Source organism: Hylobates moloch, unplaced genomic scaffold (genome assembly GCF_009828535.3).
Source record: "Hylobates moloch isolate HMO894 unplaced genomic scaffold, HMol_V3 SCAFFOLD_9, whole genome shotgun sequence".
NCBI classification, from domain to species: Eukaryota; Metazoa; Chordata; class Mammalia; order Primates; family Hylobatidae; genus Hylobates; species Hylobates moloch.
This window is the reverse complement of record NW_026652284.1, coordinates 104,750,620-105,327,335: the sequence shown is the minus strand read 5'-3', so window position 1 is coordinate 105,327,335 and position 576,716 is coordinate 104,750,620. Positions and strand designations below refer to the sequence as shown.

Sequence of the window (576,716 nt, the reverse complement as noted above, 5' to 3'; positions counted from 1 at the left end):
GGAAGATGTATTGATTTGCAGTCAGGAGGCAAAGTTTGAGTCCTGGTTCTGCCACAAGCTACACCTTGTCCCAAGCCAGCCCATTGGCATTATCTGTAAAATTAAGACTAAAGGATTTCTCAGGTTCCTTCAGTTTTCTCATGTTATTTCTTTTGTCAGAAGGCCTCAAATTCTGATATTGAAGGGAAGAAAAGACTTTACAGGCTTTGATTATTTCACTATCATAGTAGAAAGGATTTTAAAGGAGTCTCAGTGGAGAACAAGGGTAACCTTGAATCCTGGCCATGAGGGCATCGAGGCCAGGGCAGAATTTTAAGAGGACTGTTGCTTGGTATGTAGGGAGCTTGGAAGTCTCAACCCCTGCAAAGATGGTGTGTGGGAACATCTATATGTCAAAGATACCTTGTTATTTTTCATTTGTAATCTTGTTAACAATAACCACATGAAGTGAGATCTTTGTTCTCGAAAAAGAAAGCTAACTGCTAAGAAGGCCAGATCTGGGAAAGTGAGTTTTTAACCAGAAAATAGAAGTTTAGGGTCAGTTAGATGGGAATCTTACGAAACCAAGCAAATGGGTCCACCATATGCTCTGCTAAAACAAGGCAGTGATGTTTGAAACTGATTTTGCTAGTGATTTGGCCAGTGAAGAATTCTTCTCAACTGAAAGAACTTAAAAATTGAAATTGTTATTGTAAAAGCTTTATAAGTTATTTTAGCCCTGTTAGAATCTCAAGTAGTAACTTAATTTGCCAGGTTATATTTTACTGCTCTTTCAGAAGTAACAATTTACTTTCATGGTATTTGGAGATTTACTGAACTTTTATGATACCCTTTGAACATCCATAGGCTCTTCAAATTTACTGTAGATAAACTCAGTAAATCCTAATGGATTTTAAGGTATTATGCCAGGTATTACAAGTGCTTATTTGTTCAGTCACTGTTTCTTGATGTCATCCTGGGCTGCTTTATAAATGTTGTTATACAGTGGAACTTTTATAAAGCCCTTGATTGCCTTTCCTGTCAGAATCTGGTATTTTCAGAGAACTCAGCAAAGAACCTTTCGGTTCAAATCTGAGTCACAGCCCCAAAATAAAATAAATAAGTAATTTTTTTTAAAGAAAATAACCTTATCAAATTGCTTCAGTGGATAGATGAGGAAATCAAGGTCAAGACATTAAGGCAACTTCCCCAGTTATTTAATAGAACAGGTTTCCCTCTGCACTTTTCATCCCACTTTGGTTTTCTTTTTCATTATCATGAAGCTATGTAAACGAGCCCACAAGAAACAAAGACACGGATGTTCATTCTTCATTTTATTTGCATGTCCCAACAACTCATCTCAAATACTAAATTCAAAAGAAAAACTGTAGTTCTCCTCAGTATTAGCACTAATTTATGATAACAATCATTTCTTTTAAATGTCTAACTTATTTAACCCCTTCATTTTAAATTGCAAATTAAAGCATGTATTTACATATTTATATACAAAAAACTTCAAAAACAAATTGATCCAAATCTTGGTCCAAGAGTTTCCACTTTATAAGTGGTATGGTACTATGCTATATACATCCTCTTCCAAAAGTCTCTTAGGACTTGGTAAATTCCAAATATCATTCACAAATGGTTCCCCGTTAAGCTTAATGAACCATATACTTCATTTCTGAGTAAATTAGAGGAAATATTACAGAACACGCTTTGTACAATACAGCACCACTACTGAGAAGGGCTCGAGGTTTTGTAATCCAAGGTTCCGACTTAAAGCAAAAATACACGGCATAGATTGCAACAGCAAAGAAGTGTCCAATTAAAACTAGAGGGTTAGGAGACAATCTGTAATAGAAAAAAATACATATTGGTAAGACTCAGAAACTAAAATTTACTCCAAAGGTTCCCATTACATATAATCTACGAAGCTCAACAAACATCCCACTTTTTTTTACCCAAGCATCATAATTCTGTATCAAACATTCTACATTTTAGACGACTTTACAAATATGTCTGCATGTTAAGTTTGATGGCAGGAGCAAACCCCCCCCCCTTTTTTTTTTTTTTTAAGAAAAAAATACTGACTTAGACTATATCCCTTTCAGAGAAGCTAATAACTCCTGTAACTCTAGTTTACATAAGTCATGTATTCGTAGCTGTTTTGTTTACTCATCCTGAGACACCACGCTGAAATACCTAGATGGCCTGGTCTGTTGGGATGTAGGGCTTTTAAAAATACCAGTATTAACATTCAGATTATAGGTTCATGAGAAATGACTCAAAGGATCACTTTGCGAATGAGAAATAACTCGATAGATTTCACTTTGTAGACCTTCCAAGAACAGTTCCACATATGTCTGTACGCTCAAAACTAATACTGGGTTGTATAAGTCCCTGTACTTCAATGAAACTAATTCTTAAATTAAAATTTCTCAATTATTCCTGGCTCCCACAGACCAGAACATAACGGATACATCCATAGGCAAAAAACAAGCTTCTATTTTAATCAAGGGTTATAGCTTCCTCTACCACCACCTTTAACTGCTGTTACCTAGAAAGAAAACAGTACTAAATATTGCGTTTCTTCATTTCTTTGGGCCACCTTCTCATTGGGATACTAATAGATAATAAAATATCAAAATGTGTAAGGAAGAAAGATTTGCAGTAATTCATCAACTGAACAGTCCTAAGAAAATCTGGCAGATTTGTATCCTCTGTGCCATCACAACTTACACAGAAAGCAGCCCAACAGGACCCGCAACACATTCGCCACCAAGTTTGAAATAAAGAAAACAGGCTTTTCTTAGTTGATGCAGGGAATCTAAAACAAAATTGTAAAATAAATCAAATATGTGTACACACTTATGTAGGATGCTAATGATATATCAGAAAAAATGAGAAATAACAAACGCTACATCTTGCAGATAATTTTTAAATATCTAGTCCTAGAATTTCAACAACCAGGATTTCTTTTAAATTCCATAATCAGCATTATGGAGAGTAATATAAATATGAATAAACTTTTTTCTGTTAGTAAATAACTACTAATATTTAGTTCTTGGAAGAGTTGTTTAAAAGGTACTTCCTTGATTTTGCTGTTAATGCATTAAGTGATGCAAAATACTTTGGAAGCTCTTTTTAACACAATTCTAGAAACTAAATTCCCAGTCTCTAAGATGTCCAACCAGTATCTCTAACTAAGCAGTAAATTATCAAGAGAAAAGAGCCGTGAGTAGCGATAAATAATAATTCTATATCTATAAAGTTTTTAATACCTTTCAAAGTAACTCATAAAACCCTCACAATGTAGTGTAATCAATTGATAACCTTTTTAACCATTTAGAATCAATGGTTCTGTTCAGGTATGCCCAGATTTTTCTTTACAACAGGTTTTAAAAAGTAAAGGATGCAACAGGTAAACTTTTGCTCCAATAAAGGTCTTTCCTCCTCCAATCTTGTAACTTTTAAAAAATGTTGTTTTGTTGGTAGATTTAAATTCATAATGTAAAAACTCAAGAAGTTAGAAAAGCTTAGAAAGAAGAGCTCAGAAAAACTCTAAATTTAGTTCTTTTTATTTGCCCAAAACTCGAAACTTAGTTCTTTTCTTTTTATTTGCCCAAAACTCTAAACTTAATTACTTTCATTTGCCCAACCAGCCATTTTAACCTCTATGCCAATTTAGCAAAAGAAATTTGTTTGGAAAAATCACAACCAGTGAGATTGGTGGGTTTTTTTTTTTTTTTTTCCTTAGGAAGAGTTAATGGTTATAGAGGCTACAGAAAGCATTTTTATTGTATCATCATCTTTTGTAATTATAACCACAGCACTTATCACCAGGGCCTCAGCCAGATCAAACAAATAGCTATGTTGCAAATATACTAGAGTAGTGGCATTTGAGTCAGTATTCTTGAAAACTGAAAAGCCTAGTTTCATTAACCTACTATTAAACTGATGTGTATACACTGCTGTGGTGAGGAGGTGGCACAGTTGCCTTTTCTCCTCCATTTCTTTTAATTTTGTGTTTGTTTTAGAAGATGGAGTCTCTCTCTGTTGCCCAGGCTGAGTGTATTTAGCTCACTGTATATAGCTCACTGTATATAGCTCACTGTAGCCTCAAACCCCTGGCCCTAAGTGATGCCTCCCAAATAGCTGGGACTACAGGCACACTCCACCATGCCTTGCTAATCTTTTAATTTTTTTGTAGAGATGGGGTCTTGCTTTATTGTCCAGGCTGGTGTGAAACTCCTGGCTTTAAGTGATCCTCCTGCCTTGGCCTCCTAAAGTGCTGGGATCACAGGCATGAATCATTTCGCCTGGCCTCTTTTCCTCCATTTCTAACACTGCTTCTGCTAAGTTGTGTTTTCTCTAATATATACATTGACCGTGACCTCTCTATAATATGGAAACAGAAACAAAAGCATCAAAATAGTCCAAATAAGTAAAGGATGAATGCATTGTTACTTGTGCTTTTTAACAGGGACAAGATTAACAGCTTGTATTCATTATAAAATACTACTTTGAAAAGAAATTGATACTAGTGTTAGGAAGAAAAAGACTACATTGCCTTTTAATATATGGCCAAAAACACCTTCCATCACTATCTTTTGTGTGTGGGGACAAGCATGATCTAGTCTGCACCAGAGGAATTCAAAATAATGCATATGTTACTGAGGCATTGCTATTAATGTTGTCTAAGGAAATTCCACTGCCTTCCAAACTAAAACTACAACTATTGCTCAAAATGGAATTTTTAAAAAACCACCAACTTGGGAGTTAGCAAACTCAGGTAACATTTTTATTTCTGGACAAATCACTAACTTGTTTATTCCTTTCCTATGCTAAAAGTCTGCAATTGAGTAATACTGGTGCTCTGTCTACACTTACCATCTGTGGCAGAAAATAATTCATAAAGTGTCTACACTTAACCATTTGTGGCAGAAAATAATTCATAAAGTGTCTACACTTACCATCTGTGGCAGAAAATAATTCATAAAGAGCCTGAGCAAGGATATTCACGACAAAGGAATGAGATGTTTTTCTTGCCCAATAAAATGATTTTTTGGCCTAAAAAAGAAATAGCTCATTTATTATATGGTAAGGATAAAAAAGCACAAACTGATGTTTATAATCCCCTCAAACTGATACTTATCCTTCTAAGGACTATCTGCAAGTAATATTGCCTTATGTTTATCATTTACAAAAAAAAAAATCAGCTTCAGAGCAATGGGTTATATGACACTGAAGCTAAATTTACAACCACTATGAGCTAAGTGGCCCATAGCAATCGAGTGTTACATAATATTCAAATTTAGAAATTCTCTAAGATTCGCAGGTTGCAAGTCAGGTTCTTTAAGCCTAAGCAAGATGCCTAAGAGCTATTATAAAGCATCAGGTTCCTTAGTACAGATCTACCCATCAGAGCCCCACTGCTCTTAACCCCCAGAAATAAATCCATTTTGAGACATTTTTGTCAAAATAATTGATCTTACCTCGAAAATAGCGGCATCATCATAAAGGTCAGGGATACCCTTTAGCAGTTTTCTCCATAGTTTTATATCTTTAAAAGCAACAGTCATTCCTCCACCAGTAAGTGGATGCCTCATATTATATGCATCTCCCAAAAGAAGAACACCTATGAAGAGAGGTAATGAAGATTTTATCTTAGAGCATCCCTTGAGACAAAACAAAGAGAAAAGGACAACTCAATGTATAAAGATTACTGATGTAAGCTAATAATAAGAAAAATATGAAAATACATGGAAACAAATCATTATTAAAATTTGCTGAGGCAAAAATTCAAGAGTTGTTTGAATCAATATTGGGTACCTAATAGGTGGCCAGGCACTGGGGATACAGTAATAACAAGAGTATGGCCTCTGCCCTCATGAAGCTCATATACAAACCTAATGACAAATCCAACAATGTCAATACATTTATAAGGCCTCCTTAAAATATGAAGAAAATAAAAAGAATCTACAGGTATCCAGGTATACAAAGCAAGTCCTCTGGCGATCATCCCCCTCCCACACAGGAAAGCACCTTCGTAAGAACCAAAAGTCAGCCTGGGTACCAGCTTGGCCAGTGAGACAGAGCACCAAGTGGGTTCCTGGGGTCCCTGATTCCAGGTCTTGGCACCTGGACAGCATTTTTGGATCCGTCCTGGGTGAGAGGGGAGCCCATTGTCCTGAAGGGAGAGACCCAGGTCTGGCGGCATTCACCACCAGCTGACTGAAGAGCCCTGGAGCCTTGAGTGAACACCAGCAGCAGCCAGGCAGTACTCACTGCAGGCCTGGGGCACTGGTGGCCATGGGGAGAGGCTCCTTCTGCTTGAGGAAAGGAGAGGGAAGAGTGGGAAGGAATATATCTTGAGGTTTGGATGCCAGCTCAGCTGCAGTAGAATAGAGCACCAAGTAGATTCCTAGGGTTCCCAACTCCAGGCCCTGGCTCCCAGACAGCATTTCTGGACCAGTCCTGGGCCCCCAGGAGCTCACTGCTCTCAAGGGAAGGGCACAAGCCTGGCTGGATTTGTGCTGACTGTAGAACTCTTGAGTCTTGAGGGAACATCAGCGGTGACCAGGCAGTCATTGCCACAAGCCTTTCGCCAATACCCAGTGCTGTACTGGCTTCAGGTCTGACTTGGCACACGCCCAGTGGTGGTGGCCACAGGCATACTTGTGTCACCCGTCCCCCCGCCAGCTCCAGGCAGCTCAGCACGGAAGGACAGACTCTATTTGTTTGGGGGAAAGTAAGGGAAGAGAACCAAGAGTTCTTTTCCTGGTAATCCAGGGAATTCTCCCAGATATTACCCAAGACCACCAAGGCGGTACCTCTACAAGTCTGCAGGGTCACAATGTTCCCTGGGCTTGGGGTGCCCCCTAATACAGATACGGCTGCTATGACCAAAGACTTAGATCACAACACTCACTTCCCTTTGAATACTTCGAAAGCGTTCCCAAGAAGGATGAATACAAACAAGCCCAGACTCCGAAGACCACAATAAATACCTAACTCATCAATGCCCAGACATTGGCGAACATCCACAGTCATCAAAACCATCCAGGAAAACATGAACTCACTAAATTAACAATAATAAATAAGGCACCAGTGGCCAATCCCAGAGTAACAGAGATGTGAGCTTTCAGAGAATTCAAAATAGCTGTTTTGGAGAAGCTCAGCAAAATTCAAGACAACACAGAGAAGGAACTCAGAATGCTATCAGATAAGTTTAACAAAATAACAAATAATTTAAAAGAATCAAGCAGAAATTCTGGAGATAAAAAATTCAATTACTGAAGAACATGGCAGAATCTCAACAGTAGAACTGATCAAGCAGAAGAAAGAATTAGTAAGCTTGAAAACAGACTATTTGAAAATACACAGAGGAGACAAAAGAAAAAAGAATAATCAAGAATGAGGCACACCTACAAGATCTAGAAAATAGCTTCAAAAGAGCAAATCTAAGTTCTTGGCCTTTAAAAGGAGATAGAAAGATCAGGGTAGAAAGTTTATTCAAAGAAAAATAACAGAGAACTTCCCAAATCTAGAGAAAGATATCAATATTCAAGCACAAGAAGGCTACAGAACACCAAGCAAGGATTGGTGATTGATTTAATCCAAACAAGACTAGTTCAAGCCATTTAATAATCAAACTCCCAAAGGTCAAGGATAAAGAAAAGATCCTAAAAGCAACAAGAGAAAGGAAACAACAAACAATGGAGCTCTAGTATGTCTGGCAGCAGACTTAGTGGAAATCTTACAGGCCAGGAGAGAGGGGCAAGACACACTGCAAGTGCTGAAGGAAAAGAACTTTTATCCTACAATAGTATATCCAGTGAAAACATCCTTCAAACATGAAGGAGAAATAAAGACTTTCCCAAACAAAAGCCGAGGGACTTCATCAACACCAGACTTTCCCACAAGAAATGCCGAAGTGAGTTCTTCAATCTAAAAGGAAAGGACATTAACGAGCAGTATGCAATTACATGAAGGTACAAAACTCACAAAAGTTAAAAAGCAAGGAGGATAAAGTGCAGAGTTTTTATTAGTTTTCTCTGCTTGTCTGCGTCATCAGTTTAAAATAATGGGTTATAAAATATGATCTGCAAGTTTCATGGTAATTTCAAATCAAAAGCCTACAAGAGGTAGGCAAAAAAATTAAAAGCAAGAAATTAAAACATACTACCAGAGAAAATTACCTTCACAAAAAGGAAACGGGAAGGAAGAAAAGACAGCAAAACAATCAGAAAACAAATAACAAAATGGCAATAGTACGAACTTACCAATAATAACATTCAATGTAGATGGACTAAACTCCACTCAAAAGGCATAAAGTGGCTGAATGGATTTAAAAAAAGAACCAACGATCTGTTGCCTAAAATAAACACACTTCACCTATAAAGACACACAGAGACTGAAAATGAAGAGATGGAAAAAGATATTCCAGGCAAATGGAAAACAAAAAAGAGCAGTAGTGATATTTACATCAGTAAAATAGGTTTCAAGACAAAAACTATAAAAAGAGGCAAAGAAGGTCATTATATAATGATAAAGGAGTCAATTCAGCAAGAGGATGTAACAATTATATATGCACCCAATACTGGAGCACTCAGATATATAAAGGAAATATTATTAGAGCTAAGGAGATAGACCCCAACACAATCATGGCTGGAGACTTCAACACCCCACCTTCAGCAATGATAGATCATCCAGACAGATAAACAACAAAGAAACATCAGACTTCATCTGGACTACAGGCCAAACAGACCTAACAAATTTCACAGAACATTTCATCCAACAACTGCAGAATACACATTCTTCTCCTCTTCAGCAAATGGATCATTCTCAAGGATAGATCATGGGTAGGCCACAAAACGAGGCTTAAAAAATTCAAAAAACAATTGAAATCATATCAAGTATCTTCTCTAACCACAATGGAATAAAACTAGAAATCAGTACTATGAGGAACTTTGGAGACTGTACAAACACATGGAAATTAAACCATATGCTCTTGAATGACCAGTGGGTCAATGAAGAAATTAAGAAGTAAATATAAAAATTTGATAGAAATAAAAATGCAAAGACAATATATAAAACCTGTGAGACACAGCAAAAGCAATACTTAAAGGGAAAGTTTTTAGCAGTAAGTGCCTACATCAAAAAAGCAGGAAAACATCAAATAAACAACCTAACAGTGCATCTCAACCAGAAAAGCAAGAGCAAACCAAACCCCAAATTAGTAGAAAATAATAAAAGATCAGAGCCAAAATAAATGAAATGAAAAAAATACAAAAGATAACAAAATGAAAAGTTGGTTCTTTGAAAAGATAAAATCAGCAAACCTTTAAGACAAACTAAGAAAAAAGAAAGAAAACCCAATTAACTCCTTTTCCTGTTCCTATGTCAGCAAATGGCTGGCAAAACTATCTAAGCCAGAAACCTAGAATTTACATCAAGAGATTTCACTCTCTTATTACAATATCCAAATCATCATGTTTTGTACATTCTACATCCTAGTCCTAGATATTACCCAAATTTATTCATTACCTTTCATTTTACAACCCTAGTTCTGGCCTTTTATCATCACTGACAGAATAATTAATCTTAGTGTATGTTTTACTGGACTTTCCTCCAAACCATCCTCCACAAAAATGTCAGAGTATATTCCCGAAATAAAAGTCTAATCACGCCACTGCCTCTTTAAGACAATTCCATTTACAAAAGTATCAAAAAAGGTAAAATACTTAAGAATAAATTTAACAAAAGAAATGTAAAACTTACACTCTGAAAATTACAAAATATTGTTGAAAGAAACCCTTACCTTTCAGTCAAGGGAATTTTGACCACAATGGCAAGAAAATTCACGGGGGAACAAGTAGTCTTTTCAACAAATGATACTGGGACAACTGAATATCCACACACAAACAAATCAAGCTGGACCACTTCCTCTCAACAAACACAAAATTCAACTCAAAATAGATCAAAGACCTAAATTTAAGAGGTAAAACTATAAAACTCTTAGAAGAAAATACAGGAGTAACGGGCCAGGCATGGTGGCTCGCGCCTGTAATCCCAGGACTTTGGGAGGCTGAGGTGGGTGGATCACTTGAGGTCAGGAGTTTGAGACCAGCCCTGACTAACATGGTGAAACCCCGTCTCCACTAAAAATACACAAATTAGCTGGGCATGGTGGCGAGCACCTATAATCACAGCTACTCAGGAGGCTGAGGCAGGAGAATTGCTTGAACTTGGGAGGCGGAGGTTGCAGTGAGCCAAGATCGCACCATCACACTCCAGCCTGGGCGACAAGAGCGAAACTCCATCTCAAAAAAAAAAAAAAAAAAAAAGAAAGAAAAAGAAAAAGAAAATATAGGAGTAAATCTTTTTGACCTTAGATTGGACAAAGCCTTCCTAAATATGACATCGAAAGCACAAGCAACAAAAGAAAAAATAAACATGAAAATTTAAACCATTTGTACTTCAATGGAAACCATCAAGAAGAAAGGAAAGAAAACCCACAGAATGAGAAAAATTTTGCAAATCACATATCTAATAAGGGACTTGTATGTAAAATATATAAAGGACTCTTGAAACTCAACAATAAATAAATTTTAAATCTGCCCAATTAAAAAAATATGCAAAGTCTAAATATACATTTCTCCAAACAACAAATGGCCTATATGCATATGAAAAGATGTTCAGGCCGAGCGCGGTGGCTCACGCTTGTAATCCCAGCACTTTGGGAGGCCGAGGAGGGTGGATCACGAGGTCAGGAGATCGAGACCACGGTGAAACCCCATCTCTACTAAAAAATACAAAAAAATTAGCCGGGCGTGGTGGTGGGCGCCTGTAGTCCCAGCTACTCGGAGAGGCTGAGGCAGGAGAATGGGGTGAACCCGGGAGGCGGAGCTTGCAGTGAGCCGAGATTGCGCCACTGCACTCCAGGCTGGGCGACAGAGCGAGACTCCGTCTCAAAAAAAAAAAGAAAAGAAAAGATATTCAACATCATTATCTATGAGAGAAATGCAAATCAAAACACAATGATAAAAGGCCTAGTTCACACCTACTAGGATGGCTATGCACACAATGATAATACAAGTGTTCACTGACAAGGATATGGAGAAATTAGAACTCACACACTGCTGAAAGGAAATGTAACTGGGACAGCTATTTTGGAAAACAAGTCTAGCAGCTCCTGAAAAAGTTAAACATGAACTACTATGTAATCCAGGAATACCACTCTTGGGTATATACCCAAGAAAAATGAAAATATATGTCCACACAAAAACTCGCACATAGATGTTCATAGCAGCATTGCTTGTAATAACCAAAAGTAGAAACAACCCAAATATCTATCAATTGATGAATAGCTAAACAAAATGTAATATAGCCACACAATGGAAGATTATTTGGCCATAAAAACAAATGAAGAACTGAAACATGCCACAACATGAATGAACCTCAAAAACATTGTGCTAAATGAAAAGCCAGTTCCAAAGGGCTTTACTATACAATGCCTTTAGGAAACATCCCAAATAGGCAAATCTAGACACAGAAAGTAAATTAGGGGTAGCCTAGGGCTGAGTGTTGGGAGGAAATGGGGAATGAATACCAATGGGTACGGGGTTTCTTTGGGCAAGATAAAAATGTTCTAAATTTGATTGTGGTAGTGATGCACACACTGTGAATATACTAAAAAAATCACTGTAGTGTACACTTTAAATGGGCAAACTGATTTGTGAATTACATATCAATAAAGTTAGTAACAAGAAAACACTTCAAATGACTTTCCATTGTCTGTAAGATTAAATGTTAATGGTCTGTTTACCACTCTGACACCCACCCTATGCTCCTGCCATAGGAAACTGCTTGAGTTCCTTGAAAGTGCCACCATTTCTCATCCCTTGGCAATGTTATTCCATCTACCTAGAAGTTCCTCATCTTACTGTCCACCTCATGAACTCCCACTCATCCTCCAGGTCCAAGGTCCTTTGTTTCCACTGTTTCCTGAACATCCTCCCTAACTACCCCTCCCATTTCACAAGCTTCCCTCCCTGCTCTGCACACTCCTTGACACTGAATCTGTGGGTTTTATTACAAAATTTATCAACAGTGTTGTAAAATTATCTGTCTACATTCCTAAGTAGAAAATTGCCTTCTCTAGGTCAAGGTCAGTTTTTTACCTGTTGTTTCCCTGACTAGCACAGTACTTCTATACACTCAATGTTAATAACTAAATAGATCATAAAACTAATTTTGGTATTAATAATGCACTAATCCACAGTAACAAACTATCTGTCCCAGATGTTATTCCTAACAGTATAAATTTAATCATGTATTTGTCATTTGGAATATTGATTCCTTTATAAAATAAGCCCAAAAAATAATACCTCGTTTCTTCACTGATGAAGGAGGAAGGAAGCTTGCTGGCATGGACCTCAGACGAGAATTGTCAGTGGCTTCTAAGAATGGTTCTTTCAGGTGATCTGCAATAAATCCCACCCACCCAAAGAAATGGGTTATAACACTTTAATTTCAAAGTATCACATATTGTCTTATCAAGTATAAACAAACACCTACTATACATCTGTTATGGTTGTTACATATATCCCTTGTGATAAATCAAGAACTAATTATTTCATTAATAAAATTATTGAGCACTTAGCTATTAATGCTAAGGAACGACTAAGGAATCTAAGAGAACATTAATATAAACATACATACAACTGAATGAAAAAACAATGAGGCAAATTCAGATGAAATGAAACAGGGAGAAAACCACCTACCTTTCTTCCAAATGTTAACAGACTACTGTCATATTTAATATTTAATGTATTATAATCAATATATTCTTGTAATCAGATGAAATACACTACCAATTCACAAACAGCAGGAGGGTATGTACACTAGAAAAAGAATTTGAGGCCAGCCCTACCTCTCTGAGCTTCAATTTCTTCATCTATAAAAATGAAATGGTTGGATCAGCTCATCTCTGAGATACTTCCAAGCAAGCTTTAAATTTCTGTGCTACTTACATAGAAAATGAGCTGTCATACAATTCCCAGTGTGATCTGGGAATAGAGGAGCAGAAGAAGCCTCTGTTAAAAATTATTCCATTCATATTAAGGAGTAGAATCTTGGTAATCTAACTAATATTAATATAAACCTACCAATGGTTTCTCTCCATAATTTCAGGGCAGTCTACTCCAATTAACCTCTGGATTGGAAAAAAGAAAAAAAAAGAAAAACCACCACATTTACAATAAAAGAAAAATAAATGCTAAAAATATCAGGTAATGGATGACCCTTTTCATAAATATTCATAATTTCCCCATCTTAAAGCTTCAAAAGTGGCTTAACTAAATGAAAATTTATTGAAATGTTTCCATGTACATGTTGAAAATGACATTATTTAAAATCTAAGTTTGTCCACTTCATTTCACTTCATTTCTGTTAATAATTTGTTACTAAAGTGGTTTCACTTAGTTTAAAAAATAACGTGAAAAAAATGGAATATTTAAACAGAATGTACTCATACCAAAAATAGTTTCCTATTACTCTAATCATATCATAATTGACAATCAGGGTTTCCCTTCAATTTTATCAAAATTCTTAAATTTTTTTTACCTTTCTTTCCTATATCATCGCATTCTCAAAAAAAAGATCCTAAAAACTGTACCATGAAAACTTTAGATTTGTGAAAAAGTAATTTTTATTAATGTTTTCACAAAGCTATCTAAATCTCATGAAGCCTTTATATTCAACTCAAAACTAACATGATCCTGAAGATCCCTTACAATTCTCACATTCTGCGGACAGGACATGTCTATTCAAACAGGCACATATGAGCTAGACAGACCTGATATCAACCCTGGTGGTTCTGCCACTACTAATAGTTTATACTTGCAGGAGCTAACTAATCTCTCTGAACCTTAGTTCTCCCATCTGTAAAATGAGAATAATGATAATGCCTACCTCACAGAGTGGTTACATAGATTAAATGAAATTATGTTTGCTAAACACTTTATAGTAAGCATTCAGGAAATGGTAGCTATCATTACTACAAAAACCAAGCACAAAAATATTTAGGTATAAGAGATATTTAAAGAATTCAGAGACAGATTCCTGTCCAGAGACTACCTTTAAAAATACCATATACGCCAATAAAAACAATTTTTCTAAAAATTATGCTATTATGTGACAAAAACAAATCAAAACTTTTTTTTTTTTGAGACGGAGTTTCGCTCTTGTTGCCCAGGCTGGAGTGCAATGGCGCGATCTCGGCTCACTGCAACCTCTGCCGCCCAGGTTCAAGTGATTCTTCTGCCTCAGCCTCCTGAGTAGCTGGGATTACAGGCATGTGCCACCACACCTGGCTAATTTTGTATTTTTAGTAGAGACGAGGTTTCTCCATGTTGGTCAGGCTGGTCTTGAACTCCCAACCTCAGGTGATCTGCCCACCTCAGCCGCCAAAGTGCTGGGATTACAGGCATGAGCCACTGTGCCCAGCCCGAAACTTTTTTTTTTAATTTGGGAGTTTGTTTTGCTTTTTTTATGTGCTAGTTTAAATAGTTCAGTTCCAGACTATCTGGTTGACTGGATGAATGTTTCACCTGCCATCCTTATCTCTGGCCTATTTTAGACACAGCTTTTATAAGAACTGAAGATGCTATTTCTTACCAGGTATTTGTGGGTAAATTTTTTCAACCATGTATTCTCTTAAATTCCTTGGCATTTCTCCTCTAACATCAACAAGTACTCGAGTTTCACTGGATGAAATCTGGTAGATGAGAACTGGACTCGGGTTAGCTAAAATAAGTTCAGCATGATTTGCTTTAAACTGTGGTGCATTCTAAAAAAATAAAAAGAAAATGTTTTAATAATTTTCAAATTTCAAGTTTCTTTTATTGAAATTACAATAACACACTCCTACAGTACCTTCATAAGAAAGCCAACAAAATGAGATGATACAGAAACTTTATTGGAGACCAGGCTTTTCCTGAACTTGGAGAAAAGCCCATCTGCAACAACAGTCAATGGAGCATGGAGTTCCTATAACAGAAATGAAGACTACTCAGTTTAGTAGTTAGAAACACACAGTAAAAAAAAGCCATTCTTAAAAAATGTGCGGAAGAGATTTAGATATATTATCAGATAGCATTATAGAGAGTAGTTGAAGATAATACTATTGAAGAAACTGTTATGTGGGCTTCAGATAACGCATGAGCAGTGTTTAGACACTTCCTCTGAGTCCCTGAGGATCATCTCCCTTTGTAGCCCTCCCATGCAAACCATCTGGGATTACTCTCCACTTTGACAGACGATGGGGGAAACAACTACAAGGCAGGCATGTAACACAGAGCAGTGACTCTCATTACAAATTCCAGGGACTAGCCAGATTCTTTCATTCTAAAATTTTCTAACTTCATATAGTGCTTTTAGTCAGCAGCTAGGGCTTAGATGAATTTTTGTACAAATGACTACATGTATTTATAATACTACAATATGAGCAGAGAGAACATTCCAGTCACCTTCATTAGAGTACAATTTCTAAGAGGTAGTAACCCTATGGGGAGCAGTCCAGAATTACATGTTTTTTACTATGATAAATTTTTTTTTAAAAAAGGAAAAATTGGCCGGGCGCAGTGGCTCACACCTGTAATCCCAGCACTTTGGGAGGCTGAGGTGGGCAGATCACCTGAGGTTGGAAGTTCAAGAGCAGCCTGACCAACATGGAGAAACCCCGTCTCTACTAAAAATACAAAATTAGGCAGATGCGGTGAAGCATGTCTGTAATCCCAGCTACTCAGGAGGCTGAGGCAGGAGAATCGCTTGAACCCAGGAGGTGGAGGTTGCAGTGAGCCGAGATCGCGCCATTGCACTCCAACCTGGGCAACAAGAGTGAAACTCCATCTCAAAAAATAAAATAAAAATAAAAATAAATGAAATGAAATTAAATATAATATAAAATAAAATAAAATAAAAGGATAAATTGTTTTTAAAAAGATTCTCTTACTGTTGCCTGAGTTAAATTGCTCAGTTTACCTGAATCATTTATTTTGTTGAATCTTACCTTCTTTCCCCTGCTAGTTCCCCTCTGCTTCTCTGCTGATGTATATTACTCAGTTTCAAAAACTATTCATATTAGTTCTGTTTAAAAAGTTTTTGCATAGCATTCTGAGGTCCTCTAAAGAGCAATGTGTTGCAATCTGAAACCCATCCTGTTGCATAGGGCTTAGAAAGAACTCAGTCCATCTGATAAATAACACAGGCTGAGTATCTCTAATCCAAAAATCTGAACTCGAAAACTTTTTGAGCAGCAATGTGACAAAGAAAATACTCATTGGATCATTTCAAATTTCAGATTTTCAGATTAGAGATGCTCAACTGTTAAGTATAATGCAAACATCTGAAAAAAATCAAAAATCTGAAACACTTCTGATCCCTAGCATTTCAGATAAGAGCTACTCAACATGTAAACTGGTAAGCCTACTTTTTTAAAGGGGTAAGTGAAAAGGCAGGAAAAACAACATCTCTTAGGAAGAGGTGACATTTGGCATTTCTCACCTTGATATCTCCAGTCTCTTTATCCTTGTACTGAACTCCCATCACAATATCATCTTCCTCTAATAACTGTAACACAACACCTTCAATAAACTTTGCACTAAAGAATAAAAAAAAAAATACATTTCTAAAGCAGCACACTTCAGCAATTTAAATTAAATATAAATTCCTTATCTCCAGTTTATCCATATAAACTGGACATGCATGTGTGTGCAAACACGTGTCCAATGTGTGGTTTTTATTTTCTAATTTATCAACATTTAATACATATTACTAATGTAATGATTTTAAAAATATCTTAAAAAGTAACATTGGATTTTTATCTTAATTTGTTAAAAAATAAAATACAGGCAGAGAAACTTTACATACCCTCATACATTCATACACAGAGGGGAAAACAAGAATTGGAATGCATCCTGCAAACTGTTAAGAGTAATTATTTCTGGCCGGGCGTGGTGGCTCACACCTGTAATCCCAGCACTTTGGGAGGCCAAGGTGGGCGGATCACAAGGTCAGGAGATCAAGGCCATCCTGGCCAACATGGTGAAACTCCGTCTCTACTAAAAATACAAAAATTAGCCAGGCGTGGTGACATGTGCCTGTAATCCCAGCTACTCGGGAGGCTGAGGCAGAAGAATTGCGTGAACCCGGGAGGCAGAGGTTGCAGTGAGCTGAGATTGCAACACTACACTCCAGCCTGGGTGACAGAGCGAGAAAAAAAGACTTAATTATTTCTAGTCAGAAAAAAAGATCACAGGTAATTTTTATAATCTTTACATTTGGGAGTATATTTCATTTTCAGACAGAGTCTTGCTCTGTCACCCAGGCTGGAGTGCAGTGGCGCTATCTCAGCTCACTGCAACCTCCACCTCCTGGGTTCAAGCAATTCTCCTGCCTCAGCCTCCCAAGTAGTTGGGACTGCAGGTGCGTGCTACCACGCCTGGCTAATTTTTTTTATTTTTAGTAGAGATGGGGTTTCACCATATTGGCCAGGCTGGTCTCGAACTCCTGACCTCGTGATCTGCCTGCCTCAGCCTCCCAAAGTGCTGGGATTACAGGCATGAGCCACTGCGCCTGGCTGATTTTTCCATTTTCATACAGTGAACATACTCTTCTTCCATGGATATCAAGTCTTTTTAGTCCGAAGGATAAGTCCACTGACTTCTTCACTTGCTCTGTCAATACTTTAGTCTGTGTCAGTCACATGAGGGTTCTCATGCTTAAAACTTCTTCAGTTAGTGTTTTAAAGGTTATTGGTAAATATAAGTTAATAAACAAGAGAAGAAGCCAGTCCTAACAGACTGGGTCTTTAGTGAGAATGAAATGGGTTTCTCCTTGCAGTTTTGTATCCTGACTTCTAATAGAAAGTATCATAACCACAAACCCAAACTCCAAAATGTGCACAAATGGACATACGCCTTAGTTACAAATATATCCTCTAAATTCCAATCACATAAAAATTATGTAATTTTCATTTAGTCAAAGGAGAACTCTTCATAGTTCCATGTCAAAGGAAAATTCTCTATATGATATTCTTAACAAAAGCACTGAATATCTAACACTCTTCTGACAGTTTATTTTAATATACATATGTTCTAGACTATGCCCCAAAAATTCATTAAAATCTATAAAATCTTATTTGTACAAAGGTCAAATTTAAATGTGTTGATTCTTTAGTAATTATATATTTGAAACTGTGGTCTTACTTGGGCTCTGCCATAGCTGCTTTCCGGAGACTCATGATGAATCTTCCGTGATGGAAAGCTCTTCCACTCTGCACTTGATTGTTTTCTGACAGGGGGTAAGGAATCTGAACCTCTGATTTGGCTTCCTGATCATGAATCATGTAACCATTTACAACCTGGGCATCAAGACCTTCCACTGTATCTGCAAAGCAATCGAGTTCAAAACAATCAATTCTGTTAACACACCCAGCATTAAACTAAGAACCAAAGAGGACACACGCACATCAAAAATGAGTCTCTGCCTTCAAATCTGGAGAACTGAACAAAACTAATGTAACTATTTCAGAAACCATGATGCTTCTGGAAGTCAATGAGAGTCTTAGCAAATCTGTAATATCATTTAAAGATAACAACATAACTATTTCAGGTCTGTAATTCCACTTCACTTCAGAAAGAAAATGCAACATGAAATAAACCATAATCCTCTCCTGAGTAAACCTGTTCTGCCATAAAGACATAGGAACACATTCAGTCCTTCTTAACACTTCTTTCAATGTATCAATATGTAGATCTGTCACCAAAAAGAAATAAAAAGAAAATAAAACCAGTATGGAAACTCAAAAAAAAACCCCAATTTATATATAATGACTGAATATATGAAAAATGGATTTTCCAAACCAAATGGAGAGGGTAGAGTTATCCCCCAACTGTTGATGATTACATACTATCCATCAAAATTGACTCAGGACACACTGCAAAGAACTTTTTTGTACATCAAATAATTTAAATGGCAGCAAACAAAACACTGAATTCATCAGAATCATGTAAAAATTGCTTTCTTAAATCTAAAGCAGCAAAAGCAGTTGAAAAAGAAAAAACTTTCAATAGAAAATATAACATTTTTAAAGTGCCAACTGAAAATTAGAAAGTTAAAAAATTAATTTTAAAAATAAAAACTAAAACAATACTTGGGGAAAGACATATGAAATAGAACAAAAGATTAATACATGTATATATAATAAAATTTACTCATTAAAAACCACTGGAAAAATATTAAGATGCCAATAGTAATGGACAAAAACATGTATGGATGATTCATATAAAGCAATATAGAAACAGTGAACAAATCAGAAAAAATGTTCAAACGATAAAAAAAATTAAGTAAAAATTGAAACAATAGGACACCATCAAAATCACTGACGAGATTATGATAAAACTGATAAATTCATATATTACTGGTGATACTATGAACTAATATTATATTTTAGAAAATATAAAAATAATTATCAAGAACCATGAAGAAATTAGCATCCTTCGATGTAATAATCTTACTCTTGGAAATCCATGTAAGAAATTCATCCTAAAGATATAATATTTAATAATCTTTAAAGTTACATGCAAGAATAGGTTCACTATAGGGTTATCTAAAAAAGGATAACTGAAAATAACCTAAACATTCATCTAAGTTTGAAAAGTCAAGTACATTATGAAGTCAACTGAAAAACAACTATGCTCGGGCTTAAAATGATAATGATAAACAATGGTTAACAGTATTCGAAATATGTTTCTGTCAAGTGAAAAAGTGGACTCTAGTATATATATTAGTGACATAAAATGTTCAATTATGGTATTGACTGGATGTCTGTGTCCTCCCAAAATTCCTAAGCTAAAACTCTAATCCCCAATGTGATGATATTTGGAGATGGAGCCTTTAAGAGGTGATTAGGCCATGAGGGTAGACTCTCATGATAGGATTAGTGCCCTTGGAAAAAAAGACAGGGGAGGGCTTGCTTCTTTGTCTCTCTCCCACCTTCCCCACCCCACCCCACCCCACCACCCCATCCCCACACAAAGTAGACAGTGCATAAATATTTCCTAAATGAATAGCCAGTGCTTAAAAAGCACTGGTTGAATGGATGAATGGTGCTTAAATAAAAGATTCTACGTAATAACACCTTAACAAGTATACAACATACCCTCTACAAATGACAGTTCCCTTTGCCTTTCACAAAATTTAATGCCCTCATTCTAGGATTTTCCAGTCCTTAATTTTGACCATTACAATCTTTTGGCCATTTTATTATATCTCATTAAGTCTAATTCACATCTAATCATACTATTAAATGCTTATTTTATCCTTTGCTCTCATTTTCATGCAAATTTGTTGGTAAATGAGTATAGAAAATTTTATAAATGAAAGTAAAATGGAATACCTTCTTACTGGTCATAGGATGGTCTAAATGAAGAGTGCTTGTTTATACCATGTAACTCTCCTGAAAATCAATATGAACGTACCTCCAAGACCAAGGTCTTTGAGAACATGATAACCACCCGGCTGCAGGAATTCTCCAACTATTCTGTCAGGCTCTTTTAAGTCTCTCTCGATGACTGCCACCTTTCTTCCATCTCTGGAAAGCACGGCTGCCAAAGCAGAGCCAAGCACGCCAGCTCCCACGATGATAACTTCCGGGTCATTCTGAGAAGATGTTGATGTACAGGCAGCTGCTCCTATTAAGCTTGTTTCTGAAATATTGGTTCCTTTTCTGCGCTGTTTAAAAAAAAGAAAGGTAAACTATGTATCCAGATTTGTTAGATTCAAATCATGCTACTGCTATGTGGACACACTGGACTTTTGCATCCTAGGCTAAAGCTAGATACTAAATATTATCAAACCAAACAAATTGTTACATTTTAAAATCTAGATAATATATAAAAATCAATGATATCAAAATATTCGTTAAATAAAAGTGTGTCATATTATCCCAGTAAAATTAAATATTTACTGTTTTCTAAATGTGATATTTGGAAAATGTTATACAGACATATTTAGAAATCCACACTGGGCCGAATATAATAAATGCTCATAAGGGGCTTCAAAGACGACTCATAGGGCAAACTGTACCATTAATAACTAAATTCTTCAAATATATCCTGGGAATTGACAAGATGCAAATCACTTACAACTTCTGATTTGACTTCGTGTTACAAACTATCCAACACCTTTTAGACATTTTCTTTTTTTTGTTTGTTTTTTTTGTTTGTTTGTTTATTTGAGACTGAGTTTTGCTCTTGTTGCCCAGGCTGGAGTGCAATGGCGCAATCTCGGATCACTGCAACCTCCGCCTCCTGGATTCAAGCGATTCTCCTGCCTCAGCCTCCCGAGTAGCTGGGATTATAGGCATGTGCAACCATGGCCAGCTAATTTTTAGTAGAGACTGGGTTTCTCCATGTTGGTCAGGCTGGTCTTGAACTCCTGACCTCAGGTGATCCGCCTGCCTCAGCCTCCCAAAGTGCTGGGATTACAGGCGTGAGCCACCACGCGCGGCCTTAGATATTTTCATTATTCATCTTTATTTTCTCTTTCTGGATTTTCATTTGAAAAATCTATCTTAATATCACTTTTATATGACAAAAGGATTGTTAAATCCTGCCTACCAATCTATTAATTGAAGATTATCTAAACAAAATTACAAGAGAACAAATAACTCATGCTGACCCTTAGATTTGACTTGTTTACAATTTTGGTCCTTAACATATAAGCACATATTTAATTTATCCCTTTTTCCCCATCCTGATACTCTAAGAGATCCTAGTCAAACATTTGGTCCCCAAAAAAGGAACAAGGAAAAACATTAAACCTATCACTGGCCGAACTGACAGCAAAACTTTAACTTTGATCATAAAAAGATGCAAACTCTTGTTTTGAGAGATTTATAACCACTAAGAACAATAGTGCACACTGGCTTTTTAAAATGAACAATTCAATTTTGTAGTATTTCTTCTTGGTAGGTGGATTCACACATTTGAATACATTTCAGATACAGAATTGCATGGAACCACCTTCCTTAAGTTCTCTGACCTTAATGATTAAGGTAAGACTAAATGCCATTTGAAGGGGTTTTTAAAAAATAATCAAGCAAAAAGGAAGATGAAGCCTAAAATCCTTTAGAACTTTACTCTGTGATTCTAATATCCACCCAGCATTCTTTTACCTCTATAGTGGACTGGGAATTTGTCTGTTCTTTTTTTTTAAATTTCTCTTAGAAAAATACTTTTCTGTCCTTTACTATGGGAAGATGTCAATACTCTACTCTTCTCATTAGTATGTCTTAATGGCCAGAACTGACTATATTTAAATTACTGTAGGGGGCAAGACAAGCCCCTTTTGTCATCTTAACCAAAAATGTGCTTCTTCATAAGTTTTTCCTGTTTTATACACACACACACACACACACACACACACCCTGAGAGGAGAGAGCTCTGGAGGAAATCAGGCCTTGCAGAGCCTGATCAGTAGAGTAAGCACTAATGGGAACTTAGTCCTCAATAGATCACAATCTAACAACTCCCTGGTTCACAAAAAAATAAAGAGAAAGCCTGGGGCGTTCACAAAATGGAACCAATATTGATTGCTGGTAACCCAATTTTCCTACTCCAAAATTTCTCTGCACAGCATGAAAACAGGAACAGCATTCCAGCCACCTGAACTAGAGCTCAGTGACCTTAAGGGAAATTATTTCAGACCACAATAGGAAGGAGTTCAAATTAAACATTAAGGATTCTCTCTCCCTCCTTTCCCATTCCTCAAACCCATGCACCATGTCACTGAACTCAGCGCTATTCATAAGGCTCATCCTAAGAGATGTATATTACCTCTAGGCTAATATTAACAGCTACTATTATCAGGCGGTTATAGACTAGGTATTAACTACCAGCAAGGGTGGTGCCATTCCCGTCTAATGGGAAAGGTAACAGATTCTCACAGAAATTAAGCAATTTGCCAAAGATCTCACATTCAGAAATGGTGGCGCAAAAATTTAAAAAGCAAGTGTGGGTTTACTGCTATAGTCTCTTGCCTGATAGCCCTGCTTCCATTCTTGTACGCCTACAACCCATTCTCCATACAGCAACTGCAATGTTCTTTTTAAAAGGTAAAAGTCAGGCCGGGCGCGGTGGCTCACGTCTGTAATCTCAGCACTTTGGGAGGCTGAGGCGGGCGGATCACTTAAGGTCAGGAGTTCGAGACCAGCCTGGCCAACATGGTGAAACCTGTCTCCACAAAAATACAAAAAATAAAATTAGCCAGGAGTGGTGGCGTGCACCTGTAATCCCAGCTACTTGGGAGGCTGAGGCACGAGAATCCCTTGAACCAAGGAGGCGGAGGTTGTAGTGAGCCGAGATAACGCCACTGCATTCCAGCCTGGGTGACAGAGCGAGACTTTGTCTCAAAAAAACAAAAATTTTCTAAAAAGTAAACATCAAATAAAGTTACTCCCATACTTAAAATCCTCCAGTGCTCTTGGGAGAACTCTTGGGAAAAAGCCCAAACACTCATTGCCAACATGCCCTAAATGATGTGGCCTAAACTCTTCCCCCTCATCTTCTCCCACTGGCCGCCTCTGCTCCCTTTGCAGGAATCCCAACTACACCCTTATTTGAAGACCTGGCCTTTATGTTAGGACATTACTACAAGCATTTACTCAATGCTCCAATATTCGGGGGAGGAGGACTTTGAGCCCAACGCCTCAAAATGTTGAGAATTCTCCTGCCTGCTTTTCAAACTGTTCTGTCACTTTCCCCAGTCAGCTGTCACTTCTTACAAGCAGTGGACTTACCCGCAGCACGTTTCTTTCTTCCTCAGGCAGAAATCCAATCCTTACCCAAGAATTTTTTAAAAACTTTTTCATCATGAAAAGTGGTTGTTCTTCTCCTTCAAAATGAAATTCTAACATTTCGTTCCATCTTTCATAATCAAATATCCAACCACCATCTGAGGCTCAACCAATGCTAAATGAAACAAATGTTTTCACTCATTCTTAAGAAGGTCAAAGATGTAACCAAGGCATAGCAAAGAGTTTAAAATAAAAAATAACATGAGAATTTATACAAGCATCTAACCTGCCGCCTTTTGCAATTCAAATAAAACTTACATTTGAGTGAACCCAATCCTACTCCTAAATAAGACACTCATTCATCTGCCCGCTTTGAAATCAACCTACCCTCCTGGCCTCGAGCTGCTCCTTATTTTCTGATTCAGGGGGGGACTTGGCCCAGAAGAAGCCAATGAAAGGCAGGCCTGAGAGAATATCCGAGAAGAGGGCGAACTGGGAGCCGCTCTGCTGGCGCCCGAGGAGACCTCCGTTTCGGTGGCGACAGCGGTAGGAGAGCACCAGGCCCAGCGAGAGGAACACCAGCACGCACAACAGGACCTCCCTGTTGGCCAAAGTGATGAAGTCCCCGAACTTCTTATAAAAATAGGTGAAAGTGGCAATGCCCAGAAAAGTCCACATGGTTCCAAGGCTTCTTTGATGGCACCGGTCAAGGCGGAGATTCTCTGCTCGGGTGGGTTTAAGGTTCTCCCCAAAATGCGGTACCAAGAGGAGCACGGGGAGCCGGCCAGACTCCAGTAAACAGTGTCCCAGGACGAGAAGTCCGATCAGACCAGTTTTTAAAAATCATATAAAGTTAGTGTAAAAGTATGTGAAGCCAAGTTGTATAGGACGTAGAAAGCAGTATTTAAAAATCGCCTGCTGCAACAGCTCCCGAGCAGACTTGCTCCTCCTCGCCCAGGCAATCCAGATATGCCCTTTTTTTCTTTTTTGATGGTGTTCCCTGAGCGGTTGCTGCGGGTGATGGATACTCTTCTGATACTGGCTCTTCGTGCTATAATTTCTTTTCTCACCAAGAGCAGGTGCCCTTTCAGAAGGGAATGGGAGTGGAGCGAAGATCACAAAGACACCTCGGCACTGGGGGAAACGTGGCCTCGCCTCTGGCGACAGCGATGGCGAGCAGCGGCCGGAAGGCACGGGGACTGCGGGCCGGCGCGGGCTCAGAGGCTTCTTTTTCCGCGGACGGAGACACTGTACAGCCCAACCTCGAAAAAACGCCGACGCCGACGCCTTCTCCAACAAAAGATGGCCTCGGACTCAAGAGTGCGGCTCCAGGGCAGTGCAGCCCCAACCTCGCGACTTAGAGGCCTCCCGCTTCGCTGGCCCCCTAGACGCGCCCACCGCGACTGCGCTTCCCCACCTACGAAAGGCTGTTTCCAGGGTACCTCCCTCAGACGGCGGCGGCGGCTCCCGACGACCTCCTCACCAGCATCCCTCGCAGGCGGCGGCTCTCCCCAGCGCTGCGCGGCCCCAGTAACCAGAGTAACCGTCGCGCGCCCCCGCTCGCCGCCGGGCCCCACGCGTCTTAGCCGCCTGGGCGGGCTCGGCCCAGACGAGGTACCAGAGGCGGGGCTCAGGCGCGAGTCCGCCCGTCCCGCGCGCCCCGCGTGCTGGCCCCGCCCCCCACCCCTGCTCCTGCCGCCGCCGGCCAATGAGGGCCCGCACCGCGCGGTAGGCCGAGATGGCGCTATGCCGCGTTTGGCCAATCGGAGGCGGCGCAACCTGCGCGGCGACGCCCCGAAAGGCGCTAGGGCGATGTTGCGTGGTGTCGGTTGGGGCGTGGGGATGGGCGGGGGCCGGCTTCGGCGTGGGTGGGGCCGGTGGTCGCCTAGGAGGCGCTCTGGGGCCGGGATCGGCGTCGGGGTCGGGGTTGGTTCACCGTAGCAGCCCCAGCTCCTGCGCCCTCCCTGGACTGAGGTGTGCTGGCTTTGAGGAGAAGCCTGGGGTGATCCGCTGCCTCGGGTCTGAACGTTTCTATACATTCCGCTAGCACTTACTGAGCGCTTATGATGTGTCAGTACCTGGAGTCCGAAAGAGGAATCAGACACAGCTTCCCTGCCCTGTGGATGTAGAGAGGGCGGAAGGGAGGGCCATGAGTGCGTGGAGAGCCTGACGTTCCAGCTGAAGCTGGAAGAATTGAGTAGTCGTTTGCCTTAAGAAGAAAAGGAGAGGACGCTCCAGGTGCTCAGGCTAGAGACATACGGATGCGCCCAGCCCCTGTTCTCTCAAGACTAGAAACGTGGGGGTGGGGGCTGGGAGGCAAGGAAGTCAAATAGTTGTGTCACAGGTGTCCTGAGAAGGGGGTTGTTAGAGAGGGAGCCATGGAAACGAGGTGGTCCTTCCCTCGGCCTGGAGGAGTCTGGTGAGGCGCCCAGGGGGAGGTTACACGGTGTCCAGGACAAGCAGTCCGAGGGAGCAAAAGTGTGCAAAAGTCTTAGAGTGAGAGAGCCCTTATTATACTACGATGAAACTTACCTAAAATTTATTGAGGCTTAAGACTTCAATGTCTTTGCTCATCCTTAACTCTCATTCTTAACTTTGGACTGCCTTCTTTAACCCCTATGATAATAGGTGCAAATCCCTTCTGCCTTTTGGAGCGTGGCTGCTTTGTCACCTCTTCCACCAAATCGCCACTGACCTTCACCAAGTCACATAACTGTTTATTCATACTTTTTAATCTCTAGATTCCCTAAGGGAAGGATCTGTGTCTGATAAGATCACCCACAGCACCTAGCACAATGCTCTGCCCTTAATTTATCCTCCATAACATGTATTTAATGAATGATGAACAACACTGGCGTATAAAAGTAAGACTAGGCAACTAGAGTTAGGAGACCTAGATTCTGGCTACCGCTAACCAGCTTGTGACCTTTTACAGATGTTACAAGTCACTCTGCCTCTGTGGGGAGAAGGCAATTTCTTCATGAAGTCTAACATCCTTTGCAATTCTATATCAGATACTTGGCAGGGTTTAAAAAAACATGGCACCTCTCATAACTTTTCACCCCAATATTATGTTTTATCTGCTAATAAAATAATTATTTGGTAAAACACCTGCACAGGCGTTCATTTGACCCTCAAAACAACTTTGATTTTTAAAATGAGGAAAATGAAAATTAAAGAGGTTAAATGGCTTGACTAAATCACAGCTGTGATTAAATCGTAATGATGAAACCAAAAGTCAAAGTCCTGGTCTCCAAATCTTGTGGTTCCCCAGTATGCATAATTATCAATAACTGCCTTGCTTTCCAAGACTTTTATTCTTTCCTCTACAATATTCCTCACTGTTACCAGTAAGTTTGGCTGTCTGAACTGTACATCAAATTTAAAAGGACTCAAGAAAAGAGAATCAGTTCAATGTATGGGAAATCATTTCCTGAAGAGAATTCTTCAATAAACTGCTTATTGGTATCTGTGAGTTCTGTTTTGTTAAAATAATAGAGGAGCAGCTGACTCTTTTATTATTTTTAAATTTTATTTTATTTTTGTGACAGAGTCTTGCTCTGTGGCCCAGGCTGGAGTGCAGTGGTGCAATCTCAGCTCACTGCAACCTCCGCCTCCTAGCTTCAAGCGATTCTCGAGCCTCAGCCTCCCGGGTAGCTGGGACTAGAGGCGCGTGCCACCATGCTGGCTAATTTTTGTATTTTTAGTAGAGACAGTGTTTCGCCATGTTGGCGAGGCTGGTCTCAAACTCCTGACCTCAAGTGATCCTCCCACCTGAGCCTTCCAAAGTGCTAGGATTACAGGCATGAACCACTAAGCCCGGCCAACTGACTCTTACAGATGGGAATACGGTTATCACCAGGATGGTTGTTACCTGCTTACTCTGTACTCAAGATTATCATTAAAGGAATTTTTCTTATTAAGTAGATAATTTTTTAATCTCTGGAAAGCAACTTTCTTCATGTTTTTATCTTCACAAAGTCATTCTTACAATGTCAGGTCTCAATCCTTTAGGCAGTTCAAGATCCACTTCTGAATTTGGGGCGAAAAGAGCATTTGTAATACCTACCGCAGAGCACACTCTGAATGCCTATATCTTCTGAACTGAATTAAATGTTATATAAGCATTGCTTAAATATTTTTGAATCTCGCCATGGTTCATTTATTCAAAAACAGAAATCTGTCATTGAGACCTGAAGCAAAAGCTGTGAAATATGAGACAAAATCAGCTGCTTACTGGCAGAAAGCCATAATGCTATCAAGCAGGTACATGAGAAATACTTTCATACAAGAGCTCACACATACAGTACGGGTAGCGTTCTAAATACTTTTCATATATTAGCTCGTCTTGGCTTCCTGACAACACTTTTAGGGAGATACTACTTGTTTGTTTGTTTTTGGAGATGGAGTCTCGCTCTTTCACCCAGGCTGGAGTGCAGTGGCCTGATCTCGGCTCACTGCAACCTCCGCCTCCCAGGATCAAGTGATTCTCCTGCCTCAGCCTCCTGAGTGGCTGGGACTACAGGCGAAGGCTGCTACGCCTGGCTAATTTTTGTATTTTAGTAGAGACCGGGTTTCACTCTGTTGGCCAGGCTGGTCTCCAACTCCTGAGCTGAGGCGATCAGCCCGCCTCGGCCTCCCGAGGTGCCAAGATTACAGGCGTGAGCCACCACACCCAGCTAAGATACTATTTGTTTAGCCCCATTTTACAGACAAGAAAACTCATGCACAGGGAGGTGGTCACAGCTAGTGACTAGCAGAGTCTGAATCCAAGCCCAGAAAATGTATGTGAGGAATTTAGGAATGTGTGACTTTTGATTTTTCTCCCCACACAAAGATCTAGTTATCTTGAAACAAACAAGCACATCTGATCTCTTTCTTGCTTAAGCTTTTGAGTTTTCACTGTTAGCCTAGTGTGGCACACCAGGCTAGATCTGTGTCTTAAGTGCCATTCTCAATGCCAGAAAAAGTCCTGCCCAGCTTTCCTCAACTACCCATGCTTTGAGACCTCAGATTAATCATCTTTTTTTTCTCAAGTTTTCATAATTCCACCTTTGTTGTAGCAGTCACTTACCAATTTGTACTATAATTATCTATTCACAATGCCTTTTCCAAGTTGTCGAAAAAGAGCTCAAGAGAGGGTTCTGAGATCTCATGCAAAAAGGAATTCAAGGCTAGTAGCAGAGTGCAGTGAGAAGAGAGTTTATTAAAAGCCACTCCATTACAAAGTAGGGCATCCCCAGAGAGCAAGAGGAGGCATGTCTTGTCTTTAAGCTTTCCTTATACAGAAGTCTTATCTATGTAAAAAGCTAAGCTGTGTCTACATGTAGGTGAGCAGACAGCATTACAAATTATTCTATTGATTTAAAGATAACTGTCCTTGATATTCTAGTGTGTGAATACATCAAAGCTTAACTGTAATTATCTTGAAAACATATATTGTTATGGGTATTGGGACATCTGGGCTTTCTGCTTTTGCAGGAGTGTGTCCTTGTAGGTATCTTTAGGCTGTTTCCTCAACTATAAACGTGTTATGATTATGGGTTGTGCCCGAAAAGGAATGTGCCTTGTTAGTCTCCAGATGGAGTTGATTTTTAAAGTGGTGCCACTCTGGCTCTCCTAGGCTCCTGCTTCCCTAACACAAGGGATTCAACTCCTTAAGACAAGGACCATGTCTTATTCACAGTTGTATACTCAGTATTTGGCATATGGTAAGCATTTCCTCAATGTATTGAATACAATCTTTCTTTTTAAAAATGTTATCCCATTGTTTTGGTAGCAAACGAAGTAACTGTCTTCTCAAAATTTTCTTTCATTTTTTATTTTTTATTTTTTTATTTGAGACAAGGTCTTGCTCTGTCATCCAGGTTGGAGTGCAGTGGCACAAACATAGCTCACTGAAGCCCTGATGTCCCAGGCTCAAGCCATCCTCCAACATCAGCCTCGGAAGTAGCTAGGACCATAGCTGTGTGCCACCACACCTGGCTAATTTATTTATTTTTCATAGAGACGGGGTCTTGCTATGTTGCCCAGGCTGGTCTCCAACTCCTGGCCTCAATCAATCCTCCTGCCTTGGCCTCCCAAAGTGCTGGGATTACAGGGGTGAGCCACCATGCCCAGCCCTTCAAAACTTTATCACTCACCATTTACCTCATCCAAAGACTTTTAACCCCAATCATGTAATTGTTGGACATCCCCTCAGCACTTACGTAATCTTTTGCAAATTCTAGTTGCAAGTGATGGAGCCAACAGTATTAATTTGGAACATTGTTTTCATTTTCTTTTTCTCCTTTATGGCTCATAAAACCATAGTTAGAGTGACCATCAATCCAATTTAATGTAATTATGTAAGAAGTGTCTACTTTGTGTCAGGCACTGTGTTTGGTGCCGGGACTCAGGCAGTGAACAAGGCAGACATGGTACCTGTCATTTTGGAGTTTACAGTGTATTGAGAAAACAGCAGTGAACAAGTAATTACAGATGTCATGTGTATGAAGAAGGAGGAGGAGGAGGAAGAGGAGAGGAAGAGGAAGAAAGAAGGAGAAGAGCACCACCAGCAAGCAGATGTTGCTCTGGAGGGTAAGAAGCTATAAACAAAACTGAGGGCCAAGAAAGGCCTACCAGAAGATGTGACTTTTAAGCTAGGTTTGAAGAATTAGTAGGGGTAGGCAGGTATAACCTCTGTCAATGTCAGTGATCACACCTTACCTTTCTTCTTCCCTTTCCCCTTACTAAAACACTAAGTATACAGCCAACAAAGTAAGTTTTTTACTCTTGATGGCAGTATGATTGGAAAGATGAAGGTTCTATTCTTCTGAGCAGTCTTATTTGGTAGCTTTCTATAAGTCTCCATTCTGTTTTTTTCCTCAATATTGTTAATTTGAAATAATATATAAAGGTCAATCTCTAAGAAAGAGTTTATTTGGGAAAATGCAGGAATTGCAATTCAGGACACCCAGACCTGGGCAGCACCTGGGTGTGTCCAAAGAACAAAGGGAAAGGCTGAGGTTTTATTGGGAAACTGAGGAAGGTACACTGTTTTGAAAGAAAGTTCATTGGTGCCAGCAGGAGCTGGCAAGTTCTGCTTGAAGAAGTGGCAGCAGTTACCAGGTAAGACATAATCTTAAAGCCACAGGTAGGTCTCTGCGGGTTTTTTGTTGAATTGCAAAAATAGTTTATGGAACAGGTGTATGGGAACTGGGTGCCCTTTCGTATGACCTATGGACTCTATTTTAGTTGCTAATGACAAGACTGACTCCATTTTGTACACTCAACTTTCACAATATCGATTTTAAAAACTAGAAAATATTCATTTGCTAAATCAGAGTTGAACCTAGTCTCCTAGATTTGGGGTGCACTTCATTTTCTGAACTGGGTGGCAATATATATTGAACTAGCCAGCCTCTTCCTCAAGCATTCTTCCTCTTGGCACTTCGGGCTTTGAGCCTTGGCTCATTTCCCTAGTTCCTGGAGCACATCCTAGTGATATCCACTGGAATTGTGCCAAGGGCAGCAAAAGAGAAAGCCAGAGTAATTATTAAAATGATTCAATGCAAGGTGAATCTCAGCTGATCCTAAGCCAAGGAGAAAGGGAGTGAGGAGGAGGAAAAAGATTAACTAAAAAATCTGCCTTAAAAGAAGGTTTTCATCATATTAATATATTGGCCATGAATTCCAATAATATGTAATTTATTTACCTATTAGTTGTTGTTCTCCCCCTCTCCCCAAAAGGATTTAACAAAATTACTTCACTGGGGTAATTTAAATTGATAAAATTTCTGAAAGTAATTAAGCAATATGCCTTGAAAACAGTGTATACCCTTTGATTCAATAATCCCACTTCTAGGAATTCACCTGAATCAGTAAGCGTTCTCCAGAGAGACAGAAGCAACAGGATACATGGAAGGGAATTTATTAGGGAAAATTGGCTCACACTGCCACAGAGATAAAGTCCCACCATAGGCCACGTGCAGGCTGGAGCATCAGCAAAGCCAGTAGCATGGCTTACTCTGGAAGCTTCAGATGATGCAGCTTGAGAACAGTTTGAGAACAAAAGCCTGACAATCCTGGGAGGACCCTGGTGCAAGTCCCAGGGTCCAAAAGCCAAAGAACCTGGAGTCTGATGTCCAAGGGCAGGAGAAGAACAGGCATCCAGATCTGGAAAGCAGACAGAGAGCAGAGAACAAGGGTCCCCCATCTTCCACCTTTGTCCTAGCCGGCCCCTAGCTACCTGGATGGTGCCTGCCCACATTGAGGACAGGTCTTCCTCTCTCAGTCCACTGACTCTTGCATCAGTCTCCTCTGGAAACACCCTCACAGACCCATCCAGCCATAATGTTTCCCTAGCCATCTAGGCATCCCTTAATCCAGTCAAGTTGACACCTAAAATTAACCATCGCAAGTCCACCCCTTGTTAAGCTATCACCCATACACATCTCCTTAAACCATACTTCATCTCCAAATAAATAAAAAGATAATTCCACCTAACATGATACAACTATCCTGTGTACAGCCGAAAACACATAAATCCCATCCCCAGAAGAGAAGGTGAACTCCTTTAGTGATGTTTACTCTTCTCCTGATATCCCATAACTTAAATACTGTGATGTAAAATTAACAATACTTAAACACTAAAAGTCAATAAATTTTATGTTAATGCTAAATGAATGAGAGGAAAGACAACAAATATCTGTGTAAGATGTATGTATCTATGCATGAAGGTATTCTTAACAAAATAGGGAGGAAATAGTCATGACAATTACAGTCCTCAGTTCTGTTAACTGGTCATGTGGGTATAGCTGGTATTTATAACTACTTTCTTCTATTGTATATGCTGTATTCCATTTGCCTTCAACTTCAGCAAGCACCTCAGCTGGTTGTGGTTCTCTACCTGGTGGGGTGACACAAGCCTTCATTCCTAAAGGGTCTGGGCCATTCGTAGTCCTGCCTAGATTCAGTTATTGTACAATAGTTTCCCATTGACCTTAATCATAAGGCATGGTAAAACTAAGGGACTTCCTGTATTTCAGACAAACTCTTCCTTACCTCCATTGTGGAGTAATAGTCCAATTTCACCCTTGGTAGTACAGATCAATCACCTCAGCCAACACCTTAACTCCTGTGTGGAGTCCAAGTTGGCCCGGTGGCAGTTTTAAACTTCCAATTCAAGGAAATCATTGTTGTGTCTGCTGGCAAAAGTATTCCTCCCTCTGGAACTAATGCCTCTATGCCAGCAGAACATGTCATTGGAACAGAAAACCAACATTTTGCTAGTGGGTCACTAGGGGCAATGGTGAGTGGTGCCACTCCCACTTTCACCCCTTGATTGCTGGACGCATGAGTCCTGGCTATGGGAGAAACAGTATAATATATTGGGTGCTGATTCAGAGCATATACGGCCTTCTAAAGAACCTTGTTCCAGTCCTGCAAAGTATTGTCACCTAGCTAGCACTGTAACTGTGACTTCAGAAGGTCATTCTGTCATTCTATTAAGCCAGCTGCTTCAGGATGATGGGAAACAAGGTAAAACCAATGAATTCTATGAGCATGCGCCCATTGCCACACTTCTTTGGCTATGAAGTGAGTTCCTTGGTCAGAAGCAATGCTGTGTGGAATAACATGATGGTGAATAAGGCATCTGGTAAGTCCATGGATGGGGTTTTGGCAGAAGCTTTGCATGAATGGAAGACAAATCCGTATCTAGAGTAAGTGTCTATTCCAGTAAAGACATACGGCTGTCCCTTCCGTGATGGAAGCAGTCCACTGTAATCAACCTGCCACCAGATAACTGATCACCCTGGGGAATGGTGCCATATCAGGAGCTCAATGTTGGTCTCTTGCTGGCAGAATGGACACTCAGAAGTGGCTGTAGCCAGGTTGGCCTTGGTAAGTGGGGTTCCGTGTTGCTGAGTCCATGTGTAAACACTATCCCTGCCACCATGGCCACTTTGCTTATGAACCCTTTGGGCAATGATAGGGGTGGCTAAGGAAAGAGGTCTACTGGTATCCACAGAACAGGTCATTCTATTCACTTGATTATTAAAATTCTCCTCTGCTGAGGTGGTCATCCTTTGGTGAGTATTCATATGGCACACAAATATCATCACATGTTTTGCTCACTCAGAGAGGTCTATCCATAAACCTCTTCCCCAAATTCCTTTGTCACCAGTTTTCCAATCATGTTCCTTCCAAGTTCTTGACCATTCAGTCAAACTATTGGCTATCGCCCATGAATCAGCATGTCTTCACACATCTGGCCATTTCTCCTTCCAAGCAAAGTGCACAACGAGGTGCACTGCCTGAAATTCTGTTCACAGGAGGATTTCCCTTCACTACCTTCCTTCAGGGATGTTCTAAAAAGGGGCTGCAGTGCTGTAGCTGTCCACTTTCTGGTGGTACTTGCATATACGAAGAACCATCTGAAAACTAGGCCCTAGTCTTCTCTTCCTCTGTCAACTGATCATAGAGTCATCCCCATGAGGCCAAAGGTGCAGGCTGGGAGACAGAAGAAAGAGAGTGTAGCAGCAGGAAACATAGGCATTTGAGTCCCTTCCTCATGGAATCTCTTTTGCCTTCAGGACCTGCTCAGGCTGATCAATACCCTACTTCCATTTGATGATGGAGTGCTGCTGTACACACCCAACTTTATGGCTTGGTGGGTTAGCTAACACCCCGTTCATGATAGGCAGTTCAGGTCACATGGTAACTTGGTGGCCCATGATCAACCATTTAGTTTCTGCTAAGGTCCAGCAGCAGGCCAAGAGCTATCTTTCAAAAGGAGGGTAGTTATCTGTGGATGATAGCAGGGCCTTGCTCCAAAATCCTAAAGGCCTCCACTGTGATTCACCAATGGAGTCCTGCCAAAGGCTCCAAACAGCATCCCTATCAGCCACTGACATCTTAAGTACCACTGAATCAGCTGGATCATATGGCCCAAGTGGCAATGCAGCTTGCATAATAGCCAGGGATCTGTTGCAGCCCCTCTTGAATCTAGAAGCTTTGCTAGTCACTCAGGAAATGGATCAAAGCAACACACCCAAGTGAGGAACATGTTCCTTCCAAAATCCAAATAGGCCCACTAGGCCCACTGGCCCCCACTAGGAGGGGCCAGATGCAAGAACTTTACCTTAGAAGGGGTATCTCGACAGGCCCCACACTACTGGACCCCTAGAAATTTCACTGAGGGTTGGATTCATATCCCACCCTCTGACACACAAATGTCTTACCAGTAAGTCCAGAGTGGTTGCTACAATCAGCTTAATGTCATCAATGTAATGGACAAGTGTGGTATCTTGTGGAAGGGAAAGGCAATCAAGATCTCTGTAAACTAAATTATGACACAGAGCTGGAGACTTGATATACACCTGAGGCAGGACAGTGAAGGTATTTTGCTGGCCCTTATGGACAGGTATGGAGAAAAATGCATTTGCTACATCAGTAGCTGCATACCAGGTACCAAGGGATGTGTTAATTTGCTCAAGCAATGAAACCACATCTGGTACAGCAGCTGCAATTGGAGTCACCACTTGGTTAAGCTTACAGTAATCCGCTGTATTCCCCAAGATCCTGTCTTCTACACAGGGCAGAGAGTTGAATAAGAATGGGCAGGGAACCACCACCTCTGCATCTTTCAAGTCCTTCATGGTGCCACTAATCTCTGAAATCCCTCCAAAGATGTGATACGATTTCTGATTTACTATTTTCCCACATAGACGCAGCTCTAACGGCTTCCATTTGGCCTTTCCAATCATAATATCCCTCACTCCACAGGTGAGGCAACCAATGTGGAAATTCCGCTCAGTATGCTAAGTATGTGTATTCCAACTATGCATTCTGGAACTGGGGAAGTGACCACAGGATGGTTTGGGGATTCACTGGACCCACTGTAAGTCAAACCTGAGCTAACACTCCACTGATCATCTGACCTCTATAAGCTGCTACTCTGACTGGAGGGCCACCATATTTTGGGTCTCCTGGAATCAATGTCAGTTCAGAGCCAGTTGTCAGTAGTTCCCTGAAAGTTCTGATTATTTCTCTTTCCCCAATGAGCAGTTACCCTGGTAAAAGGCCGGAGGTATAAACAGTATAAATGTTTGGTAGTATACCCAAATGAAGGGTAGGGTACCCTTTATTCAAGGGGTTCTGGGTCTATAAACTGGCTCAAGTGTGGAAATTGAGTGGCCATGATGATCTGTTTTTAATATTTGAGTTAGACTTTTGTTCATTTGACCTGGAAGTTTTCTGCTTAAGAATGTAGTAAGCTTCCCATCTATTTCAGTTCTAGGAACATCAAGATTAATTAGCCAAAGCCAAACATCTACATGAGTCAGATTATTCTGATTGTTGGATTGCCTCTGCTGTTCGTTCATTATAATAACTATGCCCACCTTGCCTTTGGCAGTTGAGTTTTGCCACTTGGACCCTGCCACCTTGGAATCCAGTTATTCCCATTCTTTCCCAATCAATGCCCTCACTTTAACAGTAAACATCCTGTGAGGCTGAGTGTACCTTTCTTCGTAGGTAAGCTAGTTGCATGATCAGGGCTTGTGTTTGGTTTTCAGTAACTTCAACCCAAAGGCTACTGGGGAGAAGATTCTCCTTCAGGGAACACTTAGAAGTTTCTAGACTATTTATGTATACCTGGAGCTGAGAATTCAAATCCCTGAGCTCATCCTTTTCTTTCATTACTTTGCCCAGCAATATTAATAGCAACCAACTAATGTCATTATGTTTCTTGATTTTCCACAAATGTCCTAAAGTATCATGTACAGAATCACCAAGTGCATTGCTTCTTGTAAGTGGTAAATTAAGAGTGTCACATGCATTTATTTTGCATATCTCTATAAACAACTCAGCCATGGACTATCAGTGCTGTCTGTACTATTAGAAGTAGAGAGTCGTTAGCATTTTTAGCTCTAATCAGATTAAAGAGCCAATTCCAGAAACCCCAAAACCAATTACGAAAATCCACCCTTAAAATTCTGTTCCTCTGGAAGTACTCCTGGTACCAAAACCTCATCTTATTTCCCCAGTTCTTAAAGCAGCTCCTGAAGATGTCCCTTGAAATTACGCCTAGGGCAGCAAAAGGAAAAGTCAAAGTAATTCTTAAAATGATTCAACCCAAGGTGAATCTCAATTGATCCTAAGACCAGGAGAGGAGGAACAAGATTATCTTATAAAAACCATCTCAGGCAAGGTGCAGTGACTCACGCCTGTAATCCCAGCACTTTGGGAGGCCAAGGCAGGAGGATCGCTTGAGCCAGGAGTTCAAAACCAGCTTGGGCAACATACAAGACCCCATCTCTACAAAATAAAAGTAAAAAAAATAGCAGGGCAAGGTGGTGTGCCTGTAGTCCTAGCTACTTGGGAGGCTGAGGTGGAAGGATTGCTTGAGCCTGGGAGGTCAAGGCTGCAGACAGCCATTACTACACCAGTGTACTGTAGAGCCTAGGCAACAGAGCAAGACCCTGTCTCAAAAACAAAACAAAACAAAATCTCAAGAGAAGGTTTTCATCATATTAATGTGTTGGCCTTGAATTATAATAATATATGATCTATTTACATATTATTTGTTCTTCTTTGTCCCCCAAAAAAAGGTGTTTAAGAAAATTCTTCCACCGGGATACTTTAAACTGATATAATTTCTGGAGAGCAATTAAACAGAATGCCTTTAAAATCATTTATGCCCACTGATTCAATAATCTCACTTTTAGAAATTTATGCTAAGGAAATAATTAGACATGTACTCTAAGATTTGTATTTTTTTTAAAAAAGCATAAAAGCAAGACCAAACAATCACAACCACAACACTAAAACAAAACAGCAGCTAAAAACAGCCTGTTCAAAGTAGCATTTTTGTTTTTACTTTTTTGAGACAGGGTCTCACTGTTGCTCAGGCTGGAGTACCATGGCATAATCATGGCTCACTGCAGTCTGGACCTCCTAGGCTCAAGCAATCCACCCACCTCAGCCTCCTGAGTAGCTGGAACCATAGCCACATCACCATGCCCAGCTAATTTTTAAAAATTTTTTTGTAGAGATAGGGGCCCAGGATGGTCTTGAACTCCTGGCCTCAAGCAATCCTCCTGCCTCAGATTCCAAAAGTGCTGGGATTACAAGTGTGAGCCATGGTGCCCAGCATAGCAGTGGTTTTTTGTTGTTGTTTTGTTTTGTTTTTTAGACAGAGTCCCCAGGCTGGAGTGCAGTGGCATGATCTTGGCTCACTGCAACCTCCACCTCCCAGGGTCAAGCGATTCTCCTGCCTCAGCCTCCCAAGTAGCTGGGATTACTGGTGCACATGCCACCACACCCAGCTAATTTTTGTATTTTTAGTAGAGATGGGGTTTCGCCATGTTGGCCAGGCCAGTCTCGAACTCCTGACCTCAGGTGATCCACTCACCTCAGCCTCCCAAAGTGCTGGAATTGCAAGCATGAGCCACCTTGCCTGGCCAGCGTTATTTTATTTTTAATAGCAAACAAGTAGAAACGATATAAATGTCCTACATTAAAACAATTACATTGTTATGACACAACCATTCAGTATATTATGAAGCCACTAAAAGCTTCCTAACAATTTTAAAACAAGTAAAATGACAAATGATGTAATATTAAGAAAAAAATAAGATACAATGCTACACTCACACACACACACCCCGTATAATCCAATTTTAAATATTTATTCATATATATGCTTAGAAAAGAGGTTACTGGGAAAGACCTCAGCATTTTCAAGGTAAGTAATCTCTGGAAAAAATGATTATGGGTCATTTTAATTCTGGCCTTCATACTTAAATGTATTTCCTAATTTATACTTCTTTGTATATTTTCCAATTAGTAAGTATTACTTTAATCAGAAAAAAGCAATGTTAAGGGGGAAAATCTTTCACCTGTGTCTATCAGTCTAATGAACTAGTACGTTCTTAATGTGAACATTTATGCATGACTTAGTAAGGCTCAAAATTAATAATGTTCATTTCTCAATCAAGCTTTCATTCCACCCCTCAACCTGTCAAATTCTAGAATATGTACTGAGTTTACCAGAGTCAAGCAATGTTACATCAGAAACCTGGCTATCTTGGCTCCCACAAGCCGCCTCTGCTTGGAAGCAGCTACAGGCGCACTGTGTCATGATTGCCTGGCATTCTGTTTCCATCTGTATCCTTGTAACTAACCCCAACACTTGGACCATCCTCAGCTTTGACTTGATTCCAACCTCATAGCAGGGGTAGAGGGGAGGGTGATGAGAGGAAAGGATGGGGAACAAATTAAATGGTAGGAAAAAGCTCATTTGAGCCCAGGAGTTCAAGGTTACAGTGGGCCATGATCACACCACTGCACTCCAGCCTAGATGACAGAGCAAGACCCTGTCTCTTAAAAAGAAAAAATCTTACATTTGGGTTGGCATATGGACGGATGAAGCAGAGGTTAGGGCCAGAAAGAGGTAAACGAGAACAAAATAGAAATAAAAGAGATAGAGGAGTGACAGGTAGGGTATTTTTTTTTAACTTTAATTTCTGTAGAGACAGGGTCCCACTATGTTGCCCAGGATGGTCTCCAACTCCTGGGCTCAAGTGATCTTCCCACCTCTGCATCCCACAAAGTGGTGGGATTATAAGCATAAGCCACCACACCCAGCTGGGGATAATTTTTAAACAGAAAATGCAGCAGTTGCTCAACTGGCTGCCATATTATAAAAATGATGTGCTACGTTATCAGCCTCCTGAACAGCTTGCTATTATTCATGTCCCCACACTCTTATTCATGTCCCTTCCTACTCATGGCATAAATAATAATAAAAAGATTGCACTATTTTAGTGGCCTCGGGGGACAGTCACATCTCTGAGGCTAACTTCAAAGACGATCCAAAGACCCATGCTGGTCTAGAGCCACCTTTGATGATAACAATGGTAGTTAACAGTTAATACTGAGTGATGACTAAGTATCAGGAATACTGAGCACTTTACATACATCATCTCACTGATCCTCACAATAAACCCATGAGCTAAGCATTATTAATGTCTCTATTTTAGAAAGCTAGGAATAATCCATCCAACAAATGATTAAACATTTCTGTTCCTAAAGTCTATCTCTGGCAAAATTATGAGCAAATGAGGGTGGAGAGAAAAGGAAAAAAGTATTTCCTTAACACCTATGATATGCCAAGTTCACCTCATTCACTGCTTACCAAATCTACAAGGTAAGTACAAAATACAAAGCTAGAAAGTGACTGAAATTTAAATTTGAAACAAGTTTTAAACTCGTCCTATAGAGTCCAACCTGAAGCTCAGGGTACTGAATTATCAGGACACTTTTTATTTATTTATTTATTTATTTTGAGAAAGGTCTTGCTCTGTCACCCAGGCTGGAATGCAGTGGTGCGATCTTGGCTCACTGCAACCTCCGCCTCCTGGGTTCAAGCAATTCTCCTGCCTCAGCCTCCCGAGTAGCTGGTACTACAGGCACACACCACCACGCCTGGCTAATTTTTTTTATTATTATTTTTAGAAGAGATGAAGTTTCACCATGTTGGCCAGGTTGGTCTTGAACTCCTGACCTCAAGTGATCCGCCTGCCTTGGCCTCCCAAAGTGTTGGGATTACAGACATGAGCCATTGTGCCCGGCCAGGACACTTTTTAAATGTCCTCTAAGGTTAGTGTGAGGATACACCCAGCCTCCTATCATAGCAACTTTCATTTACAAACCAGTCCAAGGAGACATTGAGATTATGTAATCTAATCGAGTAGACTTTATTCCCTGGTGAAAACCCCTCAACCAAAACCCATAAACACTTCATATGCCAGGCTCTGTGTTGGGCTTAAGGGTTACAAAACTTGATCCATTCAGTCACAAAAATGGATCCATATCCTGGAAGGGCATACTCTTAGACATTAGCATAAAACACATAAGCATATGACACCCACTCAATAACTATTAAGCACAACTATGTGCAAAGCACTGTGTCAAACTTCAGAGAGCTTGCATTTTCACAGAGCAAACATAACGCACTTTAATCTATTGTTATCTCTAGCTTTTCATATCATCTATTAAGTTTGAAGATGAAGGATTCAGTAGAGTAAGTGTAGTTCCAGAGCTGCCAAGGAGAAAGTAGCCAAGCAAAAAGCTGCATGTTTTCCTACAACTGCATTGTCCTCACATTTGCCCCTCCCATTGTCACATGACCTCTGCTAAATACATGTTAGGCATCAAGTAAATTTTTGTTGAATGAATGGTTATACTGCTTGAAAGAAGAAATAAATATGTTAAATCAAATACAGAATTTTAAAAAGTATAGTAGTCCCCCTTATCTGCTGGGGACACATTCCAAGATTTCCGGTAGATGCCTGAAACCAAGGACAGTACTGAACCCTATACGTACTAAGTTTTTTCCATACATAAAGTTTATGTATGATAAAGTTTAATTTTATCACATAAATTAAATATGATACATTTTAACTTATAAATGAGGTACAGTAAGAGATTAACAATAAATAAATAGAATTATAACAATATACTGTAATAAAGTTATGTGAATGTGGTCTCTCTCTCAAAATATCTTATTGTACTGTACTTACTTTTCTTCTTGAGGTGATGATGAAATAGTACAATGGCTTTATGATGACATGAAATGAAATAAATGATGTAGGCATTGTGATGTAAATAGAAAACTCCAGAAATAATTTCTAAGTTTTAAACTGCCTGCTGTTCTGAGTAGCATGACAAAATGTCTCACTGTCCCACCATTTCTGGCCTAGATTGCTATACATCACTTAGTAGCCACCTCAGTTATCACATCTACTGTTGTGGTATCACAATGCTTATCCTCAAATAATCCTTACCTTACTGAATAAAGGCCCCAAAGGGCAAGAGTAGTGATGTAATATTTTCAGACCATGGTTGACCAAGGGTAACTAAAACCCCAGAAAGCAAAACCTTGGATAAGGGGGGACTACTGTAATGACCATCTTGTTGTTACCAAATGCTGTGATTTGAGTGTTCCCACCAAAACTCATGTTGGGACCTTAATTCCCAGTGCAGCAACGTTGGGAGGTGGTACCTTTAAGAAGTGGGGCCTAATGGGAGGCATCTGAGTCACAGGGGCTCCCTCTGCTCTTATGGGCAGCGTGCTGCCAATTCTTGTACAATTCTTGTCAGTGAGTGACCTCTCTCTCTCACATGAGACCTCTCTCTCCCATGAGACAGGATTAGTTTCTGAGAGCAAGCTGTTATGAAGTGATTACAACTCTCATGTTCTGCCCCTTTGCACGTGCTCCCTTCACCCTTGACCTTCTGCCATGTTATGACACAGCACAGAAGCCCTCACCAGAGGCAAGCAGATGCTGGTCCCATGATCTTGGACTTTCCAGCCATCAGAATCATGAGCCAAATAAACCTCTTTTCTTTATAAATTACCCAGCTAAGTTATTCTGTTATGGCAACACTAAAGATACTAAAACACCATGATTTCAGAAAATGAGACTGGCTGAGATCAGTGTGTCAGATTAATGTATAAAGGGCAATAGTCACAGTACCGGTGTCCTCCACTACCTCTCACAATCAGTGAAGAAACTTTTACAGCACTAAGGAGAAGGCCCATTTGGTAGACCCAACTTGGATGACTTGGGATGATGGGAGTAAGACTTTACCTTAATTACAATAGAGACTTATGCTTACATGCCCTCTGGTAGGCTGTACAGCAGTTAGGGAGTGAGTTCCCTCCTATAGTTGTGAGTACATGCATTGACATGGCTCTCCCTATGCTACGGTATGGAAAATATATATGAGCTCCTTCTTTGAGTAGGAAAAATATACATTATAGGTTTCTTCTATTTAATTAAAAAGAAACTATGAAATAAATCACTCATAACTAAAGAATGCTTTCTTTATTCACATGCTGAGTCCTTTATGCTAGCAAGAAAAATAGAGAATATAGAATTTCTTTCTCATGGAGCCAAAGAGCCTACTTGCTGATTAATGAAACTGAGATAAAAGCATCACATATTACGTTTGACTATGTTATCTTCTCCATCATAAGGTACAAATCTCGTTTTCCTCATTTTCAATCCAAAGAGACAAGGATTTTTGCCAATTTTTTCTACTGATGGAGCCCATCTTAACCCATCTAAGATATGAACATCTTTATTCTGGTAGACATCAAGGTTTGTGAAATAGGTTTTATATATTGCCAGCCACCATAGTACATTGTATAGGTGATGGTGACAGGACATAAATTGTACCTGTTATTAATCTCTTCAGATGCAAATTAACTTAAATTGAACTTGCGACTTTGTTCTTTCCCAATTTAAACCAAATCCTTTGTTTCATGAATAAAAAGAAAATTTAGTAAAATTTCCTATTTCTTTGTTATAGCTGCTTACAAGGTAAATAAAAGTGTTTTAGACAGTCTGCAAACAATATAGTCCTGTGCTTTTCCAATATTTTATCCCTTAAAATTCCTGAAGTTGATCATAAAGAATCTACAAGTAAGATAAGTTTGGGGCTGTTCTACTACTTCCTATTTTTAAAACATGTGGATAACATTTTTTTTCAGTTTGTTTCAATTAATAATAATAGCAGCAACTAATTACCATTTATTGATACCCTGCTATGTTTAAGCACTGTGCTATATGCTTTGCAAACATTCATTTAATGTTTATGGTAAACCTGTAAGGTAGGCATTATTTCTGCTTTACAGATGAGGGAACTGAGGCTCAGAGTGGTTACCTACCACAGAGCATTGATTTTGTGTCACCCCAACCACTGCTGCCTTGTAACTGAATTTCAGCCTCAACAGCAAACTCCTGTTTATCAGCAAACTCCTAAGTTGATAACTCCTTAGTTATCAAGCATTAATCAAACTATTAGTTACCATAAAAACTTCTCCTGAAATATTACAATTTAAGAAAATTTGGGCAATACTAGATAACATACAAAGATAGAAAAATACTCAGGTGAGGTCACACAAAAGCCAATAATGGGCCAGGTATTGTGGCTCACACCTGTAATCTCAGCAGCTTGGGAGGCTGAGGGAGGAGAACTGCTTGAAGCCAGGAGTTCAAGACCAGCCTGGGCAACATAGCAAGACCCTGTCTCAACAAAAATTTTAAAATTAGCTGGCTGCAGTGGCATGTGCTTGTAGTTCTAGCTACTCAGGAGGCGGAGATGGGAAGATCCCTTGAGCCCAGGGGACTGAGGCTGCAGTCAGCCTGGTACTAGTGCACTAACAGTCTGGGTGACAGTGTGAGATGTTATCTCTTAAAAAAATTAAAAAGGGCCAGTCACAGTGGCTCACGTCTGTAATCCCAACACTTTGGGAGGCCAAGGCGGCTGGATCATGAGGTCAGGAGATCGAGACCATCCTGGCTAACATGGTGAAACCCCGTCTCTACTAAAAATACAAAAAATTAGCCAGGCGTGGTGGCAGGCACCTGTAGTCCCAGCTACTCAGGAGGCTGAGGCAGGAGAATGGCATGAACCTGGGAGGCAGAGCTTGCAGTGAGCCAAGATCGCACCACTGCACTCCAGCTTGGGCGACAGAGTGAGACTCCATCTCAAAAAAAAAAAAAAAAATTAATGCATAAGAAAAAAATAAAAATAAAAAGCCAACAATGCCTAATGTTTTCCCCCTTTTTTGAAAGCAGAAAATTTCCCCCAAATTCTTCAATATCTTTGTTAGTTTTTGCTTTATTTTTGTAATCAAATAACAATACAAAAACACACAAATACCCTGCCAGCATTAGGTGCACCACAATAATGAAAGATAAAATAATCCCCATGCAATTAAATGACCATCAGCTACAGAACTTTGCAGCAGCTACAACTGACCCATTCTGGCTTCACATTCCTAATATGCATCTCTGCATATTATTCATAAAATATATTCTGAATCCAAAAATTAGATGAAATCATGGGCAACTCAGGAGTCCTAATCTTCCTACTCATCTACCTTTTGCACTAGTAGGAAAAAAATGGGAAAAAGGGAATAGGATATATCTAATAATTTCCAAAGCATCATTCCCATAGGAATGAGTAGGGAAGATGGGGCCTCAGTTATCAGATCCATATACCAATTATGTCAAGAGGCAAAAGAAAACTGTCAGTACTGAAACTAAGAAGTCTCAGTACTCCTTAATGGCAAACTGTCCTTGGACACTGGCTCAGATTTAGTGAGTTAATTATTAGAAAAAGAACCCAGTTCTTGAGCTGACCAAGAATTACATAATGGGATAACTTAGGGAAAAGGCTCTTCATTTACAAATTTTAAGATAGAATTCAGGAATCCTGCCTTCTATTCTGGCTTTGGTCAAGACAATGAGGTCATATCACTAGATAACTCAGTTGGCAGCACATGAATTAGAACACACAATCATTAAAATATCCAATCTCTAAACCCAGTGTCTTCAATACTCTATCCCAATTCTACTCTATATTACAATTCCTTTTGGACAGCAAACCCTCCAGAACACACTTGTACAGTCTTTATAGGAAATATTTATGGGTCTGTCAAGAATGATGATCTTGAATGAAAGAACCTTCTATAATATCCAATACAGCAGCCGCTGGTCACACAGCTACTGAGCACTTAGAAAGTGACTAGTGTGACTGAGGAACTGGATTTAAAATTTCAATTAATCTTAATACAAATAGCTACATATGGCTAGAGGCTACGGTACTGGACAGCATAGTTTTAGATGGTACAACAGTTAATTTTTAGTGACTAAAAATGCATTTGAAAAAAAAAAATCTCTTCTTTCTTAAGCCCCAACAAAATAGCCAGGAAATCACAGTATTCGCTCAAAAATACCCTTTCTCTGGGTAAATCCCTGAGGCCGGTAATGATGTATCTCTACCCAATAAGGGAAGAGAAAATAAAGTAATTCAATAGCAATTCTAGTTTCAGGTTCTCACGGTTCCTTTGCTTACTCTCAGGATTACTCTGTACGTGTTCTTTTGAAGCTATTACTATCTTACCTTAAATTTTTAACAGTCCTCCTTTCTTCATCCTTGGTGGATGAATCTCTCACTGGACAGATCCAATAACCTGGTGATTGGGGTCTTCCCATCCTTTAAACTGGGAGGTTGACTTTTTCCAAATGTTTCGACAAACACATCAAAGAAACTTTATAGCACAACAATCACAGAATACCTAAATTGTCATGGTCCAACAAGGAAGAAAAAACCATCACCAAACAGGCTTTGGGACTCAGGAAGACAAATTTGAGGCTGAAAATGAAGGGATGAGGGGCATTTCCCCTAACAGTTTTTCCAAGTCCATTCACGAGGAAAATCCCCAGTGTCGGGAGACTCAAAAGGCTTTTCTACGTGAATTTTCCGATGCTGACTGAGGTAGGCACTTCTGCTGAAGCATTTCTCACAGCTGGTACATTTGTAAGGTTTTTCCCCTATGTGGGTCCTCCGGTGCCTGATAAGGTTAAAGCTCTGACTGAAGCATTCACCACAATCAGGACATTTATAAGGTTTCTCTCCTGTATGTGTCCTTTGGTGAATCACCAGGGTGGAACTCTGACTGAAAGTTTTCCAGCACTCAGAACATCTGTAAGGTTTTTCTCCTGTATGTGTTCTCTGATGTCTAATGAGATGGGAGCTAAGGCCAAAACTCTTTCCACATTCACAACATCTATATGGTTTCTCTCCTAACTGGATTCTGCATTCTTCTATCACATTGCAGTTCTGACTCAAACTTTCTTCATATTCACAACTTTCATAGGATTTCTCTCCTGTGTGCATTTTCTGGTGTGTAATAAGGTTTGAACTACGACTAAAATTCTTCCCACATTCTGGACATTGATAAGGCTTTTCTCCTGTATGTATTCTCTGATGTTTTATTAGAGTAGAATTACAACCAAAGCTTTTTCCACACTCAAGACATTTGTAGGGCTTCTCACCTGTATGTGTCCGCTGGTGGCGAATGAGGCTGGAACTCTGACTAAAACTCTTCCCACAATCAGGGCACTTATAAGGTTTTTCTCCAGTGTGAGTCCTCTGATGTTCTATTAGGACGTAGCTGTGACTGAAGCCTTTTCCGCAGACAGAACATTCATATGGTTTTTCACCTGTATGTGATCTGTGATGCTGAATAAGGTGAGAGCTGCTGCTGAATCTCTTCCCACACTCGGGACATTTATAGGGTTTCTCTCCCGTATGAGTTCTCTCATGGATAATAAGATGGGAGGTATTGCTGAAGCTTTTCCCACATTCACCACACTGGTAGGGCTTCTCTCCTGTGTGCATTCTTAGATGCTGAATCAGGTGAGAACTGTTACAAAAGCATTTTGCACACTCAGAGCATTTATAAGGCTTTTCTCCTGAGTGGGTCCTCTGGTGAGTACGCAAATGAGAACTATTACTGAAGCTTTTCCAACATTTGGAACATTTGTAGGGTCTGTCTACAAAGGATGAATTCTGCTGGACACAGGCATTGGTATGTTCTCCTGGGTCCCATTCCTGGTGATTGGGTTTTTCCTTCTCTTTAGCTATAAAATTCCCCCAATTCTCTGACTTGCCATCACTCTCATAGGAATCATGACACCAAATCTCATCTTGAACCCATGTCAGTGGCATTTCTTTTGCATCCTCATGCTTATAATGCTGTGGTCTATGTCTTTTAGACCATTCTGAAAGTTTCTCTTTATCTGCCTTAGAATTATCGTGGTGAACAGTTTCCAAATTATTCATACTTGCATCTCCTGCAAGAATAAACAAATATTCTAACCATATTCCGAATCTCTGCCAGAGAAGTAAATTCTAAATTGCAGTGGAAGAGAGGAAATAACACTCTAAAACCTCATAAATTATTTCATATAAAAAAGTTTTTAAAGACAGCTTTACTTCTTTTCCTCTGTTTACCAGAAGCAAGTGGATATTTTTTGTACTTAGCAACAACAGTAATGAATTATTTGAATCATTATTGGCAAAGGGAACATCAATCTAAAAATAAATGCATTAAGTTTTGTTCTAGAAGACTTAAGAGAAAAAACAGGATTGATGTGAATAGGAGTGAAATTGAACAGGATACCATCTCAGGTAAAAACTAGACAATAGCTTTGCTAAAATCTGAGCAAATGCTATAGAAATAACAATAGCCACTATTTATTAAGAACAGTAGCTTTGGATGTGGTATCTCACTAATTCTAAAATATATGTGAAATGGATATTCATTTTCTTAAAGATGAGAACAATGAGGCTGAAATAATTAACACAGCTTATAAGTGACAGAACAAGGAATTAAGGTTTGTCTCATTCTAGTGTCCTGTTCTTTCTACATCAAATTTCCTAAGGATTCAGATCATTGTCTTGATCCCTCACCTGTGAAGAGGCTTTTCAAACTCTCCCTCTCCGTAAAGCTGTTAGAATCTGAGACCAACAGTTTTTTTTCTTGCTCCATCACAATGATCACAGCCAAGTTAGAGATCAGAAACCCTGTGGAAGGAAATAAATTATGTTTGGAGGTATTTGTTAAAGCTTATTCTTCCTCCTTCCTTCCCAACCATTCCAACACAACAATAGGAGGCAGAGAATGTTCCATGAACCATACCGAAAATAAGAAACACAACTTTTAGCAGCCCTTTTAGAAAATCTTATCTCAGATCTAAGTGTTTAGAATTAACGGTTAACCCTGAAATAACAATGCAAAAAAGTAAATCTTCACATTAAAGGTTTGAGGATCAAGCTTCAAAGACAGAATACTAATCCTCATTGTCCACACGTAGCTTAGAAACACTTTTAATTTAAAAAACAAAGTTTTTTTTTAAGACACCAATAATAAAACTTATAAATACTTCAAGGAATCAATATGCAGGTATAAGCAGCAGCTAAAGAAAAAAAAGCACCCTGTTAAGTTTCAAAAGAATAACTTGGTCTTGACAGAAGGAAACCTTTGAAGTCAATTTCAAAGGAAAGTTAGGATTTATATAACCAGTAAGAGAAATTAGGACAAAGCAGAGGCAGAATAATTATAGCCAATAACCCTGAAATATAAAAAGGAGGCTAAAGAGGGACCTCTTCCTCCTTGCACTTAGTTCCTAAGTCTATCATATTCACAATATTCATTTCAGCCTAAACTTTGTCTTCTGGAGCCAACAATCACTAACCTAGTTTAAGGGACTAGAAAATGTTCCATCCTGGCTAATTCGGTGAAACCCCGTCTCTACTAAAAATACAGAAAAATTAGCCGGGCGTGGTGGCGGGCACCTGCAGTCCCAGCTACTCGGGGGCTGAGGCAGGAGAATGGCTTGAACCCAGGAGGCAGAGGTTGCAGTGAGCCGAGATCATGCCATTGCACCACTCCAGCCTGGGTGACAGAGAAAGACTCTGTCTCAACAAAAAAAAAAAAAAAAAAAAAAAAAAAAGAAAATGTGATCTACCACAGGAAGGCAGTGACATATGGACTTCTGGCATCCATTTCAGAATGTAAAGAATATCATTATTTGGGAGAAAAATAAGGACATAAAAGGTTATACAAATGCACACATTTTAAAAACAAAAAATAGTATCTGTACTTATATTGTATCTGTACTTATATTGTACTTATATTGTATCTTCACCATTCACCACCTGCCTATTATGTGCCAGGTAGTGAATGAAATAATTTGCACACATTTGTCATTTAATTCTTACAATAGCCCTCTGAGGTGTATGAACTACTACCAGCTTTTCACAGGATGAGTTTAAAAGGTATTAAGAAACTTTCCTAAGGTCACCTAGAAAGTGGTAAAGCAGGGTTGAGCTCCAAGTCTGTTTGGATGCTGATCTTTTTCACCCTCTTATCTATTATCGTAAACTAGAACAGAAAGCAGAGCTGGGCATAATCCCAAACTGCAAAGAATCCTCAGAGTCCCTTTATTTTAGAATATACTGACTGGCGTTTTAGAAAACAGATCTACATTCTTAAACCTTGTAACAAAGTGAGTGGACATTCCATAAGCACACTCAGCAAGTGGGGATTTGTTCTAGAGAAATGTGAAACTAGTCTACGTTACTAAAATCCCCAGTGTTTGAGTCGGGGGGGGAGAAAAAAACCATACACCTGAATGCAAAAAAAGGAAGGGGGTGGAGTTGTTCGAATGGAGTTATATATTTTGCTGTCCTAAGTTACATATTGTTATCAAAGTATTTACAAAAGAAGCAAGAGTCTGGGCAACATATTACCATCCCCCCATTTTCCCTACTAAAATACTATTAAATTTGGCAGCAAAGGAGCCCCCGGAACAGTGGCTCAGCAAAATGGTGGCAAATGCAAGGCCATACAAGGCTGCCATTAAGATGTCTCTCCACGGGGAATGGCTGCTTTCACTGTTATAGAGCAACAAGGTGATCAGAGTGGGGCCGTGCTTTGATCAGAAAGCCTTCAAAGAAAATGCACTGCCTGAAGCCTAGTTTTAAGAACCGCTGGCTGGGACAAGTTGGCGACGCTGGGGGGTGAAGCTCCAGGATACCAGACGGTCTGCGGCCGACAAGATCCCGTAAGGGACCCCGCGGACAAGGATGACGGTGGCCCGCCAGCGGGAGATACTGGGCCTTCGCCCCGGCAGCAGCGGGATCTCTCTCCCGGACGTCCACTGCAGCCTGGACGGAGCTGTTTCCACTCCTCTAGCCCGCAACCCTCGGCTCCCTCAAACCCAGGAAGGAACTCACTGTTCTGGGTGCCACACCCAAGGCGCCCTGCACCCCCAGCAGTCCGGGAGACCCCCTCTCCCTCTGACCCCACCAACCCAGGGACCTAAACTCTCAAACCCGGAAGGCAGAAACAGGAAGTTACCCCCATTTCCCCGGGCGGCTTTGCTAGGGCCGCTCTAGGAAACAGTGACGGCCAACTCTCGTTGATCTTAACCCTTAGGGTCCTGGACCAGAAGGAATATGGGGGTGGATTTCTTTTCCCTGTGCTGTGACCAGCCAACTGTGAACCTCATTCCTCTCACTTGTCAGGCGGCTTACGACAGGGGCCTGATTGGAGCTTACACTTTTCCTTGCCATCAGAATATCATCAGATTAATTATCATCACTATTAGAATCAAAATCAATCTAGCATTTTTTTTTTTTGAGACGGAGTCTCTCTCTGTTGCCCAGGCTGTAGTGCAGTGGCGCGTTCTCCGCCTCCCAGGTTCACACCATCCTCCTGCCTCAGCCTCCCGAGTAGCTGGGACTACAGGTGCCCGCCACCGCGCCCGGCTAATTTTTGTATTATTAGTAGAGACGGGGTTTTACCGTGTTAGCCAGGATGGTCTTGATCTCCCGACCTAGTGATCCGCCCGCCTCGGCCTCCCAAAGTGCTGGGATTACAGGCGTGAGCCACCGCGCCAGGCCTCAATCTAGTATTTTTAAACACCTATTGTTTCTGTTCCCACCACTGTGAGCGTGGATATATATTTACTTATCTGTGAAAGAAAGCTAAGGCATCCGTTCACATATAAAACAATTCGTTTACAAGGCACCCTTATTAACACCTGGAAAAGTAGTTAATCCCTCCTCTTTCATTACGGAGAAAATAGAAGCCAATCCCTTCACCTCACCTCTACCAAACAGAAATCTACTCAAGTCTGCACCCTGCCGTTTTCTTTCTTCCCTCCTGTTACAACACAGAGTCCCTCTTTGGCCCCCTTTTTTTTTTTGAGCTGGAGTTTCACTGTGTCACCAGCCTGGAGTGCAATGGCAGGATTTAGGCTCACTGCAACCTCTGCCTCCCGGGTTCAAGCTATTCTCCTGCCTTAGCCTCCCGAGTAGCTAGGACTACAGGTGTGTGCCACCATGCCCAGCTAATTTTTGCATTTTTAGTAGAGACGGAGTTTCACCATGTTGGCCAGGATAGTCTTGATCTCTTGACCTCATGATCTGCCCGCCTCAGCCTCCTAAAGTGCTGGGCTCTTTGGTATTTTAATAAGCCCTTTACTGGTAGTTACTTTCCTACCTATCTTCTTGGAAACTTCACACTACCAACTAAACTCTCCATCCCTCCGCCCCCATCCCCAAATAGTCCCTCAGCTTTTCTTTTCTCTTTTTACTCACAATGTTTCCATTTCATCAATTTTCCACTAACCTTAACATTTCTCCTGCAACAACAGCAAAAAAATCACTAGCATCACCAATGACCTCCACGATGTTAGTTAGCGCAATTGGTATTTTTTAGTTCTCAGGTCCTTTTTCAGGAGGTTTGATATGGCTAAGGACTCGTCTTCTAGAAACACTCTTTTGAGGTGACACCACATTCTCCTCCTTTTTTTCCAACATCTCTAGTCAGTCCTGTTAGTCTCTTTTCCAAGTCAGTCCCTCAAGATCATCCTCTCCTCTTATCACTGAATGTTCTCTGCCTAGGCAATCTCATCCACTCCCACATTGTCAAATACCACCTAGGCAGACAACTCAAAAATTTACTTCCCTAGCCCAAGCTACGTGTCTGAGCTCTTCACTCATAACCAGTGGTCTACTTGGCATCTCATACAGGAAGTCTCAATAACACCTCAAAACCAAAATGTCAAAAATCAAAATCATAATGTCCTCTCACTGTTCTTCTCCATATACACATATAAACACAAAATAAAACAAAATAAACCTGTTTCTCTTCCAGTATTCTTTCAACCATCCATCCAGTTATATGGAAACCCAGAAGTCCTTCTTTTCACTTCCCTTTCCTTACCTTCCATATACAATTCATAAATAAGCCTCATCTGTTGTGTAATAAATAATTCTCACCTGTAGTTGTTTCTCCTAACCACCAGGGTCACCTCTAACTCAGGCAACCATCACCCCTCATTTGAAGGATTTCCATGCCCTCCTAACAGTCCTATAGATACCCATCCTTGCTCCCTCTCATTCACTCTTCCCTGTTGAATCCAGAGGGATCTTTTCCAAAAATGAACCTGATTCTTCCATGTTCCTTTACCTAATTGAAGCTTACTCATCCTTCAGATTTCAGCTTACACATCACTTTCTCACAGAAGCTTTCAAGGCTCTTCTACATGCTCTTCTCCTATCATATCTTTTTTTCCATTTTAGCCCATGTTATGACTGCAACTTTGTGTGATTGATGCATTATTTTGCCTCTCCATCCAGATAGCAAGCTCCATGAGAAGAGGGCCTGCCTCCACTTTTGCTTGTAATTCTATCTTACAACTTAGCACAGTGCCTGACTCCTTCATTCATTCATTTAACAAATATTTGTTGAAAGCCTACTATGTGCCTGTTACTGTGTAATCCTAGACACTGAGGATACACCAGGGCACCAAACAATGTGAGGGAGATCATAAATGAACATCATCAAAAAGTAAACAAAGAAACGTATGTTAAGCAGTGATGAGTATTAGAAAAAGAAGTAAAGGAAGTTAAAGAAAGTGTACTATTTCAGGTAAGGTGATCAGGGAAGTCCTCTCAGTAGGGAGATATTTCAGCAGAAGTATGAAGGAAGAAAGGCGTGGGCCTCATTGTTATTTAAGGGAGGAACAATTAAGACAGGAACAGTAAGAAAAAAGACTCTGAGATGGAAACTCAAGAAACAATAAGGAGCAGAGCAAGGGAAGTGAACAGTACTTGGAGATAAATTTAGAGAAGTTTCAAGAGGCTGGATCAGAATCACACAGGCCGTAAGTGACAGACACAGGGATGAATCCCTCAGAATCCAAGGAAGTACATGTTGCCCACCTTTGAGAGTGCTGTGAGCAGAAAGCTTTCAGCTGTTAGTTCCCTCAGGGAGTGCTTCAGTTTCAGAGAATAGCCTTTCTGGAGCTCATGCCCTTTCCAAGGCAGCCCATGTCTGGGGACTGATCAAGGCAGAAATATAAAAGGCTGTCCATGTTGTCCAAAGCAGGATAACTCTTAAATGCATTATTTCAGCTCCTGAGTGGTGTTTGTTTGTTTGTTTTTTAAGACAGTCTTACTCTGTCACCCAGGCTGGAGTGCAGTGGCACAATCACGGCTTACTGCAGCCTCGACTGCCCAGGTTCTAGCAATCCTCCCATCTCAGCCTCTTAAGTAAGTGGGACTAAAGTCACGTGCCACAATGCCTTGCTAATTTTTAAATTTTTTTTGTAGAGAGGGAGGGTCTCACTTTGTTTCCCAGGCTGGATGTGAACCCCTGGGCTCAAGCAATCCTCCTGCCTTTGCCTCCCAAAGTGTTGAGATTACAGGTGTGAGCCACAGTGCCCAGCAAACTCCTGAGTTCTTGATGGCCTTGATGGAAGAATCTGTTGTCAGGCCCAAATTGTAGGTCTTCCCCCTCTGCTCAATCCTGATTCCTTTCTCACCCTTCCACAGGTTTGGATACCAAGGCCATTTCCTAATCAACACACTGGACACTAAACTCAGTCTCAGAATCTGCTTCCTCAACAAACAAACAAATGAACAAAAACCTCCAAAATACATACATAAAATGAAATGTCCTTTCTCATCCCTGCCCCCAGCTATCCAGCTCTTCTCTCCACTGGGGCAACCAACGTTGTATGTTTCTTTTGTATTATTCACAGATATGCCATATGTGAGCAAATACCTACCTACCTGCTTATATACATACGTACATATACACATACATAGGTAATGAATAAAGATAGATGACAGACATTCATTCATTTCTTTTGCTACACATATACTAAACTATTCACTTTGTTCTAAATTTTAGTTTTTTCACTTAACAACATGGAGAGTTTTCTTTTCTTCTCTCTCTCTCTTTTTTTTTTTTTTGTTTAATTTTTGAGGCAGGATCTCACTCTATCCCCCAAGCTGGAGTCCAGTAGCATGATCTTGGCTCACTGCAACCTCAACCTCCAAGGCTCAAGCAATCCTTCCACATCAGCCTCCCAAGTATGTGGGACCACAGGTGTGTGCTACCACTCCCAGCTCCCAGCTAATTTTGGGTTTTGGTTTTTTTTGTTGTTGTTTTTGTTTTGTTTTGTTTTTTGTAGAGACAGGGTCTTACTATGCTGCCCGGGCTGATCTCCAACTCCTGGGCTCAAGCAATCCATCTGCTTTAGCCTCCTAAAATGCTGGGATTACAGTCATGAGCCACTGCACCCAACCGAGAGTTTTCTATAATAGTACAGGCATTTATCATAGAGCTCCCAGTATTCTTTTTTTTAACAGTTGCATGATATTCCATTGGGTAAATATACCAGTATTTATTTAACCTGTTTTTTATGTTGCTTCCGAACTTATACTATTACTTATGTTGAAATGAATAATTTAACCTTTATTTTTTTTAAAGCTGTGGTGGATATTGTATATTGGTTTACTCAATATCCATTACCACTTTCTTTCATTATGTGTTCCTGCAGAGAAGAGTTGGTGTTATGAACTGAATTGTGTCCACCAAAAATTCTTTTTTTGTTGTTTTTTGTTTTTGAGATGGAGTCTCGCTCTCTGTCCCCCAGCCTGGAGTAGAATGGCACGATCTTGGCTCACTAAAGCCTCTGCCTCCTGGGTTCAAGCAATTCTCCTGCCTCAGCCTCCCAAGTAGTTAGGATTACAGGTGCATACCACCACAACTGGCTAATTTTTGTATTTTTAGTAGAGATGGGGTTTCACCATGTTGGTCAGGCTGGTCTCGAACTCCTGACCTCAAAAACTCTGCCCACCTTAGCCTTCCAAAGTGCAGGCATGAGCCACCACATCCGGCCTTCACCCAAAATTCTTATGTTGAACCTGTAATCCCCAGTGTGGCTGTATTTGGAGATAGGGCCTCAAGGGAGGTGTTTGAGGTTAAGTGAGCTCATAATGGTGGGGCTCTAATCTGATAGGACTGAGGTCCTTGTAAGAAGAGGAAGAGACACCGGAGACATCTCTGTCTGTGTACACACAAAGGAAAGACCAGGGGAGAACATAGCAAGAAGGTGGCCATCTGCAAACCAGGAAGAAAGGCCTCATGGAAACTAACACTGACAGTACCTTGATCATGGACTTCTACCTTCCAGAAGTGTGAGAAAATGAGGCCATGCATGGTGACTTACACCTGTAATCTCAGTACTTCAGGAGGCTGAGACAGGAGGACCACTTGAGTCAAGGAGTTTGAGACCAGTCTGGACAACAGTGAGACTCCATCTGTACAAACAATTTTGTAATAAAAAAGAAAAAAAAAGCTTTGCATGGTGGCACATGCCTATAGTCCCAGCTACTCAGGAGGCTAAGGAAGGAGGATTGCTTGAGCCCAGGAGTTCAAGGCTCCAGTGAACCATGATTGCACTACTGCACTCCAGCCTCGATGACACAGTGAGACCCTGTCAAAAAACAAAACAAAAAAAGCAAAAACCAAAAAACCCCAGAACTGTGAAAAAAATGAATTTCTGCTGTTTAAGCCATTCAGTCTAGTATCTTGCTATGATAGCCTAAACAGACTAATACAGTTGAAAAAGCTAAACATTACATTTCTGAGACTTCTTTGAAGCTGTAATTGCCATAGTTGTAGCAGCAGCTTTGATTGACACTCCTGGAAGCTCAGCCCACAGTCCATTTCCTCAGTCCTCCCAGAGATTCCAAAAGTCCTTTAAACCTTGTAATGTATCTTTTATTCCTTATGTCAGCTCAAGTGAATTCTATTCTCTGTAACTGACTCCAGTTAGTACACAGCTAAACTGCTAGGGAGGCTCTAGTTTGGGGTTGAGGGCACACTGACAAAGTTTGTGCATTCCCTGGAGTAGCAAGCTTGCAGACAGAACTTCCAGCTGGAGGATGGCTATATGGTGTGCATAAGCAGGCTGAGGCTGGCACCACGGGTCCAGCTCAGAAATGAAAGAAGAGTGACGCTTGCCTTCTAATTATCTGTTCTAGCCATGAGGAAACTGTTATTGGAAGATAGAGGAAGGGGGTCCTTGTTATGTCGTGGCAGAAATTTGGCAACACTGTCACCTGTGCTAACATGTAGAAAATAAGAAATCCACCTAATCAACGCAAACATCTTGGTCAGGGGTTGGCAAATTCATTCTGTAAAAGTCTGGAGAGTAACTATTCCATGTTTGTGGGCTGTATGGTCTCTGTTGCAACTACTCAGCTCCGCCATAGTAACTCAAAAGCAGCCATATGCAAGACTAGTATACAGGTATGAATGTGTTCCAATAAAACTTTATGTATGAAAATGGGCGGCCGGGCCTGGTGGCTCATGCCTGTAATCCCAGCACTTTGGGAGGCGGAGGCAGGCGGGTCTCCTGAGGTCAGGAATTTGAGACCAGTCTGGTCAACATGATGAAACACCATTTCTACTAAAAATACAAAAATTGGCCAGGTGTGGTGGCACATGCCTGTAATTCCAGCTACTCGGGAGGCTGAGGCAGGGAATCACTTGAACCCGGGAGGCGGAGACTGCAGTGAGCCAAGATCCTGCCACTGAACTCCAGCCTGGGCAACAGAGTGAGACTCTGTCTCTAAATAAATAAATAAATAAATAAATAAATAAATAAATAAATAAATAAATAAGGGGGCAGCCTGCCTGCCAGCTGACCTCTGTTCTAGCTAAAGAGAATTCAAGGTAGAATAGTAAGCATGACACTTGGCTTCTTCTCATTGCCTATGATAAAATGCAAGAGAAAAGAGAGAAGCTGAAGAACCAGCCCTTGAATATATAGGAGCTAGAAACTGCTGCATTGGAAACAATTTGTTTTTCCACATCCCAGCCTCTCCAGATGGCAAATAATGTTAAAATTAAGAAACGCCTTCTGAGAAAAGATCGAATATTGGGCACCGCTAGGAAAAAGTGTTCTAAGTAAGTGTCAGCAAACTACAAAAGACCTGTGCAGGTCTTCCTTCAGAACATGCCTTGAAGAACTTCTGTGTTAAACAGTGGGATACCAAAGAGTCTTAAGGGCCTTGACCACAGCAACCACATAAGGAAGCCAAGGGAGAAAAGGGCTTATCTCATGAAATTTGTGGGCACACCTTTTGACTAATAGAGTGAATGATATATTAACACAACAAAAGCCTCAAGATTTCTGAAAGCATCCTGTCAGCTGGGATTGATAGGCACAGAGACAGTACAAAGCAGCAAGAGGTCTTCAGAACCCCAAACTTCTACTGGCAGGAAGCAGGCTGAGAAAACTACACAGGCACAAATATGGGTTACTATCATCAAGATAATATCTAAATTTTGGGACCTTTCTATTGTGGCTCATCTCCACCACGATGCTCCTCCCAAAATTGCTTGTGGTTCTCAGAACACAGCTTGCTCTTCTGTACCTCTATGTCTTATTCTCTGCCACCATGGCACTGCCCCCGTCACTCCTACTCTTGCCTCCTCTCCTACCTCCCATCTATCTGTAAAGCAAATGTCCCCTCCTTCTCTTCTCCTCTGAAATATCATCTCACCAGTTAGCCTCCCTTGACTCTCCCAGGAATATTTACACCTTTTTTCCTCCCCAACTTGCAACCATGTATTCTACATGCCCAAAGGTTCTGAACCAATTGAGAAACCAATTGAGAATAATAGCTGATACATGTACTAGATAGGGATCAAAATGATCAGCTTTGTCGCAGGTAAAACTGGATTGGAGAGATAGCCTGGGGACCCAGGCTTCCTACTTCATCCCCATGCATTAGACCAACTTATGCTCTCATTTCCATAGAAGAAAATCCTGCCCAAGAAATTGTGATGACCACATGTACAAGAAGCAGAGAGTAGGTAGCAAATGCTCTGTGGGTAGGAAGATCTTAGAGAACTCAAGGGCCTACACCACACAAGTTCAGTCTTTTCTGCTCCACCTCACCCATCACAGAAGACAGTTTTCCTGATCCTATAAATGAGTAAGGGGTAAGGATGAGGGCAATGAAATGAAGGGCAGAGGATACCTTCTACTATTTCCAATAAAACAATTTTTCTTTTATGGGGCTGTAGGAATGTGGGGAACAGGAAAGAATGCCTTTCTTTTACATCTATAAGCTTCTTGAAAAGCCATTTAATAAACATCTTCAGCTGAATTTAAGAATCAATAAACGAGGCCAGGTGTGGTGGCTCATGCCTGTAATCCTAGCACTTTGGAAGGTCACGGTGGGTGGATCACTTGAGGTCAGGAGTTTGAGGCCAGCCTGGCCAACATGGTGAAACCCCATCTCTACTAAAAATACAAAAATTAGCTGGGCATGGTGGCAGGTGCCTGTAGTCCCAGCTACTCAGGAGGCTAAGCCAGGAGAATCGCTTGACCCTGGGAGGCGGAGGTTGCAGTGAGCCAAGATCCTGCCACTGCACTCCAGCCTGGGCAAAAGAGGGAGACTCTGTCTCAAAAAAAAAAAAAAAATGAATAAATGAATTTGCTCACCAGATTGTCTTATATTGTATTATGCTGTGTGGACATCTGTCATCCAGGCTAGCAGTGAGCAATGTGAACACAGCAATCTTGTCTCATTCTTACAATGAGTAAATAAACTCTTACAGTACAATGCCTGGAGGACATTGAGGGCATGGGAAGTATGGAAAATTTATCAGGTTCCTTTATAAACGTTTACTTTCATTTCCTTTGTTCTTTCATTCACTTATTAAACAAGTATGTACTGTCTCTTCATGTTTACTCCTGGAGAGGGTCATTCTGAACAAGAGTTTGTAGAGATTGCCCTGACTCCTGGCCGGCTGACACAGGACACTGAAGAGTGAGTTTTTGCCTTTCCCCACCATGGCTGTTTTCACACATCAGTGTTAATAGGAATAACAGTTGAAACTGTGTTGATATGGGTGTCTTAAGGAGTGTTTTCAGTTTCAAGTTATAGACTATGTGACTCACACTGGTTTAAACCGTAAGATCTTTATTCTTCACTTAAGAAATGTTTAAAGCAGGCAGTCCTGTGACAGATGGAGCAGCTCGGTGCTGCTTTCAAGGGCCCAGGCCATTTTCTTCCTTCCTCTGCATTATTCTTAGCATTTTGATGACATCTTCCCTTAGGCTTCTCACTTCATGACTACAAAATGGCTGCAACAACTCCTCCCATCATGTTCTAACACCATAGTGTTCAAAGCAGGAAGGGAAGGGGGCAAAGGGGGCTTTATTTTCACATGTATCTCTCCTATCAAGGAGAAACACGTTTTCAAAACCCCCCAGTAGATTTCCCATTCTGTTTCACTGGCCAGAACTTGATCATATGCCCACTGATTAGAGCGATGACTGCCAAGGCGGAATTGAGGTGTTGTGATTGGCTGAGGTCAGTTGTGTTTTATCCTCTGGAGCTGAGCACATTGCTGCCCAAATCGAATCGGTAAAAAGGGGAGACTGACAGTTGAATTAGTAAGCAATCAATCCCCTGCCACAACAGACATGAGCAGAAAATAGCAGGAGAAGCCTCTGGGCTGCTGTATCCACAAGCTCTTTAAAGGGCATGGGCCTGGGATGACTTCTTTTTGTAAAACACAAATTCTTTCACCCATGACCTCACTCCTTTGGAGCACAAATGAAACCACTCCCACAGGGTTGACAAAAATTGCATGCTGGGTTCTGGACAGAAATATAGTTATAATTAAGCTTTAATCAGACTGCACTTTGGCCCACTTCCTTGTTGCTAAAAGTCACTAGATTCTGACCATTTATATTCCCTTTGTTCCTACAGACAGGATCTCTGACGTTAGAATCATACGTCTTTTGTTTAAGGATTCTTAAGATGTTTTTCAGACCCTAAATTCCAGCAACCAGGTTGAAGATCCCCACAGAGGAACTGGATCAGTATGAGAACGTAGCTTCTTCATCTCCCTACCCCCAGGGATCTCCCCACTTCAGCCCACTTCAAAACCCTTAAAAACCTCAACCCTAAGTTCCATGGGGCAGATGGATTTAAGGTTTCCTCCCATCTTCTCAGTTGGTGATCCTATGATTAAACCTCTTTCTCTGCTGCAACCCAAGGGAGTATTGACTGGCTGTGTGCATCAGGCAATGGACCTATTAGGGTTACACAACTTCTTCCAAACTCATCCTGAGTTTCCCCTCAAGGGGCACTACATAGACTACCCTGGATATGATTACTATGTGCTTCATTTGCAATGCTTTTTAAGAAAAGTTACTATGTCAAAACCATGGAAAAAGAGGCAGACAGACAGGGCAGCTGGAAGCCCTGCTGGCTGAATTCTGCCTCTGTGGGAGCCTCTGTTCCATATGGGCAGATTCCAACTGTGTGACTGGCTCACCTTGCTTCTGAGATTGCAAGAGTATGGACATTCTGCAGCTTGCAGCTTCTTCACCCTTGTCTTGACTATATAAGCACCCCAGGAATTTACAACTTAACACTTTAATTTTTCTACAAACTACTTCATCTATGCCCTTTTTCTTCTGATCTACATTGCGCACACAACACCTACTAGGACAGCTGATGCTGGGAAAGACTGGTGTGTGAACTGCAAAATTACAACATAACATAGGTAAATGTTGCAACAGAAATTAAGAAAAATACTACTTTGGCCTCATAGGGAGCAGACTAACTCTTTACCTTAGGGAGCAAGAGAAACGCTTTGCAGAAGAGATCAATTGGCCTTTGAAGAATGAATAGGAGTTTGGTGGGTTTTGTTTGTTTGTTTTTTGTTTTGAGATGGAGTCTCACTCTGTCTCCCAGAGTAGAGTGCAGTGGCACAGTCTCGGCTCACTGCAACCTCCACCTCCCAGGTTCAAGTGATTCTCCTGCCTCAGCCTCCCAAGTAGCTGGGATTACAGGTGTGTGCCACCATGCCTGGCTAAGTTTTGTGTTTTTAATAGAGGTGGGGTTTTACCATGTTGGCCAGGCTGGTCTCGAACTCCTGACCTCAAATGATCTGCCCACCTCGCCTCCCAAAGTGCTGGGATTACCGGTGTAAGCCACCACGCCCGGACAGAGTTTGATGGTTTTATTGGGTGGAAAGACATATTAGGCAGAGGGAATCGTACCTGCATAGGCACAGAGTTCTGTAAAGGTCAGTTGTTTGGAGAACGGTCAACAATTCAGGGCTTATGGAAAACCTGACACCTATTGGTATTGTAGAGAAGAAGGGAGAAGCAGGCAGGAGAAGTGGCTGAGTAGACTGGAAGAGGCCACATTGTGAGAGGTCATATAGACCAAGGTGAGGAATTGAACTGAAATCTATAGGTAGTAGGAATTCAGTTCAATTTGATTGTGGTTTTTAAGTGTGACTGTTGAACTGGTAAGGAGAAAAACTAAACAGGAGACTTTTACAACAATTTAGATGAAAGAGAAAGAGGTTCAGAACTAAGGCCTGTAATCCTAGCACTTTTAGAGGCTGAGGCAGGAGGATCACTTGAGTCCAGGAGTTTGAAATCAGCCTGGGCGATGCCTATAGTCCCAATTACTCGGGAGACTGAGGCAGGAGGATCTCTTGAGCATGGGAGGTGGAGGTTGTAGTGAGCCAAGAGTGCGCCTGGGTGACAGGAGTGAAACCCTGTCTCAAAAAAAAAAAAAAGAAAGAAAGAAAAGAAATCATCCTGGGCAACACAGCAAGACCCCATCTCTAAACACACACACACACACACACACACACACACACACACACACACAACTATCCAAGTGTGATGGCATGCGCCTGTAGTCCGCCCTTAGGAAGCTGAGGTGGTAGGATTGCCTGAGCCAGAGAGGTCAAGGCTGCAGTGAGCCAAGATCATGCTACTACACCACAGCCTGTGTGACAGGGTGGGACCCTGTCTCAAAAAAAAAAAGAATTAAAATTATTAAAAGAACTAGAGTCATGGCAGAGTAGGTGAGTAGTTGAGCATAGATTTCAAATATATATTAATGGAGAAGTCATAGGATATGGGGACTGATTCACTGTGGGAGGTAAGGGGAAGAAAATAATGATGACTGCAATTTCTACCTTGGGAAACAAGCTGAGAGATGACAAAAATGAGAAACCATGGGAAATTACAATGTAGTTTTTGTTTTTATTTTTGTTTTCCCCTCCAGATGCTCCTGATATGAGGGCCAGAGGCAGTGGTGGCTGGCCACAATGTACTTTTTGAATTCTGGAAGTGATGTAGGTTTCAAACATAGAGTTGGAACATACACAAGCACTCCTACAGAATGCCTCTCTGGCTAACATTTCCCAGTAGAATACTTTTTGGTTTTTTATCATCCAAAATTTATACAACCCATGGGGCTTCTTTTGAGGGTGGTGAAAATGTTATAAAGTTACTTGGTAGTCATAATTGCACAAGTCTGGGAATATACTGAAAATCACTGGATTGTATGCTTTACAAGGGTATCCTTTTTTTTTTTTGAGGCACAGTCTCACTCTCTTGGCCAAGCTGGAGTGCAGTGGCACAACCTCCGCTCACTGCAATCTCCATCTCCCAGGCTCAAGCAATCCTCCCACCTCAGCCTCCCAAGTAGTTGGCACACAGGTGTGAGTCACCACACTCAGCCTAGGGTACATGTTATGGTGTGGGAATTATATCTCAATAAGGCTGTAATAAAAATGTATAGGATGGGCTGAGTGCCGTGACTCACTCCTATAATCCCAGCACTTTGGGAGGTGGAGGTGGAAGGATCGCTTGAGATCAGGAGTTTGAGACCAGCCTGGGCAAGATGGTGAAAACACATCTCTAAAAAAAAAAAGCTGGGTGTGGTGGCGCATGCCTGTAGTCAGCTACTCAAGAGGCTGAGGTGGGAGGATTGCTTGAGCCCAGGAGGCAGAGGTTGCAGTGAGCCATGATCGCGCCACTGCACTCCAGCCTGGGTGACAGAGCAAGACCCTGTCTCAAAAAACAAATAAACAATAAACAACAACAACAAAAAAACCCAAGAGTTTATAGGTATCTTAACACATTTATGTGGGAAAATACACATTTATATTCCAAAAGTTTATGCAACAATTTTAACAAGATGACAGGCAGTAAGGTCTTGAGTTACATTCCAAAGACAATCGGTGAAACATCAGAAATAGTGTCGATCGTGCATTCTCAACAGTGGTGATATCGCCCCCAGGGGGACAAAAGAGTTCTTCAGGGGGAGCACGAAAAAAAAATACCCTTTTCATGCATAAAGCACAGACATACATCATAGAAGACTTAAACAGTTATACAGTATATTTGTGGTGTTACATTTTAATGGAGGGGGAGTGGTTAATAAAAAATGTCTGAAAAGATGGGGTGGGGGATGATAAGGAAAAGAGCGTTGAGAAGCACTGCTGTAGATGTTATGAAGATTACGTCGTATGCCAGCAAACAAGATGCCCATGTTGAGGCTGGGTGAGATTGCTCACGCCTGTAATCCCAGCACTTTGGGAGGCCGAGGTGAGAGGATCACTTGAGCCCAGGCGTCCGGGACCAGCCTGGCAACTTACAAAAAAAAAAATTTTTAATAAAAAAATTAGCCAGGCATGGTGGCACACACCTGCAGTCCCAGCTACTCAGGAGGCTGAGGTGGGAGGATCACCAGAGCCCAGGAGTTCAAGGCTGCAGTGAGCTATGATCACACCACACTACACTCCAGCCCAGGTGACAGAGCAAGATCCTGCCTTAAAAACAAAATTGCCCTATGTTTTAGGATGAGCATGAGAAAGGCCATGTTACTGCCAACTAAGCAGCTTTTTCTTTTTTTTTTGAGACAGAGTCTTTGTCACCCAGGCTGGAGTGCAGTGGCGCGATCTCGGCTCACTGCAAGCTCCACCTCCCGGGTTCACGCCATTCTCTTGCCTCAGCCTCTCCGAGTAGCTGGGACTACAGGCGCCCGCCACCACGCCCTGCTAATTTTTTGTATTTTTAGTAGAGACGGGGTTTCACCGTGGTCTCGATCTCCTGACCTCGTGATCCGCCTGCCTCGGCCTCCCAAAGTGCTGGGATTACAAGCGTGAGCCACCGCGCCCGGCCAAGTAATTCTTTAACATCTGTATGCAGTAGTACAGTATACAGGGATAAGAATTTACAATATAGCGTGTGCATCAGTAATTTCTAACAGAGCCTTAAAACAGAAACACAGTCTTTCCATAACCTATGATTAGCAAGATATTCATCAGCAGTAACAGTTGCAGCAAAAGCTGGTTACAAACAATCCATAGAAACAGGACGTGAAGCTAGACAACCGGCTAGACCAGAAATTCTCAGAAGGGAGTATGCCTTAACCCTAAAGAGGCCTAGAAGAGCTGTGGCAAGATAAGGGCATTTATAGCCCTATCTTATCCATAAGGACAGGCGCCCCCCCAATGCATCCGTTTACAGGCTCTCCACAAGGGTCGCATTCCATTCCCAGTGCTATGAACATTTGCTTTTCTGGGATAGGAATCTTGGTGATGTGAAACCTCCCTGACTGCACGTCTGTTCATAGGCTCTCTGCAGGGGGAAGCACATCACGCGCTGTTGGCTCGTTCTGGCAGTCCAACCTGGCATTGTCTTTACACAATCCTGCATGCAACTTTGTATTTACAGTAATCAGGAGCATTTCATCTTTTATTCCATAGCAATAGTTTCAGGGGGTCTCCCTACATTTATTTGGAGGTTTGGGGTTGAACTGCAATGCACTGTAATTTTCCCTACATAAAATAATGAGAAATAGGCTCCCAGCTGGCATTGGCACCCAGAACCTCAGATGATAAGGAAAAAATTTGTTTAAAGTTCCATCAAAAGAGAAAGAGAATATGGATTTAATGAGGACTTGGGCTGTAGACGGAAGAAGGTTTTCTGGGTGGATATAAAGACAGTACTTCTCAACATTTTATTGGCAGGTACCTCTTGCAGGAATTTGATAACAACCTGGGACCTTATGCTGGTTATTTTTAATTTGTTCTCTCCAAATGTATTCTCTGACCTTTTCTATGCCCAAGGAAGCTGATCTTTGTAGGCTGAGACTGATCTTTATGAAATATGTTACCCTGACTCCCTTCTCTGTGTTTTGGTTAGGCCAATGAGAGGCACTGGCTGGAGATGGGGACGGGGGGTACCTGTTCACTGGCCCTCTCTCAGCCAGTTGTGATCGGCAGAGACTCTGTGCCTCTACCCAAGTCCATGCATGTAGTTGGGTGACCCCTATCCCAAGGCTGCAGTTCCCCGGGTTCTGGTAATGGCTCCCTCTCCATTCCCCTTCAGGCCCACAGGTAGAATGCCTTCACAACATTGCTAAATCCTTGGTGCACTTTGGTGCACAACCCTGTTCACAACTCCGTAAACAGTTCACTAAACTGGCTTCAGTTACCCCGTTGCATGGGAAGGGGTAATACAGGTAACTCCTTCTTGTCCATCTTTCAGTGTGCCATCTGTTTCCTCTTAAAACCCTAACTGACAGGATACTCTCTCCAGAAAGCAAAATAGGTGGACTTACAAAAGCTTTGCATGTAATATTAAGGGCTCCTCAGACTCACTCTGAAGCCCAGCCAAGGATGTGGAGAAGGCAGAGGACTCAAGGAACCCCAGTTAAAAATCTGTCTTCTTGGATTTGGTAAGCCGCTAACACTGCATTCCCTTACACATCACAATCTAGCATTTGAGGGTAAAAGTAGTGGATGCACCGGGTGGTGAAAGGGGTTAGAGATTTGCCTGTATCTTTCCCTCCTTCTATCTTTTTTTTCAGCGACAGGATATCGCTCTGTCACCCAGACTGGAGTGCAGTGGTACAGTCATGGTTCACTGTAGCCTCAAACTCCTGGGCTCAAGTGATTCTCCTGCCTCAGCCTCCTAACTAGCTAGGACTCAAAGTCTAATCAAACAAGTGGCCTTTCTGGTGTGGCCAGACCCTACCCTGAGTCACCTCATTTGTGTAAACTCTCCAGGGGCTCACCAAGAGTAGCCTCATTAGCATAAATGCAAGCCAGGTCTGAGGAGCCTACCATGAGTAACAAAGATGCTCCTATCACTCGCGATATTCCAAGGGTTGAGAAGCCCCTTTCTAGGAACCAGTGACAAAAACCAGCCAAATTCTTTATTGTAGAAAAGCAGCCCTCCTGTCTACCAATCTGATCCTCTTCCTTGAACCTCCTGCTTGCCTCAGATGTCAAAAGTTTCCTAACTCTGCTGATTTCCCACCACCGTCCGAGGAAAACAATGACAATCTCTCCTCCTTCCTGCAAGCCCAGGAATTCCCCTGTTGTGAAGATATGGGTTTGGTACTGAGCTGATTATACAATCAGAACAGCTGGCACGAAGTTGTCAGTTGTCAGTAGGTTTTATCCTACTATCGGTAGGTTTGCATCTTAAGGGAGGAAGTGGTTAAAATGATGAGTTGAGGCTATTAATTGGCAGGTGGTGCAAAGCTGTGTAATGAGGGGCAGCGTGATATCATACTGTTAGCAGTGGCGAATCTGTACAGGTCTGCAACAACCTCAATTCTTGCCTCCTTAGAAGAAAGAATTCCACCAAGGGGCATAAGGCAGAGGGAAAGTTCATTAAAAAGTTTAGAGCAAGTCCGGGCGCAGTGGCTCACGCCTGTAATCCCAGCACTTAGGGAGGCCGAGATGGGTGGGATGGGGGACCATCCTGGTAACAGTTGAATCCGTTTATAAAATACAAGAGCCGAGGTGGCCATGATCCAGCCTGGGGGGAGATCTGCCGTTTAGAGCAGGAATGGCCGGGCGCGGTGGCTCACGCCTGTAATCCCAACACTTTGGGAGGCCGAGGTGGGCAGATCATCTGAGGTCAGGAGTTCGAGACCAGCTTGGCCAACATAGTGAAACCCCGTCTCTACTAAAAATACAAAAATTAGCCAGGCATGGTGGTGTGCGCCTGTAATCCCAACTACTAGGGAGGCTGAGACAGGAGAATTGCTTGAACCTGGGAGCCAGAGGTTGCAGTGAGCCAAGATTCTGCCACTGCGCTCCAGCCTGGGTGACAGAGTGAGACTCCATCTCAAAAAAACAAAAAAATAAAAAAAAAAAGTTTAGAGCAGGAACGAAAGGAAGAACCCTTGGAAGAGGGCCAAGCAGGTGACTTGAGAGATCAAGTGTGTGGTCTGATCTTTGACTTGGTGTTCTATACGTTGGCATGCCTCTGGGGTCTTGTGTCCCTTCTCCCCTGATTCTTTCCTGGGGTGGGCTGTCCACATACACAGTGGCCTGCTAGCACTTGGGAGAGGAGCATGCACAGTGTGTTTACTGGGGTTGTATGCGTGCTTAATTGAGGCATTTTTCCCCTACCCAGGCATTTAAACTCTGCCATTTTGCCTCTTACTGACGAGTTTTTCCCTCAGGAGTTGAGTGTTCCTGGAGGAATGTCATATACCATTTAAACTCCACCATTTTGCCTCTTAGTGACTTGAGGTGTTTTTCCCTTACCAGTCAGGTGTTCCTAGAGGAAGGTCATAGATCACTTAAACTGTGCTATTTTACCTCTTAGTGTGTACGCTTGAGCCCACTCGCCCAACTCCTGAGATCTTACTGGAAGCTGCTGATCACCAGTTTCAGGTGTTTCAATTTATTAGGAGACTGCCTTTCCCGGATACAAGCTGCAACCAATTATTATTTTAGAGAGGCAGTTTAAGAACTGCCTACATGATGGTCACCTGGCATTCCTGGCTGGGGGTTGGAGGGCGTTCTCCTGCCCTGCTCATGTCTGACTACCTACCTACCGTAACAATAATCAGGGCAAGTCCTTTGCCTCAGAAACAAGATCTGTGACTCTTGACCAAGAAATTGAATCTAAGCCTCAGTAACTTGCGTACAGTAATCCTCACCTTCCAGAGTTATGGGGTTTGCTGTGATTATTTTTAGTGGTGGGCTTTCTGGTGCTTGCAGGAGATCTCTGGCTCTTTTTCTTCTCTCCAGCCTCTCCCCTCCCTCTGCTTCCTGTGTCATTGGGCCTGGAAATGTATACAGAGAATTGTTACTGAAATGATCACTGCTCTAAGTACCTTTGACCTGACTCAGCACCTCTAGGGTGGAGCGAAACAGAGTAGAGGCATGGCTTAGGGAGTGAGTATGGGCTGGCACAGAGCACCAAAGCTACTGGAAGCCCAAGAAGCATGGAGTCCCGATGCAGAAGCTTGCCTATATTGAAACGGCTAGCTAGGGAGATGGCAACATCTCTTTTGAAGGTGGCTGGGAGATTGGGTGTGGGCTTTGGGAGGGGAAAGTATTGTTCAAGACGATTTGACTCTGGTGCTACAGCAAACCCAGGGCATCGATCGAGTGGGCTGGAGCACAGTGGCATGATTATGGCTTCTCTCTTGTTAGCTTGGGACAGCACTTTCCTTGGTAAGGTCAAATGCTCAAAATTCCATGCTGTGTCAGCAGGTGGCTCCAGAGGCAGCTGTTTGGTAAGACGGCAGCAAAATGAAAGGCTGCAGAGCAAACCAACCCTGCATAATCTCCAGGAATCTTTATGCAAACATAAAGCGATATTTGTACCAATTAGATTTAACATGAATAAATGTGGATGTAACAGTGGATTCTGAGCATAGATACTCTGTGATGTGAATCACTTGGAATGAATTCCTAGAGAGTGCCTAGGTGCCAAATGCCTCGCTCCAGAATGTTATGGGTCACTTTTCCTCCTTGGCCACAGATTTTCTCTAAAGTTAGTTGTTGTCAAATCTTCTCATCTTGGAACCCCCCATCTTCCCCCCACCCCTACCTCTGCAAGCCAGTCTTCCTCCAGAAAACAAAAGTTCAAGATTAGGCAGTTCTCATTCCTGGCTTTATAAGAGAATTCCGGTGCTTGGGGGCCAGTTCTTGTTCTTGGAGCCCCAAAGCTATAGAAACCTACAAAACTGGTCTCAAGTTATGCAGGACCCTGAGAGAGGAGGATACCTACTGGAAATGTGAGGTTCAAGTACACATTATGAAACATGGCCTGAGAAGAGCGCCTGATTCATTTCTAAATATACCAAATGCTGGAAAGCAGGGTGCTTGCCAGTCAAACTGTGAAAACAGCAACATTTCTCCAGGATATCTTTCTGGACTCTCCTCTGATACCAACACCCTACCCCCTACCTTCAACTCTGCACCTGCCCTCCGATTTAAGGGTGATCTACCATCAGTGAGCACCCACCAGGCGTCATCTCCTTTAGTCTCCTATATTTTATCCTTTGTCTCTTAACTCTTCCTTGTAGGATCTTATATTTTCAAGGGTCAGGTTGAATGGAATTCGTGGAATTATATAAATCTAGAGTTGGAAGGAGAAAAGAAGGGAGAGGAGTATTTGGTGAGTGCCTTCCATGACCCAAACACTGTCACATCTGTTCTCACCTCACAATCATCCTGTATGAGGAAGGTAGTAGTATTCCAATTTTTCACACTTTTGAGGAGATGGACAGAAAGAGCTTGAGGATGATCACAATACCACTAGGAGGTAGTGGGAGTGAAGGCCCTCAACAAAACCTTCTCCTGCCCAGGGAAGAGCCCAACAGATCACTTTTGAATTCACGAACCTGTTCCCTCTCCTGTATTTTCTACTGCAGTGAATGGCAGCCCCAGGCAATGAGCTGCATGAGACTATAACCTGGGCACTGCCTTTGACTATGCTTTTTCCCTTATCCCATAATCAACCACACACCAAATTCTGTAGATATCACCTCCTAAATAACTTTCAAAAAAGTCCCCTACTCAGCATCCCCACTGTCACTTTCCTAGGTCACCTACCATTGTTTCTTGCACATGCCTCTCTCTGCTCCATGTTGAATTAAGAGGTGTGTATGGTGCATGGGATGGGTGGGGGAGCACGTTGAAGAAGAGTGAAGAGCTGCAGAAGTATCCTTATATTTGAATTGCCCTTTCACAATATTAAATCAAACAATAGTATATATGGAATGTTTAGAGCATTGTGCTTAACACTGTACCTACTCAGTACATGGGGTGAGTATTAATAGGGAAATCCCATGCAAATGACTTCCTGGTTAATGTGTTTATTCATTCATGCATTTGTATATTTATTAGAGACAGAGTCTTGCTCTGTCACCCAGTTCGAGCTTATTACAGCCTCAAACTTGAGCTCAGGCGATCCTCCCAGGTGCAAGCCACGGCACCTGTCCAGGTTAGTGCGTTTAATATCATAACTGCAACTCTGCTGGAGGGTAATCCTTTGTCTTCTTCCTCTATCTGGAACCCATCTTTTAATTCTCCCGAGACTCTTCCTCTCTTTAAATTCCTTATTAAATTCTTTTTATACTAGATTTCGGAACAGAATGTTATTGATTTTTATAATACTCACTTGTCAAAAAATGTATTCGATCCAGGGAGGCAATACATAAATACCCACTTTAAATCTTTCTGCCTGTGTTAATAGTATATTGTTTCAGGGCTAGCAACCTCTGAACAGAGAGATATTGTCAGCTTTATCTAATGATGTAAGTAATGCATTGGATTTCCCAGAGTCCATTAAAAAGTCACTTTTCTCAGATAAATGTTTTGCCTGTCATCAGAAAATGATAGCCAAATTGGCAAGTGCACAGGTATTTGTAACTATTTAAAGAAGATGTGGAAATTCTGCACATTGAACATCAGAATAGGAATTCCACTTAAAGTACTAGGAGACACTTGTGAATGTATGGGACTGTTTTTGTTATCCTTGGTTGGTGCTATCAGGAGTTAACGGGCAAGTGTCCTAAAGTTCATATGTTGACGCCCTAACCCCCAATGTGCCCATATTTGGAGATAGGGCCTTTAAAAAGGTAATTAAGGTTGAATGAGGTCATATGAGTGGATCCTAATCCAACATGACTGATGTCCTTAAAAGAGGAGGAAGAGATGCGTGCCCAGAGGAAAGACCACATGAGGACAGAGAAGATGGCTATCTGCAAGCCAAGGAGAGAGGCCAAAGGAGAAAACAGATCTGCCCACACCTTGTCCTTACATTTCCAGCTTTTGGATTGTTAGAAATAAATTTCTGTTATTTAAGTCACCCAGTCTGTAGTATTTTGTTATGGCAGCCCTAGCAAAATAAGACAGTAACAAACAGGAATGCCAAAGACCCTACGAAGGACAGACAGCAGATTCTGCATACTAAAAAGTTTTCCTGCACAGACTGAACATGGTGGCTCACGCCTATAATACCCACACTTTGGGAGGCTGAGAGGTAGGAGGATTGCTTGAGGCCAGGGGTTCGAGACCAGCGTGGGCAACAAAGTGAGACCTTGTCTCTACAGAAAATACAAAAATTAGTGAGGCATAGTGGCTCACTCCTGTAGTTCCAACTACTTGGGAGACTGAGGTAGGAGATGGCTTGAGCCTAGGAGGTTAAGGCTATAGGGAGCCATGATTACGCCACTGCACTCCAGGCTGGGTGACAAGGTGAGAACTCATCTCAAAAAAATAAAAATATCCTGCCCAAATGCAAATAGCATCCCCTTGAGAAACATTAATCTGTTCCCAACTCTTCGCATTATAGATGACCCCATTAGACTTCTCTTTGAGGAAAGGCACTATATTTTATTTATCTCTGTCCTGCTAGTGGCTAGCATTGTGTCTGCCACTCAGTGGGAACTTAGTAATTGCAAGGGCATGATATTTTAAAAATTATTTGTGTGTATGTGCATTTTACCTTTCATCTCAGTTCATCTGAGCCATACATCTGCTTGGGGGTATGTCATGCAGTTCTTACTACTGAAGGACTGCAGAGACAGAGTGGGATACTATTTAACTTTTAACATAGAAAAATAAGATTTTGCTGCAAGACATAAGAATTGTCTTGAGAAAGCACTGTCTAAAGTTCTTTAACACATCAAGGGCCTGTCTGGGGCTCAGTCAAAGAGTTCTTCTGAAGGGAGTCCCAGAAAGACAAAGTGAGTGGGTCAGGTTCGGGGAAGTCCCTTGACTGAAGGTGAAGAACTTTAGATTTAAAAAAGGTTAACACTGGGAGGGGGAGCTATTGTCCCTCTCCTGCCTTTGCTCGTCACCCTGTCTGAAAATGACACCCCGACACCCCAGTGACCTATGGTTATCTGACATTTTGTTTTATATGTGTTTGTTTCTCTGTTTATTATTGTTCTCTTTGACTAGGATCTTAACTCCATGAGCCAGTTCTTTGTCTATTTAATTTCCGCTGTATTCTCAGCATATAAAACAGTACCTGGCAGTTCAATAAATCTATTGAATGAACAAATGAGTTTTCTTTTCTCTTCCTTTCCCTGCAACATGTAAAAAAAGAGAAGAAGAAATCATTTCATTTGAGAGCATATCTTAAAAGCTTTTGCTTTTGAAGCCATTCACTGAATTTTCTGTACTTCAGAGGAAATCCTAGAAACTGGCCTAATAAAATCTCATCCTGAAAGATCTAAGAACAGGAGCATCTCAGACTTATTGCTCATTGCTCTGCCTGCCACGTTTCCTCCCTTTGAATTCCTTTACAAAATTTATGGTGTGACAAATGGCATCTATAATGGCACCGGGCCGTTAATTGCTCAGAAAGTGCCCTGATAAAAGAGTTGATGCCCTGGGTGCTTGCCTCTTCCTGGCAGGCAAACCTGGGCATGTTTTCTGTGACTGGTGACCCCTTTTCAGTATTAAAAAATCACAGGTTCCTGGGTCTTCGTGGGGCTGCCGAGAGCAGCATGTCATGTCACTGAAGGAAGCTGTACATCCTTCTCGTCCATCATCTCTGTAGGAAGTGCATGGGGTGAAAAGGTGAAGACAAGATTCTGCATTAGAAAAACAATTCTAGCAGGAAATCCTGTGCATTCAGATCACTGAGTTTTGGCCATCAATGTTGGGACTTTTCTTACATACACACACACACACACACACACACACACACACAAACACACACACACACGTCCTAGGAAACATCAGGCCAAGTGATCAAGAATGTGCATCTTCACACAGGGTTGTGACCATCAAGTTCTTTGTTCGTTAGTGTCCAGAAAGTTCAACCACATTCCTTTGGGATGAATTACATGGTGACTATTTATTAGGGTGGGAAAAGGAAGGAGGAAGGGGAAATGCACAAAGGATGCGGCAGTTTACAATGGGACAGTTGCATAATGTCAAATTCACATGGAGAACAAATGATTTGTTACCTGGGACAGGGACTAATCTAAAATGGATTCTCTTCACCTGCATAAAGGAGAAACCTATTGAAAAATAAGATTTTGCTGCAAGACATTAATGATATTATTGAGGATAATAGGGTTGGATAACAGGATAAAATAATGGGCTTCTGACGTATATTGTCATGATAAAAAGGACTTTCATCTATTTAGCAGTGAAAAGCTGACCAAGTGCTTGCATGCCAATATGCTACATATTCTCATCACAAGTTTGTGAAGGAAAATATGTCCCTTCTACAGGCAGGAAAACAGAGGCTCCTGAGAGGTGGCAGTGGGTTGCTCAAGCTGGTGGAACCAGCGATGGAGGCAGGTCTCGGGTTCTGGTCTTCCAGCCCCATGGCAGTGTGTCTTCCACTGCACCTGAATGCAGCACTCCGTGATGGGTCATAAGTAGAGTGACCATGTGATTTATCACTGAAAACAGGACCCTTTGGAGACTGAAAGAGGCTCCATGAATAATTATGCTGAGACAATAACTGGAAACCAGGACTGTCCTGTGACTACTTAGATGAATGGTTGCCTTCATCACAGGGCAGAAGCAGAGGGAACCTGAACACCTCCCTGCTCATCTGCTGCAGCAGGGAGAACCCTGTCATGGCTCAGAGCCAGACATCTCTTTCCTTTCACAGGAGACATAAATCTTTATCTTTTTTTTTGAAAGCAAGTGGCCTTTCAGTCTTGAGTGACAAAGGTCAATGAACAGATGTGGTTGGGAGTAGTGCAGCCACGAGGAGCCAGTTCTCCCCCTTTGCTCTGTGCCACTGTGTCTGACAAGTTTGGACCCCAAAGCTCCAAAAATATAGCTAGTACTTGGAAGATACAACCAAGAGTAAAGGAAAGAAAAATGACTCATCTCCTGAAGAATGGAGAACGAGGCTGATGAGAACTGTCAGAGAAGACAACCTGAGCAACTTAGCTCTGACAGCTGGGCAGCAAGCAGATTGGGTGTCACCATCAGTCTGGAGGCCTCTGCTGGGAAAGGCAAATTTTATCATGTGGATGAGGTCATGAGGCTTCCTAGAGAGGGGCATAGACTGCCCCCACCCTGGCTAGCTAGACCATTTGTCTTCTGGTCAACACCAATATGCTAGTGGTGACTGCAATATCTGTTATGGCAAACACCTGCTCCTGGATATAGTTGCTGCCATAGAAGGGCAGGATGAAATGATTAGTAATTATATTTTTTCTTTCTTTCTTTATTATTATTTTTTATTACAGATGGGGTCTCACTACATTGACCAGGCTTGTCTTGAACTCCTAGTCTCAAGCAATCCTCCTGTTTTGGCCTCCCAAAGTGCTAGGATTACAGGGCTGAGCCACTGCACCCACCAAAATCTTTTCTTTTTTTTTTTTTTTCTGAGACTGAGTCTTGCTCTGTTGCCCAGGCTGGAGTGCAGTGTGCCATCTCAGCTCACCACAACCTCTGCCTCACTGGTTCAAGTGATTCCCCTGCCTCAGCCTCCCAAGTAGCTTGGATTATATGTGCATGCCACCACACCCAGCTAATTTTTCTGTATTTTTAATAGAGATGGGGTTTCACCATATTGGCCAGGCTGGTCTTGAACTCCTGACCTCAAGTGATCTGCCTGCCTTGGCCTCCCAAAATGTTGGGATTACAAGCATGAGCCTCTGCACCTGGCCTATATTTCTTTTTCATTTTTTGAAACAGGGTCTTGCCCTGTTGCCCAGACTGGAGTGCAGTGGCACAATCATGACTCACTGCAGCCTTGATCTCCTGGGCTCAAGTGATTCTCCCACCACAGCATCCAGAGTAGCTGAGACTACAGGTGCACACGACCACACCTGGCTTATTAAAAAAAAAATGAATAGAAATGAGGTCTTCCTATGTTGCCCAAGGCTGGTCTTGAGCTCTAATGATATTTCTAATAATAGCATTTACAATTGCAGAATGCTTTATTATTTTTAATGTTTTTACCACTGCTTTAAGTTCCATATAAAGTGCTTAAAGTGGTGTCTGCCAGATGTAAGAAGTGCTATGTATTTTCTGTTATTATTGCTATTATTATTTCATTTGACTCTCACAAATAGCCTACAAAATAGGTTGAACAGATATGACAGAGAAAGAAACCAAGCATAGATTGACCAAGTTTATTTTTCATCACTACTCAGCCAATCTCTTTCAACAGCATCACTCTGGTCATATCTTCAATCCTGTGATCTCAGTCTATATTGCAAGACAACGGACACACCAGGAGCATTTGGATTCTTGGAACTCTGAAGCAAGTTTGCCTGCTGCCACAAGCTCATGGGTTTCCTAAGGTTGCAGTGTGACTGGCTGATTGGTTGTATCATTGTGTGTTGTGCCCTGTCTGACTTTTATCACCAGTGCAGTAAAAGCAATATCCCATCACAGACCCCACCTTATTGAGCCCTCTCTCTACAGTTGTCTTAGCAAAGAACCCAAGGGACCCAAAGGCATCAGTCAGAACACATTTTTGCTGCATTTCCAAGAAAATGCTCATAACTCAATGGACGAAGAAAGAATTGTCCTCTCTTAGTGACCGAGGGCATTGCCGATTAGCTTTCTGCATTGAAAGTGGAGAAGTGAAATCAACACAAAAGCAAGCTGAAGTTGTTTCCAGTGTACATATAGACAGTTTGCCAAAATCATTCCCTTAGAGTAAAAGAAGAATCGGAAGGAAAGGTCACTATGGGTTCACCCACGGAGAAAGATGATACCTGAGTGGGGTTAATTCAACATTGTGGGCCAGCTCAAAGTCAAAGCCATTTGCGAATTAGACATGGACACCACAGTGGTGGGTGTTTGTGTTTGACTCTGATGACATCAAAAAGCAGGTGACATCTTGCTTTGGGTGTCTCTGGAAAGACCCAGACTGTGGGCCTGGAGGTAAACCTTCACTGGTATTAAAGGTGCATCTGAAATTATGAAGAGTTTCATCTGGGAACTGCTATAAGCAGAGTCGGTGATCTTGACACACCCATGTAGGGAGATGTGTAGCTAGCAAGGTCTCTTCGTGGAGTGCTAAAAATTGAGAGACAAAGGAAATCAAGACTATGCATCAGCCCACCAGAGGGAGTTGACATTGCCAGAGAGCATTGCTGATATCCCTGGGCTGAGAGCTGTTCATATTCAGGACTATTTAGAAAGCGAATTTTAAAATTGTGCTATTTTTACTGCTAAAACAATTAGAAAATCCAAGAAAAAGAGTGTATCCAAAATTTCATCAGTTATCGCAGCAAGTATTATTTTCTTTTTGTTTCCTCTAATTTTTATTTATTTGCATACAAGTTTTTTTGTTTTGTTTTGTTTTGTTTTTATTTTTGTTTTGAGATGGAGTTTCACTCTTGTTGCCCAGGCTGGAGTGCAATGGCACGATCTTGGCTCACTACAACCTCTGCCTCCCAGGTTCAAGCAATTCTTCTGCCTCAGCCTCCCCAGTAGCTGGGATTACAGGTACCCACCATCATGCCTGACTAATTTTTGTATTTTTTTTGGTGGAGACAGGGTTTCACCATGTTGGTCAGGCTGGTCTCGAACTCATGACCTCAAGTGATCCACCTGCCTCGGCCTCCCAAAGTGCTGGGATTAAAGGCGTGAATGACCATGCCTGGCCACATACAAGCTTTTTTTTTTTCTTAATTATTTTATTTTATTTATTTTTGAGATGGAGTTTCGCTCTTGTTGCCCAGACTGGAGTGCAATGGCACGATCTCAGCTCACTGCAACCTCTGCCTCCCGGGTTCAAGCAATTCTCCTGCCTCAGCCTTCCTTGTAGCTGGGATTACAGGCACCCACCATCATGCCTGGCTAATTTTCGTATTTTTTTTTTAGCAGAGACAGGGTTTCACCATGTTGGTCAGGCTGGTCTCGAACTGCTGACCTCAAGTGATCCACTTGCCTTGGCCTCCCAAAGTGTTGGGATTAAAGGTGTGAGTCACCACGCCCAGCCGCATACAAGTTATTTTTTTAAAAAAGCAATTTTATTTTATTTATTTATTTATTTTTGAGATGGTGTCTCACTCTGTCACCCAGGCTGGAATGCACTCTCAGTCACTGGGTTCAAGCAATTCTCCTGCCTCAGCCTCCTGAGTAGCTCGGATTACAGGCATGCATCACCACACCTGGCTACTTTTTGTATTTTTAGTAGAGACAAGGTTTTGCCATGTTGGCCAGGCTGGTCTCGAACTCCCGACCTCAAGTGATCTGCCTGCCTCAAACTCCCAAAGTGTTGGGATTACAGGCACGAGCCACTGTGCCCGGCATGCATACCAGTTTTTAATATAGTTGTAGTCAAACTATATAGAATATTGTGTTATACCAGTGGCTGTCAACCAAAGGGAAATTTCCTCCCAGGGAACATTTGGCAATGTGTGGAGACATTTTTGGTCATCACAGCTAAGGGAGTGAAGGGAGGGAGGTGGCATGTGATATGGCATCTAATGGATGGAGACCAGGGATGCTGCTAAACATCCTGCAATGCACAACATAGCTCCCTACAACAAAGAAGTATCTGGTCCAAAATGCCAGTAGTGCTGACATTCAGAAACTCTGCATTGTATTACACTTTTAAGAACTAATTTTACTTAATATACAGTGTTCAATATTCCTACGTTGCCTTTGAACTAATTTAATCTGTGTCTTAGGTTGTATATCATGCATACTGAATGAAACTTAATAAATGTATAATATTCCATTGAGTTAATATGAAATAATTTACATAACTATCCCCTTGTTGTCGGGTACTAAGGTCAAGATACTTCGCTACTGAACATAGCACTGCAATGATCATTATGCAAATGTGTTAATTTGAAACATTTTCTTTGCATTAATTTCCAGTTGTGACATTAAAGATCCACTGCAGAAAAAGAGGCTGGTAATGTTCTGTGATTAATATTTTATTTTTTAATTTTTACTTATTTATTTTTGAGATGGAGTTTCACTCTATTGCCCAGGCTGGAGTGCAGTGGCACCATCTTGGCTCACTGCAACCTTCGCCTCCCAGGTTCAAGTGATTCTCGTGCCTTGGCCTCCTGAGTAGCTGGGATTACAGGTGCCTGCTACCGTGCCTGGCTAATTTTTGTATTTTTAGTAGAGACGGGATTTGGCCATGTTGGCCTGGGTAGTCTCAAACTCCTGACCTCAGGTGATCTGCCCATCTTGGCCTCCCAAAGTATTGGGATTACAGGCATGAGCCACTGTTCCTGGCCTGTATTATACTTTTTACAACTAATTTTACTTAATGTACAGTGTTCAATATTCCTACGTTGCCTTTGAATTAATTTAATTAATTAATTTAATCTGTGTATTAGGTTGTTGTATATCATGCATACTGAATGAAACTTAATGAGTGTATAATATTCCATTGAGTTAATATTAAATAATTTACATAACTATCCCCCCCTTTAGTATTCTGTTGACCAAAGCAGTCACAAATCAGGCCACATTCAAGGGAGCAAAGGAGTAAACTGCCACCCTGGCTTGTGTGGATACAGGGAGAAGAAATTTATGCTGGTCAGCCATCTTGGAGACAAGCTACCATAATTATTTATCTTTGTATGACTTTTCAAAAATTTTTCTACATAACCAAAATATAACCATTAAAATCAGGAAATTAACATTGATACTAACTACAATCTAATCCTCAGAACCCATTCAAGTTTTGCCAGAGATTCCAACAAAAGAATCCAGTTCAAAACCACACATTGCATTTAATTGTCAAGGCTATTTAGTGTATTTAGTGTTCTTTAGCTTGGAAAAGTCCCTTTGTCTTCCCTTAAATGACCTTGGCAACTTTGATGATAGCTGACCAGTTATTACATAGAATGTCCCTCAATCTGAGTTTCTTACAATGTCTCTGATGTTTTCTTAAGTTATGTATCTTGGGTGTAAATACCACAGAAGCGTTGTGTTCTTCTCATTGATACTATTGGCTGAGGCATAATTTACATCTGTCTCACTGCTGTTGATATTCAGTTAGATCACTTGATTAGGGTGGTATCCACTAGGCTCCTCCTAGCAGAGAACTAGGAATAACTTCCAAATTGCTCTCTAACCCTTTGTAATTAATAAGTGTTTTGTGCAGAGTTATTTTGAAATAGATATGCTATTCCTCATCAAACTTTCAATTTATTCATCTATTTCTATCTTTATGGACTTATACCTTCCTATTTTATTCAAAGGGATTGCATTAGTTTTCTATTGCTGCTGAGACAAATCACAAATTTAGTGGCTTAAAACAACATAAGTGCATTATCTAACAGTTCTTTATGTCAGGAGTCTGACACAGAACTCACTGGGCTAAAAATCAAGGTGTTGACAGGGTGACATTACTTCCTGGAGGCTCTAGGAGTGAATTCATTTTATTGCCTTTTCTGTCTTTTAGAGGCCACTCACATTCCTTGTCTCCTGGATCCCTTCCTCCATTTGGAAGCCAGCAACACAGGTTGAGTCCTTCTCATACTTCCATCTCTCTGGTTCTCTGTAGTCAGGAAGGATTTCTATTTTTAAGGACTCATGTGATTACACTGGGCCTGTCTAGATAATCTGTATTAGTCAGTGCTCTCTAGAGGAACAGGACTAAAAGGATAGATGTATATATAAAAGGGGGTTTATTAGGAGTATTGACTCACACAGTGACAAGTTGAAGTCCCACAATAGGCTGTCTGCAAGCTGAGGAGCAAGCAAGGAAGCCAGTTCGAGTCTCAAAACCTCAAAAGTAGAGAAGCCAACAGTGCAGCCTTCCGTCTGTGCAGAAGGCCTGAGAGGCCCCGGCAAAGCACTGGTGTAAGCCCAAGAGTCCAAAAGCTGAAGAACTTGGAGTCTAATGTTCAAGGGCAGGAAGCATCCAGCAAGGGAGAAAGAGGAAGGCTGGAAGATCCAGCCAGTCTAGTCCTTCCAGGCTCTTCTGCCTGCTTTATTCTAGCTGTGGGGGCATCTGCTTAGATCGTGCCCATCCATATTGAGGGTAGGTCTGCCTCTCCCAGTCCACTGGCTTAAATGTTAACCTCCTTTGGCAACACCTTTACAGATATACCCAGGAACAATACTTTGCATCCTTCAATCCAATCAAGTTGACACTCAATATTAGCTATCACATAATCCAAGATAATCTTTCTATCTTTGGGTCTCTAATCAAATCTGCAAATTCCCTTTTCCCATGCAAGATTCTATGTTCATAGATTCCACTGATTCAGGCATAGACATCTTTGTAGGCCATTATTCTGCCTACCACAAGGATTATAATCCCTTATATTAATTATTTTGATGGTCAAATTATCTCCAATTGGCTATTTGAAGTATCTACAAGTTAGCTTCTGGGTCCTTTTGATATGACTCCATAGTCTTTGAGAGCTTCCTTGCTTTCTGGCACAAAAATATCTTTTAGATTCATCTTGTACTTTTTAGTCCAAACCCTAGAATCAGTCATTTCTCCAAAGAACCTTGATTCCTTTTAGTGGAGAATGGTATTTAGAAGCCAAAGTCAACACTTTATTATAAAATTGGCTTTGTGTTAGATGATTTTGCTCAGCTGTAGGCTAATGTAAGTTTTCTGAGCATGTTTAAGATAGGCTAGGCTAAGCTATGATGTTTGGTAGGTCAGATGTATTAAATGCATTTTCAACTTATGATAATTTCAATTTACAAGGGTTTATCAGGATATAATCCCATCACAAGTCAAACAGCATCTGTAATGTCTTCGTCAGCTAATTTTAACATCTGTGTCAATTTCTGGATTGGTTTTGATTGACCCGTTTATCTCCTGACTCTGGAGCAGATCTTTTTGATTCTTTGCATGCATCGTAATTTTTTATTGGCTGACATATACTTTAAACATTATCTTGTTGGGGCCTGGATATTTTTGTATTCTGATAAATATTTTTGAGTTTTGTTCTAGAACTCAGTTAAATTATTAATACTTGGAAATAAGTTGATCCTTTCAGGTCTTGCTTTTAAGATTTGATAGGTTGCCAGGCGCAGTGGCTCACACCTGTAATCCCAGCACTTTGGGAGGCTGAGGCAGGCAGATTGCCTGAGGTTGGGAGTTCGAGACCAGCCTGGCCAGCATGGGAAAATCCCATCTCTACTAAAAATACAAAAATTAGCCTGGCATGGTGGCAGGCACCTGTAATTCAAGCTATTCATGAAGCTGAGGCAGGAGAATTGCTTGAACCCGGGAGGCAGAGTTTGCAGTGGGCTGAGATCACGTCATTGCACTCCAGCTGGGAAACAAGAGAAAACTCTGTCTCAAAAAAAAAAAAATTTGGTAGGTTGAACCAGAGCAGTATTTAGGCTAGGGCTAATTGTTTCCTACTAATGAAGCAAAAATCCTTCTGTGTACTCTACTCAATGCCCTGTGGAACACACAATTTTCCAGTCTGGCATGTGGGAAAAGGCACAATTTCCAGTCATGTGTGAGTGTTGGGTGCTGTTACCTTTAATTGCTTGTGGTTCTTTCTCTGTCTTCCAGTAGTTTCTTATATGTATGCATTAATCATTACTTAGCTGCATACTCAAGGGAAGCCACCTCCATAATTCTCTGTACATCTCTCTCCCTCTCTGGTACTCTGTCCTTCTTATTTGCAATTTCTGGTTCTCTTCATTTGTTTCTGTGGATTTTGATAACCATCTGGCTTGGTGTCATTGTCCTACTCTGATACAACTTTGCTCTCACCCACTTCTGTGCTGTTATTGGCAAATAAGTCATATTTCCGTATGTTAGAGTGAAACAATACAATTATCTATGTATCATTTTATACAATTGTTTTTTAAATCAATTGAAAGAAGAATGGAGAAAGAATATTCGTGTGTACTATCTTTTATAATTGCATAATTACTTTTACTGGTGCTCTTAATGTACGTGTGTGTGGATTCAAATAACTTTCTGGGGTCATTTGTTTTCAGCCTAAAGAACTGCCTTTAGTACTCCTTGTAAGATACATTTACTAGCAATAAATTCTGTTTCTTTTCTAATAGAGAAAAGTCAATTTTTCCTTCATTTTGAAAGCTTTGCTGAATACAAGATTCTTAGTTGACAGTTTTCTTTTTCTTTCAGCACTTTACATCTGTCATCCCACTTCCTTTTGGCTCTATTGTTTCTGATGAAAAATCAGATGTTAATCATATTGAGGTTCTTTTATATGTGATGAGTCATCTTTCTCTTACTGCTTTTAAGATTTTCTCCTTATCATTGGCTTTCAGAATTTTTCTATGCTATATCTGTGTGTGGATCCCTTTGCATATATTCTACTTGAAGTCTGTTGATTTTCTTGAATGTTTAATTTTTTTTAAATCAAATTTGGAAAGTTTTCAGCTATTCTTATTTTTGAACATTTTTTCTACTCATTTTTCTCTCTCTTTTCCTTCTGATATTTCCATTACTCATATGTTAGCATGCTTTATGGTGTTCCATATTGAGGCTCAGTTCATTTTTCTCTATTTTTTCTCTGTTTTTCAAACAGTATACTCTCTACCAATCTATCTTCAAGTTTGCTAGTTTTTTTCTTCTGCCAATTCAAATCTATTGTTGAGCCACTCTAAAATTTTTATTTTTAAATAAAAAGTTTTTATTTATTTTTCAACTCCAAGATTTTCAGTTGGTTTTACTAATTTATATCTCTTTATTGATAGTCTCTATTTGATGTGACATTGTTATTTTACCTATTTAATTATAGTTTCCTTTAGTTCTTTGAACATATTTATAGTGGCTACTTTGAAATCTTCACGTACTAAATCCAGTATCTATCTCCCTGCCGCACAGATAATTTCTGCAGCTTGTTTTTTTTCCCCTGTGTACATGTCACACTTTGCTATTTCTTTGCATGTCTCGTAATTTTTTGTTGATAACTGGACATTTCAGATAACATATTATGACAATTCTAGATATTCCCTCCCACCTTACATTTGTTATTTTTTTTGTGACTTACTGAACTATTTAATAAAGTGTATTTTCCCCACAGTGTGACTCCTTTGATGTTGCTCTTCAGACAACTCTGACTTGGGCATGTGCACTGTCATTTTGGGATGACAGTGCTTTTTTTTTCTCCAGGTCTCTATTTGTCTCTTTCTCTTATCACCCCAGTTTTTAGGCTTCACTAATTTCCAGCTGATTGCTCTACTGTTTTTAACAATGCCCTAGGGGCATAAATCACTCAACAATTATCCAATTGATCCAGTCAAATTTGGGCTCCTTTGCAGAGGTAGTTTTCAAGGTTAGTGTTTGAGGTTTGTACTGACCCGAGACAGGCTCTTCTTAGCTGTCTCTTCCCCTGATTCTCTCTGGCAAACTATCTGGCCTATGATTTAGCCTACACCTCCCATGGAATACCAGCCTTCTCCTAATTGCTTTCCATCAAAACCTCCAATATTTTTTAGAGTGCTTGTAGACTTGAACTTCCCCACCCTTGGTTTCAGATAAAGTTAGTTCCTAGGGGAGAGCTTCAGAGCTGTTTGATGGGTTAACTCTTACTCTGACAGAAATCTCTGAACCATGGTTCCAGAGTTGGGAGTAGGGACAATGGTGCACTTTTCTTTGAGTGATACCCCTGCTTTAGGATCAGGTACTTCATGGAGGTGCTGGCCTTTGTTCTTATTGGCTTACCTCTCCTGGCATAAAACCTTTGCTTTATGAACAAACTAGGGTGAGAGTAATTGTGATCCTAGTATTTTCAGCACGCTGTACCTATCTATGAGAAGGGGGGCTAGGAGAAACCAGGGAGCACCAGACCTCTCAGATGCACTCACTTGTAATTAAGTCCCTGCAACAGGTAGCCATGGGCAATGAAAAAATGCTAATGGCTTGCCCATTCAGAGAAGATACCAAAACCCTTGACTGAGAGCATCCTCAAGATCCTATTGACTCTTTCTCTACAGTGTCTCCTTCTTAGCCTCCATCCCAGTCTTGACCCCACCTTCTATCTGAGCCATTACCGCAGCCTTCTACCTACATGCTGCTAATTCCTTAACTATAATAGTTAGTTCACTTACTTAAAATACTCAACCAGGGCTCCTCCAGAAGGTGTGCACACTCAATCTTCATTTATCACTGTTCGTGTTTCATCTCTATTGTTATGCATTTCAATCCCTCTGTGTCTAACAGCACGGAAGATGTAATTATTACCGAGGGCTTACTATGTATCAGGCCCCATGCTAAGTGCTTCTCATGCAACAGCTCATTTACTCCTCACAGCAACCCTACGAATTAGGTACTTTCTTCATTTGACAGATTATAAAATGAAAGCTTCGGAAGGTAAAGTAATTAGAACATTTTCTTACAGCTAGAAAATGGTAAAGACTATATTAAAAAGGAAAAGAACACAGAGTTTCTGACCTAAAGCTTGACATCTAATTGGAATGATAAGACCAACACATGTGAAATAATTAGCAAATGTTGTAAGATATTGTGCTAACCTGTTTTTTCCCCTTATTATAATTTATTTCCTTGCTTTCCAAATTATAATTGCATCCAGAACAAAGATTTCGTTTCCCACTATTTGTATAATTCAAAACACGTGGTGCTCTGCTGGGCATAAAATGAGTAATCAGTATATTGGTGCCAGAGGACAGTGAGTGTAGGACTGAGCACTTATGGAACAAGTAGAAGGTCTAGAATATTTAGGTTTCATTAAATGCCAGCCAGAAAGAGAATCTGAGACTCAGAGGGGAGGTGATGCATTCAAGGTCACAGAGTTAGAGTAGGATTAGACAGAAACCAGTTCTCCAAACTTCCTGCCCAGTACACCTTCCCCCAGAGCCCACTTAGGTCAGCCCAGGGCATGTGGTATTCACACCATGGTTCTCTAATTTATGGAACTGAAAGGCCCTGCATCCCACATCTCAAAATATACTGCTTTTCTCCTTGTAGCTGACACCTACCTCCAGAGACTTAGCTCAAGACGAATCCAGAGCTCTCTGGTCCAATGCAGATGCCTCTAGTCCCTGTCACTTTGCACTTTGGGTATTTCTCAACCAAAGAGTCCCGACAGGGACCACCCTCACTGATTTACTTGCCTGCCCTCCCATCAGATGAGAAACTTTCTAAAGTCAGAACCACGGCTCCTGTGACTTGGAGAAATCATTACCTAACACGGTGCCTGGCATGTGACCTCCTAAAAGATGCTTAGTGAATGAATGACTGCAATCCAGGCAACCCATATGCGATGTGGTCAGGATCAACTGTGGCTTCTTGGAGTAAGAGGCAAACTGACTTGAGATGAAGGCTGAGTGCAGCTCACCCATTCAAATCCCGGTTTACAGCTCTGTGATGTTTGGTTAAGTCATTTTTAAAAAAATTCCAGTTTCCTCATCTGTTAAAGTTGGAGTTGATAATACCTACCTAGGGTTTTTTGAGAGTTCAATTACAGAATTAAAGAACTGGTCACACAGGTACTCAATTAATGTTACATTTCATATAGCATCATGGTGACATCATGTGATATCCCAGCTTTGCCACTTTGCAGCCACAATGCAAGCTTGCCACTTGGGAACCAGGTGGAAACAGGTGAAATAACACAAGGTGTCCCTTCATTTCACATGTATTTGAGGGTCTCCAGCATGCTGTTTGCTTCTGGGAAGACAACAGTGAATGCAACAGACACAGCTTTGCTCTCTTGGGGAGAGTACAGTCCAGCAGGGGAAGCAGACAATCTAGAGACAAACACACGAGCAAGCCAGATAGTTTCTGAAAGTGGGTAAGAGCGTCAAAGAAAATGAAAGAGGGAAATAGGATAGAGAATGGCTGGGGTGGTCCAAGAAGGTCTCTTTGAAGGGATGACATTTTAGCTGAGACCCATAATATAAGAGCCAGCCCTATAGATGGGAGTATGCTACGGTGAATGATTAGCCAGTACGAAGCTCCTGAAGCAGACAGACTTGGGGTGTTCAGAGCATGAGAAGAAAACCAGATTGGGTTGGAGCACAAAAGGTGAAGAGTGGCAGAGATGAGGCTGCAGAAGAGCAGAGACCTGATCACAGAGGACCCGGAGACCTGGCTAAGGAGCAAGGAGTCCCGTGAAGCATAATGGGAGGTCACAGAAAGGCTCTGAGCAGGGGGTGATACGCTCTAGTTTGCATGTTGAAAAGATTATCTGGGTGGGTGTCAGGTTAGGAAAAGGCATGGTGGATAAGCCCCATCTTCTGAGCTGGGTCCTGCTACCCCAGGGTGCTTCCAGCAGACGTTTAAGTGGGAATCAGGAGCTACAGACAAGGGGCTGCGTCTGTAAGAAGCTTCTAGGCTTTTACACTTCCCTATGCTGTTTCTGTAACTCCATATTCTGTAAAATCCTGTGCCTCATGGATTTGTCTTTGGAGAATGGAGCAATAAGGTGGAGCCAAAGATAAGGAATCCAAAGGTGCAGAGTGGGAAGAGGCAGCAGGCCCAAGAGCCAAGGCCCCAGGGAAGCAGCAAAAAAATTGGAAGGAAACCCCAAAAACAGCAGGTCTGGACTTGAGAAGCAGAAAGGCTTTATGAAGCAGAAAGAGAGAGGGAAAGAGAGTTTTACACCTCGTTATGCCCATTTACTTACATAGGCAGCCCCTTTATCACAATGCATTTCATAGCTCAGCTCTTTCAACAGCATCTAATTACATTGCCTAATTACTATCTCTACATCACCTACCAACATTTAACTCACTCTTCCCTCGTTTTGGCAGAAGAACCCTACATGGACAATGGATTTTTTTTTTGGCAATAGGGAACCAACTCGAGGTATTTAAGATGTGATGATGAAAAGCAGGGTTGAGAAAGATTTTACCCCAGTAGGTTGTAGAAATTTCTGGATGCAGAGAGACCAGCTGGAGAGCAATCCGGTACAGCCATCCAGGCCCTATGAACTCATGACTTGGGCAGTTGTAAAAAGGAAACCAACCTGAATGAAGGCAGGTCTGAGAGTCTGTTCTTAATTTTCCTTTTGGTCTTTCTACCTGGATCTCAGATATTGCTCTGTGAATTTAAAGGGACATTTTGTGTGTGTGTGTGTCCAAGTTCATGAATGCTGTGCTCAGCATGTGCTATTACTCTGTGAAAGTTATGAAATAATTCTTCAGGAAAGAAATAGGCCATACACTAAGTGGGTGAACAAAAATAGGTCATGGCATGAAGACAGAAGGGCTGCTGGCCAAGGCTGGGGAGCCAGAAGGCAGCCATCTGCTAGGACACAGGGCAGTGCCCGTCCTCACTGCTCGGTCCCTGCCATGAACCTGTGATAGGACAATTGTGCTGAACATGGTCACTGCTTCTTACCTCGTTGGGAAAGGAACATCCTTCTGTTGCTTAGCCACCTTAAAAGGTAGAATTCCATCTCAGTGTTCAAGTCTTGGCTTACTAGCTCTATAATGTTTGGTAGGTCAATTTTTCTGAATCCCAGTTTTTTCACTTGTGAAATAGGAGATGACAATGCTTACCCAGGGTTTTTTGAGAGTTCAGTCGCAGAATTAAGAGAATCAAACACGTAGGTGCTCGATCAATGTTCCTTTCCATATAGCAGTGTGGTGACATTGTGGGATACCCCAGTTCTGCCACTCTGTAACCACCCAGAAAGCTTGCCACTTGAGCGAGCTCTGTAACACTTGCATGCCTCAGTTTCCCTATCAACAATATGGGAACAATCACAGTCTAAACCATGTCATGGAGTTGTTAGGAGAAGTAAAGGAGTTCCACATGGGAAATGCTGAGAGCAGGACTGGCACACAGCCACCTGAGGGATTAGATTGTCTTCTTCTTCTTGTTCTCAGACTGCTGGACACACTTCACACCCATGTTTCAAAGAATGAAATCACTTGACAATGTTCAGGTAGAAACAAGCCATGCAGTTCCCTTTGTCTTTGCACTTCTAGTACAGACGGGGTTTCGCCATGCTAGCCAGGCTGGTCTCGAACTCCTGACCTCAGGTGATCCACCCGCCTTGGCCTCCCGAAGTGCTGGGATTACAGACATGAGCCACTGCGCCTGGCCTCCACATCTTTTTCATTGGGGCCCAAACTAAGGCAAGCAGCCTCTATCTAAAATATGCGGATCTCATGACAGTTTCCCTAACTCTAATGACAGTTTCCAGAGAGAGAGTGGAAATTGGCAATAGCTCTTCAAAGCTTCTACTGGTATGCTGCACATGTCACTTCTGCTCACATTTCATTGGCTGGAGCAAGTCATATGGTCAGGCATGACATCAGCAGGGCAGCCTTGGGCAGTTAACAGTTAACAGTTGGCAGTTAACAGTTGGGAGGGTAAAACACAGTCATGGGGCTATAAAAGAGTGAAGGAGCCGGCATTACGCACAGACAGCCCGCAGAAGGGCAGCAACATTTTGGAGCTCCTTTTAGTTCTCTTTATTGATATATTTTAATTGAACCCAGATTTTTTTTTTTTTTCTGTCTAGCCCTTAGAGACAAGCTCTGCCAGAGCTCATACAGCAGAGAAAAGGTCTTGAGATTAGTGATACTCAGCATTTCTGACACTGGAGACCTGCATAAAAATGTAACAAACTGGGAAGCAGTTTTCATGACAACCATTTTCATTGCATAGATGTTACCAAGAGTTTGGGGGTGTTTTCAAGGAAAAGCCATTAGGCTGGAAGTCAGACACACCTGGGTTTGAGATCGGCTCTGCTACTTAGTACCTGCGTGGTTTTGAGGAATCATTTGGCCTCTTTTCAGGTTTTAGATCCTTCATCTGTAAAATGAGGATGGTTGTGAGAAAGGGAAATTGCTCTGTAAACAGTGAAGCACTATTCAAATGCTCAGGCTTTGTAAAAAATTGATGGAAAATGTCATAAGAAGTGGGCAGTTCTGGTTTTCTTCCTTTGCTATAGGAAGCTGGCACACACAAGAAAGTTTATTGACAGCAGCTGAGATGTGCTGAAGCTGGTAATTATCTTCAAGACAGGCTGAGTTTTGATTGTATGTAAGGGTGCCTGGTAGACCTATCAATCAGACATGTGCCTTGATGTAATGCTGACAGTCTATTTACACAGAGGCAGCTGTGATATTATCAAAGAATGAAAGGCATGCTGAAGGTCTAAGTTGTTGTAGGATGGTAAAAATCTGGTGTGAACATGAGCGAAAGAGTTTCTGAATTTTCATTGTGATCCAGCATTTTTGAGATGTATGAAAACAGCAGTGGTTGAATTCAACCCCTTCTCCGCATGGATAAGGAAACTGACACCCATTAATGTCTGAGTGGTTATTAACGCAGAGAGAAAAACTCACTGTTACCTGTCTTTTATGAATGTGCTAACTCATTAACCTATAAACACTTCTTCTAATATTTAGCATTTAACAATTCTAAATATTTATTCACTATTTACACATAATCAGCAAAAGCACAAAATTTCACATTAAATCTCCCCAGACATTTAAGCATTCATTACAAATTTGTAATCAAGCTCCTAGATAAACAAATAATTAAAACTATGAATCTAATAAATCAGATTTGTTGGCATGCTCTAAACACCTTAAGAAGTGACAATACATGCACAGAATGTCACTTTGATTACAGAAATTATTATACTATGGGAAAATGGCTTGCTGAGACCCTGAAGAGCCAGAGAGAAGATACTGCTCGCACATGTGAAGGATACACACTCTGTTTTCTTCTCCTTCTGTATGAGAGAGCCTGCTGATGTTGTGTGGCTCAAAAAGTACAAGGAAGTCTATGAGCATATTTTCAATTAAGTACATGAGTTGTCGGCATAAATTCTTTCTGAAATGATCATACAATTCCATAGCAAAACCAGGCTATAGTATAGTGGAAATGAGCACCTTAGTTCTGTTACTCTCCTACTCCAAGGACTGTATTTCCGAAGGGAGCACACTTGTTTTGGGAATTCTGGGAGCCAAGGGCTGGCTGCACTGTGAATGTGTTTTGCTGCTCCAGGTTCTTATGGCCCCAGATTTCTGATCATATTCTGCAGCCTTGGCTAATTCTCTCAGGAATTTTACAGTGAAAAGGAGAATGAGAGTGAGAACACGAGAATAAGATCAAGAAAGGTCTCTTCTCACCAGTGCTATAATCCACCTGAAAAGCTGTAGCCACTTGCACTACTAAAACCAGTCACAAAAGTGCTAATACAGTACACTATGAATTTAAATTTGTGTCTTTATTCTCTTCATTCTAATTGTTACTGTTTAATGTTATAGCTTCCCAAGGTTATTAGTGTTATACCTTTCCAGTATCACAGTAATTTTTATAGGATATAATTTCTATACTTTCCCAGACAGAGTTGCTGAATTTACAAAAGCCCCCAAAGGGGAAAAAAAATAGGACTTCAGAACAGCTGAGTTTATAGGTTCAGGAGTTTTGACACAGAACTGACCGTTCCTGGGACTGTCCTTGTCTGTGTGGTTGAAGATGGGCACGAGCACCTCAGAATTCCAGCAGCAGGGTGGGAGAGGAAGCGGAAGGGAAGAAACGCCTTTTTCTTTAACAAGCATGACCCAGAAGTTTCCTCTCTCTCTTCTGCTCATTTTTATCTGGGAACTTGGTCACACCCAGCAGCAAGGGAGGCTGGAAATACACTGCCCATGCCCAGACCAAAAATGCGGTGTCTTTTTAGTCTAAAAGGAGGGAGGAACTAGCACTGAGTGACATCTAACAGTGTCTGCCGCTGTCCATGCTTTTGGCCACCAAATATTTGTGGGTCCTCCTCACAGACACATCTACCCTCTCTCTGAGGGAGACAAGGCCCAAATGCCTCGATTCCGTGCAAAGATCAGGAGCACCTGCAGGAAAAGCACTCGGGACCAGGAGGAGCTCCTGGAGAAACTGGATCACTCTGTCACCCCCAAGCTCTCGCTTGCCCCATACATAACACTGGTTCTGTATAGGAAAATTGCAATAACATTTTCTATTCTGAAAAAAGATAAGAAACACATATAAGTTACTCAGGTCCATATCAATGCTCAAATCTTGCTGAGCAGGAGCTAAAAAGTCTTTTTGCTGTGTTAGCAGGCAAATCTCTGGGTCAGCCCATCTGGCAACCCTGGTTGTACTTTCCAGGAGAGCCTCCCTTGGCTGATATGCTCCAGAAGATTCTCTCCTGTCCATCTGAAGCAGGCATTTAGGCGATGGCCCTGGGAAGTGTGGGGAGGGGCTGCAGAGCTTTTATAGTTCCTTCCCTCAGGCGCGTGGTTGAGGCCCCGGCGGCCTCCTGGCTCCAGGGCTTTGACAAGTCAGACTTAGAGTTTCCTGGGCAGTAAAATTCCCTAAGAAACCCACGTAGGCTTTAAGAATATTTGCTTCCTGAGGCGTGCATGCGCAGCTAACGAAAGACAAAATCTGGTTTGGCATGCTTTTAGCCTAAAAACTTTATTTACTGACGTGCACGCTCTGCTTAGCCCCAGTGTCTCAATTTAAATGCAATTGTCCTGAGTCTACCTGAAGAAACAGGCTTGAGTGAGAGGCAACATCCTTGAGTTGATCTTTGCTGCTGTCTTACTTGACAGTGAGCTCTGGATAGCGGTGCTTGAGGAAGGCTTGAGGACAAAGTCTGAGCTTTTGCTAACTCTTTGGAGCTTCCTTGAGGACTCAAATGGTGTCATGAGTTCTCTCGCTCTGTCTCTGCATCTCTTGGCTGTGCTGTCCTCTGGGTCTCAGGCAGGCTTCATCAATATTCCTAGGCCTACAGAAGTCCTTTCTATATCTGATTTTCCAGGAAGCCACACATAATCTCCTCTAGCATCCATATATAAAGGATTAGAAAAGTTCCCAGTTGGCCCAGTTGACATCCGATACCCACCTGAATCAGTCATTAGGCCCAGGGGATGGAGTTCTTTGGCTAGCCTGGGACATCTGCCCATCACAGCGTGGAGTGTCACGATAAGGGATCTGACTGGGACCACATAAAGTACGTGAGAGGTGGCCCTCTTTTTCCTCCCACAAGAAATGGAGGGAGGTTGGCCGGGCGCGGTGGCTCACGCTTGTAATCCCAGCACTTTGGGAGGCCGAGGCGGGCGGATCACGAGGTCAGGAGATCGAGACCACGGTGAAACCCTGTCTCTACTAAAAAAATACAAAAAATTAGCCGGGCGTGGTGGCGGGCGCCTGTAGTCCCAGCTACTCGGAGAGGCTGAGGCAGGAGAATGGCGTGAACCCGGGAGGCGGAGCTTGCAGTGAGCCGAGATTGCGCCACTGCACTCCAGCCTGGGCGACAGAGCGAGACTCCGTCTCAAAAAAAAAAAAAAAAAAAAGAAATGGAGGGAGGTGCTGTCAGATGAAAGGGGAGGAAAATGAAAGGCATCCAAGACATCTGGCCACCAGCAGGGGCCACAGTGCTCTCAGGCTCTGGAAGGCTTAGTAAAGATGGGTGGAACTCTGCAGTAGTAGTTAATAAGGTTTGCTAAAACCTGGGCCATCTCTCTGCAAGTGTCCTTATGTTAGTTCAGATGCCCGGAGCAGGCCAGGGTGGAGGCCACATGGAGACAAAGCAGCATGTCTTCTGCAGAACTCGGCTAAGTCTAGTCCGAGCCTGGTGCACGCCTGCCTCTGGTCCTGCCCCTGCTAGATAAAGCTCAGAACGAAACGTCTTTCTCCTCCCACTCCTCTTTCTCTTTGCCTTCTCTCCAAAAGAACCTCCCGCCGGCATCCTTAGCCTGATCTGGCCCTTCCACTGGCCTCTGAGTGTGGAGTGAGACAGAGCTGAAATAGAGGAGCCAGGCTTGGCTGGAAGCGAGGAGGGTGGAAGTGAAGTCCTTCACCGCTGGTGGGAGGTAGGTGAGGGCAGAGGCCAGTCACCTCCTATACCAGCCTCACTGGCCAAATTGGTCAGCGGGGAATGTAGTCTCAGCCTGTCTTCTTTACCTTCATCACCTTTGTGAGTGTGTGGGCCCACAGAGCAACTAGGGAAATCTAACCTAACAGCAGGACTCTAATACTCGCAGGTGTGTCCTGGCCTGCAGCCCTTTCCTCCTTGTCCACAGGCCCTCCATTCCCCCACCACGATCCTGCCTCAAAGTCCCAACTCGCTCTCCTTCACCCACGAATCCATCCCTAGAACTTTCTGAGCATGGGCGCTGTGCCCACAAGGCTGCTTGTCCCCACATGTTTGAGAAGCTGCCAGGATGACGAAGCACTCAGGCAACATTTGTTCCTTTGAAATTGTGCACCTCCATCCCAGCGTCCTTCCTGTGCCCCCACCTTCCCTGAGTTCCTGGAGCAACAGCTTCCTGATGTTTCCATCTCATTGTCCCACTCTGGCCGCAGGGTGATGGAGTAGCAAGTGGAGTGGCCCTGAGGGATGGTTTCCTGCCCCTGATGCCTCTCCTTCAGCAGCAGCTGCAGGCAGCACTTCCCGGAGCACAGGGACCTCAAGCTCAGTCTTCTCTAGTGCAGACATTGCTGGAAATTTCCCTCTCAGCTACCTGATGCTGCCCACTCACTCAGACCACCCTCGGGGGAAATGAAAGTGTGTCTGTAAATCAGGAGAAACTGAAGAGAGTTCTGAAAGCCTCTTGATGATCTAGAAGGGTTGATAAGCTAATGTCAGGTGGCCAGTGGGTTGGGAATTTGCCATTCCTTGTTGTTTCTGGAGTCAGAAGCTCTGTTTGAGCCATTGGTGGGGAGGCTGGGACCTGCTCCATTATCCACCACTTCACTGTGGTTGATTGTATTTTCCAGTGTCGGCCACAGCAGTATGTCCCCTCCTGCATAGGTTCCTGAACTGTGACCTTGCCACTCTTCCATCACAAAGTGGTGCCTGTTTTGCCACCCCCTAAAGCTGGGCAGGCCTTGGGATTGCTGGGCAGGCCCTGGAAGTGATGCTGTGCTACTCCCAGGCAGAGCCTTTCATGGGCCCGGTGGCTTTGCTTTCTGCCTCTTGGAAGCCAGCTACCATGAAGGAAGTTTGTCTATATCCTGAGACCACTATGCTGTGAGCAGCCCATGAACCCACCGGGGAGGTCTTGCAGGAGGAAATGGCCCATGGAGAGAGAGAGAGGCCAAGGATCACAAGGCACCAGACCCGGAACATTTAATATTATAGAATTTTAACAATTTCTCTTTTTGAATGCCAACCACATGCCAGGCACTGTCATTGTGTTACACTGATAAACTGTCCTTGGGTGGCCCAACCTCCAAATGGCTCCCAGCAATATTTGTCTCCTGGTATTCATGCCCTTATATGGTTTCCTCCTATCTGAATCAGGATCAGCCTGAGTAACCAATCAAATGTGGAGGGAGTGACGATATATGACTTTTGCCATGTGGCATAAGACTAGATCATCAAGGCAGTTTCAGCTTTCTTCACAGTGTTTTGGATTGCTTGCTCTAAGGAAAGCCAGCTGCCATATCAGGAAAGCCGTCCGTAGAGCTCCATCAAAGGGCCAGCAGAAAGGCCCACTTGGGCAGCACCAGTCAGCCATGTGAGTGAGCCACCTTGGAATTGGATCCTCCAGGATCTGCCAAGCCTTCAGGGGACTGTAGCCCAAGCTAGCCTCTGAGGTGCAACCTCAAAGAGACCGTGAGCCAGAACTGCCCAACTGACCCACTCCTGAACTCCTGATCTACAGATGCCTTGACCATTGTTTAGAACCACTAAGTTTTGGGGTGAGTTGTAATGCAGCAAGAGATAAATGATGCAATCCTGTTGTCATGGAGTTTACATTCTAGTGAAAGAGATGAAATAGAATTTTTGTTGCTCTTGTTGTTTATTCAACACCACCACTTACTGCTGTGTAACTGGTGTGAGAATTCAGCAGCAAACAAGACATTAGACAGAGTCCCTGCACCCATGATGTTTAAGTTTTAGTGATGGAAACAGGAGATAAAGCAAACAAGTAAATTATATAAAATGCTAGCCCAGAAGTACTAAGAATAAAGGAAAACTGAGCAAGTTGGATAAAAGGGCCCTTACTGCGAGTCAGACCGCCTATTTTGTACTAAGCGATTTTCTCCTTTCTCTCAATTAGTACTCTACAATTTTTTTGAGGTTAGTAGTTTATTTCCATTTTACAGGTGAGGAAATTGAAGATTAGAAAAGTTAAACTAAGCAGCCAGTGCCACACAGTTGGTACTGAGCTTAGCCAGAGTGTAACCCAGGCCACTAGGACTCCAAAGTTAGTGTTCTTTGCTGAACACCAACCAGATTGATCATTAGAGATTTCAGTTACAGCCCTCACCCTGGGGCTCACCCTTTGGCACAGCCCAGACTTGGCATTGACTAGGTGCTTGCAACACATTGGCAGAATGAAGGCACCAAAATCGCCTTCAGGCTGGAACGCCAGGGGCTGGCAGGGATGCCCAGGCCTCTACTTTCTCTAACTCTGGAAAATGCCAGGCTACATTAGTCCTATACATAGGCCTCGCAGGCTGGGAATATACACCCAGGTCCCTAAACCTTAGCTGCCCTAGTTGTCTATAAACAGCAATGCCCACTCCCCGCAAGCTCCCTTTCTGCCTTTCTATGTCCACTTTATTTGCCCTACATTGAAAGAGCTACAGCTTTTCCAGTTAGGCTCAGCTCACCGCCCCTCCCTGTCTATCCTCGAATCTGGAGTGCCTCTTGGCTCTTGTTATTTATTTATTCTTTTCTTCTTTTGCCTTCCTTTCTTGTGCCAAGACCACTAGATGGAGATATATAAATACTTACTGAACGCTTACTATGAATGCCAGGCACCATTCTAAGTGCCTTTCCTGCATGATTTCATTGAATCCTCATGACAACCCTTTGTGGAGGTCCATTATATTCCTGACAGAGCTTAAGGCTCAAGGTCATTCAGCTACTAGGTGGCAGAGCTGGGATTCAAACCCACATCTCTTTGAGTTCCGACTTCATTTGTTAGCTAAGATCACACACTGAGCTGGAAGAACTTTGAAGATGGGTGATTTCCAAGATCATCTTGTCCATTTTATTTTTTTTGCCCCTGGGCAGGACTGAAGCCAGGTTATCAGCAGAATATTATAACTAGACATCTTCATTTAGCGCAAGAGAAAAGAAGAAAAAAAAAACCCATCCCTTCATAGCTCACTGCAGCATGTACAAGGATTTGTAGGTTTAATACTCTTACTAATGTCTGGCCCAAATCATTGATTTGCTAACTGTTTAAGTGCCTACTATGTGCTAAGCTCTATTGTGTGCTGTGATAGACTTGGACCAGAGTTATCATAGAAGTACAGAGAGAAGCATTGAACAGACTGGCAAGTCAGGGATGCCCACCAGGTGAGGCTAAGCTGGACTCTGGAAGTCTTAGAGGTGCCAGGCAGTGAGGGGGGCCATCCAGACAGATGGAACAACATGTGCAAAGTCAGGGGTGTGGCTGAGGACAGCTTGCTCCAGCATATGGCTTGTTCAGCTTATGAGAAGTGTTAGGGAGGAGTGAATAAAGGGATTAAGAGATGGGTAGGAGCCAGATCAGTGCCAAGGGAAGGAATTTGCTCTATATCTGGAAACCAATGCAGAACGATTTAAGGGTTTTAGGCAAGGCACTGATATAATCAAATTTGCATAATAGATTATTTCATCAGCGTTATGAATGATGAATGGGAAAGGCCAATTAAGGAGGATATTGCAATGGTTAGGCAAGAGATGATGAGCAGGGAAGACAGAGAGATATGGAAGAGATACATGAGAAAGATTTAGGGGTAGACTTGTCAAGACTTGGCAATTGCTTGGGCATGAGGTGAATGAAGAAAGAAAGCACTGAGGCTGATTCATCCAGGTTCTTGGCTTGGGTGTGTGGGTGGATGGAGGTACCATGAGTTGAAATGGGAATAACCAGGAGGAGGAGCAGGTCTAAGGGAGAGATATTGATACCTTAATATCCCCAGGCTCCTTAGGGCAACTCATATTTCAGATGAGAAAATAGAGCTCAAAAAGTTGATGTGATTTGGTCAAATGGACAATGAGCAGAAGAGTGTTAAGAGTGCGACTCAAACCTAGATCTTACTATTTCTGAAACTATTTCCCCATGCCTAAGCAGATCTGTTTTGTAAGGAGCATAAGGAAGGCTCAGCACAGAGTGATGTGGTAAAGCAAACACTGACCCAAGTCAACCTGCCATTTTAATATTCATTCATTCAACACGATTTATTGAGCACATACCACACGCCACGCATGACAGGTGCAATGGTGAACCATGTAGGCAAAGACCCCGCCCACATTGAGCCTACAGTCCACTTAGAGAGGCAGGCAATATACAAATGTACAAAGACCAGAGTGATAAAGGAAAACCATGCAAAGACCTGGGAAAAGAGGGTTCCCAGTAGAAGAAACTTAAAATTCAAAGTCCCTGATCAGGTAGGAATAAGCTTGGATATTCAAGAAATCACAAGAAAGCCAGTGTGCTGAGAAAGGAGTATGTGTGGAGGAGAGTCATCTGAGATGAAATTAGAGGCAAAGGCCAGAGCCTGTTGGACTTGTGAGACATGATCAGTACTTGGGATTTATTCCAAGTGTGATGGGAAAAACTTGGAAATTTGGAGCAGGGCTGTGGCATTATTTATTTACTTAATTTATTAAAAAGATACTATTTATTTCCAGACAATTATAGATCCATGTATAATTGTAAAACTAGTGCAGATAAAACCTGTGTACCTTTTACTCATTTTCTCCCAGTGGTAACATCTTGCCAAACTGTATGTAGTACAGTATACCCAGGATGTCTCTTTTTTTGGTTTTAAATTGTATTCTCCTAATGTAATGATGTTAAACATCTTTTTATGTGCATACTTACCATCTGTACATCTTCTGCAGTGAAAGGTTTGCTCATGCCTTCTGCTCATTTTCTTTTTTTAAATTATCATTGCTTTTTATTCACCTTATATCAAAAAGGGGTGCAAATACAAGAAAATAAGGTTATGTCAAAGTTTAGTTTTTAAACCACAAACTTCTAGAGTTTGTTTTAAGGTTAATACATAGAATGCTAGCTTTTTAGTTACCTGAGAATCAGGAAATTCACATGAACGTAATTTCCTGTACCGACAAAGAACTATGGCTACCTATGGCTTTGTCAAGTTCCTAGGGTTCATCCAGCACAAAATTGCACTTTTCTTGATATGTATAAATTAAATAAAATGTATATAACTGTCTGTTCTTGTCTTGCCACACCTTATGCCTATAGAAACAGCATTTAAAGTTTGTAGGAAATAGAATTTTGGCCTTTTACAAAACAAACACTTTGTTTCTTTAACTCAGAATTCTGGAAATGCAATCACGTTCTAGTACTGTGATTGCCAAAATATTTTTGACATAGGACATTAAAATTTTTTTCAAGTGTCTGACTCTAACCAAGAAAATAATAAAAGAGTATCAGAAGTTTCCTGTGACTACCATGACAAAACGTCAGTATCCATGGGGTTGTTCCTAACGGTTTGTGAAGATGCTTCGGCCTGATCCAGGTCCATCTAGTCTGAGGCTGTTTTTCAATTCCATGCTTCTATCTGCCAGAAGGATGTTTTTCAGCAAAGAGGCCATCATAGGAGGCAATGGAGCTTCCAGCTGTCGTCCAAGGAATGAAAGCAGGCACCTCCAGATGAGGCTACTTCCCATGAACATAATTCCTGTAATCAGCCAAAACACTCTAGGGTCCTCTTCAAGGAGGATTCCAAAATCATTCCAAAAGCAATTCCCATTAGTCTGAAGAGTGAAAGAGAGAAGATTCCCATGGTCAGCAGTAGATTCAACCTCATCATCACATTACGGTGGCTGTCCAGATTGATGAAAATAATACTTTGTGAATCATCCGTCAGTACCCTAAGCTCCCAAACTGTATTGAAGAGATCGTCAGCCAATAGGTAGTAGTTTTCCAACAGTAGGTCCATCTCTTCTGTGTTAGGGACAAACTACCCCAGGACCTGCCCCTGCCTCTCAGTGCAGCTGACCCTTACCCTGAATACTCTGCAGCTGCATTCCTGAACTCTTATCTAGGCACTCCAGCAAGGTCACCAGACTTGCTTACAGCCCTCTGGGTGGCACGGGGGAGGTCACGAGAAAGGTGGATAAACTTAAGTAACACCCTCTTGTAAATTCCTATTTTCACAAGATAATATATTGTAAGCTGGTCATGAGATGATAGGTGGTAAAGTTAACCGAAAAACCCCTCATTTTGTAAGCTCCGGGCTGCCTCCTCTGACTGTGGTGGAGCGGCCTGGCAGGTTGATAGACTTCCTCGCCTGACCTTGGGTCTCTCTCTCGTCTTTTCTCTCGGCTAACTTTACGTTCTGCATGGCGAATCCCAGTACTGCTCTTTTCAAAGACTGGTGGGTCACTCCATTTTGATAGACAGAGCTCTTCTAGTAACTTTTCCTCACCCAAGATCTCCAAAATTGACTCTTGGAAAATTTTAGTATCTGTTTCTAACTCTGATAGACTTTTGTCATTCTGTAGCAAAATAGGCAGTTTGCTTCTGTCCACAGAAGAATGTTTGAAAGCTTTTAAGGTCTCAAGGGTCAGTGTCTGCAAAACGCTATGTTTCCTCTAAAGGGTGTTGATCCAGTATTGTAGGGGTGCTTCCATAGCACTGAACTCAAAAGGTAAAGGGTATGTAACAGGTTGACCCTCTGCAGACAACTGTGAAGGGAGTTCCCAGAACAGCCATTGCTCTAAGTTTAAATTACCATCATCTAATATCAGGAGACACTCCGGAGTTATCACAGCTTTCAAACACTCCATTGTCATGATAAACCTATCGTTTCTGGTTGTGATACTCGCTACGTGCTGAAATCTCAAATCTCTGGCTTGAAGACCTAACTCTTGGTATAAGTCAGTTTTCTTCCTTTCAAAAGAAGTAACATTTCCCTGTTTGTCAAATTTTGTTGCAGTAAATACTGGGGCTACACTGGCTAAAGTGGCTTGAGAGACATCGGAAGTTCTAAACCGGTGCATTGCACCTGCTACGCAGAGTCAGTGGGCCCACACAGGTCAGATCCAAGGCCAGGGAAGTCCCATTGCATGGGTCAGGAGGCAGGGCAAGCTCTGCAGGTATTCATGGCGCTACAGCTAGGAGCAGGCAGCAGCCAGACCTCAGGCCTTCATGCCTGACTGTGGCGGCTCAGCCACAGCGCTCGCCTGGTACTCTTTTGCTCGTTTTCTATGTTTTATTTTCTAAACAGTTTTTTCACTGTTCACTTTTGAGAATTTTTTTTTGAATGTATGGATAACTATCATATTTACATATGAGTGATTATGTATCCCTTTTGCTTTTTTTTGAGAATTTTTTATATATTCTAGACACAAGTCCTTAGTCAGATGTGTGACTTGTGAATATTTTCTCCCAGTCTGTGACTAGCTTGCCTTTTCATCTTAACAGGGCCTCTGCTGAGCAAAAGCTTTTAATTTTGATGAGGTCTAATTGATTAATTTCACCTTTTATGGGTGCTTTTCGTGTCAAGTGTAGGAATGCTTTGCCTAGCCCTGGAGCTAGATTTTCTCCTGTGTTTGTCTTGGAAAGGGGAAGAGTAAATTGACCAAAGCAATGTAGGGTATCTGGGCAGAACTGAGGAGTCACTAAGGGCAAAGGAATGGGAGAGGCAGGAGGCTTCAAGGTTATTGCTGGTCCCTGGAGGGGGCACTATGGGTAGCAGCTCCTTCCCCTTCTAGCTTGAGTTACCTGGGCAGAGCAGACGGTCATCTTGGCAATATGATGGGAGGCTTAGGTTTCTTCCTCCCCAACAATACTCACAGACCCTGAATAAATTGTCTAGTTCTTTGATTCGCTCAGAGCTTTATCCACAATCACATGTTTTCACTACATTGTGATGACTGACTTCTCATAACAGCTCTATAGGGAGGACATATTATTATCCCCTTTTACAGAAAATACAACTGAGGCCAGAGAAGGGATGGGACTGAACACAAATCTCCTGATACGGAGAGGAATGATTGTTCTTCTCTACCAGCTGAATCTTGAATTCTGCCACCAGTTATTTCGTGAGGTCAGTGGTTCTCAAAGGACGATTCACGGGCCCCTAGGGATGCCTAAGATCTTTTCAGAGGGTCCTCAAGGTCATAGCTATTTCCCCAACAATGCAACAACATTATCTGCCTTTTCTCCATAAGTGAAAATTCTCCATTTTCACTTAATGATGCCAAAGCAAAGACAGGTAAAAAAAAAACTGCCTTAGCATGAATTGAGGCAGTGGCACTGATTCTTCATCCCCTCAATCACTCACATGAGAGATAATGGCCAGTTTCACACTGATTTCTTAATAAATGGGAAGTCCACAAAAAGTATTTCTGCTGCATACCAAAATAACATGGTTGTCTTGAGGAAAAATACTTCTGCAATTTTTTAAGTTGCAAGCTGAACTCTTTTTTTTGCATGCAATACAAGTTTTACTTGAGATAATGGCTGACAAACTATACTTATTTAGACTTGGGTATTTGGCAGGCATTTTCTTAACAAATGAAGAAAGTGAGCCTGTCACATCAAGGAATGCCACTGACTGTTGCCAATGACAACATTTGAGCTTTCAAGTGAAAATTAGAATTTTTGAGAAAAAAATGTTATTTACCACTATGCATTTGATAGCTTTTCAATACTTAAAGATGTTTCTGAGGATATCAGTGGTCATATTGATAAATGTGATCTTTTGCTATTGCACAAAGAAGTATGCTTCCAGGCTGGGCATGGTGGCTCACGCCTGTAATCCCAGCACACTGGGAGGCCGAGATGAGTGGATCACAAGGTCAGGAGTTCAAGACCAGCCTGGCCAACATGGTAAAACCCCATCTCTATGAAAAATACAAAAATTAACCGGGTATGTTGGTGGGCACCTGTAATCCCAGCTACTCGGGAGGCCGAGGCAGAGAATTGCTTGAACCTGGGAGGCAGAGGTTGCAGTGAGTTGAGATCACGCCACTGCACTTTAGCCTGGATGACAGAGGGAGACTCCTTCTCACAGAAAAAAAAAAAAATGAGAACAACAGACACTGAGGAATTCAAGGCGAGACAGGGAGGGAGGCAGTTTAAGGATTGAAAAAAGCTACTTATTGGGTACAATGCTCACTACCTGGGTGACGAATTCATTTGTACTCCAAACCTCAGCATCATGCATAGGTACATCATGCAATATACCTATGTAACAAACGTGCATATGTACTCCGTAAAATAAAAGTTGAAAAAATTTCCTCCATTCTAATTTCTACTACTGCAAAGATTGATAGGTATAACCCATATAAACAAAAGGTCTTTTAGAGCCACAGTAATTTTCAAGAATGCGAGGGGACAAAAATGTTGGAGAACTCTTTGCTAAAGCAGTGAAGTCTCCTATTAGCCACTGTGACCAAGTGAGGCATTATCCAGCATTAGCATTCTTTCTCAGATGATTCACCCACCCTAGGCTTCCATGTGACCCTGAAATAAGGGACTTCACTTCCAAGTTTGGCCGAAGATGCTATCAGGGAATCCAGGATTCTGATTATGGTAACATACCCTTCCCACCTCCTTTTCCTGTTCTTCCGCCTAAAGGAAAGAACATGGGCTATGAAGCAAGCAGACCTTGATCTCAGCCTCAGCCCTGCATAAAGTAGAAATAGTAATGCCTATCCTTCCTTAGCAGGATTGTTTGGAGGATTAAATAAATTCATGAAGACAAATCTGTAAAGTGCTTACAAATGGAAGTTACGATCATTTTCTTTCTTTTTTTTTTTTTTAACTTTGAACCCTGAGAGGCTAATGAAGTTATGATGATTTTCTAACAAAGGGAGTTCATTCACATTTATGGTCTATTGATGTGGTGTTTCAAAAAAACGTGTCCCAAAGAGGTCTTGCATGTAAAGACAATAGCACTAGTGCACAGTTTCAGCTTGCAAGGAGCTGTCAGTCTCAGGGTAAGATGAGAGTAAACATTCACATGACAGTGTAATGCAGTCAATCTTTGAACTCTTAACCAAAATTTCCCCCAAGCACCTACTCATGCTTCTGGCTACCTGTGACTCCTTCCTTGTTCAGGTAACTGAACAAGTTGCCCCTGTGCCTCAGTGAAGGGATGATATAGAATTAGAGACAACGTTTTCAAGTGTCTTGTTAAAAGCTTGTCCCTGGTGGGTGTGGTGGCTCACACCTGTAATCCCAGCACTTTGGGAGGTTGAGGCGGGAGGATCACAAAGTCAGGAGTTCGAGACCAGCCTGGCCAACATGGTGAAACCCTGTCTCCACTAAAAATACAAAAATTAGCCGGGTGTGGTGGCAGGCACCTGTAATCCCAGCTACTTGGGAGGCTGAGGCAGGAGAATCGCTTGAACCTGGGAGGCAGAGGTTGCAGTGAGCCAAGACCACACCATTGCACTCCAGCCTGGGGGACAGAGTGAGATTCTGTCAAAAAAAAAAAAAAAGGAAGGAAGGAAGGAAGGAAGGAAGGAAGGAAGGAAGAAAGAAAGAAAGAAAGAAAGAAAAGAAGAAAGAAAGAAAGAAAGAAAGAAAGAGCGTGTCCCAGATGAGATCTGCAATTGAGGAAAAAGCTTGTCCCAGATGAGAATCTGCAGTTGAGATATTACAAGGCGAGACTGGGTAAAGTTTCACTTTCTTCCTCTGAGACTAGAAAAGAGTCTTTATGGGAACTCTGAAGGGGGCAATGTCAGTGGGATGGGTGGGGACCAGGATGAAGGATCCAAGCCTAGAGAAACCATGTACAGCAGAGCCATGCCAATCAACCTGCACATTGTGCACATGTACCCTGAAACCTAAAGTATAATATAAAAAAAAAAAATACTGGGGAAAATATCAATGAGTTCATACCGTAATGACACATTCAAAAATAGGTTTGAATGTGAGAGGATACTCCACAATTTCGTTTGGTCCAACATGTAAATCAACAGGTCCATAAAACCATTCTCCTTCTATAGTAACTTGAAACGTCCATTTATCGTTTGGTTTGATTTTTCTAAAGCCTGAAAAAGGTACAGAAATATCAGAGGGATGATATTGATGAAATTGAATTACATATGAATTCTTAGTAATTTTTATAACATTATATATTGTATTTTTAATTGTATTTCCTAGGAATCACCATTGGAAAGTCATATTTGTTAAGAATAAATATCAAAAATGTAAACATAATGCATTAAAAAAAAAAAGATCTGCCTGGCTTCCATCCCAGCAGAGTCCAATGTCAGAACCAGAGGGTTCTCTGAAAAATAGATTAGCACCTGCAGGCTGTGGCATTTCTATACTTCTGAGCAATGCACTTTGCCTATGCTGGGGAGCTACAGTGCACCTCTTCTCCTTGGCATCTGACCTCATTTGCAACCAGCATGTTGCCCTCTGATAATTAGCAAAAGTGGTGCCTATGTGTGCCTGCAAGGTTCTGCTCAATCACATTCTGACTAATCTTGTACAGACAACCTTCTTTTAATGGCCCAAGTCCCTGAGTAATTAAAGGGTAGAAGGAAAAGCCTCACAGGCTGTGCTTGGTTGATACCAAATGGAATCAGCCCCAAATCTTCCCCTGTCACCAGTGAGATAAACGCTCAAATGGATACAAGAGCAGGGAGCAGGAAGAGTATATAGGAAGTGACTGGTTCTTCTAGGTCTTCCTGGGCAGGAGCTAGTGGGAAAAAGAAGACCAGGGAAGGCTTAAGAGAAGAGCTAACATTTGAACTGAGCATGGATGCTGGGTTGATGACAATGAGTCATGGGTATCTCCACAGAACTCAGAGGGTCCAATCCAGGAAAAAGCTGTTTCCTGGGAAAGAGGAGCATGTGAAGAAGGCACCACTAAGAACCTGAAGTCCAGTGGGGATCCAGCAGACATCAACCCTTCCGGAGAAAATGTTGGATGGCTTTGTTCAGGGCATAACAATTACCCCATCTGCATATCCCTCCATCAACAAATAGTGATTGATACTCCCTGCACTAGGTTCTGGGATGGGTGAGGGGCTATGCAGCAGTAGAAGAGCTTCAATTTATGTATTGAGTATCTAATATATGTCAGGCACTGTGCTCAGCATTTATATTTACGTCAGAATTAGCCCATCTCATCCCGCAATGTGGTATATTAATCCCCAATTTACAGATAAAAAGACTGAGGCTCAAGTTCCTACAACTAGTTAAATGGTAGAAATGAGATTGGGACCCATGTTTATATTCTACCTTGATTTCCAGCTCGAGTAGCTTAGAATTTTGTTGGGTAATTAAGGAATACATGCTTGAAAAGGCAAATAATAATACAAGAGGATGTCTTTCTATTGTCCTCCACAGATACTTGTGCTCATGAAGCGGCCTCATTGTCTGGGGTGGTACCCGAGGTTCATTGTCTCGTGGCCAAGGAAATCAAGGATGAGGATACACAAGGAGTGAAGTTAAGAACAGAGGTTTAATAGGCAAAAGAAACAGAAGAGCTTTCTCCTGCAGAGAGAGGAGTCCCAAATAGGCTTCCACTTCCATGGTGAAATGCAGGGGGTTTTATAGATGAGCTGGTTAGGGGTAGGTGTGCCATTTGCAGAGATCATGGATTTTTGGCTGTCCTCACCCTAATTTTTTATTATGCAGATGAGTTCTCTGCCTGAGGGTGCTGTGTTGCTTGTTTCTTTACTGTACACGTGGTAACAAAGTAAAGGGAAGATGGAGCCTCCATATTGGACATACCTGGCACCCAGGTAGCCCTTTTCTGTTGGCACAGCTGCCAGCATTCACCCATGTGAGCTTCCAGCTTGCTTATCTATGTTTGCAGTTCAATTTTTCAGGCTGCTCTTTGTTAGAAGAAAAATAATTTTTTGGGCTGCTTTTGTTCAAAGGGAAACCTTGCCAAGGACTCTTTGACACTCACTATCTGTCTAAATAATTTCTTTCTATCTCCTGTATCACTTATATCTATCTGCAAGTCCCATGGGCCTCACCTCCAACTTGGATCCTAAGCCTGTCCACTTCTCTAAATTCCCACTATCATCTACCCTAAGGCACCCCATCTCTCATCTGGATGAAGCACTGGGGTTGAGACTGAGTACAAGTAAAGTCTTGACAGAAAGAAATGAGGTCCCCGCAGTCATGTTTTTTACAGTCAGGGTGTAGTAGGCAGAGGTCCATGAGCTGTCTCCTGACATCTGCTCATCCTTCTGCTCTAGCAATAGATTCTCTGGTTGGTGGTAGGGTAAATAGATACCCAGAATAAAGACTACATTTCCTAGCCAACTTGCAGCTGGATGTGGTCTTGTGGCTGGGTTTGGACTACTGGGATTTGAGTGAAAGTGACAAGAGCAACTTTTGGCTCCAGCTCTTAAAGGGAAAGGGTCTGACTAACCTCCCTGTACCCCCTCACTCCTATCCCTTCCACTGGCAGGAATGAGGACATTGAGGTGAGCTCTTTCAGACCTTATAAATAAGGTGACACATGAGGAATGGCAAAACAAGTGACTCTGTGGAGCAGAGTCAACTCTAAGTTTCATGTGAGAGAGAAATAAACTTGTTTTGTCTTTTGGAGTTTTTCCTTATATGTATATCCTAATAAATATAAGGGAAGAAAAATATTGAACAAATCATCACTCAAGTATACTAAGTACAAATTATAATAAATGCAATGAAAGAAACATGCATAGAGTTTTCCTGAGAATATAGCAGGCGAAGACTAGTTTCTAATTATCAGTCAAGGAAGGCTTCTCTGAGGAAGGGACATTTAAGTGGGAGTTTACTGGATGAGTAGAATTTAGTCAGAGGAAATAGGCCAGGAAACAGTGTCTGTGAAGATTCTGAGGCCATAGAATTTGGTCACTAGTGGGACCCCAAGAAGGGCCCTATGAGCAGAGCTCCACAGCAAATTTTTAATCAGTTTTCAATTTCACAATCGTATCCCCCACTGATGGGTTCTTCAGCCTGGGCCCCCTAGAACCTAGACTTGAGACAGCGAAACTCATTCCAAGTACATTGGAGGGATGAGTCAGTTACCTCTAGATGGATCTGGAGGACAGAGGCAAAGCCAGAGAAGCTGAATCTGCAGTGGGGTCCCAGGATCAAGTGTGGGCCTGGGAAGGAGTGGGGGAAGCTGGGGCTGGAACCAGAGACCCAGGAGTGGATCAGGAGGTGCAGAGCCAGGCAAGTGTGGAAGCTGCAGCTAGGAGGTTTCAGACACAACCGGGCAGGTTGCCCGGGGCTATTTTTACTGGGGGCTTGGTGTATGCAAGTGGCTTGCAGTTTCCTTTTCATTTCTAATGTATGTCAGGCACAGTGGCAAATGCTGTCCATACTTCATCTTCACACACTGTGTTTATGCAGTGGGTGTAATCTCCATTTTACAAATGAAGACATTGAGACTCAGAGAGGGCCGGAGAGTTGTCCAGAGTCACCAAGTGGGTGGAACTGGGCTGAAGGGGTGGAGCTTGTGGGTGGGGAAGTTTTGTGTGACCCCCTAATCCCTGACCCAAGGCCACGTGGGGAAACACAACACATTCAACCTTTCCAGGGGACCACATGGGCAGGGATTGCATGCTTTTGGCCTGGTGGTGTCTCTTGCCCTCACACACCACAATCACCAACACAGATGGACTTCTGTGACCCAATGTCATCCCCATCACCAAGTGAGCAATCGATTTGGCAGCAGACACCAGCCAGGTGTCCTCTGATTCAATTCTGACACTATTTACCTAGAGATGGCATCAGATCCCAAAATTGAGGGCTCAGTCTCCAAGAATGCCCCGGCCCCCAGTTCAGACACCAGTCACAAGTCCCAGCTTCCACAGCTTCTGACTGACTGGCTTCAAGCTAGCGTTCCTGCAACCCCTCTTTGGGTTTGATTATTTGCTAGAGTGGCTCACAGAACTCAGTAAAACATTTAGGTTTACCAGTTTGCTCTAAAGGACATCACAACGGATGCAGATGAAGAGATGTGTAGGGCTGAAGCAGCATTGTCTGGGGTGATACCTGAGCTTCATTGCCTCACGCCAAGGGAATCAAGGATGTGGACACACAGGAGTGAGTTTAAGAGTGAAGGTTTAATAGAGAGAAAGAGAAAACTCTCTCCCCTGCAGAGAGAGATGGGCTCCCAAGTGGATCTTCTGGCTTTGTGGTGAAATGCACAGGGTTTTATAGATAAGCTTAAGGAGGCGGTGTCTGATTTATGTAGGGCCCAAAAGATTGGTTGGACCAGGTGTGCCATTTACATGAAGAAGCTGGCCACCCCACCCTAATCTTTATTATGCCAATGGGCTCTCTACCTGGTCAACACCATGTTGTCTGTTCCTTACTGTACATGTGGTTGACAAAGAAAAGGGAAGATGAAGCCTCCATGTTGAACATACCTGGCCACCAGGTAGCCTTTTCTTATTGGTACAGCTGCTGGCATTTACCCATGCAAGCTTCTAGCTTGCTTTTCTATGTCTGCAGCCTGATTTTCAGGCTGCTTTTTGTTAGAAAAGAAATGATTTGGGGGGCTGCTTTTTGTTAAAAGGGAAGCCTTACCAAGGGAGGGCTCTCTTACCCTCACTAACTGCCTAAATAATTTATTTTTAGCTCTTGTATCAAAGCGAGGTGTGAGGGAAGGAGCTCAGAGCTGCCATGGCCTCCCAGGGAGCCACCCTCCTGGAGCCTCCATGTTCCTCTTGGGTTTCTAGGGAGGCTTCATTACATAGGCATGATTGATTAAACCATTATCCATTGGTGGTCAACTTGACCTTCAGCCCCTGCCTGCTCCCAGGAGGTTGGGGGGTGCGACTGAGAGCCCAACCCTCTAATCATGCCTTGGTCTTTCCTGTGACCAGCTCCATCCTAAAGCTATCAGTCAACACTAGCATACAAAAAGACAATACTTTGGAGAGTCCAAGGATTTTAGGAGTTGTATGCCAGGAAAGGGGAACAAATAATATTTCACAGAATCACACCCAGCAACAAAAGATGGCCCATCCACAGCACTGTTTAATTTCATTGGCCAATGATTTAAAAAACTGTTAGAAATATCAAAATTGTTAGAAAACCAGTGCCATGAAGAAAAGTCAGCATGGAGACAAAAGATTTCTCAGCAAGGCAATCTTTACTTTCTGTAGAAAGGGTGCTCATCACAGATGGAACAATTGTGAGAGCACACCTGAACAAAGGAAAAGCAGATAGATTTATCCCTTATGCATTTGGGTCATCCTTACTGCTCTGTCCTGCATCCATTGGCTGGAGTTGGACCTCACAGTCTTAAACTGATATCCAATTTGCTAATAGCCTAAAACTTTCCTAAATAGTTAAGTGCAGGGAAGAACAAAGTAGAGGAAGTTGCTTACAAAAGGTTTAAGGAAGCAATAACATTTCCAAATAAGGAACGGGCATAAGCTATGAGCTGGAACGTGCCTGTGAGCATGTCCAACAGTTACATAGGATAGGGCTTAACAAAGAGTTATTAGCACAAATCAAGGGGGCTTGGAGAAAGTTAGTCTTTAAAAGAAACTTATTTTTAACACTTATGATTTATTCTTTAACAAGGAGGGAAACTTTGATGAGGAAACTTTTTACTTTCTACAATTCCCTCCTGTTTTACTTTATAGTTTTCCTCTTCAAACTTTCTTAACATGTCTTGGCTTAGTTGTTTTGATTAACTCCTGGATGTATGGGTACAACACAACACCTAAGAAGAAGGAGTATACTTATTATAGTTGTTAAAGAGGTAAGAATTGAGGCTACTTTTTTTTTCTTTTTTCTTTTCCTTCTTTTTCTGGTTGATGAAATGCCAGAGTAAAAGGCACAGCCAATTGAACTAGAGCATAAGTACTGCTCTAATTATTTTGCAGAGTGTCCAGTAAAGGTCCTCCATAATACCACCTTACATCCACTCAGGGATGAATAAGGGCAGACTGATGGGTCAGCTCTTGGAAGTGCCTGACTTCACTGCATCCTGTTAAGTCTCCAAGGAATGCCAAATTTTTTCCCCTTGTCATTGGAGACACGAGATAAAATTGGTCTTGGAAGATGGAGGCTGGATGGTCCTCGGGGGCTGACCCACAGGGTGTTGAACTTCAGGGGAAATAGCAGAGAAAGAGCTTGGCACAATTCGTTATTCCAGGCGGTGGAATCTTGAAAAAGAGCTACCACGCACTCACTCCTTGTCCACTTGATCTGAGGACCATCCTAGTGGAAAGAGGACAACCTGGGCCTCTGGCCTACCATGCGCACAAGCGTAACGGTTGCCTTTGTTTAAAGTGCGAACGGAATATTTAATCCATTCTAACCAGGCATTTACATCTTTATACCCTGTTTCAATGCCTATGGTTTGCCTTAGACGCCCTATTTCTACTACCGAGACCTTTCTTTTGTAATTTGGCATGAGGCGAGGCATACTTTGATTTCATAGGTTTGGGAAAGGGACAGTTGTAGGAGGTGGAGGAGGGAGAACGAAGTGCATCTTAAAGAAGCCTGTAGGATCCTTTCCAGTGGCCTCTGCTCCTAAACCATAGAAACACTCTAAAGTGGGGTTAGAGTTGCTAGTGGTAGGGATAGTAATGGATATAAGCACTGGGTAAGGAAATGAAAGGAAAAGACAGATAGACTAAGCTTTTCTTAGCTTTAATTCGGTAGGGCTTGATCCAGGATCAATGGCCCGTGATTATGATGATAATGGCGTTCGCTTGACTCAGGTGTGATGTGTCCATCCCCTTTCTGCTGTACAAACAGCAGTCTCAGTGGTTAGCAGCACAAGGTAGGGTCCTTCCCAGGCTGGCTTGAGCTTCCCTTCTTTCCACCCTTTGAAGAGAACGTGATCCTCAGGCTGGTGCTGGTTTACTGGAAATTCTAGGGGTGGTACCTGCGCTAAAAGACTTTCAGTTTTGAGGGAAAGGAAAGTGGAAGATAAATCAAATATATAATTTCTGAGGAACTGACCTTTTGTTTTAAATATGGGGACATCGGCAGTGGACTTTATAGTCCTTAGTGCCTTCTTTCCTTACACATCTTGCACGTAAACTGTTTCTTCAATAATTTTACATTCAGGAGGCCTAATTACTTTAAAATTATACAACATTTCTTGCATAAATTCCCTTTTATAACTTTTCACGACTATCACAGACAATTCTTTGACACGCCTTAATTTTCTGACTTGTAAACATCCCTTTCTTTAAACAACAAGTTAATTTATTTTAGGACAAGAATTTACCGTATAACATTCTTTTTTTTTTTTGAGATGGAGTCTCGCTCTGTCGCCCAGGCTGGAGTGCAGTGGCACGATCTCGGCTCAGTGCAAGTTCTGCCTCCCGGGTTCATGCTATTCTCCTGCCTCAGCCTCCTGAGTAGCTGGGACCACAGGCACCCGCCACCACACCCAGCTAATGTTTTGTATTTTTAGTAGAGATGGGGTTTCACCGTATTAGCCAGGATGGTGTCGATCATCCTGACCTTGTGATCCGCCCGCCTCGGCCTCCCAAAGTGCTGGGATTACAGGTGTGAGCCACGGCGCCCGGCCCATATAACATTCTTTTCACATAAATTCTCCCTTTTTTTTTTTTCCCAAAGATGATAATCATTCTTTTCCAAAGTGAACTTCCTTCATGTCTGTGGACTAGACTGACTAAGGGCACAAGATTAGAAGTTAGGATAATGCGAGTTACACGGTTAACTTTTAGCAAACTTTACTTTTGTTGAAAACCTTGTAAGTTTGGGATTTTGATTATTCTTTACTATTAATAAGACCTCATTCAGTCCAAATTAACTTAGAATTGGTATAGATGACTCCTTCCTGATTCTGTAAGTACTTTAAGGCTTGGCTGAAAGCAAACAGCTTACACGTTTGAGCAGACCAATTATTGGGCAATTTTCCTAACTCTACTTCTACAAGAGTCCCTATCACTTACTGAATACCCATTGTAGCTTTTTCCCTCAATCACCCCCGAGGAGCCATCCATTGTCCTGTCCTGAAGGGAGTTCCTCCTAGGTCTGGACCTTGGTATGGTAATTAAGATTTAGATCCCCTGTTAGAAAACCTGCTGGGTTAAGGGAATTATCAGTGGTTAATGTTAAGTCATCTTTTTCTAACAGAATAGCCTCAAACTTGAAGGTTCTTGAGTCAGTAAGCTACCTTTTTGCTTTTTTTTTTTTTTTTTTTTTGACTTAAGATAGTTTTGACCTGGTCAGGTGTGGTCACAATGAGGTTTCCTCTAAAAGTTATTTTTCTACTTTATTCTGTTAGCAAAGCAGTTGCCACTACAAATTGAACACATTTGGGCCATCCGCAGGTTACTGGGTTAAGGGTTTTTTATTAGGAAGGCTACGTGTTGTCAGTGGCCTCAGTGCTTTCCGGCTATGCCATTGTTTACACTGACAAAAAGGTGGAATGATTGCTTAAGGAGGGTAAAGCTAGGACAGGGGCAGTTACTTATAGATGTTTTAACCTTTCCACCTGTTGGATTTCTGGTAATTGCCAAATGAGGGGATTTGGCCTGTCTTGTGTGAGCTTTTTGTATAAGGGTTTTTTTTTTTTTTTTTTTAGGGCATAAGAGTCTACCCATAGACTACAGTATCCACCTGACTAATTCTAAAATGTTCCAAGTTCTTATTTAGTCTCTGGCAGAGGCAAGAATTAAGCTTTCAATCTGTTCAAGCTCAATTTTCCGTTTACCTTTGCTAATTAAATGACTTGTTCGAATATTTGACTAAATAAGTTTGAAGACTCCGTAAACCCTTGGGGTAAGACTATTGGTATTACTACTTTCGATTGGAGTGAGGGTCTTCTCACTTGCAAATAGGTCCTGGCTGTCCTCTGCTAACAGACAAGCTCAGAAGGCATCTTTTAAATCTATTACCGTAACAACAGGGTGGGTAGTTTGGACTATCTGATTAATAGCTCTAAGGTCTTGCACTAACTGGCTTCTGGCTTCTTTATGGGCAATATTGGAGTGTTATAGGGTCACGGAGAAAACCTTCAATTATCAATTATAAGTTTAAAATTTACCCTGGCTTTTAAAGGAATAGGATACACTGTTTTCTCTTTAGTACTTCTATCTCTCTCTTTCTCTCTCTCTGACTTCCTCTCCCACTTTCTCTTTCCTCTCTGCCGGTCTTTCCCTTGCCTCTGCTAGCCACTTATGCTGCGGTTCTCCCCTCTCCTTCCCCTTCCCCTTCCCCTAAGGGAGCGACCAGTGGGAGTAGAGCTTAGCCTCTTTCTTCCCCTGAGAAGAAGGGAAAAGGGGACTTCTGAATATTTTTCTTACAGAGGTTTGTGTGAGGTTCTGAGAGACAGGACTAGCTGGATTTCCTAGACCGACTAAGAATTCCTAAGCCTAGCTGGGGAAAGTGACCACACCCACCTTTAAAACATGGGGCTTGTAACTCAGCTCACATCTGACCAATCAGGTAGTAAAGAGAGCTCATTAAACTACCAATTAGGCTAAAAGCAGGAGGTAAAGAAACAGTCAATCATCTGTCGCCTGAGAGTACAGGGGGAGGGACAGTGATTGGGATATAAACACAGGCATTTGGGCCGGCAGTGGCAGCCCACTTTGGGTCCCCTCCCGTTGAATGGGAGCTCTGTTTTCACTCTATTAAATCTTGCAACTGCACACTCTTCTGGTCCATGTTTGTTCCAGCTCTAGCTGAGCTTTTGCTTGCCATCCACCCACTGCTAAACGCCGCAGTCGCAGACCCACTGTTGACTTTCACCCCTCCGGATCTGGCAGGGTCTCGCTGTGTTTCTGATCCGGCGAGGTGCCCATTGCCACTCCCGTTCAGGCTAGAGACTAGCCATTGTTCCTGCATGGCTAAGTGCCCGGGTTCATCCTAATCGAGCTGAACACTAGTCGCTGGGTTCCACAGTTCTTTTCCATGACCCATGGCTTCTAATAGGGCTATAATACTCACCACATGGCCCAAGATTCCACTCCTTGGAATTCGTGAGGCCAAGAACCCCAGGTCGGAGAACAAAAGGCTTGCTGCCATCTTGGGAGTGGCTGCTCCCAAAATCTTGGGAGCTCTAAGAACAATGACCCACCCATAACAGTTCAACCCCCCACCAATGCGGATTTCTCACCTCTTTTTGAGGTTCAATCCCTGAAATTAGCAGAAGGCCCAACCCTTGAAACCAGGGGTGTCTTGCTGTGCCTGTCCTGGAAGGCTCAACCCCTCAAATGAGGGGTGTCTTGCCTTGCTTGCCCTGGAAGTCTCAACCCTTCAAACCAGGGGGTGTCTTGCCTTGCCTGCCCTGGGAGGTAGACCTGTTTTCTCCCTTTCCCCCCTGAAGGTCCCTTGCACACTTCCCATTCGTGTTGTCCTCTCTGGCCACTCCCCCAAGGGAGAATTAGGCCCCTCTTAGCATTGGCATGCTGGTAGAAATCCCATGGCAGGATCCGCCCTAAGCCATATGAGGTAGTTATGGAACTGCAGAGAGGACCCACTCACTCCATCCAGCAGTAGGACTTGTCACCATCCACACAACACTGCAAGCAGGGTTGTCTGTGATCATTCACGCACACATTCAGCCCTCCAGAATTTGACCACCAAGGAAGTACTTTACCAGCTCCTGCGGCTTTTCCTTCCTTGGTCTGTGCAGAGAGTACTCGCTGTGATATGTGAGGACCCTTTACCCCAGGTTGCTGGCCAGTTTCTGTCCTCATTGCTTATTCATCACACCAGGTGGGTCTCGGACCTTTACCCCTGAGGCCAGTGCAAGAGGCACTGGGGCGCCACCTCATGAAAGAGGACTGGAGACACCCCTGAAGGAGAATGTATCCCTGTACGATTGCCACCAAAATTGTTAGAAATAGATCATTGGTGCCTTGAAGAAAAGTTAGCACAGAGACAAAAGATCTCTCAGCAAGGCAATCTTTACTTTCTGCAGAAAGGGTGCTCAGTCGCAGAGCACACCTGAACAAAGAGAGCACACCTGAACAAAGAGAGCACACCTGAACAAAGGAAAAGCAGATAGATTTATCCTTACACATTTGGGTCGTCCTTACTGCTCTGTCTTGCATCCATTGGCTGGAGCGGGACCTCACCATATTAAACTGACACCCGATTTGCTAATAGCCTAAAACTTTCCTAAATAGGTAAGTGCAGGGAAGAACAAAGAAGGAGAAGAAGTTGCTTACAAAAGGTTTAAGGAAGCAATAACATTTCCAAATAAGGAAGGGGCATAAGCTAGGAGCTGGAATGTGCCCGTGAGCATGTCCAACAGTTACATAGGATAGGGCTTAACAAAGAGTTATTAGCACAAAGCAAGGAGGCTTGAAGAAAGTTAGTCTTTAAAAGAAACAATTATTTTTAACACTTATGATTTATTCTTTAACAAGAAGTGAAACTTTGAAGAGGAAACATTTTACTTTCTACAAAAACACAATCAGCTGAATTTGTAATCTCCCCTATTTTTTCTTTCACTTATTCCCGGCCTGGCCATAGAAGGCATTTGAGCATTAATTTGGACTCCATTCTAGAAAAATCTTTCTTTAGCACCACAAACCAGCTGAGGAAGTTTTCCTGAGCCCTTTATCCAGTTGCTCTAGAAATAAATCAGGGACTTGGAACCCACGTATTTAGATATATAAATATCTAATACACAACTGTATCCACACATCTAAATATCTAATACACAACCGCCAGGTGCAGTGGCTTACACCTGTAATCTCAACAACTTGAGAGGATGGCTAGGGCCTCCGAGTTCTGGAGTTCGAGACCAACCTGGGAAATAGCAGGACCCTGTCTCTAAAAAATATAAATATATTTTTTAAAATTAGGAGTGGTGGCATATGTCTGTAGTCGTAGCTACTTGGGGAGATCACTTGAACCCTGGAATTCAAGACTGCAGTGAGCTGCAGTCATGCCACTGTACTGCAGCCTGGGCAACAGAGCAAGACCCTAGCTCTAAAAACAAACAAACAAACAAATAAAATATGCAAGTTTTTCTCCTGTAGAGGAGGATAACAGATGTAAGCAAGTGCTTTGCTTCATGTGTCAGGCCTCTGAGCCCAAGCCTGCACATATACATGCAGATGGCCTGAGGCAATCAAAAGTGCAAAAGAAGTGAAACAGCCAGCTCCCGTCTTAACTGATTGACCAACCTTATGACATTCCATTATGACTTGTTCCTTCCCCGCCCCAACTGATCAATCGATCGACCTCGTGACATTCTTCTTCTGGACAATGAGTCTTATGATCACCCCACCATGCACCCTGTGACCCCCTCGTAGGCTGATCATAGACAACCACCTTTAACTGTAACTTTCCACTGCTTATCCCAGCCCTATAAAACTGCCCCATCCCTATCTCCCTTTGCTGACTCTCTTTTCGGACTCAGCCCACCTGCACCCAGGTGATTAAAAAGCTTTATTGCTCACACAAAGCCTGTTGGTGGTCTCTTCACATGGACGTGCGTGACATCATGAACTAGCCATTATGTGTGCTCTGCATGCCAGTTAAAAAAGACTGAGCCTGCAGAGTTCTTCCTGGGAGTTCTTAGGGACAGGGGGCACTGGCATTCTCCACATTTGGAACACAGCACTCAGGCAACCAGGATGTATGGAGGTGCAGGGCAGCTACACAAGGTCTGCAGGAGCTGGCTGGGCTCTTAAGAATTTCTCTCTGTGTCCTTCTGCATTTTGTCAAGCTTGCTAGCTGCATGATAGCCAAGCACTTGACTTTTGCCCCTCCATTTCCTGTTGCATACCCTGTCTTTCTGGTGTGGAGTTTAACCAGACATCAGCATCAGGCCGTTGGTTTCCCTTGCAAAGTGATGGCTTCTGAACCCCTGGAGTTCCAGGAAGCACAATTTGCACACTCCATCTTGTCGTCTACGGTAGCTACCCTCTAGTTCACAGGATAACAGGATAAAGGACTTTGAGTCCTTTGGTTACAAGTTGCCACGGGCAAGGGAAGTCATCTTCCTGAACTCAAAATACCCATCTGTGTGTTATCGACTTTTTTTTTCTAGATGAAAACAACTACATTAACAAAAACAAGATAAATTTAAATTGTCCATGGTAGGTCTAGTGAAAGCTATAATGTGGGTTTTTTGTTTTTTTTTTTTTAATAAAGGAAAGAGGTTTAATTGACTCACAGTTCCACATGGCTGGGGCAGCCTCACAATCATGGCGGAAGAGCAAGGGACGTCTTACATGGTGGCAGGAAAGAGAGAGAATGAGAGCCAAGTGAAAGGGGTTTCCCCAGATAAAACCATCAGATCTCGTGAGACTTATTCACTACCATGAGAACAGTATGGGGGAACTGCCCCCACGATTCAATTATCTCCCACTGGGTCCCTCCCACAACACGTGGGAATTATAGGAGCTACAACTCAAGATGAGATTTGGGCGGGGACACTGCAAAACCATATCAATATTCAAATTTTAATTCATGGGATAAAACCATCATCTGGTCTCAGGTGGAAGCATGTGCTTTAGGTGTGTGCCATCAGTCCACAGTGAGCAGCATTATACAAAATAGCTCTGAGAAACTTGATACTGCTTTTTCTGTAAGAATATTCTTAAGAACATCAGCTACATCTTACAGTTTTTCTTCCACTGATCTTTCTTTGCTCTGCAATGTCTTCTACATTGCTACCAATGATCTTTCCAAAACAAACCTGACCTAGATCCTCTGCTGAAAAATCATCAGTAGTTCTTCTCTACCTGCAGAATAATTTCAGACCCCTAAGCATGGCATGTACCCTTGCTACTCAATGTCTGCTCTGACAGCCAGCAGCGTTGTAGGATCATGAGCCCTACCCCAGACTGACAACATCAGAGCCTACATCTTACCAAAATTCCCAGGTGACCTGCGGGCACATTCAGGTGTGAGAAGCACTCACACAGTGCACCTTTCATGAGGGTCCTACAGCTGAAATTCCTCTCTGATGTCAGTGCTAGGAAAACCTGTGTTTCTCCTAAGCACTTGACTTGGTTTCTATTAAGGACATGGGCTACTGAAATTCGATTTCTTCTTGTCTTTAGCTGCTATGAAGCCCAGGCCAAACATGGAACTCTCTTTTTAGCAGCTTTATTGGACTTCATGGCAGGCATTCTGTTTATGAATTCTATTCTTGATTTCATATTATTTTCATATCTTTTTGTTTTACTGTGATTTTCTTATTTTTTTATTTTTTATTTTTTTTTGAGACAGAATCTTGCTCTGTCACCCAGACTGGAGTGCAGTGGCGTGATCTCAGCTCACTGCAACCTCCGCCTCCCAGGTTCAAGCAATTCTCCTGCCTCAGCCTCCTGAGTAGCTGGGATTACAGGCACCCGCCACCATGCCCAGCTAAGTTTTTTATTTTTAGTACAGACAGGGTTTCACCATGTTGGTCAGGATGGTCTCGAACCCCTGACCTCGTGGTCCGCCTGCCTCGGCCTCGCAAAGTGCTGAGATTACAGGCGTGAGCCACCGTGCCCGGCTCTTATTAATTTTTATCCTGTTGTACCATATGCATCTCTCTAAGTCACCTGAAATACTTTTGGGGATTTGGTGAGGTATGAGCCCATGATATTTGTATGTGTCTAAGACAGCAAGGAAGTAATAAAGTCAATAAATATTTCATTTCCTGGCCTTCCCTTGCCCTAAATGGTATGTTTAACACCAGTGCTAACTTCTTCCAATCCAACCTGTCTGTGTGTGCAGAAGTCTCATGTCAGATACTTTCATCACAAACCTAGAGGTATTTTCCATAGAAACCTCTTATGTAAGAGGAATTGAAGATATGAAGGCAAGAGAGCATTGGTGGTAAGACTGGTGGCAGGCTAGATGTCACAGTGGGAGGTCTAGGTTTCTCTGTAGCTTAAGAAGTGCGCTGGCCATCCAGGTCCCAGCTTACTCTGCGTCCCCGCTCTTTTCTAAATAAGGACTTTCTGCTGTCGGTCTTTTCTGTCATGAGCTGGGCTCCAAAGTGGCAACCTTCATTAAAAAGTGAAAACTGGGTGCTTCTGTCTAAAAACTAATTAATTCCTTGATTGCTTGGTCATTATCTCTAATCAGCTCCTTCTTCTCTTCTTGAAACTTCTGTCTAACATCCTGGAGCCGCCTTTCTGCAGCAAGCTGCTGCTGGATGTTCTCTTCTTTCAGAAAGGAAATGGTTGTCTGAAGTTCTGCTATGATCTGTGAAGATTTGGCAAGCTTCTGAGTGTATTCCTTCTCAATCTGCTTCAGCCTGCTGTTGGCCTTTTCCAGTGTCATCTCTGTCTCAGCAGCATGAGTCTTTTTCAGCTCTATTTTCATCTTTTCTGATTCAGCCTTCAGTTTGTTGACGACAATCTCATGTTCCCTTGCAGCCCTTTTCTTTTCCTCTTCACGAAGAAGAGCAAGCTCTACCAGCTGCTGTTTCCACTGTAAATTCACATTGATCAGTTCTTTTCTCAACTTGTGAACCTGGGCCTCCACGTCGGCAGTAACCTGTGCAAATCGTTTCTTGAACTCCTGAATTTGATTTTCGTGCTCCATATTGGCAGCGCGAAGGTGTTTTTCCAGGTTTTCAATTTCCCGTTCATGGTCTCGGACTAGGCTATCCTTCTCTGCTTTATGCTGCTGTAATAGGTGCGTCTTCTGTTCATTCTCCAGCTTCGGCTCTACTATCTGTTGTTCATGCCGCTGTCTGATGGCTTCCAGTTGCCACGAAAACTCCTTTATTTCTCACAAAGAGATTTGGATCTAGTTAGATTTGCCGCCACTTTTTCCATCTTGCCGATGCTAGAGTTCCCCAAGGACGATGTACAGGGAGCCCACCTGGGTGTGGAAGGGCTCCACCAACTTGGTACAGACAAGAACCTGGTGCTGATCGGATCCGTGCTGAGCCATCAGTGTTACTCTGGACCGGATCATGTCATAGAGGCACAACCTACCTACCAAATGTTCTCAGTGTGCTCCCATCAGGAACTTGGCCTGCACTGACCTCCCAGGGGAGGTAATAGGTCCCAGGTTTGGGCAGCATCGTGGGCTCCTGTTCTAGGCGGCGTCGCTGGGTCCTCGGATTTCTTCTCTCCGCCCGGCGTGGTCACGTGACGGGAGAGGGGCGGGATACAAAAAGTGCTTTACTTTCCCACTCCCCGGACGCTCAGCAGGGCAATTTCTTGACCTTTGGAGCCCCTTTCCCGAGGATCCGCTCGGCAGCCTCCCCTGGCCAGGAGCAGGGGATTAGTCTGCCCCGCGACCGGCCCCAGTCACGCCGCGGACATCGCCCCTCCGTCTGGGCCGCTGTCACTCACATGCCGAAGGGCCGCGGAGAAAGAAGGGGCCTAATCTGGGGTTTTATGTTTCATGAATGTTTCAAAAATTAAGGTTTAGCAAAAAAGGTGGGATCAGGGGACCACCAAGAAGAAAGGTAGCACTCCTCTCCAACAACTTGGGCTCATGATAAAGGGGAAAGCGCTTATTCTGAAACCAAACCTCACCCCTTGAACGATAATTTCTTCTCTAAAGAAAACAGCATGGTACTGGTACCACAACAGAGACATAGATCAATGGAACAGAACAGAGCCCTCAGAAATAATGCCGCATATCTACAACTATCTGATCTTTGACAAACCTGACAAAAACAAGAAATGGGGAAAGGATTCCCTATTTAATAAATGGTGCTGGGAAAACTGGCTAGCCATATGTAGAAAGCTGAAACTGGATCCCTTCCTTACACCTTATACAAAAATTAATTCAAGATGGATTAAAGACTTACATGTTAGACCTAAAACCATAAAAACCCTAGAAGAAAACCTAGGCATTACCATTCAAGACATAGGCATGGGCAAGGACTTCATGTCTAAAACACCAAAAGCAATGGCAACAAAAGCCAAAATTGACAAATGGGATCTAATTAAACTAAAGAGCTTCTGCACAGCAAAAGAAACTACCATCAGAGTGAACAGGCAACCTACAAAATGGGAGAAAATTTTCACAACCTACTCATCCGACAAAGGGCGAATATCCAGAATCTACAATGAGCTCAAACAAATTTGCAAGAAAAAAACAAACAACCCCATCAAAAAGTGGGCAAAGGACAGGAACAGACACTTCTCAAAAGAAGACATTTATGCAGCCAAAAAACACATGAAAAAATGCTCATCATCACTGGCCATCAGAGAAATGCAAATCAAAACCACAATTAGATACCATCTCACACCAGTTAGAATGGCCATCATTAAAAAGTCAGGAAACAACAGGTGCTGGAGAGGATGTGGAGAAATAGGAACACTTTTACACTGTTGGTGGGACTGTAAACTAGTTCAACCATTGTGGAAGTCAGTGTGGCGATTCCTCAGGGATCTAGAACTAGAAATACCATTTGACCCAGCCATCCCATTACTGGGTATCTACCCAAAGGACTATAAATCATGCTGCTATAAAGACACATGCACAGGTATGTTTATTGCAGCACTATTCACAATAGCAAAGACTTGGAACCAACCCAAATGTACAACAATGATAGACTGGATTAAGAAAATGTGGCACATATATACCATGGAATACTATGCAGCCATAAAAAATGATGAGTTCATGTCCTTTGTAGGGACATGGATGAAACTGGAAACCATCATTCTCAGTAAACTATCACAAGGACAAAAAACCAAACACCGCATGTTCTCACTCGTAGGTGGGAATTGAACAATGAGAACTCATGGTCACAGGAAGGGGAACATCACACTCCGGGGACAGTTGTGGGGTGGGGGGAGGGGATATACCTAATGCTAAATGACGAGTTAATGGGTGCAGCAAACCAACATGGCACATGGATACATATGTAACAAACCTGCACATTGTGCACATGTACCCTAAAACCTAAAGTATAATAATAATAAAAAAAAAAAAAGAAATGAGCAGGAAGGGGTGGGGCTCCCGGGCTCACAGAATTTTATCTCAAGACAATGACAGCAAAACGAAACATGATTTGCCTAGGGTCACGGTCTAACTGCCTGAGTAAGCAGGTTCTGAACACACTATTCTTCAAAGCTTCGAACCTGCTTCCCTGTATCTGTTTTGAATTTCCTCTTCTCTAACGTGTATTTATATCCTGCCTATTACAAGCTGACAAGAACAATCACTAGCATTATCTGTTTCCTTTCAGATCCTGGTGTAATTCACTTACCTTCTTCCCACGTTTTCTTTTCCTTGCTATCTAACCAGATTGCCTCGTAAAGATAAAGGGAGGAGAGAGGTAGCATCTTTGGATGTTATTAAGAAAGAAACAGACAAACCAAACAGGCTATTTAGTCCTGGGTACCTGGAAGAAGTTTTTGTAAATTGATTCATTAATGTGTTCATTCCATTAAGAATTTACCAGGAGGTGACTATGAATTGAGCCCTATGCCAGGCAGTAGGATCTCCCTCCTGCACTATCTACTGCCTGGGCGGCAGAGTGAGACTCCATATCAAAAAAAAAAAAAAAAAAAAGAGCAGAACAGTGCTGTAAGGAAACCGTGTATTTTTATTTCAATATATAATTTGTGGATAAACTGAATAATATCACTTTAATTTTAGCTAATATATTCACACAGAATTTCTTTCTTTTCAACCCAAGGTTCATTGTCTCAAGTCAAGGAAATCTAGGACATAAACAAACAGAAGTGAGTTTAAGAGCAGAGGTTTAATAGGCGAGAGAAAAGAGAAAAGCTCTCTCTCCTGCAGTGAAAGAGGGCCTCTGGAGTGAGTCTTCCAGTTTCGTGGTGAAATGCACAGGGTTTTATAGATGAGCTCGAGGAACTGATTTACATAGGGCACAAGAGATTGGTTGGACCAGGTGGGCCCTTTATATAGCATGCAAAGAGGCTGGCCTTCCCACCCTAATCTTTCATTATGCAGATAGGGTCTCTATCTGGCTAGTGCCATGTTGCCTGTTTTTTTTACTGCACACATGGCAACAAAGAAAAGGGAAGAGGGAACCTTCATGTTGAACATACGTGGCCCCCAAGTAGGCTTTTCCTATTTGTACAGCTGCTGGCATTTACCTGTGCAAGCTTACACTTGCTTATCTATGTCTGCAGCTCGATTTTTCAGGCTGCTCTTTGTCAGAAAAGAAATGATTTGGGGGCTGCTTTTCATTAAAAGGGAAACCTTACTGAGGACTCTCTTATCCTCACTAACTGCCTAAACAATTTCTTTTTAGCTCCTATATCACCAGGTTTTGATTTTAAGGCATGAGGGATCAAACTTTTCCCAGTTCTTGAGGATGCATCTGAGGGGCATATCCTGTGGTATGGAGATATGATTACCCATCTGCAAAGAGAGAATAGAGGAGAAAAAAAAAAAAGGAAAAAGAAGGCATCCCTTCTTATTTTCCTGTTATCCTGAATCGGGCACTCCCCATTCATCCTTAGGGTTCTGGAATGAACTGGTCTTACCATACACCCTTAACCTCCCATCTCATCACAATTACCCACTTGAGAACAAAGGAGATACCGGAGTGAACATGCCCCATCCCCATTCATTCTTGGGGTTCTGGAATAAACTGGTCTTTCCCTATGTGCCCCTAACCTTGCCTTCATTTCTGTTCTAATGGTAATCTGATAGCCTGCGACCAACCTTCATCTCTGTCCTCTGGGTCTTTTGCACCTGTGGCCTCAGGCTGGCCTATATCCTAGTCTCTATGACCTTATAGTGACTCTTGTTTGGTGCATTCTAGAAACAAAATTATTATCTCTTTTCTCAGATTCCCATTTCCTGTGTTCTTTAAGTAGATGAGAAGCTTGTTTGTCAGCTAACTGCTGCAAGGAGGCTGGACTTCCCTCCCTTTGAATATGATCTTGAAGGTCTTGAGGCATATCGAAAGGGGTGTGGAAGTGATAGGAGAAATGGAGGCTACAGGAGGAAGTGGGAGGAAGGGAGAGGAATACTTGTGGAAAGCCTTCATATGCTCACAAAAATGGCAGACCCTGGGATTCCAGAGGGCAATGTTTATTTGTCCTCTTGACATAAAGGAGAAACCTCTGGAGGACTTAGGGCTTGGGGGTAAGAACTCATAAATGGTAAGGAAGAATTTCCCCTCTTCCCAAAGTGGTGCTAACTCAAAAAAAGCAAGTAGATGGGGTCCTTAAAGGGCCACAGAGTGAGGCTCTGTACAAGTGGACAAGCTGCTTCAAAAGCCACTGGCAAACTTGGCTCTGGGGCATAATAGGAATGAAAAGCATATGGTAAGTCATAAGGAGCTTGCAGAGCCTGGGTTCCAATTAGTGCCTGTCCCAGCAATGAGCCAGCAGCAGAGAAGGAAGTCACATGGCATGCGAAGAGAAAACAGAGAAGAGGCAGACTTACCCTGAGGTGGATGATCCAGTGGTTGTATAAGGCCATTTCAGAATACACACAGAGAAAACAGGAAAATAGATGGTGTGGGTTTTTGGGAAATAGCCGATTTTGGTTGAAAAAACAGAGAAAACTCCAGACATTGCACGGTGTTAGGTTTTTAGCCCCACCACTCTCACAAGCCTCCTGTCCAGGATGGCCAACAGTGTCTCAGGTCTACTTGGTGTAGACTCCGAGGTCCTTCTCACCCCTGTGAACCACACATCAGGGTGAGAGGAGAGATCAGCCAAGGGCAGCAGAGCCACTGTGGCTGAGAGGAATCATTCTGGGGATTGGTTAGTAAGCAGGAGAGCAAGAGGGAGAAGAAAATGGCATACAGGGCTTGAATACTTCCAGTGGCAGAAGGCAAGGCGTAGAGTTGCCTTACCACTAGGGCAATCTATCCAAGGTACACGGCACCAAAGTATGTTAGCAGCAGTGAATCCACAGGTGTCTGCAGAAACTCAATTCTTGCCTCTCAGAAGAAAGAATTCAACCGAGGGGCATAAGGCACAGGGAGAGACCACGACAAGTTTTGGAGGAGAAATGAAGGTTTATTAAAAAGCTTTAGAGCAGGAATGAAAGAAAGTAAAGTACACTTAGAAGAGGGCCAACTAGGTGGCTTGAGAGATCAAGTGCATGGTTTGACCTTTGACTTGGGGTCTTACACACTGGCGTGCTTCCAGGGTTGCGTTACTTCTCCCCCCAATTCTTCCTTTGAGGTGGGCTGTCCACATGTGCAGTGGCCTGCCCGCACTTGAGAAGGAAGAATGTGCAATGTGTTTACTGGAGTTTTACACATGCTTGCTTGAGGCATTATTCCCTTACCAGTCGAATGTTCCTAGAAGAAGGTCATATACAAGTTAAACTCTGCCATTTTGCCTCTTAGCACGTATGCTTGAGTCCACTTGCCCAACTCCTGAGATCTTATTGGGAAGCTGGTGATCACCAACTTTGGGTTTTTTCTATCTATTGGGAAACTGCCTTTCCCTGGCGCTGGCTGCAACCAATTATTATTTTAGAGAGACAGTTAACAACTGCCTGACCATCACCTGATGCTCACCTGACATTCCTAGTTGGGGTAGGGAGGGGGTCTCCTTCCCTGCTCATGTCTGACTAGCTACCTACGGTAACACATTGACTACAATTCCCTCAAATTTTTAATTCTCTACTAATTCCCCCACCCAGTCCAGGTCATATCACCTACTCTTTGGTTTTTAACCTCATTTTTAAGTCCTACCTCTCTTTCAGAATATGCCAGCAGATCTCAGTTTCCCCAGCTCACCCTTGGGTAAATACTAACGTGGGCTTGAACACACCCCACTAGCTGCCTTGGGTTGCAACCCCCTGGTCAAGCTCTGGCCCCTAGGCAATAAGCCCTAGTGTCACTCATTGCCAGGCACCACTGCACCTCCTGCACCTCCTCAATAGAAAGTTCAGTCAATACATGCTACATAGTCTTTTGGTGGCCCAGCCTTTCCTTCCTGCCAGCCTCTGACCTTGGGCTGTCCCTTCCATTCTGGTTTGAATGGGCATTTCCCGCTGTTGACTAGATTCCTGCTTCCAGCCCATTCTCCCAAGTCCTATTCTCCTGCAGATCTAATTGTAGCCACCACACCCGCTCTGTTGGGTACCTGACCTCGGCTCTTCCGAATTTTCAACTTCAATGGTAACAGGAGGAGCTATAAAAGGAAACCTCCTCAGGCCTTCACTCAGAATCTATTTTTCTCTATTTTTAAAAACTTTTATTTTTTTTCTTGGACTATAACATGCCTGCAGAAAAGTGCATACATCAAAAATACTCAGCGAATCACCGCAGGTGGTATACATCCTCTACCTCTACCTCTCAGGTCAGGAAATGGAGCCTTAGTGATACTCCGTGGGTCCCTCTGCGCTCCTTCCGCATCATTATCTTTGTCTTCCTCCCCAGGGTAGCCCCTATTCTGATTTCTAACACCATGGGTCAGTTTTTGCCTGTTTTTGAATTATATACAAATGGAAGCACACGGTGTGCATTCTTTTGTTAAAAACATTTTAAATATCTGTCGTGATTGTGATAAAATATAAAATTTACCATCTTAATCATTTTTAAGTGTACAATTCAATTGTATTAAATACATTCACAATGTTGTGCAATCATCACCACCATCCACCTCCATAATTCTTTTCATCTTGTAAAACTGAAACTCTGTACCCATCGAACAACTCCCCATTTACCCCATCCCCAGCCCCTTGCAACCGCCATTCTATTAATACTTTCTGTCTCTATAATTTTGACTATATAAGTGAAATAATATGTATTCATCTTTTTGTAAATGGTTTATTTTACTCAGCACAATGTCCTCAAGATTCATCAATGTTGTAGTAGATATTGGAATTTCCTTCCTCTTTAAGACTGAACAATATTACCATTGTATGTGTGTACCATATTTTGCTTATCTATTCATCTGTCAATTGTCAGTTGGGTTGCTTATACATTTTAGTTATTGTGAATAATGCTGCTATGGACATGGATGTACAAATATCTCTTCGAGATCTTGCTTTCAGTTCTTTTGGGTACATACCGAGAAGTGGCATTGCTGCATCATATAGTACTTCTATTTTTAATTTCGTGAGAAATAAACTCTCATATGGCTGGGTATGTGGCTCACACCTGTAATCTCATCACTTTGGGAGGCCAAGGTTGAAGTATCACTGGAGCCCAGGAGTTTGAGACCAGCCTGGGCAACATAGTGAGACCCCATCTCTACAAAATTTTTTTAAAAAATTAACTGAGCATGTTGGTGTGCACCTGTAGTTCTAGCTACTTGGGAGGCTGAGGCAGGAGGATCCCTTGAGCCCAGGAGGTCGAAACTGTACTCCAGCTTAGGTGACAGAATGACACCCTGTCTAAAAAAAAATCCTTATGTTTTTAGCCAAATGATTTTTGACAAGGGTGCCAAAACCATTCAATGGGAAAAAGACAGTCTTTTCAACAAGTGATGCTGAAGCCGGGTACAGTGGCTTATGCCTATAATCCCAGCACTTTGGGAGGCTGAAGCAGGATAATCACTTAAAGCCAGGAGTTTGAGACCAGCCTGGGCAACAAAGCAAGACCCCATCTCTACAAAAAATAAAAACAAAACTAAACAACAAAAAAAAAACAGTGCTGAGAAAACTGGATATCCGTATGCAAAAGAATGAAGCCAGACTTTTACCTAACATCATATAAAAAAAAGGAACTCAAAATAGATCAGAGTTAAATGTAAGACCTAAAAGTATGGGAACCCTTAGAAGAAAACATAGGACAAAACTTCGTAACACTGAATTTAGCACTGATTTTATGGCCATAACACCAAAGGTACAGGCAACAAAAGAAAAAATAGACAAATTGGACTTCATGAACATTGAAAAAAAAATGTGTATCAAAAGATACTATTGGCCGTTCCCAGTGGCTCACATCTGTAATCCTAGCACTTTGGGAGGCCAAGGTGGGTGGATCACTTAAGGTCAGGAGTTCAAGACCAGCCTGACCAACATGGCCAGGCTGTCTCTACTAAAAATACAAAAATTAGCCAGGTGTGGTGGCGCTTCCCTCTAATCCCAGCTACTACTCAAGATGCTGAGGTGGGAGGATTGCTTGAACCCGGGAGGCAGAGGTTACAGTGAGCCGAAATCATGCCACTGCACCCCAGCCTGGGTGACAGAGTGAGAACTTGTCTCGAAAACAACAACAACAAAAACACTATATCAACAAGGCAAAAAGGCAACCCTTGTACAGAATTGGTGAAAATATTTGTAAATCATCTATCTGACAAGAGATTGATATCCAGAATATATACACAACCCCATAATTCAACAATTAAAAAAACTCAGCATGATTAAAAAATGGGCAAGTGACTTGAATAGACATTTCTCCAAAGAAGATATACTAATGACCAGTAAGCACATGAAAAGATGCTCAACATCGCTAATCATTAGAGAAATGCAAATCAAAACCACAATGAGATACCACATCACATCCATTAGGATGGTTATGTCAACCAAAAAGTATCTGAGACAGGTCTCAATCAATTTAGAAGTTTATTTTGCCAAAGTTAAGGACATGCCCAGAAGAAAAAAAGCAGGCAACCCCAGAAGCGGTCTGTGGTCTGTGCCTTTCTTCAAAGGTGAATTTGAGGGCCTCGGTATTTAAAGGAGAAAAGTGGGCTGGAGGGGAAAGGGGAAGGGTGTGGTAATCCACATGTTCCAAGAGAAAAGGAGCAAGTGGGGGAATAGTCCATTATGTATTCATGTCTCATGCTCAGAAAATCAGAACTTTACATAAGAAAAGGTGAACACAGAGTAGCTAGCTGTGGAGATGTTCGATCTTTTATCTGTAGCTCTCTGCTTAGGGACAAAAGAAAAGGCAACTTCTTGCATGACTCAGCTTTCAGCTTAATTTTTTCCTTTTGGCAGAGGTAATTGGGGTACCAAGTTTTCTGTTTGTTTGTTTGTTTGTTTAATTGAGACAGAGTCTTGCTCTCTTGCCCAGGCTGGGGTGCAGTGGCGCGATCTTGGCTCACTGCAAGCTCCGCCTCCCGGGTTCACGCCGTTCTCCTGCCTCAGCCTCCTGAGTAGCTGGAACTACAGGCGCCCACCACCACCCCTGGCTAATTTTTTGTTTTTGTATTTTTAGTAGAGACGTGGTTTCACCATGTTAGCCAGGATGGTCTCAATCTCCCGACCTCATGATCCACCCACCTCGGCCTCCCAAAGTGCTGGGATTACAGGCGTGAGCCGCTGCGCCCAGCCCAAGTTTATTTTCCTTTCACAGCTATATCAAAAACCCAGAAGATAACAAATGTTGACGAGGACGTGGAGAAACTGAAACCTTGTGCACTGTTGTTGGGAATGTAAAATAGTACAGCTGTCAAAAACCCTATGTATTCTTGTTTCCAGTTTCTTTTACCCAAATTATGTTCATGAGTATAGTTTCACGTAGCTATAATTAGTTCATTTTCATCACTGTATTGTATCCCATTGCATGAATATGCCTTAATTTAGTTACCTATCCTGTAGATTATTTTCACTGTGGGAGATAGATAGATAGATAGATAGATAGATGATAGATAGATAGATAGATAGATAGATAGATAGATAGATAGATAGATAGATAGATAGATAGATAGATAGATAGATAGATAGATAGATAGATAGATAGATAGATATGAATGTACACACAAAAGACCAAAATACATACAAGTTGCCAGGCCGAGTGGGCAGAAAGAGCCCAGTGGGCCTGAGCAAAACTCAGGCAAAGGCACCACTGGCTACAGAGGTTCTGGCCAGAAAAGCGACACCCCAAGTATCCCGTAACAATGTTTTACTTACTTCAGACTCAGCTTTACCTAACTACCTTGATGCTTTTAACGGCTTTCTTCTACCCGGCCGTGTGGTCACAGATGTCTTGTAAAAGGCCTCATTAGCTGCTCACACGTCAGTGCCTCTGTTATGCTCGCCAGCTGCTATCTCCCTACATCTGGTTCAAGTGCTCTTGCTGTAGTATAGGAGGAGGAGGAGCAATAATGATAGTAATAGTAATAATAGGCTGGGTGCAGTGGCTCACGGCTATAATCCCAGCACTTTGGGAGGCTGAGGATCCACTTTGGATCACCTGAGATCAGGAGTTTGAGACCGGCCTGACCAACATGGCAAAACCTGACCAACATGGCAAAAACCATGTCTCTACTAAAAATACAAAAATTAGCTGGGCATGGTGGTGCGTGCCTGTGATCCCAGCTATTTGGGAGGCTGAGGCAGGAGAATCACTTGAAACTGGTAGGTGGAGGGTACAGTGAGGCGAGATTGCACAGTTGCACTCCAACCTGGGCAACAGAGAGAGACTCTGTCTCAAAAAAAAAAAAAAAAAGTAATAATAATAGCGAACACTTAATGAAGTGCTTCCTATTTGCTGGGTACCATGCTTTTTTCCTTGGATGAATTTATTTATCTTCCTATTTATGAGTCAGAGACTATGATCCCCATTTTGAAGAGGAGAACACTGAGAATTGAAAAGTTTACAGAACTAGCTCAAGGAAATAGAGATAGTAGGTGGCAGTATCAAGTCAGAAGGCCAGGTCTCTAATGGACTTGCAATTTTAAAAATATCTGGATTTGTTATTCTCAAATTGTAAAGGCAATATATTACTTGTTCCATGATTTTGGAACAAGTAAAACAAAACAGAGGTGTATAAAGAAAAACTGTCTTTCTCTTGCTCCGTCTTTTATTTCAGTCCCTTGGGGGAACTAGTGTTAATTGGCCTGGAACATGCCTTTCCGTATCTTTCTCCTTGATCACCTATCTAAAAGCACACACATACAGAGACAAGGTTTTTAGTTTGTTGATTGACTGTGAATGAAATAAAACAATGTCACAGTACTTGTTTGGACAATTAGATATCTATTGTCATACCTATATATCAGTAAATATAGATGTAAATTTCCCTCTCATTTCCTGTCTTTCATATAAATATTGAAAAGTTGAGATCAAATCAAACATGCAGTACTCTTTTTCACCAGTTTTTGCTTTTTCTTTTCATAAATGCCTCTCCTTTACACCTGCGTCACTACCACCACCAGCCATTCCCACACTCACAGAAAATCCAGGTGAACAATCATGTGATTTCTTCCCTTTTAAAATAAATCATATAGAAATACGTAAAAAATACACACACATGAATAAGGCATTGTCTATTTTACAGAAATGTGATGGATTATACACGCTTCTTTACATATGGCTTTGCTCAGGAATACCTCCTGGAAATTCTTCCAAGTCAACTGATCTGGCTCCTACTGATTCTTTTAAGTGGCTTCGCAATATGGTACCTGATATGCTTTGGATCCGTGTCCCCACCAAATCCCATGTTGAAATGTAATCCGCAATGCTAGAGGTGGGGTCTGGCAGGAGGTGATTGGATCATGGGGGCGGAGTTCTTATGAACTGGTTTAGCACCATCGCCCTTTGGTACTGCATAGTGAGTGAGTTCTTATGAGATCTGGTTGTTTATTTATTTATTTATTTTATTTTATTTTTTGAGATGGGGTCTCACTCTGTCACCCTGGCTGGAGTGCAGTGGTACGATCTCGGCTCCCTGCAACCTCTGACTCCCGAGTTCAAGTGATTCTCCTGCCTCAGCCTCCTGAGTAGCTGGGACCACAGGCACATGCCTCCATGCCTGGCTAATTTTTATATTTTTAGTAGAGATGAAGTTTCACTGTGTTGCCCTGACTGGTCTTGAACTCCTGAGCTCAAGCGATCCTCCCACCTTGGCCTTCCAAAGTGCCAGGATTACAGTCGTGAGCCACCATGCCGGCCTGAGATCTGGTTGTTTAAAAGCATGTAGCACCTCCCTATTCTCTGTCTTCCTCCTGCTCCTGCCATGTGAGACGCTGGCTCCCTTTTGTGCCTTCCACCACATTTGGAAGTGTCCTGAGGCCTCCCCAGAAGCAGAAGCTGCTGTGCTTCCTGTACAGCCTGCAGAACTGTAAGCCAATTAAACCTCTTTTCTTGATAAATTTCCCAGTCTCAGCTATTTCTTTCTAGCAATGTGAGAATGGACTAATACAGTACCACTATGCCAAAATGTATTCAGCCATTCCCATAATGATGGGTCCATTTGTTTCTACTTTTGCCACTGTAAACCACTACCTGCAATAAACAGCTACACTTAATATTCTTGTACACAGGAGCTTGTGTATTTGTGCTTCTCCAGTTTGAAATTAATTTCTTTATAAAAATACCTAAAAACTTCAGTGATCCAAGAAAGGTTATGCAATCTGGTGTTACTATCAATAGAAAATAAATTATATAAAAAATTATAACCCCCCCCAAAACCTTCCAGTGCTTTTGCTGAAATGAAGGCAAAAAAAATGGTATGGACTAGATATGTAATAATTTATGAATTATGCATATTCCTCTATTATTTATCCCAATATCATCAGCTTATCTACAGAATAAACATTTGCAATATTAATTAGACTTGGACATCTTTGACATTTTGCTTACTTTTAGTAACACAAAATATGTAACTTTTCATGTGTCTGTTGACTTTTGGTTCCAAAGATGTCTTTGTCAAGGCAGGAGGAGAGAACATTTTATTTAACAGTTTGTTTGTTAACTTATTGTGTAGCTTTAATTATTTAGACATATGATAAGTGGGCCTTAATTTGTTCTCTCATCCAAGTTCTGCAAACCTTTGGAAGGGACTGATCCACTTTGTGTCCAGTGTATGCTCACTGATTTGTTCCCTCCTTATTTATTCAACACATATTTGCTTAACATTTTCTATGGGCCAGGCATTGTTCTAAGTTGATGCATTCAACAAGCATTTATTGAGTGTCATTAGAGTGCTGAGGACTAGACTAGGTCATAAGAATATTCTGAGTAATGTGATCGATTGTAAGTGGAAGGAATTCAGTTCAGTGGGAAAGATATAAAAAGAGTGAAATAGACAGGTCATGGTGGCTCACGCCTGTAATCCCAGCACTTTGGGAGGCCAAGGCGGGCGGATCACGAGGTCAGGAGATGGAGACCATCCTGGCTAACACAGTGAAACCCCACCTCTACTAAAAATACAAAAAATTAGCCGGGCATGGTGGCGGGTGCCTGTAGTCCCAGCTACTCGGGAGGCTGAGGCAGGAGAATCGCTTGAACCCGGGAGGCGGAGCTTGCAGTGAGTGGAGATCACGCCGCTGCACTCCACCCTGGGCAACACAGTGAGACTCCGTGTCAAAAAAAAAAAAAAAGGGAAATAATTCAAACAATGTGGTTAGAGCAACACAGTGAGACTCCGTGTCAAAAAAAAAAAGGGAAATAATTCAAACAATGTGGTTAAGTGTTCACTCAAAGTGCATACACGATGCAATGACTACACTCAGGCGAGAACACCTCAAGCTGAGGAAGTTGGGGCATCTTTACACAGAAGGAGTTCACATGTTGATGGGACTTAATGTGGGAGCTCAGCTGAGTGCTAACACCAGGTCCCAAATAAATACATAATACATATTTGTATTTATTTATAGTAGACTATTTATATAATATAGTTTATATATTTATAATGATATAGTAAATATGTATTTATTATATACTATATAATATAAAATATAGTTTATATATTTATAATAATTTAAATATATTATTTATGTATTATATCATCATTATAAATATATAAACTGTAATTTAATATGTAATACATTATATAAATTTTGGACCACAGGAAAAACACATACACATTTTGGACCATAAGTAAAAAATAAAGCCTAAATTTGAGATGCTTTTACTCTTAGATTCTTAGCACTCAGTTAAAATGTTGATGAGACCTATGATGGAGAAGGGTAGAAAGTTTTGGGGGGCGGCGAAGGAAAGATACCGCAGAAGAAGTTAACAGCTTGAAGGAAGGGACAATCACTTGTGACATTCCAGGCCTATTGATTGATTATGGTGGGATTTCAAGTATCTTGGGCGAGAAGAAAAGTTTTTACGTTCTGGCTGCTTCGAACCCCTTCAGAAGTGGCAGTGTTGACTCTGGAAATCTCAAGCTTGGCAAAGAGGGAGCCTAGATTCTGTCCAAGCTGGCAACGTGCAGATGAGAACAAAACAATGAGTGGGTGAATTTGCTTGCTTGAGCTGATGATTCTAGCCATAGGGGTGATTCACCCCAAACCAAACCTCAGCAGCAGGTTGGTGTGGCCCATGTCAGCAGAGTTATCACATCAGCCCTCTGCTTCACGGGTTGGGGCTTGCCAAGGCCCCATCTGACCACCCAGACTGTTCTGAGATGCTGCCAGCATTTGCCTGGGGATGTTTTTCTGATTCTGCTACCTCCATCCAGAAAAGCTGTCATTGCCCACAGCACAAAACTCTCTCACACCCCCACTGTTGCATGATCTCACCTCTCCAAGAGGGCAGCTGAGATTACCAGGAAAACTGCTCCAGGTAATGTTCACACAGCAAAGCAGGAAGCAGAGATTGTTCTGACCAGTTCTTCTAACAAGAGATAGGCTATGCTCAAAAATGATAGTCCCCCACCCAAGTATTCAGAATGAAACACGTTTTGAAAGTCAACAGATTAAACCCCTTTAATCTACCTGTCCAGTAGAGTTCTTCGGCTTTCAGTAACATGATAGAAAATAACTTCAAATGGATCATTAGATTATATTCCCCGTTAGGAGAATCCAAATTGAATCAATGATGAGAACTCAAATAGAAAATCTAGGCTTATAAAGTGAGTTTTCCTGAATTGCAATGAGGAATTCTTCATCTTCTAGCTTTAATTATTTTCTTTTGTTTGCATTTAAAAATGTGAGTGACCTTGAACAATTTTAAAGCATAACAGGGACACTGTGGGGCCGGGGTGAAGACCCTAGCCTGAGAATCGCGAGGCTGGTGTCCCGGTTCACACCTGCTGTCAATCATTTTAGACACTGTGTCAAGTCATCTTGCCTCCTTGAGACTCAGTTTCCTCTTCTATAAAATGAGAGGGTAGAGCCAGCAATCCCCACATTATTGGCCTTTTGATCTTTTTATGGCCATTCTCTCCCATCAAACCAGAAGCACCTCTAGACTTGAGATGTGGCTTTTTCACTATTACATCCACAGTGACCAAATATGCATTAGTTCAAGTGAATGAAATGGAAGATCTCGCCAGTTCTAAATTCAGAAATGTCCTCAATATTGCCTTCCCTCATGTTCCGCACATTCAGTAGGCACAAGGCTGGGATGCATTATCCAAATTTCCTCTTTGGGACTGAGGCCCTCATGCCCAGAGATGCTGGGAGTGTCACATGGCTCCACCCCTACCCCACAAAGACAGCTACCTGGCTAAAGGTTACGCTCCCTTCCTGGGGCACCTTGCATTCAGTGACTGGTCGATGAAGGGGTATAAATGCTTGTTTCCCTTTGCTGCAAGGCAGGGCCATCCCAGCTCCAGAGATCCCTGTGGGATCCACTGACAGCCTTTGTTGCAACTGTAACACAGGCCACCTTCTCCGTCTGCCCAGTCCTGCTTCTTTCCCTTCTGAGGTTGTTCATCTTGAGATTCCCTCCTTACCCTAGTGAGTTTCCATCTCAAAGTCCACTTCCCCAGAAACCTAGCCTGCGACAGTTGGTGCCAGGAATGACCTTAGGAAGGAGACTCTGAGAACTCCATCACTGGTGGCAGGTGGAGCAACAGCAGTCCCTGTCATGTGCACCAATGCAACTGACACTGTCCCCAGTGGTGAACTGGGATAGTACACCAGGTGGGAGCAATAGATCAGGCTAAGCATGTGGACAGAGTAGTATAGACACAATAGAATTGGATGGCTGTTGTTGGAGAAAACAGATCCTTTTGAACAGGAAAAAAAAAAAAAGACCCTTAATGATAAGAGGCTGAAGGTGTTTTATCAGCAATTAAAGGCCAAATGTGAAAGCCAGAGGGCCTCTTGTCAGCATACAAGAAACTCTTGAAGCCAGGAGAGAAGATAGAGCTGAGGATAAGGACCAGGATTAATCATAAAAGTAGCTAAATTCTCAAGAAGTTTACATTCCCAAATAGAGCAGAACTGCTGTGGCAAAGTCAGGATCTAATGAGAAAAAATGGAGCCCTGAGATGCGGTGGGGATATCTATGCCAACGTCTCTAGATAACTCGGAGCCCTCAGGGCCTGCAGATGCAGCCCACAGCTGCCTGTTCCAGGCTCTCCTCCCCACGCTCACAAGATGACTCAGAGGCCTCCACCGTGTAACTCTCTTTCCCCAGGACTTTCCTCCACCTCCCTCCTGGCACTAGATCAGGAGCTACTAGGTTTGTCACAATGTAAGTCAGACAGGGAAGTCCTGGGTCCAGTAAGGAAGGAATAGCATTATTCACCAAGTGAGCTGGATGTGGGACACGGTCTGCACGGTCTGCACGTACTGTCAGAAGCAAGAAGAAATAGGACTGGATCTTGAGAGTGCTGGGTTCAGAGGATCAGAATGTCAAGCTGGCTGAGGTAGTGCTTATCAGCACTGGAGCACTCTATTATAATGTGGGATTTAACATCCCGGCAAGGACTGTGAAAGACGGTGCTGCCATACTGCTAGAATGGTCCTGGGAAGCTCCGAGAAAGCCTAGCCAACACCAGGTGACAGAAATGCCAGGTCATGGTGGCAGATTTGGAAGGAGTCAAAATATCTGAGAAGAGGACATGCTAGAATGGATATACTTTTAAGGCCTGAAAATCTCCTGCAGAGAGGAAACTCTATCTAGCAAAATACTAAGAAATGCTCTGGTGTTAGGGTGCTGGTATTTCTGAGAAGCTCAGTGGTAGCCCTCCTCTGAAGACCACAGCTAATGGTAGGAGACGTAGTAACCAAACTGGGCTCCTGGTAATGAAAGAATCCTAAAAGAATAAAGGCCAGATAGTGCTTAACCAACAGAAGTAAGATCCATGCAAGTATTATAATTAGTGGCAAAGTAGTATTGTGTCCTAGGAGGGCTTGGGGGAGCCCAGGGTGACCAACCATTCTGGTTTTCCCAGGGCTGAGGGATTTCCAGGGACGTAGAATGTTCAATGTTAAAACAGGGACAGTCTCTGCAAACCAGGATGATCATCTTAGCGGTGGCCCATCTAGAGCTGGGATGGCTAAAAAAATAAGGCATACTGGTCAGGCATGATGGCTCACACTTATGTTCCCAGCACTTTGGGAGGCCGAGGGGGGGTGTATCACCTGAGGTCAGGAGTTCAAGACCAGCCTTGCCAACATGGTGAAACCCCTTCTCTATTAAAAATGCAAAAAGTAGCTGGGTGTGGTGGCGGGCGCATGTAATCCCAGCTACTAGGGAGGCTGAGGCAGGAGAATCAATTGAACCCAGAAGGTGGAGGTTGCAGTGAGCCAAGGTGGCACCACAGCACTCCAGCCTGGATGACAGAGCGAGATTCCGTGTCAAAACAAACAAAAAAAAGGCATACTTAGGAGCAAGAGAGATGGACAGACTTGGAGGATACTGCTCAATACACAATCGGGATGTTAAGGGCAGCTAACCCAATACAAAGTAAAGATCCCTTGCTCAGTTTTCAGAACTAAGCCCATATTCAAACTCAGAACACATCGATGGAGAGAGAGGCCAAGTACCCAGGAGGAAGGTCCTGCAACACCATGGCAAACATATCTGGCAGTGATTTCCCCAGTCCTTTCCCAAAGCGATCTGTGGCCATTTATTCAGATAACTACCCCCAGGGAAAAGGGAGATAGCTGAATATTTCAAGGATTATTGGACACAGGGTCCAATATATCATTGATATTTAAGACCTGAAGGGTTGACATGTTCCTGTCAGTAGATTTGGGGCCTGAGGTACCAGGTAATAAATCGAGTCTGGCTCACTATGTTTCCACTGTGTCCACAGATGAACCTAGTGGCCGCTTCTCCAGTCCAAATGTGCAATTTGAGTGTGTATACTTGGCAAATCACTGAGCACCCACGTTGGTTCTTTGGTTTGTGAAGTAAGAGCGAGTGTAGTGGGAAAGAGCAAGAGGAAGCTCTGGAAATTGCCCCATCCCCACAGCCAACATGGTTAACCAAATTAATATTGCATCCCTTGGGGGACAGTAGAGACTAGTGCTACCCTTAAAGGCCTAAAAGCATGATCCTTGACCATGACTCCACTTAATTCTCTCATCTGCCTCCTCCAACGGCTAGATGCATCCTGCGGGATGACGGTGGACTCCTGCAAAGACATTATTTCAATTGTAGCTGCTGGGTCAGAAGTCGGATCTTAATTAGAGCCGGCTAGCTTGGTCTCAGGTACACTGGAGGCTGCCACTGATTTGGCAAATGGGTCTTTTTTGGAGAAAAAGTCTCATTCTGTCACCCAGGCTGGAGTGTGGTGGAGTGATCTCAGCTCACTGCAACCTCCACCTCCTGGATTCAAGTGATTCTTGTGCCTCAGCCTCCCAAGTAGCTGGGGTTACAGGCGTGTACCACCACACTCAGCTAATTTTTTGTATTTTTAGTAGAGACGGGGTTTTGCTATATTGGCCAGGCTGGTCTCGAACTCTTGGCCTCAAGTGATCTGCCAACCCTGGCCTCTCAAAGTGCTTGGATTACAGATGTGAGCCACCACGCCTGGCCCAAATTCATCTTTTTGGTCTCTATAGGAAAGGAGAATGAGAAGCAATTTGCATTCATTAGAAATAGATACCAGTATATACATTTATGGTCTTGTCCCATAGAGAGGAATGAAATGATATGCCAGACGAGTATCAGGAGCTAGCACATATTTGTCAAAGTGATCTGGACTATCCAGACATTCCAAAGGACATCACATTGGTTCATTATATTGATGGCATCATATTAATCAGACCAAATGAACAAGAAGTGGCAAGGATGGGGGAGGTCTTGGTAAGACACACATGCTCAAGAGGGCAGGAAATAAATCCTGAGAGTCTAAGACCCTCCACAGCAGTGACATTTGCCCAGTTTTTAAGGTAAATAGACAAAGGCAACAGACTAGACAAAGGGCAGCGTCTCTAGGGGCTCAGACCACTCAGATGAGGGTCTGGTCACACCAGCAGGTAAACCACCTAGATCAGCCGAGATGTTAGCTGAGGGCAAGGGAAATCTAGAAGAAATAGCAGAGAAAGGAGGCCATCAGAATCAGTTACTTGGAACCAGCTACAGTGGCACAGGTGTAGTTCACCTCATTCACTTCTGTATACAAAGCAAAAGAGTCCAAGAGGTACAGGGGTGGACTGCAGTGGAGCCTGAGGTACACCATCCAGATCCTCTCCTTCAGGGCCCAAGCATCATTCCACTAGCCACTGCAAGTGTTGAAAACTGACAGCTCAGCCAGATTCCCCACTGAAGATTCCTTCCTAGTCCAAACTTTAGTCAGGCTCCTGAACCTTCCTAGGCCCATCTGTGCACTTCCTTGTAAAATCCAGTTTTCGAAAGAACCCTGCTAAGTCCGTTAATAAGAGCCCCCCACCCTTGATATCTGATCAGGTTCCTTAGCCTCTCCACCTCCCGGGTGGTGTCTGCTCAGTTGGTTCAGCCAGAATTCTCCTTACTCCTGATGTTTCCTCTTAGTAATTCCCATCCACCAACCTTCACCCTGCGTCTTGGCTATACATTCCCACTTGCCCAGGCTGCATTTGGAATTGACCCCAGTTCCATCCTAGTCTCTTTTCCCTGATTGCAATAGACTTTTTTTTTTTTTTTTTTAAAGAATCTTCATTGGCTTTCTAATCAAGTCACACAGAATCACTGTCAATCAAGTTATCTCAGGTTGTATATAACTGAGATGCAGTTTGCACAATAATGAAGGTTTATTGGGAGAAACTGGCTAATGAAATGAGTTGGATTTGATAAAGTAGGAAAGGAAGCAAATTCCTTTTCCCCATTGTTTTCTTTAAATTCTGTTATATTTTTCTTCCCTACCCCAGGTTAATATCCAGGGAAGATCCCATGGCTTCCCCAGGAACATTCAGGTATTACAGGTATTAACAATGTCATTTCCAGGTATCCAAGCATCCAGTGTAACATAATATCAAAACTTCAGCTTCTCATTCAATTGCGAGTTTGAATTGAGTGAGCTCTGACCTAACCCCAGTGGGGAAAGCAGGAGGGTTGTTGTTTCTTCTTGTTCTGTCTCCTCTTTTAATCACTCTCTGCTACTTCTGGACCCCATAGAACTGGTAGTAGTCTTGAGTAAAATCTGTTTTTACTGCTTTAACAGCTCTGTGTTTTTCTTCAATACCACTCCCCACCCTCCACTGCCACAATTGTCCTCAGTTGAAAGGGTTCCTCACAGCCCCCCCACCCCACCTGCCCCCCACCTGCCAACCTGGTCATAGCCGCTCCCCTTGGCAACCTGCATCCAACAACCACTTAATGTCAGGCTATAAATGCCTGGACCCTTTTTGACAATTGAGAACAACTCTTTAGTGCTATCCCTGCTCCAAAGTTGGCATGGATGGGCTGAGGCCTTTGTTGCAACTGTATCATAGCCTAGCTTCTCCTTTGGCCCAATTCTGCTTCCTGCTGTCTCACAGGCATTGATCCCCAAAGTACTCCTTGGGCAAATCTGCATCTCAGAGTCACCTTCCCATGGAACCCAACTCCAACACACAACTTTGTATATCTAATTTTTTTTAAGAAAAGAGCTATTTTTGAAATATCTGAAACTTCAGCATTTTCAGAACTCCAAACATTATATATGAATGTATTATATATGAAAGAGAAGCTTTTAATGCCGTCATGTGGTAACATGGCCCACCATTGCCAGCACATAAAAAAACAAAGGAAAAAGTGGGGAAGGCTGGGTGCGATGGCTCACACCTGTAATCCCAGCACTTTGGGAGGCTGAGGCGAGCAGATCACGAGGTCAAGAGATGGAGGCCATCCTGGCCAAATGGTGAAACCTCATCTCTACTAAAAATAGAAAAATTAGCCAGGTGTGGTGGCAGGTACCTGTAGTCCCAGCTACTCGGGAGGCTGAGGCAGGAGATTCGCTTGAACCCAGGAGACGGAGGTTGCAGTGAACCAAGATCACACCACTGCACTCCACCCTGGAGACAGAGCAAGACTCCGTCTCAAAAAAAAAAAAAAAAAGTCAGAGGGGTAGGGGCAGGGGGAGTATAGGGAGTTCTGTTACACCAGAGTGTCTCCAGGCATGAGATTTTCTGTCATCCAAAAAAAACAGGGAAAGGAACGCATGATTGATATGATCCCGGAGTCGTAAAAGTGCTTCAGAAGAAAATTACAGCAATGCAGGCTCTATGTGGATAAAAGCCGATTACTAGGTGCTAGGCCCTGGCCAAGGTTCTTTCCCATATCATCTCACTTACTCTTTGGAGATGGGTAAGGTGATCACTGTCACTTTGTAGATGATGAGGAAATTGAGGCTTAGCAAGGTTAAGCCATTTGTTGAAGCTCATACAACCAATAAATGGTGAAGCTGGGTTTAAACCCAAGATGTCTGATTTCTGAAGCCTGATCATGTTCTCCTGCCTTCTTACAGAAAAATACTGGGATATCTGGAAACTAAGCATTGCCTTATCTCATTCCATTCCAAGCAAAAATCCTCTACCTGAATTATTCATACCCTGAGAACACATACCTTATTTTTATTGAAAGCCATTAATAGCAAAAGATGAGTTGCTTGGGAAATTTACTTTGCACTTGTATTTGCTGGGACATAATAAATCAGTAGAATAAAGGATATTTCTATAAATCTGTTTCAACTGCTTGAACTCTAGCTTTGTAAAGTGACAACTGTGTTGGGCTTTGACATGTCTTCTCTCAATAACTCCCTATATGGTGAAAATACAGTGCTCAGAAGCTATTAGCAAGCAACTGACAGTTTAAATAAAAATGTTCGGGTTTCTAAAAAAGTTTGTAGCAGTTTACACACTCATCAAAAGTTATGTGTTTATGATAATTATAATTATTAAAGGAAAAAATATATAAATAGAATAGCGACGATCAGAGCCACATGAGATTTGTCATTGTTTATTTGCTTTCTAAGCAAAAGTTTTCTGCCAGATTATTTACATCTTAAAAACACACACCATGTTGTTTATAATGGAAGCTGATAAAAACTTAATGGATTTGCTTTCTACAAATGTACTTTGTACAAATGTGGAACATGTAAGTTTTGCCTGATACATGATATTTCTTTCTTTTTTTTGAGACGGAGTCTCACACTGTCGCCCAGGCTGGAGTGCAGTGGCGCGATCTCGGCTCACTGCAGGCTCTGCCTCTGGGGTTCACACCATTCTCCTGCCTCAGCCTCCTGAGTAGCTGGGACTACAGGCGCCTGCGACCTCGCCCAGCTAATTTTTTGTATTTTTAGTAGAGATGGGGTTTCACTGTGTTAGCCAGGATGGTCTCAATCTCCTGACCTCGTGATCCACCCACCTCGGCCTCCCAAAGTGCTGGGATTACAAGCTTAAGCCACCATACCCAGCCCATAATATTTCTATAAATATGGCATTATAAATGTATATGTAACTTACATATAAATATGTAAACATTACATAGTATATACATAGAGTTTAACACTTATTATTTACTGTGTGCAAGGCACTGTTATAAGTGTATTGACTGATTTTTTTCCTTTTCTTAGAGACGATGTCTCGCTCCATCACACAGGCTGGAGAGCAGTGGCACAATCATGGCTCACTGCAGCCTCGACCTACTGGGCTCAAGGAATCCTCCTGCCTCAGCTTCCCAGGCATGTGCTACCACACTTTGCTAATTTGTATTAACTAACTTAATCCTCACAATAATCCTACAAGATGAGAATTTACTACATTTTACAGATGTAGAGAATATAGTGCTTTGTACAGATAAGAACACTGAGTCACAGTAAATTTAATGAACTTGACCAAGAGCACATAGGCAATGACTGGCAGAGGTGGGTTGCTAACTCAGGCACTATGGATCCGGGGTCTATACTCTTTTGGTGTAGGATTAAATCAACCAAAGGAGGAAAGAGCACCAAGTCTGCTCCTAGTTCTTCTCCTCATGGACCTAACCACTTTTCTTCCAACCCAATGGGGTTTATTAGTGTGTATGTTATAAGATGAACCCCAAGGGATTTTGAATTTTCTATTCATAGCACCAGGGAATTATTTTATCCATAGCAGTGGCATAAACCCACAAACAACTGTTCAGCCACGTCTACATGTCCAGAGGGATTTGAGACACTTCCAGTGAATCATATGCTTACGTGTCGTGAAGATGACCTACATGAATGAAGCAGGCGAGAGTGCTCACATCTGTGGCGGGTGGGGGCACTTACACCTGTCTAACTAACAGGGGCAGCTGCTGCCCAACTCAAGCTAGAGCTACCAGTAGGAAAATGGCTTCCATGTAGACAGAACTTCCTTTTTTTTTTTTTTCAGAACAACTCAGAAATATAGATGAAATCTCTTGATTTTTAAATATTAGTGACTTAAAAAAATGGCAATACTCTGCAAGCTAAACAGAATACACCTGGAGTCCAGTTCTGGTCCCTGAGCCACCATTCTGAACTTCCGACCAGAATGAAAATTAAGACGGTGATCTCCCAAGTGCTATGAATTGAGGAGCATTGGGAAAGTAGCCTCATTCCCCACAATATCTTCCCCTGTGTGGCCTGACTCTCCACTCTTTTTAATTTGTCCTCTGAGTTAAAAAGTTGAGTTCTCCATGTTCATAAAGAAAACATGGCAGGGAGAGATAACCCACCAAAATCCATCAACATATTAAGAAAAAAGTGATCAGACACTCCAAACCCTCCAGTCAAATGGAGACACGGTCAAAACCATCTAAATCAGTTGGAATCGGGAGCCCAATAGAACCAGATTCTGTCGTTGGCCCCGGTGCCTCGGACTTCCCTTAGCAGACACCACACTGAGCCTGCCCAGGCCTCAAGCCCCTCTCCTTCGCTGCACTGGACCCCACTGGATTTTGTGAATTAGGATACCTTTAGTTGTGAGTAACAAAAACAACTCAAAGTGGCCTAAGCAAAACAGAGCAAGAGTGAGAGTGAGAAGGGGAGAGAGAGAGAATGTATTGGCTCTAGAAACTAAACACGGACCCCTAGGAAATCTAGGCCAGATGGGGCTGGACCCAGGACTCTGTGTGTCTCTCCCTCTCTCAGCACCACGTTTCTCTGCACTGGCTTCATTATGAGGCCGGGTCTCCCAGTTAGGTGGCCAGGGTGGCCAGTACAGCTCCTGTTTTACCTTGTACCCACTTGGCAACCATGCAGAAGCACTCCCCCGAACACTTCCCAATGACCCCAGCAGAGTCCCAGAGCTGACATTCTGGACTGCCTGGGGCCACCTGTCCATTTCTGAACCCATCACTATGGTAGGTAGAGGATGGAGTTCTCATATTGGCCAAACCTACGTACAGGTCATCTCCCCACTTTTCCAGAAGCCAGAATATAGGGTCAACACTTTCTAAAAATTCATAGACTCATGACCCAGTGGGTAGACAAGCTTCAAAATAAAAATATTGAGGGGCTGTTACCACAAATGGATACTGGGCAGGTGAAACACTATCCCAGATTTTATCCAAGGGAGACCTGGGCAGTTACTCAGTCTCATTGCATCTTGACTAATAAGGAAATGTGAATCCAGTGGCAAATGAAGCAATTTAAGATATTTTCTTCCCTGTGAAGCTGATCTCATGAGTTCCAGTCCTGCTCGGAGTCCCGGCCTCTGACCCTGGGCTCCTGCAGGGCCCTCAGACTCAGGCTGTGGTGCTGAAGCCAATCTTACAGGGGCAATGAAATGTCTTCCACGGACAGAGCTGCTTCACTTTCTTCAAAGTGCTACCCCTGAAATTTTCACTGCTATTGTTACTGTTCAGCCAGCACCCTTGTGAGCATGCGGAGAAAACAGGTTCGAAACACAGCTCCAGAGTCTAGTTTTCCCTCGCAGGCCTGACTATGTACTTTCTTAAAGAACTTCCTGGCTGGTCTTGGCTATAGACTAGGGCGTAGACTTCTTACTGTGGCCTTTATAAGACCCTCTGTGATCTGGGCCCAGCCTGCCTACGTCTGTTTTTCAATAGCACTCTCTCTGCATTACACCACCATTCTGGCTACAACCCCAAACTTTTCTTCTCCTCCACCTTTACAGATTCTGTTCCATCCTGGCATGCTTTTCCTTCCAGCTGCCTACTATTGAGGTCCTACCTACCTCTGAAGGACCTTTGTCTCTTTTTTTGCTGTCTGGTACCCAACATCATTTCCTTTCTATTAGAATGCTGATCTCCCCTCAGGGAATTCCCCATGTCTTTGATTCTGATAGAAAGGAGTGATGCAGTCTGAATGCTTGCATCTCCCCCCAAATTCACGTGTTGAAATCCTAACCCCCAATGTGATGGTATAAGGAGGTGGAGCCTCTGGTAAATGGTTAGTTTACAAGGGCGGAACCCTCATGAACAGGACTAGTGCTCTCATCAGAGAGGCCCTAGAGAGGCTCCTTGCTTCTTCCGCCATGTAAGGACACATTGAGAAATCATCATCTATGAACCAGAAAGGATGCCCTCACCAGACATCAAATCTACTATACTGCTGCCTTGATCTAGGACTGCCCAGCCTTCAGAACAATGAAAATTAAATTTCTCTTTTTTTTTATAAGCTTCCCAGTTTATAGTATTTAGTTATAGCAGCCCCAATGGACTAAGAAAAGTGGCCCATCCTGAGTTCTCTAAAGAAGTCAAAGGCAAGATCCGTCTATCCCCACCCTGGCTCACCCAGCATCTGGTTGTCTGACTTTGCTCAGCCTGTCATTCACTCTGTTGCAGGACTTTGGTTTTTAGAGAGTGATACAAGGACATTTAGGCAGCAGTGAGGATGAATAAGCCTCTTCTTCCTGCCTCTCTCTGCTTGGATTTGTATTCATTTTCCATGGCTCTTTGTTCTGCCCATTTTCCAAATCTGGTCATTTCTGCCTTCTGGCAATTCTGATCCCCTTCCCCCACATTCCCCTTTTTTGTTTAAACTAGCCAGAGGGAAGTTTTCTGTTGCTTGCCACCAAGAGCTCTAAGTGGCATACTCCTGCTTTAAGGCCCAGCTCATATCTTACTGCCCATATAAAACTTTCCTTTGATCTATCCCCTTTTCTACATTCCTGTAAATTCTCTAATCATTGAAAAAGAAAATCATTGAAATGATTTCAGTTCATTTTTGCTGACATAGATTTCACATCCCCAGTGTTTATAACACCAGACGAGGATCCAGAAGTGAGAATGCTGTGGACATAAAGATGAACGCTTTAAATACCAGTCTGTACAGAACTCCCGCATGGTGGGGGGCCAAGGCTATTCATATCCCACCGCTAGACAAAGAAATCCTAGTGGGGCCAGCACTGTGCTCTGAGAGCACACCGCAGAAACAGGATGACTTCCAAAATATGTATAGGGGAGCATCCTCACAGGGCAAGAGACAAAAAGGATGAGTAGGGGAGGAGCAAAGCAGGGTGGTGTTGAAGAACGTGGATTTTGTCTTTAGCAAAATACTAGCAAACCAAATCTAGCAACACATCAAAAAATTAATTCACCACAATCAAGTGGGCTTTATTCCAGGGATACAAGGATAGTTCAACATAAGCAAATCAATAAATGTGATTCACTACATGAACATAATTAAAAACAAAACCATGTGATTATCTTAATAGACATAGAAGAAGCATTTGATAAAATCCAACATCCTTTCATGATGAAAATCCTCAGCAAACTATCAAAATAACATCAAAAGAACATATCTCAAAATAATAAGAGCCATGTAGGACAAACCCAGAGACAACATCATACTGAATGGGCAAAAGTTGAAAGCATTCCCCCTAAGAACTGGAATGAAACAAAGATGTTCAATCTCACCACTTCTATTCAACATAGTACTGGAAGTCCTAGCCAGAGCAATCAGACAAGAGAAAGAAATAAAAGGCATCCAAATAAAAAAGAGGAAGTCAAATTATCTCTGTTTACTGACAATATGATTCTATACCTAGAAAACCCTAAAGGTTCTGCCAAAAGACTCCTAGACCTGATAAAGTACCTAAGCAAAGTTTCAGAATACAAAATCAATGTAAAGTTAATTATCAGTTGCATTTCTATACCCCAATAAGGTTCAAGCCAAGAACCAAACCAAGAATGCAATCCCATTTATAATAACTGCAAAAAAAAACACCTAGGAATACACCTAACCCAGGAGATGAAAGATCTTAACAAGGATAACTACAAAACACTGCCGAAAGAAATCATAGATGACACAAACAAATGGAAAAGCATTCCACGCTCATGAGTTAAAAGAATCAATATCTTTAAAATGTCCACATTGCTCAAAGCAATCTACAGTCAACACTATTCCTAACAAATTACCAATGTCATTTTTCACAAAATTAGAAAAACTATTCAAAAATTCATATGGAAACAAAAAAGAGCTTAAATAGTCAAGACAATCCTAAGAAAAAAGAATAAAGCTGGAGGCATCACACTACCTGACTTCAAACTATACTACAAGGCTACAGTAACCAAAACAACATGGTATTAGTACAAAAATACACACATAGACCAATGCAAAAGAATAGAGAGCCCAGAAATAAAGCTGCACACATGCAACTAACTGGTCTTCAACAAAGTCAACAAAAATAGACAAAGAGGAAAGGATACCCTATTCAATAGATGGTGCTGGGAAAGCTGGCTAACCATATGCAGAAGAATGAAACTGGATCCCTACCTCTCACCATATACAAATATTGACTCAAGATGGATTAAAGATTTAAATGTAAGACCTCAAACTATAAAAATCCTAGAAGAAAACCTAGGAAATACTCTCCTGGACATTGGCGTAGGTGAAAGATGTATGACTAAGTACTCAAAAGCAAATGGCACAAAAACAGAAATTGATGATTTGGACCTAATTAAACTAAAGCACTTCTGCATGGAAAAAGAAACCACAAATAGAGTAAACAGACAACCTACAGAATGGGAAAAAATATTTGCAAAGTATGCATCTGACAAAGGACTAATCCAGAATCTAGAAGGAACTTAACAAGAAAAAAAAAAAACCTATTAAAAAGTGGTGGGCGGGTGTGGTGGCTCACACCTGTAATCCCAGCACTTTGGGAGGCCAAGGTGGGTGGATCATGAGGTCAGGAGTTCAAGACAAGTCTGGCCAAGATGGTGAAACCCCATCTCTACTAAAAATACAAAAATTAGCTAGCCGTGGTGGTGGGCACCTGTAATCCCAGCTACTCGGGAGGCTGAGGCAGAGAACTGCTTGAACACGGGAGGTGGAGGTTGCAGTGATATCGTGTCACTGCACTCCAGCCTGTGCGACAGGGCGAGACTCCATGGAATCAGCCCAGGTGCCCATCAACAGAGGATTGGACAAAATAAAGAAAACATGGTACATGTACACCGTGGAATAACTATGCAGCCATAAAAAAGAACAAAATCTTGTCCTTGTGCAACATGGATGCAGCTGGAGACCATTATCCTAGGTGAATTAATGCAGAAACAAAAAACCAAATACCACATGTTCTCATTTATAAGTGGGGCTAAACATTGTGTACTCATTGACATAAAGATGGCAACAGTAGACACTGGGGTGTCCAAATGTAGGGGGACAAGTGTTGAAAAACTACATAATGGGTACTATGTTCACTATTTGGATGCCAGGACCATTAGAAGCCCAAATCCCAGCATCACACAATATACTCATGTAACAAACCTGCACATGTACCCCTTGAATCTTACAAAAAAAAAAAAAAAAAAAAAGAAGAGAGTATGGATTTTGGAGCCAGCTGTCTGGATTTGAATCCTGCCTTCAGTGGTTGCTAGCTCTGGGATCTTGAGCAAGTGTCTGTTCCTCTGTTTCTCTACCTGTAAAAGGGGTAATAATCATGGTAGCTTCCTAATTAGGGTCTTGTGAGATGAGATGAGTTATTATTTGTAAATTCTTAGAACAGCAACCTGACACCGAGTGAGCACCCATAAGTGACTGATAAACTATCAATCACAAGTGTAGGATTAACAGGCAGAGAAAGGTGCAGAAAGGTGTTCCAGCCATGAGACCACAGCTCAAAGCTAGGAGGTTTGCATGGCAAATGGAGGCCAGATCACTGCCCAGGAGGCTGCAGCATTGCACGTACACAAGATGGGGATTGAGGAGGATGTCTACAATGGAGATAAGCTAAGCCATCCCAAAATGCAAATGGTCCCATGTATGTAAAATAGCAAGTTTCCTAAGCAGTAACTCCTATCTGGAGCCAGAGACGGTAGCCAGGCACACCATGGATCTGGCTCCTACCACCAAATAGGTGGTAATAGATGGTAGGAGACAGCTGAGTGCTTCTAAAAGTAAAAATCTGGAGAAAATAATTTTGACATAAATTTTTACAACGCACTCATAGAAGGAGAGGGAGGCTTTGCTCTCTTCCAGGCAGCCTGCACATGTCTGCAGCAGCCCTCATAGAAAAAGTTGGCATGAAGACAGGGCACAGAATCAAGAACCCTAGATTGCTACTCAGTGCTTGCTGTGCACCCCTCAGTGAGTCACTTAAGATTTCCGGATCCCTAGCTTCTCCACCCTCACAATGTGGGCAAAAGCACCTTTCTCTGCTAGGAAATTGATGACATAAAACACTTAGCAATAAAGAGGGTGCTGTGTACAAGCTGGAAAATAATACCGCATGTAAATATTCCCATAGCCCTTCCCACCACCACACAATTCCCACAGCTGTGATTAATCCCTTCTGAAAGCTCTGTACACATATCACTCTCCCTGCCCCTCTCCCAAGAGGGCATGGTTAATCCATTCTGAACTTCTCAATTGCCCTAGGACTGTTTAAACTTGTAAATGGTGGTTCTGTGATTTGAACTGGTGCAGGGTTGTAAGGTCTGGCACACCAAGGAGCCACAAACCCACAGAACAGATGGAGAACAGGTTCACCCAGTCCCAGACACTCTGCAGGATCATGAGAGGGGCAACTGAGACAGGTGGAATTTCATGCTCTGATCACAGGTGTGGCAAGGAATGACTGCATTTTCTCATGTGGGAAACTTCTTTTTACAAAATTGTGCAAATGGCCAGGCACAGTGGCTCATGCCTGTAATCCCCGCACTTTGGGAGGCTGAGGCAGGCGGATCATTTGAGGTCAGGAGTTCAAGACCAGCCTGGCCAACATGGTGAAACCCCCCCTCTACTAAAAATACAAAAATTAGCCAGGCATGGTGGTGGGCACCTATAATCCCAGCTACTTGGGAGGCCGAGGCAGGAGAATCACTTGAACCTGGGAGGCGCCCGGGGTCAATATACGCAAACTTTGTTTTGTGCACAAAATTATGTAAAATATTGTATGGCCAGGTGCAGTGACTCACACCTGTAATCCCAGCACTTTGGGAGGCTGAGATGGGAGGATTGCTTGAGCCCAGGAGTTTAAGACTAGCCTGGGCAACATAGTGAGACCCCATCACTACAAAAAATTTTTTAAAATATTAGCCAGGTGAGGTGGCATGCACCTATGGACCTAGCTACTCAGGAGGCTGAGGCATGAGGATTGCTTGAGCCTGGGAAGTCAAGGCTGCAGTGAGCTGTGATCATGTCACTGCACTCCAGCCTGAGTGATAGGGCGAGACCCTGTCTCAAAATAAATAAATAACTAAATACAATATTGTACAAAATTACCTGCAGGCTATGCATATAAGGTGTATATGAAACATAGATAAATTTTGTATTTGGACTTGGGTCTCATACCCGAGATATCTCGTTATATATATGCAAATATTCTAAAAATCTTTTTAAAAATCTGAAATCTACAACACTTCTGATCCCAGACAGCTCAAATAAGCTCAAATAAAGGATATTCAACTGTATAATAATGGAATAGTGGGAACTCTGAGGGAGATAGGAGCCCAACTCAAACTGGTTCAAGCACCATTGAGGAAATATATTGGCCCATGAAGCTAAAAAGTCTAGAGGTAGACTTTAAGCATGGCTGGACCCAAGGACTCAGACAACCCCCTGAGAACCAGCCTCCCTTTCACTCTTTCCTTCCTTTTTCTTGGTGTTGGCTGCTCTCAAGTGGGCTTACTTTCCTGCATGCTTAGGTCCTACCAGCCCCACATCTAGTAGAGAACCCCTCTGTCCCAGTTGTTCTAACACAAAGTGCCTGTGTAGATTTCCATTGGCTTGGCTTAGCTTGAATCGGTCACTATTTCCAAGGGTTAGAATGCTTGCACCGACCAGGCTGGGGTTCACCTGCCATTTCATGGGACTGGGTTGGAGATTAGCCCTTTCCTGCACCAGGAAAATAGGTGTTTCTCCAGTAAAGTTGGGGTGCTATTACTGGAAGGAAACAGACAGTTGTGAGACTGAGCAAAACATACAGTGTTTATTAAATATACTAATCATTCTCCTTTATTAAGAATCCCAAATAGGCCAGGCATGGTGGCTCACACCTGTAATCCTGGCACTTTGGGAGGCTGAGGTGGGTGGATCAGCTGAGGTCAGGAGTTCAAGACCAGCCTGGCCAACATGATGAAACCCCATCTCTACTAAAATATAAAAATTAGCCGGGCATGATGGCGGGTGCCTCTAATCCCAGCTACTTGGGAGGCTGAGGCAGAAGAATCACTTGAACCTGGGAGACGGTAGTTGCAGTGAGCTAACATTGCACCACTGCACTCCAGCCTAGGCAGCTGAGCAAGACTCTGTCTCAAAAAAAAAAAGAGTCCCAAATAGATCTGGCACCATGCTCATTACCTTGCAGTATCTCATATAATAATGGTCAAATACCCCAGCAAGGTTAAATAGTTTGCCCAAGGTCACAGAGGGAGTCGTGGGAGAGCCCAAGCTGTTTGACTCCAGAGTCAATATTTGCAAGTGTTATATGTTCCTGGATAGACCATGGTTTACTTGACCAGTCCCTATTGTTGGAAGCTGGTAAGATCAATGGGTTGAGGATCCTGATGGAGCTAGAGAATCTTTGACATTGAACACCAGAAGGAGTGAAAAAGAAGATGGTGATCAGGGAAAGAGAGATGGATAAAATTAAGATTATAGAAGGTGGTGCAGATATTGAGAATAATAAGACCTAGGGTATAACCATGGTGGTGGGTAGCCGAGATATAAGATCCTTGGAGGTGAGGAGATCAAGGAACTGAGAAGCAAGGACACTGCAAAGTTTACCTATGTGGACATTGAAATCATCAGGAACTAGTTCAGGAGTAGTGATGGAGAGAGTGGAAGTGGGCCAAGACCTAGAATCTGTAGGACATAATAGGAAGTCACTCAGGGGTCTGGTAAAGACTGGAAACAGAAAAGGTAATAGGTGGTATCATCTGTCACATGACCTTCAATGCTGGTGGCCCTCAATAGTGCCATGTCTTGGTTAGAGCAAGAGGGTGAAGGAAACTAGAGAAACTAGAGAAAAGGTTTTGACCTTATATAGGATTTTGCTGATAGTGATCAATGGATTTTGGAAGACACACTGGCAAATGAGAAGATGGGAGATGAGGCAAAATCAACTAATTATGGAGCTTGGGAGTTGGGACCTTCTTGTAGAAGCTGTCAGAAAGACAGGGATAAAGAGCAAGGCCTGATGATCCCAAGACAGAGAGTAGAGTTGAGGCTGTGAGTTTTGCCAGGGAAGGAGAGAATGGGTGTTCTGGGTCTCCTTTTCACGCCTTCCAATGAAGGTGTCTGATTATTCTTGCTTATGGGTTACTCAGTCAGCCCCCATTCCAGTTTTCTCCTCCAAAATAATTTCCCCAGTCCTAACACATCTTCACTTTGGCAAGGCTGCAGCAGAATATCTTGAACAAAAATAAAAGCTCTGGTCAACACAGGAAATGTAATCTGTCACAAGAGCAGAGTAAAAAAAAATAAAAATAAAGACAACAAAATAAAAATAGGAAATATGAGAGTTTGTTTAGATACAAAATATAGAAGGTCTGGTTTTTTTACACTTAAGACTTTTTTTTAATAGAGGTATAATTCACATGCCATAAACTTCACCCTTTGAAAGTGTATAATTCAGTAAGTGTTAGTATATTTACAAGCTTGTGCAATCATCACCACTATCCAATTGCAGAACATTTTCATACCCAAAAAGAAACTACATACCCATTATCAGTCTCTCCCCATCCCCTTCCTCTTAGCCCTTAGTAACTAGTAATCTATATTCTGCCTCTGTGGATTTGCCTATTCTGGACATTTTAGTAAAAGGCAAAAGATTTATTCATTCTGAAGGGAAACCAGAGATGGACATTTTATAAAAATGGAATCATACAATATGTAGTCCCTCGTAACCAGTTTCTTTCACTTAGCATAATGTTTTCAAGGCTCATCCATGTTGTAGCATTCATCAAAGCTTCATTCCTTTTTATGGCCAAATAATATTTCATGATACAGATACACCACATTTTATTTATCTATTCATCAGTTGATGGACATTTTAGTTGCTTTACCTTTTAAGTATTATGAATGGAGGTGCCATGAATATTTGTGTGCAAGTTTCTGTGTGGCCATGTTTTCAATTTTCTTGGGCGTATACCCACTCTCAAGAAGTTTGTATCTAGTTGGGGAAGAAGGATTCTGAGGAACTAAACTGAGGTCTCATAAATAATATGATATTGTCTCATCAGAAAGTATATCCAAAATAATGTCCGCCCGTTATTATGGAAGTATGAAGTTCCAGGGCCTTAATGGAAAGAAAATCTTACCTTCAGTTGATCACTTGCCTGCAGAGTCTAGAGGAGGATGAAGGAGTTCTTTGTTTTCCTACTGAATTGCATTTCTCACCATGCAAAGTTCCACCTTGGACAGGCCTCCAGCAGCCCCTCTGGGAGGTTTTAATACTCTTCTTCATTCCTCGCACAGATCTGCCTTGCAGTCAACCATAAACATTTATTTAGGTGCTGGAGATCCAGCAGAGAACAAAATAAACATAGTTTCTGCACTCGGGGAGCCTACGGTCTAGCTGAGAAGAGAGATTAACCAAATGCTTACAGGCAACTAAGCCTGCTGGGATGGTGCTTGGAACAAAAAGAAGAATTGGACAAACAAGCCTGGCAGGGAGTGGAAATCAGGGCCAGGGTGTCCAGGGTGATGTGAAGGACTTGCTCTGGACGCCTTGTTTCTGCTTGTCTCCCTGAATTGATTGCCTTTATTTTCACAGGGTAGAACATGGGCAGCTCTGAGTTCTCAACCTTCAGCTCCAGAGTCAAAACAGAAAGGAACTCTTCTCACACAGTTCCATTTAGAAAGTCTCAGGAAAGGGTCTGCTTGGACCATGTCCTGGGGAAGAAAATGAAGTATTCTTTTTTTTGTTTGTTTTTGAGACGGAGTCTCGCTCTGTCGCCAGGCTGGAGTGCGGAGGCACGGTCTTGGCTCACTGCAACCTCCACCTCCCAGCCTGAAGTGATTCTCCTGCCTTAGCCTCCTGAGGCACCCACCACCACACCTAGCTAATTTTTGTATTTTTATTAGAGACAGGGTTTCACCATGTTGGCCAGGCTGGTCTTGAACTCCTGACCTCAGGTGATCCGCCTGCCTTAGCCTCCCAAAGTGCTGGGATTACAGGCATGAGCCACTGTGCCCGGCCAGAAATGAAGTATGCTAACTGGTCAACTATGTTGTTAGAAGTGCAGGATTCTAGAAGAAGAGGAGGAATAAGCAGACAAAAACAATAAATGCCCAACACATGGCCAATCCTAATTTTCTTGGTTAGGGTTGGGAAGGAATGCATGACCAGAAAAAGTGTCGATTCTGAGAGAGATTAAGACAGGAAAAACGAGCCGAGCTAGATTATGTAGAGCCTCTTATGCCATAAAATAAACTGGGACTTCATTTCATTGCCCTTGATAAGCCATTGAAAAGTTTTTAAGCAGAGGAGAGATATGCATTTTACAGTCACCAGCTTTGAAGGCAGGAAGAGGGGTTAGGGAGATTTTGAAATTATCTATGTGAGAGATGATGGGGGTCTGAACCAAGAAAGTAGAAATCGTGAAGAGAAGATAGATTTAAAATATTTTAGGGGGACATGCTTAAAGAGCTCAAAGATGCAATGGATGAGGGAGAAGGAGAGGGAGAGTCAGGCATACACATGTTCCCATTTGATAGGTATTAAAGTTCACCTGTAATGAACTTTAGGCTCAAGGCAATTCAAAATTATGCCAGAAAAAGCAGGGTGCTGCAAATACAAAGCAAAGTAAGGCACGATCCTTGCCCTCAAGGAGCTCCCTAAATGTTAGGAAGCTAAGAAAAGTATATGAGAAATGTATAGTGTAAAGTCAACTAAGTCAAACGAAATAAGTAAAATTGGAAGGAAACAATGCTCCTATTGGTTGGCTAATGAGGCTGGGTATTATACAAGAAAACAGTTGAGATAGGTTTTCAAGAATGAGAAGGATTCTTACAGGTAGAGAGTTGGTAGGGGATATTCCAGACAGAGAAAATAGCATGAGCAAAGTTATGCTCATGGGGAAGTAATGGGGAAGCACATGACATATTTGAAAACCATGCAGTGACTCATTTGACTGGATGTTAGGAAATTGCAAAAGATAAACCAATGAGATGTGGATACAGGGAGGGGTGGAGGATCTTTTTTTGCCATCTTCCTCACATGTCTAAGCTATTAGTGGAAAGAGGAGTTTAAGTAAAGAAGACCACTCAAGGGAAAGATAAGTTTTGTTTGGAACATATTGCATTTGAGGCAACTGTAGGACAACCCAGTGGAGATTCCCAGTGGGCAGTGACAAATTCTCATGTGTATTTATTATGAAATTTAAGGGCAAAATATATTGTATGGATGTTTGGTACATATATATATGCATGCACTTATTTACATGATGCATTAAAAAATTATTTGAGTGGCATATACAAATACGCACAACAGAATTTTAAACACAGAGAAACTAGATAAAGGAAAAATGAAGGAGAATTGAATTAGATTTAATCCATAAAGTTAACACATAATCCTCATTCCACAGGTCCTGTAAAATGCTAGAGGTGGATAGCAAGTTTGGCTTTGGGTTTCCTAGCAGCCAAAGCAAACAGGGAATCATGATCAGTTGTGAGATTTCTAATGGATGAGAAATACATTTTTGGAAGTCTTCCAGACGAGGCAAGAGTTGAGGATGCTGATGTGTGTGAGATGGCTCTGAAAGAGATGCCTGATGCTCTCCACATTCAAGAGCACATGCCATCTTGAACTTAGAGGCAGGAATGTGATTTTTTTCTGTCCAGCAAAAGGTCTTATTTCCAAATGAAGGATTAAAGAGCCAGTATGCAATTCTCCATTTACTCTTCCTCCTGCTACTTGCCTGAGACTGCGAAAAAGAAGAGAATATAGAGAAATGAGGGAAGAAAAGACAAAGGAGAACAGATGATTTGGCAACATCTGATTTATGGCAGAAAGAGAAGCTGACAAAAAAAAAAAAAAAAAAGAACAGGGCTGGGCACAGTGGCTCACGCCTGTAATCCCAGCACTTTGGGAGGCTGAGGTGGGTAGATCACGACATCAGGAATTTGAGATCAGCCTGACCAACATGGTGAAACCCCGTCTTTACTAAAAACACAAAAATTAGCCAGGCGAAGTGGTGGGCACCTGTAATCCCAGCTACTCAGGAGGCTGAGGCAGGAAGGAGAAGGAGAAGGAGGAGAAGAAGGAGAAGGAGAAGGAGGAGGAGGAGGAGGAGGAGAAGGAGAAGAGGAAGAGGAAGAAGAAAGAAGAAGAAGAAGAAGAAGAAGAAGAAGAAGAAGAAGAAGAAGAAGAAGAAGAAGAAGAAGAAGAAGGAGGAGGAGGAGGAGGAGAAGAAGAAGGAGAAGAAGAAGAAAGAAAACAAACAGTTGCATACTCAGAAGGGAGAACACGGGACACAGTATCCCAAGAACTAAGACAGACACTTTTTCCAGAGGGAGAAACTTAGTAAGATGAAATATTTGCCCACAGTCACACAATTAAAATGTGGTAGAACTAGAATTTGAGTCCAGTTCCTAATGGCCCGGAGAGCTATGCTCTTAATTGATAGATTATGCTTCCTTATGAGGAAAAGGAAACTATAGACTCTACCACTTTCTAGCTGTATAACCTAGGGCAAAATTAACCTATAGTTGACTCATCTGTAAGATGGGGATACAATAGTACCCCCTTATGCAATATTGTGCATATAATAATATATTGCCTACAATGTACAAGGGTATACAGTTCTGTGCTTTGAAGACCGAAATTTACAAATGTGACTTTTACATTTTTTTTTTACCTTTTGAATCCTAAGGCGTCAGCAATAGGCACATTGCAGAGAAGGGAAATGAAGTCTTAGGCATCCATTCCCAGAAACCACACATCTCCAGATTCTGCAGTGCACAGAAGTTCTGATATCTAGACCTCGGGCAATACTTTCTCTTGCCTTCATGAGAGAGATGGAATGAAATCACGGTGCTTGCCCAGATCCAATCCTGCAAGAGCCCAAGGACAGTCTCTTGGTACGAAAGGAAAATAATCTTATTCCTCAACCCCTTGGATAGCAGTTTGAACAAAAGACCTGTTTTATAAAACAAAGGCAGTGATTTGGCAAAAACGATTTTTTAAATTGGGTGCTTAATTACAAGAAACACTACCACCTATACACCAAGCACTGTGTTGGGGGCTCACATGCATCTCTTTTGTCTAAGGCTGTGCTTTGAAAGTCATCTGATACCCAGGTGTTGTTCCATCTTTCCTAATGTCTGTCATGCTGCCTGGCTTCCTTCAGTGACTGCCAGCTCACTTCATCTGTCCTCGCTCTACTTAGGTCCCCACTTAGGTAATGGCTTTGGAAACTGGTAAATTTCTGGAACTTGTTTGCAAGGACACTTTGTGTTAGTTTAGTCCCAGGTTGGAAGATGTCTGAAAGATAATTTAGATCTATGACATTTTCAGGGCTGGCCAAAGTGGTCTTCCTGACTGTATTAAATATTTCAAATGACAAAGATATTTCACCATCTATCAAAGGAGAGTGTTCTTTCAAGCAGTGTCGTCACTCAGGCCATGTGTTTTTCCACATGCAGGCTTTGCCATGGAAGTTCCTTCTTCTCGAAATGTTACCTTTTCTATCCTTCCGTACACAGTCTAGTCATCCTTCATCCCTACACACAGTGGTTTTCTTCCCCCTCAGTACAATTTTATTATGCTCAATGTCTATACAACAGGGTTAATTGAACATCTACTACATGCTAGACACTGTTCTAGTCTTTAGTTAGAAAGACAAATATGACAGTTCTGTTCTCAGAGTTAAGAGCACAGTGTTGGAGTTAGACTGAGCCAAGATAGAACCTGTTTACAAGATGTGTGATATTGTATCAATTATTGGCCACTCTGAGTCCCAATTCCTTATTTGTAAAATGGGCCATTTATTTCTACCTCAAAGGGTTGATGTGATGTTTAGATCAAGTAATGAATATAAAGTTCTCATAGGAGCATCTGATGCAAAGTAGGCACTTTGTAAATGGTGGTTGATAGGTGTTAGGGCATTTGAATGCACTGTTGCTTTTGCTTGGAATTTTCCTAACTGCCTAGTTAACTCACGTGCATTTTAGATCCTGGTTTAAGCACCAGTTGCTCAGAGAAGCCCCCATCCCAGACTTTAGGGCAATGCCCTGAAATTAGAGTATTGCCTAATTTCATAGTCTTAGTAGTGCTGCTTACCGTCATGATAGCACCACCAGAGCTGTGATGTTACCATCATTCATGTGATTTTTAATTTATGTCTGTCTTATACCCACTTCCCACTGTCCCCTTACAATCAGCCTTCTCAGGACAAAGATTGGGTCTATTTTTACTGATGGTTCTAACTCTTGGATCTCAAACAGTTTCTAAAACAAAGTAGGCACCCAGTAAGTATTTAAATTAATAAATAAGTAAATGAACAAATACATAACTTGTCATATTAAACACATTCTAATGACACCAAATTAAAACTTTTAGCCTCCAACATACCAATTAGTATAATAGTAACTAAGTGGCTGGCATGGGATCTGAATGGGAAATAACTTTGTCCTGACATTCTGAGCAAGAAAGTTTGAAGAAATGTGGAAGAGCAGAAGAGACTTACAGCTCACTAAAGTAGCAGCTTTAAGACAATAATGACTAATATTCATGTAGCACTTACATTATGCCAGGCTGACTTTACAGATAAAGACTTTGTGCATATTAACACATTTAATGTTTCTACAACACAACAAGGTTGGAGCTATGCAGAGGGGTTAAATGATCTGCCCTAGGTTTGTGTGATGGGGTCATGTTCATTTTGGCATCTCGTTACTAGTATTTGGGTCTTTTTCTTTATGACCTTCTAGATTCTGGATAAATACCTTAGCTCATCCTCTGGATCCCAAATGACCACATCTCTCTAACCATTAATAAATACAGACTTTACCTCTTACTTTCCTCCATGTAGTTTGATTACCAATGCCCACGAAGGCATTTGCACTCAAGCAGGTAACCTTGGAATATTTCTATTTATTTTATTGCTACTCACATCCTAATGGGGAAGACCCAAATACCCTCCTTTCACTCAAAGATTCTTTTCTAACTTGAACAGATTTGTCTCAATTGTTTACTTGCCATTCTTTGTAGAGGCTCATGAAATCATCTGGTGTCTCAAGGTCATTTAAGGTAATTCCCCCATTGAATTCAGTAATCTACTGAATAACATTCAAATAGAGTGGCTTTCCAGCCTCTATTTGAACACTGCCAGTGATGGATAATTCATCAACCTCAAGATAGTACATTCCATTATTTCCTGTTGGAAAGATCTTTCTTTACCGAAGCTAAAACTTAACTCCCTATAATTTTTCCTCATTGGTGGTGGTGTAACAAGCGGTGGACGGGCAGTGGGAGCTGTCTGTTCCAGCAGGAGGGAACATTTTATCACTAAAGTTTTTTAGAATTTCCAGTATGCAATGCTAATAAAAGAACATAGACTTTTTGTGAGTTTTATCACTGTTTTCAAATTCTCCACTGACAATACACTGCCTCATTGCCTGTGCTGGGGAGGAATTCTCCCAGCAGGACTCGATGGTCCTAATCCGTCTTCTCGGGCCACACAGTATAAGTCCTTCCTCATGATAGCTCTTTCTATGTTGAAAGCGGCCCATGTGGCCCACCTCTAAATTTTTCTTTTATCTAGTTTTTCCTAATATGCCTTTATCATCCTGATTATCCTTCCCTGAAGAAATGTGTTTCAACTGACAACATCTGTACCATTTATAATACTTTCAAGTTGCCTATCACAGGAAATTTACTCAAAATGGCTTAACCAGTAAATAAGGTTTATTGGTGTTGGTTGGCTTCAAGCAAGGCCTTTGATCCAGAGGTCCATGATGGTATTAGGGATGTGTTTCCATTTCTCTGTAATTTTCTCAGACTTTTTCTTGGCTTCATCTTCAGAATGACTTTCCTTTAGGTAGCAAGATGGCAGCCAGAGCTTTTTGGTCTTCTTGTTTCTCATTCTCCTCTCAGGAGGAGAGGGTATTTCTTCTTTAACCAAGGAACAAAACAATCCTGGGCTTCTCCCTGTTTGGTATCTCTTAGGTCACATGGCCAAATTGTCCACTCTGTCCTACTGCATGACCACAGCAAAGGGGTAGAAGGGACATTGGGAGGTGGATTCATTTGCTAGGGCTGCTGAAATAAGGTACCACAGAATGGGTGGTTTAAAGAACAGACATGTGTTATCTCCCAGTTTTGGAGGCCAAAAACCCAAGGTCAAGGTGTCAGCAGGATTGGTTTCTCCTGAGGACTAGGAGGAAAGGATCTGTTCCAGTCCTTCCTGCTTAGCTTACCAGTGGCCATCTCCATCTTCTGCCTGTGTCTCTTCACATCATCTTCCCTCTGTGTGTGTCTCTTTCTCTCATATGGCTTTATTTTATAAGGATATCAGCCACAGTGGATCAAGGGCCAACCTTTTTCCACCATGACCCCATCTTATCACATTTGCAACAACCCTGTTTCCAAATAAAGGCACATTCTGAGCTACTGGGGGTTAGGACTCCAACACATCTTTTTCATGGAGGACACAATTCAACCCATAACAGAAGGTAACCACGATGTTGGTTAAATAGTCCATCTTAAAACTGGGGACCTAGAACTGAGAACAATCTGCATGTGTGGCTTAACTTGTATAGAGAAATGTAGAGTGGACTTAGTCTCTGACTATGGAGGAATCAATGTCCTTGACTTGTCATCTAGTTAGTGACCCATCTCCAGACAAGATTATGCCAATGCCCTGTAATAGCATTGAGAGAGCCCTATAATGTTTTCAGTAACAGCTTGACATAATGGCAGAAACTTACATCATGATTGCATCAGTGAAGCACCATATTGGAATCACTGAGGCAGTCAGCAAAGGGGGAGACTCAAGCATTAACGTCACTAACATCCTGCTCATGAGACCTGCATGTAGTTAGTCTTGATCTTTTGGGGTAAGATCTGACAATATTTTTCCTGCCATAGAGGTCATTCATTCATTTATAGATTCATTTAAGACACATTTCCAAGTACTTGTTCTATTCGGTACTCTATGCTACATGACAGCAGTGTCACTTATTTACACACCTTCAATGCCTTCCACATCTCCATGCCTTTCCACATCCTAATCCTGCCACCTGTAATGCACTCTTGCTTCCTCTGTCAAGGCCAAGATGTTTTTGCTAAGTCTTCCCAGGCCTTTCAGCTGCTTGAAATTATCTCTTCATTTTCCCATGGGGCTTTGTACTAATGATACAGCTCAGTTTTAGGACTTACCACATCCTAATGCAATCACTTACTTGAAAGAAGGACTCTTCCCCATCCCTTCTTGACTGGGAGTTTCTTCTAGTTCATGGATTTTTTTTTTTTTTTTTTTTTTTTTGAGACAGTTTCACCATTCCCTGGACTGGCACACAGTGGAGCAATCTCGCGTCACTGCTACCTCCACCTCCTGGGTTCAAGCAATTCTCCTGCCTCAGCCTCCCGAGTAGCTGGGATTACAGGCACCCACCACCACACCCAGCTAATTTTTGTATTTTTAGTAGAGACAGGGTTTCACTATGTTGGCCAGACTAGTCTTGAACTCCTGACCTCAGGTGCTCCGCCTGCCTCAGCCTCCCAAAGTGTGGCATTACAGGCGTGAGCCACCGCACCCAGCTCTAGTTTATGGATTTTATGGGGTTTTTTGTTCTTTTTAAATCATGGTAGGATCTAGCACAGAGCCTGACAATAGTACATATTGGTGAAGATTTGTTAAGAGAATGGACACCCTGACCTTGTGGAGCTCACAGTCTCAAGGAGGAGAGAAAGGAGAATTGGACAATTGCAATAGAGTACGATAAGTGTTATGATGGGGAAATATAGAATTCCGGGAGAAGAACAGCTAATCCAGACATAGAGGGTCAGAGAAGGCTTCTCAGAAGAGGTGACTCCTGATATATAAATGCCCAGTCTCCTGTGTTAAAGAAAGTTTATAGGAGGCCATTGATTTGGAATGAGCTCCTACACTAGGCCCAACAGACCAAACCAAAATAAAGTCACAAATACTAAAATTCCATGTCACCCAACTGAAACTAAGCTGTTTATCTGACCTTATGAAAAATCAGAAGAGAAAGAGAATAGCCAAATCCCCAAACAGGCCAGTTTTAGCTACCATCCTAAGGAAGTCCTCTCTGCTTTAACCCTATAAGAAAATTAACTTTGAAATGACCAATTTGCTTTTTTTTTCCTGGTTTCTGCCTTCTTTAGCCATTTTCTGCCTATATAGCCTCTGCTTAGCTCATCAGAGTGCCTTTTCTAAATTTGTAGAAGAGACACTGTCCTGATTCATAAGTTGCAAATAAAAGCCAGTTAGATCATGTGTGTAATTTTGTCTTTTGACATTTGTGATGTATTGTCTGACGGTGCCCAAGTGCTGGAGAGGATGGGGATCAACTCCATCCCTTACACATTGCTGGTGGGAGTGTGAACTGGTACAACCACTAAGAAAAATCACCTGTTATTATCTTGTAAAATTGAATGTCCACATATTCTACCACTCTGACTCCTGGGTATACGCTAAGGACAAATCACTCATTCATTCATCCATTTAACAAACACATATTTGGCATCTACCGCATGCCAGGCCCTGTGACAGGGGCTGGGGACAGAGAGATGCATAAGACACAGCCCCTGAATCCAGAGGCTCCTAGTCCAGTAGGAAAGACAAACCGGTAAACTCTGTGGTGGGAGAGACACAGTCACAAGGGCCAATCTGTGCAGAGGTGATGCAGAGGAAGTGGTGAATGGTGCTGTGGTCACAGGCCTGGGTCTCTAGTGGGGAGTGTGTGGGAGCACTGAATTTGGAGTCGATGGGGAGGTGGTAATAGGGGCTCATTGCTTGGGAGCAGGGTGAACTCGAGCAAGTTGCTCAGTTGCTTTGGGCCTCAATTTCCTCATGTGATAAAGGAGGCACAGATCAAGGTAGACATGTGCCGCATAGAAAACCCGAAAGAGCTGTGCGCATGCTCGTGATTGCTCCCATGCTGAGCATCTGGCGCTCCAACAGGTAGGGATATTGCAGCTCCAGGGACTGAAAGGAGGACAAGGGTGGGATCCCAGCCAGGGCTGGAGGGTGAAAGCAGCAAGGGCTGATCAGAAAATTATAAACCCAAGAATTGGGGCAGTAAACAAAGTGGGGATCTGACCCAGGATCATTTTATACTGATCATCATACCCAACAACAGTCACTGAGCACTATGTCCTGTCCTAAGCACTTTGCATAAATTAATTCACTAACCTCACGACAGCTCTAAGAGGTAGAACACTTATTATCCCCATTAGGCAGATAAGGAAACTGAGGTACAGAAAGACCAAGCCCTTTGCCAAGGAGGTCACACAACTGTAAGAGTAAGAGCAAGGATTCAAACCCAGATTGTCTGGCTCCAAAGCCTGGGCCCTTGGACACTCTGCTCTGTGATGCATCAGGAGATTAAGCCCAGGGTGAAGGTGCCACAGGGCAGGTGGGTGGCATGGAGCATGAGGTCCTGAGATTTAACCTGATGCCAAGGAGCAAATGAGGCTGGATGTCTGATAAGGGAAAGAAGAAAACTACCAGCAGAGAGAAAGAAATGTAAGGAACAGAACAAGGCATTGGAGCTCAGCTTCACCGTCATCAGTATTCCCAAGGTTAAGTCCACTTGGAAGAGCATTTGCCAGACTCGACATCATAAATAATTCCCAATATGTGCCAGGCCCTATGCTAAGCACGTTGCTTATATGCTCTTGTTTACCTTGCACAACAATTCTGTGAAAAGAGTGTCCCCACTTTATAGTTGAGACAATTTGGCAGTAAGATTAAATAATTTACCCTTGTTTGCAGAGGTAGAAACAGCTGGGACAGGAACATAGCTTTGTCCGATGCCACCTGTCCCAGATCCCCTTGGCTCCCTTTTACGATTTCTGAGCACCCAGCTCTAGCTTCTACCTTTTTGTGCTAATGGCCTGTACCCAAGGCTTTCTTCCAAGACCTGCCCTTGAGCAACTGGAGCTGCTGTGCCCACTCAGAGCAGGAAGTGTTTGAGAGCTTAGAGCCCGAGGCAGCCCTGAGCCGGTGGGAGTGTGAGAGCCCTTCTCCTGGTGAAGGCACAACTTCTGCTGCAGGGTCAGGCTGCTGCTGGGACATTGCGAGAATCACTCATCAGCCAAAGGATGAAGAGTCCTTTTTATGGTTCAAGGTCAGGCTGCTCCTTTGTTTAGCTTCTTCCTCTTCCCTGTCCCATGTCTCCCACTCCTATCTTGGGCTTTCCTGGGAGCACCTCCTTAATAAGTGAGTCATCTGTCCTTTTCACTGTGTTTGCTTTGGGGATCCCAACACAGGACACCCCTTGGCCTCTTAACCACCATCCTGTGCTCATAGCCTTATGTTCTGTGAGCTGCTCCACACCCCCACAGGGAGCAGAGGCCAGTTGCCACCCCCAACCCTCTCCCACTGCCTGGATGCTCCACTGGACTTCCCTTCTACAAATTCCTGGGGCCATGCTCCCAGCCAGAGCCCAACATCTGACGCAAGTGCCAACCTCCAAGCAGGGTACAGGCTGAACAGGCTTGGGCCAGACTTTGTTGTTCCCAGACGTGAGCAAGCCCAGACACAGCCTACCTCCCAGGGCGTGGGACAGTGGGTTGTGGAGTCAGAGGCGGTTTTCAGGGCCCTGTTGAGACTTGTGGGTGATGTTGAGCCAGATGTGTGAGGGATCAGCCCTGGTGTGTCTGGGGTGAGAGAACCAGACAGACCACTCTTCAGGGAAGCAGGCCAAACCAATAAATAAAGGCTCTGCACAAAAGAATAGGTCTCGGACTAACAAGTTTCCCAAGGAATGAGTAATACGGAGTGAGAAACAGCCACCTAAGGTGCATCGAGTCCAATTTCTCCCATCATTTGGCTGCAGCTCACTGGAGAAAGATGCTAAACCCAGTGATCCCTTTTAGATGCTGACTCAACGATTCCCCTAACTGGGTCTATGTGGACTCAAGACTCAGGATTCACTGTTTGCCACTTCCACTCTTTTTTTTTTAACTTTTATTTTAGGTTCAGGGGTACATGTGAAGGTTTGTTACATAGGTAAATTCGTTTCATCAGGGTTGATTGTATGGATTATTTCATCACCCAGATATTAAACCCAGTAGCCCATAATTATCTTTTCTGCTCCTCTCCCTTCTCCCACCCTCCACCCTCAAGTAGACCCCGTTGTCTATTGTTTCCTTCTTTGTGTTCATAAATTCTCATCATTTATCTCCTGCTTCTAAGTGAGAATATGTGGTATTTGGTTTTCTCTTCCTGCATCAGTTTGCTAAGGATAACAGCCTTCAGCTCCATCCATGTTCCCACAAAAGACATGATCTCATTCTTTTTTATGGCTGCATAGTATTCCACGGTGTGTGTGTACCACATTTTCTTCATCTAGTCTGTAATTGATGGGCATTTAGGTTGATTCTATGTCTTTGCTATCGTGAATAATGCTGCAACAAACATTTGTGTGCATGTCTTTATGGTAGAATGATTTCTATTCCTCTGGGTATAGACCCAGTAATGTGATTGCTAAGTCAAATGGTAGTTCTGCTTTTAGCTCTTTGATAAATTGCCATACTGCTTTCCACAATGGATGAACTAATTTACACTCCTATTGACAGTGCATAAGTGTTCCCTTTTCTCCGCAATAGAAAAATAACAGATTGCCAGCATCTCTTCTCTTTTCAATCATAGCCATTCTGACTGGGGTGAGATGGTATCTCCTTGTGGTTTGATTTGCATTTCTCTAATGACCAGTGATATTGAGATTTTTTTCATATGCTTCTTGGCTGTGTGTATGTCTTCTTTTGAAAAGTGTTTGTTCATGTCCTTTGCCCACTTTTTAAGGGGATTGTTTGTTTTTCTCTTGAAAATTTGTTTAAGTTCCTTATAGATGCTGGATATTAGACCTTTGTCAGATGCACAGTTTGCAAAAATTTTCTCTCCTTCTGTAGGTTGTCTATTTACATTGACCTGACCTTCTTACAACACAAAAAGGAAGGGGAGGGGAGGGGCAACTTGGCCTGAGATCTAAAGAGTGGTCAGGATCCATCTCCGTGAGCCTCAGTCTCCTCCTCTATGAAGTGAGCCTCTCTCTCCGTCCCTCAGCTTTTTGCCACCTTCCAAAGCTTCTCTCCATTTCCATTCATCTTTTCCTTTAGCACCTCCTTCATCTTTCCCAAGCCCTCCCTCCCCTATCTCAGAGCGTGAGGAGTCCTTTTGACTGTCCAATCTCAACTCACTCACTCATTTTGCCTGGTCACATCCTATTCATCTTCGAAGGCTCAACTCAGGCCACATCTTCCCTGGGAAGCCTTTTTGATCTTTTCCCCACTGCTTAATTAGGTTGGTGCCCTTCTCTCTGCCCTCCTTCATCACCTCAAATTTCTCTGTAGTTGCATTACAGGTTGAGCATCTCCGATCCGAAAATCCGAAATTTGAAATGCCCCAAAATCCAAGACTTTCTGAGTGCCAACCTGATGCCATAAGGGAAAAATTCCACACCTGACCTCATGGGATGAGCTGTAGGCAAAAGGCAGTCAAAATTTTGTTTCATGCACAAAATTATAAAAATGTTGTGTAAAATTACCTACAGACTATGTGACAAGATATATACCAAACACAAGTAAATTTCGTGTTTAAACTTAGGTCCCCTCCCTAAGATATCTCATTATGTATATGCAAATATTCAAAAATTTTAAATCATCTAAAATCTGAAACACCTCTGGTCCCAAGTATTTCAGATAAGGAGTACTCAGCCTGTACTGGTTTGTGTGTGGATCACTGTGACTAGATTAGACCTTGCACACCATGGCCATGTTATTGCATCTCCGAAACTCCAGGACCTACCACGGTATCTTGGACATGATGAGCACTCACTAAATATTTGTTGAATAAACACCCACCTTGGAGGGGTGTTTGAAGATTAAACAAGATAATAAATGTGAAAACAAACTGTAAATTGCTATTACATTTATACGGTTTTCCATGTATATTTTTATGTTATACAAATGAACATTATCATATGTATTAATAATATTATTATAATAGTAGTATGTGCCAAAGTCTGGGAAGAGAGATTTGTTCAAAGTTAAATGTTGAGATAATGATCAGAAATACACATCTCTCTATATAACTGTTTATTCATCTCTAAATTCATATCATGAATGACAGGAACTTATTCAAACTCCTAGGTCAAAGATGACAGTTCTGTAAATTATTTGTCCAGTAAGGTAGGGGTGCTGGCCTAGGGAATGAATATCACCATCTCTGCCTTTCATGTGATGAGAACTTTGGACCATTGGTTCTTACATTTGCCATAATAAATTCACCTAAAAAATCAGCCGATGGAAGGAAATAAATGCCATAGGCCCTTCCCTTTATGTTTATTCTCTTTTCTCAGGACAGGCAGTGTCAACAGGCTAAACCTGTGTCCTCCCTGCTGGGAGGGTGGGGTACCTGAGGAGGGGTTGATGAGAGTAGGGGTGGCTGCTGATCATGAGGGCAGCCCAAGCTCACTGTCACACCCCTGTCAAAAGTCAGCCTGCCAGGTAGAGCTGCCACTTCTCCTGGTGTGAAATTCTGTCTGGTAAGTGTCTCCTTCCTTATCATAACAAACACTCAAGGCCAGCCAAATCCAGTGCACAGTGATGCTTCACACGCCTCTCACCTCCTCAGCCAGGACAGGCCTGCTGTCCTTCAGACACATCAGATCACCCTTACTCTGTCCAGAAGGACTGCTAGAAACAGATCCCTCTTCTGTCATTTTCTTCCCTCTCTCCCTCCCTCCTTCCTTTCCTTCCTTCCATTTTTCCTTCCTTCCTTCCTGCTTTCCTGCCTTCCTTTTTATTTCTTAATAAAACTTAACTTTATTTAATTTTTTGAATAGGTAATATCTTCTCAAGGTTGCAAGAAATAATTATGAAAAGACAAAGTGGAAAGTCTCCCTCTTTTGATTGCCACCTAGAAACCTCGGTCGGTGCCCACTGTGTATCCTTGCAGAGATTTTTAAAAACTGTGCCTACAAACATATTTACATGCTGATAGGATTATATATCCCTGACTTGTGGAGTCCTTTTTAAACAAAGGTAAATATTTGTAGAGTGATACATAGTGTTCTGCTTCTTAATTTTCTCAGGAAATGATATATCTTAGAGATGTTTCTATATGAGACTATGAAGAGCTTTCTCTATCTTTTTTTAGAACTGTGTAGTTTTCTTTTTGAGACAGAGTCTCACTCTGTCACCCAGGCTGGAGTACAGTGGCGTGATTTCGGCTCACTGCAACCTCCACTGCCTGGGTTCAAGCAATTTTCCTGCCTCAGCCTCCTGAGGAGCTGGGCTTACAGGCGCATGCCACCACACCTGGTTAATTTTTGTATTTTTAGTAGATATGGGGTTTCACCATGTTGGCCAGGCTGGTCTCAAATTACTGACCTCAAGTGATCCTCCCACCTCAGCTTCCCAAAGTGCTAGAATTACAGGCGTGAGCCACTGCGCCTGGCCTATAACTGTGTAGTTTTCTAATTCATAACTCATTTAATCAGTCCTGAACTCCTGGACATCTATAATGAATGTTGCAACAAATAACTTTTCAACTGTATATCTATAATTAGAAGTGGAATTGTTGGGTCTAAGTGCAGATGTGTTTACAGTTTTGACAACTATTGCCAAACTGCCTGTCATAGAATTGCACCAACATACACTTTCACCAATAATGTATAAAAAAAACAAATTTCTAAAACGTTAAAATAGAAATAATTCGGCTAGGTGCAGTGGCTCATGCCTATAACCCCAGCACTTAGGGAGCCCAAGGAAGGAGAATCACTTGAAACCAGGAGTTCCAGACCAGCCCGGGCAACCTAGCAAGATCCATGTCTATACAAAAAAATTAAAAAATTAGCGAGCACGTAGCACTCACCTGTAGTGCCAGCTACTCGGGAGGCTGAGGTGGGAGGATTGCTTGAGCCTGGGAGGTCGAGGCTGCAGTGAACTATGATTGCTCTACTACATTCCAGCTTGGGTGACAGAGCAAGACCCCATCTCAAAAAACAAAAAAGAAAAAGAAATTATTCTACTACCAATTTTCATGTATTAAGCTAGCACAGTGGTGGTGTTACATTTTTATCTTAATCTCCACCACAACTTTCCAGGTAGGTTATTTTTGTCATTATCAGGGGGGCAATCCAAGAATCATTGATAGTAAATAATATTTGACTCTACTATACCCTTTTGTACTACTCTTGGTCTCTTGTCTAGAAGTCAATAAGTCAACAAGTATCCACTATGACCATCACAAGAAGAATACTAACAGCCAGCATTTACCGAGCACTGAATTACGTCAGGTACATTATCTTGCTTAATCCCTACAGTAGACCTGCTATGGTTTGAATGTCTCCTCCAAAACTTATGTTGAAATTTAATTGCCATTATGATTGTACTTGGATGTGGAACCTTTAAGAAGTGATTAGGCCATGAGGGGTGTGTCCTTGTGAATGGGTTAGTGTTGTTGTAGAAGGAGTGGGTTATTGCAAGAGTGAGTTGTTATGAAGGTGAGGCCAGTCCTCTCTTGCTCACTCTTGTAATCCTCTGCCTTCCATCGTGGAATAATGCAGCATGAAGGCCCTCACCAGATGCCAGCACCTTGATCTTGGACTTCCCAGCTTCCAGAACTATGAGAAATAAACTGCGTTTCTTTATAAATTACCCAGCCTGTGGTGTTCTGTTACAGCAACACACAACAGACTAAGACAAGCCCCATAACACAAGCTCTGTTATTATCCTCCATTTTTGATCATGAAAAAAACCAAAGGCTGCAGAGATAACAAGCCCTTGGCTCAAGGTTACACAGCAAGCAGGCCTCAGTCCCAGAGTTTGAGCCCAGGCAGTCTGACTGCACAATCCAAGCCTTGGGCAACACTAAATGGAGATCATAGCTTAGGAGTTTCCAGAACATGCAGATCTTGGTAATCAGCACCTGTAAAACCCTTCATCTACAGGTGGGGAAACTGAGACCCAGAGGAGAGGAGAAGGGGCCTGTTTAGTGGCTACGCTGGGTTAGGATGCCCTACTCTTGACTCCCTGACAGTGCTTTTTTCTTTACACCTTGCAGTCACACAATGCCTGTGACATTTGTAGCCCTGGGTTGGTACAGAAGTGTAGATGGCAGGTCCAGGCTTCAGACCTGCCTGTCCAATGAGATACAAACAAAGGTAGCATAGGCACAGCTCACAACACAGCTAGTAAGAACCAGTGTCTCGCCAGGAGCCCTGTAGCCCACCTGGCAAGTTCCAGCCAAGGAATCAAAGACCCTGGCTTCTCAGGTCAGTTCTCCTACACACTTGCTACCACTTAATACAATCATAACAAAGGCCAATATGTATTCAACACTTATTATGTGCCAGGCACTATAATTAAGCACATTGCTTCACTTAATTCTCACAATAGCCTTCAGCTCAGAGAGATTAAGTGACTTGCTCAGTGTCACAGTCAGTTAGTGGCAGAGCTGGAAACTTGAACTCAGATATTTTTGATGTTAAAACCCATGGTTTTTAGCGGCAGGATAGTGCAATGGTTGGGAACCCTATTTTTGGAGTCACAGAGACTGGTTCTCCCATGAATTATTTGACAAACTGGGAGAAATTAATACGTCTGCACTTCAGTTTCCCTCACTGTAAAAAGGAGATTAATATTGTTGTTGTAGAAGGAATGGGTTATTGCAAGAGTGAGTTGTTATAAAGGTGAGGCCAGTCCTCTCTTGCTCGCTCTTGTAATCCTCTGCCTTCCACCATGGAATAATGCAGCATGAAGGCCCTCGCCAGACACCAGCACCTTGATCTTAGACTTCCCAGCTTCCAGAACTGTGAGAAATAAATTGCTTTTCTTTATAAAGCAATTTTATTTACCTATTTTATCAAAGAAATATCTGTACACTCATGTGTACAGATTATTCACAATAGCCAAGATTATTCTCAATAACTAAAATGTGGCAACAACCCAAGTGTTCATTGACAGACGAACAGATAAGCAAAACCGGATGTATACATACATGGAATATTGTTCAACCTTAAAAAGGAAGGATCCTTTATAGAGGTTCATACACACACACACACAAGGAAATTCCTGTATATGCTGCAACATAGATGAACCCTGAGGATATTATGCTAATTGAAATAAAGCAGTCACAAAAAGACAAATACTATATGATATAGCTGGAGTGGTCAACTTCACAAAGACAGAAAGCAAAATGGTGGGTGCCAGAGGCTGGAGGGAGGGGGGAATAGGGCGTTATTGTTTAAAGTGCGTAGGATTTCAGTTTGGAAAGAGGAAGAATTCTGTGGATGGTGTAGTGACAGTAGCACAACAATGTGACTGTACTTAATGCTCCTGAACTGGACATTTTGAAATGGTTAAAATGGTAAATTACAGGTATTTTTATATATAATATATATATAAGGTACATGATATTTATATTTAACAAAACAATTTTTTTAAAGAAAATATCTGTTTTAAAGAGCTATGAGAATGAAAACAGACTGTGTTCACCTAGCACTTAGCAGAGGCCTGCCACGCAAGAAGTACTGAATGGGCAGAAGCAATACTTGTTATCCCTACCATTGGTCACTGCTGTGCGTTGCATCTGCCATGGGTACCTGGGAGACTTCAGGCCTCGCATCTATCACAGGTGGGGAGTTTCTGTTGTCTTGCCTGCTTCACTGGGTGGTTGTGATGAGCAAAAGAGATCTTGTGTTGAGATGCTTCATAACCTTTTATTTTTTTTTTAAAGTGAGGCTGGGCACAGTGGCTCATGTCTGCAATCGCAGCACTTTGGGAGGCAAAGATGAGAGGATTGCTTAAGTCCAAGGGTTTGAAACCAGTCTGGGCAACATAGTGAGACCCCGTCTTTACAAAAAAAAAACAAAAAATAAGCCAGGCTTGGTGGTGCAATACACGTGGCCCCAGCTACACAGGAGGCTGAGGCAGGAGGATCGCTTGAGCCCGGAAAGTTAAAGCGGCAATGAGCTGTGTTCCTGCCTCTGGGTGGGGTGACTGCACTCTGGGTGGGGTGACAGGATGAGACTCTCAAAAGAAAAAAAAAGGTGGAGGAATGATTGATCAAGGTGTTATTAGCCACATTTCTTAGCTAGCTGAACTTCTTGTCTGTCTTCTCTTTGCACTTCATATTTATCCTATCGCTGCACTTGTCACCTTCCCCGGGGGTAACTTCTTCAGGCCTCTCTCCCCCTCACCTGTCATGAAATCCTCAGGCAGGATCTTCCTCATTTCCACATTCCAGCACCCAGGGCAGCACCTGCACCCACACAGAAGAAGCTTCATTTATTTTTGCTGATCTCAGCTGTTCTGGAGACCTGAAACAACTTTTTAGATGATTTTAACCAGAAGATCTTCTGAGGACTGAAGGCAAGAGGTTTGGTTCTGCTTTACAGATTGGCGTCCCCTCCTAGGTGCAATTCACCTAGTAAATGTGTAATTGTCTATACCTGCGCAAACGCAGGCTCCTTGATTAACACGCATCGCCCTCTGGGGAAGAAAGGGAAGCGAAGGAAAGGGAGGGATAACTCAGGGAAAGCAGGAAAAACTCTCCTGGACCTCCCAGGAAAAGGTGACTTCAGGACATGGGCTGCCTGGTTGTTTTCAATGGTTTTCATTACTTGGTTTGAGCTCCTGGGGAGTAAATGTTTCTCAGGCATATTTTGGGGATCTAATTCTGGAGTCCTTGAGCTCGAAATAATGCAATAAAATACCTGCTCCGTGGAAGTAAAGACGGCTGCTTCGCAGGCTACCGAAGCTCTCTGTGCACACCCTTCACAGACAGGGGCTTCCAAGAGGTTAGGTAAGGTGTCCAAGGACTCAGAGGGAAAGTGTCAGAACCGGGACAACAGCATACAGTTCCTGGATAGGAGGGATCCCACAACCTGACTGACAGGCTGAGTGTTGCAATAAACTGAGGAACAAAGGCTGCTTCTCTGGAGCAGGTAGGCAGTTTGCATATTTAAGTACCAAGTGTACTGTAATCCCAGCTGCTTGAGAGGCTGAAGCAGAATTGCTTCAACCTGGGAGGCGGAGGTTGCAGTGAGCCGAGATTGCACCACTGCACTCCAGCCTGGGTGACAGACAGAGTGAGACTGTTTAAAAAATAATAATAAATAATAAAAATACTAAGTGTATTCATCCTAGAGTTTCTGTACCTTTCATGATGGTTGAAGCAGCTAACTTTTGGACTGAACTTGCCCTCCAAACTCCAGACCAGAAATACCACCTGTTTGTCATACTTCCTTTTGACTCTTACTAATTCCTCAGCATGTCCTACAGAAGGGAGTGTTGATAAGCCATGAAAAAGAGGAAGAACATATGATGAGGTAGCATGAGGGGCTTTCTTACTCATCAAATGTAAAGGAACAAGCTTACTCAGCCAGTCCCAATGATAGCAAGGGACTTTCTTAAGGAAGAAAAGGAAATGGCCGCCACAGTACTTTCCCCTCACCGTGCACAATTTGCCAATGAGTTCAAAGTGTCTCCGTAACTTCATGCCATTTCTTCTGGTAAGGTTTGGGGGCCGTCAGGGAGGGGTGGTAATTAGTGTTAGATGGGCATACCGAAATAAGGCATGGAGAGGATAACTGGTTTGTTCAGGGGCACACGACAAACCCATGAAGTCAAACTCAAGTGGCGTCAGGGAGCGCTCAGGCTTCTTCCTGCCTCTAGAAGATTTCACAAGGCCAGGAAGCCAGCAGCCCTAGGGTCAAGTGAAGGGGAGGCAGCTCTGGGACCCACCCAAGAGCAGTTGCAGGTCAGGCATTCCTGGCAACTTGTGGTACCTCTGTCCACCCACACCTCCTCCACGATGAAAGCTGATAGGCAAGGCCAACAGTCCTCTGGGGCCAGGCAGTGCCTGCAGCCTGGTTTAGGGGGCACTGAGAGGTCTCCCTTCTAAAAATATCTCCCTCCCTTTTCCTGCTGTGGAGGCTGAAGTGGTCACATGCAAGGCTTACTCCCATGGTTTGAAGCATTATAGTCCTAGCAGATCTGATTTAAAAAATAAATGCCATTATGAGTGGAACAAACAAGTATTACCACACCGTAACATGGGACTTGGCATTTACTTATACCCCTCTCTAAATCCAAAGAAGGATTTGAGAGTATCATACATTTGTTTCTCAGATGAGCCAACTGAGGGAAACAGACCCTGCCCTGGCAAAGCCATGGGGCAGCTAGAGAAAACCTTAACTCTACCTAGGACATTTCACCCTCCTGCCCAACACACGCCAAAGCTTCCCATTGCACCTTGAATGGAATCCAAACCCAGGATCTTCCCAGGCTCTCCCTGACCCACTCAGGCCCTTGCCTGACTTGCCTCTTGCATTCCATACTTGTTCTCCCGTCTTGTTCTTCACACTCCCACTTCACCACGCAAGTGCAGCTGTCCTTCCTCCCACTGGGACTATACAAGCGCCCCTTCTGCTGGTAAACCTCTCCCCTGCGCTCCTGGTTCCTCTCTATCCCTTAAGCCTTGACTTGAAATGCCACCGTTTTGGTGGCCTCCCTGACCGTGCCACCTAAGGAAGGGGTTCTCTCTTGTCTTTGAAAATACGCTGTTATTTTCCTCCGCAGCATTTCATACAATTTGAACGCGCGTGTATGTGGGCACAGTCTATCCTCATTATTTGCAGGCTCTGTATGTGTGAATTTGTCTAACCCCTAAAATGTATTTATAACTCCAAAATCAACACTTAAACCACTGTCAAGGTCATTTGCAGACACATGCAGAGCTACAACAGATTTGAGTCACCCAATGCACCCATCCCCAGCTGAGATCCAACAAGGAGACACTTTGCCTTCCTGTTTCTGCTCTCATGCTCTCATACTCAAACAAGTGTCCTTTTCATGGTCAGTTTAGTGCAAAACATTTAGAAAACAATTTGGTGAAAAACATTTAGGCCGGGCGTGGTGGCTCATGCCTGTAATCCCAGCACTTTGTGAGGCCGAGGCGGGTGGATCACAACATCAGAAGTTTGAGACCAGCCTGACCAACATGATGAAAACCCGTCTCTACCAAAAATACAAAAATTAGCCCAGTGTGGTGGCATGCACCTGTAGTCCCACCTACTGGGGAGGCTGAGGCAGGAGAATCGTTTGAACCTGGGAGGCGAAGGTCACAGTGAGCCGAGATCACGCCATTGCACTCCAGCCTGGGCAACAGAGAGAGACTCAAAAAAAAAAAAAAAAAAAAAAAAAAAAAAAGAAGAGAAAAACATTTAGAAAATATTTTTTTCTCAGCTCCCTGCAGCCTCCGCCTACTGGGTTCAAGAGATTCTCTTGTCTCAGCCTCCCGAGTAGTTGGAACCACAGGCACGTGCCACCACATCTGGCTAATTTTTGTATTTTTAGTAGAGATGGGGTTTCACCATGTTGGCCAGACTGGTCTCAAACTCCTGACCTCAAAGGATCCACCCACCTCAGCCTCCCAAAGTGCTGGGGGATTACAGGCATGAGTCACCGTGCCTGGCCTACATTTTCATGATTTTTGTTGATGGTGTCACTGGCTGTTTCAAATGGCCCCAAGCATAGTGCTTAAGTGCTGCCCAGCGTTCATGAGCATGAGAAGGCTGTGTTGTGCCTCACAGAGGAAATGTGAGTATTAGGTCATATTCACTCAAGCATCTTATATTGCTATTGGTCTTGAATTCATTGTCAATGAATCAACAATGTGTATTCAGTAAGGTGTCTTTAAACAGAAACACACATAAAATAAGGCTACGTATTGATTGATTGATGAAACCAGAGGCTCACAGGAACCTCACCCTATATTTACCCTAGGATCAATGGTTCAGTATTCACTAATTCAGTGCTTGCAGTGACTTTATAAAACATAGCTACTGTGAGAAGTAGAAATACCATTTGACCCAGCTATCCCATTACTGGGTATATACCCAAAGGATTATAAATCATGCTGCTATAAAGACACATGCACACGTATGTGCATTGCGGCACTATTCACAATAGCAAAGACTTGGAACCAACCCAAATGTCCATCAATGAAAGACTGGATTAAGAAAATGGGGCACATATACACCATGGAATACTATGTAGCGGTAAAAAAGGATGAGTTCATGTTCTTTGTAGGGACATGGATGAAGCTGGAAACCATCATTCTCAGCAAACTATCGCAAGGACAAAAAAAACAAACACCGCATGTTCTCACTCATAGGTGGGAATTGAACAATGAGAACACTTGGACGCAGGAAGGGGAACATCACACAACCGGGGCCTGTCATGGGGTGGGGGGAGGGGGGAGGGATAGCATTAGGAGATATAACTAATGTAAATGACGAGTTAATGGGTGCAGCACACCAACATGGCACATGTATACATAGGTAACAAACCTGCACGTTGTGCACATGTACCCTAGAACTTAAAGTATAATTTAAAAAAAACATAGCTACTGTGAAAAATGAGAACCATCTGTATTTTATTGATTGATTGATTGATTGATTGATTGATTGATTTTTTTGAGACAGAGTCTAGCTCTGTTGCCAGGCTGGAGTTCAGTGCTGCGATCTCGGCTCACTGCAACCTCCGCCTCCTGGGTTCAAGTGATTCTCCTGCCTCAGCCTCCTGGGTAGCTGGGATTACAGGCATGCACTGCACAGCTAATTTTTGTATTTTTAGTAGAGACAGGGTTTTACCTTGTTGGCCAGTATGGTCTCGATCTGCTGACCTCACGATCTGCCCAGCTCGGCATTCCAAAGTGCTGGGATTACAGGTGTGAGCCACTGTGCCCAGCCCATCTATATTTTTGCAAGTTTCTTAGGGCTGCTGTAGTAAATCACACACTTGGCTTAAAGCAACAGAAATGTCTTCTTTTCTAGTTCTGGAGGCCAGGAGTCTGATATCGAGGTGTTAGCAGCAGGGCCGGGCTGCCTCCACAGGCTCTAGAGAAAAATCCTTTCTTGCTTCGTCCTAGTTTTTAGTGGTTTGCTGACAATCCTTGGCTTTCCTTGGCCAGTAGCTACATCTCTGCCTTGGCCATCACCTGTCATTCTCCTGGTGTGTGTCTGTCTTCATGTCCCTTCTCCCTTTCTTGTAAGGATACCAGCCATACTGGATTTAGGGCCCGCCCTACTCTGGTATGGCCTCATCTTAACCAATTACATCTGTGAAGACCCTATTTCCAAATATGATCACATTCTGAAGTTCCTAGAAGGACCTAAATTTGGGAGGAGGACCGTATTCAATCCAGTAATACACAGACATGCACACATAGTGTTTATTTAATTCATATATTTTTCCCCAACCAGACAGCAAGCTCCATGAGATGAAAATAATGGCTTTCTTAGCATCCTTTTATCCACAATACCAAGGCCAACCTGATACATGGTAGGAGCTCAGTAAATACTTGGTGAGGAAAAATGGATGAACCAAAGAGTGAATTTCAAAATTCATTAGAATGTTAGAGATCCTTGAACCAGCAGTGATCCAACTTTCCCAGAACCCTAGGCTTCTGGTCTATCAGGTCAGACAGAGAAAGAGGCCAAGTGGGTGGGCTTGCTGCCCCAGCTCCCTCCCTACTCCATTTCAACCAGTGACCCTGCTGTATCTGTTTTATATATTCTGCTTCTAGGCAATATTGTTTTTATAAAAGTGCCTTAAAGGGTTTTAAAAGTGTTGGCTGGGCACGGTGGCTCACGCCTGTAATCTCAGCACTTTGGGAGGCCAAGGCAGGCAGATCACCTGAAGTCAGGAGTTCGAGACCAGCCTGGCCAACATGGTGAAACCCCGTCTCTACCAAAAATACAAAAAATTAGCCAGTGTGGTGGCAGGTGCCTGTATTCCTAGCTACTGAGGCAGGAGAATCCCTTGAGCCTGGGAGGCAGAATTTGTAGCGAGCTGAGATTAGGCCACTGCACTCCAGCCTGAGCGACAGAAAGACTGTCTACAAAAAAAAAAAGAAGAAAAAGAAAAAAGTGAGGAAACCCCTGAGCCTAGCTGCCCATTTTGTAGATGAGGAAACAAAGATCCAAAGACCTGAAGATGCCTGCCCCCACCACCAGTGTGTCACCAGTCTGTCATGGTGGAAGCAGGGCTAAGACTCAGGTCTTCTGAGCCTTATTCCAGAAGTTTTGCCTTTATGCTTGCTCTCCTGCCAAGGTATACAACGGGAGTACTTTGGTGTTTGCCCTCCCCTGGGACCCTGTTTTTCTATCCAGAGTAACTTCTGAGAGAAGAGAATGGAGTCCTTGGCATGTGCCCCTTCCCCATAGCTCTGAAAGACCCTTTGTGCCAAGTTCCTTGTACATTCCACGGGCTAGTTCTAGGCAAATCCATCTGCCAGCAGGTCACAATCCTCGCCTTCAACTCTGAGCTGAGATATTTTGGCCTTTCTGCTGTTAAATGAACCCTTTGCTTTCTTGGAAGCTAAAGCCAAGTGAGGGAGGCCAGGCTCAGAGGACCTGGGGCAAAGCGCTTGGGCTGGGCTGGGATGAGCTGGGGTGGACTGCCAGGGGAGATGGGTCTTTTTTTGCAGACCTGGCTTGAGAAAAAAAAAAGAAAGAAAAAACTGTGCTGATTATCTCCCGGCCCCAGCTGCAGAAATGCCTTAGCTCGGCAGCAGCAGATTATAAATAGCCCAGAGTCCACTCCCAGCCGCCTGAAAACAAGGATATTTTTTTTCATGTTAGAAGAACGGGGCTTTAGAGCTATCCTGGGCTCCCTTCTCACCCCCACCCGCAAAGAGCTTTGATTTATGTCTTAGCACCATTACTGGGACTAAGGATCACATAGCCCCGATAAACAATGATTAATTCATTGCCAATTTCTATGAAAAAGAAGGCATTCCTTTGGAAGTCATCTCTTTCACTTTGGCACAGTCATGCTGACCCATGAGACCAGAGGGGCAGTTTCACTGCAAGTTCATCCCCCTAGGTTTCATCAGGCCCTCTCTGCCTTTGCACATTAAGGGGCTTGGGAATGGCAGGTGGCTCACTGAACTGGAGGGCAGGTGGGGGCAGACTACTGGAGAACTGGTCTGAACTTGACTATTTGCTGAGATGCTCTGGAATGAAAAAACCAGGGACGTGGGACTGGTTCGTTCACATTTGACTTATTCTCTCTGGAGGGAAATCAGTCTTTATCTTGAGGAAATCAGGAATTGGATCTCAATGCAAACATCCTAGAGATCTTTGGACCAACTGGCTCACTCACTGGGACCTTAAGTTTGAATGGCAAGTCCTAATGTACAAAGCACTTGTCATGTCCTGCTTTCATCTGACCTCTACGACAAATGTTTTGCTTGTTTTGTTTAGTTTTCTGAACTCAAAGATAATCCTTGCTTATTGTAGAAAAGGTTAGGCATTTCAGAAAAAGCAAAAAGAAGAAAAAAAAAACCCACCCAAATCCCAACACACTGAAACAGTAATATTTTCATGAACATCCTTCCAGACCTCTCTTACTGGATATATGAATGGATATGAATTTACCTACATGGGACTGTGTTATTGTATTGGTTGGGCTCTTGGCAGAAAGAAATGGAATACTCAACTGGGTAACTGAGGAGACTTTAATAAAGGAACTATTTACATAGATGTGGGCAGAGGTTAGGAAAACCAGCAAGGAATAGCGTAGTACATCAGGGCTAGCAATGGGAGAGAACCATTAACACCCTTAGGGCTGAAAGGCAATTAGAAGGAGTAGTTACTGCAAATTAGAGCCTGTCAGAAAGTGTAGCCTTCAGTGCAGTCACAACCAGCCCTAGAAAACCAGCAGAGATGGAGTCAGAGGAATAAACACTCTAGCCTCACTCTTCTCTCAACCTCTAACAAGCTGATGTCTCCCACTGACCAACCCAACCAGAGTTAGAGGGTATGGAAGCCCATTGGCAACAGTACATAGAGTGGATAGGAGAGACAAATAGAAAATACCCATGACATCCACTGTAATGCTGCTTTTATCATTCAATGGAAAGTCCAGGAGAAGTTTCTAACTCAATGAATATGGATTCATATCATACTTTTTTGTGGACCTTATATGAGTGTGCCATCTTTTTTTGTTTTTGTTTATCTTTTTGAGACGGAGTCTCACTGTGCGGCCCAGGCTGGAGTGCAGTGGCATGATCTCGGCTTACTGCAACCTCTGCCTCCCAGCTCAAGGGAGTCTCCTGCCTCAGCCTCCCAAGTACCTGGGATTACAGGTGCCCACCACCACACCTGGCTAATTTGTGTGCGTGTGTGTGTGTGTGTGTGTGTGTGTATTTAATAGAGGCGGGGTTTCACCATGTTGGCCAGGCTCGTTTCGAACTCCTGACCTCAAGTGATCCGCCCACCTCTGCCTCCCAAAGTGCTGGGATTACAAGCTTGAGCCCCAGTGCCCAATCAAATGTGTCATAGTTTTTTAACTGATCCCTTATTGATGGATCTCCAGCAAGTTTCTAATTTCTCAAGGGCACAGACGATACTGCGATGAGCAGATCTGTAAGTACAAAGCCTTTGTATGCTTAGGATACTTATTTTTGTTTCCTCCTAGATATTTTTTTAGAAACTAAGGCTCAGAACTGAAGAGATTCACCCTAGTCACAGCTTTTCCAAATCTTCTCATTTTTTCAACAATGAACATGGAGTACTTCTGTAGTAGAAAAAGGAATAATAAAGTAAATTTTTAGGTTTAAAACGCACCCCATAATATATATATACCTTACTGTGTACCCATAAAAATTAAAAATTAACAAAAAAGGATGCTTCTTCCCTTCAAAGTTGTATCTCTCACAGGGCTCTGAAAGGGAGGGGACTGGGTAGTCACTCCTCCCCGAGGGCAGCCTCCTCTTTCATTCATTCATTCAGAGCAGGGCCTCGGTGGGTCATGGGGGATATGGGGTGTGCTGAGTCAGGGGGCAGGGACTGAGGAGAGTCAGGCCGGGGCTTACAGCACTGTCCCAGACAGGGAAGATGCCACAGTGAACTTCAGGAGGGGAAGAGAGGAAGTGCGCTGGGCAAAGAGGAAATGATGTCACAGGACACCCTTTTGCTGTCTTTGCTGCTATCACCTAAAAGGTGGACACAGCTCCAGAGGACTTATGGTGGAAAAAGGGGGAGGAAATGGCCTTGAAAGTCAGGGGGAGGGAAGTGAGTGTGAGGGGCAGAGAGTGGCAGCCTCTGCCTCTCCCATGCACTTCCTGTTTGCACCTGAGCTTGCTCGCCTGAAAAATGGAGGGGATGCTCCCTCCCGTGCGGGCCTGGCACTTCACAGGTGCTCAACAAATGCGTGTTTCTTCCTTTCTTGCCCAAAAGCTAGAAGCCAAGCCAGTCTCCTCACCTGAAAAATGGGAACAGCAAAATATCCTACCCTACAGGGTTGCTGTGAAAGCTGAAAGCGTCTATCCACGCGAAGCACGTGGGACAGAGCCTGGCACAATGAAAACGCTTCTCAGTAAGCGTTAGCGTTGTTATTGCTCATCATGGCCCACCTGGCACAGAGCACGGGCGCAGTGGACATTTGGCAGAAGAGTTAGTGATGTGTATTCATTACCAAAATAGTAGGATAAAATGTGATTCCAAAATGGCCCAAAATCAACAGCACACAAAGGGCAAGACGCACCATGTAGCATGCTGCAAAAGAAAGGTTTCTGTGACAAGCAGCCTAACGAGGAGGTGCAGGTGGGCCTGAGCCCAATACCCAGGAGGGGTTAATGCACGGGACATAAAGCAGAAACAGAGAAGGGGGCTATGGAGTCCCAGTCCCAGATCCAGCACTTCTTTCTTTTTTTTTTTTTGACAAAGTCTCACTCTTTTGCCCTGGCTGGAGTGCAATGGCACGATCTTGGCTCACTGCAAACTCCACCTCCTAGGTTCAAGCAATTCTCCTGCCTCAGTCTCCTGAATAGCTGGGATTACAGGCATGAGCCACCACACCTGGCAAATTTTGTATTTTTAGTAGAGACAGGGTTTCACCATGTTGGCCAGGCTGGTCTTGAACTCGTGATCTCAGGTGATCTCTCCACCTCGACCTGCCAAAGTGTTGGGATTACAGGCATGAGCCACCGTTCCCAGCCCCAGATCCAGTGCTTCTTGGCTGTGTGACTTTGAACAAGACCCTTACCCTGTCTGGCCTTCAGGTCACATTTTTGAAATGGGGATAAATAGCCCAGTTCCCATAGTTACTATGAGGGTGCAGAGGGGGAAGGTGAGGCATGCTCCAGGTGCCCAGGGAGAGGCAGTCTGGCTGCTAGGGTTGTAGTATTCTTACTGCACTAGGCAGCACCATCCTGGGGCTCTCATCTGCAGTCCTGCTGCAGGATAGCTCTTTACCCGGTAAGGTTCCTTTGAGCTTCATGATCCAGAATTTCCTGGTCTGGGGAGCTTTGTCGGGCTCAAGAGTGGAGAGCTGTCCTGTGCCAGCAGAGCCCGGCTCGGCTGAGTTCCAGGGCTCTGCTGAGAGCCCATCTGCTGGGTCTGCCAAGGCCAGAGCGATGAGATGGAAGTCAGAGAGGGAGTCTTGGGGTCTGAGCTGTGTGCCAGGCTGGGCACTGACTTGCTGCTTCCCATGGTGTCCCCACAGGCTCCATCAGCCCACCGCCCCCTCTGGCCTTCCCTCAAGAGCAGCCACTGGGCCTCGGTTGCCATGGAGACAGTTTCCCTCAGAGGCTTCGCTTCCCATCTTCTTTTCTTTTTTCTTTTTTTAAAATTTGAGACAAGATCTCGCTTTGTCACCCGGCCTGGAGTGCAGTAGTGCAATCACGGCTCACTGCAGCCTTGACCCCCCAGGCTCAAGCAGTCCTCCCACCTCAGCCTCTCAAGTAGCTGGGACTACAGGCATGCACCACCATGCCCAGAACAGGTGGAAGCCGGGATCTTAGAAGATTGTTGTAGTAATCCTGGTGAGATGAGGTGGTGGCTTGGACGAAGATGCCCATGGCCAGTGATGACAAATGGGTGGACTCAAGACCAACTTTGAAGGTACAGTCAACACGCTGCTCACCAGGAAGTGGAGTGCAAGAAAATGTTGTCAAGAATGACCCCCAGGCCAGCCGCTGTGGCTCATGACTGTAATCAGCCCTTTGGGAGGCCGAGGCTGGCGGATTACCTGAGGTCAGGAGTTCGAGACCAGCCTGGCCAACATGGTGAAACCCTGTCTCTACTAAAAATACAAAAATTTGCTGGGCATGGTTGCAGGCAACTGTAATCCCAGCCACTCGGGAGGGTGAGGCAGGAGAATCGCTTGAACCCAGGGGGCGGAGGTTGCAGTGAGCCGAGATTGTGCCCCTGCAGCCTGGATGACAGAGTGAGACTCCTTTTTTTGTTTTGTTTTGTTTTGTTTTGTTTTGTTTTGTTTTGTTTTGACAGAATCTCGCTCTGTCGCCAGGCTGGAGTGCAGTGGTGCAATCTCGGTTCACTGCAACCTCCACCCCCTGGGTTCAAGTGGTTCTCCTGCCTCAGCCTCCTGAGTAGCTGGGATTATGGGCACCTGTTACCATACCCGGCTAATTTTTGTATTTTTAGGAGAGACGGGGTTTCACCATGTTGGCCAGGATGGTCTCGACCTCTTGACCTCGTGATCCACCCGCCTTGGCCTCTCAAAGTGCTGGGATTACGAAACTCCTTTTTTAAAAAAAAAAAAAAAAAGAAAGAAAGAAAGAAAGAAAGAAAGAAAGAAAGAAAAAAGAATGACTCCTAGACTTTTGGTCCCAGCCAGATGGTGGTGCTTTTTCCTGAGATGAGGAAGAGAAGGAAGAAGAAAATATTTGGAAACAATACAGAGTTCATCTTTGGACATGTTAAATTTGAGGTGTTAAATGAGAAAATGCACATTTTGAGGTGTCTCCTAAAGAAAATGTCAAGTAGATGTTTTGATAGTCTTTGAATCTGGAACTAGGGGAGAGATTGAGACTGAAGATAAGGAGCAAAGAATATGTATAGGTCCAACGGCCTGAGTGCGATTCCTACATGGTGAATATAGAACCCTTGAGGACTGAGCTCTAAGGCCCTCTGGCATTTATAAATTACAATGAGAAGGAAGACCAGTAAAGAAGTCTAAAACAAGTTCAGCAGGAGGAAAGCAATGAAAGAATGGCATTCCAGAAACAAAGGAAAGAAAGTTTTTATAGAATCAGTGGAGTAGGCAGAGTAATGACCCCTGAAAGATGTCAGGTCCTAATTCTCTGACCCTGTGAATATGTGACCTTACATGGCAAAGAGGCATTGCAGATGTGATTACGGTTAGGGACCTTGGAATGGGGAGACTGCCCTGCATTATTTGGGTAGGACTTAAAAGCAGAGAATATTGCCTGGTTAAGGTCAGAGAGATGACTACTGAAGAATGGACAGAGATATTTGGTGTTTCTGGCTTTGAAGATGGAAGAAGAGAGCTACAAACCAAGAGATATGAGCAGCCTCTAGAAGTCTCTAGAATCTGGAAAAGGCAAGGAAACAGATTCTTCTCTAGAGCCTCCAGAGAGGAATACAGCCCTGCCTGCATTTTAGCCCAGTGTGACCCATCTCCGACTTCACCCACAGAACTGTAAAATGATAAATGTGTGTGGGTTTTGTTGTTGTTGTTGTTGTTTTTGAGATGGAGTTTTGCTCTTGTTGTCCAGGCTGGAGTGCAATGGCATGATCTCGGCTCACTGCAACCTCCTCCTCCCAGGTTCAAGCGATTCTCCTGCCTCAGCCTCCCAAGTAGCTGGGATTACAGGCGTGTGCCACCACGCCCAGCTAATTTTGTATTTTTAGTAGAGACAGGGTTTCTCCATGTTGGTCAGGCTAGTCTCAAACTCCTGACTGCAGGTGATCCACCCGCCTCGGCCTCACAAAGTGCTGGGATTACCTCGGCCTCCCAAGGTGCTAGGTGTGAGCCACCGCACCCGGCCAAATGTGTGTTGTTTTAAGCCATTAACTTTGTAGCAATCTGCTGCTGCCGGAATGGAAAACCAATACAACAAGGCAATGATGAGCTGGTCAAATCACCATCCAATCCCAGCAAAAGGAGAATGAAAATTCTCCAGTGGTTTGGGCAGGATGGAGATCCTTGGAGACCTTCATGGTATTAAATAGTGGTTCAATGAAGATGAAAGCAGATTGGAGTAGACTGAGGAGAACCTGAGAGGGTGAGGAGTAAAGTCTGGGAATAGGCCCATCCTTAGAGGAAATTTGTTAGGAAAGAAAGCCAAGAAGTGTGTATGTGGAGGGGAGGAGCAGAAGAGGGTGTGGGCTCAAGGGAATCTGCTCTTATTTCTTAAGAGGGGAGACAGTGCTGCATGCTTGTATGCTGGTAGGGATGACCCAGGAGAGAGGCACAAATGTGATGAGCAAGACAGTCTTCGATCCCTCTGGAAGTCCTCTACCCCACCCATGAGTGCTCTGCAGCCAGGAACACAGGTGGAAGATAGGCAGAAGACTAATGCCTCAGCCCAGCCTTCCATGGAAGATGAGGATCTGTCCCAAACAGTGGGGACACAGGAATCCCACCTGGAGCCACTCCCCTCTCCGGGTTTGATTCTGTAGCCCCTTGATGCATCCTTTCCATAACCTGTATCCCAGGGGCTGTGAGGTCTCTTGGGCTTCTGTTTGCATGCTTCCCTGAGCAGCAAGGCTGCATCGATCTTGTTCTTTGTGTTTCCCAGCCTTGTTGAGATACGACACACCAAGGGCATTTGATAAATGCTTTGTTAAATGATGATAACGCCACTTTGTTGAGCACTCACTCTGTGCCAGGGGCTTTACTAACCACAGGTGTGATTTCACATAATCCTGACAAGCACCCAATCATCTCCATTTTATAGGCAAAAAAGTCGAAGCCCAGGGTTACACGGTGGGTAGATGGCAGGCTCAGGACTTGAACCCAGGCAGTCTCGCTCAAGAGGCCCCTCCCATAACCAGCACACCACTTGGCCCATGGCAGGTAACAACTGAAGGTTCTAAGGGAGCCCAGTGGAGGGGAGCTGAGGCCTTAGAGATGACACCTGAGCTTGGGTTTGAAGGATGAGGAAGACTTAGCCAGTGAAGAAGGTGGGAAGAGACACCTAAGTGAAGAGGAAAGCATAAGCAAATGTACCAAGGTGGGAGGTTCATGCAGAGTGACAGGAAGCTCCCGAAGCTGCTTCCATGTTGCTGTGTAATCGGAATGTGGAAATGAGAGGGGGTGCAGGGTGCAAGGCCCAGCGAAGGAAATCTGCTTTATTTTGTAGGCAATGGAAAGCCCTGATGGAGCCCAGTGTAAACTATGCAGGGTGCCAGAGCCCCCACTGACAGTGCTGGCGCCCACATGTGGTCACAGGGATACAGCGGCAGCATCCCAAAGCCCCAGCCTGGTCCATCACCCTCAAAACTGCCTCTGGTTTGTCCAAGTCTACCAGGATTCGAGTTCATTTCAGAAAAGCAGTGGCCAGAAACCAAAGCCTGGAGGGGGCTGGGGAGGTGTCAGGGAAGGAATCAGAGGCCAAGCTCTGTGTTCCCTCAGACAAAGAGAGAAAGCAGGCTGAGAGATGGCTGCAGCATGTGACACCTGGGCCACAGGCCTGGGCAGCAGCCGCGGCAGCCAAGGGGATAATGGCTCTCTTTGTCCTGCGTGTAAATTCTCTGGAAAAGAAAGGATTCCAGGGCCTGCTTCTCCGGGTTGCACAATGCTGGCCGCCTGGGGCCCCACTGCGAGGGCCTGCCGTGGCATTCGGGGAGCAGTGAGGCCCCTTCTCTGTCTCGTTCCTTCCAGGCGTGCAGAAGCGGAAAGTCAGGCTGCTGTGCCAGACATTCTGCAGGGGGTTGGGAGGCTGGGCTGAGGCACAGCCTGTGCCAGGAGCTTTGTTTCACAGCCTCGAGGAAACCAAAGCATCTTGAAGCTCTGAATTAGAAAGAGTCTTAGAGAGCATCCATGCCAGCTCTTCCTAATACTCGTCCCACCTCCCACCTTCTCTGCCCACCACTCCCCACTCCCCTGCCTTCAGCAGCCAAGAATGGTTACAAACACAGGCTTTGGAGTCAGAGAGGGCTGAGTTCAAATGCTGACAATGCCACTCACAAGATATTTCATCTCTGTGGGCTTCAGTTTCTCCACCTGCAAAATGGACATAATAGCACCTACTCATAAGGTTGTCAGTAGGAATAAGTGAGAAAATGCATGTATCATGCTTAACATGGACACAGCCTCCAGAAGCGCTCAATAAGGGTAGACAGTCCAGTAGGTCACCCAGCCTGTACTTGATTTCCTCCAAGGGCAGGTGATCACTGCTTGCATTCCATTTTCAGACCAAGTTCAAATCTGTCTCTTATACCCTCATGGGTGCTGAGGGTAAAGGGGAGAGGGCCTATATACATTAAACATTTCCTACATGTTACTGTTGCCATAAATTACTCACAGAACTTAAGGGCTTGCCTTAGTCTATTTGTGTTGCTATAAAGGAATACCCGAGGCTGGGTAATTTATAAAGACAAGAGGTTTATTTGGCTCATGGTTCTGCGGGCTGTACAAGAAGCATGGAGCCAGCGTCTGGTCTGGTGAGGGCCTCAGGAAGCTTCCATTCATGGAAGGGGGAAGGGGAGCTAGTGTGCAGAGATCACATGCCAAGAGAGGAATGGGGAGGGGGTGGTGCAGAGGTGCCAGGATTTTTAGCAGCCAGCTCTCATGAAAACTAATAGAGTGAGAGCTCATTTATTACAATGCAAGAATGGCACCAAGCAATTCATGAGGGAACAGCCACCATGACACAAACACCTCCCATTAGGCCCCACCTCCAGTATTGGGGATCACATTTGAACATGAGGGTTGGAGGGGTCAAATATCCAAACCATAGCAGGGCCTGTCCAGGGCCACACAGAGGAAGTGACCAGGATTTGAGCCTGAGTCTTTCCAGCCTTCTGCACCATGATGCCATAAGGGAACACTTCATATATGTGAAAACAGCTCCACGGCCCCCTCAGTGTCTTCTCTTCCCCACAGAAAACATCTCCTAGGCCTCAGGGTTTCGTTTTGTGTTCTGCCACCATCCTGGCTCCTATCATCTTGACAGGCTCTAATTTGTTACTGCCTCTCTTAAATAAATAGCTTGCAGACTTATTCCAGCTGTCTTCTGACCAGCAAAGAATAGGAAAGCACTCTCACCTCCTTTATTCTAGGGACTATGTTTTTGCTAATAACACCTAAGATGATGTGGCCCTTGGACCATTCACATTATGCTGATGGCTCTCTCACATTTATGATCTTTAATCTACAAGAATAATGAGAGCCTTTGTGCTCTGAACAGCTCATAGCAGTCACTGCAGATCTTCATTGCAGGTAATAGAACCTTCTTCAACTAGTTTAAGCAGTCAAGCCTTTTATGTATTTGGTGGCTCACAGAATCTCAAGCAGGGCTGAAGAGTCAGGCTTGGAAGAGACACACCCAGGAACAACTCACCAACCACTCCTGACTCGGCTTCTCCACTGGAGACACCACTGCCATTAGACAAGAAGGAACCTGCACACCTTGCTGATGCTGGTGTAGCACTGTTGCTAGAACCTCTGCCTCTGCTCCTCTTGGTCTCCCACACTCAGTACCTCCTGCTTCACCTTGGTCTCTTCTAAGCCTCCGTGGGTGCATTTCAGGGTTTAAATGAGTTAATAGATGTATAGTCAGCCTCCAACATGGCTCCAGTAATTCTCACCTCCTGGTATTGTGTCCTTGTATAGGCCCCTCCCACAATGGATAGGGCTGACCTGTGTAACCAACAGGATGTTGCAGAAATGACATAGTGTGACTTCAACACTAAGTCATATAAGACATTGCAACTTCTGCCTTGCGCTCTTGGAGCACTTGTAGGGAAAACCAGCTGCCATGTCATAGGAACACTTAAGCAACGCTCTGGAGAGATCTACATGGCAAAGAACTGAGGCCTCCTGCCAACCCCCAGCACAAAGGAGCCAGGCGTGCAAGACATCATCTTGGAAAGGGATCCTGCAGCCTCAGTTGAGCCTTCAGATGATGCAGCTCTAGCTGACATCTTGGCTGCAACCTCATGAGGGACCCTGGGCCAGCACCACCCAGCCAAGCTGCTCCCAGACACCTGATCCACAAAAACGTTGTGAGATAATAAAATAAAATACATTTTAACATTTGTTGCTTACATTTTGGGAGAATTTGTTATGGAGCAATAGATAACAAATATATAACACACGTAAAGACTTAGAACACTGCCTAGCTCAGGGTCAGCAGTCCTTAAATGTTGTCTTTTTAATTTAATTTAATTTTATTTTATTATTTTATGACAGAGTCTTGCTCTGTCACCCAGGCTGGAGTGCAGTGGCATGATCTCGGCTTGCTGCAGCTTCTGCCTCCCAGGTTCAAGCAATTCTGCCTCAGCCTCCCGAGTAGCTGGGACTACAGGCATGCGCTGCCACGCCCAGCTAAGTTTTTGTATTTTTAGTAGAGACAGGGTTTCACCATGTTGACCAGGATGGTCTTGGTCTCCTGACCTCGTGTTCTGCCCGCCTCAGCCTCCCATAAATGCTGTCATTATTTTTGTCTTCACTGGCCTCTGTGTCAAACGTCAGAAGCTGTCACCTCTGCAACCTGGGGAGTCTGGAAAATGAAAAATAGTGATGATTGCCCTTAATCCTCCCAGAAACTCTATGACTGGGCACACTAGTATCTTTTTACAAATCCTGAGAGGTTGAGTCACTTGCTTTGGGTTCCAGAGAGAAACGTCCAGGATTTGAGCCCCGGCCTGACTCCAACCCACCATCCAATTCTGTCCCATGTACAACAGGCACCAAGAACAGGCTGGAATTTATTGTGGGAAGCTCCCAGCTTTGTGAATTGTCACTTCAAGCCTCCCTGAGGATGGTATGGAGAAGCTGGAGGATGAGCAGAAGCGGAAAGGGAGAGAAGCACAGAATTGTAATGAATCCCAGGAACAGGGCTTTTGACATCAGCACTCAGCCCTTTGGGCAGCTGTGTCCCAAGAATCCAAGGCAATTTGGCTGATGGGAAGCATCGGAAGCTGACAACTCCTTATCAAATATTTTTCTGGATTAAGGTTGCAGGCTGTCTGGGAAACTACCAGTTTTTCTCCAAGGAAGCCCCCAGGGCTCCCTCTCGGGCTGAGCTGTTTCCTCCACACGGAAACTCAGCTTGTTTCTTTACCACTTTAAAGCTGCCACCACTGGCTCTCATCTTGGGGAGCCTCTCTTTCCCCATCCCAGAGCTACCTGTGGAGTGGAATCTAGCCTCCCCTCCCCACTTCTTTTCTGTCTCCCAGAAAAGAAAGAGGCCTATACCTGGGCCTCTGTCACTGTAGAGTTTTTCTTGGTGATTGTTACAGGGTGGGGAAGGACAATATAATAGATAATGGAAAGAACTTTAAGAACTGATAGCCTGATAGAGTGGAGTAATGGGGAGAATAGGGGTTTGAAGATAGGCCCACCTAGACTCAAACTGTGATAAAATTATATCATTTATATGGCCGAGGTCAAATGACACAACTTCCCGGAGCCTCAGTTTAGTCATCCAAATAATAAAGATAATCCTTTACAGAGGGTGATTCAGAAAAAGCTCTCAAAATCTAAAATGCGCACACTCGGCCAGTCGCAGCGGCTCACTCCTGTAATCCTAGCAGTTTGGGAGGCCAAGGCAGGCGGATCACCTGGTATCAGGAGTTTGAGACCAACCTGGCCAACATGGTGAAACTCCATCTCTACTAAAAATACAAAAAAATCAGCCGGGCGTGGTGGCGCTCATCTGTAGTCCCAGCTACTCGGGAGGCTGAGGCAGGAGAATCACTTGAACCTGGGAAGCGGAGGTTGCAGTGAGCCACGCCACTGCACTCCAGCCTGGGCAACAGAGCGAGACTCTGTCTCAAAAATAAATAAATAAATAAATAAATAAATAAAATACACACACTCTTCCACCACAAAGAAACCGCCCTACAGAAATAACTCTAGCCTATGATCAAAATTCAGTGCACAAAGAGTTCCATGACAACAATGTTTTTAGCAAAAATTTGTCAATTTTCACCCATCGGGAAATTGGGAAATGAATTATGGAGCATCCATAAGATGAAATTGTTTTGCGGTTTTCAAAAAAATGAAGTAGAAAAAGGGAATATGTCAACGGCTCTTTCTTCTCCTCCAGTGGTTTCATGTATAGTCCTGCCTTACCTCGGTTGCCTTCCTTGTTGCCTGTCACCATGTCTTCTCACTGTATTTGGCCCCACACCTAGAGGAGCATCTTGAAACCAGTGGAGGGTCCACAGGAGCTGGTGAGTAGTGGAATGCCACAGAGCTGGGCTCCCTGCTACGTAACAGCTGATCTTCTGACCCTCCTGAAACCACCTCCCTTTACAGACAGGCAGTGGCAGCATGGCAGTGGAACCCAGGCCTCCCACTTCTTAGCCCAGGGCTCTCGCACTTCCCCAAGCCCTCAAGCCTTTCCCATGAGTGTCCAGACTCAGGGTCTCCTCATCACTGTCCTTGGCTATTGCCACAGCCTTAGCTAAGGTGCCTTTCTGCCAGTCTGTCCTCTACATTGTTGCCAGAATATCTCTTAAAGCACAGCTCTGCCTTAGTCTAGTTTCTGGGCGGTGACAAAGGAAGTCCCACACCACTAGCCAATCTCACATTATCTTCCATTAACCCCTTTTAAGAAGAGCCTTTGGCAGGGCACGGTGGCTCATGCCTGTAATCCCAGCACTTTGGGAGGCCGAGGTGGGTGGATCATCTGAGGTCAGGCATTCAAGACCAGCCTGGCCAACATGGTGAATGAAACCTCATCTCTACTAAAAATACAAAAATTAGCTGGGCATGGTGGCACGAGCCTGTTAATTCCAGCTTCTCGGGAGGCTAAGGCATGAGAATCTCTTGAACCTGGGAGGCGGAGGTTGCAGTAAGCCGAGCTCACCTCACTGCGCTCCAGCCTGGGCGACAGAGCAAGACTCCGCCTCCAAAAAAAAAAAAAAAGAGAAGAGCCTTTGCTCCAGCCACCCCATGCCTGGCAAACCCATGCCACAGAGCTGGGTTCCCTGCTACATAACAGCTCTCACCTTTGCCTTTGTTTATACTTTTTTCTCCTCCACCTGTAAAGGGGATTCTTCCCTGGATCTGCTTTTCTGCTGGGACCCTTCTCCATCTTTTTATACCCAAATCCTACTGATCCTCTCACAGGTGACCTCCAAGAAGCCTTCCCTGGTCACAGCCTTTCCCTCCGTTCCTCCTACCCAGTGGCTCGGAATGCCACCATTTATGGGACTGATCTCTACCTTTAGGCAGGGAGAGTAATCACCACAGAGGGTTTCCCTTCCAGTCTCCACCCCCGCCCCTGGGACCTGGCATTTCCTAGGCAGCAGATGCTCAGTAATGACTTGAAAAATGATTAATGAGTAAACTAGAGCAATGGATTACTACAGGAATAATTTCCTAGTGACTGCAAGAGTAAATGAATGAATTGGCCTGAATTCGTGAAGGAATGATTAAAGCTGACCTTGGAGTCTCAGGGTCACTGGTTCCTTTTTCCCCAGATAATTGAAAGCCAACCATGCACGGGTCCCTGTCGTGGTAAAGAAAGTCCAGATACACACTAAGGTTGCAACTTTCTGGAGATTCCATGAGGACGTCCCAGTCGAGAAACAACATAAACAGTAGCCACAGAAGAGGACATATAGATGTCCAAACAAATATAAACATACAGTCACTTTCACTTATAGTTTTTAAAACATAATTTAAAATGAGACATGGTTTTGTTCTTTTGTTACATGTGTAATGCTTAATTGGCAGAGGAGGGGAAACAGGTAGTCCCCAGTACTATTGGTGGGAACATTACCATATCTAACATTTGTGGAAGTCAACCTGGAAATGAACTTTCAAATTTTTAACTTGCAAATAGGTGTGCCTTTCGACCTAGCAATTTCACTTTAACAATAAATCCTAAAGAAATAATTGGGCAAGAAGACAAAGATGTATGTACAAGAATTTTGGCTGAGTGTAGTGGCTCATATCTGTAATCCCCACACTTTGGGAGGCTGAGGAGGGTGGAGTCTTGAGGTCAGGAGTTTGAGACCAGCCTGGGCAACATAGTGAGACTCCCCCACCTATCTCTACAAAAACTAAAAAATCAACCAAGTGTGACAATGGCACATGCCTGTAATTCCAGCTACTTGGGAGGCTAGGGTGAGAGGATCCCTTGAGCCTGGGAGGTTGAGGTTGCAGTGAGCTATGATTGCACCATTGCATTCCAGCCTGGGTGATAGAGTGAGACCCTGTCTCTAAAAAAAAAAAAAAAAAAAAACCTTGTTTCTAAGAACAAAAAGTAGGAAATAATATGTCTATCATTAACACCCTAAACAATTTATGCTTTATCCACGCAATGAAACAATCAAATCCTGTACAACCATTCAAAAGAATGAGGGAGGGCTTTCTGCAGAGACAGGACACGATACTCCATATCATTAAGTGACCAAAGCAGATGAAAAGTCATATGATCTTTTTGATCTATGATTAATAATTTTTATATGTGAATGGAAGCAGTATGGAATTCTATGCACCAACATGGTTAAGATTGTAAAAGGAAGAAACACTTTAGTGTTTTTAAATAAATAATCAGTGATTACTTTTATAATCAGAGAAATACATGATAGAGACAGCACAAGGTCTTGGTTTGAGTCTCAGCAGCCCTGCTTCTGTTTTCCCCACTCCTGGCTTATGCTCAGTCACCGCCCAAGGCCTCACTCCCTGGAAAAGGCTGCCCTAGCCCACTTCTTTCCTCTCCTCTCCCCTCCCCTCCCCTCCCCTCCTCTCTTTTCTTTCCTTTTCTTTTTTTTTGAGACAGAGTTTCACTCTCGTTGCCCAGGCTGGAGTGCAAAGGTGTGATCTCAGCTCACCACAACCTCTGCCTCCTGGGTTCAAGCGATTCTTCTGCCTCAGCCTCCTGAGTAGCTGGGACTACAGGCATGGGCCACCACGCCCGGCTAATTTTGTATTTTTAGTAGAGACAGGGTTCCTCCATGTTGGTCAGGCTGGTCTCGAACTCCTGACCTCAGGAGATCCACCCACCTCGGCCTCCCAAAGTGCTGGGATTACAGGCATGAGCCACTGTGCCTGACCCAGCCCACTTTCTCGAACGATGGAAACAATGGTATTTTCTACAGCCACGTCAAGAGCAACTTCCAGAATAAACCATGGGCTTACTTCAGTCCCTGCACAAGGGAGCGACGGTGTGAAGCTGCCACAGCTCAGGGAAAATGGCACTGGGCAGACCCTTAGTGACAGGCGTCCTCTTCCGGGCCTTGCCCATCTTTGTTTCAAGGTCACATTGCCTGTGGCTACTGCACTAACCACTCTTAGAACTCACTGACTTCATCCACAGCCCCAGGGTATGAACTAACAAGGCTTGGGCAGAGTCTCAAATCAACCATACTAGGGGGAGGGGGAAAGGGTGTTATTTAACCCAAAAGCTCCATGGAAAGGAGACAACATAGTAAAGCAGTATTTGCTAACATCTGTTATTATTATTATTATTATTATTATTATTATCATCAGTTACTTAGAGACAGGATCTCACTCTGTCGCCCAGATTGGAATACAGTGGTGTGATCATAGCTCACTGCAGCCTTGACCTCCTGGGCTCAAGCGATCCTCTTGCTTCAGCCACCTAAGTAGCTGGGACTACAGGCATGCACCATCATACTCAGTTAATATTTTTTAAATGTTTATGTAAAGACGGGATCTTCCTATTTTGCCTAGGCTGGTCTTGAACTCCTGGCCACAAACAGTCAATGGCTTTGGACCTAATCTCTATGAGCTTCAGGTTTTTCTCATATGTGAAATGAGATAGTGATTCCTATCTTTTAGGATTGCTGTGTGGAATAAATAGATTGTGCATGAAAAATACTTAACTCAGTGCCTAGCAGATAATAACTGACCAATAAATAGTCATTGCTATATTAATCTTATTGCTGTTACGCTTTGGTTTGTAGAAGGTGACGTGCCTTCTTTACCTGCCCTCTCATTATGCCAGCTAGCCTGTTTCAATGGGGAGAGTGCCTGGCACCACCGGGAACTTCATCAGCAAGCATAGGACCCCTGACAAGCAGTTGGCTGTCAGCTGATTAGAATGTCAAGGAGGAGATCCAACTCAAAGCTGCCTGAAGCTGTCTCAGGGAGGAAGTGAAAGACCTGCAAGTGAGAGACACCAAAGCCTCGAATGGGTTAAATTGTGTCTGTCCACCAAAAAATGTTCAAGTCCTAATCCGAGATACCTGCGCATGTGACCCTATTTGAAAATAGTGCCTTTGCAGATGATCAAGTTAAGATGAGGCCATAAGGGTGATCTCTATACCAGTATGACTGTGTCCATATAAAAAGGGGAAATTTGGACACAGACAGACATGTACACGGGGAGAATGCCACATGAAGGTGAAAGCAGAGATCAGTGTGATGCATCTACAAGCCTAACACCACCAAAGATTGCCAGCAAACCACCAGGGGCTAGGAGAGAGGCATGGGACGGATTCTCTTTTGCAGCCCTCAGAAGGAAACAACCCTACTGACACCTTGATCTGGACTTCTAGCCTCCAGAACTAGAAAGGACAACACATTTCTGTTGTTTAAGTTACCCAGTTTGTGGTGCTTGCTTACGGCAGCTCAAGTTAACTAATACAGCGGGGTATACTAAAGAGAGGACAACCCTCTCCTTCTTGCCAACCGTGTGACCTTTGACAAGTTACCTACACTCTCAGAGGTGAATTCCTTTTTTCTGGGCAATGGAGTTTTTGCTTTTATTTTCAAGACAGGCTCTCACTCTGTCACCCAAGCTGGAGTGCAGTGGCGTGATGACAGCTCACTGCAACCTCAAGCTCCTGGGCTCAAGCGATCGTCCCACCTCAGCCTCCCGAGTAGCTGAGGCTACAGCAGGCACCACCATGTCTGGCTAATTTTGTGGGGTTTTTTGTTTGTTTGTTTGTTTGTTTTGTTTTGTTTTGTTTTGTAGAGACAGGGTTTTGCCATGTTACCCAGGCTGCAGTGGAGTTAACACTATTGACTACCACAGGAGGTTCAGTGAGATGCTCATGACACAAATGCTCAGCATATCACAAATGTCCAAATTAGTCACCACTGGAGATCATAAGAGAAGGCCGTGAAATTCATGTTAAGTTGCTTCATAAGCACGTGTTTGTTTCCCCTTCGAAACTCTAAAATCTTTGTGGAGGAAATGATTCATCATACTGAATCTCCAAAAACACCAGGACAGTTCTCTGAACTCCATAAATGCTTAATAAATGTTTCTTAGTAAGGTATGCTCCAAATTAGGATTTTATTAGAGTATTTATTAGAGTAAGTTCTATAATAAGAGCTTTTTTTTTTTTTTTGAGAGACAGAGTCTCACTCTGTCACCCAGGCTGGAGTGCAGTGGCTCAATCTCAGCTCACTGCAACCTCCACTTCCTGGGTTCAAGTGATTCTCCTGCCTCAGCCTTCCAAGTAGCTGGGACTATAGGCATACACCACCATACCTAGCCAATATTTTTTTTTTTTTGTATTTTTAGTAGAGACGAGGTTTCTATGTTGGCCATATTGGCCAGGCTGGTCATGGCCAACAAGACCATGTTGGCCGGGCTGGTCTTGAACTCCTGACCTCAAGTGATCCACCTGCCTCGGCCTCCCAAAGTGCTGGGATTACAGGGGTGAGCCACCGCGCCCAGCCCTATAATAAGATCTTGATGCTTTTGCATCCTCAGTCCTGTCACAGTGTCTGCCACACTCAAGATGTTCAATAAATATTGGTTAATTAGTATTGAATAAACAAATTAACCTCATGGGGCACATGATTTGGCCTGTAGGATAATTGAATCTATGGTAAGGGGTATTGTTTTATCAAGAAGTAATTTTAGCCGGTTCCTGTTATGATCTTAAACTGGGGAAATACAAAACAATAAGATAAGGCTTATTGAACATTTACTCTGTTGGATCCTGAAGCTTCATGCAGATTATCACGTGCATCCCTTAAAACAACAACATCAACTACAGCTCTTATTTTCATTTTGCCGGTGTAGAAACTGAGGCTCAGAGAGATTAAAAACCTTCTCCAAAAGTCACAGCAACTAAAGGAGAGTCAGGAGTTGAACTCAGGAAATCTAATTCCAGCTTCCACACACTTAACCATTATAGCTGACTCCTTTCCTCTTACCAAATAAGTGGAACCCTGCCAGGCTCTTACAGTCTAGTTCTAGAATCGCTGAGTGTTACTGGCAGGGACCTTTAAAGGTATCTAATCTAATGGTCTTTTTAAAAACAATGGAGCTGAGAACCCGCAAAGGCATGTGAGTAGCCTCGATGAGAAACTAGCCCAACTGGGGCTTGAGCCCAGGTCTCCCGCCCTCCAGGCTGGTGTGCCTTGGTAGGAGTGTGGACCTGGACTACAACAGGTCGTTCACCCAGGCCACCAGCTCTCCATCCCACAAATGGGCAGGGAAAGGCAGGGAGGTATTGAACACTGGCTTCCTACCTTTTGCTTCAATCCACAGAGAAGACTTGGGCCAAAGTGACCCTGCACATCCGCCTTTCCCCTTTCAGGGACTCCCCTCTTTCTGAGTTTGAGTCTTGCCAGTGTGAACCACATGCGAATAGAATCCCAAAAGCACAGGGCCCAGGCTTTTTTCTGGGCGAAGTGCTGTTTTTTTTTTGTTTTTTTTTTTATAACTCAGACCATGGCTGTTACCGTCCACGGACTCAACTAATGCAGAGAATTGTAGGACATCTAGCCCTGCTCCTAAAGGAGGCAAAATGATCCTTATCATGCCTGTTATAGCCAAGGAAGGCTGGACCCAATTCCACAGAAGTTGAGATGGCGCTTTTCATTTCAAAGAAAAGACACTATGAGCCTTTCTCATATTTCACAGCATGCTGTGTGTTGCACTTGACCTCTACTCTTGCCCTCAGCTTCCCCAGGTGGCCTCGCCTCCCTGCTGGGGCCCCAAAGCAGTAAAGCTACAGCTCTGGGCCATGGGCTGTGGCTTCAGTGATCTGGGACCTGATTCTCCTAAAAACCACAAATGGATAGTTCTTCCAAAGACCCAGGGTCCTCATAGAACTCTCTAGAAACAGAAATGATCTCCTTGGAGCTCAAACAGTCCCTGAGCTATCAGACCCTGCCAACACCAGGGCTTAATGCTCAGGGTCACATTTTATGAGAGCAGCTGTCACTCCTGAGCTTCTGTGGGTCACTTGAAATCACCCAGTTATTTTTCACTCAGCTGAGGGGCAGTATAGTTCTGACGAGTGGCTTTGGGTTCACTGTCTTCAACTGCAGTCAGAAAACGTTAGTGCTGAAATGGATCCGGGGCACAAATGGTTGGGTTGTTGACATGCTTTCTTCTGTTTTATACATAAAGCTTCCACATACAAAAACCTATTTGCAAAGAGAGGTCAGATGCTTAAATGTGAATAATAAAAATGCTTATCCAGCGGTACTCTAGTTTAATCTCCTCATTACAAGAGGAATCCGAGGCCCAGAGAGAGAAAGTGACTTGTCCAAAATCATACAACTAATATCACAGCCAGCAATAGAACAAAAAGAGCTCAGGAATTCTGGGTCCCAGTGACTATGGGCAACAATTGTCTGAAATTTCACCATTAGAAATTGCTACTCCCCGCCCCACACTACCTGAGTCTTATTTAGGTAAACAGATAGTAAATATAAACATTATCATTGTAAAAAAATGTTTTAAAGACCAAATATATTTATAACGTTTTTTAAAGTGATCTTTTGTACCTCTTTGTACTCTACCCAATCCCATTCATTTCCCAAAGGATATCCGATGTTAACCAATGAGTGTCAAGTCCTTCTAGGCCTTTTTCTATGCACTTAGGAATGTGTTTACAATATATGACTGGGTTTTTAAAATATATACTTATATATTATATGTATGTAAATATAAGTATAAATTTATAAGCCCTATTTATATATTATGCCATTTATAAATATAAAATCAAATTGTTCTTTTTTGAGACTTCCTTTGTTCACCTAACCTTGTGTCTTGGCACTCTTTCTTTTTTTTTTTTTTTTTTTTCGAGACAGAATTTGCTCTTGTTGCCTGGGCTGGAGTGCAATGGCACAATCTCAGCTCACTGCAACCTCCACCTCCCAGATTCAAGCGATTCTCCTGCCTCAGCCTCCTGAGTAGCTGGGATTACAGGTGCCTGCCTCCATGCCCAACTAATTTTTGTATTTTTAGTAGAGACAGCATTTTGTCATGTTGGCCAGGCTAGTCTCGAACTCCTGACCTCAGGTGATATAACCGCCTCGGCCTCCCAAAGTGCTGGGATTACAGGTGTGAGCCACCGTGCCCATCCTTGGCACTCTTTCCATGTTGGTCCGTAGAATCTTGATGTTTTGTCAATGGCTTCATGGTATTCCATTGTATGGATGTACCACAATTTCTATTTAGCCAATTGTCTATCTTTAGGCATTCAGAATATCTAAAGATGGACAATTGGCTAAATAGACACTGTGGTACACAATGGCTTTTTCTGTTGCAGCCATGGTTGCAGTAAACTTCCTTGTATATAAATCTCTGGGACATGAGCCAATGTTTCTTCAGAAGAGATGTCTAGAAGTGAAAATGTGAGATCATTTATCTACAGAAGGTTTCACTTTAAGTTGTAATGACTCATCTTAATGTTGTCCAAAGTTTCCTTTTCTAAACCTTATTTGAGGGCCTACAACAACCATAAACTTTTACCTATGTTTCACCTAGAATCATCACAGCAATCCTATGAAAGCAAAGTATGATCCCTATTTTTCAAAAAAACTCACTGAAGTAGGAACAGAGCAAAAATATCTCAACTTTGTGAAAAAGCATTTACAAAAGAAAAACATCTAACATCATACTTAATGGTGCCAACTGAACATTTTCCCACTGAGATTGGGAATAAGACAAAGATGTCTGCTTTCAACATCTTCTTCAACAGGGTAATAGAAGTTCTAGCCAGTGCAATACAGCAAGAAAAAGAAATACAAGACATACAGATTGAAAAGAAATAAATAAAATCATCTCTATTTGCAGATAACATGATTGTCTATTTATACAATCCTAAAGAATCTAAAAAACATAAACTAAAATAAACCTTCTAGAATTAATAAGTGAATTAAGTAAGGTCACAGAATACCTGATCAACACTCAAAAATCAAATGCATTTGTTTATTCTGACAATGAACATGGGGAAACTGAAATTAAAAACAATACCATTTACAATCACTTCAAAGAAAATAAAATACTTAGGTATAAATATATATACTATGTCTCTGATGAAAATTACAAAATGCTGATGAAAAATTAAAGTTCTACATAAATGAAGAGAAATACCATGTTCACGGACTGGAAGACTCATCATAGTGCAGAAGTCAATTCTTCCCAAATTATCAATAGTTTAACACAATTCTTATCAAAATCCCAAAAAGATTTTGTAGACAAAGCCAAGCTTATTCTAAAATTTGTATGGGAGGCAAAAATATTGAAAATAAAATAGCTGTGATAACTTTTTTAAAAAGTAGGAGGAAGCACTCTACCTTGTGTTAAGTCTCACTATATAGCTACAGTTGCCAAGGTAGTATGATATTGGTGGAGAGATAAAACCACAAATCGATGAAACAGAATAGAGGACTCAGAAACAGACCCACACAAATATACTCAACTGATTTTTTACCAAAAATACCAAAAGTGTGAAAGCAAGTGAATGAGGGAAGGAAACTCTTTTCAACAAGTGGTGTTGGAGCAAAAAACAAAACAAAACAAAATCTCGTTTTTAACTTAAGTCTCATACTTTATAACTTTATACAAAAATTAACATAGATCACAGACTTAGATGTAAACATAAAACTTCAACACTTTTAGAGAAAAATATGGGAGAAAATCTTTAGCACATATGGCTAAGTAAAAGAGGTCTTAGACTTAAAATCAAAAGCACAATTTATAAAAGAAAAAATTGAGGCATCTTGCTACTTCATCAAAATTAAAAATGTTTGCTCTGAAAAACACCCTATTAAGAGAATGAAAAGGCCGGGCGCAATGGCTCACACCTGTAATCCCAGCACTTTGGGAGGATCACAAGAGGTCGGGAGTTCAAGACCAGCCTGACCAACATGGAGAAACCCTGTCTCTACTAAAATACAAAAAATTAGCCAGGCTTGGTGGCAGATGCCTGTAATCCCAGCTACTCAGGAGGCTGAGGCAGGAGAATTGCCTGAACCCAGGAGGTGGAGGTTGCAGTGAGCCGAGATGGTGCCATTGCACTCCAGCCTGGGCAACAACAGTGAAACTCCATCTCAAAAAAAAAAAAAAAAAAAAAGAGAATGGAGAAATAAACCAGAGACTGGGAGAAAATATTGGCAAACCACATATTCATCTAACAGACTTGTATCTAGACTATATAAAGAACTCTCAAAACATAACAGTAGAAGACAAAACAATCCAATTACAAAATGGGCCAAAAACCACAAATAAACGGTTCATAGAAGAAAATGTACAGATGGCAAATAAGCATATGAAAATATGTTCAACATCATTAGCCATTAGAAAAATTCAAATTAAAATTACAATGAGTTGTTACAATGTAACTATTAGAATGGCTAAAATAAAAAAATAGCAATAACACCAAATGCTACTGAGGATGTAAAGAAACTGGATCACTTACACACTGCTGGTGGAAATGTCAAATGGTAGCATCACCCTGGAAAATAGCTTGCCAGTTTCTTATAAAACTAAGCATGCACTTACCATTTGCACATTTGTGCATTTATCTCAGAGAAATGAAAACTTAAGTTCACATGAAAACATGAGTGTTCATAGAAGCTTTATTGGAGATATCTAAGACCTAGAAAAAACCCAGATGTCTTTCAATGGGTAAATGGTTAAACATCCATACCATGGAATACTATGCAGCAATAAACAGGAATAAACTCTTAATACAGCCAACATGGATGAATCTCAAGAGAATTACACTGGGTGAAAAAAGCCAATCTCAAAAGTTACATATTGTAATCTTTTGAGTTTTTATTGTATTCTTGAAATGACAATATTATAGAGATAGAGAATAATTGATCAGTGGTTTCCAGGGCTAGGGATGAGGAAGGAGAGGAGATAAGTCTGTAAGAGGTAGAACAAGGGAGCCTTGTTGTGATGAAACAGTTCTCTATCTTCATTACGGTAATGCACACATGACAAAATTTCATATAACTATACACACACATGGGCAAACACACATACAATAAGCACATGTAAAACCTGTGAAATCTGAATAAACTCTGTGGATTGCACCAATGTTAATTTTCTGGTTTTGATGTTGTACTATAATCACACATTCGGATACTCAGTGGGAAACTGGGTGAAGGGTACATAGACCCTCCTCGTATATACATATACACACCCACACATACACACACACACTCTCTCTCACACACACACACACACTCTCTCACACACACACACACATATATATTTGCAACTTCTTGTCAATCTATAGTTATTTCAAAATAAAAAGTTTAAAAAAATCTAGCCATTGAATTCAAAACCCAGCTCTACCACTCTAGTTATAAGCTGAGTAACTTCTCTGAGTCTCTATCTTCATTATTATAACAAAGATAAAAAACTAATAACCATCTTCTATTTTTTTTGTCTGTCCACATTCATTTTCCATTCTTCTGTAACAAACTCTAACTTCCTTGGGGAACTATCCCTCCTCTGTTCTTAGTTATAAGGTTTGGGTAGGGCTGCCTCCGCCCCTGGCTTCATGGAGGAAGACTTGGACCAAGTATCACAGATACTGGTAGTTGAGGTCACAGATAACCAATCACTGGAACAGACCTTTGGAAAGGAGAAATTCACTTTCTTCTAGCTTTACTGCGAGGACATGCCAGGCTAATTTTTGTATTTTCAGTAGAGATGGGGTTTCGCCATGTTGGCCAGGCTGGCCTCGAACTCCTGACCTCAGGTGATACACCCGCCTTGGCCTCCCAAAGTATTGGGATTATAGGTGTGAGCCACCACGTCTGGCCCAGATCAGCCTTATCAAATGAAAAGAGGCCATTTCTCCAATTTTCACATCTTTTAAAAGAAAAAAACAGAAGTCCTCTTGTGTCTCCCCCTTCCTCTGCAGACTACACCCCATTTTATTTCTTCCCTTGGCAGTAAAACTTTTCTCTGCCTCATCCAGCAATTCCACTCCTGGGTATATACCCAAGAGAATTGAAAGCAGGGTCTCAAAGAGATATTTGTGCACCCATGTTCATAGCAGCATTGTTCACAATAGCCAAAAGGCAGAAGCAACCCAAGTGTCACCCATCAATAGATGAATGGATAAATAAGATGCAGTATAATCCATACAGTGGAATATCATTCAGCCTTGAAAAGGAAGGAAATTCTAACACATGGTTGAACCTTGAACATATTATGCTGAGTGAAATAAGCCAAAAACAAAAGGACATATATATACTATTCCACTTACAAGAGGTACCTAGAGTAGTCAAATTCACAGCAAAAGAAAGTAGGATGATGTTTTGCCCAGGGCTGGTGGGAAATGGGGGTTCTTGTTTGGTGAGTGTAGAATTTCCATTTTTCAAGAGACGAAAAAGTTCTGGAGGGTGGTCGCACGACAATGTGAATGTATTTAACACCACTGAATTGTATGCTTAAAAAATGGTTAAAATGGTCACTTTCATGTGTATTTTACCACAATTAAAAACAAAAATTTAAAAAACACAATCCTGTTTTTCTCTACCTCCAGTTTCTCTCCTTCCATTCTTCCTTCAACCCACTCCAGTCAGTGTCCATGCCCGCCCCCGAGCAAGATGGCTCTTGTCAAGGTCAACAGTGACCACATCAAATCTCCCAGGTAGCCCCAGCCCTCATTGGCCAGACCTGTCAATATGATCTAATGCGCCCTCTGCCCTGGTCCACTTCCTTCCTTGGATTCTGGAGCTCATTCTCTAGCTTTTCCTCCAGTTTCATCATAATCCACTGGCTCTTTCTTCAAAATGTATATAGAAGGTGACACTTCCTACCTCTCTTCTGGAACTGGTCTCATCCCCTGTTCCTGCCATTACCACCTACATCCATTCTCAACACAGCAGCTGGCATGATCCTCTTAAAACGTGCCAGGTCGGCCGGGCGTCGTGGCTCACGCCTGTAATCCCAGCACTTTGGGAGGCCGAGGCAGGCGGATCACGAGGTCGGGAGATCGAGACCATCCTGGCTAATACGGTGAAACCCCATCTGTACTAAAAATACAAAAGAAAATTAGCCAGGCATGGTGGCAGGCACCTGTAGTCCCAGCTACTTGGGAGGCTGAGGCAGGAGAATGGCGTGAACCTGGGAGGCAGAGCTGGCAGTGAGCCAAGATCACGCCACTGCACTCTAGCCTGGGCAACAGAGCAAGACTCCGTCTCAAAAAAAAAAAAAAAAAGTGCCAGGTCATGCCAAGCCCTCTGGTGGGCCTTGTCTCTTTCTGATCAGAGTTCAAGTCCATACAAAGCCCTGAACTCCTCCTCAATGACTTCCCCTTAGATAGCAGGCATCTTTCCACCTTATTATCTGTCGCACTCTTCACAGATGTCCGCAGAGCTAACTCCTTCACCTTAAAATGTCAATGCAATGTCACCTTTTCTGTGAGGCCTATTCCGAGCGCCTGGTTTTAGATTCCAGCCCATCCCCATGTCAATCATGCTTACACCACTTTACTTTTTTTTTTCCATATTCCCTCATCATTTAAGGGATACATCATAACACACTTTAGAATTTTTACCTACTTAGTAGGTCTGTTTATTTTTTATCTCCTCCTGATAGAACATAAGCAGGGACTCTATTTTCTTAATTCACTGACATATATATGCAGCTCCGAGTACATACTAGGTGTTCAATAACCACTGGTTGAATTAACTAGCAATGAATTTCCAGGCTATTTCACTACCGTAAAAAGCTCATTATCTTATTTGATCCTTGGAAGTTTTGTGAAGGCTACCAAAATATATCATTATATTCATTTTACAGATAAAGAAATGGAATCTCAAAGAGACTAAGGCGGCCAGATCCAGTGGCTCATGCCTGTAATCCCAGCACTTTGGGAGGCCAAGGCAGGTAGATCATTTGAGCTCAGGAGTTCGAGACCAGCCTTGGCAACATGATGAAACCTCATCTTCACAAAAAATACAAAAATTAGCCAGGTGTGGTAGCGCACGCCTATAGTCCCAGCTACTTGGGGGGCTGAGGTGGGAGGATCACTCGAGCCTGGGAGGTCGAGGCTGTAGTAAGCCGTGTTTGCACCACTGCACTCCAGCTTGGAGTGCAAGACCCCGTCTCAAAAAAAAAAATCACAAAAACCAACACAAAAGGGCTAAGCGTCCTCCTTTATTTATTTAAAATGCAGTCCTTCATTTACTCAGCAAAAATGTATTGAGTGGCATCATGGTATAGCTAGGTTTAAAATAGAGATTTGTTCATGTCTATTCCTGGAGTTTTCTACTTTTAAACACCCATGCTCCCTTTTGAGAAACATGAACCTTGCGTGCATCCCCAGTTGAAAGGTGGTAAAGTGCAATGGCTGGGAGCAGGGGCTTTGGATCCTGACTGTGTGGCAACCCCACCTCCCCCACTCCCTGGCTCTGTGGCCAGGCACTTTCTTCCACAATTTCCTTTCTCATTCACTCGTAAGATGGAAATGGCAATAGCAGTCACTTCATACCATTGTCAAAGAATGCATGTAAAGCATTGTGTTGTTATCAGTTGATGTGTTTTCTGCCTATTCTTATCAGCCAAGAGGATTTTATCTGATTTGCTTCCTATAATTTGCATGACAAAACCAACAAGCTTTATTTTCATTTCCAAATATAAAGATAATATTGGATAGGCTGTTTCAAACTCAAGAGTTTTACATGCTCACTCTCCATTGCCCTGGTGCCTCTCAGCATTCAGATTGCCAAGTGTGACCCCAAATCAAAAGAGGGTCCTGATTCGTGCCTTCTTCCTTTTGCATCTATTCCTAACAGGGGGAGAGGTGCTGATTCCAGCTGCAAGGTTGAAATGAAAACCAGCAAAAGTGCAAGCCAAGAGTTCAGTTTCCCAATAGCTGCAGCTGTCTAGCACCCGGAGCTATTTTTAAACTCCTTTTCAGAAACTCCAGTGCTTGCGATGGATCTATTTTCTTAACTGCCAAGAGATAATGCTAAAAGGGATAGCTTGAAAGTATTCCACAGCGCTCATAAAAATGACTGAAATAGATAGCGTACAAGACAGCCTTTGTCTGGAGCAGCAGAGGAAAGCAAGATGAAGTCTTTCAGACCCCAGGACCATGGTGCTGCTGGATCTGCTGCTGACAACCGTGGCTTTGTGTCTTGAATGTGCACTGTGACCAGGAAAGGCAAGAAAACCAAACAGTAATTGTAGAGAACATCAGAGACCTGGCATTTAAATTGGTCATTGATTCCAGGAAACAGGAGACCCCAAAATAGCTCCCAAAGAATCCCCCTTGACTTGAGTGCTGCCTTATCTGGTAAACCTGTCCAAACTATCTAAACTGAACTTGTCTTTTGCGCCTTTCCTGAACTCCACCTGGATTTCACTGCCTCAACGACCAGTCATGCAGTCATTTGTGTTACAAATTTAAGAATCATCCCACCTCTGCTTTCTTCACCTCCCACATCCAATAAAGTCTTACTAATATTGTCTCCTATTTCTCAAATCATGCTCTTTTAATAGCCCCACAACCACTGCCCTGACTCAATGTTTCATCGTCTCTCATCTGGATTTTTGCAAGAGCATCTAGACCAATCTCCCTGTGTCTATTTTGGATCCCCGTCACCAAGATTGACACAATTTTTTTTTTCTAATTTTAAATCTTATTATGTAGCTCTTGCTTGGGCTCCTCTGGTGTTTCCTAATCGCCCTCAGCAGACAGTCCAGGCTGTTTAGTGTGACACCTCCATTACCTGTAACTGACACCTCTTCAGCCTTAGCCCTTCTTTTTTTTTTTTTTTTTTTTTTTTTTGAGATGGAGTCTCGCTTTTTCGCCCAGGCCGGACTGCAGTGGCGCTATCTCGGCTCACTGCAAGCTCCGCCTTCCGGGTTCACGCCATTCTCCTGCCTCAGCCTCCCGAGTAGCTGGGACTACAGGAGCCAGCCACCACGTCCGGCTAATTTTTTGTATTTGTAGTAGAGATGGGGTTTCACCGTGTTAGCCAAGATGGCCTCGATCTCCTGACCTCGTGATCTGCCCGCCTCGGCTCCCAAAGTGCTGGGATTACAGGAGTGAGCCACCGCGCCTGGCCTCAGCCTTAGCCCTTCTATAACCCACTCCTGGTTTTATATTCCAGCAACATTGAGCTACTTGTCATTTTCCACATATCATATTATTTCCCTCTCCATGTCTTTACTTATGCTAGCTCCCTGCCTGGAATGCCATTCATCTCTATTTAAAAAACAAACAAACAAACATTTTAGTGACATATAACATAGACAGAGCAAAGTGTATAAGTCCTACTTGTACAGCTTGACGTAATTTTACAAAAAATGACACATTCAAGTAACCACCATACAAATCAAAGACTTGAAAATTACCAGCACTCCAGAACTTTTCCTTCTGCTTTCTCCTAGACATCACCCCCTAAAAAGTAGCCAATGTTCTGACTTAATTCCAAATTGATTAGATTTGCCTGATTTTGGACTTTATTTAAATAACATCATACAGTATATGCTTTCTTATCTGGCTTCTTTCACTAAATATTATTTTGTAGAATTCACCCATGCTATGGCTTATGGCAGTGGTTTATTTCTTTTGTTGTCTTATAATATTCCATTGTATAAATATACCACAATTTATTTATCTACTCTAGTGTTGGTGAAAATATGAGTGGTTTCCAGGTTTTAGCTATTATAAAAGTGCTGCTATGAACATGCTTATGCGTTCCATTTGTGAATGTATGTATGCATTTCTGTTGAGTAGAATTGCTAGAGCATATATATATATATATACATATATACACACACACACAAAACTTTAATATGGATGGATTGCCAAATAGTTTTCCAAAGTGATTATACCACTTTACATTCCCACTAATAATATATGAGAGTTCTAGTTGTGCCACATTTTTGCCAAAATTTGGGATTGTCAGTTTTTAAAACTGTAAGCCATTTTGCTGGATTTTAAAAACTATGTCTGACAACATCTGACTTTTAATTGGACTGTATAGACCATTTACATTTATGTAATTATTGATATAGCTGGGTTTAAGTCAACCATCTTGTTATTTGTATTTAATTTATTCCACTTAACATTGTTCCTTTTTTTCCTTTTCTTGCCTTCTTTTGGATTATTGAGTATATTTTAGTGATTGCCGTAGGTTTTTATTATGCATCTTTGAATCAATACATTCCATCTTTCATCATCTTATAAAACAATATATAATGTAAAGAGCTTATGAGTATATTTAATTTCTTTTCCTTCTGTTTTTGGTGATTTTATTGTTGTTATACTTGAACATATATTATAAAATCTACACTACTTTTTTTGCCTTACACAGTCAATTCTCTTTTTTAAAAATTAAAAATAAGAAAATTTGTCTATGTTTACTCACATATATACCATCTGTAAAGCTCTTTATTGCTTTGTATAACCAGTTTCAACTTATCATTTTCTTTCAGCCCAAAGACTTCTTTAATATTCATTTTTCTGTGGGTAACCTGGTGATGAATTCTATTACCTTCTGTTTATCTAAAAATTGTTTATTTCACCTTTATTTTTGAAAAATAATTTAGGTAGATATGGATTTTTGGTTGACTTTATTTTCTTCAAAAATATAGTTCACTGTTCAGCTGAGTGCAGTGGGTCACAGTTATAGTCCCAGCTACTCAGGAGGCCGCCTTGGAGGCAAGAGGATTAAGCCCAGGAGTTCAAAGCTACAGTGTGCTTTAATCACATTTGTGAATAGCCACTGCACTCCATCCTGTGCAACATAGCGAGACCCCATCTCAAAAAAAATTCGTTTTCTTAAGCAAATCAACAAACAAAAGAAAACAACTTCATTAAAAAGGGGGCAAAGGACATGAACAGACATTTTTCAAAAGAAAACATATGCACAGCCAAGAAGCATATGAAAAAATGCACACATTACTAGTCATTACAGAAATGCAAATCAAAACCACAGTGAGATACCATCAGTGTGTAAGTTAGAATGGCTACTATTAAAAAGCCAAAAAGTAACATGCTGGTGATCTTGCTGGAGAAAAGGGAATGCTTATACACTGCTGGTGGGAATGGCAATTAGTTCAGCCACTGTGGAAAGCAGTTTGATGATTTCTCAAAGAACTTAAAACAGAGCTACCATTTGACCCAGCAATCCCATTATTGGGTATATGCCCAAAGGAATATAAATCATTCTACCATAAAGATGCATGCACACACATGTTTACTGCAGCACCATTCACAATAGCAAAGACATGGAATCCATCTAAATGCCCATCAACTGTAGACTGGATAAGGAAAACATACATATATGCCATGGAATACTATGCAGCTATAAAAGCAATAAAATCATGTCCTTTGCAGCAACATGGATGGAGCTGGAGGCCATTATCCTAAGCAAACTAACACAAGAACAGAAAACCAAATACTGGATAAGTAGGGGCTAAACATTGAGTATGCATGGACACAAAGAAGGGAACAATGGACACTGGGGCCAACTTGAGGCTGGAGAGTGGGAGGAGGGTGAGGATTGAAAAACTACCTATCAGGTACTATGCTTATTGCCTGCATGATGAAATACTCTGTACATGAAACCCCCCATGACATGCAATTTACCTATTTAACAAACCTGCACATATACTCCTGAAACTGAAAGTTTTAAAAATTTTTTTTCAGAAAATTTACATCTGTCATGCTTCCTTAGGAAGTTATTCGAAGATGTGCTCCAGCAAAATAAGAGGTAACCCGGGATCCATGAAAGAGTGTTTTCAACCCAAGAGTGTGACAAAGAGAATTTCCAGGATGACAGCCCTGGTTCAGGTCTGGAGATCAACTGCCATATACGTACTTGAGAATAAGTATGAAAATGTCTCTGAGGGAGGTATCCAGGGAACAAATAAAGGGGAAAGCATGGCAAGTATTTCTGATATGATAACTGCCCAGGGGAGAAGAAGAAAATAAGAAGATTGCTTACTGGTGGAGCATTTAAACACTTCAAAGAACACTATTTATATAGCCAACAATAGTGCTATAACAATATTAAGAGGATGATGTGGAGAGGCGCAGATGATGGTGTAAGAATTAAATGCTAAATAAACATATGCATTAATGTGAACCCAGTTAGTTCTTAAAAGATGCTCAAAAAAGTATCAAAATATCAACCAAATCAATAAATGTTGTTTTTTTTTTCTAACCATAGAAGTTACTACCAGGATTGCCAGACCTACTTTTGTGATCCTCTTCCACCTCTTAGGTGTTCTCCTACTGGCCTTAAAAACATGACTGCTAAAATCAAGTAATGTGCCTATGTATCCCACCACCTTTAAAAGTCGGCAGTGATTCTCCCATTTCACCTATTTCATCTTCATGTTTCTCATATGTGAAATGGGAGTATGTGAGTCAGTTATATCTTTTTTTTTTTTTTTTTTGAGCTGGTGTTTCGCTCTTGTTGCCCAAGCTGGAGTGCAATGGCACAATCTCGGCTCACTGCAACCTCTGCCTCCCAGGTTCAAGTGATTCTCCTGCCTCGGGCTCCCAAATAGCTGGGATTACAGGTGTCTGCCACTACACCCAGCTAAGTTTTGTATTTTCAGTAGAGACGGGGTTTCACCATCTTGGCCAGGCTGGTCTTTAACTGCTGACCTCGTGATCCACCCGCCTCAGCCTCTGAAAGTGCTGAGGTGTGAGCCACCGTGCCCGGCCATAACTTTATCTTAAACACACATATTTTGAAGCTAAACTGTCTGAGTACAGATCCTAGCTAAACTTCTCACAGCTGTGTACTGTGAGCAAGTTACTTAGCTTCTCTGTGAGAGTAAGAAATTAACATATATAAAAGTCTTAGAGCAGTGCCTAATAGCAGAGTCACTATTAGCCATTAGTATCTTATGAGGATCAAATAAAATACAATATAGGAAATCTATAAAATACCACGTGAGTTAGTACCATGATGATTTAGTATCATTATAATTAAATCATTTCCCCTAGAGAAGAGCAGCTCAACCAGGAGGCTTCTGTGGGTGCTACCAAATGACGTATTTAACACTAAAATATGAACATCCATCCTTTTACTGCTGGCTTCTTTAATTTACTCTTTTAAAAAGGTGCTTCCAGCTCTAATATTTACTCTGAATGACTCATATATGAGAACTGAGGTTTTCCCCGTAGTTCCTAAAATCTATAAACCAGAAACTCAGAGCCTTCCATGTTTCCTCAACCACAGGCTGTGGGCAGACCTGAGCCAGACACAGCAAAGGAATCTACTAGGCAGAGAGCAGAGGCCTCCAGACAGGGCTGGGCCCTTCTGCCTTGTGTCAGGGACCTCTGCTCAGGACCACAGTGGTACCATGAAGTACCATGAGAATGAGTCTCTGTGACAAGGACTTTGATCTGCTAGGCCAGAGGAGACTGGGAAGTGAAGTTTCAGAGGAGTTAGCAAGATCCGAGGGTTAGGCAAGCAAGTGCAAGGGTTCAGAGCAGACAAGGCCTGAGGTGCACAGGAATCAGAATGTCCCCAGAATGAGGGTCCCTACCTGAAGCAGCACAGAGTTGCAAAGGTGCCAGCTGCCTGGAGAGTCCAGAGGGAAAAGCAGATACTGGCAGACTGAACACCCACAGAGCATGGTGGATTGAAGAGGGACACAGGAGGGTCAGTCACAGAGTCAAGAGTTTGTTTAGGATTGGACAGAGGTGGATTCAAAGCTGAAACAAAGTGGTCAGCAAAAACAGAGGAGATTTGCTAAAACTTTAGAGGGCATAAGAACTTGAACTTGATAAAATGCAGATTATCACCCCCAAACCCCAGAAAGCCTGCATACGGCAATCTGAAAGGAGTATAAAATTCTGCATTTTTAACCACCACCCAAATTATTCTGACATGATTCTTGGGCCACACTCTTTAAGAAACCCTTAGTCTGTTGGCCTAAGGATCAAGGGTGTGGCCACTTTGTAGGAATGTCCTGCCGGTGCTCACGGTCCTGAGCACCCAAGGGTAGACAATAACCAGTAGGAAGACAAAGAAGATGAAATGAAGAAACAGCTCTTATGTACCCTTGACAGCTGCTTATCTATTCAGTGCCTTTGTGTGAATTCAAAAAAAAGTGATCCTTGTGGACAGATGAATTTGATAAAGGCATCCATTCCTCTGGGTGGAGAAGTCAGATCAAGGCTTGAGGAGCAGAGGACAGGATGGATTTCAGTCTCCCCTGTCTGCTTGGCTTGGTGGCCTCATAGAAACTGAGGGAGAGGAGCTGGGATTACCGTTTGAGGTTCTCCTGGTCACTGACAGTGCACACAGGAGCACTGGAGGCCGATGGGGAATGCTGGTAGGAGTGCAGGAGCATAGAGGCAAGAATTCATGTTCTGGAGTCAGTCTGGACGGAGTTCAAGTTTTGGCTCTTCTATTTCCTGGTCGTGTGACCAGCAGTAAACTTCCTAACCTTTTACCAAGGCTCTGGAACTTAATCTATAGAATACTACGGCCTGTCAGTGAGGCATGATCAAAGCCAAGCAGCCATTCAGCACTTGTCAGGAACGCTGGCAAACGTTAGTGGCCTCCGGTGACTACAGAAGAGTTGTCTTTCCTCCCACAACCTCACCACCAGGAGGAATGTCGTAATGAAACCACATACGAGACGACATTCTCCCATTTACAAACATAATTAGTAGACAGGCACAAAACACAGCTGTTCTCTACGCGTGGCGAAGTCTCTGCTGTCGATCCTTAGGCATGCCACCAAGTGCCTTCTAAGAAAGTCCTTCCCAAAGCACATAAAATCTGGTCCAGATGTGCAAAAGGCAATGAAAGAAAGAGAGCCAGAATCCTAGTAGGCTTAAAATGAGTGGCCTGGTTATACACAACTAGGTAAAAGAGAATCTATTGTTCTTGCTATAGCTTTTCATTTTTCTCTGGTAACGGTGGTATTTAGTAATTCAATGATCGTTGTCTTAGTCCATTCAGGCGGCAGTCACAGAATCCCATAGACTTGTGGCTTACAAACCACAGAATTTTATTTCTCACCCTTCTGTTGGCTGGAAGTCCAAGATCAAGTGGTCAGCAGATTTGGTGTCTGGGGAGGGCCCGTTTCCTGGCTCACAGATGGCCACCTTGTCAATGGGTCCTCACACGGTGGAAGGGGTGAAGGGGTTCTCTGGAGTTTCTTTTATAAAGGCATTCATTCCACTCATGAGGGCTTCACCTTCATAACCTGATCACCTCCCAAAGGCCCCACCTTTCAATGTGGAGAGACACATACGTTCGGTCTCTAGCAATATGTTAGATGTATCACTGGTTGGGTCTAAAGCCTTCTCCAAAAAGGTTTTGTTGTACACTGCTGTGGAAGACTTCATGACTCCCAAATAAAAGGCAACCCCAAAACTCCACCAGGAAGGTTTTGCTTAGAAAAAAAGAGTGTTGATGAGCAGTAGCTATCGATTCTTGACAGGGCAAGCCACATGATGTGTGGGACCTACTGCTAAATGAAACATGAGGCCTCTTGTTCAAAAACCAGAGGAAGAAAAAACCCTTTTTCTTTTCTTCCATCATCTCTCTCTCAACCCATCATAGTGTTTTTTGTTCACTAACATCATTCTCCCTCAGGCATAGGAATGCTACTGGGGTGAGGGCAGCCCCTCACAGGCACCTGGGGCCTGTCCCGTGACTTGGTCCATGGGGTGCACATACCCTACTCAACCCTCCCCAAACCTGCTCTCAGACCTGGCCAGGGGCAGAGGGAAGCCGCAGTCACTGGGTGTGGAGAACCACCTCCAGCAGCCAAGAACCCACTCCAGCCAGGCGGGGAGGCAGCAGGAAGTGGAACTCCACGTGAGTCGAGGCATCAAGCATGCTGCATACTTCACTGTCTCCTCAAACTTCACTATCAAAACACAAATTCAAAGACTATGAACTTCAGAATGGCCATTGCACAGCCTTAAACCCCAAGCCTGGGGCCTCCTTCTGAGTGCAGGGCCCTGTGTCCCACCTTGGTAACCCACCCGGATGCTGGAATTCAGAAAACTCAGATGGAGGAAATTCACTGCTGAGTGAACCATGGGGTTACTGATTGAGACATACCAAAGGGTTAATACTAGAGCACCTCCAACAGCATCTGACTCCAAATTGGTGTTCAAAAATATTTCGACACTGGAATTTCGAAAGTTCAAAACTGTTGAAAATAGGTCTTAATATAGAGAACCAATGCAAAATTTGCACCAAAATAAAACAGTCTAGATCAGGGTTTCTCAGCCTCACCACTGTTGACATTTTGGGCCAGGTAATTCTCTGTTGTGCTAATTGTCCTATGCGTTGTAGGATGTTTAGCAGTGCCCTTGGCCCCTACCCATTGTATGCCAGTAGCACATCCTTCTCCCCTCTTATGGCAACCAAAAAGTTCTCCAGATGTTGTGAAATTGCCAAATGCCCCCTGGGGCAGGGGCTGGAAAATTGTCCCTAGTTGACAACTGTTGGTATATAATTTAGCACATTAATGTTTGGTTGTTTTACTTATATTTGATAAAAAAATTATGTATTATACTTTCATATTTAAAAGTTAAATTCCAATGGGCTATGTATATGGCATTTTTAATTTTTTAACTTAAAAGGTGTCTGTTCCTCAACTGCTGTGGCTTGTTTATTATCCGGACACGAGCATCTTACATCAGCCAACGACAGTAAGTGGAGGGAAGCTATCTCTGTGAGGAGGAAATGAGGAGCCCCTTTCAGAATATGCCACAAGGACCCATCGAAGGCACTGCCATAGAATCAACACTGATTGCCAAGGTCTGAAGAGAAGCAGATGTGCTCATATCTAAGGGGGAAAAAAAACAGATTCTGCAAAATTCATTTGAATGTGGCTGTGTTTTTGTGTTGCTTTGTTTTTGCTGGAGATTGATCTAAGTGGGTCTTGTTTGGGCTGATATTGAAGTGGAAAAGGACGCCATCTGGGCTGGCGAGAAGCTGGAATTCAGAAGGAAGACAGGAGGTCAACAATTTGGATTTGACCACAGACACAGTAGTGAACTAAAGTCTCCCCTCTTCTACTTTTGGAAAACTTCTTGGTGATCACTTCTTGTAATAAAGAAGATTAACAGAGTAGAAACTCTGTGGGGGCCCCTGTTGGTCTCCCCACTCAGGACCACCTTTTGACCAGCTATCTGACTGTCCCTGTCCCCTACTTCTAAAGATGGTGCTGCTACTTTTCTTCACAGTGTTGCCCTCCAGAATAGGCAGGTATAGGGTACAAACTGTGTGGGGTCACGGTTCTTTTGACTCCAGGTGGGACAAGCTTGGAGGTGCAATTTATACTCACTGTCCCCATGGGGATCAGGATGAGGGGTGGGCGTCAGCTGGAATCACACCCTTGCCTCCCACCTTCCCCTTCCCTCTCCTGCTTCCTCCACTTCCTTACACGCTTCTCCTGGGAGCACTTCCGGAAGGGTACATTTGAATCCTCCGCTCAGGGCCGGCTTCTGGGAAAAAACTGGCCTAAAACATTTCTTTTTCCCCACAGGACCATGAGTGAAATGTGGCCTGTGCATGTCCACACACCAAACCCAGAAGACATGGCTTAATTTCAAGAGCATCAGTGAGACCTTAAGATTTTAAAATATCCTCCCTACACTACCCATTTTTTAGATACTTGCTATTAGAGCCAGAGCCAGAGAAGTTGCCTATGCCAGATCCAAAATGGCTGCCCAGAGGAGGGGCCTGGGGTCAAGCTGGAGAACCTCATCACCTGGAGTTCAGTCTACAATGTATGCTGAGAGAGGAAAACCATTCTGAGACCAGGGACCTGAGGCATACGGGCAGGAGCCAAGGAAAGCCTTAGGCTTCAACTCAAATTGAGAAGTCTACTTAATGGCAGAGCTGGCCTGGAAGCCTAGTCTTCTTACTCCAAGTTCAATGGCCTTTTTCTTTTTTCTTTTTTTTTTTTTGAGACAGAGTCTTGCTCTGTCACCCCGGCTGGAGCACAGTGATGCAACCTCAGTTCACTGCAACCTTCACTTCCTGGCTTCAAGCAATCCTCCAACCTCAGCCTCCCGAGTAGCTAGGACTAAAGGTGCCTGCCCCCATGCCTGGATAATTTTTGTATTTTTAGTAGAGATGGGTTTTCACCATGTTGGCCAGGCTGGTCTTGAACCCCAGACCTCAAGAGATCCGCCTGCCTTGGCCTCCCAAAGTGCTGGGATTACAGGCATGAGCCACCACGCCCAGCCTCAGTGCCCTTTCTCACATGCCCAACTTCTCGCTCTTCTGTCCTGTCTTGTTTCATTAACTCTCTTTTCACCTGATTCCCCTTATAAGTGAGATGCAAGCCTCCTTGAGAGTGGAGACAAGCCTAACCCTCACCCTTACCTTAACCCCAACCCTAACCCCACAGTACCTAGGTCCAGACTCTCAAAACACACATTTTGGTGGATGAATGACTGACTAAGCAATGCTTTTCCTGCCTCAATGTTTCTGTAAAGAAGACATATAGGGCTGCCATTTTCAGTTACATGGATGCTGTTCACACACCCTGCAAAATGGACAGTCCAGAGCTGTGTGGTCTTCAACATGCTCAATCCTGAATCTGGAGCATCCTCTCTCTAAAGAGTTCCACTTCATCCCCCAAGGAGTTCCAGAACATAAATTTGCAGCGCTAGATCTAACAGCCTTGAGGCAAAGGAGATGGACTTTTGTTCTCCCACACAATGCCTGGTATATAGCGACTGTCTTAAAAGATCAGTTGCTTCGATGAGTACATCTGCAGGCTGAATGGTACAGCATGATGCAGTGAAGAAAAGGCACAGGCTTTAGTTTTTTGTTTTTTTTTTTTTCCCACGAGACAGAGTTTCACTCTTGTTGCCCAGGCTGGAGTGCAATTGCACAATCTTGGCTCACTGCATCCTCTGCCTCCCGGATTCAAGCAATTCTCCTGCTTCAGCCTCCCGAGTAGCTGGGATTACAGGCATGTGCCACCATGCCCGGCTAATTTTGTATTTTTAGTAGAGACAGGGTTTCTCCATGTTGGTCAGACTGGTCTCGAACTCCCGACCTGAGGTGATCTGCCCACCTCAGCCTCCCAAAGTGCTGGGACTACAGGCATGAGCCACACTGCCCAGCCAGCTTTAGGTTCTTTATAATGAGCTCCACCCTGGGCTGAGCCTTGGCTCTTCATAGCTGTGTGACTGCAGGCAAGTTTCTTACCATCTACCTACATCCACTTCACACTTAATCCTCTCTACTGCCAAGCACACATAAAAATTGCTGGTGGGAAAGAAGCAACAAACAGGTGGGAACCACTCTCCAATACACACTCTTTTGTAGAAAAAGAAGAGCCATGTGGCATTGTGGTTAAAAACACTGGTTTGGAAGTCAGACCTTTGGTTTCGAATCTCGACTCTGCTTGTGCAAAAACAGACAAGATCTTTAAGTAAGCTATACCCCTAATCACTCATTTACGGCAATGGAGATAGTCATAGCACCCACCTCATGGATGTTCAGAGAGCACAAGATCATATGTGCATAGTGCTCAGCACAGGATTGGCACAAAATAGGTAAATGTTGAATGAATAAATGAATGAATAAGCAAAAGGATGACCTGAATGGGTGATGACCAGGAGGGTCATGGGCTGTACATCACAAAACATGCAAATTCAACAAATGGTTGGCAGCTAACTTCCATTGCTCAGCCCAGCCGGGAGCTGGAGAATGCTGTTTATGATCTAAGTCACTGTCCATTTCTCTCCTCATGTGTTGTGTGGTTCCAGAGGAGGTGGAGAAGGGAAGAGGCCCTGGTGAGTAATCACAGGATGACAGAAAATGACAAAACATGGAAATTTGCTTCCTGTGTCCCTGTTCAAGCCAACTCTTGGAAACACATGCTCTTTCAAGCCTGACAACCACATTGAACTTCCATCTGAAGCACCTGCCATGTCAGGAAAACCATCAAGGAGATAAGATAATAAATATTAACATTTGAAACCAGTGTAGTCAATGTGACAAACCCAGAGAGCCAATTAGTTTGATTGTTGGTGAATCAAAGAGAGGACCTGGCTAGGAGAAAAGTTGAGGCTTGAGCCTTGGTGGGCAGGATGGGGAGGACACCTTAGGAATTGATCCGGGCACCAACAAGAGCATAAAATCATCCCAAAGAAAGGGTATGAGAGCTATGTTCAAATGGCAGAAATATTCTCATGTGGAAGAGGAACTCAAGTAATTTGGGGGCAGCTCTGCTGAAGTGGAAGTTACAAGGAGGTTGATTTTGACTCAGAATAACAAGACTTGCTAGCAATTAAAATGATCACTTTTAAAAACCTATTAGGCACCAGGAACTGAACTGGATGTTTTGCAAGCATCACGTAATTTAACTCTTGCCAGAGCTGTATAAGACACACATTGTTAGGCCTCAATTTTCAGATGAGGCAGTAGAAACTTGAAGACGTTAGGGTGAATGCTCAAGATGGCAAGTAGAGATGACATTTAAATTTGAGTCTGCCTGACTCCAAAGGCTGCCACTGTGGCTGTGCATTTTATGCATTGCACAAAGACATTTGGGCTGTTTTTGCCAGAAGGAAGCATAATTTATTCTTTTTAGAAAGATGCTTTCCTTTAGCCAAACCATGCAGTGGGGTTACATCTACCTTGAAAAAGCACCTTTTTTTGTTATTATTATTTACACAAAACCCCATGTTAGATAACTGTCTCTGGGTTTACACTCCTGCTAGAAAGAATTCCAGCCATGGAGTGAACTGCCATATACGATGAGAATGGTTCAACCCCAGAAAGATTTTATAGACATGGGAAGATAACCGCCTCTTATCCTTATTATAATACAGTTATTTGTGTCATTCTCTAACCTAGTGTTCTTTAATGCTTTGTGTCTTTCCAAGGTCCTGCATGACTGACCCTCACTTACCCCCCTCCATTCTTCTAGAGCACTTACTTTTGCCATATACGACTTCTCTGTTTCTGCTTCAGAGACTTTGTATTTATAAGTTCCTTTATTTCCTGTCTTCCAAACAGACAGAGTTGTATTCCCTGAATAACTCTTACTGATCTTTCAAGTCTGAGCTCTTAAATGTATTTCTTCAGAGATGCCTTTGCTGACCTGCTGGTCCAGGTTGAATACCCCATGGATGGGTCAGGCTCCAGGCAGGACTGTAGAAACTACACTAGGTATTTCAGCCAGAAGGAATTTAATACAGGGGGGTGGTTACAGAGGTGTTGCAGGGTTTAAAGAGCAAAGAGATGTGCAGCTGAGCCACAATAGGTAAATTACCAGAACCTTCCAGTAATACACATAGCTCCATTTTTTTTCTGTTCTTACTTTTTTAAAACTTCTTTTCAGTTTTTATTTTAGATTTGGGGGTATAGGTGCAGGTTTGTTAAAATGATATATTGTGTGATACTGAGGTTTGGGGGTACCATTAATCCTTTCATTCAGGTAGTGAGCATGGTACCCACTGTACCCATCTATCTTAGAGATAGATTTTATTATTATCATCCTCATCCTACAGATGGGGCAACCAAGGCCCAGAGAAGTTAAACTGACTTGCCTAAGTTCATATGGCCAGTTATGAAGTAGAGTACCCAGGATCTGGACACAGGCTGACTATGAGGCCACAGGCTACACTCTTAGCCACCACACAACCCTAGCCCCCTCGCTCATGCCTCTTTGAGCCCTGGCTTTTGCATCTATCAAATGGAGGTGATGACACATTTTTTTGTAAGGGCGAGTTGCAGAGCTGTAACTAGGCCTCCATTTGTGAGAATTCCCAGTCCTGCTTCCACTTCATTACCTTTAGTGGAAGTCATCCTATAAAATGCAAATACTGAAGCTGTGGGCCCTCGATCCTAACGTGTTTGTGTAAATTTGTGTGTCTTAGGAGTCTATTCTTCCTCCACCAAGGGAGGGATGGAGGAGAGCACCAGACAAGAGGGTGCAGGTTTCCTGTGGCTGTTGTAACAAAGCCCCACTAACTGAACGGCTTAAAATGACAGAAATGTATTCTCTCACTGTTCTGGAGGTTGGGGTCTGCAATCAAGGTTTCAGCAGGGCCATGCTCTCTCCAAAGGCTCTAGAGAAGAATTTTTCCTTGTCTCTTCTTTGCCTTTAATGGTTGATGTCAACGTTTGGCGTTCCTTGGTTTGTGGCATAGAACTCTAATCTCTGCCTCTGTCTTTATGTGACCACCTTTCCGCTGTGTGTTTGTGTCTAAATTTCTCTCTTCTTATAAAGATGCCAGTTATTGGATTATGGTTCATCTTTTTTTTTCAGACAGAGTTTTGCTCTTGTTGCCCAGGCTGGAGCACAATGGCATGATCTTGGCTCACCGCAACCTCCGCCTCCCGAGTTCAAGTGATTCTCCTGCCTCAGCCTCCCAAGTAGCTGGGATTACTGGCATGCACCACCACACCTGGCTAATTTTGTATTTTCAGTAGAGACAGGGTTTCTCCATGTTGGTCAGGCTGGTCTCAAACTCCCAACCTCAGGTGATCCTCCTGCCTCAGCCTCCCAAAGTGCTGGGATTACAGGCATAAGCCACTGCACCCGGCCTGAATTATGGTTCATCTAATCCAGTATGACCTCACGTTAACTGAGTTACATCTGCAGAGATCCTATTTCCAGATAGGTCAAATGCTGAGGTTCCAGGTGAACATGAATTTTTGGGGCACACTGTTCAATCCAGTACAGAGGGAAAAGGTGACAACAGATGGAGAAGCAGGGAAGGAGGGTGCTGGGAAGGGAAGGGAAGGGAAGTGGGTGCTCCAGGAAGGGGAACCTCTCCATGGTTATGTTCAAATAGCTGCCTCTGAGCCTGGGTGGCATTCTAGTGTTGTAGGCATTTCACCACTCTGTATGTCCATCTTTTTAGCCATAAAACAACAGTGTTGATCTTTAAGGCCATGTCCGCCATGAAGGCTCTCATTTCCTAGGGGAGGAAGCAAGCAGAATTGGGCAGCATAAAGCAAAATTGACTTTATAGCCATCTGGAAGACAACCTGCCAACAAAATCCCATCATGACAGGCCTCCCATTCTAGATACTCTGCAATCAGGAAACAGCTCCTCCAACACCACGCCAGGACTTTCAGTGGCTCATATGATGGGCAGTGAGTGGGAGCTGTAGTTTTGGGTCCAGGTGAGATCACAGCTGATGGCCTTCCAGAAGCCAGCCATGCAGAGCTCCAGAAGGAACAGTTAGAATCACAAAGAGATTGAGACGACCTGAGGAGGAAGGGTAAGAATGAACAGCATCAGTGAGCTTGAGTAAGGAGGGCATGTGGACACATCTGCAAGATTCCAAGCAGGTTAAATGTTGGATCTCCCATCTAGGGGCTTTAGGCGCTGAAAGGAATAGGCTGGTATTAGAAGACCGGTTTGCTGAAAAAGTGCCAGCCTTTGTACCAAGATTTTATGTTATCTCATTTAATCCTCAAAACATGTAATTATAGAGTAAATACTATTCTCTCTATTTGAAAGTTGTGAAAACTGAGTTTTAGGGAATGATTGGCGTGGGGGTGCACTGTTAGTAAATAGCAGAGCCAGGAATTCAAACTCAAGTCAGTTTCATTCCCAGCCCTGATCAGAGTCAAGTTGGGTGTGAAGATTTGTTTAGGGCTCAGGGCTTTGTGTTTTATTTTTGGCATTGGGCTCCCTCCTTGCAGCCCCCAGTGCACACGTGTCTGCAGGCCTCTCTGCCTCTGCTCTCGGGGCCATGGGGCCCTCTGTGTGAGGACAGTCAGTTATTTGTCTAGGAGCCAAGGGCAGAGATCAAGGGTTCAGAGTGGTTTTACTTCCTGAGTAGGGAGGCGGCCTTGCTCTGTGGAATCCATCCTTTCGAGGGGGATGAATTTAGCTGCCCTCCCTAGTTGGTGGTGGGGGAGGCGGGCAGGGTCCTGTCAGACAGAGGATGTAGGCTTAGCTCCAAAGGGCTTTTGTCTGAGGCCGGGCCTCAGGCCAGAGTGACATTCTTTGGTGGAGGCTGCCAGGCCACCGCTGAGAGAGGCACCTGCAGGACAGGGAGGGAAAGAGAGTGAGAGGTCTATCTTTCTTCCAGAGAAGAGGGAGCCTGGAGGGTGGAATCTGCTGTTTGGGGGCCCCGAGGGTGCTAAGGCCACACCAGCAGGCGCTTCAGGCTTGAGAAGACATGCCAAGGCCCAGGCTACTCAGAGATGCGGGCTATTAACTTTCCAGCTCCTGTGATGTCTAATAAAAATCCCACAAGATGAAAGAATTGTGCTCCTTCTTGGACTTGTTTCCTATAGACATCCTAAGATCACAGAACTTTCCAATGGAAGGGGCATTGGCAGCGTTTGGTTATAACTCCCGCACACCAAGTACATCTCTATTTGTCATGCATGCTGTTGGTACACCATCCAGATCTCCTGTGCAGATGGGTGCACCCACGCCTGAATGCTGTGAATGATGCTCACAGCTGCCCCTTTCTCTGGAGAATTGCCCTCAGTCATCAGGAGACATCCTCCTGGGAGGTTACACACTCCCGTCCGTCCCAACCACTTGCAGCCAATGAGTAACAGAGAGGCCTCAAGGAGGCAGCGAGCCTGTAGAGAATCCCCACCCCGGAGCCCCCTGGGGGTAAGGCTGAGACTGGCCTCTGACTGAGACCACATCCTTCCTTAGGACTTGCTCTCACTCTCTTTCTTCTGAAAGCCCGTCTTTGATAAGTTTCTTGTGCAAGGGTCCACATATTAGGCTCTACTTCTAGAAAACCTGACCTCAGACCCCCTTCTTTCAGTAATTCACTCCAGTGAGCAATTATTGAGCATTTCCCATGTTCTAGATATGGTTGTATATGCAGAGAACACAGCAGTGAACCAAATAAACTTACTTTTCCCTCGGTAAGCTTATGGGATGGTGGGAGAAAACAAATACTAAATAATCACAAAAAATACAATTAGGGTTATAATTAGGATTATGTATTAAAAGTGTGGAGCTAATTTCCAGTAGCTAAGGCATGGAATCAACCCAGGTGCCCATCAGCAGTGGGTTGGATAAAGAAAATGTGGTACATATACACCATGGAATACTATGCAGCCATGTAAAGAATGAGATCATGTCCTTTGCAGCAACATGGATGCAGATGGAGGCCATTATCCTAAGTGAACTAATACAGGAACAAATACAGCATGTTCTCACTTATAAGTGGGAGCTAAACATCGAGTACACATGGACACAAAAATTGGATCAATAGACACTGGAAATACAAGAGCCAGGGTGTGGTTGGGGAAAAAGAGGGGCAAGAGTTGAAAAACTGCATGGGTACCTGAAAAATGGTGATAGTCTTGTCACCATTGCCCAAGATCACATGGTTATAAGTGACAGAGGCACCATTTGAATACAGGTCTGTCTGAAGATTTTGGTTCCATGATTCTGTACTGGAGAGCGGTCCATAAAGTTCTAAGTACCAGCTTCATTCAGAGACTTCCTCTCAAGAAATGGCCCCAAGAGTGTTGTGCTAGGTGATTCTACGACTTGCTAGGGAATACTCTCTGCCCAATCAAATGCTCTGCACTGGACGGCCACCAAGCCTTCGGTTGGGACATTACTTTGGGAAGCAGGACTTTTGGGTGCTTGTGCAGAGAAAAGGATGCTCAAGCTCAAGCTTGAGACCCAACAAGGCCAAGCCAAGTCTTAAACAATGAGGTGTGTGTGTGTGTGTGTGTGTGCGTGTGTGTGTGTGCGTGAAGCCAGAGGACTCGGAATCACTATCCCCCTGAGAAGAGTCAGCCGAGAGGCAGTGTTGCAACAACTGCTGTAACTGAACATTGCCTGCAGATATCTGCCCCTTGCAGCCTTAAGGAGCTCAACCAACCTCCTCCTGGGAGGTGATATAGATGAGTGGTTAGGCATTCAGGCTTTGGAACACAAAGCCCTGAGCATAAATCCCTACTCTGCCATTTCCCGGTTGTAGGCACATGGGCAAGACATAACTGCTCTGAGACTTCATTTCTATTTTTTGTAAAATGACCCTGTGTCATTGGGATAGTGATGAAAAGTAAACCAGATACTATCTGTAAAGCATCTAGCCCAAAGGAAGTACCTAGATTTGAGTAAGTTGATGCTGCTCTGATAATGGTGATGATGAGCATGAAGGTGATGCCCGCTCAGAGAGTAAAAGCTACCAAATGTCTGTGCAGACCTCCACCGCCCACCTCTGACTGTGCAGCCTCCCCACAGGTAGGACTGGAAGGGGAAATCAGATTAACAGACTTCAGCCCTTTAAGTCCATTTGTAAATTTCTGGTTGTAATGGATGTTGGCAAAGCCCTTCAATTTCGTTTCCCTGGGAAATGTTATTAATATTCTGCCTGGTAAAACCTCGCAATCAATACATAAAGACCTCCTTCAAGAAGGTTGATCCTAAAGCCAGCATCTCTGGTAAACATGGCTTGTTGTTTGAGATGGTAATAATCACTGCGGCTCTTTGTTCGGTGTCTTTTGGCTGACTTTCAGTTCATGAGGAAGAGTCTGTATTGAAGCCAATTTGAATTGATTTTGCAAGTAAAATTTCAGGGGACAATGTGCCAGGTGTCTCAGAGAGCTGGAGTCTGGTGGATTCTCTGTCATCTGCTCACAAGAACCCTAACTCACGTTTGTATGGTGAGCCACAGTTTTCAAAACACTGTACTTTCACGTTCGGTATTTCATTCTATCTTCACAATAACATTGTTAGGCTAATATTGTTCTCCTTATTTTGCAATTTTCCCATTTAACAGATGAGAGAAACAAAAAGAGCTTAAAGGCGAAGCCTAAAGCTATATATATTATTTTACAACTGAGACCATAGAAATACAAAGAATTATTAGAGACTATTATAAACCACCAGGAGGCTGAGGTGGGTGGATCACCTGAGGTCAGGAGTTGGAGACCAGCCTGACCAACATGATGAAACCCCATCTCTACTGAAAACACAAAAAATTAGCTGGGTGTGGTGGCAGGCACCTGTAATCCCAGGTACTCAGGAGGCTGAGGCAGGAGAATCACTTGAACCTGGGAGGCAGAGGTTGCAGTGAGCCGAGATTGCACCACTGCACTCCAGCCTGGGCAACAAGAGTGAAACTCCATCTCAAAAATAAATAAATAAATAAATAAATATTTAAAAATAAACAACTATACACCAACAAATTCGAAAACCTAGAAGAAACGGATAAATTCCTGGACATGCATACAACCTACCAAGATTGAACCATGAAGAAAAAGAAAATCCCAGCACTTTGGGAGGCCAAGGTGGGCCGATCACTTGAGGTCAGGAGTTTGAGACCAGCCTAACCAATATGGTGAAACCTTGTCTCTACTGAAAAAATAGAAAAATTGTCTAGTTGTGGCAGCGGGTGCCTGCAATCCTAGCTAATCGGGAGGCGGAGGCAGGAGAATCGCTTGAACCTGGGAGGTGGAAGTTGCAGAGAGCCGAGATTGCGCCACTACACTGTAGCCTGGGTGACGGAGTGAGACCATGTCTCAAAAAAAGAGAAAAGAAATAGGAAACCTCAATAAACCAATAATGAGTAATGAGACTGAAGCCATAATAAAAAGTTTCCCATCGAAGAAAAGCCCAGGATCTGATGGCTTCACTACTGAATTCAACCTTACATTTAAAGAAGATCTAATGCCAATTCTATTCAAATGCTTCAAAAAAATTGAAAAGGAAAGAATATTTCTAAACTCATCCTATAAAGCCAGCATCTCCCTGATACCAAAACCAAATAAAGGCACAACAAAAAAGAAAAATACAGGCCATTATTATTGATGAATATAGATGCAAAAATTCTCAATGAAATACTAGCAGACCAAATTCAACAACATATTAAAAAGATCATTCACCATGATCAAGTGAGATTTATCCCAGGGATTCAAGGATGATTCAACATACATAAATCAATAAATGTGATGCAACACATTAACAGAACCAAGAACAAAAACCGTATGATTATTTCAGTAGATGCCAAAAAAGCATTTGATAAAATTCAACATCCCTTTATGGTAAAAACCCTCATCAAACTGAGTATAGAAGGAACATATCTCAAAATAATAAAGGCCATGTACAACAAATCCACAGCTAACATCACACTGAATAGGGAAAAATTAAAGATTGTCCTCTAAGATCTAGAACAAGACAAGGATGTACATTTTCACCACTTTTATTCAATATAGTCCTAGAAATCCTGGCCAAAGCAATTAGGCAAAAGAAAGAAAGAGAGGGCATCCAAACTGGAAAGAAATAAGTCAAATTAGCCTTATTTATAGATGACATGATCTCATACTTAGAAAAATCTAAAGACTCCACCAAAAAATTGTTAGAACTGATAAGCAAATTCAGTAAAGTTGTAGGATACAAAATCAACATACAAAAATCAGTAGCACTTATATACACAAACAGTGAACAATCTGAAAAAGAAATCAATTCCATTTACAATAGCTACAAAGAATATAAAATATCTAGGAATCAATGTAACCAAAAAAGTGAAACATCTATACAAAGAAAACTATAAAAATGCTGATTAAAGAAATTGAAGAGAATACAAAAAAATGGAAAGATATTCCATGCTCATGGATTGGAAGAATTAATATTGTTAAAATGACAATATTACACAAAACAATTTACAGATTCAATGCAATCCATATCAAAATACCAATGACAATCGTCACAGAAATAGAAAAAAATCCTAAAATTTATATGGAACCACAAAAGACTCCAAATAGCCAAAGCAATCCTGAGCAAAATGAACAAAGTGGGGGCATCATACTACCTGACTTCAAAGTTTACTACAAAGCTATAGTAACCAAATCAGCATGGTACTGGCATAAAAACAGACATATAGATCAATGGAACAGAATAGAGAACCCAGATATAAATCCATGCATTTACAGCCAATTCATCTTCAACAAAGACGTCAAAGACATATAATGGGGAAAGGACAGTCTCTTCAATAAATATTGCTGAGAAAACTGGATATCCATATGCAGAAGAATGATGCTAGACCCCCATCTCTCATCATATACAAAAATAAAATCAAAATGGATTAAAGACTTCAGTCTAATACCTGAAACTATAAAACTACTAGAAGGAAATAGTGAAGAAATGCTCCAGGATGTTGGTCTTGGTTCTTTTTTTCTTTTTTTTTTTTTTTGTGACAAAGTCTTACTCTCTCCCCCAGGCTGGAGTGCAGTGGCACAATCTCAGCTCACTGCAACCTCTGCCTCCTGAGTTCAAGCGATTCTCCTGCCTCAGCCTCTCAAGTAGCTAGGATTACAGGCACCCACCACCATGCCCGGCTAATTTTTGTATTTTTATTAGAGACAGAGTTTCACCATGTTGGCCAGGCTGATCTTGAACTCCTGATCTCAAGTGAATGGCCAACCTTGGCTTCCTTAAGTGATGGGATTACAGGCGAGAGCCACTGTGCCTGGCCTGGTCTGGGACTTTTTTGTGTAAGACCTCAAAAGCACAGGCAACCAAAGCAAAAACAGACAAGTGGAATTACATCAAGCTAAAACCTTCTGCACAGCAAAACAAAGTTAAGAGATGACCTACAGAATGGAAGAAAATATTTGCACACCACCCATCTGACAAAGGATTAACAATCAGAATATATAAGGAGTTCAAACAACTCAATAGCAAAAACCCCAAATAATCAGATCCAAAAATGGGTAAAACATCTGAATAGACATTTCTCAAAAGAAGACATACAAATGGTCAACAGATATATGATACACCAGACCTGAAATATAGGAATGAGCATCTATGAAAATAACTGGGGGAGAAGCATTTCAAGCAGAGGAAACAGAGATGCTAAGGATATATAAAGATAGAAAGTAAAGAAGAGAGTGATGTATACATTTCTTTCTGTTGCTTTTTTTTAAATGGGTTTATAGAGTTTTACACATTTATTTTAACTTAATATGTCATAAGCATCTTTTCATGTCATTAAACACTTCCAGGTTTGTTTCATTTTGTTTGCTGTTATGAACAATGGTGAATTGAATACCTTGTTTGCAAAGATATCCATCCACTAGAATGGTTATACTAAAAAAGACATTACAAAGGATTGCTGATGATATAGAGCAACTGGAACACTTGTGCACTGGTGGTGAAAGTATAAATTGATACAACTACTCTCAAAAACTCCTTGGCAATATCTACTACAGCTGAGCATACACTTACCCTGTGATTCAACAGTTCTACTCCTGGATATATACTCAACATAAATATGTAAATATATCCATCAAAAGACATGTACAAAAATATTAACAGCAGCACTATTTGTAGTTGCAAAAAACAAAACAGAAACAACCCAAATATCCATCAACAGTAGAGTAATGGTGGAATAGTCATAGAATGAAATCTGCATGGCAATTAAAAGTAAACAAACTGTAGCTCCACACAACATGAATGAATCTCAAAAACGTAATGTTGAGCAAAAGAAACCAGCCACAAAAGGTGGATTCTGTATTATTCCATATGTACAAAGTTCAGCAGTAGACAAACCGCACCTATGATGTTAAGGGTGAGGACCGGGGAGGGACAGAGGAAGGCCTCTGCAGGAAAGGTAATGTTCTGATTCTCAGTCCAGGTGCTGACGACATGGCTGCGTCACTTTGTAACAATTCATGGAGATGAACGCTTACGAGTTTGTACTTCCTTGTGTGATGTTATATTTCAATAAGAATTTTTAAAATATTAATGATTATTTCATAAATATTTCTCAGCATGTATTTTCTCTATGTTAATGTTAAAAAATTCTAAGTTTTTAGCAAATAGCACTGTTGTGGGTTGAGTTGTGTCCCCCAGTGAGAGATGTCAAAGCCCTACTCCTCATTACCTACAAATACGACTTTATTTGGGCATATGGCCTTTGCAGATGTAATCAAATTAAATAAGGTCATACTGGATTGGAATGGGCCCTAAATCCAATGACTAGTGTCCTTATACAGAGAGGGAGGTTTGGAGGCACACAGACACACAGGGAAGAAGGCCATATGACACAGACGGACAGACATTAGGGCAGCAGTGCCCAACCTTTTCATCACCAGGGACCAGTTTCATGGCAGACAATTTTTCCATGGACCAGAAATAATAATGTAATAATATATAGTAAAATAATTATACAACTCATGGTAATGTAGAAGCAGTGGGAGCCCTGAGCTTGTTTTCTTTCCTGCAACTAGATGGTCCCATCTGGGGGTGATGGGAGACAGAGACAGATCATCAGGCATTAGATTCTCATAAGAAGCACACAACCTAGTCCATCACAGATGCAGTTCACAATAGGATTCGAGCTCCTATGAGGATCTTATGCTGCGACTGATCTGACAGGAGGCAGAACTCAGCTGGTAATGCTCACTGACCGGCCGCTCACCTCCTGCTGTGTAGCCTGATTCCTAACAGGCCATGGGCCCTCCGTGGCCTAGAGGTTGGGGACGCCTGGGTTAGAGTGATGCAGCTACAAGCCAAGGATGCCAAGAATTGGCCACAGCCACCAGAAGCTGGGAGAATGGCATGGAACAGATCCTTCCTCAGCACCTCCAGAAGAAGCGAACTCTGACAACGCCTTGATTTCTGACTCCTGAACTCTGAGACAATAAATATTTGTTGTTTCAAGCCACTCAGTTTGTGGTAATTTGTTATGGCAGCCCTGAGAAACTGATATAAGTACCAAATTCCAGGAAGGATTACTTTTCAACCCTCATTCAGCCTGTTGGTGGAAAGTAGAGAATGTTCCCAAGCGGCGGTTACAATTAAATCATTTTGATGACCTTCTTGTTTTCAGCTGAGCCCAAGTCATGTCTGTGACTTTCCACTGCAAATGACTCAGTCAATCAGCTCACTGTGAGCTAACAAGTCATGTACAGAACCTGGAGGCAGAAGAGGAAGGAGAGATGAGGAGGAAAAGGTGAGCAGAGGGAAGAAATGTGGCACAGCTTTCAGACACCATCGGTCTTCTTGGCTATGAGTGTTTTGGATAGATATGACTACCTTTTTTGCTTAAATCCTTTCTTATTGCATAAATAACTCAGGTTTACTTTATAAAAAGTAGAAAATGCAGGAAAGCAGATAAATTAAATAAACACAACTCTTCATAATCCACATCCAAAGACAACCACCATTCATATTTTGGTGTTTTGCCTGCCAGACATTTTTCTTTGCATAAGTATACACACACACACACACACACACACACACACACCCCTTCATTTTTACAAGAAAAGCATCATCCCTTCCTAATTGCCTACATGCCTTCTCTTCCTCTTTCTTGATAAATACAGATTTTTAAATACACTCCTGAGACCCATTCTCCTGCCCACACACACATTTCTGCTTTTGTTTTTCATCTAACGGACCTCACCCTGGGCCCCTTCCTGTGGCCAACCCATTCTTTCACACAAGGACTCAATTCTCTCTCCAGCCCTGGGTTCAGATGGGACGGTCTGAGTTGCAACACAAACAGTATGGGGGAAAAGTATGTTTTCCAAAGACTTCTTTAGTATGGTTGCTGCCTTTCTATCAAACGTCAGATTTGCTTTCTCTTTTCGACCTCAGAGTTGAGAGTTGAATTAATTAGACTCCTCCATTTAAGACATGATTATCCTCAACATTCGTGCAAACAGCTTCTTGTTTTTGTATGCTCCTTTACATTCCAAGTTCTCACTCCCTTTCCACTCCCCCACCCCCGCCCTGTTAACATTTATCCTAATATGGTTGATTTATGTCCTGCAATATTGTGCTGGATGGCTTCCATTTGCACCTCTAGATGGGCTCTCTGTTTATCTCAGCCCAGGTCTGGTCCCTGGAGGCTCATCTGCAGGGTGTGCATCAATGCGCTTGTTAGCTCCTTGCCTTCTGGTTGTGTTTGGGCAATGGGAAGCACCGCCAGGAGATCCAGAAGGTGGCAGGAAAGGGAAGCCAGAGTATTTACACCCCTCCCTCCCTCCCTGCCAGGGAGCAAGGTCCTCCCCTGGAGGCAGCTGATGGCTGTATCCCCACAGCTCCTGTGAGGTGGCCCTTTCCAGGTGGCTCTCTCAATGGAGTTGGCTTTTACAGTCCAGGACACGGTTAGGTCCCATGGCTGTTCCTAGCTCCAGGGCACCTCACTGTCATCGGGTGCTTTTCCTAACCCTGCCCACACTTCTGTAAATAGTCCTTTCACTAATTCTCCAACTATGCAACATGTGTGTGTCCATCTTTTCCCTGCCTGGACCACGACAGATACAAATACATACGTGTAGTAATGCAGATCACAGAAACAGCACTATGGGAAATGAAAAAGAAACAGGATGAGATCTGGAGGACAGTAATATTCTATTCGTTAAATACATGCATACACACACATACACATGACAGAATATTCTATACCTTACAAGGGTACTGACACGGTTTGGCTATGTCCCAACCCAAATCTCATCTTGAATTGCAGCTCCCATGATTCCTACGTGTTGTGGGAGGGACCTGGTGGGAGGTAATTGAATCATGGGGGCAGGTTTTTCCCATGCTGTTCTTGGGATAGTGAATAAGTCTCAGGAGATCTGGTAGTTTTATAAAGGGGAGTTTCCCTGCACACGCCCTCTTGCCTGCCACCATGAAAGGCATGTCTTGCTTTCCCTTTCCTTCCGCCATGATTGTGAGCCCTCCCCAGCCATGTGGAACTGTGAGTCCATTAAACCTCTCTCCTTTATAAATTACCCAGTCTTGAGTATGTCTTTATTAGCTGTGTGAGAACAGACTAATACGGGAATATACATATAGTCAAGTGTTGCTTAACAACGGGAATCTGTTCTGAGAAATACATCATTAGGCAATTTCATCCTTGTGTGAACACCATAGTGTGTACTTACACAAACCTAGATAGTCTAGCCTACTATACACCTAGGCCATATAGTCTAGCCTATTGGTCCCAGGCTACAAATCTGTACAGCAGTTTACTATACTGAATATCACAGACAATTGTAACACAATGGTAACTATGTGTGTATCTAACCACAGAAAAGCTACAGTAAAAATATAGTATAAAAATTAAAAAAAAGGGTACACCTACATAGGGCACTTACCATGAATGGAGCAGGCAGGACTGGAAGCTGCTCTGGGTGAGTCAGCAAGTGAGTGGTGAATGAATGTGAAGGTCTAGGACATTACTGTCCACTACTGTAGACTTTCTGACTCTTGTATTAACACTTAGCTTAAAACACAAACACATTGAACAGCTGTACAAAAATATTTCCTTTCTTTATATTTTTATTTTATAAGATTTTCCCTACTTCTAAAAATTGTTTTGCTTTTTAAAACTTTTTGTTAAAGACTAAGAGACAAACACACATGTTAGCCTAGACCTACATGGGGTCAGAACCATCTATATCACTGTCTTCTGCCCCCACAACTTGTCCCACTGGAAGGGCTTCGGGGACAATAACACGCATGGAGCTGTCATCCATAATAACAACACCTTCTTCTGGATACCTCCTGAAGAACCCGTCTGAAGATGCTTTACCATTACCTTTTTTGTATAAGTAGAAGGAGTGCTCTCTAAAATAACAATAATAAGTATAGTAAATACACGAACCAGTAACATAGTTGTTTACCATCGTGATCACGCATTCTGTACTGTACAGGATTGTTTTGGTGTCATTGTAAGCACAAGTAACGTCTTGCACTCTGTACTGTGGCTACAACATCACTACGTGGACTTTTTCAGCTCCATAGTAATCTAATGGGACCACCGTGGCACACGGGTCCATTGTTGACCCAGCACATCGTTTTGCAGTGCATGACAGCACTCCAGGTTGCTGCTTCTGACCGCCGCACGGCACCGCCCACCGTGATCCTTCCTGTTGCTTCTCCAGCCCCTGGTGAAGAGCTGCCTCCAGCTTCCTGCTCTCACCTGCAATACTACAGTAAGTCGAAATTTTTATACTTTTTAACTCAAAGTTTTTTAGTTCTTTTCCAGGTCTCAGTTCTGAATTTATGCCAAACACAGTAATTTTGTGAGTAAACCATGTTGCACGGGCATCCCTCAAGTCCATGTTCCTCGGTTAAATAATGCGACCTTAAAATCATACAAAGGTGCATTTAAAATGTGTCTTTCCTGACTTTTCTACTACAATCACAAAGTGTGTAACAAAATAAATGACAAGAATCACATTGGCTACCATTTAGAGAGCACTTTACATATGCTGAGTTCTCTCCTAAGCCGGTACAAGCTGTAGTTCATTCAACAGTACCTGGAACCAGCTTGGACTGGCTTGCAAGAGCTGATTATTAAATTTTCAAGAATTTGCAAGCCAGTCACTAAACACAGCAATTATTAAAAATCACTAAACACAGCAATTATTAAAAATCAAATTACATATACTCACAATTTAAAAATTAAATACATTGGATTGTAAACAAATATAATAGAAACTCATCAGTTCCTAATTATTATTTTTATTATTTTTTTTGAGACACAATTTCGCTCTTGTTGACCAGGCTGGAGTGCAATGGTGCAATCTCAGCTCACCGCAATCTCCACCTCCCGGGTTCAAGTGATTCTCCTGCCTCCTGAGTAGCTGGGATTACAGGTGTGCGTCACCACGCCTGGCTAATTTTGTATTTTTAGTAGAGATGGGCTTTCTCCACGCTGGTCAGGCTGGTCTCGAACTTCTGACCTCAGGTGATCCGCCCGCCTCAGCTTCCCAAAGTGCTGGGACAACAGGCATGAGCCACTGCGCCCAGCAGTTCCTAATTATTTTACTACCTTTCACTGTTATCCAGACTCAGATAATGTCCACTGTATCTGCACGGTGCAAGTAAGATATAATGGCTCCCATATCTAATTCCACATGCAATAATGTTACATTGGTTCCTTGAAACCAGCCTTAGTGGGAGTATTTGCACCACAGAAATCATCAAATGCTATGAATCAGGAGTCCTCTGTCCTCAGAGCTGGTTGTTAAACATTGACCAGCATACCACTGTGCTCAATCCTCACAACAGCCCTATGAGACGGGTCCTTTTTTATTTTACAGATGAAAAAGTGAGGCCTCTGGAATTGGACATCTAAGTGGAGATGCCCAAAGCATAGTTGGGTGTATTGGTCCGATAAGGACTATTAAAAGAATTTTTAAATGGTCATTGGATTTGATAATTATGCAGTTAGTAGTGGCTTCAGGGAAATGATGGGGACAAAGAAGCCAGATTACTGTAGGTTCAGAGTTAACAGGAGCAAAGGAGCACAAACAGCGAATATGGACTGACATTCAGGATACGTGGGTCATTCAGGAGAGAGATAGAGGATAAGTAGGAGGGGTTCACATAGGATCAAGTTTCTCCCCTTCTTTATTGATACAAAACACATCAAATTAACCATTGTAAAGTGTTCAATTCAGTGGCGTTTAGTACATTCACAGTGTTGTGCAACCACCACCTCTTTCCATCACCCCCCACCCAAATAACCTCCATATCCATTAAGCAGTCAGTCTCCATTTCCCCCTCCCCCCAGCTCCTGGTAACCACCAATTTTCTTTCTGTTTCTATGGATTAACATATCTCAGCATCTAAGACAGGACTTGCCACGTAGATCCTCCGTAAAAATTTGTTGAGCTAAACAGACACTACCTATAAGTCACACCTGCATCCTTGCAGATCACCCTAGCTCAATCTCTGCAACTTACAAATTCAGGAAGTAGTTGTTCATGTTGCCTCATCCCTTTCAGGGCAAGCACCGTGTTTTACACACTTTGCATTCTCCACAGCAAATGGCACAGTGCCTCGTACATAGTAGGTACCCCATAAGCATTATTAAAGGCTCTAGGAATTATTTTGCATCTCTCCAAGTCATATGTTTTTTTCAGGTGAGTTTTATGTTTAATCCCTTTTTCTTTTGATTTTGAAATTAAAACATACTCATTGTAGAAAATTTATTTTAAAACATTGAGATATCTGAAGAAGTTCAAAATCACGTATAATCCCTCAACCCACACAGAGGTTGCTATGGGTTTCCTTCATGTCATTTTCCAAACGCAGGATCTTGGGGAATTTAAAAGGGGAGTGCAGGTGTGCACATGGGTATTTAAATCCCACTGCTCCATGGTTCTCCTGCTAGTTAATTAACTATTAGCACTACTGCTTTGGCTAAATCTCACATTTTTACAAACAGTGGAGATTAGCAGGGAAGCCCCTTTGAGTTCTGAAAATTAACGCTTCTATCACCTCCATGTTTTCATATTAACAGGAAAGCAAGCAGAGCGCCTTATAGATGCACCAGAGAGTCTACATCTACAAAGAACAAGGAGCTAAGAACCTACCATAAAAAACTTCCATCAAAAGGAATACGTATCTTGCTTCTTGGAAAGGGAAGTTTACTTTTCTGGGGCAGGGCTTAAGGAAGTGTCCCAGCAAGACACTTGCTGATGACTGAGCTCAGGTCAACACTGCTAGGAAGTGTCTTGGGAGTGGTGGGAAAGAACATCAGCTCGGGGTGGGGAGCACTGAGGGAGTTGCCTAAGAGAGGACATAGAAGGGGCAGAGTCAGCACTACAAATACAAGAAGTTTACTTTTGGTGCAAATGACAGCTCCTGTTTATTGAAAGCCTGATGTGGAACATGTTGAGATTAGAGCAGGTTTCTAAAGGATACCCATCACCACCTTCTTGTAGTCCCCACCCTGTTCTGAACCATTTAAAATAAGAGAGGAGTCTGGCAGGTGGAGAACAAAATGGGAGAGACAGTATTGGAGAGCTCAGCTTAGGTTTAAGGCAACAACAGGCTTCTGCTGACCAGAATCAGCCTGACTCGCACCTGGTCCTGGGCAGTGGTGGAAAAATGCTGACCTCCCCATGTAGTGTGCCTCCCCAGAAACACATAACGTATGGAGGAGCAGGGCAGAATATGTGCTTCTGGTGGCGGCTGAATTCCAAAGGAAAAGTAGATAGGGGGCAGGTGTACATATGCCCATTTCTTACCCCAAATTTGCCAAGAAGGTAGTTCCTCCTTGTGGAATCCTGAGCACAGGACCAGAAAGAAGCCAGGAGTGTTACATTCTTTGATGTCCCCCCACATGGAAACACACAGCAAGGGGAAAGGAGGTTCCACATAAGAGGTACTGTCCTAGGAGTGTTAAGTGTTTTATCTCTAAAATACTTCAGAACAACCTGTAAAGAGGATATTCAGATCTCCATTTTAAGATGAAGAAACTAACAAGATCCTGTAATTTGCAACAACATGGATGGAACTGGAAGTTGTTAAAGGGAGATAAGTCAGGCACAGAAAGACAAACTTCACTTGTTCTCACTTGTTTGTGAGAGCTAAAAATTATAACATTTGAACTTATGGAGATAGAGAGTAGAAGGGTGGCTACCAGAGGCTGAGAAGAGTAGAGGGGGAAATGCTAGCGGGAAGTGGAGATGGTTACTAGGTGCAGAAAAATAGCTAGAAAACCTGAATAAGGGCCAGACGCAATGGCTCACACCTGTAATCCCAACACTTTAGGAGGCCAAGGCAGGAGGATCGCTTGAGCCCAAGAGTTTGAGACCACCCTGGGCAACATAGTGAGACTTCATCTCTACAAAAAAAAAAGGAAGTTATAATGGTGTGCACCTACAGTCTCAGCTACTCGGGAAGCTGAGGTGGGAGGATCATTTGAGCCTGGAAGGCAGAGGTTACAGTGAGCTGAGTTTGTGCCACTGCACTCCAGCCTGGTTGACAGAGCAAGACCCTGTCAAGAAAGAAAGAGAGAAAGGGGGTGTGGGGAATAGGAGGGAGGGAGGAAGGAAGGACGCAAGAGACCTAGTATTTGATAGCACAACAGGGTGACTATAGTCAATAATAATTTAATTATACATTTAAAAATAACTGAAATAGTATAATTGGATTGTTTGTAACACAAAGGATAAATGCTTGAGGGGATGGATATCCCATTAACTCCGATGGGATTATTGCACATTGCATGCCTGCATCAAAATATCCCATCTATGTCATAAATATATATACCTACTATGTACCCACAAAAATTAAAAATTTAAAGTAAAACAAAGATGAGGAACCTGAGAAGAGTTAATAAGGGCACAGCATCATACAGCTGGCAAGTGGTGGAGCTGGGATTTGCATGCATGTCTTTCTGAATTGCTATCTCTTGCTCTTTCTAGCAGGATGCACTGTCCTTCCACTTTAGGAACACGTCCACTTCCTCATAGCCCTTCTCCTGTCTGAGAACCCTTGCTAAAAAGGCAAGCAGTTAGGTCTGGATGTAGGTGCCATAAACATAGTAAAAATATTTAATAAAAAAAACTTGATTAAAGAAATTCGGAATAGGGAGTGGTTGTTCTGATGAGAGTGATTAGGCAGTAGAAGTGCTATTTAAGCTGGATTTGGAAGAAGAAATCGTGTTCCACTGGACAGTATGCTTTTTGCTTCTCATTATTCTGGTTTGGTGGGGCATGAGAACCAGTCCAGAGATCCCTTGCTCTTTTCTCAGGTGTTAATTTCAAGGTATTGGTTTAAGTTTGGGTTTCACCATCAGTTAGCTGGGGCAGGTTTCTTACTCTTTCTAAGTTTTGGTGTCTTCATCTGTAAAAGGTGATTGTGGTAAAGACTAAATTAGATGGCATCTATGAAAGTGTTTGGCTCATAGCCTGTTTTTTTTCCCCCTCTTTCCTCTCTTGATTTTGAGTCGTTTTCATTGCTGCTTTTAGAGAACCTGCTGCATGTTCATTTCTAGATGGCTCCCTGACTTTGATGCTGTCTGACCTTGAAGTGGTGGCTGATGGACAGCTGCCCCAGGCCCCTTGCTTAAAGCCTTATCTCCAATCATCACACAAACATGATCTCACCTCTCCCAAGGGCAGAGACAGATGTTGTCCCTATCTGATTCTTCCATGGATGCCTGCTGCTCTGCACAGAGAGGCACATTTCTGTTTCAAAAAGGAGACCTGGTGACAGTGTAGAGCTGGTTTCCCCAAAGGGGAGAGTCTTGGTTTCCTTCAATCCCCCAGACAGGGCCATTTAGGTCCTCTAGCCTCTGGGTTGGGGAATGAGCATCTGCCATCAGAACCAGGAGTGTTGTGTGTGGAGGTTTTGTCCTGTGTGGGGGGTTTTGTTTTGATCCCAGAAGATGTTGAACTGGCTTGGACCTACTCAGGTTTCTGAATGGCTCCTTGATCTCCCAAAATGACTTCCAGAATCAATTTTACCTTGTAAGGTGATTTGCCTCTTGTACATAGGGGTAGCTCCTCCTTTCCCTTCCACTTCTAATCCCTCCAGGCTATACTCATCTTGACAGCATGGACCATATTTGTTTCATTTTTATACCTCTTGCTTATCACCTGCCCACTCCCCGTCACCACCCCAACACACACAGTAACTAGCATTTTGCTTAATACATAAAGGGAACTCATTAAATATGTGATGAATGAATGAAGCCGTAGTAAACTTAGTCTGATATGCTGAACTCCAGGAGTCTGGTGACTGCAGAAAACAGAATGGGAGTCAGGAGATCATGTATCCTAGCCCACCTCTGCCAATATATAATAATAAATAATAATAGTAGCAAAGTCATAACACCTAACATTTATTCATCACCTTCTACATTCCAGGTACATATAAAGGTCTTTCCATTCATTTGTTACCTTATTCAATCCTTACAATAACACCTAAATTAATTATCATTATTCCATTTTATAAATGAAGAAGCTGATGCTTAGAGAACTTATTCACCTTCCCAAGCTCCCCGCAGCTAATAACGGGTGAAGCTGAGATGTGACCCATTTTTCTACCCAGGTGCACCAGCTTTTTACCAGTGTGCTCTGTTTCCTAAGTCTCCTTGCCTGTTGGATAACTTTAGCCAAGCCCCTTCTCCTCTTTGGCTTCACTGTCCTCCTCTGCAAAATGGAGATAGAGAGCAGACAAAGTGATTACTAAGGTCCCTGTTAGAATTCTCTTTCCACGAGATTAGTAGCAATACCAAATGGTAATCTCTCCTATTTGCACAGCCTTTTACAGTTCATAAAGCCCTTACTCATCCTTCTCATTAGGAAAATTACCTTGGAAACAAGATTTGCCTAAATGCCTTGAGTCACTGTTCTAGGGGAGTCTCAGCAGGAAGAGGCGGTTCTAGGAACAGGCCTCCCTGTGCTCACCCTGAGGCCCTAAAAGGTACTGCCTGTCCTTCCAACTCAGGTTGCCTTCTCGGAGGCTGAGCAGGGTTTCAATTTAGAGTGGTTAAACCAGTGAAGCCACTTCCTTGCACAATCCAGGCAAGATAGGACCAGGGACTGGGCAGTGTAGGCCTCTAGGAAATACCTGGACAGAAATGATATAAACAGTTCTTTGACCCTGAACTCATTCAGACCTGTGGGCTGCAGGAAGGGGACTTGACGTCCGTCACTTCTGTAATAGTTGACTCATTCATTCATTCAACAAGTAGGTATGGCAACATCCATAATGGGACCTGACTGTGCAAGGTACTTAGAATAAAAGATGGTGCCTTCTTCTCTTAAAGAGCTCATCATTGGGCAGGAGTGGAGAGCCGGATGCCCAAACAGATAAATCCAACACCATGCAGTACTCCTTTTCTATGGGGCCCTAGAACATTGCATACCTTGTCTGTCTGAGCCTCAGTTTCTACATCAACCAAATGGGGTTGATAATACCCCATCCCATCTTTTGCCCCATCTTCTCCAGCCTCCCACCTCCTGGGAACCACTCCCTGTTTCCCAGGAAACACTTAAGCTTCCTTTACCTCACTGTCCCTACTGTTCCCTCTGCCCCGAATGCCCATCCCCTATTCATGTCTTAAAAATACCCACTTGGACCGGGTGCAGTGGCTCACATCTGTAATCCCTGCACTTTGGGAGGCCAAGGCTGGTGGATCACATGAGGTCAGGAGTTCGAGACCAGCCTGGCCAACATGGTGAAACACCATCTCTACTAAAAATACGAACATTTGCCAGGCTTGGGGTCGCATGCCTGTTATCCCAGCTACTCAGGAGGCTGAGGCAGGAGAATCTCTTGAACCTGGGAGGTGGAGGTTGCAGTGAGCCGAGATCGTGCCACTGCACTCCAGCCTGGGTGACAGAGTGAGACTTGCTCTCAAGGCAAAAAAAAAAAAAAAAAAAAATACTCACTCAACCTCAGCACCTAGCATAGTCCTGGGCATATGGTAGAGGATGAATAAATATTTGCCTAATGAATAAATCCCACAAGATCAAGCTCTCCCTCTGTCTCTTTACCTCCTTCTCGTAGCCTTACATGACTTCCCCAGGCAGAACAATTATCTGTTTGTCTCCCCATTAAATCGCAAACTCCTCATGTGCAGACACTGGGAATGACACAGAACATCAGTGTTTAGTAAACATTAGGAAAAGTGAAAAACAAGTTGGTCGGGAAAGGTATTATTATCTTTGTTTTAATAATGCCTCTTAGGTTCTGAAAAATCCCAAAGGACTTTGCGAATCCTCCTGAAGGTTAAGCAACTTGCCCAATCGCACAGGGCCCCAGGCAGCCTCATTTCTTGACCTGAATCTGAGCTGTCAGACCACAGATCTCAGAGGTACTTTTTAAAGTACTTATTTCACAAATTCTAAGTGCACATGTTTCAACATTTCAGAAATTGGGATGCACTGTTCTTTCTTTAATGGCACATAAAATAATGGTGACATATCTTACAACCAGTGTGTCCTTCGATTTGATGAAATACATTATTAGCTATCATTGGAAAAAGAAGAAACACAAGTGCTCAAGTTCACTGTCAGGAATAATCAAAGAACTACAGATTAGAACCACAAAGTGGAGACCATTCCCTTCACTGCATTTGGCAAAGATGAAAGGTGAAAAATCAATACAATTGGAGGTAAGGGAATTGAAAATAGATAATCTCATAAAAAACTGGTGAGGCAATGCATTGGTATAAACTTTTGGGGAGGAAGTTTGAAAATTTTTTACTCATGTCAAAAGCTTTAAAAATATGTTAGCCCTTTGACCTAGGTATTTCATGTCTAGCAATTTATCCTAAGGACAAGTTCATTTCTGTGCTCAGAGATTTATTTACAAGCATCTTCTCAGAAGCCTTGTTAATAGTGACAAAAGGCCAGGTGTAGTGGCTCATATCTGTAATCTCAACACTATGGGAGGCTGAGGCAGGAGGACCACTTTAGCCCAGGAGTTTGAGAGCAGCCCTGGGCAACATAGGGAGACCCCATCTCGCCAAAAACAAATTTTAAAAAATTAGCTGGGCATGGTGGTATGTGTCTGTGGTCCCAGCTACTTTAGAGGCTGAGATGAGAGGATCACCTGAGCCCAGGAGGTTGAGGCTGCTGTGGGCCGTGATCTCTACTGCTCTCCAGCCTGGGTGACAGAGCAAGACCCTGTCTCAAAAAAAAAAGGGGGGGGGGGGGGGGGGGAGAAAACTGGGATTTAAAAAAACCTACATTTGGCAACTATTGATTAGATAAATAAAGGCAATTCAATATAATTGAATAATACAAATAATGATAGATACTGTTTTTTTGTTGTTGTTTTTTTTTTTGAGACAGAGTCTCACTCTTTTGCCCAGGCTGGAGTACAGTGGTGCGATCTCAGCTCACAGAAACCTCTACTTCCCGGCTCAAGCGATTCTCTTGCCTCAGGCTCCTGAGCAGCTGGAACCACAGGCATGGCTCATTTTTGTATTTTTAGTAGAGACTAGGTTTCACCGTGTTGCCCAGGCTGATCTCCAACTCCTGAGCTGCAAGTGATCCACCAGCCTCGGCTTCCCAAGGTGGTAGGATTATAGGCGTGAGCCACTGCGCCTGGTCTTACTGTTAATAATTATGATGAATTATAAACCACGTGTATGTATGTGTGTGTACAGAGAAAAGCCATGGGCAATACTTTGCTTTACTAACAAAACTTTGGCATCATTCTAATTCCAGTTTTGTTTGAAAAGCAATTCTGGATTGAGCACCACCATGGTATTGTTGAACAGGGGAGTTGCAGTGAGTGAGTCACACCATCCAGCCTGGGACACAACATTCATCACAAAAAAAAGAGTTGTTTTTGTTCTTTTTAGAATGTATTATTTTGGAATAATTTCTAACCTACTGAAAAGCTTCAAGAGTAGTACAATACTACAAACAACTCTGCATCCCCTTCCCCCCGACCCACCAATTGTTAACACACTGTTTTATTTGTTATTATTTCTGTCTAGCACAGGCTCTACGTTCTATCTACATTTATGCTTGTATAAGTCTTTTTTTATGAAACATTTGAGAGTAGGTTACAAATATCATGCCTTTTATCTCTTAATATTTCAATATGTGTTTCTTAAGAACAAAGATGCTCCCTCACATAACTACGGAACCATTAGCAAATTCCAGAAATACAATATTGATACAATGCTTTTATCTAAGCTACAGTCTATATTCCAACTTAATCAATTGTCCCCATTTGTCCTCTATAGGAATTTATTTTTTTCTTGTCCAGAATCCAGTTCAGCACGGCACATCCCATTTAGTCGTCACATCTTTTTGTCTTCTCAATCTGCAAGAGTCCATTGGTTTTTCTTAGTCATTTATGACAGCAACAGTTTTTAAAAACACAGGACTATTATTTTATCGACAATTTAGATTGTCTGACACTTCCTCATAATTGGAATCACATTATGCATTTTTGTCTGAAATATTACATAAATGCTGTTGTATCCTTCTGAAGGTATCACATGTAGAGACACGTGATGTCTTTTTGTCCCTTAGGAGTGATATTAACTTTTATCATCTAGCTAACATTTGTGCTTTTTCCATAGTATGCCTTCTATTTCTCCTTACGTACCTAATAGATAATTTGAGGGAAGATACTTTGGGACTATTGTACATTTTCAATCCCTTATCAGACTTCTTCCCCATCTTTGATTCAGAATTCATTGATGAAACTTGCCAAATGATTTTTAATGTAATCATTCTATGTTGATTAATTATGAGGAATTAATTATCATTTATTTATTATCAAAATGGGCTCATAGTCTTATTTTCGTCAATGGATTATAATCCTTTACTGTCCATATTTATTTTGATGCTCCAAATTGTCCTCAATTTGGCCAGTAGGAGCCCTTCAAGTTGGCTCCTGTACCTTTTTAACAGGCTCCATAATATATTTTGAGCACTCCCTGTCTTTCTGACACAACATGATGTTCCAGACTTATCCCATACTTTCTAAGCCTTGAAATCAGCCATTTCTCCAAGGAACCTGGTTGCTTTTAGTGGATAATGGCATTTCCAAGCCAAGACCTGGGCACCTATCCGGGTTTTACTTTTCTTCTTTTCAGTTATCTGTATCTTCTATTAAAAAAAAAAATCAAGTATGCATGCCCTTATAGTGAGAAAAAATTAAAATCATTTTTATATTATTATTTTTTTTTTTCCTAGACAGAGTCTTGCTCTGTCACCCAGGCTGGAGTGCAGTGGTGTGATCTCGGCTCACTGCAACCTCCGCCTCCTGGGTTCAAGCAATTCTCCTGCCTCAGCCTCCCGAGTAACTGGGATTACAGGCACACAGCACCACGCCCGACTAATTTTTGTATTTTTAGTAGAGACGGGGTTTCACCACGTTGGCCAGGCTGATCTCGAACTCTTGACCCCATGATCCGCCCGCCTTGGCCTCCCAAAGTGCTGGGATCACAGGTGTGAGCCACCGTGCCCGGCCCATATTATTCTTAAAAATAAGGAAAACAAGCAAAAGATAGTGGACTGTTATAAAATCCCCTTGGGAGCCAAAATTCCTTGGACCCATGAAAACAGCGTTCATCTGCTGACTTTGTCAAAAGCCAAAGAAAGTAGCTCCAAAACAGAAATGTCTGTCAGAAGTCACTGTGGAGGGCTGTCCTCTGTCTTCAGAGCGCAGGAGGCACACAGAGTCTGTCTGCCGAGTGAGAGCTGCAGGACCCGTCTGAAGACCCGGAGTGGTACCCCAGGCAGCAAGGAGAATAGGAATCCAACAGAGAGGAGCGGTCACCCAACTCGCTGCCAGCAGGAGATAAGCCTTTTCCCCACCCCAGCCACTGAATTTCTACCGAAACCAGGCCAAAAGACAGGTACATCCACCACCCCACCTCCCGACCCACGTCACACACATCCATCCAACCCAGCTCTGGGCACAGACCAGAACTGGAAGAAGGAAGGACTTGTTGCCAAGAGACTGCGAATGCTTATGTCCATTTAACTATTTTAATGAATTTCTGATGTGCTGCCAACATGACTGACCCCTGCCTTTTGCCAAGGGCAATTGGCTGGGACCCTTCCCTTCCTCTCCTAGTAGGGACCCCTTGGCCTGTGGCCCAGTGTGGCCCTGAGTGACTGCTTCACTTTGGTACTGTCCTTAGCTGGCATCTGTTAGAATCAAGGCCACCGCAGCAGCTATCCTCAGCCTGCAGAGAGTTACGAAGGGAAGACTGCCTCCTCTCTGGGCCACTGCATCCCTTTCTAGTTCTTTCAAGAAAGGGTGTAAATCTTGGACACTCCGTTTTTTTTTCTTATGGAAAACTGAACTCTTATGCTAAGGCCTACATTTCCTGCCATGAAATTCTTCCCTGTAGACTTCCCGGGGCCCCGGTCTCCACAGCACTTTGCTGGGCTCTTTCCAGCACTGATCTCATCATCACTTTGCCATCAAGTGTCACCCTGCTCCTCTGTGAGCTCAGGAGGGGGGAGGCTGTGGCATATCATTCCTGTAGTCTCAGCACCGAGCACAATGTCTGACAGCACGTGGAGTTCAATAAACACTGGAATGAATGAATAGATGAGATAAGCTGGGGCAATACAACTCAGGCTGATGGAGGCCAACAGAGGCAGGAAGGATATGGGGATTCAGTGATTTGTTGTGAGACAAAGCTGAGTGGCTGACCTCCTAGTCGAAACCACCCTCAGCTAGCTGGGCATGGTGGCTCGCTCCTGTAATCCCAGCACTTTGGGAGGCTGAGGTGGGAGGATCACTTGAGTGCAGGAGTTTGAGACCAGCCTGGAAAACATGTGAGACCACATTCCTTAAAAAAAAAAATTCTTAGCAGAGCATGGTGGCACATGCCTGTAGTCCTAGCTACTTTGGGAGGCTGAGGTGGGAGGATCACCTAAGCTTAGGGAGGTGAAGGCTGCAGTGAGTTCTTAACATGCCACTCCACTTCAGCCTAGGTGACAGAGCGAGGCCCTGCTCCAAATGAGTAAATAAAAATAAAAATAAACTACCCTCGGGGTGCGCTGCTCCCAGACAGTATCACATCACTCTGTTTGGGTTTTCCCCACAGACTTTATCACTGACTGAAATGTTACTAACTTGTTTAGTTGCTTATTCTCTATCTCCCTAAACTTGCCCTCTTCCCTCACCTGCTCCATAATAGCGCAGAGAATCTGCCTCCCTGCTCACAGCCCTGGCACAGCCTGAGGCACAGAATAGGCCCTCTATAGCTACTTACTATACAGCTAAAGTGATGGGTGAATGAATGAATGAATGAATGAATGAATGCTTGCTCCTTTCAAAAGCCAATATTCTGCCCTCAAGGCCTTGCTTTTGCCTGTCTTACAACGAACATATTAAACTCAAGATGTATCCTTTCCTAGGGGCCTCTTGGGGATGGTAGCAACTTCTAGATCTTTCTCTCTTTCTCTTCTGCCAGCTTCTTTTGTTGTCTTCCTTTTTTCCATGTCTGTGCAAACATTCACTGAGTGTCTACTAGGGGCTGCACATTGTCCTGGACACTGTGGATACAAACATGACTTGGGTGTGGGATCTCGATGAGGCTGCTGACAGAGGAACATTAGAAAGAAGGCGAGAGCAGGTGAATGTGGGCAAATGGGCTTCCTCATGATAAACCTCATCTGCCTTTACTGGGGACCAAGTGACTGCATGTTTTATGAAACTATTTAGGAGGTTGATTAAATGCTAAGCAATATTTATTTATTTATTATTTATTTATTTTTTTCCAGACAGAGTCTTGCTTTGTCGCCCAGGCTGGAGTGCAGAGGCATGATCTTGGCTCACTGAAGCCTCCGCCTCCCAGGTTCAAGCAATTCTCCTGCCTCAGCCTCCCAAGTAGCTGGGACTACAGGTGCCCACCACTACACCCATCTAATCTTTTTTTCTTTTAGTAGAGGCAGGGTTTGACCATTTTGGCCAGGCTGGTCTCGAACTCCTGACCTCTGGTGATCCACCCGCCTCGGACTCCCAAAGTGCAGGGATTACAGGCATGAGCCACTGCACTGGCCCACAATATTTATATAGTAGCATTAAGTGTGATGATTTCTAGTTCGAGAGGTTCTATTTGATGTGGAAGAACATGGTTATTTGAAATTCTTGCAGTGAGATGCTCAAGCTGTTCCAGGTAAAAAGCTGACATATCGCTATCACCAGCTGTGAGACACATGGAAAGAGATGTGGGGAAGGCAGGGTCTCTTCTCCTCTGGAGAATACAGTGTAAAAAGACTTCTCTGGGGGTGGAGGAGAGGGGTGTCACAGAAACAGGACATTTTCATTCATTATATGTATTTTTTCATAATTTTATTCTGATTATAAAATTAATATGTGCTATATCTAGAAAATATATGCAGAAGAAAAAGGCAATCTCTCTAAATCCTCCCCACATAAGATAATAAACCATTAATATTTGGGAGATAGTCTCTTTTAGTTTCTTTTCTTCTTTTTTTTTTTTTTTTTTTGAGACAGAGTTTTGCTTTTGTTGCCCAGGCTGGAATACAGTGGTGCCATCTTGGCTCACTGCAACCTCTGCCTCCCGGGTTCAAGCAATTCTCCTGGCTCAGCCTCCTGAGTAGCTGGGATTGCAGGTGCGCAACACCAAGCCTGGCTAATTTTTTGTATTTTTAGTAGAGAGGGGTTTCATCATGTTGGCTAGGTTGGTCTCGAACTCCTGACCTCCAGTGATCCACCCACCTCAGCCTCCCAAAGTGCAGGGATTACAGGCATGAGCCACCACACCTGGCCTAGTTTCTTTTCTAAGCATGAGTTTAGTTGTACATATTTGAGATGATGCTGTTTGTATCACACATCTCTTGCTTTTCTTACTTGGTATGCCATAAATATTTTCTCGCATAATTTTAAAAAATACAATCCAAAATAATAATGTGTATTTTCTATGCACACATGGAAAGTATTTGTGTGGATCTCTGAATGGACACATTTCAAACCCAACATAGTGGAATATCTCCAGGAAGACAGAGATCTTCAAAAAGAGACTGATGTTAAAGAAAAAAAAATCAGAAAATTAGCTTTATCCACAATGCTCAGTTTGAAAAGAGAGAAGGAAATTCAAGTTTTTAAGTATAATGCATGTAATCAAAATTCCTTTTAAGAATTAAACTTGATCATACTCATCATCATATTGTTTGACATTTTATCATATGACTGCATCCTATTTTACTTAACCTTCATTCTAAGGTCAGACAACAGAACTGTTTCAAATAATTTTGTGGTGAGCTCCTCTAGGTGTAAATTTCGGTCTTAATCTTAGATGATTTCCTTTGAATGGATTCCTGCAAGCAGAATTCTTGGACAGTGTTCATCAATTTTGATTCCTCTGAGCAATGCACACTAGTGTGTTTGTCAACACATCCTCACAAGCACTGAGTACTATCATTTTAAAAAATCATTACTAATTTGGTGCTGATTCATTTAATTTTAACTGGTACTTCTCTATTACTAGTGAATCTACAGCTTTTTAATACAGTTTTCCCTGAGGAAGGATGTTGCCTCACTGAGTTTAAGAGAAGAAGCAAGACAGAAACTCTTGAAGGTGGGGAGGAATGAGGATACACACTGAGCTGTGGTTTTATTTGCTTGGTTGATTGTTTTTGTCCTTGGAGGTTTCTTCACTGTTTGGAAGAAGGAGAAGCCAAGAAAAGGCAGCTTGGGGACCAGGTGTAGTGGTTCATGCCTGTAATCCCAGCACTTTGGGAGGCTGAGGCAGACGGATCATCTGAAGTAAGGGGTTCGAGATTAGCCTGGCCATTATGGCGAAACCTCGTCTCTACTAAAAAAAAAAAAAAAAATTAGCCGGGTGTGGTGGCAGGTGTCTGTAGTCCCAGCTACTTGGGAGGCTGAGGAGGGAGAATGGCATGAACCCGGGAGGCAGAGCTTGCAGTGAGCCGAGATCATGCCACTGCACTCCAACCTGGGCGACAGCAAGACTCCATCTCAAAAAAAAAAAAAAAAAGGACAGCTTGGAGTCCAGGACAGCAGGAGTGACATCTGTTATGAGTCAGCCTGAAGCTCACAAAGTTAATTTTCCTAAGAAGCAGCCCTAGTTACATCACTGGCCTGCCCCACACCTTTAATATCTTCCCATCACCTATCAAGAGAAAGTCTTCCTTGGTGGAAGCCCAACTGCCACCCCCCAAGCATATTTCCTGCAAATTTCGCATACGTCCTATCCTCCATTCGATACACTCTTTACCCTTCTTCCAACACACAGCTCAATTGCAGCTTCTACCCTTTGTTCACATTGTTATTCCTCCACTGGAATGCCCTCTCTACTTGATCCCTGACTCAGTCTTTCCATCTTTCAATGATTCCAAATGCCATCTCTCCTTCAATCATGCTTTTGCTCATCCCCTAAAACTCAAGTGATGTTTCATCCCTCTGAACTTGTATTTGTCTCTGAGGTAGGCGTTAAAGGCCAAGGTTCAAATCCTGATGTGTTGGTATGGTGGTTAATTTTATGTGTCAACTTGACTGGGCTAAGGGATGCCCGGATAGCTGGTAATACACTATTTTGGGGTGCGTCCATGAGGGTATTTCTGGAAGAGATTAGCATTTGAATCCGGAGACGGAGTGAAGAAGATTCACTTTCACCAGTGTGTGCAGGCATCAGCCAATTCATTGAGCACCCGAATGGAGCCAAAAGATGGAGGAAGGACACATTTTTTTCTGCTTGAGCTGGGATATCCATCTTCTGCACTCAGACATCAGTCCTCCTGGTTCTCAGACCTTTGGACTCAGACTGGGACTTAGACTATTGGCTTCTGCAGTACTTAGGCCTTCAGGCCTGGACTGGAACTATACCATCAACTGTCCCGTGCCTTCAGCTTTAAAATGGCAAATTAGGGGACTTCTCAGACTCCATAATCATGTGAGTCAATCCCTCATGATAAATCTCTTTCTATATATCTCTACATCGTCTATTGGTTCTATTTCTCTAGAGAACCCTGACTAATACAGTAGGATTCTCCCATTTCCTACATGTGTACCTTGAGCAAATTATTAAGAAAACTGGGCCTCTGATGCCTTCTCCATAAAACCAGAAAATCAACTGAGATCATGTACATAAAGTATCCAAGGTTCCTGACCCATAATAGAATATCAACGAATGTTTGCTTTCACCTTAGTTGGTCTTGTCTTGTATTACAGTGAGGTAAATAATGTTTCTACCATCCCCAGCTCATTTCTAGAGCAGAAAATCCTGGCAGGAAGTTCCCAGTTCTTGCACATTTAAATGTCCTCCACGCTATCGCTAGCACAATGCCTTGCACACAGTAAACATGCAATAAGTATGTGTTGAGTTTGGGTAACAGTAAGGAAAATCAGTAAGAATTTACTTTTAACTAAAATTTAGTAACCGAAATAAATGTACAGTTTCTGTAATAAACTAACCTAGGAAGCAGAGAGAAATGATAAAGCATGACCTGGGGCTCCAAGACTGGATTTTACATTCTCTGGCTGTGAGACGCCGGAAAAGACATTTACTTTATAAAAAAGCCTTAGTTCCTGTGTCTTTGAAGGGAGATATTAATAGAACTTACCTCATAGAGTTCCCGGGGAAAAGTAAATGAGATCATACTTTGAGTGGACAGCACCGGGTACCTAGGTAGCACTCAATCAAATCCAAACTAGTGTTATTTCTATGGGGATTATAAAGAAGCCCAAGATGAAGTATCAAGAGAATTAAAGTTATTGAGAAGAGACTGAAATATAAATCTAATTAATTTTTTTGAAGTCCCTAAATATGTTCTTTAAGTATAGCATTTGTTTAATGTTTACTTGTTTAATGTTTTTATAAAGAGAAATATTTTATAAACATGGAGAGAAATGTTTTAATTAATATGAGTTGTCTGGAATTGCTAAGAATGCCATCACACCATCATCTTAAGTTCTGTGGAAAGTCTGTATCTAGCCACTAGGATGGCGAGACCGTGCTGCAATTTTATTGTCGTCATTCATTTATTGAATACCTACCATACGCCAAGCACTTGACAAAACATACTCAAAGTCAAGGAGCATCCCTAGTGGTCTAGTGGTCAGGATTTGGTGCTCTCAAAGTACAACGGCAATACATTAAAAAGGTTCCTACCAGGCCGGGCGCGGTGGCTCACGCTTGTAATCCCAGCACTTTGGAAGGCCGAGGCGGGTGAATCACGAGGTCAGGAGATCGAGACCACGGTGAAACCCCGTCTCTACTAAAAATACAAAAAATTAGCCGGGCGTGGTGGCGGGCGCCTGTAGTCCCAGCTACTCGGAGAGGCTGAGGCAGGAGAATGGCGTGAACCCGGGAGGCGGAGCTTGCAGTGAGCCGAGATTGCGCCACTGCACTCCAGCCTGGGCGACAGAGCGAGACTCCGTCTCAAAAAAAAAAAAAAAAAAAAAAGTTTCCTACCAAATTACTCCTTTTTGTACTGAAACTGTAAAACAAGAGAAAAACAGAAGAGAATTGACACATACCTAGTGTCATCCTTTGATAAGTTCGATGGTAGAAAGGGGAACATCACACACCAGGGCCTGTCGTGGGGTGGGGGGAGGGGGAGGGATAGCATTAGGAGATATACCTAATGTAAATGATGAGTTAATGGGTGCAGCACACCAACATGGCACATGTATACATATGTAACAAACCTGCACGTTTGTTCTAGGCACATGTACCCTAGAACTTAAAGTATAATTTTTAAAAAATGAAAAAAAAAAAAGAAAACTGGTAGAAAACTTCACTTTGGTGGTTTCTGTATTCTCTTGTTGTAGGACTCAGAAAAAAAAATCTAGACAGAAATAGTTTAAAAGCATTAGAGAAATACAGAGCAGTATTTTCACTTAATCACCTCCTTATCACCTAGCAGAGAGTAGAGTTTTGCAGAAATGAGACCCCAGGACAGTTGGGTTTTGATAAGCCTAGACTCAGGAAGTCAGAGGCAGGCAGAGAAGGGATAAAGCATTGAGCTTGACCTGCCCCATAATTTGGACAAAAGCCACGCCTGAGAAGGCAGTGTGGGGAATAAAAGGCTACTGTGAATTTGTGCCCAATTATCTTTTGTATGGGTTTAGGCCTGCTGGCAGCATCCACTGGCTCTGCGAAAGGAAGGCTCTGGATTTACCCAGGCATTGCACAACATCCTGTTCTCAGCTGCTCTGGGCTCAAACACGTCCACAACCAGATATTGCTGATCATCCTGAATAGAGTGGCCTTTGGCTCTTGGGACAGAAGAGCTGGTAAGCAAGCAGCAACTGGGCTGTATGTCTCCTCATTCTGCTTGAACTGTGACTCTGCATCCCTCACTGGCCTGAAGGGTTTCCTGCTCACTCACAGCCTGGCCCACATTCTGATTCACCCTTGTTGTCCAGTGGGGAGACAAGAGTCTGTCTGTGCAGAGCAGCTGAGCAGGGAGGAAGTGCTCTGGCTTAAAGAGTCTGCATGGCAAGCGTTCTTCTCCCTTTTGTCTTCTTTAAAATTTGTTTTGGCAAAGCACATGCTTATTGTTGAAAAAGCCAAATGTACGGATAAAAATACATCACCCCCACCCCCACCATCCAGAAGTAATAATCTTAACATTGTGGTATATACTCCCTCTGAAATATGTATGTATAATATACATGTAATGTGTCATGAACACAAAAAGCAGGAGAGGTGAATGGAGTTCAAGTACTCTCGTAGGTCCTTGCATTTTCTGGGAAGTAGTAAAAGTACTCTCCATTAACAATAAGATATCAAGGAAGCACATAAAAATCTCAAGTGTAACCACTGAAAGAATGGTAAAAGCATATATAACTACACACACTACCTGGAGACACTGCAGAGTGAACAAAAATAAGTAATTCCTGGAAGACATATAACATTTGGAAGAAAGAAGCAGTACAGGATAAATTTCATATTTTATGGCTTTTTGTCTGAGGATAGGTCCTAGTCTGTGCCATACACAGCAGTTAAATCTCCAAGAGATAACCTGCAGTGTTTTTGACTTGAATAATCAGAGAATAGAGTTCAGGGTAATCATAGCTGATGTAAAACAAGAATGCCAAACAGCACAGCTAACGTTAAAAGATATTTAAGCTGCTGCAAACCACAGGGAAGACAGAGTTTGCATTTCAAGTTCAGTCAAGTTAATGGCCTACTTTGAGAAATTAGCATTGCCTGTAGTAACACAACAGAATACAGAGTTTCTACAACAGATCACTCACAATGTTCAGTATACTATCCAAAATTAATTTACATACAAATCAACAGGAAAACTTTACTATGTCTAAAAATTGTTTAAAGAGAAAAATGGCAGAGATAGCCCATATGTTCAAATTTAACAGACAAGAATTTTAAGGAAACTATCATAACTATGTTCAAGGATATAAAGGAAATATACTTGTAATGAATGAAATGATAGGAAATCTCAGAAGAAAAATAAAAATAGCAACAACAACAAAAAAAAACAACCCAAATGGAAATCCTAAAACTGACAAAAAATACAATATCTGAAATTTTAAAGTCACTGAATGGCTTAATAGCAGAATGAGAATTCACAGGAGAAAGAGCCAGTAAATTTGAAGATAGATCAATAAAATTATCCAATCTGAAGGAGAGAAAGAGAAAAGCTTGAAAGAAATGAACACAGTTTTAAAGACCTGTGGGAAAATACCAAACAGTCTAATATACATGTAATTGACAACCCTGAGGGAGAGGAAGTGGAGCAGAAAAAATATTTGAATATGAAATAATGACCAAGTGTTCCCAAATTTGGTGGAAGATGTAAACTTACAGATTCAAGGAACTCAGTGAATACCACTGAAGAAAACTTCATCTAGTGAAATCATAGTCAAACTGCTAAAAACCAAAGACAGAAAAAAATCTTGAATGCAGAGAAAACTAATAACTCAGTAATAATAATTTGAATAATTCCTAACTTTTCATTAGAAATTATAGAGAAGACAGCAGAATATAATCTTGAAACTGCTGAAGGAAAAAATCTGTCAATCCAGAATTCTGTATTGAATGAAAATATCCTTTAATGCAACTGAGTGAATTTGCTGCCAGAAGATCAGCATTGTAAAGAAGCAGTGGCCAGGCACGCTGGCTCACACCTGGAATCCCAGTACTGTGGGAGGCTGAGGCAGGTGGATCACCTGAGGTCAGGAGTTGAAGACCAGCCTGCCAACCTGGTGAAACCCCGTCTCTACTAAAAATTAGCCGGGCATGGTGGCCTGTGCCTATAGTCCCAGCTACTTGGGAGGCTGAGGCACAAGAATTGCTTGAACCTGGGAGGCAGAGGTTGCAGTGAGCCAAGATCACACTACTGCACTCCAGCCTCGGTGACAGAGTGAGACTCTGTCTCAAAAAAAAAAAAAAAAAAAAGAAACAGTAAAGAAGGTTATTAGAGCCAAATGGAAATTATACAAAATGGAAACGTATCTTTAGGAAAGAAAAAAGTGTATCAGAAAAAGTAAATTTGTGGATAAATATGAAAATTATTTTTTATTTATTTAAAATCCATATACTTGTGTAAACAAAAATTAAAGCATTGTCTTAGAGGTTTATAGCTTAAATAGATGTAACACCTATGACAACTTGGCACAAAGAATGGAAGTGGGTGGGTGAAATGGACTTGTATTATAAAGTTCTTACATTTTACATGAATGGTACAACATTAACTCTAAATACACTGGGAAAAGTTAAAGATGTTTATTTTAATCTTTAGAGCAACCAGTAAAAAAATACAAAAAAGCATAGCTAAGAAGCCAATATATAAGTTGAAATGAAGTTCCGTGAATTATTCAACTAAGCCATGCATTCTCAAACAGGGCAATATTGCACCAAAGGAGTTGAAAACTGGTTCTTGGAAATAAAATAATCTTACCTATTTTTAACATATAAAGCACTGATATACATAGAGCATATACACAGATATACAGTATATTCGTGGTATTAAAATTCAGGCGGATGTGATTAGGAAAAAATGTCTAAATGGCTCATCAGGAGGTGATAATGAAAAAGATTAAGAAACATTGAATTTAAAGCAAGAGACGGCAGGAAGGTGGAACATAAAAATTAAAAACAGATGAGAAAAACAGAAAACAAATATCAAGAGTAGGCCTCATTTCAAATTTGATGTATAGATAATTACATCAAACATTAGTGGATTAAACATAATGCTAAAAGGCTTGACATACCTGTAAGTAATGTGAAGTGGACTGAGTCTGAGCTTTAGAGTAAGACAGGACCATATTTGGATCCCAGCTCAATCACTTACAAATGTACAGTGGAGATGCAGGTAATACTAGCACTGCCTTCGTGGGATTAAATGAGATTATCTGTGTAATATGCTTTGTGTAGTGACTGATGTCAAGTAAGCAATAAATATCAATCCCCTCTCTTATCATCTAACATAACAATAAAGGAGACAGTGGGCAATTTCTCTAGCTTGTATTGGCATAGAAAAGCTGAGCTCATTTAAAAGAGGAGTTAAATTATGGCGACAGACAAAATCTAGACTGCTACCAACTTTTGCAATTAATCTTCATTGGAACACAGCTACATCCATCCATTTATGGTTTGTGTATGGCTACTTTTGTGTAAGACAGGGCAGAGACCAGTTCATAAAGCCTAAAATATTCACTATCTGGCCCTTTATAGAAAAACTTTGCCTGCTCTGTTCTAGAACATGATGGAATTTTACTCCCAAACTTCCAGCCTAGTTTCTATTTTTGAAGCTCTTTATGCCAACTTTTTGCATTAATACTTTTAATTTCATTTGTTTCACTTTAGATTAATCTATTTATAACCCCCAAATACTCAGGATTAAGATATTCACTAGGAGACAATTGCAATCTACATTTGCTCTCTGATATTCTACCCCCAAGGCCCTCTGACTTTCTTTGTAGCCTTTTACGGTGATAGCTCTAAAAATCACAATGGAAGAATTGTCTGAGAGTCACTAAAATCCACTATCTTGCTCCACTGTTAAAATCAAACACTTTTGCATGTATTGGCTTCAGAACCCTCACATGCGTGTTCTTACTTGTTATCCCTATTTTGCAGATAAGAAAACTGAGGTTCAAAGAGGTTTGGCCACTTGCCAAACAGTAGGCAGTGGAAGAGTATTCTGACACTTCCTCTGATACTCCAACTATCATATCACTTTGTGTACAATCTATTCCCTGATGTTTCTAGTTTTGTTGAGGAAGAATCAAAGTACATAACAAGTATGAAGGTAGTCCAAAATCTGACATTAATAAGTAAACAAGGAGTATGGAAACTCAGAGATAGAGGCCCCATAGAATTCTAAAAAGAACTGAGGCCTCTGGTTAAGTAATTAGAACTATTAGATCTGGCTTGCATGCTTTAAAAATTTACAAAAGCAGGAAGCATGGACTACAAACCCATTAACTTGGCACAATAAACAACACTTGAACAAACTACCCTTGTGTGATACTAGCACTCAGCAAATTTAACCAATCATTCTGAAGGCCCACAAAGTGCCAAGCTCTATGTTAACACCTGGGGAGAGAATGGCCATTGTCTGGAGTCCTCTGCCAAGGGCACAATTCTTGTCAACTGGCTCCTTCTCTCCAGTTCAGGAAAGCGCTGCTTACCCTGATGTCTTCCGACCTAAGGGTGGAAGCAGCTCCCTGCTGTTGCTAGCCCCCGGGGCTTCACCAGCCTTCCTCAGTTTACCTGAAAACCTCCCACACATTTGAACTGATCCCTTATTAAACTCCCCACAATAATGCCTTTAGAATGGGCCATCTGTCTCCTGTGGGGATCCTAGGATACGCTCTTAGAGAAATCCTAATAGCTATACCCTGTACTGTTTATTAATATGGACTTTGGAGTCAAACGACTCTGTATTTGAATCCCAGTTTCACTACATACAGATCCCTATATGGACGAGGGCCACTTACCTAACCTCACTGAGACACAATTTCCACATTTATATAATGAGGATAAGAATACCTACTGCATAAGTGTTATAAAGATGGAATAAGATCATGCATGGGAAATGCTAAGTACTCAATCAATGGCAGCTCTTACAGGTATCCTAATTGCAGAGGGGGGAATGGGGACAAGTTAAGCTACAGAAGCAGGGAAGTGTGAAGACACAGGTACCCTGGTGCCTCCTGTGGTGAGGACTAAGCTATTAATGAAGAAAACCCTTCCAGGGACCCAGCAGGATGGTATCCCAAATAACAGGAAAGAAAACCATTTGTCTCTTTATTTTTATTTTTTATTTTTTTGAGATGGAGTCTCACTCTTTCACCCAGGCTGGAGTGCAGTGGTGTGATCTCGGCTCACTGCAAGCTCCGCCTCCCAGGTTTACACTATTCTCTTGCCTCAGCCTCCCAAGTAGCTGGGACTACAGGCATCCGCCACCATGCCCGGCTAATTTTTCGTATTTTTAGTAGAGACAAGGTTTCACCGTGTTAGCCAGGACGGTCTCGATCTCCTGACCTTGTGATTCACCCACCTCAGCCTCCCAGAGTGCTGGGATTACAGGCGTCAGCCACCGCGCCCGGCCTTGTCTGTTTTTCTTTTTTTCACCAGTGTGAGACCACAGAATCCACCTTCCCAGCATCCTCCTCCTTGCTCTCTCCCCAAGAGTCACAGCTTGCAAGACTTCTCAGGTGCACGCTCTCTAATTGTGCAGAGTGAGCGGCCTGTTCTGAAAACACAGGGGAAGAGAGAGCAGACTGTGTCCAGGCAAGAAGTCAACTTCTCCTTGGAAATGCCAAGGTCAAGGTAACCCAGGGCAAAAGAACAGTCGAGGTTGGAGCCAGAAAGAAGAGAGAGCAGAACTAGCCCTTCTGCTGGTAGCTGCAGAGAAACAAAAGGGGGCTTTCATTTGTCTCTCTTCTGCCATTTCTGTTTTCCTTTCTGGCCACGTAGTCTGGCTTTTTAAAAACGATGAATTAATTGCCTGCATTCATGTGTCTCCTTATTTATTCCACGATTCACTTCTTCATTTGTCCATTCACTCTTTCATTCATCCTTCCAACTCTCCATTGACTGATCCATTCATCATTCATTTGCTCACTGGTTCACTCACTTATTCAAAGATTCATCCCTCCATTCATTCACTCATCAAAATAGCGTTCATTGAGTACCTTCTTACTATCCTGGGTCAGGCACAGTGCAGCTGTGTGTGGAAAGGAATAACATCACCACATATATCCTGCAGAATCCCCAATACCTAGAAAGAGAATTAGGGGTTTGTCAAGAAGCAAATAAACAATCCAGGCAGAGGGAGCAGGATTTAAAAATGCATGGTGTCGCCAGGCGCAGTGCCCATGCCTGTAATCCCAGCACTTTGGGAGACCGAGGTGGGCAGATCACAAGGTCAAGAGATAGAGACCATCCTGGCTAACATGGTGAAACTCCATCTCTACTAAAAATAAAATAAAAATAAAAAAAAATAAAAAAAATTAGCTGGGTGTGGTGGTGGGTACCTGTAGTCCCAGCTACTAGGGAGGCTGAGGCAGGAGAATGGCGCAAACCCGGGAGGCGGAGCTTGCAGTGAGCCGAGATCACACCACTGCACTCCAGCCTAGGCGACAGAGCAAGACTCCATCTCAAAAACAAACAAACAAACAAACAAAATGCATGGTGTCGTGAAAGGGTATGGTTTGCCTGTATGATGGTGAGAAGTTCACTTTGATGGGAACACAGACACTAAAGGGACTGGGAGGCTGAGGAAAGACAGGAGCTGAGGGTAAGGTAGAGGCGCCCTGGATGAATGCCAGGCCAAGGAGTTTGACCTGATCCCACAGGCACCAGGTCATCCGCTGGTTTTGCATTAGGAGAATGGGATGTTGAATTTTTTTTAGGAAGAAAGTTCTGCCAAGAAAGGAGAGACTAAAGGCAAGAAGATCAGAGAGAAGGCTTAGGTTGAGCTATGGGGATGGAGGTGAAGAGTATTTGAGGAATGTTTCTGAGGAAGGTTTGACAGGTCATGTCTCTAAATCCCATCTAAATAAAAGCAAATTTTTAAGGAAAAATACTTTTATGTTTTGTTCTCCTTTCTCAGGACATGTTGAAGCCATTATCCAATCCAGAGTATTAACTATTCCATGGGCCCTTAAACAACAGGACCAGAATGACTCCCTTGGGCAACAGCCCATTCTTAACTGTAGCCCTGAGAGTAATGAAGCCTTGGGCTTAAAGAGATATTCTCTGTTCATTCCTGATAGAATCTTCCAGACGCTCTCATTTTATAAATGAGAAATACTAAGCGAGGCCCGCAAAAGTTAAGTAACTTCTCAAGATCACACAGCTTAAAAGTGACAGAGCTGAGTATAAAACCCGGGCCTACTGAAAACAGACTCCAGCCTTTCTGCAACAACCCTAAAGGTACACTTACCATTGCATGCACAATTAGACTACAGCTGAGAATAAAATTATGGATAGGGGCCCCATGTCCTTGCTCATGCTTGTAATTCCAGGGAGGCCAAGGCAAGAGGGTGGCTTGAGCCTAAGAGTTTGAGGTTGCAGTGAGCTATGATCGTGCCACTGCACCCCAGCCTGGGTGACAGAGTGAGACCCTGTTTTTAAAAAAAGAAAAAACAATTATCAGTAGGGTATACAAAGAAAATAACTGCTGTGTAGGAGCCATTTTTTTCATGAAATTTATTTCATATTCCTCTAAGGTTTATTTAATGGCTACAAACTTGAGTTTATATACATATATATTCACTACCATGTGTGTGTATATATCTATATATACACACTATATTATATATGGCACAAATGAGCAATATTGTCATGTAATCAAAGAAGTTAAGAAGGGGGAATCTAAATTCTTTCCTGGTGGTGGTCTCCTTCTATCTCTGAGACTTCTGCAAACTTGGAACATAATTCAGAGTGTCTGAACACTTCTGTGTAATGATTCCACGTAATTCAAGGATCCCGGAAACTCCCTTCTTCCCTCTGGCTTTCCTCCTTCCAGGATACTTCCCCTAACTGTCAATCCCGACTCTGCTTCTTGCTTGCCACTTCAGCATCAATTCTCACTTCTGCATGTTTTCCTCCAACTGCCCCTTCCCAAGGCTTCACATCAGCCAAGTGCCACAGACGAGAGGTCACACACTGGCCAACTGGGGATCAAATGTGGCCCACGTCATGGTGGCCTATACCAGATTTTAAAATTTGGAATTGAAAAATTAGCTGGGCATGGTGGCAGGCACCTGTAATCCCAAGTACTTGGGAGGCTGAGGCAGGAGAATTTCTTGAACCCTGGAGGCGGAGGTTGCAGTGAGTCGAGATTGCGCCACTGTACTCCAGCCTGAGCAACAGAGCAAGACTTCATCTCAAAAAAAAAAGAAAGAAAGAAAAAATTGGAATTGGTTTTCAACATTTAAAAATTAGAAAAGTTTACATTTAAAAAAAAATTAGATTTCTGGCTTCTCTTGACAAATTGAAAGATCTGGCAATACAGAGCCTACAGTACCACATGGCAATCATTGTCCAGAAGGTGTGCTGTTTGGTTCATCACGGTTCTTACCCCCTGCCTACTTCACTCATTCATGTAACGACTGATCCCAAAGACATTTGCGCCTGAGATCTTTGAAGGAGACAACTGTTGGCCTGTGTGAATTGAAGCCCCTGCCACTTGTGGTATTTCTGAGGACCTGGAAGATCCATGACATAGTATTTTGTGATTTAACTGATAAACAAGTGAATTTGACTCAGGTATGGACATATGAATCAAAGAACGTGAGAACTCCCAAAGAGCATAACATTTATTCCTAGCTTTACTGAAATCTAAACAGCAAAAACTGTACATATTCAAGTTGTAGAATGTGATTTTTGAAATATGTATGTGTTAGGAATAACACTAAAAATTTTAAGGAAATTGAACACTTGAACAAAGAATTTTTAGCAAAGCAATTTTATTTTTGGGCAGCGGGGTGCCTCCTTGGCTAGTCGCCATGACAGCACACCTGAACAAAGGGCACGAGAGCCTTTACTTTTGATGCAAGTCTTGCCCCTGTACCCTTTCCCTATTGGCCGGGGTCGGGTTGTGTAATTTAAACTAATCCTGGTTGGCTAAACATTTGAATTTTTTTTTTTTTTTTGAGACAACATCTCGCTCTGTTGCCCAGGCTGGAGAGCAGTGGCGTGATCTTGGCTCACTGCAAGCTCCACCTCACGGGTTCACATCATTCTCCTGCCTCAGCCTCCCAAGTAGCTGGGGACTACAGGCACCTGCCACCATGTCCAGCTAATTTTTTGTATTTTTAGTAGAGATGGGGTTTCACCATGTTAGCCAGGATGGTCTCGATCTCCTGACCTTGTGATCCACCCGCCTCGGCCTCCCAAAATGCTGGGATTACAGGTGTGAGCCACTGTGCCCGGCCAACATTTGAATTTTTTTAGATAAGGTGGGTACATAAAAGAAAGTGGAGAGGAAGGGGAAGGGGTGTCTGTAATGAGCTAGAAAGTAGTCTTCTTTTTAAATAAGGAAAGGAATGTGAGCTGGTACTGATAACGCCTGGTACTGTGGCATGTCTGGGCATCTAACAAAGGCAAAAAGAAAAAAAGGAGAAAAAGGAAAAAAGGGGGGGTTATTATGAATTCAAGAATAAAAGATTGATTAGATTTTTTGAAGAGAAACCTCATCATATCCCACATATACATTGGGAAATGATTACTACTATCAAGCTATTAGGTTGGTGCAAAAGTAATTGCAGTTTTTGCCATTACTTTCCCACAACTCAAAACTTACGCAGATGAATGGAAGCCATAGGCTGACAGGTTTCACATTTGATGATGAGATTGTAGAGAGATTCAGCATTTAGTGGGATTTGGATTATACCACATCAAGATCCTGCCCAACACTGAGATTTTATGGTTCTCTGGTTTGGGGAACATGTTATCTTCAAGAAAGGATGGCTCCAGGACAGCTGGAAACACACTTTTATAGCCAATGTACTTTTCAGATGCCCTTATATCCAGAGTCAACCAGGGTAAAATTATGTTCTCACCAGAGTCTTGTTTAACATCTTTCTTCCTCCCTCTTTTGTCTGTTTTCCTTGCACTTCTGACACTTCTCACTGGACGGTTTGTAGGGCTCAGAGAGCCTGTGGTAATTAAAAAGTCCTGTCTCTGGGGTCAGACTCCAGATTAGCTCTAGAATTCAGCCCTTATGAACTGTGTGATCTTGGGAAAATGATATGACTTCTCTGGGCCTCGATTCCCTCATCTGTATTATTTGGAGACAACAGTGGTACCTACCTCATGAAGTTGTTGAGGATATTAAGCAATACATCTAAAATAACTATTAGAGGTTCTACCATGAAGAAAAGGCTCAAAAATATCATCAACAGCAAGATCGTTATTATTAAAAGAATCAGCTCCAGAAGTATTTGTCAAAAGTGACTTGGAAACACTTTGTGTTCCATAAGGAAAGGGCCCACATTCTTGTTTATTTTCTAAATTCTTGCCCCTAGCAGAGTTCCTGGTACATGTGGATGCTAATAAGTGCCTGTAAATAAGTAAAGTGAAAGAATAAATGAGTGGACGAATCAATAGAGGTTGAAGAGTAAGAGATATTTCTGTTGTAAGGTTCTACAGAGGTTCCGAAAGAAGACAAGGAAGGTGGAAGAGGAGGAAAAACCCTCACCGAGTGTTGAGGGGAAAACAACAGCTGACGAGGTTAGTCAAAGAGTGATTCATGGGCCAAATAAGCCCAAAAGGAGAAGTTCCCGGTACCACCCCACAACTTGGTGGTGGAAACTTTGAGAATTAGTCAAGAGGGATGGCCCCAAGGGACCGTTTTGTACTGATTTGGGTTTCAGGGTTGAGAGAACACGATGGAAGTTTTCAGAGTGAGGCACTTGGGTAATCTATTTTGGAGGAATTATCTGGAGAAAAGAAAATGAGAACTGCTGGTAACCTTTGTGTGATTGCGTTAAGGCAGGAAGGAGGTGATTCCAGGACATTCTCATAGCCTGGTTTTTCAGGCCCGGTGCGCCGTGGTGTCCCATGCGAATTACAGTTGGAAATTTAACAGTGTGATGATGTGTGAGACAGACTAGCAAAGAAGCAAAGTGTGCGTAGTGAAGAGACTGTGTCCTACATGGGAGGGGACTTTTTAAGCAAACTTTTTAAGATATAAGATTGATAAAGGAAAGCACGTAAATCAGAAACGTATAATCCAGGAAGTTTCAAAACATGGAATGTCTACATTGCCAGCATCAAGATAGAGAAGTGAGTTCTAAACATAAGGCACACTGTGCCCATCTGGGATATTTGGCAGAAAAGCAGATTTCCTGGCCCCACTGCCAGAGACTGTGATTCAGTAGGTCCAGCGTTTGACCCAGGAATCTGCATTTCTGTCTGCACTGCTAGATTCCAGTAAGGGTGGTCCATTGGGTGAGAACAAGCTTCAGAGTCATGCAAACCTGCACTTGGAATCCTACCTTCTCCTTGAGTGAGTAGCTTGACCTTCTCACAAAGACAGTGGGGGCAATAGGACTTCCTCATAGGTTTGCTTTAAGGATTAAATTAGAAAATGCATATAAATCAATGAAAAATGTTGGGCATGGTGTCGAGTACACAGTAAGCACTCGGTGAACATAGAAAAGCATAAACACCCACAAAAAAGACGAGGCTCGGTCCCCAAGTCTTTGTGCCCAGCACCTAGTCCAGAGCTCATCACACAAGGCTAAGGGAGTATGGTGTGAGAGTTGGCAACACGGGTGTTATGGTTTGGCTCTCTGTCCCCACCCAAATCTCACCTTGAATTGTATAATCCCCACGTGTTGTGGGAGGGACCAGGCAGGAGGTAATAGAATCATGGAGGCGGGTTCTTCCCATGCTGTTCACATGATAGTGAATAAGTCTCAAGAGATCTGATGGTTTTATAAAGGGGAGTTCCCCTACACATGCCCTCTTGCCTGCCGCCATGTAAGACGTTCATTTCACCTTCCACCATGATTGTGAGGCCTCCCCAGCCATGTGGAACTGTAAGTCAATTAAACCTCTCTCCTTTATACATTACCCGGTCTTGAATATGTCTTCATTAGTTGCATGAGAATGGACTAATACAACAGGTTAGTAGTCAGATACCCTGGGGTGTGAGTTCGAGTCCTGGCTTTGCCACTTACTAGTTGTGTAATCTTGGGCAAGTTACTTAACAGCTCTGACTCAGTTTCCTTATCTGTAAAATGAGAATAATAACACCTACCTCATAGGGTGACTGTGGGGATGAAATGAGAGAATCAGGAAAGCCCTGAGCCCTGAGCCCATGGCCTGGTCTCTACAAAGAGCTCAATAAAAGTTGGCAACTCTATTATTTACAGCTGAAGCTGAGAATGTTCCACCCCTGGGCAATAAAAAGAGGCATTCTGAGGAGAAACAGTCCCCTCTCTCTGATAACATTAGCTAAATGCTTCTTTGAAAAAGCAGTGTAATAAAAAGGCTAAGAGTTGGATGTTTACTACTAGGCCAAAGTGCTACTACCATGATTATGGGCCAGGTGGGACTGCCAGTGTTCAGGTGTTTATACCTTTCAAGGGGTTGCAGAAATGAGTTGATAGTGAACTTTTTGCTCTGCAACTGAAAACTGTTATTTAACTTCTGCCAAACACAGAGGATAAAATTTGAATTGTTGAAGGGGGTTGGGGGAATCAGGCTATTCTCAGCTACACTTCTTGGTGCTGACATCGGGGCTGGGAATTTCCACAAATCCAGCCTTGACTTTGAAGATTGGTTTTCAGGGGTCACTCTAATGTAATTTATTTCTGGAGAACTAAATTATACTGGTCTTGGCTGGACATGGTGGCTCACACCTGTAATCCCAGCACTTTGGGAGGCCAAGGCTGGTGGATCGCCTGAGGTCAGGAGTTCTAGATCAGCCTGGCCAACATGGTGAAACCCCATCTCTACTAAATATACAAAAATCAGCTGGGCATGGTGGCAGGTGCCTGTAATCCCAGCTACTCAGGAGGCTGAGGCAAGAGAATGGCTCGAACCTAGCAGGCAGAGATTGCAGTGAGTCGAGATCATGCCACTGCCCTCCAGCCTGGGTGATGGTGTGAGACCCTGTCTCTAAATAAATGAATGAATAAATAAATAAATAAATAAATAAATAAATAAATAAATAAATAAATAAAAATAAATTATACTCGTCAATTTCCCAATAGATGGAGTATAGACACCATTCCAGATTTCAGTTTGCTGTCTCCTATGTAAGGTGTCTGGGAGCCATGCCTTAGAATCAGAGGTTCCGGTCCTGCTACTGATAAATCAGGTAGCCTTGGGCAGTTTATTTCAACCACCTTTCTTGAATATGTATAAGTCTAGCTCTGGGCTAGGCACTGGGAAATAAAAACCAAAGTACAAGACATGATCTTCATCCTTAAGAGCAAGGTTGTCATGCATAGTTGTACAGGTTGGAAACTGCCCAAGCTCATTCAACCAGGAATGAGAGGTGGGGCTGACATCCAGCCTGCATGCTGGTCACATGGGACAGACTTTTATTTTCCTGGAAGAAAAAGTGCCTTCTACTAATTTGCACAAAGGTGCTAGATGGGCCAGTGGTAACTTTCTTGAGAAGGTCATGTCTGGCTGCTAACACAGAAATAGAAATAAAAACTGCTTTTCTTCATGACATGAAAACAAATAATATATTTTCTCATGTAGAGAGTGGTTGAGAAAACCAAATGGGAGAATACAGATGAAAACACTTTACAACAACACATAAAAGAGAATTCCGCACTATTGATAGCACAGTGGAATCATCTCCTCTTGCACACTAGCTGTGTGATGTTAGGGATGTCACTTTACCTCTCTGGGTTTCATTTTCTTCCTATATAAAATAAATAAGCTGGATGAAAAGAGTGGATATCGAATTTTAGTGTACGTAAGAATAACTTGAAGAATAACTTGGTTCAGAGAAGCCAACTGAGCAGGTCAAGAGTTGGAATCAAGAATCTGTATTTTGAGCCAGTATATCAGATAATTCTGATGCCTATGGTTGGCAGGCCCAATGGATAAACACGGGCCCCTTCCAGATCCAACTTCTCTAAGCCTGTGTTACCGCACACAGAAGTCTTGACAAGAGTGAGGTGAGAGGAAAAATAGAGAATAACATCATGATCCCTAACCTGAACGTAACGACCTTCCAGAGGGGCTTAGCAGCAGGAACTTTTTGCCCCCCATCCCCAAGCTGAACTGGCAGGCCCTGGACACTCACCAATTACACACTCAGGGATATGGTCTCTTTGCCTGGGCTCACACCACTCGTTATCCTAACTGAAAATCAGGGCCAACTGGCCCTAACAGATTCTCCCTTGGTCTTTCTTTGTTTTTTTGAGATGGAGGCTCTGTCACGCAGGCTGGAGTATACTGGTGTGATCTTGGCCTACTGCAACCAGCGCTTCTCGGGCTCAAGCCATTCTCTTGCCTCGGCCTCCCAAGTTGCCGGGATTAGAGGCAACTTCTACCCCGCCCAGCTAATTTTTGTATTTTTAGTAGGGATGGGGTTTCAACATGTTGACCAGGCTGGGCTGGAACTCCTGATCTAAGGTGATCCACCCACCTCGGCCTCCCAAAGTGCTGGGATTACAGGCGTGAGCCACTACGCTTGGCTCCTCTTGATCTTTCTAAAAGTACAAGTCAGTAAATGTCAAAACAAGCCTCTGGCCAGCCTGGAAATTCTGCCATCAATAAGCTGTAAACATTACTGGTTGGAATTTGTGCTGTGGCCTATTTAGTGGTGATTCCTCCTCCCTTCATGCACTCCTCAACTATGTGCTAAGCCCTGACACTACATCAGGTAATGTGAGAGGGATTTCGATACAGAAATGAATAATGGGATAGAGATAGCTGAACTCCTCCTGCCCCCCATCACAGCCACTAATGCACAAATCACTGTCTGAAATCCAAAAGATTTTTCATGCTGTAATGCTGTTTTAGTCTAGTAGCTTCCACCTGAGCCAATTGGCATTTTAAACAATGTCCTGGGACTCAAGACAAACAAGTCCACTAAGGTAACTGGAAACATCCAAACGGGGAAAAAAGTCAGTAACTTAACAAAAATGCCAGAGTTCCCCTGCCTTGGCCAGCGTTGTCTTTCACAGACGTAAGTGAGAACATTTTGCAGCTGCTCACGTAAATATCACTCTTCCGTTCCAACCCAAGTTTCAACCTCACTGTCTGCAGGTTTGTCTGAAAGCCCAGTGTGGTTGGCAGTGGTCGGAAAAAGAACCACAGAGCTGGATCCCATGGTCTGCAACTATCAGATCTCAACCACAATGTCACTCTAAGCCTAGGGAAGGGTTTCTTTGCCCCTGATTTCTAAATACAGTTTGAGCATTCCTAATGCAAAATCTGAAATCCAAAATCTGAAACTGTTTGAGTCTCCTTTTGGACATGACGCCACAGAGAAAATTTTACACCTGACCTCATGTGATGGTCACAGTTAAAACAGACGCATGACAGTTTATTCAGCATCCCCAAGGGAAAAGAGACCCTCCCAGCTGTGATGTATCTTTTCCGAGCATACCCACAAAGGGTAATAAATGCTATGTGTGGAGGCTGGACCCGCCAGTGGCAGGTTCCCCACGATGCAAAGAAGACTTCTAAGACAAAACTTTTGTTGATGAGGCATATGACTCTGGAGGAAAGATTTTTTAAAACATCCAACGGAATGCCTCCTCCTCCCTGGAGGACCCACTTTTGGTCCCTCAAGTGCTTCTGATGTTTCTTCTCACTGCAAAAAAATAAAATAAAATACAGTGTACAGTAACCTCTTAGTCAAAACACAGCATCGCAAGTGGAGACTAAAAGCCAGCCGCTGTTTGTTGCTGCTGTTGTTTAGCAGCTGATCCAGGTATTTTGGTGATGCATTGTGCTGGTTTTTACCCTGAACACACGATTTTTTACTGTATTAATGGTATGTCCATTTGTACTGCTAGGTCCTCATGTGTGTGTAAATATGAGAAAATGATTGTTTCTCAGTAGCATATAAATTCAGAGTCAGGAATGGTGGTGATGCCAAACAACCACAGATTGTCCACGTGGGTGGCTGAGATAATGACATCTTTGCTTTCTGACGGTTCTGTGTACACAAACTTTGTTTCATGCGCGGAATTATTAAAGTATTGTATAAATTTACCTTCAGGCTATGTGTATAAGGTATATATGAAATAGAAATGAATTTCATGTTTAGACTTGGGTCCCATCCCCAAGATATCTCATTATGTATATGCAAATATTCTAAAATCCAAAATCCGAAACACTTTTGGTCCCAAGCATTTCGAATAAGGAATCTTTCTTCCTTATTTATAAAACAAACTTTTAGGTTCTCAAACTCCTTTTCCATCTGTGGGAGGGACAGAAGGAATGAAAGGCATGTCTCCCTCTTATTCCATGCTGGGATGGGCATGGGGAAAGTGACTTGGAGTTAGCATTTAGTCGACACCTACTGTATGCCAAGATCTTCCTTTTTGTTCTTCACATCAGCCTCATAAAGTAGAAATTTTTTTTCCGCCATTCACAGATAAAGAAATGGCAGCCTTGGTAGATTCGTCCAACGTGCCCAAACACACACCCGATGACCAAAAAAAGAGCCATTGCTAACGTTGCTGAGCACTTCCCACGAGTTAGCCCTGTGCTAAGCACTTTTATGGACATTATTTCACGTACTTTTCTGAAAAACTCTATAAGGTGAATAGTACTGTTATCCCCATTCTATATTTGAGGAAACTGAGGTTTAGAGAGGTAAGTAATTTGTCCTGGATCACACAGCCAGTAAGTTTGGAGGAGAGAGTCAAGCTTTGGTCCGGAAAATACAGTTCAGACACTCTATTTAGACTCTTTCGGTCAGCTGGGCTTGAAACTCTGTCCTTGCTTTGTGGGGGAACAAAGTTTATTGGATAAAAAAATGGAGAGAAAGAGTGAGCCCCTACTGAGTACGAGGCTATACTAAAGGGAATAAAAGATGTTGGACTTGGGCTCTGCCCAGATTGTCTAATAAAGAGAATAGATGTTAAACAAAAATATAACTCTAGCAATTGTGATATAATTGCTATTATATAAACAAGCAAATCCTGAACCAGCCCAGAAGAAGGAGTGCTGATACGCAATGGAAGAAACTGAAAGATGTCACTAAAGGTGACATTTCAGTTGACATTTACTCTAATTTTCTTGTTTTAAAGTGAGCAGTGAGCGTGCTTCCCAGTGCCCACGCCCTTCCCCACTGTGATGCAGCTCCCAGCTTGGGTTGGCACAGATCCAATCCCCAGGTCCAGCTTCCGGCCCTGGCTACAAACCAGGGAGACCCCCTCCTGCTTGCCTTGGTGTAAGGAGGACATGCGATCTAAGCTCTTCTAATCAAAGTGAAGGCCGGGACGTCTGCTTGATGGTTTTCAGTTAAGAAGAGTCTTCTTCCTCTTCCTTTCCCGGGTGGCACATTCCCATGTGGTCTGGAACCGCTACCACATTCGTGCTACCAGGGAAGCCAGGCTAAAGGCAAAGCCAAAACAGTGAGAACAGTTTGGCCAAAAGAGCTACAGAGAAACAGATATGGAACCCAGACCCAAGGCCTATGCTACTTTGATCTGGAATAGATCTGGAACCCAGGCCCCAGGCCTACACTACTTTGATCTGGAATAGATCTGGAACCCAGGCCTGAGGCCTACACTACTTTGGACTTTTTCAAGAATGAGCTAATGAATTCATTTATTGCTTTAGCCATTTGGAGTTAGGTTTTTCCATTATTTGTCACCCAAAGCATCCCAACTGATCCAAAGTCTATTTTTAGAAATGTGTGAAGATAGCCATAAAGTATTTTACTCTTGATGTCATCAGGATCAAGTATCGTGGTCTTCTGGTTTCAAGAGACAGAAAAACCAGCCCAAACTAACTTAAGCGAAAATAAAACGTATCAGCTGAAGAACATGAATAGTTAGGGAATAAGGTGGGCTTCAGGCATAGTTGACTGCAAGAATGCAGACAAAATCACCAGAATTCAGTTTTTTTCTATGTCTCTGCTCAATTCTGTCCTCCTTCATGTGTTGGCCTTATTCTCAGACGTGACCTCACTTTCCAGGTGCAGTCTAGATCTTAAGACCTCTCACGTTCAAGTCCAGTGGGAAAGAGTAGCTCCATTTTCATGTTAACCAAGAAAACCCCCTCGGGTTTTCTGACTGGGCCTTGACTCAAGCCTGTTCCCTCTCTCGGACTAACCACTGTGAGCCGGAGAAAGGACTTCCCCGGGTGACTTGGACTGTACTCCAGTGATTCACCACTGGAACCAACGTAGAGGTCAGCTTCATGCAAAGCACGTGGCTGAAAGTGGGCATAGGTGTTTTCCCCAAACCTAAATCAAGCAAGGTAGAAATAGGCAACAAAATAACAGATGTCCAGCCGGGCATGGTGGCTCACACCTGTAATCCCAGCACTTTGGGAGGCCGAGGCAGGCAGATCACCTGAGGTCGGGAGTTCGAGACCAGCCGGACCAACATGGAGAAACCCCATCTCTACTAAAAATGCAAAAGTTAGCCCGGTGTGGTGGCACACACCTGTAGTTCCAGCTACTCAAGGAGGCTGAGGTAGGAGAATCGCTTGAACTCGGGAGGTGGAGGTTGCGGTGAGCCGAGATTGTGCCATTGCTCTCCAGCCTGGGCAACAAGAGGAAAACTCCATCTCAAAAAAAAAATAAAATAAAAATATAACAGATGTCCCCTGCAGCTCATTTGAAAGTAATTCAGCCAACATTCCTAACATAATGTGGATTTGCAACAGGTGGGTTTAACAGCAAATTTTGTTTATCACAGCTAAGCATTCCTTTCCTGTGTTTGCCAGTCTAAACCAGAAATAGTTTCTGTGAGGTTTTCATTCTTCTTCCACGAGTTCATTTGTCTTTTCAAATATTTTCTGAGTATTAATGAAGACAATAAAAATAGTTTTCACACTTGCTAAACACACATATAACACATTATCTCATTTAATGCTACTACTAGCTGATCAGTTCTCAAGCCGGGGTGATTTTGCTCCCCCAAGGACATTTGGCAATGTCTGGAGACAGTTTTGATTGTCATAGCTCCAGGGCTGCTACTGGTATCTAGTGAGTAGAGGCTTTGAATGCTGCTGAACATCCTGCAATGCACAGGACAGCCCTCCACAGCAAAGAATTATCCAGCCCCCAATGCCGATAGCGTGGAGATTGAGAAAACTTATACGTGCTCGTGACACTATCTTCACTTCTATAGATGAAGAAAAATGAAGCTTAGAAAAGTTAAGCAACTTGTCCAAGCTTATGCAAGGTACGAAGTAGTAGTGGTTGAGATTTTCATCCAAAGCCCTTGCTTTTATCTGTTGATAATTAAGCTTGGAATTGGAACTCAGTGTCCCTCCACTCTATCCTCACCCACTCTAAATTCTGGGTCAGTGGATTGGTACCCATAGGCGTTACTGTAACAGGATTGCAGATGATGTCAGTGTAAGCAGCTGACAAGTGTTTGGAGTGCCTGCAAGGAAGAGGCCCTGCACACATTGGTGCCAGGCCTGGGGGAGGCAAAGATGTGTGGTCTCTCGAGGAGACAGACTCATGGGCTGTTATGACACACAGTGGGGTGAACACATAATGACTGCCATTTCACACCTCCAATCTTGGTACGTGCTTTCTCCTCTGCTTGGAATTCTTTTTGCTCTTCTCTTTTCTAGCTTCTCATCCTTTAAGCTCATCTAGAAAGCTTGCCTACCCTCCCTCTCTACGGTCTGTTTTAGGTGTCCTCTGTGGTCCCATAACACACTAAACAGAATGGAGCAGTTCCACTCGTCATTCAATATTGTAGTTAGAATTTGACTTGGCTGTCTCATCCCCTGGGCTGTCAGCCACCTAAGAATGGAACCCACGGCCATGAACCTTTGTGCCCAGCCCAGTGCCTGGTGGTGGGGTATTTGCTACAAATTACTATTTGCTGTTTGTCTATTCTAGGAGTCAGCAAACTTTTGCTGTGAAGTGTTAGATAATAAATATTTTAGGCTTTGAAAGCCATCTATTATCATAAATACTTAATTGTTGTTGTAACACAAAAATATCCATAGAAAATATGAAAATGATGAGCTTGACTGTGTACCAATAAAACTTTATTTACAAAAGCAGGCGATGGGCCAGATTTGGCCTGTGGGCCGGTTTGCTGACTTTTGTCTATTAAAATAACCATTCTTCCATCAGTATGTCCCCATAAAATTTTAGATGTGCACATTGCTGCCCAACAACCTCCAAAATACAGTTATATTTTCCAGCCAAATATGGACACGTGAATAAATTCTAGCCAATGAGAAACAGGGAGAAGCATTATTTGGGACTCCTTGGAAGGCTGTTTAAAAGCAGGTGATTCATTTGGGAAAGGCCCCTTTCCTCCCTTCTGTTTTTCCTCCTTCTTCCAACCTATGAAGGGCTCCAGGAACCATCTCAGGCCGTAAGGCAACTTTGAATAAAGAAACCGCAAGCAAGGAAAGGAGAGCAGAAAGTAGGAGCCAGAGTCCCTGACAACACCAAGGAGCCGCCATGCTTTTCCTGAATGGCCAACCTGTAGACTTTACATGAGAGAAAAATGAACCCTGTCTTGTTTAAGCCACTGCATATGTTTGTGTTATTATTGGCATGAGAACGTAATCTTAACTATATACCATCGCGTGGAAACACTCAACAAATATCAGAGCAGTGAGAGGAACGCTCAAAGCATCAGGGGGAGCCACAGAGGAAATGAGTTCTGCCGGGTGGGTAGGGAACCATGGAAACAAACACAGGGGCTTCCTCAGGCTTTTCGTGGTTAAGCACCCAGGGTGATTCATGTCTCTGGCCAGTTCCTTCCGGCCTCTTTCTTCCTCCCTACAGGGGACTTTCTTTTTATAGTGTCTTCCATCAGCTACTCTATCTTTGGAGGCATCCTTCTTCAAGTTTGTGTGTCATAGAGAATTCAGTTTGCTACAAGAGATTGTTCTGTTTCTTGTCAGTTTTACTTACTGGACACCAAGGAAGAGCAGCTGGGAGAATCTCCCAAGTGACAAAAGAGCAGCGCTTACCAGAGTGAGGACACGGAACAGGTCCTTCTTGCCATGGTCACTGATATGATTGCCTTCTGTTGCCAGCATGTGGGTGGCAGAAAGGGGAAAGCCTGGCTCTAGCGTCAGACAACCCTAAGTTTAAATAATGACTCAGTCTCTGGGCAATGTGGCATTGGCCAAGTCATGTCATTTCCCTGAGAGTCAGTTTTTCTTTTTTCTTTTTTTTTGTTTTTGAGACGGAGTCTCGATCTGTCGCCCAGGCTGGGTGCAGTGGTGCGATCTCGGCTCACTGCAAGCTCCGCCCCCTGAGTTCACGCCATTCTCCTGCCTCAGCCTCTGGAGTAGCTGGGACTACAGGTGCCCGCCACCACGCCCGGCTAATTTTTTGTATTTTTAATAGAGACGGGGTTTCACCGTGTTAGCCAGGATGGTGGTCTCGATCTCCTGACCTCGTGATCCACCCACCTTGGCCTCCCAAAGTGCTGGGATTACAGGTGTGAGCCACTGTGCCCGGCCAAGAGAGTCAGTTTTTCAAACTACAAAATAAGTCGATCATCACTTTCTCATAGCACTATTACAAGAATTAGACAGTGAAAGGGTGGCCGGCACAGAGTGAGGGTTCAAATGATGGTTCTGGAAACCCCTCTCTGCCTGCTACCCTGACAATGAGGATGAGAACTTGGCATTTGGGTGGATCCCATGGCCACTGCTTTGGAAGGGCAAAACCTCCCAGCTTTCAAACTTAACACTTCCTTCCTTTCCTCTTTTCTTAGCCTGTCCCCACACAATTGAACTTCCTTTGTATTCTTTCACTTGATTTTAAAGTGCTAGCAGAACAATCATTAGAATCAGTAAAAAAAAAACCCTATTTTTTTCCCTGACATTATTTCATACAACCAGCCTCACTTGAGTCCTGCAGAGACATCCAGTGCCACAAGGACATTCTCAATGTCACACTTACTGGCCACGCACTTTCACTTTCCGATGAATGAGGCCTTGGCACAGTCATCTCCAATTGAACAAGTGGTCACATGACACTTTAAACCTGGAGGCCATTCCATAAAGGTGTCTTACAAATACAAAATAGTCCACATCCCAGGAGAGGTCTGAAAAAGCTATTAGTGCTATGCAGTGGAAATGAACAACCCAAAAAAACCTGCCAGCAACGAACAGGACCCCACGGCATCCAGTGTGGGAGCTGGGTTCCGTAGAGCCGCGGTCCTCACGGCTGTAAACGCAGCACTGCTTCCCGTAAATGGTGTCAAGGAGAAGTGGGCAAGCTCCAGAGAGAGGGCAAGTGAAGGGGACCTTCAGGTGATGGCTCTTTGGAAGCATTTGTGGCAGGGCCACTGATTGAATATATCAATAAAAAACAACCCCCTCAAAGGGAAAGAAGAGCAGATTGTGACATAGATCTGGTGGCCAACAAGCAAATGATCCCTCTTTTTCCCTAGCATCTGGTGAAGTAAATGTTTCACTTTTTCTTTTTTTTTTGACAAGGGCTTGCTCTGTCATCAGGCTGGTGTGTGATGGCACAATTATGGGTCACTGCAGCCTTGACTTCATGGGCTCAAGTGATCCTCCCACCTTAGCCTCCTATGTAGCTGGGACTCCAGGCAAGTGTCACCATGTCCAGCTAACTTTTTCTATATTTTGTAGAGACAGGGTTTTCACCACGTTGCCCAGGCTGGTCTTGAACACCAGGGCTCTAGCGATCCTCCCACCTCGGCCTCCCAAAGTGCTGGGATTACAGATATGAGCCACCGTACCCTGTGTAAATGCTTCTTTTCATTCAACAGGGCATCCAAACCTCACAAGAGAAACAATTAGGTATCAGGAATATACGAACAAAAGCCTGATGGGGCAGAGTAAATGAGTGACTGTTTGTGTATAGTGAAGCCTTTCTCTTTGGTTGTTGACAATAACCATGGCCTAGGGAGAAAACAGAGTAAATGAACCAGGGAGGCTAAATAGTATTAACTTCCAGTGTGTATGGGAGGTTATGTCAGACCCTGTGCAGATTAGATAGAAGCCATTCATTCATTCATTCATTCAGTCATTCCATAATACCTGTTAGGCCTGTGTCATGTAGTAGGCCTTGAGGTAGGTAATTGCTGGGGATTCAGTGGTGACCAGGCAGCCATACCTCTGCCCATATACAGTTGACATTGCAGGAGGTAGAGTGATAGCCATGAGCCTCCACATTCTGGACATGGCATCAAATTGCCTCTGTAGAATCCTGGTTCCATCATACCATCTGCATGATGATGTTGGCCAAATTACTTAAACCTGTCATACCTCAGTTTCACTACCTGCAAAAAAACGAATACTAATAGCATCCCCCTTGTGGGGTCAGAGTGAGGCTTGCATGAGATAATGCACATGAAACACTCAGAACAGAGTGCCATTCTGTGAGTTCCAGTTGTGGTGGCTGTTGTCATTATTATCAGCACAGGCCAGAGGGGCTGAGAAGGCCAGCCTGGAGCAAGTAATGACAAATGCGCTGAGAATGAGCAGAGCTGTGTATTATGGCAACACTTAAGAGGAGCTCATCTGAGAGCTAGATGTGCATTTGACGGCAGAATCTGGGCTGGGACCCAGCCTCCTGGGTTGTGACCTAGCCTCTTTCCTCAGGCTGCTGGAGACCTACTCAAAACACAACTAACTGCATGGGACTATGGCCCACAGAGTAAAATAGAAAACCAACGAGCCACTGTAACACACATGTTAGTATCACCTGTATCATGGCCGAGCAGAACAAGGGTTTACAGAGGCAGGTGGCAACCAGGTTAAAAAGTCAAGCTCTAGTGGAATGGATCGGGACACACCTTAATTCTACCCCTTGCTAGTTTTGCTACCTTAAGCAAATTACTTGGCTTTTTCCTGGCCTCAGTTCCTCTCCCTGTTAAGTGAGGCTAATGATAGAACCTATCTTACAGGGTTACTGTGATGACCAAATATTCTAAAACTAGCAGCCTTTGTTGTTGTTGTTTTTATTGTTAAATCTCAGGCCCAGTTTACTGTGAGAGTGTATTAATCATTCAGTTCCTAAACTTGTGCCCTCTGTGTGAAGCTGTTCAGGGTTGACCTAAGTACTCAAAGGTTTACATGATTCTGAAATCCTGGCTTGGGAGTGATAGCTAGTGCTGTGGTTTGGATCTGTGTTCCTCCCCAAAACTCATTTTGAATTGGAATCCCCAATGTTGGATGGAGGTGGGGCCTGGTGGGAGGTGATTGGATCATGGGGGCGGATCTCCCCCTTGGTGCTGTTCTCATGATAGTGAGTGAGTTCTCAAGAGATCTGGTTGTTTAAAAGTGTGTGGTACCTCCCACCCACCTTCCTCCTGCTCTCGCCATGTGAGGTGCTGGCTTCCCCTTTGCCTTCTGCCGTGATTGGAAGCTCCCTGAGGCCTCCTCAGAATTAGATGCCGCCATGCTTCCTGTACAGCCCACAGAACTGTGAACTAATGAAACCTCTTTTCCTTATGAATTACCCAGCCTCGGGTGTTTATAACGGTGCAAGAACAAACTAATAAAGCTGTTGTCCCCCTTCTTTTGATTGTTCCTGGCCCACACCAGGAACCTGCCTGGACGGTTTCCTTAGAATTTGGCTGAAGTAAGTTGAGGCCATGTCACTGTTATTAAAGAACCAGACATAAACTTCTTAACAAACAGGCAGGCTATTTCAAAAAAAAAACATTAATTACACATTTTATTTGTAAAAGCAACATAACAACACCATTAGGCCATTTTTAATAACAGCTTTATTGTCATATGATTCACCACCATAAAATTCACCCTTTCACAGTGTACAATTAGCCACAGAGTTGTACAAGTATCACCACTAATTCCAGAATATTTTCATCACCTCCAAGAAGAACCCCATGCCCTTTAGCAGGCACTCCCTAGTCTCTCCTCCCCCCTTCCCCAGCTCCTGGCAACTATGACTCCTACTCTGGACATTGCATAGAAATAGAATAATAGAGGCCGGGAGCAGTGGTTCCCAGCACTTTGGGAATCTAAGGCAGGTGGATTACTTGAGCTTAGGAGTTCAAGACCAGCTTGGGCAACATGGCAAAACCCAAGCTCTACAAAAAATTCAAAAAATTAGCCAGGTGTGGTGGTGCACACCTGTGGTCCCAGCTACTTGGGAGGCTGAGGTGGGAGGATCACTTGAGCCTGGGAGGTCAAGGCTGCAGTGTGCTGAGACCACACCACTGCACTCTAGCCTGGGGGAGTGAGACCCTGTGAAAGAAGAAAGAAGAAAGAGAGAGAGAGAGGAGAGAGAAAAAGAGTGAAAAAGAAAGAAAGAAAGAGAGAGAGAGAAAGAAAGAAAAGAGAAAGAAAGAAAGAAAGAGAGAAAGGAAGGAAGGAAGGAAGGAAGAAAGGAAGAAAAGGGAGGGAGAAAGGAAGGAAGAAAAGGGAGGGAGGGAAGAAGGAAGGAAGGAAGGAAAGAGAAAGAAAGAAAGAGAGAAAGAAGAAAGAAAGAGAAAGAAAGAGAGAGAGAGAAGGAAGGAAGGAAGTGGGGGAGGGAAGGAAGGAAGGAAGGGAATATTTGGTCTTTTCCTTTCACTTAGCATAATGTTTTCAAGGTTTATCCATGTTGTAGCCTGGGTTAGTACTTTATTCCATTTTATGGTTGAATAATATTCCATTGTATGGTATAACACTTTGTTTATTCATTCATCAGTTGATGGATATGTTTGGCTATTATAAATACTACTGCTATGACCATTTGTGTATAAGTTTTAGTGTGGACATATGTTTTAAATTTTCTCGGGTATATACCTGGAATTGGAATTGCTGGATCATATAGTAACTCTATTCTTAACTCTTTGAGGAGCTGCTAAGTTATTTTCCAAAGAGACTGTACCATTTTTATTCCTACCAGTAATGTCTGAGAGTTCCAATTTCTCTACATTCTCATTAGAACTTGTAATTGTCCATTTTTAAGATTATGACTATCCTAGCTGTTATTAGGCAAGTTTCTAAAGAGAAAAAAATCTTACAATTGTTTCTTCACATATTTCACTCGGCCTCCCAAAGTGCTGGGAGCCACTGCTCCCGGCTTTTATTATTCTATTTCTATGCAATGTCAGGAGTAGGCAAATCCATAGAGACAGAAAGTTGAAGGCTTAGAACTGTGCCTGGCATGTAGCAGACAACACTCAACATATACTTGTTAAATAAATAAGTCATCTCAGTGGGACTATTTCCATTTTGTTTTATTCCTGTCTAATCTATCTACACAATATACATTTCACACAGTTATGCCTATATTTGCAATTCTTCCTGCTTTCTTTCACCTCACACTAAACTTTAAAATATCCTTATGTTTCCACACAGCCTTCATAATTATTATTGTATTGGCTGCCTAATAGTTCATTTATTGGATGCAGTGTAAGGGACTAAACCATTAGATAGTGTGCACGTGATTTTTCAATACTGACTTTTTAGCAAGTTGGAAGTGAAGGAGAAAGTTGCCTATTTGGCAGTCTTTTCCAGATGACAATGTGATGGCTGAAGAGGGCAGACAGAAAAATACCTGTATTCATCAGGGCTCTCCAGAGAAAGAAAACTAATAACGGCTATGTATATACACATACATATATACATACATGCACATAAATATATATGTAAATCCCTCTCTCTTTCTCTTTCATGTATATATATACACACAATGTATAAATATATTTATACATTATTTCATACATACATATATGTTATATATATATACACACATGAGTATTTTAGGCTATTATTCAACACACAATGCATAAATATATGTAGACATTATTTCATATATACATCTATATTTTATATATATACACACACACACATATAGGTATTTTAGGCTTGCTAGGGCTTTGCAGGCCATATATCACAAACACTCAGCTGTTGTTATAACTCAAAAATATTCACAGAAAATATGTAAATAAATGTGCTTTGTTGTGTACCCTACCAATAAAACTTTATTTACAAAAGCATGCAGTAGGCCAGATTTGGCCTGTGGGCCACAGTTATTGACCTCTGTAAATATATACATATATGTGTGTGTATATATATATATATAGAGAGAGAGAGATTTACATAAACATATAGAGATCTATTCTAGTAATAAATAAATATAGAGATTCATTATAAAAAATTAGCTCATGTGATTATGGAGGCTAGAGGCTAGCAAGTCCGATTCTGCAGCATGGGCCCACAGGCTGGAGATTCAGGAGAGCCAGTGGTGCCAATGAAGTTCAAAGGCAGTCTACTGGAGAATTCCTTCCTGCTCAGGGAAGTTGGTCTTTTTTTCTATTCAGATCTTCAACTCTTTGGATGAGGCCCACCTATATTATGAAGATAAATCTCCTTTACTCAAAGTTCACCAACTTAAATGTTAATCTCATCCAGAAACACCCTCTAAGTTGACACATAAAGTTAATCATCACAATCCTGAATGGATTCCAAGGTCCTGCTTTGGTTTCCTGTGTTGTTGTACATGGAAAAATTACCTAAGAGTCTGACCCATGTATGAACCCTGCCTTCCAAGCTTCATTGCTTAAACAAAGGCAAAATAGAATAAAGAGAGAAGAGTAGAAGTAGCCGCAAAATGAAGAACATTAGCTTCATTATTAGGATGGTAGATTCCAAGCCAGTAGGGTTTTGATGAGCATTTCTGTCTTCCTTATTATACTGTCATTGCCTTATCCTGAGTTTCCCACCTTCAATCTGTATGCCCTTGATATAGTTTGGCTGTGTCCCCACCCAAATCTCATCTTGAATTGTAGCTCCCATAATCCCCATGTGTCGTGGAAGGGACCTGGTGGAAGGTAATTGAATCACAGGGACAGGTTTTTCCCATGCTGTTCTCATGATAGTGAATAAGTCTCATGAGAGCTGATGGTTTGATAAAGGGCAGTTCCCCTGCACACGTTCTATTGCCTGCCACCATGTAAAACATGTCTTTGCTACTCCACCTTCCACCATGATTGTGAGGCCTCCCCAGCCATGTGGAACTGTGAGTCCATTAAATCTCTTTTTCTTTATAAATTACTCAGTCTTGGGTATGTCTTTATTAGCAGCATGAGAACAGACTAATATACCCCTTGAAGGCAAAGATTGTGCCTGGAGCCCCATTGTAGCTCTTGGGTTCACCTGTTAAGTCCTCAACAAATTTTGATCCTTATTTATAAATTGCTATTGTTTGCATGTGTCCCCCAAAGTTCATGTGTTGGAAACTTAATCCCATGCAACAGTTTTTGGGAGGTGGGGCCTAATAAAAGGTGATTAGGTCAGAGGGCTCTGCCCTCATGAATGGATTAATGTTGTTATCACAGGAGTGGGTAATTTATCTCCAGAGTACCTTTGTTATAAAAGCGAGTCCGGCCTCCTCTTGCTTGCTCACTGTTGCCCTTTCTTGCTTTCCACCTTCTGCCATGAGATGACACAACATGAAGGCCTTTACCAGATGCAGGCACCATGCTCTTAGACTTTCCAGTCACCTGAACAGTAAGCCAAATAAACTTCTATTGTTTATAAATTAATCCATCTCAGGTATTCTGTCATAGCAGCAGAAAACAGACTAAGACACAAATATTCATGGTATGCTTAACTTGTGCCTGCCCCTGTGTAAACAGCTTAGGTGCGTGGTCTTGATTACATCTTACAACAAACATATGAAGTAGGTGCTATTCTCACATGCATAGTGGATTGTCTGGTGAAATGGAATTTTTTTTAAAAAGCTTGATATTTAGGAATTCCTGGCTGCTTCTTTGTGTCGGGGAGAAAGCAAACCTTCTAGAAACATCTTTCATTATTCTAGGAAAAATCACTTGAATAGCACTTCTTAGTAAACATATGCGAAGAGGTAGATACCCATTTCCCGGGGAGATAGAAAGGTCAGGATAATGGCTTCCTTGTCCTCCTCTTATGAGGTAGACAAAGTCAGCACCTCTCCTCCTTCCATTTTCCCAAGTCCTCTCAGGGGTTAAAGCTGACTGCTAGATGGTAGTGGGAGAGGGCATGCAGAGATAAGAGAAGGAAAATTCTCGATACAATAGAGCCTCATGTCTCGTTTACATGTACAGCTGCTCCTGTACAGCTATTCCCTCTCCTCTCCAGCCTTGTTCCCAGCTCGGCTCCACAGGATCTCTCCTTTCTCTCCTTTTCTAGAAAGTTCTTGTTCTGCCTCACTATTCTCACCATGCATAGCCTTTTGGTTCTCTGTGTCTGCACTGCATAATCTAACACAGTGGCTCCCAATGTGCTTTTTAAATATGAGGCCATCTTTAACCATTTAAAATTGTATTTATCTGTATAAAACTAAAACATACTTGTAAAAATAATACAAATAATACAGAAATGTATTACGTAGAATGTTGGAGTCTCTCATTATGACATCCATTGAGATAACTGTCACTGACAACTGCTTTTGTGTATTTTCTGGATCATTTTCTGCATATTATATAATAACAGTAGTATTAGTAGCTAATATTGCAATGAGCAAAGCACTTGCCACGCACTTTACATTTTGCCTATATTATTTTTAATCCTCACATCACATTCCTGATATAGGATTATTAGATCTCATTTTACAAAAGAGAAAACTGAGGCTCACAGAGCAGTAAATAAACTTGCACATGGTCCAATTAAGCAAGGGGTGGAGCAGGGTTTAAATTTCAGCAACTGAGCTCCAGAACTTGCTTTCTTTGCCACCGTGATATTTGTTATTGTGTCTACAATTTGAGATAATAATATAAATGCTGGTTTGCAACTTGCTTTTATACTTGTATTTTTAAAAACTAGTACTTACAAATGCACTTTTTTCTTTTTAATGCAAGGGGTTGATGCATTGTACAATAAAGTGTTAGTGAGTCCACAGAATAGGCATTGTACATTCTAACTGAATTTGTGTTTCGCACTTCACAACAGTAGCTACAAATATTTGAAGAGAAGGGTATATGTATGAATGAGACATATTATTTCTTGGATTTATACTGTGGAAATGAAGAAAGACAAACCAAACGAGAAAAGCAAAAGCTATTTATTCTGAGCTTGCTATAGCAAGGGAGTCAACCACCAACTCCTTGTTCTGAAAGAGACTCAAAAGCAGGAAGAGGAGTGGGAAAACTTATCAGATGGGAAAAAGGGAAGGCTTCAGTGTGCCCTGATTGGAAGCTGTTGTCCTGGAGAAGCTGGAGGCGGCTAATGAGAAGTGGGGCATCCTATGTGATTGACTAGGGTGCATATCTCGCTTTCTCTGGTTGGTCCTAAATTGGAAGCAGGGACGAAAATCAGGAAGGCTGTCGGCTATTAATCAAATCCTAGCCATTTTGGGTCAATTGTTACAGAAGTTATCGTTTAGCTTCATGGTTTGTTACTAGGGATAGCAATTCTGGCTTCCTGCAAGTCTGACTTATAGTAAGCTGGCTTTCCAGGCTGATTATTGTAGATAAGCGGGTTGGTTTCCTGGCCAGGCTGCTGCAGGTTTTGGGTTCAAGTTCTACTTTTATATATGGTCTGGCCGTTATCCATTTGTATATTCAGTCTCTCAGTACGCAAGGCTTGGTGGTTCATAAGGATGTATGAACCCCTTCAGCACATTCCATGGAGGACCCTCTCTTCACAGCCCATAGAAAGGAATCCACTGCTTTAAAATATCAGAAAATGATGCAGGCATGTATCCCGGGACTTAGACGCTTTGGGCAGGTAGCAATCTTGCTTGGACCTCTGTGTCCTCAAATGTCAGATATTTTGCCAGGCATGGAGCAGAGTCCTCAGTCAGTATGCATTCTTCTCCAGGGTAAAACAGAGTCCATCAAGGTGGTTTTAGCTGTGATGCACTGGGGAGATGGTGCTGTGTGTTGTTAAGAAATTTAGAATTAGAAATTTTGGATTCTGGTGATATTTCTGCCACTTACTAGTTGTGTGCCCTTGAGAAGTCCACAGCTCCAAGCCTGTTTCTGCTCCTGGACTGTAAATCCAGTTTAGCCCTTTCACAGCCAACCCACCCCCGTGTCAGTGTGAGACCTGCACAATATCTGTGAAAATGCTTCATAAATTATGTAGAGTTATGCAAATGTGAGTATTATGGGGATTACAGTATGTTATTGCCTGGAATCACGCTTCCAGTATTTTAAAGAATCCATTAATGGGATGCTCTTAAATTTTTTTTTCCTGGCATTCTCAGCCAGGCTACAATAAGGAGTCTTACTTGATCAGTATGGCCTTTACTTAGGTATTTACTTAGCTTTTAGGTCTTTAAAGCAGCACATGATTTTCAAGTGAGTTATTCATTAATCGTTTCTGTATCAGTCTGATGCCCCTTTGGACTGTCTGCTTATTGAAAGCCGTCCCATCTGGAGGAGCTGCCCTAACTCCCTGCTCATCCTGCAAACAGATCAAATGGCCTCCAGGGGAAATCCCAATTAATGGCAAAATCAATTAGTCACAAGTTGGGAAGAAAGAGAGAGCCAAATGGTTACCCAACACATAATTTACCTTCCTTTACACAATGCGGTGGTCCAGTAATGCATCTAAATGGGATTTCTACAAATTGAATCAAAATGAAGGAGATTGCTATTTAAAGGACCCCCGGGGGGAATTACTTGATAAAAGAGCTTTCCATAGTCATAAATGAGTCTCTTGAGAGAACTGCTATTTCTAAATTTGAATTCTTAAAATCCAGTTTTCAAATTATTATTATATTAAAATAGTTTCTATAATGATAATAGTCATAGAGATCCAATGACTAAAAAGTGCATGAATTGTGTGGCTATAGGTATTTCTCCTCTGAGAGTTAAAGTTTAAAGAGAGATGGTACCTTGATGATAGGTCCTTTATACAAGGACCTTCCTTGTATACAAGTCCCTTCCTTCACTTTGACAAAGGAAGAAAAATTTCAACTCATGCTAAAGAAAGTCTCAAACAATTAGTTATAACCAATAAAGGAATGGGTTGCCCTTTGAAGTATTAAGCTGCCTGTCAGAAAAAAATTTAGATTATAAAGAACAACTTTGTGGAAATCTGTTTTCATTTTATGATTAGTCTTGAATTTGTTCTAGAAAATACACGTCTGTGGAGGTGTGAGGTGGGAAGCCCTCTCCTACTTCAACAGGTTTATGTTAAAATAGCTTTAGTGTAAAATAAATATAAACAACAAGTTCTGGGGGAAAGGAGCTGTCCCAGTGGCCATTGGGAAGAAGAATGTGTTGCGGCCACCCGGTTTGTCTATTGATGCGGGTCTCCTGCTGTTTGTATTTATAGACACATCAAGGCAGGGACAGGGTATCAGAGCACATGGGGGAAGATGAAGCATCACCTGAGAAAGGCCTTTCTTCTTTCACCATGAACGCTTCCTTGAGTCACTGCCTGGTGCCAACAGCACCATCCCTTCCTTAATCTCTTTCCCCAGCTGTTTCTGCAACACATAAACATGCACATACACACAGAGATAGACATATATGCTTAGATATCTAAAACAGACAAAGAACCCACAGAGAGCTTAAAATCAGGCCTGCAGGTCAGCCAGACTCATATGGAAGACATCACCTGGAAGGGACCAACCCTCTCATTTTACAAATGAGGAAAGCGAGGCACAGAGAGGCTATGTGACTCACCTGCCACTCAGGTGGGCAAGTCATTTCTTTTCCCTCCATCTCCTGATGTGCATCACAGCATCTTCCTGCCTTGAAGACAGGGAGCCAGGGGGTGTTGTGCTCATTAGTCGGGTAATGGTTGCCACCACCTTTGAAGCTGCTGGATAGGATCCCAGGTAAATAGCATTACCCCCTGCAAATGAAATGGTTGCCTGTACACAACCTGTTTTCACTTGTTGCCTGTGGCCGCTGGCCACTTGTGGCTGGAAAGATTACTACTGAACTCCAGGTCACGAGTCTCCAACTGCTCACAACCTTCAGAAAATAGGAGGGCTGGGTCTGGTTCTTATTATTAAAAGCAAACAAACCCATTATTAAAAGTAAACAAGACAGAACTGCTTTGAAACAATTGATTAAATGTCTCCTGGCTCAGAAGCCTAAATTCACCCCGATTAGCCCAAACCAAGCCTTCTTTAGTGAGAATCTAGAGAGGAAACCTAATAGTTTCTTATTAAAAAGAATCCCCCTGCCCCCCTGCCCCCTGCCCCCACCACCACCATTCTCTTGGGCATTCGGTAACTGCTGCAGGCTAAGCTCATTAACCATATTATCTCTAATTCTCAAGATTTTGAAATGAGCATTACATTTTGTATTTTATGCAATGGGATGGGCCAGTCAAGTAATTTGCTCACGGACACAGCTGAAACATTGAAACACCAGAATTCGAACCTGAGTCTCTATGACTTCAAACCCCATGCCCATTCCATCTTACACACTGCCCCCATTAAATATAGTCTCCCATGTCCCTGTTTCTGTTGCTGATTTCAAAGAAAAGCTCAAGACCTAGGAGAAGAAAGTCTGCTGTCTGCTCAGGTAAAACCTCTTGCAATTGCAGGCATTCTGATAGAGTTGCTCTGGGGAGGAAGCTCTGAGCCACCCTGGTTACTTAAATGTATAAAGTGGACAGAGCAAAGATGATAGATGCTAAACTGCTGGTGTTGAACATCTTTCCCCAATGTCTGCCTAATTCCAGTGCCATTTAATATACTCTGTTGTCTGTTGTCCAAACAAACCAGAATACACACAAAGCTTGCAGTGCAAGGTACAGAATCTTGGCCTTGCCAGTAAATCCAGAGTTAAGCTCTCAGTGACAAACTCCTACTAGCCAAACTTACAAGAGACTGACATATAGTCAGACCATTAATTGACTACAATTTTGTTTGCCTGAGTGTCTTAATGCTAGAAACATCTAAACAATGGTTTATTCCAAAATGAATGTTAAAATCTTTAAAATCATGCTATTTGAAGATTCAATAAACGATCTGCTATGATTACAAAGCTAGGAAATGGAGAGATTTACCACACCACCAACGATTATTTGGGGACCTCACACCAGCCAAATATGTTTTTTTTTTTTTTTTGAGACAGAGTCTTGCTCTGTCATCCAGGCTGGAGTACAGTGGCACGATCTTGGCTCACTGCAAGCTCCACCTCCCGGGTTCATGCCATTCTCCTACCTCCGCCTCCCGAATAGCTGGGACTACAGGCATCCTCCACCACGCCTGGCTAATTTTTTGTATTTTTAGTAGAAATGGGGTTTCACCGTGTTCGCCAGGATGGTCTTGATCTCCTGACCTCGTGATCCACCCGCCTCGGCCTCCCAAAGTGCTGGGATTACAGGCGTGAGCCACCGTGCCCAGCCACAGCAGCCAAATCTTTTTATGTGGATGGATGGTGTCAATTGTTACCAACAGATGGACAATGACTCTACCAGTTAGTTCATGCTGTAAAAAACCTTATGAATTAATGACTCCACCAGTTATTTCATGCTGTAAAAAACCTTATGAATTATAAGAAATAAAAAACCACTTATGGGAAAACACTCTGGAAGTTCCTCAAAAGGATACACATAGATTTTCCACATAACCCAGCAATTCCACTATAGGTATATATCCAAGAGAGTTGAAAACATGCCCACACAGAAACTCACCCAAGTGTTCATAGCATCTTTATTAGTAACAGCCAAGAAGTAGAAACAACTCAAATATCCATCAACTGATGAATAAACAAGGTGTGATATAACCAGACAATGAAATATTATTCAGCCATAAAAAAATAAAGTATCGATCCACACTACTGCATGGATAAACCTTGAGAACAGTATGCTAAGTGAAACAAACCAGACAAAAAAAGCCACATATTGTATGATTCATTTATATGAAATGTCCAGAATAGGCAAATCCATAGAGACAGAGCAGATTAGTGGTTATGTAGGGCTAGGGAAAAGGGAGGTTGTGCGGAAATGGAGAGTGACTGCTAATAGGTAGGGGGTTGGTTTGAGGGGTGATAAAATTGTTCTAAAACTGTTTGTGGTGATACTTGCACAGCTGTGAATATACTAAAAATCACTGAATTTTGCACTTTAAAAGGGTGCATTTTATGGTATGTGAATTATATCTCAATAAAGCTGGTTTAATTAAAAAGACATAGCCAGTCTTTTTTTAAACCCTAGCACTCACACCTGTAATCCTAGCACTTTGGGAGGCAGGCAGATTAAATGTCTCCTGGTTCAGAAGCCTAAGTTCACCCCTGTGACCACAAGCCAAGTCTTCCTTAGTGAAAATCTAAAGAGGGAATCTAACAGTTTCTTGTCAAGAAGAATCCCCCTGCCCCTCTGTGCCCCTGCCACCCCCCACTACTCCCACTGTTCTCTTGGGCATGCAGTAACTGCTGCAGGCTCAGTTAAGTTGAGCTCAGTAGTTCAAGCCCAGCCTGGGCAAACGGCAAAACCACATCTCTACAAAAAATACAAAAACTAGCTGTGCATGGTGGTGCACGCCTCTAGTCCCAGCTACTAGGGAGGCTGAGGTGGGAGGCTGTCTTGGGCCTGGGAAGCAGAAGTTGCAGTGAGCCGAGATCGTGCCACTGCACTCCAGCCTGGGTGACAGAGCCAGACCTTGTCTCAAAAAAAAAAACAAAAAAAAAAAACAGAAAGACATTTACTACTGAGCAGTCGATGTTCATGCTGAATATTTTCCATTGCTTCCCTGACCCCCAATTCACTCTCCAACCTCCCCTGCTTTGCTTTGTCAGAAAGCTGTTCTGTATGGACTGTACCAACAGGCACCTTTGTACAAGTGATCAACACATTTATTGTCCAAACTGTGGTACTTTTGAGAAAGAACGATGGGAGCAAACCAGGACTCTGTGGACAAATGTCTGTTGGAGTTTGATTCTTGACGTGCAGGTTGGTTGCAGGGCCCTTCGGAGGGCCACAGCTCTTGCCACACTCAGCCCCCTCCACACAGCTGGCTCTCTGGGTTCCAGCTTACCCCCCCTTCTTGCCCTGTCCTGGCAGGGGTGGTGATGGCTTCTCACCATTGCTGGACCCCAGAGCTGCACCATCCATGGTTTTCCCTACACCCTGCCCATGTCCGTGCAAATAGTCTCTTTCTTAAACTTCCTTCTTACCAGTTTGAGTGGGCCATCTGTTTCCTGCCTGTACCCTACAGACATAAAACTCCAGAAAAGCAGCATGAAAGATAAATTTGAAAGGAAGGGTGTGGTCGGCACAGCAATCCTGATAGATACCTTCCAAAGAGCCGTTGCGCCAACTGTCCTGTTTCTGCAGATTTCTGTTACGCCAAATCCTGCAAATAAATGATTTTACCACACCCCCCAGCAACAAGGATGTTACAACAAATACAATTTTAATTTTTTTCTTATAAGGATTTTTTTGACACTTTGAAAAAGTTATACTGCAAATTACAATTTGCAGTATGAGAATTCAGTATGAAAAAAACCATTCGTTTGGCTTATCTTGTTCAGAACTTGCTGCGCTCCCTAAAACTGAGGATTGATGCATTTCAACTCTACAAAATTCTCAGGCAATATCTCTTGGAGTATCTGTTCCCCTTCCCCATTTTCTCTGGAACTAGCAATATGCTGTATTCTTATGTCCTCCGTGTCTCCTAACCTCTTTTGTCTGTTTTCTATTAATATTTCTTTATTTCTGGGCTTCCTTCTGAACGTTCTGATTTAAAAAATTCCCTTTTCAGCTCCATGTCTATTCAGTTCTCTAATTTGTCCATATATAGTTCAAATATACATGGTAATTCCAGTGGCTGCAATTTTCGTTTCTAGGCTTTCTCTGATTCCTTTTTCACGATGCTTTTCTCTTTTCATAGTGTCTGTTTTTGTGTCCTTCTTTTATATTTGAATTATTTTAAATTTGCTTACCTCTATCAGATTGTTGGATTAGCTTCAGTTCTTGTGGGTTGAGCCCTGCTGGGAGTTTGCTGATTCTTGAGTGTGATGAGTGCACTGTGGCCTTGTATTGATCAATTCTTTATAGTTTTGAATCGCAAACTCATTTCAGGAGGCTTTTCTGCGGGAATCTTGTGAGGACTTGATTGAGGGTGGATCCCCTCAGAGCCATTTCTCATTTGCTTCTTCTGGGTTACCCAGGATTATTTTAGACCAGTAACAATTTTTCACAGTCATTTTCATTTTAAGTATTCTGGATCCACTTAATATATGGCAAATTGAAACCCCTAAATGCAGCTGTGGTGCAGGCCTCTGTCACAAATTTTTCACTGAATGCTTTTCACTTCTACCCAGATCCCAGACTAAGACTGCCAGGCTGCTGTGTCGGCCAGCTGTCCTGGTGGGAAGATTGTTTCTCGTCCACTTGCCTTTGAAGTGCTGCAGTTACGGGGTGTCCCAACTCTGTAGGTGGCTCTCAGTGGCACATCCCTGACTTGCATGGGACTAGGGACTCTTTTTCTGGTCCTCTTTGGGGGTGAACACGCAGGCCAAGCCCTTGGATTATTGAAACCAAGCACTCCTCCTGGGGCAATTGAAGCATCAGCCGTCATACATTCTTTGTGTGTGTGTGTTTGTTTTTGTTTGTTTGTTTGTTTTGTTTTTGAGGCTGAGTCTCACTCTATTGCCCAGGCTGGAGTGCAGTGGCGTGATCTCTGCTCATGGCAACCTCTGCCTCCTGAGTTCAAGTGATTCTCCTGCCTCAGCCTCCCGCGTAGGTGGGCTTACAGGTGCCCACCACCTTGCCCAGCTAATTTTTGTATTTTTAGTAAAGATGAGGTTTCACCATGTTGGCCAGACTGTTCTCGAACTCCTGACCTCAAGTGATCTGACCATCTCGGCCTCCCAAAGTGCTGGGATTACAGGCATGAGCCACCGTGCCTGGCCACACCTCGAACTTTCAATAAGGCCTGGGATGAGGCTGGTGAAGGGAGGGATTTTGAGCAGAAAAATGACAAAAGATTAGACCTATCCCCTTAAATTAGATTCTTGTCCCACATTTGAGCATCTTTCTGACTTTCCCCTCCTTTCAAAACATCAAGCACTCACTGGGCAGACATCAAGATCCTATTAACATGCAACTCCTTTCATGACTATTTGTTGTTATTTTTTTTTATTTTTTATTTTTTTGAGATGGAGTCTCACTCTGTTACCCAGGCTGAAGTGCAGTGGTGTGATCTTGGCTCATTGCATCCTCTGCCTCCCGGGTTCAAGCAATTCTCTGCTTCAGCCTCCTGAGCAGCTGGGATTACAGGTGTCCGCCACCATGCTCAGCTAATTTTTGTATTTTTAGTAGAGATGGGTTTTCACCGTGTAAGCCAGGCTGGTCTCGAACTCCTGACCTCGTTATCCACCCACCTCGGCCTCCCAAAGTGCTGGGATTACAGGTGTGAGCCACCGTGCCAAGCCAGTTAATTGTTTTTAATAGCTCCTACGAGGAGGAACCCAAAGGAAAGAATCTCTATTAGACGAATTTCAACCCCTATGGTCTTGGAGAAGAGAGATTGAGAGTCAGTGAAGTCTTCCCAAAACAACTCCCCTCCCCGCTTTGTGCCAAACTGCCCAGTGGATGATGGGGTTAGAGTGTGCACTGCCTTCTCGTAGCTCTGTGACCTCTGGCAGGCTGTCTGATCTCTGGAGTCAGCCTCTATTTCCTCGGGAGTTCCTACCTCACTGGCTATTCCTAGGATTAAAGTGGATGTCAAAAGCCTATCACATAGTAGGGCTACACACATGAGTTCCCTTGTTCCTCAGGAGTGATTCTCAACTCTGGCTGCTCCAAGGACCTTGTCTGGTCCTCAAATTGGCTGTACATCGGAATCCCCTTGGGAATTTTAAAACATCCATACCTGGGCTCCATTCCCAGTGAGTCTGACTTAATTGTCCTGGGCTGTCACCTGGCCATCAGGCTGTTTCAGAGCTTCCCAGGTGATTCAAATGTGTGGCAACATTAAGAACACTTATCTAGGAAACTTTGAAAGAAAGTACCCAGGACCAGGTTCTACTCCTAAACAATTCAAGAAGAACCTCTGGCGGGGGGTGGCTATGGAATTTTTAAAAATGTATCATGCATGTTTTATTCCATTATCACATAAAGACATACAGACGCATGTGTATACGTGAATGGGTGTGTGTGGATGGATTTTGTTAGTTTGTTTTACAGAAGTAGGATCACATAACACATGCTTTTCTGGATCTTACTATGAACACAATAATTTCTGCAGAAATCCCTCCAGGTCAATGAATATTATTCTAATTCATTCTTTTTTCTTTTGATTTTTTATTTTGACATAATTTCAGACTTATAGAAATGTTGCAAGAATAGTACAAAGATATCTCATTTTCCCTTCATTAGATTTCCCAAATGTTACCCCATTATGGTATTTGCTTCAAGCTTGGGTTTTGTTTTGTTTGTTTGTTTGTTTTGTTTTGTTTTTTAATTGAGACAAGTTCTCACTCTGTCATCCAGGCTGGAGTGCAATGGTGTGAACACATTTCACTGCAGCCTTGACCTCCTGGGCTCAAGCGATGCTGTCACCTCAGCCTCCTGAGTAGCTGGGACTGTAGGCACACGCCAGCACAGCCGGCTAATTTTTTGTACAGATGCGGTCCCACTATGTTGCCCAGGCTGGTCTTGAGCTCCCAGGCTCAGGTGATCCTCCCACCTCAGCTTCCCAAAGTGCTTGGATTATACAAGTGAGCCACCGTGCCCAGCCAAGCTTGGGTATGTTTTAAAAGCTCCTCAGGTGAGTCTAATGCACAGCCAGGTTGCTCTGTGGGGCCTCCCAGTTAGCCATGAGACTTAAGGCAGTGTTTGTGAAACTTCTGACCTTCGAGAGGGGTCTTTGCATTAGAGGCAGTTATGTGAAGTGGTTAAGACAGTGGGCTCGAAGTCATGCTGCTATGTTTGAATTCTAGCTCTATTGCTTCCTCCCTCCTGACCCACCTTCTGTGCCTCAGTTTCTTCATTTGTAAAATAAGGATAATCGAAGTGCTAACTCCAAAGGCTTTGTGAGGATTGAGTGAGATTACTTAGGATAGTACTTGGCACACAGTAAGTATATACTAAAGGTTAGTTATTTGTATATTTATTGTTACCATAGCTCATCTATGAAACAAAATTGGCTTAAGCTTGCCATGGTCACCTATAAGCAGAATTCTTTCTGATCGAGTCATTAAATTCTTTAGACAAATTCGGGAGTTATCAGCATATAAGAGTTCCCATTTAGAAACAGGCCCCTTTTGAAAATGAAATTAGCGAGGATCAATTAAAAATATCTGTCACTTTGACTCACCCTAAGAGATGTTTCGTATGTGTTTTGTGGATGGCAGGCTGGAAAATGCCCAAATATAACCCTAATGTCCAGAATGTGTCACTGGGGCAGGAAACCAATGAAAGGTGATGAACTGATCAGTAGCAAGGCTGAAGGGGGTGGCGGAGAGCGTAAAGAGCAAGTTCTCCCCGCAAGGACCAGCTGCCCCCCAGGCCTAGGCCAGGTGGGAATGTGAGCCCTGAATTGCCACATGTTCCTGTCTTCCTGGAAGTGATGAAACTTTGTTCCTTGAGGTGAAGTTTCCCAATTTCTAAATATTTTTAGATTTCCCAATTTTTTTTTTTTTAAATTTCCCAATTTTAAAAACTCCTCTGTAGGCCAGTTTGTAGCTTCCAATCGTGGAAGTCAAATAGCGGGGTTGGAAGATCCAAAAGGGGAAAGAAGTCATAACATTTTGTATTTCTCCAGGACTGTTTGAGGAAGAGAGGCCGTATCTGATGGTTCTAGGTCGCCAAGACATCGTGTCTGTTCTCTAGTGGGGTAGGAACCTGGTTGGGTTCCATTCCTGAGACATTTCTTGAGCACCTGCTTTATGCCAAACCACGCTTGTTCTCCTAGGAGCATCCAATCTCCTTTGCTTTGTTTATGTGCTCCCAAGCTGCCTGCTGACTACTAATTTGACTTCTGCAATGCCTTGATATGGAGAACTGGGCTCTCAGGGGAGCAGATATCCCTGCTGCAAGTTATAAACCAAGACTGTCCAGGACCTGATCTCTCTCTCATTAACAGTATTTCTGGGGCTTAGCTCTTTCTGTACCATATAAGCATGATAAGAAAAATATATATTTTATAAGTAAGATAAGGGTCTGGTCAGAGTAGCAATAAAAGAGCATGAAAAATATATTAGTTTAGAAAACCTTATGTTTACATACCATATGAAGCAATTCAGAAATATATCTGGTTATTTCGAATCCATCAGAGGCATCTGAGTTTACGTAAAAGTGTAAAATATTATACATTACCCAAAACCCAACATTCCATCATGTAAACAACAAAAAAGGGACACCCTATTGTCGCAGAGGCAGATTCCATAAACTGAAACCCCTCCTGCCATAGCCACGTAGACACAGTTGGTAAAATGTAATCAGAATCTCTTTAAATATATGCAGAGCTAGTCTAAAAGAAGGGAAGTCCCCAAAAGCCAGAAACAAAGGAGAATCTGGAAACAAGGAAAGAATGTATGACAGCTGGCCAGGCACGATGGCTCACGCCTGTAATCCCAGTACTTTGGGAGGCCGAGGGGGGGGCAGATCACCTGAGGTCAGGAGTTCGAGACCAGCCTGGCCAACACGGAGGCTGTGGCAGGAGAATCGCTTGAACTTGGGAGATGGAGGTTGCAGTGAGCTGAGATCGCACTACTGCTCTCCAGCCTGGGTGACAGAGTGAGGCTCTGTCTCAAAAAAAAAAAAAGGGCCAGGTGTCACTCCCACTTTCCTGCATCTGGGAACACTTTTCCAGCCTCCCTTTCAAGGAGTTCTCGTGAGAGACAAGGGCCTGGTGGTCAGGCCCAGGGAAAAAGGCCGCAAGAGAGGTGTGCTTTGGCAAACATTGCTAAAGTTGGGGTATTTGGGGCATTGAAATTTAAGCATGTGGCAGGAAAGCTAGACCAAGTGTCCACTGGGCTAAGGCCCTTATCCCAGGAGTTCAGGAGGCTGGGTAAAAGGGAGACCTGGGGCATGGAAGTCAGAAAACCAGGGTTGGATTCCTTCCAACAGTGAAACGAGGACCAGAATGATAATTTCCTTCAAGTAGACATAATACATATAAAATGCCCAGATTGCACACAGTAGACCCTCAGCAATGTCCCTGGGACAGCATGCCAATGTTACAGAAGTGAAATGGGGCCAGGGCTGGACATGAGCCTTGGCCTCATCTCTGCTTCTTCTGTTGATAAGATTTATCGAATGATCATTTACGAGATGCCAGGTACCACTTTAAGTGCTTTCATCGATCAGCTCATGTAATGTTCAGAACAGTCCTATCAGGTAGATGCCATCATTATCCCCATTTACAGATGGATGAGGAAACTGAGGCCCAGAAAGGTTAAGTAACATACCCAAGGGCATACAGTTAGTAGGTTGTGAACTGGAGTTTGAATCCAGGCAATCTGGCTCTACAAGCAGTCATCTTGATCATTAGAATATCAATAGTATTAAAGTCACAATAATGATTGGCAGCAAACTATGTGTCAAGCACCCGTTATTGGCAAGGTGAAGATGAGTCGGATGCATTTGAATGCCCTTGGGGACAGGATCCAGCAGGGGTGATCAAGAGATCAGTTGCTTCCTGAAGGTAACACCCTTCCGGGTGATTTCGGGGAGACGGGTGGGGAAGGTGGGTTGCAGTTAAGAGTTGGGCAGAGTGATCCAGGGGAACATTATCTTCTGCAGCTGTGCTGTGTAACTCCATGCATCCCTTTGATCCATAAAGTTTTCAAAGCCAGACCTTTTCCCATTACGGAGTGAATCTGACACAAGTGTACAGCATTTTGCACTTGGTTTCTTTTGGCCCCACTCCCCCCAGTCTTTTCTTTTGTTATGTTTTGTGCTTCAAAGGGTTAGCTCAAGGGTTAAAGGAACTGTCCGGAGTTAGGTGCTTATGTCTTAAGATCTTTTAAAAGTTGCTCATTTGATTCTCCTCCCTCTGGCCCATTTGGCGTTCATCTGAATGAGGGCTCCTGGTTATGCAGATAGGCAGTGGAGCTGTGCAAACGGACCACTAGGCCCCAAATCAACCTGGGCACATTTGCGCTCTGCAGGTTCAACCTCCCACGAGGGCTCCCTGCGGTTATACCAACGCTGGCTGCTCTCAGTGGGCCTGAAAACCATCAACCGTCCAAGTCATAGGCAATCAGCAATCTCGATAGACTGATGGATCGTGGACAGAAGCTCTGACTCTGTTTCCATTCATTTAGCAACAGCAAATCAATCCACTTTCCCAGCATCCTGCAACTTTATCGAACTCGGCATCCCATTGCAGGACACGCCCCCGAACTCTCCTTAATTATGTATTTTGCTATTTGCAATCAGGACTCGGCGATGGAGTCCTGACATCAGAGAATGGGCTTCTTCTCAGAAGGCCGCAGTAGCTGCAGCAGCTTTCCCGCCCTACTGAGCGCTCACTACAAGCGGGCTCTGGGCTAGGCGCGCCACCCGCGCAAGTCCCCGGGGAGCGGCGGTGCACCCTCCGTCCCGCGCTCTCGCAGCCATTGTAGGGTGGGCGCTCGCCAGGCAGGGTGCCGACACGCCCTCTCCGCGCTGCGACGGGCGGCCGGGGGAGGAGAGGGTGCGCGGTGCGCACCGGAGGGAGAGGCTCCGGCCCAGCGCCGCCTGCCCGCCAGCAGACCAGCAGGCTCCTCTTTGCGGCGGGCGCCCCACGCGCCTCTCGGGCGCGCGCTCCCAGCCCCGCCCGCGTGCAGCGGCCGCACGGCCGCGAGAGCGCGCCCCCGCGCGGCGGACGCACGGCCGCGAGCGCGCGTGCGCCCCTCCGAACGTCCCCGGGAGCCCAGCCAGAGCGAGCGCCGGGGCCGGGCGCGCAGGAGTGAAAAGGAGGCGGCGGCCGCAGCTGCGAGCAACAGATCCGGACGCCGCGAGCTGACCCGCTCTGCTGTTGGGCGATTTTTTTTTAATTGCAGAAAAATTTATTAAATTGGAAAATCTTGCATTTTTCAATGGCGCTGGCCCCGGGTCAGCGGGCGATTTTCTCTGCATCAAGATGGGCTTTGCCGTTTCCGTAGTGGGCACCAGTGGTGGCCTGATTTTCAGTCTTCTCCCGGCATTTTTAAGGCCAGGAGCCGAGCGCTGCTTGTAGGCGAATACCCTACAGAGCGGTTTGGCTTTTTAAATTACTGTTATTATTTTGGGCAGAGAACAGTCGGTCTGGTGCACCCCGTCCTCGCTGCAGAAGAGGCTGCGAGTCCGAGGTGGGTCTCTCGGAAGGTGAAATTCCTCCTGGGGTGAGCGAGCCTCGGCCCCGCGCGCAGTCCAGCGGCCCCGCGTGTGTGCCCTCGCCCTGCCGGAGCCGGGAAAATGGAGGCTGTGATTGAGAAGGAATGCAGCGCGCTCGGAGGCCTCTTCCAGACCATCATCAGCGACATGAAGGTAGGACGCCGGGGGTGCGGCTGTGGCGCCGGTCGCCGCGCTCTGACCTCGCCGCCGCGCTTCGCCTCCACCCCGGGCCGGGCGCCCGGCCCTTCCCTGCACCGTGGCCGCCGGCCACCTGCGGGAGCTCCCGGCCCGGGTGTCACTTGCTCACCCGGGGCGCTGCTCCGGGCTCTGCTGGGTCACTGGGCGGGCGGCTTCTCTGTGGGGGTGTCTGCTGTCCCAAGCCATCTCCCCGCTCATTGTCCCAGGGGGCGGCACCATTTCTTCCCCTCGGCGGCTCAGGGCACTGGCTCCAAGTTTTCCCATTGTCTGTCCTGAAGTGAGTGTCTGGGACCCGCGGGGACTGGATGCCCGGGAGGACACCTGATTCCCCCGGGCACGGGGTGGGGGCGCCTGGCGCGGTGGTCGGGAGGGAGTGGGGGCTCTGCCCGCGCGCAGGAAGGAGTCCCCTAGCCTAGGAGACTGAGAGGGAAAGCCAGTCCCTCCTTGGCTGTCAGGTCTACTTGGAGTGGGGGATCTGAGCAAATTAGTTATTAATTGGGCTGTTCCGAAACTGGTAAAGGTGTGCGTGCCCTCTCTCAGCCCTCCCGCGGGTCGCGGGGCCGAAGTTCCCGGGCAGCCTTGCAGGGGCCCCGCCTTCCCCCAGCTGAGCCTGAAGGCAAGATTGGTGCCCCCGAAATAACTGTATCCCGCCCTCCCAGACCCAAACGGACACACACTCTAGGTTTTCTCTTGGAAGGGTTGTGAAGATGGTGTGTGTGTGCGCGCGTGCATGTGTGTGTGCGCGCGCGTGTGGGGGCGGGGAACAACACCCTGGCTTTTTCCTGCAAAGGGTGGGACTGCGGATAACCTGATCCTCGGATGTGGATTTTCTGGTGCCTAGAGATAGATCAGGGCCCCGTGTTATTCATCCAGAGGAAATAAAACCAGCCGCGCGAGCTGGCTGGAGGTGGGAATTAGGAGCGGTGGGGGAAATTATTTTTTTAATGTGTATTTAGGGAGCTTCTCTTTGGCTCTGGCCCAGCCCCAGTTTGCCTCAACAGATCCAGATCCGGGGAGGTGGTGTTTAATTAAAAGCTCGCTTCCAAAACGAGTGGGCAGGTTTGGAAAGCTGTGCACCGAGTGGGTGTGGACAGCCCCTCTTCAGCCGCTGCCTGGGCGCCTGGAGGAGCTTTTGTCTGATGAAGTGTAAGGTTTAGAGAGGCTTCGTGCCTCGGAGATGGTCTTTGGGAAGGAATGCTCAGCTGTCATGGCCTGCTTCCACCTTTCAGAATCAACTGCCACCTCACCCAGGGTGAACTTTACCAAGGTGCCTCTGTCCTGGTGTTGTCCATTTTGAAATCTTTCTACAGCTCTCGTGCCTTTTGTCACAAATTGTCCTTAGCGTAGCATAATCTGCAGCCAGACTCTGCTTGCCCAGGAATGCTTATAATCCAGGCACTTGGAATTAGATGGATTATTCCCTGTTGAAAGACAGCCCCTTTCACTCTGTTGCCCCCAATGCACACTGACGGATCTGTCCACTGCAGTCCTGGAGTGATCACATCTGGAGTTTTTTCTCTTTGTTCTTTAATCCAGAATCCAGGCTCGTTTCTTCCCATTCACTGGTTTGAATCGAAAGCCGTTCAGAAGGTGACCTGCCCAAAGGGTGGGCTGTCCTGCTTTCCACCTGCCATCCTGTGGCTGCGTGGCAGTATGCCCTGGCTGGGGACTCACAGGTGCCAAGGTGGTGTTTTTTCCCCTGCATGGTTCCAGTTAAAAATAAAGACATCTTCTTTAATGCCCAGTCACAGCGGAATCTAGAGTTTGTGTATCCTGAATTCTTTCCGTTTGAGTTTAGTAGGTTTGTTCAGTATCCCATGGGAAATCATTTATTTTAAAGGTTTTTTTTTTTTTTTTTGGTTTGTTTGTTTTGGCAGTAAAATTTTGAAAGCAAGGTGGAATGGAAGACTAAAACATGCCTTGAGTTCTGCAGAGTTTTAAGACTTTTGGAGACTCGAGAGATGAAGAGTGTCTGATTTCCAAGATTGTTTATGCATAAGACAATTCTTGAATATTTTCTTGGACTTTGCTTCTTAAGAGACTTCATCATGGATTAGATGACAGTGACATTTTAAATGGAAATTTAAAGTTTTAAAATTTGAACAGATCTGATAAGCAGTATATAGTGTGCAGATGCATGAAGTCACCAGCAACAAAAGTCAGTTTTTAATATCTGAAATCAACTGACTTTCTAATGACCTGCTTATCCTCTTTTTCTCTTCTTTAAGCTCCCATAATGGGTTTATAATGCCTTTGGTCTCCTATCTGTTTGCTCTCAGGGAAAAGCGTAAATGTCGGAAACCCATTTGGAATGCCATCTTGATAAAAGTTTTTAGGTTATTTTCTCAGAAGCGATGTTAGGCTGGGTGAGAAAAGGATAAGGAAAATGGTTTTATTAGTAGCATTTGATTCTTCAAAATGTACAGCAGCACAGGAAGGGAGTCAATTTCCTCTTTGGAGAAAAAAAGAAAACAATAAAAAAAGGGAATAATTTCAAGGCCTAGCACCCTCCATCTTCTGCAACCAGAGAACCTCAAGACATGGAAAAGCAAGAGAGAGAGGATTCTTTGTGCTTTCTTGTATTACTTCATCTAAGTCCTCGGCTGGCTGTCAGGGCATGGGTTTTATCCTTTTCAGGGGGTAGGGTGTGGAAGAAATCCTGACTTTGTCTCCACCTGGGAACAGCACTATGTAAAGCAAGCAGCAGCTAGTAAATAACGTATCGATTCCTTGACGAGAGGAAGCCTGGTGGTTTGTTTCCCGTTTATCCTACCCTGCTGTGGTGGTGGTCACTAATGAAAGGTGTTGTGCAAAATCACCTACTGGCTGCCTTTCCTCCCATCCATGCAAATTAGTAAATCACTGATCAAATTGGCTGGTGTGAGTTGGTTCCAGAGGAAAGGGGAGACAAGATATTCACGTGGCTGCAGGAAAGAGCCCATAGCTGGTTTGTCCGGGGAACAGTAGTCTGGAAGTGACTGTTGACTGCCTTCTGATGTGTAGACAATCTTGACTGCATCAAGGAGGTCTTGGAATCTTTTTGGAGTTTCTATCCAAGCCCTGGGAAGGGAGAGCTCCATTGTCTCAAACAGCAGCTTTGTGCCTTTGCTTTTGAGTCATTGAACCGGCATCGATTTTGGTGATGTCTGGGGAGTTCTTAATACCAGGAGACTTTGCTGGTCAAAATTGAGGACAGCTCACTCTGCGGATGTCTTTCTTCTTTTAATAATTAACTTGGTTTAAAAAAACAAAGTTGGATGTCTGAAATCAAATATTTTCTTCACCCTTGTCGCTCAAGAATCAGCATGTCGAGAGCTGAACTGGGCCTGCTGCGGGGAGAACTTTGTACGAGGTTAGGAGTACAGAATGTGACTGGCGCAAGAAAACCCCAACCACACCTGATTCCTTCACCCCATGTGTCACTTTAGACAGGAGTGTCCTGTTACCAGCACCTGTGCTGAGCAGAATAGAGGCCTTGTTCAGTTCCTCCCCACCGCCTCCCACCTGTGTTTGCCATCACTATCCTGTCTCCTAAGTTTTGCCTAAAATTAGAACTGCTAAAGGGACTTCTTGAATTTCATGGAAATCTTTTTGTGGTTCGAAGCCACGTCGTGATATTTTCCCTCCCATATCATACGATAGAGAATGTGGGTAGTGGGTCCAACACTGGATAGTGATTTCAGGGTTTTTTTTTTTACCCCTCACTGCTTTGTTTTGGGGTTCCCATCAGAAGACAGGTACACTTCCTTGCTGTTTATGGAGGGCAATTGTGTGGAAGGCCTTTTGCCAGGCTCTGCCCTTGGAGAGCTCCTTGTCCTGTGGGCTGTAAACAGGTAATGCGAATCCAATATGGTGGCCGTGAAGGAAGGGCTGTGGTTCAGCCTAGAGAAGAGCATCAGTCTCTGCAGGAGTTCCCTTGGAGGCCTCAGAAAAAGAGCTTCTCCAGGACAATACTGAAAACCCAGCCAAGGCCTCAGCCAGGTGCTCTGAGGGAGGTGGGCTGCTCCCTGTAAACGGTGACAGCCACACAAAAGCAGGACAAGCAGAGTACTTGTAAAAGACAGATGGGCCCCATGTTGGCTTTTCTCTTAGCAAATGGTTGTATTTGGCCAGGGTTTTACAGCTTCCTCATTTTGGGCCCATGGGAGAAGAAGGTGAAGTAAAGGTGTCATCAAATCGACAGCAGGAACTGCCTGGGATGGGTGCCCAGAGATTTAGGACCTCTTCTATGTAGATTCATCTTTTTGGTTTTTTGGGTGCCAATCTTGTTGTTTGGAAATCGTTTCTGGCCTGGTTTGAGTGTTTCTTTGTGAAAACCCCTTCCTATTTAGTTTTTGTGAAAACCCTTTACTATTTAGTCACATTTTTTGGAACTTCTAGCTTGATGCTGTGAACCTTTATGTTCTGAAATTCCGCAGTTTGTAATGCTCCAAATCAAGAGAGGTCATTCCTAGGTCCTGGTTTGCATAGAAGGTAAGCTGAGTTTGGATTTTGCCTGGTTCAGCCATTGCCCAGTTCTTACTAGAGTAACATATACTCATTCCGTAGTATTTATTGAGCATCAGTGGTGTTTCAGGCACCAAACGTGGCATAATGATTTCAGCAAAACGTAGGATTTTCCATTAAATTTGCATTTCAGATATACTAAAAACGTAGGATGTCCCATTAAATTTGCATTTCAGATATACTAAAAAATTGTTCACTATTTAAGTATGTTCCCTGTGTGCCGTGTGTTCTCAGTTGCTGACCTCTTGCCCTTTGAACTCTTCTTTTGCACCTCAGCCACAGGGAAAAGGAAAAAAGCTAAAATGATGTCTGTCAATTTGGCTAGCTCACTTAAGGCTGTTAAAATGCTTGGAGGGTGAAAAGGTTGAAACTATTGATTCATTAGATGCTTTATCTCCAATTTGCAACTCGGCTTTTTCCATCTTCCGCAGGCATGGGTGGCGATAGCTGGCAAGATTCCTTCTGTAGCGAGACCATTTAGATGTTCGAATTGTGTATAGACAAATGAGGTCGCTTTGAGTTCCCCATTACTTCTCGGAACTGCCTTCAGGACACTTACCCCAAAAACCCACACCTCTGCAAAAACAAATAAATACCTCACCCCAGACCAAACAAAAGCCAGAGGACAGATTTAGCTGCCTAGGATGTCAGACAAGAAATTTTGGGGCCATTTAAAGGGAACTAACTGATGCCGTGAGCTGTTTAACTCAGATTTGGAGATAGCACTGCTGATATGGCCTTATTAAGTAGCAAACAGGAGAGGAAAATGAAGTTGAGGAGTAAATTAATTGGCTGAGCATTAAGGAAGCCCATTGTCACGATTGCTGAGGTTCTCCCTTGAATTAGCAGTAGACTGCAGGTTTCATCTGAGTATGAGCCACCAAGGCAAATCAGAAACAACCAAACAACCAAAAACTTAAAAGTTGCAATTCCCAGCGCAGAATCCACTCCAGAGCAGTCCCCGTCTCAACGCCTGAAGTCCTAGGCTTGGGGCTCTCTCATCTCGCCTGCTTCCCGATTTGTTTGGAGGTGACAGTGTTTTTACCTACTGAGCAAATGGGAGGATTTGGGTTGTTTAAGATTCTCTGGGGGCTGGACAAGGGCCCTTGCAAGTCTGTGTTTGAAGAAGTGGATGGGCTCACCAACAAAACTCCTTCCTGTGCTGCCTCTTGGCGTATCTGGCCTTGGCCATAGGTTCTAAGTGGTTTTTCTTTTCCTGTCTAGTGTAAGTGGGTGGAAAAAAATCAATTGAGTTGAGTGCCTTTTGAACTGTGTGTCTTTTTATTTGCTTGCTTTCTCTCAAAGCAGTAGAAAGTTTCAGCTCACTCAGCACCAGCAGCTTCCTGGGCATGGAGGTGGACAGCAGGTTTTGCCTGGGTCTCCTCGGCTGCCTCCTATGCAACAGGGGCTCCAAGGGCCGCGGGAGTGGGTCTCACCAGCAGACGAGGTTCTAGGCAGGTGTACCTCATTTGGCAGTATGCGTGTGGTTACAGAGCAGGGTCCATTGCCTTCCTTGGGAGCTTGGAGATGCTGCTGCCTGGGCCAGGGCTCTGATTAGTGCCCTGGGGTACATTCACGGCATGAAGATTTTGAAAAGCACCCCAGGTAATTCTAGTGATGGCCAAGGTTGAGAATCATTGAGCTGTGTAAGTCTTCCCTCAAAGCCTTTTCTGGTCGGGTGAGGTGACTCACACCTGTAATCCCATCACTCTGGGAAGCCAAGGTGGGTGGATCACCTGAGGTCAGGAGTTCGAGACCAGCCTGACCAACATGGCGAAACCCTGTTTCTGCAAATAATACAAAATTTAGCCGGGCGTGATCACGCACACCTGTAGTCCCAGCTACTCAGTAGGCTGAGGCAGGAGAATTGCTTGAACCCAGGAGGTGGAGGTTGCAGTAAGCCAAGATCATGCCACTGGACTCCAGCCTGGGTGACAGAGTGAGACTCTGTCTCAAAAAAAAAAAAATAAATAAATAAAAAAGCCTTAATCTTACCCAAATCTGAATATAAAAGTACCTTTCGATAGTTGCACACCAATGTGAATATACTTAACACTACTGAATTGTGATGTTTAAAGATGGTCAAGATGGTACATTTTATGTGTATTTTACCACAATTAAAAATAAAAATTAAGCTGGGTGCGGTGGCTCACTCCTGTAATCCCAGCACTTTGGGAGACCAAGGTGAGCAGATCACGAGGTCAAAAGATCGAGACCATCCTGGCCAACATGGTGAAATCCCGTCTCTACTAAAAACACAAAAATCAGTTGGGCATGGTGACGCACACCTGTAGTCCCAGCTACTCGGAAGGCTGTGTCAGAAGAATCACTTAAACCCGGGAGGCAGAGGTTGCAGTGAGCTGAGATCATGCCACTGCACTCCAGCCTGGCAACAGAATGAGACTCTGTCTCAAAAAAAAAAAAAAAATTAAAAAGCCTTAGAGTTAAATGTTAAAGTAAATAAACTGAAACATAAAAATAAGCAGCAACAAAGGATCTTTAGAATACTTTGCCATGATTTATTGATTCTGTCCGATGTGATTTTTTTGCGATGATGGAAATTGTCAAATACGTGAGCCACTAGCCACGTGTGACTATTGAGTACATGAAGTGTGGCTAGTGCAATCAAGGAATTGACTTTATTTTTAGTCACTTTTCATTTGTTTAAATTTAAATAGCCATGTATGGCTGGTGGCTACCGTACTGAACAGTCGCAGATCTATAACATATCATCTAGATAATTAGAGTGTGCCTGCTCTGCAACACAGCTTTCTGACTATCTTCTACCTTCTGCTGGCTACAACACTGCCCCTAAACCTACATCCATAGAAATTCTGGAGCTAGAGTTGACCTTGAAGTTAAAGGAATCTGATTCAAATCCCATGGGCGAGTTATTTAATCTCTCTTGAGTCTTGGTTTCCTCTTCCGTAAAATGGGTCTAATGAACCTGATAGAGTTGTTGGAGGATTCTGAAATGAAACATTGCTTGTGAAGGTTTTCACACATTGCCTGGCAAACATGCACTCAAGTGTTAGAAGCGGTTACTGTTCTGTCTTGTAGATTTGGGAATGAGGTATTTTGAATTCTTAAAATCAGTGGAGTAATTATCTCCATTTCTTAGGCAGACACTGCCCCACCCTTACGGAGCTGTATTTAGAGCTTGCAGTGAAGTTGCAGGAAACGGAGAAGTTGAGTTTTTTTCTTGCTAAGTAAATCACCCCTGAGTTCATTACGAAGTTCAGCTGGCCCAGCAGGACCTATTTGCATTCTGTATTTGCAAACCCTACTCTTTGTTTATTAGGGAAGGAGAGGGTGGGGTACTTGGCTAGGACATTTGTAAGTCAGATACATTGAGGCCCAGGGCAGGGAAGTTGCTTTGTTAGGGTCATCTTTTCCCATCTACGTCCTTTGAGTTTCCTCCTTTTTCTGGGGCAACCACCAAAAGTGGCCATCCTGTGCCTCTAGTTTGCCTTGTAGCAGCAGCTTCCCAAGTCTTGGCCACATCTGGGTTCTTCCCATGGGCCGAATGTGGCAGTCGTGCCTTATCCTTTTGTGTAAGGACCCCTGTGATTTGGCCCCAGCTGAGTGGCCCGCTATGTGTCCAGCGCTCCCTAACTCGGACTCCCAGGCTTCCTTGAACACAGCCTGTGCTCCTCACTCTTGTTGTTTGTCCTGTCTTGTCTCTGCCATTGCTGCCTACTGAAATCTTTCTCATCCTTCAAGGCCCCATCAGACAGTGTGACCTTATTCTCTGGTGCCTCCTTTTCCCTCAAAGGTGGATAACACTAAAGCCATTTTTCACATTCTTTGTGACATTCTACCTAGTATTGATTATATCCTACCTTAAAAAGAGGTTATCCTTGGGCCTTGAAGCCTGGCTCTAGCGCTTCCTAGCTCTATTTCTCTGAGCAAGTTAAGTTTACTGAGCCTTGATTTTCTTACCTGTAAAACGGGAGAAGAGGTGAATAATCCTTCCCTCTTAAAGTTGTTGAGTATTAAATAAAGTAAAAGTCAAGGGCTTAGCATGAAATAAGTGCTAAATAAATGCTCGTATCTATTTGAGCCACCCTAGTAATTCCTGGCAGAGCCTCCTGCTGATAGTGGCACTCAGATGTTTCAAAGAATAGAAGCAACCTATGTCTTCAGTTTGATAATGCAATAGAGACAAGTGCAGTGCTTTTCAACGTTCAACATATAAGTAATTTGAGAGAACACAGTACATGTATTCGTCAAATAAGATGGCATGTCTCCCGCATGCCAGGTGCTGCTGGGGGTGGAGGAACACCTGTGGACAGTATGGACAGTCATTGCCCTGAAGTGCTCAGTCTAGGAGACAGGCAGGCAGGTAATTAGAGTTCAGTGTGATCTGCACCACCATAGAGATCAGCCCAAGATTGTGTGGGGCCTCTGGGGAGGGCCTCTGATTCCCATTTAGGGTGGGAGTACGGAGTCCAGGAAGGCTTTTGATCTGGGTGACACCCTCGCTCGGAACTGAGTTTTATTTTGCTCATTTTAAAAGCATTTATTTGCAAACCGGGCACTATGCTAAGTGCTTGACACAAACTTATTTAATCTTCCAACCACCCAGCGAGGTAGTCTTAGTAACTATTATAATTCCCATTTTACAGATGGGGAAACTGAGGTGCTGAGTGGTTAAGCCATTTGCCCGTGTCATACAGCTAGTGAGAAGCACAGCTGGGAGTTAGCTGAGTCCAGGCAGTCTGGCTCCAGGGTCTGTGTGCCTCTCCACCGGACTGGGTGGGCTGTCTCTCGCTTTTGCAGCCCAGCAGTTTAGATTCTGTAACAGGTGTATTTCATTCATCTCCTTGATCGCTCTATTTGTACCATTAGGACTCAGGATGAGACAGATAAAAACACACAAAAATCTAGACTCGCCTCTGAGTTTCTTCCAGAAGCTCAAGGGGTCTCCCTCTAATTAGGAGGAATATGCCCTGGCCATGGACATGAAGTTGTTGGGCCAGGCCAGTGCAGTTTTTGGGAGCAGCTGAGCTGTGAGACTGAAGTGTGCAATAGGGTTGTCTAAGGTGGCAGCCACACGACACACGTTTGTTTTGCTGGAGGAGCCCCTCTGTCAAGGGTCGCTCCAGTAACCACTCTGCACCCCGAGTGATTGAGTGCAAAGCAGGAAGCGGGCAGATATTTGCAGTAGGAGGCTGGGAGAGCTCAGGGATTAGTTCCCAGGGAGACCTCCCTTCTGAGGCTGGACTCCTCTGCTGCAGCCGAGCACGCAGCCATTAAGGAAGTCTTTGAGTTTGGTTTAATGGCCCTTCTTTGTTTTGAAGTGGCTGTTTACTGAACTTTCAAAGCCCGCTCGGCAGCAGGATGTGATCGAGGGCCTGAATAATTGGATGAGGCACCCCAATAGGAAGCAGGGAGCGGGGAGCAGAGCCAGGACTAGCCAACAGCCAAGCCCTCTGTCTGAGCCTCCGCTGGAGGGACTGAGGTCATCCTGCAACCAGAAGTTGACCTGGAACGGGGGTCCCCTGGAACCTGGCCTCTTTGATGTTGTGCTGGCCTTAATTAGGAACACCCTAATTAAGTCACTGAGGAGGAAGCTTTTTTCTAAAAAAAAAAAAAAAAAAAAATTAGCAGATGTTTTGAGAGCATTTCATGAGGGATTACTTCTCAAAGATTATGTAAGTAATATAAAGTTAATGGAAGAAAAACTAGAATCTTCAGTTAAGTAAAAAATAAGTCACCCACAAGCGCTTGATGAGAAAGTGGGTTATGTTCACACTCACAAGAGTTCGCACATTTTCAGCAGAGGGTCAGGGAGCCAAGACTGTGTCAGAAACTTCTTTCTTCACTTAGCGGCCTGGTATCCTTGCCTTTCCGTGTGTGTAGTTGTTAGCAGTGCCACTGTTAATGGCTGTGTGGTGTTGCACTGCTTTGTATGTCTCTAATTAATTCATTTGGTCAAAACATGTTTGAGAAGCTACTAGTACCAGGTTCTAAGTGCTGGGAGATAGCAGCGAACACAATGGACACAAATCGCTGCCCTCCTGGAACTTACATTCCAGTGGAGTGAAGTGCAGGTGAAGGAGACGCACGGAATAAGTCAATTCTCTTGTATAGTAGAAGGATTATGTGCAATGGGGAAAAAGCACTGTTGCTGTTTTTATTATATATATATAATTTTTTTTTTTGAGATGGAGTCTTGCTCTGTCCCCCAGACCAGAGTGTGCAGTGGCGTGATCTCAGTTCACTGCAACCTCTGCCTCCCAGGTTCAAGCGATTCTCCTGCCTCAGCCTCCCATGTAGCTAGGACTATAGGCATGCACCACCACACCTGGCTAATTTTTTTTGTATTTTTAGTAAAGATGGGGTTTCACCATGTTGGCCAGGCTGGTCTCGAACTCCTACTCAAGTAATCTGCCCGCCTTGGCCTCCCAAAGTGCTGGGATTACAGGCTTGAGCCACCGTGCCTGGCCTATTGCTGTTTTTAGGTAGAGTGGTTAGGGCGGGCCTCGCAGAGAAGGTGACGTTAGAGCAACAACTTAGGAACTGTGAAGGTGTGGGCAGGGGGTGGGGGCGTGTTCAGGGCAAGGGAAGAGAGCATGCGCAGAAGCCCTGAGGCGGAAGCCAGTACCTCCCTCGTTTGTGTTTAGGTTGCATCCAGTTTTTTTTTTTTTTTTTTTCTTTTTTTTTTTACTAATTATAAGCAACCCTACAACAAGTACATCCTTGTGACTAGACATTGATTTACATCAGTGGTTTCCCCCGAAGGCCTTTTTTTTTTTTTGAGAAGGAGTCTCGCTCTTTCGCCCAGGCCGGAGTGCAGTGGTGCTATCTGGGCTATCTGGGCTCACTGCAAGCTCTGCCTCCCGGGTTCACACCATTCTCCTGCCTCAGCCTCCCTGAAGGTCTTTTTATCCTTGGTCAAAATGTGTGTTGTTTTCAAGGCTTTTGAAACCCATTACCCAAAGCCTACCAAAAAGCATGTCTCAGTTCCCAATTCCCATGTTTGAGGGCTCACCACCGTGGATTACGTCTGAAGGAGCTAGATGTGGACACTGGGACCTAGCTGACACCCCTGCTTCCAAGGGCGCAAAGGGGCATGTGGCATCTTATCTAGTGCAGTGATTCTCAAATCTTGCTGTGTGTAATTTTTAGCGAGCAAAAGTGTCCCGGAGAATGGGTTAAAATGCAGATTTCCTGGCTCCATCCCAAGAGACTTTTTGTTGATCTGGGGTGGGGCTTAGAATCTGCAGTGTTAGCAAACACTTCAGGTCATTCTCTGATAGGTCTTGCTGGGATTGCACCAGGAGTAGGTGGGAGCCACTGAGAGCTTCCTCTGCAGCTCCTGAAGTATGTAGGAAGCTATCTCCTGCCTATGTGTCCCCACCTCTGACTCCACCATAGATATACCTGGAATGTGATCAGGCAGACGAAATGAGTTCTGTGCCTAGACAGAGCATGATCTCGACTTCCTTTCATTTGCTAATTCTGTCTTTTGCAGGGAATGCTTCCTCCCTCTTTGTTTCGTTTCTCTTTGCCAAGAAAATTCCTGTTTATCCTTTGAGACCGAGGTGAAGCATTGCCGCCCTCTGGGAACTGTACTGTCCAGCACTTTAATATCTCAAGTATGCTGCCCTTGTGGCTTTGGGATCTGCAGTTCCACATCAGCTTTACTGCTAGACTGAGTTCCTCAACGCTTTGGTCTCTCTCTATGGCCCACCCCTCACTCAGTGCCTGCGCATAGTAGGTCCCCATTCGTGGCCCAGTCAGGGTGACTGGCATTGTACGTTGAGTCATCAAAGCGGAGTTGAGTTCTACTTGCTAGTCACCCTTCTAAACACTTGTCTTTTTCCCCATCATCCTATAACCATCATTTGAGGCAGGGACTGCCATCAGCATCCTTTACAGATGAAGACAGGGCAGCACCAGGTGATTAAATCACTTGCCCAGGGTCACCCAGTGAGCACATCTGGAGTTGGCAGGCTGAATCTAGAGTCATGCTCTTAACCACCAGGCCACACAAGGCCTTTCAGGTTCTGGAATATGGCTACACCTCAGCACCCTCTTTCCAGGCAGGAAAAATTACATTCAATGGAAAGACAGTTAAAAAAAAAATGGCTATAGAAATGATAAACACAGTTATCACTGTGACACTGGTGGCCTTTGACTCTTTACTGGCTACCAGGGCATTGTTCCTAGCAGCCTGGGGTGGGAGTTGAGGTCACAGAGGAGGTGCTATCTGTCTCTGTTCCAAAGGGGAAATCTGCTTCGTGGAAGACGGCAGAGCACACTAAGTGTTTCCAGTGCAGCAAGGCCAGTGCCTGCCCCAGGGTAGATGTGACAAGTTCATCACGCTGCCCTTGGCTGGGGAGAGGTCTCAGTTTAAAAGGGAATATGGACAAAAAAAAAGTAAGGAAAAGAAAACAAATTAAACAACAACAAAAATAAAAAAAAAAAAGAAAAAACAAAAAAAAGAGAAAAAGAAAAGAAAGAACAAAAAGGAATATAGAATGAATACACAGGTATGTGTGTATTTAGGGGAGCAAAACCTCAAACGTAATCCTCTCTAGGGTAGAGGGTGTTTGTGTGTCTGTTCAGGGTATTGGAGAGATTGGCCCCAAGAGGAACTAATCCCTAAAATGCAGAAGCAGTTTTGGAGTTGGGTAGAGGCAGGTCAGAGTGAACACTTCCAGGGAAAAGAAATGGGTGAGTGTAAATGGACCAACATGAAGTCACACTTAGAAGGTCTAACATTTCATAGGGTGTGCAAGCCACTAGGTGTTTTGCTCAGGTTCAATATCTAATGTGGACATTTATAGACAGGAATAAACACATGAAGCAATAGCTTTGGCCTCTGGATAGGAGGACAAAGGTTAGAGGATAGATATGTATTATTCTGGGGAGGATTAAAGGTATACAAATACTAGGTAAAAGCAGCCAGCCCCTGTATTAGGTGGTTAAATACTGAGTTCCCAGGTTTCCAGATGTGGAGAATCAGTCAGTCTTAGGTGAACCCATTATATAATTTTATTTTAAAAAGAACTGGGCAGGCTGGGAGTGGTGGCTCATGCCTGTAATCAATCCCAGTACTTTGAGAGGCCGAGGCAGGTGGATCACTTGAGGTCAGGAGTTCAAGACCAGCCTGTCCAACATGGTGAAACCCTGTCTCTACTAAAAATACAAAAAATTAGCTGAACATGATGGCACACTCCTGTAGTTCCAGCTACGCAGAGGCTGGGGCAGGAGGATCACTTGAACCCGGGAGGCGGAGGTTGCAGTGAGCCAAGACAGCACCACTGCACTGCAGCCTGGGCGACATAGCAAGACTCCATCTCAAAACAAAAACAAAAACAACTGAGCAAATTTAGGAGCAATTAACCATTGCTTAGGAGCAAATAATGGTTAATGCAGTTAACTGGGCATGAGGGCAAACCCTTCCCTGACTTTGGGCAAATTACTTACTCTTTCTGTGCCCGATTTTCCTATGGTTAGTAGGGAAGTGTTAAATGCCTGTTCTACTAGCCACCCTTTCAGTGGTGTTTTGAAAGACCTCTGTACTCTCGAATACAGCATACACGTGAGGCGGTGCCTTCAGTGCTCATCATGACGTCAGTTTGGATTCCCATATGGCAGGTTTTCGCCTTTGAAAACTTGGCCATACAAATGTCAGGTGGCTGGTGATGCAGCAGTGACTAACCATAAACCTCTTCCTCTCTCTTTTGATGGGAGGAACTATCTGAAATAATAAAGGAAATGTCATGGCAGTAATGACCATGGCTCTTGCTTGTAATCCCAGCATGCTGGGAGGCCAAGGCAGGCAGATCGCTTGAATCCAGGAGTTGGAGACCAGCCTGGGCAATGTGGCAAAACCCATCTCTACTAAAAATACAAAAATTAGTTGGATATGGTAGTGTTTCCCTGTTGTCCCAGCTACTTGGGGGACTGAGGCAGGAGGATCGCTTGGGCCTGGGAAGTCAAGGCTGCAGTGAGGGGCCTGGGAAGTTGAGGCTGCAGTGAGCTGATATTGTGCCACTGAACTCCAGCCTTGGTGACAAAGTGAGACCCTGTCTCAAAACAAGAAAACAGGCTGGGTGCAGTGGCTCATGCCTGTAATCCCAGCTCTTTGGGAGGCTGAGGCGGGCAGATCGTCTGAGGTCAGGAGTTCGAAACAAGCCTGGCCAACATGGCAAAACCCTGTCTCTACTAAAAATACAAAAATTAGCCAGATGTGGTGGTGCACGCCTATAATCCCAGCTACTTGGGAGGCTGAGGCAGGAGAATCTCTTGAACCCCATAGTCGGAGGTTGTAGTGAGCCGAGATCACACCACTGCACCTCCAGCCTGAGTGACAGCGAGATTCTGTCTCAAAACAAACCAACCCAAAATTGGGGAATGAGTTGAATTGAGAGGATGAAAAAGGAGAGGGATTCTATTTTTCAGGAAATGTGGAGCGTGGAACACATACATACATTTTACAATGGTTAAAAAATGGAACCAAAAACCTAGCTGTGGTTGTAGAGCACCGTAAGGTAGTGACACCCTTAGGGGTGCCGTTGTCATGGGGTGGCCATTGCTGTCCAATAGAACTTTCTGCAGTGGTGGAGATGTTCAGTGTCCGTGCTGTCCAGTACGGTAGCCACTAGCCACTGCAGAGCACTTGAGATATGGCTAGTGGGCTGAACAACTGAATTTTAAATTTTATTTAATCATACTTTAACCTCATGTGGGGCTCCTCTGTTGGACAGCTCAGGATAGAGAAAGGAATACTTCCTGGTGGAGAACTTAAGAAATAAAATGACTTGGAAGATATGGTTGACATCTTTGTTTGGTTCTTTTTATTTTAAGTGGAGACACCCAGATGTCTGAAAACAGCCTGGGCATCCAACCTAGTAATGTGGGAGGAGGAAAAGCTTGATATCCTTGATTTGTTTGGTTAGGGTGTTAATGGTTACAAATGGAGCAGTTTGCAAGGGGAGATGGATGGATGGACAGAGGGAGCACCTTTTGTGGTTCAGTCTTCCTTTTCATAGGCATATTTATTGCTGGTGTGCTTGGGCAAGTGGGTGAGGGTGGGCGGGCGAGGAAGCAACCATTGATTATCCCCAAGGCTGTCATCCGCTTGATGGACAGGGATAATTAGTGGATTAGGCAACCCCCAATCAGAGAATAAAAGCCCAGGAATGGTATTTATGATGGATGGGCTTACCCAGTGCCTTTCATCTGAGGATCTTAGGAGCCCTTCATCTTGCAGGATTGGGTGGGGAAGGGTGGTTTTGGGGACAAAGCTATGACAGGCATTCACAGGCCCTGTCTGTCATCCCACATGCCCACTTCTGGAAGCTGAGTGGATTCCTGCCTCATGCTTGAAGAAGCAGGGAGGCCAGAGCCACTCCATCATAGGTCAGAAGGTGCCAGCCTCCTCTGGAAGCTGCGTAAAGCAGCTTCAGGGTAACCTGAAGGCTGAGCTCATCCGGGGTATACCCAGTGGAAGAAGAGGAAGGATGCTGTTGGCCATGTTCCTCACACTTGCCCTGCTGAGGTCTTCACAGACCTGGGAAGGGGTCATGGCAGCAGGGGTGGCTATAGCAGCTGGAGATTTAAGAGCCCCTCCCAGATCGACTCTACTGATCTCCTGGTAGAAGATCAGTTTGTGTGTTCACAGAAAACCAAGAGGAGATAAAATTATACATAATCATACCACAAGTGCCAATGGCTGTGAACCTCTCGGTGTGTTTCTACCAGGCATTTTTCTACACAAGACATTTCTCTTTGTTGTGTATTTCATGTTTTCTTCCTTTTTTTTTTTTTTCTGAGACAGTCTCGCTCTGTCACCTAGGCTGGAGTGCTGGAGTGCAGTGGTGTGATCTCGGCTCATTGTAACCTCTGCCTCCTGGGCTTTAGCGATTTTCATGCCTTAGCCTCCTGAGTAACTGGGATTACAGACGTGTGCCACCATGCTGCACTAATTTTTTGTATTTTTAGTAGAGACAGGGTTTTGCCATGTTCCCCAGGCTGGTCTCGAACTCCTGAGCTCAGGTGATCCATCTGCCTCAGCCTTCCAAAGTGCTAGGATTACAGGAGTGAGGCACTGCACCCAGCCTCGTGCTTTCTTTTTCGTGTGGTTGGGGGTCCTGACCATTTCTAGGGTGGTATTACAATCCCTCTGGGCCATCTGCAGTTGTAATCAGGTGCCATGTGTGCAGGGCACCCTTGTCCTCTTCTGCTCTACCTTGTCTGGGCTCATACAAAGCGCGACCCAACCTGCTGTCTAAGCCACTCTTTGCAGCCCTGGGGCTGGGCTGGGCTGGAGGCTGGCTCTGTTCATGTGGTTACTTGCACTTCCCAGAATCAGGGAACACTTGGGCTGCCAAGTCAGATCTGGCATCCAGTTGCAACCTGGAGCTCTCTGCTTCAACCTCTCTGGGCATCAGTTTCCTCAGCTCTAAAATAACAGCAGCACCTGCCTGCCTGGGCTGCTGTGAGCATGCAGTGAGAATGCAGGGTCAAGCTGGGTTCCTTAGAGAGTGGTCTGTGGATCAGGAGCAGCAGCACCTCAGATTAAACGGCCCCACCTCGACCAAGCAAATCAGAACCTGCCTGTGTGCAAGCTCCCCAGATGATGGATATGTAAATTACAGCTTCGGAAGGGCCAATATATATACCTGGCGCCTGGCAACTCTTTAGAAAGTGGTGATGCTTCATGATGGTGGTGATGACAGTGATGCTTGTCAAGGTGAACAGAGATACTTGGGAAGTTACCTGGCTGGTCATATACCCCACGGCTTGATTTCTCAGCCAGATCCACTGGTGAGCCAGCCTCTGTCTGGCACCTTTTGGGCAGAACAAAGGCCTTTGAGCTGGCACCCCACTCTCTAGAGCCTCTGCCCTCCTGGTTTCTACTTGATTCTGCCCTGAACTGAATTCCTCCTCCTCATGTGAGTCTTCCCCAGCTCTGTGGCTCCTCCCAAGTTGCCCTTTCTCTGGCAGTTCCGGCCCCTCTGTTCCTTGTGTGGCCGCGCGTGGTGTCGAATTCCCTCAGCTGTCCCAGTGGGGCTGGGCTGGGAGAGGCAGTTGCTGCATTATTTATGGAGCACCAGTCACCAGCCGTGCTGATGAGTTACACACAGTTATTCTCTGCACCATGTGTGGGGTGCCATCCTGGGCCTCTGTTTAATACAAAACAAAACAAAGCCAAACCACCCTAAGCCAGAATGGCTGTTGGCCGACTGCCGTGCCTTGCTTGTGTTAGGCAAATGGCCTGCCGAGGGTCCTGGCTCTAGGGAAAGTGGAGGAAGAGGAGGAAGATGAGGAGAGGCACTCGGCGGTGTCTCCCAAGCTCCACTTTGAGGGTGGGGTGAGGAGACCGACTTGTGGATTTGTTTAGGTGGCCACCAGACTCTTCAGTTGAAGGAGATTTAGGAGGCCTGTTTCCTAAACACTAAGAAAATGACTTCATTATTTTCCTCTCTCCCAGGAACCAGAGTGATGCCAGGTATGTGACCATTAGCCAGGTTCTCCCATCACCTGTCTGGTCTGGAATTTATGTCACTCACTGTCTGAATGGAGGCCACCCTGGTCTTCCTCGGCTGTCCCAAGGCCCCACCCTGGGTCTTGCCCTGGAAGGCTGCCCTTGCCCACCTGGGCCACTTCACCCATGTCCTGCCTGGAGGAGTGGCCAACGTAAATGTGCCACTCCAGTGTCCCTTGGAGAGAGCTGGTCAGTGTTCCCTGCCTCCTTTTGTGTCAACTGCACCCCCTACCAGAAGTACTTTCCCTTCCTCCCTTCATTTCTCTGTCCTTGTCCCACAGTCCAGAGGGGAAGCCCTCAGGCTTATAGACAGCAAACTGTATGATGTGATAAGGTGGGGAGTAGGCGCGGCTAACCCAGAGGGTGGGTGGGAAGGGGGTGTGTCAGAGAATGTTCCAGAAGAAGTGTCACAGCTGGGTAGTGACGGCCGAATAGGAGTTTTCAAGATTGCTGAATCCCCCTGGAGGTTTGAAGAGAAGCAGCCGCAGGGTGTGGTGTGTGTGGGGAGTGTGGGTGAGATCACATATTCAGGGAAGCCCCATCTCTCACCCAAGGAAGTGAGACTGCCATGCAGTTTGATGGAGGGAGTCCTCTTTATACGCTTGTAAACAAACTGGCTTTCTCTTCCCATTTCTTTAATAGGGACCTTTTCCTTTCTTAGAACCTAGTGTAATCTGAGTTGTATTTTCAACCAACGCACTGCCAAGGGCTCCAGAAACTCCCTGCTCTCCTCTCTGAAGAAATTCAGGGGGCTCCTGGAGGAAGAGCGTCTTCTCATTTTGCCTCGTGACTTTGGACTTGGCAGAAGCCGGGGCGCGGCGGGAGTTTTGTTTTCTTTGATTTGGGTCTGTCTGGAATGTTGTGAAGCCTTTATGTGTTCTCGGGTGAAATCCACAGTGGGGTCTGTGTTGAATCGTTTTCACGGCTCTGGGAGTGCATTCCGAGGGATTTCCTCAAATGGGGACAGAGCTCAGCCAGCAACCTCAGGAATGAACTTTCTGGGGACTTCTTGGTCGGTGGATGCAGATGCAAAAACCAAGGACAGTCAGGGAATTGCTTCTTAAAGGGCTCTAAGAGCTTCTGGTGTCTCGGGTTGCAGGTTTCTTTTGAAACTTGAGTATGGTCTCCTTTATGTAGTCTTGCTGTCCAAAAGGCAGGACTTTTTCTCTGCTGCCTTTCAATCTTTCTACAGTTAACCTTCTTCCTCCTTTCTTACTTCCTCTAAGCTGAATTATTATAGTAAAACTGCTCTCAGGTGGGTAGAAACTTCTTTTTTCCTTGAAAGAAACTTACAAAAATATCTGGAACAACCCAATATCACCTTGCGTTTAAATTTTAATGACATTTACTCACTTTTTTTTTTTTCATTTCTCAACAAGGAGGTTTTTGTCTTCTGTTCTTAGAAGTTGATTTTTTTCTTTTTTTAGAATCTATTAAATTATATATTGCCTAAAACAGGTGGGCCTGACTCTCTTTGATAGACTGTCAAGTATTAAGTCAGCAACAAGCTACTTTGGGCAACCTTCTGGCTGGGTGGATGTTCGTAGGTGGGGAGCTGTTAGCTGTACCCCTTGACTAGAAAGGGGACCCCTCCTTTTGTTGCTAATTTGGTAAAGACTGAAATGAGGCTCCAAGTGGGGGCAGATAAGAAGTTTCTCCAGTGGTTTGAGCAGTCGTCTTTTTCAGGCACACTCGTCTCGGGGTTGAGTACTCCACCCTACCATTTGCTTAGAAGCAGCAGAGAAATCGTCTGGCACTGAACACCCAGCTGCCTTTGCCTTGGTCTGTTTCTGCCTAACCCTGGTTCACTAATAGGGAAATGCAGATGCTTCCCACGTTGGCTGGTTCCACACCGGGGACTCCAAAAGGGGGGTTCCAGTCTGGATGGACAGTCTGACTTAGACTTTACAGTCTGTCCCCCACACATCCTAAAGGAAAGAGCCTGTGGCCACTTGGATCCCTCACATCAAATGTTTGTTGAACACTTCCGGTGTGCTGGGCACTGCACCAAGCACTTTCTGTATATGACCTCCTTCGTTCCTCCTCCCAGCCCTGTGAAGACGTGACTTAAACCCATGCAGAGGTCAAATGACTTGCCCAATGTCGCATAGCAAATGGGAGAGCTAAGGTTCAATCCAAGAGATTGGGCTTCTGTACTTGCAATCTTTATTCATCTCCTTCATTCTTTCAATGTTTGGTAATTGGTGGTGTTGGTAATGGTGATGGAATTATTTGTTTTGGTTATCATCATTATAAGGGAATGATCCCTGAGAAGTGAAATGATTTCCCCTGGTCCCATGACTGGCAGGGCTGTGACTAGACCTCAGGACCCAGTGCTCCCTGCCCAGGCCACTGGCCAGTTCTGCACGTTCTCAATGAACATGCCTTACCTTTTCCTTTGGCTTTTTTTCTTTGAGCAGGGTCTTGCTCTGTTGCCCAGTCTGGAGTGCAGTGGCACAATCACAGCTCACTGCAGCCTCGATCTCCCGGGCTCAAGTGATTCTCCCACCTCAGCCTCCTGAGTAGCTGGGACTACAGGCATGTGCCACAGCATCCAGCTAGGTTTTTATTTTTTCTTTTGAGATGGAGTCTTGCTCTTTTGCCCAGGCTGGAGTGCAGTGGCGCGATCTTGGCTCACTGCAACCTCTGCTTCCCGGGTTCAAGCAATTCTCTGCCTCAGCCTCCTGAGTAGCTGGGATTATAGGTGCCCGCTACCACGCTCAGCTAATTTCTGTATTTTTAGTAGAGATGGGTTTCACCATCTTGGCCAAGCTGGTCTTGAACTCCTGACCTCTTGATCCACCTGCCTCAGCCTCCTAAAATGCTGGGATTACAGGCGTGAGCCACTGTGCCTGGCCTGGTTTTTTTCGTTTTTTTTTTTTTTTTTGTATTTTTGGTAGAGATGGGAGCTCATCATGTTGTCCGGGCTGGTCTCGAACTCCTGGGCTCAAGTGATCCTCCTGCCTCGGCTTCCCAAAGTGCTAGGATTACAGGTGTGAGCCACTGCCCTGGCCCACCTTTTTCTTAAGAAATACTTTGATCATCTTAATAATATTTCTCCAGGGCTCCCTGGATGGTAGTGGTTGGTGTTTGGGAGAGGAGGGTCTGGCTCTCTGGTCCTTCTTCCTTGTGTAGCCTAGAGATGGTGGCACCTTTGCCTAGAAGTAGGTGAGCAATGTTTCTTCTGAATGTGCTCAGATTTCTCAGAAAGCTTTTCATCATGTCTTGTGGCTCAGAAGGAGAATGAATGGTCAGATGAGGCTGCTATTGGTTGGTTGAGCCTTTGGGTTCTTAGAGGTGCCAACTGCTGTCCCTCTGGACAGAGATCTCCAGTGGAAATCCTGAGAACTCTGATCTTGGCCCTTATCTCTTTAATTGGATATAGGTGTACAAGGGGTGTTCTTATCTGGACTGGATTAAAACAATGGTATGTATGTTGGGTGTCATAATTGGAGTCCCCACTATGTCTCGATGGGCCTTGAATGATAGCGTGAGCTCTCTCAAGTTTTCATTTGACATAAGTTACTATACAGTTCTGCTCTTGGGTGGAAGTAACCCCCAGGGCACACACTTGGGATGGAGGTCATGTGGTGACAAGACCCTCACACAGGTGTTGGTTGACAGTAGCTCAGGTGTAGCTGCCAAAGGGCCTCTGCCAGGAGCCAGCCAGACACGATTCTTGCCTGGCTGTTGCTTAGTTTCCCATGGGGCAAATTGCCACTTAGAGGAATAAATCCAGAAACCTGCGTTTGGACCAAGCAGGTCTCAAATGCATGAAGGCAGAACTGATGGATGTGATCTAGCAGCATGTGTGAAACAGACTTTAGAGTTTGGGTGGATTGTAAATTCATGGTGCTGTTGTTGCCAGAACCTCTAATTTGATCTCAAGTTTTAAAAAATGTAATGACTTTATTGTTTTCATTAAAATGATATATGATCCTTATAAAGAAAACTCACAACGCTCCAGCCATAAAGGAAAGTACAAAGGAGAAAGCAACACATTGGTCCAGATTTTTACTCCCAGAAGTAACCCGTATTAATATTTTGTAGACAATTTTCCAGATATCTCTATGTATATTTTCAGACAGAATTGACAGCTAGGGAAGTATGTAAATAGGCAATTCTATATATAACAAGGTGTTCCTTGTTATAATGAGTGCTATGCATGATCTTTTGAAAAAACATACTTAATTGTACTTTCCTTTAACAGAAGAAAATGAAACTGAAGTGAAGTAATACTGTACTTGTTTCTTCACCACTTTCTTTAAATTGATTTCTCAGATGTGCCTTTAAGGCAGTGGTTCTTGACTGGGCGTGATTTTGTTCCCTAGGGACCATCTGGCACTGTCCCATTTTTGGTTGTCCCAAATAGGCGGTGGGGGAACGCTGGCATCTAATGAATGGAAGATAGGGATACTGCTAAACATCTTAAATGTGCAGGACAGCCCCCCACAACAAAGAATTATCTGGCCCCAAATGCCCGTAGTGTTGAGGCTGAGAACCTGCTCTAAGGGTAAGAAAAAATGATGATTAATACCATTAGGAAGGTAAAACTATTATGTTTTAGCTGGGTTGCAGTTTTAGACAGTTTTAATTGGGCTTCTGTAATGAAAGATGAGTTGATTAACCTCATTATAATTTCTTCCTCCTTTCCTGAATAAGAAAATCAAGAGGTAGCATATGTTGTTTTTACCTTGTCAAGGTTCATAACATTTACACTCTATTCTGCAAAAATAATCCCCAGGTGTTTAGTCTTAGTTTTGTTTTATTTTATTTTATATTATTTTATTTTTTGAGACAGAGTCTTGCTCTGTTGCCCAGGCTGGAGTGCAGTGGTGCGATCTCAGCTCACCATAACCTCTGTCTCCCAGGCTCAAGTGATTCTCATGCCTCAGCCTCCTGAGTAGCTGGGACTACAAGCATGTGCCACCATGCCTGGCTAATTTTTGTATTTTTAGTGGAGACAGGGATTCACCACGTTGGCCAGGCTGATCTCGATCTACTGGCCTCAAGCGGTCCACCCACCTTGGCCTCCCAAAGTGCTGGAATTACAGCTGTGAGTCATGGTGCCTGGCCCTTAGTTCTGTACTTAAATGATCAGTGCCAAATACCACTTCTCAGCCCATTGTTTTCCCCTTTCTGGGTTGATTTTGAGTCACCTCTTGGTTGGTGGGCTGTGTGATCTTAATATAAATGTAACATGTGTAGGAAGGGAGACGTCGGTCCCTGCCTGCTTTGCCCTGTCAGACTTGCACCTGCAGATTTGAGTTTGTGTCTGTGCACCACACTTAGAGGAAGAGTAGAGAGACATGGCGAGTGTCTCTGGGATGCAGTCAGGGTGTGAAGCAGGGTCCCGGGGAGAAGTGGGGTTGGATGTGAAACTGGATTTTGAAAAGACTTCCATGTGGAAGCAGGATTACTGATCTTAACTGAGGGCTCCCAGAGGTTAGAACTAGAACTGCATGAACATCAAGGACAGGGTGACTGATAATAGGCTGGGAAGATGATGAGTTCCCTGTTAGCTGAAGTGTGTTGGGGAACCACCTGTTGCTATACTGTCCCTAGGTGTTGGGCTTAAGCCATCAGCTGAGCTGCTGCATTAGGTAATTTTTCAATCTTGAGATTCTGATAGTCTAATTAATGCTTTCTGTAACCACCTGTCCTGGGGAAGAGCCCCAACCACTCTGGTTCCCTCCTTTGTGTTGTTTGGGGCAAGGGGAGAACAGCCAGGGCCATGGTTCATGAACAAGTGGTTCAGGGTGGAGCTTTAAATGTTCTGTACACCTTAAATTTGGACCCACCGTCTACCAACTCAAAAGTGTGTGTGTTAGATTCTGCCAAACTTGTTCAGTTGATGTTTGTAGTATTTACAAGATTATAGGAACTGAGCACATTCCAAACTGATTCCTGAGCCAAAACATGTGTACAGAATCCAGGAAACGTATCGCAGACCTGCAAAGGAAGAGAACATACACAGATTGTTCCCTGCGTGATTGGAATTGGGTGTTCTGTTAATGTAGTAATCAGATGTCTATCGCAGTGTGACTTACTGATGTCTTTGATTTGTTGCAGGGGAGCTATCCAGTTTGGGAAGATTTCATAAACAAAGCAGGAAAGCTTCAGTCCCAGCTTCGGTAAGTAGAAACACGTGTTCTACAGGAAAAGGGCAACATCCTCAGACAAGGATGGGGTGGGACAGACCAAAATGCAGATTGATTAGGGTTGATTCAGGAAGTGCTACAGATAGGGAAGCCTGTGCTGGGTTCTGATTGGAGCGTGATCACCTGTAGCCATATATCCTGGGCCCTGATTCCCATATGTAAAATGTGACTCATTCATGTCTGCTTTGCCTCCTTCCATAGGAATTTTGAGAGTCAAATGAGGTAGGTACTATATGTAAGGTAGCAACGGGTAACATTTATGTATTGCTTGCTATGTGCCAGGCATTTGTTAACTTGTTTAAATCTCATAACCCTATGAGGTACATACCATTATTATCCCCATTTTACTGATGAGGAAACTGAGGCACAGCAAAGTTAAATAACTTACCCATAGTCACATCACTACTAAATGGCAGAGCAAGGATTTGAACTTAGGCTCTCTGGCTCTAGAGTCCATGTTCTCCTCCATTCTGCTTACTGCCTCTCCACATATAGAGTTTAAAACCTTGTGTTGGCCAGGTGTGGTGGCTTACGCCTGTAATCCCAGTACTTTGGGAGGCCCAGGCGGGCAGATCACAAGGTCAGGAGTTCGAGACCAGTCTGGCCAACATGGCGAAATCCCATCTCTACTAAAAATACAAAAATTAGCTGGGCATGGTGACGGGTGCCTGTAATCCCAGCTACTTGGGAGGCTGAGGCAGGAGAATCACTTGAATCCAGGAGGCGGAGGTTGCAGTGAGCTGAGATTGTGCCTTTGCACTCTAGCCTGGGTGACAAGAGCAAGAGTCCGCCTCAAAAGAAAATAATAAAATAAAATAAAACCTTGTGTTGACTATTGTATAATTCCATTTACATGAACTATCTAGCAAAAGCATATCTTTAGAGAGACGTTGATCATTGGTTGCTTGGGGATAGGGTGAAAAAGGAGAGTGAGAAGTGGGTAAGACATCTTTTGGGGTGGTGGAAATGTTCTAAAATTGGATTGTGGTGATGATTGTACAACTCCAAATTTACTAAAAATCATGGACTCATACCCTGAAAAAGGGTGTATTTTATGGTATGTAAATTATGCCTCTGTAAAGCTGCCTAAACAAGATCCAGTGCTGAGCTCTAAGGGGCCGTGATTGCCTAGTCTCGTGCTTGTTCATATATCATGTGATATGAAATAGAAAATACGCTGGCATCTTGTTAAAGCTCTACCCTTTTAAATCATTGTGGTGAAGGGATACAATTTCACTTAGTGGGTGCTTCATGAAGGATAGGACATTTTAAAAAGAAATTATTTTGATGGTCCTGGTTCATGGCATGTAGGGGATGACATTGGTTGGTTTGGATGGAGGAAGATGGTTCAGAGAGCAGGGCAGGAGCTATGTGGACGGACAGAGAGGTGGGAGAGGGATGATGTGATGCTCTCGGGCCTTTGCCTGTGGACACCAGGGGTCACTGCCCAGAGTGTTAGCCATAGGACTGGAGGGTCCATGGTGCCCTATAGACTAAAGAGCTCGGGAAGGGTGGGTCTTTTTTATTTCATTCCTTCAGCTTTTTTTGGGGCCTGGGATTTCCATCCATGAACTGGAGCCTCAGATGGACAGTGAACTTGGAATACTGCACCTTCCCCAGTTGTCAAGTCCTGTGCTTAAGCTCTGCTTAAGCTCTTGTAATTACTTTCTACTGGATCAGATCCTACCTCGCCTGCTCAGGATTCAGGGCTCCTCACCTGAGTCCTTCACCAGCCTCACCTTATTTAGCTGTATCTACTCCCACCTCCATGTCTGCCATGATTACCATTTATTTTAGGTAGCTTCATCTCCATCCTGTGGGAGGTCTCCTCCTGTAGTAATACAGTAAAACATTTAAATATATTTCCCCCTACTTTTTTAAGATTCAGCCTCATTTAACTGTCTGGCAGCCTTTCGGGGTAGACTAAGAAAATTGTTATCTTCCCCTTTTATCAGTGAGGATCTTGAAGCTTAAAGTAATGAACAGATCAGCTGTCTTAAACATATAAAGTAAAATTTAAAGTAATCTTAACCTATCCCTACTGGTACAGGATACATTTTATATTATTAAACAATATTTTGTCCTGAAGGCAGGGACCATTTCTTTATTTTGTTAAACTAATAGTACAGGGCTGGGAGCAATATAGGGGCTTATGCACATGGTTTAATTGTGTATATTAGAGAAAGGATGAAGTTTAGATTGCAGAAGAGGCATAGAAGCCTTGGTATATTTAAGCTGAATCACTCCTCTGTGTTTCTGTTGGTTACAAGTTTGCTCTGCCCCATCAGAGAGGGCCAAGATGTCTTGTGACTACGTCAGACAGTGAAATATGACTGCCATTTAAAAGCCTCAAAATTGATCACCACCCTAATTTTCAGTGGAGCCCTGGTGACCATGTAATATGCAAGACACTTCTTCGGCTGGTTCATTAAATTTGGATGATTGGCATTGAGTTGGATGGGAATAAATCCAGCCATTGTGTCAGATATTAATTGTAAATCAGAACGAGCTATTTATAAATCCCAAGATGTTTGATAAAGCTAATTTTTCCAGCGTTTGTGTTTGATGTCAACTCTTTAAAAAATATGCCTCAAAGTGGTTTTGTGTACGTATATGTCATTATTTTTAAAAATTTTGAGCAGAATGTTTTCTTGCTGTACTGGAAAATAACAGGCCTCATTTTGAAGTCTGGCTCTAAGGGACTGTTGCCTAGATTTTCCCAGGAACTACTTCCAGCACCTTCCAGGAACCTTTTGTTTCAAAACTACTGTTGCTGATGTTTAAAGGCCATTCCTTTCCCTTTTTCTTTCTTTTCTCTTTCTTTTTGAGAGAGGGTATTGCTCTGTCACCTAGGCTGGAGTACAGTGGTGCAGCCATGGCTCACTGCACCCTTGACCTCCTGGGCTCAAGTGATCATCCCGTCTCAGCCTTCTGAGTAGCTGGGACTACAGGCATGCACCACCGTGCCCAGCTAATTTAAAAACAATTTTTTTTTTTTTTTTTTTGTAGAGAATGGAGTCTTAGTATGTTGCCCAGGCTGGTCTCAAACTCCTGAGCTCAAGTGATCCTCCCACCTCAGCTTTCCAAAGTGCTGGGATTACAGGCATGAGCCACTACAGCTGGTTTCATTTTTCTCTATTTTGAAATCTTCCCTTTCTAGTCCTTATTGTTATTCTTCCTTCAGCAACTTTGCATCCTTAAGAACGCTCAGTAAAGACTGGAGTTATATAAGAAATACTTGAAAATTAACACTTAGTTACAAGTTTGATTGTAAATTCCTTGAATTCTAGTTCTGGGGCTTGTTTGTGTGGAATCTGTGGCGCTGGCTTGGAGTGTTGACTACACTGAATGATGCCTTAGGTCATGACTCTTGGAACCAGTAGACCACAGAGGGCTCAAGGCATCCCATGGTGTCCAAAAAAATATTAAGAACCCAGAATAATTTCTAGGACATAAATGACTATAGTACCTTCTCCCCATTCTCAGCTTGTAGGAATTTGGAAGATTTGGTTGAAATAGTGTCCTAAGGTTGAAACAGTAGTATCGTAGTTTCATTATAACTAGGATCTAGTGAGAAAAGCCACACGGCCATGGTCTTGTCTTATAGTGGGTCAAGCCCAAGCCTGTGAGTCATGAGACTAGGATACTTGTCCCAGCTCTAGTATGAACTAGGGCTGTATTTGTGGCCTTGTATTTGTGGCCTCAGTTTTCCTATTCCTAAAACGAATTGCTTGAGCTACATGATCTATCTCCCAGATTCCTTCCCCCAACCGATGTGCATATATATATATTGCTTTCCTACTCCAAAATTAATTTCACCTCTACCACTTACATTTTTTAATGTTTTATTTTGTCTTTTAGGTAGAAATGCCTCTGTTTTCCTCCTGTACAAAATTTTGCCTGGTAATAGGTTTTTTTTTTTTTTTTGGAGACAGAGTCTTGCTCTGTCACCTAGGCTGGAGTGCAGTGGCGCGATCTCGGCTCACTGCAACCTCTGCCTCCTGGGCTCAAGCGATTCTCCTGCCTCAGCCTCCCGAGTAGGTGGGATTATAGGTGCGCACCACTACGCCTGGCTAATTTTTTGTATTTTTACTAGACACGGGGTTTCACCATCTTGGCCAGGTTGATCTTGAACTCCTGATCTCAAGTAATCCACCCACCTCAGCCTCCCAAAGTGCCGGGAATACAGGCGTGAGCCACCACGCCTGGCCCTGGTAATAGTTTTATACAGTCGGGTGAAATGGAATGGGAAGGGCTACTAATGTTTATTGATTAGCACCAAATGAGCTGGATATTATTCGGGTGGAGTACTTGGAAAAAAGCAGGTTCAGCAAGCCAATGGTTGTCCATGCTCAGTTGAGTTATTTCTGGAGTAAGGTTCCATGTACTCCTTAGGAGAGGTTTTAGGCCTTAAGCTGTAATGAATTTGCTAGAGAGAGACATTCCTCATGCTTTTGTTATCTGTTTGCATTTTAGGACAACAGTAGTAGCAGCAGCTGCCTTCTTGGATGCCTTTCAGAAAGTGGCTGACATGGCCACCAACACACGTGGTAAGCAGATGGAGGCTGACTCCCAGCGTTAACTGCATTCAGCGCGTGGGCTCTCCCCTTTGGGTGGCTGCACAAGAAGATGCAGCTTAAGTTATCAGAGCTGAGCTGACTCATATTTTCCCATTTTTTAAAACTCTGTGGGATTCCACTTATTAGAAGTTGCAACTAGTTTTCCAGATAATAAAGCACATGTGAAGAAGAGTGAAGAAGAATGAAAAAGGAAGAAAATGAACCACCGTTTCTGCACGAGTTGGCTTGATGGGTTCTTTGATCACTTTAATGACGTGCTGGTTGTTGAACCTTGACCTGTGCCTTTGGTTGCAATTTGCGTTTTCCTCCTTACGTGGGTTTTCCTTGTTTCCTCGTGGAATGGGAAGCAGTAGGGATGATTGGATAGACCATTTTTCTGAGTTTCCATAAAATGAGGAACCCTTTTAAAATAAGGATCTCATTGTGTTGTATCTATTTATGTGTCCCTCATATTTGACCGCAAACCTGTTGAGCTACAGACTATGACTTATTCATGTTTGAACCCCCAAAACATAGTGCCTAGAACATAGGAGATATTTAAAGTATGTTTATTAAATCAATGAAAAAAATTTAATGGCTTCGGCAAGTACTGAATCATATAAAGGTTATTCATAACATGTGAAAAGTATAAAAAGAAAATAAATACCCCCATATGCCTGACCGTCCTTAGAAATGCAACATTATGGTCGGGCGCGGTGGGTCATGCCTGTAATCCCAGCACTTTGGGAGGCCAAAGCAAGAGATCCGAGGTGGATCACTTGAGGTCAGGAGTTTGAGACCAGCCTGGCCAACATGGTGAAACCCCATATCTACTAAAAATACAAAAATTAGCTGGGTATGGTGGCATGTGCCTGTAATTCCAGCTATTTGGGAAGCTGAGGCATGACAGTTGCTTGAATCCAGGAGGCAGAGGTTGCAGTGAGCCCAGATCGCACCACTGCACTCCAGCCTGGGCAACAGTGAGTGAAACTCTGTCTCAAAAAAAAAAAGAAAAGCAACACATGCAACATTACCAGTAACAGACAATTCCCCTATTCAAAGGGAGGAGGGTGATTTCCTTTTCATTGCAATGCAGCTACTCTCTCCTGCCTCTTACTTTGCCTTGTCTTTCTGAGTCTTCTTCTTGTACCGGCAGCTATAGGCCTGTTCTTTTCATTGTCGTGGTGACACTGGAAAATTTGGGTTGTAGGGCAAATGTTGGGGACTGCTCCCAGGCACATGAAAGTTTCTCCGAACCACCTGATGGGTACCTTCAGTGCAATGATACTCATTCATCACAGGTGCTTAATTAAATATTTGAATGAATTTGCAGCAAGAACACTTCTGATTCATTGAACAAACTCCTTTTATTTCAGGCACTATCATGGGACCACAAAAAGCAATATGACTGTCCTTGTCCTGGAGGGGCTTACAATTGAGTGGGGAAAATGAAAAGTATAAATAAAGAATTTCAACATAGAAATTATATGTTTGGTATGGTAATAGTTGTAGAACAAAGTGCTAGGGGAATATAGAAAAGTGAGCAATTAACTCAGGGAGTGAAGGAGGTTTTCCTAGGGGAGGTAATATTTCTCCTCATTTCCAGGATGCCAACAGGGTTTTACAGCGTTCCCTTGGAGAATGTGACAGAGAAATTAGAACCATGGTTTCTGCATCCAGTGTGTCAGCTTGGTGTGGATCTTAACCAGTATCTTTTTAAAAGTCCTTTAAAAAAATTATTCCATAGCTTATGTGTGTCTGTTATAGAAACTTGAGAAAATACAACCGTAAAGAAGAACTTAATATGCAAACCATTGCAGGGCCGATAGTATTGCATTTTATATTTTCTTCTACTTCAGCAGTATCTGGAACTGACTTGGCAGCCATATTGATATCTTTCTGTAATAGCCATCAGTATAGGGTTTTTTTTTTTTTTTTGAGACAGAATCTCACTCTCTCAGGCTGGAGTGCAATGGCGCAATCTTGGCTCACTGCAACCTCTGCCTCCCCAGATTCAAGCAATTCTCCTGCCTCAGCCTCCCGTGTAGCTGGGATTACAGGCATGTTCCACCACGCCCAACTAATTTTTGTATTTTTAGTAGAGATGGGGTTTCACCATGTTAGCCAGGCTAGTCTCCAACTCCTGACCTCAGGTGATCTGCCTGCCTCAGCCTCCTATAGTGCTGGGATTACAGGCGTGAGCCACCGTGCCTGGCCCAGAATATGTCTTTTTTTTAAAGCTTCTCTACTGTTTTAAGGAACTTAGATATCTGGCATTGCATGTTTGAGGCTCTGTGATAATAATGTTTTTATATTTTAATGTTTAATTCTTGGATGGATCCTATAGATGGACTGGAAAGAGATTCCCAGATTGTCCATACGTTCCTGTAGTGGGAACCTGGGATTTTGAAGATGCTGCTCCCGGAATGGTTCTTGGCGGGACACTGGAGGGCCTGGAAATTGTCATCTTTGAAGGGAAGAAAAACAGCCATTATTTGTGCAAAAAGAAACCAAAGAGCCTCACTGCAGAAGTGATGGAGGTAGAGTAGGAGTTTGGAGGTGATGTATTTCACCAAAGGCAAATAATTTCATAGTGAACAAACCCCTGCTTTGACTTTTTTTTTTTTTTTTTTTTTGAGACAGAGTCTTGCTCTTGTCACCCAGGCTGGAATGCAATGGCACGATCTCAGCTCACTGCAACCTTTGCCTCTCGGGTTCAAGTGATTATCCTGCCTCAGCCTCCCAAGTAGCTGGGATTACAGGCACCCACCATCACGCCCAGCTAATTTTTGTATTTTTAATAGAGATAGGGTTTCGTCATGTTGGCCAGACTGGTCTCGAACTCACGATCTACCCGCCTCAGCCTTCCAAAGTACTAGGATTACAGGCGTGAGCCACCACACCCGTCTGCTTTGACATATTTTTAGACCAGGGGATTTCAGATCATTTTTAGTGATGCCAGGATACTTTCTGTTTAAAATCCATATGTACTACTATTTTCATTGAATGTGGGAGTGTGAGAACTCTCAAATGACCTAAAAGTATATGGGTGATAGAAAGAAAGTATATTTTACAGAGATAAGAGAAACTTGAATGTCCTTCTTAGTAAGTGTCAGAAGTGATTGTTATTAATTTTTACTTAAAAATTTAAAAAATAGAACATGCTCTTTAGTTTAAAAAATTGAAATAAGTAGGCTGGGCACGGTGGCTCACACTTGTAATCCCAGCATTTGGGAGGCCGAGGCGGGTGGATTACCTGAGGTCAGGAGTTCAAGACTACCCTGACCAACATGTTGAAATCCTGTCTCTACTAAAAATATAAAAATTAGCCAGGCGTAGGGGCAGGCACCTGTAATCCCAGCTACCTGGGAGGCTGAGGCAGGAGAATCGCTTGAACTCGGGAGGTGGAGGTTGCAGTGAGCCGAGATTGCGCCGCTGCACTCCAGACTGGGCGACAGAGCAAGACTCTTTGTTCAAAAAAAAAAAATTGAAATAAGTATATAAAGTAAAATTTATCCTCCCCACTTCCCCACCCCTCCTGGGAATTGGGTTTAGTGTCATTTACAGATGTTTTTGCACATATAAACAAACATGCCTGGGAGGAAAAAAAAAAAACACTAGTTTTCCACAATATGTGGAATGACACATGGAATAAAATATACCTGTGTGACGTTTTTCAGAAGGTAGCCCCTAAGAAACATTGTTCTGTGCTTTTTACTGCATAGTATATTATAGCTATCTTTCCAGTACCTATAAGTCCACCTGATTCTTTCTAGCGGCCAAATGGAATTTCTGAATATAGCACTGTCTGAATATAGCACAATTGAGTCATTATTCTCTTGATAGATATTTAGGTTATCTCCAGGTATTTGCTACTACAAGCTCTGAGGCAATTAATGCCCATGTATATATCCTTTTGGAGTCCTGCAAGTGATCTATTTTTAATGATGTATGGATCACTAAGGAAATGATAAACAGTAAAAAGTGCTTCAAGCTGTTTTGGTCAGCAGCAAATAAATTTGGGCTTAGAGTTGGTGTAGGCCGTGACTCTAACAGAGTTTGTGGTTTGATATCTACCTTCTCCAGAAAGAATATCCTTGGTCACTCCCTTGCTTAGAGCCTTTACATGTATTTTTTTTTTTTTTTTTTTAGTCCCTCTTGATGGAAGTGGTAGGAGGGAATTGCAGTTATTATTAAGTGCATCTCTTCTGGGCAAGTGCCCAGCATTTCAAGCTAGCAGATTGCTCTGGTTTCCAAAATATTAGCATCTCATATTGTTTCCAAAAGGAAACAGCTCTGAGTGGTCTTTGTCCTTTATAGGAAATCTTTTGCACTAGCTATTAATACAATTTACTTAGGAAAAACTTTGAATACCTGTCACTATAAGGGCAAAATCAATCTAGTTGTTATGTACCTATTGTTAAACAGAATGTGGAAATATGTTAGAACTTAATTGCTTTCTTTTTTTTAAATGAAAGTGTGTAAGTGGATATTATAATGTGTATATTTGGGTTAATAATTAAACTATAATGGAATTTCAGTTTATTAGCACTAGGCGCAGTTCCATATTTTGTTGATTTTAGACTCTGGATGAATATACAATTTGTTTTCAATATGAAAGTACCATTTCTGTATTATTGAACACAAAGAATTGGTTTCTAGGTATCTAGTAGATGTGGAACCTGAGACTTTGTGGAGCAGGGTCTCTGCTTCCTTCATATCCGTAATGGATCAGCACGTGGCTATCACAGGAGCTGAGAAATGTTTGAACTGAGTGGCATGCATTTGTCTGGGCTACTTAAAAAAATAAGAAAAGGAAAATTAAGGAAATTAAGAAAAATATGATAAGTACCTACCACATAGGCTGTGGTGAGAACAAAAAGACTTAATACACATAAACCACTCAGAACAGAGCCCAGGCCATGGTACACATTCAGTAAAGGCTAGTTATCCTGATTTTCAGTCTTAAAATCATGCCTACTTTTTAGGGTAACAAATTAAAGATTCTGGACATTAAAGATGATCTAGTCTGCCTGGGATCCATTTCCTTCCTTCCGAGAATCTGAAATGCCTTCCTCAGACATTGGATGTATTATCATCTAAACTTCCCTGAGATAGCTGTTCAAAACCATAAAAGTAATTACAGAGGCAGATGAAAATGAGAGTCACACAACACTGCTCTTCAAAGGCCCTTGCTGACACAAGCAGATGGCACAGTGGCCAGGATGGGCCAGTGCTGACTAAGAGGGAGTGTGTCATCTGCTCCGTACTCCGCGCAAGTCCCTGATATGTAAGGGCATAGGCTTACAGGTGTACGAATTTTATTCCCCATTTTGATCATGAATGCATTAAAAAAAATCTGTGTAGCACAAAATATAATCTACGTAGTTGACATAACAAAAGTCTATATGCGGTAGTTAGAATAACAACTAGCTTGGGATCTGGGATGCGTAGGTTTGACTTCGTGGCTTTGCAGCTATGTGACCTTGAGTAAATATTTCCCTTCTCTGGGCTTCCATTTTCCCACCTATAAAGGGCCTAGGAGCCTAGATGATCACAAGTAATTTTTTTTTGGCTCTAATATTCTATGATTTTAAATCTTGCCTTGGTTCTCATTAACTATAAATGAAGTTGGACAGTGTAAATTTCCTTTTCTATATTATCTTTAGAGCTTCCAATTTTTGCTCTGAGTACAAAGGAAGTGGAGGAAGCAAGATTAAGCCAAAGATAATGGAGAGAGAAGGTTAGAAGAGAAAAGGGAAAATTACAGATGGGTATTTGGGTTGAGGCCCCCTCTCAGATTTGGAGTGTGTGCGGGAGGAAGGCAGGTGGACGTCGGATCTTCTATGACAAGCATCGAAGGCTGGGCCATCAGACATGCGCTTTAATCAGTGAGTCTGGATCGCCGAGGTTGGTGAAGTATGTTGGTGAAGAAAATTGCTGATGGCTTAGTTCTTACAAATGTGTTACACGTTTGCAGTACAGATTTTGGTAAATGCCATGGTCTCCAGGTCTGGCATTAGGCATCACAGTCACTCAAGAAGTTCACTTTAAGGGACAGATTTCAAGGCCCTGCCAGTCCCATGGAATCAGAGTAACTGGGTGAGACCCAAGAATCTCCAGTTTTGAAAAGCTTTCCAGGAGATCTTGCTCTACAGTGAGGTATGTTTGTGCTGTCCCGTAAAGCCTCTTGCCATCTTGCCATAACCCACCTGTCCAATGACATCTTCCTGCCCATGGCCGGCAACTGCACCCACAAAGAACTGCTCACTGTTTTCTGAAACCCTTAAAACCCTTGATCCCTATCCGCTGGCACAAGTGCATTCCAGGCCCAGAATGTCCTTTCCAGCTCTCCCCTTCTTCACCCTGTTTGTATGCTTGAGGATCTGCTGCTTGTCTCCCAGGGGTTCAAGAGCTGTATCACTTGTGAGACCTTTGTCTTCCCTCAGGAAGTAAACTGAGTCCTTGCTCAGGGCCTCAGGGGACATGCTGGGATCAGAGGATTCCCCGAGCTGTGCTGTCACTATCTTCCCCACCAGATTGCAGACACCTCTAACAGGACCTGCTCCTTTCTGAGGAGCTCACTTTCCCAGATGCTGAGTATCTGGCCTTCAGCAGGATGCAGACCCGTCTGCTGAATGAATGACTGCGCGTGCACAGCAGCTTCCACTTTCATGCAGCCCTCATGGATCCTGGTGGGAAGCCCGTCAGTTCTCGAGCAAGGGGCTGTTGGGATGGGGTCTTGGCAGGATTCCTCCCTGGAGTTCAGAATTTGAATCTTGGTGACCCCTCCCTGAGGTCAAGTCTCTGGTGCAAGGGACGGCTGGGTAGAAGGCACCCACCCTGCTTCATGGATGGAGTGGAGGAGGGGAGGGGATCTTCCCTCTGAGGGGAGAAGGTGCTGGGTTGTTTGGGTTCTCAGCTGGGTTGTTTCCTGGCTCCAGCCAGACTGCTCTTGTTTGCTCCTGAGTTTTATTTTAACCAGATTGTTTAATTGAGACTTCACTAGCCTTTAACTTCTGGATTGCCTTTGGTGTTCAAGCCCAGAACTCTTTCATGTAATTAGAGTCTTACTATTTCTACCTAGCAAACTTTTTTTTTCTTTTTTTAAAAAGATTGATGCATCCACATGTTATGGGGGCAGATATGATACTTTGATAAATTCATATAATGTGTAAAGTTCAAATCATTTGAGAGGCCGAGGTAGGGGGATCACTTGATGTCAGGAGTTTGAGACCAGCCTGGTCAACATGGTGAGATTCTGGTTCTACTACAAATACAAAAAAATTAGCTGAGCTTGGTGGCGGGCCTCTAATTCCAGCTACTCGGGAGGCTGAGGCATGACAATCACTTGAACTTAGGAGTCGGAGGTTGCAATGAGCCGAGATCATGCCACTGCACTCCAGCCTGGGTAATAGAGTGAGACTCTGTCTCAAAAAAAAAAAAAAAAAAAATCAAATCAGGGTAATTGGGATATCTATCACCTGAAATATTTGTCTTCTTATTGCTACCTAGCAAACTCTTTAGCCTCAAACTGAAAACAATTTTTTTTTTTCAAATTAAAAACGTCATATAAAAGGCCCTTCTTGTAGGTCTGGAACTGAAAATTCTTTGAATGTAGTCAAATTTCTTCATTTGATTAAAAATAAAAAGGTGTATCGGCCGGATGGGGTGGCTCACGTCAGTAATCCCAGCACTTTGGGAGGCCAAGATGGGTGGATCACGAGGTCAGGAGTTCGAGACCAGCCTGGCCAATATGGTGAAACCCCATCTCTACTAAAAATACCAAAATTACCTGGGTGTGCTGGCAGGCACCTGTAGTCCCATCTACCTGGGAGGCAGAGGTTGCAGTGAACCAAGATTGTACCATTGTACTCCAGCCTGGGTGACAGAGCAAGACTTGGTCTCAAAAAAAATAAAAAACTCTTGAAACCATCTAAACCGTATATATGTGTGTGTGTTTGTGTACACATATGTATGTATGTGTATCCATACACTTTTTATATTGAACACTTTTTATAATCTCAATCTTACATAAAGTACAAATAAAATCTATAAAAATGATTGATATTTATAATAATAGGCAACATAGCTAAAAACTGTGGTTATTATGTAAGCATAGCTTCAAGATAAATTTTCCAGCTCCTAAACCCTCCTATACACAGATTTTAGAGCTGCCATTGCCCTAGTGGGAGGTGATGTAAAAAATATTATTTTAAATGGGTTTGTAAATGTACATTCTGCTTTTGGTTTCATCATTTTGGTGTTTTTCCACCTCAATTTGTCCTGCGTCATTTTAATTTGTTAGCACAATATATTTAGTCATATATATCTGCTATGAATAAAACATCTTTTTAAAAATGGCGCAGGCATGTGAAGTTTGTCTTACTATTCTCCATTTTTTTAAAGCTGTCATTTTTTGGGATGTGCTTTCTGTGAAACTTCAGACTTTGTGTTGAGCCCAGGACAGTAGGGTGTCATGCATTTTTAGCATTTTTACAACTCATACTATACATAAGGACTAGAAATAACAAATGAATCTGTATATTTATAGAGAGTGTTTTTATTTTATAAATTTTTAAAAATACCTTGTTTTTGATGTTTTTCAGTTGATGGAGTTATGGTTGTTTATGTGTTTGATTATTTTGATGGGCAAGTGCGTATATTTAGGAGATTTGTAACCATGAGCCTAGCATTACTGCTGATAAAACGAATCCCTCCTTTCTAATCCCATTGCTCCTTTTTTCTTGATGTAAAAACTGATGCCTGATGACAGCAGTGTTCCCCATTTGAAAAGTGGCCTTTTATTATTGATCTTTGGTTGGGTAGCAACAGTTGCCAGAGAGAATTGTTCATTGTGGTCAACCAGTGCTCCTGCCTCAGTCGTGTTTTGCTTTTAACCGTGTCTTCCTGGAATGACACTTGAAAGGGCAGTTATCATATGTTAGCCCAGAATGAACTCACCGGAATCCCACGTTTACCAAAACATATCCTGGATCCCCAGGGCAGGATGTCACCAGAATTCTATAACCCTCCAGCAGGGATAGTGAGGGATATCAGAATTCCACACCCAAGCATGTTTGTCTGTCCTGCTCAGGATTGTCTTACCCCTAACAGAGAGAAATTCTTGCTCCATTCAATGGGGTTTCCCCATTAGACTTTAGTGTATTTCCCCAGATAATACTTGAATTACATCTGGATGCGTGTGTGCTGTTCTCTGTCTAACCTCGACAGCCCTCATCAATGCCGGTGAATTATGTGTTGGTGGCGGCGGCGGTGGGAACAGAGGCAGTGGGGAGGAAGGTCCAAGCTTGGAGAGGATGTGTGTTTTTATGGGTGACTGAGTTGATTTGTGTGCAGCATGGTTATTTGTGTTGTTAGGCAGTTTACATAATAAAGTGGTTTACTCAGCAGTTCCCCACTTCCAGCTAACAGAGCCACCGTGCATTTTGTATACAAGCACTGACAATTCTCCCCTCTTCTCCTCCCCCACCTCTTTCCATCCTAGTTCTTGCCTTTGCTTCCCATAGATTGGCTTTTTGTTTTGGCTTAATAACTAATATCCCACCTCATCCCCACTGCCACACACACACACCTTGTAGTCACTTTTGGTAAAATATTAACATTCATGAAAGAATGCAGTTATTTTAGTTCATGCAGATGAAGCAAAGAATTTTTTTTTTTTTTTTTTTTGAGATGGAGTTGCACTCTTGTTGCCCAGGCTGGAGTGCAATGGTGCGATCTTGGCTCACTGCAACCTCCATCTCCCGGGTTCAAGGGACTGTCCTGCCTCATCCTCCCGAGTAGCTGGGATTACAGGCATGTGCCACCACACCCAGCTAATTTTTGTATTTTTAGTAGAGACGGGGTTTCTCCATGTTGGTCAGGCTGGTCTCGAACTCCCGACCTCAGGTGATCCGCCTGCCTCAGCCTCCCAAAATGCTGGGGTTACAGGCGTGAGCCACCATGCCCAGCCAATAAATTTTTTTTTTTAATGCTGTCTTGTGGAGAATCATTTGCCATAGAGCTATGAACTTGGTTTGGTCTGCTCTGCCCATCTCAGATAAAAATAACCATCTGGAATGTAAATGTGAACTTGAAGACACTTGAAGTTGTCAAACTAGTATTTTTCTAGGACGGGTCTGTTTGGTCAGACCACATAGATGCCTCCTCTGTGCTCCCTCTGAAAAAGTCTCAGCTAGAAAACACGCACAAAATGTGAAAGCTAGTTGAAACTAAAATTTTCATTTTAACCTGCGCTTGTGTCCTCTGCTGTAGTAAAAGTGTTGTTACCAGAAAATAACTCAAGGAATAGTTATAGAATACTAAAAAGGTCTTCTGTCACCGAGAATTTGGCAGTGAATTCTCCTGACTCATTTTAAAGAAATTTGATTTGTATACACTACTTTAAGAAAGCTTAAAGTGAGAACTACTTGGAAATTTTTTTTTTTTTAAGTAACTATCTGGCCTTTCATTTTTGAGAAGATACAGGATTTTTTTTTCTTCTGCTCACCTAGTATCTAGTGCAACCTTTTCGTTTTTACTGGAGACACTGAGTCTCAGTGAAGTCATCTGTCCGAGGTCACACAGCTAGGAAGAAGGAGAGTGGGGATTCTAGCCTTGGGTTTTCTATTGCGTGATTTCCCTTAAAAACCACCTAAGCAGTTGTTGGCTCTGTCTTCTTGGTTTCATGGTGAGGGAGTTCAAGGAGGACATGGCATATCATAGGTTGTGAAAAAAATCTCTGTTCTCTGCTCTCAGCCGGTGATTGTTTACAGACATTTTGGTTTGCTTGTTTGTTAATAAGAAACCCGTGGTCATCTGGTTTCCAAAGCAGCTCTCTGCTTCCATTCTGGTTCTTCCTTTTTCTGCAGAAGATATTTTTGTTTTCTTTTAGCTCTTTGGAAGGGGGGAGGCTATTTTTGCTTACATTTTAATCATTTGTTTCATTTGACATAAGCTTCTTAACTGTGAGAATAATGAGGCTTCAATTCATCTACATTGCCTTCAATTCATCTACATGCACACATACACACATACACACACACATATACACATACACACAACATACACATGTACACACACAACATAGACATGCACACACATACAACATACACATGTACACACACATATAACACACACATACACACAACATACAGACATGTACACATGTACACACATACACATACATTCACAACATACACGTACACACATATATACACACACATACAAACGTACACACATACACACAACATACACAACATACACATACAGACACATGCATATATACACACAACATACACATATGCACATACATACACACGCACACATGTACGCACATACACACAAATACACGTTTTTTGATTCCCAAATATTTACAATTGCCATGGAACTCTTATTTCTAGTAAAAGACACTGCTGTGGTAATCTGCAGCACTTCCTGCTGTGTGTGCTAGGGCCCAGGGATCTCGGTTACCATGGAAACTAATATCCAGCCGCCCGGGTGGTACTTCCCTTTAGAGCCGCATTTGAGCGCGTTTCACAGTTCAATACAATGCTGCTGCTTCCTGCCTTTAAAATCAGGAAAGGGGGCAAAGCTGATTGATTACAAGTAAAATGAAAAAATACTGTTTCTGCTAAGACAGAAAGGGACCTTTAATACGCGCCCTTTTAATGTGATTGTCAGAAGTAGGACAGTGCACAGTTTCTCAAAGATGGCCAAAGGATCTGATAAAATACAAAAGAGTTGTGGAGGCGATAGTAAACATTCTTCTTCCTGTGCTGCTGATCCACAGGCTTCTCTTTGAGAATGACTGGCCTGCGAGGCTGACAAGGGCGTTTACCCGCTGACTCTGGTGGAGTCCATTTGGTTCACCAGAAGGGCTTGAGGGCAGACAAAAGACCTTGAGCTCTCTACGTGTGCCAGTCATCCTGTGTTTCCTGACCCCTGTCTCTCTCAGAACCCACTCACAGAACCAGATCCGAGAGCCTGGGAGAGCTTGCCGGGATTTCAGCCCTTGATTTGCCACTTAAGCACGTGATTGCCATCTGTGCTTGCTTAAAGGCGGATGCTGATTAGGAGAGTGATACTTCATTTGGATAACACGATTTAAGCCCAAGTGCAAGAGGTGTTGCTTGTGCTGGAACTGCAGGAAATATGAGCCATGTAAACACACCACCCAATCTCCTGCAGTGGTTCAGGTGGTCCTACCGGTCACTGACTACAGTATGTCTGTGTGGGACATGACAGTGATCCCAAGCCCTGGTTTCCATGCAGGTATATGGACTCCTGCTTAATGAGATTGAAGGATAGTAATTGCCTCCACCCTTATTTAGATGATGCCCATCGCTCTGGCGTTTGTGTTTTCAAATGTTTTGGAAAAAGCGAGTGCCGGGAGAGTGTGAGCTCAGTCCAGCCTCGGTCTTGAGCATTGACTGTGGGTCCTCTGCTGTTGGGGCTCTTGACTCGCCCGCCAGCTGCCTTATCTCAGGTTGAGAAAGGTAGTGGGAACCCCATTTTGCAAATGAGGAAACTCTTGGTGACTTGAAGTCACCTGGTTAAAACGGCACACAACTTTGAAGCTGCGTGCCATTTTAACCCCAAGTGTGCCAGACACATTTCTGGAGAGTATATCTTGTGTGTGAGGCTCCAGTACCACGTTCTTCCCACCTCGGGGATCAGTTTATGGAAACACCTCAGAATTGAGACCAGGGCTTCTCAATCTGTGATTTGGGGCTGGATAAATATTAGTTGTGAGGGGCGTGCTGTGCATTGTAGGTTGCTTAGCAGCATTCTCGGCCTCTACCGCCGACCTCAGTTGTGAAAACCAAAAATGTGTATTGAGATCGGCCCTGGTTGAGAACCACCAAGCTAGACCTATTTGGGTTTTGTTGCGCAATTTAATGGAACTATGGCTATGCCTTTTTTGAGGCAGTTGTAGCCAGCTTGGTTCATTGAAGCTAGGTTTTAAATCATTCATAACTAAGTTATGATGTTAGGAATTGGACAGTCCGTGCATTGTTTCATCTGCAAAACGACTTCTCTGCCAAGTTGCACGTATACAACTCTGTGACGAGTCCACATCTTACTAAAAAAAGACTGCTTCCTTTTTACCAAAAGGTCATTTCCCAGAGTGAAAATACGCATGTTTTTTGTTGTTGTTTTCAGAAGATTAAGTCAAATGAGAATAGGAATGGGGTGAATAGAACGCTTGAGTTCCCATTCGTGTCGCGCTGCCTGTGTGATGGAGAGAGGGCTCAGCGAGGCGGAGCCGGATCGGGAGGTGGCTGCAGGTCCCCTCTGCCTGCTCACAGCTGTGTGGCCCTGTGTGGGTCAGTACAGCCGGAAACACCTCAATTTCGTTGTCTATGAGATGACAGTCAGGTCTGCCATACCTGCCTGTCAGGGTGACGGTGGAGGTCAAATGAAGTCATAGTTGTGAAAGCATTTTATAAATTGTAAAGCCCAGGCAGCTGTGATGAGAGGTCGTGGTGCTTCTGTGACTTGGGACTTCTGGGGTCCCTGGCCACCTTCCGACTGCTGGCTCCTTGGTCACTTAGAGACGTGGTGCTCACGTGGGTTCCGCCTTTGCCCCGCGTGGCCTGTCCCCTCCCACTTGTCTGTCTCCAACTTCTGCCGCTGTTTGGGATCCAGTTCAGTCCTTGTTTTCTCCTGAATGTCTTCTTCTGGCATTTTAAAAGTATTTTTTATAATTATTATTTTAAACAAATATTTTTAAGTATATGTATAATTATAATGATTGTTAGTTTATTGTGTGATTTGTGATTAGATTTGGGGGATGAATGGTGTCTTGAATGAATGTGGGGTTTTTGGCTGTCTCCCCAGTACATGCCCTAGGTGTGTTGAATATGTCATTCTCTCCTGCATCACACACACTTGGAATGCCTTCTCCCTTCCCTCACCGGCAGACTCTGACTTACCCTCCAAGGTTATCTCAGGCGGTCTCTCCTCCAGGACACCTTTCCTCCTTGAGGGGCTTGGGATGCCCCCTGAGAGCTCTGCCCAGAATCTGGGCTTCGCTGTCGTATCACTGTACTGTACGTTACCTGTTCCCTGGTCTGGAGATTCTCCCACCTTGGCTTCCCAAAGTGCTGGGATTACAGGCATGGGTCACTGCCTCCAGGCTCCTTTCTTTAATTTTTTTCTCATTGAGGTGAAATTCATATAACATAAAACTAATCATTTTTAAGTGAACAGCTTAGTGACGGTTTGGACATTTGTGCAGTGCTGTGTGACACCACCTCATCTAATTCCAAAACATTTTCATTACCACGAAAGAAAGCTCTGTACCAGGATGATGAAAAGGTTCTGGAGATGGAGGTGGTGATGGTTACATTAACAATGTGAATATACTTAATGTCCCTGGATTGTATATTTAGAAACAGTTAATTAAAATAGTGAATTTCTTGTTTTTTATTTATTTATTTATTTATTTATTTACCATGAGAAAAACACACAAAAATCCCATACTCATTAAGCAGTTACTCCCTGTCCCCACCCTTCCCAGCCTCTGGCAGTGTTTTGTGTTTTATCATGACAGCCTTAGCCCCTAACATAGTAGGGGCCAAATAAATCTTCTTTGAATGAATGGAATGAGTTTCTACTTGAACACACATTTGTTTATCTATCTAATGCCTACGTGATGAGCAAAGTTATCTTTAAGGACATTTCTTTGAAATGTTTCACTAGCATTTGTTCAAGGGGGTATCTACTTATCTGCCAGCATCTCCACAGACATGCCTCTTAAACCAAACCTAACTTTGTAGCTTATCTGTGCCCCCCTTCATTATCTTTAGTTGACATTTGGGGCCAGTGATGGAACCCGGTGGTATCTGTCTGGCACACTCACAAACAAAGTGTTATTAAATCTCTCAAATACATGTAGCAGGTCAAATATATGCCTTTTCTTAGGATGTTGAAGTTTTCGATTGCTGCTTTTATGAGGGAGAAGGAAAATCTACCCATCCTTTTAGAAATGAACGTTCCTAATCTCATTGCTTCCTTGAAACATGGCTGCCTTGTTGTTCATTCTTTTCTTTATGCTTGCAACTCACAAAATCTTGTTCTTTTCTGTTGCTCTATAATTTATAAAACCGTACTGCAGTTGGCTTGGATAGAATTTACTTAGGCATAGTTGAGCCTTTAGATTTTCCTTCTGGCATGGACAAAAGCGTCATTAATTATGAATATGAATTCCTTTGCAAAATGACAAGATTGAACATTTCCTCATGCCAGTAACCCAGCTGTCTCATTCTGATGTGCAACAAAGACTTTTTAGAGATTGTTTTTAATGGCCATGGTATCAGACACTAAAAAATAAGAAGCCGAAAGGAATGCAAAGTAGCTTACGGTTCATCTTTGTCTAGATAAAAAGAAATAACGAAAGGTTTTTGCTATCCTGTGGCTGTCTTTACTCTGATGGTACATTTGCAATCTCCAAGTTTTGGCCGTGGCTGCAAACCAAATGGTTGTGCTGCTCTGCTGTTGTCAGATACAAGATTCTATTTGTTCAGATGATCAGTATTTGAGAATCCTATGGCCCAGGTCACTTTTTCGCTCTCCTTGGTTTGATAATGGAAATGGGAGTGGTGTCAGAGCCCCCACCACGTGGGTCCCGGCTTGTTATGGCCTCACCACCATCCACTTGGTAACTTCTCTTATTGACACAGGAAGAGGCTGCAACTGGGCTCCGATTCCAGAGCCTGGAGGCTTTTAACTGATGTATTATGGGGTCTTGGTCCTGAGTGTGTCTGCTCAGCCATCGGTTGACCATCTCAGTAAGATGGTTTCTGATGTTTCCACCCGCCCTGTGTCTTGACAGATTTGCAGCCAGATTCAGATATGGCAGTGGGCTCCTTTGTGTTGGAAAGGTTGTGTTGTTCCACTCCGTCTGTCTGGATGCTTCCTAGGGCATGTCCCACCTCTGGCCTCCAGTTGGGGTTTTCTAGTCTGGAGACAGACCTGTGTTTCTGAGTTCCTTTCCAGGGTGTCAGAGAAGCCGGCACTCTTGGAAATTCCCTACTAAGTTTAGATCCTTGCATGTGCATATATCTATATAAATGTGTATATATCTATTTAAATGTGTACATATCTATATGTGTATATACATATATATACATATATACATATATACATATATATACATATATACATATATACATATATACATATATATACATATATATATATACATATATACATATATGTATATATATATGTATAATATATACATATATGTATATATATACATATTTACATATATGTATATATAAAACATATATACATATATGTATATATACATATATACATATATGTATATATATGCATATATACATATATGTATATATATACATATATACATATATGTATATATATGTATATATACATATATGTATATATATATACATATATACATATATGTATATATATGTATATATACATATATGTATATATATACATATATATACATATATGTATATATATACATATATATATATACATAAAGCTAGCATTTGATAGTGTACTGCAGGCTATTGTAAGACTTTGTTTCTGTTCACAATTCCTTGAATGAGGATTTTGGGGTCATTGTTTTTCTTCCATTTTTTAAATTTCATTTTTGTAAAATCATGGGCTGCTTCCTTTTTAACCAAATGTTAAACATTACACATTAAACTTTAAAACATTTGTGTATAAGAAACTTTTTTTCTTGTTTTTTGCTTACTTTAAATGGAAGTGCTGTCATATTAAACATCAGGTTTAAATCACATGGAAATAAAATGGGGCCAGACAGTTGAATGTACTGTCATTTCACTACTTTAGGAAACATCAGGAGAGGAACCAACATGGTCTGAAAAGGTCATAGATTGGGGAAGGAAGGGCTGGGATGACCATTTGTCAGTGTTCAAAAAGCAAGACAAAATGGTTATGCCTGGTTCAGAGCCCATCCATTTTTGTTTTCTTCAAGAAAGTGGTTAGAAATGTGTTTTGGTTTCAGAAAAGCCCTGGTTTTCTTTGATGTTTAGTATAAATTTGGCTTGAAATGCCATATCCCATCATCATCATACGTAGGCATGTGCTTTTTGTGTGTGCTGTAAGGACAATGTCTACACTGGGTCATTTCCCTCGCCACCCAGTTTCCCTTCGTTGAAGTAGGAGCTGCTGTTTCAGTTAGCTGCCCTGAGCTGGCCTTGCAGTTAGCCACTGGCCCATTCAGCAGCCTGATCTCCCCTTGGTGACTCCAGGCTTCCTTCTGCATCATGAGAGCCAAACCGGCCACTTTAGCCTCCTGTCTACTGTATTCTCACCCTGCAGGAATGGAGGCTGTAGGCTAGAGCCTGCCTGTTCCGTGAGGCTCAGATCCGAAGGCTTACTCTCTTGGAATGGGGCCTCTCTCCTGTCTCTGTGCCGCCTCTCACACCTGTGCCCTTGTGCACTGATGGATTATTTGCCCGAGGTGAAGAGGAAGCGTTGAAGAGATAGCCGTGTTAGTTTTGGATTCCAGCTACTTTGCTGCTGATGGTTGTGCAACCTCCGGGGACCTGCTTTTTAGCAAATAGGGCTGAGCACAGCCTGGGGGAGGCTGCCGAAGATGGGGGTGGGCACACGTTGATGGCTGGTGTCCCCACCCTGCTCTGACTTCACTTAAAAACATCCCCAAAATGGCTTTAGCGTAAAATGGAAAAGATGGTAAATTATTCTGGTGTGAGGGCTACCCTGTTGTTAGAGTTAAGAAATTGGGTGGCTGCTGTTTAAGAACCTTTGATTTGAGTTGAATCCCAGCCTGCACTCTTTTGCAGTGTGACCTTTGGGAAGTTGCCTTAACCTCTGTGTACCTGTTTTCTCATCTGTAAATTGGATGTGATAATAGCACCTTTGTAGGCTGTGTGTGGAGTCTTTGAGAAGGTGTATAAAGAGCTTTCAGTGCCTGGTTCATAGTAGCCTTCAATTGTTAGCTCATATGAATCAGGAAAGCTAGTATTTATCAGCACATACAAATGTGTCAGGCACTATGCTCTGGGCTTCGTATCAAATATAGTAATCTTTATAGAGAGCAGTTTTGTTTTTATTTTGTTTTGTTTTGTTGAGACGGCGTTGTTTTGCTCTTCTCACTGAGGCTGGAGTGCAATGGCATGATCTCGGCTCACTGCAACCTCCGCCTCCCAGGTTCAAGCAATTCTCCTGCCTCAGCCTCCTGAGTAGCTGAGATTACAGGCACCTGCCACCACACCCGGCTAATTTTTGTATTTTTAGTAGAGATGGGGTTTCACCATGTTGGTCAGGCTGGTCTCGAACTCCTGACCTCAGGTGATCCGCCTGCCTCAGCCTCCCGAAGTGCTGGGATTACAGGCCTGAGCCACTGCGCCCAGCCAGGAGGCAGTTTTGAGAGAGATAGTGTTGATTTAAACTAAACAGTGGTCATGTATCTCTATCATTGAAATATATTTGGGATGGTTACATTTTTATTGTGGATATTTAAAAAGACATACCTCAAAATGAAACAAAACAGAAACTGGGAATGGCATAGAAGCAGAACCTTTCCTGCTTGAAATAGCTCCTTCAGCATAAAACACATGTAGGAGTCCTGAGGTTGGCATTTCTCTCTGCTGCTGGGATGCTGACTGGAAGATTTGTTACTTGAGTTCATCATTTGCTTTTTTTTTTTTTTTTTTTAAATGTCACAGCTTCTCTGTGTTGTTTTCGACTCCATAGACACATTTGTGTAAGGTTTTAAAAGTTCAGCTTTTCACTTAGGAGGAAGCTGAGCTCTGTAATTTTCCTTTTTGCCTCTGACACTAGGACATTGGAGTTTCTTTCATGCTGGGGGACCCTCTCTACTCTGGGCTATGCCACTTAATCCTCAGGTGGCCCTGAACAGATTATTAACTTGCTTAAAGGTGGTTAAGGAGCTCCTCTCCTGCGGTCTAAAGAAATCCCCACTCTGGCCAGGAGGGTCTTGGTGACCTTGCTGAACCATCCTCCTCTAAGAGTAGAGATTGGGGTAACATAAAATGCAGAGAAGCGATGACCTCAAAGCAGCTGGGTAGATGTGACAGCTCCTCAAAGCCTTACCTGTTTTGCCTAAGAGGAGTGTCCTTCATTCATACCTATAGAAACACTACTTGGCAACAGTGAATGTTCTCTGACACATGTAATAGGTTGTTAAGTTTCTCTATTTAGAGTCCATTGGTAGTCAGGGCCACCTGGGTATTCTTTGAACGAGACAACTATAATGGAAGTATTATAATACTATACTATTGGTGTAGTAGGTATACTGTATGCTATTAATACTGTAGAAATGTTATATTAGAGACTGGAACCTGAAGCCCCTCCTTGTGGCACATAGATAACCTTTGGTTTTTCCTATAATCCTTTCCACCTTTTCCCTGGGGTGATGCCCCTCCAAGTGTGCTCTCCCTTGGGACTCAGCTGCCTAAGGCTTCCTTCTTAGCCACTATTAGCTGAGAGCAGAGGCAGCAGCTCTGGCTGGCAGTGGCCCCTGGAGCTTTGACATCTGGAGGGGATGAGGACCCCGTTCGGATGATCCTGCCCTTCCCTACCTAGGCTGTCTGACTCTTGATCTTGCCTAGTACTTTTTCTCAATATCTAATTCCTGAGCCTGTGATTGAGTTGTCCTACTTGGACAAAACCCTTGTGTTCCACATGTGTGGTCTTATCCAGTGACAAAGAAGTTGCCATTTAAACATCTCATCTTGAAGAACCATTCTGCCTTTCATGCTTCATGTATTGAACACTGAAAATGATAGGAGTCTTAGCTTTCCCTGTGTGTTTCCAAGGGTTTAATACATACCTAATGACCAAGAGAACCTGATTTAATATTTTGCTCACCCTAGTATTAAAAAAAAAATTCTGGAGAAGGTAGTAAAGACTAAGTTTAAAGAATGTCTTGGTAGTTGTTAAAGGAGATTTTAATTAAATCCCAAAATAGTGGGTACATGAGAATAATTCCATTTGAGGGTAACTGTTGGGTGTCCTCATTAAAGCCTATACAGTGCATCATATGAATTTTCTCCTGTTGAAGAATTAGGCAGCTTTCTATGCTGTTTCTCCTAGACCTTGTTGCAAATGCATGCAAAATTTCGAGATTCCCATAAACTATAAATCTTATGTTGGCATTTTCTGAAGTTCATTTTGGGCATGGATGGGGAAGATTATGAGTCAGGTGACAGGAGTTTCCATACCACATCCACGTTTTTCCTTGTGACCATATGGCAGTTGGTTCCTTGGTCTAGCCAACATGCTCTGAACACGTTCCACAGAGGACTGTGCTGGCTTCTTAAAAGGGCTCTAGAAGCAGATCAGCCAAGGATTTTGGCCCAGTGGGGCCAACTGTCCAGAATGGAAGACAGTTCATGCACCTTAATATCTATAACTTTCTAAAAGTCCTAATATTTGAGCATCACTCCCAGGTAGATTCTTTTACTGATCTGAGATGGGACTTGGGCATCAGTATGTTCTAAAGCTTCCAAGTTGAGTCTAAGTGTAGCCAGAATTAGTACCACTGCCTAGACCATGAGCATTGGAGGGTGATAACACAAGACACTTGTGAATTTTCAAATGCTAAGCAGCCACTACAGTGTGCGACTGCAGTGAGGATGGTCATACCCACCTGTTAGAGCAATTGCAAGGATTAAATAAAACCTTTGGTTAAATGAAGAGAACAAACCTGAGTTGAGATGTCAGCGCTAGGCTTGGCTTACTTCTTAGCTAAAGGACTTGCCCTCACAAAACAACCTTGCCTCCTCGAGGATTCAGACCTTTTCTTGGCCAAACCATAAATTAGCACTTGCTGTGGACCAGAGAACTTCTGAACAGCACCAACCATGAGAGTTTAAGCCTTTGATTGCCAAGGATCTCCTGAATTCATGCTCCAGAGCTACCCCCAGACTTACAGGTTAAAGTGAAACTAGTAGTGGGGAAAGTAAAGAAGGGATAGGTGTTTTATAGTCAAAGGAATGTGTTAGGCATGCCACTGTGTTTCTGATGAAAATAGCTAACGAATTGGTCCGCAGGTTCCATGATGGTAGAAGCTGGGTCTACCTTGCTCATCTTCATGCTCTTGCAGCCCAGTACACTGTAGTAGTAAACCTTTGTTGAATGAGAGGATGAATTAGGGCTTACCAGGCTGTTAGGGCTTGGCTGTGTCCCCACCCAAATCTCATCTTGAACTGTAGCTCCTATAATCCTACGTGTTGTGGGAGGGACCTGGTGGGAGGTAATTGAATCACAAGGGTGGGTTTTCCTGTGCTGTTCTTGTGATAGTGAGTAAGTCTCACAAGATCTGATGGTTTGATAAAGGGCAGTTCCTCTGCACATGCTCTCTTGCCTGCCGCCATGTAAGATGTACCTTTGCTCTTCCTTTACCTTCTGCCATGATTGCAAGGCCTCCCCAGCCATGTGGAACTGTGAATCCATTAAATCTCTTTTTCTTTATAAATTACCCAGTCTCGGGTATTTCTTCATAGCAGTATGAAAATGGACTAACACACAGGCCCTGCACTAAAGTGTTGGGGCTATTTGAGAAAGATGTTTTTAGGTCTGCTTTTAACTGGATAGAGAATTTGGAGAGGCTAATTAGTGTTCCCCAGGTCACAGAGCTAAAGAGTGGAACCAGGATCCTTAAGGATCTTAAGTCTGTGATACTATACCAGCTTCTTTGCCATAAATGTGTATACTATCCACTGGCCAAACTCATCTCTAAAATGCATTCAGTGGATGAAAGGGGATCAGCTGAGATCATGGTTTGGGAGGGATCAGTCTCAATTTGTCACCTTCATACTGAAGCTATAACACTAAAATCTCTTGGGGATCAAAATGTTTGGGGGAAAAGATATATTTTGATGTCTTTTCTTTCTGGCAGCATGACCAGTACTGGACACGTTAGAGGCATCTAGTGAGTACTTACTGATTTGATTCAGAAAATAGGAGTAACTATTCTTGAATTTCTTTTATCGAAGAGAAAGGAATGAAACATTTAACTTTTAGCAGTAAGCAAGCACATTTTAAAATTTGTGGTCCTCTGCCAACAGGTGACTAAAGGAGTCTTTAAATTTTCTTGAGATTCACAGAACAAGGGTAGCTATTTTCTTTCTGAAACATGCTGTTGTAATGTTGTCCTTGTCTTGTTCTTTTCTGGTTTATGCAGAACTTCAAACCTCCCTCCCCCATAAATAAAGAAAAAAACCAGATACACCATATCCTAAAAAGTTAGCATCCATGATTTAAAAAAAGAGGTAGGCAGACTTCAGCCTCTGGGCCAAATGCAGCCTGCTATTGGCCCATGAGCTAAGAATGACTATTAAAGAGTTGGGGAAAAAAAATGAAAACAGTAATGTTTTGTGACATGCAAAAATGGTATGAATTTCAAATATAAGAGTGCATCCCTAAAGTTTTATGGGAACACAGCCCATTCGTTTGGGTTTTGTCTGTGGTTACTTTTGTGCTACAGTGGCATAGGTGAGTAGTCACAGCAGAGACCAAAGGGCCCTCAAAGCCTGACATGTTTACCAAATGACCTTTCCTGGCAGAATGTCCCTGATTTCACTTTAAAGCAAAGTACCTTTGGAGGGAAGGGCTAGGGGTGTGGAGGTAGAGGTAGGAAATATATTTCCTCTTACCTTTTCCTTGCCCTTGGTAAAATTTAAGTGTTCAAGATGAATCTTAAAAAAAAAAAAATTTTCTCCCTGCCTCCTCCTGATTTGTGTACCCCTGAACTGAGAGTCTTGATTGGGGAAGACAAAAAAGAGAAATGAACAATTGGTGATCACGGAGACCATGAGAGGGAGGACTTTGGTATCGTTCCAGCCAGATAATTCATAGGCTTAGCGCACCCTTTCTTTTTCTGTGTGCCTTTAAAATTCTCAATAGTCCAATTTTGTTATTTTTTGCATCACATGGGGAACACAGTATGAGAATGTTCATCTGACTGACTTTATTATGTATACAATGATGAGTATTGGACATGACACAATGCACAGTGCCAAGTCCTTTTCATCAGCGTGTGTTTTGTGCCTGTGGTTGGCTGATTGATGGAACTGGGTCTGGCAGGCCTGGCTCCTAAGTTGAGATTGCATTTTGCCCCTTCAAGTAGTGTACTGTGATTGCGCTCACTTTATACTGAATTTGAAGCCCCAAAGCTTGGATTAAAAAAAAATTCAAGGGAACGGAGACCTTTTCACTTGACACTTGAAGATTCTTAACACCTAGAGAGAGTTGAGACTCTTCGTTTTGCTGAGGAGTTGTCTTGGAAGCAAACAGTGACAATATTGATGTTGACAACATTAGCCTCTCCATTGCCTGAGTTTAGATTTGAGCACGTTCTTTCATTTGCCCAGACCTGTAGCAGAGTAGCAGAAGGCTGGCCAGGTTGCCTCACATTTGGCGTCTGTCCACGTGAGGTTTTGAGCTGAAAGTCTTTGGATGGTCATGAAATCTTGACTTGATAAAAATGGCTCTGTTCAAAGAAAGGTCTGAGTGTTCTGGTCACTAAATTAGATGGCAAAGATTTGGAGATGAAGAGCTTTGCTTTTGCTCCTTCCTGTATCATTTTTCTTTCCATGTCCCTGCAGTGTCTTTACTTTTTAAAGAATTTAATCTTTAATACCATCTTTGCATTTTCCATGCATGTTAGGAATAGTGTGCAGTTTTGAGACAGTCCTGTTACACATTGAGTTATGATTAATTTTCAAAAATCAAATTATTAATCAACACCTTTTTATTCCTTCACAAACTCTTCATGTGCCAGACTTAGCCGTAGAAGTTCTTTGCTGTTTTTCTTATTTTAAAAGTGGGGCGGGATTAGAAAGTGATGGATTAATGAGGAAGGAAGCACAGCTCAAATGTCATTCATATGACCAGGATCTACCTCATATACTTGTTAGAATGAAATGTGAAAGTAACTTAAAAGACATCACCTGCTACATGAATGTCCACAGCAACATTATTCGCGATAACCAAAAGGTGGAAACATCTCAGCTGCCCATTACTGGATGAATGGATGAACAAACTGTGGTATGTACATAATGGAATATTATTCAACCGTAAAAAGGGATGAAGTGCAGATGCTACAACTTGGACGAACCTCAAACATGTGTTAGTGAAAGTCAAGAGACAGGAGGTCTCGTATCATATAATTCCACTTATGGGAAATGCTCAGGATAGGTAAATCCATAGAGACAGGAAGCAGTTTCCAGGTTGCCAGAGGTTGGTGAGAGTAGGGAATGGGGAATGACTGCTTAGTGGCCATGGGGGTTTATTTTGGGGCAATGACAATGTTTCTGAACTAGGTAGAGGTGATCATTACTCACATTATGAATGCACTAAATGCTTCTGAATTGTTCACTTTAAAGTGATTAATTTTGTCTTATGTCAATTTCACTTCAATTGTAAAACACACATGCATAATCTGCATCAATGTCACTATATATGGTACACCCTATTCATCACCAGGACCTGTCAGCTTGGATGTACTTGGTCCCCAACCCTGTGTTAGAGGGAGAACCAAACACACCTTTATACATAGGGGACCCGAACAGAGCTCAAGGGCAATGGAACTTGCTCGAGGCCAAGTCATTGGGAAGTGGCAGTTGTGGGACTGGCTCTTGGGTTTTCCTGTTTTCCATGCATCTTTATTCATTATTTCTACATGGTATTTGCTGGCAGGGGAGGCTGACACATTGGGTAGACTAGTGAAGGATCAGTGTTCCTCAAGAAGCTTCTATTCTGCCCCTTGGAGGGCAGGCAAAGCTCCTCGACATGCCTTCCATGAAGCGGAGGCTAGCTCAGCCTTGTTATTTACTGACTTCTTGGAGCTGGCTTTCTCTGTTTGAAAACAGAAAAAGCAAGAATGTTAAGAGGGCTGGACATGGTGGCTCATACCTGTAATCCCAGCATTTTGGGAGGCCAAGGTGGGTGGATCACCTGATGTCCAGAGTTTGAGACCAGCCAGGCCAACATGGTAAAACCCCGTCTCTACTAGAAATACAAAAATTAGCCAGGCATGGTGGCATGCGCCTGTAATCTCAGCTACCTGGGAGGCTGAGGCAGGAGAATTGATTGAACCTGGGAGGTGGAGGTTGCAGTGTGTGGAGAGTGCCACTGCACTCCAACCCGGGTGGCAGAGCAAGACTGACTCAAAAAAAAAGAATGATAAGAGGACTTATCTCATTGGAATTGTTGGGAGTTTTTAACTAGATTGTGCAGTGCCTGGGAGAGGTTTAATAAATGTAATCTGGCCGGATGTGGTGGCTCTTGCCTGTAATTCCAGCACTTTGGGAGGCCGAGGGGCGTGGATCCCTGTGGCCAGGAGTTTGAGACCAGCCTAGCCAACATGGCAAAACCCTGTCTTCACTAAAAATATTAAAATTACCGGGTGTGGTAATATGTGTCTATAATCCCAGGTACTTGGGAGGCTGAGACAGGAGAATTGCTTGCACCAGGAGATAGACCAAGTACATCAAGGCTGACAGCTCCTGGCGATGTGTGGGGTGTACCATATATAGTGACGCTGATGCAGATTATGCATATTTATAATTGAAGTGGAATTGTCATAAGACAAAGTTAATCATTTTAAAGTGAGTAATTCAGTGACATTTAGTGCATTCATAATGTGGGGTAATGACCACCTCTACCTAGTTCAAAACCCAGTTGCAGTGAGCCGGGATTGTGGCACTGCACTCCAGCCTGGATGACAGAGCAAGACTCCATCTCAAAAAATAAAATAAAAAATATATATATTCTGTGCCTGCCCCTCAGACAGTCTGGTTCATTAAGTTTCTTGGAAAGGTTCAGGGAAGAGCCTTGTGCCCTCCGAGGTGGCCAGGTGAGATGTGGTTTGGAGCCCCTTCCACCCTGAATCGTGCTGCAGCTTGGATCATTGACCCTGTCCTGTCTCCTGCTCTCTGAGGAAGAGGACCCTTCCTGTGTCTGGAGCAAGAGCCACGGATTTCACAGTTGGGTGGCACTGACAAAGCTGCAAAGGCTCAATGGCTTTATTAGCAACTCACCTTGTGCCATTTTTCAGGTAGATCTGGCTGTTGGTTCCATGAAATATGGCCACGTTGGTAAAATACTCTTAGGCTTCTAAAAAGGAGGGAGGAAAAAAAAGAAATAGTGCTTTCCTCTGCTCGACACACCAGTTCCTGAAGCTGGAACTGGAACAGCTCGACAGTTCCAGCTTCAGGATGCCCTAACACAAGGCAAGAGAAACGTGCAGCTTTGAATCTGGGTCTCCTTCTCTTCTCGTAGTAACATAAATTGACGCGGCCCATCTGTGCTGCTTCAGAACAAACAAGAATGAAGTCATGGTGCTTAAAATAGCACAGGGTGGAGTGGCTGAGAGCAACTCTCACTCTTCCACCTCCCCTGGGGACTTTCACGCAGGGTTTTGGGTTGGTGGCTGTGGGTTCGGTTCCCTTGGCACCACATCTGGGTCATGCATGTGCTCGTGACCAGCTTTTACTCCACGTGCAGGTAGTACTCTTTAAGAGTGATTTTTTTTTTTTTTTTTTTTTTTTTTGGGGACGGAGTCTTGCTCTGTCACCCAGGCTGGAGTACAGTGGTGCGATCTCAGCTCACTGCAACCTTCACCTCCCGGGTTCAAGTGATTCTCCTGCCTTAGCCTCCCGAGTAGCTGGGATTACAGGTACCTGCCACCATGCCTGGCTAAGGAGTGATTTTCTCTGAGAGGGACATTTGCTGTGAAAGTGAATGTGGTCTCTTATTTAATGTTATGTGGCTTTCCCTTCTTCATATCTCCTGTGCTATCATTGTGTGTTTCAGGGCCATTTTAAAACACAGCTCACCTTTCTAACGTAGTGCACTAGTCCAGTGAGAACATCCAGAAACTTCATTTGCAAGCTTGGGGTGACCCTGAAGGAAATCCTCACAGCTTGCAAGCTTCAGTTCCTGGGGCTTGGCTGTCTTTCCTGGACAATAATTGAGAGGTCTCATTTCTTCTTCATCATGCCCTTCTTTCTTCTCCATATATATGTGTGCATGTGTGTGTGTGTGCATGTATGTGTGTACGTGTGTGTGTGCATGTGTGTGTGTGCGTGCGTGTGTGTGTGTGTGTGCATGTGTGTATTTATTTTAGGATGGGGTGTTGCTGTGTTGCCCAGGCTGAAATGTAGTGACACAATCTCAGCTCACTGCAGTCTCGCCTTTCCTGGCTCAACAGATCCTCCCACCTCAGCCTCCTGAGTAGCTGGGACTATGGGTGCATGCCACCACACCCAGCTTTTTTTTTTTAAATTTTTTGTAGAGATGAGATTTCATCATGTTATCCAGGGTGGTCTCAAATTCCTGGGTTCAAGCAGTCCTCCCACCTCGGCCTCTCAGAGTGCTGGGATTACATGCATGAGCCACCATGCCCAGCCCTTCCCCCACCCCTTTTATTTTTGGGGGGTGGTGTGGACAGAGTCTTGCTCTGTTGCCCAGGCTGGAGTGCAGTGGTGTGATCTTGGCTCACTGCAACCTCTACCTTCTGGGTTCAAGCGATTCTCCTGCTTCAGCCTCCCAAGTACCTGAGATCATAGGTGCATGCCACCACACCCGGCTAATTTTTTATTTTTGGTAAAGATGGGGTTTCACCATGTTGGCCAGGCTGGTCTTGAACTCCTGACCTCAAGTCGTCCACCCGCCTTGGCCTCCCAAAATGTTGGGATTACAGGCGTGAGCCACTGCGCCTGGCCCCTTCTCCATATTTTTAAGTGAACAAAAATAATATTAACGTGTTAACACTGTCTTTGTATGTTTTATAGTCTGGATGTATCTTATTACTTCATAAATGCTGAAAAAATTACATTCTTAATTAGTGTTCCTTCAGAAATTATGAAGCATGCATTCCAACTGATATCTCTGTGGATGTAGCTGCTGGATTTTTCTTAAAACTTTCACAGAGTAGTACTTGCTATGCATGGAAGCATGCACGCTTTGTGTGAGTTTGTGAGTTGCATTGGTTGGGAAATTTCCTGATGGTCACTGAATATGGCAAAAATTGAGCTTTTGCCTTGCCTACACAAATAGTATTGATCATAGTGTGTTTATGGACAGAGACTCTCAATCTCTTCTCCCTAAGTTATTTTGATAAAGGAAATGGATGTCGATCACGGTATGTGTTTCCTGGGGCAGAATGCTGTGTTCTTAATGAAGACACCTATAAGAGGTGTCTGGTGTTTTTCTGTTGTCAAGATGAAGTCAGGTGTCCATTAACCACTGTTTGCAAACTTGTATCAGGACATCTTGAACTAATTTGCTGTTGCCGTGAATCCTTCTCCAATGTTTGAGCCACCCAGTGGGAATAGGAATGTCCTGGAACACTCTGTCTCCACTTTGGTCATCTTCAGGAAAGTTATCTTTCCTTTAGAGAAACTTTGAGGGTTGCTGTGTACGCCATGCAATTTTAGAGTAGAAGGCAGCCAGGAGGGCGAGACTAGTGAAGGGAAGCTTCATGAGAGAGTCGTGACTTTCCTTGCCCTTGAGGACTCGGCAAGTGGGTGGAAAGAGGGAGGACAGCCTAGCAAGAGGGGCCCCATCATTCGAGGTATAGTGTCCAGCTTGGTACCCATGCAAGACTGTGAGAGTGGAGAACGAGGGTAGAAGCAATGGGAGAAAGAAGGTTGGTGCGGGTCATGAGGTCAAGGAGGTGCAGGTGAGGATTTGATTCTGGAGGAGGGCTCAGTGGGAAAATTTTGGAGGTCAGAAATCTTATGGGGAGAAAAGTATTTGAGGGAGCCTAGCCTGTCACGGTGGATGTGGAAGGGAGGCCAGTTTAGAAAGGCAGTGGTTGGAGCAATCTTGGCCCAATGAGCTTATTGGCATTGGCATGCAAAGGCTTTTCAGGAAAAAAAAAGAAAAAGAAAAAAGGAAAATGTTCTAGAAGATCGTAGCCGTGATCTTGATGGCTTCATCAGGACTAATCACTATGGAAAATTAAGGATGCCCATGTCTTATATTTAAAATGGTAGCTGTGTTTTCTTTTGGTTGACCTGGCCTTTTGGCACTCCTGGGCTTTGTATCTTAAGCCATTTTAGAGAGATTATTTGATGTCATCAGAGGGAGAAGAACGCTAAAGCCACCTCTTTTAACCTACGGTCTCTGGAGTTTTCCTCTTTAACCACTTTGGAGACGAGATGAATTGGTTTCTTAGTAATTAAGAGCTAGGAGCTCTTTTTATTGCTTGTCCTTAACCTCTGACTTCACTGCCCTAGTCTAAACACCCAAATGAGATGATGTTATGAAAGCTCTTGGTAAGCCCTAGGGTGCTGTACAAATGGTGTTTATCTGAAGCTCACTTCCTTGCTTTTAGTCATGTTGCTGAAATGATCAATGCTAAGTGTATCATGTTTGCTCAGCTTATACATGCATTCGTATTTAAATTTGTAGCTTTTTATTGATTTCTGAGACTCCTTTGCAAGTACAACAAAGTCAGGAGTCCCTAACCATGTCTGCAAGGCGGTGTGGGGTGCCGCCCGCCTGAGTCTAATCTCCTTTGCCACCACTAGTCCCTTTTGTTTGTTCAACCATATTGGCTAAATTCCTTTCCATCCCAGGATCACAGTATTTGCTGTTCCCTCTGTTTGGTTGCTCTTCTGCAGATCTTTGTGGTTTCAGCTCAAATATAACCTCAGGAGGGCCTTTTCTGACTGCCCAGCAAAAATACCCCATCCTCCTCCCACTGCACCACCCCATTTATCCTTTCTGTTCCTTGGCAGTGTTTTATGGCACTTAGAATTCTATGAAATTCTTATTTGTTTTCATGACTTCTTTTGCCAGTTTCCACCCTCCCACTAGCATGTAGGCTCCATGAGGGCAGCACTTTGTCTTATGTTCTCTGTATCCACAGTACCTGGTGCTCAGTAAATATTTATTGAGTGAATGAAATGAATAAGAAGTTTACATGAATGAATGTTAAAATAGCCTGTGCTTGCAGACACATCCTACTGCAGAGATATTTGGATGCTATTAGTAGAGCAGGAGCAAGACGCGCGTACCATCTGCCTTTATCTAGTGTAGGGAGATTCCTCTAGTGTTCTGTAGCTACCCACTTTCTTTTACCAGTACTAAACTCAAAAGAGTAAACATTAACTTTGCTTAGCCAAATGGAACCAGCAGATTTTACCACATGATCCATAAAGGTCATTGCTTTGCTTTCTGTCCCTGAATGTATATAGACAAAGACACTGAATGTTAGTAGAAAGCAGCCAGAAATATGTAGGTCACTGTCTTTGACTCGTTTTTGGCTGGAACCTTCTGCAGTGGTCCTACAAAACAAACCCAAAAATAAACAAAACTACCTTCAATATATTCACTAGCCAGCTCTCTTGTTTGCCCCAAGTCCAAGAAATCTGGCCTTCATCTAAAGGAACTGTTTTCTTATTTAGGATGTCAATCACTAAAAGTGTTCATTTCATGTTTGGAGTGAGCTGTACTGTAAACGCTGGGCTGTGTGGTTGTATCAGTTTGTGCAAACAGTAGGAGCCAAGTACGTTTTATTCACCCCTGAGTTAGCATCATTTGTCACACTATCTCAGCGGAGTGAGACAGTGGACACCTACACGGCTTCTCAGGCTGTGCTTTCTACTAATTGTTTGTTTAATTAGAAAATGAGTAATTATTTATCCAGACAATAGAATCCAAAACTGTGGGGCTGAAATCTTCTCTGATTGCACCATGTGATCATGCTTTTCTGAGGATTGTACTTTTGGTGTGTGTAGGTGGTAGGGGAGTCTTATTTTGTGGCTGGGGTTTACTGAGAGATCCATCTTTTGCTCAGCACCTCAAGTGGAACAAAATGAAGTCAGTGGCAATCAACCTGCTTTGTAACAGAAGTTTAAAAGCCAGATACGATCAGAATATCTGTCTAAACAGTGAGGTTTGTATTCATTCAGTAGCTTTGGGGACCTGCTACATGTAGGACATCATTGAAGGTAAACTAATGTGTGGGAAAGGGCCCCTGTGTACAAGAAGGTGGTGGCGGTGTTTTGCACTTAACGGGAACAAAGGGAGTCAAACCTTGACAAGCTTTGTGGAATTTGCTGGGCAAAACTTGTTTGGGGTGAGATCCTGTCGATATAGCTAAGAATGGAGTTTGGGTTCTGGGTATAGGTCAGCTTTTTGATAGGTGACCAAACACACTAAGGTCTTCATTGTGGCTAACTGCTGATGCCATTTCATCTTTCTTTTCTGGTCCCATTCAGAGGTACGGATTTTCCCTTCCTAATAACCGAGTCTGGCATGCTGTCGAAGAATGTCAGGGGTATGTGCTAAGTTGACCCTGTAGGTCTGTTTTCCATCTTGACACAAAGGGGCTACTGGGAAGTTTCTAGCCAGCTATGATGACAGGGAGGGAGGAGTTCACTTGCGGACCTGGTAGGGGCATGAACGAGAAAGGGGGGTTTTCAAATGGAGCTAGGACAGGATGAATTCCTGCCATAGATGTGAGCTGAGGTTTGGAAACCTGGCCTTGTGTCTGTTGGATGAAGCAGATCTGGTGACACCTCCTGTCCACAGCATCACTCTCCATGAACACGCATTGGTAGGGTTAGGGCCTGAACAAAACATGCCTAACAAGACGGGGCACGTGGAACTGATTGTGCCTGTGAGAAAACAAAAAGCGAATCACCACCTTCCTCCAGCCCACACCTGTGGCCACTTGCGCTGTGTCCTCCTCAGTTGCTGGCTGGGCCTGTTGGCATCTTGGTTTTAGAGCCCAGCGGTGGAGGTGAAAGCCTTGGAGACTTTTTTTTTGTTTTGAGACAGGGTGGTGTCCCCCAGGCTGTAGTGCAGTGGCACGATTATGGCTCACTGCAGCCTCGACCCTCTGAACTCAGGTGATCTTCCCACCTCAGGGGTCCCCCAACCCCCTGCCCTAGTAGCTGGGACTACAGGCACACACCACCATGTCTAGCTAATTTTGTTTATAGAGAAAGGGTCTCGCCATATTGCCCAGGCTGATCTTGAACTCCTGGGCTCAAGCGATCCTCCCACCCCGGCCTCCCAAAGTGCTGGGAGTACAGGTGTGAGCCACTGTGCCTGGCCGCTTGGAGCCTTTGAATCTTAGCTCGGAGTGCGGTAGCTGTATGACCTTGCCAACTACGGATCCTTTTTAAGTCCCAGTTTCCTCACATGTCTGAAATGATAATAATACCTGCTCCTGGAGTTGTTGTTATTTATTTATTATTTATTTTTTGAGACGGAGTTTCGCTTCTGTTGCCCAGGCTGGAGTGCAATGGTGTGATCTCAGTTCACCGCAACCTTTGCTTCCCGGGTTCAAGCGATTCTCCTGCCTCAGCCTCCCGAGTAGCTGGGATTACAGGCATGCACCACCATGCCTGGCTAATTTTGTATTTTTAGTGGAGATGGGGTTTCTCCATGTTGGTCAGGATGGTCTCAAACTCCCAACCTCAGGCAATCCACCCGCCTCAGCCTCCCAAAGTGCTGGGATTATAGGCATGAGCCACCACGCCCGGCCTATTTTTATTTTTTTTTTTGTGGTAAAATATATGTAACATCAAAGTTACCATTTTAACCATTTCTGTCTTGGCCTTCTCTCAGAAACATGTCACCCTTTTACAGTTGCCCTGAGAGGGTGCCAGAATCCACGCACAGCCCCAGGCCTGGTCCTCTGGTGACCTCTGCATCCTCTGGGGAGAGCGCCTCCCCATGAGGGTCATGCCTTCTCCTCAAACTCACCATCTCAAATCAAATCCTAAGATGGGGGAAACCCAGGGCGTGGCCGTCTCCTCTTCCCTGCACCTGAATCCCAGCCTGCTTCTTAGATCTGTTCTTCCTTTCTTTTTATACAGCTAGTGAGACTAGATTTGTCTTGGGTTCATTTGGACTTTTCCCTGCTTCTTAAATGGGAATTTTAATTTCTGTCCTTATTCCCACTGGCTTCTTCAACTCTCCCCCTAAACTCCTTCATTGACCTCCTCCTCTCCCTACTGCTGATGGATTTTCTTTCCTTAGTTCAGATCTGACCACCCCTCTTCCCTATTTGAAAACCCCCCAGGACCCCCATTAACGGTCACATGATAAAGCTCACCATCTGCCAACTGGTATTCTAACCCTCGGCTGGCTGGGCTCACTCTGCACTGCTGACCCCTCCTCATTCTCCCTCCGCCCTCCCTATCCCATGACCAACACTATCACAGGGGCCCTTCATCTTTTTGGACCTCAGACCCCTTCAAGGAACAGACAGCTATGGACCACCTCCCTAGAAAGGTACATATTCACTCAGTTTTCCATTCAATTTCAAGGGGTCTGTGGATCCCGGTGGTGAACTTAGCTGGATGCCCATGCTAGACCGTGTATTCTAAGCCTCTTTGTCGTTGCTTGTGCCATTTTCTTTTATATCTTTGTTCCTTTGTCTTTGTTCCTGTGTTTCCATCAGTATTTTTCTTCAGTGCACGTTCCTGTCAGAGTGAATTTTTCCCTCTATAGTGCTTGTACAGCACATTACCAGAACATCTATTTAGCATTTGTATTAGAGTTGATAGTTTGCATGGCTGCTTTGCCCTTGCGTTCCTGAGCACAGTGCCTTGCATGTGTTACACACACAGTCATACGTCCATTTATTCATTGATTCAACAGTTTCTTAAGCTCTTGTGAGCTAGCCACAGTGCTTGTCCTGGGGCTGTGCTAGGAAATATGATCCAGTCCCCACCCCAGGGAGATCAGTTTAATAGAGACTGTAAACAGATAAGCAGAATGTTATCATGCAGTGGGACTATTGAACATTTACTGTGTGCTGGGTGCTGTGAGCACATTGTATTAATATGTGTGTTGTCTCTGAATTCTCACAACAGCTTTGTGAAATAGGGTCTAATATTTTATGGATGAAGCAATGGAGACCATAGCTAGGTTAAGTAACTTGCCCAAAATCATGAGACTCATCAGCAGTAGAGTGGAACTTCAACACTGTAGACTGTCTCTGGGGGCCAGATTTTTTTTTTTTTTTTTTTTTTTTTTTTTGAGAAGGAGTTTCACTCGTATTGCCCAGGCTGGAGTACAATGGCACAATCTTGGCTCACCACAACCTCCGCCTCCGAGGTTCAAGCGATTTTCCTGCCTCAGCCTTCTGACTGGCTTGGATTACAGGCATGCGCCACCTTGCCTGGCTAATTTTGTATTCTTAGTGGAGATGGGGTTTCTCCATGTTGGTCAGGATGGTCTCGAACTCCCAACCTCAGGTGATCCACCCGCCTCAGCCTCCCAAAGTGTTGGGATTACAGGCATGAGCCACTGTGCCTGGCCTTGGGGGCCAGATTTTTTTATAGCTAGGCTGAGATCAGCCTGGCCAAGCCAGGGCCCTGTGAGAGGCCAGGAGAAAGGAGAAGAGAGGAGAAAAGCCAGGTGGAAATCACCAAAGTCTTCCTGGAAGAAGATGAAGAATTGGGATGAAGACAAAGTAACCAGGGGCCCAAAGGTGAGATTGAGCGAGTGGGTGAACTGTGGATGAAATGTTATGAACTCAGGTCTGCGGAGATGGAAAAAGGAGAGAAGGCAATGCCCATGGAATGAATCGAGGAGAAAAATAGAATTAGCCACTGAACAGATTATCGAATTGAGCAAATAAATCTTTAAAGAATTCCAAAGATAGAAATGTCTTAGACACAGCAGGACTAATTTTTGTTTCAACATTGGAAGGCAGCCCTGCTTCTTATTATAGACATGTTCAAATAGTTTAAGTGCTGGTTACTGACCAGATTATCTGGTACAAACATTTGTATTACAGCAAGTTATTTACCCTCTCCAAGCTTAGTGTTCATATTAATAAGATGGGGATAAAAAAAATGCTTATTTCCTCAAATCCAAGAACTGTCAATTTAGCTGTACCTTTAGTTTATGTAGCACTAAGGAGAAAAAAAATCCTGCCAACGAAACTATGAAATGCCTTTCAGAGATGTTAACATGTCGGGGGGGGGGAAAGAATTAACTGTAAAATGGATTCTAGGATTGGTCTTAGGATCAATGAAATAGGATAGTCTACTTCCTGGTGTTACTGTGAACAGTGCCAGATGCGTAGCAGTTGCTCACTGTATTTGATGATGAGGATGGTGGTGGTGACGGTGGTAGTGTTTATGTAGAAGGAAACAGGCCTGGAGGCTGAAGTGACTATGACTTGATGTAAGCAAAAGCTACTAGTCAAGTGCTCTCGTTGCAGATTTTGCTATTTTAGGCTAGAGGGGTCTCCTGACACACGAGAGCCGTGTTGCCTGTAATTCTGTGTTACTAGAGGCTGTGAGTGTGTATGCTTTCAGGTATAATATGACCAAGTGGTCATATGCCTATTTAAAACATAAGGGGAAATGAAGGGCTCAATTTTAGAGTGTGGCTTCTAATCTTGTGTGCTCCTAAACTCTAGTCTACATACTCCCAACGATTAGAGAGACATTTTGTAACCCGAAATGGCTGGGTTCAGACTAGAATGCTTGGGTGCTACCAAATTAAAGGCCAGTGGGAAGCTACTTGGAGAAGCAGCCTCTGGCACTGTGGTAGAGGAACATTTATCTAGAGACGGGCCTGGCTGGAAGGAGATGGCCACGACTGTGTCTCAGGAGACTTTAATTAGGACCATTGGCTTGGCTGCCCCATGATGACAGGTTGAACTTATGCCTGCGGTTCTAAGTCATGAAACCACCCCTGGGAACAGCCCAGCAGAACCATGGGTGGCACCTCCAAGGACTGGAGAGGGGGTAGCCCTGCAGGCGCTGGCTTCTGCCTGCTGGCTCCCAGCTGCTCTCTCCTGGGATTCCCCACCTGGGCCTCACCTGCTTCTCCTGCTGAAGTGCCTTCTCACTGACCTGGGCACAGGTTACTTCTGTGCTGTGGTTTGCTTTATTTCTCCTTTGTCTGCAGACACCACTGGGCCAGCACCAGTTCATCCCGGGTTTTTAGACTCGAACTGGGGTGTCATCTCCTGAGGAGCCCCTGTGATCTGCACTTCCTCTCTGTGCTCCGTGATACCCTAGGCTTCTCTCTGTCATGGCGTTTCCTGTCCTAACTTTGTCTGTGTGTGTGTCTCTGCCCTCCTTGAGGAATGGGACCACGTCTTACTCATCTTCGTGTTCACTGTGTTTTTCCCGTAGGAGGCCATTTACAAAAGGACACGGGAATGGACAGAGGGGCAAAATATCAAAAGCTGATACTTGGAGGGTCTGCAGAGGAGATGGGAGGAGGATGGCTTTTCTAAGTAGAGGAATAAGGAGCTGCATATGCAGGGGAGCCAAGAAAGGGAAAAGGAAAATTCACAGAATCTACTGCTTTAAAGAGTGTGGGGAGAAAGGGGAGGTGGGACGGTTCTACTCTTGACCTTGGTGGGAGCATGGATTGGGCGGGCGGGGGTTCTGGGCTGATGGTGCATGCTGAAGCTGGGTTTCCTAACGGGCCTCAGAGGCTTCCAGTTTTAGGAAGGGGGATGGGAAGGCCGAGTGAGCACAGGGGTTGGCGGTTTTCCTCCCCTTCAGAGGACGCGTGTCCTTGGCTTCATTTGTAGGTCTTTGCCAAGGTGTCTGTGGGAAGCCTCCTTGAGCAAAGGGGCCCCAAGGCTGTGGACGTGTGTGTGTGTCTGTCAATCTGTCTGTCTGTCTTAGCATGAGGTTTAGCAGGCAGCCTCAGGAAAAACTTACAGCCCAAAAGGGAGTGTCTGGCCATGCTGCTGGCACTCCCTCTTTCCTGAAGAGACACGTGTGCAGGTGTTCGAGTGCAGGCTAAGTACAGGTTGCCCATTTCGGCTCCAGAACCCAGCCAGGCAGCTCTTGGCACAGCATCCCTGAGGGAGGTTTCAGCGTTGGGCGGGGAGTAGGGCCCAGATTCTGATATCGAATGCCCTCACTGGCTAAAGGAGAGCAGCTGCCCCTTGGTTACCCGGAGAAAAAAATCTGGAAAGGCTCGTGGTCATGTCTCTCGGTCCCTTGGAGCATTAGGGAGTTGCCCTTGATTTCCGTGAGCTTTATCTGACTGCAAGGGTACATTACACGGTCCCCTTGGATACGATGACAATTGTACCTGGTCTGTTTCCTCCCAAGAATTTCTGAAGACTTTAAAATTTAACCCATGGGAGGACAGGGAGGCAAGTTTTGGTACTTACAAATAAAAAAGCATTACTGCCTTATTCTCCCACACCCCCCCAATATTTACAAATATAATAAATAATAGCTTTCGTTTGCTCTCTAGAGCAGGGGCTCTTCAACGTGGGAGTTTACCTCAGAATCACTTGGGTAGCTGTTTGACGGTACGTATGCCTAGACCCTGTCTTTGGAGGGTGCGTCAGGAGGCCTGGGGCAGGGCCTGGATCCTGAGTATTAGGGAAAGGCTCTCCAGGTAATAGTGATGGACGCCCTAGACAGAGAACCACTGTGTTAGATGGAAAAGCTTCCTGGTGGCAGAGACTGAGGCCTCTCTTGGTGTCCTATGCTGTGTCTGGCATACAGTATTTTTATTTATTTATTTTTGAGATGGAGTCTCGCGTCTCCCAGGCTGGAGTGCAGTGGTGGGATCTCGGCTTACTGCAAGCTCCGCCTCCTGGATTCACGCCATTCTCCTGCCTCAGCCTCCCGAGTATCTGGGACTACAGGTGCCTGCCACCACGCCCAGCTAATTTTTTGTATTTTTAGTAGAGACGGGGTTTCACCTTGTTAGCCAGGATGGTCTTGATCTCCTGACCTCCGTGATCCACCCACCTCAGCCTCCCAAAGTGCTGGGATTACAGGCATGAGCCACTGCACCCAGCCTCAGAAATATTTATTGAACACCTACTATGTGCCAGGCCCTGGAATACATTTGTATCACTGTTCTTGGTGCTCCTAGAGCCCTGGTGGAGGGGCCCTAATTGTGTTGGATGCCAAGAAACCAGATGGGCTTCTATTCATTCTCAGTTGTCATTGGATTATGGTCTTCCTAAGTGGTGTGAGGTAGGCACCTGGAATTATAGCATTGACGTTGTCCCATCTCCCAAAAATTGAACATAGCTCACCAAACAGGGGACCCTGGAACGTTGTAGCACATGGGATCAATAGATCTAGCGTGCCACCCCTGCCTTTCCCATTAACTTTCAGACTAAAGGGCTGAGCTTGGGACAAGACTGGGCCAGATCATTTTCCTTTCTCTTTAATCTAAAAAGAACCTGAAGCTGGCCACCTTGGGACAAGACTGGGCTGGATCATTTCTCTTTCTCTTTAGAGAACCTGAGGCCAGGCGCGGTGGCTCATGCCTGTAATCCCAGCACTTTGGGAGGCTGAGGCAGGCGGATCACGAGGTCAGGAGATCGAGACCATCCTGGCTAACATGGTGAAACCCCGTCTCTACTAAAAATACAAAAAATTAGCCAGGCGAGGTGGCGGGTGCCTGTAGTCCCAGATACGTGGGAGGCTGAGGCAGGAGAATGGTGTGAACCCCGGGGGGCGGAGCCTGCAGTGAGCTGAGATCGCGCCACTGCACTCCAGCCTGGGCGACAGTGAGACTTCATCTCAAAAAAAAAAAAAAAAAAAAAAAAAAACCTGAAGCTGGCTACTTCCTTGGTATTCATGGATGGGTGTGAGCCATCTTGAGCCTCTCCTATCTGCTAGACACAAAGGACATGAAGATGAATGGAGCATGGCCCTCATACTTTACAAATACCATAGTCTAAGGGGAGTCAGCAATGCAGACAGATATGGGCCGTACAGTGTGACAGGTCCTGAATGTATGCTGAGCGAACTGAACAGGATGTCGAAGCTATGGTGGATTGTGGGAAAGAGGGAAGTTCTTTATGGGGCAGTGCTGATTGGACTTCCCAGGTTCCTGCCTAGCCCCGGCCTTTGAGGGGTGGTGTTGTAGGGGGTGGCTGACCAGGAAGGAAGCCTTGCCACCCCTCACCTGGGCTGGGGACGCTCTGCTCTGCTTCGTGCCTCTCCCAGCAGCGTCTGCACCTTTGGCGTGGCTAGGACTCCACTACCTGACCCTGTGGCCTGTCCAGTTTTCAAGCTGATGGTCACACGTATCTTCCCAGCTGCAGGGCTCCTTTTGTGTTCGCCTGAGACAATTGTAGCTTCTGTTTCTAAGAGCTAGTGCTTTGATGGAAAACATGGTTCATGAACTTGGTCTTTGTCTAGATCCCGTAATAATCAGGTTGTGCAGGCATGGATTGTTAGTAAAAATTCATCAGTTTACAGATAAAAAAAACCTAGAAGGAAATAAAGGGACATATCTAACGTTGGTGTTGTTTCTGGGTAGTGCGTGTATGGGGACCATTTTCCCAGGCTTTTTACTTTTCAGGTTATCCTTTCATTTTGGAAAAAGACGATAAATATCATTTCTTAAAACCTACATGTGTTGGTGAGCTGTTGTTACTGAAACCCTTTCCTCCAAGGATGAAGGTTCTGAACGATAAGCTTTTTAATGATCAGACTCATCCCACTGCCCTCTGGCATCTTATTGGTGGCTGGGTCTGGTTTTACTGTTCACTGAATGTTCCATTTTCTCTGTCGATTGAAGATGGCCTCAGGGCCAAGAGGTGACTACTGTCAGAGGATACAGTGTGATCCAAATTGTGTGTGTGTGTACGTGTGCGTGGGAGGGTGTAGATGTGTGTTCTACTCGGACCTTGGGGTACAAGTCCCTCATCCTTTGCTCTTGTGGGAAGACACTGGACCAGGCTGCTTAGTATAGAGGAGAACCAGAGTATCATAGGGCACCCAGGAGGAAGAGAGGCATGGGAGAGTTGAGGGGCATTTCCATACTGCACTAGCATGAAAGCTGTACCACATTCAGAATTTTAGAACACTGATATCATGTGCATTTAGACAAGCTTCGTAGAAATATTGTGGCTGCTCTGATTCCTCCACTAAGCCAGAGCCTCATATTTGGTGTGTAGTGGGAGGCATCTCAGCCCCAGCAAGTGGGAGGGAGGGTTAATGCTCTAAACAAGGAACTTCCTCTTCTGTTGGAGGCGTGGGTTAGTGATCTGTGCTGTTGTGTGGGAAGCCTTGTTGATTTATCCCCTTGATCTTGCCTCCACCCTTTAGCTTGAGGGTGTGTGTGTGTGTGTGTGTGTGTGTGTGTGTGTGTGTGTGTGTGTGCATGCGCATGGGCAACTTTCTAAATACCAAAATATATATTCTAATTATAAACTAGTGCCATTCGTTCCCACCCTCCCTTATTTACTTTCTTTTGGTTAAAGTGCTGCTCCCTTCGAAGGGCCCCTGTTTCTGTGGCACAGCCTATTCCAGATCACTCAAATGGTTGTTTGTGCTTTTCTGATTCCTAACTCTGGGCTGCCGAATGCTTTTTCATCTCCTACAATTGAGCTCAGAGCCAGAGAAGGGCTTTTGAAAGTTCATTTCTGAAATGTACACATGTGTACTGTCTTGAAGTCCAAGCATATCCTCAGGACAGCTGTGTGGCTTTGAGATCTACTCAGAGTGACCATCCTACCTGCCATGTTTCTGGGGGGTGGTACTTTTCAGTATGTGAAAAGAGAGACTGCTTCTAATACTCTGTGGCTCTTATTCAAGTTCAAGTTCCATGGGAACTGAATCACAAGGTCTGGTTTTAGGAGTAAGAGAGAGAGTCAGGAAGAGATGATTCCTTACCATTTTGTGTGCATGTATTTATTTCTATTTAGTTGTTGTATTTGGACTCTAATTCTGGGTTGGGATAGCCCTCACTGCCTGAAGTAATTGCTTCTTAGAAATAGCCACTGCATTTATTGCTGTCTTCATGTTATCCAGGTAGGAGCAGAGCGGCCCAGGTGTTGTCCCATCAATGCACTCGAGTAGAGAATCCAGGGTGAATGCCAAGCACATTACATGGTCCCCTTGGATGCGACAACAATCGTATCTGGTCAGTTTCCTCTTAAGAATTTCTGAGGTCTTTAAAATTTAACCAGTGGGACCAATACAGTTTAGAAGTATTAGCTGCTTGCCAGTAGGAGCCAAATCATAATTCTTAGCCTTTAATCTCCTGAGAAATGAGCTGAGCAGCTCCATGTGATTTTTAGGTAGCTTTTCTGGAATTAGACTAGAGTGGCCATTCATGGGTTTCAATCTAAGTGTTTCACTTTATTTAAAGGGCGACCTTCCTCAATATTATCAGCTAAAGGCATCCCCTATATACACATGATTCCCGAGATGCAAGTCACAGAAATAGATTGAGTGTCATGGAGAAAAACTTAATAAACTATAAATTCTCAGATACACAGAATGTGAACTCTTAAATTACTATGGTAATTGATACCATGTAGCTATTATTATTTAAAGTCCCCTCGTTGTTCTAAACAGGGCAGAAGAGTACTTTAATAATGCACTTTTTGTTGTGCATTATTCATTTCATCGAGTCATCCATGATTCTAGTTATATCTCAGGTTCTTAACTAGTGTTAAGTTCTTGTAAAGGAATTGCTTACTGAGTTCAGCTGGCAGGTTAATATTAAGAGGTATCCTCTAAAACAAAGTTCAAAATTGCTGGGGTTTGTTCAGATTCATTTGAAATAATGCAAAGATTACAGCAAGCTTTATAAAATGAAAATTAGTTCAGGCTCCTAAAAGAAAAGCCTGTAGCCTGGATGGCGCAAACAGCAAAAATTTATTTCTCACAGCTTTGGAGGCTGGGAAGTCCAAGATCGAGGTGCTGGCTAATATGGTCTGGATCTGTGTCCCTCCCCAAATCTCATGCCGAATTGTAATCCCCAGTGTTGGAGATGGGGCCTGGTGAGAGGTGATTGGACCATGGGGGTGGATTTCCCCCTTGGTGCCTTGCTGCTCTTCTGGTTGATGGTGAGTGAGTTCTCAGGAGCTCTGGTTGTTTAGAAGTGTGTGGCACCTACTCCTTCTGTCTCTCCCTCCTGGTCCAGCCATGTGAAGCTCCTAGCTCCCTCTTTGCATTCTACCATGAGTAAACATTCCCTGAGACCTCCCCAGAAGCAGAAGCTGCCATGCTTCCTGTACAGCCTGTGGAACTGTACAATTAAACCTCTTTTCTTTATAAATTATCTAGTGTGTTAGTCCATTTTCATGCTGCTGATAAAAGACATACCCGAGATTGAGTAATTTATAAAGAAAAAGAGGTTTAATGGACTCACAGTTCCACGTGGCTGGGGAGGCCTCACAATCATGGTAGAAGACGAAAGGCACTTCTTACATGGCGGCAGGCAAGAGAGAATGAGAGCCAAGAGAGAAGGGAAACCCCGTGCCAAAACATCAGATCTCATGAGTCTTATTCACTATCACAATAACAGTATAGGGGAAACCACCCCCATGATTCAGTTACCTCCCGCCTGGTCCTTCCTACAATACATGGGAATTATGGGAGCTACAATTCAAGATGAGATTTGGGCGGGGACGGAGCCAAATCATATCACCCAGTCTCAAGTATTTCTTTATAGCAGTGTGAGAACAGACCAATACACTGGTTCATTTGGCTCCTGGTGAGGACCCTCTTCCTGGTTTGTAGACAGCTGTTTTCTTGCTATATCGTCACATGGTGGAGGGAGAGATCATCATTCTCGTGTCTTTTAAGTGCACTAATCCCATTTATGAAGGTTCCACTCTCATGACCTAATTACCTCCGAAAGGCTCACCTCTAAATACCATCGCAGTGGGGATTAGGATTTCAACATGAGAATTTTGGGGGAGGACACAAACACTTAGTCCACAGCAGATGGAACAGGACTTCATTTTGTAAAGCTTGCTGTAATTTAACAGCTTGAAACGGGCCAATAATGGGTATGTGAGCTGAGAGCCTCATGCTTTTTGTAGGGAGGTAGGTGCCTGGGGGCACTGTGTGTCATCAGAAGGTCCCTGTATCCTGGTTAAATTTGGACTTGGTAAGGACCATGTGAACCTGCCCTTGTCTACAATGTATGTGCAGTGTGCTTGGAGCTGACCCCAGAACCCTCTCTGTCCCAGTGTTGCTGCTGAGTCTTCATGTCATGCCCTCTGTTTCTGCTCAGTGCAGAGGAAAGTAACTTCTGTTCACACCCATCTGTGACTAAGTGTGTGTGTCCTCTCTCTACTCGAGTGCATCTGTGACTAATGTGTGTCCTCTTTTTTTTTTTTTGCTGACTCTGCCTTTAATAACACGTATTGCGAAAAAAAGGAAAAAAAAGTTTCCATTCCATTTTTTGTGGCTTCATTTTTAAAACTTTATTATGAGAAGTTTTAAACACACACACAAAAAAGACAATACTATGATGAACTCCCACTTACCCCATTACCCAGCTTCAGTAACTGTCAACTTTCTGCCATTCTTATTTTCAGACATGTTGCCCCCCAGCCCAGCCCCTTTTTGTGTCCTGCAGTATTGTAAAGCAAAGTGCAGGCATTTAGTATTTCACCCATATACGTGGATGCATGGACTCTGCTAATAGATTAGGCCTAAAAACAACAAGACCAACCCATAACCACAATACCATTACCACTTCTGACAAAATTAATAATCATTCATTCACATCATGAGTCTAGATTCCATTTTCCCAGTTGACTCAAATGTCTTGCATTTAGTTGATACGTTCCTTTAATTTAGTCTAATTTATTACAGCCTTCCTGTTTTTGTAAAAATGCCGTTTACTGGGTCCTTTGTCCTGTAGAATTTTCTGCATTCTGGACTTGGTTAGTTGTACCCTCATAGTGTCATTTAACACCTTCCTCTATCCCCATGTTGCCTGCAGTTGGAATACTTCAGGGGTGGCTCTGAAGGAGCAACTCTATTTTTTTTCTTTTTTTTCTTTTTTCTTTTTTTTTTTTTTTTTTTGAGATGGAGTCTCACTCACTCTTTTGCCCAGGCTGGAATGCAGTGGTGTGCCCTTGGCTCACTGCAACCTCCACCACCTGGGTTCAAGCAATTCTCCTGCCTCAGCCTCCTGAGTAGCTGGGACTGCAGGCATTCACCACCACACCTGGCTAATTTTTGTATTAATATTTTTAGTAGAGACAGGGTTTCACCATGTTGGCCAGGCTGGTTTTGAACTCCTGACCTCAAGTGATCTGCCTGTCGTAGCTTCCCAAAGTGCTGGGATTACAGGCGTGAGCCACTGTTCCCAGCCTTCATTTTCATTTAAAAAAAAAGAAAAGGTCCTGGCTCATTGTCCTTTTGGTAGCAATTTAGAGAGATCGTACTTTTTACTCAAATGCCTTGACACTGCTGTGTGCTTGTTTTCCTCCTCTGAATGGATTCAGGCTCATTTAGCTCTCTTAAGAACTTTATTTTGCAAGCTGGTCTCCCTAACTCTACACCTGTCCTCCTTGCCAGTTCAGCCTGTATTCCATAGCTGATTTTCTCTTCCTAAAGGAAAGATTTGGTTTTGAGTTCAAGTATTCTAGCCCCACTACTTAAGCTGTGTAATGTTGGACAAGTTAGTGAGTCTGAGTTTCTTCTCCTGGAAAACGGGGATCTATCTCTTAAGATAAAGGAGATAGGAAATTCAATAGTGCGTGAAAAGGACTTAACACAGTCAGATTCAATGCTCAACACACATTAGGTTTTTTTCTCCTTCTGATTATATCATTCCAAGTTCAAAGATTTTATTTTCTTCTGCCTACTGAAGTTCAACCTCCTAAGTGGGTTTTCTTCTTTGAGCATTTCACCATTTGTTATAAACACACCTTTCCAGCTTCTGTTCCCCTAAACTCTGGACACCCCATCCTAGGAACACACTGTTTTCTTTACTGTGGCCTTTGTCTACAGTTTCCCTCTTGGAATATGGTTCCCTCTGATCTCTGTCTGATGCTTCAAGGACCAGCTGAGATGCTACCCTTTCTCCCACATCCTCCCATCCCTCTTTCTCTCCCCGATCAGTAAGTAGCCTATTGCTTGGGTTCAGTAGTCCCACAGTGCTTTATATGTGCCACTGTCATTGCACACATCTCTCTCCAACTTGTATTATGGGTGTGGCCGTAAGAGTATTTATCTCCCAGGCAGCTAGTGGTAAAAAGAGAGAAAGCTTTCATCTTCATCTTTGACTTTTGCAGAGCAAGTCCGGGCTCCTGCGCATGGCGTGGTGCCAGATGACTATTTGTTGAGTTGTATGGATTCTGATCGCTCTCACCTGTGTAGAGGCCACTGTGGCAACCCCTCCCTGTTCTGCTGGGATGAGGAAGGGCGTGTCTGACTCTCTGTGCTTTTGGGAACCCTGTGTACCTCCAGGCCTAGCAAGGGGAAGTCTAAACCAAAGATGCCAGAAGTGCATTGTCTTTGACCACTAACTGTTGCAACAGAGTCAGCATCTAACGTGTTGTTTCTTAGAGTCATTTGCAATGACTTTGAGAACAAAAGCTCCCCTGGGAGGATCAGCAGACTTGGTTTGTGCACCAGGCAGGGCTCCTGGCAGGCCTGCCCAGCAGGTCCCCAAGCCTGGGCCTGAGCCCTGACAGCAGTTGCAGCCACAGGGCAGCTGCAGTTACCAAAACTCTAATCTGTACATCATTTTCCAATCCGTGTTCTGCTCTGCTGTTTAGGGGGCTGGAGAGCAGAAAAGAGAGGGTGGAGAAGTGCTTCATTTGGGCAGTGGTTTTATGATTAAGAATAGAGTGCCTTTGATATTAAAGTAGTGTTATTAAATTATTAAATTAGTTAGAAGTTTCAGCATTGGAGAACTAGAGCCCAGTACCCTGTTGTGTTACTTTCTAACATTGTGGCCTTGGGAAAGTTATTGAAATTATCTGAACCTCAGGTGGTTCTTTGCTAAAGTAGACAGAAGATACTTCATAGGGCTGATGAGGAATGTAAGGAAACTCTAAAGGGCTGTGCACGTTGCTTGTAACGTTTACTAATGGGTTATGTTACATTATGCTTGTCAGATAGTCATGTGAGTTACACCCTCCCTTGTTGGTAACATGGCTGAGACCCGGAAATATATGCAGCTGGCCAAGGTCACCTTCTAGTAGCGATTACGCTGGGTTACGGTCAGTGTTGGTGACTTCCTGGTGTTCTTGGCATAAGGATATACTTCATGGTTCATGTGGTCTAGTGTGAACCTTTCAATGTTTATACTTCATGAAACTCTTGTTTTTCTTAAAATTCTCCAGAATTTTGATTGATCATTTCTCCTGATCTTTGAGGAGGGAGGAAGAACTTCTCTGCTATAGAACTCATTAATATGCCTCACATTTTCAGAAAGTCCTCTCACCATTGAAAGTGGCAGAGGTGGAGAGAGTGGATGGGAACATGTCCTTCTGTGATGCTTTGCATACCAGGGAATTGTTTCTTTGCTAATGATCCATTTCATTAAAACGAACACTGGATGAGCGAAGACGGTGAAACATTTAACTATAGGTTAATAATTCATTTAGCGAAGATTCTCACCTTCAGGATTGTATCAGCACCTACCATCAAGAGCGCTTCAGGCCTGTCCCTCCTTTCTTTGGAGTTGAGACTTGAGGAACTTGCTCCTCCCACAGCTACAGGTCAGCGACAATGATACACCTCATTACCCTCGTGTGGGGTAGCAGTAAGACGTTTCCAGAAGCATCTGTCTAGCAGGAGCTCTGGAATGTAAATAACCCAAGAAGTGGCTGTTCTGTAACTTCTCTGTGATGGGAGTCTGTGATAGGAAGGAGGCCTTTTCCTGCAACCAGGATGTCTAGCTGCTTCCTGATGGGCATGGAGGGGATCAGTGAGTTAAAGTTTCCAGCATCTGTTGAATGCGATTTGTGTCTAGTAGTTCTGTTGACTATAGGCGTCTCCCAGCAGCCTCAAGGAAAGTCACACATGCTTGTATATCCTAGGGGGAAAAGGGAGATATTTTTATGCAAAGTAAATGTTATGAAGCCCTGTTTTATTTTTTTGTTTGTTTGTGTGTGTGTGTGTGTGTGTGTGTGTGTGTGTGTGTTTTGTTTTGTTTTGTTTTTGAGATGGAGTCTTGCTCTGTCGCCCAGGCTGGAGTGCACTGGCGTGATCTCGGTTCACTGCAACCTCAGCCTCCCAGGTTCAAGCGATTCTCCTGCCTCAGCCTCCGGAGTAGCTGGGATTACAGACACATGCCACCATGCCCAGCTAATTTTTGTATTTTTAGTAGAGATGGGGTTTCACCATGTTGGTCAGGCTGGTCTCAAATTCCTGGCTTCAGGTGATCCACCCACCTTGGCCTCCCAAAGTGCTGGGATTACAGGTGTGAGCCACCATGCCCAGCTTGTTTTTTTTTTTTTTTTTGAGACGGAGTCTCGCTCTATCACCCAGGCTGGAGTGCAGTGGCGCAGTCTCGGCTCACTGCAAGCTCCGCCTCCCGGGTTCACGCCATTCTCCTGCCTCAGCCTCTCCGAGTAGCTGGGACTACAGGCGCCCGCCACCACGCCCGGCTAAGTTTTTGTATTTTTTTAGTAGAGACGGGGTTTCACCATGGTCTCGATCTCCTGACCTCATGATCCACCTGCCTCGGCCTCCCAAAGTGCTGGGATTACAAGCGTGAGCCACTGCGCCCGGCCTTGTTTTTTATAAGTTAGCAAATGTGATCTTTTATCTGGTGATATGCCAACATAGTTGTAATAAATAAAATGTTACAGAAGACATAACATATGAAAAGTTATTAGCTAACTATTTTATTTCAATGTGATGGACTAAACCACACGCTGCATTTAGGCATAACTTTTAGCTGATGACTTCCTGTACTGTCCCCAACCAATTGTCACCCCTCAGAGGGCTGCCACACTACCCTCTTGTTGGCACAGGAATTGGTTGGTCTGGGCTTTTTAAATCAGATTCATCTTTCTGAATTCCTTCCTCAGTTTCTTTCCCATCTGCCTAGCTCCTGTGCCCCATCCGGCCATTCCAGGCCAACCCCCAAGTGTCTGGCCACAGAAGTGAATATGTTTGGGATTTAAATCATCAGTTGCCTTTGAAAGTCACCCTGCAATAGACAAATAACTTGGAATTCAGGTGAGGCAGAGAATTCACTGCCATCAAGTCGCAGTGTAAATAAGATCACAGAGGTGATGATAACCTATCGTGGGTTGATGATAGGTTAATGAAAAAAGAACTTCAGAGCATTTTAAGTGGATATTCGTTAAAGCAGACTAAGTGGGATCACTCTTTAGAATTGCTCTTGATGGCTGGTTTTTTTTTTTTTTTTTTTTTGAGACGGAGTGTCGCTCTGTCGCCCAGGCTGGAGTGCAGTGGCACTGTCTCCGCTCACTGCAAGCTCCACCTCCTGGGTTCACGCCATTCTCCTGCCTCAGCCTCCCGAGTAGCTGGGACTACAGGCACCCGCCACCTCGCCTGGCTAATTTTTTTGTATTTTTAGTAGAGACAGGGTTTCACTGTGTTAGCCAGGATGGTCTCTATCTCCTGACCTCGTGATCCACCTGCCTTGGCCTCCCAAAGTGCTGGGATTACAGGCGTGAGCCACCGCGCCCGGCCTTGATAGCTGTTCTCACAGGCTACTATGTGAATTGTACTTCCAGGCTATTTTGTGAATTTTATACTTTACTGCTATTTAAGAGGTGTGCTTTGGCATGCCTGTGATTATCTTCCTTCTTTTCATTTTTTTGGATGCTATTCCTTTTATCTCAGCTAAGGATGAGAAAGGGAACATGAGACTAAATTGGTGAGACTGAATTTTCTAGATCTCAGAAATTTGGGACTTATTTGGAGGAAGCAGAGTTGTGCCATTTTCTGCAACAATCTTAATCTTAAATTAGGCATTGACTTCACAGAGTGGTGACCAAATTGTGTGTGTGTGTGTTTGTGTGTGTGTGTGTGTGTGTGTGTTAGATATTTCATATTTAAAGAAACCCCTATTAGACATCTAGACCTTCCTCTGCTACTGCTGATCTATGTGACTTCAGGTAATTTGCCTCTTTTCTGGGTCTCAGTCTCCTTGTCGGTTTTGTCTGAGAGTTACAATCTCTTTAAGTCCTAAGGATCCTGGTCTATTGAGTTCACAGGCAAATCTGGGACTCCTGCCTACATTCTGTTTCTGAGCCATGGTAGCCCTTGCTAACTGACATACTAACGTGCTGTCTTCGTAGGAAGGAACTGTGTTTTTCCTTGTTTGAAGGTCCCATAGGAAGTCCAGCAGACAGTGATATAGAACTGCCTTGTCCCATCCTGTAGCCACTGGCTACATATGGCTGTTGAGCCCCTGAAATGTGACTGGTCCAAACTGAGATGTGTTTGCCAGTAGAAAAGACACACTGGATTTCAAAGACTCAGAATGAAGGAAAGATATGTTGTTGTTAATAATTTTTGTGTTGGTTTCATATTGAAATGACAATACTACGCATATGTTGGGTTAAATAAAATAGACTATTAAAACTATTTTCACCTGTTTCTTTTTTTTTTTTTTTGAGATGGAGTCTCGCTCTGTTGCTGAGGCTGGAGTACAATGGCGCGATCTGGGCTCACTGTAACCTCTGCTTCCCGGGTTCAAGTGATTCTCCTGCCTCAGCCTCCCAAGTAGCTGGGATTACAGGCACCTGCCACTATGCCCAGCTAATTTTTGTATTTTTAGTAGAGATGGGGTTTCACCAGGTCGGCCAGATCTCCAAATCTTCACCTGTTTCTTTTTATGTGACCGTGGCCTTTAGAAATTTTTAAACGACTCATGTGGCTTACATTGTGACTTGTTTTGTATTTCTGTTGGGTATTGTTAATGTATAGAAGACATTCCTCGGCTGGGCATGGTGGCTCATTCCTGTAATCCCAGCACTTTGGGAGGCTGAGGCAGGTGGCTCACCTGAGGTGAGGAGTTTGAGACCAGCCTGGCCAACATGGTGAAACCCTGTGTCTACAAAAAATTAGCCAGGCATGGTGGCGTACACCTGTAGTCCCAGCTACTCAGGAGGCTGAGGCAGGAGAATCACTTGAACCTGGGAGGCGGAGGTTGCAGTGAGCCAAGATTGTGCCATTGCACTCCAGCCTGGGCAACAGAGCGAGACTCCATCTCAAAATAAATAAAGAAGACATTTCTCTTCTGGCTAAGAAGTTGGAATAAATGTTTACCGAGTCCCATCCAATTATTAAACAGTTTATGATTCTGAGTAAACAGGGAGGATTAGGAGAAGGGAACCCCTGGGGTGGTTGAAATGGGTGAATCTAGCCAGGAGAAGGTTTCCGAGGGGAGAGGTGGCCTTGGAACTGAGTTTTGAAGTTGGAGACTGAAAATGCTTTAGGGAGAAGAAAATTGACAAAACTGGGCTCTCTGACAGACAAGGACTGGCCCATCCCTGCCTCTAAGGAAGCCTGGGGTCTGGGAGAGGACCCAAAAGCCTTCTTCTAGGGGGGCACACCTGGTAGCTCTGAGATATGAAAGAGAGAACCCAGCAAAAACAGGATGTCACTGGGTCCTCGAGTCTGGGGATCAGGGTAACCCAGGCTCAGTGAGTTTTCCTGTTTCTGAGCCCCTCAGATGAATTAGCAAGTTCTTCAGGGAGGGTCTTTTTCTCCATGGCTGGTATTGTGTGACTGGGTGGAGACTTATGTCCCAGGAAAACCGAAATAACTGCTTTTCTTGCAAACGCTTTCACATAGCTCTTTATCTGGTCTGTGGTTTCAGGGAAGGGCCCTTCTGCAGTCAGGAATTGTCCCCAGCCTTTATTTAGAGGGCTAAGCTAGGGAAATGGTTTTGAATGTAACATGTTTCTAACTGTAATAATCTATGCCCCTCCCCCCCCCCCCCAAAAAAAAAAAAGACCATGTGGACTGTATTTGGTAGCCATAGGTAGGTAGAGCAGTAAAATATAATTTATATGATTGTGCTATGTGTGCTGTGTATGTCAAAGCCTGCTCTTCACACGGGCATGTCACGCTCAAGTTCTTGAACTGCCACACGTGACTGCCTGGTGCTATCAGCTTACTTTGTGGTATGTTATCAGCTGAAACCAGATGTCTTTTTGAAAAATGTCATTGTTGCATGGGGCTTTAATACTGAAATCCTAGGAGGTGGCCTTTCCTAGGTCATAATTTTTTAAATTGCTGTAATGCATGTTTAAAGAATGACAGTACACATGAGAAGACAAAAAGTGGCCCGAAGCTTTGGGTGGAGGTCAGGTAGATTTGATTCAGCAAGTAATAGAAGTCAACATTTAATGAACACTTGCTTTGTGCCAAGCACACTGTTGTAAGCACTTTAAATATATTGTTATTTAGGTCTCACAACTTTATATGATAGTTTATTATTTCCATTTCACAAATAAATGAGCTTGGGCACAGAGAGGTAAACTGATGTCCTCAAGGTCAACAGCTACTAGGTGGAGGAGTTGAAATTGGAATCCGGGCCATACACCATTGTTAAGCGAGCATTTGTGTTAACTACCAAGTACTTACTGGGCCCTGGGGATGGCTCTGGAGCAGTGATAAGTCAGATAGCTCCGATCCTTGCTTGCCAAGCCATACCATCATTCTCAGCTTCAGTTTCCCCAACCATAAAACCAGCACCCAAACGCTGCCCTGCGCACCTGCTAAGATTTGTCAGGGTCAGTTGCGTTAATGCAGGAAAATGTGATGTTCATGCATGGGAGAAGGCTGGGTTGATCAAAGGCCCATGGCTTCAATTTGCAAATGTCAGGGAAGATGGGGTGAAAATGGGAGGACCAGAGAGAAGGGCGAGGAAACACGGCTTCTCTATCTTAGCACGTTCTCAGGGTTTGGTTGTGTCCGGTCCCTGCCCTGCACCATATACAGATGATCTCATTCTTGTCCGTGCTGTGTGTTCTCACTGGAGGGAGTCACATCTAGCACGTGTGGGTGTCAAGTCAGTTGAAGCAACAAGGGTGTGGTTTCACAGCCCTTTAAAACATAAGCTCTTTGGCTGGGCGTGGTGGCTCACACCTGTAATCCCAGCACTTTGGGAGGCCGAGGCGAGCAGATCACGAGGTCAGGAATTCGAGACCAATCTGGCCAACATGGTGAAACCCCATCTCTACTAAAAATACAAAAATTAGCTGGGCGTGGTGGTGCATACCTGTAATCCCAGGTATTTGGGAGGCTGAAGCAGGAGAATTGCTTGAATCTGGGAGGCGGAGGTTGCAGTGAGCCGAAATTGCACCACTGCACTCCAGCCTGTGTGACAGAGCAAGACTCCATCTCGGGGGAAAAAAAAAGGCTCTTCAGCACTTCTGTTGGCCTGTGTGTAGTTTGGCCACTGTCTGGGGATACCTTGTACCAATTGCTCTCTGTTAAAAGGATGAAAGACATAATGTTCGGAGACAGACCCTGGGTGACAATGCTCTTGGTCTTTTCCATATCTAGGAGGCTGCCGTAAGTTTGATAATTGAAAGATTTCAACCTGAAACAGCTCGGTGTTTTTCCCCAAGCACAAGAACATTAAGTCCTGACCTTGTGCCTTTCTATGACTCAACAGAGAGACAGCCTTACGTCCTTTCTTTTGGTTGTCATGCTGAGTCTATGATCTTTTCCAGGTCATGGCAGTAGGAACCTTAATGACTGAAGATGAATATTACAGGGATTCACATTAGTCCTGCGTTCTTTCTTGAGTAACAATGGTCAGTACGGTCATTACCATTAATGGAGCACCTTGAGGAATAATTTGCCTGTGCCGGGAGCTTTTTGTGTACTCTGTCTTGTCTGACCCTCAAGACAGCCTTGTAAAGTAGGTATTGATGCCTGACTTGTATAGCCAGAGGTGCCAAGGCTCGCCAGGGTCATGTGATTGTCACGAAAGCTGGTCAGGAACACAGCTCCCATCTCAGCGCCCCCGACTCCATCGCTGCTCCGTGCTGGGGGTTTGTTCAGGGAAGGGCTGCTTCCTGCTGATAATGATGGACACCTCTCCTTAGAGGTTTCCATGCTTTGTACCACTTAGGGAAAACTTTTACTGTGAAAGGCCACACAGTAAATATTTTAGGCTTTGCAGACTACCGTCTCTCTCACAACTACTCAACACTCCCATTGTAGAGCAAAAGCAGCCCCAGATAATAGATAAACAGATGGCCCTGGCTGTGTTTCAATAAAACTTTACTTACAGAAACAGGCAGTGGGCCAGATTTGGCCTGCTGCCATAGTTTGCCAGCTCTTGATTTAGGGTTTGGTCTAAATGGAAATGGTTATTGTTAATACTATTATTTTTGGAAAGTTTATGAAGGATGGCAGGTTGCCCACAACAGATAGAAAGGGAAAGTCTCTGTTTTGGAGAAGATTAATCTGGATCCATTCCTACTTGGAGGATGTCTCATAGAGGCTGGATGTTGTAGAGCTCCTTGAGGGTAGCCCAGGTTGGACCCCATAGTACTCGAGGAGTGCAGACCTGGGCTCAGTGGGCATTGGATAAAGATGGCATTTTCATCATGGCGTACTGATGGCCTTGTGGTATCCATCTCACAGCAGTCCCCTTGGCCTTGGATTCTCGTGTTTTCTCACTTACCTTTCCTTGGAACACCGCCTGGTCAGTATCTGGGGGTGGCTGCTATTTGGGATGAAGTTCCTTCCTATAATCCTGAGCCTGAGAGGAGAGAGTAGGGAAACGGCTGGACTTTCTTGGAGTCACTGTGCTTCCCACCAACTTTGGTGTGGAGACCCCAAGCCTTTCCAAGGTAATATATCTCTGGGAAAGGGGGCTCCCTTTTACAAATGCTGGCTTTGTCCCCCTACTGAGGAGCTGTGATGGGCTGCTTTGTGGGCCTGAGGAGTTGGGGGAGAGAGGGCAAAGTGAGCTTCCAGTAAGACGAAATTCATTGTTGATGTGGTGCTGCTTGGAGGATGTGAGGTTTTCTTAAGCAACTCCTTATTTTGTAGCCCACCCAAAACTTTCATAACAGAAGAGAGCTAAAGTTAAACTGCACCCTAAGAGTCCATTGTTGGTGTGTTGAAATACTTAAAAAAAAAATTCAAAAACACTAGGTAATAGTAACAACAAACCCTTTCACCAGATCACTCATCTGCTTCTGAACATCAACTCATAATCTTTGGAGCAACTCTGGTAGCTCCTTGGTATTCTTTGCCCCAGTTTTTTCCTCTGTTAATAAAAGGCTTTGAAATGCTGGGATGGGGTGAGTCTTGCCACCTCTTGATTTCAGACATTAATGAAGAAGCTGATGGTCCATGCCCACCATAAATAGGATTGCAGAGGCTACAGGGGCTAAATCTGCTTTAGGCCTGCTGCTAAACTGTATTCCCCTTGCTACTCTTGAAACGCTAGGTTGATTGGAGACATTTGTTCTTAAGATTGAGTTCTCTCAGGACATGACCCCACTGTTGGTGATGGGTTGGATCACACAGCCCATGGGGACCTGTAGGTGGCTTCAGAAGCTCTTGTTCGGCCTCTGATTTTAGAGAGTTCTGGATTTTAATGCACATGACTTATACCTTGATCCTCTGTCCTGTTATCAAAGATACGTCTATATAGTCATTCAGGTATTTCAAAGAACTTGAATTGCCTTGCTTATTTTTATAGCTGACGAGCTGTAACAATTGAAGAAGTGAGAAATGATTTAATTCTTTTGAAATGAGCTAAAACATGATAGAAGAAATAGTAATATTTCAACATGCCACACATCTTTTATTATATTAGAACATGCTTTATTGAGGAATATTTCAACATGCCACACATCTTTTTTTTATATTAGAACATGCTTTATTGACGATAAACACTGTTGTTGGCTAAAAGTATAAAGTTTTAGGATGAATAAGTTGTGGAGATCTATTGTATAGCATGGTGACTATGGTTAATAAGAAGACTTGAAAATCTCTAAGAGATTAGATCTTAAATGTTCTCACCACAAAAAATATCTTAGTCGTTTTACAACATATACATGTATCAAAACATAGCATGTATACTGTTAACACATAACAATTTTAATTTCTCAGTTATATCCTTAATAAAGCTAAGGGGAAAAAAGAAACTTTGATATCTAACAAATTCCACCCAAAAGAATCGTATTTCATAAAAAACTCTAAATCTAGATGTATCCAAACATGAATTACTTAGCACATACATAAGACATAAATAGTATGAAAATGTACTTTGAAGTAGTTTTTGAAAATGTAGGTAAATTCCTTTTATTTGAAGAAGAATGGCTGCGTGGTGGCTCATGCTTATAATCCCAGAACTTTGGGAAGCTGAGGCGGGAGGATCACTTGAGCCTAGGAGTTTGAAAGCAGCCTAGTCAACATAGTGAGACCCCATCTCTACAAAAGGAAAACTTAAAAATTAGCTGGGTGTGGTGGCACGTGCCTGTAGTCCCAGCTATTCGGGAGGCTGAGGTGGGAGGACCATTTGAGGCCAGAGTTCGAAGCTGCAGTGAGCCATGGTAGAGCCAGTGTACTCCAGCCTGGGTGACAGAGGAAGACTGTCAGAGAGAGAGAGAGGGAGAGGGAGAGGGAGAGGGAGAGAGAGAGAGAGAGAGAGAGAGAGAGAAAGATGTAACGGTGCAGATTTTTTTTTTTTTAACCATGAGGAAAATAGCTTTTAGCTGCAGGTTATACAACATATTTATTTAGTGAAAAATAGGTGATACAAATTTTCCTTCAAGATACTAAGCAATAGCTTTCTAATGGCTCTGTTCTCTGTAGATGGTTTAAAACTCACAGGCATTTTGTCTTTTAAAGCACTTGAGAAATCCTGTTTTCATCACATCCAAATTATTCTGTCTTCTCAATAATAGTTTAAGTTTCTGGGATCTTGCTGTTGCATTTCTTACAAGTTGTCTAAATTATGAAACTATGGAGTAACTTGCTTTTAAAAGTCAGTAGAAGTGTAAGAGATGCCTTATCTAAAGATAATTTGAGAAGCCCCAAGACTCAGTTATTCTTTGTGACCCAGGAAAATATTTTAAGATTTTTTTAAATGAATAAATGACCATAGAGTCATTTATTTACCAAGAAATGCTGATTAGATGGCAGTTATATTCATTATTACATGTTCTCCCGATTGTGAAGTGTTCAGTATGTAACTGGCTAAAGATGAGATGGCACGGCCATTGAGATAAAAGACTAAGGCTTATGATCCCATTTATAATCCCAGCCTTGATAATATTCCAGTGGGATGGACAGAAGAAAACACAAAGGAATTTGATTCCTCGTTTCCCAAAGGAGCCTAGACAAGTTGAGGTTTCAGCGTGGCCCAGGACTGCCTTTAAAAAATGAGTTGAATACAATTTTCTAAAACCCTCACTGTCCATTAAGTGTTTTTAAAGTGTGTTTTATTTTACATACTTTTTTCTAAATAGACATTCACAGTGAAGAGGAGGGGAGAAATACAGCAGGAACAACTAGAATTCATTTGCATGAGCAGCTTCTGAAGGAAGATATCACAGTTTCTTTGAAATCGGGTGAGAGACCTTCTTGCCCTGAAAGAGCAAAGATTGTTGCTGTCACCACTTAAGCCGAGCAAGCTGGGCGAGGGTTTTGTCTCTTTGGGAACATGGGCAAATACTTTCATTAAGAGCTTAGAGTACTCAAAATAGTAAGATGCTTATGATCCTTTTTGCTTTCTGGATACTCATGATAAAGAGTTTAAGTCAAAGGTTGGAGCTTAAAATTGAAAATCATGCTGAGCGTCAACTGAGAAAGTGAGATTTGGGGACAGTAGTTCAAAGAACAGAAAAAGAGAAAAGCTTGGTAAACTGGTGTGCTTTAAGCTTGTGATACCCCAGCGGAAACATATCCGCATAGCTGTCCCAGATCAGCGTCCTTTGGATTCTCGTGGGAAGAATAATTTGAGTTTATCCTGAGATTTTTGCCATTGATAGCAATCGCGAAGATGGGACTAGCCACCCAACATTCATTGGAGCCTTATATTTTCTTCTACACATTGAAAATTGTATTTTCTTTTAAAAATTGGTGACAAGGTCTTGCTCTGTCGCCCAGGCTGGAGTGAGTAGGGCAATCATAGCTCACTGCAACCTCTTGGGCTCAAACTCCTCCCGCCTCAGTCTCCCGAGTAGCTACTAGGACTACAGGTGCACGCCACCGTGCCTGGCTAATTGTTTTTCGTTTTTTTGTTTTTGTTTTTTGTAGAGACCAGGGTCTCTCCACGTTTCCCGGGCTGGTCTCAACCTCTTGGCCTCAAGTGATCCTCTCACCTCAGCCTCCCAAAGTGCCGGGATTATAGGTGTGAGCCACTGCACCTGGCTGAAAAATGCATTTTTGATGCACTATTTTGAGAGGGTCTCTGGTTCAGGTGTTTGAACAGAAATGTCCTTCTCTACATTTGGGCCTCAAGACCTATCAATGCCACATATATAGTAGGCCCCCAGTAGACATTTATGGCTCGATGAATCTGTGTATGACATACCTAATTTCATTCAGTTTATTCAGCCAGACATTTCCTTAGAAAAATGACTTAAGGGGTGGACACAAATTCCATAAAATGTTTTAAGCCCTCTTAGACTTACTGAATCATAAACGGATTGACTTAGGTTTCTCCATGTCCATTGGGAATTATCTCCTGATTTCTTCGTAACATTCTGCCGATAGTATTTGGACCTCAGGGCTTTGCTCACAGCCTCTGTAGCAGTGTTTTCCAGTTTGACATTTGCAGGTTAGATCTAGGCCTGGAAACCCCCCCACTTCCTGCTCAAGGGACCTGAGGTGGAGAGAGCAGGTAAATATTTAGACACCACTACTATTTAGCAAAATTGGAGGCTTAAATGTAATTTCCTTGTTTCTTTAACTTGGTGAAAAAGATTAATTATGTTTACGTGATGCTAAAATTAAATTGCGGTAATATGAAAATCAGACAGCTCAGAACTCAAATGGTAAATGCATCAAGAATCTGTTCTCTAAAATCTATTGTGGAATGAGCTTGGTGTGAAGAAACTCATTAATTAGAAATTCTTTCTTAGAGAATGAGCATTCTACCATGTTCTGCTACTGTCTAGCTGGCAATTGATCTCAGGGACTTTGGAGAACCAAGACTTTTTCATCTGTGGTTGAGATCAAAGAAGACAGAGATAAGGTTGCCAAGGAAACCGAAATGCTACAGAATTATGTGCTGCTCACACATTTCAATGTGGTTTGAGGTTTGGGAGGCTTTCTTTTTTTTCTTTTGGTGCAAATAATAGTACATGAAAATGATCAATGCCCATGTGCCCAGGTCTTAAAGGAAATGACCACAGGCTTAATGTAACTCGAACCGTGTGCCTAAAGGGAATCCTATTCTTTCTCTTCTTTCTGTACTCAAGCATCAGCAATTAATGGCGTGCTTCCAATTGGCTTCTCTAGTGTGCTTTGTCCTTCTGCATCACAGACACATACCCACACCACAAACTTTTTAATAACTTTTTCCTGACTTTAAATAAATTATTTGCACAGAATTTCAAAAACACAAACAATTCTCTGACAACATATAAAAGTTACCTGTAATTTTGCCATTTAGAAATACCTAATGTATTTTGTTGTACATCTCCTAATATTTATAGACACAATGGGTACATACTATTTTAAATATATTTATAACATGAAATCCCAAAGCGTTGAGTACAGATTTTCGTGGGTTTTTTTTTTTTTCTGAGACGGAATTTCGCTCTTGTTGCCCAGGCTGGAGTGCAATGGTGTGATCTTGGCTCACCACAGCCTCTGCCTCCCTGGTTCAAGCGATTCTTCTGCTGCAGCCTCCCGAGTAGCTGGGACTACAGGTATGCGCCACCATGCCTAGCTAATTTTTTTATTTTTGGTAGAGATGGGGTTTCTCCATTTTGGTCAGGCTGGTTTCGAACTCCTGACCTCAGGTGATCCGCCTGCCTCGGCCTCCCAAAGCGCTGGGATTACAGGCATGAGCCACCGCACCCGGCCAGATTTTTGTTTTTAAATGATCATATTGTAATCATTTTTCCATGGCTGCAGAAACAACTCCTATGAGCACACAACTGTTTATTTGGCCATTTCCCCCACTGTTGGTTATCTTTTTGCTTGTAGAGTTCCAGTATTCTAAATGATGCCGCAGAAGGCATTCCTGTGCATCTTTTTGCATATCTTATTTCCCTAGGATGGAGTCCTCATGTGGGATTGCTGAGTGAGCGCCGTAAGCATTTGTAGGCTTCTGTTGTATTGCCGAATGCTTCTTTGGAAGTCTTATTAACACTAGGGGTTACCAATTTTTTTCTCTCTGCCAAATTTTATTGATCAAAGATACTTAGTTTTCCCCTTTAATTATACAGAGAAAAAGAAGAATAGCAGCTACCATGGATTGAGGACTTATTGTATGTGCTAAGTCTGTTATTTTTAGTTCTCACAACAGCTGGCTCAGGTAGGTTTCATTGTTCCTGTTTCACAGATGAGAAAACAGAGGCTTAACATCATGCTTAAGAACCCAGAAGAGCTGGGCACGGTGGCTCATGCCTGTAATCCCAGCACTTTGGGAGGCTGAGGCAGGCAGATCACCTGAGGTCAGGAGTTCGAGACCAGACTGATCAATATGACAAAACCCTGTCTCTACTAAAAATACAAAGATTAGTCAGGCGTGGTGGCATGCACCTGTAATCTCAGCTACTTGAGAGTCCGAGCCCTGAGAATCGCTTGAACCCAGGAGGCAGAGGTTGCAGTGAGCCGAGATCATGCCATTGCACTCCAGCCTGGGCAACAAGAGTGAAACTCATCTCCAAAAAACAAACAAACAAACAAAAAACCCAGAAGAAACATTGGGGCTGTCTTAAAGACTCATATTTCCAACTTGGGTGGATCAATATAAATATGTTACTAGCTAAGGAGATGCCTAGAGATCTAATAGTTGTAAAGCCTCCTTGGACATAAAGTGGGTGATTGGCAGGAAGATGGGAGCTAACTGAAACTTCAAAGGGTAGGCTGACTTTGGGCTCCTTCCGTTGAAAATGGAGATGTTTTTCTTTCCAGAGTATAGTGGCCCCTCCCTAGTCTTTGGGTGTGTCGTCTTAGCATGTGGAGCTTTTGTAAACAGAAAATTTACAGTGATTGAAAGCTTTATCTGCTGATTGATTCGTTAAATTAAAAAAAGCCTTCAATTTCTGCCTACTTTCCATTCCTATCACATCCACAATTGAAAGCATGTATTCTGCACCTGCCTCATTTCAGTTTAAATATCTTCTCAGTGAACTGTGCCTGTTATGAAATGCTAAGTACTTGAAACCAAAACCACATGGTGGTTATTCTGGAACTGTTTTCCTTTTAACTTTTTGAGACTTTCTATTTATTGAAAACTAAGGGTAAATGATTTATCTTTTTGCTGGATTTAGCTGTCTATAAATTTCTCTGTGCCTTGAAAAAAAAATCACACTTATTCTAATGTGTCCTCATTCTTAATAACCATAATTGGCGGGCAGAGGGGAAAAAAGATTTATCTGCCAGTGAGCCAGTTTTTTGTTTAACATCTGGGTCTGATACTTTTTAAATTCTCTTCTGTTTGTCTCTTCCTTTTATTCCTACTCTGGTCTCTCCATGCTTATTGGTAAAATTAGAATTTATCTTCAGGTGGGGAACACTCTGACTCCAGCTGCAGATACTTGATTTGTTTTAGGGGGGCCATTTGAGCCAAGCAAGGTACTAAACTGAAGGATTTTTACAGTTCTGACACCAGACCATCTGTCCATCTTTCTGTCCAGCCATCAGAGCTTCTTACTTCACAGCATGTTGCTAGGCACCGTGGGAAAGAGGTACCATGATAAATCAGGCAAAGAGCCCATTTATTGAGTAATTTCTGTGTTCCAAGGCCTGGGCTGGGCACTTTCCGTATGTTCTTATTTAATTGTTGCAGCAACTGCACGAGGAATCTTGTTTTAACTGTACGTTTCAAACAAAGGAATTAAGGCTCAGAGTGACCCTGGGACTAGAAAAGACTTGTGGTTATTTGAACCTATCTTTATTGTGTCTCAATCCTTTTATTCTTTTCTCTGACATGGCTTTATTTTCTGATGGAAATGTTTACTGTTTTCCCAAGGTGCTCACAGGTATATGGGGTTGGGGGGTGCGGAGGGAGCTCTCTTAACCAGCCTGCACTGGGCCTGCTGGCCAAAGTGACTGTGACCTTCCATTCCCCTGGTCCATCAGACCCATCAGGGTACTGGGGGCTGTGATGGCTCTCTCCCTTGTCCCCTGCCATGTCCACTCCCCAAGATGAGCTCTGTGCTTACTGGTCAGTTGCGGGTTTTCCCCCAGACTTGTTTTTTTTGCCACATGTACTTGCTTTTGTAATTATGTAACCAAAATAGTACATACACGGATGACATATTAGTGTGAAAAGAGAACTTGTTTTTTTGAAAACTAAGTTGTGTGTTTTGGAAAGAGTTGCAAAACAACTTATAAAGAAATTCCTGTTGTTTAAGGTGTGGTTGAGACAACCAGTACAAATAAAGAGGGGATGGTGTAGTTAAAATCTAGAAGGATTGGGGCCGGGCACGGTGGCTCACGCCTGTTATCTCAGTACTTTGGGAGGCCGAGGAGGGTGGATCACGAGGTCAAGAGATCGAGACCAACCTGGCCAACATGGTGAAACCCCGTCTCTACTAAAAATACAAAAATTAGCTGGGCATGGTGGCGGGCACCTGTAATCCCAGCTACTCAGGAGGCTGAGGCAGGAGAATAGCTTGAACCCGGAAGGCGGAGGTTGCAGTGAGCTGAGATCACTCCATTGCACTCCAGCCTGGGTGACAGAGCGAGTCTCCATCTCAAAAAAAAAAAAAATCTAGAAGGATTTTCTACTTTGTAAGTAGTGAAACTCTCCTTGAAGGAACCTGAATTCTGACATTGCAGGGTGTGTGGATGGGGTGTAGTTGTTGCAGGAAAGACCACAGAACTCTAGTCATCAGATCCCCACTCCAAAGAGAAGGCCTTGGCCCTTCACAAGATTGAGGAATGAATGTTTTCTGTTCCAGTAAATTGTTTAAGGTGTGTGCATATAATTTTTTAGTCCTTTCCTACCCTGACTTTTTAAAATAATGGAACAGCCATCACATCAGAGAAGGCAGCTCTTCTATAGAACCAGAGTGACTGCATTTCTCATCTTTGGCTCAGTGAAATAATAGCGGGTAGGGAATCAAGAAGGCTGGGTTTGTATCCCAGCTTGACCCACCTACCAGCTGTGAGGCCTAGGGGAGGCCAGAGATTCGGTTTCCTCCTCTGTAAAATGTAAAATGAGATGGACAACTGTCCAGCACTGCAGCTGGGGAGGATCCAGGGAATAAATACCTATAGTCTGGATGAAAGCACCTTTCACATAGTAGGTGCTCATTAAATGTCAGCCACATGTCATAAACTGTTTATATTGTTCTGCCTACTTATAATGTCAGCCAAATGTCATAAACTGTTTATATTGTTCTGCCTGCGTATAATGTTTACCTTATTCACTATTATGATTATTAGCTGTTGGGGCAAGAAATTGAACAAAAGGTTAGGCTTTCCAGCTGATGAACATTTAGTTAGTAATAGTCATAGCACTACATAGAAAAGAAATCTGGGGCTGGGCGCGGTGGCTCACGCCTATAATCTCAGCACTTTGGGAGGTCAAAGCAGGCAGATCACTTGAGATCAGGAGTTCAAAACCAGCTTGGGCAACATGGGAAAACCCCATCTCTACTAAAAATACAAAAAATTAGCTGGGCATGGTGGCACAGCCTGTAATCCCAGCTACTCCAGAGGCTGAGGCACGAGAATCACTTGAATACGGGAGGTGGAGGTTGGAGTGAGCCAAGATGGTGCTACTGCACTCCAGCCTGAGTGCCACAGAACAAGACCCTGTCTCAGGGAAAAAAAAAAAATCTAAGCAAGGTAATACCATCAGAAAGATATAATAGTGTATTTAATAGAATATATTCTTACAGCACTTTATAGGAACCACTTAAATTTTTGTTTTGTTGTGATAATTTTATATCTTCATTAAGGCAACACTTTTTTTTTTTGGAGATGGAGTCTCGCTCTGCGGCACAGGCTAGAGTGCAGTGGCGTGATCTTGGCTCGCTGCAACCTCTGCCTCCCAGGTTCAAGCGATTCTCCTGCCACAGCCTCGCGAGTAACTCAGACTACAGGTGTGCGCCACCAAAGCCCAGCTAATTTTTGTATTTTTAGTAGAGATGGGGTTTCACCATGTTGCCCAGGCTGGTCTGGAACTCCTGACCTCAAGTGATCTGCCTGCCTCGGCCTCCCAAAGTGCTGAGATTACAGGCATGAGCCACCACCTGGGCCAGGCCGCCAATATCTTTTTAATTTAGCCCCTTGCTATATACGCATTTGAAAAATAAAATTACTTTTTTGTTGTGACAATGTGTAGTAAATGCTTGCCAGTTCAGCCTTTTGATGAATTCAAACTGGCCTGCCCAGTGAGTTAAAATTCTTTACCTCATGGGGATTGTTCTGGATTTCCGAAATGATATTTGTTTGCTTGTAACATGATAGTGATAATTACTAGTGATTAAGAAAAGCCTCCTCCTCTGCTCCTCATTCTTTTGTGGCCCCAGGGCCCTTGTTACCCTCCTGCATCCTGGACAAAGAGGTGGGAAGTGTGTCTGTGATGGGTGTTATTCTGAAGACCCCTAGGTTATTAAATGGGAGATATTTCAGCTTCACGCTTGAATGGTGGTAATGAGCTCTGTGGCCCATTTCTATTCTCTGAGGAGAACTGAGTAGCTCCAAGAATGTGGGGAGAGCAGGTGTCTGCTTATCCCATCACAGACCCTCTGGTTTCCTGACACCGTACCGAAGGGCACGGATCTCCGCCGGGGAAGGAAATTTGGAAATGGAATGTCTGTGTGTGATCCCCTTCCTGTTTCAGCTGGGACTCTTCTCATTCCCAGCTTATTTTAGGATGATGTGGGCTTCCTTTGAAGCGCCACTTATCAACATTACTAAACTCTAAGATAGGCCCAGTTTGGGGTAGTGGATTTGATCACAGACACTGATGTGTACCTTCTTAGCTCCATGGGTTGAAGAGAGAGACGCTTAACAATTGAACTGCAGTTTCCTGACTTTAAGCCTTTTGTAGTTGTGAAATTTGAAATTTCTTTGGATCTCTGTGATAAGGTGAAATAATTCTGATTAACATCTTTGTTAGATTTATTGTTAAAGGCCACATTCTTCAACTCATAGGACTACACCATCAGCAAAGTCATTGTCTTCTGCTCTAAAAAGATCCAGGAATAACAGAATTTTATGGGGAGAAAGAGACTTCATAGGGGAAATGTCTCAGGTGATTCTTCTATACATTAAAGTTTGGGAAGTACTACGCTGCTCCCAGCTGGAATTAATCTACTCCCCCCTAAACTGCCAAACCCTGCTTAACCTCCTTAATTTATCTAACGTGTGTAAGTCTTCTATAAGAGGATATGTTCTTTGAGGGCAAGTTCAGCCTGATTTATTTTCATGTTCCCATAGCAACTTTTACACCTGGGCTCAGTAAACGTTTGCACAGAATGAACGAATGAGCAAGTGTATACATCCAAAATATAACCACGAAAAGCAGCTGTTTAGCTTGTGGGGGAAGATTACCCCCTCACTTAGACACCCATCGGAAGCATGCTGCTTTGGGGGGAGAATCTGAGACCCAAATGTGACACATAAATTCCATCCCTTCTAGGGTGTGAACGGAGGAGGTGACCACCTGTTTCCTGTAGGCCCCAGAGTGAAACAGCAGCTGGGCCAAGGCCAAGGTTTTACAAGTGATCTAACCCCCTCCCTCCCGCTTTCTGCAAGTGTTCAGTGCGCATCTTCCCAACGCCAGATACCCAGCCCACCACCAGCCTGCCCATGTCGGAGCCGTGGGTCTGGCTTCCTCTTTCCTGTGGGAGAAGGGCCTTCTGGAGTCTCAGCCCCCACCCCATGCTGCTCAGGTTTCTCTCCTGTATATTCCTCGCTCTAGATTGGCCATGAGTGTGCATCACTTTAATATCACCATCCCAATCCTCCCCTGACTCTGTCTCCCTCTCTAGTTACCACTCCATTTTCCTGGTCCCTTTCACCAAATAGGGTTGAGTGAATAAATAAGTTCATTTTAAAATCTAGCCATCTTATTTGGGCTCTTCATATTGAGGGAGTAGGATGGCTCTAGAAAAGCATGAACCAACACGGATGCTTCAGGATCTGACCGTTCTGGAGCCAGGTGCTTCCTTTGTGGTCTTAGGCAGGGCTGCGTTTCCTCATCTTTTAGGATACTCGTCCAACTCCCTGGGTGATCGTGCTATTAAATAAGGGAACATGTAAGATACAGGGCACACAGTAAAAGATTGAAAATTAATTCCTTCTGTAGCCATCTTTACGGATGCCAGAGGAAAATCCCCTCTTAGTTCAGAGTTGGACACTTCTGAATTTAATAAGTAAGACCTGGGAGAGGATAATATCAGCAGAGTCAGTTGCTATTGGCTCCTTGCCCACAGCAAATGCTGACTGTTGGTTCCTCTGCAGAGGATCTAAGGCCATCGTGCAAGGTCCCAATGGGGCCAAGAAGTCCTTGTGCCAAATGTAAAGTGGTTACCTTTCAAGGGCACCCTCTCCAATGGCGATGGGTGCTCAGGTACTTTCTGATTGTCAAGGAAGACTTTGAGACTCTTGGTCAGCTGTGGCTCTAAGTGGACAGCTGGGTGCATTTCCTGAGCAGGAGCATGAGGCCTCAGTGATCATAGATAAATGGACACAGAGGCAGTCAGACAAATAAACCCACATTTGTCACAGCTGTCAGAATGATCACGTTATGTTCTCTGCCCTTTGGAAAATGTTTTGGAGGTAAGCTCCCTCAGTTAACGACCTCTGTTACATTTTCCTAGTATTTAGAGTCTCAAACACATTTAGAAAATAGAGAAAGGCCACCAAACTTTGGCGGGGTGCAGTGACTCACACCTGTAATCCCAGCACTTTGGGAGGCTGAGGCAGGTGGATCACTTGAGGTCAGGAGTTCGAGGCCAGCCTGGCCAACATGGTGAAACCCCATCTCAACTAAAAATACAAAAAATTAGCTGAGCATGGTGGCGCACACGTGTAGTCCGAGCTACTCCAGAGGCTGAGGCAGGAGAATCACTTGAACCTGGGAGGCAGAGGTTGCAGTGAGCCAAGATCGTGCCACTGCACTCCAGCCTGGGCGACAGAGGGAGACTCCATCTCAAAGAAGAAAGAGAAAGATAGTAGCTGAGGTTCCAGCACAGGAACCCATATCTGAAGCAGGGCTGTGCTCTTTGGACTCTGCGCTCCTAGCCTAAGGAGCCTGCCGAATGCACCCTGCACCCTCCACCCTCCAGTGGGAATGTATTGGCTTTCCTGCCTTGGTGTCTTTTAATGTTAGAGAGCTGAGTGTTCAAGGCCTTCCTTAAAGACTCGTTGAGGTGCTTGGTGTATGTAACAGGGCAGTTTATTTGGCCTAGATGAGATATTGAGGCAGATAGCCTTTCTTGTTGTTTTGTTTAGCAACTAGATGGAAGGCATGATAGCAATCCAATAAAATTGGGAATCTGGGAGCCATACAATATAGTTGATTCCATCTAGAAATAGGGCAATTGCATCAGAGAGAATAACAGCTCAGGACACTCACACAACCAGTGATTGAGCTCCCGTTGTCTACTAGATCTTGCAGTGCTATGGAGAGTGTAAACATGATTAAGCTACTCTCCTTAGCCTCAAGCAACTTAGCATAGCAGATGGGAGATAACCTGAAAGCTGCTGATTAGAATAGACCGACAGTGATAAGGACCTTCTGTGCTCTGGGTGGGGAGGCACGGGAGATCTTATAGGAACAGAGGTGTTCCAGCATTTGCCTGGGATATGTCAAGCATTACAGACGTCCCTGTTGACATAGATTTCTCTGCTGAGCTTTGCAGTGAAGAAGTCCTGAGTCTTCTCAGAATTAGATAACCACATCCATGTTTCTACAACTAACTGTTGCACCTGCTACCTGAAGAATGACCAAACCAGAGCTTCTCTGTGTACAGACTGCTGACTTAAAGAGTTTATTCTCTAAGGTGATCTAGACTTTCCTCTGTCATTTGACTCTGTTCCCTGTATTTGTTGCTTTCTTCCTTTTCTCAGAAATGCTATTCCTTTACCTTCTCTTACCTTTTTAAACCTTAAAAGCAAGAAAGAACTTTACTTATAGGAAGAAAGAGCTAGAGGAAGGAAGTGATGTTTGGAGGGTAAATAAATGGAAGTTTGGGCAGCTTTAACGTTCCAGGCTTTGAGCTAGGCATTCAGCATTAACTCTTACAAAAACCTGGGGTAAATAGATAGTCATTTCTTTTTGTAGATAAGAACAGAGAATCAGAGGACAGTTCATTATTTTGTACAAAACAAAAAATGCATTAAACTAGTAATTTTTTAAAAAATCATTTGCTGTCTTTTAAACTCACAGCATAGAACGGCACTTCCCAAACTCCAACGTGCATGGGAATTGCTTGGAATCCTGTCGAATGTAGGTTCTGATTCAGCAAGTCCAGCACAGATGGGTCCCCAGGACACTGTGTTTCCGTCACGCTCCTAGGTGATTCTGCTGCTGCTGATTCAGGGAGCACACTTTGAATACTAAGGACATGGACTGTGCATTTGCTAGCATTTTTTTTTTTTTGAAGCTACAAGAGGGAAAAAAATTTATATCAAGGAAATCAGAAGGTTTCTGGCTCTAATCAGCCCATCACAAAAATGAGATGAGTATTTCCCCATTGTCATAACTGTCATAACCCCTTAGGTGAGGAGTGTATCCTTGGTGACAGACCAAGATCAAATCATTTTTGTAAATATTTATGCAGTATGGTTTGAGAGGATGAAGAAGAAAAGCATGTGGAAACATAGGGGAAATTGGGACTTTTTATATCTCTCATTTAAATAAAGACTTGTTGACTGAGCAGCTCATGCCCATAATCTCAGCACTTTGTAAAGGCTGAGGCAGGAGGATCACTTGAGTGGGAGGAGTTTGAGACCAGCCTGGGCAATGTGGTGAAATGTCATTTCTACAAAAAAACTACCAAAAAAAAAAAAAAAACTAACTAGGCATGATGGTGTGCGCCTACAGTTCCAGCTACTTGCAAGGTTCAGGTGGGAGGATTGCTTGAGCCCAGGAGGTTGTGGCTGCAGTGACAGCCATGATTGCACCACTGCCGTCCAGCTGGGCAACAGAGTGAGACCCTGTCTCAAAAAAAAAAAAATAAATTGAAAATAAATAAATAAGGACTGGTCTATATTTTATCCTTCCTACTGGTCTCAAAGGAAGCCACCTAGAGTGGATCATTGTTTGACATTTAATGAATTTATACTTTGATACATAAATTTTGAACCAGACCATATCTTGAAGTGTGAGAGAAGTAATTATATTAATTGCCTTTGGAGGCTAATTCTACCTATTCTCTCAGTGTGGCCGTTACTCAAACCTTTTGGGAAAGCACTTCTAGTACCACTGTCAGAAATGTAGGCAGTATTAGGATCAACAAACATTGTTTTAGAAGGCATTGAATACGATGGAGTTTTTTTTGTTGTTGGTTTTTTTTTTTTTGAGACAGGATCTTGCTCTGTTGCCCAGGCTGGAGTGTGCAGTGGTGTGATCTCAGCTCATTGCAACCTCCGCCTCCCGGGTTCAAGTGATTCTCCTCCCTCAGCCCCTCGAGTAGCTGGGATTACAGGCGCGTGCCACCTCCAGATAATTTTGTATTTTTAGTAGTGATGGGGTTTCACCATGTTGGCCAGGCTGGTCTCGAACTCCTGACCTCAGGTGACCCACCCGCCTCGACCTGCCAAAGTGCAGGGATTACAAGTGTAAACCCACCGTGCCCGGCCTATGATAGGTTTTCACCTATTGAGAGTGGACTTAATTTTTCCTTTTAGAAATAAGAGTCAGAGCCAAGTACTAAGACTAAGGCGAGTGACAAAGCCGTTCAATACTGTATGTGATCAGGAGAGTTTGTGAAGGACAAGGACTCCTTTTATTGAGTCACTAAAAACCTAATTCTGAATGCTGTTCTTAAAGATGAGTTCCCAAGAGGTTTGGACCAATCATAAAATTATCGAGGCCTTTGATGCCTAAAATGACAACAACTCTGGCTGGAGAAATTTCCAGGTTGTGGCAAAATCCATCTTTAAAATTTTTTTTTTAATTTTGTAATTTTAATTTCTTATACAGATGGGGTCTCACTGTGTTGCCCAGGCTGGTCTCGAACTCCTGGCCTCAAGCATTCCTCCTGCTTTGGCCTCCCAAAACACTGGAATTGTAGATGTGAGCTACCATGCCCTGCGCCACCTTATTTTTTACTGACCTTACTTATGATATGTATGGGTTAATGAAAGGCAGGATTGAGGCCGGGTGTGGTGGCTCATGCCTGTAATCCCAGCACTTTGGGAGGCCAAGGCGGGTGGATCACCTGAGGTCAGGAGTTCAAAACCAGCCTGGTTAACATGGCAAAACCCCATCTCTACTAAAAATACAAAAATTAGCCAGATGCGGTAGTATACACCTGTAGTCCCAGCTACGTGGAAGGCTGAGGCAGAAGAATTGCTTGAACTCAGGAGGCAGAGGTTGCAGTGAGCTGAGATCGTGCAACTGCACTCCAGCCTGGGCAACAGAGCAAGACTGTCTCAAACAAACAAACAAACAAAACCTAATTCCGAATGCTGTTCTTAAAGATGAGTTCCCAAAAGCTTTTGACCAACAATACAATTATTGAGGCCGTTGGTGCCTGAGATGACAACAACCCTTTGGCTGGAGAAATTTCCAGGTTATAGCAAAATCCATCTTTAAATTTTTTAAAAAATTTTTTATTTTAATTTCTTGTAGAGATGGGGGTCTTACTGTGTTGCCCAGGCTTGTCTCGAACTCCTGGCCTCAAGTATTTCTCCTGCTTTGGCCTCCCAAAGCACTGGAATTATAGGTGTGAGCCACCATGCCCAGTCTCAACTTATTTTTTACTGACCTTATGTATGGTATGTATGTGTTAATGTGTTAATAAAAGGCAGGATTGAGAAACTTGTTCCTTACCTTTTTTTTTTTTTTTTTGAGACAGAGTCTCACTCTGCTTCCTAGGCTAGAGTGCAGTGGGTATGGTCATAGTTCACTGCATCCTTAAACTCCTAAGCTCAAGGGATCCTCCTGCCTCAGCCTCCCAAGTAGCTGGGACTACAGGCATGCACCACCACACCTGGCTAATTTTTTAAATTTTTTGGAAGGGATGGAGTCTCGCTATGTTGCCCAGGCTGGTCTCAAACTGCTGGGCTCAAGCGATTCTCCTGCCTTGACCTCCCAAAATGTTGGGCTTATAGGAATGAGCCACTGCACGCGGATGCTCTTTAACTTTTCTCCTCTTTCTCTTTGCTTTCTGTTAAAAACCAAACGACACAGCCACCATCAGCAGCAGCAGGCCCAAAGCTCAGATGTGTTATTCCAGTAGCTGCAGTAGAAGAGCTGAGTGGGTGGACAGGCGATGGGGGAAGCCTGAGTTTTGCTGCCCCTGCCTTTGGAGGGCCGTGGGTGTGATTCTGTAAGCAGTGGAGAACCACCCAAGGCACAATGGGATCAGACCCGCTGTAGGAGGCTGGCTAAGCAGTGGTGCTGAAAGCGATTTGAATTGGAGAGACAGAAGCTGGCAGGCCCAAGGGCTTTCATAGTCAGAACCTGAATGGTGGCTTTGGGAGTGAAGTGAGTGGACTGTGGTGCGGGTCAGAGAAATTTTAGTGCCAGAGATGCTCAGACTCAGGATGAGATGAGGGGCAGGGAGGCATTGACCAGGAGTTAAGGCCTGGTGCGTGGTGAGGTCACCAACAAAGCCTGGGAGCCTGGAGGAAAAGAAGAGTCCTGAGGAGGCAGTGGCCGCGGGCCAGGACAGGGTCTGAGCTATGCAGCGGTGTCGTCCTGAGGAGGCAGTGGCCGCGGGCCAGGACAGGGTCTGAGCTGTGCAGCGGTGTCGGGACTGTCGTGTAGCGCTCGTCTTTTCCTAGCACGTGGACATACTCTTTAGGGTCCAGAAGGGCTCATGTCTTGTGAAATCAGGTTGCTGTGTTTGCTGGCTCTGGAAGTAAAGGGCATTTTGTGTCATTAGGGAGATTGGTGGGTCAAGGTAGTGACCTTTGTCTGTGCTGTCCTCGGGAGCACCCAGCTGTGGCAGCGTGCCTGGAATCCGAGTCCAGGAGACCTGCCCTGTCCCTGCGCCCCGCCTTCCCGAAGCTGCTGATTCCTTACTCTTTGCCTTTGACCTCTGTGCCGCATGTGTGTTTCAGGCTCAAGGGCGAATCCTCAGCGTGCAGGCCAATGAAATGTTCAAGCGCTCCCAGCCCTCCTTATTTTCCCTTTCTTATACGCGTCTATCTTTGGCTCCAGGTGTAGTTGGTAACTTTTTATCTCAGTAATGATGCTGCCTTAAATACATGTGTATTTAAGAACATGCTGGTAGGTGGCACAGCATTGCGATATACCAAGCAGGTTCTGGAACGCCATGGCCAAAGGCCTCCAAAGGTTTCCATAATGATGAGAAGTAATGAGAGGCAGAATCTGGTGACTTGGGTTCTAAGCTTTATGTGTTGATAGCAGAGCCAGCTGCTCATTTTTTTTGTATTAGATTTTGTGCTAAGTACTTTATTTGCATTATTTTAATTTCCTCTTAAAACCACCTTGTAAGCAGGTACTGCCCTACAAATGAGACAGTGGAGGCAGGTTGGGGCTACGTAGCTCATGGTAGGTCACATAGAAAGTGAGTAGTGTGGCTGGAGCTGGTACCCAGATGTTTCTGACTCCAAAGCCTGTGCCGTAGACCAGTGCTTCTCAAGCTGTCCAGTGCCTGTGAATGGCCTGGAGCCTTGTTAAAAATGTGGGCGGTGATGCAGTGGGTCAGGCAGTGCTGGGGCTCCATGATCTTGCTGCTGGCCCATGGGCCCCCTGAGTCACAAGTGGCCTTTTTCATCCTCTTCTTCCTCCCAGCCTTTCTCCACCTCCTCTTTCAGGTCCTCCCCTTTGCTCCTGCTCCCACCCCACCCCCACCTGTCCTCCCATGTGACTGACGGTCTGCGGTCTGCTCGGGTAGCCCAGGCTGCTTGTCTGTTGGTGACTCTGTTGATGGATGGCTTGCCAAAAGATGTGGTGGCCCCCATTCAGCCCAGTGGCATGGGATGGGCTTAGACTGGGGCCCTTTAGGGTCCACAACCTCTTTGGGCTCAGGGAGGAAATAGGTCACTTCTGAAGGTGACCTCTTCCAGGGGAGGTGAAGGGAAGTTTACTCTCCCTGGTCATTTTATTAAATGTAAGTGCCTTTGGTCTAAAAGTTTTAAGCAATTTTAAAAGATGAATTATATTCCATGGAGCAGGTAAAGTATTTCAAGGAAGCGTCAGACAGGATTAAGCAAGCAATGCTGACGCAGTTGGCTTGGCCTTGCCACGTCTGTCCTCAGCGACTCAATTCTTTAAAGGGTGATGAGTCAGCAGCCACTGGGCAGTAGCTCCATTTAAGAATGCATGGTGTGTGTAATATGTTTTTAAAAGATGACAGTTAAAATGATAAAGACTAGTTATTCGGATGATTCACTTTGGAAAGGCCCCTGGTTCTTCCCAGATGGAGGGGGGCGGCCTTGTCGTGTGGTGTCTGGGAGACAGAACCCTCCCCTCAGGCAGGCTGTGGCCTCTGTGTGTTACGATGGAAACAATATGTGTCCAGCCTCCAGCAGGACAGGAGGCCACGTACATTGGAGGCACTTGGCTGTCTCACCAACCAGGAATGTGGGAACTCGTGTTTCAGGTCTGTTTTAGGGAGAGGTCAGATCTTGGGCTTCAGAGTTAGGTACTGCTAGAGCTAAGTATCCAGCTCCAGAATTTCTTTCTTTCTTTTTCTTTTGAGATGGAATCTGTCTCTGTCGCCCAGGCCGGAGTGCAGTGGCGTGATCTTGGCTCACTTCAAGCTCCAACTCTGGGTTAATGCCATTCTCCTGCCTCAGCCTCCCGAGTAGCTGGGACTACAGGTGCCCACCACCACACCTGGCTAATTTTTTGTATTTTTTTAATAGAGACTGGGTTTCACCGTGTTAACCAGGGTGGTCTCCATCTCCTGACCTCGTGATCCGCCCACCTCGGCCTCCCAAAGTGCTGGGATTACGACAGGTGTGAGCTACCACGCCCAGCCATCCAGCTCCAGAATTTCTTAACTGTGTAACTTTAAGTGGCTTAACCTCCTTTATTCGAGCCTTACGTTTCTCATCTATAAAATGGGGATGATGATAGTGCTTATGCACAGGGCTGTTGAAAGAATGAAAATGAGTGAATGAATGTGTACACAGAGCTTAGGCCTAGGCCTGGCTCGTGAGTGCCCAGCACTTGTGAGCTCTCATGATTAACTCATTTCCCTCCTGCCCCAAGGACCCTCTTGGGAAATAAAACCTCCCTGAAGATAGTTTGGGATCATGTAAAATCCGTGTGTGTTACTTTCAGGGTCTGCTGTGGTGTAATGGAAGAAGTGCAGACTTCGGAGCTAGACACCACCTGGCTTTGAGTCCTAGGTCTACCCACCTATGGCAGATTTCTCTTAGCCTTAGTTTCCCCATCTTTAAAATGAGGATGGGCAATGAAAGAATTGCCTCAGAGGGTTGTTGCAAGGATTAGATGAAATTATACAAAGTACTTCTTGCAGTTTCTGGCTCACTGTAGGCATTTAATCCATGAAAGTTATTATTTAGCTGACAAAATGCCTATAATTAGATGTTAGGGAAATTGCTGTCATCAATGGGGAAAGTTCCCCAATGGAGTTGGAACTGTTGACTCTGCTGTCCCAGCTTCTCCAAGTCCTGCCATCGTTTTCTTCCTGCCCCTTCCCAGAGCACCTGCCGTGGGGGCTGGTGGGAGCTCCAGGTTCCACAGCTGAGTCATGGGGAGCAGGAGACAGAGCCTTCCTGCTAATAAGAATCATAAATGCCAGCCCTGGGCCGGGCAAGCATCCTGCTGCCGGTTCGTATCACTGGATTTAGCATCCTGTGGCGGTGGTTTAATTGGAAGAGATAATTGGTGCCGTGTCCTGGGGAGTATGATCTGGGAGTCGCATGATAAGACTGACGCGGCTAATGTCTTGGAGCTCAGACTCACAGCCTGGGACGGGAAGCACCCATTCTCAGCAAACTTTTGGTTTCTGTTTGTGTTAGTGACCTGCTCTGTACTTTTCATCACTGCTAGTTTGTTGCTGTTGTTGTTGTTTTTGAGACAGGGTCTCCCTCTGTCGCCCAGGCTGGAGTGCAATGGCACGATCTCAGCTCACTGCAACCTCCACCTCCCGGGATCAAGCGATTCTTCTGCCTCAGCCACCTGAGTAGCTGGGATTACAGGCACCTGCCACCACGCCTGGCTAACTTTTGTATTTTTAGTAGAGATGGGGTTTCACCTTGTTGGCCAGGCTGATATCTAACTCCTGACCTCAAGTAATCTGCCCGCCTCAGCCTCCCAAAGTGTTGGGATTACAGGTGTGAGCCACTGCGACCAGTCACTGCTAGTTTTCTATCTGTAAGAGTTTTTATGGGAAATAGCAATGCCACAGTTTTCTTTCTAAAGCGCAGTTCACGCTGTCTCCCTCTGCCTCTCTCCCGGACTCCCTATGGCCTGTGGAAGCTCAAGCTGACCTCTAAGGCCTTTCACCCTCCTACCTGAGCTTCCTCTTCTTACATTACCCCTTCAGTGATCCCTGGGGGACCCCCTGCCACCCCTGGCCATCTCCCAGGGCTGCTTAGTCTCTGATCCCGTCGTGTCTGCTCCATGAATTCTTCCTGACACCCTCCTCTACTTTCCCGGTCTTATATGGTCTCTGTCTCCTTGGCTGTGGCCCTGTGCTATGGAGGAAGAGTTGAGAACAAGGGATTTGAAATCTGGTAGCCTTAGTTTGAATCCTGGCCTCAACGTGTTTTCCCTTTGTGACCGTGGATCAGCAACTTAACCTACGTGAGCCTTGGTCCCTCCTTTATAGGATAGATGCCTGCCTAGAGGGTTGTGGAGAAGGTGAAATGTTGAGTGCCTAATGCATGAAGTGGCGCTCAGTCAGTGTTAGCTAATGTAACGATTATGCCCCAGTTTCTCACTGATAGCCAGCCCTCATCTTTTGAGTACCAACTTGATAACTTAATTGAACCAGGTTTTTAAACATTGTAAGATGATTCTAGATTTTTATATAGCTTAGAGGGCCATGGAGACACCAGGCCAGAGGTACCAGCTTGCAGGGGAGGATAAGCACAGACTTACTTTCTCTTTTGAGACCCTGGTGGCAGCCTTGGAAGGTTTTCTCGGTGCAAACTTTGGTGTGAGCCACACAGCTGCTGCCTGGTAAATGGGAATGTGCACAGGACTCGAGGAATGAAGCAATGTTGCGTGACAGGTTCGTGTCCAATGCCTGTGTGCAGGCTGGGCAGGGGCTGGGTGCAGGCTGCTGACTCACCGGCTGCAGTGACCAGGACCTGCCTTGGGAGACCTTTCCTAGTGTTGGGGCAGCGTATATCAGACTCTGTGACCGTCACCATGGAGATGTGATTCTTGTTGCCTTTTCCTCTTGTCTGTTGCAGTAGAGGCTGGAGTGATGCCCATAGAAAGAAACCTGGAACGCAGAGTCCCAGACGGAACTTGTAGCGACCTGCTGATTGGTCCTCACTGCACCATAATCATTTCTAACCACCCCATTCCTGTGACCGGGTGCACCTCATTATCTCCTCCCAAGGGCAGGTTGAATGCCTCCCCACAAACCGCCTTGTTGAATGGAACTTCTCACTAGATCCTCATGCCACACTCTGCCCCCCTCCAGCCCAGTGGCTAAGATTGCTATTTCCGGATTTAATGTTTCTCAAAATCCTTTTCACTGGAGCTACTTTGACTATAGGATCATGTTTGGTTTTTTTATTTTTATTTTGAAGCATGGGTCTCTCTAGGTTACCCAGGCTGGTCTTGAACTCCTGGGCTCAAGCTATCCTCTCGCCTCAGCTTCCCGAGTAGCTGAGATTACAGGTACGTGCCACCATGTCTGGCTTATAGGATCATTTTTTAGCTCAAGCATCCTGGCAGAAAAGCTGGTGGTGGGCTGGCCCAGGCCAGTGCTTTGTGTGTAGAATGTTCCCAAGAAAAGAACTGACGAAACACTAGAATGGCTCAGTGTGGTGAGAAATAGTTCCACTCCTGGAAGACCTGCATACCTGCAACTTCCTGTCCCATAGCCCTTCATGTTCACTGTGGTGTTGACTTTGTCTTGTCCTTTCATTTATCCTCATTATGACCATCTTTTTCAACATGGTGCCACGGTTAAAAGACCTGGCCCTAGAGTTCTATTTGGGTTTGATTTGCAGCCTCTCCCCTTTCAGTCTTCATCAGACTCTGCACAGTTTCCTGCTGCATATATTAAGTGTTCATTATGCTTAAACTAAAGTCACAGCCTACAGAAAATTTAACCCTAGAGCCAACTGAGAGGGGAAGGAGAGAGGCAGTGGGGACCTTGCACGGATATAATCCTGATGTCTGGATTTCTTGGATGAAAACAGTGTTGTGGATGAGGGTTTGCTCATGAAAATGGATGTGTGGCCTTCCTGTCTTGCAGCAGTGCCTGGGAGTCCCTTCATCATGAAATAAAAGGAGCTAGATGCATTTAAAGAAGGCAGCATAGCTACACTTGCAGCTGGAACATTTAAGCCTCTTTCACAACAATTCTCAAAGCTGCAATTTTTGTATGTGGGGTCATGGGGAGTGCCTTAACTGGCCTTCTCCCTCAGAGCCAGGACTTGGCTGCTTCTGGGGGTAGAGTTGCCTCGCCAGCAGATGGTCTATACCAGCTGAACTTCACCGTGAAAGCCGCCTGTGTTGGAGAACTGAACGTCTGTGTCCGAAAATGCTGGTCTGTCTAAAGTTTCAGCATTTGCGATCCTTAAGTTCTCAACCATGCACTCATTTCTCTGGACTGTAATTCTGCCTTCACGAATGAGCCAGAATTATTTTGATAGGTACAATGCCTAGATTAGAAGGATTCAGCTGCTTGCCAAGAAACCCTTGCTCACGTGGAGGGCTTTACATTTTATATATTCTCCTGCCATGTATTTTCGATGATCCTTAGAAGAATCTTACAAAGCAGGTGCAGAGTTCCGTGTTACAGATGAGCCCACCAAGGCTCAGAGAGATCAAGTGTCCTTTCCAAGGTCGTGTAACTAAAGAGAGGCAGAGGCAGGACACGAATCTGATCCTGACAGATGAGGATGACAATCATTTGCACAATGCTTTCTCATTCCGTCTCCTTTCTGGCTCCCAAGCCCAGAACCCTGCCCAGAAAACCATTTCTCTGAAAAGAAAAGATTTGCATTTTTGGATCTGAAATCCACACACCCAGGCCCTGACAGATTTGGGGCACGTGTTGTTACAGCCGCTGAGGTCTGTGGCTAGGGAAATATGGGCATGTCATCTAGAGCATTTATCTATGAAACAAGGACAATGAGTGTCAGGAAATTTCCAGGCATTTGCCAGACATCTGCCATTTTAATGTGGAGGGTAGCAAACAGCTTTGTGTGAAGACCTCATTCATTCCTGTGCCCACACCTCCCCACTCTGGGCAAATCCACCTCTTTGAGTCAGCTTCAGTTTCGCATTTCCAGCCGTCTGGTGGTTGGTCTCCATTCATCTGAACAGACATTTATTTCAGCGCCATCAACGTGGCTGGCATGGTGCAGGGATATTTGGCCTTCCCCTTGGCACCTGAAACTCAGCCAAACCAAACTGCCTTCTCCTGATTTCCCTGTTATTTGTTGGTGGGATTCCCAGGTGGAGGTACCTGGGCTTCAAGTGTCAGACTGCCCTGGGATCCTTAGCCCTGCCTCTGTCGTTGCTCTGGAGCTACCAGGCTGAATAGACACTGTCCCTGTGATTCCCCTGTACCCATCCCTTTGTTCGCTTTTTCTCTGTCATGTCGTCAACCTGAGTCTAGGCTGCTTTTGGTCACCAGTTCTCTGAATGTCTGGTCCATGCCTCCCAGTTTCTCTTTTTACAAGCTGGGCTAAGGATCTTCTGATGCTCAGAAAGCGGGTGCGCTCTTGCTGTCTGAACACGGAGCCATTTGGCTTAGAGCTCTCTGATAGTGCAAAAATAATAAATCATGGGCTTGCTGCTTTCTCCCCCAGACTATGGTCCACTCATTGAGGACAGGGGCTGTCCTCTTCTTCTTCTGTCCTATATGAGTCTTCGCACAGTGACAAGCCTTTTCAAATATGAGTGTGAGTGAAATGGGGGTCGAAAGTAAGCCTCTCCTTTGTTTTAAGCTGGTGTAACAGCACATATCAGTTCACCCACAGGAAGCAATGGTTGATAGCTTCGACGAGCTGACAAGAGAGGAGGCAGTTTCCTTACTTTCCCAGAGAAAGGCAAGATGGCAATGAGTTTTAGAAGGTGCTTAGCACGGGCTCCGCAAGGTGGCTTCCGCCTGTAATCCCAGCACTTTGGGAGGCCAAGGTAGGCGGATCACCTGAGGTCAGGAGTTTGAGACCAGCCTGGCCAACATAGTGAAACCCCGTCTCTACTAAAAATACAGAAATTAGCCGGGCGTGGTGGTGTGGGCCTGTAGTCCCAGGTACCCAGGAGGCTGAGGCAGGAGAATCACTTGAACTCAGGAGGCAGAGGTTGCAGTGAGCTGAGCTCACGCCACTGCACACTCACTCCAGCCCGGGTGACAGAGCAAGACCCTGTCTCAAAAAAACAAACAAACAAACAAAAAAACAGAACGTCCTTCAGTGTTTCAGGTGCTGTTTGTTTTTTTTAGGCCAAATGCTTAAATTGGACAGTTAATTTTATGCATTTCACTCTTTTGGGCCAATTTGTGAAGTCAGCAAGTGTTTATTGGACAGATGAGTTGTTTGGGGGAAGGGTCAGGGCACCAAACTCTTTTGGGTGTTGGATTTGGTTGTGTTTGGTAAAAGAAAATGTGGCATTCACAAAATTGAGCCTAATCACATTTTCCAATAATTTTTGCCTTTCCCGTTGCTGCTCACAAAGGTGTTTGATCAATACCTTACTGGAAAAAATATCTGGGGACATATGGCAGGTTCACTATAGACATATGAGCACAGATACATGCAGTTTAGTTGTGTGTAGTCTTCGTAAGAAGGATAAACGTGTGTGAGTTCAGAGAACAAGAAATAGGGTTGAAGTTAAACAATTTTCAGTAGGGTAACCGTACTCTGAAACAGCCAGTCAAGGCTTGTGGGAGACTTCTTATTGGAATCCTTCGGTTGAGACAGTTCGTTGGATTAGGAACCACTTGAATGCTTCCTCTCATCGCAGTGACCTGCCCTCCTGGAAGGTATGAGAAAGGCAAGCAGCCTGGATTGTTCTTACTGTTACACAGGGATGGGCTTGTCTGTGCTCTGACCTTGCCTTGGGCCCCATCTCCCTACTTTCCAGGTCAGGGAAGATTGTCTTTTGTGTGTTTGTGTGTATATTTGAGGTGTACAACATGAAGTTTTGATACACTTAGTGAAATGGTTACTATAGTAAGCAAGTTAACATATCTATCATTTCTCATAATTACTTTTTTTTTTTTTTTTTTTTTGAGATGGACTCCCCGCTCTGCCGCCAAGGCTAGAGTGCGGTGGTGTGATCTCAGCTCATTGCAACCTCCATCTCCTGGGCTCAAGCGATTCTCCTGCCTCAGCCTCCGGAGTAACTGGGATTACAAGAGTGTGCCACCAAGACCAGCTAATTGTTGTGTTTTCAGTAGAGACAGGGTTTCACCATGGTGGCCAGGCTGGTCTCGAACTCCTGACCTCAAGTGATCCACCTGCCTCGGCCTCCAAGAGTGCTGGGATTACAGGAGCGAGCCACTGCACCCAGTCATTTACCTTTTTTTTTTCAATATGGCAAGAGCTCCTAAAATCTACTCTCTGAGCAGAAATCCCCGGTATAATTCAATGTTGTTGACTAGGAGTCCTCATGCACATTAGGTCCCTGGACGATGCATCTTGCATATCTGCCTCTCTGTGTCCTTTCACCCACATCTCCCGTTTCCTCCTTCACCTCCCCCCACCCCTGCTCCTTGGTAACCACTGTTTTATTTTCTATGTCTTCTACTTAAAAAAATACATTCCACATATAAGTAAGATCACGTACAAGCAAGGTCATGCAATATTTGTCTTTCTGTGTCTGGTTTCTTTCACTTAGCATAACGTCCTCCAGGTTCATCCGAATTGTGGCAGGAGGCAGGATCTCTTGTCTTTTTTAAGGCTGAAAAATATATTGATATTCTCTCTCTCTCTCTCTCTTTCTCTTTCTCTATCTGTCTCTCACATTTTCCTTACTCATTCATCAGGGAGGTTCTTAGAGAGTGAAGCCACCTCGTGGTGGTGCATCACTGAGAGAAAGTAGACCAAACCCAAACCTGAAACGTATGGTTCAAGTGCCCAGAACCCATATTCTGGTTGAATCTTTCCAACTCTCTAAGGGTTAGTAAGGATTTCTCTGGGGAAGATGATAGGGGCTGGGCACGGTGGATCACGCCTGTAATCCCAGCACCTTGGGAGGCCGAGGTGGGCAGATCACTTGAGGTCAGGAGTTCAAGACCAGCCTGGCCAATGTGGTGAAACCCCGTCTCTACTAAAAATACAAAAACTAGCCAGGTGTGGTGGTGTGCACCTGTAATCCCAGCTACTTACTCGGGAGGCTGAGGCAGGAGAATCACTTGAACCCGGGAGGTGGAGGTTGCAGTGAGCTGAGATGGCGCCACTGCACTCTAGCCTGGGCGACAGGGCGAGATGCCATCTCAAAAAAAAACAAACAAACGGAAAGTGATAGGAACCCTTCCATCACGTCAAGGCTGGTGCTTCTATATCATTGGAATGACGGTGCCGTGATGCCCCCCCTGGCAGACACCCCTCCTGCCCATGGGCCGGGCTTTCCAGTCCCTGTTTAAGGACGAATGCCCCCACTAACTGCGTCTTCCTCCTGAGGAGCTGGCCCCTTCCACCTCACTCCTGAGACCATGTCTGGGGCTAACGAAGCTGTCATTAACAGTGCCTCAAACAAAACCTAAGACCATTAAATATTTAATTGAATTATTTCACTGCAGGGATATTGTGACTCATGTTGAGAGCTAATCACCTGCTTTTTTATCTGGCCCTTAACAGATCTCTGGTTAAACATTTAAAGGTCAGAGTCATGGCGATTGCAGTATTGTCATTGTTTTCTTTCCTTTGTGGGTTTGGGTGGAGGAAAGGGGAAGAGTGGGATGCGTGGGAAGGAAGAGGAGTCATTGGAAGTTGCCTTTATCAGTGGAGGGATTCCAGGGGATCACAGGAGCTATGCTTCTTCTTTTCTGGCCTTCCCTGGTCTTGATTCCCCAGAGGGATACCAGGAAGGGGCTAGAATGTGGGTGCGGATGGCCTCTGAACTAGGCTATGCTGTTTAATGCAAGAAACTGTATTCCCTGTCCAGCCATTCACGATACTGTTTCATTCGCTCTATCAGAGCTCAGTGAGGTGTTGAAATTCCATTGTTCTTCTGTTTAATTTAATTTTTTTGTGCAGGAGGATGAAAAGATGTGTTAAAATCCTCATGGTTTTTTCTTCCTCTTCTTGGTGTTATTACTATGTTAACAAGGTAGCCGTTCCTGCTACTAACATCTGTGCTCAGCCTATGGTCAGGTCCTGACTTGAGTATTCTAACAATAAAATCAGTGGACTTAATTAGCTTTTTAGGTGACTCCAGCCTGTGCTGCTGCTTGTACCATTTGATGGGAATTTCAGGAGGAAGGAATTAAGGCCCGTGGACGTGAAGACATGTGGCTGACATGGGGTTTATGTTGGTAAAAGATCAACTGTGAAATATTTGGAGTGTCCAACGCATGCCGTGACCTTGCTAGACACCCTTGGGAGTTGCAGAGCCAGTCCGATGCCCTCCACAAATACCTTGGATTTTCTAGAGAGGAGCAAAAGCTATTTCTCTTAGAAGACTTTAGTGTAGCATTTTCCCACAGACAAAAATGCCCAAGTTTGGGTATGAAGCCCCAACTGCTAAGTTTCTTTGCATCTGTTGAAGATGATGAACAGGAGAAAGTTAAAGCAGCAGATAGAAAAACGGTTGTGCTGGCTGGGCGCAGTGGCTCATTCCTGTAATCCCAGCACTTTGGGAGGCTGAGGTGGGCAGGTCACCTGAGGTTTGGAGTTCTGAGACCAGCCTGACCAATATGGGGAAACCCCATCTATACTAAAAATACAAAATTAGCCAGGCGTGGTGGCGCATGCCTGTAATCCCAGCAACTCAGGAGGCTGAGGTAGTCTTGAACCCAGGAGGCAGAGGTTGCAGTGAGCCAAGATCACGCCATTGCACTCCAGCCCGGCCAAGAAGAGCAAAACTCTGTCTCAAAAAAGAAAATAAAAGAAAAACAGTTGTGCTGTAATTTTTGTACTGTTATTCCCTGGCTGAAAACCAGGCCTGCCGCTGATGGCCCTAAAGGGAGCCACATCTGCCAGGACGACAGAGCGTCAGCAATGTGTTGGACTCAGCACAAAGCAGACACATGTTTCCTGCATTATGGAGCTGTTGGGCCACATGACCTAGAAGCCCTTCTGGTGCCAGGAGTCTGAATTCCATGATGCTTACATCCAGCCAGCTAGTGATTTCAGAAAACCTTAAAAAAAAAAAAAAAAGGCCGGGCGAGGTGGCTCATGCTTGTAATCCCAGCACTTTGGGAGGCCGAGGCGGGCGGATCACGAGGTCAGGAGATCGAGACCACGGTGAAACCCCGTCTCTACTAAAAATACAAAAAATTAGCCGGGCGTGGTGGCGGGCGCCTGTAGTCCCAGCTACTCGGAGAGGCTGAGGCAGGAGAATGGCGTGAACCCGGGAGGCGGAGCTTGCAGTGAGCCGAGATCGCGCCACTGCACTCCAGCCTGGGCGACAGAGCAAGACTCCGTCTCAAAAAAAAAAAAAAAAAGTCTGAAAAGATTAACCAGATCTATTTTGTGCAGGTTCATTTGTGTTCCCCTTGGCTTTCATGACACCTCCTCCCTCCCAAATTTTACATGATTTGTTCCTTTCCTCTTTAACATCATTCAGCGGTATTTTTTGAGTGCTGCTCCTTGCCATGCACTGTGCAAGAGAGGGGAGCCCCACCTGCAAGAAGCTTAGTCTTGGCAGAGGAGACAAAAAGTAAAGAGACAATGGCAGGACGGGTATGATGGGGCACAGGGGTCTGGTTTAGGCAGAGCGGAGGGTCCCTTGGAGGCAGAGCATGGGAAATGCTGCTCAGTCTAGGTGATACCCAGGTGAGGTCTCGGAGGTGCACGGAATCCTGTGAGAAGGGCACCATCCCAGCAGTGGAGGGAACGGCGTGTACAGAAGAAGCTGGGTGGTAAGCAGGAGCAAGAACAGAGCATTTGGGAGCTGCCAGGACGCCTGTCACCTGAAGTGCGTGTGTTGGCAGGTTGTGATGATCTTGTTTCCTGCAGAGCCTCTCAGATGCCAGTTTAAAAGAACATTCACAGCTCTGCCTTTTTGTCTGTTAACTTTAATAGACGTCAACTCCACGAAATTCAGTTGAAATCCTCCTTGCATGAATATTAATCACCTGCCATTAACCAAGTACAAGAAAATTTTAGAAAGGCAAACTTAGTAAACATCTGTCCAAATCATTTGGAGCAAAGCACTAACTCCTTAGATCTTCCAGTCATCATACCGTTCTGTTAGTGTAAAATGACACTGAGGATGTGCAAAAGTTACTGAATCTAAGATTGCTTTGCATCTATCTGTTTTCCTTTGTTCCTTAGAACCTGCTTTTTGTATTTGTTTTCTTCTCCTTTTTTCCAAGTATCTGGGAAAAGCCCCTCTTCTGGTCTGGTGTTTGTTGTACTGTGGATGAGCAGACAGCTACATTATGGAGAGCTGCCAGCTACCAGCGTCATTGCAGAGCCAGTGTGAAGGCAAATGCAGGAAACCTCATACTTGGTGTCTCCTTTGGATTGGAAAGAATGACTTTGAGCTCCTATTCCTAGTTGCTGTCCTTCAACCCGGTCCCAGGTCATAAAGAGCAAGTGTGGTTTCAGCAGCATGTTCACCGAGTCTACTCTGCCAGCTGCCCAAGTATTAGTTTTGTCAACTGAAGATTAAAAATGAAAAAATTGGTACACAGACCCTGCCCTGTTGAAGTCATCTTTGGGAATCTGTCTTGTGATCATGTGGAACGATGCAACAGTTGCTTACTCTTGGCATGAATGAAGGCCAGAAATGTTGTGAAACAGAAAAGTGTGTTTTGGGTACTTGTCCATTTGCTTGGGAAAAATTGGTATGTGGAGGGTGGCTGCCTGTTTGCCTTCCACTGAGGTCTGGGACTTTGAAGTGGACAGGCCTGGGCAGCGGCAGCCTAAGGGATTTAGGTTATAAAGGCTGAGGAGTCTGGTGCATGGGCTTTGGAGGCACATGACCTCATCTGAAACCCAGATCCCTTGCATGTTAGCTGTGTGACCCCAGGCAGATTCCTTACCCTCTCTGTGCAAAGGCATCGTGAGAATGTTATTATAGGAAGTGTTTAGGTAGCAGTCTGTTTGGAAGGAGTGAGTACTCTTACATGATACTTTACCCAAGACAGAAAACCTGCATAACCCACATAAATAATTCCTCTCCCAAAAATAGAATCAGGGCGTAATGAGGGCTAATGTGCCAGGCCACCTCTTGGAAGTGCTATAGCCTATGTGTCCCATTTTCCTCTTCTATGGTGGGATTATTCATGCCTGCCACATAGAGTTGTCAGGGATTTTAGAAATAAAGTCTAGACGTTGCTTAGCACCAGGTTACTACTTCAAGTGAGGAGTATAAAACATGGTGGTAAATTTTGCCGAGTGACTTTCTTGGATCTCTGAGGTCACTGAACTCCAGGTCTGTTCAGATTTTGAGTGGCATGATCAGGTAGGTGAGCTTGCAGAGGTTGCCCAGGCGCTTGTGGTGGGGCTGGAGAATGGCAATCTGTGGAGAGCCCCTGCACCCCTCTCGTCCTGTGAAACATCCCAAATCAAAATAGGGGGTTGCTGTATAAAAAATTATTCTCTTGAAAATCGCTGGTTTAGGTGAGATCTCTCTTTAAAGTGCAAGATGATTTTTTTTAAGAACCTTCCCAGCTCTCATGGTTCTCATAAGAAATGGAAGAACTGAATTCCAGGCTCTTTGTAATTGGCCAGGAAAATTAGGATAAATGGGTTAAAGGAGTCAGAGGCCTTTGGGCCTCCACGTCTGCTCGCGGTCTGAATGGGAGCCCCCTGGGACCCAGCGGGCTCTTTAGTGGGTCCTTGATCTCCTAAAAATGGAAGCAAATGGCGGAGGCCTTGCCCCTTAGAGGCACCTCCTGGTTTCCCTCACAGAACGGCAAAGAAAGAGATGCCCCGCCTGCCTGAAAATCATTTTTCTTGCCGCTGGTATTCTGGGAATGATTCTGGAAAAAACATTAGGCATGGACTCGAAGTCTGACACACTCATGTGTGGTAGAGGTAGACACTGCCCTCGTTCTCTGACCAGACAGCGTTTCCATCTGTTGGTTTACCACTTATGTAATCCTAATGAGAAAAACAGTGGGATTTGTGGCAGGCCAAAGGTCAGGTGAATTGCTAGTCTCTAGATGAAATGCCAGTTAATCTGATTGTTAATGGATCCCTATTTTTGTAAACTTGAAATGCAAGGTTCAAATTTGAAATGAAAAAGCAATCAAGATTTCAGCAACTCAGTTGCCTCCTTAGCGCAGTAGGTAGCACGTCAGTCTCGTAATCTGAAGATTTCAACAACTGAGTACCTCCTTGCTCAAGGAGTGAATTGAGAAGGGCTTAGTTCTGTCCCTGATACTGTCAGTCAAGGTTCTAAGTTGTAGCAACAGAAATCACTTCAGAATCAGACAGGGAAGTTGCTAAAGAATGTGGGGGAGTCCAGAGGATCCCTTTCTCCCCTCTGTTGTGTGTTCCTCTACTCTAATACCTGGAAACCATTCGTGCCCATCTGCTTATGTGTCTCACTCTCCGGTGAGACCTGGACTGACATCAGGGACAGTCTTGTTTGTTTTTATTTTTCCTCTGCCCAGCACTGACATATGGGAGTTGGGTCGCATAATCTAGCCAGGGGCAGGATGTCAGAACATACTGAAGCATATTGGTGGCCTGAGCTCAAGTAATAAAGTAAAGCTGATTTTTTTTTTTTTTAACTGCCTGAAACAGGCACACTTAACAACAGCCTCAGCAATGACAAAAACCTCATGAGAAGATGCCTGGGTCAAGGGTCTTACTTCCAGCAGCTTCCCTGCAAATCCAATGCAAATAAACATAGGCTCTCCTTTGCAGTTTGTTGCAGTGGAATCTTGTCTGTTGCATGCTGAAGCCTAGGATCTTAGGCCCCTTCTGACGTCACAGCAGAGCGTTTGCATGTTCATGTTGAATGTGTTGGTTTGGTTTATCTGTGCCCTGAATTTGGAATCATGAACTTGCACTCTTGGTTCAGTTGGAGGCGGAGGTGGCCCAGAGCCATGTGGATCTGTGCTGGCGTCACCACTGATGGTGGCAAAGGGAAGAGTGACGCTGAGGAGGAAGCAGGAGAATCCTGAAGGTTGAAGGCCATGGGGCCCAGCTGCCATAACAGCCATAGCGTCCAGGGCACTGACCAGGAGAAGGGCACTGGCCTCAGCCCTTCTTCCTGTGATCCTGAACTGCTGGTTCTAGGGCCACCAGTATTTCTAGACTGATCTGGTTAGGGAAGGAGGCACTGCTTGTTCTTGCCTCAGTTTCTCCTCCAGAATCATCCCCAGAATAGAAACCAAAGCTATAATGAGATCATTGGTTTTTAAAAAAATTTTAATTTTTAGTTGTGGTGAAATGTGCATAATATAACATGTACCGTCTTAATCACTTTCAAGTGTAGAGTTCTGTAGTGTTGTGCCACAGACCTCCAAGACTTTTTCCTCTTGCAAAACTGAAGCTCTGAACCCATTCAGCCACTCGCATTTTTCCCCTTCCCCCCAGTGCCTGATAACCACCATTCTCCTTCCTATTTCTGTGAGTGTGATTCTGCTAGACACCTCGTGGAAGTGGAATCACAGTATCTGTCCTTTTGTGGCAGGCTTATTTCACTTAGCACTGTATCCTCAGAGCTCATCCACTGTTGGAGCCTGTGTCAGGATTTCCTTCCTTTTTTAGGCCTGAATAATCCATTGTATGTATATGTTTATCCATTCATCCCCAGCAGATATTTGGGTTGCTTCCACCTCGTGGACACATCCCTAACTTTTAATCCTTTCCACCACTCTCCATTTGCCTTGGGGTGAGGGCTCTGCCTACCCCCCAGCATGGCCTTCCTGAAGCCGTTTCCAGGCCTGGCCTCCTCCTGCCTCTCTTGCTCTAGCCTAATCCTCTCACTGCCATGCCACATCCCTGGCACCCTGGCCACACTGGACTCCTTAGAAAACCTCCAGGCACGCACTGTTCTCTTGTACTGCCATGCCTTTTTTGCACATGCTCTTCTGTTCATCTGGAACGCTGCATCTTCCCACCTTTGGAACCTCCAACATATACTGTCTTCCTTCCATCTCAGCTTAGACAAGCCCTTCTTGATCTCCTCCAATCACATTGCGTCATCCAGTACTGTTTATCTGTCATTTTGTACCTCTGGGCCTGTGTTTATTTTAGGGCACGGCCTATTTTATTGACTAACCCTAGAGTCTGTGCATGGTAGGTATGGATGATTCAGTAAACACATAAAGTATGTCATTCTTTCAAAGGCAGGAGCCTCTTCCTTTCCTCCCCCTGCCCTTTTCCCCTGGTCACTAAAATCCATGTCCCAGGTTGAAATTGGGTACTTGATTCCTGTAGAAACATCGTTATGGGACATGGTCAGGTTCAGTAGCACTGATGCGGGTATAAAAATGGATTAAGTTTGCAGGCCAGCCTGAGAACTTAACTACCATTCATGACATTGTTTCTTTGGGGAAAAACCATATCCATTTCCAAAACAGCTGAAGCATAGTCTTCTGGATCCTGCATCTCTTTGTGAAGTTGGCCTTTGCTGGTGGCTCTGCCATTAGTTTGGAAATCAGAGATGGTTTTTCCATGCCTGTGATGAGGACAAAGGTGAGTGTCCCCTGTCTCCACATTGGGAAAAGAAACACACCCATCCCTTAGAAAGGAGAGGGAAATGGTATTGCGGCCTCACCCTCAGATAAATAAAACCTCCTGAGAATTTAATGTGTGATTGTTTTTATAAATGTGGCAAGCCATTGGTGTTAGCTTCTGGCCTCCATCTGAGCAAGGTTTCAGTAGCAGGTAATCCCCCTGTTCTTTCCCCTAGCTATGTGGGGCAGGATGCATCTCTTTGCTACCACCTCTTGCTATATTCCTACCTTTTTTTTTTTTGAGGCAGGTATTTGCTCTGTCACCCAGGCTGGCAGGCTGGAGTGCAGTGGCACGATCACGGTTCATTACAGCCTCAGCCTATTGGGCTTAAGCCATCCTCCCACCTCAGCCACCCAAATAGCTGGGACTACAGGTGCAGACCACCACGCCTGGCTAGTTCTTAAAAATGTTTTGTGGAAATGAGGTTTCACTATGTTGTCCAAGCTGGTCTTGAACTCCTGAGTTCAAACCATCCTCCTGCCTCAGCGTCCCAAAGTGCTAGGATGACAGCCACTGCGCCCAGCCATATCCCTAACTTTTAAACCTTGCTGTGGCTGAGAACAAATTAATGTAGTTTGAAGTTTACCAACAGGGAAAACAAAAGGAAAGAAAGGGATGGGGCAGCAGAGCAGGCAGTGCCATGACTCAGTTCCACTCAGATCTCATTCTGGATTTGACTGGGGTAGAAACCAGACTTTAGGATGCCCATGACTTATTGTCTATGGAAATAGCATTCTCTTAGACTTGTGCAGTCAGCTACCTGTGGAGCTGTACGTAGCAGCCCCCATAGGCTTGAAGGACCTTTCTGTAGCTGTCTTTGGAGGCAGTGACAGTCTCCTCCCAATTGTTACACACATTTCTGCATAGGAGTTGATACATGAAACAGGAAACTCAAATACATTTTGCAATGAGTAGAGAAGTAAATCCAAAACCAAATTTAGCTGAGAGTCTTTTGTTGCATGAAGCTGTGCACACAGAGGCAGTGAAGAGGTCTAGAATCAGACAGCTGTAGGTTTGCGTGTTAATTGCATGATGATCTGACTGTGTGCACAAGGCCTGGTGCTCAGCATCCTACTTGGATTATCCCATTCAATCCTTGATAGCACTGTGGAACAGCTCCTGTTGGATGAAGAAACAAAGATTCAGAGTAGATATCACCCAAGGTTACACCATTGGTTGGAGGGAGAGCTGGAACGGTGACCAGGGATCTCCAGCTCCAGAACCCTGAATCTTAACCTCTGTGGTATACTCCTGCTTGGTGGGTTGCCCTGAGCCAATTGTTCTGCTCTCTGAGTCTTGCTCCTCATCTGTAAGATGGTCCTCGGGCAGCTGAGTGTATTGAGAGACAGCCTATGTATAGATGCATACCTCCAGCATACCTTCAGGAAACAGGCCATCCTTCTAGGGCCACAGAAATGCCCCTGAGACCTCTTTTCCTGTCATAGCACAGTGCTCTGCTTTCTGAGAACTGAAATTTGCAGGGATAGCCTGCCTATGGAATTTGTCCACTTGTTTAGTGAGGCTGGATGGTGGTTGTCGTATTTACTTAATTCACTTGATGGGTTTCAGTCTTTTGAACTTAAAAAAATAAGAAAATTGGATTTGTTTAGTCTCGTTTTCCAACACAACAGTTCTTAATCTGCTTTTGAATGTTTGTTTGTGGGCTGAATACAATTCAGTGTTTATCTAGTGACCTAGTATTGCCTGGTGATGAAATCTTTCCCTGCCGTTAGGTTCACTTGTGTTTCTTTGTATTTCTCTCTCTCTCTCTCTGTCTCTGTCTCTCTCTCTCTCTCTCTCTCTCTTTGTGTGTCTCTCTCTCACACACACACACACACACACACACACACACACACACACACTTTAAACTTGGTCTTTAAAATCTCATAGTTTTTCCTGCTCAAGACAAGAAGATCCCTAATGCCAAGATTTCTACCTGAAAGGTCAGTTTCAGCTTTGTAACAACTGGGTAATTGTCTCCTAGAATAAATCAGCATCTCGGGGACTGCAGGCTTGTCTTTTCAGTCATGTGAATGCAAAGCTCTTCTCTCCAATGACTGCCATGCCTGTGCCGCTTCCTGTGGGCATTTGCAGTCATCTGGAAATGGCGGCTACCAGATCCACAGCTGGGGACGGCCCTGGCTTCTTTTCTGTAATGAGGATGTGTCTGCTCCTGCCATTGCCCCACTCTTTGTCCTCTGCCTTGTGGTCAGGAGCTGCTCTTTGTGCTTTCTTTTTCCCCCAGTTGTTACTGCTGGGGGAAACTCTTTGGAGTGGTCCAATGTCACCCCTGTAGGATGCTCACCAAATTGATACTAATTCCTGCAGCAGCTAATTCCTGCCTGAAACTTTAAAGTTTGCTAATTAAGTACCATTAAGATGATTTGCTAGGTTCTTCCCCAAATGAGTGCTGGGTTCCTGATTGGGAACCTTGGTAGAAAAGCTCAGGGGCTGCATTCTGGCATTCTGTGAGCCCCACAGACAGCAGAGCCCTCCCTGGGGTAAGCGTTGGTTCTGGGGAGGTCCCTGTTCGCAGGTGCCATCTTCACATCAATTCTGCTTCTGTGCAAATATGCGTGAGTGTCTGCTTGGGTGTCTGAGATCAAGATCATTGTAGGTCATGCAAATCTTTTTTATTTCTCCAGTCTTCTTTTGGGATGGTAGACATTACTGATAAGGTACTAAGTGAACTGGAGTTTTAAAAACAAGGTATTTCCTTTTAATATTTCTGATTCTCTTTCTCATATGAAATGGGCCATTAAGCTTGTTCAGGATGGTGGTCCCAGGTCTCACTGTGTCAGCACGGAGTGATTACTGAAAGATGCCGATGGTATCTAAAGGCCATCTGGAAAGTGTCGAGGTGGGTGGTGAGCTGAGGGACGTGGTGAATTGAAGGGAGCTGAGGGTCTGTTCTGCATGGACAGAGTGGAAGTAGGCCTGTAGGAGAGTATCCCAGGCACCTGTCTTGGTGGAACCTCACCGTAATGGGGGGATGCCAGCTGACAGCTGGAGGTCGTGTGTTCAGGTCAGCTGGGCCTGAAAGACTCCTCCACAGCCCACACCGCTCCCTGTAGCAGCAACACATGGGCAAGGTATTTACTTCTCCTTCAGTAGGGCTTGTATCCACTTTTGTGATGTACATTGCTTACCCAGCAATCCCCCCACCTCACCCCTGGCTCTTTCTCCCAATCTTGGTCTACACAAATATATTCCCCTGTGAGTTACCTAAGAATCCACGTGCATCTGTCTCAAAAGATAATTGATGGGCAGGGCCCTGGGATAAGCCATCTTTAGTGATGCTCTACAGAGGTGACTGTTGAGTCACGTGCTGGGGGGTCTGTCTGGTGGGTTTGTGCACATGTGTACTCAGGCACGTGCACTGTTTCTACAGCATGTGGATACAAGGCACGTGGCTGTCCGTTTCCCCATGCAGCCTTCCACATGGTTCATGGAATACCACCAGGGTCCTTGGTGCTGTTTCCATGTAGCATAACAGTGACAACCATGGATTTCCAGGTGGCACTGACTGGCTAGAATTGGAAACCAGCTCTGTATTGGAGAGCTGGGAGAAGTTACCTTCCAGGCATTTTTTTGTTTGTTTCATTTGGGCTCCTTGAGCTCATGGCAGGCATTGCCAGAGCCTAAACGTCCTGCTTGGAAAGGGGAAGGTTCTTCAGGTAATTACTCCCTCCCTTCTTGTACCTCTGTTCACTTCACTCCAGGGATGATTGAAGAAAGCTCCTTACCTTCTTCTCCCTGGCATGAAGGGGAGCAAGTTCTCTGGCCCCGGAGATGTTTCAACTGAGTCCAGATGACTATTTGGCAAGGATGATAAGGAAGAAATTCTGGTGTCATGTGAAACTAGGTTACCCCTAAGGTCTCATGCAGCTTTTAGAGTCTCCTAGATGCTGACGGTTCTTTAGAAAGTGGCTTTAAGAAATCCCAGGGCTGACTGTTGAGAATACCATTTGGTAGGTTCCCCGCCCTTCTTTATGCGCAGCCAAGTGATTGTTGTCATGGCAACAGATCTGTTCCCGCAAAGGCTTTTCTTGTAGCATATAAGAGGACCTGAAGCTTCTGAGATTGTTAGTAATTATCTTCTAAAAAATATGTCCTGAGTATTGTGAGCATTTTAATGGGCCCAGTTCCAGCCTTATGGGTACTTTTGAGGTCTGTATCAGCCCCATGTCACAAAATAAAAAGACTTGATTCGTTGTTTTGTTTTCATTTTTTTCTTTTGTGCATGTCTAATGTGGAAGAAGAATCACGATCCTATTGTTAATAATACCTTGCACATAGTAGGTGCTCATATACTTAATTGTATTTGAAAGGCAGACAGAAAAGCTGAGGATTGAACTAGATATCCTTTATTAGATTAGCAGTTACATATGTTCTTTCCCTAGATGACCTTGAATCACAAACTAGGCAGACCTCCCAGAGCTCACAGCTTTATGGTCCAGATCTCCTGTCCCTGTTGTTTGCACATCACCAGGGAGAGGGGATCCATGGGTGAGTCTGATATGTATGAAGAATGTCTCATTTCCCCCAACCCCAGGAGCTCAGAGTTAGCTCAGCTGCCAAAATGTTAGGAGTATCTGCTCTTCAGAATAGGATAGTGTCCAATTTTAAAACTCTTTCCCCTTTATCTACAAACATCAATTGAGTCTTTATTCTAAGTCATGCACTTTGCTAGATACTGGGAATTCAGGAATGGCTCACACCTAGTTGTTCCTCTAAGGTGGTCGCTGTCTGATGGAGGACACAGGCCCATGGAGCAGTAAGCCCAGGACAGCGCAGTAAGTGTGAGAATGCACTTGTTCCCCTTAGTCTCTCCCCCCTGCCTTTGTTCTCCCATCCTTATTTGCAAGGACTGGAGGCCTCTGAACCACTTCTAATCCTCTGCAAAAGAGAAGATAAAAGCTTACTCCTTGCCCACCTTTTTATACCAAGTCACTCTGAAGGCTACGTGAATGTCCTAGACATGGGAAAGATAGGAGTGGGTGGGAACCAAGGGACTCTTTCTGACCCTTACTCTTCTGCTGTCGAGCCACTTTGCCCTGAGACATCGTCAGCCCTCCCATGCTCTCTCTTTCCTCTAGACCGGGATTGCCGTTTCACTCGTTGGTAGGAGGACCTCTGGTTAAACGGAAGAGTGTGCTTTGGGATGGGACACTAAGGCGAGGGGTGGAGAAGCTTCATCAGCGGGAGACTGTCCCAGCAGCAGACCCTGTGTCCTTTAGTGGTGCAACTGGCAAACAGTCATATTTACTGTCTCAGGACATCCCGTCAGCTGGATTTCACCTGGCAGGGGCTCTGTGTGGTGATGGTGTTCTCAGGGAGCTGGGGAAAGTATTCTGGCTGGTGAAACATTCTAGCCCCTTTCACTCCAAGTGTGGTTGGTAGTCTAGCAGCAAGTCAGCGTCTTCTGGGAACTTGTCAGATATGCTGAATCTCTAGACCTTCTCGATCAGAATCTACATTTTAGCACAATTTACTGGTGATCCTTGTGTATACTGAAGTTTAACAAGTTGTATCTTGAGCTCCCTTTTGAGATCCTAGGCCCAGGGTAGCAAATACAGAGTCTGCATCCTTCCACTGTCCTGTCGTTGTAGCAGACATTACTAGCTGATCTAGGCAATCCATTTTCCATCTAGCGCATAGCTGGCCACAGCACCCTCCACACAGTGCCCCAGGCATCCATACCCCTGATCAGAATTAGCCCAAGAGATATACCGATTTACCATCCTTGCGTTTGTCTATGAAGAGCTCATTCTAAAAAAATAACTAACAAATAAAAAACAAGGAAACGGCTGTTTGCATAGGCCTTAAGGGTTGGGAATTAGGACCCCCATCATACCCCAGGGCAGTGGGAAGGAACACTCAGGCCCACTGCAGGAAAAGATGTCGGCAACCCGAACATGCACGATACAGTGGCGATAAATCAGACCCTACTGGTTCTCTGCAGCTGGGCAATGACCTTGTTGGAGGAGGCGAGGCCATGATGTTACCCTGGCTCCAGTGCTCATCCATGGGACATGTGGTCAGCCCCTGCGTGTCTCACAATCCCATTGCCTTCTGGCAACTTCCTAACTGATGACTGAGCCACAGTCAGGTTTCAATCATTCATTGGTAGTTATTCTTATCTGCATTCTGTTAGAAGAACACAGTTAATAAAATGGGTGTGGGGAAGAAAACAGTGCAGGAGAAGGAGAACCGGAAGAGGAACCAGAGTGGCTTGAGTTATCTAGTAAAGTCTTCATTACATGATGTGACCAGCTCTCAGAGGGGCATCTAATATAGAGCAGTTTAGTTTAACCTCAGAAGGTCATCAGGATGCTAGGATCGTGTCCCATTTTCATGGTAATTGGGCAAGACTGGGAAAATGTTTTGGGGATACACATTTTATCTTCCACTTCCAGCAGTGGCTTCTAACCACTGAGGACTCTCCACGTTACCAATCTCTACCAACCCACCTCAAGCTTTATAAAATCTTATTTACCGAACAAATTACATTTTTAAGTAATAATTAAGCCCCCCCTTTTCTTTAGAAATATATAATAACTGTTAACCTGGGGTCATTTTTATCGGGCTTTATATAATTCCAACAGAAAGCAAAGGACTGTGAGTGCTTAAGTTAGCCTGAGCAGTAAAGAGGCTTTTAGACTTACTGAGAACAGTTTTTGGATTCACATTACCACTGCTTGACCTGAGACTTGATTTGGGAGCTAGAAACTAAAACCAGTTATGCCCTTCCATTGAATAGATGGAGGCTGGGAGGCTGGGGCTTCCCTAGCTTATAGGGACTCAAGGGCACTTTGGTCGTGTCATGGTGCTGCTTTCTCTCCTGCGCAAGCCTCATACTTGCTTTCTCTCTTGAGTGGTAAAAGCCAGCCTCTTGTTTGCTATTCCAGGGTTAGAATTTCAATTACTTTTTTTTTAAAACTCTGTTTAGATCAGAAACCATCCAGACACTCATTCAGAAACCATCTGGGGAAGGTATGACTTGAGATAGAAACTGAAGAGATAGAGAGGAGAAGAAGATAGTATGTGAGTTAGTTTAAATGACCCCAGATGAGTTCGGCCAGGAAATCAACTGCAGAATGCATCCTCTGTCCCTGGCCTGTAACCCTCAAGGGCCTTTGCTAGAGTCTTGGCTTAATTGCAGCCACTTTTCCTCTAGAACTTTAACTCAGTAAAGGTGTGCAGTAAAAATGGGGAAGAGGGATGAGGAGGAGCCAGGAGAGAATCGAGGAAGAGCAAATATTACAAGTGTAGAACACGAAGCTTGGTATGTCTGCCTGGTTCCACTTACATTTGTTGAGCTCCTTCTATGTCTGAAGCTGTTTCTAAAACGTCAATTCTAGAAAACAGGATCCTGAATTCAGCTAAGCATGATTCCCAGGGCCATCCCTGGGAAGCTGTCCTGAAGATGCCTCCTGCTAAGACGGGTTGCAGAGGGGAGTCAGTAGCCGAAAGGGTGATTTCAGGATAGATTCTCCTGGCAAATAGGGAGGGGTCCTCTGCATGAATAAGCAGTGTACCCTGCCAAAGGAAGCTGGCAGGAGGTGATTCTTGCTGAAGCCTGACAGTACATGTCCACCCTGAACTCATGGCCTTGGATGCGGACCGGCCAACTGTACACAGTTGAGCGAGGAAGTGGCGACAGCATGGTTTGAATCTGGCTGATAAAACAGATGTTCGGGGGAAGGGCTCTTATTTTCTCCCAGTTATAGGATCGGAGGTGGGGGAAGAAAACCTAATTCCCTATCTGCCAAATGTTTCTGTTGGTAATGTCCTGGCAACAGTGAGATGCCCCCAAGAATGGAGTGGTTAAAAGTTCTAGCTATTGACTCAGCCCTGGATGTAAATTCTGAATTCTGTGTGACCTTGGGCAAGTTACTTAACTTCTCTGAGTACCCTTGTCCTCATCTGTAAAATGAGGATAATGATACCTACTTTTGGCGGGGTGCAGTGGCTCGTGCCTGTAGTCCCGGCACTTTGGGAGGCCGAGGCAGGTGGATCACTTGAGATCACGAGTTCGAGACCAGCCTGGCCAACATGGTGAAACCCCAACTCTACTAAAAATACAAAAATTAGCTGGGCGTAGTGGTGGGTGCCTGTAATCCCAGAATCGCTTGAACCCAGGAGGCAGAGGTTGCAGTGAGCCAAGATCACACCATTGCACTCCAGCCTGGGCGACAAGAGTGAAACTCCATCTCAAAAAACACAAACACAAAAATCACAAAAATTAGCTGGGCATGGTGGCCCATGCCTGTAGTCCCAGCTACTTGGGAGGCTGAGGCACAAGAATCGCTTGAATCTGGGAAGCAGAAGTTGCAGTGAGCCGAGATCGCACCACTGCACTACCAGCACTCTAGCCTAGACAACAGAGTGAGACTCTGTCTCAAAAACAAAAACAAAAAAAAAAAAGAGATACCTACTTTATAATGGTACCTATAAGAGGAGTATAATGAGATTTTTTAAAATGAATACAACATTCCTGCAAGGGTTTGTCATGTTGCAAGCACAGTAAATGGTAGTTATTCCTAATAATATGAAAAACTGCAGAATTACCTCCTAAGAGATGATAAAGTCACTATATTCTGGCATAGTTTGGGGATGTACAGAAACCTCTTAAAGGAATAAAGTAGCTCTTAGGCCAGTGACACATGCATGAAACCTGATTTTAGGTGCTAGCGGGTTCAAGGATAGATGTTTATCACAGGGAGTTCTGATCTCCAACGGGAGCCCAGCGAGAGGGCAGGGAGGGAGGCAGCGCGAGGGCTGTCTCTGCAGAGTCCCAGCTTAGAGCCATCCCTTTGTCAGGGATGGATGTAGCAGGCTCTTACTCTGATCCCTAGAACACTAACTCCCTGGTTCTGATTCCATATTTATCTGGCCACCTTCTGAATTATCTGACAACCCAAGAAGGCTGACTGGGAGATAATCCCTGATCTGGATCCTGTGAGCATCTTATCTACCCGACAGTTAAATTTTGTGAACTAAGAAAACGACATGTGGTTTCTGCATCAGGCCACATCTGCTTCGCTGGCAGGAGCTGGCGTCATCGAGTCGCTCAGACCTGGCTTCAGCAGGAGCATGTTTCTGTGCCCACACAGCAGAGGCAGACCGCGGCAGTGGGGGGTTCATGGTGACAGATGTTGGGGAGACAGCTGGCATTTCCCAGGTGACACCCCCACAGGGTGTTGCAACCAGACACCATTCCATCCAAAACGTAGATGGGGAAGCCTCCCTGTCGGAATGTGTTTGCTCCTAATATGGTTTTCCCATAGTGTGAGCGTGTCCGTGTTTTTGTGTTTCCATATTACCATTCTCGCTTTGCTTTTAAAACAGCAACAAAGAGGAATATTGGTCTTTGTGGCTGCCAGTACGGTGCATGCCAGAATCTCATGCTTGCTGGTCTGAAGCTGCCAGATGGTAGTAGGATTGTGTGTGGTTTTGTTTCCTCTGCTTTTTGAAAAGTCGTGAAGTGGGAGAGACTGAGAATGGGAGATTGGCTGGAAGATTATCATCTGATAATAGTTTGCAGTGTCTTCCACCCTGTGTGTGGGCACGATGGTGTCTTCCAAAAATGTGATGCTGACCCTACCTAGCGTTTGCTGAATGTGCAGTATTAGCTGTCCCGTAAACACCAGCTGGGTTATTCATTACATACTCAGCTATATACAGTAGCTGAATAAAACAGGTTTAAAAAAAAAAACCACACAGGAAATTTTCTGCATGTTTTTCTCTTCCTTGAAGATTGAAATGAGTTGTTAGGATTGCCATTGTAGCAAAAGGGAAGTTGTACTTCCTTTGTTGGGGGCTTTATGGGTTTATTTTTGAAAATCTTTTTAAGTTCTTTTACTTTTGTCCTAAGGAACCTATTTTCACAGCTTAAAGGACTAATGTTTCTCTTCTGTTAGTTCCCTTGAAATCAGATTGTGTTTGTTGCAAGAACATTTAGATCAAGCTTGTCCAACCCATGGCCTGTTGGCCCCATGCACCCCAGGATGGCTTTGAATGTGGCCCAACACAAATTCATCAACTTTCTTAAAACGGATTTTTTTTTTTTTTTGCTTTTATTTTATTTTATTTTTAAGATGGAGTCTCACTCTGTTGCCCAGACTGGAGTGCAATGGCGCGATTTCGGCTCACTGCAACCTCTGCCTCCTGGGTCCAGGCGATTTTCCTGCCTCAGCTTCCTGAGTAGCTGGGATTACAGGCACCTGCCTCCACGCCCGGCTATTTTTTTGTATTTTTAGTAGAGACGGGGTTTCACCACGCTGGCCAGGCTGGTCTTGAACTCCCAACCTTAGGCGAGCCACCACACCCAGCCTGTTTGTTTTTTTAGCTCATCAGCTATCGTTAGTGTATTTTAAGTGTGGCCCAAGACAATTCTTCCACGTGGTCCAGGGAAGCCAAAAGATTGGACACACCCGACTGAGATGATCTTGTAAATGGCGCAGGCAAAAAAGTTTGTGTTTTACAGCAATTTCCAAGGCTAACATAAGGTATCAGGGTGCTGCTCGGTGACTTATGTGTGACCAGGGTCTCTATTGATTGGAGAGGGGATACTTGCCTCGTGTGAACAGAGTCTGGTCTCTGTGAAGACTTGTGATACCAGAAACTGGTCGCTTCTCCATTTCCTCGCTCTCTGCCTCCCCTCCCTGTAGTTAAACAAATGTAGGGCTTCAAATGATGCCACTTTCTTCTGGTTGTCCATCTCTCCACGCCCAAGGGTAAAAATAAAATGCTGATGAAGCCAGAGGAACACAGTTTGTTCATTTGAAGTTCTTAATATCCTGAGTGCTGGCTTTGACCTTTAATGAAAATGACGGTGCTCCGTCATTGTGAGGGGCCGGCTGCCTCACAAATGTGCAGCTTAAAGAACAAGGATGAGTTTCCCTGAACAAGAGAAACAGCAGCAAGCGTGGAAGTCCTGCGTGCATCAGGAGCACTCTGCTAATTAAAGGCAAGAGTGGGATGCCTGGCCAGGCACTGTGGCTCATACCTGTAATCCCAGCACTTTGGGAGGCTGAGGCAGGCAGACCACTTGAGGTCGGGAGTTCGAGACCAGCCTAGCCAACATGGTGAAACCTCGTCTCTACTAAAAATACAAAAATTAGCCAGGAGTGGTGGCACACGCCTGTAATCCCAGCTACTTAGGAGGCCGAGGCAGGAGAATTGCTTGAACCCGGGAGGTGGAGGTTGTGGTGAGCTGAGATGGTGCTGCTGCACTCCAGCCTGGGCAACAGAGCAAGACTCCATCTCAGAAAAAACACAAAGAGTGGGATGCCCAACAGCAAGGAACTGCTGGTTTGTTGCTTCGTGAGTTCTCTAAGGCACCTTCCAGCTCTAAGGTCACCATGAAAATCCATCATTTCCAATTATAGGAGATGGCCACTCTGTGAGGGCAGGGGGCTGTCTCTTTACTTCATAGCACAATAACTAGACCAAGGTAACATTTCCTAAAAATTTGTTGACTACAGGAACACTGTCCTTTCTCCACTGTAGCATCTTGGTTTCCAGGAAGAGGGGTCATCCAGTCTAACTTGGAGATCACGTAAGAGATCCACCTTATAGACCCCCAGGCTGATGTACCCACCTCTAGCCGAGGTCTGGCTAGCCCCTTGCCTGGAGCTTCCTTACTGATCAGTTATTTCGTTGGTCTAGGTTATAGTTGACTAGGCTTTTGGGTTTTGCCCCTTGGTCTAGATCAAACTTGTTCAACCTGCGGGCCTCACGTGGCTCAGGACGGCTTTGAATGCAGCCCAACACAAATTTGTGAGCTTTCTTAAACCATTATGAGGCCTGGCATGGTGGCTCACACCTGTAATCCTAGCACTTTGAGAGGTCAAGGTGGGGGAATCACTTGAGGCCCAGAGTTCAAGACTAGCCTGGCCAACATGGCGAAACCCCATCTCTACTAAAAATACAAAACTTAGCCAGGCGTAGTAGTGCACACTTGTAGTCCCAGCTATTTGGGAGGCTGAGGTAGGAGGATCGCTTGAACCCAGGAGGCGGAGGTTGCAGTGAGCCTTGATCACACCACTGCACTCCAGCCTGGATGACAGAGTGAGACTGTGTCTCAAAAAAAAAAAAATTATATATATATGTATATATTTATTTGTGATTTTTTTTTTTAGCTCATTAGCTGCTGTTTGTGTTAGTGTATTTTATGTGTGGCCCAAGACAGTTCTTCCAGTGTGGCCCAGGGAAGCCAAAAGATTGGACACCTGTGGTCGAAATCTTTGGGTAAAGCATGGTCTTAGCTGGGGCACCATGATTGAACTTTTGAAGGCCTAAGAATTGAGCTTCCTCTTCTCTTATTAGAATTCAGGTTCACACTCTGATGCCATTTGGAAACACTCTTACTTTCCTTTAAAGACTGTGTTCCGTCACTTCACTTTATAAAATAAAAGAATCCTGAAACACACCAGTGTGATTGCAGAAGTGGGGTGCCCAGCTTCATGGTCAAGTCTGACGCTCGTGTGTGCGTGTGTGCAAAGCTGTGTCAGCCATGGCTAGTGCTGGCCTCCAGGCATCCCCCGGGGCAGCAGATGGTATACCCAGCCTTGCCCTGCTCAGTCCAGCCAGAGTGGCAGTGATGCACGCTGAGGCAACTTCTGTGATGCAACACCTGGGCAGTCCTCCAGCCCGCCGTCAAGGTGAAAAGACCCCTGCCAATTCAGGACTTCTGGGCTCTCTGAGAGCAGGGGCTTGAGAGGAAGGAGAGACTATTTTCTCATATATTGAAACTAAAATATTACAACCTGCCATGGGCCATTGCAGCAGTGTCCCTAAGTGGCCCTGAGTGTCCCATGACACAGTCCCAAGCCCTGGATTTTGTAGGAGCTTTCCTTTTCATTCTTGGCTGGAAGGAAGCTGATGATGCAACTGTTGTGAGCCCTGACATATAAAAATTAATAGTCAAGGGGGCCAGGCACAGTGGCTCATGCCTATAATCCCAGCACTTTGGGAGGTCAAGGCGGGTGGATCACCAGAGGTCAGGAGGTCAAGACCACCTTGGCCAACATGGTGAAACCCCATCTCTACTAAAAATACAAAAAATTAGCCAGGCATGGTGGTGGGCACCTGTAATCTCAGCTACTCGGGAGGCTGAGGCAGGAGAATTGCTTGAACCCGGGAGGTGGAGGTTGCAATGAGTGGAGGTCACACCACTGCCCTCCAGCCTGGGCGACAGAGCGAGACTCAAAAAAAAAAATTTACAGTCAAGGGAAACCTAGGGTCAAGGTCACTTTAGAAAGCTGTCAGCCAAGGGCAATGGCCTTCCTGTTTTGAAGGGGCGGGGGCAGAGGATGGAGGCTCACTGGAGTTGGTTTTCATGAGCCTCCCGGTCCCCCAGCTTTCACTTCCATCAAATAACCATGTTGTGGATGCATAACTATTAATAAGTACAAACAGAACCTTCTGGGCAAGCCCTCTGGACCGCTCCTTCTAGGCCTTTGGTCTTCTGAGATGTTTGGGAAGAAGGAATAATTCTGGCTTTCTTGGAAGCTGCCCTTTGCACTGTTCATTTGCCCTCTAAGTACTGATTTGCCAGCTCCTTAGACAAAGTGGATATTAGATGTGGGAGGAGTGGGGGTCATGATCTGGTGTCCAGTGTGTCCTTATGGACAGATGCCCCAGCCCAGCCAGATTTACTTACTCTGGCCTCTGCCTTCCTGTAGGACTCAGCTTATAGCTACATCACCGCTCTACCTAATTGGAGCACTGATGTAACCAGTGCTCCTTATTTTCCCTATAAAATATTCCAGCCCCTGCCTTCAGGAAGCTCACAGACTCTCTCTAGCATGCACACACACACTTCTCACACCTGAGTTGTAGGCTTCACCAGCATCCGCTGTGTGTGCTTATAAACCTGTATATGCCAGTTGCACACACTGTTGTTAAATAATTTAATTATAAGGTATGTAAATGTTTGCAGTGTGAATGTGAAAACCAAGATTCGTCATTTCTATGAAAGAAGTAGAATGTTTAGAAAGATGTGATATTAATAAAAGTTACTTTTGCAAAAAAAAAAATGCCATCGAATTAAGTATGGATGAGGCAACTGTAAAAGATTTGGGAACAAAATTTGTAAAAATCTAGGATATTCAGATTGCTTCACAAGCAGCCCAACATGGAAATCACAGATGATGTATTTTGGGTGTGATTTATGCAACAAAGATAGCATGAGACACTGGTCAGCATATTTGGGTTTTTTTTTTTTTTGGAGTACAACCATCTACGTTTGAGCCTATGCCAGACAGACCCTTGCAAAGACCACACAGGCAGCAAATGTGGGAGCTGGGCTTTGAAGCCACGTTGGCTAATTTCAGAGCTAAGCCTTTCACCCTGTGGTTCTCTGCTTATCCTCCCGCTCATTTAGACGATAGTAAGGAGACTCTGCTAAGACTCTAGATTAGCCATGGTGAGAGACACTGTTGCTACTGAAACTCTATGGCTTGCAGGCTGTGTGGGGTGTGCCTGCCATCCAAGTGTGTGGGAAAGAGGAGGCAGATGGGAATACAGCTGCCAAGGAGCCCCAGGACCCTTTTGGAGGTCAGTTGGGGGAGGAGGGGGTCACTTACCTCAATAGGTAAGTTTTTGGTGTGCATCTGTTTTAGAAAAAGATTCCTGATACAGTATGTCACAGGCGAGCCTACACTCACATTTGTTATATTTGGTGTACGTGGTAGTTATGTGCCCAGGAACCAAAGATTTCCACTTTACTTAGATCTTTCATTTCTTTTTTCTTTTTCTTTCTCTTTTTTTTTTTGAGACGGAGTCTCACTCTGTCCCCCAAGCTGGAGTGCAATGGCGTGATCTTGGCTCACTGCAACTTCTGCCTCCCGGGTTTAAGCGATTCTCCTGCCTCAGCCTCCCAAGTAGCTGGGATTATAGGCACCCACCACCATGCTGGCTAATTTTTGTATTTTTAGTAGAGACAGAGTTTCACCATGTTGACCAGGCTGGTCTCAAACTCCTGACCTCAGGCAGTCGGCCCGCCTCGGCCTCCCAAAGTGTTGGGATTACAGGTGTGAGCCACCGCTCCAGCTACTTAGATCTTTTAAACTTGAACCGTAGCGGGTACAGTAATCAATTTCACTGTGGGGGGAAGGGATGCTGCTGTTCAAGTGCACAGGATCCCTTCCATCAGCAGGCGGCAAGGGCAATGGGGAGGGAGCAACCACTGGTGTTAGGGTTCCAGCTGCTGTTTTGTAGACATCTTCAGGGACACTTTGAGGCTGGCTGTTTATTGCTGGTCGGTGTCCAGACAGAAGTCACAAGCCATTGAGTGGTTGGAGGTGGCTTATCCACCACCCATTCTTCCTCCACATTCTAGCTGGGTCCCGTGAAGGAACTCTTCCTAATCAGATGGCTGCGGCCTTAGATCCTGCTGATCTAGGCCTCTCGGGCTCCCTCTCCTAGTTATTTGAGTATTTCCAATATTTTGGACTTGTACACAAGCTGCCTCTAGTTGAATTAATGCATCCCTAAGGCCATAGGAGAGGGGGTTAGTGCCTGTTGGCTTTGTGGGGAATGTCAGTTGTGTGTTTTTAAATTAGTGTTTCTTTAATGGCAAGTGGAATATTTTCTTCATTATGAGAACACGCATTGCCTATTACCTCTGTGCTTATGAAGCTGGGGGTAGGCAGCGAACTTAATAGCTTTTCAGAGCTTCTGCAGCGAGGGTTTGCAGGGTGGCCACTGGTGCAGTGAGCATGTCAGGTGGCTTCCCTGGACCAGCACTGGAAACGGTGAGCCCTCCTTACGGAAAAAGGATGCATGTTCCTACGCCAGTGCTTCTCACCAGGGACAAGTTTGCCCCCTGGGGACATTTCTAGTTGTCATGACTTGAGGGGTGTTACTGGCATCTAGTGGGTAGAGGCCAGGGAGGCTGCAAAACATCCTACCATACACAGGACACAAAAGATGATCGTTCCTTTTTTTCTTGCTTTTTTTTTTTTTTTTGAGACAGGGTCTCAGTCACTCAGGCTGGAGTGTGGTAGTGTGATCATAGCTCACTGTAGCCTTCAGCTACTGAGTTCAAGTGATCCTCTCACCTCAGCCTCCTGAGTTGCTGGGACTGCAGGCGTACACTGCCACACCCAGTTATTTATTTATGTATGTATTTATTTATTTATTTATAGAGATGGGGTCTTGCTGTGTTGCTGGCTGGTATCGCTTAAAGCCAACAGTTTAAGACCAAACTTGAGTGATCCTCCTGCCTCGGCCTTCCAGAGTGTTGGGATTATAGGCATGGCCATCATGCCTGGCCAAAAATGGTCATTATTGATAACAAAAAATGATCGGGTTCAAAATGTCAGCAGGGCTGAGGCTGAGTTACCCCACTCTAGGTGAACTCTCCTGCCCTGGACCCCTCTCCTGCAGAGATGCCTGAGTGCATTCTCCTCTCCTCTGGGTCTGTCTGGCTCCTAATGAGCCTTCGAGCAATGTCAGCTCTCAGGAACAGCAGAGATGCACAGTGACTTACTGTGACGGCGGCACACTTTCACCAAAGCAGTTCTTCAATCTGGCTTCCTCCAGCCCTTCCCCTCCACGCTGCAGAAGCTGGGCCTGACAAAACATCTTTTCAGTCCTCGCTTGCCACCTGCCCACACTGTAGCCCCCAAGAATGCCTGCCATTAGTCCCCTGCTATGCAGGGAGATGGCAGCTGCCTGCAAATGAGGCAGCTTGGAGGGATGGGACAATGCCACTCGAAGGACCCACTGTCCTGCCTGTCGCTGCCAGGTCTCTGCAGCAAGGGGCAATCTGACTTCGGACTTTAGGGGGCAAGGAAACTTTGCTTTTCTTATTTCCTCCCTACCCCCCACCCCAATATGCATTAAACAATTTGTATTCTGTTTGTGACTTTAATGTGCCTCTTTGTCCTCAGCTGGGAATGTCTCCAGCTTGTCGTAGTGAGAGAGAGAGCCCTTGGTATCCGTAGAAGCAGGCTTGGATTTTGGCTCCACTGCTGACCGCCTATGTGGCCCTCAGCAAGGTTGTTAACCCTTCTGAGCCTCAGGTGTTTTCATTTGTAACAAGGGGCTGATAATGCCTACCACAGAGGGTTGCTGTCAGGACGGTGTTCCCTGCACCGTTTTATCTGTGTCCCTCCAACCAGTCTTTGTAAGCTGCTCAAGGGCCTGGCACCTGTCTTCACCGTCCTTGAAATCACATTAGTTTTTGCTGCACGGTAGGACACGGGCCATGGTGTACAGTGCACCCCCGGAAAGATAGGTTGATGTCCTAATCCCTGGCGCCCGTGAATGTGACCATTTGGACACAGGGTCTTTGCTGGTGTAATCCAGTTAGGATGAGTTCATTAAGATGGGCCCTAATCCAACAGGACTGGGGTCTGTATAGGAAGAGGGAAATTTGGACACACATGCAGAGGAATGGCTTCACACTCATCTCATGGGAAGATGGACACACACAGGCCATGAGCCTAGCACAACAGAGGCAGAAATTTGAACAATGCAGCTGCAAGCCAAGGAATACTGGAGTCACCAGCAGCACGGAGAAGGCAAGGAAGGACTCTCCCTGTAGGTTTCAGAGGGAGCACGGCCCTGCCGACATCTGGATTTCAGATTTTTAGACTCCAGAACTATGGTTGCTTTAAGCCAGCCAGTTTGGGGTGCTTTGTTACAGCAGCCCCCAAAAGCCAATACAAATATTCAGTGGACGCTTGTGGAGTGTATGTCTTCATATGCAAAATGTATGGTGCTGGGCCTCAGCAGTCATGCTTTGGCAGCCCAGCCCCTGGATGGTTCACTTCTTCCTTTCCACTGATGATTCCTTCACAGATCACCCACAGATCATACTGGCTGATTTTGTGCTGCTTTATTAGAAAAGCATTTGCTCATTATGGGGGAAAGTTTTTACATGTACCACATTGAGCAGGGTTATGTTTCTGCCATAAAGTATTTGTGCATCTCTAAGCAGTGGCATCAAGTGACCAACTTAGATTTCTTTTAGCAACGCGTTGGTTCCTGGTTCTGGGAAGAAGCATGAGAGGCCATTGCTCCTTTCTTTCTTCTCCTTTCAAGAAGCAGAACCAAATCAAAGTGGCTCTAAAAATAAGAAAATGAATATGCTTGCAAAACAGGGATGCCAAGCCCAGAGGAAGAGCAGGATCAGGTTGGTGGCTAAGGGACGTCCCTGGAGACTCAGGCCCTTTCTCTCTTCTGTCCACAGCAGTGTCATCCTGAGGCGGGTGTCCCCATGGCCATAGGATGGCTGATGGCAGCAGCCGCACAGTCTGCTTCCTTGTTTGTGGCCTGTGGAGCCCTTTGGTGTGTTGCTCTTAAGATCCGGAAAACTTTCCCCAGAGGCCTCCCCAGCAGCCTCCTCTCCATGTTTTTGTCCCATCCCCGAACCAGCCACTGCCAAAGGGGATGGAGTTAGCATTATGGGCCTAGACTGATCATGTGAGGGCGAATGGGTGCTGCAGTCAGCCACAGTGCCCTGCCACACTCTCCAGATTCACAACTCTTAACTTTTTTTAATGGCCATGATAAGGATGCCCCAAAGATGTCCACGTTCTAATCCCTAGAACCTGTGAATGTTACTGTATGTGGCCAAAGGGTTCTCTGCTGATGTGTGCTGATGTGGTTAAAGGTTTTGAGGCAGGGAGGTGATCCTGGATGATCCAGGTGGGTCCCACGTAATCACAAGGATTCTCATAAGAAGGAGGCAGGAAAATCGGAGGCGGAGAGAGAAGATATAAGGACAGAAGCAGAGGTCAGAGAAGGGAGTAGATTGCACTGCTGGCTTTGAAGATGGACAAAGGGGCCACAAGCCAAGGAGTGCAGGCAGCCTCTAGAAGTGGGAAAAGGCAAGGAAATAGATTCTCCCCGGCAGCCTTCAGAAGGAATGCCAGCCCTATGGTACCTGACACCCTGATATTAGACCAGTGAAACTGATTTTGGACTTCTGACTTCCAGAACTATAATATAAGATAATAAACTTCTGTTGTTTTAAGCCACTAAGCTTGTGGTCATTTATTACAGCAGCAAAGGGAAATGAATACAGCATTGTATCTCTAGGCTGACCAGGAATCAATATAGAACTTTGCTAAGATTAAGCATCTTGTTTTTATTTTATATCTTTTAAACAAGTATGTGGGGATTAAACAAAATACAAACCCAGTCCCTGGTCCTGCCTCCAGATAGGGCCAGCCTGGTGATTTGCTCTCAAAATGGTAAATGTCGGTTCCTTTATTCAACACCAGTGCTAGGTGCCGAGAACACAGAAGTAGGGCCTTGTCTTCACTCAAGCTGCTGCGTGTGCCTCAGCCAGCCGTTTGTTTCCATAAATATGCCCACTCGCAAATGGGAGCTCTTCCAGATGTCTCCTCTGTCTTTGTAGCTCAAGCCAGTTTCCTCTGAAGCTTATTCAAACCTGCTGATTTTTGTTTAAGTTCTTGCAAGGGTTAGGAAGAGCATAAGACGTTAAGCACTTCCACAGATGGACCTATTTTTAGGGTGCCCCATGTTGCCGAGATCAGCAGTGATTCTAATAGCTCAGTCCTGGGGTCCACAGAGGATGTCATCTGCCTCCTGTCCTCTTGCCAGTTGGACAGAGACACTGCTGTTTGGAAGTTTTCTTTGTGGTTCTTTATTTCCTCTCCTCTCTAGGGCTTCCTGTTCTACAGAGGCACAGTGGTGGAGCCACATACATTATGTGTAGAAATTGTTGTTATTGTACCATAGCTCAGCTCTCCCCTTCCCTTCCCTTCTCTTCCCTTCCCTTCCCTTCCCTTCCCTTCCCTTCCCTCCCTTCCCCTTCACTTCCTTTCCTTTCCTTTCCTTTCATTTCCTATTTCATTTGTTGTTGTTGTTGAGACAGAGTCTCAGTCTGTTGCCCAGGCTGAAGTGCAGTGGCGCGATCTCAGCTCACTGCAACCTCCACCTCCCAGGTTCAAGCGATTCTCAAGCTACTTCTCCCAAGTAGGTGGGATTACAAGCATGTGCCACCACACCTGGCTGATTTTTGTATTTTTAGTAGAGATGAGGCTTCATCATGTTGGCCAGGCTGGTCTTGAACTCCTGACCTCAGGTGATCCGTCCACCTCAGCCTTCCAAAGTGCTGGGGTTACAGGCATGAGCCACTGAGCCCGGCCAGTTCATCTGTTTCTGAGAAGCCTTGGGCTTTCCTGGGGATAATAAGTGACCAGTAGCAATCTATGGGAAATACCTGGGAAGGTGACAGAAGTAGTGAAGCAGAGAAACGGAGTGGGGGCACTGATATTTGAGATGATCTTTTCCAACATCATAATTCTATCTTGAGGAAACTGCGGCATGAATTATCCATGAAGCAGCTCTCCCCATCCCTGAACTCCCTATAGTAGCTTAGCAAGGATGGAGCGCAATCCCTGTGGTACCAATTAGACAGGGCCAGGCTCTAGAAGCAAAATGTGAGAGCTGGCTGTAAAGCACTAACACCCGTAATAGCGTGTAGACCAATAGGTTTGGTGTACATTGTTCTAGGCTCTCGTCTCTGCTCTGTCCCATCTCCCTTTGTCCATAACAAGTGCCGTATACCCGAGGGGATAAATGCATAGACGCTGGAGCTTCAGCCTAGGTTTGAGTTCCACTTACTAGCGACGTAACCTGGGACAAATCACTTGGGCATTTTTCCTTTCTACAACATGGGATGGTCACAGTACCGACGCGGCTAGAGGTGCTGCGAGGATTAAATGAGTTGAAGTGTGCAGAGTACTCATAGCAGTGCCTGGCGCATCCTAAGCGCTGTACGTCTTCCTGCAACGTTAAACGTTGTTCTCCAGTGTTTTAAATGACCACGTGCAATTCCATCGCATGGTGGTGCTCTATGGTTGATTTAACCAGATCCCTGTAATGGGATTTTGTTTCTAGTCTTTTGACGCTGTGAACAACATTTCGAATGACTACCCTTGTAGGTAGGGGACTTTCTTTCACTCTTAAACATTTCCACAGGTTAAATTTCTAGAATGAGAATTGCTGGGTCAAAGAAAAATCTTTCAAGGCTTTTCTTGATAGACGCTACCACATTTTGCTCCAGGAAAGTAGTAGTTTACACTCCTACCATCAATGAGTGAGTGTGCCAGTTTCCTTGTGTGGCCGGGTTATTAACTTTTAATCAAACGAAGGCCCAGAAAGAAATAGGAAATATTTCCTGGGGGATAAAATGTTCCTCGTCTTTGCTTATATGCGGTAAAAAGCTCAGAACTTGGAGAGCGCAGAAGGCAGGGCAGAGTGTGTGAAAACGGCGCCCTCTGCTGGCTCTCCCTGGTGTGAACAGTGGTAGCTGAGATGGCCATGGCATCCCCTGCTCTTTGGAGGCAGGTACATTTTTAAGAGACTCTGGTCATAAAAGTCAGATTCGGGCAACACTTGGCCCTCGCTTGGGTTCTTTTACAGCAGTGGTTTCAATAGCATGATTTGTTGCCCAACACTTGGTACTCTCTGGAGGCATTTTGGAGGATCACAAGTCTGGGGGTGGGGTTAAAGGAAGTCTGCTATTGACTTCTGGTGGGTAGAGGCCAAGGATACTGCTAAACATCTCACACTGCACAGCCCAGTCCAGCCCAGCAACAAAGCAGCGTTCAGCCCAGGAGGTCAATATTGTCCAGGTTGAGAAAACCCTGTTTTTAGAGGAATAGAGGCATTGCCCTAAGACAGTTTCTCTCTTCAGACTGAAATAAAATATAGAAATATTAGTATATGGTATATATGTCACAGTTACTACTATTTAGTTGTAGAAACCTGATGGTTTTGCAAAATATAATGGAAAACAGGTGGAGCTGAAATAGGAAATGGGGATTTCTAGAAGAGAGGGCACAGGAAAATCCAACCCATAGTAATGTCACGAGTACTAATAAGAGAGGGAATGTTCTTCTACCAATTCAACGTGGTTAAACCTGCCACAAATCCCCGTGGCTTTCCCCTGAAGGTCTTGTCTGTTAAAAGTAGTGCTTTATTTGACACTTTTCCCCAAATTCACAAGCACCAGTGTTTTCATAATGTTCGTAATTGTGCCCTCCGGTGTTCAGTGCAGAATTACCATGTGTGGTTATAATTTGCTCTCCCACGCCCCAGTAAATGCTGATTCAAGCATTGTTTTTAAGAGGGAGAAGGAAGAGAAGAACTTTAAAAATAATCTTAGAGAAAGCGTGCCTGAAGGGGAAAAGTATGAGGAGAATTTCGGGAAAATCAAACTGGGCTGCAACTTCCTTCAGTATTTGCTGAGCTTGAAGACCTCTGTTCCCTGGTGTTGCCCAAGCCCATTTAAAAAATGTCCTATTACTGGCTGGGCATGGTGGCTCATGCCTGTGATCCTAGCATTTTGGGAGGCTGAGGCAGGTGGATCACCTGAGGTCAGGAGTTCAAGACCAGCCTGGCCAACATGGTGAAACTCTGTCTCTACTAAAAAAAAAAAATGAAAAAATCAGCTGGGTGTGGTAATCCCAGCTACTTAGGAGGCTGAGGCAGGAGAATTGTTTGAACCCGGGAGGTGGAGGTTGCAGTGAGCTGTGATTGCACCACTGCACTCCAGCCTGGGCAACACAGCAAGACTCCATCTCAAAAAAAAAAAAAAAAAAAGTCCTATTACCTCATTTTGCTTTAGCCTTGCTATTCTCTGAATTACTTGTATTCTAGAACATTGTCGTGAAATAATTAGCTAGCATGGCTGCCTTGGCTGCTCTAAATAATGTTAAGAGGATTATTTTGTCAGAATTGTTGAGAAAAACTACAGCTCTTCCCTAAACAGCAGATACTATCTTGATTATCTTTCATGAGAAGTATTTTTCAAACTATAGGTCATGGTCGATTTATAGGTTGTAAAGTCAATTTTTAGATTACAATCAGCATTACAAAAAAATCAGATGGAATAAAAACTATCAGAGTGTGGTATATAGTAGGAGCAGCCTTTGATGATAGTTTTGGTGATGCAGAAATCTGTCACCATACGTACATACATGTTTACGTGTGCCTGTGTGTATGCACACATGGGCATGGTGAGAAGCTTCTAAAGATGGTGGCTTAGATTTTACAATGTGGTGAAATCTGACTGTTTGTAAAGTTCTCTAAAGACCTCCATGATCCCTGCTAGTCTTCTATCCCTCACCTTTGCCTCTGTTGCTTTTTCAGGTGGGACCAGGGAGATTGGATCTGCTCTCACCAGGATGTGCATGAGGCACAGAAGCATTGAAGCCAAGCTGAGGCAGTTTTCGAGGTGAGGAGCATGTTTCGGCCCCGATCGCCAACACCCTTGCAGATTTCAGGTTAAGGAAGCAGTCATGCGTGGCACACAGCATTTAAATCCCCACAACCTGTCTGACTTGGCTCATTCATTGCCTGAGTATTTGTTAGGCATCTGCTGCATGCCAGGCACTGGTCGAGGCCCTGGGGATGCAGCAGACCACCAGCCAGCCAGGCCCCTGCCTTCACAGAGCCTGTGCTCCTGCATGGGTCTCTCCTTACCCTTTATCTGTGTGAGGAGCCGGTGCAGCCTGCTGAGGCCTTTTGGGCCTCCACTGCCCTGCGGGAGCCTCATACGAAGAGGGGCCGCAAAATTGGAGAGTGAGATGTGCCTTGGTATCCTGTGTGCATCCCCCAGACTCAGTGAGGGATATGGCAGCTCACAGAACACTCCACACCGCCAGCTTCCCGTCTAGCTTCCAGGCATCCAGAATAGGGAAGAAATGGTAGTAGCTGGCACCAGAATTGGGTTACAAATGTTCAAGTGAAAATGGACATTGCCTTCCAAGCAGATCAGCATCATCCAGCAGTTTTACATGATTCTGTTTGGGATACTGCACAAAATGAAGGGGCGCACCTGCAGAGACCTTCACCCCTCAGTAACCCCGAGGCTGGCAGTGCAGCTCGAGAATTTTCTGGGTCTCTTCACTCTTCTCTTTCTCCAGGCTGTGCACACTTAGTGTGTATTTATGACCTGTCATGCCGCATGCACAGCAGAATCTTGTGGGTCTTTTTTAAAAATAGTGACGCTGGGCCCCACCCTCAAAGTCTCCACTGGGGTTGAGATAAGGCCCAGGTGTCTTTGCATTTTGAGGGTCCGTGTTGTGCAGCTCTCAGAGGGGTGACCCCTGTGGTTCTGCAACTTGGCTTGTTAGTACAAACACTGGAATATCACAGGGAAAATGGGAAGAAGGGTCACTCCCACCAGTCACATTGACAGCTTCTTAATAGTCATTGAAAAACGTTCTTGGGGCTGGGCACAGTGGCTCACGCCTGTAATCCCAGCACTTTGGGAGGCCAAGGCGGGCTGATCATGAGGTCAGGAGATCAAGACCATCCTGGCCAACATGGTGAAACCCCGTCTCTACTAAAATACAAAAAATTAGTCGGGCATGGTGGTGTGCTTCTGTAGTCCCAGCTACCTGGGAGGCTGAGGCAGAGGAATCGCTTGAACCTGGGAGGTGGAGGTTGCAGTGAGCTGAGATCGCGCCACTGCATTCCAGCCTGGTGACAGAGTGAGACTCTGTCTTAAAAGAAAAGCATTCTTGGAACATGGCTGTTCTGGAGCCCAGGGGTTTAGATGAGAATGTCAGTTTCAGGTAATTGTGATTTAGGTATGTTTTGACAACCACATTTAAATCCTGACAACAGAATGTATCTATTTAATTTCTCCTTTTTTCCCCCCTGCTTGTGTAAAAGCGCTTTAATTGATTGTCTGATAAACCCACTTCAAGAACAGATGGAAGAATGGAAGAAAGTGGCCAACCAGCTGGATAAAGACCATGCAAAAGGTACAGAGGCGAGACGTCTAGCGCATCAACGCACGCTGAGGGCTGCTGGGGGAAGTTGCCAGCTGCTGCCTGGCCCCTCTGCTAGGTTTATTGGTGTCACCAAAACAGCTAAGGACCCACTCTGTCCCTGCTCTCCTGCAGGCACGTCCGTGTCAGGGGATGAGGAGAGCAAAGTGATCCCGTTGCAAGGCTGAGTGCTGTTTCTTTGGTGTGAACCAACATTCAGCAGCTGATAGTCTGATCCCTCAGTGGCATGAATTGTATTCAGCTGAATTAAGAATAAATCACATGGTGGGCCTGGTGGCTCAGACCTGTAATCCCAGCACTTTGGGAGGTGGGCGGATCACTTGAGGTCAGGAGTTTGAGAGCAGCCTGGCCAACATGTTGAAACCCCATCTCTACTAAAAATACAAAAATTAGCCAGGTGTGGTGGTGCATGCCTGTAATCCCAACTACTTGGGAGGCTGAGACATGAGAATTGCTCCACCTCCTGAACCCAGGAGGCGGAGATTGCAGTGAGCAGAGATTGCACCACTGCACTCCAGCCTGGGTGACAGAGCAAGACACTGCCTCCCCCTAACCCTCCAAAGAAGTGTAAATCATAATGGCAGGTTTAAATGCCGAACATTCATACTTAAGGCATTTCAGCACATTGTGAAAGCCAGACTTTTAATGATATAAGCTTATCCTAGGTCTCCTGCCCATTCTCTTTGTACGTTGTCCCAGGTAGGTGGGACAAGTCTTTGTGAACTGGTTGAGTTAGTTGTCAGGGACCTTGATGGTATGAGAGGAACTAAGTGTAATCTGCAGAATGAATAGCACTGATGCTTTCGAGTGAGGGTGTTTGTGTTCCTTTCACACAGGCCAACCAGACTGTTTCGTAAGAGCTTCTCATCCCCTGTTCAGGTCATTCTGATGCTTTTTACATGCTAGGGGCTGTGGGGGCTACAGAAGGATGAGTGTGGTATCTACTGAAACAGAAATAAATTAACCCTGTTACAAAGCAAAGTAAAAGACTGCAATGAAGACCCAACCGGGTGCTCTGGGAGTGTGAATGGTGGCTCCTAAAACAGGCCTCTTTGACTATGGGGATGGTTTATTCTGCCTGCTTCAAGTTATGTAATGAAAATCATTCTATGTCCCCAGCAACTATCAGTAGCCACCAGAAAGTTGTACGTTCATTCAAATTATTCATCCCTCCCCTCATCATACACCTATGCTACTGAGTACTTAACCGTATTCCATGCCTGCGCACACTCTGGAGCCACAGAAATAAATAAGTTGGTCTTGGTTTTTCGTACACGTCCTTTAACTTTGTCTATCACAGACAATAGACTCCTGAAGTCGTGTCTTCATTGTTATTGGAAATCAGTCTTATGTAGAACTTCAACAAACCATTTTGATAAAAGAACCAGGGAGGATGATGGCTTATTTGTGTTGAGATTCAGAAGTATGGGTACAATAGCCAAATACTTAGCAGTTATATTTAAAGTTAATATAGGCCAGGCATGGTGGCTCATGCCTGTAATGCCAGCACTTTGGGAGGCCGAGGCGGGTTGATCACTTGAGGTCAGGAGTTCAAGACCAGCCTGGCCAACATGGCAGAACCCTGTCTCCACTAAAAATACAAAAAATCAATCAGCTGGGCATGGTGTTGCGTGCCTGTAATCCCAGCTACTCGGGAGGCTGAGACACAAGAATCACTTGAACTCAGGAGGCGGAGGCTGCAGTGAGCTGAGATCGATCGCACTGTTGCTCTCCAGCCTGGACAACACAGCAAGACTGCATCTCAAGAAAAAAAAAGTTAATATATAATCTTTTGTCCCCCCTACCCTAACTTGAAGTTAGGGAGAGAGGCAAATTCAGAGGATGTTAACTGGATCCCATTGTGTGTTAATCACATCATGAATTCTCTTAGGCTCACGGGATTTATCCATCTGTACTTTTCATTGGGTAAAAGAAAATAGAACCATTTGAAATTTTTTTTCAGATGGGGAAAGAGTTGATAGTTTATGTTTGGCCCAATTCGCTTTGTGTTGGCTGACTTGGCTTATTCATTGGCTGAGTATTTGTCAGGCATCTGCTGCATGCCAGGGACTGGTTGAGGCCCTGGGGATGCAGTAGACAACCAGCCAGCTAGGCCCCTGCCCTCAGGGAGCCTGCTCTCTTGCATGGGTCTCTCCTCACCCTCTGTCTATGTGAGGAGCTGGTGCAGCCTTCTGAGGCCTTTTGGGCCCCCACCACCCTGCAGGAGCCTCCTTCTTCTCTATTAAATGTTCTCCTTTGCTGGTACAGCAAAGCTGAGACTTCAAATTGGATGTGTAAGGCCTTTTATAAGAGTGGTTGTGCTCAGCCCATTGGGAGAAGGCAGCTGGTCTTGCAGAGAGCTCTGCTCATCCAATGAAACACAGGTCCCTTGATTTTCATGGAATATTTCCCCCTTCTTCCCATTCCCACTGCATACAGAGAAGCACGTCTCAATTTTCTTCTTTGGGGTCACATACAGAGATGAAGAACCTAGGCCTGAATGTGAATTGAAACCCATTGTCCGGCCCTGCATACCTGCTAAGTGGCCGCTCTGCACAGGGGCCAAGAGGTTGTGGGGTACAAAGCCCCTGACCCCCAGCCTCGGTGACACAGCACTTCCTTCATCTTTTCGATTCAGCCTTTAACTCAGGGAGCGCGACCCAAGTAGCAGCCACACGCAACCCACTCTGCTAGCCTGGGATGCTCAGACGTGACCCAGACACTGCTCCTTCCCTTGGGGAGCTTGTAGTGGGAGGAGAGACTGTAGGGCAGAGCACAGGATGTCGGGGGAGAGAGATACAGGGAGTCCCAGAGGTTGGAGAGGTTTGGTTGAGGAGTTAGAAAACGAGGCACCATTTGGAGGGATCCCAGTGAATGGACATGGTTTCATCACACTGATGTTAGAGCGGTGAAGGTGCCCTAGCCAGAGAGAAAACTATGCAGATAGGCAGGGAAGATGGGGGAGTGGCCAGAAAAGAGTGGAGAGCCGCCACGCTGCACAGTGATTCCAGGCGTGTATGAATAGGCTTAGGGCCAGTAGAAGGGAAACCTCAGGGCTGGCTGCAAGGGAGCTGGCCAAGGTGAAATGTACGGCAATTGGCAATTAATTGACTGTGAGGGCAGCAAAGGGGAAAAGTGTCACGGGTGACCATCATCCCAGGTGTCTATGTCTGGATGATGAGGATGCCTGCAACAGAAATGGGGCAGTCTGCGAATGGGCCAGTGGTGGAGGAGAAAGCGGTTGGCGGGGGATGTGGTGCACATGGACTGCCCCGCCGAGATGTTTGGGGTATCCAGCCACAGGATCCATGCTGAAAGTAAGGCAGCTGGTTCTTCTTGCCCAGTCTCCCCACTGTGTGATCTATCTTCTCCTGCTGTATGAGACACTTCTTCTGGATTTTAACATCTGGCCAGCATCTTTTCCACATAGGGGTTTTTTGTTTTTTGTTTGTTTTTGCAAAACACTGTGGATTTGGGTCTTGGGAAAGTAGATAATATTGAAAAATCTTTCCAGATACTTGAGCTGAAAAGTTGTGAATTTTTTTCATTTTTATGAAGTATTCCCGACCGGGTGTGGTGGCTCACGCCTATAATCCCAGCACTTTGGGAAGCCGAGGATCACTTGAGGTCAGGAGTTCAAGACCAGCCTGGCCAACATGGTGAAACCCCATCTCTACTAAAAATACAAAAATTAGCTGGGTGTGGTGGTGGGCCCCTGTAATCCCAGCTACTCAGGAGGGTGAGGCAGGAGAATCGCTTGAACTTGGGAGGTGGAGGTGGCAGTGAGCCGAGATCACGCCACTGTACTCCAGCCTGGACCACAGAACAAGACTCCGTCTTAAAAAAAAAAAAAGTATTCCCAAATGGAGCCTCCCCTCAAAGCTGGTATGAGTGAATATGACAGGGCAAGACCACTGTGCATTTGTTTTTGTGTCACTAGCCCCTTGGTTGTAAATGTCATCATGGATTATTATATTGTATTCTGATAAAGCCATTGATGGCATGTCACAGTTTATGCTTTCTGTTACAAACGTAATGGCTGGTCCTAACATATTTTCTGTTAAGCAAAGTGGTAAAATTATTGCATATTCTGCTTTCTCTTAGAATATAAGAAAGCCCGCCAAGAGATAAAAAAGAAGTCCTCGGATACGCTGAAACTGCAGAAGAAAGCAAAAAAAGGTAACTCCTACTATTCTGCTACTGATGTTACTTCCTGATGGAGTGCTTGATTTGTTTTTGAAGTGAAAGGTGTTCACTTCAGAGACTTCCTTAAGTATGACGGCCCTGAAAACAGATGAGAGCAAATAGGACCTATCTGAGTTCACATTCTCAAAGTGCAGAATAGGTATTAATTTGAGGCCCTTGTCAAGTGGTACTTGACGTGTTCCTTCCCCAACCTTTGTCTTCCAAGTTTGACAGTTTCTATGCCTATTGTGCTTCGTAATGATACCTATAAATTTCTTAGAAGCCTTGGGATAATGCAGAAAGGCCTTTATGCAAATGTTCTCTAGTGATTATTACAGAAATTATGTCATTTTCTCCTGCAGCTTTCACAGCCTATAATCTTCAAAACCCTTTATTAAGTCTTGTGAGAATGCTAGGAATGGGTGCAGGGGAAGCTGGTAGTCATGGCCATACAGGGGATTTTCCATGGTGTTCATGAGGGAGGAGCTTGATAATCTATCACTGAGCAAAACCAGGCAAGATGCCTTTCCCCATGTCCTTGTTTATCCTCCTTCGCAAACCAATGAATCGTCAGATCTTTGACCCATCTTTGTTCCTCCAGAATGGACTGGGAGTTCGAAGAGAAAAATCTAGCAGCATCCACTTTGCAAGCACTTGTGACATTTTACTACCACCTAAAAATGTAGGGACTTTATCCTGAGCTAGAGAAGGCGACATTCCTTCCAGTCTATTCTTCTTTGACACCAAGTTTCTGAATCTGCTGCTTCACAGCTGATAAGATGGGGTTCTTCCGTCAGGCTGCTCTGTGGGTGGTGTTTACCATTAATTTGAGACAACCTTTTCGAGATGGGATCCCCCAGCCTGAATTTTCTTTCCCCTAAACCAGCAGTTCTCTGCTGGAAATAGAAGAAGATACTTTTGGAGAGATGGGATTGTGGAGGGTGGTGTGTAGTGGGGTGATGATAGGACACAGTTTTTAACCTTGAACATTTCTATAAAATGAGCCCCCCACCCTGAATTTTCACAACCATAAACCCATTTCGAGATAAAGGCAGCAGAATTTTCACCCACAATCAGATTTTCCATCAGCATTGGCCCCAGCAGTTTCTTTCGTATGTTTTATTTTAGTCTGGAGCTTCTCAGATTTGTATCCTATCTGACCAGGGCACTTGGGAGCTAGTGTTTGACAATAGTAGGGTTTGTGACATGGTAACATTTTAGTGACTGTAGAGGTAAACATTTATAAGTAAAATTACTACTATATTCCATGAAGTCCGAGGCCTGGAGGAGAGCAGGCTGGTCACAGTTTGGGGCTGAACTCCACGTAACTGACAGGTTGGCAGCTTTGAGAGAGGAAGGATTCCTGGGCTGGGAGAGATGGCCCAGGTAAGATGCTTAGGCTTAGAAAAGGTTTGGGAGTTTGGTGAAAAGGATGAAGGAAGAAAAAGTAGCTATTTTCCCTCAGCTTTTCCACCACTCACTTTTCAGAGGCCCTAAGTTCTTGGCTGCAGTGATAATCCTTTTATCTAAATTCTGCATGGAGGCTGAATTGGTCCTCCTCTGTCACTCAAAGTCACTGGCATTGCCCAATTAGCAGAATTTATACCTCTGGGTGAAGCCTGATAGGGTGATTGCAGTGCAACATCAAAAGAAGTTTCTGGCAATTAGACCTTCCTAGCACTGGCTCAGGCTGCCTGCAGGATAATGAGCTCCCTATCAAGGCTGGATAGGAAGATTTGGGACCCACAGGATGCTGGACTGTGCATAACATGAAGAGAGGCATCTGGCCCTGGGACTTGGGAGTGATTGGCATTTAGTTGTGTGGTTTCTTAGGGCACATTGGCCTGACGGATGAGAGAATGGAGGCTGGGATCAGGGGTTTCTGAAGCATCTGTCTTCTCAGCCATGGCCTCACACCGGCAGTCTCTGGCACCATGTCTTTTCCACATGGTGGACTTAGGTCCACGAGATCGGTCAGATCCATAGCTTGGAATGTTCTAGAGAATTTCTAGTTACTTCAAGATACAACCAGAAAATAATTTTTATTTCTATCCTTTATAAAGCTTTTTTTCTAAAATCTGTGAACTGCAGTTTTGGACCAGGTGTTTCTATTTGTATATTTCTGGGATGAAAGCAGCCTTCTGAAAGGTACTAGAGTCACATTCGGACTGGACTCTCTTATGGAGAGCTCTCCTAGGAGGCATATGTATGGCTGAGAATGGACTGAAGAAAACACAACTCACTTAAGGGCTGGAAGGAATCTGGTTATTTGAGGCTTTCAGTTGTTTAGGGGTCTGGTTAGCTGACATTTCCCTTTCTACTAAAAAACCTCAAGGAATCTGTTTAATCTCCTTCAAGTGGCAGATTCCCGGACCCTTGGTTTGTAAAAGCATTAGCAGTTCCTTTTGACGCACCATGCATTGGGATGGACGAAGGTTTTGGATACATTTTTTTGTCCTGATAGAGGGAATCTGATGTATGCAGCCAGATAATCACTTCCTTTTTAATACATTTCCAGGAGATTCTCAAGCAGCTTCCTGCCACGCCTTTTTCAAAAACTCTGATCTTTGATCTAAAAATTCTTCGGACTCTCCTTTTAGCATTTCAAGTGCCTTTGTGCGTGTGAGCATGGTTTTACCACCATCCTTGATGTGGGCAGACACACACGGATGTGATTTTTGTGAGTGGCTCACTTTCCTTCTTACTCTGCAGATACCACCTTTTATCACATTCTTTGACTCTTTCCTACTATAGAGAGAGGTAGTTTGTAATCTAAAGTTGTTTAAATATTTCCATCCAGAAACTTTCAATGGTTTGCCTTTGGTAGGTTTTATCTCAAAATCATTTTTTAGCAACTTGGAATATGCTATGGCTGTGGATGAGTGTGCCTGTTTTTCTTGAAGGCAAGCTTGTCGGATGCCTACTAGAAGTAAACATGAGGCAAGGAGTTAGCCAGTCCTCACCCTCAGAGGAATTCTGGGCTCGTGCACAGGGTCAAGAGCACAGGGCAGAGCCAGCATTGCCGACAGGTGGAGGGACAGAGGCAGCAGGATGCTGGGGAGATGGTGTGGAGCAGACCCAGCAACCCTAGGCTCTGAACAGTGTCTCTTGAGCCCTCTTCCTGCTTCATGATAATCAGCTCATTGCCTTGGATGTCTTGGAGTTGACCATGACCCAATGGGGAAAAGTAAGAGAGAGCATCGGAAATGAGAGGTGTTTTACATTGTATTTACTACCTACGTGTGCCACCCGATCGTACAAACTCAGCAGCCTTATTCTCATTTAACTCCCATGTTACTATCAATGTAAATTAAAAATTAATTCTGGGCTGTACGTGGTGGCTCATGCCTGTAATCTCAGCTCTTTGGGAGGCTGAGGCGGGCGCATCATGAGGTCAAGAGATGGAGACCATCCTGGCCAACATGGTGAAACCCCGTCTCTACTAAAAATACAAAAATTAGCCATGCGCGGTGGCGGGCGCCTGTAGTCCCAGCTACTCGGGAGGCTGAGGCAGGAGAATTGCTTGAACCTGGAAGGTGGAGGTTGCAATGAGCCAAGATTGTGCCACTGCACTCCAGCCTGGGCAATGGAGGGAGACTCTGTCTCAAAAAAAAAAAAAAAAAAAAATTAATTCTTGTAAAGCCTCTGTTTCCATCTGTAACTACAAAAAGTTTATAAGGGATTTTTAAAAATAATAATGGCCAGCATTCATTAGGTGCTTATTATGGTCATTGTTCACTTATTACTATGACATCATTAAATCTAAGAAGTCTTGATTTTTTTTTTTTTTTGAGTCAGCATCTCACTAGGTGGCCTAGGCTGACCTCAAACTCCTGGGCTTCAGGGATCTTCCTGCCTCAGCCTCCCTAGTAGCTGGGATTACAGGCACACACCACCGCGCCCAGCAGGGACTTTTCTTGAGAGAGAGAGAGAACTGGAACATTGTAATATGTTAACTGCACAGCTGACATTTAAATAGTTGATTCTATCATTTTCCACTAGAGGCCGCAAAACCAATGTTATAAATGTAATAAACAGACAGAGTTCTATCCTACAATAGCATTTGCTGTTATACTACAATTTTAAACTCTTTAGTTTTTTTTTTTTCCATTTTCATCCCACCCTAAGCTTTGTTTCCTAAGAATTCCTAGATATTTTTCAAGTGATGGTAAATGACACTCGAAAGGTTTTCTTGCCAAAGCTTAGCTTCTTCTGGGTATATATTCTTCATCTCTCTTTTTAAAAATCCTTGCTGTCTTCTCAAGGGGTGGTCATTACTAACTGGGAAGGTTTTGTTTAGATGAGAAGGAAGGAATGTTAGTAAGACAGAGAAGGGGAATGTGGGTTTAATCAGCCCTAATAGAAAATGTGGTGGCAAGCCATGGACTGTTTAACACATGAAACAAAGGTAGGACTGCTGCTGCTTGAATACCGGTTTGACTTTATTATTTTCCTTTTTGTGTCAATTGTGTATCCTGCACTTTCTCACCGTGTGCCCCCCCGCCAGTGGACACTCTTGGTAAGTCTACCATCCCAAATCTCTGGTGGCTGCTCACGGTGTGGTCCTTGCTGTGGGCTTTCCGTGGTTGTCCAGACCTCTGCTAGCTGCCCAGGTTTTCCTGCGAGCTCAAAACAATCAACTGTGCCTACCTAATTTTCCACAACTTTAAGAAAATTGTGTGTGCGTTGTGTTTTAATTGTTTTCTTTTTTGGATGTTTAGCCATTCACAATGTTAGCACAACACTCTGAGAGCCTTTGAATCATCGTAATTCAATATTAGACTCATGGAAAAAAGAAATACAGAGTGACTCAAACTGTCATTTCCACAGTAAATAAGCATTTTTGCATACATATATACCTGTGTATATATGTATGTATATATTTACGCCACAAAACATAGAGCTGCAAGCCTCAAAATAATTCTCAAATCAGATTTGGTTGTGTTAAGCTTGCAAAACATCTTTAACTGTGTCCTCTCTGCAAGACCATATAGTTCTTTCCATAACCAATGATTCATTTTTAAAAAAATAAATCAAAAGTATTTCTTATTTCAGTAGAGTTTGTGAAATGTTTCGTTTCAGAAGTATCAGATCTTCCAGTTAAGTAATCAGAATGATTCTTCTTGACTGAATGTTGAACTTCACTCTGTGGGTGATCATGCTGCCAAAACTTCAAGTTGCTTTTGGAGTCTTGTTGCTGTCCCTCTGTCCTGGGAGGTCTGTCTGCGAGCTGTCTGTGTGGTTTATCTTGCCTGAGTGTGCCCAGGTGTTCTCTGAGCATTTTACTGAACAGCTCCAAAGAGGCTTTTGAAGTGGCTTCTGTATTTACAGCAAACCCAGTGCACAACGGTCTCCTTTGATGGTTGGGGCTGACACGGCCCACTATCTTAGGGGACACCCGTCTGCCTGTATTTCCCCTCATGGCGATGTTGGGCTAGTGGTTCCCCAACTTTAAAAAGGATCATCCTTTCCAGTTCTCAACATTGTGATTATGAAACAGCTTGCACAGTTTCTAGTAAACCTTTGGAAGGAAGGTAAGAGACAGCCACTGTTTTGCTTATTGCAGTAAAATTCACATCACAGAATTTATCATTTTAGCCGTTCTAAAGTATAAGTTTCAGTGGCTTTTAGTACATTCATGGTGTTGTGCAACCATCGCCACTATCTAATTTCACGACATTTTCATTATCCCCGAAAGACACCTCATGGCCATTAAGCAGTCCCTCCCTGTTTCAAAGTCTCCCCACCCACCCTGACCCTGACAACCACTCATCTGCCTTCTGTCCGTGGATTTGCCTATTCTGGACATTTTATACAAATGGAATCATATAGTACATAGCCTTTTGAGGACACAGTCCCTTGAGTCTTGAGTTTTACTGGAACCTTTGCCGAGAACCTGGCATGAGTCAGTTCATAGAGTAAATAGAGCATTTTATTTATTTGAAATGATGGGAAGTCAGTTTGGAGTGAATAAAGTAACTATATAGCCTTTTGACTTTGTAAGTTCTAAAGATTCTGCTTATCTTTCAAAGAGAAATCTCTGCAACCCCCTTTAATTTTTTCTCTTGTAGGGGCTGGTTCATAGGGCAAAGCCACAGTGAATTTGGCTATAAAGACACAAGAAAAACTATATGATTTGTAGCTCTCATAAATGTTTAAAATATTTATACAGAGAGAAAAAAATAATTCTTTAATTATTTTTAAGAATTGGCTCGGCCGGGTGCGTTGGCGTGGTGGCTCACGCCTGTAATCCCAACACTTTGGGAGGCCAAGGCAGGCAGATCACCTGAGGTCAGGAGTTCGAGACCAGCCTGGCCAACATGGCAAAACCCCATCACGATCAGTGACACGATCTCAGCTCACTGCAACCTCCGCCTGCCGGGTTCAAGCAATTCTCCAGCCTCAGCCTCCCAAGTAGCTGGGATTACAAGTGCCTGCCACCAAACCCAGCACATTTTTGTATTTTTAGTAGAGACGGGGTTTTGCCATGTTAGGCAGGATGGTCTTGAACTCTTGACCTCGGGTGATCCTCTTGCCTTGGCCTCCCAAAGTACCGGGATTACAGGTGTGAGCCACCCTGCCGGCCAGTGCTGGGATGAATATAACCAAAAGGTGTAACCTGGGGGCAGAGAGGAAGGAGCCTCGCTAAGCCTGGGGGTAGAGTAGTGATAATGAGGAGGAGGATGAGGGGTCAGCTATTGAAGAATGAGGAGGGGACATTCAAGGTAGAGAGGACAGCATGCACCAACACATGGCTCTTGTCATTTAGAAAGGAGCACCAGCAACAGTGGTGAAGGGTAGACGTGTCACACTGTGTGTGATGCTCCAGGGACAGCCTTGACGCAGGGCTGTCGTCCCACCAAGGGTGGACTGTGTGCATAGAGAATCATAGTGACCCCTGGCTACTCAGCCTCTGGCTTCCTGGACCGTGTCTCCCCACCCCACACTGACCTGCCTCCAGGATGGTTCAATCACTGGGCCTCAATTCTGATCAGACTCCAAAGTGGACCCCAAATGCCTCTCCACATCATTCTTCCTTTCTTGGAAAAAGCCTGTGAAATGTGAATCCTTTCCCCTAGGCACAGTGGTTTGCTCATCCCCCAGCTGTATGCAGCCTATGCACTCACCCACAGGAATGTTTCTTGTGTTTACAAAACCAGCAGAAAGCACTCTCAGAATGACCCTGAGACCTGCAGTCAATGGATCAATGGTTCTGCCTCTGTGGTAAAAATGGAATCTGTCTAGATTCCCTGCAACCCCACCCCCGTTGATTTTTGAAGAGGGAGAGTACTAGGAGCTCTCCTTCCCACAGGGATGTCAGTGGCGTGAGGAGGAAGAACAAGGAGCAGACGGTGGGATGGTTCCAGCCAGTTCTTCAAGGCCAAGCCCAGGGCTTAGAAGGCTGATGAGAAAATACAGAATGTAGGCAGAGCCAGACCCCTTCTGTCTGGGTGGAAGCAGGGGTGGTAGAATTTTACCCTTAGACCTATTGTGACGATCAGAAAGCTGCCCTTGACCTGAATCCATAGATGTCTGAATTTAACTCAGAAATCTCCTCCAAGGCCGGGCACAGTGGCTCATGCCTGTAATCCCAGCACTTTGGGAGGCGGAGGCAGGAGGATTACTTGAGGTCATGAGTCTGAGACCAGCCTGGCCATCATGGCGAAACCCTATCTCTACTAAAAATACAAAAGTTAGCTGGCTGTGGTGGCGTGCACCTGCATTCTCAGCAACTTGGGATGCTGAGGCAGAAGAATCGCTTAAATCTGGGAGGCGGAAGTTGCAGTGAGCCGAGATCGCTCTACTGCACTGCAGTCTGGGTGACAGAGTGAGACCCTGTCTCCAAAATAAAAGAAAAGAAATCTACTGCAGAGGGATGTTGCATTTCAGGTGAATGCGTATAGCCTTCAGAGGCTGGGCTATTTATTAGATGTATTTTATAACTGAGGAGTCTAGGTAAACACAAGCCAAACAGATCCACCAGAAGCCTGGAGCTATGAACTCTCCCTTTGCAAAGCTCGTCTCCGGTAAAACCTCACGTAGACACAGCTCCTTGAGTGCCTTGCCCATGACTCTGGTCTCAGAATGCCCTGGGTGTGCCTGTACACAATAGGACTGTTAAGGTGCAGTGCACCTGACTTCCCTGTGGCTGCATTCAGGGATAGGGGAGAGGTATGTAGAGTATGGAAGCATGCCAGGAGCTGAGTATTTTTCTTAGCATTACTTTTTGACCAAATACAAAACAGCAGAGAAGGAAACAGACAACTTGCTTGAAATATTTATTCCTTGCATAATATGGTTTTCATCTCCCTAGAGAACACTAACGGGATGGGCAAAGCCTGACGGAATGGCAGGGTGGGGAAGCAGTTGCTGCCTCTCTTGAGTTGCAACCCATCAGCCATTCATGGTTTTCGTAGGACTAATTGATTCACGCCTGGTGCCATTCTTCCATTCATAAACATCCTTGACTGCTGCAGATGAGTCCTGCAAAATGCTCCAGCCTCCATTTATTACTTTGTTCTTTCATTCATTCAGGAAAGGGGTATGACAAGCCTCCTCTGTGCTAGACTCTGTTAGCTGCTAAGGAGGTAAAAGTAGCATCTACACTCAAGCTCTCCCCAGAACGAAGAATGCATTTATGTTCCAACATCAATTCTTTGACCGCAGCTGGCTGTCCTATTCAGTTATGACACTACCTAGTGTTAGTGTAGACCCCACAAGCTAAGAGTTCAGTCCCGTGAGACTGCCCCAAATTCAGTCACGAGCCACAAGTGGGGTCCTCAGATTCCTCACACTTCTGCCCAGCTGAACACAAATTTGGGGTTTTCTATGACCCCCTCGCCCATCAAGTTTAATAATTCTCTAGAAGGACTTGCAGAACACAGGAAAGCACCGCATTTACAATGACTGACTTCTTAAAAAGAATGCAGATTGTAGCCTTGTTTACTACATTAAAGATGTTCAGGACTCTGCTGAAGCCCTTGAAGCCTTTTTGGCTTCTAGATAATTCCACCGTGACAGTGTGTATTTGGATTAGACTGTGGCTTAACTGGACATCCAGTTAGCAAGTGGTGGTTGTTGTGTAGGTGACAAATGATGGTGGCCTGGGCTCAGGGAAGTGACCACAGAGATAGAGAGGAAGACAGGTGGATTCAAGAGCTACTTAGGAGAAATGCAAATGAAAGAAGGAAGAGTTGAAGGCGATGGTAAATTTCTGGATCCGGTAGTCAGGTTGGCAGATGGTGGAGTATTTCTTTAACCACAAAGGAAGAAGCATTTTGGAGCCGTGAGGATGCCCTGTTGGAGACACTCTGGATGGTGAGCTGCAGGTTGGCCTGGGACGTTTTCTAGTTGTTCTCTGAAATGTCTCTTTTTATCCTTTGCTTTGATAAACAACTGATTGCCCAGGGACCAGTGAAGAATCTTGATGATAAAACTCTTACTTGTAGTGAAAGAATCATGGGATCTTTTCCATTTTCTTCCATCAAAAAGGACCTTGAACTGAGCTCTCTTTAAAAAACAAACAAACAAAACCCACCCTACCCTGCATACTATCACCTGCTAAACTACCCAGTGTCAGAAGGACAACTTCAGAGATGCTGTGGTGGCAGCTGATAGTGCCTGACATTTAGTAAGTGCTCAGCATGTGCCGGGCGTTGTTCTGAATGCTTCATGTGGATTAGTTCATTTCCCCTCCCAGCAGCCCTGTGAACTCGATACTGTTATTATTTACATGCCACAGGTAAAGGGAAACTGGGGCACAGTAGGTTGAAAAATAACGGAAATTGAATTTGTTTGAAAAATTTTAAGGCTAAAAGCCTTCAGTCTTATCTAATCACATCTATCTTTTGATTTCGGGTTGGATTTTTCTTTTGGGAATCAGTCAAAACCCACTGTGGGTTATTAAGAGTAGAAGATGACTTATAAAGGGATAATGAGGATAGCCTCCTTTTGCTGGGAAGACAGAATTTTTCATTCCAAATTCTAATCTCCAGTGTCACCTTGCATGTCCATTTCTGGATTTATATTTTGTATTTTAGTATTTATATCCCATGTTTCATTTGACTCTGGGATACGAGCAATTGTCAGATGCACCATTATTTTCCAGACTACTAAGAAAGGAAAAAAAAAAAACCTACCGATTAAACTGTGACACACCATTGATTGTAAGACACACCCTGATTGGTGAGGTGTAAAAATGGGGGCAAGTGTCTATCTTGGAATGAAATAGAGTAGGTGTGAGTCAGGGGCAGGTGAAAGTCATTTTGCAGGATTCTAATGGCTTCTCCATACACCTCTCTCCGAAGAAAGAAAGGACTTGGCGTGTTTTGCTGACTCCTGGCAGCATTCTTGGCCCAACGTATCCTGGGTTTGCTCTTCCCCATTGGAGAGCCCTTTGCCGGAGAACAGCCGCTGACTTGTTGAGCCATGAAGCTTACCATGTGAGTGCAGCTTGTGTCTGAAGAGGCTGGGGCCAGTACAGATAACACAAATCACATTTCACTGGCTTTTTGATCAGCTGTTTAGCTCCCTGGCAGCTGGTTCCCAGCATTCATATTTGCTGTGAGTAGGAAACACAAAGAACCTCATCTTCAGAACGAGAAAGACTTGGGGCTGGATTCTAGCCGTGCCCGTGGCTAGCTTAGTGCTCGTGATTGCAGCCCTGTGCACACCACTTTGCCTCCCTCAGTCTCAGTTTCCCCATCTATCAAAAGGGGTATTCATTCCTGCCTTGAATTTGTTATGTAATGATTAAGGAAAATAAAATGCAAGTGTTGAAGTTGATACAGGATCTGTATTTCATTCCAGAAAACTCTATAAAGTTTCCTCACTTAAAAATTCCTTCCTTCTGTGGCCGGGTGTGGTGGCTCACACCTGTAATCCCAGCACTTTGGGAGGCTGAGGCAGGCAGATCACTTAAGGTCAGGCGTTCAAGACCAGCCTGGCCAACATGGTAAAACCCTGTCTCTACAAAAAATACAAAAATTAATCGGATGTACTGTCTTGAACCCAGGAGGCAGAGGTTTCAGTGAGCTGAGACTGTGCCGCTGCACTCCAGCCTAGGCAACAGAGCGAGACTCTGTCTCAAAAAAAAAAAAAAAATTCCTTCCTTCTTTAGGGGTGCTGCCTTGGCCCATGACATGGTGCATTCACAATGCTTTGCCCAGGAACATTTTCTGCAAAGAGAATCATCATCATTTCCCCTGGGGCTGGGGGATAAGGGGCTCCTGGCTGCTGTTCATCAGAATTCCCCAGTGTGAATACACAAGACCTGGAAAGTAGCACCAGGAAAAAAAAAAAAATTCAAGACTGAAGATGCCTAAGATATTACAGAAGAAAGCCAAAAGCAATTCTTTGCTCAAGAATTTTGTCTGGGAAGCCCATCAAAGGCACCCCCTCCCTCCTCCTCTTGGCTGCTTGATGGTCCTGGAATTGGGTGGTTCTGAAGCATTAGGCCATTTAAGGGCATGATGGTTGAGGCCAGTGAGCAAACTTGGTCAAGTTGTATCAGTGCTTGATTCATTTACAAATATTTGAACACCTGCCGCCTTCCAGGCAAGTGTGCTGACTGAGGAGATACAGTACTGAGCAAAAGCATTCATGGGTTCTGCCCCCATGGGACTGCCCCCTGACTAGGGGAGACTGACGTCAATCAAATAACTAGAGAAATAAAGATGAAAATCAAACCGGGGGTAGTGCTGTGAATAAGTATAAGGGACTTCAGAGATCAAGTAAGAGAAGCCTAATCTGGGGAGAAAGTTCACGGCGGGATTCCTTGAAGGATCGAGAATTAAGCGAGACCTGTAGGATAAAAGGTGTTAGGAATGTAGCAGAGGGAGAGTGGAGTGAAGATGGGAAGGGGCCCAGGCCCTGGAGGATGAGAGGGAGAGGAGAGAGGGAGAGAATGGCCCACAAAGGCTGAGGCTATGAGGTAGACAGGCATGACCTTTCATGCCTTGCAGGGCAGGCCACGTAAAGGACATTGGACTTTTCTTGAGAGCAATGGGAGCTGTTGAAAAGCAGTGAGAATATTTGCAGTTTGAAAGTAATCCACGGCCGGGTGTGGTGGCTCATGCCTGTAATCCCAGCACTTTGGGAGGCTGAGGCAGGTGGATCACTTGAGGCCAGGGGTTCGAGACCAGCCTGGCCAACATGGTGAAATCCTGTCTCTACTAAAAATACAAAAATTAGCTGGGCATGGTGGTACATGCCTGTAATCTCAGCTACTTGGGTGGCTAAGGCAAGAGAATCTCTTGAACCTGGCAGGCGGAGGTTGCAGTGAGCTAAGATCACGCCACTGCACTCCAACCTGGGCAACAGAGCGAGACTCTGTTTCAAAAAAAAAGAAAGAAAAGAAAGAAAGTAACCCAGGGCTGCTCTGGGCGAGCCAGTCCAAGTGCAGTCTGGGGTGAGACATTAGGGGCCGTTGACATCTGTTCAGGTGAGAGATCGTGATGGCCCAGTGAGGGTGGAGGTAGCAGAGGTGAGACAAGAGGATGGAGTCAAGTCTGTGGAAGCTGGAATAGCCAGGACCGGTGCTCAAGGAGTCAGTGGTGACTCTCCTAACACTGCCGATGGGAGTGAAGTGAACGAGCTTTTGTGTATATTAAATCAGTACCAACACAACTCTGAATTTGTGGACCTCAAAAGATCACTCTGTCTTAAAACCAGTATATCCAACTGGGACATGAAATAATTTATTTCACAGTTTTTTTTTTTAACAAATTTAATTACATGTTGTGTTAGTGAATTTAATAAATAAACATTGTGGTTTTAGCTTATGATCTATCCTGAACGGAAATGTCCTGACTATAATTATAGCAATCTTTACAGAGTATACTTATTTTAGAATGCTACAATTTGAGAGTCCTTTAATTATAATACATATTTAAAATAACTTTGCTATAATCATAGGATAATTTAAATTTATATTTTCCAGATTAGATAACACTGGGTTCTGTGGCCTCTTTTTCTTTCCTATGTAGATATATTTTTTAAAGTCAGCATTATTAATTATGGATAGACATGTGCCTTATAACTTATGAAAGGAAGTAAACATACATTTTTCCAATTTCTGACAATCATAGGCTGTTATCTTTTAATTTTATTTATTTATTTATTTTTTAGATGGAGTCTTGCTCTGTTGCCCAGGCTGGAGTGCAGTGGTGTGATCTCAGCTCACTGCAACCTACCCCTCCCAGGTTCAAGCAATTCTTCTGCCTCAGCCTCCCCAGTAGCTGGGACTACAGGCATGTGCCACCACACCCAGCTAATTTTTGTACTTTTAGTAGAGATGGGGTTTCACCATATTGGCCAGGCTGGTCTCGAACTCCTGACCTCATGATCTGCCTGCCGTGGCCTCCCAAAGTGCTGGGATTAGAGGCGTGAGCCACCAGCCCAGCCCAGGCTGTTATTTTTTTAAATTGCTACCATAATCAAAGCCCACCAAGCAAGTTTGGTCAAACACAATGTGTCTCAATCTGGTGTCTCCCGACTTCTGTTTGCCGTCCTACATGAGAGTTGAGAACATTCTGAGGTGGTCTGCAGCCCTCTGTGTTTTGTTATTAGAACATCATAGAATAGATTGAGAGACTAGAAGTAGCCCTCTAGACCAGCCCTGAGTCATGTGGCCCAACAAGGCCCACAATTGGCCATGCTGTTTGGCTGGTTGCAGAGGAAAAGTGAGGGTTTACAGCTTTCCTGAGCTTCCCTGCTGGTGGACTTGTATCATACACACATTAAGTATATGTGGATTAATTTTGCACTAGCCAGCATTTTAAAATAGAAGAGAAAACTCACAGTTTTCATAGTGCTGACACCCAGCCTTCCCTCTGAAAGCCCTTGGCCACAGGTGGTGCGTCTCCGTGAACAGAGCACCTGCCCCGAGGCAAATTCCAGGAGAGAATGGGAGAATGCTTTTACAGGTTTCTTGTCTGCTAAAAACACATGAAACCAGCGGCTCAGGTGGCCAGATTAATGTATGGTGATGATTACTCCTACATCCTTGAGGAAGAAATTGAAGGCATGGTAAAGAATTATTCTGAGGGGTGGAGGTAGTGACTACATGGAAGAATGGGTGAGTGGGTCACCTTGAAAATATGCTGAAACACCCAGGCGCTGTGGCTCATGCCTGTAATCCCAGCACTTTGGGAGGCTGAGGTGGGAGGATCACTTGAGGCCAGGAGTTCAAGACTGTCTGGCTAACAAAGCAAGACTCAATCTCTACAAAAAAATTGAAAAGTTAGCTGGGCATGGTGGTGCACGCTGGTAGTCCCAGCTGCTTAAGAGGCTGAGGCTGCAATGAGCTATGATCATTCCACTGCACTCCAGCCTGAGTGACAGAGCAAGACTCTGTCTCCAAAAAGGAGAAAATTATGCAAAGACTTCTCAAGCAGCAAATTTCTTATATATAGTAGTTTCCCCTTCTCCTCAGGGGATATGTTCCAAGACCCCCCCTGAATGCCTGAAACTGTAGATAGTACCGAACCTTACATATACTGTGGTTTTTCTCATGCATACATGTCTATGGTAAAGTTTAATATATAATTTAGGCACAGTAAGAGATTAACAACAACAATAGAACAATTATAACAATATACTGTAATAAAAGTCACGTGAATGTAGTCTCTTTCTCTCTTTCAAAATACCTTATTTTACACCACCATAGGTAGCTGAAACTTTGGAAAGCAAAACCACAGAGGAGGGGCCAGTGTAGTGTAATTGCTGGGTAGCACCCTCCATGGACTTAGATACATACTATCTACACATTTGTACTCACTTGACTGATGGGAGTTATATACACAAAGCTGTGCATACTGTATTTACTGGCCATCTAAGGCATTTTCAAGGGTGATCTTTGACTATCTATAATTTTCTCATTATGTGCTAACTTAGAACTTACTCCCTGTCTGAGAAGTGACTTTTCCTTACTAAAATCTGACTACCTTTTCTATTGGGATGTGCTTTAAGCCTGATTGCCTTTTGCTCCAAATTAAACTTTCTCCTCTGCTTATGAGTGAAAAGTACAGAATATGTTCCTACATCCAAGGCAATTTTCCCTGACCCTTTCTTTCTTCAAACCAAATGGTTCATTGCATTTAATGTTCTCTACATCACTAAGAGGGATAGATGGAAACTGCAGGGCCCTTCCTATGAGGCGGCGGGGCATAGAATAGGTTCAGTGTTAAGGGAATTAGGCAGTGTGGCTCAACCCTGCCTCTGTACCATTCTTTCTGTGACCTTAGATCAGTCCCTCGACTTCTCTAGGACTTGGTCTCCATTGAAACATGAGCAGATTGGCCCAATTGGATAACGCCTTCCAGCTCTAACATTTTGTGTTGAAACTATTAAACAGACATGTATCGAGCACCTGCTGTATACACACATGACATTGTACTAGGGGCTGTGCTGGGAAAGACCAAAATCCTACCCTGAAGAAGTTTAGAAATTCTCTCTCTGGTTTGAGTGATAGGTGAGGCCCCTGCATAGGCAGCCCAGGGTGGAAGCTCATGAGCTGGTGTCCCCTGCTGTCACCCTGCTGTCCCCACTTACAGATCAGATTTGTAGTAGCTGCTCCTTTGGACACAGTGCCTGTTGGTCCGTGTTTATCTTTTAGGGCAGCAGACTTCTTTTGCAAGAGGCCATGGTCTGGGGGCCATACTCTGTGTCACACTACTCTGCCATTGTAGGGAGAACTGGTACAGGCAATATAGGAAATAAATGGATATGGCTGTGTTCTAATAAAACTTCATTTGCAAAGATGGTTTGCTGACCGTGTGTTAGTCATTCAAAAGATTAACACCCTGTCTTAAACTCCAGAAATGGTTGCCTGCACGTAACTGGGGTCTGTGGACCTGGCCAGATAATTCCTGAACATGGGCCAGGCTCCGCATAGACTCCACTTTCAGTTTTTCACCAGCAGAGACCTGTCTGGAGGTCTTGTTGTTACTGGGCTTGTTCTACAGCAAGAGCATTCAAGACTCTCCACTAGAGAGTCAAAGTAACTGCCAAGGATTCCCATGGGCCCCCAGAGCCAGGAGAGCAGATGCTTGCCACCTTTGTCTTTAGGAGCAGACCCTTCTATCCAGACAGAGGCTCTTTGATTGAGATTGACCCAACAAAGCCAGCTCGTGCCCGTTTTTGGAAACACCCACAGGCTCTTACCTTGTTTCCACATCTCTTAGCCTCTTCAGAATATTCTGAAAGGAAAGAATGCTGTCTGGCTCTGTGTTCCAGGGTTGTGTTGGCAGAAGAGTTGGTGGGGGTTGTGCAATGTGAGAAGGCAAGTCATGAAGAGTTGCCCCAGGAAATTTTCCTTGTCAGGAATAAGCCAGGCTAAATGTGCCCTTTGGGCATTGGAAATTGGAAATGACTGGTCCTAGAAAAACAGCCACCTTAAATCCTTTTGGGGCATGAATAAATACTTTTTTTACATCCTGGAAAATTGTGGTTTTGACTCCAGCAAGGACCCCAGGGAGGAGGGGCACTTGTTCCAGAAGCTGGTGTTTCAGCAAGCCGTGCTTGGGTCTCTGTTTTGTGCAGGGAGAGGTGATATCCAGCCTCAGTTGGACAGTGCTCTCCAAGATGTCAATGATAAGTATCTCTTATTGGAAGAAACAGAAAAGCAGGCCGTCCGGAAGGCTTTGATTGAAGAACGTGGCCGATTCTGCACCTTCATCTCTATGCTGCGGCCAGTGATTGTAAGTTAATGGAAAACTCCAGAAGGTTTAAACTGCTGGTGTGGAGGTGGCTTCCTTCTAATTTTATCCATCCACTGTTGGGTCATGGAGAATCTACTGTCAGGAATCATGGTGGTGGAATCTCTTGTGCAGACCAGTGATTCAGTGCAAGTTGATGGCCGCGTAGCTCACTCCTCATTCACTGTTCTAGCACCGCTTGTTCCACGTTACTTTGTTTCACCAAGTCAAGAAGGCTCAGCAGAGTGGTTCTCAAAGTGAGGTCCCCAGGTCAGCAGCATCACGTGGGAACTGGCTAGAAATGCAAGTTATTGGGCCCAACCCAGACCCACCAAGTTCAAACCTCTGGGGGTGGGGACCCAGTCGTCTGTGTTTTAAAGAAGCACTCCAGATGGTTTTGAGACTCACGTTGAAGCCGAGTACCAAGGGGTGACCGTGAGGTGAATATCCAATAGCCTCAATGAATAAATTTAGACTTAATTTTTAAGGAAATCATTTGCATGCCGTAATTGAGAACTTGCACTGTAGGCGTTCTGGAAGCTGATTCGAAGGTACCAGCTCATTTCCCTTAGCCCTAGCAAAATGTCTGAATTTGAGTTGTTCCCCTGAGCATAGAACTTTTCCATGGATCATTCTAGCCTGGCCCTGTAGTCCCAACTTGGCACTTTGATAAAGCACATGGGATGTTTCTTCCATGGTTCCCAGCTCCTGTCTTACTTGTCTTTTATTAAGTTGGTGGAAAAGCACAAGAAAGAAGGGGAAAAGTTCACCTCTGTTGAACACACAGGCTCTGTCACAAAGATCTGGACCAAAATATCTCCTAGTCGTGTCATCCATTGAAGCTAAGCAACTTCAGAAAAGGGCCACAGTGTGAAGAGGGCTGTGCTGCAGGATCCCATGGGAACACACAGACCATCTGAGCAGGCCTGACAGTCCCCCAGGCCCTGGGAAGGAGGCCCATGTGTTCCCCACGAGTCACTCCTCCATTAGGGCAGATTTCTTTTTCCATCTCATTTCCCAAAAGAAAAGGCATGTAGTGCCTTCAGCAAAGATTTGCCAGTCCCAACGGTGCCTTTTCTGAAAAACTGAAAGGGATATACAGAGACCCTAATAAAAACAATTAGACTAGAGCGATGAAGGGAATCACTCAAGATAATAACATTTCATGAATGACTTTTCCTTCAGGAAGAAGAAATCTCAATGCTAGGGGAAATAACCCACCTTCAGACCATCTCGGAAGATCTAAAAAGCCTGACCATGGACCCTCACAAACTGCCCTCCTCAAGTGAACAGGTAGGCTTCAGGGGTTAAGCACTTACAGGATCAAACCAAAGAGGTAAAAGCTCAAGGCCCTGAGTGTTCCTGTGGCATTTGTCACGTCTTAAATTCTAGTCATGTTCACCATGTCCTTCATGATGTAATATATGAAACCACCAGAGCGAGCTGTTACATAGAACCTATTGTGTGTCAGGCACTGTCCCAAGCTCTTTACGTAGCCTGACTTCCTCCATTCATCTTCATGATTATGCTTGTTTTATAGAGGAGGATGCGGAGGCACTGAGAGATGGAGTCACTTAGCCAGGTTCACCTAGCTAGCAGGTAGTGGAACTGGTATTTGAACCAAGTGGTCAGGTTCCAGATCCCATGCACTTAATTGTGGTGTTCATCTGCCCTCTAGAAGTCAACTCTCCTAAGAACACGTCGCTGGTGTGTTTTGGCTGACACTGTCAACCATTCTCCATTTCTCCCATTCTAATTGAGCAATGCATGGAGAGCTCTCATCTTACGAAAAAGATGACATTTTTATGCTTTATTCATTTAATTCACATCACACGCACACTATAGGAAGAGACATATTTGGGGGAACTGATGAATCACGCGCTGGCTTTTGTGCTTGGTAACAATCTTTTCGTCTCCTTGGAGAGCTGGCTCAGAGGGCAAATTTGGGAGCTCGTGTTTTCTATTCTATCAAATTATATTTATTAGACCAGAGCATGCGTGCATTCACTTGACAAATAAACATTTACTGAGTGCTTCTTATGTGAATGAAAGGTGGACCTTATACTCATGTGGCCCTTTGTTAAGCAAAGGAGATGGATATAGAAATAATGGTGAAAGAATTGGCTTGTTCTTGATTCTGTCAGGCTTTAAAATTTCTAGTGCTGGTCAAATAGAGCAGAAATGACCACTGAATATCAAGTGGTTAAAATGCGCTACCAACAAGTCTGGAAACCATGATTAACTTTATGGCGTTATAAGAGGAAAATCTTGTAAATTCTAGCCTTAGGTAAAAATGGCTCTTATAAATTGTTAATTGGTCACTGTATTTCTCCCTCTCTCGACTGATATTTCATGTTTTTCCTTTTCCCTTCCTTCTCCCTATTAATTATAGTTTTACTTTCTCAGTAAAAGGATTATGACATTGATGGATTTGGTACTGTGGCTCTTCAATTAAAAAAAATTGTTTTAACATGTTTTCCTTTCATTCCCACCCCCACAATGGCAGCCTTTTGATGCTTTGGTGGATGTTAAGCTTTGATGGCTAACGCTTCCCTTCTCAGCACCTCGTTCACCCAGCTGGCTCTGTCCCCTTAGGTGATTTTGGACTTGAAAGGTTCTGATTACAGCTGGTCATATCAGACGCCACCCTCTTCCCCCAGCACCACCATGTCCAGAAAGTCCAGTGTCTGCAGGTAAGTGAAGCCAGGGGCCCACTCTTGCTTTCAGGACGGGTGATTTTTCTTTATGCTAATGTGAGCAATCGAGCCAGTCCTTATCTCTTAGAATGGCTCATTCTCAAACAGGAAATAGGGGGATGATGAGCTGAAAGAATGGTAATAATTTTGGTCTTGCTCTTTAGTCTCTGGATTAATTTTGGATCAGAAAGAAAACCCCATTAGCCCTTGACTCGTGGATGTAGCTTATTCTCTCTCACTTGTATGTTGTAGGGATTTTCCCATTCTATGAGATCACATTTGATTTTCCTGTTTAGCAGAGTGAAAACCTTCTAAGGCCTAAAAAATGGTGAACCTGGGTTGATTCTTACACAGGCTGATTTCACTGTTGCCAGAACAAACGAAGGAAGTAACAATGGCTTATGCCCTCATTTCGCCCCATATTTTTGTTTCAGGGTTTCATAAAGTAAATAGAGTTCTTGCTCTGTCAGTCACTGCTACTACTACCACCACCACCACCACTACCACGACCACACCTCTATTAATTAGTACTGTTCCCTATTGGAACAAAATCTGTTGGAATAGTTCTGCCATCTGCAAAACTGTTGTCTAGCAATTTTCTGTTAGAAGTCAGTTCTTGGCTTGCCAAGTAGGAAAGTTTATTTTCGTCTCCTTGAAAGATGGAAGCATGATGTACCACCTATCTCTCTTGGTATAGTAGTCCTGTTACTCTTTTAATTTAACTTTCAAAGCCAAATGAGTTTCCACTTCCTGTGTATTAGCACTGAGAGTAAAGGGCAGGATGGATCTGCTCGATCTGTCTATGGTGATGTTTTGGTGCACACTGATGCCTATTTCCTTTCACTGCGGAGCTTGTATACTATACACTTAGCAGGAAGTTCAGACCTAAGATGCTGCATCCTGGACATTCTGCCCCCTGAAGATATTGGTTTGTTTCTTATCTTTCGTCGACTGTGTGTGTGTGTGTGTGGTGCGCGCGTGTGTGTGTGTGTGAAAGACCTTTTTGTTGTTGTTGCCAAGAAAAATCTCTCTTGTTAGTGTAAAACAAAGTTGCATGGCTGTTTTTTTTCTTCCTTATAATTTTAGTTTGAATAGAAAACCATGTTGCACTGACGTCTGCAACTCTGAGGCTGCCCGGGTGGAGTTGCTGTGAGGTTTACTGTCAGTCCCCAACTGCCCCCTTCTGGCTGACTGGAGGGGAAAGGCAAAAATCATGATATTTATTCCTCACTGCAGCGATTTCCTCCAGCACGCTCCCCTATGTCTGTCTTAACATTTGCACCAAGTAATTCTAGTGTAGAACAGTCACACAGCCCTTGAGTACCTTATTAGCTGCAAGATTTTGCAAACCAGAGTCTCTTGCAGGCTTAGGAGCGGAAACCATGAATTTTCCAATCCCAGCCCTAGTTGTTTACTTCATCCCTGCTGGTGCCTCTACAACTGCCCTTTTTATTTCAGCTCTGTTTGTTTGGACCATGGGAGTCTGTTTTCGGCTTTTTATGATCTAAGTTACTATACAGAGTGTGGAGCATTTTTTTTTTTTTTTCTTGAGATCGGGTCTCGTTCTGTTGTCCAGGTGTGGCACAATCTCAGCGCAATCTCAGTGCAGTGGCGCAATCTCAGCACACTGCAACTTCCACCTCCCGGGTTCAAGCGATTCTCCTGCCTTGGCCTCCCAAGTAGCTGGGATTATAGGTGCCTGCCACCACGCCTGGCTAATTTCTGTATTTTTATCAGAGGCGGGGGTTTCACCATATTGGCCAGGCTGGTCTCGAACTCCTGACTTCAGGTGATCCACCTGCTTTGGCCTTCTGAAGTGTTGGGATTACAGGCGTGAGCCACCACGCCTGGCCAGGAGCATGTTTCTTATGAGTGGAGATGGAAGGCAGACAGAAATCCAGACGGGTGTGTCATTATTTGACATCCTGTTTACTGTGCCATTTCAAAAGCAAACAGCTGAGCATTGATTGCCCTTAGTTGCTGAAAGCTGCCTGCCTCTTGCCAAGTGTGCTATTTTGCGAGACCCACAGATATTTTAACAGAGAAACAGCTGGGGTCAGAGTAAAACCATTAATTAGCTTTGTTAAAAGGTAAAACACATGCACACCAACATAGTGAGTTGATTGGCTGATGTTCTTTACAGTGGGCTTGACCAGACTCACCTAGGATGAAATCACCCCAGCAAATCCATCGGCAGTGCTTAGCTGGGTTGGCCTTGGTCATGTGGACCCAGATGGTCCATCCAAGAACATTCCAGTCATGCTGAAGCCCCAGTGGGCTTTGCTGCAGGCTCATGGTTCCTGCAGGCAGATTAGCCCTGTCCCTTTTCTTGCTACTGACATCAGCTCCCCTCGTTTTGGTGGTAGGCGAGGCAGCAGAGTTGGGCGTACTTGATGTTTTAGAACCCCAGACCTCCTTCCTAAGAACGCCACATGGTTACCATCGGAGACCTGAGTCCTGGCAGCTGTATTTCTCCCGGGTCACTTGGAAAAGCGTTCTGTTGACTAGCTTCATGATTTGGTGTTTTGAAAACGTGTCTTGTGGTTTGCGCTGCATCTCCGGGGCAGAGAGCTAATTGCATTATGTTGTGCTTCCCTCTCTCTTCTGCCTCTTGTCGGTTCCCCTCCTTCCTCCTTCCTCTTACCACTGCCCCCCTTTCTTTACCTTCTGTGCCCACCCCTCACCCCTGCTTGTCCTCCACAGCAGTCTGAACAGTGTCAACAGCAGTGACTCCCGGTCCAGCGGCTCCCACTCGCATTCCCCCAGCTCACATTACCGCTACCGCAGTTCCAACCTGGCCCAGCAGGCTCCTGTGAGGCTGTCCAGTGTGTCCTCCCACGACTCAGGATTCATATCCCAGGACGCCTTCCAATCCAAGTCACCATCCCCCATGCCGCCAGAGGCCCCCAACCAGGTAAGGGTACTCTTGGCTCCAGAAGCAGCTGTCACACCTGGTGCCCTGACCACCATCAATGGCCGGAACCAAAGAAGCACCTTGGCTTAGACAATCCCCTGCCCACTGACTTGAGAAACCTCTGGTTTAATTTCTCATCTTTAGATGTATTGTTCCCCCAAAGGGAGAGGTGCTATAAGTGAGTTTGAAGCCTGTCTCCATGGTGGTAATGGTTGCATTACCACATCGATTTGGGGAGCTCTCACACGTAAGTAGATGGATTGAAAGAGGTTTGACCACTCTCAGGCGTCCCTGTAAGTGCCCAGCTTGGCATAATTAAATGCTATAATTAAAGGGCATTGCACAATGGGGATACCTCCTCCCCTACATCTCAGGTTCTCCCTGAATGGCTGAGATTCTATGGTTGAATAGCGCTTCCGATACCATTCCTTGGTGCGCTCAGGTTCCTTTTATCAATCCGTGTTGAGAATGAGAATGAATCATCAGAGCTTCTGCACATAATTCTGTTGGCACTTAGATTCTGGAAGGGAAGGTGTGGCAGAATCTCTTCAACTACAGCTGGGTTTAATGGTGCTAGGCCCAGCCCAGCCCAGTGGTTCCAGCTGGAGCAGAAAGCAGGAGCTGGCCAGGGCATCTGAACACCCTTCATGTGCATCGTCAATGTATGTGATCTCCTCTCTGTCCTCTCTCCCTTAGTGTCATTGGGTTGGTGTCGGCCTTGAACTTGGCAAGTAGCTCTACATACAGAATGCTGGGTGCCCCACAGCCCCACCTGCTGGGAAACCCATGTCAGAGCTCTGCATTCCTCTCCTCACAGCTCAGCGCTCCCATTAGCGTTTTTCAGCCATCCTGGGGGACTGTGGCCTCTGTCTGTCTTCCTTGGATACACACTCAATTTTAAACGCACTCATGAGCCAAGAGCCATGACTATAGTTTGAGAGTGCTTGAGAGTGCGTGTCCCAGCCGGGGTGCTTGGCTGGGTCTGTAAGGAGCTCCTCTTCCCCGCTGTGTGCTTCACTAAACCATATGTGCTGCTTACAAGCAGAGAGGGCAAAGGGTCGGGAGGAGGGCTGGAATGTGCAGTTCCTCTGCGCTGTTCTAGTGTGCAGCATAATTGTGTGTGTGTGTTTAATTGACTGACAAATTAACATAGTAGTGTGCACTGACACCCCTTTCTGAAAAGGAGAGGCCACATGCTGCAGCCTTCCCTTCTAAGACTGTGAGTGTGGATGGGGTAGAGCAGAGTGTTTCCCATGGCATGGAGTGAAGCAGAAGAGGGCATGTTGGGTTTACTTAAATCTGAAAACCTGTGCCTAAGACATGCGTGGCTAGTAACTCTAGGGTAGTTTTTTGTTCTATCGTGTTATGTTTTTGAGACAGAGTCTTGCTTTGTCACCCCAGGCTGGAGTGCAGTGGTGCAATGTTGGCTCACTATAACCTCCGCCTCCTGGGTTCAAGCGATTCTCCTGCTTCAGCCTCCCGAGTAGCTGGGATTACAGGCACATGCCACCATGCCCAGCTAACTTTTGTATTTTTAGTAGAGATGGGCTTTTGCCAGGCTGGTCAGGCTGACCTCAGGTAATCCGCCCACCTGGGTCTCCCAAAATTCTGGGATTACAGGCATAAGCCACCGCGCCTGGCCACTAGGGTAGTTTTAACGAGCTCAGGGATGCTACAAAACTTCATAGAGGATTCTTATTTTTTAAGAAAGGCATTATGACTGCTTATTATTATAAGGTAAAGGGGAAATTGAAGGTCATTGTACAGATCACATTAGCCAGAGGATACAATCTCCTGAAGGCAGTAACCTCCCCTTTATTAGGGAGAAAGGGGGCACACATCTAGGAGGCACAGGGGCCCTTCATTTCTCTACTGAGTAACACAGGTCTGAGATGAAAGCCGAGTGATGGAATTTGTTCAGAATTCTCTGGTTTACCTCCCTCCACTCTTCAAATTGTGCCTTCACCCACCTGTGCCCAGGAGTGGGGCCATGTCTTCAATGAGGGTCTCACCCTAGAGCCACTTATTCCATCTGAGTCAAGAGGTTCTTTATAAAAAATGAGCAGAAGTCCAAAGAACTCTGAACCTGCAGTCCTGCGGTGGGTTACTGTTTTATTGTTTTGTTTTTGTTTGTTTTTTTGAGACAGGGTCTCACTCTGTTGCCCAGGATGAAGTGCAGTGGCGGGATCATAGCTCACTGTAACCTTGAACTCCTGGATTCAGGCAATTCTCCTACCTCAGCCTACCAAGTAGCTGGGACTATAGGCATGTGCCACCATGCTTGGCTAATTTTATTTTAGATTTGAGAATACATGTGCCTTGCATACTGGTGGGGATTGGGCTTCTATTGCCATTACCCAAATGGTGAACATTGTCCCTGATAGGCATTTTTTCAACCCTCACTCCTTTCCTCTTTTATATTTTTTATTTTTTGTAGAGATGAGGTCTTGCTATGTTGCCCAGGCTGTTCTCCAATTCCTAGTCTCAAGCAGTCTTCCTGCCTTGGCCTCCCAAAGTGCTAGGATTACAGGCATGAGCCCCACCACATCTGGCTGTTTTTTGTTGATAAAGCCCTCTAAACCTCAAATTTTTTAAGTTCACAGTTTCTCGACTGGGAAGTGGCACAAATGTGACTTAAATACAAACCTTCCAACTTCAGATCCTGGGCTGCTAACCAGACACTGAGCTCAGAGTGCAGCTGGGATGTCCATCCACCGTGGAGTCTCTCCTTGCTTTGGGTCCATTGAGCCCCACACATTGTTGAGTGTCTGATTGGCTCCTTGCCCTTACAGGACAGGAAAGCAAAATCTCTGTTCCTTTGTAGGGACCTTTCCTTTGTAGGTGAAAGGGACAGAAATATGATTCTGGCCTCCTTGATGGTGAATACAGGAATGCTTTCGGATAAATTACAATAGAGAAGAGTCAGCTTATTCAAACAAACTGAGGTTAAGCCAGAGATTGCAGTTAACAGTGAAAAAATTTAAAGCAAGTACCTGGATGGACGCGAAGCAGTGCCCAGGAGACCCAATTTACATGAAAGAGATGGTCATTGTCACTCATTCATTATTTTTTGAGCACCAGCCATGTGCCAGGTCCAGGACTAGAAGAAACTTAGGTATAGGTGAGGTCACAGGAACAGTCCCTGCCCCAGCTGAACATCAGGAAGCCAGACTGGGAGCGCATACCCTGGCTGACTAGGACTCCAGCAGGGACCTGGGGTTCCATTCAGATCAGTGTAAAGAGATGGTTTCCCAAATGAGACCTCTCCAGAGATGGTTCATTCCACCCCACAATGGCCACCAGAAACATTGTGCTGACCAGAAGGCTTCACTGCCCCAAACCCCAAAATCACACTCCAGGATGAGAAACCTAAAAGTCTATCTTGATGAGGCTTCATAGCTGGAAAACACCCCTTATGGATCCACAGGCTGCATTTGATGAAGGGAGAGTCCAGGAAGTCGAGCCATTCCAGGCAGACATGTAGCAAAAGCCTGAGCCGGGGTCCGCCCTCATGCAATAAATAACACCTGTGCACATAAGAGAGGTGACAGGGCCTCCCTGGGGACCTGGGCCTGTGGCACGTGAAGAAATACCCAAGAGAGCACAAAGTCCCAATGCCATGACCAGATATTCCGGTGCCAGGCATGCTTCTGGGTCCCAGCAAAAGACACACAAATCCGTGTCCTTGGGGACCCACAGTCTAGTCATCTAGGGCTGGCCAGGTCGCACGCTTCTTTTCAAGGGCTTGAAAGCCTCTGCATGGATGCAACTTTGGGGGAAAAGTAACCCTAACCCTCTGCTTCTCTCATCTCCCCTCTTCTGTGTATATGTCTGTCTCTTTCTCTCTGTGTGTGCCCTTCCCCACTCCTATCCCCATTCCTTTTTTTATTTATTATATTTTGGTGGCGTGTGGCTCGGTTTCTGTTGGTCCCCTTGTGTGGCCCCTCCCCTGCTGCAGAACTCGTCCAGCTCGGCCTCCTCCGAAGCCTCGGAAACCTGCCAGTCAGTGAGCGAGTGCAGCTCCCCCACCTCTGTCAGCTCGGGCTCCACCATGGGTGCCTGGGTGTCCACAGAGAAGGTGACCGCCCGGGTGGCAGCCACAGCGGCCCCACTCTCCCTGGTCCCCCTGCCTGCTGCTCACACAGCCCTCACAGCCGCGGCAACCTGGAAGCTCAGAATCCACACCAAGAGTGGGGCTCCTCTTGGGGACAGAGGGTGGGACAAGGCTGAGGGCATTTTCTAGAATGAGTGCCTGGCTGCTGAACAATGACCACATGGTCGTCTCAAGGGAGAGGAAGGGGTATGGGGAATTTGGAGGTGTGAAGGCTTTCTCCCAGACCAGGTATTGCGTGCCTATCCATCCTCCTCCCTCCCTTCCCGAGCCACCCACCAGACCGTTGGATGAGCCGTGTCACTGTGTCAGAGGCTGTGTGCTTTTCTGCTTTTTAGTTTGCACCCCCACCTCCCTGCCCTTGATTGAGAATGTGCTCCTGAGCAATGCGATGATTTTGGAAACCTAGAATGAACAGATTCATTTGAAGATGCTTTGGAATTTTTAAATTTGAATAATGAAATGAGCAAATCACTATCACCATGAAATGAGGCTTCATTAGTTACATCATCAAAAACCATTGAGAAGGCCACAAATTGAGGCACTGATCAATTTCCAAACTTCTAAAATGTAGGTCAAACATAGATGCTTATTTGGTGTCAAATTGATGTGCATTCTTTGCACCCCGGCTCTCTTCTCTTGCATCACGGATCATCCGTGAGCAGCGGAGCCCCAGTGTTTGTTTTATTTATAAATATTCGGGTTTCCCCTCCCTTGAATGTCAATGCCATTTTGTATCTCCGCACTCATCCTGTTATATTAATTTTTTTTTCCTTTCCCCCCCTTTTTTTGTTTCCAGTTGTCTAATGGGTTTTCTCACTATAGTTTATCAAGTGAGTCCCATGTGGGGCCCACGGGTGCAGGCCTTTTCCCTCATTGCCTGCCTGCCTCCCGCCTGCTCCCTCGGGTCACCTCTGTCCACCTTCCAGACTACGCTCATTATTACACCATTGGGCCCGGCATGTTCCCGTCATCTCAGATCCCTAGCTGGAAGGTTTGTGTCTCTCCCCCTCCTCCTCTCCCCCTGTCATTGCCTCTGTGCTCACCCCTCTTCTGTTCCAATCCCCTCACCCCGACTATCCCCTCACCCCCTTCCTTTCACAGTCTGCCTTCTTCCCCATAATGCCTCTCCCTCAGGAAACTCCCATTGGGGGAGAAGCAGAAAGCAGCCGGCAGCTCTAAGACAGCAATTTCCACAGGTAGCTGGGGCCGAGGGTCTTCCTCCAGGGGACTTTGGTCAATCCCTGATAGACAGCAGTGCAGTGTGCACTGCAGGCAGCGGCAGTTCCAAGTCGAAAGGCCCAGTTTTGCATCAAGTTGAAATCTGTGGGTTGATCCCTCCCGGGGGCCACCTGAGGGTGTCAGCATGATCAGAGCTTCTAGGGGGTCCTGGGGGACTTTCCTTCTGGCCATGTTTCCCATTTTCCCTAATGAGCTCCCTGCTGGGCTGTGGTAACAGAACCATAACCCAAAGCAGGTTTGGGATGATCATGTTGAACTTAACAGTACACGCAGACTTCAGTTTTAGTCTTGAGTGTTCAAACATGTTTGCTTTAATAGAAAGACAAACTTTGAAAATGATCCCCTAGCAAGTCCGATCAATGCTCCTCCAGGAGGATAATCTGCTCTCTTTTGAGGGGAGGACCCTAATTTGAAAAGTAGGCCCCTTGGCTGCCAGCATTTTAAGCAGGTTTTGACTTTAGCCCTCACAGGCTGTGTGGGCCTCTCAAGGCTCCTCGGAATCTTTCTACTGCCCCTGGGCGCCTTCCTTTCCTTCTGAGGGCTTGAGGGGGCAGGGAGCCTGCCATGCCCTTTGAGGCTGGTTCCTGGCAATGGAGGGAGAAGGGCTGATGTTGCTTTAGTGCTCGCTGGTGGCCATTCCCCTAACGGGAAGCCATCTGGGTTGTTAAGGAGCGATGGTCCCTTCAGACAGGAGAAGCAGGATGTGCTGTCCACTGGCGGGTCCCCTTAGCTTACATCGGTCACCTGTTAGGTGACTGCCGGGTTTTTAATCTTTGGGCAGAGACGAGGAAAAGGGAGGTACACAGGGGGCTCCCAAAGGGTTTTCCATTCCTTGCCCTTTAGAGCCTGGAGAGGGCATGCAGAGGGCCTGTGGCTTGTCCCAGCCAGAGGTTCCCCTTAAGGGGCCCAGCTGCCTTCTCCGGGGAGCTGTCTTTGGGGTCCCTGCAGCCCTCCAGTGGAGGCAGAGGCCCTGGCTCCTGACCGCACTTGTTCTGCATAGGACTGGGCTAAGCCTGGGCCCTATGACCAGCCTCTGGTGAACACCCTGCAGCGCCGCAAAGAGAAGCGAGAACCGGACCCCAACGGGGGAGGACCCACTACTGCCAGTGGCCCGCCTGCAGCAGCTGAGGAGGCTCAGAGACCACGGAGCATGACTGTGTCGGCTGCCACCAGGGTGATGCTCTTGTTCTCAATAGTTGGTTGGGGCCACCTCAGCCTGGCTGGGGATCATATTCTGGCCAGCAACTGGGGGGCCGAGGCAGCCTTGCAGCTGGAGGGACCTGGGCTCCATTCCCTGACTTTGTGCTCTACAGCAAAGTCCCCGGGAAAAAACCTTGTGTGGGGATGAGAGAGGCAGAACTTTCTAGGGTCAGAGTGGGACCCAAGCAAGTCAACAGCCCCCTGGGCCCACAGACATGTAGTGCTCACCGGGGCAGAACAGGAGTGACGTTGAGGCCCTCCCTGAAGCAACCTGTGTATTTCTCTCCTCCAACCTGCAGCCTGGTGAGGAGATGGAGGCTTGTGAGGAGCTGGCCCTGGCCCTGTCTCGGGGCCTGCAGCTGGACACCCAGAGGAGCAGCCGGGACTCGCTTCAGTGCTCCAGCGGCTACAGCACCCAGACAACCACCCCCTGCTGCTCTGAGGACACCATCCCTTCCCAAGGTACGAGGCAGCCTGGGGTGTGCACTTAGGCTTTCTGAGCAGCACCAGGTGAGGAGATAGAAAACTGCTGGTCCATTTTAACCACAACCCACCACTGGCTAACTAACGGGCGTCAGGATTGTTTTCGTCATCTGGAAATGCTTTGGGGAGCTCATCTGTAGTTGTCAGGTAGCTGCCATATAAGAAAGGGATCTGGGGCCGGGCGCGGTGGCTCACGGCTGTAATCCCAGCACTTTGGGAGGCCGAGGCAGGCGGATCACGAGGTCAGGAGATCGAGACCATCCTGGCTAACACGGTGAAACCCAGTCTCTACTAAAAATACAAAAAAATTAGCCGGGCGCAGTGGCAGGGGCCTGTAGTCCCAGCTACTCAGGAGGCTGAGGCAGGAGAATGGCGTGAACCCAGGAGGCAGAGCTTGCAGTGAGCCGAGATCACGCCACTGCACTCCAGCCTGGGCCACAGAGCGAGACTCCGTCTCACAACAAAACAAAACAAAACAAAACGGGATGTGGACTTTCACAGCTTTCTGCGTTTTGCAGCATCATACACAGCAGTCTCCACTTTGAATGGAGACATGTGCTGTAATAAGAATAGCTTCAGGCCAGGGGCAGTGGCTTACGCCTGTAATCTCAACATCTGGGGACTCTGAGGCGAGCAGATTGCTTGAGCTGCAGAAGTTCGAGACCAATCTGGGAAACACGGCGAAACTCTTGTCTCTACAGAAAATACAAAAATTAGCCAGGTACAGCGGCACACACCTGTGGTCCCAGCTACTCTGGAGGCTGAGGTGGGAGGACTGCTTGAGCCTGGGAAGTTGAGGCTGCAGTGATCCATGACTGCACCACTGCACTCTAGCCTGGGCAACAAAACGAGACCCTGTCTCAAAGAAATAGCTTCATTTTTGTTTTAGCACTTTGCACTACACACTTTATGGTTATTTTCCCATTTAATCTTTACAGCCACTTATGGGGTAGGTATTTTCATCCCTATTTTACAGAAGTGGAAATGAAGGCTCAATAACTCGCTCATATTCACACAACCAATAAGTAGCAGAACTGGAGTTTGAATATAAGTGTGTTAGAGTGTAATGCCCAAGTTCTTAACCTATTCCAGCCAAATCCTCTATCAAACCTGCCTCCCTCATCCTCAAGTCCACTGCACACACACGTCAGGCAAGATGAAAATCCAACAGCTGGAATATATCTATGATAATTGACCAAAAGCTATGCAATTCATCATTCAAAACCTCTAAGACAGTGAGTCTTATTGGAGGGTGATTTTATACCCCAGGGGACATCTGGCAATGTCTGTAGACATTTCTGGTTGTCACAACTGGAGGGGTAATACTGGCATCTAGTGGGCACAGGGCAGGGATACTGCTTAAACATCCTGGAATACACAGCACGGCCCCTCCCTACCACGTCCTCCATAACAAAGAACTATCCGGCCCAAATTATTAATAGTACGGTGGTTCAGAATCAGGGCTGTGAGCTGTTTAACCTGTAAGCTCCCACATCATCCTGAGATAGGTCTTACGAGGAAGTGAGCAATGACACTGATGGAAACTGTCTGTCCCTTATTGTCAGGGACTCACTGTCAGTAGCTTTGTTCTTTGTCTAGCCCTCGCCTCTCCAGTTAATTATCAGGGAGATGTTATAGCCTAGGCTAGTCTATTTGAGGTTTGGATCTTCATGTTGAATTCTGGACTGGAGAAATTGTCTTCTTTCATCCCCCCTTATTCCTCCCAGAGATTCTTGGAGGTAGCTTTGCTGCAGCCTAGCAGCTTTACCTTCTTCCCAATTGACGACATTTGAGTGCCTACCATGCCCAGCACTGTTCTAGGTACTTGGGAGACATCAGTGAACAAAGCAAAGATCCCTGCCAGGGAGTTCTTAGTTGGTGAGGCTTTCTGAAGATGGTAGAGAAGCCTGGGGGAAGCTTGGGATGAGACCGTGTGTGTACCTTGCCTTGCGTGCCTTTTGTCCTCCCAGCACAGAAGAATCAAAAAAGCACAGCTGCTGTCTTGAATATGTCTAATCAAATCCTATAATCAGTTTCAGATTATGATTATTTCTCTGTAAGTGGTGACCAGGAGGCAGATCAGCAGGAGTTCGACAAGTCCTCCACCATTCCAAGAAACAGCGACATCAGCCAGTCCTACCGACGGATGTTCCAAGCCAAGCGTCCAGCCTCAACTGCTGGCCTCCCCACCACCCTGGGACCTGCTATGGTCACTCCAGGGGTTGCAACTATCCGACGGACCCCTTCCACCAAGCCTTCTGTCCGCCGGGGAACCATTGGAGCTGGTCCCATCCCCATCAAGACACCCGTGATCCCTGTCAAGACCCCAACCGTCCCAGACCTCCCAGGGGTGTTGCCAGCCCCTCCAGATGGGCCAGAAGAGCGGGGGGAGCACAGTCCTGAGTCACCATCTGTGGGTGAGGGCCCCCAAGGTGTCACCAGCATGCCCTCCTCAATGTGGAGCGGCCAAGCTTCCGTTAACCCTCCACTTCCAGGCCCGAAGCCCAGTATCCCTGAGGAGCACAGACAGGCAATTCCAGAAAGCGAAGCTGAAGACCAGGAACGGGAACCCCCAAGTGCCACTGTCTCCCCAGGCCAGATTCCAGAGAGTGACCCTGCAGACCTGAGCCCAAGGGATACTCCACAAGGAGAAGACATGCTGAACGCCATCCGAAGGGGCGTGAAACTGAAGAAGACCACGACAAACGATCGCTCGGCCCCTCGCTTCTCGTAGGCTCACAAGAAATGCGCCGGTGGGGAATGAACTGTTTCATTAATAAAACCTAATTTGTCTTGATCCATTCCAATCTATAATAAAACAAAAGATTTTGTAGGCAACTCGGAATATAGCTCTTTTGAAAGTACTCGACACCTTTAGATAAGAATTAAAACCAACCTATGTAACTGACATAATCTGGATCTTTTAATTTGTAAATATTGACAATTTTCTTTCTGCACATTTTAATCTTAGTTTCCCTTTTGATTTTTCTGAAGGTGCCAAATTCCATTTAACTTTTTTACAAGTCTTTGTAAAATTTTAAATGCATAAGGGGGGTTGGGGTGGGGAACCACGAAGTAGTTAATTTTCCTATAGAAAAGGATTTACTATACTTCACTCTTCTTTTTTTTTTCCCCACAAGCTTTTGTAGATGCATTGTAGTAGTCTAGCTTAGAAGCAAATGCAAGTTATTTTAATGTACAAACTAAATGGGTAAGAAGTAAAATCTTCATTTAAATATACTATGTTCTGGATGAAAAAAGCAGGAGTAACAATTGATGAGCAATATTCAGAGTGAAGTAAATCTGGAAATGGTAGAGACTGTGTTGGGATTGGGGGGAGGGCCATGGGAGGGGCACATCGTCAACATAGCCGATCCTGTTACATTTAAGAGTAGCCTCGTAGGTTGAATTTCTTCTAGTAGCTTCATGGTAAATGCATCCGAATAAGCCATACTGGATTGCAGTGTTTGTTTCTGTAGGGTGTTTAAGGACTTCCTTTCTCCCACGATTCCTCTGGACTGCACACAGCACCCACCTCCAGCCCCATGCATGCTGCTGCCTCTGGGCAGTCGTAGAATCTCCCACTTCAGTTTCTTGTTGATCGTACTCACCTTCATGGAATCCAAATACATCCAAAAGGGTAAGGCAGTTTTAAAAATGTGAAAACATTTAAAAATGATAGCAGGGAATCCTTAGATTATAGTAAATGCCTTTTACTTAACTGTGCCCAGCAGGCTGGGTGCGTTAAAAAGCCCAAATATTTTGAAAAAACTCGAACGGATTTGACAAGGGTAGCCAGCTTGGAGTCTAGCAACTTGCCAATGTGTTTACCAATCTGGGGGCTTGTTTTTCTTTTCTTCTTTCAAATAAATGGCAGTTAACTGGCTTCACAGTAAACACTGAAGAGAGGAGGATTTGTTTATTGTCACTGGGAATCTGACCACTATACTGTCCTTTTTTTATATTCTGGGTAATGTTTTTTGGAAAGGATTTGTCTTTTCTAAGTGGAAGTTAAATTTGTTATAATGCCCATCCCCTCAAGCCAACAGAGATTTGTAGATTTAAAGGGATCACATTTGAAGACAATAATGTTTAAGAAAGCAAGCAAGTCCCTTAGCAGTCAGGTCAGTTAACAGGGCACATTTCTGCAGAGAGGAGTTTGGTGGGTCTCATATACCCTGCAGATTCCTGTTGGCTCTAACCCTCAATTACCTAATCTTATGCTTTAACACATAACTGCATTGGATGTGAGAGTAACGTACCGTATGGTCACTGTTCTATATATGTTATATATTAACATTGAACACTGCTGCGATTGCTCAAGGACATTTTATGTTACGGCTTTAAAGCAAAGGCATGATTATTAGAAACTATTTAAGCTTTTTTCTTTGAAAAACAAGCTCCTTTTACAGAATATAAGCAACAGTAGTGCCTGTGGTTTAGCCCACCAATCTTGATGACTAAAAGTAGCTGATGCATTGTGCATATGATGCTTGAGATGGTTTTTGCAAAAGCAGAAATCGCTGCAAGGTAATCACAATAGATAAAAGTGGTATTTTAAACCTTTGAAATAAATGGATGTAACTGTACCTTGGTACAGCTTTTCACTTGTTTAGTTTTTAAACGTTAGTATAATCTGAATAAATAAAATGTTGCCAAATTCAATGTAGAAAGAATGTGACAACACACCTTGGGTAGTTCTGCTTGTGTTTTTGCATATTGTAAAAGCAGTGTCACAGCTAAAAATAAAGAAATCGTTTCTAACGGTAAATTATTGTGCTTTAGTTGCTAGTTTGTACTGAGAGTTGACCTCTCCCTGTGCAGTTTTTTGTTCTAAACCTGTATAAATAACAATTGTGTAATGTGTCTCCCTTCTACATTGTAACAATTGCTTCAGCCTACGTTATAAATAAAGAACCACTAGATTAAAAAAGTCCTGTATTTCAAGTCTTGTTACAATTCAGTTTGAGGTCTTAGTCAAATGTTAGAAGATGGACTGGGACTCAAATTGAGCTTACATAGAAAAGGGACAAAATATTTTTGTGATGGCTATAAGATCATTAGTTGCCTGAAACTATTTGAAAACAGTTCTATCTAATGAGGGATCAAGAACTAAAAGCAGCTGTTTTGGGTTGAAAGTTTAAAAACTGGTTTATCTTTAAAAAACACAAACAAAGCTTCTGAAACATTTAAGGAGTTCTGTTATTCCCTTACCTTTGAGTCCGCAGACAATCCAAGCTATGGTAGCAGAAGCAAAGCTGGAAAACTGTTTCTAAAATAAGTGCCACAAAGTTTTATCCCACATTGGACCATTTAACCCCAACCATCAAACCTCTACCCCTGAGAGAACTCCACAAATTCCATGCTTATTTGTTGACTAGGTACTTCTTAGGGAGAGTTGTTCTTCTAATAAAAACTAAAATTCCATTAGTGAAATCTTTAGAAAACCAAAAAGGTTATTTTTAAATCCTCAGTATTTCTGTTCTTGGCTTTGTTTATTCCTTCTAGTTACCACAGCTAATTAGGCCTTTGACTTGAGAGTTTGTTCGCCTCAATCTGGTTCTGCCTCAGTTTTTCCTTGCTGGTAACATGTGCTATCAGTGATTTATTGCAGAGAACACAGCTGACTGACTACATGTCCCGTCATTTTCTTTACATGCACAATTGATAAAACAATGACAGTGGCACAGTCACTTGGCATCACAGTAATTCTTAGAAGAACGTCAGTCATACCAGAGACCATTTCACTGATTTTTTATTAGGGCAAGTGCATGTTCTGTAACGTATTTCACTTGCAAGAATGAAAGATGAGGTCTCTCTCTCTATCTCTCTACATGGGCCGCTCCCGGGGTCTGGTCACAATATACCACCACAGTGGGGGCAAATCACCTTCCTTTCGGGCAGGGGGCAAAGCTTCAGTTAAAGGACCACCAGGTGGCGTTTCCTCCTGCAGCTGCTTAACCTAGAAGGAGGCAAGGAAGGAATCATTACCAAAGGAATCTAATTGACTATAAAAATCTGTCTGTTGCAGTGAAGGGTCAGCTTTATGTCTACGGTGTGTCACTGACATCACACACTATCTGATCACAATATTGAAAAGTGTTTTTTACATATACCTGCTTTATTTTCATATCCACACTTTTAGAAAAGTCTTCTTAAGGGTTTTCCCATTCTTTTAAATAGCAAAGCCTACCCCTCCTATTCTTCCCCTCACCCCTTTTCATCACCTCATTATCTGGACCTCCTCTTATTCTGTAGACAAAAACATGACAACTATCATTCCAATTCTCCTTGTCACAGTCCCCCACCCACTGACCAGAAAAACATTTATTGTTGTGTCTCAGCTAAGTGTTCTCCAAAAGCATCATTAAGAAACCTCAGTTCATAATATGTTAGGGATGTTAATTCTAAGCCCCCTTCCTAGCAACCAAGAACAAAAATCACAAAATCACATGTAAAAATATGCCCAGTTCTGCCAAATGCTGCCCTGCTACCTCCAGTTCTAGTTATGGCCAAGATAAATGTCCTAACAGAGGATAACCCATTCTGGATTGTGGCTGCCCTGGGTCTCCAGTCACATGTGCTGCTTAATAATGTTGAAGTGATGGAATATGTAAAGGAGGAATTGTTTGATGTTATCCAAGTGATCAATTGCAGAATGAACCTGCGGCTCACCATGCGTATCCTTCAAGCTTCTAAACGGTGAGACATTTCTGACAAAACACTGCCCCCTTTGGCCACAGTGCCCTTCCTTTGGGTCCCCCTTGGCCAAACATTTCCAAAGGTCAATATCCTCAGTGTTATCACCAGAACCAGCACAACTTCCAAATCATGAATTCAAATATCCCACTATCCAACCACACTCTCCCTTTCCCACTCATTTGTTTAAATGCCTCCTTGAAACTCAGAATACAAATTCACAGATGCTCCCAACTTGGCCTTCCCTCTCTGCATCTGCCCCCACTGGCTTGACTTTGTTTTTTTTAAATCCAGCTTAGATTCCATCATGACAATAGCTTCCTTTCGAATAACCTCAAGTCCCTTGTCACTCTCTGAGCAACAGACAAACCGAACCATATACCCTCAGGCCTGTGCTCACACAGCTTAGTATTGCTAAAGAGAAAAAAGATATGGGAGCAAATTGGAGTCATTACTCTCTAATTATTCCCAACCTCAAATGGGCCTTTGCCACCTGGCCATCCTACTGCTCTCCAGCAAGCTCTTCCTCGCCTCATGACTATCACACCTTGTCCACATTCTCCAAATATGCTGCGCCCACTTGTTCTGGGCTTTTCCTCTTATTTCACTAAAAAAAAGAAGCTATCACACAAGTCTGTCATCTTCAAAACTTCTAACCCAAATGTATTTATATACAATCTTTTGCCCAATTATAATGGACAAAGAATCCTTTCTCCTTTTCTTCTTTCTCTATACTCTCTCCTAAGGATTCCATACATCTCTCCATGGCTTTTAAAACTGAAAACTCCCAAGTTTCTGTTTCTAGGTCAAATCTCTCCTGGGAGTTCCAGATTTCCACATCTGAAGTTGGCTTCTGATATCTGCACTTGATGTCTCACAGGATTCTCAAAACTTCACACTTCCAAAATGAATTCTCGATTGCTGCTCTGACACCTGTGCCCCCTTCCCCAATCTTCCCTATCTCAGTAAACATCACCAAACTCCAGATGTTAAAGCTTAAAACCCAGAAACCATTCTCTTTTTTTTTTTTTTTTTTTTTTGAGATGGGAGTCTTGCTCTGTCGCCCAGGCTGGAATGCAGTGGCGCGATCTCAGCTCACTGCAACCTCCACCTCCTTCAAGCAACTCTCTTGCCTCAGCCTCCCAAGTAGCTGGGATTACAGGTGCACACCCCCACGCCCGGCTAATTATTTGTATTTTTAGTAGAGATGGGGTTTCACCATGTTCGTCAGGCTGGTTGTTATGAACTCCTGACCTCAAGCTATCACCCACTTTGGCCTCCCAAAGTGCTGGGATTATAGGTGTGAGCCACTGCACCCTGCCCCAGAAACCATTCTTGATTCCTCCCTGTCCCTCGCCCACGCTGAACATCCAGTCAGTCGTCCCATCCCTCCAAATGATGTCCTGAGTCAATTTCCTTCCATATCCACTTCATCCACCCTAGTGTTAGTCATGACAACCTTTTGACTAAACTTCTGCAACAATCCTAGAAGGGTCTCTCTGCTTCCCCTCTTCCCCTCTCCAATATATTCTTCACACTACAGCAAGATTGAGCTTTCAAAAATGTAACTGACCATCCTAACATGACTGAAAAATGCCTAAGACAGTAGTGGAGAGGCAGGTTAAGGGAAAGTATAGCAAGAAGGCAAAAAAGTCAGGCAAAGGACTAAAGAGAAGGAGATCTGAAGCAAAATCAAAGACAAACCCAAAAAGACCAGGGAATGCACTTTAACTTACTTGTAAGGTGGTTATAAATGTTAAATTGATACACTTAGATACTAAAGTATATCTGAGAAGCAAGGGCCCAGAGTAACTGTCATGGCTGGAATCTGGACTTCTGCATGTGGGGAGCAAAACTTCACTCCACCTACATAGCTAAGGAATAACGAAGTACAAGTAGAACGCACCTCTCGTTCCCAGCTTTCCCTCCGCAGTTTCTTCCACTGTTCTCTCTTGGCAAAGTAATCAGGATACATTGCCTTCTCAGAAGGATGCCAGTCATCTAAGCACCATTCTGGGACCTGTCAGGAGAGGAAATCATGGTATCAATCCACAGGACACATTTACCTATCCCTGACAGGGCCTGCTCAAGAGACGTAAGACAAAGATCAAGGTACATTTTTATAACCACTGCAACTAACAGACTGTTTCTAACTCTAAGCAAGGAACAGCAGAGGATAAGTAGGAACCAAAGATAAAGGAAAATGCCTTAGAGTCAAAGACGGTGCTGAAAAATAGCACCATCATCAGTCCACGGAGAACTGGCTTCATTCCTCCCCTACCTGCTTTCTCTAAATATCCAAAGTAGTCTTATCTTACCTGGAACTCTTAGAGTATCTCAGAAATATTAAGCACCAATCCAAGTGGGTTAACTTTAAAGTCTAAAATGAACTCTGTTATAGCGAAAAGTAGACTGTACGACCTTAAATCTGAATGTAGAAAGAAAAGTCTTGATGACGTCTCAGAGAGAGAAAACTGACACCTAAAAAACAGTACAGGCACACCTTAGAGATACTGCAGGTTTGGTTCCAGACCGCTGCAATACAGCAAATATCACAATAAAGCAAGTCACAAAATGTTTTTGGTTTCCCAGTGCATATAAAAGTTTTGTTTATACTATACTATAAAGTGTCCAACAGCATTATGATATCTGTTGAGATGGAGTCCTCCTGGTAAAGATTTTGTGAATATTGATTAAATGATATAACAAAGGACTTTGAACAGTACATCAACTTAGTTGATAAATCAGTGGCAGGGTTTGAGAGGATTCATTCCCATTTTGAAAGAAGTTCTTCTGTGGGTAAAATGCTATTGAAAGGAAAAGTCAATTGATGTGGCAAACCTCACATAATATACATAAAAAATGTACATAATTTAGGCCGGGTGCAGTGGGTCACGCCTGTAATCCCAGCACTTTGGGAGGCTGAGGCAGGCAGATCACCTGAGGTCAGGAGTTCGAGACCAGCCTGACCAACATGGAGAAACCCTGTCTCTACTAAAAATACAAAATTAGCCAGGCGTAATGGTGCATGCCTGTAATCCCAGCTACTTGGGAGGCTGAGGCAGGAGAATCGCTTGAACCTGGGAGGTGGAGGTTGCAGTGAGCCGAGATTGTGCCATTGCACTCCAGCATGGGCAAAACTCTGTCTCAAAAAAAAAAAAAAAAAGGACATAATTTAAAAATACATTATTGGTTGGGTGAGGTGGCTCCTGCCTTTAGTCCCAGCCCTTTGAAGGCTGAGGTAGGAAGATTCTATGAGGGTAGGAGTTCGAGACCAGCCTGGACAACATAGCAAGATTCCATCTCTACAAAAAATAAAATAAATTAGCTAGGTGTGGTGGTGTGCACCTGTTTTCTTAGCTACTTGGTTGGCTAGGACAGGAGGATTGCTTGAGCCCAGGGGGTCCAGGCTGCAGTGAGCTATGTTCATGCACTCCAGCCTGGGCAACAGAGGGAGACCGTCTCCAAAACAAAAACAAAAGCAATACGTTATTGATAAAAACTGCCAACAATCATCTGAGCCATCAGAAAATCAATCTTTTTACTGGTGGAGAGTATTGTATCAATGTTGACAGCTGGTGACTAATCAGGGTGATGATTGCCAAAGGCTGGAGTGGCTTTGGCAATTGCCTAAAATAACGAGGTTTGCCACATCAACTGACTCTTCCTTTCACCAAACACTTCTATAGCATATGATGCCATTTGATAGCATTTTACCCACAGAAGAACTTCTTGCAAAATTGGAGTCAATCCTCTCAAACCCTGCTGCTGCTTAATCAACTAAGTTGATGTACTATGCGAAGTCCTTTGTTATCATCAATGTTCACAAAATCTTCACCAGGAGACTCCATCTCAAGAAACCACTTTCTTATTCATCCATAAGAAGCAACTCTTCATCTGCTCAAGATTTATCATGAGATTACAGCAATTCAGTCATATCCTCAGGATCAACTTCTATTCTGATCCTCTTGCTAGATTCTCTCTTGCTATTTCCACAAGTTCTGCAGTTATTTCTTCTGCTGAAGTCTTGAGCCCTTCAAAATCATCCACAACGGTTGGAATCAACTTCTTCCAACCCCGTTAAAGCTGACATTTTGATCTCTTCCCATGAATCATAAATATCCTTAATGGCATTTAGAATGGTGAATTCTTTCCAGAAAATTTTACTTTGCCCAAATCCATCAGAGGAATCGCTATCTATGGCAACTATAACTATGCAAAATATATTTCTTAAATAACAAAACTTGCAAGTGGAAATTACTCCATGATCCATGAGCTGCAGAATGGATGTTGTGTTAGCTGACATGGTAGCACGTCTCAACAATGGGCTTAAAAGATTCAGTAAACCATGTTGTATATAGATTTGCTGTAATTCAGGCTTTGTTATTGCATTTCTAGGGCACAGGCAGAGTAGGTTTAGCATAATTCTTAAGGGCCCCAGGATTTTCAGAATGGCAAATGAACAATGGCTTCAACTTAAAACCACCAGCTGCATTAGCCCCTAACAAGAGAGTCAGCCTGTCCTTGAACTTTTGAAGCCAAGCATTGACTTCTCTCAAGGTATGCAAGTTCTAGATGGTATCTTATTCCAAAAAAAAGGCTACTTCATCTCCACTGAAAATCTGTTGTTGAGTATAGCTACCTTCATCAACTATCTTAGCCAGATTTTGTGTAATAATTTGCTGCAGCTTTTCCATCAGCACTTGTGGCTTCACCTTGCACATCTGTGTTACAGAGATGGCTTTTTTCCTTAAACCTCATGGACCAACCTCTCCTAGCTTCCAACTTTTTTTTCTGCAGCTTCCTCATCTCTCTCAGCCTTCATAGAAATGAATAGTTAAAGACTTGCTCTGGATTAGGCTTTGGCTTAAGGGAATGTCGTGGCTGGTTTGATCTTTTGTCCCAACCACTAAGACTTTCTCCATATCAGCAATAAGACTGTTTCACTTATCATTTGTGTGCTTACTGGAGCAGCACCTTTAATTTCCTTAAAAAACCTTTAATTTCCTTTGCATTCACAACTTGGCTAACCAGCAGAAAAGGCCTAGCTTTCTACCCACCTTGGCTTTCAACATGCCTTCCTCACCAAGCTTAATCATTTCTAGCTTTTGATTTAAAGTAAGAGATGTGCAACGGATTTAAAGTGAGAGACATGTAACTCTTCCTTTCACTTGAACACTTAGAGGCTATGGTACGGTCGTTAATTGTTCTAACTTCAGTGTTGCTGCGTCTTAGGGAATAGGGAACCCTGAGGAGAGGGATAGAGGCAGAGGAACTATTGGTCGGTGAAACAGTCAGCACACACACATTTATCGATTAAGTCTGCTGTCTTATATGGGCATGTTTTTTTTGTGCCCCAAAACAATGACAATAGTAACATCAAAGGTGACTGATCACAGTTCACCACAACTGTGTGTAGATACAGTAATAATAAAAAAAGTTTGAAATATTGCAAGAATTGCCAAACTGAGAAACAGAGACAGGAAGTGAGCACATGCTGTTGGAAAAATGGTGCCCATAGACTTGCTCAGCACGGGGTTGCCACAAACCTTCAATCTGTAAAAATACAATATCTGCCAAGCACAATAAAACAAAATGCAATAAAATGAGGTAGGCCTGCATCTGACAACTGTCAGGAAATAAGTCTCCTACCTACCCCTTGAAGGGCAAGTGATTTCTAAGGCTGAGGTTTGGGACTGAAGAAACAAAGTCTATTTCTCAGAAGGCAGTCATCACTATAATTCTCACCTACCTTGTAGCAATCGTATCTCTCATAGGAGGTGCCCCCAGGAGAGTCAGGGAAGATGTATGGCTGTGGATGCTGACGGTACCAGAATTCTTCCTCAGCCTCCTTCAGCAGCTGGGTGGCCTTTGCCATATCCTTTTCATTCTTATGTTCTTCAAACCGGGCTCTCATCAAACAAGCAAAGTATCGGTATTTGTCTCTTAAACCAAAATGATTTTGAAGATTAGAAATGTTACCTACTCATGTGGTTGCTGTCTGACAGGAGGCTGCACTTCTGATACCTTCTGGATGGGCAGTGGACCTCCCCCAACCCTCCCAATGGAGCAGCCTATCATCATGGCTGCTTCCTCTACAGCCCACCAAACAGCAGCAAAAAAAATACTGTATTAAATATATACCCTAACCATTTTTCTCCTCTTACATCCAACAATGGAAAGAGGATTTAAACAAAAAAAAAGAAAAGAGCATTCGCAAGAGAAAAGCTATAACCTCTGTAGGATCATTCAACATTCATCGAATGACAACTTCCATTTCCTTCTATCTTGTGCTAGTCACTATGCTAAATTCTGGAGATACAAAGATGAATAAGAAAGGTGTTACTTGGCAGAAACAGTATTGCTTAGCTCATATAGAGCTAGGTTTGTATCCTGACTCTGACACTAGCTGCATAAACTTACGCAAGTTAAAGTCAAGTTCTAAAGAAACTGGGCAAAGATCAGTTAGGAGGTTTTGACAATAATCTAGGACACAGCTGATGAGGGCCTGAAAGTAGGGAGCTGTGATGGTGACAGGAGACAGGAGAGACATGTAGACTTCCAAGTTAGGAGAACAGGCTCTCCAGTCAGACTGTATGGGCCTGAATCTTAGCTCTGCCACTACTAGCTGTGTAACCTGGGGTAAGTTAATGTCTTCTGGCCAGGTGTGGTGGCTCATGCCTGTAATCCCAGCACATTGGGAGTCCAAGGCGTGTGGATCACCTGAGGTCTGGAGTTCAAGACAAGCCTGACCAACATGGAGAAACCCCGTCTCTACTAAAAATACAAAAATGAGGCCAGGCATGGCGGCTCACGCCTGTAATCCCAGCACTTTGGGAGGCCGAGGCAGGTGGATCACCTGAGGTCAGGAGTTCTAGACCAGCCTGGCCAACATGGTGAAATCTCGTCTCAACTAAAAATACAAAAACTAGCCAGGCATGGTGGCAGGCACCTGTAATCCCAGCTACTCTGGGGGCCAAGGCAAGAGAATAGCTTGAACCCGGGAGGCGGAAGTTGCAGTGAGCCGAGATTGCGCCATTGCACTCCAGCCTGGGGGACAAGAGTGAGACTTCATCTCAAAAAAACAAAACAACAACAACAACAAAAAGGCTGGGTACGGTGGCTCATGCCTGTAATCCCAGCACTTTGGGAGGCTGAGGTGGATGGGTCACCTGAGGTCAGGAGTTCAAGACCAGCCTGGCCAACATGGCGAAACCCCGTCTCTGCTAAAAATACAAAAATTAGCCAGGCGTGGTGGCGCATGCCTGTAATCCCAGCTACTCGGGAGGCTGAGGCAGGAGAATTGCTTGAACCTGGGAGACGGAAGTTGCGGTGAGCCAAGATCGAGCCATTGCACTCCAGCCTGGGCAACATAAGCGAAACTCCGTCTAACAACAACAACAAAAAAAGTCTTCTAGGCCACGGGTTCCTCCTCTGTAAAATAGTGGTAATAACAGTGTGTATATCTTGAGGTTGTCATAAACATTCAATAAGATAAACAAACTTTAAAAAGTGCCTGGTACTTCCCAAGTGTTCAATAATGTCAGTTACTAATATCATACTGGAAAGAGAATTTACAAAAACCAGTGTCTAATTATACGTGGTGTATGAGTATGTGTGTTACTGGCAAAGGAATAAGGAGCAAATACTTGAGAACAATTCTGAGATTTAAAGCTCAGTAACTGAATTACTAATAATACCATTAGCGGAGGCAGGGAATTTGGGAAAAGAGTCAGAATGGGGAGTGATAGGAAAACAAGTTTGATTTCAAAGAATTTAGATAAATTGAGTTTGAGAGAACGGTTGGTGATCTTTTCAATTTTTTTTTATTATTATTTTTTGAGACAAAGTTTCACTCTTGTCGCCCAGGCTGGAGTGCAATGGGGCGATCTCAGCTCACTGCAGCCTCTGCCTCCCAGGTTCAAGCGGTTCTTCTGCCTCAGCCTTGTGAGTAGCTGGGATTACAGGCACCCACCACCACGCCTGGCTAATTTTTGTATTTTTAGTAGAGACGCGGTTTCACATGTAGGCCGGGCTGTTCTCGAACTCCTGACCTCAGGTGATCCACCCGCCTCAGCCTCCCAAAGTACTGGGATTACAGGCGTGAGCCATCATGCCCAGCCAACAGTCGGTGATCTAACAAGCAATTTTAACTAAAGCTCTAGAGACAAATGAGTGCAGGTGGTGACAGCACTAAATGAGGCTGCCCGAGTACATACAGCAACACAGTAAGCCTAGGATGGAACCACAGAGAACAGCACAATGAGGGCAAATGGAGGAAGAAATTAAGGCAAGGATTGAGAAAGAATGTCCGATCTAAAAAATGCTGAGCCATAGCTGTCATAGTAGCTAGTTTATATCATTTTCCTCTAGGACTATGGACTTTAGTATTCCCAGCTATAGTTCAGTATTGCTTGAATTCTTTTTTTCATGTTTAATTTTTTTTGACACATAATTATTGTACCTATTTACGGGGTACATGTGATATTTTAATACATCCATATAATGTATAATGATCAAATCAGGGTAATTTGGATATTCATCACCTCAAACATTTATCATTTGTGTTGGGATACCTGAATCCTTGATGGCTCAACTTCCTTCATCATCGATTTGTTTACATGTCTATTTTCCCCACTAATCCATGAGCTGCTGCAGCTCAAAAATGGATTTACTAACATTTATATATTTAGCATAGAGCATAGAATCTGAATTGCAAATTCTGTCAAATAAATAAATAAATAAGGAAAACTCAAGGAAGAACAATCCCATCACATTGTACTTGGCCATCTTCCTGCCAAATCAAGAGAAGTATGTCAGTGATTTTCTAATAGTCACATATATGCAATCTGGGCTTCGAGGATACCCTCTGCAATTCTTCCAGGCCCACTCCATTTTCCATAGAGTTTTTTTCCCAGAAGCCCTTCTTATAAAACTAGGTTTGGGGAGTCGTAAGACTGGAGTGGAGGCCTGGCACTCACACATCTTGGGTTGTTAGCCCACCCTGCACTGAATTTAGGTTATTAAAATCTACACATTTTAACACTATGTTCTAAGACTAGTCTCAGACGGATAGAGGTGGAAAGAGAATTATGTAAGAGGTGAAAAAGAGGTAAAGGTAATGAAAAGGACTAGATGAAGCTAAAAAGAGAAAAGCTAATGGGAGGGGTGGGAGAATGATGATGCTTTGGAGGAAGACCTAAATTTTAACCCTGGCTCACTTACAAACTCTATCACCTTGCGCAAGTTACTAGCTGGGCTTATCTCCTTATCTATAAAATAAGCTTAAGATAATTCCTAACTCCCAGAGTTTTGCAGACTAAAGAAAATAATGCATAGCTTATTGCTGTTAATATTGGAAAGGAGAAGGTCGTGAAGAAAACGATTTAGCGAGCGCTGGACCCATGACAATTACAAGTTTAGGCACATTCTTTTATTTCACTTAATTTTCCTGCGACCCTCTGCGATGTCCTGCGTCCGTTTTACTAAACAAAAAGCTGAGGCCCAGACCCGATAAGCAACTTTACAAGGTCTCCCGGCCACGGGTGGCGAAGCCTGGATTAGAACCCGAGTCTACCATAGGATTCTGTGGAGCGAGAGGCCACCTTCCAATTCCATTCCCGAAGTCCTTGAACCTCCAGGTAGCCGGTGGCCTCTCCACCTCCATGGGGCCCCCAGGGTCACCTCCCCGAGTCCTGGGTACCCATCCCTTACCTGTGGACGCACCACGACTCGAGGTGGCGTAGCGCCCGTTTATAAAGCCGCAACACCTTTTGCTGATGGGTCAGGTAGGCCCCCGACGCCAAGAACGCCATGACTGCGCTGACCTTCCCCGGCCGCGGGGAGAACCGGGAAACCGTACGCCTGCAGCAGGTGACGGAGCGGGGCCAGCCGGAAGGGCGGAGCTGCCGGCGGCCACTTCCGCTTCCGCCGGGGAGGTCCCATATGTGCGGTCATGAGTCGCTTCAAGTTTATCGGTAAGAGGAGCGTTTTCCACGCCCTTGGGTCTTTCTGACTTGTCCCTGGCGTCGGTCACCAAGGTCACAGGACCCAGGAATTGCGCCCTCCGGCTTTGTAAGAGTTGAAAGGGCCGCTCAGTGGAAGAGGGCGCGGGGAGGTTTCTGGGTGCTGGTAATGTTCTGGTTCTTGATCTAGGTTCTGGATTCACGAGAGTGTATTTATTTGTAAAAATTAGCAAGCCGTACAGTTATGATTTTTGTGCTCTTTTTAACATCTGTAATGTATTCAGTTTTTTAAAAAGAAAACTCCAAGAAGGCCAATCACTGTTTCCATTCATCCCACGTGCACCTCCCGGCCCTTCCCCTCTACCTCGGCGGAGAGGATGACCGATTCTGGGGACCAATTCACTCAACCATTCATTCGTTCATATCATAGTTAGTGAGCGCCTCATGTGGGCCTGGCACTGGCCTAGGAACAGAGGGCACAAATTTCCCAGTTGTTCTGTCGTCACCATCTGGTGGAGAAACTAGAAAACACAAGTAGTGGGGAGAAAAACAAACTGTACTTGGCAAGTACAATGATCCAGTCAGCATCAGTAGAACAAGAGAGGGAGAATGCTGCCGGGATTTAAATGGGCATGATCCTCATCTTTGTGGGGTTTCCAGCTACTTGAAGGTGGGAAATGACAGTGATCACACCTCTGCTTTAGCAAGGTAATCCTGATAGCTATTATGTAGGTTTTGTGGGAAATAGGGAGAGGTAGGGAAGCATTTCAAGAGCTTAAACTAGGGTAATGGAAAAGAGAGAGAAATGGAAGAGATGTGTGCAGCATTTAGCAGCTCAGTGTTCATGGCCGGTAGTAGAGAGTGAACAAAGATGACTCAGGGTTTGGAAAAATACTTAAATATGAAATGGAAGCATGACTAGTTTGGCGGTGAGGAGAGGTACCCAGGTCCATTTGGATTAGGTTAAGTTTGAGATAATTATAGGACATCCAGGTAGAGATATCTGGGCAGTTGAGAATGTGGTCTGGCAATCAAGAGATTAGGATTATACATTTAGATCTGAGAGTTATTTAAGCAGTATTTTTTTTTTCAAAGACGTTGTGCTAAGTCCTGTGGAACTGTAAAATCTAGTGGTGCAGTTTTCAGACTGGAGACCTAAGGCCTATGTACTGTACAGTCAAAAGCAAATGCAGGGGAGAATATGTTAAGTGCCAGGAAAAAGGTTTTGAAATTGCTGTGGGAAAGCCTGGAGTAGGGGTTTGGGGAGGGGTTCTCAAATAAGACATTGCCGTGTCTTAGCCTTTCCATCCTAACCTTTGATATAATTGATGAGGGAGATGGAATAAAGAGCCATGAAGTACTCCATAAAGAAAGGCCACATAACTTTTTAAAAGTGTGTTTATGTTATACAACCAAATCCCTGCCTCAAGTTAATGTCTTAAATCCATTCTCCATGTAGACTCCATTTTGGTGTATCTAAAAATCAAACAGCTAAATGTTTCTTTTGCTTCACATCTTTCATTTACTCTCCTCAGGATAGCCTAAATGCTTTCACACCATACAAAGCATGGTCCAGCCCTGCCCACTTTTCTAGCCCATCCCTGGGCTGCTCTATAAACACTTGTGCATGCTGTTTGTTACCTCTGACAAGGTTTTAGAGTGGGAATTTGGGGCCAAAATATTCCCTCTGCCTACCAACTATCCTGTTGCCTGTCTACCTACTTACTCCTTAAAACTTATACCACATTATTTATAATTAAATATGAGTCTGCCTTTCCCACTAGATCAAACTCTTAAGACAGATACTGGTATGGCATTTATATTTTTTTCCTAGGGGCGTAGTACAATGACTGTTTGGGAAAGTACGAATGAGTGGCTTTAGTGCTAAGGTGATAAGAAAATTAGTAAAGGGATTAGCACCAGATAAAATAAGCAAGAAAAGACTTCTTAAAGAAGATGACTTTATTGGAATAAATTTTTTTCTGCATGGTCTCCCCACTCTCCTAAAGTAACCATATTAAAAGTTTATAGCCTTCCCTAATTTGTAATAGATTGTTATACAGATTCATAAAAATACAGCATATCAAGGTTTTTTTTTCCTTTTTGAAACAGAAATGAGATCATATTATGCATTCTATCCTTGGTATATGACTTACTCTGATATTTAATCTTTCAGTTTGTGTCATTTAAAAAATTCTGCCCATGAATCGCTAGACTAATTTCTTAGCCTAATAATGAGTTCTGAACAATACTTTGAAAAACACCATATTAAATCCCTGGAAGATTGGTCCACGAACAAGCTTCACATGGGACAATTGCATGAAAAATTAAACCAATTTTATGAAAATTACCTTAGATTTTGGTTTAAGACAGCTGACCATTGTCATTCTTTCTACATTTCTCTCTTTTCTACTTGCATAACAAGTGGCTGCCCCTTAGAACTATACCCCAACAGTGGGGGTTTTTGTTTGTTTTGAGACAGGTTCTTGCTCTGTCACCTAGGCTGGAGTACAGCGGCTTAGATCATGGCTCCAGCATTGACCTCCTAGGCTCAAGTGATCTTCCTGCCTCATCCTCCCAAGTAGCTGAGACTAGAGGTGCTCACCACCACACCAGGCTAATTTTTTTTTGTAGACCACTGTGTCTTGCTATGTTGCTCAGGCTGGTCTTGAATTGCTGGCATTAAGCAGTCCTTCCACCTCCGCCTCCCAAAGTTCTGGGATTACACGTGGAGCCACTGGCCAGCATGAGAATTTCTTTAGCCCAGCTGATACTCTCTTTTCTTTCTCCACAAGTGGAATTCTATTCCCTGGGTGTTATTTACAAACTCTTCCACTCTCAAAAATACTTATACCTGCAACTATTAAATGCCAAAATCTCTACTGCATTGATCTTAGACTACACAGTACACCAAAAAATGAGAAATATCTGTGCAAGAAGAAAATGCAAAATACAAACAACAGTGAAAATAAAAACATCATATTCCATTCCTGATATAGTTTAGATATTTGTCCTCTCCAAATCTCATGTTGAAATTTGCTCTCCAACGTTGAGGTGGTCCAGTGGGAGGTGTTTGGGTCACTTCCCACCATCCATCTCATGGGGGTGGATCCCTCATGAAAGGCTTGATGGCCTCCCTGTGGTAATGAGTTCACACTGGCTCCCCTTCCCTTTCCACCAGGATTGGAAGCTTCCTGAGATCCTCCCAAAAGCAGATGCTGGTGTCATGCATCTCATACAACCTGCAGAACCATGAGCCAAATAAACCTCTTTTCTTTATAAATCACCCAGTCTCAGATATTCCTTTATAGCAATGCAAAAGCAGATTAATACAGTTCCTCCAAATCACACATAACACCTCCATGTCTATCTTTCCAGATCTTCTGTAGGCATACCAAACAAAATAAGATCATACTGAGGCTACTCCTTTGTACTCTGCTTTTTTCAATCACAGTCTCCACCTTTCCGTTTCAGGGAATGTTCATCTTAACTAATACCAAAATCATACTCAAATTTTTCCTGTTGTTCCAAAAATGTCCCTTGGTGGTCCTGTCCAAAATAGTATCCCATTTAGAGCCACACATTTGGTTGTTCCTTAAGTTTTTAAATCAAGTGCAGAGGTTTGCCAACTTTTTCTTTAAAGGGCCATATAGTAAATATTTTAGACTTTGAGGGCCACATGATCTCTATTGCAGCTATTCAACTCTGCCCTTGTGTGTACTGTGATGTAATAATAAATACATATGTGTTCTCTGCTCCCATTTCTTTGTTCACAACTCCTGAAACCCTTGGAATCTCCTAAGTGCTAAGTGTCTTTTTGTATGCTACTAAGATGACTGATGATTGGGGGCTCCTGGATAGCCTCAGGATGGGGGTTTGCCTAGGAAAACCAATCATGTGATTAGATAGTTGGAAGTTTCAGTCCCTCCCACCCACTCCCACCTCTGGGGAAGGGGAGAGGAACTGAAGGTTGAGTTGTTCACTAATGGCCAGTGATTTAATCAATCATACCTACATGGTGAAGCCTCTATAAAAACCCATACATGTCTCTATGTGTCTCTTGCACATGGCCATTTTTGGATTGCATCTGTTTATAATGAATGGGTAATAAGTAAAATGCTTTCCTGAGTTCCGTGAGCTGCTCTAGCAAATGATCAAACCTGAAAAGGGGGTTGTGGGAACCTCTTATTGTAGCCAAGTTAGACAAGTTGTGGGTAACCTGGGAACCTACTGCTTGTAATTGGTATCTGAAATGGGGAGAGTCTTGTGGGACTGAGCCTTTGACCTCTGCTGTCTGATATTATATCCAGGTAGATAGTGTGAGAATTGAGTTAAATTGTAGGTCACCCAGCTGGTGTCAGAGAATTGGTTGTTGGGAGAGGAAACCCCCACACATACCTGACATCAGAAGTGAATCCTTACGCCTGTAATCCAAGCACTTTGGGAGGCCAAGGCGGGAGGACTGCTTGAGCCCGGGAGTTCAAGACCAGCCTGGGCAACAAAGTGAGACCCCATTTCTACTTTAAAAAAAAAAAAATTCAGAGTATCATGAGTATGAGAATACAGTAGGAGAAAGCAGTTTGCGTTTTTTCCTATCTCACACCTTGTCATTCAAAAGCAGGTGATAGACAGTATGTAAATAGGTGTGGCCATGTTCCAGTAAAACTTATGGTCACTGAAACTTGAAGTTCTTATAATTTTGATGTGTCACAAAATACTCTTTTGATTTTCTTCAACTATTTAGAAATGTAAAGTCATTCTTAGCTTAGAGGCAAACAAAAGTAGGCAGTGGCTTGTGGGCCTTAGTTTACCAACCCCTTGATCTAGCGCATTTCTTTTTTTTTTTTGAGACGGAGTCTCACTCCGTCGCCCGGGCTGGAGTGTAGTGGCGCGATCTGGGCTCAGTGCAAGCTCTGCCTCCCAAGTTCACGCCATTCTCCTGCCTCAACCTCCCAAGTAGCTGGGACTACAGGTGCCCGCCACCATACCCAGCTAATTTTTTGTATTTTTAGTAGAGATGGGGTTTCACCATGTTAGCCAGGGTGGTCTCGATCTCCTGACCTCGTGATCCACCCGCCTCGGCCTCCCAAAGTGCTGGGATTATAGGCATGAGCCACTGCTCCCAGCCGCACATTTCTTTTTTTAATGTCACTGACTTGCCAAAGCAACTGGGCTGGTTGTCCCTGTGAAATAAAAATAAAATTCTAAGCCCCCTAAACTGGCTGAGCAGACCAAGTAGACCCCAGAAAAACATGAAAAACTAAGATTTCCAAACATGACAAGATGGGGGGTTGGTCCTGGTCTCCTTCCTTACTAACCAATATCAGACTTTTTTCCTAAAAGTTAAACAGAAACCAGCCCTGGAAAAACCAAGATTGGAAGACTTGCTCCTCTGCTGACTTCAGCCAACTGCCTGACATTGTGACCAGCTCCCCTCCTTTTTTGCAGTTTCACCATGACAGCTGACCAGTTTCACGAGGCATTCCTTCCTCTACTGAGGGCAGTTGCCACCCCCTCAGGCCTCATCAAGGCTACCAAAAAAATACTCCTGTGATCCCCTCTCATTGTATATGTTTCTCATTCGATTTAGGCCCTTTGCACCATCCCCCCACTCAGAATCTTTAAGCCAGTTGATTGACCTCCTATGAGATACTTTTCTCCTCCTCTTCTAATCTAACCATAATTTACCGTAAACTCCTTAATGTAGCTACCGTTTTGCCTTTTTTTTTTTTTTTTTTTTTTTTTTTTTTGAGATGGAGTCTCACTCTGTTGCCTGGGCTGGAGTGCAGTGGCACCATCTCGGCTCACTGCAAGCTCCGCCTCCCAGATTCACGCCATTCTCCTGCCTCGGCCTCCCGAGTAGCTGGGACTACAGGCGCCTGCCACCACGCCCGGCTAATTTTTTGTATTTTTAGTAGAGACAGGGATTTATCGTGTTAGCCAGGACGGTCTCGATCTCCTGACCTCCTAATCTGCCCGCCTTGGCCTCCTAAAGTGCAGGGATTACAGGCATGAGCCACTGCGCGCAGCCCTGTTTTGCCTTTAATAGGAGATTAAAGCACCCAAAGACTGCGTTGTCTTTACAGACACCTTTCTCTCACCTCATATAGACTTAAGGGAGACCCCCTTACCCACTAATGGATTCTTTCTCAAAAATTCTGCTGGCTTCCATTATGTAGCCTATGTGGTGGTCTCTCTGATGGGAACCACTGAATCAGGCCCCCAGCCAACTGCCTGATCTGCCCAACAAGCAGAATTAGCATCCCCTCGCTTGGGCTTGCCTACTGGCAGGGATGAAACGGTTAATATTTATACAGACAGCACGTATGTCTTTGGAGTTGCCCGTGATTTTGGCATGCTCTAGAAACAGAGGATTTTTTTACTTCCTCTGGACAACCTATTAAGAACAAAGACTAGGCTGGGTGCAGTGGCTCACGCCTGTAATCCTAGCACTTTGGGAAGCCAAGGCAAGTGGATCACTTGAGGTCAGGAGTTTGAGACCAGCCTGACCAACATGGTGAAACCTCATCTGTATGAAAAACACAAAAATTAGCCAGACATGGTGGCATGCACCTGTAATCCCAGCTACGTGGGAGGCTGAGACAAGAGAATCACTTGAGCCTGGGAGGTGGAGGTTGCGGTGAGCTGAGATCGCACCACTGCACTCCAGCCTGGGCGACAGAGGAAGACTCTATCTCAGAAAAACAAAAACAAGAGACTGTTTTGTTTCTCTTAGATGCCATTCAGGCTCATTGAGCCCTAGCCGTTATCATAGTCCAGGGACATTTCTCTGACAAGACAGAAGAGAGCGAAGGCAACCACCTAGTGGATGCAGCAGCTAAAGCTGCCACCCAGCAAGTTGCTCCTTCCGGAGTTACATGTACTCAACCCACTCCTCCTCCTCCTCCCCCTCCCCACCCCTCCTTGCTCTTCCTTCTTCCTTGCTCCCCTCCCCATCTGAAGACCTTTCCAGACTCATTTTCACAAAAGACAGTCTTGGAGTCTGGAAGAGGGAAATGGATGAAACAAAATTGCACTTGCAATCCCCAGACAAAATTACAGGAAGGTCCAAATGGACATCCAGTCCTACCCAGCACCCTGCAAAGACAAACAACCTTCATACATAATCTGACCCATTGGAATCCAGACAAAATGACTCAGCAGGGTAGACAGTACTGTATGGTGGCTCTCTCCAGCTCTTGCCCCTCAGCTATATAAACTTTGCCATATCTACCCTCAGTATAACCCAGGTGAACTGAAGCTCCCTCCAGGACAGTTTCCTCTCCCCAGGGTCCCTTAAGCATGTGACAACTTGATTTCATTTAGTTACCACCATCCCACAGATTAAATTTTGTTCTTCTAATGGTTGACATGTATTCTCATTGAGGTAGGTCTTTCACCTGTAAACAAGCAACAGCTATGGTGGTGGCCAAAATGCTGCTTCAGAAAAACCATTCCTATCTAGGGTGTTCCCACTGAATTCCACAGCGACAGAGGCACTCGTTTTACCTGCCAAATACTAGAACAAGTTTTTAAAATCTGCCCTTTTACAGCACTTTCACTGTGCCTACTACCCCCAGTCCTCTGGGCTAGTTGAACAGTCTAATGGGATCATTGAAAGCCAGCTGGCAGAGTTACAGAAACTCAACCTGTCCTTGCCTGAAGCTCTCCCAGTAGCGTTACTGATTCTGCAGTCCACTCCCACCAGTAAATGTCAGTTCTCCCCTTTTGAAATTGTTATTGGTTGGTCTGTGCACTTAGACCAGGAAATATTTTCTCCTGCCCAATTATAGGAGGGAACTTTAGGCTTATTGCCAGGGGCTTGTTAAAGCTATAAAGATCAATCACTGCAGGTTGTAGAATCTTTTTACAGCTTCCCGTCAGGCTATAAACTCCAGTATTACCACCTCCAGCTTGGTGATGACAAGTAATGGAAGAGACATCAGTTAAAATACTTCCTCCAGCCTACTGATGGGTGCTATTGTGCTGCTAAGTTACAGAGATTGACTCCTGGTCGCACATGTCTCATCTGAAAACAACCCTTGCTGAATCTTGGAAGTTGGTGCCAGTCTCTACACGAGACTTCAGTTAACCAGAGCCTCATCTTTAGACCCAGAAAAAGGCAATAGTCAACATAAACTGCTTTCGTGAGACCCAGGGCCAGGACTGTATTCAAAGACACTGGGTCTCATTTAATAATTTGCCTCTATCTAAATTAATAGAATTTGATCCATGCCTTTCTACTAGATGACTTCAATGTTTAGCTACCCGTATGCTTCCTCTTCCTGTCTTTATCAGAACTGAGCAGGGCTTATGCCCTCCACTCCTGAGGACATCATTGCTCTGTTCCTATAGTGAGGTGTTCTCTTACTTAAGGACAGTCCCTAAAGTTGTCAGATAATCCCCTTGGATTTGTATGGGATTGATGGTTTTTCCCTTGGTTCAGTTTTCTGAATTGTTAAATGGCTGTTCCCTCCATTCCTTTTACTCTCATACCCGTACTGTCCCCTTTCCCTCTCTGTGATTGTCCCTCTGTCTTGTCTCAATGCAGAGAATGGCATGATAACACTTTAGTTAAGCTGTCCCAAATGTTGCTGTAGAAGGAAACCTATTGGATTGCTGGATTTGCCAACAACTTCCCTGATCCATTAATAATAGATATGTGCCATGGGTAATATCTGTCATTGACTTCTCAGATGTCCCTAATGTCACCACTTACCCAGACCAACCCCTTTTCCTGTTGACTTTCTAGGTCCAATTGCTTCAAAGCCCAGATATTGTCACCCCTTGTTTTGATTTGTCCCGTGTTTTTAACATTGGAAACCCATTCTTTACCATGGGACCTTCTTTGTTGTTGTTGTTGTTGTTCTTTGGGTTTTTTATGTTTTTTTGAGAGTGAATTTTCCTCTGTTATCCAGGCTGGAGTGCAGTGGTGAGATCTCTCCTGCCTCAGCATCCCAAGAGCTGGGATTACAGGCACCTGCCACCATGCCCAGCTAATTTTTGTATTTTTAGTAGAGACTGGATTTCACTGGTTGGCCAGGCTGGTCGTAAACTCCTGACCTCAAGTGATCCACCTGCCTCAGCTTCCCAGAGTGCTGGGATTACAGACGTGAGCCACTGCACCCGGCCTACCATGGGACCTTCTTGACCTATGATCTACTGGATAGACAAGTGTCATCTACATCAGATAAATAAAGTTAAAAATATATCCCTACAGTGCCCACCATATTTACATTTAACATAAGTGAGTGGATTCTGGAAAGCTTGCAAGAGAAATGGCCCGTGGTTTAGTTTGGTGATGTCAGCACTCCTCATGAATGCATCTGCTAATTAAGACACCCTCAGGAGTATCACTTGTGCCCCCCATTCAGGCTCTGTGTTTGTATGTGGCATAGGGTCTGATCCACCTGCACAGCTTTGGGCACACTGTTGTCTCGGCAGCCTACAGTTAGAAGGTTCATGCTTGCTGGGATATTTTGTAAACTCCCATATCCTTAACACAAACTTACAGAAGGACCCCCTTTCTCTCCATTATTAAACTAAAAGGTCTATGTTGGCAGGGTATGAAAATGATACAGATGAAAGCATCCTGGGAATATTAATTCCGAGTGTTGGGATTTATGTCAGTAAGGATATGATTTGAAAAGTCTCTGCCGCTATTAGTCAGATTGTTGCGGGATTTAGGAGTGTGAGAGAGACCTCGGGTTGAAACAGGAGAATCTTCTATCGAGTGCACTCAGGCCCAGCAGACTGAGGTCCAAAGACTGAGCCCGAAACAAAGACAGCACTTGACTTTTATACACACTTCACAAGAGGGGGTGGGCTAGCTTGAAGCAAGCTTACAGTGGTGTGAAAGCAGGGATACAGAGGCAGGACAAACTCAGGATTGCTCATGACTGTTGCCAAGCAACCCAGGTGCCCGTTATCTAGGTTTGCCTAGGCACGGGCTTATCCCATAACCTTCGCTCTGGTGCCCAGGCAGCTGTAGTTCAGGCCTACTCAGGCTTCTCGTGACCTTTGTTGTACTTCTTAGATAAAACAGAATACTTGAAGTTACTAGTTACGGAGAACAAGAATCTATAAACTCATACCATAAAACAAAGGAAAATTTGTTTTTCTTCTCCCTATGTTGAGGGAGTGCTGGGAGAGTCTCCAGAACACATTAGATACTATTTTCAAGACTTTTCCTGGGTCTGGGGTTTGCCTGTTGCTGCCTCTGGGACAAGTCAGTCTAATACAGGAAAACTTATTTCTCTATCTTTTAAATTTTATTTTTCTTTAATTTCCCACCTTAAGGTAGCTGCAGACGCTGCAAAAAGCCTTGTAGCTCAACAAAAGTCTCTAAACTCCTTGGCTCAAGTAGTACTAGATAATAAAATTGCTGTGGATTTTCTCCTAGCCAAACAAGGAGTTGTTTGGCCCGTACCTCCTGTTACATTAAGTACTTCAGGTGAAATAGAAACTGTTAGATGCCGGGCGCAGTGGCTCACGCCTGTAATCCCAGCACTCTGGGAGGCTGAGGTGGGCAGATCACAAGGTCAGGAGATCGAGACCATCCTGGCTAACATGGTGAAACCCCGTCTCTACTAAAAATACAAAAAATTAGCCGGGTGTGGCGGCAGGCACCTGTAGTCTCAGCTACTCGGGAGGCCGAGGCAGGAGAATGGCGTGAATCTGGGAGGCAAAGCTTGTAGCAAGCCGAGATGGCACCACTGCACTCCAGCCTAGGCGACAGAGCAAGACTCCGTCTCAAAAAAAAAAACAAAAAAACAAAAGACACTGTTAGAGAGACTATCCAAACAAGCTTAAATGGTTACAAGAGCTATGAACTACTAATCTCCTCAATGATCTATGTAGTTGGCTTCCAGCTGGCCTGGGAAATCCCTTTCAAGCTGCTAAGTGTTTGTCATATTCATAGTCTCCATCATACTTTCTTTCTTAACATTTAAATTACTTATGATAGGACTGCAAGAAGTCCCCTGTTAAAACCAGAATTATGATGGCTCAGTGCATAGAACTTACAGGCAAGTTAATTTGGTAGCCATTCCTTTTGGCTCTTATATCTCTTATACCTTACAGGTTAATGAGTGCCTGCCATCTCTGTATTCCTGCCTGATCTAGGATGTCCAGTTGGCTATCGTAGGGATGGATCTGGGACAGGTAGCCACACCACCCTGGCAATGACATGGGACAAAATAAAGATTTGGCTATTGGTGCTGCCTGCAGCAGATCGTGGCTACAATGGGGAAACATGAAATAAGTAAATTTCTAAGCACCCCCCTGCCCCACCTGACTGACTGGATGGACACTACCTTGGCCAAGGAAAACTTTGAAAGCTCAGTTTTCCAGCCATGATAAGATGAGAGATTGGTCACACCTCAGTACACCCCCTTCCTCACTCACCAATACCACACTTTTTTTGTAAGCGTTAAATAGAAACCAGCCCTGGAACAGAAACAAGACTCACTCCTCTGCTGACTTCAGCCAACCATCTGACACCACAGCCAGACTCCCCTTTTTTGTGGTTTCGACACGATAGCTGACTAGTTTCACCGCGCATTCCTTCCTGACAAATGACCACCAGTCACAGACTAGTTCTGGCTGGTTTACTCAGGCTGTGCACCTTTTGACATATAAAGCTTAATTTTACTGTATTTTAATGTTAAGTCTCCACCCCAAAGTGAACATGGGGTTTGTGTAATATGTATGTTTGCTTATCATACATGCATGAGTCCACCTTTCATGAATATACATAACTCCTCCTATAACCTGTTAAATATGTACGTTAGCCAGCCCATTTAGTGTAAAACTCCTGTTCCCCACTTCTTCCCTTGAAATGATTGCTTTTGTTCTGAGCCTAAGGCTCAGCTTCCCAGCCTGCAAGTTGCACCTCAATATAAGAAATAAAGCTCTTCCCTAATGTATAGATCTCATGATTTTAAGTCAACACCCTACAGAAAGTCCTATCTCCTGGCTTTGTCTGTTTGCTAAATAGTAGTGTCATTGAGCTTGTTCTCTAATCCCCTGTATTTGCTATAAACTCGGGGTTATATCTAAAGACTAGCAATATGTAAAAAAACAAATTGTGCCCTATTTGCTGTCCCTTTGTATCCCTAGATCATAGGTAACAGTAATGTGACACGATTCAGTGAACCCAAACACTGAGGCTTCAACTTAAGAGCTGTGGTTTTCTCCTGGTTACCAACAGTGCCGTTTTCTACTCTTACTTTGTTTTGAAAACGAAAACTCAATATTTGAAGAACTCTTAAATAATAAAGTAGGTGCTGCTTTTCAAGCCAGCTATTTGAAGAAAATTAATGAAAAAGAAACATTACTGATCTATATAGGGTGACATGCTACTGAATGTATGAATCCTTCAGTTTTCTGCCCTAATTGAAAGAAGTAATTTTCCACTTTGCCTTGTTTGTCTTTGTTGTTCCCTCCCACTCGTATCTCTTACTTTCTTAGCTTTTCAAGCTACTTACTATCTTTAGCTGGATCTGGCTAGACATTGGTTTTCATACAGTATTTGTCTACTTTGTTTGAGTTTACATGCCAATAGGCATACGTCTAATACAAGACTTTTAATTTAAAAGATACTATTGTCAACCTCAAATAACCAAAAAGGTCAGAATCTAGTTTACAGAGTTTATTCAAGCACAGCAGTTGAGGACTGCAGCCCAGGACACACTTCCAAGTTGCCCTGGGGAGTGCTCCAGAGAACAAAAGAGAGGCTCAAATTTTTAAAGGACAAATCAAAAGCGGGGGAGGGGCGGTTACAAAAATTGTTAATCAGGGATTCTCATTGGTTTCCAGAAATAACATTGGTTAGCGATTGGCAATGTATTGTTGAACTGTAGGGTGTATGGCATTTTAGGACCACTTGGCGTCAGTCTAGAGCCCACATAGCAAGTGGCTTCAAGAAGTAATTTAGCTCAAAGGGGAGTGAGCTTGGACTGCTGTGAACATTTTAAATGCCTTTCTGGGCCTGATAATTTAAAGGTGCTTGCATTTCTCAGATACAAGGTTTTTGTTTCTCACTATCCCTTAACATAGATAAGAACATTTTGAATAAATTAAATAAATAGGATTTTGAGCGGCTTTGTTTTCATGATTACATCATGAGTCTTAATGTTCAAAACATACTGACTCACATTTGGCTATTTGATAATGCATTCTTGGATCGGGATCCTTAAACACTTAAGGTGGTGTGACAGTATGGCTAAAGCTGATTCAAATTCCATTTGTTGTTGGCATGTTACAGTGTTTGTAATAACAGTGGTCCCAGTTACATGTTAATAGGACTTTTAATTTGCAAAATGCTTTCATATTCATTTTTGGTTTTGAGCCACATTTTGTTGCTGGAAGGAGAAAGTTTATGCCCGCCCTACTAGTGAGAAAACTGAGGCTCAGAAAGACTCACTTATTTGTTGCGGGTGAGCTGTGACTATCTGGGCCAGCAGTGCGAGGGTACAAGAATTTACCAAGACTGGCCGGGCATGGTGCCTCATGCCTGTAATCCCAGCCTTTTGGGAGGCCAAGGTGGGTGGAGCTCCTGAGGTCGGGAGTTCAAGACCAGCCTGTCCAACATGGCAAAACCCTGTCTCTACTAAAAATACAAAAAATCAGCTGGGTGTGGTGGTGGGCGCCTATAATCCCAGCTACTTGGGAGGCTGAGACAGGAGAATTGCTTGAACCCGGGAGGTGGAGGTTGCAGTGAGCCGAGATTGTGCCACTGCACTGTAGCCTGGGCGATAGGGTGAGACTCCATCTTAAAAAGAAAAAAAAAAAAAAGACTATGATGATGCCAAAGTGTGGAAGGATGGTGGGTGGTCAGCTGCGATTACCACTGTCTACATCTGCATGGCCTTTAAGCGCGTCTCACTGCACTTGGGTCAAGGGACTTTTGAAGGAGTCTTCCTGCATTTCTGTCTGCCCAGATAAACCCAGAGACTATACTGGGACATAGGACCTGCTTCCCTCATCAGCCAGGACCTATAGACCTGACTCATCTGTCATTTCCCCCATCCCAAATCTCAAATCCCCAAGCAGAATATCCTGTCACTCTGGCCTGCCTTCAGCAAAAATCCATCAAGTTGAGTAAACCCAGAATCTTCCCTCACCTTTGATGTTTCCTCTTAGTAATTTTTCTTTTTTTTTTTATTAATTTTTTTTTTGCACACAAAACAATAAACATTTTCTAAAAATACATACAAACAAAAAGATGCGTATCAAACATATTAGGAAGGTTGCACATGGGAAGACGGGGAATAGAAATGGGGAGTGGGAATTAAAGAAAATGAATGAGAGAGGGACTTTGTATGGATCAATGATAATAACTCAATCCTCTATTTGACAAGAAGGAGAAGGAAGAGGAAGGAAAAGAAAGTGGGATAAAGGATCAGAAAGGGAGGAAAATAGAAAAAATTAGAGTATGACTCCAGGGTAGACCTGTTTTGTTGTCGCTGGGTTGGTTGGTTGGTTTGTCTGTTGTATTTTTCATATGTTTCGCCATGTTGGCCAGGCTGGTCTCGAACTCCTAGCCTGAAGTGATCAACCCGCCTCGGCCTCCCAGAGTGCCGGGACTACAGGCGTGAGCCACCACGTCCAGCCCCCACATTGCTTCTGGCCTCCGTGGTAGACCTCCCAGATGGGGTGGTCGGGCAGAGGCGCTCCCCACATCCCAGACGGGGCAGCCGGGCAGAGGCGCTCCTCACTTCCCAGACGGGGCGGCCGGGCAGAGGCACTCCTCACTTCTTCCCAGACGGGGCGGCCGGGCAGAGGCACTCCTCACTTCTTCCCAGACGGGGCGGCCAGGCAGAGGCGCTCCTCACTTCTTCCCAGACGGGGCGGCCGGGCAGAGGCGCTCCTCACTACCCAGACGATGGGTGGCCGGGCAGAGGCGCTCCTCACTTCCCTATTGTTTCAAATGCCTGGAATACTCTGTTCACTGTCTCTTAAATTTTCTAAACTCCCATTCAGTTTCAAGGTATGTCTTATTGGTGGAGCAGACATTCCTGGGGACCAACTTGGCAGAAATTAGAATGAGAACATACCAAGAAGCTAAAACTTGGCAGAAATAATGTAGGGAGTCTTGGTAATCAGCTGCCTACCACCACCGCAAATTTTGAGATTCTCCTCCTGCTAAAAGCTAAATGATATGTATTTTCAATAAGGGATGCATTTTTCTTCTTGCCTGTGACCAATCACAGTCTGATTTCATATCTTGTTGTTCCCCATGTTCCCTTATAGTCTACAGCAGAACAGAGCTTCCTGTTGCATCCAGTATTTTAAAGACAAGTGTCTGTACCATAGCTGAGTCTGGCGTCTTCTGACCCCTCCCTTCCTTACACTGTCTGCCCTCAGTATCAGCAGGAGATTGGTTCCAGGACCTCCTGCAGATACCAAAACCCTTGGATGTTCCAATCCCTTACATAAAATGGCATGGTGTTTGCCTGTAACCTGTGCGTATCCTCATGTATGCTTTAAATCATGTCTAGATTACTTAAAATACCTAATTTGATGTAAATGCTATGTAAATGGTTTTTATACCTTACTGTGCTTTTATTTATATTATTTTTGATTGTTGTGTTGTTATTTTTATTTTCTAATATTTTCAATCGACCTGTGGTTGGCTGAATCTGCAGATCCAGATCCCAGAGATACAGAGGGCCAATTGTTCTTCTCTACAGCAGCGGGAACAGCCTGTAGCTCTTTATAAGCACTGTGCTCTTTCCCATCTTGAAGGCTTTGCTCCCACTGCTTCCTCTTTCTGCAGTTACCTCTCTTCCACTGGATAATAGTCACTCATCCTTTAAGATTCAGTTCAATGATGACTTCTTTCTGGAAGCCTCTTCTGAGCCAGCCACCAGACTAGGTTGGGTGTTCCTCTTCTGTGTCCCATAGTACCAGTGTTTACTTCTAATATTTCATAATTGTCTGATAATGGATCTGCCTTACCAGTTCTGCAGTGAGTTTCTTGGAAGCAGGAATTATATCCTATTCATCTTTGTATCCCATGTTTCTAGCACAGTAGTTGACAAGTGGTAGGCACTTGGATATTGTTTGAGTAGATGAGTGTGTGAACAAAAAGTTTAGTAACAAGCTTTTTATTTAAGTACAAGTTTCAAGTAGAGACTCAATAATTAACCAGTGACTTTTGCTTTCTACAGATATTGGTATCAACTTGACTGACCCTATGTTCAGAGGAATTTATAGGGGGGTTCAAAAGCATCAAGGTAAATATTTCCTTTATTAAGGTGAATAGTTTCTCTGTGAAGACAAATTTTCTGCCTCAGGAGATCTTGAAAAGCATAATTCAAGCTGGGCCTTGTGGCTCACACCTGTAATCTCAGCACTTTGGGAGTCTGAGGCAGGAGGATTGCCTGGGCTCAGGAGTTCAAGACCAGCCTGGGCAACATAATCCGCTCTTAAAATTGAAATAATAAAGAACTCATGGCCTGGTGCAGTGGCTCACGCCTGTAATCCCAGCACTTTGGGAGGCCGAGGCAAGCGGATCACCTGAGGTCAGGAGTTCGAGACCAGCCTGGCCAACACAGTGAAACCCCATCTCTACTAAAAATACAATAAAATTAGCTGGGCGTGGTGGCGAGCACCTGTAATCCCAGCTACTTGGGAGGCTGAGGCATGAGAATCGCTGGAACCCAGGAGGTGGAAGTTGCGGTGAGCCAAGACCACACCATTGCACTCCAGCCTGGGCAACAAGAACGAAACTCCGCTCAAAAAAAAAAGAACTCATTATGCATTTTGGATAAAACTATAAACAAAGTGAAACACATTTATTGATAAATCATGATCATGAACATTTATAATAAAGTTTAATTAAGGTCTTCTTACCTGTAGAAGTTTATAATTTCAAATATAAAACTTCAAATAGCAATTTGCACAAAAGCTAAAAGAAAAAAAGTCAAATTTTTGTCTGCCAGGTTTTCATAATCAGAAAGTTTATGAAAGTTTATCTTTTACAGATGACTTACAGGATGTAATAGGGAGAGCTGTCGAGATTGGTGTTAAAAAGGTAACATCCATTTTGTTATTCTTGAGATTTTTAAAATTCATTTTTTAACTAAATTTTAGTTAAAATTTTGCAGAGTGGAAAGGAACAAACCAATGCCACAGTTGGGGTACATATTGTCTACTTGTGATATTAGAAAGTTAATTGAAACAAAATATCAAAATACTCTGTTCATAGCAATTTAAGTTACACAAATCTCATGTATAGTTTTTATATATGATAAATGGCAAAACCTCTTTGAAAAAAAATTTTTTAAACCTGTGTGAATTACCAGGCTTAAGAGGCAACTTTTAATCAATTTTATAATATAATTTAGCATTTGTCAGAATTAAGCAATAATCAAAAAGACATGTACCTGACACCAAGTGTAGCTATTTATAGTTTGGGTATACCATTTAAATAACGGAGTAATACTTTAATTTTTACAGTAATAAAATGTCTACGGCTTTTTAGAGAGTTCTAGTAAGCAAATGAATAGATATTTCTTTAAATTAGCTTTAAAACAGAGAGCTAGCCCACACATACACTAAGAAATAAGGTTAAATTCCATAGTATGCTACCAGGACACTGTGTAGCTACTACCTCCAAGATGAATAACTTGTTTTGGAAAGTGACACTGCTGACTAAATGAGTTTTGCAGTCTCCAACTAAACTTTTATTTGTTATTATTCACAAATAATATGAAAAGATAAAAGTTACATTAATTTCTCATTATGCAATCACTCTGCTTGGTAAATCACTTTAAACAATGCTTTTCTGCAGACTCTGAAATACTAAGCTCCTAAATTTTCATGTGTTAGCCGTAATTTAATCTTAATGTTTATTCACACACACACACACACACAGACACACACACTTAGGAATGACAGAACTGAAGTGATTTTTACTTGGACATGGTTCCAAACTGAAATTTAATTCAATACCTTGCATTTATATTGTAGTAGTTAAAAGCATAGTTAGGGCATAACAAACGTGGTATCCAGCCCATGCTTCATTTTTCATAGCTTTATAACCTGGGGTTTTTTATCTCACTATACTTCAGTTTTCTCATCTGTAAAATGAGAATGATAATAGTACTTAATAGAGTTGTTATGAAGGCTAAATAAAATATTGAATGTAAAGCATTTGGTATTATACCTGGCATAAACAACCTTCGTTATGTGTATGATGGAAGCCACCACCATGAGATCATCATTATCGTTTTCTTATACACTGGGAGAGGAGATGATGCCCTCTTGTCTTGCTGTTGTTTTTCAACTATTTAGAAAAGTTATAGGTAAAATAAAAAGTATACTTGGTTAGTATTTTATGTAATTTAAATACTGGATGTAGGCATCTGTTCTAGTATTAAAGTTTTAGGTATGTTAGTAACAAGAAAGTTTTCCCAATATTTTTATTAATGTCTTTTTTTTTTTTTTTCCTGGAAGCAGAGTCTTGCTCTATCCCCCAGGTTGCAGTGCAGTGGCACGATCTTCGCTCACTGCAACCTCTGCCTCCTGGGTTCAAGTGATTCTCCTGCCTCAGCCTCCCAAATAGCTGGGTCTATAGGGGCCTGCCACCATGCCTGGCTAATTTTTGTATTTTCAGTAGAGACGGGGTTTCGCCATGTTGGCCAGGATGGTCTCGAACTCCTGACTGCAGGTGATCCGTCCGCCTCAGCCTCCCAAAGTGCTGGGATTATAGGCGTGAGCAACTGCGCCCTGCCTTACATCTTCTGTTTTACAGATAGTCAAGGATTTAATTATGGCTATATGTTTCCTGAACGGATATGCAATATCTAATCATATTAAAGATTTAAATAGCTATATGAAAAGATCTATTTATCATTTGCAATTCTACCTTCGTTTTGTGTTTTCTCCCTAAGTTGTACCTAGAATGAATTCATCATTTTAGTGAGACTCTTGAAGTATGCTTTACAAAAACATACATCATTGTGCTTGAATCACGTCTTTAGAAGAATGTGCCCCTTACGCAGCACTGCTTCAGTGCTCTCACTATCAACACATAACTCTTTAGTGACATTTTCATTTTAACAGATTAGGAAAGATGGCATTCTAATTACCGGGTGGACTCTAATGGGTCTATGTAGAAGTATGCTTATTTGCCAAAAGCCGTACGTTTTCCTACAGAGAATTCATTAGCATGCATTAACGGACTGATCTCAAACCTTTTGCTCTCACATCCCCTTCACATTCTTTGTTATTGAGGACCCCCAAAGAGCTTTTGTTTGTGTGAGTCTTACCTACTGATATATACTATATTAAAAAGTAAAACAAAAAATTTTAAATATTCCTTTTAAAATAAGAAACTACTGGATAACATAAATAGCATATTTTTATGAAAAATAAGTATATTCCAGAACAAAAAAATTAGCAACATGAGTACGGTTGTATGTTTTTTCAAATCTCTAATGACTGTGTTACTAGAAGCCTGCTGAATTTTCGTATCTTTTTCTGTAGTCAGTCTCTGGTGGTATCACACATCGTGTAGCTTCTTGAATACCTTGTGGACACTTGCAGTAGAGTGAGAGTGAAAAAGACAGAAAGTGTCTTATTATTATTATGAAAATAGTTTTGACTTCACATACCTACTGGGAGTTACCAGACTACACTTGGAAAACTGTTGAATCAATCAACACTATTGAATCATTGATTTCATTATTCACGCTTTCATAACACCTGATCTCTGTCCTCAAGGAACTCATTGTCTAATAGGAAAGGTAGACATATAAGTACATTTTAACAGAGTCTAGTGATGAATTCTACACCTCTACATGCACACACACGTACATACATACATCCCTGAAGTGTAGTCAGGTACCACTCTGTATAGGAGGTAATCTCCCAGCTGAATTTTAAACAAAGGGTAGGTGTGTGACAGTCACAGAGGAAAGAGCATTCTGGAATAAGGAAGTGGTAGGAAGGCATGTTTAGGAAACTGTTATTGCTGCCCTGTTAAAGTCAGCTTATTTTGTTTTCTTTCTATTTCAGTTTATGATTACAGGTGGAAATCTACAAGACAGTAAAGATGCACTGCATTTGGCACAAACAAATGGTATCCTCATTATTTCTTTTACCAAAAAAAAATGAATTAAGTAATTTTGAAGAAGTCTTTCTGAAAACTGCTTCAGGTACAATACAATGGATCATGACTGTGGAAACAATAGGAAAATGGACTGGTTTCAATGGGACATGATTAAGACTACAAAATTCAAAGTACTCATTGGTATATCAGATGTTTATAAAACCATTTCATACTGCTCAACGAAGATTATTTTAAGATTTCAGCTAATGAGAATAAAGTTCTCCAGGTACACAGTTTAACCTTAGGTGTGTTTTGTTTCTTTTTGAGATAGCGTCTCGCTCTGTCGCCCAGGCTGGAATGCAGTGGCGCAATCTCGGCTCACTGCATGCTCCGCCTCCCTGGTTCATGCCATTCTCCTAGCCTCAGCCTCCCATGTAGCTGGGACTACAGGTGCCTGCCACCACGCCCAGCTAATTTTGTGTATTTTTAGTAGAGAAGGGGTTTCACTGTGTTAGCCAAGATGTGTCTCGATCTCCTGACCTTGTGATCCACCCGCCTCAGCCTCCCAAAATGCTGGGATTACAGGCATGAGCCACTGCGCCCAGCCAACCTCACGTGTTTTTGATGTGGAATTCATGTGTGTGTTTTAACGTGTTTAAGATACGAGTTGCTTTTTATTTACTCTTTTTTAACTTAAGCTGTGAAGGGTCATTCTATTAAATTTTTACTAGATGGACCAGATACCGTGCAAGGTACCAGGAATGCAAATAATAACGCTATATAATCTCTCATATGCTCGCTTTATGTTCATACATTTTGCATTTATTTAAAATCTTAAAAGTTTTAGGACTGATTATTAAAGGAATCCTAGTTACATAAAACCTCCTTTATCTGGCATTCACGAATTTAACTTTTTTTTTGCATATCTTATGTGCTAGACATTGAGGAATTAAACATTCTACATAATTTTTAAATTTTGTAATTTAAAATACTGATGTGTTTCCTTTATGTATGAAAACTTACTAAAAGCTATATTTTTATGGAAATCTCTCTAAAATCCATACTTGTCTTTTAGGATCCATTCACACTTTTTCTTTTTCTTTTTTTTTTTTTTGAGACAGAGTCTTGTTCTATCACCCAGGCTGGAGTGCAATGGCACGATCTCGGCTCACTGCAACCTCTGCCTCCTGGGTACAAGTGATTCTCTTGCCTCAGCCTCCTGAGTAGCTGGGATTACAGGCACATGCCACCATGCCCAGCTAATTTTTGTATCTTTAGTAGAGATGGGGTTTCACCATGTTGGTCAGGCTGGTCTTGAATCCTGACCTCGTGATCTGTCCAGCTTGCCCTCCCAAAGTGCTGGGATTATAGGCGTGAGCCACCTCACTCACCCCATTGACACTTTTTCTTAGTGATTAAAGATAGACTATCTTCCAGGGAGTTTTTGAGATATATAAGAACATTTTATCCTTACTTTTTATCCCCAAACATCTATGCTTTTTAAAGTTCTCCCACCTCCATTATCAGCCCTCTTCCACTCCTCTCCATGTTAACTTGTGTTCTTACAGCTTTAAAAGTGCTGCTTCCTTTGTTTCTAAACATCTGCATGAAAGCCTGAGGAAAGCCTGATACCTTTCCCATGGTTCGGGCTCAGCTAAGCCATTCAAAAAGTGTTTTTGACTTCTCATTTGTATTCTATACAAGTCAAGCTGTCAGAGTCTCCTCCAAATAAGTGAACCTCATTTACTTGCTAGAAAAACAAATCCCCCTTTCCACCACTTTAAATCGCCCCCACTATTAACCTGTTTAAGGGAATACATTTTTATTGCTATATTAAATACATGAATCAATAATGGAGGAATAGGTGTTAAACAAACAAAAATATACGAATCAAGATAGTCACATGAATGGTGAATATAAAAGATAAAATCAATGCTGGTCATGGTGGCTCAGGCCTGTAATCCCAGCAGTTTGGGAGGCCTAGGCAGGTGGATCGCTTGAGCTCAGGAGTTAAAGACCAGCCTGGGCAATGTAGCGAAACCCTGTCTCTACCAAAAAATTAAAAATTAGCCCGGTGTGGTGGCATGCGTATGTAGCCCCAGCTACTTGGGAGGCTGAGGTGGGAGGATCACTTGAGCCCAGGAGATCAAGGCTGCAGTGAGCTGTGATAGCACCACTGCATTCCAGCCTGGGTGACACAGTGGCACCCTGTCTCAAAAAAAAAAAAAATTTCACTTTGCATTCTACAGCCCTAAATGCCAAGGTTTAGAAAAAGTTGAATTATTTTATTAATACATTAAAGCAATTTTCATATTCATATCCTACTTTGTTTAGGTATTCTAAAAATTGCATATGATTAACATAATGCAGTTCTTATAATTTGAGTAATTTATTGCCATTGTTGAAAACCAGTTGAAATTACTTGATATCCTCTAAATATCATAATAAATATAAATATGAGAAAATACTTTGAAAATAATCCTAAGACATTATTTTCTGTTAGATATGTTTTTCAGTACAGTTGGATGTCATCCTACAAGATGTGGTGAATTTGAAAAGAATAACCCTGATCTTTACTTAAAGGAGTTGCTAAATCTTGCTGAAAACAATAAAGGGAAAGTTGTGGCAATAGGAGAATGTGGACTTGGTGAGTGCCAGCCTCGCCTCTTAGAATGACTTTGTTTGAAAATAAGTAATTTGTTCTGTATAAGTTAGGAGTAATTATTCTTCTTTATCTTTTTAAAGATTTTGACCGACTGCAGTTTTGTCCCAAAGATACTCAACTCAAGTAAGGAAATTTTTGACTTTACAAATTATTGTAAAATCATGAGTGATTTTTAAAATAACTTTTATCAGGTGAGAGTATAGTTGGATTAAGCATCAGGATATTTTTGTTTTTCCCTTTGTATATCAAAAGTAAGTGAAACAAATTCCATGCATACTTGCATGTAATTCATAAGGGATGGAAGCACATAGTTCCCTGGTTGATTAACCATTTAATTTTATTGTAATGGTAGAAATTAGGGATGAGTTTTACGTGATAGAGATTTTACATTTTTTGTTTGCTTGTTTAACAGATGCATTCATACATGAACAGTTCCAATGGAATGAATTAAATTATTTTGGGGAATGTGATTGTTTTGTTTTGTTTTTTGAGACAGAGTCTCTCTCTGTCACCCAGGCTGGAGTGCAGTGGCGTGATCTCGGCTCACTGCAACCTCCACCCCCTGAGTTCAAATGAGTCTCATGCCTCAGCCTCCTGAGTAGCTGGGATTACAGGCACATGTCACCATGCCCGGCTAATTTTTATGTTTTCAGTAAAGATTGGGTTTCACCATATTGGTCAGGCTGGTTTCAAACTTCTAACCTCAAATAATCCACCCGTCTCGGCCTCCCAAATTGGGAGATATAATTTAAGAGCAAAGGATATTAAAAGTGTATTACAAGCCAGGCACTGCAGCCTGCACCTGTAGTCGCAGCTGTTTGAGAGGCGGAGGCGAGAGAATTGCTTGAGCTCAGGAGTTCCAGACCAGCCTGAGCAACATAAGGAGACTCCGTCTCTAAAAAAAAAGCCAGCAACAAAAAACCCACAAAAGTATTATAGGATCAACCACCAAAGCTAGAAAAGCATATTTTACTCTTGCTGGGCATTGAATATTGCTAGTTTGGAACTGTGAGATTCCTTTAATAGGAGCCATGTTGAACGTTGGCTGCTGAGAAAACTCCAAAGCTCATGACCCTGCAGGACTTCCTGTAACCCATTGCCTGGAGCTAAATTTGGAGCTCCTGTCATCATACTGGTGGGTGAGTGTTATAGATTGAAAAGAAAATTTAGGTCACAGTCTGAATTTAAAACGTAAGCATTTTGTTGAATTTCAAAAACATCTTAATTATGAAAATGATAAAACATTAGACTGAGCTTCTAAAGGGGGTTAATTTATTCATCCATTCAACAGATATTTATGGAGCACAGTGTGACAGCCACTGCTGAGAACTCATATTATGCAGAAATATGAATAAGGTAGAATATCTGTCCCTAGAGACCTTTAAGAATAAACAATCCTCTGTCCTCCTTAGTTTCTTATACCCAAAGAAAAATTAGGATCAGATTCTCTCTTAAGATACCATCCAGCTATATCATAATATTTAATAATTAATAATTTTGTCATATGGTGATATGGTCATATGATTAAGCCAGTGACTTGATGGCCTGAAGGGATTTTTTTAAATTACGCGTGAGGAAAGTGTACTTCCTCCCCCTTCCCTCCTTGCTCCCCACAAGTGGGATTCTGATATGTACCCCCTGGTTGAAAATCACTTTGGGGAGAAGCAGATCTACTAGTGGAGTCGGTCATACCCTAGACCTCAAGCTCCAAAGTTCTGAAGTGTGAAGATCTATAACCAAGTAGAATAGGATGGGTTAACGTAATGCTCTGTGGATACCTACTCTCTCTTTTAGGTCGCTCGTTTATACATCCCTTTTAGAACCATTTAGTTTGTGGTATATTATTTGCTGTGCCTTTCAGGGACATTCATGTGGTTACTAGCAGGGTTACTGAAGCCCTATAGCTCTGTCGAATATTATGTAGGCCAGCTCACTTAACCTTAAAAGTTCTCATGTTCACATTGAAATAGAAAAACAGTTCTTTTTAATAGTTCTTTAGGTTAAGCCCACATATCATATTCCTCAACTTTAATGTCTGGTTTTGGTCAGGATAAGCCTTGTAAGTCTAATAGACTGTGTTATGACAAGCAAGGGCAATGGCAGAGTCCCCATGTTTTTTTGCCCATATGACTTTTCATCCAAAATAGTTAGAACTGATTCTAAAATGCAACCTCAATACTTTAAACTCAGTTTTGGGTTTAATTGAAAACATTGACAGTATCAGTTTAATTTAACTGTTCTGAAGATTCTTCACCATCATCAGTATAGTGTCAGATCTTAGAATATGCATATTACAGCTTGTGCTTGAACTCACATGCCAAGTGTTAATTGCTAATAGAGAGGTTCAAACTCCATTCAGTAAATGATTACCAAGTGCCTCCTCAGCATGATACAAAGAAGAATGAGACTTTTTCCAAGAGAGGACATAAATAATTAAAATAGGTTGGAAGTGCTGTCACTAAAGTGTGTGAACAGCAGAGGGAAGGACTGACTTTCTGGGGGATGCTCTAAGGTGACAGCATGTGACATTGGCTTCTTCCAGAGTGGATAAGCTAATGACAAACTAAAGTAGGAGGAAATTTTGATAAGATAGGCAGTTCTACTTTAGATTTTTAAAATTTTAATAATAAAACATCAAATGACTTGGTTAAAAAAAAAAAACAGCCGGTTGCGGTGGCTCATGCCTGTAATTCCAGCACTTTGGGAGGCCAAGGCAGGCTGATCACCTGAGGTCAGGAGTTCAAGACCAGCCTTGCCAACATGGTGAAACCCCATCTCTACTAAAAACAAAAACTAGCCGGGTGTGGTGGTGAGCACCTGTAATCCCAGCTACTTGGGAGGCTGAGGCAGGAGAATTGCTTGAACTGGGGAGGAGGAGGTTGCAGTGAGCCAAGATCATGACATTGGACTCCAGCCTGGGCAACAGAGAAAGATTCCATCTCAAAAAAAAAAAAAAAAAAGACACACTATTAACAGTCACATTTTGATTGTTGTTAAGGAAACAAATACCCACATTCTCTGCCCCTCACTCCTTTTCCCCTGGCGTGTACTCACAGCATGCAATCTGTTCTGTGTACACAGCACTCTACTTGTTTCAGCACTTACCATGTTGTACAGAAATGGGTTTTCATTATCCCTTCCTCCCCACAACAGACAGGTGTCTTTGAGTTCCTCAAAGGCACACACCAAGTCTTACTCATGTGACAGTTCCATAGCACTTAGCACAGTACTCTCAGCACATGGTAGGCACTTAGTAAATGTCTGTTGAATATTTAATACAGAGGGAAGGTTCTTTTTTATTCCCTTTGAGCAGCGTGGATAAAAAGCCTATAATTCAGCTTTCACTATTGGGTTTATTTTTGGAAGACTTCAGATTTTGGTCTGCACTTTTCTACCATCTGGAACAAACCGTGTATGATTTTGTTTGTTTGTTTTTTTGAGATGGAGTCTCACTCTTTCCCCTAGGCTGGAGTGCAGTGGTACGATCTCAGATCACTGCAACCTCCGCCTCCCAGGTTCAAGCAATTCTCCTGCCTCAGCCTCCCAAGTAGCTGGGATTACAGGTGCCCATCACCACACCTGGCTAGTTTTTTTGTATTTTTAGTAGAGACAGTTTCACCATGTTGGCCAGGCTGGTTTCGAACTCCAGACCTCAAGTGATCCGCCCACCACGGCCTCCCAAAGTGCTAGGGTTACAGGCATGAGCCAGTGCACCCGGCCATGATTTGTTTTTAAGTAAATATGTAGTCAGGAAAAAGGAGATGTATGAGAAAAGAAAAATAGAAAATTAGGAGGCAAGACAGAAAAATTAATATACAATAGATATAGTGTCTGAAAAATAATGGTAAGTGAAGGCGGTGTATGACCAGGTTAAAAGGATGAACTTTGGAATCAGCAGATCTTTGGGTGAGATTTACAACTGCCTTTGGTGTCACTTCATCCCTTTGTGCATCCCCTTTAAAATGGGGAGATTGCTGCCTACCTTTCTTAACGTAAGGCGTACAAAGCCCATAGTGACATGAGTCATGCAGAGTACGTGTGCAATCATGGCTGTTGTTACATTCCTCGTACTAGAAATATTACCACCCTAAAGGAAGATGCTAGCTATTGTTTTTGTTTGGAACTTTTGAAAGTTTTTTTTTTTTTTTAATACTTTTTTCTTGTTTTGGTACGTAGACCTTTTCTGGAAAAAGTATTTTTTAAAGACTAAGGAAGAGAAGCAAAGAGTGAAAACAAGGAAAGGCCTGATCTACTTATGGAAAGTTTATCCTTTAAGCCATACCCTGTATTTTCAATTTCCTGGCCTTGTGCTATACTCCTTTCCTTGTTGCAATTTAGAGCTCTGTTCTCTTGGGTAGGAGGAATTTGCTTTGGGCATTTTTGTTGGGGCTTTAAAATGTTAACACTGTTCAGGTGTTAAAAACTACAACAAGAAGATTTTAAAATAATCCTTTGGGAATTTAGGGGACCCTAGAGATGAGCAACTGAGGCCATGTTGCCATCAAGCAGCTTACAGAGGAGGGATTACTACCTGTGTTGAGGTATACCCATGAAACTCACTGGGATCCTAATTAATAACAACTGCTCCTGAAGCTGAACTTTTCCAGCTCTTGTCATTAGATAGTTAAACCTCAACTGTAAGAAGCAGTAATAAAATCAGAAGCTTCACTAAGATGAGCAAATAACTCAAGTGGAAAATTATTTTTATTTATGAACTTTAAAAAAATAATAAATGAGTAAAACAGGCAGAGAAGTCTCTTAATAGATGCCAATTCCTACCCTGTAACTTACACTGTTATTTCTAGTTACCATGGTGGGTTTTTCTTCTCTAAAGATAATAGTCATTTGATGCTCAGTACGAGTTATCCTCAATTTGTATCATTAGGAATAATTTTTTTTTACCACATGGCTTATTTATGATACGTAGCTAGCATGAATTCAGGGACCTTTCTTTTCTTGAATTATGTAAAATTCTGTGGGCCCATTGCTTAGGCTTCTGTTATTTTCTTTTTCTTTTTCCTTTGAGACAGGGTCTCACTCTGTCATCCAAGCTGGAGTGCAGTGGTGTGATCACGGCTCACTGCAGCCTTGACCTCCCCAGGCTCAAGCAATCCTCCCACCTCAGCCTCCCAAGAACTGGGACTATAGGCATATGCCACCACACCTGGCTAATTCTTGTATTTTTTGTAGAGATGGGGTTTCACCATGTTGCCCAGGTTGGTCTTGAACTCCTGAGCTCAAGCAATCTGCCCACCTCGGCCTCCCAAAGTGCCGAGATTACGGGCTTGAACCACACACCCAGCTGGCCTCTGTTATTTTCATAAACTGTACTTTTGCCTACATTCATATAGGAAGCTGATTTTCCATCCGACCATTAGATACTTTGAATTTGTAGCTTGGTCATGTGGTTTGGTCCATGGAATTGTGTGTGGAAAAAATAACCAGTACAGCATAGAGCAGCGCACACAATGAAGAGTACTGCCTGCTGTGTGTAGCCAGAGCCAAATATATTAGTAAAGTTGACATAATGACTAGCGCACACTTAATTGCTGACATTTGGTTTACATTAGAGGTTATGGAAATAGTGACTGGTTATATTATTAAAATCTCTTTTTGTCCAAGTTGTCATTAATATTTCCTACACTGCAAAATTTCAGGACTTTGTTAATGAAAGGAAAATATTTTTGCTTATTCTAACCCAGCAGAATCTGAAAAGGAGATTTTAAAACCCAAACATTTGGTAATACAGACATAGACCACCAATTTTAGGAAGACTATTTCTATTTTTTAATTTTTAATTTTTTTTTTTTTTTTAAGACAGAGTGTTGCTGTGTCACCCAGGCTGGAGTGCAGTGGTATGATCTCAGCTCACTGCAACCTCTGACCCTGGGTTCAAGAGATTCTCGTGCCTCAGACTGCCAAATAGCTGGGATTGCAGACGTGTGCCAACACGCCGGCTAATTTTTGTATATTTAGTAGCGATGAGGTTTCACCATGTTGGCCAGGCTGGTCTTGAACTCCTGCCCTCGAGTGATCCACCTGCCTTGGCCTCCCAAAGTGCTGGCATTACAGGTGTGAACCACCACACCCGGCCTGAAGACTGCTTCTTAAGAAGTACATTTCTATTTCTAATTTTAAAGTTTAGCATTTTCAAGAGAGCAAAGGGGGTAAAATAGTCCTGCACATCAGGAAATATGATATAGAAAAATATAGCAAAAGAGGCTTAAGTTAAACAGAGAAATTGTTTCCCCAAATTAAAGGGCTTAGAAGAGGTAAGCACATTTAAGAAAATAATAAGCCACCTGTTATCCTGATACAGTTGAACCTACCATTTGTGAGAACAAGGGGGAGCACTGTGTTGAAGTGAAAAAACCAACAGAATGAACATTCATTGTATCCTCTGAATATTGTCATTATACGCCGGGACCAGAAGGAAGCTTCTCGAAAACTTAACAGGTTTTTGTCGTTTAGGCTGGGACTTGGAATTAGAGCACTGAAGTTCTGGTTCCAAGTTGGCCATGCCAGGTATTGTTATCTTGGACAAAGTACTACACCTCTCTGACACCAGCTTTTATACTCAGGTTATTTTGAGGATCAAATGAGACAATGGTATCTGGTACTTGGAAAAACCTTCTTATCAAGTACTCTTAAGATATTCAGGGCTACCATGTTATCATGTATTTTCTTTTTTTAATAGCATAATTGAGTTATTTGCTGTTTAGCAGATACTTAGATTTCATTTTTGAGGGAAACCTTGTTCATTTTGCCCAGTGGCAATAACTTCTTTTATAACAGCACATAAAAAACTGGTTGCAAAATGGAATAGATTAGCATGCAGTAATGAAGCTCTGCCGGGCTTCTCACTTGGTGAGTTGACTCCCACTGATGGTGCTCCCAGTGGCAAGGGGCCAGTGGTGTTACTTTCTGAAAATTAAAGGCCCCAGATAATTTTGTAAGCCCAGAAAATGAAGTATTTCTTTCCAGAAGTTGTAAGTTATGAAAACCCTTTGATAAGCCTGATGTGCTTTAAATATTCACGATTTTTGTCCTGTAATTTCTAGAGAATTAAATACCTTTAATTTAAAAGCTCTTTTGACATCATTACCTTCCTCATGCTAAAATACAATTTGTAATGAGAATTTTTTTTTTGGCATTATGCAGATATTTTGAAAAACAGTTTGAACTATCAGAACAAACAAAATTACCAATGTTTCTTCATTGTCGAAACTCACATGCTGAATTTTTGGGTGAGTTAAAACCAAAGTCTCATTCAGAACTTAAGAATTTTGTAGAAATCAAGCTGTTTGCTAAAAGTTCTTTTGTTTTTAATTCACAGACATAATGAAAAGAAATAGAGATCGGTGTGTAGGGGGAGTGGTAAGTATAAAATAGTCATTTTTAATACAGGTTGAACATCTCTAATCCAAAAATCCAAAATACTCCCAAGTGCAAAATGCTCCAAAATCTGAACCTTTTTAAGCACTAGAATGAGATAATGACACCTTTGCTTTCTGATTATTCATTGTACACAAATTTTGTTTCACACACAAAATTATTTAAAATATTTACCTTCAGGGTATGGTATAAGGTGTATGTGAAACATAAATGAATTTCATGTTTAGACTTGAGTCCCTTCCCAAAGATTTCTTTTTATGTATATGCAGATATTCCAAAATCTGAAAAAATCTGAAATATAAAACACTTTTGGTCCCACACACTTGGGATAAGGGATACTTAACATTGATGTGACAAACAAAGCATCTTGGTTATTAAGGATGGCCCCTAATTCAGATATCAACATTTAAATTTTTTTTAAAAAGGAATAACAAAGAAAAACATGAATTAGATAGAATTCAATAGAATTAGGAGCTTCTTTTCCCATCCTTTGAAAGACATGTAAATTTACTGTTGAATTTATGGACCAGGTGTGGCATAAACACAAATCAGTTTTAATTACTGTTCCTTTGTTCAAAGTACAAGAATGCATACAGAATTCCATTCACAAAACCCTGTGAAATTTGTTTTTTGTGTGGGTTTTTTTTTTTTTTTTTGGTTATTGAGAAAGCGTCTGGCTCTGTCATCCAGACTGAAGTGCAGTGGCACAATCTCAGCTCACTGCAACCTCTGCTTCCCCGGGATCAAGCCATCCTCAGCCTCCCAAGTAGCTGGGACTACAGGCATGCGCCACCATGCCCAGCTAATTTTTTTGTATATTTTGTAAAGATGGAGTTTTACCATGTTGCCTAGGCTGATTTCCTCCTAAACTCAAGCAGTCTGCCCACCCTGGCTTCCCAAAGTGTTGGGATTACAGGTGTGAGCCACTGTGCCTGGCCCTTGAATTCACTTCTACACATCCTAATGCTGTGCATGATATTCTTCGTCTCTTCTGTCAGGTATTCTTTAATGTTCTCCCATCCAAATTTTGAGCAAATATAAACTAATTTTTATGTTTTGAAATATTTTACCATTTGTTTTAGGTTTGCCTTTCTCATTTCTTGTCCGCTGCATTCACCTACTATTCTGATCTAGAGAGTCATTCTCCTTTCTGTAATTTGCATTCTGCACTAAACACTTCTCTGATGTAGTCATTTTAGTCATTAGTCTGGAGACATTTCCCATAAATACTATCTGCTCACCACATACCTCTGATATCTATGGCAGTGATTATTATTTTTTTTTTTTTTGAGATGGAGTCTTGCTCTGTCGCCAGGCTGGAGTGCAGTGGCACAATCTCAGCTCACTGCAACCTCTGCCACCTGGGTTCAAGTGATTCTCCTGCCTCAGCCTCCCAAGTACCTGGGACTACAGGTGCACACCACCACGTCCAGCTAATTTTTGTATTTTTAGTAGAGACGGGGTTTCACCATGTTGGCCAGGATGGTCTCGATCTCTTGACCTCATGATCCTCCCGCCTCAGCCTCCCAAAGTGCTAGGATTACAGGCATGAGCCACCTCGCCCAGCCATGATTTTTAATCTCTTGGATCATGGACTCCTTTGGAAACCTGCCTCAGAAAAATGCTCAGATATACAAATATTCATATGCAATTTCAGGAGAGTGACTCAGTGAGTGACTGTGTCTAGCAAAAGAATTGTAATCCAGGTAGATAAAATCACAGTTACACTATGCCTGCTAAGGAAAGAGGAAATAGCACCAAGCACTTGCATTCCAATGCAGCCTGACGTTGACAGTTTTATGCGTATTCTCTAAGTTCAACCTCTGCCTCATTTATACTACTAGTAATATGTATGCATCCTGCATTGCTGTAATGTTAATATTACTGTGCACTTTTTTGCTGTTTGTACTAACTCTGTAATTTTTTCCTGTTTTTACTTACTCTGTAATTTATCCTGTAGGAACTGTACTTTAGAATTGAGAGAGGTTTTAGTTTTAACTAATGCCCTTGGGATTATTAGTGGTATTTATCATAACCTTCAGACTCTACCTCTCAGCCCATTTGCTTTATTTCTTTTCTTTTTTTTTTTTTTTTTTTTTTTGAGACAGAGCCTTGCTCTGTCACCCAGGCTGGAGTGCAGTGGCACGATCTTGGCTCACCACAACTTTTGTCTTCCGAGTTCAAGCAATTCTCTTGCCTCAGCCTCCCGAGTAGCTGGGGCTGCAGGCATGCACCACCACACCCGGCTAATTTTTGTATTTTCAGTAGAGACAGGGTTTCATCATGTTGGCCAGGTGGGTCTTGAACTCCTGACCTCAAGCGATCCACCAGCCTCAGCCTCCCAAAGTGCTGGGGTTACAGGCATGAGCCATTGCGCCTGGCCCAGCCTTGCCTCTTAAAAGTAATTTCTCTTCCAGAAAAAGGGTATCCTTGGCCAGGCGTGGTGGCTCACCCCTGTAATCCCAGCACTTTGGGAGGCCGAGGCGGGCGGATCACCTGAGGTCGGGAGTTCGAGACTAGCCTGACCAACGTGGAGAAAACCCATCTCTACTAAAAAATAAAATAAAATACAAAATTAGCCAGGTGTGGTGGCGCATGCCTGTAATCCCAGCTACTCAGGAGGCTGAGGCAGGAGAATTGCTTGAAGCAGGGAGGCGGAGGTTGCGGTAAGCCGAGATCGCACCATTGCACTCCAGCCTGGGCAACAAGAGCGAAACTCCATCTCAAAACAACAACAAAAAAAGTATCCTCTAACAGAAAATTCATCAGTACTTTAAAAATTATTTTAAATAGTGCCATAAAATTACTAAGCTTTCCTCATGTTTTTGCCTAAGAATATGTCTATTCCTAAACCCCTTCCTGGAGCTTCTGCACTAATGCTAGTGCAGAGACAGCAACACTGCCACTCTAAAGAGAGAAATTCTCGGCAGCTAACGTTTTGCATCATGTCACTGGAGATGATGACAGGTTATAATTGTGAAAAATAATATGAAAATAAAAATTATAGGGACTACCACCTTTGAAACCCTGAGGTCCAAAAACTTACAGGGATCTATATTTTTGCCTACAAAGTCTTATTAATGTTACTTAGAATTTTAAAGAGTAATTATTATAATAATAAACTTATGCCTGTATGTCCCCAGGTGCATTCATTTGATGGTACCAAGGAAGCAGCAGCTGCTTTGATTGACTTGGATCTTTATATAGGATTTAATGGTTGGTACGTTCTTAGGTTTCTTTGGTTTTTAACTTTTATTTAAGCAGATTTCTTAAATTGTTTTACAGTGAATTGCTGATGAAGATTTATTTTCATTAAAGTTTGTGTGTGTTTGCACTGATCTTTGTGGGGAATTTCAGTAATTATTTATGTAAGAAATTAAACAGTACATTACTATTAATAGTTAAAGCTCAAAAGTTATAGACTACTACATTATGTTCTAATAATGGAAAACAATTTTGTGTTGAGATCAGCAGCTGGCTTTCTCTAGTAATCCAGTTTATTCTCAGGTCATTTGATCCCTTGAAAACGTGTTCATAGCATTATGTATACATATACACGTCATGTCTGACTATGGATGAAAGGTTATTCTATGACAGTCATACATCTCTGCAGGCAAAGAAACCAGGCTCAAAGAAATTAGGAAACAGGTATAGAGTTTCTCAAAGAGTAAGAACCCATGTCCTCTGGCTTCTCACTCTGTGATCTTCCTGCTGTTATACCACACTAAACTTCACACAGTACAGTCAGCTAGCACAGCTAGGTCCCTGGGTTGGTTTTGTCAAATATGTAAGAGCTTCTACCAGTGTCTTTTCACAGGATGTCAGTGTAGCCCATTAAATCAGTTAAAAAATAGTGTAGGACTTTCTGTCCTTCTTCATTGTCTCATACCCTTAAAATTATTATGTTTCCAGTTGCATCATTTTTGACTAAAATCTAGGGAAATAGAATCATGGAATTACGTATTTGCTCTAGAGTTCAGAGTTTAAATATTTAAGATGCTTTCATATTTAAATTAATGGTTTAATTAACTTTAAAATTAATTAATATGCAAGGGAATATATGCATAGATTAAAAAGTCAAGTAGTACTAACAGATATAAACAAATATCAGAGTCCCCCCCAGCATGACCTTACCCCAAGTCAGCTTTTCTAGCAGCAACAATTTTGCTGTTTGTCACCATATTTCTAAATAATATTCATATACTATTGTCTCTTGATTCATCCCCTTTGTCTATTCTCATTGGGGTATATGAGCACGTTAGTTCTTATATCCCGTACTAATCCCCTACCTCCATTCTTTGCATATCACTCTCAATGTCATTATTTCAGAATTTTTGGTTATATGCATACTCAGTATTTTCATTATTATGTCTATATAAATGTTGTTTCATTATTATGCCTATATAAGTATATAATTTCACAGTGCTATGCCAAGTATGAGAGAGTTTCAAGTTTTTTGTTTTAAGATAGGGACTTGCTCTGTAGCCCAAGCTGGAATGCAGTGGCGTGATCACAACTCTGCAGCCTTGACCTCCCAGGCTTAAGCAACCCTCCCACCTCAGCCTCCTGAGTAGCTGGAATTACTGGTGCATGCCACCACACCTGGCTATTTTTTAAATTTTTAGTTGAGACAGGGTCTTTCTGTGTGCCCAGGCTGGGCTTCAAGTTTAAGAAAGCCAAGTAAATAAAAATATGAGGGAGGTTAATCCAGGAAAACAAAAAGTAGTACGAGAAAGGAAATGTTAAGCACGGTATACCACATGAGCAAACCTATGTAGATAATCTAATAGTTCCGTCAGTTGCAGACCCTTCCATCTGTCTGTTTCAGTTTGGACTAGTTCCTATTTTTAGATCCCATGTATTCCTTGTGTGTTTGTTTTAGTGGAACACATTCTATAACATCCTCTGAGGATGTTTTCATGGGAATTAAGTTTCTTGAGATTTTGCATGTTTGAAAATGAATTTTTTTTCTGCTCTTCCTCTTACAAGTTAGCTTGGATAGTTAATGAAAGCGGAGAGAACCCCCTCCTTTTTTTTTTTTTTTTTTTTTGAGAGGGACTCTCACTCATTCGCCCAGGCTGGAGTGCAGTGGCGCGATCTTGGCTCACTGCAGGCTCCGCCTCCCGGGTTCACGCCATTCTCCTGCCTCAGCTTCCCAAGTAGCTGGGATTACAGGCGCGCGCCACTACGCCTGGCTAGTTTTTTGGGTTTTTTTTGTATTTTTAGTAGAGACGGGGTTTCACCGTGTTAGCCGGGGTGGTCTCGATCTCCTGACCTCGTGATCCACCCATCTCAGCCTCCCAAAGTGCTGGGATTACAGGTGTGAGCCACTGCACCCGGCCCCCCACTTTCAATTGATAGTTCTGTTGCATAAAATTCAAGATCAGAAATCATTTTCATCGAGAATTTATACTGTCCCATCAGTAGGTTCCAGTGTTGATGAAAAGTTGCTACTCTGATTCCTAATCCTTTACCTGTGACCTAGTTTTCTTCTCTTATGAAAGGTTTTAGTTTTTCATCTCTGATGTGAAATTTCACGAAGATGTGTGTTGATGGTTTTCATCATGCCTGGTGTTGCTTTTCCATTAGCCCTTCCAGTGGGGAGCTCATCTTTACCCGTCCTTGGAATTTGATTTTTCTTTTCTGTTCTTTTCTTGGGCATACCAGACTGATAACTCGTATTCTTTTTATTCTATTTCAGTTGTTTCCCACCTTCCAAAAAAAAGTGCTATATTTTGTAACCCTTTTTATGAAATTTACTTCAACTTTTGTTTTCAGTTTCTGAATATTTTTATACTGCAGTGTCTTCTCATCTCTCTAAAGACATGAATTATAGTTTAAAGTTACCTTCTGCTTGTCTTCCTGCATTTGTTTCCTCACAGTCACCTTTTCTTCTTTCCTTTGGTCTCTGTGATGATGGAAACTTTCTTCAAATGTCAGGCAGTCCTTCACTGTCTATTTAAAAAAAAAAAAAAGCCATTTGGAAGCTCTCTAGGAAGCATTCCAGCAACTGGCAGGCTCAGATGGCCAACTGACTTTTTGCTAGGGATTCCCAAATGTCAGTTTGTAGAGATCTTTTTCTGGGTTGGTTCAATTTCTCCAGAAAGGGATCCTGTGTTCTCTGCTGGAAAAGTGGGGAACAGTGGAGGGAAGGGGTTTGTAAATGTCCCTGACAGTGTTTTGGAGCAGGATGGGTTAGAGGATCTCACTGTTTAGTGGGCTGCCCCATCTCCATGCTCAGGCCTTTGCCTGATGCCTGTACTTCTCTGGGCTTGTTGTTCTCCAACTGTTTCTGATGTGGATTCTCTTGAGACCCAGCACCTCTTTCTCTGCAGCAAGTCACAGATACATAACCTAGGAACCCCATCTTCTCTTGGAGTTTTCTCAAACAATCTCCATTTCAGTCCCTCCCTTACTCCACTTTCTAGGGACTGTATCTACTTCTAGGTTTGCTTGTCTTTCTTTCCAGACACATAGCATTTAAGTTACTTGGCACTTAAACACTGGTTGTTTATCATTTCTCTGTCCACTTTCAGCTTTATATGTTGTGATTTGGGGTAACATATGTCTCCTAGTTTCATTTAAAAAAATCCTGGTTTTCTCCTTGGGTTTTTTTTTTTTTTAAGAGAAGGGTGTAGAAGATCGTTATTTCACCAACTTAAAACCATAATTCTTAGTTTTTGTTTTTGTTTTTTTTGAGACAGGGTCTCACTCTGCCTCACAGGCTGGACGACTTACTGTAGCCCCGACCTCCTGGGCTCAAGCGATCCTCCCAAGTATAACAGCTGAGACCACAAGCTCCTAAGACCGCAAGCTCCTATCAACATGCTTGGCTAATGTCTGTGCTTTTTGTAGAGATGGGGTTTCACCATGTTGCCCAGTCTGGTCTCAAACTTCTGAGCTCAAGCTATCCACCTGCCTCTGCCTCCCAGAGTGCTTGGATTACAGGCATGAGCCACCATACCTGGCTCCTGTCTTAGATATTTCTAAATGATCTTGAGTTCGTTATGATGTTGCTTTAAGCTAATCACAAAAGATTCTTTTCTCCTACATTAATATTAGCTTCAGAATTAATAGGTTAGTCATTTATTAAAGTGGATGTTTATATTCTTATTTTCAAATCTAATTCATTGTCATCTTAATCTGAGTCTCTGAGGTATGATAACTTAATCCACTTATAGTAGCATATTACATAAAGTCTTTGGTTCCTAAAAGTTAAATTAGAATTTTTCCCCCAAGAAAATGGGAAGATGGACAGGCATCATTGCTCACGCCTGTAATCCCAGCACTTTGGGAGGCTAAGACGGGTGGTTCACAAGGTCAAGAGTTCAAGACCAGCCTGGCCAATATGGTGAAACCCCATCTCTACTAAAAATACAAAAATTAGCTGGGCATGGTGGCAGGCACCTGTAGTGCCAGCTACTCGGGAGGCTGAGGCAGGAGAATCGCTTGAACCCAGGAGGCGGAGGTTTCGGTCAGCCGAAATCATGCCTGCACTCTAGCCTGGGCGACAGAGCAAGACTCTGTCTCAAAAAAAAAAAAAAAAAAAAAAGAACATGGGGGCTGGGTGCAGTGACTCACGCCTGTAATCCCAGCACTTTGGGAGGCTGAGGCGGGCAGATCACGAGGTCAAGAGATTGAGACCATCCTGGCTGACAAGGTGAAACCCCGTCTCTACTAAAAATACAAAAAAATTAGCCAGGTGTGGTGGTGGGCACCTGTAGTCCCAGCTACTCGGGAGGCTAAGGCAGGAGAATGGCGTGAACCCGGGAGGCGGAGCTTGCAGTGAGCTGAGATCGCACCACTGCACTCCAGCCTGGGCGACAGAGCGAGACTCCATCTCAAAAAAAAAAAAAACAAAAAAGAAAATGGGAAGATGTATTTCAAACTTGACTTCAGAATCGTGTAGTTGCTCATCACTAAATGGGAAACCTTATTAAATAGAAATACTGACTTGTATTTAAAATAGTATATATATTTGGGCAAATTTTTACAGTCATAGAATAGACATAGAAGAATATTAAGTTAATCAGACATGATTTAGTGAGATCAAAAATACAAATAATCTGAAAATTTAGTGAAAAGTTCTAAATATACTATCCATACCAAGCACATCAATATATTTTAGAAAATATCTATATTGACCAAACTGGCTGAAAATAAGAATTTGTTTTTCTAGAGAGCACTAATTGCTACTTAATGTCAAACTAGTGACATCTCACCCACCCCTCCTAAAATCCTACTAAAATAAAATTATAGACATTGAAAAAGGAAAGAATCTATAATAGCAAAGAAAAAAGGCCAGAGTTTTGCTAATAAATGTTCTGTAGCTGGGTGAGCTCGGGAGTTCAAGTGATGGTCCTGCCACAGCATCCTCAGTAGCTAGAGCTACAGGTGTAACCAGTCTGGGCAACATAATGAGACCCACATCTCTTAAATTAAAAAAAAAAAAAAAAAAAAAAAAAGAGGCCGGGCACAGTGGCTCATGCCTGTAATCCCAGCACTTCAGGAGGCCAAGGCAGGCGGATGACGAGGTCAGGAGTTCGAGACCAGTCTGTCCAACATGGTGAAGCCCCGTCTCTACTAAAAATAAAAAAAATTAGCTGGGTGTGGTGGTGTGCGCCTGTAATCTCAGCTACCTGGGAGGCTGAGGCAGGAGAATTGTGTGAACCCGGGAGGCAGAGGATGCAGTGAGCCGAGGTTGCACCATTGCACTCCAGCCCAGGTGACGGTGAGAGACTCCATCTGTTCTGTAGATTTCTGAAGACAGGTGAAACTGAAAGAGAAAGCTTAGATTATACCACTAAGGGGCCTCAGAAGAGATGGGAGCAAGTCTAGCAAAATCCAATAGGGGGGCTTTGGGCTTAGAATTAGTGTGAAATCGGACTAGAAATGATGATTAATTGAGGGCCTATATAGAGAAAAGATCTCACTCCCATATCCACTCCTGTGCATAGAGGACAAAAGCAGTAAACATTTACACAGGGGCCGGGGGTGGGGGTTTTCTTAAGAAAATTGAAAAAACTGTATGGTGAGGACTAAGGCTTGGAGTGCTTACATCAATCCCCAAAGAAAAGCATTTAGAGAACCATGAGCCTAACAATTAGCTCCCTATACTCTGACCTTTAAATGAAGTTTCATAATATACCCGCTCCCACAAGAAGGTCCCACTAAGAATCCCCACTCAGAGAAGAGAACTGGCAGTAAAACAGGCCTGCTTTCACAAAAGCAAAGGAAACGCAACACTAGCAACCTCCCTAAATATAAATGGATATCCAAGGACCACCAGACAAATGAGGTGAACCAGAAGCATGAAAGAAAAAAGGCCAAGATAAATAGAAAAACTAACCCCAGTGAGACCCAACATAGTGGGATTTGAGATGTTACGGACATGAAATATGAACAGAATGCTAAAAGAACATAAAAGAATAAGAGCTCCTTAAAGATTATAAGTGAATGGTGATGTTAAAGTAATAGCACCATTGGAAGAAGCTAGGGAATCAACACCTGACAGAAAGATACATATTTTTTTTCTATACAAACTACATATATTTGAGCAATCAAGTAGTAGACATAGAGAATTTTCTTTTTATGGAAGTACTCTAATAAGTAAAGGGCTGATAGAATTATATCAACATTTTGTAGCTCCTGGTGAATTATGCATTGGGCATTCATGGCTGCCTTAGATCACAAAAATACCACCAGATATATGCCTGTGGATGAAAGATCACACCACCACCTATGAAATAGTCTTCCCCGCAAAAAATCCAACCCAAATCCTATCCAGCCTGTAGATGGTACTCTAGATCTCCTATAAGAAATACAGAGAGCAGGCTGGGTGTGGTGGCTTGTGCCTGTAATCCCAGCACTTTGGGAGGCCGAGGCAGGCGGATCACCTGAGGTCAGGAGTTTGAGACCAGCCTGGCCAACATGGTGAAACCCCCTCTCTACTAAAAATACAAAAATGAGCCAGGCGTGGTGGCAGGCACCTGTAGTCCCAGCTACTTGGGAGGCTGAGGCAGGAGAATCGCGTGAACCTGGGAGGCGAATATTGCAGCAAGCTGGGATTTTGCCAACGCACTCCAGCCTGGGCAACAGAGTGAAACTCCATCTCAAAAAAACAAACAAAAAAACAACAAAAAAACCAGAGGGCAGAGGAACCTGTTAAACTGTAACGCAGATGAAATCAGCAAAATCAAGACTAGGGCACTCCACAGGGTGAACAGCTTGGTTTCTTCAACAAATAAATTTGAAGGGGGAAAAGATGAAGGAGATTTTAATAAGTTGAGACTTTAGAAGACAATGACCAATTGCAATGTGTGGGCCTCTCATTTGTGTCCTAATTTAATGAAACTTAGAATGTATGCCACTGAGACAACTGGAAATTTGAATACTAGAAGATTGGGTTTTTCTTAAACATGATAATAGTATTGTGGTTGCATTTTTTAAAGAGAATCCTTATGCTCAGAGATACATGCTGAAACATCCTGAATTAAAAGCTGAAATATTAAAACTGTCCATCTCGAATTTCCTTTTAAGATAATACAGGAGAGGATAGGGGTAAGTGGATGGAACAGGATTGGCCATGTGTTGATTGACGGGGCTGGGTGACAACTATATGAGAGGTCCATATTTCCTAATTTAATGTATATCTTAAATTCTTTGTAATAACAAATGCTGAAATTAAAAATGCTACATAAGGAAGCAACCAAGATGTTCCTCAGTAGGTGAATGGATAAACTGTGGTATGTCCAGTGGAATATTATTCAGTGCCAAAAGAAATGAACTATCAAGCATGAAAAACATGGGATTTTAATGTGTATTTACAAGTGAAAGAAGGCAGCCTGAAAAAGACTACATACTGTGTAATTCAAACTATGTGACAGTCTGGAAAAGGCAAAACTATGGAGACTGTCGAAAGATAAGGGGTTAGAGGGAAGGAGGGATGAATAGGCAGACCATAGATTTTTAAGACTGTGAAACTATTCAGTATGATACCACAATGGTAGATACGCGTCATTGCATATTTGTCCAGACCCACAGAACGCATAACACCAAGTGAACCCTGATGTAAACTGTGGGTTTTGGTGACAATTTTGTGTCAAGGTAGGTTCATCAATGACAAACGTACCTACTACTACAGTGTGGAATTTTGAGAGTGGGGGCATATGGTTGAGGAATCTCTATACTTTTTATTGCTGTAAACCTAAAACTGCTCTAAAAAATTAATTTAAAATAAATTTGTGATTACAGACATTGTGTTTTTAAAGTAATATAAGAACAGTATTAGTTGTCATCACATTATATGCTATACCATCCCAAACCTCACTGCCACATTACAGGAAGCATTTATGTTTGCATTCACGGATCTTTGAGTCAGTTGGGTTTTGGCTGATAGAGGCTGCCACAGGCAGCCATAGCAAGTCTTGAGGCTAAAGCCAGATTCAAGGAATAGATTTCATCCTACAAAGAAACCATGGCAGGGATGCAGATACATAATTCTGCTAAAGTAGAGTGAAGAATCTGTCTTGGGCTAAAAATGGAAAATTCAGGAAATGAACGTTTATAGCCTTAGGAGCACCTCTAAGTTATGCAAATTACTCAGAAGCAGATGAATTCTTTTAAAAAGTTAAATTTTACTTAGACTGATAGAGAACACTATTGGAAACCAACTAATAAGCATGGAAAATTGCATTCCCGGAAGGCAGATTGGGTTAAAATAGATCTTAATCTGGACTGTTGAAGTATGGAGGTGTGCAAATACTTTCCAAAGTATACCGAAAACAAAATGTTACGGGGTTTTGGGTTGGTTTTGTAGTATTTTAGACACGTTGTGATATGAAAAAGGTATTCGTTAATTGCTGCCTTTTAAAATAAATATATGTATACACTTTTTTTTAAGCTCACTGAAAACTGAAGCTAATTTGGAAGTTTTGAAGTCAATTCCTAGTGAAAAATTAATGATTGAGACAGGTAAGTTTGTTTTCAGAACTGTTTCATATTAAACCATACCAAACAAAAAGGAAAGCTAGAGAAAGAAATTTGACTTCAAACTTTAAGTGAACAAGTATTTTAAAACAGCATGCTCAACCTCAACAATTATGCTTTCCAGAAGATCTTTGGGGGTTATTAATTAATGGAAAAACATATGCAAATGATTTTTTCAATTTAGAAGTTTGCTGTGTCTAAGCACTTAGAAAATGAGGTGTCAGAATATAACTCAGAAGGTTGTAGTTACGAGTACTTAGCTAAGCAAGGGGTCTTGACTAAGCACCCTACACTTCCAAGTTTCAAAATCTGTTCAGAATTTTGTTTACACAGTGTCTTTATAATGGCTTAATTCTACAGCACTTTGTACAGTGCAACAATTTATATTGGTTTAGTATAAGGATTTTAGAATCTGTTGCCTCTTAAAACAAGGTGAGGCCGAGCACGGTGGCTCACACCTGTATTCCCAGCACTTTGGGAGGCCGAGGTGGGCGGATCACCTGAGGTCGGAAGTTCAAGACCAACTTGACCAACATGGAGAAACCACATCTCTACTAAAAATACAAAATTATCTGGGCATGATGGCACATGCCTGTAATCCTAGCTACTTAGGAGGCCGAGGCAGGAGAATTGCTTGAACCTGGGAGGCAGAGGTTGTGGTGAGCCAACATCACGCCATTGCACTCCAGCCTGGGCAACAAGGGCGAAACTCAGTCTCAAAAAAAAAAAAAAAAATACAAAAAATTAGCTGGGTGTGGTGGCACGTGCCTGTAGTCCCAGCTACTCAGGAGGCTGAGGCACGAGAATTGTTTGAACCCGGGAGGCAGAGGTTGCAGTGAACCGAGATTGTGCTACTGTACTCCAGCCTTGGAGACAGAGTGAGACTCTGTCTCAAAAAAATAATAAATAAGGTGAAAAGCTAAAACTTTTATCTAAACCCTGTCAAGGCTCTCCTTATACCATGGACTTTAGGAAAGTCAAGACTGAGCCATTCTGGAGAAATCACATTCATTTCCTTGGGCAGTCAGGAAAACAAAATATTTGATTAAAAGTATGATGCTTGTAAAATGTGTAATTCTTTATTAAAAAATATTCAAAACCAGTTTCACATTCAGTAGAGATAGAAATTTGTTTAACTTATGCAAACCTCACTACATGCACAGCGAAAAAGATTTTGAAAACTGAAAAAAAAACCTTTAATGTTTTCATGTTATACAATTGTATTTAAGGTTTAGGTCTTTTTTTTAAAGCATGCTGCACACCAACAATGTTAGCAGAAAAAAGGAATAAAAGTGAGTCTTAGAAGGTATTTAAGATGCAATTCAAGATTTTATTTTGTGCTTTTCTTAGAACTGTTTTCTGTTGCAATAACTGTGCCATTTTGGAAGCTGAATCATGGTTTATCATCTAGAGGTTATGTATTAGATAATGGTCATAAAAAATTTTTTTAAATGTAAACCCCTTAAGAGACACTTTCTTTGCTTAACTAGATGCACCTTGGTGTGGAGTCAAAAGTACACACGCTGGATCAAAATATATAAAAACTGCATTTCCTACCAAAAAGAAGTGGGAAAGTGGGCACTGCTTAAAAGACAGAAATGAACCCTGCCATATAATGTGAGTATTTTGCTTTCATGGTCTTCAAAATCATTAGTCAACCACCAGATGCCACTTACAAAATTAACGCAAGGGACAGAATTAAAATTTTGCAAAATCCAAGTGAAGTTCAGGTTCAAGCCCACCATATTAATTCAGTGATTTGGAGGAATTTGCATACCTGGTTTAAGTTCCATTCTCACTGCAGCTTCCTGCTACTCTTTGATAACAAGAAAGCCTTAGCAGAATATTTTGGATTTAAATGATTTGACAGCCTCTATAAATCTAAGAAATAACACGTTTCTTTAAGCCTCAGAACAAAAGGATAAGTGATCTTAAGGACAAACCCCTTTTTTCTTACCCCCTTTTTCCAATCAAAGGGGGTGGGACTTTATTGCGTTTTATTTCCTAAAAAAGCAGCAGATCAGAATCATCTTTTAAATTGTGATATACAGCACAGGTGAAAAGGGGGGTTATTACCCATCTGTCAAAGAGCTGTAAAGGTAACAAACAGGAGAAGGTGGTTATATCATTTTAATGGGTACATAATCCAATTTCTTTTGTTTGCACAGATAATTTAAATTAATCTAGATTATATCAGTCTTATATGATTTACCAATTCAGACAATTGGGCACACTTATAACACATTCACAAAAACTAATTGGTACTGTGTCTTCATGAGGGGTAAAAAAGAAAACAAAATAGATTGTTGCTTTTAAGACTCTTCATTGCATATGCACCATCTTTCTTTTTCAGTAGTTTTTAACAGGAAAAGAGTATTAGAAGATAAGCCAGATAAGAACAGTGAAGAATTACTCTATAAAAATATGTTTGAAAGGTTCTTTTCCTTTATTAACATGCTTGAGCTGACAAAGACTTTAAAACTGAAGCAGCCAGGCATGGTGGCCTACGCCTGTATCCCAGCTACTTGGGAAGACTGAGCTCAGGAGTTCAAGATCAGCTCAGGCAACACAGGGAGACCCCTGTCTCTAAAGAAATAAAATTTAAAAAAATAAATGAAAGTACTTGCAAATTCAGTGATGAGACAGTATTTCTAAATAATTCTTTTTTTTTTTTTTTTTTTTGAGACCATCTTGCTCTGTTGCCCAGGCTGGAGTGCAGTGGAGTGATCTTGGCTCACTGCAACCTCCGCCTCCTGGGTTCAAGCAATTCTCCTGCCTCAGCCTCCCAAGTAGCTGGAACTATAGGCACATGCCACCACACTCAGTTAATTTTTGTATTTTTAGTAGAGACGGGGTTTTGCCATGTTGGCCAGGCTGGTCTCAAACTCCTGACCTCAGCCTCCCAAAGTGCTGGGATTACAGGCGTGAGCTACCACACCCAGCCAATTTTTTGGGGAACTAAGAGGACACTAGAGAAAAGAAACTGGTATTTTGACAGCAGCCAGCTTACAGAAAGTAGTTGCCAACAGTGTATCCAAGTCAGTTTTTTATATTTCCTTAATTTTATGTAAGATTATAGCTGTTGACTTTAGCTATATATTTGCAAGACAAAATTTCAAGGTGTTTTTAAATGTAGACTGTTTAAGAACTATGAAGGCTGGCCAGGCATGGTGGCTCACATCTGTAATCCCACCACTTTGGGAGGCCAAGGCAGGCGGATCACCTGAGGTCAGGAGCTCGAGACCAGCCTGGCCAACATGGTGAAATCCCGTCTCTACTAAAAATACAAAAATTAGCCAGGTGTGGTGGCGGATGCCCATAATGCCAGCTATGCAGGAGGCCGAGGCAGGAGAATCGCTTGAACCTGGGAGGCAGAGGTTGCAGTGAGCAGAGTCCATGCCATTGCACTCTAGCCTGGGCGACAAGAGCGAAACTTCATCTCAAAAAAAAAAAAAAAAAAAGAACTGTGAAGGTTTCATCAATACTTGTTCTTCACTTAGTTGCAGAGCTTAGGAAAATCTAGCATCTGCAAGCTGAAAAGATTTAAACTACATTTCAAAAATACACAATCCTCTCATCTACTGCTAATTATGAGTTGGCAAGTGAATTCCTACTTGCAAAGTCATTTTCTCAACCTCCATTCTGTTAACAGTTTTACATTCTAATTATTTTTATAGAGGTCTTTTAGATATAAATTGTTTGCAACAGATGTTTTGGAGCCCCTGCCATGTCAGGAAAGGTACAAGTTACTAAGGCTACACAGAAGAACCAAGACAGTCCCTGTCTTTATCCATCCACCAGATGAATAGGTACACTGTGCCTGGCACTTTATATAAGGCATTCAGTGAGTCAGGCGAGGACCCCTGCCCTCCTGGAGCAAATAAGCAGACAGAGTCCAAGATAGTAGTGCTGTTATACAAGTAGGAATATATGACCAGGACCATAGGACATATCAACTGTCTGCTTTGAGGGGAAACAGTAGAGAGCTATACCAAGGTGACATTTCAGTTGTTTACCAGGCATGACTGGGAGTTAGGCCAGAGAAAGACAAACACCTTAAGCAAAGGCAGACTGCAGAAGGGCCTGGCTAATCCAGAGGAACAAGTGTGGCAGAAAGTACAATGCACAGTATAAGTATTAGTCAAGTCTGGGAAGGTAGAGTGAGCCCAGATTGTGAAGGCTCTTATATGCCAGCATTTTGCTTAGATTTTATCACTACCCAAAAGATTTTAAGCAGGAGAGTGGCAATTATTTTTTTTTAAAGCTATAACTTGTATCAGCATGGGGAAGGGCTGGAAAGGAGATAGGGAAGGAATCATGTAGGTCTTGCAAGACTTTAAAAACCTTTGCCTGGCTGGGCACAGTGGCTCACACCTGTAATCCTACCATTTTGGGAGGCCGAGGCAGGCGGATCACTTGAGGTCAGGAGTTCAAAACCAGCCTGGCCAACGTGGAGAAACCCTGTCTCTACTAAAAATACAAAAAAATAGCCGGGCATGGTGGTGGGTGCCTGTAATCCCAGCTATTTGGGAGGCTGAGGCAGGAGAATCACTTGAATCTGAGAGGCAGAGGTTGTAGTGAGCCAAGATCATGCCACTGCACTCCAGCTTGGGCCACAGTGTAAGACTCTCTCTCAAAAAAAAAAAAGAAAAAAAAACCTGTACCTACTGTAAAAGTGCCACATTAAACAAAAGCCACTAAATTCTCAGGGACATTAAACAACTTTATATTCATTTTGGCATAACTGCAGCTTTGACCACTGACGATGTATGGAAATAGCATGGCTTGACTACAGAAGGGTTATTCAAAGATTTCCATAAACTGCATTATCAAACAGTAAAATAGGATGTCCTCAGCTCCATTAGATTTTTTTTCTTTTTTTGGAGAGTCTCGCTCTGTTGCCCAGGCTGGAGTGCTGCAGTGACACAATCTCAGCTCACTGCAACCTCCACCTCCCAGGTTCAAGCAATTCTCCTGCCTCAGCCTCTCGAATAGCTGGGACTATAGGCGTCCACCACCATGCCCGGCTAATTTTTTGTGTTTTACCAGAAATAGGGTTTCACCATATTGCCCACGCTGGTCTCGAACTCTTGAGCTCAATCTGCCTGCCTCAGCCTCCCAAAGTGCTGTGATTACAGGCATGAGCCACCGGGCCCAGCCCAATAGATTTCTTATAAGCGATTTCAATAAAATGAATTTGCTATGCAATATAATCTTAGCAAAGCTGCTGTGACCTTCAAAACTGTGTCATCAGCAGCATTAATCAAGAGTTCCAATTCTGAGAAGTGCATACAGAGGGACACTCAGTAGGAAAATGGATTTTCACTGTCTTAATTTAAATGTTAATAGATTTTCTTTTAGCATATCTTGACTGTCAGATAAAATTTTAGTGCAGTGTTTGCTTAGTATAAACATCAAGCAAGGCTTTTGTCACTATTACAAAACAATTTTTTAAATTCCCATTAATCTTAGATCTCCATCCTTAATTCCTTTAGGTGTTAACATTTAAGACACTAAGGGAACAAAAAGCTTAGGCAAAGAATATTTAAATGTTCAATTTGGACTTTGGAACTTTCTAATTCATGTATTAAAAATCTTCTACATATGGAGACATTATGGATCATCATTATTGTAAGCACAGAAACTGAAAGATGCGGCCAGGTGCGGTGGCTCACACCTGTAATCCCAGCACTTTGGGAGGCCCAGGCGGGTGGATCACAAGGTCAGGAGTTCAAGACCAGCCTGGCCAACATAGTGAAACCCTGTCTCTACTAAAAATACAAAAATTAGCTGGGTGTGATGGCAGGCACCTGTAATCCCAGCTACTCAGGAGTCTGAGGCAGGAGAATCACTTGAACCCGGGCGGCAGAGGTTCAGTGAGCTGAGATCGTGCCACTGCACTCCAGCCTGAGTGACAGAGTAAGACTCCATCTCAAAAAAGAAAGAAAAGAGAAAAGAAAAAAAGGAAGGAAGGAAAGAAAAAGGAAAGGAAGGAAGGGAGGGAAGGGAAGGAAGGGAGAGAGAGAAAGAAAGAAACTGAAGGATGGACACCTGGGCTTATTTCTCTTGCAAGGGTAGAGGTACAGAAAGCCCTCCCCCTCAATAACCACACATTTTTCCAAGTAAATATTGGTATTGCAGCAACCTAATACCTTCATTTGCTGTCTCTCAAGGACTAGTTCTATAGCAGTAGATTTCCAACTGGCCACTGTCCCCCAGGACAAATTACATCGTGACTTAGGACACACATACGTAATAAAACTTAACAAAAAATGGAACAGTACTTACCCTTACTAAGTACAATGTACTTGTCAATGTTTAAAATGCTCATCATGACCCACTAATGAACATGCTATGACTCACAATTGAAAAGGACTCTTCATTTCCACTTGGTTAATGCTATAACTGGTGAACATAATACAGATGGCTGCTTTAATAATTTAATTTACTTGAACCTGGTTCTTAGTTCTAGTTATATGCAAGACAGTCCATAAATCTGTGTCTAGTTACTGACAGTAAGTTTTTCTATTGATATTGCTGAAAAACTTAATAACTGTTGAGCTTTATTAAAGGTGCTCTAATATTTTCCTTTGTGTGGAAAAATATTATATAGCTTTAGAACTAAATATGGAGATTTAACCATTTTTTTGTTTTTGTTTTGTTTTAGTCAAATATTGGAGATAATGTCAGCAGTGAGAGATGAGGATCCACTGGAATTAGCCAATACACTATATAACAATACTATTAAAGTATTTTTTCCTGGAATATAATTGGTATGTCTTCCACTTTCCATCATGTATGTAAAATTTCATAGTAAAACTCACTGATAGTTTCAATAAAGAAATTATCTGCAAGTTGTCTAAAGAAATACTATATATCAGTACACACCATTCCCCACCATTCCCCTTCTTTTTCTCGTAAAATCAGATCAGGATGTTTTTATATCATTGAGTACCTTAGTTTAAAACAATTTTTAAAAAAACTATTTTTGTTTTATAGTATCTTCAAAAGAATGAAGAGACAATTTTATGACAATACTGCAGACACCGAATGGCTAACAAACATACCAATTTTACATAAAAAACATTTAGGACATTCTGGTTTATATCAAAGTTTAGTTGATATATTTATTTCTCAACCCTCAGTCTCTGAATCAGGACTTTCAAACTCAGCTTAATTACACTGCTACTCAAGTTTCAAAAAAGTTCCTCAGTTGCTTCTGGCAGCTCATTTTTTCTTTAGTTTTAAAATACTCTCTCATGTCATTTATCCTCTGGTCAAATTATTTTATTTCCTTGACTTTAATGTGGCTTCCTGATTTGCATTTTCATTCTCCCACCCATTTCTAAAGAAAAACTGAGGTCCAAAGTTACATACATTATATAATTTCATTGAAGAATATTTGGCACAGTTGACGCACCATATGATCATTACATCTATTAAAAAGCTATTTGTTCAAATTTTGTCATAAAAATGTGAAAACATTTTATTCTATGTACAATAATGTACACAAATTTAAACAGGTCACCAAAGAGACCAGAAGTAATTAAAGAGGTATATTTACAGTAGCACATCACAGTAAACAAAACCATTCACAGATTCAACATTGATACTGTTTTTGTGCTTGGTTACACACTGAAGGTGAAGGATATTACTCCATTCCGGATGAACTGAATTTTAAACAAATACCTCAATGATTAATAAATGCTATTTTCATCAGTCAGTATCATCATTAAATTCTTCAGCTGCTGCGCCTGTGTGCTGAATCACCCCATTTCTTTCTCTTTGAACATCATCGTCACAATCTGTACTGTCATCTTCGTTCAATTCCCTGTCAGATTCAGCAGCAGCTTCTCTTACAGCTTCCTCTGGAGTTTCATTGGGTGGAATAAATCCATTGTTGTTAGATACATTTGAATTATCCTTGATATCATCTTCGATGTATACTTTCTGATGGCACATTGGACAAGTATCTTGAATGTATAGCCATTTCCGAAGGCAAAGTGCATGGAAATAATGATTACATGGTGTAATACGAGCAGATGTTGTAAACTCATGATAGCAGATTGCACATACATCATTTATTTCCTGTAAGCGGCTCCCTTTTATTTCAGGAAGTGAATTAATTTTCTTCACAGCAGTCCTGCGATTCATAAATGTCTTCCAGCCATTTTTGGCTTGTAAGTAGATGTTAAAATATGCATGTAGGCACATCATAAAAGCCCGAATTTTACTTCCCGACTCAAACATCATAGTGTAAGCCCCATTTCCAAACATTACAACTCCAAATATAAATTCAATAATACTGCCTGTTGAACGAACGTAGTAGACATAATCGTCAAGCTTTTCCCAGAGGACATTATAGTAGCCATCAATCATGAATAACGTATAAACAGTGAGAGAAACAATTACTTTTAAGCACAGTTCCACACAAAATGCTGTAACTGCAAACAACCATGTATTTAGTGCATAGTGATGCCAAAGAACATAACTGAGTAAGACAGGAAGAATAAACAGGCAAGCAGAGACAAACAGCACAGGAAAATGTCTACGAAAAGATGACACATGAGAGGCACTGAGAGACATTAATACAGGGTCTGTCATTCCGTGGATAAAATGCAGGACTGCAGTTAATAAAAGGCACATGTTTCTACTTAAGCGAATAAGTCTCTCTTCTGGTCTTAGCCCACTTAACCCAGTCTGAAGAGCCAAAATAAAAAATAAAACAGGTGCAACAAAGCCAAGACGCCTGTCATCTTCCTCAGTTGATCCAATAAAGGCCAATATTCCAAGCCCCAAATAATGGGCTACTGAGGAAATTACAGCACTCATGCCCAGTACAGTTAATGTAGAATCACATCCACTAATTATAAGATTGCAAATGAGGTCCCAAAAATCATCCCAAGAAATAAAGAAGGAATCAGTTTCATTTGCCATCCTTAAGATGTACATTAACACTGTAGCCTGAGCTGTAACTCTTGTTAGCCAAAAGACTCGCAGTATGTCTGGGAAACGAATCCTCTTCCATGTGTCCTCCATCAATAACTGTAATCCATAAATTCGATACATGTGCCTCACCAAAAGATAAACATATCGTGTGGAATAATAAAACCACTTCAGTTTCACTGCCAGGACAAGCACTGTATTTAATGTGAGAATCAAGGAAGAAGTAAACACTAAAGTCTCTCTGATGTGTAATGGTAGCTCTGTGATTAAGCCTATTACAGGAACCAAGAGATCCAAAATAATTAATTGTGAATAGATGGAATGAATCTGGAGCAGTGTAACGTATCCAATTCCAAATGTTAGCTGTAGAACGATAAGTGCCATCCACAGCGAGGGACCTTTTCGAGGAAGCAGCTCAATTCCAAAAGCTGACGTGTTGTAGGCACCATAGAAGTCAATGTGCAAAGAAGCATAATAATTCACCAACACTGAAGTTGCAGCTAACAGAAAGGCTGAGCTGTACATGTAAAACTTGAAAAGTGATCGTTGTGACAAGATCAGAACAATACTGGATACAAATATACCTAAAAGAAAGAAAGAAAAAGTCATTTGAATGAAGTATTTGTAAGACTGTTTCCCCACTAAGAGTTATGATATTCTTCCTTTAATTAGGAAATATGAATATTTTCAGTTATGAACATTAAGCCTCAAGACAATTTAGGCTTAAAGGGTAATAAAGGTTTTGTAAAGTCAGAGTTCAGGAGAACAAACCATACTATTCTTTAAAATTTCATTCCTTACTTTCTAATTTCAAGAGTATTTCAAGTATCTGTCCCAGGCACCAAATTACTAAATTATCTTCAAGATGAATTTGTAGTGGTACATACATTTTAACAAGTTTTAAAACTCAAAAGAATATGTCCTTTATCATTTCATAATCATTAAAATTAAGATAATTGTAAAAATTGGGTTAAAAATAACCCAAATGGAAAACATTTATTCCTATTAAGTTTCAGATTCATTTATTATTGGCTGAGACAGAGTCTCACTCTGTTGCCCAGGCTGGAGTGCACTGGCGCAATCTCAGCTCACTGCAACCTCTGCCTCCTGGGCTCAAGCAATTCTCTTGCCTCAGCCTCCCAAGTAACTGGGATTACAGGCACCTGCCACCATGCCCAGCTAATTTTTGTATTTTTAGTAGAGACGGGGTTTCACCATGTTGGCCAGACTGGTCTCGAACTCCTGACGTCAAGTGATCCACCCGCCTTGCCTCCCAAAGTGCTGGGATTACAGGCGTGAACCACCGCACCCAGCCAAATTTTAGATTTTTTCTTTAAAGGATTCTTTAGGAAATCAAGTTCAAGTTTTATACTTCCACTTAATTCCTCCTTTTCTTCAAACTGTGAACTCATGCCAGCTCTTATTTCCTACTCCTTAACTCTGAGCATTCTCCAAAGGGTCCAAAATTCCATTTTCCTCCTAGTTTCCTTCAGACTTAGAAACATCTTCCAAGTTCCCTTTTTCCTGTATAATGCTGAATCTGTTTCTTAAAATAGTCAACTCTTTTTATTGTTCTTCACATTACAAAAGTAACACTCAGAAAACTAAGACATGTTTTTAGAAAATGGTAATTCTCCTTCCCCCACTCCATAGACACCATCTTTCTTTGTACTCTGACAGAAGTGCATATTTCAAGTAGGATTATAATAAACAGATTATTATCCAAGGTTTCAACAATGGGAATGACATCTGAATACTCACCTACTTTCACTCCTACAACTGCAAATCTCCAAAGTTCTGAAACTCAACTTGCCTTAAACTAGAATCAGCTTTTCCTTGTGATTTGCTATTTCAGTTGAAGGTACCATTGTTGTTCTCTTAGAGATACTCCCAACCCAGCCCCACATGCTCAAACTTTGCCAATTAGTTGCCAAATTCTTCTAACACCTCTATCTCCCTTTTCTGTGATACCAATCAGTCTGTCTCAAAAAAACCCTCATCTTGTCCAAATCCATCTACAAGCCATCACCAAATTGCCTTTCTTCATTCCCTGCTCAAAATACTTCAGCGGCTCTGAAATTACTATCAACTAAAATCTACATTCTTGCTCCTGGCATTCAAGGATCCAGTTTGCTTTACAGTAGTATTCCTCCTAACACACACACATCAGTGCTCCAGACTTGGGTTCCCCAAACACATTCCTTTCTCCACTATAGCTACAGCAGTGTTTACATTCTTTTTGCCTGGAATGATGTCCCCACCAACTTCCCAATCCCTGACTGTTCAAATCCTACCTATCCTAGAAACCTACTTTCTTTGATAGAAACTGTTCTTTCAGCGTACCTGCAGAACTTAGTGAAACACTTAACACTCATATATCACCTGATATTGTAGTCTGCAGTTATCTAAGTATAATCTACCCTATTAGACATGTATCTATAACAGAAAGCAAGGATCCTACCCTGTCCAACTATGGATCCTACAATATTTTGTACAAAATAAGTACAATTAGTATTCATTAGGAAATGTCTGTCACATCTGGATGTTTTTAAAGGCAACCACAAAATATAACCTGCTTGAAAAATAAAATCTATGTTTCAGACAATGAGAAACCATACCCTGGAGTACAGAAAAAGTGACAACCTCCAAATTAAAAATCCATCTTGGCTGGGTGCGGTGGCTCACAACAGTAATCCTAGCATTTTGGGAGGCTGAGGCGGGTGGATACTTGAGGCCAGGAGTTCGAGACCATGTCAACATGGTGAAACCCTGTCTCTACCAAAAATATAAAAATACGCCAGGTGTGGTGACATGTGCCTGTACTCCCAGCTACTCAGGGGGCTGAGGTGGGAGAATCGCTTGAACCCGGGAGGCAGAGGTTGCAGTTAGCTGAGATCGCGCCACTGCATGCCAGCCTGGGTGACAGAGTGAGACCCTGTCTCAAAATAAATAAATAAATATTAAATAAAATAAAAATCCATCTATCTACCTTATTTCAGGAGGTAATCAAGACATTGCATATTATTACAGTGGATGCATTTCACAATCCATTGCACATATAAGCAAGGGTTAGTTCATTTAAGTGATGACTCTGTCCAGGGATTTAAAATGTATTCTGTGCCAAAATGTCATTTGTGAAAAGGAAAACAAAAGGACACAATAAAGTAGAAGACATATAAACCTCTAAATACAAACCACCTGATTCCCCACGCAAATGGGCCACTAATAATCTCCCAAAGAGTAGTGAGCTCAGAATAGGCTCTTTTAACAGGAAATATATATATATTTCTTTTTTAATGGAGTTTCGCTCTTGCTGCCCAGGCTGGAGTGCAATGGCGTGATCTTGGCTCACTGCAACCTCTGCCTCCCAGGTTCAAGCAATTCTTCTGCCTCAGCCTCCCTAGTAGCTGGGATTACAGGCATGTACCACCACGCCTGGCTAATTTTGCATTTTCAGTAGAGACAGGGTTTCTCCACGTTGGTCAGGCTAGTCTCAAACTCCTGACCTCAGGTGATCCGCCCGCTTTGGCCTCCCAAAGTGCTGCGATTATAGGCCTGAGCCACTGCGCTCGGCCCAGAAAAGATTTCTTTATTAGAAACTTCTTCCATGGAAGGTAACAAGAAAATGGAATTAATTCAGCCTACCAGATGCCATATGTAATCTTACATTCTCTACATGGAAAACAACCTTATCTTCCTGAGACAAAACTTCAGAAACTTTAAAACAAATCATCTAAGTTGGGTCAAAACCAAAACAAAATAACTCTAGTTCTACTTTATGCCACTTAGAGGGGAGAAAGTCAAGCAGGAACTGTAAATTATTTTTGTCAACTTGCTATTCACAAAGTAGTAAATTAATCTTCAGTAACTATTCATGAGCTTTGCCATAATTTTATAACTAATTTTAAAAATTCTAATAACTTTTTTCCTGAAGCTTGTTTTTACTACACACAAATGAAGAAATTATTTGGGTTTTAGAAACATTTCTAGTGAAAAAGTGCCATTTTGCTTTATGCAAATGTCTCAGAAAAAAAGGGGAAGGCATCAGATAGACAAATAATGTAGTAAGACTACAACCTCAAAATTTGGATGTGTCCCAGTAAGTAACAATCTGACAATACTCTATCCTGATTAAAATCACACCCCCAAGATGTAATAGTGAGTTAACATTTCAAGAATAGTATACATTTGTTTTAATTCCTACCCAAAGTTTGTAGGTATATGGGGTTCATAGATTTTCCTTTTATATTCACGTTCCTACCTGTGGAATTTGGGAAGAATCTGCTCTCATTTTAAAAGCCAATATCCCAAGTAATAAGTCTCCAAAGTAATCATCTTTCTCATTGCCTTTGCAGAATAATATCAAAGTTTCACTGCATTTTTACAATAGACATGAAACCTTTTCTTGGTATTTAAACTGTAGGTCTAAGAAAATATAAAAGTCCAGAGACAGTTTCTCATTAGGATTTGGAAGTGACTTGCACAAGTATTCAAGGCTGTATATAAATGCTGCTTTATAAAAAATTTTGAGAACAGAATTTACTGAAATCACAACTCAGAGATCTCATTCCAATTTTCCAGTGATTAAGAGAGTTCACTAGAGTTTTCAAGGTAGCCAAAAAGAGGCAGGTATCCAAATCAATTCAGGACCTTTGAAACTATATATGAACTCAACTCATGAAAGAGTTCAGGCCTTTTCAATTTGGATTACCAAAAACAGGCAAATAAAAACAAAAGAAAAAATAAAAACTTACTATACATGTTACATAACAAAGTGTTTCACTCTTTTAGGTGTAAAGTCTATTAATACCCTTACCCTCTTTTGGAAACTTATGACTAAAAATCAGGGTACAAAACGTAATATTTACAATTCTCCAAGTACCCGAAATACCTTTAAAACAAAAAGCAACTTGTGGAAAAACATTTCAATATCTGAAAGAATAAATATGGAAAAGCACAGAAATAAATGTTACTACTACCTTACTCCCAAGGGAGCCTTCCGCAATGAAGTTTACAACAAAGTGTCTTGAAATGTTGTTAATCTGTTGGTATACTTGATAAATTATAAAGAAAAAATTTCTATTGGATTCTCATTTTAGGTTAAAAAAACTGGTATTCTAAGTATTAATAACACAAAATCAAACTTTTGCTTTTAAACTAAAATTATAACAAGTATGCTTTTATCAAAAATATATGAACATGGATTTTAAAAAGCCAAACCCTACAGAGAGGTGTTAAATGAAGAGTTAAAGCAAGTTTTTCTAGTTTGTCTTTCCCATCTGTGATATCATAAAAAAGTATATTAATATTTGGTCTTTGTCCCACTTTCTGACATAGCTTCTAAAATCCTTGGAATCTCTGGAGTGATGACTGTTTTGTACGATAATCAGATGACTGGTGCCTGGGGGCCCCTAGATAGCTTCAGGATGGGGGCTAGGTAGCCAGGGGAATCAACCCAGTGATCAAGGGTTATAACTTTGATTCCTACCCCCAGCCCCCACTTCTGGGGAAAAGAAAGAAGCTGAAGCTTGAGTCCATAAACCAATGGCTAGTGATCTAATCAATCTTGCCTATTTAATGAACTTCCATAAAAACCCAAAAGGACTGAGTTCTGTGAGCTCTCAGATAGCTGAACACGGAAGCTCCTCGCCCCTTCTCCCCTTCTCTCCTTCTTTGCCTCACCTTGTACATCTCCTTCCATCGGGTTAATTCATCTGTGTCCTTTGTAATTGCCTTTATAATAAATGGGTAAATGTAAGTACAGTAGTTCCCCCTTACCCAAGATTTGACTTCCCTTCTTTTTTTTTTTTAGTGATGGAGTCTCGCTGTGTTGCCCAGGCTGGAGTGCAGTGGCACAATCTTTTGATTAACATAGGTTTTAAACCTCAATATCATTCAGTTTATCAATCTTCATTATGTATTTGCTTTCATATATTTTTAAGGAATTTCTTCCTTAATCTAAGATTGGAAAAATAAAATATTCTGTATTTTTTTCTAAAAATTTAAAGTTCTCCATTTCATATTTACATATACATCTAGGTAAGAATACACTTAGAAATGACTACTATTTTTTTAAGAGACAGGGTCTTGCTCTGTCACCCAGGCTAGAGTGCAGTTATGCAATCACAGCTCACTGCAGCCTTGAACTCCTAGGCCCAAGCGATCTTCTCACCACAGCCTCCTGAGTAGATAGGACTACAGGCGCCCACCACCAAGTATGGCTATTATTTTAAATATTTATTTTTGCAGACAGGGTCTCACTACACTGCCCAGGCTAGAAGTGACTGTTTATATATTGACATAAGGTAGACATCTAGTATAATTTATTTCCAAAGGTGTAACAAAATGATCATTAATTCAACAGTCCATGTTTACCTCAATGTACTTCAATTCTATCTCTGAAACACATTATTTCTATATATACATTGGTGTCTGTTTCTGGGCTATGTAATTATAAATAAGGCTAAGTACTAATCTATTTGTCTATCCCAGTGGTTCTCAACCAGGATTTGGCAATATCCAGGGACAGTTTTGGCGTCACACTGGGTTGTGGGGGTGCAAGGTGCTACTGGCATCTAATGGGCAGGGGATAGGGATGCTGCTAAAAATCTTACAGTACACAGGAGAGCTCCCATCTGCAAACAAAGAATTATCCCGTCCAAAATGTCAATACTGCCACTGTTGAGAAATCTCTGTCTATTCCTCTGCCAGTTATAATTACTTCAGCTTTGTTTTTTCACTTCATAGGTTTTCTGAAGTCTTTTTCGGCACCAAAAATAGCTATCTCATTCCTTTCAAGAACTTTACTGCATGGCTAGACCTAATACAATGAACAGATTTGTATCAATACATATTTAGATTAAGTTTGTTGCTTTGTTATTTCCAGTAATGCTTGCCCACAGTCCTTAAGCACAACTCTCTCTCTAGGCCAATTCCCTAGAATTGAAATTGTGAGTCAAAAGTTGTACGAGCCAGGCATCCCAGCTACTTGGGAGGCGGAGGCAGGAGAATCGCGTGAACCTGGGAGGTAGAGGTTGCAGTGTGCCGAGATCACGCCACTGCACTCCAGCCTTGGTGACAGAACGAGGCTGTCTCAAAAACAAAACAAAACACAAGTCAGTTGTAAATGACAGTTGATACTGCCAAACGGTTTTACACTGAAATTAAGAGTCTTCCGGGCCAGACACGGTGGCTCACGCCTGTAATCCCAGCACTTTGGGAGGACGAGGTGGGCAGATCACCTGAGGTCGGGAGTTGGAGACCAGCCTGACCAACATGGAGAAAACCTGTCTCTACTAAAAATAGAAAAAAATTTGCCGGGGGTGGTGGCGCTTGTCTGTAATCATCCTAGCTACTCGGGAGGCTGAGGCCGGAGAATCACCCGAACCCGGGAGGTGGGGGTTGTGGTGAGCCGACAGCACACCATTGCACTCTGGCCTGGGCAACAAGAGCAAACTGTCTCAAAAAAAAAAAAAAGTCTTCCAAAATTGTATAAATTTACCTATTTCAAAAAGGTAAATACCTTTGCAAAACTAATAAAACTTTGAACTCTTCACCAATCTGATAAATTTTTTTTTACTAATTTTTTTTTTTGAGACAGTCTTGCTCTATCGTCCAGGCTGGAGGGCAGTGGCGCGATCTTGGCTCACTGCAACCTCCACCTCCCCGGTTCGAGTGATTCTCGTGCATCAGCCTCCACAGTAGCTGGGACTATAGGCAGGAGTCACTGCACCCGGCTAATTTTTTGGTAGACACGGATTGCGCCATTTGGCCAGGCTGGTGTCAAACTCCTGGCCTCAAGCGATCTGCCTGCCTCAGCCTCCCAAAGTGCTGAGATTACAGGCATGAGCCACCGTAAGCGGTCCTGACAGTATTTAATTATAAATAAGGCTAGGTACTTTTTCCATAAAATCAAGCTCCTGCAGGAAGGGCTAAATGCTTTTTCTCTTGCTTATTGAACATCTGCATTTTGTTTATTGTGAATTGCTTGTCTTAGGCATTTTCCTAAGGGAGTATAAGTTTTTTCTTGTTTTTTTTTTTTTTTTTTTTTTTTTTTTAAGATGGAGTCTCGCTCTATCGCCAGGCTGGAGTGCAGTGGTGTGATCTCGGCTCACTGCAACCTGCAACTCCCTGGTTCAAGCGATTCTCCTGCCTCAGCTTCCCTGGCAGGGTAAAACTCTTACTGGAACGTGAATCACTTATGATACAAGTATTTTCTCTCAGTTTGTCATTTAAGGATTTTTTTTTAAGCTTTGCCATAAAAAAGCTTTTCATTTTTATGTACTGAAATTTATCAGATTTTTCCTTGGAACTTCTGGGTCTTCTGTTATGTTTAAAGCCTTTTCCCACCTCAATGAATTATCACCATTATGAGTAAGACTATTAAAACAAACTCCTAGGCTTGCATTTTCTGCCTTGGATTTAAATTTGCTAACTCAGCATTATGCTGCTCTGGGTTGAGTTTCATTTAGTATTTAACATCCCTTAAAACACAGCTTTATGTTCTTCAATATTCTATATACTGTCATAAAATTTTATTTGGATCTCCAAAATGCGTTGCTTTATTTTCTAACCGGTTGAAATCTCAAATTAGTTTGATATCAAATGAAGGTACAGTTGTAGCAACATTTTGTAGGTAGAGAGGAGTAAATACTTCTACCACCACACATAAAACTGGTAATGCTTTTTACTTAGAGATTTCCATTTTTACACATTAATTTTAAAGAAAAAGGTAAGGTTGACAAGTGGTAAGACTTACACACAGTAGTACTGAGAAGTCTGCAACTACAAAAAAACTAACAAGGAAGAACGATTAATCTCAACTATCCATTGGCATATTTACACACAAACCTGTGCCTTTTGGTAATATATAATTTTTCAGCACCGAAATCAGTTTTTTTCATTCTTATCATCCTTACAAATGTGAAAAATTAGCATAATTACATGACACAATAAGAAGAGTCAGATGATAGATTTGAGGAGTATTTCGTATTTCTCAAAGTCTGAACCAGAGATTCTGGGGATCAAAATTTTCAAATAAACAACACCAATATTTTGCCGATGATTTCAAAAGACCAAACTATCTAACAAAATATGGTATTAAATGAAGCATTAAAATAGTTTTATTGTCTTTAACACCCTATGAAACATAACATCACTGTCCATATTTTAAAAGGTAAAAATAAGAAACCAAAGCACTGAGCAGTTGCCTTAAGTCATGTTGTTCTTTGTCAAACACAAACTTCCAAGATTTATTACAAAAGAAGCATGGCTAGTACAAGGAAAATATCAGATTACTTTGTTCAATGTTCTTAAGCTACAGATTATTTAATTAAAGAAAATACTTCTTTTCCTTGAAGCTGCCTAACCTGAAGCTCAACAGAGTACTGCATTAAAGCACCAGGTCCCAAAGGGATTCTCACAGAATCTGCAGTTATGCTGTAAGAATATTCAAAGCAGTCACTATACTGTTTCTGGGATGAATATGCAGAATCCTCTCAAACAGAGCCCAATTTTTAACACAAATTATGGTGGTGGTATACGTTAGCAGTGGCAAGTAGGAAAGGCTGGAATTAGGTAGCAGGTGGGTTACTGAAGCAGCTTGGGCTGAACATCACGTTTACATCTTTAGTTTTAAGATCTAGCATATGATCATTACTATTGCATTCTGTATCTGGATTGCAGCTGTTAGGGAGGAAAGTAAAACATATTTAATGTCAAAAGATTTTTAAGTCCAGGCTCTGGCAACCACTTACCGGCAGCCTACCAAGAGCAAAACACTTAACCTCTATGACCCTGTTTCCTGGTTTGTAAAATGAGAATATCACCACCCACCTCTGGGGGATGTTTGAAGGTTAGGTTAGATAATACCAGTGAAAATGCTTTGCAAAAGAAAAGTACCAGAGAAATGTAAAATATGGCTATTTATTGCTAAGAACAAAATTCGGCCTTTATTGCCACTTCTCTTTTGAAGGAATAAAGCAACAGATGGCTTGTAATTCAGAAAGGCTTGGTAAAGACCTCACCATCAGTCTGCCCTCAGCAACACTTCAAAAGCACTAGCCTACTTAAGACCGATCACCAGAATTACCTCATCAACAAAATTTGCCAAGTTGCAATTACTTAAAAAATTATTTTACGCATAAATGCATCTCCCTCTGATGATGTAAGTGAAGACGTCAAGGAAGAACTGAAATATAAGATACTTTTAACACTCCATCCATACGAAACAAAGACAATGATTTTCAGAAGTCTCTTTGGCAAATGTCTCATCACTTTTTACAGTCATCTTCAATACCTTCTCGTTTATTCACGGAAAATTTTAGGACTCGATTTAAGCATCGCCGCTTTCATGAGAATTTTCGGTAATGGTTTCAAGGTCTGACATTCGTAACCCTGTCTCCTTCGCTTGGATGTCATTTACTGCAGACACTTCACGATCCTGTGGACCCTTGGGTGCAGCAGAAGTGACAACATACAAGTACTCTACATTTTGTAATAAAGGGAAACTGAGGCCCACGCCTTGGCAGAAGTCCAAGGTCACACACGACGAGACTGGGATGGCAAAGTTGTTTTTCTAAGGCTGTCGCATAGGACGCGGTAAGCCAGTACTCATTTCCCAAGACAAACGGGCAAAGAGCTGCATGCTCACACATCCTTACTTTCTCTCCACCTCACTCAGGTACAACACAATCCTCGCTAGGGGGACTGCTCCGCTGTCAACTCAGACAAGTATCATCTCCTTCCCCCTCCCAACCCGTAAAGACGACCCTTTGAGGCATGAAACTGTAGTTCCCAAAGACACATACTCGACCCATGGCCTCTGCGCGCCTGCCCGCTCCTCGGGGAACGTCTCGGCCCGCATAGCCGTCCCGGGACGTACGGTACCCTGTTCCCTTACCAAGGAGCCGGAGGAAGATCTGGAGCACAATGCAGAACCGGCTTTGGCTGGAATCGGGGTAGGAGTTGAAGATGGCGTCGATGATGTAAAGGCAGGGCACCCGGAGCGCCACTTCGAGCGCCGCCCAGACCTGCTGATGGGCCATCCGCACCTGCTGCTGCGGGGGCCCCACGGCCGCCATGAGCCGCTGCCACACCAGGGCTCGGCGGGCCGGGCAGGGCCGCGCGGGGCAGGGCCCGGGGCCGCGGCCGGGGGCGGGGGCTAAGGCGGGCAACTCCGCCCCTGCCCTCCTTCCTCCCCTGTCTCTCTCACGGCCCGCCCCGCCGCCCGCTCGCGTCCCTCGAGGTGGAGCAGGCGGCGGAGGCAGCGATGGCCGAGAGGGCGGCGGCGGCTCTCCAGGAGGTCTCTGGATTTCGGTGTTTCCGGCTGTCTAAGGTCTGACTCCTCCTCCCTCCACCGCCTCCACCGCCTCCCCCGCCCGCGGAGCCACCATCTTGACCTCGCTCGCTGGCCTCTGCCGTTGCTGCTGTGGCGAGGCCCGGAGGCTGCGCCGTCAGTCAAGCGAACCGCAGAGTCCGCGCCCACTGCCTGCGTCATAATCCAGCGTCATAATCCAGCGCTAGGGACGCTCCCCACGTCGTCACCACCCATGGTTGCCATGGTTTCCGCCCACCTCCTCGGCTTACTCTAGCTTCGTGCCACCCCATGGCGCATGCGTTTTTCGGTAGCCGCGCTTTCCGGCCGTGGGGTTGCAGCTTCACCCTCGCAGACTCGGTTTAGCGAGCGAGTCGGTGCTTCCGCGGGGCAAAATTATTAGCCGTTTTATTAGAGCCCATTAAACGTTGCATAAACATGGTTCAGAGCTGCCTGGGAGAAGAAAAGCCAAAGGACGCCACCCTCTCGACTTATCCCACCCGCGGGAGTCTGAAAGCCGACGCCAGGAGAAATCCCGCGAAGGCCGCCCGGGATCCTGGTAGAGGCGACGCTGTGTGCGTTTATGGAGCGCTTGCGGTGCTTGGCACTGGGCTGGGTGTGGTGGGCGCTGCCGAGAAAAAGGTTCCTCCCATCCATTTGCACATCAACCTTCCCACCTCCTGCCCAGATGGACAGAAGTGAGGACATTCATCGGCCGCATTTTACTAATGGCAAGGAGATAGCGACTGAAGGACAAGAACCTAAGGTTTCCTGTCTTTGATATTTCTCATCTTTGAGGTAAGTACACCTGGACAGTCCCTTCCTTCCTCCTCAGGGCTCATGCTTTCTTGCCTATCCATGTAATTAATATGATCTGGCCATCTTTATCTTTGTTCCGAAACTTAAGCTGCAAATGAAAGTGTAAGTTAGGTCTAAGTCTGCACTATAGACCTAGCTATCCTAGGTTAAGGGGGATAAAATAGGAATCAAGAAGCCTGGCCCACTTGGGCTCCCAGCTCAAGTGCATTCTGCAATCCAGTTATATTAGGCCTCCATGTGGGTGGCTATCCTTTATCAAGATCCCCCCCAAGGGGAGGAGGATTATTAGTCACAGTATCAAACTCCCCTCCAACCCCTTTCTCTGCTTAGAGGTATGTGTCATGTGTAGTAGAAATCCCCACCCAAAAGTCCTTACTGCTACTGATGTTTTTAACCTTCTGTTGTCATCCTCTACCCTACTCCCTAATAATGACCGTCATCATTTATCTACTGCTTAATGGATACTAGGCACTGTGCTAAGGGTTTTATATTTTACTTCAATCTTTTCATCGGCTTTATTTTGATAGTTTGTTTTATAGAGGAGGAAACTGAGACTTAGGTAAGTTACAAGATGACAAGGTTACTACCTTGTTCAGTTAGTAGTCAGCAGCTAGTATATCCAAAGATAGTAGGAGTCAGAACTAGGATTATAAACTCAGGGCTACCTGAAACTCACAACTTCAGGCATCTTTGATTTCTTCTTTTCACCCACAGCCAATTCTTCAACTAAATTGTATCCATTCTGTTTTCACCGTCTCTTGTACTGGTCTCGTTTCTATTGTAACTGTCATCATTCTAACTCAAGATCCTTCTGTAGCTTTCCCCGGTTATTGCAGTATCCTCATTACAATTGCCACCTTTTCTAATCCAGTCTGTTTACTACTGCCAGGTTAATTTCCCCAAACTGCATGTCTGGGGAATAACCTTGTGGTTATGACAAAATTCCCAAAGGAAAGCAAACTTGGCAAGGTGCAAAGACTATGAAGACTTAGAACTTAAGAGTTCAGGCCGGGCGCGGTGGCTCACGCTTGTAATCCCAGCACTTTGGGAGGCCGAGGCGGGCGGATCACGAGGTCAGGAGATCGAGACCACGGTGAAACCCCGTCTCTACCAAAAATACAAAAACTTAGCCGGGCGTGGTGGCGGGCGCCTGTAGTCCCAGCTACTCGGAGAGGCTGAGGCAGGAGAATGGCGTGAACCCGGGAGGCGGAGGTTGCGGTGAGCCGAGATCGCGCCACTGCACTCCAGCCTGGGCGACAGAGCAAGACTCCGTCTCAAAAAAAAAAAAAAAAAAAAAGAGTTCCATGGAGATCTTCAGAGATATAAATTAGCTACTCAACATATCTGTTATTCTGCCCTGATTGCACTGTAAAGCAAAAGGAGAGAGGCCATTATGGGGAAAAAGATCCAAAAGGACTCATCTAAAACACAAGTTGGGTAGAGGAGATAGGTGAGTACTATTCTATTATGTTCATGGAAAATGAGTTCATGGGCTTTCCTCTAATTTTTATTTTAAAAGTAAACGTAAATATTAAATAAAATTTTTTAAATGAACAAATGCTTCAGTCTTTATTAATGTTTTAACTGTCCCTGATCTTAATTTGATGTACAAATTTTATTAGTGTAAGAGTTTCTGAGACTAAATTCCATCTTGGGCCGAGAACTTTCAGGAGTGGTGGCAGTCTTTTTTTTTTTTCACATAGCTTCTCCAAGCAGGCTCTCTGCCAAACTTGTCCAACCCACCTTATTTTGTTACTGTTGTTGTTCTGTTTTGTTTTAGGCTGTTAACAGCCTGAAGCCATGGTTTTTAGTTTCTGTTTCTAGTGATAAGCGGAAAAGAGAGATGAGGAGGTATTTACTGACCCAACCAGAAGCGGAAACTAAGAACCCATGACTGTATTCTCCCCCTTGGACACCCCTGTGTGAGCTCTCTTTCTCCATCCATAAAACGAAGGTTTGAATGAGGTCCTGGCAACTGTGTTAAAATACTACGTTAAAATTAAATTTATAGTAATGAAGTAATTTATAGGATGCTTAGGAATTTTTAAGATAAAAGATGTTTCCAGCTGGGTGTGATGGCTCATGCCTGAAATCCCAGCACTTTGGGAGGCCAAGGAGGGTGGATCCCTTGAGCCAGAAGTTCAAGACGAGCCTGGCCAACAAGGCAAAACTATATCTTTACAAAAAAAATTGTAAAAATAGCTGGATGTGGGCTGGGCTCGGTGGCTCACACCTGTAATTCCAGCACTTTGAGAGGCTGAGGCGGGCGGATCACAAGGTCAGGAGTTCGAGATCAGCCTGGCCGACATGGTAAAACCCCATGTCTATTAAATATACAAAAATTAGCCGGGTGTGGTGGTGGTCACCTGTAATCCCAGCTACTTGGGAGCCTGAGGCAGAAGAATTGCTTAAACCCGAGAGGCGGAGGTTGCAGTGAGCCAAGATGGCACCACTGCACTGCAGCCTGGGTGACAGAGTGAGACTCTGTCTTGGGGAAAAAAAAAAAATAGCTGGGTGTGGTGGCATACGCCTGTGGTCCGAGCTGCCCAGGAGGCTGAGGTGGGAGTATCACTTGAGCCTGGGTAGCAGAGGTTGCAGTGAGCCAAGATCGTGCCGCTGTACTCTAGCCTGGGTGACAGAGTGAGACCCTGTCTCAAAAAAAGGTAATGTTTCCAAGAAATAGCTACAATTCACTGAATCTAATCTTTGCTTGATTTCTGCATTGATTTGAATGTTGCACAACTCAGGTGTACATTTATATTGAGTCTGCACAAATAGTGTGGTTCATGAGTGTGTGTGTGTGAATACACACACACAAACTGTATACATAGAATACCTGTGTTCAAAAATAACAATCTGTTATAAATCTTTCAGATTTAACCGCTCAGAACGCCTTTTAGTAGCTTTCAAAACTTTTAGAGGTAGGATGTGTAAAAACTAGTTTGAATTTTTTCTTGACATTTGCATTAATGAAGTCTTTATTTCCTACAACAGAAACTGATTCTTCTGGGTTATCTTAAGCAAAAAGGGAATTTATTAAGGGGTTGTTTTCATTATTCCTGAAGATTTCAAGTCCCAGGAGAGACCACCTATATTAGGCCATTCTTGCATTGCCATAAGTACCTGAGGCTGAGTAATTTATAAGAAAAGAAGTTTAATTGGCTCACGGTTCTACAGGCTGTACAGGAAGCCTAGTGCCTGCATCTGCTTCTGGGGAGGCCTCAGGAAGCTTTTGCTCATGGCAGAAGGTGAAGGAGGATGAGGCACTTCACATGGCAAAAACAGGAGCAAGGGGGTAGGGGGAGGTGTCACACACTTTTAAACAATCAGATCTCATGAGAACTCACTATGGTGAGGACAGCACCAAGCCATCAGGGATCAGTCCCCATGACCCAAACACCACGAGGCCCTACCTGTAACTGGGAATTACATCTCAACATGAGATTTGCAGGGGAGATCCAAACTACATCATCATCCAATTGGTCAAGCTTATTGGATCACGTATCTGCACCCTAGCTTCTGTAGTGGGAGGAAGCAGTAGGAAACATGCACTTGGATTTAACCCCTTCACTCCCCACTTCTACTAGTATGTATTTTCTTCAAGTGGACGATAGGGATACTGGTAGGAAGGGTAGTGTCCTAGTCTGTATTCTGTGGTTTATAACAGAATACCTGAAACTGGGTAATTTATAAAGAAAAGGAATTCATTTCTTGCAGTTAGGGAGGAGGCTGAGAACTTCAAGGTGGAGGGACCACATCTGGGGAGAGTCTTGTTGCTGGTGGGGACTGCAGGGAATCAAGGAGGCTGAGCATGCCCACTCAGGCCTTTCTTCCTCTTTTTATGAAGCCACCAGTCCCAGGCCAGGGACGGTGGCTCACGCCTGTAATCCCAGCACTTTGGGAGGCCGAGGTGGGTGGATCACCTAAGGTCAGGAGTTTGAGACAAGCCTGGCCAACGTGGTGAAACCCTATCTCTACTACAAATACAAAAAATTAGCCTGGCGTGGTGGGAGGCTGAGGCAGGAGAATCGCTTGAACCAGGGAGGCAGAGGTTGCAGTGAGCCGAGATCACACCACTGCACTCCAACCTCGGCAACAGAGCAAGACTCTGTCTCAAAAAAAAAAAAAAAAAGGTACCAATCCCCCTCTCATAGTAACCCATTAATCTATTAACCCATCAGTCCATGAATGGATCACCAGCCCTCATGACCCAATCACTTCTTAAAGGCCCCACCTTTCAGTACTGCTATATTGGGGATTAAGTTTCCAATATGTGTAATTTGGGGGACACTTTCCAACCAAAGCAGGTAGGATTGATAGTGAAAATATATACCATAACTTTTTCTCAGACCCTGGGAATTACTGTAATTGATCTCTTATCCTAAATTACTTTATGGTTTTTCTCTTCTCATTAAAGTAAATTCAGATGTGTCCATCAGAATTCTATTTGAATTTTCTGGTTTTGTAGATGCCAAATAAATAGGAAGAGTTTGTTGTTGCTACTTCTACACTACTGTGTATGTAGAAGTGGGAATGTAAACTAGTACAACCACTATGGAAAACACTGTGGAGATTCCTTAAAGAACTAAAACTAGAATTACCATTTGATCCAGCAGTCCCACTACTGGGTATCTACCCAGAGGAAAAGAAGTCATTACATGAAAAAGATACTTGCACATGCATGTTTATAGCAGCACACTTTGTAATTGCAAAAATGTGGAACCAACCCAAATGCCTATCAATCAGTGAATGGATAAAGAAACTGTGGTATAAATATATGACGGAATACTACTCAGCCATAAAAAGGAATGAATTAATGGCATTCACAGCGACCTGAATGAGATAGGAGAGTATTATTCTAGGTGAGGTAACTCAGGAATGGAAAACCAAACATTGTATGTTCTCACTCATAAATGGGAGCTAAGCTATGAAGATGCAAAGGCATAAGAATGACACGATAGAATTTGGGGACTTGGGTAAAGGGTGGGAAGAGGGTAAGGGATAAAAGACTACAAATTGGGCTCAGTGTATACTGCTTGGGTGATGGGTAGACCAGAATCTCACGAATCACCACTAAAGAACTTACTTGTGTAACCAAGTACTACCTGTTCCCCAAAAACCTATGGAAATAAAAAAAAAATTTTTTAAGTTTGTTGCATAAGTTAAAGGAAACAACAGACAATATAGTGGCATTTGAAGTAAATGTTAAGTATATACTGACTGACTGTGGTTTGTTCATTCAGCAGACATTTACTGAGTACTTTCTATGTGCTTGGCAGTATGCTAGCCCTCTTCTGCCTCTTTCTAGTTCTGCGTCTTGAGGCAAAGTATTTAAGCTGTCTAATCTTTAGTATCATTTGGGAAAAAGAATATTGCCAGATAAGATATGAAATACATGACATGCACTATCCAATTTAGCCCTCACCAAACTTGTCCAAGGACACAGAACGAGTCAGTCAATAGTAGTGGCAGAGCCAGGTTTCTGATTCATATTTTTCTGATTCCAGAGCCTAAGATCTGATCCTCTGCAAGTACGTTCTCATGCTTTTTACAAGAATTAAAGCAATACATCTTAAATACCTAGTATAGCATGTAGTAACCAAGTTGTAGGAGATATGCTCATTGGAACCCCTGTTACTATGCACAGCACTTTGCAGTGACTCCATTTATGACTCAGGAGTGCTGTGAAGATATTAGTTGGAATTATTATATGAAATAAGTAGGACTTAATTTACATTAGAATATGAATGAATGATAAAATATGTTAATCTTGGGTGATGGTCAAGCATAATCTGAGGACTGAGATACTGCTGAGAGGAAGAGTACAGGTAACACTTAAGTTGAAAACATCTGTCAAAGCAGAGAGCCCAGAGAACATGGCTATAGTATCCCACTGATGGGAAGTATGGGACTTTTCACCTTAGGTGGGATCCTGTAATCCCGGTTTCTGATAATTGCTTCTCATTTCACAGTTACACCCAACTGGATACAATAAAGATGTTGACCTACAGATTCTATGTAATCTCAATTTAAAAAAAAATCTCAGCAGGTTCTTTTTTCCAAAAATCAAAAAGCCAATTTTAAAATTCCTAAGAAACTGGAAAAGGTCAAGAATAGCTAAGGCAGTCTTAAAAAACAAAGTGGAAGGATTTATACTGTGAGACATCAGGACCTATTCTAAGCTATAGTAATGAAGACAAGATAGTATTGGTGCATGGATAGAAAAACTGACCCATGGAACAGAACAGAACAGAAAGTCTAGAAAACTCTGCACATATAGGGTCACTTGATTCATTAGAAAAGTGACACTAGAGTGCAGTGGGAAACATGATAAGCCAACAATATAATAAGACTCTGGATACTGCTTAACAAAGGACAGCATATCACTTAATGGTGAAACATGCTGGAAGCATTCTCCCTAAAGTTAAGAGTAAGAAGGTTGCTCACTGCCACCATTACTATTTATCATTGTATTAGAGGTGGGGGCTGGGAATAAGGCAAGTTAAAATGCTTCCCTGTTTACTAAGATTTAGCTGTTTTTCTCGAATAAAGGCACCTCAGATTATTTCAAGCTTTTAGTTACTTTCTAGAGTTCTGAAAAAGTTGACTGACCATTTTTGCCTGTGTTCTCATTGCTTTTATAGAGGAGCCAGTATTTGGAGATGTTTACCCTGCTGTTTTGGAAGTTGTCCATTTTACTTGATATTGGGACGTATCAAGAGACCACTATACCTTGAGTGTAAAATACAGGTATATTCCTTCCTGCCATCATCGTGTAGCAATAACGCTACTTCCTCCTGATGACTGGATTCAATTACCCCAACTAACATGGTGACTCTTCCTTGCCTGCTGGTCTCCTGGCAAAAGGACCTTGAACTGGGGAACCTCAGCAAGTTAAAGTTTAAAGGATCTATTATTGTGTCTCTTGATGAAAAGGTTCCTCTCTTGGGAATCAGGACTTCTAGACTCACAAAGTTGTGGGGATGAGAAGTTCAAACTCCCCACATGGGTCACTGGGAGTGAGAGTATGTGGTTATATTAATTTCCTATCGCTGCTATGACACTACAAACTTAGTGGTTTCAAACAACACAAATTTATTTTCTTACAGTTCTGGAAGCCTAAAATCAAGGTATCAACAGGACCGTTTTTCCTGAAGTCTTCAAGAAAAAGTCTGTTTCCTTGCCTTTTTCAATTTCTAGAGGCTACCTACATTTCTTGGCTCATGGCCCCTTACTCATATCACCGCATCCTCCTGCTTAAGTCATTGCATCTACTAAGCAAATCTGCCTCTCTCGTAAGAATCTTTATGATTATATTGGGCCTATTGGATAATCCAGGATAATCTCTGTATCTTGAGGTCATTAACTTAGTCATATCCACAGTCTCTTTTATCATGAAAGTAAAATATTCATAGAATCCAGGTATTAGGATCTGAACATATTTGGGGGCCATTATTCAGCCTACCACACAGTGGGAATTCTATTTATATCCTTTCATTCCCAAACATGCATGTTATGTATATATGAGACACAGCACCATAAAATGAGTGTTGATTTAGAGTATATACTGTACCTTGGTGGACAAGGTCATTCCATCTTCACAGGCTATTATCTTCAAGCTTTTGCTTCAGTTTCACCTTCAAAAGGGTTTTCCATCATTCCATCAGGCCAACATTTTCTTGGTTGTATAGTATGTGATAGGACCAGTGGATCTCATGGTTATGTGCCTGCTGACACACCTCCTTTGCTGTAAAGTGGGTCCCTAAATCAAAGGCAATATTACACAGGATACATGTTGATAGATCAAATACCTGTAAACCTGTGAATAGTAGGGCTGGCCAACAACTTATAGGCAAGGAAGTAAAACTCAGACATGCAGATGGGCCGTTTCTAGTCAAGGAGAATCACCGCCCATTCTAGGATGGAAGGAATCCAACATAAATCAACTTGCTGCCCAATAGCTGTTTGGTATACTTGAGGGTTGGTGCTGTATCAGGAACTTGGTGTTTAACATTGGGGAGTGGCTATTTTGTTGTTGTTTTGCTTTGTTTGAGACAGTGTTTCACTGGTTGCCCAGGCTGGAGTGCAGTGGTGCCATCTCAGCTCACTGCAACCTCTGCCTCCTGGGTTCAGGGGATTCTCCTGCCTCAGCCTCACGAGTAGCTGGGATTACAGGCATGCGCCACCATGGCCAGCTAATTCTGTATTTTTAGTAGAGACGGGGTTCCTCCATGTTGGTCAGGCTGGTCTGAAACTCTAGACCTCAGGTGATCCACCCACCTCGGCCTCCCAAAGTGCTGGGATTACAGACAGGAGCCACCGCGCCCAGCCTGGGGAGTGGCTATTGGATAAGTGGAGGCTATCTATTGGCCTCTTGCTCACTTGCATTCCTGCAAGATGACTACTTTGTCATGAGCCCCCTATGCCATTCCTGGGGGCGGAGGGAGGGGGCGGTGGAGCTGATGGCTGCAGCTGCTGAAGTTTACTGGCTGAATGTGTCTACTTGGTTATTTAATGCTGCTTACATGTTGGATTGTCTCTGGCAGATACAGATTGTGTTATACAATACAAAAACCCCTCCTTATGTGCCATATCTCATATATTTCTCCTCTGCTTCTCCAGACTTCTTGTCCCTGATATGCCAGTCTTATTCCAGACCCCTGATCAACTAGCCAACTTATTTGCCATGAAAATATGTTCTTACTTCAAGACACTTTCTTTCCACATAAAGTTGATGACCAGGAATACTGCCCCACATTATGCCTTTTGGGAAGGTTCTCCTCACTGCTGTCTTTTAAGGCCAGTCCTGTGTGGGGCTGTAGGGCAGTAGCAGTCCATTTTTGTTTTGAACCTATATTCCAAGAAAACTCAGTGAATTCAGCTCAGGCTTTTTCGTCCTCCATAAGCTAGACATGAGAGCCTCCCAAGTGGCCATAATTGTGAGCTGAGGAAGGGACATTGGTAAAGAATCAAGATATGACATGGGAGCCTGACCACCTGTCTGTGCCCAGCTCACGATGAGCCTCTCTGGCTACATGGTCACTTGATGTCCATAATCAGTTCTTACCAAGGCACATTAGCATGGATAGAGTTGTTTTGGGGGTTTTGCACTGCAGATGGCCCAGCCTTGCCACAGAATGCCAGGAGTCGACCTTGTGATTCTCCCATTGGAGCTTGCCATCAACTTTCATGGCTTCTTATCACATTTACTCTTGTCCCATAGAATATCCTGAATTGGTCCATGCAACACGGCTAAATACACCATACCTGCTAGAGAACTTTTACATGCTACGGATCCCACTGAAAACTGGCAGATTTCTATCTCACCCAGTTTACAAGTCAGAACAGTACTGCCAACTTCTGAATTCCCACAGAAGCCTACACAGCTTGGTGTGCTTCCCTGGTGGCAGAATAATTTTGGTGAAATGAGTGGGTGAGATGCAATAATTTGTCCTTTACTGTGAAGGGGATATCTTGGCATTCAAGCAGCCTACTGGGCCCTAAAAATTTCACTGAGGTAACAGCTTGCTGGGTCTTAAGGATTATTTTCCATCCTCCAGCGTACAGTATGCTAGCTGCTTATTATTCACCTTACCCAGCTAGCATGATGTCATCAATGTGGTAGGTCATTGTGACATGTGGGATGTTCAGATGGTCTATATCTCTTTGGATTATGATGCAGTGTGGAAGAGTTAACATAACCCTAAGCCAATACTATAAATGGGTACTGCTGTCCTATATAAACACAAACTTAATTCTTGTCCAGCACCCTCAAGACCCAGTTCCATACACATGCTCATGGTTCCTGTTGGTACATGTTGGTTAGATCCTGCATCTCTTTGGTCATATAAGCCCATTTGGAATTGAAAGTAGACACACAGAATGAGGGCAAAACAGCTGCAGAACAGCTGCTTCATCATGGTGTTGTGGGCTTTTTTCTTATTAGGTTTGGTTACCTTTGAGTTTTTAAATTATGTGTAAAGCTTCGATTAAAAAAATTATTAAAAAGAAACTGAGACAGTCTGTCTATCCACCTATCTCTATTTACCCAATGCTGTTGTTGTGTTACATAAAATTCAATTTTAGCTTCATATTCATGCAATATTTTCATTTACCCTTGATTCAACCTTGACCTTTAAAAAGCCAAAAAGACAAATACCTATTTTGACACTGGTTCTGATCTCTCTGAAATTCTGTGTGACCAATGGTCAAGTAACCTTGCAGGTTATTTATCATGTCTAATCTGAAAAACGTCATTGTATTTACCAATATTTTAATATTCACCTTATAGGTAAGCATTCTAAACATGATTGTGGCAAGAAATTCTTATATGCTTTACATGTTGAAATTCTGTGTCAAATGAAGTACATATGTATATTATTGCAAGAGTGAATTTCTTCAGTAATGATTGTGACAGCTAGTAAATTTAAGTAGAAAGTAATTATAAACTTCCAAATACTTTTTTTAAATGGGCAAAATATATGAAACAGTGGCCCTGAAGGCATTGGACATAGGCAGTGGAGGATAGTAATCCATGAGAGATGGAATGCAAACAAGGTGAGCAATAGAATTGCTCCAACTTGCTGCCTGAAGAAAGGCTTCGGCATGGGGAGAGGGAATCCAGAAGACTCCGTGAGGTGAGGAGAGATAAGTGGGAGTCCTGAGAGCCCAAGGCAACTAGAGTTCACAGGGTAGAATACTAGAGAGGACAGAGTGACACAGAACTCCAGAGATCTGCTGACCATTCTTCTAAAGTATTAAGCTAAATAATGATCAGTACATGCATGAGAGGAAATAACCAAAGGCTTGGCAAAGAACCATCAGAAAGGATTAGAGGAAACAATACTGAAAGCTCACATAGGATGGTGAATGATTCCTGATCCCGTCAGCAAGAGAGGAAAAGATCCTAATTCACAAGGCACCAGTTAGAGCACTAAGAAAGGTCTTGCTTCAATAGTGGGAAAAATTAACCCTCGACTAAATGCTCTAGAATAACCTAACAAAGCTTAAAAGCAAGACCCAAAAACATTCAGACTGTGTCCAAATAACTTAATCATACTCCAGAAGAAAGTTCAAACTGTTTTAGGGATATGAAAATAATCTACAAAGTAAAATTCACAATGGCTGGCATCCAATCAAAAATTACCAGGCATGCAACAGAAAAATACAACCCATAATAAGAAAAATAAAACATTCTGGGCTGGGTGTGGTGGCTCACACCTGTAATCCCAGCACTTTGGGAGGCCGAGGTAGGTGGATGACCTGAGGTCAGGAGTTCGAGACCAGCCTGGCCAACATGGCGAAATCCCGTCTCTACTAAAAATACAAAAATTAGCAGGGTGTGGTGGTGCTCACCTGTAGTCCCAGCTATTCAGGAGGCTAAGGCAGGAGAATTGCTTGAACCCAGGAGGCGGAGGTTGCAGTGAGATCATGCCACTGCGCTCCAGCCTGGGCAACAGAGCAAGACTCCATCTCAAAACAAACAAAAAATAAACATTCTGTCAAAACTGACTCAGAAATTACAGATGATGAAGATTATTAGACAAAGACATTAAAACCGTTATTATAATTATATTCCATATATTCAAGAAACCAGAGGAAAGACTGAAGATATTGCAGACAATGAAGGTATAAAAAGGCCCATATCAAACTTCTAGAGATGAAAACTCCAATGTGTGAGATGAAAAATATGTTAGATGAGATCAATGGCAGATTAGATACTGCAGAAAGAAAGATTAGTGAACTTGAAGACACAGCAGAACCTCCCTGAAACAGACAGAAAAAAGAACAAAATGAGACACACACCTCGTACCAAAATAAATAGAGCATCAGTAAAGGATGGGACAACTTCAGGAAGCCAAATGCATGTGTATAATTGCAGTCCTTGAAAGAGAAGAGTGGGGAGCAAACAATGGTGGTGGTCTAGTCCAAAGTAAGTAGGAAAAAAAATGAGAGCAGAAATCAAAATGTGGGCCGGGCACGGTGGCTCAGGCCTGTAATCCCAGCACTCTGGGAGGCTGAGGAGAGTGGATCACGAGGTCAGGAGTTCAAGACCAGCCTAGCCAAGATGGTGAAACCGCGTCTCTACTAAAAATACAAAAAATTAGCTGGGCTTGGGGATAGGTACCTGGAATTCCAGCTACTCGGGAGGCTGAGGCAGGAGAATCGCTTGAACCCAGGAAGCGGAGGTTGCAGTGAGCCGAGATCGTGCCACTGTACTCCAGCCTGGGCGACAGAACAAGACTCCATCTCAAAAAGAAAAAAAAAAAAAAGAAAAGGTAGAAACACAATAGAGAAAATCAATGAAATCAAAAGCTAATTCTTTGAGAAGCTAAGTTTGATAAACCTCTAGGCCGACTGATCAGGAAAGAGAGAGGACAAATTATCAGTGTCAGTAATGAGAGGTGATAACACTACGGATTCTACAGTTGGTAAAAGGAACATTTTGAACACTTTGTATCAGTATATTTGGCAAATTAGATAAAACAGAAAAGTTCTTTGAAGATGCAAACTACTAAAGCTCAGTCAAGAAATAGATACCCTAAAAAACTCTTTTAGAGAAATTGAATTTGTAGTTACAAATCTTCCCATAAAAAAATCCAGGTCCAGGTAGCTTCATTGGGGATTTCTAACAAACATTAAGTAATAATAATTGTACATAAACTTTTCCAGAAAATGGAAGAATACATCCCAACTGAGTCAACTAATTCTATGAGCCAGCATTTTTCCCATGAACGTAAACGAAAAATTTATTGACTATGAATTATGTATACGAAGCCAACTCCTTGTACAATCCCATGTCACCACAGTTGTTGGAAACGAGGGTGGGCAGATGAAGGAATATTAGGGGTTAGTGTATGTGTTGAGTATATTTTAAAATGTTTTCGAATACTAGGATTTTGATAAACTGAATTTGCAAGACATCACATATTTAACCATGTCACATTTTTGCTTAGACCCTTCAATGACATCCCATTGCTGTTGGGATGGTGTTCTTAATATAGCCTACATTGCCCCCTGCCTGATCTGATCATCACTTAACTCTGCAGCCTAATTAACATTCCTTCACCCCTTACTCTTTCCTCTCCATCTACCCTACCCTTCATTTTAGCCCCTCAAACTCCTCCACATGGCACTTGCGCACAATGTCAGAGCCTGGAAAGCTGTTCCCCATTTTAGCCAGTCATTAATTCCTACTCCCCATTCAGCTCGCAGCTAAGTCATCAAATTCTCAGGGAAGACTGTCCTGACTTCCTGACCAGGCCAACCCCTGTCATAGGTTCCAATTGCACCCCAAGAACCTCTCCTCACACATTTACTAGAATGCAAGTTGTTATATGAAATGTTGTATGTGTTGTGTGATTATTGGGTAAATGCCTATCCCTCTCATTAGGGTATAAGGTCCATGGAGTCTGGGATTGAGTCTTGTTTTGTTGGCTATTTTACTCCCAGTGGTTGCCACGGTGTCTGGCACATGGTTGGGGCCCAAAAACATTTATGAAAGGGCAAGAAGAGAGAGAAGGAAAAAGAGACAAAACAAAACACTCCAGCCTGTGGTCTAGTAGCTAAGCTTCTGCGATTTTATGGCTACAGCCTGAGTTAGATTCCTGTTCAGGGAACGAATCCCATTATTGAGTATCTATCACTTTGATTAAAAAAAAAAAAAAGACCAAAGGCAGTCCTTGGAGTCACGGATAAATTAATTTCAAGGCTGAATGAAGTTTTTATTTTCACAGCATTTTCACTGGATGGAAGCATTAACAGCTGAAACATCTGAAAAAAAATAATTTCAAGATGCCCTGTTTTGGGTGGTATGAGCTCTGTGAACATTCCTGCTCAGTTTTTATTTACTCACCTCTATTATATATGTCTAATTTATTTGGTTAATCTAGTACTCAGAATATCAGGCAGAAATATTTCTTGCCTGTAAGTTAAAAGAAAATTCCCACAGTAACTTAAATAGACTTGGGGGTGGGGTTGCAGGTTATTTTATTTTTTTTTCACATGACAAGTTCAGAGATAGACATTTCAGGGCTGTGTAGCTGATCAAAGATCCCCTTAAGAAATCAAAGTCCTACAATGCTGCTCTGCCAGTCTTAGCATGCTTGGAGAGATGGCTGCTACATCTCCAGGGTCAGAGACCCAAAGCCCTCCCTCCGGACCTCTGCCTGCAGCTCCTTGCCAGAACTGGCTCACATGGCCACTATCTGTGCAAGAGAGGCTGGGAAATTTAGTACTTGAGTTTTCCAGCTTCTCCTTTTTAAGAGAAAGGGGAATTGGGATGGATACTGTGAGTCAATTCTGGGCCCCAGTGAAAAGGTTCTTGGGAACGACTTGGAGAATCTGGAGAAGGGCCTACAGGAAACACACAGTGGTAACTGTAAGATTCAAGAGAAAGTTTCAGTGAGACAAATAGCTTATCTTGGAGAAGAAGTTAAGGGGCCCTCACTTCCTCTGCCTTTACGTGGTTGATCCTATTCAAAATTCAGCTCTAGGACAGGCACCATGGCTCATGCCTGGGATCCCAGCACTTTGGGAGGCTGAGGTTAGAGGATCACTTGAGCCCTAGAGTTCGAGACCAGCCTGGGCAACATAGTGAGACCCTATATCTATAAAAAAAAATTTAAAAATAATGGGTGGGCACAGTGGCTCACATCTGTATTCCCAGCACTTTGGGAGGCTGAGGTGGGTGGATCACTTGAGGTCAGGAGTTCAAGACCAGCCTGGCCAACATGGTGAAACCCTGTTTCCACTAAAAACACAAAAATTAACTGGGCATGGTGGTGCACACCTGTAATCCCAGCTACTCTGGAGGGTGAGGCAGGAGAATCGCTTGAACTCGGGGGGGGGGGGGGGGGGGGGAGGAGGTTGCTACTCAGGAGGCCGGGGCAGGAGGATTGCAGCCCAGGAGGTCAAAGCTGCAAGTGAGTTTGTTTTTTTGTTTTTTTTTTGGTGGGGGACAGAGTCTCACTCTGTCACCCAGGCTACAGTGCAGTGGTGTGATCTTCGCTCACTGCAACCTCCGCCTCCTGGGTTCAAGCGATTCTTCTGCCTCAGCCTCCTGAGTAGCTGGGATTACAAGTGTTTGTTACCATGTCTCGCTAATTTTTGTATTTTTTTTTTTTTTTTTTTGAGATGGAGTCTTGCTCTGTCACCCAGGCTGGAGTGCAGTGGCATGATATCGGCTTACTGCAACCTCCGCCTCCTGGGTTCAAGCAATTCTCTTGCTGCAGCTTCCCGAGTAGCTGGGACTACAGGCACCCACCACCACCCCTGGCTAATTTTTGTATTTTTAGTAGAGACGGGGTTTCACCATCTTGGCCAGGCTGGTCTTGAACTCCTGACCTTGTGATCCACCTGCCTCAGCCTCCCAAAGTGCTGGGATTACAGGCATGAGCCAACGCACCTGGCCAATTTTTGTATTTTTAGTAGAGACAGGGTTTCACCATGTTGACCAAGCTGGTCTCAAACTCCTGACCTCAGGTGATTTGCCCACCTCGGCCTCCCAAAGTTTACAGACATGAGCTGGGATTAAAGGTGTGAGCCACCGCGCCCAGCCTGCAGTGAATCTTGATTGCGCCACTGCACTCCAGCCTGGGCAACAAAGCAAGACCCCAAAAATAATAAAATGCAGCTCTTGTGTTCCTTCCTATAGGAAGTGTTTCCAAGTTCTTTGCTTTTTTTTTTTTTAACAGCTTTATTGAGATATAATTCACATACTATAAAATTCACCCTTTTAGTATATATGTTGCTGAAGCAAGTAGGGAAATTCACCCTTTAAAAATATACAATTAAATGGCTGGTTCATATATTACAGAGTTGTGCAATCATCACCACCATCTATTTTCAGAACATTTTCATCTTCCCACAAAATAAACCCGGTACCCATCAGCAGTCATTCTCCATTCTCTACTCCCCACAGCACCTGGGAACTTACTTTCTGTTTCTATAGATTTGCCTATTCTGGCCATTTCATATAAATGGGACCATACAATAAATGACCTTTTGCAACTGGATTCTTTCACTCAGCATAATGTTTTCAAAGTTCATCCAGAAACCATGTATCAGTACTGCATTCCTTTTTACAGATTCCATTGTATAGATATGACATTTTGTTTAACCATCAGTTGATGGACTTTGGGTTGTTTCCACATTTTGTCTATGAATAATGCTGCTACAAATATTCATGTACAAGCCTTTGTGTGGACATATGTTTGCATTCTCTTGGGTATATCACATATGTCTTATTTGGTTAATTCACTGCTGGGTCATATGATAACCCTATGTTCAACATTTTAAGGAACTGCCAAACTGTTTCCCAAGTGAACAGGGTTGGATCTTTATTTTAAACATTTTAAATACTTGTAATCATTTTAAATAATAGTGTAGTTTGAAAATGACTACTTTTACAGCTTGTGCAATATAAAGTGGCTGTACCCTAAGGCTGTTCAGAACGATATATATTGGATTTTGTCACGTGTGCCCAGGGTAGGAGAAAGAAATTTAAATTCTATTTGTTTGTTACTATTTTAAATTTCTGTTCGCATATGGTTTTGTTTTTTGTTTTTGAGACAGAGTCTTGTCTGTTGCCCGGCTGGAGTGCAGTGGCGTGATCTCGGCTTACTGCAACCTCCACTTCCTGGGTTCAAGAGATTCTCCTGCCTCAGCCTCCCAAGTAGCTGGGATTACAGAAGCCCACCACCACACCTGGCTAATTTTTGTATTTCTAGTAGAGAGAGGGTTTTGCCATGTTGGACAGGCTGGTCTCAAACTCCTGACCTCAGGTGATCCACCTGCCACAGCCTCTCAAAGTGCTGGGATCACAGGCATGAGCCACCGCACCTGGCCTATTTGTGTATTTCAAAGGCACATATTGTACTCATATGTTACTGCACTCATATAATTTTTTAAAATTACAAAGTTAATAAAGCAGCTCAAGTTTGAGGGAGTTTTTAAAAATTACCATTTTTTAAAAATCACAGTATCTCTATCAAGTGGCTGCATTGACTGGCAACTAATATTGAAGCTTGCATGGGAAGCCTTTAGAGCTTATACAAATTGCTGGACTGAGATGACAAGGACCCCATGAGCCTCCTGAACCCTTCAGTCTTTTTTCCTTGGTTCCATAAGATGCCTCTTCCCAACCAGGGCAATCCAGCAAGTCCTCAAAGAAAACTGAAATGTAAATGAACGTGCTTAAGTAGAGAAAAAGCTTAAGGGAGACTTCTGTTCTTCCATCCACACATTAACTCCTGCTCATTCTTTAACACTCCCTTAAGCATCCCTGCTCCTACCTTCCTAGTCACCCTGTCCAGTCCTCACCCCACATCCTCAAATGAGGGTGGCTGCCTCTCCTATGTGTGTCCATAAAAACCCTTATTTCTATCTAAGCACTTAGTAAACAGCATTGACATTGTTTTCTCTGTGTCCGTGTCACCAGATAGTGATCCCATTGTGGGCAGGACTCAGTTTTATTCATCTCTATGTCACTGGCTCCAAGCACAGCGCTTAATGGAGAGAGTACACAGTATCTCCGAATTAATCAGTGAATGGCTTTTCAAAATAATGACATTCTGCCTCAAGTAGGCCAGACATACAGCAACCCCTCACAGCCAAATTGGAAAATGGTCGTTCATCATATACAAAGACTGACTGATAGAATGAAGTGTGAAAGGAAAATAAAATGTCATACCCCAGGCCGGGCGCAGTGGCTCACACCTGTAATCCTAGCACTTTGGGAGGCTGAGGTGGGCGGATCACCTGAGGTCGGGAGTTTGAGACCAGCCCGACCATGGAGAAACCCTGTTTCTACTAAAAATACGAAAATTAGCCGGGCATGGGGGCACATGCCTACAATCCCAGCTACTCGGGAGGCTGAGGCAGGAGAATCACTTGAACCCGGGAGGCGGAGGTTGTGGTGAGCCGAGATCGCGCCATTGCACTCCAGCCTGGGCAACAAGAGAGAAACTCCACCTCAAACAAACAAACAAATAAAAAAAAGTCAGACCCCAAACTTACTATGCCAAAGGGAAAAGTGAAGCCTGGAAACTCAGGCATGCAAAAAAAACTGCCTTTCTTTTTGCCTAAACACAGCTGCAAGATAGAAGGTTACATATCTCCTCAGTTGGCCTCCCTTACCTTGACAATGTAAACAGCTTATCTTCACAGATACAGCACAAAGACAAGACTAGAAACCATCCCTCTGCCCACCTCAGATGTGCAGATTTACTGAGTCCAGACAAACGCGTAATTGACTGTTCCTCTACCCCACTTCACATGTAACATGTGGATTCAGTAAGCACTAATCAAAGCCTCACAAGAATGTGACCACTTAACTCACTAACTACACTCCTTTTTGTTGTTTTCCTCTACCCCTACCCCTCCTACCCTCACTTTCCCCTTTAAATACTGAAGCCCTCAAAATGTGCGGGCCACAGATCCTACTGTGACTTGCGTCTTTTTCTCATGTGTGTCCTCAACCTTGGCAAAATAAGCCTCTAAACTGATTGAGACCTGTCTCCGATACTTTTTATTTTACAAAAGTATTCACCACTCAGTGAGTCACGATGATGACAGCTTAACATATATTCATTTAAACCTAAGAACTACCCTATAGGATATGTACAATTGTTAACCCTAATGTACAGATGAGGAAACTAAATCTTGAGAGATTCATGACTTGCCTGAGGTCACACAGAAAGTAGAGGAGTCAGGAGTTGAATGAGTGGAATCTAAATTCTAAGAAGGCATTTGGGAGGCCAAGGTGGGTGGATCACTTGATGTCAGGAGTTCAAGACCAGTCTGGCCAACAGGGTGAAACCCTCTCTACCAAAAATACAAAAATTAGCCGGGCATGGTGGCAGATGCCTGTTAATTCCAGCTACTTGGGAGGCTGAGACAGGAGAATTGCTTGAACCTGGGAGGTGGAGGTTGCAGTGAGCTGAGATCGCTCCACTGCACTCCAGCCTGGGCGACAGAGTGAGACTCCATCTCCAAAAAATAAAAATAAAAATAAACTATATGAAGGCAGAGCCATGTCAGTCTTTCATCACTGCACACACAGGGCCCATATATGTATATATATAAAATATATGAATGTATATGTATTATATATATGAATATATATGTATAATATATGAATATATATATGTATAATATATATATGTGAGAGGGAGAGCACAAGCATGCAGCAGTCCAACAACCGTTGGTCGAATGAGTTCAACTGGCCACACCTGACATCAGCTGTCTATCCAGAGCTTATGGCAAAAAGGCAAATCCTCAGTCCCCAGACTGACTCTCTGGCTCATCTTCCTCATTGTTTCTCCTTGTTCCCTTCCCATATTGTCTCAACCTCCAGGTTGGTATCTTTATAGTTTGAGGAGAGCAAGCCATGGACACACAAGTGAGGAAAAACCCACTATGTAAAAGAGGCGATGACTGGCTGGGCATGGTGGCTCATGCCTGTAATCTCAGCACTTTGGGAGGACGAGGTGGGCAGATCATGAGGTCAGGAGATCGAGACAATCCTGGCTCATTCGGTGAAACCCGTCTCTACTAAAAATACAAAAAATTAGCCAGGCGTGGCACACGCCTATAGTCCCAGCTGCTTGGGAGGCTCAGGCAGGAGAATTGCTTGAACCCAGGAGGCAGAGGTTTCAGTGAGCCGAGATTGCGCCACTGCACTCCAGCCTGGGCGACAGAGCGAGACTCTGTCTCTAAAAAAAAAAAAAAAAGAGGAGATGATTAAGGTAACACAGGAAGGCCACTCTTTGAGATGGGAATGGAAATAAGCAGGCTGTTTGTTTTCATGGTGGGATCACATGCTGGCTAACACCTCCCTAGGGGATTACTGTGTACAAGACACAGTGCTTTTTAATCCTTACAACAACCCCCATCTTCAACACATCTCTTACTGCTTCCTTTGTTCCAAACTTATCTAATAACAACATACCATTTTCTGAGGATTCAAACTTTTGCATCTGTTATTCTCTTCTACTAGTGCCTGTTTCTACCCGCAACCTACCCATCAAAATCTTACCCAGTTTTCATGAGCCAATTCAAACACTACCTCTGAAGACTTCCCTATTCAGTTCTGAGAACTCTTCTTTCCCACCTTTGCATTCCTACAACGTGCTATCACTCACATGGCACTTATCTTACTGCACTCCAAGTCTTTCTTTGAGTACTTGTGTTATTTCTGCTGCTAGATTGTGGGTTCCTCAGAGACAGGAACTCTATCTAATGGATCGTTATGTTTCCTGTGGCTTTTGTATATAATAGGCACTTAGTATTTGTTGGATAACACAAACAGCACCAACCTGTCCTTACTGCTACTGTTGCAAGAGAAGGATGAGTAGCCATGCCCAAACCCAGCCAGCCAAATGTCAGGTACAATCATATAAGGCCACACTTTTCTGTATTTCCTTCACCTAGCAAACCACCTAGATAGCTTCAAAATACACCAAAACAAAGCTCTGAGTGATAATCAACAATTAGTCATCCCGGGCCATGCGTGGTGGCTCACACCTGTAATCCCAGCACTTTGGGAGGTCGAGGTGGGCAGATCACTTGAGGTCAGGAGTTCCAAAACAGCCTGGCCAACATGGTGAAACCCCATCTCTACCAAAAATACAAAAATTACCTGGGCATGGTGCTGCACACCTGTAACCCCAGCTCCTTGAGAGTCTGAGGCTTGAGAATCGCTTGAGCCTGGGAGGCAGAGGTTGCAGTGAGCCAAGATGGTGTCACTGCACTCCAGCCTGGGTGACAGAGCAAGACTCTGTCTCAAAAAAACAAAAAAGCAAACAAAACAAAATAACAAACAATTAGTCACTCTAATGGCAAACCATCTTTTATGGCAGACAGCCATAAAATAAGGTGAGGCTGGAAATACTCTGCAGAATATCTCACATTCCCTATAGCTTCTTAGGTTGGCCCTCGTGTTCTCAGCCACGGTAGGAAGATGAAGAGGGAGTATGAGGCCTCTACAAATCTAAGATTTTAATAGGAACTTTAAACTAATAGCTACTAATTGGCAGCTATTGCACAAGCTTGAGGCTAGAAATCTAGATTCCCTATGATTTAGAACAGTGACTTGTCCTCAGCAGATGAGCTTTAAAAAAAAAAGAAAAATAGACTGGTGATTCTTAACCATATTTCTACCACAACAAACCAAATTTGTAAGACACCCCCTCACAATCGTTTAGGAATGTCACAGTAAGGGAATGGAAATACACTAAAATAATTTTTGTTCCCTTCTCTCTCTAATTTAGTCAGTCATAATAACAAAGCAGCATCACATTAAGGACTTAATTCTGATTCCATTGCTTGGTCTGTCAATTTTATTTATCATATCAATCTACCTCCCATTACCACCACCCGAGTCCACGTTACCATCACCTCAGACCTGGACAACCACAGAAGCCTCCTCACTGGTCGCCCTGTTTCCATCTTGGCCCTCCTCCAGTCAATTTTCTATATGGTAGCCAGAGCAATTTGGAAAAAGCACTGTATCTTTCACTCTAAAATAACCAATGTCCTGTGTATAGTTGCTTAATAGTCACGTGAGACAGTTCAAAGAAACTCTCATTTTGCAAATAATGAAACCTGAGGCCAAAACATACTGAAACTTCAATTCCAGAACTGAGGTCAGAATTTGGAATTCATAATTGCACAGATGAGCCTCATTTCAATGGGCCATGCTGCTTCTCCCAAATACGTATTTCATTTTCTATGTTATCAATGAAAGACAAATGAAATAATTTGAATTGATCTAGAGCCTGCTTTCAGGGCTACAAAATATGAAAAAAACTGATCACCAGGGGACAAAAGGGATGACAACCTGGACTGAACTGATACATTAAGGGCCACTCGCACATGGATCCCATGTGTCCCAGGATCTACCTCCTCTAGCCAACTGAAGGACAGGGGCAGCATTCCAGATCCAGGACTATGTGATCCACATGGGGAGCATAGGATTTCACTGGTTGAATGTGCAGAATTTGTGTCTTCCACGGTTTCCCATGCACCTGCTGAAGAAGAGTGGCGATTCGAGTTTCTGCAGATTCTGCCCACCTTTGCCACTCTGGCTTGGTGGCTGGTGACAGCATTTTTCCCCTAGAATCCCTGGTAGCTCCATTTTTCCATTGGTTGGTGGTAATTTGCTGAGGATACAGCCAATGCTCTTTCTCTATTTTGCTGACTCCAAGAGCCTGAAGATTCTTCCCTGGGAAAGATTCCACATTTTGGTGGATATGCAAAATGCCTCCAGCATCCTGCCTTAACACTTGGCAGGCAATGGGCCAGCCATCTTCAGAGCTGGGAATCAGCCCCAGGATCACCCTATCTGCAATATTTGAGAGCTTCAGTTTTCTGTTATCTCCAAAGTGTATTTGGCACCGATCTGCTACTCCGTTGATCTCAAGGTTATTTCTCAGAGCAACTACAGCATGGGGATTCCACTCACAAGCATGGACGAAGGCAGCACCAGCATGAACTAGGAAAGGCAATGTAAAATAACCAATTCCTGCATAGAGATCCACCAGCACTTCTCCAGCACAGGACAACGATGCCACTCGAAGCTTCTCAGTGATGTTTCCAAAGGAGAACATACACTGGGTCACGTCAAACTTATAACGGATACCATTATCCACATGCTCTACCCAGCCATGGTCACCCAGCAGCAGTGTCACTGCTGGAGTTCGAGTACCATCCGGTGATACCCGCCCTCGTTTTGCCAAACGCTGGACGCCAAGTGCCAAGGCAACGATCTCCCAGAGTTCCGGTCCCAGATTTTTCCACTGCTTGGCTTGGAAACAGTCTTCACTCAGCAACAAGAGATTACCATGCCGTTGCCATGATCGGGGCAAATCAGCCTCCAACTCGGCTGACCACTTGACTCCCCGGCCCTCCACCCAGCGACTCACCTCAAGACACAATTTTTGGGCAGGTGAACAACCCTGGGCCCTCTTTGAAGGAACAGGATCCGGGAGCTGCGTGAGCATACAGGGACTGCCTGGGGCAACACGATTCCTCAACTCCTGCAGGTGCTGCTCTGGAAGCGTCTCTCCCAGCACCGGTAGCGCCACCGAGCCATCCGGCATCTTTTCCACACGGTGCTGTGTATCAAAGAGTTTCTGCCTCTCGAGATATTCTCTGTATCGCTGGGTAAACCGAGGCTCAGTCACAACTGCGACAACAGCCACGGACTTCCCACTTTCTCTCTCCATGTTGCTAACGACCACATTCTCTCCCATCACTTCAGCGATACTCCATCTCCTTAGAGTCCGCTTACCAGGCTGACTAAATTCCCGGTCTTAAATAAGCCGGCCGCTCACCCCGCCATGCCGGTGCCGGAAATGACGTGCAACAGGCCGGAACTAAATGTATTGACGCGCTTGCTGGAGAATGGCGTCGCCGTTGCCGTGGAGAAGCTGCGGCCGCCATCTTTTTTATGGTCAACCATTACTTTTTTTTTCAGCCTAGGAAGAAATTTATCACAGTGAATCTTATGGACTAAAAGACTTAAAATTGGTATTTTCCACAAACCTCATGTACTCTCTTCAGTGTTACTCATGAATTCAAAGAGAAAAATTAACATGAAATTGTCAGAGGCACGTGAACTAGAGCAACTCCATCTTACATAGGAGCTGGGTAAAATGAGGCTGAAACCTACTGGGCTGCATTCCCAGACGGTTAAGGCATTCCAAGTCACCAGATGAGATAGGAGGTCAGCACAAAATACAGGTCATAAAGACCTTGCTGATAAAACAGGTTGCAGTGAAGGAGCGGCCAAAACCCACCAAAACTAAAATGGCCACGAGAGTGACCTCTGGTCGTGCTCACTGCTACACTCCCACCAGCGCCATGACAGTTTACAAATACCATGGCAAGGTCAGGAAGTTACCCTATATGGTCTAAAACGGGGAGGCATGAATAATCCACCCATCGTTTAGCATATCATCTAGAAATAACCATAGAAATGGGCAACCAGCAGCCCTCATGGCTGCTCTATGGAATGGCCATTCTTTTATTCCTTTACTTTCTTAATAAACTTGCTTTCACTTTGCACTGCGGACTTGCCCTGAATTCTTTCTTGCATGAGATCCAAGAACCCCCTGTTGTAGTCTGCATCGGGACCCCTTTCCTGTAACAAAATGATGATCTGAATTTGGAGAAAGCTTTCCCATAACCTAATGCTGCTCTCAGGTTAGCATCAGCAGCCACCTTATTTGCTGAAAGTGAAGAGTCAGATACAGCTTCCTTGTTCCCTTTTCATGCAGATACAGTCATCACCATTTCACTGTCCTTTGGTCCAAGAAACAACTATTTGAAAGTCAGAAGGATCTGAGTTCCAATAAATCGTATCACCCCTCAAAATTAGAATCTTCACTTATAAAATGGAATCTAATCTTCAGAAGATTGCTATAGTGAGTAGAGACATTACAGTGTCTTAGACAATAACTAGTGCAGAGTAGATACTTAAAAAGATACAAAGTAACAAGTTGGCTAGCTCACAGGTACTAAATACCTGTTGAAATGCTTTGATATTCCTAAAGAAGACAAAGGGGAATTCCTTATAGACTAAATCAAATAGTTGGATATAAGAACTGTAAAGAAACCCTATCACTTCTACTTCACTCCCACTGTCAGAGGAGTCCAAACCAGAATGACTCCATCTTGAATAAAAGCTGAATAAAGCAAAACCTGATGGGTTACATTCCCAGAAAGTTAAGTACTCTCCATCATAAGACTGAGGCAGGAGAATAGGGTCTGGAGGCAGGGAACCTAAGGCTGATTCACACTGACTTCATAGAACTAAACCAAAGGAAAAAACCAACTATCCATGCCTAAGTAACAGAAGGACCAGAGGTTACTCCCTTTGCAAACCTGCTTTTCTGCAGGGCAGATGGAAAATTGAAAGTACCTCTGATTGGTTGCAGAAAGCCACCAATCAATCCAAATACCCACTAGAGGTTTCCCATTGGCCACTTGGTGTGCACTCCATGCAAATGAAATAATGGCCTCAATCAGACGTTTGCATAGGAGTACAACTTTGTAACTTTACTTCAGCCTCTGATTGCAGGCCACTACTTCATTTGCATGGGGTGAACACCAAGTGACCAATGGGAAACCTCTAGTGGGTATTTGGACCCCAGAAGATTCTGTAACCCAGCTCTTGAGCCCTAGACAGGGGCTGCTCCCATCCTGGGGAGTGTACTTTCATTGTCAATAAATCTGATTTTGTTGCTTCATTATTTCCTTGGTTTGTACATTTTGTCCAATTCTTTGTTCAAGATGTCACGAACCTGGACACCCTCTACCCGTAACAAGACCTTTTGGT

General features: G+C 43.4%; 9 protein-coding genes, 1 long non-coding RNA gene and 1 pseudogene across 29 annotated transcripts in view; 4 read left to right on the top strand and 7 right to left on the bottom strand.

The window, feature by feature from the left end:
* Window positions 1–20,597, top strand: part of WASHC5 (WASH complex subunit 5) — a 90,649-nt gene extending 70,052 nt beyond the window's left edge. The window contains exons 30-31 of one of the 3 annotated variants that reach the window (XR_009214850.1): window positions 13,177–13,274; window positions 20,461–20,542. The gene's annotated coding sequence lies outside the window, so the exon portion shown is untranslated. Of the gene's footprint in view, window positions 1,202–13,176; window positions 13,275–20,460 lie in introns of those variants that run through there. The other 2 variants (XR_004371004.2, XM_032760405.2) reach the window with 2 other exon arrangements.
* SQLE (squalene epoxidase) lies at window positions 1,297–25,460 on the bottom strand. 2 transcript variants are annotated; one of them, XM_032760408.2, is made up of 11 exons: window positions 24,230–25,459; window positions 20,526–20,778; window positions 18,252–18,432; window positions 16,549–16,645; window positions 14,920–15,033; window positions 14,662–14,833; window positions 12,372–12,467; window positions 5,475–5,617; window positions 4,953–5,049; window positions 2,719–2,806; window positions 1,297–1,830 (listed from the first exon to the last, which is right to left on the bottom strand). In XM_032760408.2, exons 1-11 carry the CDS (start codon window positions 24,518–24,520, stop codon window positions 1,638–1,640), a joined length of 1,725 nt encoding a protein of 574 aa, XP_032616299.1. In that variant the 5' UTR covers window positions 24,521–25,459; the 3' UTR covers window positions 1,297–1,637. The 2 variants fall into 2 exon arrangements, with proteins under 2 accessions (XP_032616299.1, XP_058300026.1); XM_058444043.1 differs by lacking the exons at window positions 1,297–1,830; window positions 2,719–2,806 and adding an exon at window positions 3,784–4,864 and having other exon boundaries at window positions 4,907–5,049; window positions 24,230–25,460.
* Window positions 25,461–44,469: 19,009 nt separating this feature from the next.
* Window positions 44,470–88,718, bottom strand: ZNF572 (zinc finger protein 572). Of its 6 annotated transcripts, none has more exons than XM_058444481.1 (3): window positions 87,898–88,050; window positions 48,164–48,277; window positions 44,470–47,544 (listed from the first exon to the last, which is right to left on the bottom strand). In XM_058444481.1, exons 1-3 carry the CDS (start codon window positions 87,953–87,955, stop codon window positions 46,091–46,093), a joined length of 1,626 nt encoding a protein of 541 aa, XP_058300464.1. In that variant the 5' UTR covers window positions 87,956–88,050; the 3' UTR covers window positions 44,470–46,090. The 6 variants fall into 6 exon arrangements, 2 of the variants coding, with proteins under 2 accessions (XP_058300464.1, XP_032616295.1); XM_032760404.2 differs by lacking the exon at window positions 87,898–88,050 and adding an exon at window positions 50,492–50,570; XR_009214971.1 differs by lacking the exons at window positions 44,470–47,544; window positions 48,164–48,277; window positions 87,898–88,050 and adding exons at window positions 63,522–64,053; window positions 68,372–68,497; window positions 88,059–88,718.
* A 10,226-nt stretch (window positions 88,719–98,944) lies between these two features.
* On the bottom strand, window positions 98,945–100,465 carry LOC116813863 (magnesium transporter MRS2 homolog, mitochondrial-like; annotated as a pseudogene).
* Window positions 100,466–119,381: 18,916 nt separating this feature from the next.
* Window positions 119,382–120,269, bottom strand: LOC116813862 (centrosomal protein of 112 kDa-like). The gene is made up of 2 exons (XM_032760935.2): window positions 120,174–120,269; window positions 119,382–120,071 (listed from the first exon to the last, which is right to left on the bottom strand). The coding sequence occupies exons 1-2, from the start codon at window positions 120,267–120,269 to the stop codon at window positions 119,382–119,384; spliced, it is 786 nt and encodes a 261-aa protein (XP_032616826.2).
* A 175,636-nt stretch (window positions 120,270–295,905) lies between these two features.
* Window positions 295,906–476,454, top strand: MTSS1 (MTSS I-BAR domain containing 1). Of its 6 annotated transcripts, XM_058443918.1 has the most exons (15): window positions 295,906–296,495; window positions 320,626–320,687; window positions 325,191–325,264; window positions 436,345–436,429; window positions 437,875–437,966; window positions 442,098–442,172; window positions 458,721–458,878; window positions 460,061–460,168; window positions 461,471–461,568; window positions 464,275–464,485; window positions 468,444–468,563; window positions 469,396–469,590; window positions 470,839–471,012; window positions 471,338–471,500; window positions 473,555–476,439. In XM_058443918.1, the coding sequence occupies exons 1-15, from the start codon at window positions 296,424–296,426 to the stop codon at window positions 474,253–474,255; spliced, it is 2,388 nt and encodes a 795-aa protein (XP_058299901.1). In that variant the 5' UTR covers window positions 295,906–296,423; the 3' UTR covers window positions 474,256–476,439. The 6 variants fall into 6 exon arrangements, with proteins under 6 accessions (XP_058299901.1, XP_058299902.1, XP_058299903.1 ...); XM_058443919.1 differs by lacking the exon at window positions 468,444–468,563 and having other exon boundaries at window positions 464,278–464,485; window positions 473,555–476,454; XM_058443920.1 differs by lacking the exon at window positions 469,396–469,590 and having other exon boundaries at window positions 464,278–464,485; window positions 473,555–476,454.
* Window positions 476,455–477,258: 804 nt separating this feature from the next.
* NDUFB9 (NADH:ubiquinone oxidoreductase subunit B9) lies at window positions 477,259–488,113 on the bottom strand. Of its 2 annotated transcripts, XM_058443922.1 has the most exons (5): window positions 487,935–488,073; window positions 484,456–484,532; window positions 483,973–484,165; window positions 480,127–480,240; window positions 477,259–477,483 (listed from the first exon to the last, which is right to left on the bottom strand). In XM_058443922.1, exons 2-5 carry the CDS (start codon window positions 484,467–484,469, stop codon window positions 477,352–477,354), a joined length of 453 nt encoding a protein of 150 aa, XP_058299905.1. In that variant the 5' UTR covers window positions 484,470–484,532; window positions 487,935–488,073; the 3' UTR covers window positions 477,259–477,351. The 2 variants fall into 2 exon arrangements, with proteins under 2 accessions (XP_058299905.1, XP_032616294.1); XM_032760403.2 differs by lacking the exon at window positions 484,456–484,532 and having other exon boundaries at window positions 487,935–488,113.
* Window positions 488,085–549,744, top strand: TATDN1 (TatD DNase domain containing 1). Of its 6 annotated transcripts, none has more exons than XM_032760394.2 (13): window positions 488,085–488,197; window positions 504,361–504,426; window positions 505,177–505,226; window positions 508,214–508,277; window positions 510,751–510,894; window positions 510,993–511,035; window positions 518,074–518,159; window positions 518,249–518,289; window positions 521,451–521,527; window positions 530,210–530,280; window positions 531,786–531,912; window positions 536,963–537,068; window positions 549,670–549,744. In XM_032760394.2, the coding sequence occupies exons 1-12, from the start codon at window positions 488,176–488,178 to the stop codon at window positions 537,063–537,065; spliced, it is 894 nt and encodes a 297-aa protein (XP_032616285.1). In that variant the 5' UTR covers window positions 488,085–488,175; the 3' UTR covers window positions 537,066–537,068; window positions 549,670–549,744. The 6 variants fall into 6 exon arrangements, with proteins under 6 accessions (XP_032616285.1, XP_058299904.1, XP_032616284.1 ...); XM_058443921.1 differs by lacking the exon at window positions 549,670–549,744 and adding an exon at window positions 547,302–547,435; XM_032760393.2 differs by lacking the exon at window positions 549,670–549,744 and having other exon boundaries at window positions 536,963–537,163.
* RNF139 (ring finger protein 139) lies at window positions 532,412–550,717 on the bottom strand. Its single transcript, XM_032760391.2, has 2 exons — window positions 550,142–550,717; window positions 532,412–539,825 (listed from the first exon to the last, which is right to left on the bottom strand). Exons 1-2 carry the CDS (start codon window positions 550,320–550,322, stop codon window positions 538,012–538,014), a joined length of 1,995 nt encoding a protein of 664 aa, XP_032616282.1. The 5' UTR covers window positions 550,323–550,717; the 3' UTR covers window positions 532,412–538,011.
* On the top strand, window positions 550,628–563,651 carry LOC116813573 (uncharacterized). Its single transcript, XR_004371003.2, has 2 exons — window positions 550,628–551,353; window positions 558,019–563,651. It is a non-coding gene; the product is annotated as an uncharacterized LOC116813573 (long non-coding RNA).
* A 6,431-nt stretch (window positions 563,652–570,082) lies between these two features.
* Window positions 570,083–574,733, bottom strand: TRMT12 (tRNA methyltransferase 12 homolog). The gene has a single exon (XM_032760382.2). The coding sequence runs from the start codon at window positions 574,627–574,629 to the stop codon at window positions 573,283–573,285; it is 1,347 nt and encodes a 448-aa protein (XP_032616273.1). The 5' UTR covers window positions 574,630–574,733; the 3' UTR covers window positions 570,083–573,282.
* Between the last annotated feature and the right edge of the window lie 1,983 nt (window positions 574,734–576,716).

Coding starts and splice junctions, on each gene's coding strand:
- MTSS1 (XM_058443918.1), top strand. CDS start 296,424: ATGGAGGCTGTGATTGAGAAGGAATGCAGCGCGCTCGGAGGCCTCTTC. Junction 296,496..320,625: donor CCATCATCAGCGACATGAAG/GTAGGACGCCGG, acceptor GATTTGTTGCAG/GGGAGCTATCCAGTTTGGGA. Junction 471,501..473,554: donor GGACACCATCCCTTCCCAAG/GTACGAGGCAGC, acceptor TCCTATAATCAG/TTTCAGATTATGATTATTTC.
- NDUFB9 (XM_032760403.2), bottom strand. CDS start 488,035: ATGGCGTTCTTGGCGTCGGGGGCCTACCTGACCCATCAGCAAAAGGTG. Junction 480,241..483,972: donor AGAGATACGATTGCTACAAG/GTAGGTGAGAAT, acceptor CTCTCCTGACAG/GTCCCAGAATGGTGCTTAGA. Junction 477,484..480,126: donor GGGAAAGCTGGGAACGAGAG/GTGCGTTCTACT, acceptor GCCTCCTTCTAG/GTTAAGCAGCTGCAGGAGGA.
- TATDN1 (XM_032760394.2), top strand. CDS start 488,176: ATGAGTCGCTTCAAGTTTATCG. Junction 488,198..504,360: donor GAGTCGCTTCAAGTTTATCG/GTAAGAGGAGCG, acceptor TGCTTTCTACAG/ATATTGGTATCAACTTGACT. Junction 518,290..521,450: donor ATCGGTGTGTAGGGGGAGTG/GTAAGTATAAAA, acceptor GTATGTCCCCAG/GTGCATTCATTTGATGGTAC.
- TRMT12 (XM_032760382.2), bottom strand. CDS start 574,629: ATGGGAGAGAATGTGGTCGTTAGCAACATGGAGAGAGAAAGTGGGAAG.
- LOC116813862 (XM_032760935.2), bottom strand. CDS start 120,269: ATGATCCGGTCCAGAGTAACACTGATGGCTCAGCACGGATCCGATCAG. Junction 120,072..120,173: donor TGGAGCCCTTCCACACCCAG/GTGGGCTCCCTG, acceptor TGAGAAATAAAG/GAGTTTTCGTGGCAACTGGA.
- ZNF572 (XM_058444481.1), bottom strand. CDS start 87,955: ATGGAATTCTACCTTTTAAGGTGGCTAAGCAACAGAAGGATGTTCCTT. Junction 48,278..87,897: donor GATGTTCCTTTCCCAACGAG/GTAAGAAGCAGT, acceptor TTCCTTCCACAG/GGTTTCTGATCTCTAACTTG. Junction 47,545..48,163: donor TTTGAAAAGCCTCTTCACAG/GTGAGGGATCAA, acceptor TTATTCTTGCAG/GAGATGCAAGTATGAATAAT.
- RNF139 (XM_032760391.2), bottom strand. CDS start 550,322: ATGGCGGCCGTGGGGCCCCCGCAGCAGCAGGTGCGGATGGCCCATCAG. Junction 539,826..550,141: donor GATCTTCCTCCGGCTCCTTG/GTAAGGGAACAG, acceptor TCTTTCTTTTAG/GTATATTTGTATCCAGTATT.
- SQLE (XM_032760408.2), bottom strand. CDS start 24,520: ATGTGGACTTTTCTGGGCATTGCCACTTTCACCTATTTTTATAAGAAG. Junction 15,034..16,548: donor AAGAGACTGGAGATATCAAG/GTGAGAAATGCC, acceptor TTTCTGTTATAG/GAACTCCATGCTCCATTGAC. Junction 1,831..2,718: donor CCTGTTGGGCTGCTTTCTGT/GTAAGTTGTGAT, acceptor TTTCTATTACAG/ATTGTCTCCTAACCCTCTAG.